Raw genomic sequence first — 475,000 nt, 5'->3', positions numbered from 1 at the left:
ACGCTAACAGACAGCAGACAAACGGCTAGTAGTGACATCAGCAGCAATCCACCTGTCACTCAAGTGGCCACGCCCTTAATTATGCAGAACTCTAAGGCTTAATATAATTTAAACGGATGAGTTATAAAAAAAAAATCACCCCCCTCAGAGTTGCCATGAAGGGAAAAATTAGCTATATAGACCAAAAGCATTTTTTGTTTCAGGCTGTAAAAACATTTTTTTCTGCTGTTAAGTTGGGCATTTTAACATGGGCGATATATGGAATAGACTCTCTTTTGGAGCCTGTCTCTAGTGGCCAGGCGATGAATTGCAGTTTAAGTCACTTCTGTGTTGGCTTCACAAGAGAGACTGGAAGGTTGCCGCTCGCTCACACCCAAAAAGTGGCTAATTTGACAAGCTATAATAAATTATCTGGGGTATTTTGAGCTGAAATTTTACAGACACATTATGGGGACAACATTGATTTATATTAAATCTTGTGAAAAGGGACGTAATATGTCACCTTTAATAGGACAAAGGTTAAAAAGCCTGTATAAAGTGGCATTTTGTTCAGTCTGACCCTCAACCTAAAATGACTTTTCTATAAATACTATTAAGATAAGATGTATTTCTAATCTTATGCTGAGCATCCTGTCCCTCTCACCTCTGAAAAGACACAGTGCATGCACAGGCACTATTTATAAAAAGAGGGAAAAAAAGACATTAAAATTCCTTTCTCTAACTTGTTTCTCTAATGAGTCATTTAATCAGCTTAGAAATAATGCAAACACCACATTACAGTGGGTCAACTGAACTTGTTCATCTCGAAAACCAATATGTCTACAGACCATGATTGTGTCTTTTTTTTGCAAACTAGTCCGTGTCACATTAAGCGAAGTTGTGCACTCTGCCTCTATTCTAAAGTGTTGTTTCCCTTGCTTTTGTCATTTCCATGCTTCATTAGCATAATGTGGAAAGGATGTTTGATGACTCCCTAATGACAGGAAGATACCCTTATAGCACAAATTTACATATTAACAAGCTTTTACCTATAATGGCAACTGAAATGGAAAAGCGCGGTGCTAACCGTACTTATGAAGTGGATATACCTTGATCTCTGCATCTTTCTACCATATTAAAACCAGTCTGTGGATAGTTAATCAGAGAAGAGACTGCTCTCTTAAAACTTTAGTGAGGGTTATAAAGTGATTGAGCAAAATGGAATAATGATGCACACTCTGGTAAATGGCTTCTGAAAGTCTAAACGTATAGTGTAGGTCATAAAAACAACTGATAGAAATCCATGATGCAACAGAAAAGTGCTATAACCCCTTTAACTTCTAAACCTTGTAAATTCACTTCACTGCCTTACAGCATTTCTGTTGGCTGAGTGCTGTGATTTTGCAGGTTATAACTGACTTTTTTGCATTTAATGGCATTAACCTTCAGCAGTATGACATATAATGAAAGATCTCACACCAGCAACCTGTTTTCAAATGGAAACTCTTGCTTCTGCACTTTCTAGTGAACACTTGCAGATGTTTCTAGAGTGTGCTGTTTCATTTTATTGTTGGTATTCTTATGCTATAGAATACACGCCGTCGGTGTATGAATGAGTGAATGAATGTGAGGCAATATGTAAAGCGCTTTGATGGCCATGGGTCTGTTGAAAGCGCTATATAAATGCAGTCCATTATAGAAATTTACATTTAATTTGGAGTGAAGAAAGTGTTTCGCTGCTGCTAAACATTGTGCTCTTAAAAGGTTGATCGGTACCAATTCTCACTATTAACTGCTTATTAGCATGCATATTACTAGGATATTGGCTGTACTTAGAAAGGTCATATTAATGGCTTTATCTAAACTTACAATTGAAAGTAATCTTTTCTCTGATTCCAAGTCAACATTTGTTACAATTTGCAAAATAACAGGCCCGTCGGACCTAGTGAGTTCAGTTTCCTGAAATATTTTGTAGTATGTCATGTGGCGATGGGTGCGATGTGCTAAATTTATAAGCATTTGGGTTATTGTTGAAGGACGAACACCTCTGAAGGACAAGAATAACTCAAAGACAAGTAGGAGAGCTGCAGCATAGCATGTCAAATACATAAAGTTCACTGTAAAAAATGATTTTGTGGTGAAGTAAATACTACTGAAAAAAAAACAATGTAATTTACATGAAAAAGTTAGTTCAGGCAAGAATGAAAAAAACTAAGTAAATTCCATATCAGTACTTAATTCAAGCGAGTAGAAATGAAAGCGTAAATATCAACTTAATAAAATTAAGTAAAAATTACTCAACTTTTCTGATACTGGGGTTCCCATCATGCACTGGACCTTGAATAATTAATGAGGTTGATTTTTCACTGGTTTCCAGCTGTATTTACACTGTTTTATCATTGCTTTTGTTGTTAGGATTATAGTAACTTGCCATTTTGTGACATTTCAAGTAAATTTTCTGCTCAAAATGACACATTCAAACACAAAAACGATCCATCAAATGTTACCGTCATTGTGTATTTTCTACCAAGTATTGAGGTCTTTGCATTCACATGTTTAACATCTGTTTAACATCTGACATGATGTAGTATAAATTACTTAGAAGTTCTAAGTAAAGCACATACTGGTATAATTCAATATTATTGTTTGAGTGAAATGTAATGCAAAGGAAATTTCAACTAAATTGATATTACTCAACCTTTTACTAGCCAAGTTAAAAATTTCTTATTTTCTTTGTTACTTTCACTTGACTAGGTTAAGTAAAGTTTACTTAATTCCATATTCCAAGTAAATTTAACTTAAATATTTCTAATTAAAGCTACTGATAAATATGTTTAGGTTTTTAATTGGCAAATCGTTGTAAATTTACTAGCATTTTCTGAGTGAAAAAAGTTGCCTAGCTTTTTTCAAGTAAATCCTAGTCCAATTTTTTTTCAGTGTTCCTTGGTAGTCTCACCTAAATTTTGAATCTTGATTCATACAAGAAACAAAATCTTTGACCTCACGTCTGACATTTACATCCATCTCGGGTGATCTGATCACAAGTTGCCACCTGAGATATAATACATTATATATCTTAAATATATCTTAAAGTAACATGTCTTAAATGTGTCTACAGTGAGCGCTTGTGATTGCACGTCACTTATGTGAGGGTCTTTCATCACAACATATTACTATGTTACAGTGTTGATGCATGTTTATGGCAAAGGTGTTTTTGGGAAGTTTTAGGTATGGATTTATTTGTTATGGTAGTGTTCTTTAGTTAATTCTAGGTTTAAATGGGTTCTTATGATGCCTTTACACACTCCTAAAGCAAACACTGCCTGCTAACTGCACAGTAAAATATTCCTGGATTTTACGATATTTAACAACAATTTCTTTCAATAAATATTGCATTTAGAATTCAATTAATTCCCTGAAATTGATGCAGGCTAGATATTTCTCACAACAAATTACTGTAAAAATAAATAAATAATGCAACCATATCAGGCTGTAAATAAATAATAGGGTTCTCTTACGAGAGGTTCTCTCGTACTGCGTAATATCTTACGCTAGGGGAAAACCTCTTTTCCTCGAGATATTGAAGCCAAAAAATTATCCTTAATTTTGTATTAATGCAAAACGCATTGCAACAGCAAGCAGACATAGGCAAGGCGGCTTAGCGTGCCTATTGGCTGGCCTGTGGCAATTGCGGCAGCCTATCGAGAGAGGACATTCAGTGACAGTCCAATGAGGGCGCTTCGCGCCCATTGCGTCACGCTCCCGCCGAAACGGGCGTGGCCTAGCCTTATAAATACGGCTAGATGGGCTGATATAATCTGATTTTCATCTCTTCAGCGGAGCGTTCGCACTGACTGGATCCAGAGTGAGAAGCCGCGCTATTGATACAGCTTTCTGCGGGACGAGCCCTTGCTACTGAAGTCGCTGGCCTTCATCTCGCCGCCTTCAGCCACCGTTCCTGCTACGCTATCCGGCGTTTCAATATCCTTTCACTGCTCTGTGTTGTGTGTGTGTGTGTGTGTGTGTGTTCGCCCCGCGACACACACTTTACCTAAAAGAGCCACGTCTTTTTCAAGATGCCTTCCTCTTGTGGCTTGTGCCGAGCCCCACTCAGCGACGGGGAGCGCCATGTTATCTGCGTTTCCTGCCTGGGAGAGGATCACGCAGCTCTCGCGCTCGCCGACGGCGGATGCCCTCACTGCGAGCTACTGCCATGGTGACTCTGCGGACTCGCCTGGCATTCTTCTCAGAGACTGCACTTCCGCCCGCTACAGTGCCGCGCCGTAAAAAGTGCCGTGCTCAACGGGTCCCTTAGCCTCCTCGTTCCCGCGAATGCTCGCCGGTGCGCCCGCCAGCTTCGCTCTGCTCGCTCACTGACGGTCAGCGGCCGCGGTCTGCCGCCGCTTCCGTCATCGATGACGATGAGCCAGCGATCTCTGCAGGGGAGGCCAGCTGCTCTCTACTGGCATCGGACAGCGAGGATTGGGTGAGCTCCGTGGACCTCCCCTCCTCTGCCCGTGCACCGTCATCAAAGAGAGCCAGCATCGAGTCGGAGCTGTTGCGCCTTCTCTCGCAGGCCGTGGCGCAACCGGCTAGATGGGTGCTTCCTGCAAGGCAACCGCACCCCAGCGCCGTCCAGAGCAGCGCCTTTTCTTCCTGAGCTTCACGAAGGAGTGGCGAAGTCCTGGACCGCCCCCTTTTTGGCCCGAGTGCGTCGCTCTGTCTCTGCTGCATTCTCCACTGTGGACGGTGCGAAAGACAGAGGCTACCACTCCCTGCCGTAGCGGCCCATCTTTGGCCGCCCTCTGCTGGACGGCGAGCTAAGACGGCCCTACCATCAAAGGCTTCGCACCACGTCAGCCCTGCACTCCCGCGCTTACACTGCCGCTGGGCAGGCTGCGTCGGCTCTCCACTCTATGGCCATGCTGCAGATACTTCAGGCCGACCTTCTCCGGAAAATGGACGAGGAAGGCCAGGAGGCTATCAGCGTGCTGGATTTACGCAGCACTAAAGACCTGGCTCTTCGCGCCGCGAAATCCGCAGCACAGGCCGTGGGGCGGATCATGGCGTCTCTCACTGTCGCCGAGAGACATTTGTGGCTTACGATGTCTGAGATGCCGGACTCGGAGCTCTCGCGCTCGCCGACGGCGGATGCCCTCACTGCGAGCTACTGCCAATGGTGACTCTGCGGACTCGCCTGGCATTCTTCTCAGAGACTGCACTTCCGCCCGCTACAGTGCCGCGCCGTAAAAAGCGCCGTGCTCAACGGGTCCCTTAGCCTCCTCGTTCCCGCGAATGCTCGCCGGTGCGCCCGCCAGCTTCGCTCTGCTCGCTCACTGACGGTCAGCGGCCGCGGTCTGCCGCCGCTTCCGTCATCGATGACGATGAGCCAGCAATCTCTGCAGGGGAGGCCAGCTGCTCTCTACTGGCATCGGACAGCGAGGATTGGGTGAGCTCCGTGGACCTCCCCTCCTCTGCCTCTGCTGCATTCTCCACTGTGGACGGTGCGAAAGACAGAGGCTACCACTCCCTGCCGTAGCGGCCCATCTTTGGCCGCCCTCTGCTGGACGGCGAGCTAAGACGGCCCTACCATCAAAGGCTTGCCGCACCACGTCAGCCCTGCACTCCCGCGCTTACACTGCCGCTGGGCAGGCTGCGTCGGCTCTCCACTCTATGGCCATGCTGCAGATACTTCAGGCCGACCTTCTCCGGAAAATGGACGAGGAAGGCCAGGAGGCTATCAGCGTGCTGGATTTACGCAGTACTAAAGACCTGGCTCTTCGCGCCGCGAAATCCGCAGCACAGGCCGTGGGGCGGATCATGGCGTCTCTCACTGTCGCCGAGAGACATTTGTGGCTTACGATGTCTGAGATGCCGGACTCGGAGCGCTCTGTGTTCCTCGACGCGCCCATCTCACCGACTGGACTCTTCGGATATTCCGTCAAAGATTTTGCGGAAAGGTTCGTTGAAGTTCAAAAGACATCACAGGCTCTGAAACACTTCCTTCCGAAGCGCTCTAGCTCCGCAGCAGGTCGCCCTAAACAGCCGTCTGCTCGCAACTCTCAGCCACCGACAGCCGCCGCTCCACAGTGCCGCCAGGCCCGGGACCAAAGACCACGCTCTCGCTCTGCAGGCCCCGGCCAAAGATTGAGATCAAGCCCGAGGCCTCGAAGTCGTCCTAGCACGCCTAGGAAAACGACGGTGTTCAAGTCCCGCTGCGGACGGATTTTCACCGAAGTTTCTCGCTCGTTCAGTTCCAAGAATTGTGACTGTCCCAGTGTATTATGCAGTAAACAAGTCGGCACCACAGCCCGCTTGCCTGCACCCAAACGCCGTTTTTACGGCGACCCAGATAAATCAAATAAAGATGGCAAATTCTGGTGTTCCGGCCTCGGCCGATGGTGTTATGAGTGTAATAAAAATGCCCACAAACCTGTGCTCATTTCTACACACAAACACAGCCCGCCACAGTGCTGGGCTCGCACAAATAAAATCGCCTCGTGTCGATTGTGCATCAGATGTAGTGAATGTGCCCACGTCCCAGTGCCCACAAACACTACACACCACATGTCCCACGGTTTCTGTAAAAAACGAAACCAACACACGTTCAGTCGGCTCAGGCCGACGGTGTTCTCAGTGCAGTGAATGTGCCGCTGTTACGTGCCCACATTCTCTCACGGACATGTTAAGCCCCACGGGGCTCGCCCCGCTCACTCTCTCTCAGCACACTGCTATAAGGGATTTGAGCGCGGCCAGGCAGCACGCCCCGTTCGGCACGCCCCCTGCCTCACACACTGTAAACACAGTATCTGTATCAAAGCACACCGGAGCCCCCATGCCGTCGTTAGATTACGGCCAGAGTCCGAATCGCATTCTACCCCTAGCTTTTCATGCGAAAGCATGGGCGCAGCTTCCCGGGGTATCAGAATGGGTGCTGAACACTATAAAAAGAGGCTATTCGCTACAGTTCGCTCGACGCCCCCGCCGTTTCACGGCGCGCGTCGAATCCACGGTCAAAACAGAAGTAGCACACCTACTTCAAGCCGAAATAGCGACACTTTTGAGAAAAGGGGCAATAGAGCCCGTATCTCAAGCTCAAAGCGAAGGGGGTTTGTACAGCAGATATGTCCTGGTCCCAAAGAAAGACGGGGGTCTCAGACCCATTTTGGATCTAAGGCATCTATACAGAGCGCTTATGAAACGCCGGTTCAGAATGCTCACAACCAGCAAAATCCTCGCGCAGATTTGCCAGGGGGACTGGTTTGTGTCAATAGATCTGAAGGACGCTTATTTCCAGATTCAAATAGCGTCACGTCACAGGCGATTTTTAAGATTCGCCTTCGCGGGCCAGGCATATCAGTACACAGTCCTACTGTTCGGCCTGTCCCTTGTACATTTACGAGGTGCATGGACGCGGCGCTCGCGCCTCTGAGACTTCAGGGCATGCAAGTCTTGAACTATTTGGACGATTGGCTGATTCTAGCTCGGTCTCGACCAGAGCTCATAGAACACAGGACCATGCTACTCGAACATCTCGAGAATCTTGGTCTTACAGTCAACTGGGTGAAGAGCTCGCTTTCTCCCAGCCAGGAAATTTCCTTTCTGGACTAAACTCGCTGTCTATGACAACTATCGCCAGAGCGCAGACTAAACATCCAGCACTTCGCGAAATCCTTCCGCTGCGGCACCATAGTCCCGCTCAGGAGATTTCAGAAGATGCTGGGCCTCATGGCCTCAGCGTCATCAACACTCCAGCTGGGTCTGCTCCGCATGCGCCCACTGCAGTGGTGGCTGAAAGCACGAGTACCGCCTCGAGCTTGGGCCTCCGGTCTTTTTCGCCTCAGGGTCAATCAGGAATGCGTCTCAGCCCTGAAGCCTTGGGAAGCGAACGACTGGTACCAGTCAGGTATAAACCTGGGGACTTCCTCGAGTGTGCAGGTAGTGTCCACGGACGCATCCACCTCGGGATGGGGAGCGCTGCTCGAGGGCAGACCGTTCTTCGGCCAGTGGTCAGAACGAGAGAAGCTCCTAAACATAAACTGTCTGGAAATGATGGCAGTCGATCTCGCGCTGAGGCGCTTCTGTCCCCGAATAAAAGGCCATCACGTCTTAGTCCGCTCGGACAACATGTCAGTGGTGGCCTACATAAATCGCCAGGGCGGCGTCAGCTCCCGAAACCTTTACAGGCTAACGGAACGCCTCCTGGTGTGGGCCCAGCACAATTTGCGCTCAGTGAGAGCAGCAGACGTGCCCGGCCACCTGAACCTGGGTCCGGTCAGATTGTCCAGGAACAATGTTCCAGCAGGAGAATGGTCTCTGCACCCGCAGACGGTCAGTCTGCTATGGGAGACATTCGGCAGAGCGCAGGTAGACCTGTTTGCATCTCAAGAGAACGCTCATTGCCCGAAGTTTTTCTCCAAGAGCAGGGATGCGCTGGCCCACGTCTGGCCCCGCTGCCCCCTCTATGCTTTCCCCCATATCTCGCTCCTGCCTCAAGTGCTGGAACGGATAAGGGAAAATGGATGCTCAGTGCTCCTCGTGGCGCCGCTCTGGACGAACCAAGCATGGTTTCCAGTCCTGATGCAGCTGACGAGCACTGCCCCATGGCGTATACCGATGAGGAAAGACCTCCTCTCTCAAGCCAGGGGTTCAATCTGGCATCCCTACCCGGAGCACTGGCCCCTGCAGACAGACTGAGCAGCTTTTCGTTTCGTTCCGCGGGCGTTCTAAGGGGCTAGCCGCTTCGAAACAAAGCCTATCCAGGTGGATAGTCGATGCCATAGAGCTGGCATACGCGTCAATGGGCCTCGAGTGCCCTATAGGCGTTAAAGCGCATTCCACAAGAGGTATGGCCTCGTTGTGGGCTTGGTCTAGCGGAGTTACCCTTCAAGATATCTGTATGGCGGCAGGCTGGGCCTCCCCGTCTACATTTATCAGGTTTTATAACCTGGAAGTTCCCGCCTTACAGGCCAAGCTGTTGTCGGTATAAATAAGCATTATCTGCCCCGAACTTCGGCTCAGAATACTGCGTCCGCTTATGCATGGCTCGCGGCCGACTAAAGCTAACATGGGCAATTAGACCTGTGATTTTTTGCACAGTTTAGGCTGAGCGCTTCACCCTGGCTGTGTGGAACACTTAAGTGACTGGCTCCTTCGGATGCTAGATGATATTGAGAATGATGCTTCCAGCCTCTCTTCTCAGACTCTGTGTGAGTCTCTGGTCATTGTGCACTTTATGAGCCCCGGGCACATGCCCTTGGGACTTTGGTGTCGGATCCCAGCACGCACAGCGTTTTGCATTGTGTTCCCCTAGCGTAAGATATTACGCAGTACGAGAGAACCTCTCGTAAGAGAACATACTCGGTTACTAACGTAACCTCGGTTCTCTCTAGAGAGGGAACGAGTACTGCGTATCTTGCCATGCATGCTGTACGCTCTGGTTCGCTTCAGCCATGAAAACCAGATTGTATCAGCCCATCGAGCCGTATTTATAAGGCGGGAGCGTGACGCAATGGGTGCGAAGCGCCCTCATTGGACTGTCACTGAATGGCCTCTCTCGATAGGCTGCTGCAATTGCCACAGGCCAGCCAATAGGCACGCTAAGCCGCCTTGCCTATGTCTGCTTGCTGTTGCAATGGTTTTTGCATTAATACAAAATTAAGGATAAGGTCACCATTGTGGTCACCATTTTGGTGATTAGTGTCCATTTGGCTGGAAAAGTGTATTTTGCTTTTTTTTTTTGCTCTAGGCGGTGAAATAATGTTACTCCCAAGTCTGATTATAATTCGCAGTCTACACAGTATGGACTAATACACTGGCAAGAATACATTTGTAAACTATTTGAAAATATCTAGAAATTCTGCATTGATTACTTATAAAATATGGTCTGATCCAAATTTAACAAGCACATTCTGGCTAAACTAACACAACAGAAACCTATACATTTGTGCTCAATGCCAAGGAAATCTTAAAATTAGTAATTAAGATCAGACAATATTTTATGAGTATACAATACAGAAATCCAGATGTTTTTGAAGGGTCCGCAGACTCATTCTTGCCACTGTATAGCAAACCTACTTATGGTTACAAAATAACAATTTAATAAAGAGTTACTTGAAGTTTCAAAAACAAAAGTACTAGCTATAAAGGTAACAGCATAATGTATTCGTGCTGCAATAATAAGTTATACAGTTCTCATTTAGAAAACAAATTGTACATCTACTACGGTCCAAATGATACTGCTAAAAGTGTAATGCTGTGAAGTCTACCCAATGGATTACAACTTGAGGCACTCAGAAACTGGACATCTCACAGGACAATAGTGATTGTCTCTTGAACCAAATACAATACAGCAAACTGCAACCAGTTCTTTCCATAAAGAAAAGCTGAAAGAAAAGGAACGGCAATTGAAAGAGGCGAGATTTGGCAAGAGACCACAGCACTGAGAGCTTGCTTGTGTTAACTGAACGCTCCGTGTAGGAAGATGAGAGCGTCCGCAGGCGTAAGAGGATCATGCTCTGTATCTGTGCATATAACCCTGGCCCTGCAGGGGAAGTGTACCGTCTGTCATGCTACCATCCATACGACTTAAATAACACAGGGGAAACTTTCCCAAAGCTCCTTTACATGCAATTAAACGGATGCAATATTGTGTTTTCATTTATATTCAATGTTTTGACAGAAATTAATTTTTTACTGGCATTGTGCCACAGAGAGTTTACATGCGACAGACATTATTTCATGGCTAACCAAACAGCCTCTAGTGCTTCTCTCATTTAATAATTTAACATTGTAAATATTTCACATATAATTTCAAATAGTGAATTTGTCAGCAGACTGGAAAGCTTGTGGCATCATTTCCTATTTGGTTAAATTGAAATGCTTCTCTTATAATATTGTGTCTTTAACTATGTACTTATATTTAAATTAATCATTTTATACAATGCCCTTATTGTGGACATGTTTTTTACATTGTACTAAAAAAAAAACCCTGCATAATCTAATTACAGCTGTTATTTATTTCTGTAATTACATCTATAATTACACTGCTGACCTTTCCTTAAACCTGCCCATACCACCAAACCTGTCCCTGTCCTTACCCGTATCCACCTCAATAACAGTCACGGGTAGAGTGTAGTAGTAATCCAATATAGCATTGCATTGACAATGTTGTCGTCTGTACAGGAAAAATGCAAAGGAAAAACTTTTCCATTTTTAGCACATTGTTGTTGTGTAAACGTACCATCAATACACAGAGAAATGTAATCAATGAAACAAGGAACAGGTGTGTCAGAAACCATGGTAACAAATGAATGAATGAGAACTCCGGCAGCAGTGACAGGGAAAACCATAACAAGGAAACTAATCAGAGCACGATAATGAAACTAAACTAAACATGATTGCGACAATAGAAACCCAAGTGTATTGTACGGAGCCCGTAAAGGGAAATGGTGGTGGAAAAAATATTTATTAAAGCTTTTGCGTTCTCGCGCAAAGATATCTCGCAAAACCTATTGTGAGTTCGGACAAACACTTCCTGTCTGCCGGCAGTGTTTCAGACAGCTCCATACGTTAACATTTGCATAATTTTTATGATGAAAAATATTCAATAACTTCACTGTAACACACAAAATTTGGTTCACACATCACTGCTCTCCTGCTGGTTATACTACAACATTTAGTTTGGCAAGTAAAACAATAAGGCCTATTCTTTACACACATGATGCTGGTACGCAGCTAACATACTTACAATATAGCTTTTGCATGATAATTGCTTACTAAATTTGATGGCATTACAATGTATACCAGTGTATTTTATTTTTTTCTAATAACAGTAAAGTTATTGATTTTATTTCATAATAAATAATCATAAGACTTATGCAAAAAGCCATTTGATCAAACTAAGTGTTGTCGTATGACCAGCAGGAGAGCAGTGATGTGTGAACTGAATTTGATGACACTACAGCATGTTACAGTGAAGTTAAATGTTCGTAGTAACTCTTTTCGGGTTTTGCACTTTGCAGACGGTCTCTCAGCCACCTGCTCATAAAGATCAATTTATATAATAAGGCTCTTTTTGAGGAAAATTTAGGTTGTAGCTCGTTGTCTACTGGAATGACTGGAAAGAGGTTTCATTTGTCTTATAACAACATTTAGCTTAGAGTTATTGATCCAGGAAGTTTGAATCTGTGAATATATTGCCAACTTTACTGAACTCCTTCAACAAAGCACTGACCGCATTTCTTTATTTTTGAGTCTCAAGTTCAAACTCTATGAACTGCTCCATTGTTAATGTAGGAGCGTCTGGAACACTGCCAGCGGGACATTAAACAGAAAGTGTTTGTCCGAGCTCACAACAGGTTTTGTGAGAGGACGCAAAAGCATTGAAAAATATTTTTCCTCCCATCCCATATTTTTTTCCACCACCATGTCCCTTTAGGGGCTCCGTAGTTTTTCAATACAACATCAACACAATAATAACATTTATTTTTATGGAAGTGCATTGTAGTTAAATACAACTAATGTAAAGTGTGACCCAAAATTTTAACTATAGAAAGTAAAACAAATACATTTTTAAAAGTCGCTTTCATATGTTGATGTATTTATAGAAGTTATACATCAGTTAGTTCCAGTCCCCTAATTTGATTTGGCTGAGCGCCATTCCATGAATGCTGATATTTCCTCTTGTGAGTGGAGGCTGAGCGGGGAGAGGAGTTGTGCGATTTTGTCTACAGTGAGGAGTGGGCAAATGACAAATGGAAAAACCCAGAGTAGATCTGGAGCCAAGTGCAAGGAAATCTCCATCACTCTGCTCATATACGGCAGATATGGCTAGCTTAGTCAGACTGGCTTACATTGCTTGCTTACTTCTTTCAGAACAATTCTTATTGTTAGAGTAGAAATAACTGGCCATCTTTTTTTTAATCTGAAACAAATTACTCGGTATGCATTCTTTTTTCATGAACTGTTGAATAAAAGCACAATCATAATGCAACTCCCCATCTTATTCATAGTTTTCAAATGACATCAAACACTTATAGGAACTTACAGGAGAGCAAAACAAGGCTTTCCTCATTTGCTCACCAGTTAGTTTTTACTAAGTCCTAATATGGACAGTGATATTAAATTACACCTTATTTGTCACAGGATGAGGATGAAGAATACTGATGAAAACTTAATACAAATATAAACGTGATTTAATAAAACAAAAAAGGCAGACAGGCATAACAGTGTGCATAACATAGCATACACAAACAACAACCAAAGACTGAAAACGGAGGAACTAAGGGTACGTTTACGCGACAACGATGTGCTCAATATGGAAAAGTTTTTCCTTTGAGTTTTCCGCGTACAGACGAAACCATTGTCCAAACGATTCCCATTCCCGCGGATCCGTGAAAACAACTATTCTGCTGCCAGGCCGATATATGGCGATGAAACACTGAACATGTTATATGCACGTGCATGACATCATCGTCTTCAAAGATTCACGTTTTTGTTGTTTACATGGAGACCGTTTTCAAAAGTTTGCGTTTTCAGGCACCCAACACGCTGTTGACGTGTAAACGAACGACCAAAGCGCATAAAAAGTTTAATGTTTTTGGTTGAAAGTGGTATCGTGTAAACAGCCCCTAAATACACAGAGTGATGAAATGAATACGAACAGGTGTGATGATTAGATGAGTGTGTGCAGGTGTGAGTCAGGAAGGATTATGGGAAATGTAGTGACTGGTCTGATGATGCAGGCAAGCAGATGAACCCAGAATATAAACGCATCCCTCTTTTTATTAAGTGTTTTTCCATTGAAAACCATTATGAAGAAGCACGTTGCGCTCATATTCATAATACATAGAGACATGTTTGTGCTGAAAAGAATGACTTTTTTAAAAAAAATATATTCATGGTTCACTGTTAGTGCAGTGCATTTATCACCTGGTTAATTTGTATTGGTGGTTATAATAAGCAAACTCCTTTAGTGAATTAGCCCCCTATCCCCTGGTTTCACAGACAAGGCACCCCTGTGGTAAAAATCCAGCTTTTAATGTTGTTTATATGTCTATGTGGTGTTTTTAATATGCTGTAAGACAAACCATGCAGTAAAATATCCAAAAACGACTAGGCCAATGTTATATATTTTGTTTAGTTGATTACTTACAATATCCCCAATGTTTCCAACTATTTGTAAAGGAGTCGCCAGTCAATGGCGTCATATCCGCGTTACCCCCGGTTTCCGCTCGTACTGCCATAGTAACCATGGCGACAGACGAGGACAACTGGGTTATGCTTAGCAGGACGCTCCCGCTGTTGTTGTTTTGTTCAAACATTTTGGACCATGGCAAGCAGACTTTGAGACAAAAAGAGGACTAAAACGAAGATCAACATCTTTCGAGATGCCGAGAGCTCCACGTCCGCAACTAACTTCGACTTGACAGAGACGCGAGTGTTGCATGTACTTTATTAGACAGGTGAGCAAATATACATAAAACTAATCAATGTTATTTAGTTCAATCTGATGAAATGTTAGAATATGATCTGTATGTTATTCTAATGTTGATCTAGCTTACTGATAGTCTCATACAGCCAACAAACAACCTAACTAACAACATTCAACACACTCAAATGCCGTTTAGTGTGATAGTGTAACTGTTAGAGCAAGTGAAACAGCGCTGCGTTACCTCAAGTTTCATTCGTCTAATAAACTGACCTGTTAGTAACTTATTAATTCATCACTTGCTGTCACAGTGTCTGGTTTATGTTCCTTGGGTCACCACTAGATGTCCTCCTTCCCCACGGTGTCCATCACACTCTTGAACTACATTCCCCATGATCCTTGTCTTTTCATTGCACTCAGCTGTCTCTTATCATTGATCATTGCACTCAGCCTGTTCCCCATTAGCATTGTCATTTCCCTGTGTATATATACCCTGTCTGTTTTAGTATGTGTTACGGAGTCCTTGTATGCATCACGCTACTTCTGTTATCCAGTTTCCTTGTTTCTTGTTTTGTTCCTGTTCATGTTGGATTGCCTTTTGGATTTTGACCCTTGCTTTGGACTGGTTTACGATTTTGGATTATCCTTAATAAAACTACTGCTTTTGGAACTTACCCTTGTTTTCCCGTGTGTGGATCGTGACACTTGCGTGTAGTTCGGTAGAATGAAATGTCCTTATTCCTTTATATCCGCGGGACTCGCGTTGCGTGTGGCGCCAGTATAAGTTACGTCTCTCACTAGCAATCGCGCCCTGCTTCACACCACAGTCATGTTAAAAACATCACTGTATTCACTCATCCATAAAAGATCCATCAGCTTGACGACAAGATCCATAATTCCGCTTGATGCTTTGTGCCATCGATATACGCCTTTGTTATTGTAAGAGATTAGCGCCCCCTGGTGGCCAAAATTACATACGGTACGTTTAAATATCTTTATATGTCAGTGCCATTGTTTTGTCTCAAGATGCACATCCGTAATGTTGTTGTTGGTAACGCTTTAGATTACAGCCCGGAAAGTACTGCGTAATTAAAGCGATTTTACAGTGTAACCTTCGGTAATTATAGTGTACCTATAACGTACTTACAACATAAGTATAAGGGAACAATATTTTAAGTTTGGGGAATAAAGGGGTAACATAAAAATATTTATACTGTAAGTATTATAGAACTAAGGGGTAGGCTACTTATTCTACTATTATGATATAACAATCTTACATTTGGGAGCGATTTAGCAAGAACATACCTTTTTGAAATAATGGTGAACCAGTAGGGTACATACTGTATAGGCTTTTTAAAAATGACAGGGTACATATCTATGCATTTATAAAGTAATCGTTTTAACAAAAGTGCACTGAAAACGAAAACTATTGCAACTTTGGCTTAAATATTGGGGGAAAATACTCTTCTTTCATGTAGTTGTGACATTGCGGGCTGTAAATTAAAGTGGTGCTTGTTACCCTCTTGTTTCATGTAGTTACAGGGTAAGTACAATAAAAATGCATACACACAATCTTATATCACTGACTTGGAAACCTTTATTTATTATACAAGCACCACTTACCCTGTAACCACATGAAACCAGATATATTTCCCAGTATATTTTTAAAAAACCGCAATAGTCTTAGCTTTTCTTGCATTGAAACATGTTAGCCCAAACTTAAACATCTGCACTTTTATTATTATTATAAATGCATAGATATGTACCCTGTCATTAAAAAAAAGCCTATACAGTATGTATTGGTACACAATTATTACAAAAAGGTACGCAGTGTATGTTCTCGCTAAATTGCTCCCAAATGTAAGATTGTTATATCATAATAGTATAATAAGAACCCCTTAGTTCTATAATACTTACAGTATAAATATTTGTTTATTTCTCCTGGTTGTTACCCCTTTATTCTCCAAACTTTACATATTGTTCCCTTATACTTACATGTAAGTACTTTATAGGTACACTATAATTACAGAAAGTTACACTTTAAATTCCTCTTAATTACACAGTACTTTCCGGGCTGTAATCTAAAGCGTTACCTTGTTTGTTTTTTTCTAAGGCACGTTTATAAAAGCTACTTAAATGTTCTAATTGAACTAAGACCTAATCCTGGCTTAATCTAAGCCCTGTCTGTGAAACCAGGCCTTTATTTTTTAACATGTGCTGAAGGGAAGTTGTCGAGAATGTCACTGATGTTTCTTGTGAAAATGAACCAGTCTTTATAAAACACCAGATATTGAGTGTCTTTAATTTGTGTACGTCTGTATTGAACGGATTGTGCTCTTGCGATTAATATATTCATCAGGTTTTAACATGTTTCCCAGTAAATGGATATTTCCTGATTCACTTTCCACGCTTCCTGGTAATTCCAACAATGGCTTCACATTCTCTGCTTCAGATTTTGGTACTTATTTTAGAATTGTGGTTTAAGGCTGTTGAAAATAAATGAAAAGGTTTGCGTAATGAACGAATTAAGGGAAACGACCTAGTTTAGCTTGAGACACTGTTTGGCAGTAAGATGATTTAGGGGATTTCTTGTCTAAGAGCAATTGAATTGAAAGGATTCCAGCATGTTTACAGATTAGGAGGATTATTTAAAAAAGGATCTCTCTTCTTACACAGTAATAATCCAAGATGTTCTTTTGACGCCTCTTAGTGAAATGATGAGCAAGATTGTGCTGGAAAAATGCAGCTCACAAGAATACTCTAAAACTTGGTTTCTTTGTCTGCAAATAAAATGCAGTGTTGGCGAAGTTAAGCTTGTGAATGTGGATGCGTCCTTTTCATGTTTGAGGATAAATGCTGTAATGCAAAAAATAATAAAAAAATCCACTATTTCAACACTACACCATTGCTTTCTGAAGCCTGACAGCCTACATTTAATCGGTTTACAGGTACATTTTTGTGCATATTACTAGTTCTGTGCAAACTACTAAAATATTTGAAAAAATGTGACTGGGGCTAGTTGTCACATTGGGAAATTGTCAGTTGCTGTCTGTTGAGTTGCTCATTACGTATATCAACTATAAAGTTTGGAATCAAAAGTCTAATTGCTTTTATTCTCTACTGTCTTGAAAAGAAAGTTTCTAAAAGAGTGTTTTCACAACAATGCCATAGAAGGAAAAATAACCCTTCCCAAACAACCCTTTAGTAAACACTACTGTTACTAAAAGAGAGAAAAAAAAATCTCTTTATTGTGAAGAACACATGGTAACACTTTAGAATTATGGTCCATAATAAATAGGTAACTATGCAGGAAGTAATGCAGGACAAATTAGTAGTTCTACATTAACACTTCAGCTACTACTATATCATCCATGATACAGATACAGGTCATTTAATACATTCCAACCCCTGTCACACTTTAGATATAGGGTTGTTATAATGGAATCTGCATTTACACAGCCTATTATAGGCTTTTCAGCAAAATACAAACAGTAAAATATTATATGCAAATTCATGAAACAGCAAAAATGTGAAAGGTGGCAAAAAATTACATTTCGCTTATCAAAAGTTATAAATATAATAAATTGTAATACAATTTGGTAACACTTTATAATAACTACACGCTAATAATCATTAGTTAAGCATGAGTAAACAGTTAATTCATCATTCATAAAGCATTAATAGACATTAATAAGCAGTTTATAAATACAGCTATAAATGCTTTCTTCTTGATTTACAAGCATATCTATAATTTATTTAATACTTGTATTTTCATCCTTTATTAATGATCAATTTATTATTTCTAAATGAATAATTGCATTTTTTATAAACCAGTTATTTAGGAGTTGTCAGTGGTTCATAAGATTACTTAGAACGTGTAAGTAAATGATTAATAAACTATTTAAATGTACATTCATACATCTTATTATTCAGACATATAGTGATGGTTACTTAGTGTGTTAATAAATGCTTTATTAACATGTATTTATGCTGTAATTCAGGGTTAATTCGGGTAGTTATAAAGCATTTAGTAGTGGTCAGTTAACTATGTTTGTGAGCTCATCTAAAGTGAGGACTATTCATGCCTTGTAAAGCATTTATAAAGGAGATTTAAAGGCTGTTAAATATTTCTATGTTCTGTATCACTGTGTTGTGTTTGTTACATTTTACTGTTTAGAAGATTGATGCGCCTTTAAATCTCCTTTATAAATGCTTTACAAGGCATGAATAGTCCTCACTTTAGATTAGCTCACAAAATAGTTAACTGACCACTACTAAATGCTTTATAACTACCTGTATTTACTACATTTACTTACACTTTCTAAGTGATCTTATGAATGACTGACAACTCTTGTTTGTAAATAATGCTATACTTCATTTAGAAATTATTAATTGATCATTAACAAAGTATGAAAATACAATTATTAAACGCATAGATATGCTTATAAATCAAGAAAAAAAAGCATTTATAACTGTATTTATAAACTGCTTATTAATGTCTATTAATGCTTTATAAATGATGAATTAACTGTTTACTCATGCTTAACAAATGATTAATAGCATGCAGTTATTATAAAAGTGTTACCTACAATTTTAATAAATTGTATAAAATGGTAAAATCTAAAACACATGTGACAACTTGTCCAGACAAACAGTCCAGTTTACAAATCATATATATAGATTGACTTCAGTGTAGTTTTACTGAAGTGCACTTGTTAAAATAAACATACCCTGAGAAAAATCCACTGGAGTAAAAGTGTGACATACAGGAATGAAACATCTTTTACAGTTAAAAATCTTATCTGATCACTTTTTCTTTCACAATGTTTTAAATTCTTTGTGAAAGAGGAGAGACTATTTGTATAGTGTTCAAGAAGTTGGTACTCAGACATCTCATTTAGCATACAGCCCTTCCCTGTGGTCTAATCTCTCTATCGACCAAATTGAGAGTTTGTGTGTGTTTAACTGCTTCTACACAATTGATTGGTCAATCTGTCTACTATCTCCTCCATGCAGATGCACATTTGTGCTGAATAACAACATCTCTCACACCTTCATTTGTTGGGATTTCACAGTTAAATACAGACTTGATAATTGTATTGAGGTGGGAAGTTTGAGGGGTATACAACAGGTCTGTGAGAATTTGATGGTAGTTTTTTCAAAGTCTCTGAGACGAGGCCAGTGGTAATTGATTTAAGACTGTACGGGAACAACAGTTAATCTATAAGCTTATCTATAATTCATAAAATATATCTATTAGGGCTGGGGGAATTAACGCGTTAATCTTTGCGATTAATTTGAGATGTTTAACGCATTAAAAAAATAACGCAATTGATGCAGCACTTTTTTTTTTTTTGCCTCATTTTGGCATTTTCGGTTTTTGGAGGGTGTGCAAAAGACGTGTCATGTCATGAATATGAAGGAGGTTTTATGCATGTTTATGACAACTGTCATTAAGTGTCATTCGTTCAATCATGACATTTTTAATGCAAATATGACATTGTTTGAGATGTCTTTGTTATGACAACTTGACATAAACCAATACATCATAACCTGTCAGTGTCTTTGTCATGACAACTTGACATTACTAAGACAACACAACGTGTCATAAATGTCATAAACAGGACATAGCAGATTAATTATCAAACATAAGAAACCACTTTGCTTTAAAAATGTCATAATTGAGCGAATGACACTTAATGACAGTTGTCATAAACATGCATAAAACCTCCTTCATATTCATGACATATGTCAAAATACTATATAACACTATTTTTTTTCTGTCATTGCTTTCTGTTAATATTCTTTCTAACCATTCTTGGAAACAGCAGCAAAGGCCAAACATCACTGGCAGTGAAATGGAGGGAAACAGTTCCAGCAACAGATAATGTTAGTACACACTATTCTGATGCGCTTAGTTTTCATGTGGTTCAGCACAAGTTTACTTTGTAAAACAATTATTGGTAACACTTTACAATACGGGTGCAGTAATATGCATTAATTCATACTTAACTAATGAACAGATAATCATGAGTTAATGACTCATGAAGAGCTAAACCATTAATTAATGATTACTGCATCAGCAACTAATAAAGAGTCTATATGATTAATAGATTAAGTAATAAATGAATTGCTATTAATTAAACGTGTCATCATGTATTAATTCCTTAAAAACATATTTTATTAACTAATAGTGTAAATTAATGTGTTAATTACCACAATTAGTCAACGCTATGCACTTCAACTTCCAGTTGTCTGCTTTAATAAATCATTAATGATTTGCAAAGGTATCATTATGTTATGACTTTACTTGTTGAGGCACATGACTATTAACTAATTGTTAAGTAATATGTCATTATGGTTATGGGTTTTGTCATCCCCACTAAAGGTCTTTGGGGCAGTTGCACATGCAGTGAGTGTAATGTCAGAGAGTGTTTGAAGGATGGGTAAGTTGGGCCGCACACAAATATCAGCACACCAGATTCTGAAACACTGACGCTGTTACACCGTGTTTAAACTGGACGAGACCATTACAGCTGTCTACACTGGACATGACAGACCATTGCAGCTGTCTACACTGGACATGACAGACCATTACAGCTGTCTACACTGGACGAGACCATTACAGCTGTCTACACTGGACATGACAGACCATTGCAGCTGTCTACACTGGACATGACAGACCATTGCAGCTGTCTACACTGGACATGACAGACCATTACAGCTGTCTACACTGGACGAGACCATTACAGCTGTCTACACTGGACATGACAGACCATTGCAGCTGTCTACACTGGACATGACAGACCATTGCAGCTGTCTACACTGGACATGACAGACCATTGCAGCTGTCTACACTGGACATGACAAACCATTGCAGCTGTCTACACTGGACATGACAGACCATTGCAAGTCCATTTGTCCTTCATAACAGAAGTAGCGCAAGAGCTCGGAGTACGTCAGAAATAGAGTGAGGCATCAGTTTACTGTCGGGGTTTTGTTGTGTCGTGTAGAATTGTGTCGCATCCAGTGTTGTATCACTTATTATAATGGGTTCTTGTGTCTTTGTCCGGTCTAGACACAGTGTTATGAAATAGCAGAGCCCGGCCCCATATTCTCAGTGTTCTTCCTTTAAATCCTAGAGCTCACGCTTAACCTGACACACTCCTGTGCCATGAACTGTTGAATGCGGCGGTTCATCTGGCACAGTGAATCCCGGTTGTAGAAGGCGGGAAATTGAAATCCATAGTGTGGATGTCAAAACCAAAATTAGGCTACATATTACTTAACAATTAGTTAATAGTCATGTGCCTCAACAAGTAAAGTCATAACATAATGATACCTTTGCAAATCATTTGCTAATGATTAATTAAAGCAGACAACTGGTAGTTGGTGTGCGTAGCTTTGACTAATTGTGGTAATTAACACATTAATTTACACTATTAGTTAATAAAATATGTTATTAAGGAATTAATACACAATGACACATTGAATTAATAGCAATTCATGTATTACTTAATCTATTAATCATATAGACTCTTTATTAGTTGCTGATGCAGTAATCATTAATTAATGGTTTAGTTCTTCATGAGTCATACATTAACTCATGACTATCTGTGCATTAGTTAAACATGAATTAATGCGTATTAGTGCACCCGTATTGTAAAGTATTACCCAATTATTCATTGGATACCGAAGTCATGTTGTAAATTAAATCTTTGCAAACAAAGCTTTTGAAGCTCTTCACTGACATGATGTCTGCCATTTTGTCATATCTTGTGTCCTCTGCCCAGTAACCCATCACTGCAGGCTTTTTCCCTTCACCCATTATAATTATTTTCATGGCAATAAATGCTTTAATTGCTTTGGTCTTTGTGTTGATGCTGCTTCCATTAAGTTGACAGTAGTATACATTTGTCTGAATCTGTTGAGCCTTTGGGTGGTCAAACAACTGCCTGACACTGTTCTTTCATTCTGCCATAGAAAGTATTGTCAGAAATTGCCTGAAAAAATGTATTGTGTATTGTTGATCTAAAACTGAATTCAATGTAGCTATGTAGCTAACTACATGATTAAATGACTAAATGAATAAATATAAACTTCCATTTAAGATTAAAGCTACAATATGTAATTTTTTTTCACTGCTAGGGGTCGCTAGCCTCTTACAATAACAAAGGCGTAGGTTGATGACGCAGTGAATAAGTGGAATCATGGAACTTGTCGTCATGCCGATGGATCTAATAATATTTATGGATGAGTGAATACATTGATGTTTTTAACATGACTGTGGTATGAAGCAGGGTGCGATTGCTAATGAGAGACAGATATCAGCGCCACACGAGTCCCGCGGATATAAAGAAATGAGGAAATTTCATTCACCCGACTACCCGCAAGTGCTGAATTACTACTCACACAGGTCAGTTTATTTGACGAATTAAACTTGTGAGGTAACGCATCGCTGTTTCACTTGGTCTAAGGTACACTAGTTTTACTTGATCTTAGTGTTGCGTTCGATACTATAGATCACACAATACTCTTAGATCGACTACAAAATGACATTGGTGTTCAAGGACAAGCATTAAGCTGGTTCAGGTCATACTTATCTGACCGCTACCATTTCGTCTACTTAAATGGAGAAAAATCGATCATAACTTCGGCAAACTATGGAGTGCCGCAGGGATCTGTGTTAGGCCCTTTATTATTCTCAATATATATGCTGCCACTTGGTAATATTCCAAGGAAACATGGAATTAGTTTCCATTGTTATGCCGATGACACTCAAATATATATTTCATCACGGCCAGATGAATACGCTAAATTATCCAAATTGACAGATTGTGTTAAAGATATAAAAGATTGGATGACGTGTAATTTTCTTTTATTAAATCCAGACAAGACAGAGGTAATACTTATCGGTTCTAAAAACCGTCCACAAAACCTTTCACTGCACGACTTTAACATATTAGGATGCCCTGTTACTTTATCCGCTACAGTAAAAGACATGGGTGTTACATTAGACTGCAACCTGTCTTTTGAAAAGCATATTTCATGTGTTACAAAAACAGCCTTTTTCCACCTTAGAAACATTGCTAAGCTACGTAATATGCTATCAGTCCCTGATGCAGAAAAGTTAGTTCATGCATTCATGACCTCGAGACTAGATTACTGTAATGCTTTATTAGCCGGTTGTCCTGCATCTTCAATAAACAAGCTACAGTTAGTCCAAAATGCAGCCGCTAGAGTTCTTACTAGATCAAGAAAATATGATCATATAACACCGATTCTATCATCACTTCATTGGTTACCTATAAAGTTCCGTATTAATTACAAGGTCTTGCTTTTGACTTATAAAGCTCTGAATGGTTTAGCTCCTGTCTATTTAACGGATCTTCTATCGCCCTATAATCCATCGCGCTCTTTAAGATCACTAAATTCGAGGCTTCTGGTCATTCCTAGGATATCCAGATCCACCAAAGGAGGGAGAGCATTTTCACATTTAGCTCTGAAGCTCTGGAATAGCCTTCCTGATATTGTTCGTTGCTCAGACTCGCTCTCTCAGTTTAAAACTAGACTAAAGACGCATCTATTTAGCCAGGCATTCATATAACATTTTTAATCTTACAGTTACTGTAAATTCGGCCTCTACTTCATAAATGCCAGAGGAGAACTGGCCCCGACTGAGCCTGGGTTCTCCCAAGGTTTTTTTTTTCTCCATTGGGTCATCTGATGGAGTTTTAGGACACCATCGGGTCACTTGATGGAGTTTTTCGGTTCCTTGCCACTGTTGCTTTGGCTTGCTCAGTTGGGGATATTCAAATTAAATGACCCATCATACCACTGATCAGCTCTACCAAACTTGGATGTCTTTTCCAGTAATAAACAAACACTGTTAAGTTGTTTTGATTGATACTGTGAAGCAGCTTTTATACAATCTGTATTGTGAAAAGGGCTATATAAATATATTTGACTTGACTTGACTAAACTGCATTTGAGTGTGTTGAAAGTTATAATGTTATTCTATGTGTTAGTTTGTTGGCTGAATGAGGCTATCAGTCAGCTAGATCAACATTAGAATATACTGATCATATTCTAACATTTCATCATGTTGAGCTATTTAAAACGGTGATTCGTTTTATGTACATTTGCTCACCTGTCTAATAAAGTACATGCAAGAGCGTGTGTACCCTGTCAAGTCGTGACTCGTAAAGCTCTGTCAATTCGAAGTTAGTCGCGGACGTGGAGCTCTCGGCATCTCGAAAACGCCACGCTGATATTGATCCTCTTTTTATTTCTCCTTTTGTCCCAAAGTCTGCTTGCCATGGTCCATAATGTTTGAACGAAACAACAACAGCGTGAGCGTGCCACTAGACATAACGCAGTTGTCCACGTCTGTCGCCATAGGTTACTATGGCAGTACAAGTGGAAACCAGGGATAACGCGGATATTACGTCATTGACAGGCGACAAGTTACAAGGGACGGGCACTATTCAAAATTGTGAATTTCTCTGAATTTACAATTTCTTGGAAACATTTAGGATCATGTAAGCAAACAATTGAAAGAAATATTTCTTTCAATATTTCTGTGCAATATTTCTGTGCACTGTGCAAGTGGTTTTTGGATACTTTGATACAAAATTATTACAGATTTTATCTTCAAGTCTTGAACTGATTTTCTGAAACACAGGCTACAGAGTCTCACAGAGAAAACAGAGTATAAACAAAGTCACCTAATCTAAGTATCGACAACAAATACCCTTTAAAAATGAAACCAAGAAATACGACCCACACTTTCACAGCATCTCAAATGTTTGCACACCCCAGGATATGTAAGTAAGTAAGTAAGTAAAGTTAATTTCTAAAGCGCTTTTCACAGATAAAATCACAAAGTGCTGTACACGAGAAAGCTAAAAACAAAACCATTATATAAACAATATAAAATGTATATACAGTACATATGTAAAATCAAAGTGACACTAGTTAAAACCCATCAACCAAAAGCTTTCATAAATAAACAAGTCTTCAGATCTTTTTTTAAAAGAGTCAACAGTCAACCAGACGCAGAGATGGTTTATATGGTTCCGTTAGTGTTAATAACTTCACAAGGATTTTATGGAATTCTTATTAAATTATGGAATTCTTATTAAATTAGTAACTGCAGAAAGCAGTTCAGTAACCGTAGCAGGGAGCAGAGTGTACCATATATGAATTGGACGGCATGTCACTTGGTGTTATGCATGTGGTGTATTTTTATGCATGAATGATCTGTACGACTTTGCTCAGGCGTTTCAGTATTTGCCGAGGCGCTTATCTCCTATCACTGAACTGCAATCTAGCCAATAGTTTGAATTTGTTTGCTTGTGTATACGACAGTTTATTTTTTGCTTAAAGTCAGTGCATTTTCAGCGCTTCTCTTGATAATATTTCCATAAAATCACAGCTACATTATCATGCTAAACATACTTTGCACTCGTTGCAAGGCTGTCATGTTTCGGCAGCTGTTATAAATGAATGCAAAATTGTGTAAGCATTTGGCATCCATCTGAAAGAAATTTAAATATAGTGCACCAGGGTTTGTTGTTCCCTTAAAAATGAGTTTAAAAAAAAAAGACAAGAAAAAATAATTTGTTGCAACGGTGGTGCTTAATGAACATGCAGAGCAAACAGATGTATTATACGTTTCACAAATAGTTTTTTCTAATCAGATGGAATGTCTTGACAGCCTGTTTTCTATCATTACATTTTTATTTTTTATTTTTAATGTTTGGCAAAAGAATGAGGACTGAGGGCAAAACTATATATTGAAACTAAATACTTACATACAAAAACATGCTTGACCGTGCTCACTGCCACAATTCTAGGGTTTTGTATGTGATATCCAGGGAGTTGGTATGCAATTGTTTGGGTGTTTTGTGGTAGTTTACTGGTTGAAGCCATGGAGTATCCAAAATCACTGCCTATATCCTCATTTACTATTCCATTCATTATTTCACGATTACAGTCCAAAAGAGTGTGCCAGAAGGGATGTGGATGCCATCTTCTCCCGAGACACTGTGCTATGATATATTCACAGTGCATGGGTAGCAGTGAGCTGTTTAGTGTACATTGGTGGTACACTCGTTATTGTGGTTCATTATGAGATTGAATGATTGCACTTTGTAATGTCCACTATGATTTTGGACATTACTACAAATGGCTGCCCCCTCAGATAGTGCACAAAACAACAGTATAGAGGGCCATTTTGGTCACAACCCTGGTCTTTATATATATATAATGGGTCCCTCCTTCCAAATCAGTGGTGTCCAATCCTGTTCCTGGAATGCCACCTTCCTGCAGAATTTAGCTCAAGCCCTTATTAAACACATCTGAACTGGTGCACTGAACCAACCCGCAACACCCTGTTGCTAATCAAGCTCTTCCAGATTACTAGAAACAGCTAATCTTTTATGTTGGCACTCCAGGGGTGTATTTGAGAAAGCAATGTTATCTTACCCTGAACGCTCAGTTGATTAACCCAAACCTTGCTTACTTGAGGTATGCTGGTTCCAAAAACGCATCCAGGTGTAAGTTCAGCCAACTCAACAGAGCGACGAATCGACGAGTCACAATGGGAACAGACGCTAAGAAAAAGCAAGCCATACTACTTCCTTTGTCTTCTTTTGTTTAATAGTGATTTACATGCTTAGTGCATATAGCCACCTATTTGGTTGTTGTGCAATTCTTTTTTCAATCTTTTTGTTTAATATTATTTTTTTTTTAAACTAAGAAAAAGAACTATACTGTTTGATTGATGATAATTATATAATACGTATCTGTCAGGGCTCACAGAAAGAACAGACTGGATGGTAAGTTATTAACGTTTATTTGTGCAAATGGATACTCAGTCGGAGATAACAGGTAAGGATCAAATGACTTTGAAACATTAAACAGGCTTAGCTAAATGATAATGTCCTTTTCTCTCTTGCACATGGGTAGGAAGCAGTCACACGGGAGATGGATGGATTCAGAAGGATCGGGAAGCTGGTGAGTAGCAGGTTGGTTGAAGGAGAGTCTGTGAGTCATGTATCGACGAGACCAGACAAGTGTCCGACTGGGTGATTGGGAATGAGTGGGCGGCGATGGCGATCGTGACGTTGATGGAATCCTGACAGTATCACATATGTTTTTTATTATAGAAATACATTATAGCATAGTCCCATTGCAAAAATAAAATAAAAAACATTGTTATTATAATAGTGTTATATAACACCTTTGAAGTAAACTAACCCTGGAACAGAATCTGCTCCAGAGAAAAGTTACCTCCGTATTTGGAACTGAAAATTGAGGTTATCTGCTTACTTAAACATATCCAGGTATGTCACATAACCTGCTTTTTGGAATACCCCCCAGGAGCAGGATTGGACACCCCTGTTCTAAGTATGTGCTATTATTTATTTATTTGCCATTATATTGTCTTCAGCATGACAGTCATTAATCTAAACACTTGATTTAGGTTAATGTTTGTAGCAATAATGGAATGGGATCAGTTATGTGTCAAAATATAATACTTGAGGTTATGCTGCGTTCACGGGATGTCGTAATTACTGTAAATAAAGCTCTGTATGCTTTGGAATCGCTCTCGCAGTACTTTGATGTAATACACTGATCGGTCTGCACAGCGCCGCTTCAAGCCGTACACACTTTAAATCTGTAGTAGTCAGGTGGTACTGCAGCCACGTAGTACAAGGTCGTAGTTCTCAGACAATTACGAGTTTACACATTGTAATTACAAGTTCTACGAGCACGTAAAGGCTTTTTACAGTTCCGAATCCTTACGGTAATTACGACATGGCGTGAACGCAGCATTAGGACAGGGGTTTCTTAACACTGGACCTCAAGGTCCTCTGTGTCACAGTTATGGGCCCTGTCCCAAATGGCACACTCCGGACTTGTGGACTTCCTCAGAGTCCACACTTCGGTGACGTCATGTAGTGCAGACCTATAGGGCCCTTAGGGCGAGTCCGCGAGGGCGCATTGAGAGGTATTTTTGGGACAGACTCGATCGTCACGCCGGAAACAGGAAGACGGTCTGATTGTTGTTATGGACAGGAGCTACAGGTTCGGGGAAATATGCTGCCTATTGTTGTTGTGTTTACATATGACTCAGTAAAGCCCTGACATTCTGTTCTATTTATTTAATGAATCATAATGCCATCGTATTATTCAGCTCGCTATTATTAGCCTATGTTTGAGACATCAACCACTGGTCGATGATCATAATGTCATAAAAACCGTAAAGATAATTACACTTAAATATTTTCTTCTCAGCCATGTTAACAATTGTCCGTGAGCGAAATCTCCTCCCATCCGTTGTCTGATTGGCCTTTCGCAAGGATTCCTGGGTAGTTTAAGTGCGTGGAGCCTGCATCTATGCGGGCTTCGCGGAAGACCGCTTCAAGGGTACAAAGGGGGCGCTGCTGAGCACACTTCAGAGCGTTAAAATGCTAAATGGGACGGCCTACGGACTCGTAGACTCAGCGAGCACGCGCAATTTAAGTCCACGAGACCGAAAGTCCGCATGAAGTGCGCCATTTGGGACAGGGCCATGCTCTGTTTTGGTTTCATTTTCATTGTATTCAGTTCCTGTTTTGCCTGCCTTAGTTATCTAGTTCGTTTTCCTTTGTTCTCAGTTTCACTAGCTTGTCTAATTGGTTACTCATTAATTAGATCCCCCCTGATTGTATTTAGTTCATAAGCAAATACATTTACGGGCCTGACCTTACCATTACATCAACAGGGACAGTAATGATGATATTGCATTCTAAATATATAGACATTAATATGGACTTGGTCCCTCATTTGCTGCTATAAACACTTTCTTTCTTCTGGGAAGGCTTTCCACAATATTTTGGAGTGTTTCTGTGGGCATATTTGCCCATTCATCGAGTAGAGCATTTGTGTAGTCACTGATGTTGAATGAGAAGACCTGGCTCACAATTTCTGTTCCAGTTCATCCCCAAGGTGTTCGATGGGGTTGAGGTTAGGGCGTTGAGCGGGCCAGTTAAGTTCTTCCACACCAAACTTATCCAACCATGTCTTTATGAACCATGATTTGTACACTGGGGCACAGTCATGCTGAAATAGAAAAGTGTCTTCCCCAAACTGTTCTCACAAAAGACAGCCCCGTACCATCCCTCCTCCACTTCACAGTTGGCACAATGCAGTCAGGCAGTTAACATTCTCCTGTCATCCACCAAACCCAGACTCACCCATCAGACGGCCAAACAGAGAAGCGTGATTCATCACTCCACAGAACACATATTCACTGCTCTAGAGTCCAGTGGTGGCGTGTTTTACACCACTCCATCCGACGCTTGGATGTGAGGCTTACATGCAGATTTTTGGCCATGAAATCCCATTCCATGAAGCTCCTGCCGCACATATTAATGCTGATATTAATGCCAGTCGAAGTTTGGAACTCTTTAGCTATGGAATCAGCAAAGTGTTGATGACTTTTACGCACCTCAGCACTTGTTGACCCCACTCTGAGACTTTATGTGGTCTTTCACTTCATGACTGAGTAGCTGCTGTTCCTAAATGCTTCCACTTTCCAATAATACCACTTACAGTTGACCGTGGAATATCTAGTAGGTAAGACATTTTTCAAACTGACTTATTGTAAAGATGCCATGCTATCACAGTACCATGCTTGAATTCACTGAGCTCTTCAGAATGACCCAAAGTGCAGACTCAATGGGTGCTTGATGTTTTGGTAACACTTTATAATAACTACACGCTAATAATCATTAGTTAAGCATGAGTAAACAGTTAATTCATCATTCATAAAGCATTAATAGACATTAATAAGCAGTTTATAAATACAGCTATAAATGCTTTCTTCTTGATTTACAAGCATATCTATAATTTATTTAATAATTGTATTTTCATCCTTTATTAATGATCAATTTATTATTTCTAAATGAATAATTGCATTTTTTATAAACCAGTTATTTAAGAGTTTTCAGTGGTTCATAAGATTACTTAGAACGTGTAAGTAAATGATTAATAAACTATTTAAATGTACATTCATACATCTTATTATTCAGACATATAGTGATGGTTACTTAGTGTGTTAATAAATGCTTTATTAACATGTATTTCTGCTGTAATTCAGGGTTAATTTGGGTAGTTATAAAGCATTTAGTAGTGGTCAGTTAACTATGTTTGTGAGCTCATCTAAAGTGAGGACTATTCATGCCTTGTAAAGCATTTATAAAGGAGATTTAAAGGCTGTTAAATATTTCTATGTTCTGTATCACTGTGTTGTGTTTGTTACATTTTACTGTTTACAAGATTGATGCGCCTTCAAATCTCCTTTATAAATGCTTTACAAGGCATGAGTAGTCCTCACTTTAGATTAGCTCACAAAATAGTTAACTGACCACTACTAAATGCTTTATAACTACCTGTATTTACTACATTTACTTACACTTTCTAAGTGATCTTATGAATGACTGACAACTCTTGTTTGTAAATAATGCTATACTTCATTTAGAAATTATTAATTGATCATTAACAAAGTATGAAAATACAATTATTAAACGCATTATAGATATTCTTATAAATCAAGAAAAAACAAGCGTTTATAGCTGTATTTATAAACTGCTTATTAATGTCTATTAATGCTTTATAAATGATGAATTAACTGTTTACTCATGCTTAACAAATGATTAATAGCATGCAGTTATTATAAAGTGTTACCGATGTTTTTTACCTGTGGAAATGGGTTTGATTGAAACATTTGAATTTAGGCTACGTCCACATTAATCCGGATACATTTGAAAACGGCGTTTTCGTTTAAAAACGCTCTCCGTCCACACTAGCGTTTTCAGGCGTTTTCCGATGTTTCAGTGTGGATGAGAAACTTCTAAATTAACCTTACTGCGCATGCGTGAAACCTCACAAAAGCTCACCGAGATGATACAGGTGGAAAAATAAACAATAAAGTTATCGCGCCATTCTTCTAACAGGATAATTTTATTTAGCAAAATATCTCACAATCACTGATGCGTCCAGGTCGCACTCAGTCACCATATGTTTGGTCTAAAACGCAACTGCTCTCCTGTATTGCCGCAGGACAGATGTGAGTACATTTTCTGTCATCTTTGCAGGACTGTGATAATAAGAGTGTGCAAAGTAACATATTTTAGAAACAGTGTAAAATTGAATAGCACATAACAGGCACTAAACCGATAAACATGAATATCTATTGGTACAACATGGATCACATGACTAAACTTACGTCATCGTTTTCAAATACCTCCGGCTTCACAGTCCACACTACAACGCGAAAACAGCGTTTTCAAATTTATCCGCTTTGGAGAGCGTATTCCAAAAGCTACGTTTTCATTTACTTAAAACACCGTCTCAGTGTGGACGGAAGGCCAAACCGGAGAGAAAAATATACGTTTTCAAACGTATTAGTGTGAACATGGCCTAAATTAGTAAGAAGTGTGTCCTGATACTTTTGTCCATATAGTGTAAGTTGCACTGGAGCATATTTAGAATTAGACTTAGAATTAGCTCTAAAATTAGAGCATATTTGTAATATAACATCTAGGCCTGGTTTCACAGACAAGGCTTAGACTAAGCCAGGAATAGGGCATTTAAGTAGCTTTTATAAATGTGCCTTAGAAAAAAAAAAAAAAGAAAAAAAAAACGTTACTGATGTGCATCTTGAAACAAAACAATGGCACTGACATGTTTTAAGATATGTCAGTGCAAGTTGCTTTCAATTAAAAACAGCTCAAACAGGCATTTTAGTCTGGGACAAGCTTAAGCCTTTTCCGTGAAACCAGGGGTTAATCATCTTTCATGTTACATGGGCCAGAAACTGTGACATTTGTCTAGATGATTAAACATCAACCACTCTTTTTATGCATACAACTGTCTAGAACATAACAATGTCCTTTACATGTCTTGTTGAAACCGAACAGAATAGATTACCTTCTTGTAAAGAATTCAAAGATAATAAGATCATTCTAAATCTATAAACTCTGCAGAAATTCCACAAACTCACATAGAATATCTCACCATGATGATGCAATTTTCTCTATAGTGCTATGGCTCGCCCCAGCTAAAGAAATCAATTTTAGAGTATATTCTTCTAGAAGAAATGTTGCAGAGAATAGGTTATGCTGACCTAAAATAATATTGCAGATGTCAGTATGCGGTTTAAAGGCAATTTTAATTAGCTTTAGCATCCTGAATCGCTTGGAGGCCTAGCAGAGGAAGTATTGATCTTTGTCTTAGCAACCTATGGCAAGTTTTAAATATACTAAACTTCTGTACTTTTCTTCTACAGAGAACACTTAAGAAAAATGGTGTTTGATATTTTGGGACATTGATACATGACCTGAATGATGACCGTTTAGGTGACTTTTCCTCATAAGTGATCAAACTGAGATACAAAATAAGACCTATTATTATTGTTAGGAAGGGAACTGTACTGACAATTGAGACCAATAAAAAGCCATTTAAAACAATTGGGAATGGGATCCCACCATGCGAGGTAAGCATCCTAATTTGGTAGATAACCAATCTTGTTCCCAAAACATTGACATTTAAACATTTTGTCTTTTAAAATGAAACCAACTGTCAATTATCCATCAGTAATTACCGAAAGTCACATTAGAAAGCAGAGCAGTTTCTGATTAACAGGCATGTTGTCCAAGGTCATCTGATGCCTACAACTACATGTTTCATTTCTGAACCCAAAAGGAATATTAAATGACTAAACAAAATACATACAATATATCTCACTATCATCTCAATCTCGAATGGAGGTAACAGCTGTTGACTGACCTTGTCAAACAAAATACTGAATATTTTAATATGAAGGAGAATTCAATATCTGAATCTGAGGTTGAAATATATGGTAAGATGCTTTTGAGTAAAAGTATTAAGTGAATTGTATATATTAATGATGCATTACATATATAGGCTAGGCAAATATGCACAAGTCTACTGACTAATATATATATATATATATATATATATATATATATATATACACACTCACCGGCCACTTTATTAGGTACCCCATGCTAGTAACGGGTTGGACCCCCTTTTGCCTTCAGAACTGCCTCAATTCTTCGTGGCATAGATTCAACAAGGTGCTGGAAGCATTCCTCAGGGAGTTTGGTCCATATTGACATGATGGCATCACACAGTTGCCGCAGATTTGTCGGCTGCACATCCATGATGCGAATCTCCCGTTCCACCACATCCCAAAGATGCTCTATTGGGTTGAGATCTGGTGACTGTGGAGGCCATTTTAGTACAGTGAACTCATTGTCATGTTCAAGAAACCAATTTGAAATGATTAGAGCTTTGTGACATGGTGGAAGTAGCCATCAGAGGATGGGTACATGGTGGCCATAAAGGGATGGACATGGTCAGAAACAATGCTCAGGTAGGCCGTGGCATTTAAACGATGCCCAATTGGCACTAAGGGGCCTAAAGTGTGCCAGGAAAACATCCCCCACACCATTACACCACCACCACCAGCCTGCACAGTGGTAACAAGGCATGATGGTTCCATGTTCTCATTCTGTTTACGCCAAATTCTGACTCTAACATCTGAATGTCTCAACAGAAATCGAGACTCATCAGACCAGGCAACATTTTTCCAGTCTTCAACTGTTCAATTTTGGTGAGCTCTTGCAAATTGTAGCCTCTTTTTCCTATTTGTAGTGGAGATGAGTGGTACCCGGTGGAGTCTTCTGCTGTTGTAGCCCATCCGCCTCAAGGTTGTGCGTGTTGTGGCTTCACAAATGCTTTGCTGCATACCTCGGTTGTAACGAGTGGTTATTTCAGTCACTGTTGCCCTTCTATCAGCTCGAACCAGTCTGGCCATTCTCCTCTGACCTCTGGCATCAACAAGGCATTTCCGCCCACAGAACTGCCGCTCACTGGATGTTTTTTCTTTTTTGGACCATTCTCTGTAAACCCTAGAGATGGTTGTGCGTGAAAATCCCAGTAGATTAGCAGTTTCTGAAATACTCAGACCAGCCCTTCTGGCACCAACAATCATGCCACGTTCAAAGTCACTCAAATCAACTTTCTTCCCCATACTGATGCTCGGTTTGAACAGCAGGAGATTGTCTTGACCATGTCTACATGCCTAAATGCACTGAGTTGCCGCCATGTGATTGGCTGCTTAGAAATTAAGTGTTAACGAGCAGTTGGACAGGTGTACCTAATAAAGTGGCCGGTGAGTGTATATATATATATGTGTGTGTGTGTGTGTGTGTGTGTGTGTAAAACATTGACTTATGGGAACTATGGTGGTGACCTGACAGAAATGTTTTATTACTAAAGATAAGAAATGAGAGACCAAGGTCCTAAGAAGTGGTGGAAGTTAAAAGTAGTGCAAAAAAGTAGGTCATGGATTTCAAAAGTGGAGATTACCATTTCCATGCCTCTTCCCATTAATCAACACTTCACTTTTGAGTCCCACCAGAGACAACAATGTATAAGGATGTTACCTAGAAATTATTCTATTAATCAAATGACGCATGAAAACGTACCTGCGCTCACAGTGTCTAATGATAAACTTCATCACGCGTGGAGGCTCTGGAGGTTTCACAGTGACTACACTCATGGAGCACAAGGAATCTTGGGATATGTTCTTCCTGCTGCTGTGCAGATCATATCCACTTTAGTGTGCATTGGTGTTAACTGCATTTAGTTTTGATCACATAATGGATAATGGTCACCTTTAGAGTGTGTTAGCTTTTGAGCCCTTATCACAACATCATAACGTTAATGTTTGTCATACAAAACAGTATCACTTTATTTCGATTTGCAAGTTTATTTCAATTTATTCTAGCAACCCTAACCTAACAGTCTACTAATACTCTAATGAGAGTTAGTTGACATAGTAGAATGTAGAAGTGTAACCTACAAAGAAATATTAATTCCAGAATTCCTGCATTTCACTGTTACCCCATTCACGCTACATTTGAGTAGCTCAATGAAACTGCGATGATTGACAGAGATTTGGTTTCTCGTAGTAAACAAGAAACATGGATGCCAGTAGTTTCATTCAATCCATTTGGTGGAGTTGACCGAAGTAATATTAGCGATTGGAGACTGAGACTGTTCCTGCTTCCCTGAGACTGCAGATCTTGTGAGAGAAACAGCAGTGGAGAGAGACAGAATCAAAATGTGTCAATGAGTCAAGACACGTTCCTGTGTTTCTCTGATTTTCTAGCAGCTCTGACAAGCTGTCAGTGCCCAAAAGAGAATGATCATCGCATTACCAGCTAGTTGTTCAGTTCGGTTCTGTACACTTATGCAGATTTACTTATGCAAATCACCTGAAGAATGACCAATCTCTCTGTGTACAGAACAAGATTAAACTTGCAGTAGAGGAGTGACAACCCTATATTATATATATCATTAGCAGCTGTTTCTATGAGCTACTATAGCTAAGCCGTCCGTCATACTGGAACAGTCAAATCTGGTCCATGAACATTCGAGAGCAAGTTGATTGAGTGTCTGTAACCGTAGTTAGACGCATGGACAGTATGCATATCTTTATCTGCAATAGACTTCAGCAGATGATTTTTCGGTAACACTTTACTTGAAGGGGTGTACATAAGACTGACATGACACCTTCATAACCATGACATGACATATGTCATGAATATGAAGTAGGGTTTATGCATGTTTATGACAACTGTCATTAAGTGTCTTTCGCTCAATGATGACATTTTGAATGCAAATGACATTGTTTAAGATGTCTTTGTTATGACACCTTGACATAAACCATAACATCATAACCTGTCAGTGTCTTTTGTCATGACAACTTGACATTAAATTAAGTTAAACTGTCATGTGGTTGGTTTTGACATTGGCTGTCATAAGGCCATTATAACTGTGTCATGAATATTTTTCGTGACCTCAACTACAGTGGTACAAATTGAATTTGTCATTAAACAGTTATAATGGCTTCATGACAGCAAATGTTAACACCAACCACCTGACAGTTTAATGTAATGTTAACCAATAAAGCTAAGTGGTTTCTTAAGTTTGATAATTAATCTGCTATGTCATGTTTATGACAGGTTGTGTTGTCTTAGTAATGTCAAGTTGTCATGACAAAGACACTGACAGGTTATGATGTATTGGTTTATGTCAAGGTGTCATAACAAAGACATCTCAAACAATGTCATATTTGCATTAAAAATGTCATAATTGAGCGAATGACACTTAATGACAGTTGTCATAAACATGCATAAAACTTCCTTCATATTCATAACATGTGTCATGTCATGATTATGAAGGTGTCATGTTAGTCTTATGCACACCCCTTCAAGTAAAGTGTTACCGATTTTTCTAAACTTTCTCTTTTTTTCTCTGCTTTGGCTTTCCGTCCACACTGACCTGTAATGCTGCCTGAATCATAATCATAGACTGTTCGTTGTTTGGCCAGAGGAGAACTGGCCCTGACTGAGTCTGGGTTCTCCCAAGGTTTTTTTCTCCATTCTGCCACTGATGGAGTTTTGGTTCCTTGCCACTGTCGCCTTTGTCGCTTTTGGCTTGCTTAGGTGGGGACATTTAATTTAATATTCAACAATATTATTGATCTGACTGCATTGACACCATTATATGAGAATTGAAATGAGCTGGACGATGACATCACGGTTTTCTCCAGAGCGGCTATATATATAAATTAACTAAATTAATGGATGTTGAAATATAAATTACAACAAGAATGAACCATCACTGAACTTTACTTAAAGTTCTAATGTGTAAAATTTTTGAGTATCTATCAACAGAAATGCAATATGACATCCATAACTATGTGTTCAGTGGTGTATAAAGAACTTACTTAATAAACCGTAATGTTTGTAGTACCTTAGAATGAGACATTTATATCTACATAACCGCGGGCACCCCCTTCTATGAAGGTCGCCATATTGTGACGTCCTGTTTCTACCGTAGCCGACAGCGAACACACAGCGCTACAGAGCGCGTTTCGTCACTACCTTGAAAGAGAAGCAGCAGAAAGCTAGAAGCTAGCCATAGACACCGTGAGTAGTGACTTTTCCCTTGTCAGTGGTGTAAAATATGTAGTTGGATTGTTTCATGTAACTTCTTCTCCCTCGCTGTGTTATGGCTTTGCTATGTGGGGATAAATGTGCTGGTTACGTTCGTGAGACAGCTGATTAGTACTCTTGTCATTGACCGTAAAACAGTAACGTTACAGGAATCACCAACCCGTCGATCGCGGTCGACAACTCCATTTTGGAAGCATTTTAAGTCGATCGCGAAGAGTTATCAAAATCAGAGGAAAAAAGCCTATTGTGTGTAGTAAATGGTCTCTAGGGGATGCGGAGGCGCGCGCGCTGTTACAATCATGTCATTTTTGCCGCGCGCACCTTTGGGCTCATGCGGACGCATCGAGTTTAAACAAGGTTTTACGCTTTAACCAGCTCAGCCACAGTAACAGCTCATATTTAGCCGTTTCATGTGGTTCTTCTCCCTCGCTGTATTATGGGTTTGCCATGTGGGGAGAAATGTGCTGGTTACATTTGTGAGACAATCAGCTGATTACTATTATTATTAGGGGTGTAACGATACATGTATTCGTATTGAACCTTTCGGTTCGGTTTTCGGTACGCATTTTTAAACCGAACGATACGTTGGACCATTTTTTCTGCCGACCAAAATTTCGTTATTTCAAATGTAGGCGCGTCGCGCATGGCAAGTGCGCTCATAATGTAAGAGACGCTGGCGTCGTGACCACAACATTGCCCATCTTAACATTGCCCATCACAACCAGTAAAGAAAACATTTGAATTCGCCACTGAAGTAATAACATCGCTGCGAGATCTGTTTGATCTCCGTTATTAGCGGATCAAACAGCGCTGACGTGGACACCAGGAAGAAACATTGTGCCATGAATGAACTATCCAGTGTCCACAGATCAGCAACATTCACCATGGGTTTACTGGAGTAACACTACTAACTGTAACCATGGAAGTTTGGCAGGAATAGTAGGCTATACTGCTTTCAAGTAACATCACGTCGGTTTTATTTTGACATTATGAATACAATTGCTGCCCTCAAATGTTAATCTGAACTAAAATAAACCTTTGTTTATAACTACTACAATATTACATTTAATTTTGCCCAAGGATCTGTTTTGATTTATATGCTCCTAAGAAAAGTCAAGTATAGCTCCATCATTGCTCAACGTAAAAAAAATATCATACTTTATGATGTTAGTTTTAATAAAAATATAATTAAAAAAATTAAATCAAGGAAATTTCTCTGGCATTTCTTTCTTTTTGCTGTATCGAAAACGTATCGAACCGTGACACAAGTTATCGTATCGAACCGAACCGTGAATTTTGTGAACCGTTACACCCCTAATTATTATATTATATATTAAGACCCTTGGTCCTCACCTGACTATGAATTTGTAAACTTTATCCATGATGTGGTTTATAATGGACTGTGGTACAGAAACAGTGACAATGTTACACAGTCTTGGCTTACTCTTGCTATTCTCTGCTGTCTCAGACGACGATATGTTTGTCCCGTTTTAGCCACCGTAGCTTCTTCGAAAGGGAGGGGTGAGCAGTGGGCGGAGCCATTAGTGCAACTCGCAACCGAACCGCTAGATGTCGCTAAAAAATACACACTGCACCTTTAAGCTGGACTATGACGCTATTTTCTTCTAGAGACAAACTTTGTTGAATTATTTTCCTGTTATCTCTGTAAAGCTGCTTTGAAACAATCTGTATTGTAAAAAGCGCTATATAAATAAAGGTGACTTGACTTGACTTGACACTGAGACAGCGTTTTTATTACTGAAAACTAAGCTTTTTGAAAACGCTCTCCAAAGTGGATACATTTGAAAACAGCATTTTCACGTTGTGATGATGTAACAGAATTTACTCACATTTGTTGTCCTGCGGTAAGACATGAGAGCAGTCGCGTTTATAGATAGCATTAATAGATATAGCAGATATCTATTAATATATATATATATAGGGGAGACCAGGGACAGTTGTGACACTTTTTGCAATTTTTAGCAATACATCAAAAACCATTTATACTGGAATAACCAATTTGTTATATTATAAACTTCAATCGGTCAACTGCTGAAACAATGTATTTAAGTGGTTTTATGAAATATGTACAGGTTGCAAAATTAATTTTAATACAGTCTCTCCACTGTTACAACCGTCCCAGTGTACAGGGACGGTTGTAACACATGTCAGGGACGGTTGAAACATGTCTAAAATATAAGCTACATAATGAATGAATCATATAGCCCAGCGGTCCCCAACCTTTTTTGCGCCACGGACCGGTTTAATGTCAGACAATATTTTCACGGACCGGCCTTTAAGGTGCTCCTAAAAACGCGTAGAAAACGCTAGGCGCGAGGTTGCACACTAAGCAACTATCAGCTGCGCTCTCCGTTACAGCAAGGAAATTTCAGCAATGGATTTCCACCACCGAAAAACCCTTGCTGTAACTCTGTTACAAGATTTATTTACTAAGAAGAGTAAAAAAAAAAACGCTGCAGTGTTTGGGTGCAAGACCGTGCAACCGATACTAAAAAAACGCAAAAACCATGGGGAATTTCACCAGCTGATTCAGGAGCTCCGCCTGGACAATGGGAGGTTCAAAGCCTATTTCAAAGTGGACAAGGACCAGTTTGATTATATTTTAAGAAAAGTTGGCCCAAGCATCAGTAAACGGAGCTTCTGCCGTGAAACTAACTTATCTCTCCTGCGCAACGGCTCTGTATTTGTCTGAGGTTAGACTATAACTGAAGTGGTCATAAAAAACCAGAAATAGCAAACACATACACATTTATATATAAAATATAGAACAATTCTGTATAAACAATGATGGATTTAACAAGGAATCAGTTGTGAGCATTAATATTTTTGGTAAAAATATGTTTTACTAGTAACTAGTGCAGCAGTTTACAGTGTGGAAGATGATTGGTTGGTTCTTGTCACGTGACCTACAGTGCGCTTGCTTGCGGCATTCTGAAAAGTTGAGATGTTTTTATCTCGATTACCCCTTTTCCACCAACGCATTTTGAGAGCCGGTTCGGAGCCGGTGCCTGCGCGCGAACCGGTTCTTTGTGTTTCGACAGCCAAAGAACCGGTTCTCGGCCAGGAAAATTGGTTCCAAAGCGGCACCAACTCTTTGCTGGACTAGAACCGTCATGCTTACGTCGGGGGCTGGGGGCGGGTTTAGATAACATATTTTCTGACATAATATTGGATCGCAAAGCCAGGAGAAACATTTGCAGAAACACGATGTAGTCCGCCATTGTAATTGTTATGCTTGAAGTTGGCGCAAGCGTTTCTAGGTTTTTTTTTTTATCAATTTTTTTTTATTGAAAACGTTATGTAAACAAAGGAGAAAACAGTCACAATATAGAACAAATAAATGGAAAGAAAAAAAATACACAAGACAGGAGTACATAACTAATCAGAAAAGATTACATATCAAAGGAAAAGATTAAAAGACTTACATATTTCAATTGTTTTTAAAGCCTTCTTGGTTCACGAGTTAGATAATCCCAAAGTAATGTTGTACTTGCAAGCGTTTCTAGCTAAAATGTATGGCGACGTACACAGTGACGTAACGACGTCGTTCGCTGGGCGCTCTAGTCAGTGGAAAAACAAACAGGTTCTGAGAAGGTTCGCAAGTTGAACCAACTCCGAACCAACTTTGAACCAGCACCAGTTCCGAACCAGTTCTTTTTTGGTGGAAAAGGGGTAGATGCGGCGCGGGCGCGCTTAGAAAAAACGGGCGCGTCGCTTCCATTATGAGCGCGCATATCACGTGCCTACATTTGAAATAACAAACTTGAGCGCGCAAAAGACACGATATGTGAACAGGTAAATGTGTGAATAAATAAAACGGAAATAATGTAAGTTATTTATTCTTTCTGTGCGGCCCGGTACCAAATGACCCACGGACCGGTACCGGTCCGCGGCCCGGGGGTTGGGGACCCCTGATATAGCCTACTCAAAATGGACAATATTATTTATCAGTCATCCCAGCGGGCACCTTGACGTCAATTTAACATCAATATGACATCAAACATTGATGTAAAAATAACATCACGAAATAGGTCAAAAATTAAAGTCATATTGACGTCAAGTGTCGGTCAATTTAATGTATATATATATATATATATATAATATATATATATATAGTAATAATATTAATATATATATATATATATATATATATATATATATATATATATATATATATATATATATATATATATGTGCACTTAGCAATAATATATATTCATGTTTATACCGATAATATGCCTGTTATGTAGACTATTCACTTTCACACTGTTGCTAAAATATGTTACTTTGCACAACTCTTCATATCACAGTCCTGCAAAGATGACAGAATTTACACACATTTGCTGTCCTGCTGCAATAAATGAGAGCAGTCACGTTTTACACCAATAATGGCGAGTGAGAGCGACCTGGACGGTGAGATATTTTGCTAAATAAAATTATCCTGTCAGAAGAATTGAGCGATAACTTTATTATTTATTTTTCCATCTGTATCATCTCAGTGAGCTTTTGTGAGGTTTTACGCATACGCAGTAAGGTTAATTTAGCGTTTTCCAAAAGTTTCTCATCCACACTGAAACGTCGGAAAACGTTTTTAAACGAAAACGCAATTTAAATGTATCTGGATTAATGTAGACGTAGCCTAACACAATAAAACAAGACAAAGCCGTCAGCTATCAAGACATTAAAAAGTTACCTTAGTAAAAGTAAAAATGCTAAAAAAGTGCCATAGTAATAAAAAAAAATGTAATATTGAGTTAAAACACAAAACAACACATTCTCACCTCATTTCTTCTGGAATTTAAATCTTGGCAGTTTCACAATTAGAAGCTGTGTGATGTTGTGGCATCATTGATTCTTACAGGGAGTGACGACAAGCTGACCGTTCATTTGCATACGTATATGGTGACAGCTGTATTTAGCTGCTTGTGCATGTGGCCAATGAGAACACAATAAGCTCACGGGAGCCAAAAGACACTGCTTTCTTCTGAAACCTTATCAACTAATGTTGGAATTAGACAGTTTCTCTTCAAAAAACAAGTGATTAATATTTGTTTGTTTGGTTGTCTATTATGTACTGTCAATTATTTTTTCATCTGATTTTTTTGAGGAAACAAAGGGTTCCTCAGAGAACACCCTTCTACTTTGCACATTATAAAATGTTCTGCTTGTTGTTTTGTTAAGACTGTTTTTATTTGTTTAATTGTTATTATGACATTTAATGAGCCATTTAATGAGCATACTGAGCCAATGGTTTTCCTTCTAAAGAGTTTTCAATATACTAATGACTACTAATTTCAATGACTAACATAATTTAGCTAAAGCTATAGTGCACTTTTACAACAAGTTCAGTTCTACTGGGGTATCCTGAGGTCAAGGTTTTTTTGTTTTTTTATCAACCACACAATGGTGAAAGTTCCTTTTTTTTTTTTTGCTGGGTTTGAACCTGCAACCTCTCTGTTAACCAGCACCATTTTCAAAGCTCTAAAACACATAGCCTGAGAATTATCAATTCACTAAGAAATGTTTACTGTTCTGATTCTCAAACTAGGCATGGCTACTTCTCTCTTAATCATGGATAGGAGTTAACAAGTCAGATAAAAAAAAAAAAAACATTATCCTGTAATGTATTTATAAGGCAATGCATTATTAGGCAGTTCAGTTAAGATAATGTAAAATATATTGGAGTGTGTCATCTCAAGACTGTGATGTGGCTTTTACTTAATCAATCTATTACATTTGTTGTGCTTTATTTTACCAACAATTTGTTTTTGCTGTTTGTTAATTGTAGATGTTTAGATTTGCAATTAAATAATTTATAAATGTACATAGTAAATATTCATGTTAATGTTAATGGGAACCCAAGTGCTCATAAATGGTCATCATGGTTCAGCTTTCTGTTAGTTGTAAAAATACAATGAATTCTGTGTTGTTTCCTAACCCATAAAAAAACATCACAGGAATCATAATGTCATGTTATTCTTCTGGGAAATAAGACATTTTCTACCATATATAATGACAAAAACACATAAAAAGCTATTCTCACTTATTGGCAAGTGTCTCTTTCCATAGTAAAATTATTGTGCTGTAATATAATCTGAATTTTTAGCCATTATTTTATACACTAGTGTTAATTTCATTACTGGAAACTATGTCAAAATTCTTTTTCATCAAAAAATCATTAACTAGCTTTATTCCTATGACTAAGACGATACAATGACGAGACGACAGCAATATCATGAGGCATTTAACCATTTTGTCAAAAAAAAAAAAGAGCAGAAAAATGTCATTCACAGACATTCCTCCCATTTCTAAATTGATGGTAAGCAAATAAGTGATAACTCTTTTACACCTACAGTGTTTCTCAGAGAAGTGAGGTATAGTGATACGCCAAGACTTGATACAAACAAGAAGTCAATACTTGTTAATGAACTGTACTTATCTTAACTGTACTCTCCGATTTCAGATCAAATGGACCTATTCCTTCCATTGGGCCATCAGAACATCTTGAAGGTTATTGTTTAGATTTGACCAACAATAAAGCCATTCCAATAGATGGCAAACTTTACCATATCTCCTTAAAAAACGTCTCAGGTTACGACTGTAACCTTTGTTCCCTGAGAACAGGAAACTGAACAATACGTCATTGACGCTATGGGGAACGCCTCAGGCGTGACAGGTGTCTGAAATCACTATCAAATCACGTCAATCCCATTGACCGGCGACAGCCCGTGAATCATTAACGTGAATGATTAACGTGCGACCTGGAAGTATATAAGGGCGCCTTGCAAACATGACAAATCACCTTATCGTCTGAAGGGACTGTACGGTAGGCAAGCCCCGAGGCATGGCAGGGAGACGTATTGTCTCGTTCCCTGTTCTCAGGGAACAAAGGTTACAGTCGTAACCTGAGACGTTCCCTTTCGAAGGGAACTCAACAATACGTCATCGACGCTATGGGGAACGAAATACCCACTCCGCCATGCTGAGGGGAGCGCATGCCCTCAGGCAGTGACAACTGTCCGAACCAGCAAATTCAAATGAAATGCTAGAACCACTCACCCTCAGGTCACACTGGGCTGTCAGTGACAGCATTCCCTATGGTCATAGCCCAAGTTATAAGCCTCACAGGAAAACCTCCATAAACATAGTTCAATGAAAGGGCTACCTGGGCCTGCTCAAAGGCCTAGGACCACAACTTCAATTAGAAGGGGTCCCTTCTAGGGAATGTGGCTAGGGAACCCGAAGGAACCCCAGCCAATCACTATTCAGGGGAACGTACTCACCCCGAAATGCCACCAGGACGGCCTGACCTGGCGTCAGAGCATAGACACTTAGTCTGGCCACTTCCTGTCTGTCCGAAGACAGAGCCTCTAGACACTTGCCTTAGGTAAGGCATCCAACCCGAGGGACTGCGAAGCTGGCAGTGAACCGCTCGGCCCAGATCTCAGAGACGGGATATCCCGGAGAGTATGACTCAGCATAGTGCTTTCCAACCCTTGCTAGCGAGGGGAGTTTCTCTACTTGATTCACGGATCAACCCAGTGTCTGTGTTTCAAAACACTGAGGAGGCCTGTGAAGGCCTAAGGACTGATCTAACTGGGAGGCCTCGCGAGAGGCCTACGACCGTCTGACCAGACTCAGGAGTCTGCGTGCTCACAGTGACCCTCAATGAGGGGAGCATATGGTCCCCCTGGTAGGCAAACCAGGCTGTTAGGCAGGAAGAAGTTCCGGGAGCGAACCAGTAGCACCTACTACCTTATAACGATAGTACGTGGGGAACTCACCCTCAGGGAGGCCTGGTGAGGCCTACTACCTGATAATCACAGCATGTGGGAACTCGTCTTCAGGGAGGCCTACTACCTGACAGCCATAATATCTGGGAGCTTTTTCTGCTACCCGATAGAAAGTCAGGCTAGCTGTCCAGTTGTCTGTCCTTGGGCTTGTCTCCAGGGAGGCCTGGTGAGGCCTACTACCTGATAGCCAATGTAGGTGGGGATTCACCTTCAGGGAGGCCGGGTGAGGCCTACTACCTGATAACCATCTTAAGTGGGAATTCACCTTCATGGAGGCCTGAGTGGCCTACTACCTGATAGCAACTGGTAGCTGAGTCCGGGTGACAGTTCCAAGGCGGCCTGCTAAGGCCAGCCAGCTGGGGACTCGCCTATCAGGGAGGCCTGGTTGGGCCTACTAGCTGATAGCAAGTCAATTCTGCTACAAAGGAACACTGTTGGGAACCATACTACACCAACTTAACTATTGGGCCCACCCACAAGAGGCCTAGTACGGCTAGCTACCTGTAGCGGCTATAAAGTATGTCCCTCAATGTTGGGACTCACCTCCGAGGAGGCCTGTTTAAGGCCTACTACCCACCGGTGAGCCAACTGCCCGAACCACCAAGGCCAACCATTTCTCTCGAGAAGTGGCCTACAGCGCCCTATTCGGGGCTGCCCATACAAGGAGGCCTGCTGAGGCTTACTACCTGATGGCGCAGCCTTCGTTGGCAGATAAGCTGTTTACACAGCGCCTACAGCATCCTGGTGCCTAATCACATTGCCCACGGCAGTGTACTCAGCAAGAGAGCTTAGCACCCTTAAAAAGAAGAGGAGTACAACATACGCCACTCTGCCTCAACGGAGGCCCCAGTTAGTCAGGGGCCTACCATCTATGCATGGGTGTCAGCTCAGGGCAATGCTCTGGCTACAGGGGAGCGTACTTCGACCAAAGAAGAAGTGAAGGCTTACTTCATACTCGACCCGAGCCATAGTGGTGGGAGGTAGGATAAACAGAACTGGGAGTGAAGTACTCAGACCTACCCTGAGGTTACCAGGGGGGCAGGCCTACCAGCGGCTCTAGGGGTGACAGAAATGTATCTGTGCCCAACCTAGGGGAGTGGGGCTTGAATGAAAGCCAACCACCTACAACCCGGCGCTCGAGCAGTAGCTCAGCGAGGTAAGTGAAGCCCATACTGGCGGCCTAAATCTGTAGGCCAGTTCTGCACAGCAGGGTTGGGCAGGAAACTCAGTCTTCTTTGTGAAGCGAAAGACGCCCTAACCCTGCTCAAAAGGACTTAAATACCACGGAGGCCTAACTGAGGCCTACCATGTCCTTAAAAACCATTCTCTGCACCACGCTGCATTACTCTAGTCACCCCAGAATGCAGAGAAGGGGGCGGGCCTTGGCCTAACGACTCCCATGGGAGGAGGCTGATTATACAGGGATGCCAAAAACCTACATTCACAAAGTGAAGGTTCAGAGGAAGAAATGCTAATTTTAGCAGAACGCCTCTAATATCCCTGGCACAGCCTAGGCCAGCTACAGAGGTGGCCCTGGTGAGGACCAGCCTGTAAGCATAGATCTATCTGAGGGCTCAGAGGAGCCACAGCCTACTAAATAATATAGTCTGTATTATTCCACACAAAGGGCTGCAGAACGCTCAACCTAATGAAAACTCAACAGAGCTCAAGGGGCGAAAAACTCAGAAAAGTCAAAACGGTCCCATGGGCTGGACATAAGATCTATCTGAAGCTCTAGCGTCAGTCAACACTCTAAGTAAAACATTCTATCAGAGAGAGACCAACTACTCTACCCTGAGGTGGCTAATAGCCCGAAGGCTAACATAGTTATCGCTCTGGCCACCTAACGGGGAACTTCAGGGCCCTGATAATCCAAAAAAGTTCTCTTACCTTATTACCTTGACATGCCCCCATAACTCTATACAGGGAACGAGGTCTGTAAAGAGAAACATATATTTTTTAATCACAAAAAATACTCTTTGAAAATACCAACAGCTCACCTGCGGCATGCGAAGTGAAGACTCACCAGACAGTTCTTCATGAACATGGGGTCTACCACCTTTACATACCTGAAAGAGGCACTCTCACTAACCAAGCCGAGGCGGGCCATCAGAACATTGTTCTAACCATGAGCCCAGCTTTAGGGAAGATGACCCATGACCGACGCAACGTGCGTTTGTGCCGGATCACCTCCCTCAGATCCCTCTTCTTGCGGGAGTCGCGCCTCCTCTGCGACCTACTACTCCACGGAGGAGGCGCACGAGAGGTGACACTGGCTCTCTGGCCTCATCTAAGGTCCTCGGACCATAATAGGCCAGGCCCTCCCATCTGTCTGGGCGTGGACACGGATCTCACCGGTATGTATGTCCTGGAGACAGCTGAGCGCACCTTCGCCTCTCTGAACTTTCCAACCACCGCCAACACGGAGGTGCCGAAAAAGCTCAGAGGGCGAAACCAGCGAATCAAGGAGAAAGCCTTTCTCTTTCTTCCCGATGTCGGCCAGGTTCAACCTCAAATGTCTATTCGTGGCCAGTATCGTCGCCATCCCGGAGAGCTATATATATATATATATTTTTTTTTTTCATTTGCGGCGCAGCTCAGTAACCGCCTCAGGGGCCCCACCCCCTGGTCGAGATCCCCCAGCAGATCGGCCTGGTGTACCTGCAACACCGCCATGATGTGCAGGCTAGCACCGGCCTGACCCGCTGACGTGTATGCTCTGTCATTCAACTGGCAGGGTTTGAGCTCTCAGTGTCGATTGTTTTCCCATCGACGCATACCCACGCTCTCCTATCCCCTCAACATCAGCGAGACTAGCCTGCTGATGTTGGTGGATACAGGCAGAGTTTGGGTTCTTCCATGTCCTCTCGATCTCAGAATGAGATCGGGAAGAAATGAAAGGCTCACCTGAGCTGGTGGTTCTATGACCGGGGAAAAAAACGCTCTCATCGCGAGCGATTTCTCCCCCAACGAGCAGCCACGGCAGCTGCAGCCTGCCCGCAGTGCGTTCTATAACACCAACCAGTTCAGCATACACGGGGCAGGGTGGCTGAGAAGATACAGGAAAATATCTTATTATCACCACCCTCATCAGCCATCTCCTGTTTGTCCGGGAGAGCGCTTGCTGGCGGACTAAGTTTTCCCTTTTTTTTTTTTTGAAAAACTTCATCCAATTGCAGCTTCTCGTCAGCCGCCGCATCGTCTGAGAGGATTACACCCCTCTCAAGGCGATCGGCGAGCTTCATCTGTGACATCCAGACGCTGAACCCTCTTCTCTCGAGAAGAGGGAAAGGCGCGATCACAATTTGTACAGGCAGTTCCCTCGAGAACAGCCTGTGCGCGTCTTCCTTCCCAGACAGAAAAATGCACAGTTCGTGTGTCACCCGGCTTCAGATACCTTGAGCACGGGTCTGCACACTTCTGAAAGCATTTCATAATTACCTGATTTTCAAGGCAGTTACAGACAAAACAGTCCCTGAAGACGAAAAGATGATTTGTCATGTTTGCAAGGCGCCCTTATATACTTCCAGGTCGCACGTTAATCATTCACGTTAATGATTCACGGGCTGTCGCCGGTCAATGTGATTGACGTGATTTGATAGTGATTTCAGACACCTGTCATGCCTGAGGCGTTCCCCATAGCGTCGATGACGTATTGTTGAGTTCCCTTCGAAAGGGGACAATATAGAGTTGAGAAGAAAAGTTGTTGATGGACAAAAAGAGGCCAACCAAATATTTTCAGAATTCCATGCCAGCCCCTACGGAGGCCATTTCAGCTAGTGGCCTGGAATGGGGGTGGACATCTCTAAATGGGTAAATACTAAATTATTCCCTTTCAACATTGCTGTGAGCCATACAAATTGATTATGTTCTGGAATGCATTCATCACATGTTTATGGCTATCCCAGTCTTCTCCGTCCAGTGGATCTTGTCCGTGGTAGTGCGAAACTTCGTGTAAGTGAGTAATGCCGAGTTCAGACTGCACGATTTTAGCCCCGATTTTGGCTCGCCGACAGGTTTTGAGAAATCGCCGACAAATGCCCGAAATCACAGGCCAATCGGTGCTCGTTCACGCGAGTGACAATCACGCAGTGTGAATGAGCAAAGACGCGATCTGAGAGAATCGCCGACGAGTCGCCGACGCCCGTGAGATATTTGGCATGCTAAATATCTGGACCTGTGAATGTGTTCTGACTGAAAACTACATCGGCGATGACCGACAGCCAATGAGAGAGCAAGATACAGGGAGGAGGAGAAGGAGTTATAAACCAGAATATCAGTATTTTAATAGATAGGCCTATATTTACAATTATATCAAACAGAAACAAAGCACAAACATTTGCATGACCAGCAGCAACAGCAGGACATTTGCAAAATTATTTATTTACCCCCAACTCTCTTTGCAAAACACAGTCCTTGCTCCCCTCGTCTCCCCAACCATTTCCTGCATAAACTTTTTTTTTTTTTTTTTTTACAAATCAGTGCACAGACAATTTGTAGGCTATCATTTTTAATAACAAATTCAGTGTTGCGCAAGAACTCCGGTCTCACGCACGCGTGATCTTCCGTTATTTCCTATCACTTCTCGCGTTTGTTTGGTTGTGAAACGTAGTTTGCGGACCAGGCAGAAGTTGTCGGCGATTCTTTCTTTTGTAAAGTCATGCAGTGTGAAACCTCCTGTCGCCGATCCATCGTGCAGTGTGAAAACAGCAGCAACTGAATGTTACCCCAGATAGACATGCAGTGTGAAAACAACAGTGACCCGATTATTTTGAAAATCGTGCAGTCTGAACTCGGCATAAGGGAATGTGCTCAGTTTTGTCCCTTAGTATTTTGTTAAGCTGGTCCAATATTTCCCTGTGGCGTGGCGGTAGCGTGTGGGAGTAGTTAAGTGGGAATAGGATTATTGCTGTGGCGAATTGGGCTCTAGCTACTCCCTTCAGTCTTTCCACCATTTTCAGTAGTTTGGTGTGGTTTCCCTCTTCTCTGTTGTTAAGTCCAAAGTTAACCCTCTGGGGTCTAAGGTGTTTTTGGGGTCCTTGAGCTGTTTTGACATACTCTGACATTTGTGCTTTTTTCAGTTGCTTATAAACAAATTACTGGCAAAGGTGTAATTACACTCTATTTAGCACAAACAGGGCTACCATAATATGTTATCAACATGTATGTACATGTTTGTATTTTTGAGAGAATATTGTTTATGCGTGGTTATTGAAAAAACTAAAATTTAAAGTTTCTGAAATAAGGCCACAAAACACATACTAAATATGTGTCCACAAGACTTTTGACTAATGGATGTTGTCGCCTAGAGTATTTTCTTCAAAATGATCTGAAAATCATCCTGCCTTATCATTCACATAAAACAATAGATTGGTTTAAATTTAAAAATGACACTTTTTGTTTGGAAAGGCAATATGCGCAGGGGTGTGACCTGCTGTGATTCACACCTGTGAAGACAATGGGCCCGCATAATGAGCGCATAATGGGGCTGCATACTAATGACCCTTTCATTCAGGTGTGTCACTGAGCCACAAGAATGCAATAGGCTTTATGCCAAGCGTCACGTGACCAAGCCGGAAAACAGATCACATCGCTTCCGATTCAGGTCTTTTGTATGTGCTTCATGAATTTTTTGCGGTTTTACTCAAGATAACTTAAAAGGAGCAAGCAAAAATGAGCATAACCAATGTCCCTCGCATGTGCAGATTGATATTTAAAAGTTTATTTTTATTTTTCTTCTTCACACTAACGTTTAGATATTTAAATAGCATAAAACACCAATAACAACGTGAACTTAGTAGGTTAGCTGATTACCTTAAAAATCCATAGATATCGTAGTTAGTTCTTGCGGCCGTTAACACTTTCTCTGACAAGCGGATGCAATGAGACCTGTTTTCCGGTTTGGTCACGTGACGCTCGGCATAAAGCCTATGACAATATATATATATATATATATATATATAATACAAAATTGGTTCACAGTTCCAATTATTTATTTATTTTTCAAATTGTGCTTGCAAATTGTATAATATCAAATGTAAACATTTCTAGTAATTGTGCAGTTAATTCTCATACTGTTTTTACAGAAAGTTTGGGAATATATCCCAAATGTGTCACTAATAAAACACAATACAAATCATTTAAAGAGGGGGCTTATATTGAGCTTTTAAGATTTACCTAAGATTTATTTATATGTAGCCTACATATATTTTTGCTATTTTAATAAAAAGGTTACAATTACAACAACAATTAACATTTTAACTATATTTCAAATGTAATCTTTCTTTGTATATACTAAAGTATACATTTTATCATTCAAATTTCACAGTTGCGGATTAATTAGTTTGAATATAGCCTACAATCGAACAAACACTATAATAACATCTTAGCAAACAAGCTAATTTGATGTGGCAGTATTTTACAGTAAAAACGACATCTTTTCTTTCATATGTAACATATCGTTTTTATGATTAGGACATATAAATGTTAATTTGCAGTTTAATACGTTGCTTATACAAAAATATTTTATTTCAACATATTTCAGTCGATTTTTACTCATCTCAGTATTGGAATATAGTTAGGTAAAAGCTATTCATTCATTCACACACAAAAATGTGATTCATATTCAAACAGTCTTTTTGTTTACAGACACTATTTCATATCGCGATTAGAACAAAGCACTTGAAAATAAAGAATGTACCTATTCCTCTGCTGGATCCGTTGCTCCTCCAAATGAAACTACCTGCACTTCTGAGGTATTTTTTTCCAGGATTATTATTAAGATAGTATTATTCCTCACAGCGTCGTAAATATGAGTCTCTTTCGGTGGGTTATCCAGCTGATGTGGGCGTGGATCGCCTCTGTGTAGCATTTGTGTTTGAATAGAGCGCGCGCTCCGTGGGCGTGGTCAAATTAACTTTAATGAGCTGAGACGAGAACGACCATCATCTCTCTCTTTTCGTACAGATTACATAAAATGAGAAAATGTGTTTTTTTTATATAAATTACTTCATTAAAAAGAAGATAATTCAGGCTTCATGCCTGTGTGCCTGTATACCTGTTTGACTGAGTATTTGCAGAGTTACAGTTCATTTTTCGGACGCGTTTCAGAATGGACTTCACTGACAGAGAGAACGCAGAACGCGCATCATGTTTATTTTTCTTTATTAGGCGAAAAGCACAACACTTTGTTTTTATTGTGAGGTTCCACAAAAAAAATACAAACTTAACAGGATCGAATGATGTACAACACTTATATGTAAGATCAAAATCAACAGAGTAATTTGAGTCTCTTTTGCACTGATAAGGAAAAAAGTGAGCTGGTATCGCCGGCGAGACCGCCGACCCCAGAGGGTTAAGGATTACGACGTGAACTTCCGGTGCGAAGTCGGTTTTGTTCTTAAAGGTGCCCTAGAATGTTTTTTTTATTATTATTTTATAATGTTTCCTGGGTTACCCTTATAATGTTAGTATGTTTTTTAGATAAAAATTAATCATAATTTAGAAATAAATGGCATTTTTCCTAGCCTGCTTTTAGCCTCTGATTTGAACACTCTGTTTGAAGGGGCGTGTCTGCTGTGGGATTCAGTGTAACCGCGGCCACTGCTGTGATTGGCTGACATGCTTGCATATGAAATAGCTACGTATTACATGTGAAACTCTCTCCCGAATACTTTTACTACTGCTATTATACGTTTTTACTATAACAGCTATCGAGATTAACGAATCGTGAGATGTTTTTAAAGTATTTAGATCTATTCCCATCACATAAAATGTTGCCGTGATGAGCATTGAGCAGATGACAGTGTGTTGATCGCGAGAATGAAGATCTTATCATTGCAAAGCAGTTTCTGCACTCTCTCTGCTTTCACCAATGCAAACACGTAAATACAGTAAGAGCTTCGTTGTGCAGTAACGTGCGTCATTGATTTCATAACGAGTTTGGCAAGTGTCCAGATAAACTCGCGCTGTGTGGAAAGATTGTTCTTTGATCGCTTTCTGTATATAATTTGTTCACAATTTAAATACGATTATTTTCATCCTACTAAAAGAAACGATGTGAAGCTGATATTTTAGTCACTGGCTTGACTTACTGATGCATAAACAGTATTGAACGATTTTGAGAGAAAGATTACCTGTCTGAACTTGAACAATTACACATCAGAAAGTGTTGCTTGGTAGCTCGATCCGAGGCCAGCTCTGTATTGGCCCAAGTTGAGGAAACAGTCGGTGAAATGTTTGGAAATTTCCAGAGAAAATAAAATTAACCCATTGTTTCTTCAGAGGCTCAGATGAAGGAACTAAAAAATACTTTTGTGTTCATGTGTACATCCACACTGAGCAACTGCCATGCTTCGGCTGCGCAGTTCCGCCTGGCATTATGCAAATATTTGGAGGCGTACATATTAATGATCCCGACTATTGCGTCACAGTCGGTATTGTGTGGAGAACCGACCGTTTTTCATAAACGTGAATTAAATGAGAACGCGAAAACAGTCCAGTTTGAGATTCACTCTATGTCATGTCCATGCACTGAACTCTTGTTATTTGACTATACCAAGGTAAATTCAATTTTGAATTATAGGTCACCTTTAAGAATGTGGAAAATATGCTCTAACTTGGCTCCCGGGTAGCATACTGTTTGCATGTTTTCATTCTGGATTGGGGGGAGACGGGAGAGGTTGGAGTCACCCAGAAGTAAAATAGTTTTTTCTGCCGTTAGGGACCAGTTTTCGAATTTGTTGTTGTGGTGCTCCTGTCGCTCAAAGATGCCGAATTTGAGAATTGGTTCTATTTTCTGGGGGTTACTGGGAGGTTTGTCGGTGTTTGGGGTGCTCGTATCGGGTGTGGGTGGTTTTTCGGTATCTAATTTATCTTCTCTGGCGGGAAAGAAGATCTCGTCATCAGGATCCTTCGTGCCTCCCATTGAGAAGCCCTAGTTGTCAGTTTTGGTCTTTTTTAGAATTACTTCCTCTTCTGCGTCTCGTGGGTGTTCCCGTTTGGGACTCTTTTTTCGGGTGGCTGGGTCCATCGTTGTTGGGCTCTGCTTTCAGGATTTTATCGATATTGATAGTTCTTCCGAAACCGAATTCATCTCTCAGAAACGACCCTCTAATCGAGAAGATAACCCTGAAGAAAAACTCGCAATGGGGCGGGCGTCGACACTGGCGGATGAGGAGCATCGAGCTCCTAGCATCAAGCTTCTACCAATTCTTCCCCCTCATAGCCAAGGCAAACCAAACAGACGTCATCCTAATACAGGACAACTGCTGGATGCGTTGACCCCTAAATTGGAGTTCGGAGATGACATGACCCGTGTTCGTACAACCCTCAAAGACGAAAGACAGGTCAGTATGCAAGTATGTTGTTTGCAGGGTGTACTGTTGCATAAGAGGTGCTCATCACCCATAGAAGATTGGGCTCCATTTAAGGTACGTCAGCCCCAGACCACCTTCCCTGCGTGCTGTCCTAGTGGACCCAGGGGGGCTGGATACTTACCACCCTCCCAAGCAACCCTTCGTTAACACCGCAAGGTATCCGGGTTACTCAGGAAAGGCCTGCGAGGAATGGTCTGCTTCCTCTGGGCCCTTTGTCAGCCCTGCTGACTTAACCCAGGCAGCCTTGTCCAGAAAGTCCCCAAATAGCAACCCGTTGTTGCCAGGTCCTTCTAATTCCACAGACAAGACCCCCCGCATCTACTCTTAGTCAGAAGGTCGAGATTATGGTAGGTGCACATTTGTACACAACTGTACACCAGCCTCTTCCCTCGAGAGAAGAAAGGACTGAACAGATCTAATCCTTACCCACGAACAAATCATCAACCACAGATGCCACCAGATGGCGCAGCTCTAATGTATACCTTTTTAATGTGGTTACCTCCATCGCGGTGAGAAAAAACTTTTTTTTCTGAAAGTTATGTTCCCGACTCCTGCTCAAAACAATTTTATCGACGTTCTATCGAAACCAGGACAAGGAACTGTCCTTCCCCTCTACTCTACAGGCTACCTATAAAGAGAAAACGAAACTGAGTTTTTTTGGACAAAACGATTTTTTCAATCCTACTGTTTTTTTGTTCTGAAAGGAGCTCAGATAAAGACGTCTATCGGAAAGCGAGAACCAACAACTGCTCGTCCCATCTCCAAAAAAGACTATTTTTAAGGAAAACCTTAGTTCCCCCATTCCTGAGATTCTTTGAAAACAAACCCATTTTCGAAAAGGTCGAATTTCTGTTCTGAAAGGGGCTCAGAAAAGTAGTAAATTCCGGGACAATCTTCCCAATTTTCTCCCATCATCATAACATGCTCATTTTGTGTTGTTTTAAAGTTCCATTGCTTATGTAGTGGTTTACCCTGAAATTGGGAAACCTATCAAAATTAACCATACTCACCTCTTATTCTATTCTATTATTATTTTTATTTAGACAGCCTGGGACCCTAGTGTTTAACAAAAAACAGCCATGACCCTTCAACCATGATATGGTAACAATGAGAAAGAATACACAACACCACTTTAACCCTGTAGCTGTCACCCCCCTTTTTGAGCGTTGACGTGAAAATGCACTACCCAAACTTAAACGGTTGTAATTCATGAAGCCTTTGTACTAAAGACTTACGGTTGGTCTCTTTTAAAAGAAGACTCTTGGCAGATTATTGCTGAAGTGGAATACATTTATAGAATTAAATTATTTAAAAGTTATTGAAGTTTAAGTTTATTGTTATGAAAATATAATAAAATATTTATTTTTCTTTTATTAAAAATAAATATAAATTAATATAGGTTTCAGCCTAAAAATGACAGAAAGTCAAAGCCATATATCTGACCAAGTTGTGTTCCAAATTTGAAGTTGATATCACAAACATTGAAGTTCCCATGAGATTTTGTTTAGGCGTAGTACCAAAAATACCCACCGGGTGCCATTGCATTCCATTAAATTTAATTGTATGCATTCTGCCATAACAAATTTATACATTTCTATCCAAATATCACTTCTGTCACTAAATATGGAACCTTGAGACTCAGACCTTTCTGACAATATGTGTTTTGTCAAGATTAGAACATTTTTGATAATAAATTATGAAATATGATGCCCAAAAGGGGAGGGGCCTAATAAAAAAATACCGTTTCTATGGTAATGCAACGTCCAATTTCAAAACGGTTTTCACAGGATGAATTCTGAGTTCGTTAGCTTTCAAATGATACCTAATTTATGATAACTACTAAAATATGTGATATAATAATAATAGAAAATTATATATATATATATATATATATATATATTATACTTTTTAGAGGACTTTTTACTTTATCTTTTTTTATTGACAAATACTAGATTATGTTTTATTATGAACTTTTAGCATTAAAAACCAAAGTTTCAATTATTAAAAGTGTGTGCGTCAACTTTTTGTGACAAAGGTCAGAAACTCCTGTAATGACGTCGATTTTTTGAGGCGCACTCTTGTCATAAATTCATATATTACTGTTCATACATAATTTGTAAGAAAAAAACAGTGCTAAAATATCTATTAAGGAGTCTTAGACCTTTCCAACAATATATAGTTTGTCATGACTAGATTAGAATTTAATAGTAATATTGTGAAGTAAATTTAGGTTGCCCGTATACGACGAGTTAAACAACAAGCAACTCGATACTGGCCTAAAAAGAAGACGACGAAACCGAGACAAGTTCACAACAAAACTCTTTATTCAATACCCGATGTGCAATCCCTCCCCCTCCTAAATCACTAGATGCTCCAGCCAGTGTTCGAACAGCTCTTTAGCCGTCCCAGGGGCCCAGTGAATGCCGTCCTCCACCACCTTAAACCGATCCCTAGGCAAAGGAGGAATACTGAACTCAGTCCTCTGGATGGTGTCATTAAGGGCTTTGAGGTTCCTGATACAAATACCTGGCAATCTCTCACTCCAATTGAGCATAACCATGCGCACCACCGCATAGGGGAAGGTGTAGGCCGCCGCCTCTCGGACCCGTTTTACTTGCCGTTTGAGCACTTCTTGGTCCCCCTGCGCCCTGTCATTAAAACAAAACGATAAAATCACATGCTGTGCCTTGGCAAACACGGGCGTCTTATTTTTAAGGATATGGTAAGCCTGATTCAGATTTGCCCCCAGGAAGCTATGGACCTCTATATCCTCGTCCCCATATCGAGGGGGACGACTAAGATTGGAGTCACCTAGGACGAGAATTGACTTTTCCAGGGCAAGACTCCAGATCTTATATTTGTCCCCCGTACTCTCATGCCTCTTGAAAAAGCTCCAGGTCACCTCCTCGGCCTTCTCGCCCTCCGGATCCTCCGCCTCGGGGACCTCTGGAGCATTTCCCCCCGGGACACAAACTGGCATCAGCACCACCACCCTATCCCTCTTTTGGCTCGTTTCCACTGAGGCGTACGGTACAGTACAGTACGGGTCTGGTCGGTACAGCATGATTCGGCTTAAGTTTCTACTGCCAACAGTAGGCTACCCTTACTTGATAGGCGTGGTGTTTGCCGGAAAGAAGCGATCGACGCCATTTTCGCTCGAAGAAAGTGACATAGTAAACAACAATGGATGACAGACAGCAGATCTTGTTCGTGCTTCTCGGCATGTTTGTCACAAGAAACAAGCGCTGGCATTAGGCGTTTCTCAATACCAAGTAGCCACGCAAAGTCCGGCTCAGGAGAATGATCCCGAGGACGCGAGTCCAGTAATTCTGCTGATGGAACAGTGCGTTCTTGAATGCGCCACTCAGCTCGCTCTGCTACTCCGAGTCCGGTTATGTACATTTTAGGCAACAATAAAACAAAATATGTTATAAAACACCACTCTGCTTCTTTTTGATTTCATTTAAATACATTTTAAACATTATAAGCACACAAATGTGGTTCAGGCAACGCATAGCCTATTGATTATATTCACTGCATGTATGTAACGTTATATTTATAACAAAACTAAATATAAAACACAACCCTGCCTCTTTTCGTTTAAATTTAAAAATATTAAACTTATTCCAGGCAATGTATTGCATATTGCATTGGTACAAATGTTGCAATAAACAACATTACAGATGATCTTGTAATAAAATAAAACAATGACAAAACTATCTCTTTTGGTTGAATTTCAGTTTTATCAATGATAGCCATTATAAAAGTATGAGTAAAAGGTACAAAAAGATATACAGTAAAGCTTTAATAACATAAAGCAAACAATTCCGTCAAATATACAAATTCAGCGCTCAAATATATGAAACTTCGTCTTAGCCTTCTGCCAAAACTATTGGCCAGGGAACGAATTATAGATTCACGAGACCAAAGATCGCCTGTTAGGTCTGTACAAGACGAATTATATCTCATGTTTAACCACTACAGAGACGTCAGAGTCAGCGGCAAACATCAGAATGACTAGCCGGGGAAAGGCTGCTCCAGGCGGGGTCCAGAGCACCGAGGGTCCGGTCATTGCTTGGAATGGATCTTCAAATTATCATGAATCTATAAATAAACCACAGATTTGAGCTTTAAAAAACTACTTTCTCACCTGAAAAACTCTTAAAACTACATTTCGTGACACAATAACAGTAGTATTATATTTCAACTGTATGCTTCTAATGCCCTTGTAGCACGCGAGTATTGACGATACTCTGTCAACCAATTACCGTTCTGCAGTGAGTCTAGCTCCACCTTTTAGTACCGTACCACTGTGCTAGGTACCCCAACGGAAGGGTACCCAAAAAGTGGTCAGTGGTCACAACTTTTGACAGTGGAAACGCAAATAATTGCGTACCGAACCGAACTGTACCGTACCGTACCACTCGGTGGAAACGAGCCATTTGGGCCTAAACCCTGACTGCTCTCTCCTTTTTCTTGAGGGCCTACCTCAATCCTGGGCTCTTCCTCCAGGGTCTCCATCTCTTCCAAAGTCCAATCCAGGCTAAGGCCGAGATCAAGCACATCTTCCGCATCTCCCTGGGCACCTCCCTGCTCCGCTGCCGGAGGCACTGTGCCAGGTTGGTTCTGCTGTCCCGGGACCTTCCTGCGCCCTTCTAGGACCGGTGGGGACTCCTCTATCACCACCTCCCTCTCTGCCCCTCTCTCCCGAATACGGGCCTTCCCACCAGAGGATGAGGAGGAAGAGGGAAGCGGTCTCGTGGCCTGGGGCAAATCTTGCTCCGCTGGGTCCCCACTCGGCCCTGCCCTATCTCCCTGGGTCATAACCCGGGTAACTGCCTCAGACGCCTCCCTGATCGTCTCCTCCCGGAGGCGTTTAACGTTCCTCCGGGCCCACTTTGTGGCAATCTCTAACGCCTCCCTCCACCGATCTTTGGAGGCATGGTTCATTGCCAATCTGGCCACCCCTAGGGCCTCCTGATAGTGCTCCGTCAGGATGTCGGTTCCTGTATCGAGCCAGTTTTTGGCATTCCCAAAAATGAGCCAATCTGTCCTGAGATTGGGAAAAGCCGGCTGAATCCCCCCAGATATCTGGGTGGCCAACTTCTGGAGTCTGGCCGGGGGGCATTTGCTTTCAGCCGCCATCCTCATCTCCCACACATGGTGAAATGCTCGCAGGAACTTATAGAAGACTCTAATCAGTGCTCTGAACTCTTGATCTTTCTCCATCCTATTTTTTTCTCTCCTCTGCTCACTTTCTATCTTGCTTGCTTTCTGCCTGAAAAACAAGACAATCAGTCAGTGACCATCCTTACACCTACCCAATCCTATTCTAATCTATACTAAATTTCTATTTATTTTATTATTTTATTTATTATTAATTATTTTTATTTATTTTTTATTTTTTGTTTTATTGTATTTTAGAACCTGAAAGTGTTAGACCTGTCACTTTCTCGCCTGTATGGGCATTCGGTTCATTCCCTACTCTTGTCCGTTATATTTTTGATGGATCAATATTTTTAGTTCTAACTAGATGAACTTGAAAGTGTTAAACCTGTCTGGGCCACCCACTTTCTCGCCTGTCTGGGTGTTTAGTTCATTCCCTGCTCTTATTTGCCGGTTTTAAAAGATTTTTATATTATTGCGTGGATTAATTTTTTTTTTTTTAGCTTTGTTATGATGAACCTGAAAGTGTTAGACCTGTCTGGGGCACTCACTTTTTCGCCTGTCTGGGCGTTTGGTTCATTCCCTACTCTCATCTGCCTATTGGGATGTGTGTGAATCCACCTTATATTTAGTTCTAGTAAGATTCACCTGAAAATGTTAGACCTGTCTGGGTCATCCACTTCCTCGCCTGTCTGGGCGTTCGGTTCATTCCCTACTCTCGTCCGTCATAGATTTGTTTTGGTGTGTTCTGATTTAGATGAACTTGAAAGTGTTAGACCTGTCTGGGCCACCCACTTTATCGCCTGTTTGGGCGTTCAGTTCATACCCTACTCTTATACGCCGGTTTTTAAAGACTTGTTTAATGTTTAGTTCTAGTAAGATGAACCTGAAAGTGTTAGACCTGTCTGGGCCACCCACCTTCATGCCTGTATGGGCGTTTGGTTCATTCCCTACTCTCATCTGTTATATCTTTTTATGCGTGGATCAGTATTTGGTTCTAGTTTAGATGAACTTGTAAGTGTTAGACCTGTCTGGGCCACTCACTTTCTCGCCTGTCTGGGCGTTCAGTTCATTCCCTACTCTTAATTGTCGGTTTCGAAGACTTATATTATTGTGTGGATCAATTATTATCTTAAGCTTTAGTCTGATGAACCTAAAAGTGTTAGACCTGTCTGGGCCACCCACTTTCTCGCCTGTCTGGGCGTTCGGTTCATTCCCTATTCTCCTACGTTGGTTGAAAAACTTTTTTAGTGCATCAATTTTGAGTAGTAGTTAAGATGGACCTGCAATGGTGAGACCTGTCTAAGTTACTCATAATCCTGCCTGTCTGATCGTTTGGTACCTTACTGAATCTTAATGTTAGGTCCTAGTCCCTCAAAACAGGTGGCGTGAGGGAAATATTTGAGACATTTCTTCAGTGATGTACCTCAGGATCATTAAGTGTTTCGGCACCTTAGACAACCAGACACTCTCCTCTGAGGCGGCCCGCTCGGAGAGATCAAATTCCAAGCAATGTCTCATAGCCAATTTCTATTTTCAAGCACTAATCAGAATCTTAATGGGTTATTGTTGGATTCTGAGTGGTCTTTAAAGGGTTGTACAAAATTAGTATAGTACCGAGTTCGAGCGAATTTATTGGTCAGTGTGTCAGCGGTGTTGAGGAATTAGTGTGCTGTTGTATGGGTGGCCTAAATTGCCATAAGAAACTGGGCACCAATTAAGACCTAAGAGACAGTATAGAGAAAGAATTCTCTGATAACCGAGGCACTCCTTAACCCTCTGGGGACCAGAGTGTTTTTGGGGCCCTTGGGATGTTTTGACATGCACTGACATTTGTGCTTTTTTCAGTTATTTATAAACATGTTAATGGCAAAGGTGTAAATTCACTCTATATAGCACAAACTTGGCTACCATGATGAGTGAGCAACATGTATGTACATGTTTGTATTTTTAATAGAATAATGTTTATGCGTGGTTATTGAAAAAAATAAAAATGAAAGTTGCTGAAATAAGACCACAAAACACATATTGATTATTTCTTCACAAGACTTTTGAAAATTGTATCACATAGCCTAGAATATTTGCTCCAAAACTATGTGAGAATCATCCTGACTACTCATTCAGATAAGTCAATAAAGTCTTTTACATTTTTAATGACGTGTTTTGTTTGAGAAAGCTTTATGCGAGGAGGCGTGGTCTCTCATTAATATGTGTGGAATTTCACACCTGAGAAAGACAAAGACCCTCCCCATAATGGCCCTATTAGGTGCTATCAGGCCATATCATTACAGGAGCTTTGCACAAAGAATGAGGAGATTTAAAAAAGAATGGCTTTTAGATTGTTTGGATTTATATAAGGAAAATACAGGGTGCATAAGTCTGGACACTTCTATCACACACCCTTCACCGTATAGACATGGTTTTATTTCAGTTCAAAGTTAGAGTTGGAAACATCTTGAAAAGAAAATTGTCTTTCTCCATAAATGTCTTAGTTTGATCATACATATTTCAAAGTTGAGGATTCATTATTTTGATAGCTTGAACAAACACTAAAACATCTTAGTTGATTAGTTTATTGACAAAACATACTATATATTTAACATATGAGCAGAAACTCCTAAAAAAAGCTTATTTGATGTCTATTTTAGAGTAAAAACTTTATCCAAAACGAGTCAACGAAATGTTATTTAGTCTGTAACAGTGCGTATCTGTGCGTTCATTCATTCATTCATTCACACACACACACACACACACACACACACACACACACACACACACACACACACACACACACACACACACATGATTCACATTTAACAGTACGCTATTTTTCCGTTTACAGACACTACGTTATTCTATATCGCGATTAGAACAAAGCACTTGCAAAAAACACTTACTTCTCAGCTGAATCTGTTCATCCTCGCAGTGAAAATAAACCCAGTGGTAAATGTCCCAGGATTGTTCCTCATATAGCCGCGCAAGACGACAGTAGATTAATCTGACTAAAAAATAATGTGTGTTTTCAGAGTTTATGGGCGTTCACGCGTCTCAATGTGTTGCTTCACATATTTGCGTTTGAATAGCGCGTGCTCTCCGTGGGCGTGTCACATTACCAGGGATAATCAGCTGAGAGAACGATAATGAGACGGGCTGACACGTCTCTCTTTTTATATAGATAACATAAACGGAGAATATTAATTTTAGTTTTGAATCGGATCATTTAAAAGTACAAACTCAAACGATTTAAAAGATATATTGCTTATGGCTGGGTGAATAGTATAAGCTGAGTTGTGTTGAAGATTAGAGACGTGCTCCAGAAAAAAAGTTCACGGTGACTGCAGGCAGAACGCACACCCTGTTTATTTTCTTTATTTTACAAAAGCACAATATTTTATTTCGATTGTATGTGCGCACATAAAAAAGTAGACATTTAACAGATTATTTTCTCATATTTCTTAACTCTATATGAACAGAAATGATGGTAGTACTTTAAGTCTATTTTTCTGCTATGTGAAAAAAAACGAGCAAAACGCGCCCGCGCGTTTCTGGTCCCCAGAGGGTTAATTAAAATGTCTTTATTAGAAAAATGACGTGTCCTAAACAGACCAAATTATTTTTGTAATAAAGACATTTTAATTAAGGAGTGCCTCGGTTATCAGAGAATTCTTTCTCTGTACTGTCTCTTAGATGTTCTACCTTGGACCGAAGAGCACCCAAATCAAACTCAAAAGGAATTGAGCACGCCATACATCTTGAATCTAAACACCAATTAAGACCTGTTTGCCCTAGGTCACCTTCCCTGTGTAAAAGCCCGAAGGTACAGGGGGGCTGGATACTTACCTACCCTATCAAGTGACCCTTTGTAAACAACGCTAGGTTGCCCAGGCCACCCGAAAAGGGTCTGTAGTCAACACCCCTAAGGGTCCATCGGCCCCCACCATGAGCTCCCTGGGAAGGGAAGAGTCAAAGCTCCTCCAACAACCCCGGGAGACCAAAGAAGGGACCAGACGGGGCCCCATGGGTATCCCTAGGTAGTGAGCGGCTATTGTAAGAGCCTAGGTCGGAGTTCCAGTTGGCGGATGCACAGGAGTCCTGTGCATCAAGCTTCTACCAACCTTTCCCCCTAGAGTTAAAGCAAGTACCAAACCGACGTTATCCTTACCTAAGGACGACCGCTGGGAGCAATAACCCTGAGAAATGCCATGGCCCTACTGGTGGTATATATAGTTTGGTCCATGATATTGGAGGACGGTAAGTTTATTTTTAAAAATTAATTTTTAATATTAAAGAATAATTTGGAGTTTTAATTCTGAGAATAAGATGTGGAATTACGGGTATGGGTATTTCCCTACTCTAAGATGTTTGAGAGTTTTGTAAAAGAGGTTTTTGTTGGTACTTTTGACTAGAACTAGTCCGGATTTTGTTCTCCTATTCTTTTGTTGATGCTGATTGGTCCGTCATTGGCGTTTTTTTGGTCCTGGTTGGTGGATGACCTTTCAGTGGTTTCTAGTGGGTTTTGGATGGTTTTCTGGTTGTACACCGTGGTTTTTTATGTGTTTCTCAGAAGTTTTCCATGATCTGGAGTGATTGTTTGTGGTTTTTTAGTATTATGGATCGTTTTTTCGTTTTTTTTAAAAACAATTTTCGGTGGTTTTTGATAGGTTTTGACTGTTTTTTAGTGATTTTTGGTGGTATATGATGGTTTTAAGTGGTTTTACAGTGGTTTTAGATGGTTTTATGTGGTTTTAAGGTGGTCTGAGAATGGTTTTTGGTGTTTTTTAGTGGTTTTGGATGATTTAAGATGTTTTTGGTGTTTTTTAGTGGTTTTGGATGATTTATGATGGTTTTTGACGCTTTTTGTGTGATTTTTATGAGTGTTTTATATGGTTTTTCAGTGGTTTCTGGTGGTTTTTATGGACGTTTTATGTAGTTTTTGGTGATTTTATGGTGATTTTATGTGATTTTCAGTGGTTTATAGTGGTTTTTGAGAAATTCTTAGTAACTCTGGATGGTTTGGGCGTGTTTTATGGTGGTTTTTGGTGTTCTTTTTGTGGTTTATGACGGTATTTATGTAGTTTTGACGATTTTTATGTGGTTTTTATGGGTTTATAGGTGTTTTTTGCATCTTTTGGGTGGTTTTTGAAGGTTTTAACATGGTTTTTGGTGGTTGTGTGTTCTTTTTAGTGGTTTTTGACCGTTTTTTGACGTTTTGAGTGGTTTTTAGTAGTTTTGGGTGTTTTTTGTGTTTTTTAAGGTTTTTAGTGGTTTTGTGTGGTTTTTAGTGGTTTCTGAGTGGTTTTGGAAAGTTTTTTAGTGGTTTTCAGTAGTTTTTGGTGGTTTTCGAGTGGTTTTTGGTGGTTCTTTACCGCTGGTGGTTCTTTATGCTAGTTTTTTGTAGTTTTTGAGTAATTTTAGAGTGCTTATGGTAATTTAATGTGGTTTCGGGGAGTTTTGAGCGGTTTTTGAGTGTTTTTCGGATGTTTAGGTGGTTTCTAATAATTTTATGTGTTTTTTGAGTGGTTGTTGGTGCTTTTGGCACACTAACTAAAGTTAGGAAAGTGAAATCATACTTTACCACCCCTTTAACCCTTTATCGGGCGAGGAACCATATTTGGTAACTTAATCGCGCATTCAAACTGACTCTCCCCTGCCTGTTTGCGTTGTCGTATGAGCGCATATATTTATCCTAGCCAATCAGCAAAGATCAGGCTATGTTACTGATAGTCACACCATGGCATCTGAACAATCAGAAGTTGCACGGAGCATTTCAAACTTCAGTGTCGTTCCGGATTTTGGAAAGTGAGGTTATGCGCTACTACCTACTCCCACATCAGCGCTAATAACTTCAAAACAAAAAATGGTAAGTTGATGAAACTCCCACATTCTATGGTTGAATAGTTGTGCAACATGTTGAGATAGGTGTTGTTTGCGTAGATTTCTTGAAAGTAGTGACATTTGTGGCATGAAAAATGGTGACACCATATTTGATCATACGCCCTGTTCACGTAAGATTAGCGCAAATGATAGGAAGACCATATTTAGACATACGCCCTATGCGTAAAGAAAAGCCGTGCTAGGGTATTTTTTCTACAAATAATGCATTATAACCACAGTCTATGATTATAATGTAGGACAATAGTATTTACTAGTGCATTGGATGTTATCACAGGTTTGAATAACATTATAAAGTGATCCAGTAGGAAACGTAACACATATATAGACATTTTCAAGCCATATTAGATATTGAAATATGTGTGGTTATGGTCATTTTTATGACCTTTATAACAGTTTTTAATACTTATAATGATATTTTGCATTACTTATTATATATTTACATATATTATGACAGACCAGTCCAATGTTACTCACTTATTTTTCTTATTATTTATATTTCAGTAGATCTGCACTTCACTGTTACTCAACAAATAACTCAAACTGGGCTTGATATTGACTCAAAAATGTACTCTCTGTTCTTTGCAGCTATCTACGCAAATCTTTTACGGCAAGAGGGAGACATTTGTGCCAGCCCACCCCAGCATCAGTGATGATGAGGGCTCTGAGGAGGAAGATGATGATGTGGCAGACCCTGACTTCTTCCCACCCACCCACAACCTAGACACTCCAGGCCAGAGTGATATAGGCCCCTCTGCCAAGAGGTGAAATTTAATTTAAAATGTTCCTAATAATAATTTAAAATGTTCCTAAATAAATATTTTTATGTTTGTAACAAGTTTATGTGTTTTTATTATATTTTTATATATACGCTTTTTAAGGGGAAAAAAATACCCTAGACTGGCGAGGAACCATATATGGTAACTTCATTGCCCTTGATTTCCAACCTAAAAAAATATATTTTTTTGAATTTCCAAGTATTTCAGTGCCCTATAAAGGGTTAAAGGGGGGGGACAAAAACTGATCTGAAGGTAAGTCACAAGAGAAAATAAAAAATAATCCCAAAAAATCCTAGGAAAATGTAATACACTGGAAGAAACTACTGTAAAAAAATCTAACCAAGGCTGGAAAACCAGCAGAGCAAAAGAAAATAACAAATGGAAATAACTAGGAGTCTAATGAAATCAAAACTAATGAAAAAGGCTCAACTAGATCCTAGATTAACAGGCAAGATGAAAAGCAAGATATGAATGAGGAGACGCATAAACACGATCAGGCACGGAACAAAAAACACAAAGGGAATATAAAGGGAAGCTAATGAAGGGTAACACGTGAGAGTGATAAATGACTAACAAGGTAACAAGAGGACGGGGTGACAACTTACAGTTGAACGCATGGCAAACACAACAGAATCACACGTGCCGAAGCACATGACGGACAAACACAAACACCACACGCCGAAGCACGTGGGCGGACAAACAAGACAGCCATGCACTCCAGACGAACAACGGCACAGACACGAACAACTAGGCTGATCCAACCGGCATCCTGACTTTAGAAGGAGGGAGGCCAGTGACAAAATCAAGGGAAATGTGAGACCAGGGGCGGAAGGGGACGGGCAAATATTGCAGCAGACCAGCGGGAGGCTTGTTAGAAGACTTATTTTGGGCACAATCCAAGCAAGCTGCCACATTCTGTCTGGCATCTTGGTCCATGGTGGGCCACAAAAATGTTGACGGGCAGAAGCCAATGTTCTCCACACCCCTGGATGGCAGACCAGCCTCGATGAGTGACTCCACTTCAACACAGCTGCACGCAACGGCTCAGGAACAAACAACAGACCATCAGGGCACCCCACCGGAACACTGATCCCTCGACCCCCCAGGACACGGCAGCCAACACAACGTCCCCAGGGACAATCGTGTCAGGCAACGACTTAGCCCGAGGGAATTCAAAGAGACGAGACAGGGCGAGACGGTATTAGAGGGTGAAACGGAACCGGCCAAAGAAGACTGCCCATCTGGTCTGCCGAGAGTTCAACCTCCTGGCCGAACGGATATATTCGAGGTTTTATTGACGTCCAGACCAAGAAGGGCTCAGCCGTGCCCTCCAGCCAGTGGCGCCACTAACACAGGGCCAGCCTCACCGCGAGCAGCTCCCGGTTTCCGACATCATAGTTCCGTTCCGAGAAGAACGCACAGGGGTGTACTTTTCCATCAAGAGGAGATTGCTGGGAGAGGACTGCTCCTACCCCAACTTCAGAAGCATCCACCTCCACAATAAATTGCAGATCAGGGTCTGGAACTGACAGGACAGGTGCAGAGGTGAAACGTTTCTTATCCCTCTGGGGACCAAGGTGTTTTTGGGGCCCTTGTGATGGTTTAACATGCACTGACATTTGTGCTTTTTTCAGTTATTTATAAACATGTTAATGGCAAATGTGTAAATTCACTCTATATAGCACAAACGGGACTACCATAATATGTGAGCAACATGTATGTACATGTTTGTATTTTTAAGAGAATAATGTTTATGCGTGGTTGTTAAAAAAAATAAAAATGAAAGTTGCTGAAAAAGACCACAAAACACATACTAAATATGTGTCCACAAGACTTTTGACTAATGGATGTTGTCGCTTTGAGTTCTGGCTTCAAAATGATGTGAAAATCATCCTGCCTGATCGTTCACATAAAACAATTAATTTATTAATTAAAACATTAATTTATACTTGGTATGACATTTTTTTTGTCAGAAGAGGTTTATGCGTGGGAGTGGTAATGGCCTATCAATATTAATGAGATTCAGACCAGGGGTGTGACGGACACTCCCCCAATGGCTAATGGCCCATCAAGTGAGGCAGCCTGAACAAAGAATGAGAGGCGATTCAAAGGTTTTCAATCTGTTTTATTGTAATTCCTCTATGTGGAGAAACTAAATGTTTTTAATTTGCTCTAAGCAAATCAAATGTGAGTAAAATAAATAAATAATCAGTCGGCTATAAACAAAGCAATTGTGAGCGATAAATAAACAAAACTAAAGGCAGGTATCTCACAGTTAATGCTTATACCCCGTTGATGCGGACTGACACATGGTACCCAGAGCCTAAAACTTTACAGTCTAAAAGAGATGTTAAAGCATCATATGACAGTCCATGGCCTGTGGGAAAGTTGTTCTTTCCTGTGTACACAGAAAAGTCCAAAGTGTATCCATTTGAGGAGTCTGCAAGAACAAACAACTTGAAACCCCATCTGGTTGGACAATCAGCATGTTGATAAAATAACAAAAAATAAGCTTTTATTTTAACATTACCAATCACTAATTGTAATATTGTGCATGCATAACAACAACAACACATTTTTTGCAAAGCCACACAGGCACATATGCATATTGTATCATCACTAAGTATATAAACAAAATGTAACTAACATCTGTAAAATAGTGGGTATATGTACTTACTCTTTCTGATTTCCGTCTGTGTTGCTGCGTGCCCTCCTAGTGCGAGTTCCAGTTGATGGTGAGAGTGAGCAAGCTACATTCCTTTCAAAAAAAGTTGAAAACTATTATTATCATAATTTACAGAGTAGGCCTACTATTCCAGCACATGCATAACTAATAGGCATTAGCATGCTGATAAATAAAACATATGTAACATTATCAACCAACCTCTAAATATAAATAAATATATTATCACTAAGTATATAAACAAAATTTAACTAACATCTGTAAAATAGTGGGTAAATATCTACTTACTCTTTCTGATTTTCGACTGTGTTGCGCGCCCTCCGAGTGGCAGGTGAAGGTAGTGATGCTGCAACTACATTCCTTTAAAAAAAGTTGAAAACTATTATTACATAAATATTTCAAAGTATAGTAACATTGACCTATAGTATGAATAACTGATGTGAAAAATGGTAGACGCGTGCTGTATATGCGTGTCATGCGTGTTGACAATGTGCCATTACCGGAGATAGCACTAACATTAACACATTTGCGCACTTCATCAACCGGGCATATTTACACATTTCAGCACATTTACAACAGATATTTGCGAGGCAATGCGAGCACACACTTAGTTGATGATAATGAGGCAGCATAAACACTATAGCCTAGTCAAAATATAATCTAAACAGATAATATTTTTTAAATATCATTTTACATATCATACAGCATATAGCCTGGCTAGACAATTTAAATGTAAGTAAAACCTGCCTATTAAGATATATTTTAAATTTCAATACTCTGAATAGGCTACTGGATGGCAAGTCTGGAAATAGTCCAACCAGTAAAATATGTACATGTTTATATAAAATAGCTTGTCAACTACTGTAAGTTAAACTAAAAGACTTACTCATCCGAAATTGTATCCATGGCTGGATCAAGTCGCTCTTCAAAATACAAACGTTCATCTTCGAAGTCCCGCTCTTCTTCTGAGGAAAATTTGAACTCTTCGTCACTGTCCAGGACGAGCTTCCGCGCCAGTGTAGCATGCCATCTTCCAAACGCGCAGGAAAGTGAGTGAATCTTATGATGAAACTTGTTGCTTTTATGGCATTTGCCTGGGGGCGTTTATCTATTTTGCATATGGCCTCAACACATTATCTTATGAATAGCGCGCTCTGCGAGTGGGTGTGAACAAATTAACGATAATGAGCTGAGACAGGAGAAACTGTACTTCTCTTCACTTTCATACAGATTACATTGCAGGAGAATATTTGTTTTAAATGTGAATTGTTTTATTTAAAAGTAGAAATTTAAAGCGTTCTTTAGACGTATGTTTCATGTTTGTGTGATAAGTATTAACTGAGTTTCAGTTCACTTTCCAGACATGTTTCAGAAAGATTTTTGCGGAGACGGAGTGAGCTGAAAGCGCACCCTGTTTATTTTATTTTAAAAAAACACAAGGTTTTGATGTTAATGTGAGTTTACACAAAAAAGAAGACCCTCTATAGTTTATAATCATGTATTGATTTTATTTATATGACCATAAATGACGGAGTATTTTAAGTCTATGTTGCTGCTATGTGAAAAAAAAAAACCAGCAAAACGCGCCGGCGCGTTTTTTTTTTTAGTTTCACACTGGGTGTGTCGCCCACTTTAGAGGGAGGCTACATCATGTGTTGTGTTCGCTTTAACTATGGTACGGTGTTGCCTCCAGGCAACATAGTCTATTTTAGCTTTTTTTAAATAAAAATTAATACAATTTTATTGGTCAAATAAAATTGTATTTTATCCCCTCCCTAAGGGGAGGGGAACTCAAATACTAACCAATGAAAGTGCAAAAGAGTGGACACATGACCCACAGGGGTCCATTGTGTTCCCTCTTTCAGCACACGTGCACATGTCACATGGCTCCATATTTTCTCCACTGAAAAGGGCATTTTTCACTAATTTCTGTCCAGATAATCAACTACAAAAAATCTTAGTCACCTTCATTGGTAAGTAAAGAAGTATTTTCAAAAACATTACATTATATATCATCAAATGTATCAAATGTATCACGCCCCCGTGTGGCTTGTGAGTGGTCAGCGGGGGTCGACGGGACATTTGGCCACTATGGCTAATCGGACAAATAGTGGATTTGTGGGATGGGGGCGTGACTAGTGAGTAGTCAGCGGGGGTCAACGGGACATTTGGCCACTATGGGTAATCGGACAAATAGTGGGTTTGTGGGATGGAGGCGTGGCTTGGGACCGGTCAGGGGGGTCGACGGGACATTTGGCTACTATAGTGGGTAATCAGACAAATAGTGGGTTTGTGGGACGGGGCGTGGCTTGTGAGTGGTCGGGGGGAACAACAGGACATTTGGCCAGTATTGTGGGCAATTGGACAAATAGTGGGTGAGTGGGACAGGGGCGTGTGGCGCCACACAGGATGAAGGCGGCGCTGCTTCTGAGGTTCTCGGATTTTGGGGTGCTCCGGTCGGGCCCCTGAGGGGGGGTCAGTCCCCCCTGACCTCCGGCTCGCGTACCCCGAAGTGATAAAATAAAACAAATTCTGTATCAAAATGTATAGGCAAGAAAAGTAGTTTGTTTAGGCTGGGTAGTATGAATTACAAACCTGCGCACATATTTTAAAAAGCACATAACTATAGAATTCTGAATGAGCATGTGAACGCCGTCAGCGTTAATCACAGGTTCGCGTTTAAAGTCTGATCATTTCGACGGAGGTGAATCAATCAAAGTTAACTTTAGCTGGAAGTAACATTATTCAAGAACCGCTATAACGCCAAAACAATCTGTTACCTTAAATTATATGTTTATCTCTGTAAAGCTGCTTTGAAACAATCCATTGTTAAAAGCGCTATATAAATGAAGATGACTTGACTTGACTTGACCTCACACGGGTCATTAGGTCGGCCGGGGAGGTCTTCCACATGTTTGAGCTTGCTGTTGTTGGGGCCTGGCCTTCATATTAGGATAAGGTTATGGTGATTGTTAATGTTTTACCTTGAAACAACACCGATTGTAATGTTTTGATATGATAACTTGATATGATGGTTTGTAGTACTTGCGTTCCACGATGGTACAATGTTGCCTGAGGGCAACAGCTGGATAATAAATGTTACTTTTTATAAAATATGAAATGTGTAATTCATTAAAAACTTGATAAATCTGTTTGTTCAAGTGTTTAGTTAAAGAAATTGATGTTTTCAATAAATCTATAATTTTTTTTCATGAAAATGTCAAATGTTTCAATTTGTCCATTGTGGTACAATGTTGCCTTGAGGCAACAAACTTTTAATTAATAAATAAATTTAAAAATAATGCTAATGTTTATTGATATTGTTATAGTGTCCAATTTTAAGCAGGAAAAACATAACAAATATTTTTTTTCCTCACTGATATCATATTGTGTACCATAGAGGGATAAAGGTGTGGGATATAGCATATATGAAATGTTTATTAAAATGGGATAACACTTATACTTGCAGTTATTTTTTCTTGTTACTTCTTCAGTTTGCAGAACATATTCTACAAAATACCACTGTTGACCCCAGACAGCAACAGTTTCGATCTGGCCACATCTGGTACATCAACTAGCGTACACACGTACCAGAAGTGAGCCGGATCTGGGCCGAAACTATGTTGCTGTCTGGGACTTCTCCAATGCGCCACAAGACCCAACGCGATTCAGAATGGAAATTGCTTCAGCTCTACTTCTGCAATCTGGTATGGCTTTTTAATCTAATGAATGTTATTAACATGTGCTTTTTGATGTGCAACACTTTCATTATTGTTGTACTGTACATCATGGATGGCCTTAAGTGACCTGTGCCACTTCTGTAATTTTTTGGGTAGTGTAGAATTCACAAATTAATAATGAATGGACCATTGCTTTAAAACACTAAATTATGAAGCCTTTGATCCAAACATGGATCTTGACTATATTGTTTACAATTGTGGTTGCTGAATAAATGAACTTACGCAACCTCTGTGTGACAATACAAAGTATTTTTTGATTACATGATTACATGTTATTCTCACAATGGCAGTAAATTATTAATAATTCACTGATTCTCTCTGCTGCTTCTTTTTTATCTTTTAAATTTTCCTTTAAAAAAAAAAAGCCTACTGCTTATTTATTTTCCAGAATGTCTTCTAGGTTTGTGGAATTGCACACACAGACCAGCCACTGAAAGCTGAGCAAAACACAGCATTTGATCACTGGATTTACAGAAATCATTCAACTTTTTACCAGTGTTTTTTCAACACTGCACATCTACAGACATCCCAAGTCTCCCGAAAGTTCCGGGAGTCTCCCGCATATTGATAGCGTCTCCCTGATGCCCGTAAATTAGTTCAAATCTCCCAGAATCTAGAGCGAGATAGAACATACTGCGCGCATATAATACATAGGCAGAGAGGGAGAGAGCGAGAGACCTTGCGAGTGTGCCTCACGAAAGCTAGTCAACCCGACCCCCAACGTCAACAATCCAGTCAACATCCAATGTTTTATGTTTCATGTTTCATGTTTAGTTCATGTTATTTCAAGTCAAGCCAAGTCACGCTTTGTCAAGTCTTTTGTTTATTTTGTATCTGTTCACGTTTTCAATAAACCGTCATGGGTTCTTCAAGCTCGCCTGCAGTGGACTATGTTATAGAATACTAGATTGTCAAACAAAGAACCCAGCAGTTCGTCTCCTGCGCCTTCGTCAAGGTAATCGTTCCATTGAGGACTACGTTGAGGAGTTCTGTGGACTTTGAGACCAGGTTGGCTTCAATGACGTTGCCCTCAAAGACACTTTTCATGCTGGTCAAAATGAACTGGTCTCCTCTTCTGAGCCTGAGCCTGAGCTTCGCCACTTAATGGCCGCCATGCCAGAGCCTCACCACGTAATGGCCGCCATGCCAGAGACTCGCAACATAATGGCCGCCACATCAGAGCATCGCCACGTAATGGACGGCACGCTAGAGCCTCGCCTCATAATGGTCGCCTCGCCAGAGACTCGCCTCATAATGGTCGCCTCGCCAGAGACTCACCACGTAATGGCCGCCACGCCAGAGACTCGCAACATAATGGCCGCCACGTCAGAGCATCGTCATGTAATGGCCGCCCCGCCAGAGCCTCGCCACATAATGGACGCGACGCCAGAGCCTCGCCTCATAATGGTCGCCTCGCCAGAAACTCGCCACGTAATGGCCGCCACGCCAGAGACTCGCAACATAATGGCCGCCACGTCAGAGCATCGTCATGTAATGGCCGCCCCGCCAGAGCCTCGCCACGTAATGGGCGCAACGCCAGAGCCTCGCCACGTAATGACCGCCACGCCAGAGTTTCTCAAATATTTTTTTTGGGGGGTATAATACTCCAGGCCACAGGGGCTGGTCCTATGCCGACCGTGGCTCACACACCAGCGTGGTCACTGCCGTCTGCGCTGCCTGTAATTGGAGTCGCCATCTGGTGTGTGTGGTCGGCATGCACTCCTCCCGAGGCAGCGGCAACCGCTGGTGAAAACTGCCTGCCCTGGCCCACCATTGCTCCATGTTATAACATGTTATTGTTATATAAACTTTACATTGTAGTGTAGTGTTACAAATTTATTAAACACAAATGATGAGATCAGGAAATCTCTGCAAACAGTAGGGGTTCCCAGCGGGATATTCCTGACTGTCCTGATCTCTCTGTCACCTGTTGTTTGTAAGTTCCCGTCTCAGTACGAGAAGGCCTGCCCTTCCTGTTCTCGTGTCTCAACGTTTGAAGAGTCATGCTGAGCAGGTTTGAAAACCTGTATACCTCATTACTGAGACCATTTGTCTTGGGGTTCCTGTCTCAGTGCGGGAAGCCCTGTTGAGCAGGTTTGAAAACCTGTAGGAATGCACCGAATCCAGGATTTTTTTCCACCGTACCGAACCCTAGGCTTGCACTACGCGCGCTACGTCGAAGTCACCGATCAGTGAATGACATCAAAGTACCGCGTGAACGAATAGAGAGCAGACGGCTCCTTATGCTTTTGAATTGCTCTCGCGGTACTTTGATGTCATAAACTGATCTGTCTGTGCAGCGCTCAGGTTCAAGTCGAACAAGCCTGTAGTAGTGTAACGCGTTGTGTCAGGAAGAAAAATAGGGATAGCTCACAGCTAAAGTTATTGCAGAGGCCAGACAGACTCACTGAGGCGATTGGCATCTCACAACTCGCACTTTATTCCACAATCAAACTTGTGTAACTGTCTGTCACACGTTCTACCGTCCACAGCGTTACTTAACCTGTTAACCTGCAACCCCATTTTTGAAAAATCCCCAGATATGGCATTCCCAAACCGAAACAGATACAGTTCATGAACCCTTTGTACTAAAAGCACAAGTAAGATCTCATTTGAAAGCTGACACCTGGAAGTTTATTGTAAATGTAGAATTAATTATTGTCATAATGAAAAAAAATAGTTATAAATAGCTTCAAAGTTTTGTAAAATTATTATACATTTATTTTTATGAAACATCTTCATGAAAATAAAATTGAAGTTGGCATTGTAGCAATCTAGAAATGCACTGCAGCTAAAGCCACATGTCTGGCCATGTTATATTTAAAATCTGAAGATGATAAGTCTAAAACTCTGTATTTAGTTCAATGTTTTTCAAGATCATGTCATATGACTTTATTTTGATTAGACTGGTGTTTATTGTCATCTTATAAGCATCTATTCAGTCTATTGCCTCTATTGTTTTGTGATGCAAAAACGAGCCCCATTCAGTGTCAGTCTCCCCTGCACATATTCACACCTCTCCAGCCTGTTTATTGCTCTAAATATGCTTTTCTTTTGTCTGCATTATAATCACTAACGACTAGCAATTCACACTGTTTCAATCCCTCATTTCTTTTATAAAAGTTCTCACTTCACAGTGAAACTGTATCAAATGCCCTTTTTGAAAAACGAAACATTTTAGTAAGCATTCTTATTTAGAAAAAAAAATCATAAAAATTACACCGAAGTTAGGTAGCAGGTGCTCAGTACTAGCTAGCATGTTAGCTTAGCACACCATCAATACACGACAATTTATGAGAATAAAACTATGTTTGTGCTCCAAACTTACTTTACAGCGCAAGTCGAGTGTTTTTAATAACTTTCTGTAATCTGATTTGGCTTCAGATAAAAAAATCAGATAGAAAATATATTATTTTATTGTATTCTGCACAATTTGAAAGTCTATCTCGATTAGCATTACATTATACATATAATCTATTATTATGAAAATACCTGACATGACTCGAAGAACACAGGTAAATCAAATATCATTGCAATCATGTTTATTGTCTTCAAAACATCTTTATCTGCACTTTACAGCGATCTCGGATAGCTTTGTTGTGTCAGGACTTCCTGAATGTCACATGATTATGGCTCTTCTTCATGTGATCCATATATGGACTTTACTGTGCAACAGCGCCCCAGACTTCAGTATGAATGGATAATACAGTAGATCAGAGTATCCAGCGCTCAAAATGATTACATCGACGCATTTGGGTATAAATTCAATAAATATTATTCCTGTCTATAGAAATCTGATGTAAACTTATGAGAATCTATCAATATTTCTCCAAATCTGCACATGTTTGAGCTAAAAGCCCTGAGGGACGTTGTTTTGTCAAGCGCTGTCATGACGATCGCACGGGAGTTTTTTTCTGAATGAGAGCAGCTGACGCTCATAATTCATATTAAAGGTAACGACTCGTTTTTTAATTTCATAACTCCTGACACAAATTAAGACATAACTGTCACTATAAGTTTCTCAGAATACAATAGTGGTCAAATACTGAAACTTGAGTCTTATATCGTTTTAATGATGTATAGTTTGTCAAGTTAATAACATTAAATATGATAGTAACTTTGAACTATTTAAAAAAAAAACGCTTCAGAGCGCCCACGCACTGGTGACGGTTAACAGGTTAACAAAATAAGGTAAAAATGAGCATCAAACAGAAATAAACTGCATACATGGGTATGTGTTCGAGGCGCACGGCACATACAATACGGACTGCAGTGCAGACAGTTTAACAGGGAGCGCGCAGTTCTTAAAGGGGCCACACCTTATTTCCACTCGTCGTTACAGTAGGTGGACCGTTCGAATGCAGTAGGCTGTGAGAAAGTGAAAATGGAACTCGTGAGCAGAAAAAGTGTTGTTTGGCAGTACTTTCAGTGAAAAGAAGGCAATTCAAGTCGAGCTACATGTTCAATTTGCAATGCCGATTTGTCTCATGGTGGCAAGGACTCTAAACAATAGGCTACACAACATCGCCACTGTTAAAATGCATAATGTTGCTTATTCTTTTTTTTTTTTTTTACAGTTATAAAAGTAAAAGTAGTGTTTATTATTTACAGTAATAAAATAAAATGAAAAATCCACTTTGTTTACTTCATTAATGTGTTTACTGTGTTAATGGACTGAGAATGAGAGTAGGATTCGGTATTCGGTTTCGGATTCGGCAGAATCTTAACCAGTGGATTCGGTATTCGGCCGAACCCCACAAATCTGGATTCGGTGCATCCCTAAAAACCTGTAAACCTCATTACTGAGACCATTTGTCTTGGGTTCATGTCTCAGTGCGGGAAGCCCTGCCCATCCGGTTCTCGTGTCTCAGCTCATTTACATTCTTTGTTTCAGAGTTCCCCCGCCCCCCCCCCCCCTCGATGTAAATCCCTCCTTCTAAAATGTGTATAAAATTACAATGTAAAGTTCCCTTAGTCTGGAATTGACGATGACTGCAGCTACCCAAAGCTTGTGTTCTCAATAAAGAATCCTGCTGAAGATACAACCAAGTCTCCTGGTCTTCGCTTCTGAGTTTTCAAACACTTTAGAAAAAAAAGTTCACAAAAGATGGTGCCATGTGACCCGGATGGAGCTGCTCACCTGAATCCAAATTGAAACAAGCTCAACAAAGATCTCAACAAAGAATGAACTTTTCTGACTGAGTTCCAGACGGAATCTTTCCGTACAACTAACGATTTGGTGAGTTTCACCAGTACAAATTTGTTATTCCTCTGCGCCGCCAGAGAAAGGTTAACCGACAGCTGTAGAGTTTGGTTTGAGAACTGGTGTTATCCTCTAAAATTTTATTTTAGAGATGAAAGTTTATCCTCTGTTGTCAGGCAGGGAAGATTAGCATTACGGGTTAATATTTGGTGATCCTCTGTTCACAGAGAAGTTCACATCTCACAACTAATACTACGGAAGCTAAAGGTAATGCTCTTGCTGATATAGCGGCTAAACAGGCTTGTTTCTATGCAACTGTACAAGTGTGTTCAGGTAGTGCAGCACAGAAGACAATTCTGCCTCCTGAATCAATAATTGATCTGTACAAAGACATTCCTTTGTATGAAACATGGACATAGTTAGACAAAGGAGCCACAGTGGATTCATCCGGTTGCTGGACCAAAGGGGGAAAGTATGTCGCTCCCGAATCACTGCTGCCATATTTGGCTCAACAAAAACACAATTTGGGTCACAGTGGTCCAGCAACGATGAATCACAGGTTCTCAAATCAATGGTGGAATCCAAAATTCAGAAATGTAGCCACTGAAACAGTAATGATGATGTACCAGCAGCCACTACACCAGCAGCACATACCCCAGCTCCACCAGGACCATTTCGTCACCTGCAAGTTGATTACATATCATTGCTTTGTTGTAAGGGAAAAACGTCTCGGGTTACGACTGTAACCTCAGGGAACGAAACGCTGCGTCGGAAATCGACACATTGGGGAACGCCTTCGGCATGAAGCGTCTGAAGTCAACTATTCAATCTCGATTGGCGTAGCTTAATCACGTCACTCGTGACGTCGCATGTGACGGAGAGCGGAAGCTATAAAGGGACACCGGAACAAAGCAGCGTCAGCTTCTGATTGGTCGAAGCAAGTCGTTTTCAGGGCGCGAGCAGTGTGGCCGAGGGACGCAGCGTTTCGTTCCCTTGTCAGGGAACGAGGGTTACAGTCGTAACCCGAGACGTTCCCTTTCGAGGGAACTCTCGCTGCGTCGTAAATCGACACATTGGGGAACGAAATGTCCACTGCGCCACACTGAGAGAATACGCCCTGGTGTGAAGCATCTGGCACACTCACGGACGATAGGAATGAGAAGGCAGATCCAACCTAGATTGTCATAAGATTTGGTGTAAGAAGGGGAGGTCTGGAGCCGGTGGCTCAATGGACCCCATGGATGGGAACCCCAGACAGTAAAGAAATATTAGATGAGAGGTGAAGGCAAGAGCGCACCTCGTATATCAGTTATGAGAGGTTTCCGTAGATAACCAACTGTCTAATTGAAAAAGGGGGATAGCTCCTATCCCTTGATACATATCTAGATAGATCTAACTCCTACCAGCCCGAGGCCTAACATAGGGGCCTCCCAGGCTACGACCTTGACCATCCGACACATGCGATGGAGGATGGATTACCTGAAGAATCATGATACTGCCTACAGGCACCTCAGTGTCAAGGCAGAAATAAAGTAGAGTGGCTGAAACGTCATCACGTAAGAGGGGGCAGCACCACCACTCTTCCAGGGAGCAGGACGAGCAGGAAGCAGACTCAAATAGATTCTTATATGATGAATACCTGGAGAATCATGATATTGCCTACAGGCACCTCAGTGTCGAGGCAGAAATGAGAGAGTGGCTCCCACGCCCTCGAGTAAGAGGGGGCAACGCCACCGCTTTTCCAGGGAGTAGGACGAACAGGAAGCAGACTCAAGATTCTTATATGTATTCTCATTTAACTCATCCCCAGGACATGACGGGTGCCAGGGATAACCCGTCAGCCTGATGCCAATAGGCTAGATCAGTGGTTTTCAAACTTTTTCAAGAGGGACCCTTTTTTTTTTTTTTTTTTTTTTTTTTTGCGACCCATAGGCTTGTGCGCAGAATTTTTTTTCTTTAACCTTTCTTTAAGCACTTTTTTTAACCACTTTACTTTTGATGATGCACGTGCACTTGCTGATCCTTGACGCGATTGCAATGCAAAGTCAATTCGGAAATAATTTGATCAAGCTATAGGCCTACATACAGGACAAACTCTTTAAATGTAATATTCATTATATACAGAACAGAACAAGAATAAAAATAATAATAACTAAACGAGCCAAAGCGAAATAATTTAAAGGGAAAGTAAAAGGGGCATTATGCTCACGACACGTAGCCTAACTCTCTCATTAGAATCAAAATATTTTAACATTCGCAATGTATTTGATGGTAAACTATTCTTTATTATAGGCGTTGTAGCAACTTCACTCACGTTGCAATATCGACAGGAAAAAAATCCTCCTTTTCACATGCGCAAAAATGTGCTTGGAAACATCACAGTTGAGCGGTGCTTAGCTGAATGGTACGAATCGTACTGACTGTTTAAACAGAGCAGTGTGATTTTTATATTAGGTTGAATATTTTATTATCATGTTTTTATTTCGGTTATAATGAACAGGCTGCGATGTCAAGCCTGGAATGGTGTATTTGTGTGTGTGTGTGTGTGTGTGTGTGTGTGTGTGTGTGTGTGTGTGAGGCGCGGCACTGGAAACAAAAAATATACTCCGTCGTTCAGGACATCATTCAAACTGCAAAGTGTTTATTTATACTTGTGTACACTCGAAGAGGGCGTGACTTCAGGCCTCCTTGGCGGTTGATATAAGAGACCACCGACATATTGTCAGTCCTAAAGAGAACATGATGGCCTCTGAGGTCTACAAGGAAGTGCCACAGGGCAAATGATGCAGCCAACATCTCCAAGCGATTAATATGCCATGAGAGATGATGGTCCTTCCAAGTACCTCGGGTGTAACGGTCCTCCATAACCGCACCCCAACCCGTGCGGGACGCATCTGTAGTCAAAGTTTTTCTCTGACATGGTGCTCCCGAAGCCGGGCCTTGAGACAGGAACCATGGTTTCTTCCACATGACAAGAGCACGGAGGCATCTGCCCGTAACTCTGATCATGCGAAAGGGGTTCGCCAGCGGAGAAACCCTGTGGTCCTGAGCCACCACTTTAAGGCCCTCATGCGGAGCAGACCAAAAGGAATTACGATGGAAGCTGCAGCCATGAGGCCCAAAAACTCTTTGAAAGTGTTTGACAGCGATGGCCTGGCCTAACCTAATACTCTTTATTGTGGTTAAATTAGTATTTATACGAACAGGAGACAATTATGCCTGCATCGTGACTGAGTCCCACTCTACTCCCAGGAACGTGGTCCTCTGAAGAGGAGTTAAGGAACTTTTCTTCACACTGAGTGTCAACCCCAAGCACCTCAAATGACGCAAAACAACATCTCAATGTTGAATCACCAGTTCTTCTGACTGAGCCAAAACGAGCCAGTCATCTATATGATTTAGAATATGGATCCCCTGAAGTCTCAATGGAGCAAGGGCAGCATCCATACATTAGTAAAGGTGCGAGGAGATAAGGCTAGGCCGAAAGGAAGAACCGTATATTGATAAGCTTTTCCCCCCAAAAGCGAATCTCGGAAACTTCCTGTGATGGGGTTAGAAGGGAACGAGGAGTTAAGGAGCTTGTGGATCTATCACGACAGACCAGTCCTCGGAGCTGGTTTGACTGACATTCGGTATCTTGAATCTAAACCCCCTCGGAGGTTGATCCAGTACCCTGAGATCCAAACCCAGGCCTAACTCCCCCTCCCTTCACAGGAACTATGAAGTGCCGGCTGTAGAACCCAGGCTCCCGTAAACAAAGAAGAGCCCACGTTGAGGTCTCCTGTGTTAAGAGGGACTAGACTTCTTGTTCCAAGAACCGAACCTGCTCGGGGCTGGCCAACATGTGAACCACCCCTAGTAGATAATATTTTTTATATTAGTTCCACTATAAGCAGGACCCCCTAGGCTGTATTTTGAAGACCCTTCAGGGTGTCTAGATATGCCATTATGGGGACCAGTCCCTCGAGACTGGCCTCGGCTATAAATTTTCAAACGGCTTCGGTGACCTGAAGCAGCTAGCTGGCAGGAACTAACCGAAATATGCTCTCTACAGACGGCGAACTCGACAGGGCCGCAACGTCTCCGGGCGGACACTGCCATTTGTGTTCGCTGGAAGCCGATGTGTCCCGAGGCGCCATCGGCGGCGGGAAGCAAACATCGATTTCCTAAGGGCTGCATAAGGGGGTGAGACTCTTGTACTCGCCCTCCTGGGGGAACGCCCATAAGGGTCCGCGTGTTACGACAAGACTCAGACCTGTCTTCGGTATGGAGGACTTTGTGCGATAATGTCTCCTCTGGCCCCAAGCCTTATATGGGGGGGCACGAGAGGCAACCTTCTCAAAAAATATGAGGAGCTGGCGGCTGTCCCATGAGGTTGCCCCCTGGCAGCAACCCCATGAGACCTGGACTGACAACTGGGGATATCTGCTTGTCGCTCTGCCTTCTGAAGCCTCTCGACAACGGTTCTTGTCGCGTCGCCAAAGAGGACAGAAGGCGAAAGGGGGGCATCGAGAAGGAAGGCCCTGTCCTTCTCCCCGATCCCCAAGCGATTTAGCCATAAATGTCTCTCTGAGACGACTAGTGCTGCCATAGAACGGCCAATGGCACGGGCCGTCTCTTTAATAATACAGAGAGATAAGTCAACCACTCTACGAAATTCAGTAGTACTGTTGAGTGAGACCTCCCAGTTATCATTCACCTCTTTGAGGAGATCAGCCTGCTATGCCTGTATTAACCCCATCGTGTGTAGGCATGCACCGGCTTGACCCACCGCCATATATGCTTTCCCTAACAAATTCGAAGTACGAGATTTGGAGGGAAGTGTCTGAGCTATCAGGGGTGACGCAATGTCGGGGAGAAAATATTTCGCAAAATATTCCTCTACCCGAGGCATATCACCTCCTAACCATTCTTATTAGATTCCATAATAGATGTAAATATATACGTGGGGGAAAATAATTAAGATGAACATGGATTTTTCCACGATCTCGACACCTCAGTATGGAGATCAGTGAAAAAGGGAAGGCTCTGACACGAAGATTGTGACTGGGTCTGCAGGAAGCGCTCATTCATTTTATTTTTCTTAGTCGCTTCCTGCTTATTAAATGGCCATTCAACATTTAATTTAGCCACTGCCCTGGTTACAACCTCCAGCAACTTTTTTTTTTTTAACAGGAAAATGGCGAACCTGTGTTGAGAATATGTAACTCCTCGGAGCCAGATAAATCAAACACCGGGTCTTTAACACGGTCGGAAGAAGCCGCAGCGCGGGCTTCCGAACCGTGCGCAAGACCAGTGGAGCTGGTAAATAAACACTGAGAAAGTGTCGCAACCGTCTCAGTATTATATGCCAGCCCCACGTGCGAATCCCATGCATACAAGCGGCACGCTGCCTCGACAGCCGCGAGACCTGATGCACTGGAATCGCGAGCCTGATCTATTTGATTGAACAGGCTCAAACGCGAGCGGAGCTCTTTCATATAAAAAACAGTTTGCCTATCGAGCGCTTTCGAGCGCTGCCTGTGCATGCTCCACTCCCAGACAAACTACACAGAGTGAGTGTGCGTCACCCTCGCTTAAATAACGCGGGCAAGGGGACGCACACTGACTGAATAGTTTCTCCTTATTGTTCGCCGTGATATATATATATATTTCAGAGTGACAGACAACACCAAATAAGACAAACAGGTTGACACAGAAAGCTTGCTGAAGACCAGAAGCTGACGCTGCTTTGTTCCGGTGTCCCTTAATAGCTTCCGCTCTCCGTCACATGCGACGTCACGAGTGACGTGATTAGGCTACGCCAATCGATATTGAATAGTTGACTTCAGACGCTTCATGCCGAAGGCGTTCCCCAATGTGTCGATTTCCGACGCAGCGAGAGTTCCCTCGAAAGGGAACTGATGTTTTGGTAGTAATAGACAAGTTCTCAAGATGGGTAGAAGCTTATCCAACAGGGTGTGCTACAGCTGCACATACTGCTAAATGTCTTGTCACTGATTTCATTCCCAGATGGGGATTACCAGATTGCATTGACTCAGATCAAGGTACACACTTCACAGGATAGGTAGTCAAGGAAGTGTCTAGAATGTTGCAGTTTAAGTGGAACCTTCACTGTCCATATAGACCACAAGCATCAAGACAAGTTGAAAGGTCGAACAGAACAATCAAAACCAGGCTGAGCAAAATGCATCAGGAAGGAATACCATGGGTCGAAGCGCTGCCAGCAGTACTGTGTAGTATGAGAGTGTCACCTAACAGATCAGTAGGACTGAGCCCTCATGATATTATTACTGGACGCCCAATGCAGATGCCAGGTGTGATTGATCTTAGAAATGCTGATGTACACATTGCCTCAGATGCCCTGATCACTTACTGTGAAAACCTCACAAAGGCAGTACAGAGTGCCAAAGAAAGAGTTGAATCGTGTTGGCAGACTCCACCAGAAGGTGGACACGCAATCATCCTAGGTCAATGGGTCATGATTAAGTCATTCAAAAACAAGCCATTAGAGCCTAAGTGGCATGGACTACATCAAGTGATGTTGATTACAGCAGCTGCAGTATTCTGTCAGGGAAGGAAAACCTGGACTCATGTATCACACTGTAAAGTTGTTCCCCCACCCACAGGGATAGGACAGGACACGGAACAGTGAGGAGCCCAGGGAAGAACCGATTGCAACAGGCGTCGGGGGCCAACCCCTGCGGTGAAGACTCACTCATAGGCCTTCCCCCTCCACAGTCCATCCTTACCTCACTGTTTCTTTAGGTGTCACAGGAAGAGAAATAGGGAAAGAAGAAACAACAATAGCAGACTCAGAAAAGGATACAACCCTAGTGTTTTAAACAAATACTGCTACAACCCTAGTGTTTGAATAAATACTGCTCTTTGTTTTTTGTTTTCTTCCTCTGTGCAGATACCACTTGATGGCTGTCCCGAGACCCATATGCACCGACCTCCTCACCTGCGTGTGAAGCCACAACATTCCAGAAAACACCTAGACCCACTGCCGTGCCAACTATCACAAAAGATAGTTGGACTCAGGACAAATTTCCGTCCCTCAGGGAGATTAGACTCCTGGGCATTTGAATGTAGGAGCAGACTTTCTGTCAAGCTGTGACACATGGGGAATGGAAACGCCACCCCGAAGTAGTCAGAATGATTTGGGAAAGATTTAATGAAGCAGTGGTGGACCTCTTCTCTTCTACTTCTAATGTTCCCTCTACTTATCTCTGTGTCTGGTTGCCATGCCCCATACAAGGCCAAGACTGCGTCTTTATGCGTTTACACCGATAGCTCTGATCTCGGGAGTCCTGGCCAAGGTCTGTCAACAAGGGTCTTGCCTCTTATTGATGGTGTCTGAGAACAGAATGGACCTTCTGTCTCAGCCACAGGGGACAATATTTCATCCCTGGCCCAAGCCATGGAACCTTCCGAGGGATGCTGGGCTTCCAGCCGATGTCATACATCAGGGCTATTCAATTGGCGGCCCGACAATCATCTCCATCCAGCCCGAGGCCACCCCAACCTCCCTCCTCCTCCTGGCGATGCGGCTACATTTGGTTAGATATGCCCGTGGCCGCAGTGGCGCCTGCAGCTGTATGGCTATACGCACTGTGAGTACCATGAGTGCTCCGACTGACCTGAGAAACGTTTTCAGTTCGAACATTTCAAAAATTATTTTGTGTGTCTCGTATTTCTGAAGACTGAACCAGCGATACCAATAATTTGTGAATTAATCATTCTTTTGGTTCGGTCCCGGACACTATTATTAAAAAGTATTGCGACATCCAGTGAGAAGCGTTTCAATTCGACACACCTCTCTGTTACGAACCACAAATCACTCAATGATTTAACTAGTTTTAAATCGGATGAAACAGCCTCAACATTCCCAACACTGTCACATTTTCTGTGATCTTGTTTTCCCCCTGTCTTTGATTTTGGTTCAGTCCTGTTAGTTTTTCCCGCTCCTCGTTTGTGTTCAGTTTCTTCACCTGTGTTCAGTTAATTATCCCATTAGTCCCTGTTCATTTAAGCCCTGTGTTTTCCCTCAGTGTTTGTTGGTCGTCGTCCGTGTATGGTTGTGTGTGTTTGTACTACTGAAGTTCTGGAGTTTGTTATTTTGTTCCTGTATGTTCCTGGAGTTAAGTTTTGTAAATAAATCAACTATACTGCAGAACCTTCTGTCCTCGTCTTCAGCTACCTGCACTCAACCTGACAAACACGACTGATGAGGTAAACAGCAGAAACACTGTGACATGAACAAAGTTAGAAGAATTTAAAATCCCCTTACAAACATTTACCATGAATTTACTGTAGTAATTTACCATGGTTTTGGCAGAAATGTGGAATATTTATATTGAATTCTATGTTATAGTCATTTATATTGCATTAGATTTATTAGGTGGGTAGAGGAATATATAATTCATTGTGTGTATAGTTTTTACCTGTGTTTTTTGAATACTCTATTTATTGAGATACAACTTATGCCAGTATAATACAACAATATCATACATTTAAAGTTAGATCTCTTTTACATAATAATAAATAAATAAAATACATAAAAAAAGAAAATAGAAAACTAAAAAAAGGGAAAATTAAAAAAAAGGTCAATTAGGATAGCTACACCTTAAGAAGAGTTGGAAATAATCATGCATACAAGAGATACATATGACATCTTGGGGGTAATTTAGTAAAAATAGTAAATGATTAAAACCACTGGAATCATTATACAAACAATCACTTAAAATTCTAGATAAAAAGCCATTTCGTTACCATCATTGCCATATCCTAAAGAAGTATAAACTGCTTAGTTGGGAAAACCTCATAAAATACAGAAATGTCTGTTTAGTTTATAATATCATGCACAGTTTAGCTCCTCCTCCTTTGTTTGGCCTTATTCATTTTAAATCGAATGCAAACAGAGTTACAAGAGGTGCAACTAGGAGGGACTGCACAATTCCACTAAAAAAAAAACGCATTCAGTCAGGCCGTCTTTTCATTCTATATATGGTATATATATATATATATATATATATGGCTATAATGGTATATTACCAATAGCTATGAGCTTTTATAATTCCTATATTTGTACACAGCTGTGAATACCGGTAAGTTACTTATTATGGTCTTATAAATCTGCATACGTTTGGGTACCACATTTCCATGTAAATACAATACTTTTTTTTAGGTTTACTTTAGCTTATTTATTGATACTGTTATGTTTCAATAAGTAATAAATAATGTTTCAAAAATAAGCTAAACCCACTGGCCCTCCTCAGCTTTTCGATTTAATAATCCGGCCCTTGAATGAAGCTAATTGAACAACGCTGTCATACATACTATTCTGATTACTAGGGCTACCTCCACAAGAAGAATATATGCCCTTAAATGGGATGTCTTTGAAAGGTTTACTGCCAGGTGGTTTCAGTGCTGGAGTTTCTGCAAGAAAAATGATCAGCATGCCCCGCAACTCTCAGGGTATTTGTGGCCATCATATTGGCTTTCCACGCCCTGATTGGTGGGGCTCCAGTCGGGAAGCACCCTCTGATCGCCCGCTCATTCGTGGAACGAGGCGACTGAGGCTCCCGTTAGAGTAAAGTTCTCTTTTTGGGACTTGGCCATAGTCCTGGAGGGGGTAGTCGAGACCCCTTTTTGAACCACTAGAGTCAGCCCCTGACAAGCTTCTGACTCAAACATGTTTTTTCTAATGGCCAATACTTCACTAACGAGAATTGGGGATTTGCAGGCTCTGTCAATTTCGAAATCCTACTTAAACTCTGCCCCTTGACTCGTCAAAGCTATTTTGCACCCTCACCCTGACTATCTTCCTATTTCATTATCGACCATGTCGTCGTTCTTGAAGCCTTCTGTCCTCCACCATTCACTACACCAGAGCAGGAGAAACTTCACCTACTGTGTCGTGCTCTCTAGACTTACGTCCACCTCAATAGACAGTGGTGTAAGTCGGAGCAACTTTTTAAATTCATCATCAGAAGATATTTAAGCCAAATTCTTGGCGAGTTTGCCACGTGTTCACAACTGGTCAAACAAATATGTTTGAGCAGATCCGTTTGCGCTCTGGAGACGCGTTCAGACTTTCCGCTTGCAAATTCCGCCATGTAAATAGCTAATCTGCTATGGCGCGAGCGCAACTGGTTTTTAAAGGTAATGGGAGATGAGACTCTGATTGTTTTTTTTTTTTGCATGTTATGCCCAAAACACACCCATTACTCAATTACCGTGTTGAGGTATTACCTTTTAAAAAATACATTTGAGGAATGACATACTGTATCTTATCCTTTTTAAATAGCTAATATCCTCTGGTTCACCTCAGAGTCTGCCAAAACCATGACAATGTTTTGAATAGTCTACTGTAGTGTATATACTGTGCACAACATACTGTAGTGTATATACTGTGCACAACATGCAAATGTTCTTCATGTGTGGAAGACTAGGATGATTTAGTATATTTGCCAAAGGAGAGTACACTGCACAGAATGCTATATAATGCATAAGATGGATATACTATTAGACACGATTTTATTATTATTATTAGAATTTTAAATCCCCCCAAAAAAAAGATAAATAACCAAGCATTTCATTCTGAACTTGACTTGGTATGACCTGCTTGTATTGTATGTGGCAGGTGGTTGTAGGAGGAATATTTTCACTGTGAATTTTTTTTTTTTTTTTTTTTTTAAGGAAAACAAGGTAAGTCATCAATATTTGTATTCCATTTTCCTGGAGAATGAAATGTGAATTAAATCTTAAATGCATATCTGAACAGATGCAATAGACCTCAGATCACAAATCTAAAAGCAAGTTTTATGTAAAATGGGGAAAAAATGAAACTTCAAAACATCACCAATAGAGTGCACAAAATACTCAATGTGAATATCCTGCTGAAATGAAGCCAGTCTTGAGCCTGGTATAGAAATCTGCCATCTGCTTTCATCAACATGATGTTTTTTTTGTGCAGCACCTAATGGATCTCACTGCTTGACTGTTATAATGTTAATGCTGTGCCATTACAGTTTAAGACACTGGAGCATATTTATGGAGATGAGAGGGGTGGAAGTAAATTAAAACATTGTGAATACTCTGCAGCTTCTCTAACATCAGATTATGGAACTCTGTTATAAATCTGAACGCATCAAATTCAGGGTCTTAATTTATTCAGAAGGTACATTGTAGACATGCAATGCATGACATTATTTTTATTTATTATTATTTAATTTTTTTTAAGAAATACTACAATTATGGTTGGTACCCTTTATTTATCATCTTTCAAATGTTGTTTTAAGAATTTTGTGTGAATTGCCCCTTAGTCAAGTCAATTCACCTTTATTTCTATAGCACTTTATACAATGCAGATTGTTTCAAGTGATAACAGGAAAATTATGCATTTTGTTCAGCTGAAGTCAGTTCAGTTTTAAAGATCATCAATTATTAAATTTGCTCATTTTATCTAAAAAGCAGTTCTGCCAAAAAAATTGTGTCATTGTCCAGCTCAGTTCAGTTCTCATGCAACAGCATCAGTACAGTCAGTCAGATCAATAATATTGTTGAATAGTAAGTGACATTACTAACTAGAGAGGAAGGGGGAAATGTAAATCCTTCAGGTTCTCCTTCCATGACACATGTCGCCTAAGTGCCAAACCACACCTGATCATTAGATATGCTGTGCATTGTTTCTTTTAACTTAACTGTAGAATTAACACACATTGATGCTATTGCGACTTTATATTCCATTCATAATGAGAGTTTTACTGCTATGCCGCAGGTTTGCCACATAACTGTTTTGCAGTAGTGGCAGATATTTGCCAAAGGTTCGGTAAAAATGTGTGCCAGTTGTGGCAGAAGGTTGCCAAAACCGCATAGGCAAACTGTCTATTTTTGCCAAAGGTTTGCTGCTAGTTACTACTAGGCTACCAGTGAAGAGCTGCAAAATCCAATCTGACATATCTATTTGCCACAAAAATAAATTTGCATCAAATGAGCGGTTTCCTGTTTAAGTTTAAACATTCTTGAAAAATGCATTAAAAACTGTATTCGTATTGTGCTGGGTATTTCTTTATCTCTCTGTGTGTGTACATTTGATGTGCAAGTTATTATAAACAAGTCAGCACAAGGTCATAATTCACCCAGACAATCACATTTCTACTGGTCTTTTTTTTCTTCTTCAAATGACTGGAATTTAATAGAACGCTCCTCATTTTCCACAGTAAAGTGAAAGTAGACCTTCATATAGGGACTCCATTTCTAGTTCTCCTGTTAAAGGAATACCAGCCTCAGACATAACCATTAATTCAGACATTTTGCACTAGTCTGGTAATGTATGAGCTCTGTTCCCCCACCACAGTAACAAGACACTCTGGCCGTCTTTTATCTCTATCAGCTGCGGTGATAAATAGGCAGTGTGTAGGAAGCTTTTGGAAAGCGAGAATGAGGCATTCGTTTTTCATGATCTCACTCAGCATACTAGAAATTACCCTGAATCTGGTGGTTTCTGCAGTCTGGGGAAAGGAAACAAAATGCTGCCTTACAGCTGAGACCAGCTTCAACCACCTTCAAGATGAATTGCAACATTGATTCGAAACATAAAAGTATATGAAAACAAAAAAGGCAAAGGTGCAAGCCTGTGTATTTAACATATTTTATGAGGCAATACCAAGGGGGTAATCCATCAGCCGGAAACTGAAGCTTCCCTTGGGAGCCGCCATTGTAGCAGACCATCACCTGCTGTTAGCATTCCATTGACTCCCATTCATTTTGGCGTCACTTTGACAGCGAATAACTTTACATCTGAGGCGTCCAAAGACTCCATTTGTCCATTATTTATTTCTAAAGAAACACGGCAATGTATAAAAGGCTCCATTACTTTGTATCTTACGTTATGGCCCCGTAGAAGCAGTTTTTGTTAAAATAGGCTAATGATTGCGTCATAACACACTGTCGCACAGTAGAGAAATTACCGTATAGACAGGAGGAGAAGCTCGCGGGCAATCGGGGGGACGTGGAGGCATAAAGTTAAGGGAGAAGCCCATAGAGAGTCATAAAGTTGCTCCTGTTGCTCACTTATGGACAGCTAATACTCACGCTCTCTGGCTCTGTGAGATTCGGAAGGGAATGATTCAGATTCCTCTTGGCAGAGCTACTAGAAGACTTACAACTGTCAGACAGGCTCACGTCACATCTCCGTCGTCAAGCTCAGTTTGAGCCGGCGCAGTCGCTCAGCCATCAGGAAGTGAGTGTCACAGTGTTGGTTTATGTTCCCTGGTGTCCACTAGAGATCCTCTTCCACCACGGTGTCCTTCACTCAGACTACAATTCCCATCATCCTGTTTGTCACTCATTGATTATTGCACACAGCTGTTTCCCGTCACCTTGTTAGTATCTGTGTGTATATATTCCCTGTTTGTTTCTGTGATTGTCGTCGAGTCCTTGTTTAATGTCACTGGCACTTCGGAGATCTGTTTGTTTTTGTTTCTTGTTTTGGACTGCTTTGTATGGATTTTGAACTTTGCCTGGATGACTTACGATTTTGGATTGCGCCAATAATAAACTGCGCTTGGATCCTAACCTTTTGTGTGTGCGTCGTGACAGAAGGACTCGACCATGAATGGATCCAGCAGTACAGGGCCTCCGAAAACTTTATTTTATTATTTCGCCATGGCTGCTCGCAGGACTGAGGAGATCATGGCAGCCAACCGTCAGGTTGGAGAGGTGGAAGGCCCGATCTCACCACCTCATCACCAAAGAAGGAGGAGGAGGTCGGCGTCCACCTTCCCTAAAGACCCAGAAGCCGTCCCCAAGCAGCCCGCTGTCTTCCCGGAGGCCGTGCCCGAGCAACCCGCTGTCTTCCTGGAGGCCGTGCCCGAGCAGCCCGCTGTCCTCCCGGAGGCCGTGCCCGAGCAACCCGCTGTCTTCCCGGAGGCCGTGCCCGAGCAGCCCGCTGTCATCCCGGAGGCCGTGCCCGAGCAGCCCGCTGCCATCCTGGAGGCCGTGCCCGAGCAGCCCATCATCAGTCCTGCCACGGCCAAGAGAGCGGTCTTCCTTTTTTATGTATAGGCGGTTCTGCATGCAAGGAGGAAGCACACGTCTGCCGATCCAGAGACTGGTCACGTCTGCCGATCCAGAGACTGTTCACGTCACGTCTGCCGATCCAGAGACTGTTCACGTCACGTCTGCCGATCCAGAGACTGTTCACGTCACGTCTACCGATCCAGAGACTGTTCATGTCACGTCTGCCGATACGCCAGCCGATCCAGAGACTGTTCACGTCACTTCCGCCAAGCCAGGGTCTATGGACAAGATGGCCGCCGCTGAGCCAGTGTCTCCGGACATGATGGCCTCCGCCACGCTGTCTGTTCCTGTGCCTGAGCCGGTGTCTGTTCCTGTGCCTGAGCCAGTGTCTGTTCCTGTGCCGTGGCAGAGTGGTCGCCTTCGCCCTGGTCGTCTCCGCCATGGCCGTCCGAAGGACCTGCCCCGTCCCGGCCGCCTGCACAGCCGGATCCGCCCTGGTCACCTGAGGGAAGGTCTCCGCCGTGGCCGCCCGATGGGTTGTCTGCTTCGCCTTGGTCGCTCGATGGACTGTCTGCTTCGCCCTGGCCGCTGGCTAAGCCGTCACCCCCTGTTCCTGTTCCCCTTCATGGACCTGGCCCCCCATCCCGCCCCCTGAGCCTCCACCATTCCACCTCCCGCCTGGACTCTTGTTTTGTTTATTTCCACGTTTTGGATCGTCTGGTAGCCGCTCCGTAGAGCGGGGGTTATGTCACAGTGTTGGTTTATGTTCCCTGGTGTCCACTAGAGGTCCTCTTCCACCACGGTGTCCTTCACTCAGACTACAATTCCCATCATCCTGTTTTCACTCATTGATTATTGCACACAGCTGTTTCCCGTCACCTTGTTAGTATCTGTGTGTATATATACCCTGTTTGTTTCTGTAATTGTCGTCGAGTCCTTGTTTAATGTCACTGGCACTTCGGAGATCTGTTCATGTTTTTGTTTCTTGTTTTGGACTGCTTTGTATGGATTTTAAACCTTGCCTGGATGACTTACGATTTTGGATTGCCCCAATAATAAACTGCGCTTGGATCCTAACCTTTTGTGTGTGCGTAGTGAGAGCGTAGACTAAGTTACATCATTTCCAGGGGTTTATAGGAGTGAGTGGTCTCTCTCTGCTGAACTCTTTTACTTGGTAACAGCGACTTCTCTGATTGGTAATGCTCTCATTAGGATTTTGGTTAGTTTAGTTTTTTTTTTTTACTGAGTATTCAACTACTGTTTTTGAAGATGAAGTTATACAAATTAAATTGAAAAATGAAATCACTTAACTACATAATCTTACATTGTACTTATTGCTAAAAAAATATTTTCATGCTCTCAGCAACTAATACTTCAAAGCATAAAAAAGGAATTATTTTCTTTTACCTTTTGTTAAAAAATATAAAAAATGCAAAAATATAGTAGAGTTTGATTGGATGCATGGCCCTTTTTACCTGTTTATCACTGTAAAGCTGCTTTGAAACAATCTGTATTGTATAAAGTGCTATATAAAAAGAGATGAATTAACTTGACTTGGACAATCGCAACAAGGTACTGTAAGTGTTTTCGATCTCACTTTATATTAGGTGTCTCTAACTATGTACTTCAATTTAAATTAATAATTTAATACAATGCACTTATTATGTGCATATATGTTTTTGCATACTTACATTTAAAAAATATCAGAATATAATTACATCTGTAAATAATTTCTCTTATTACATCTATAATTACTCTGTTGACCTTCCTTTACCCACCCTTAAACCTCCCCATACCACCAAACCAATACATCATCAACACAATAAGTTCTTAGGGGTTCAAGCACAGTCCTGAAACCCTATTGTAATTGTAAGGATTTGTAAAACTGATCGTGCAGACCAAACCGTAAGTGCTAGAGACTTGAAACCTGGACAGATGAGTAGGCCTCAATTTGGGGAGAACCTATCTGAGTATGACCCCGATTGGCCCATAGGTGGCGCTACAGCAACCAAAAGTACTAAATTGCTCATAACTCCTAGACCATTTGACTTAGAATCAAAGTTTTTACACCACTGTGATCCTTGCCTCAAAACGAACATAATTTTCTGCATGTATGGCAAGAAAAACTCAAAAGCCTATAAATCCTAAACGAAAACTCACTAAATTTCCTTATATGCTTAAACCCCACTAAATGCTGCTTGCAGCTTTAACCCTCTGGGATCTGAGGTGTTTTTGGGGCCCTTGAGATGTTTTGACATGCCCTGACATTTGTGCTTATTTCAGCTACTTAAAACATTAGGGATGCACGATGATATCGGGACAACATCGGTATCGGCCGATAAAAGCTTAAAATGACCATCATCGGCATCGGCCGATATTAATATTTCTGCCGATGAGTCTTGCCGATAGGGTGGCGTGTTTCCTATGCGCACGTGACGACCGTGAACGAAGCATGAGCGCCAGCAACTTAAACTTCCAACTAGGGGTGTGCCGTGCGTCTCACGGTTTTTGATCGTGGACGATTAAAATGTCTCCACGATCTGCTTTTGAAGAAAAATCATAGTATCGTGCATTCTATCAGTTCAATTCTGGCGCCTTCAGTTCATCTCAACATACTGTACAACGCGACGTACATTCACATCACATGTAAACGCAGAGGTAGAGTTACACTCACGGGACACTGCAATTCACAAAAGTTCATTGTTTGCATGTGCGTCAAAGTCTTGCTAGGTAAACATGTCATTCACGTGCTGATGCGCTGTTCTAACATCCGCTTTTCTGAGCGCGTTACACCCGACGCTCACAGGAACTAAAGCTGTCACAGCGCCTGCATACTGGACTAATCTTTCGAGTCTTATTGCGCTGATACTGTCAAATACACACAAGGTTTACATAAACAAAGTTGGTTATGTCTAAAGTGAAAGCAAACAGAGAAAATCTGCTTGTCAAATGCGTGTATATTAGACGCGTCGCGTTACTCGCGTGCAGTTCTTAAAGAGACAGTAATAATATTCTGCCGCTTGTCTTTAAAGAGATACTGCACCCAGAAATAAAAATTCTGTCTATCTAATGTTGTTTCAAACCTGGATTCATTTCTTTCTTGTGCTTAAATATACTATGGAAGTCACTGGAGTACAGCAACTGTTTGGTTAGCCACATTCTTCCAAATAACTTTTATAATTTCAACAGAAGAAAGAAACTTGAGAGAGTAAATGATGACAATTTAAATTTTTGGGAGAACTATCCCGTTAATGTTAATAAAACAACAAAACACAGAGGAAATCACTCACTGCTCTTGACTGAGAACATTAATAGAAGCTTTAATAAGCTTTTTTTGCACTTAAAAAAAAATACAAATATATCGATATCGGTATCGGCATCGGGCAAAATTAGTTTGAAAATATCGGCATATCGAATATCGGCCAAAATCCTATATCGTGCATCCCTATAAAACATACCATTTGCCAACATATAAATTTGCTGTATTGAGCACAAACTCTGCTACAATAATATGTGAGCAAAATGGATGTACATGTTTGCATTTTATAGAAAAAAAAAAATTATGCGTGGTTAGTATGTTTTGGGAAAAAAAATGTCACCGCAATAAGGCCATTTAACACATACTGAATAGTTGTCCACAAGACTTTTGAGTTACTATTCTTGTAGGCTAGAATTTTTACTTCAAAATGAAGTGAAAATCATTATGACCACTCTTATACAAATAACAATATAACGATTTAAATTTCTTACGTCAGTTTTTGGGTCAGCACTGCTGTATGCGTGGGAGTGTGAATGGCCATGAATATTTATGTGATTTACACCTGGGAAGACTAAAGACACTCCCCCAATGGCCCATCAAGGTGCTGTGAGGCAGCCTGAACTGAGAATGATTCACTGATGAATAAAAAGTTAAAAAGAACAGCATTTATTCAAAATAGAAATCTTTCCTAAAAACGTAAAGACTTAAAGTCATTCCTATCACTTAACACATCCTTTAAAAAAAAAAAGACATAAAAAGACCAAACTTGTTTTGTTTTTATAAAAGAAAAATGTATTTAAAAAATCCTAAAAAAAAAAACTATTACAGGTAAAAAAAAATTAAGCAGCACAACTGTTTCCAACATTGATTTAAAAAAAATCATATCAGAATGATTTCTGAAGGCTGATGGTTAGTTAGGTAGCGGTACATCTCACTGATGCTGACATCTGTCCATTTATATTTGCAGCCTTTTGCAGTTGCCTTGGCAGCATGGGTAATAGACTAACCAAAACAGCATTTATATATAAAATATATATTGTATTTAGACAGTATCACATATTTGCATAGGCGTCGATTTCGGTGGGGGCGGTGGGCAGAGGTGGAAAGAGTAATAAAATATTCTACTCAAGTAAAAGTACTACTACTTCAATTAAATTTTACTTAAAGGCACACTGTGGAACTTTTCAACCTTTATAATATATTACAAAAACCCATTGAGATGGTACATCGACTTACAATAGGTTGAATGACACGTCTGCCCTAGCCTGAAGGTGTCTGTATCGCTTTTCCTAGCACTATGTAACTTCGGGTTTCGGGTAGGAACCCGAGCACAAAAAGAACTACAAAATTCAACAGCTTTACGGCATACGTCGCTTCCCCCACCACCCACAACTTCCTCAGATTCTGACGTGAGTGCTCAACTCGCGTTTGATTGCCGTCTGTATGTTTTCGTCATGGCCGAACCAACAGCTACAAGGAAGAAGGCAAAGGTTTTGTCAGAGGACACTAAAAAAAAGAAAAAGGCATAGTGACAAATGAAAAGCCAGGACGAGGATCACCATTGGTCCAGCGTTCGCTCGCTGGCGTGAGCTACAGGAGGAGGAGGGGTGTCCGACCGATGCTGACGCTTGCCTGCACACAAATGCCGTTTCCAAGGTGACCCAGATAAATCATATAAGTAGTGTAGTATTTTCTGGTATTCCGGCCACAGCCGATGGTGTTATGAGTGTAATAAAATGCCCACAGCCCATTGTTCATTTCTACACACAAACACAGCCCGCCACAGTGCAGGGCTCGCACAAATAAAGTCGACTCATGTCAAATGTACATTAAATGTAGTGAACGTGCCCACAAACACTACACACATGTCCCACGGTTTCTGTAAAACGAAACCAACACACATAAGTTATAGTCAGCTCAGGCCGACGGTGTTTTTAGTGCAGTAAATGTGCCCGCCGTCCCGCGCCCACATTCACTCACAGACATGTTAGCACTAAGCCCCACGGGGCTCGCCCATAGACAGTATAAGGCTCGCCCCGCTCGCTCTCTCTCAGCAGACTGCTATAAGGGAATCGAGCGCGGCAAGGCTGCCCGCCTCAAACACTACAAGCACACACAATCTAAAGACACGGGAGGCTGACCGGTTGACTGTTTGTTGACTTTTGCCACAGTGCTGCGGCGCTTGTGGCCTCTAGGGACGCTAGACGTGAAACTTACAGGTCGAGCGCCACTAGTGGCCAAAAGTTCCGCGGTGTGCCTTTAAGTACAAGTAAAAGTACCGGTCTAAAAATCTACTCAAGTAAAAGTAAAAAGTAGCTCATTTAAAATTTACTCAGAGTAAAAATTACTGAGTAACTTTTTTAACAGCGGGGGTGGGGGACTCTCCCGTGTAGGCTTGTAATGGTATGAGATTTTCACAGAATGATAACATCTCAGAAAATATCACGGTTTACAGTATTAATCAATTATTAAATAAATAAACTGTATTATTAAATTCTGGGTATTATTTTTATTATTATCATCAGTTAAAATGACAGTTAAATTAAAGGGTCACTTCAGGATTTAGCATTAAGCTTTGTATCAGTAGAAAACCTGTAGTATTTTCAAATTACCGTACCCCCCCCCCCTTTTAATATCCCCCTGATATGAGAGATTTATGTATTTTTAGTCTGGAAAAAATCCTCCGATGACGCAAAAATCGTCATTTTGCGTCATCGGAGGATTTTTTGGCCAGAGGCTAAAGACTACAGTCAGTAGAAGGAGCTGTTCCGCATGTTCTCATCCGCATGTTCCCCTCACTCGCCACAGTTAACATGATGAATGGCGACTGTAGAATGCAAAAGCCGAATCCTGGACATTATGGGCGATCTCGAAAAACCCGGGCAGACTCATCACACTCAAACAAATGCTTTTATTATAACAAACTTGAAACCATTTGTTTGTTTTGTTTATTAAAATTTCAATAAAACATGTCTAATCAATTAAATTTGATAATTGATAATGAATTAGATTAACAACTTATTTTTAACATTAATAATTTATTAAAATGTTTAAGAAAAATATTGTCCTATGAAATGTATTTTATTCAGAAAATGTATGTTTCTTTTTATGATTTAATTCAAATATATTATCAAAAACGGTTGTAATCAAATGTAAATTTAAAATTGTGTCCTTTTATTTTTTGGGGAAGCGCTGCAAAAACAGATTTACTAAATTAAACCATGGACAAAAAATATATTCCTTTAAATAATGTTTAAATAAAATGTATTATTATTGTTGTTATTATTATTATTATTTAGAGAAGTAGGCTACGTTCTATTGTATGCCTAGTATAGTAATATATTTCTGTCCTAATTTCTCCTAGTAAAACCAAACTTTTATTTTGACGGGTTGTAGTGAAGACCAAAAGTGTACAAAAAAGTGTTTCAAAGTGTATTTAACAATGGTTTATCTCAAATAAAATTATGAAAATGCTCATTAGGCGTTCTCTCAGAGCAGCTCTGGAAATGTTCATGTATTCATATCCTCAAATTGTTTGTGAGACTCTGAATATCACGCGTACTTGAGTATGTAGTAGACAAAGCCGCGCAGCTCAGCAGAACAAATAGAGTTATATTTACATGCAGTATTTGTGCTTAGCTTAAATATTCACAGACCATGTCGCGATTGGATTTATTGCACAGTTCTACTTTCCATGTATTCATCCATCCATTATTTTACGTGACATCTGTGTTATGTAAATTTCATTTTCATGACTGGATTCCGGGGTTCCCTCTGCATCACGTAAATCGGGACATACCTTGGCTTTATCTGCAGGAGGGATGGTGTCCTATATCCTCCTTTTGCAGCCACTTTGCGTCCACATTTTTTGCAAATTGGATATCTATCCTCGAGGACAACCACGCTTTTTTTTCTACAAAGTATTTTTATACTGGGCTGGCCATAATTCGCTTGGCGCTTCGGTTTCAGCTTCAGCTGGGTCTGCGTCACCTTTTTTGCGCGTTTGTTCTCCCGCCCTTCAATCAATGCAGTAGTTTCCGGAGTGTGTGTTTTTTTCTTTTCTTCTTGTATTATTATTTTTTACTCAGTAACGGATATGATTTCAAATGTAGCGAAGTACAATACTTCAAAGAAAACGTACTTAAGTAAAAGTACAGATTTTAAAAACTACTTAAAAAAGTAGAAGTACACAAAAAAAACTACTCAATTACGTAACGCGAGTAAATGTAATTCGTTACTTTCCACCTCTGGCGGTGGGTACGCGTCCCCACCAGATTTCGTCATGAGTCATTTTGTACCCACCACTTTTGGAAACATTGAGGCACGGATGTACCTAATACAAATAAAACATCTCCAGTTAACTAGCAGAGCATTCATTTAGTCCGCTCTTAAATAAGAGATCTAGCGCTAAAATATTTTGTTTTTGAGCTGAGCGCTCGTGTCCGCTGCTATCAGTGTCATGGATACAGTGTTCTCTTGTGGCGGCGCGCGCGCAGTCTTCACTCGGACGCGCTCTTCAATCTATCGCCGTTGCGGCGGACACTATTCATTCCGGTGAAATCACAAAATAAAATGCACACAAACATGTGTCCCTGCTTGATATAGACTGTAACCACTGATGAACATATTCGGTTTTGATGAGAGAAAAAAAACTATACCGAGGGCGGATTAGAACCCGTAACCTCTGACACGCTTGGCAAAAGATCTGCCACTAGACCACTGAAGTACTCAGGCAAAACTTGTGGATCGATTTATTTCACTAATCATTATAACCTAAGCAGTTATTCAAAAAGTTTACACGAGCGTATAAGCCTACACGAATGTTAGGGATATTGTGAGGTAATATTTCCTATGTCAAAAGCTAGCCAAAACTAGGCAAAATATAGTCTGAAAATTCATTTGAGCTCTATATAAAAGGAATTATATAACACTAAACAACTTACTCCGAGCTTGTATCCTCGGCGGGGTCAATTCGTTCTTCAAAATGCAGCCGTTCGTCGTCCGAGTTTCAAATTCCTCTGAGGAAAAGGTGAATTTTTCCCCGCTGTCCATAATCCTCTGAAGGAGTAGCGTGCTGCCATCCTCAAAACGCGATGAACTATCAGTGATTCTGAATCTGATGAAGAAACTTCGTGTGAAGGGAGAACGAAAAAACTGTACCTCTCCTTGGTTTCAAACGGATTACATAAACTGGAAATATATTTTTTTTTTTCATTTAAAAGAAGAGAATTTCAGCTTCATAAAGATACATCTCTCGTATCTCTGTGACAAGTATTGACAGAGTTACAGTTCATTTTTCGGACGCGTTTCAGAATGGACTTCACTGACAGAGAGAAGGCAAAACGCGCATCATGTTTATTTTTCTTTATTTGACGAAAAGCACAACACTTTGTTTTTATTGTGAGTACCCACAAAAAAATAGACACTTAACAGGATCTAATGATGTACAACACTTGTATGTAAGATCAAAATCAACAGAGTAATTTGATTCTCTTTTGCACTGATAAGGAAAAAATCGAGCTCGTCGCGCCGGCGCGACGGCCGACCCCAGAGGGTTAATTATTGCTGTAAGTATGTAGGCTACATAGTCGTTAAGGACACCTTATATAAAGTGTGACTGTTTTCTTCTCTCTTTATAAAGCCAACCTGTTTACTGTCTGTCTAAGTATATCTTTATAACACACTGAAAAGAAAGTGTAGGAATTACTTTAAAACTATTTCCCTCAAAAATTCCTAGTAAATTTCTCAAATAATTAAAGAAACAGCAAGTAACACATTGAATTAAAGGTGGGGTTTTGAAAAATGCTGTTTGAAAGTCAGTCAGACATTACAAAAGAGAATAAGCTCATAAGAATATCACTGGAAAATGAAGGGATATGATCAGGAAAGAGCTTTAGGACCCGTGTTAATATTAGAAAAGCTTTCCAACTAACAACAAACTCTTGTTTGTATTTACTCTTATGTATGTTCATTTTTTGTGCATCATCTTCGCTTTATTTTCATGAAGCATTATTTTGTTGCGCTTCTGCTACGGTAAACAGACATCAACTCTTGCATTGCGTGTGTAACGGAGGCCAGCTTGTTGTGCAGGGTGATGATTGATAGAGAAACCGGTGTTTACTGTTTAGCGACCTTGTTAGTGCAACCGCCTCGCATGCCAGCGATCAGGGTTCGAGACCGACTCGGAGCAGGGCTGTTAGGATTGAATGGTGAGCTTTGTAGGTGGAGCAATGAAGAGAGGGGTGTGTTTGTTTGGGTTGATTTCAAATATCCACAATGATCAGCAACGAATTTGAGGAATAACATACTGCAACTTTAAAAAATATTTTTTTCTTAGAAAGACAAAGTTTCTTTTTTGTAAAACATACACTATAATCTTAAAAAAGTAGCAGATTATTATTTGCATTTAGTATCGTTAGAACAGATCTGCGACCCATTATTGGCGGTGAACCATCTGTTAAAAAAAAACACTACGTTATAATATCTGCCACTCCTGCAGCCTGTCTCTTTCTCTCAGATCTGCTTATTATAAGGAGCTCAACCTACCGCTGATGTGTTTATTTGTCTTTGAGTTCCTAAATGCATAACAAACACATTCGCATAAAAATTTTGCTTTTTTCCTGTAGTTTTCTTCTTCTTCGTATCACTATTGCCGACAGAGCAATAGATTAACAAGATTGAAATCCCAGGAGTAAATCCATGTCAACTCATTCGGGCTGAAGCTCTGTAAGAACAGCACACTAACAAGGTGGATTCAGCTAGAAGGAGGAGAGGTGGGAGGGAAGAAAAACTCTTGGCTCCGTCGTCTTCTAATATTTATGAATTGCGTCTTTGTTGTTGTGAAGCTGATAGGCGAGCCACATCCATCCCTGGAGCTTGAAGGTATTTGAATGCTGAAAAATGCATGAATCTCTTTATCGATGGAAGTACTGATCCGCATGTGATAGATCATCAGTGAGAGAGCAGGAATGACACTATATGATGGAAATTTAAGCTGCTGATAGAGTATTTGGTGTCATTTGCAGTGATCAGTGACTGGATTCGAATTCTTCCCACCATGGAGACTGCACTGCTGCAGGGATTTGAGAATGATGTACAAAATTAGAATTGATAAAATAGCACATGAAAATCACTCTAATAGATCCATTCACATGCATTACCCTGCTTAAAAAAACGTAACTGGTCAATGGCATGGCTAAATGCATTAAATTCAATACGGTACACAAACGCACTAGTTGCATAATTACACTTCATTTTGATGGTCCACTTTAGACAGTCGACTAACTATAAGTAACTTTGCAACTACATGTCTACTAACTCTCATTAGAGTATTAGTCAACCGTTCGGGTTAGTAGAATAAGTTGAAATGTACTTGCAATATTACTAAGGCTATGTTCAGACTGCATGCAAATCTAATTTTTTTCAGGCAGACTGTCTGCACAATTCATTTCAAGTGATCAAACAAGATTTGATCAGGAAAAATGAAAGTGCATCATCTTGCTCCCCAAATAAGCGCAGAACTGGTACACTGTAAACCAGAATAAATTGGCAAAACTCAAAGAATTTGGGGTCCAAGGTGTTTTTTGGGTCCTTGAGATGTTTTGACATACTCTGACATTTGTGCTTTTTTCAGTTGCTTATAAACATATTACTGGCAAAGGTGTAATTACACTCTATTTAGCACACACAGGGCTACCATAATGTGTTATCAACATGTATGTACATTTTTGTATTTTTGAGAGAATATTGTTTATGCGTGGTTATTGAAAAAACTAAAACTTAAAGTTTCTGAAATAAGGCCACAAAACACATACTAAATATCTGTCCACAAGACTTTTGACTAATGGATGTTGTCGCCTAGAGTTTTTTCTTCAAAATGATCTGAAAATCATCCTGCCTTATCATTCCGTAAAACAATAGATTGGTTTAAATTTAAAAATGACACTTTTTGTTTGGAAAGGCAATATGCGCAGGGGTGTGACCTGCTGTGATTCACACCTGGGAAGACAATGGGCCCGCATAATGAGCGCATAATGGGGCTGCATACTAATGACCCTTTCATTCAGGTGTGACTGAGCCACAAGAATGCAATGACTAATATATATATATATATATATGCCTATATAATTCAAAATTGGTTCACAGTTCCAATTATTTATTTATTTTTCAAATTTTGCTTTCAAATTGTATAATATCAAATGTAAAAATTTCTAGTAATTGTGCAGTTAATTATCATACTGTTTTTACAGAAAGTTTGGGAATATATCCCAAATGTGTCACTAATAAAACACAATACAAATAATTTAAAGAGGAGGCTTATATTGAGCTTTTAAGATTTACCTAAGATTTATTTATATGTAGCCTACATATATTTTTGCTATTTTAATAAAAAGGTTACAATTACAACAACATTTAAAATTTTAACTATATTTCAAATGTAATCTTTCTTTGTATTATATACTAAAGTATACATTTTATCATACATATTTCACAGTTGCGGATTAATTAGTTTGAATATAGCTTACAATCGAACAAACACTATAATAAAATCTTAGCTAACAAGCTTATTTGATGTGGCAGTATTTTACAGTAAAAACGACATCTTGTCTTTCATATGTAACACATCGTTTTTATGATTAGGACATATAAATGTTAATTTGCAGTTTAATACGTTGCTTATACAAAAATATTTTATTTCAACATATTTCAGTCGATTTTTACTCATCTCAGTATTGGAATATAGTTAGGTAAAAGCTGTTCATTCATTCACACACAAAAACGCGATTCAAACAGTCTTTTTGTTTACAGACACTATTCCATATCGCGATTAGCACAAAGCACTTGAAAATAAAGAATGTACCTATTCCTCGGCTGGATCCGTTGCTCCTCCAAATGAAACTACCTGTAGCCTACTTCTGAGGTAATTTTTTCCAGGATTATTATTAAGATAGAACTATTATTCCTCACAGCGTCGTAAATCTGAGTCTCTTTCGTGGGTTATCCAGCTGATGTGGGCGTGGATCGCCTCAGAGCATTTGTGTTTGAATAGAGCGCGCGCTCCGTGGGCGTGGTCAAATTAACTTTAATGAGCTGAGACGAGAACGACTATCATCTCTCTCTTTTCGTACAGATTACATAAAATGAGAAAAAATTTTTTTATATAAATTACTTCATTTAAAAGAAGATAATTCAGGCTTCATGCCTGTGTGCCTGTATACCTGTTTGACTGAGTATTTGCAGAGTTACAGATGATTTTTCGGACGCGTTTCAGAATGGACTTCACTGACAGAGAGAACGCGCATCATGTTTATTTTTCTTTATTAGGCGAAAAGCACAACACTTTGTTTTTATTATGAGGTTCCACAAAAAAAATACAAACTTAACAGGATCGAATGATGTACAACACTTATATGTAAGATCAAAATTAACAGAGTAATTTGAGTCTCTTTTGCACTGATAAGGAAAAAAGTGAGCTGGTATCGCCGGCGAGACCACCGACCCCAAAGAGTTAAGAAATTAAAAGTTTAAGCAAGCAGAACTTGCATTTGTATTTTGCACACATACATTTTAATTGCCCTTAACTTGAAATATTTGAGTAAGACAATTCATATTTTGTTTTTGCTTAAAATGATAATGTAATCTCAACTTAAATATTTTTAGAAGAGGAAACGTGGCTAGCTCTAACTAGCTAATTCAGTAAATGATAACTTGCTAATTGGTAACATAATGCTTTAATAGCATTAGCATAGCATAACAATTGCTGAATGAGTACGACAATTTAGATCATTTCCCGTATCTGTTCTCAAACCAAGCTTGTGCTCCAATCGTCACCATGATGGTAGCCCCCCCCCCCCCCCCCCCCCCCAAAAAAAACATAACAAAAACTCCACTAAATTAGCAGAGAAAAGCATTAAACACTACTAAATCCCCCACGTAACAAACACACACACACACACACACACACACACACACACACACACACACACAATAATTAAATAACACTTAATTTTAGCATTGCTGGGATCAAAGCATGCTGGGAAATAGAAATCCCAGCCCAGTTTCAGTTTCAGTTCAATTTTAGTTTTTCTACATTAAAATAAACAAGTTCATGAAACTCAAAACAATTAAGACTACATAAAATGTGCCAGTTCAGTGAACTCAAAAGAAAAAGAAAGTTCTAAAAACTCATAAAAGCTCATTTCAAATCTAATTGTAATCGCATTTCAAACCACCTCCAAATGTCAGATCAGATTTCATGCGTTTCATGCTCTAACATCAGCAGCAGTTCTGTTGAAGTCTATCAAAATAAAGTGCCAGATATTAAGCAGATACTCTAACGGCTGGTAGTTGACAGTTAGTTGCAAAGTTTCTTACAGTCAGTATGTCTAATGAGGACTAAAGGAATAATGTTACTCATAATTGTTTAGGATTAAAAATTTCAAATGTCTAGCTTGAGTGGGCAGAGTGTTGTCTCTGTAACGGCATCCACTGATGGCCAGCCGAAGTTGAGAACCCAAGTGTAGTTTATTGAACAAACAGGAAAACTGGAAACAAAAAAAAACAGAACTAAAACTTAACATAAACATGAATATTAGAACTAGACATATACTTGACTAGAATTTGAAAACTGTACTATAACAGACTCAAAGCTAGACAAGAGACAAAGGAAACAGGGCTTTGAAACACATGAAACAAAAGGAACCACATGACCAGGTGACAAATGACAAAATAGGAAACCTGACAGAAAAAAATCCAAAATAAGAAACAAGAACCACAGAAACCGAAATTTCTCGGAACAGCAGCATGTGTCCAGATTTTAATCTTAACCGTTCTATTTCATCAGAAACGATCTTGAAACAGGGCTTTAAGTGTAAAATACCGAACTTGTCCTTTAAAAGCATCAGTCCTCGTTCACTGTAAATGGAAAAGAACAGTCTTCACAATTTGTCCTTTTGTGTTTCCTATTAGTCTTATTGTGATACTGATCTGAGCCTATCATAAATCCAACAAAATCAGGTTAAATCAGTCATAATAAATAATATTTTTGTCTTATAGTCATGTTAGCACAAGAAGCATTGATTCACCCTTTCTCAGTATGACTTTTAGCATTTGCCATTACAGCTTACTCTTAGAAATGATCTATGGCCAGATTTCATTCTGAGACACACAACCGCTCTGTTATAGTACCATCATAATATGCAGGAAGAGCTAGACTTGTCAGTCCAGTCATGGTTGACTGACTGCTGCTTAGCAACAGTATTGATGGACATCATGTTCTCTGTCTGTTTTTCCCTTCCTTTTTTTTTCAGGTCTTGCATAATTTGATATTGTCATCTTGGATTTTTCAAGAAAGCCTCAAGCCATGCAGTACCTCTGCAAGATTACCTACTCTATCTCACACACAGATCCCACAGAAAACAAAACCCTGCACACTAGAAATACCCTGTGTTCTTTGTATTTGACTTATAGTAGTTGCTGTTTGCAACAGTTTGTGCTGTTGCGGTTTTTACATATAACAACTTAAAAAATAAAAAATAAAGGGGTCATAAAATGGAGAATCACAATGTTCTTGATATTCACACATATAAAATCTTACTCTACAATAAACACATAGAAAACATAGAAACTCAAAACTAACTCCCCAGTTTAAAATGTGAATGATTCTTTTCTTAAACACGAAAATCGTGACGTCACAGTTCTCCTCGACAAAACCCTTAATGTGCGTCATCGTCGTTTGTAATCGAGGAGGTGTTCCGAACAACTCATGTCTGTCCATCAATCACAAGATCTGAAGGGAGTTTTGGATAAAGATGTCCAGTAAGTAAGTAAAGAAACTGCTCCTCCAAAAACTTTGCATAGCCTTCCTTAAGATCTGAGCATTACAAATGCATGTTTTTGATGTGGCTGGGTGTCTTTTTTTGCGAATTATTCTCAACATGCTGTCGGTTTTTCAAAATATCTTTCATTGAATGATACAGCAGTCGTTGGTTTTCGACCATTGAAAATGGGTCAAGTTCAACAACTTGTTCATGGAGCCACATTGAAATCCCCATTGTCTACACCAGACGCAAGTGTTGCTATGCGACAAAAGCAGATATAACACATTATAATCAGTGATCCTGTCTACACGTGACGTAACATATTCCCCCAACAGTAAACTGATGATCCATTCTGTTTCTGAGGCACTTTAAGCGCTCACGCTACTTCTGACACAAAGAACAAATGGATTTGCAATGGTCGATTTGCAATGGTCCAGCGTAGACAGCATCAAGTTGTTGCTGTCGTATCCAGTATAGACACTGCATAAAGCTGCTGAAGGTTTTGGGTTTGAGGCCTACTTTTGGGCATATGTGCTTTGATGGCTTTTTCCTACCCTTTCTTGGCCTCATTCCTTGTTTGTTGTATTAATCTCCAAATAATATAAAGCTAATACAGTTCACTCTGGAACATAGGTTATTGGTCTTCACAATTCAACCTGTCCTCCTAAACAGGTTGAATTGAATATACAATGTTGATCAGATTTGTTTGACTGCGGTCTATTATTGACAGAGAACCTACAACCAAGACAGTTTCAAGTCAGACATTGTTCCTCTAGATTTATTTCTTCTTCTCAGAGAAACCATGCGCTTACCACTTTGTAATGAAGCTGCTTGTGACCATTGTTAAATTCAGAAAAAAACTCATATGACTGAAACTAATTCAAAATGAGGACATAGCACAGACATTAATTGTTTTTATATGAAACTATTTAAAATTACTAGACTAACCTAAGACAACCACCATTGGTCTTCCCAAATGGTTTTTGTAGGTTTGGTTAGCTTCTGGGTATAGTCACACAAAGATAAAGAAAGCTTATTTGCATCCCTGACACATCCCTGATGCACAGGAATGAAAGTATATGCAATATTTTTGGGCCGGCAGCCATTTTGCCTGTTCATTGATAGCAACTTAAATCGTCCTTTAATGACAAAAAACATGTTCTTACCAGTGATGATAGTTCTTCCCCGGGGATAAGCATAGATCTACTTAAAAAGCAGCAGACATTAATGCTGACGCATCCTTTATTCACTTCATAACAATCTATTCAAATCAGATGCCAGAGGCCCTAAGGCAATCAACAAACTAAGGCCTGTGTCAGGGTCTTGATCTTGATGGCAAGATGTAATAAGAATAACAGCTTTGACAGTTAAAAACAGTGAGAGAGAAGGGAGATTTCTACTGTGGATCTTGAGCCCTATTCGGCCGGGACTAGTTTTCTAAACAACGTTTGAGTTACAATTCTTATCACTTGACGTCTGTGATTTTATGTACCGATTCGGAAGGAGGACTAACATCTCTGTGTTTATTACAGGAGTGGGAGTGTGTGTTTTCTAGACGTGGCGGTCACAGAAGGTCATGCACTGTGCATGCGTCACAAATGTCTTTTAATCTATTATTTGTTGATATGATTGTAATTTATTATAAACTTTGTGTATTATTTTTCCCCACTGAGCTTGTCAATGAATTTTGGGATTTCCTCATCCGTGAAGGATTCATGCAACGCTGTCTTTGAATTTGGCCCATTCAAGATATCTTTGAAGGTAGCGTAATGTTGCTGCCACCTTTAGCAACTGCCTTCACATTGGAAGCACAATTAGAATCACTTAAAATTCTGTCTAGGCACTTCATTTGGTTGAGGAAGAGAACTATAGTGTCAAAATGCCAAACCTTGGCTGAAGCTCAGTATGAAAATGGGGAATACCCTCGCATTTGTCTTGAAGCAGCTTTGGACAAAAGATAAAAATAAATTAATAAATACAATAAAATAATAAAATTTACCATTTCAATTTGATAATGAGGATAGAAAATATTTCTGTAATTGGAATAGATGTGGAGTTGTAAATTATTGAGAAATTTATTTAGCACGATTAAAATCCTCTTACATGGCTACTCCAATAACTTGCTTCTCTCAACTCATTAATAAAATGAATTAGTCAAGATAATATGTGGAAGGGATGTATGTTAAGGGATTTTAAATAAAGCAAGAAGAAATAACCTACATTCTTTATGTTCTTCATGAGCTGAACGATGAAGAATAATTTGCCCATTTTAATATGCACAATTATTTCCAAAACTCACCCATTTAAGAACTTCTCACTCTTCTTTTGCTATTTATTTCTAGTGAAGTAGGATAAAGTTTAAATTAATCAATTAAAATTCCTGAATGACAAATTTGATTTCCCATACTTATAATGAAATATCCCCTAGTCAATAAAAGCTCAGCTCATATTGAAAGTGTCCTCCTGTGTGGTACAGAGTCATTATTGAACTTAAATTAATCTTCATTGGGTCTGGGGGTATGGGCTTTGTACTGTATAATGCACTAGATTTCTCAAATGCTTTAATCCTGTTTAATATATCATTCTGTATATGTAATGTGAATAAGGCACTGCTGAGCAAGACTGATTTCCAGAAACTTAAACTCTCGCTGCCGTCCAATGATGTTTTGTTAATTTGGATATATACAAACTGTTTTGATATGCACTATTTGTCCACTATTGTCTACTTTATGTCATAGTGACAATACAGTTAAGTTTATGCAAAATTTGTTAGCATGGGTTTGGTGTAAGGTCATTTAAGCTTGGATATAGTTCTTAATAACAGGGTGTGTGTTGTGTTTAGACAGACATACTGAACACCAATTCAGTGATGAATCATCATTAGGGTGTTCGAAATTCTGACTGCTTCTTTAACTAATGGTACATTTTCACACCTACAATGTACTTAAAAGTTTGCGTTTTCAGGCCCCCAAAACACCAGAGTCGTTTAAAGTAACACTATGTAGTTTTTCAACCTTCATAATATATTTCCAAGACCCTTGTGATGGCACATCGACTTACAATAGGTTAAATGACACGTCTGCCATAGCCTGACGTGGTCTGTATCGCTTTTACTTGCACTATGTAACTTCAGGTTTCTTTAAGTAACCGGAGCACAAAAAGAACTACACAATTCGACTGCTTTACGGCATACGTCACTTCCCCCACCATTTCCTCAAATTGTCTGTGGCCATTGCAGACATCCCAAGTCTCCCGGGAGAATTACCTGCAAGAAGAATTACTTCCTGCAGGTTGGGATGTCTGCCATTGTTGATTCCAAAGCCGGTGCTGGATAAACAGCGAGCGTGCGTGCGACGGTAGGCTGCGGTAGGCTAAATTATTTACGACAGCGGTAATGGACAATTCCGCTTCCAACCTGTAGGGCGACCGCAGAGGAAAAGTTCCTTGGTGTTGCTTTAAATGAACAGCCAAAAGTAATGCATACAAAGTTTTACGTAAACACCCCCTAAAATAACAAAATTTCTAGGGCAATTACTAAGGCTTTCTTTTTCAAAAATTACATTGTTGCATATATATTTTTTTAATTGTTTAAATCAAATTGTTCAGATGCAAGACAGTCTAACATGAGGTGAAGGTAGAAGAGCTTTTCTGAGGGCCTTAACACTGACAGGTGTCAAAAACATCTTACTGTATTTACACTAACCCCTTAAAACTGAGCAACCTTTCATTGGTTAAAGTATCCAGTATTAACATTCTGCTAGACTGGCTGAAACCAGCCATCAAGGTCACAAAGCACTGAAGCATTTCTTCCATTTCAAAACAGGATTCATTGAGAATGTGCTGTGTGGCTCTTGCTGTCAGAGTGTCACGGGTTGGTTTCAGTAAAGGAAAGTGGAGGATCTGTTTGCAGTAATCTAACTTTATTAAACAAACTAACAAAAAAAAAAGCTCTGGCACCAGAATACTACTCAAAAGTAACATAATCCAGAATTCAACATTAAAGAAACTAGACCAAAAACTTAGACCCCTGAGAGTAGGGTACGATTATTGCGTAGCTATATCCTGTGGGAAACTCCTTTCCTCAGATTTATTGAAGCTTATATGTAAAACGCATTGCAGCTGCACAGCGACTGGCTCACTAATTGGTTGTGCTGCAGCAACTGCACATCCAACGGCGAAGCCGCCGAATTGGGCGTGGCTGCACCTATAAAAGGAGCCATTATAGCTGGTTTAAATCGACTGAAGCGACAAACTTGCCATGTTACTATTGTGCGGCAGGCTACGCAATACTCGTTCCCTACTCTCAGGGAACCGAGGTTACGTTAGTAACCGAGGACGTTCCCTTTCGAGAACAGTCACTTCGTATTGCGTAGCTATAGCACTTGATCCGGTAATACTAACACTTTCTCTTCTATTCTTTATATATATATATACACTCACCGGCCACTTTATTAGGTACCCCATGCTAGTAACGGGTTGGATCCCCTTTTGCCTTCAGAACTGCCTCAATTCTTCGTGGCATAGATTCAACAAGGTGCTGGAAGCATTCCTCAGGGAGTTTGGTCCATATTGACATGATGGCATCACACAGTTGCCGCAGATTTGTCGGCTGCACATCCATGATGCGAATCTCCCGTTCCACCACATCCCAAAGATGCTCTATTGGGTTGAGATCTGGTGACTGTGGAGGCCATTTTAGTACAGTGAACTCATTGTCATGTTCAAGAAACCAATTTGAAATGATTAGAGCTTTGTGACATGGTGGAAGTAGCCATCAGAGGATGGGTACATGGTGGCCATAAAGGGATGGACATGGTCAGAAACAATGCTCAGGTAGGCCGTGGCATTTAAACGATGCCCAATTGGCACTAAGGGGCCTAAAGTGTGCCAGGAAAACACCCCCCACACCATTACACCACCACCACCAGCCTGCACAGTGGTAACAAGGCATGATGGTTCCATGTTCTCATTCTGTTTACGCCAAATTCTGACTCTAACATCTGAATGTCTCAACAGAAATCGAGACTCATCAGACCAGGCAACATTTTTCCAGTCTTCAACTGTTCAATTTTGGTGAGCTCTTGCAAATTGTAGCCTCTTTTTCCTATTTGTAGTGGAGATGAGTGGTACCCGGTGGAGTCTTCTGCTGTTGTAGCCCATCCGCCTCAAGGTTGTGCGTGTTGTGGCTTCACAAATGCTTTGCTGCATACCTCGGTTGTAACGAGTGGTTATTTCAGTCACTGTTGCCCTTCTATCAGCTCGAACCAGTCTGGCCATTCTCCTCTGACCTCTGGCATCAACAAGGCATTTCCGCCCACAGAACTGCCGCTCACTGGATGTTTTTTTCTTTTTCGGACCATTCTCTGTAAACCCTAGAGATGGTTGTGCGTGAAAATCCCAGTAGATTAGCAGTTTCTGAAATACTCAGACCAGCCCTTCTGGCACCAACAATCATGCCACGTTCAAAGTCACTCAAATCACCTTTCTTCCCCATACTGATGCTCGGTTTGAACTGCAGGAGATTGTCTTGACCATGTCTACATGCCTAAATGCACTGAGTTGCCGCCATGTGATTGGCTGCTTAGAAATTAAGTGTTAACGAGCAGTTGGACAGGTGTACCTAATAAAGTGGCCGGTGAGTGTATATATATATATATATATAAATAAATATTTACATGGACTGTGTTAGATTAAACTGAGAGGGGTCATAGCACTTGCATATTGTTGTCCTACTGTTAGTTTAACTGCTTCTGTTTTTCTCATTTGTAAGTCGCTTTGGATAAAATCGTCTGCTAAATGAATAAATGTAAATGTGTTTCCCTTACAGTTCGGACGGCTGGAAATGTTCCCAAATCAGTCACCAGACCCGTTACAAAGCACGCGCCACTGATAACAAAAGCTGTCTCAATAGCAAACACAAACACACTCGAGAAGAATACCTCTCTAGCTCACAAAATTCGGGCGGTTGGGTCCCCATCACACAGCGGCCCGCCCCCACATTTCATTCAACCCCTAGTTTCACAGGCCGAGGCCTGGCAGGCCATCGAAGATCCAAAACTTGGTTCCCAGACCTGGCGAAGCTGCTGAGCACAGCTCCCTCGCCCATACCGCTGAGGAAGGACCTCCTCACGCAGGCGAACGGGATAATCTGGCACCCCCGCCCAGATCTGTGGGCCCTACATGTATGGCCCCTCAATGGGTACCCAGGGACCTCCCAGAAGGAGTCCAAAATACCATGATTTAAGCTAGAGCACCATCTACCAGATGCTTCTATGCTTTCAAGTGGTCAGCATTCGCAAGCTCACCAGCTTGACCCACACGTATGTGACGCAGACCCACACGTATGTGAAGTACCTCTAGTACTTTCCTTTCTTCAGGAGCTGCTGGACGTGGGCAGGTCCCCTTCCAGATCAAAGTATATGTGGCGGCCATAGCGGTTTTCCATGCCCCTGTGGCCAGACATTCATTGCGGAAAAACAATCTGGTCATTCATTTCCTTAAGGGGGCCAGAAGGCTCAAACCTCCTCGGCCCCCCTCTGTGCCTGTCTGGGACCTATCCACGGTCCTCAGGGCCCTTAAAGGTCCCCCGTTTGAACCACTCCAGACGGCTGTCGTCGGTCTAAAGAGTAAGCGACCTACAAGCGCTTTACAGAAGCACCTGGCGTTTGCGCCTGGCGACTCCAGAGTCGTGCTCAGACCAAGACACGGCTATGTTCCAAAGGTGCTATCAACCCCGTTCAGAGCCCAGTTGATATCATTATAAGCTCTTCCCCCATCGGAAGATGATAATAAATTGAATCTGGTCTGCCCTCAGAATCTATCTGGAGCGCTCCGCCACATTCAGACAGTTGGAAGAGCTCTTTGTGTGTTTTGGTGGCCGCACTAATCGAAGACACATGTGCGGCGGCAGGTTGGTACTCACCGTCCACATTTGTGAGATTTTACAAACTAGAAGTCCCTGCTCTGCAGGCACGGGTGCTTTCTATCTAGAGGCCTCGGCCCTGAGGGCTCCGAGCCTCTGTCCGACTTTGTCCGGCCCTGGGGGGGAATTTTGACTTTCAAACTTTACTGTTGACCTCGGGCCGCTTAGCCCCAGGTAATGGTTCAGGGCGAAGTCGCCAGCCAATAGCACAGCGTTTTAAACTGGGTTCCCACTGCATATAGCTACGCAATACGAAGTAGACGTTCTCGAAAGGGAACGTTCTCGGTTACTAACATAACCTTGGTTCCCTGAGAGTAGGGAACGAGTATTGCATAGCCTGCTGTGCAATTACTCTTGGCTCGGGTGCTGTCGCTTCCGTCGATTTAACCTGATTCTATGGCAAAAATGGTCTGCTTATATAGCATATGTATGATTTATTCAGTTTAACTTGTTATTCTCTTTGATTTATTAATATTTTTGCGATTTGTCTCCTTTTGCTTATTTTGTTTAGTGTTATTCGTTTTTCTGGTTTGGCTTACATTTAGATTTGGAGCCTTACATTAATTTGTTATTTGTTTTGTGCTTTTGCCTTTTCCGTTGGTAAGGGATTTTTAATTTATTTCAGTGTGCTTATTTTTGTGTTAATTGATTATTTCTGTGATAATTAACAATTAAGGTTGCGGTCTCTTGTGCATTTATATTTTGATTTTGTTGCCAATTGCTTGGTTTTCTTCTCTCTTTTTTTTAGGAGCAGGGGTGACCCAGAGCATGCATCCTTGGAAGGCGCATGGAAACTCTCCTTTTCCAAGAGTAGGTTTTCTTGCAGTGGATTTCACTGGTGTGTGTGCTTTTGAGATTTGGTGCACGGGTTACTCATTGCGGGCTGATTTGAAGCCCACTGTTTAGCATGCCCTACTACTGGTGCACCCCAGCTGAGTGGTGAGATCTTGTTTTCTGCTTCCTTGTTTGATCAACCTGCTCATATATAAATCAGTGGCCTAGTTGGCCACTTCTAGTATTTTATTGCTACCAGTGGACCTCTTTTTAACTATTTATGACCACTTAATAAAGACCTATTTTGTACATATCCATGCCTCAGTGTCTGGTGATTGTGGGAAGGATATCGAACTTGTGTGCCCTTAATTGGTGTTTCCCCAGCTATTTCAATGCTGGGATGGCATAGTCGCTACTTGCTATAGCTCTGTATATGAGAGCGTCCCCGATCTGCCACACATGTATACATTCACACATCGTTTAAGATGTTCAATAGGCCTACACATAATCATTAAGTTGCTCAATACAATGTAGTTTACCTTAGTTTTGCATGTGATTTTTATGTCAAGATATGGGATCAGCAGATCTTAAATAGATTCTTAAATTTGAATTCTCACAGATCCAACATTGTCAACTAAAAAACGATACAAGCATGTTTTTGATAGTTTATTCAAATCAAATTTGATTTGTTAAATGTGCATTTATGAAAGTAGTCATTTAGAACAGTGATTCACAAGTTTTTACACAGGGGACCTTTTTTTAATAGTCATTTGCTTTGCCTTAGTTTATTCTGGCGTTGTCATCCTGTTATGTCAGCAGTGATTTTATTGATTGACACATTTTATGCTGTTGTGTGCCTCTATTATCCAAATGGGTTACTGAATTCATTGAACTGATATTTTTTACAGAGAAAACAGCATTTTCGTTTTCACATGAGCTGCATTCTGTCTGGAATTTAGCCATGGCTTTTAATGTATCATAGCCATTAACAAATATACAAAGCAAAAAGCTAAAAGAGAGTGCAACTGAATAGTGCGTTGCAACAAAATGACCAAAGATGAGCTTCTGACATATGAATAAATTGATCAACAATTAAATAGTAGCACAGACTCAATGCAAGAACATGCCTGGCAATCTGGTTTAGCTTCAGTGGAAATCCAATGTTGAGTTGTGTTCTAATAGCTCATGGTTTGATTCTTAAAGAAACCCACAACTGTGGACAATGTCTTGACCATTGTCCTTGCATTATTGAAAGGTGTGTGTTAAAAGAACAATGGAAGACGGGCAGAGTGTTTGGGAATTGTCCTTTTGGAAAAGTTATGTTTGCAATTCAGTTTGATATAGAAAGTCTAACAGCATATCAGGCACAAATACTGTTCAGACTATAGATAGTTATACTATTGAGGTGTAAAGAGACTTGAACTGTTGGAGTGTGTGCTGCCATTTGATCATAGTTTTTAGGGTGTTTAAAATCAAATGTTTCCCTGATATAGGGCTCATCCTGTAGACAAATAGCTGTTTTCTATTTAACTTTAATTTTGGTTGGTATGGAAGCCACAAGATACCTGTTGCTATGGCAACTTGCCTGAAAATATGAGATCTGAAAACAAACTGAACGCTGTGAAAGCAAACAGAGCCTTCTATACTAAGTCTTGACATTTTCAGTCATAACAATAACAATCCTGGCTTGCCTCTGGTTAGAAACTGGATAATTTTATAATGGCATGTTTAGACATTATTTTCCAGTTAATCACTGATTGGGGTAATGGTCACTAATGTGGAAGTCCTTCGAAAAATTGAGATTGGTTGCTAAAAGGATGTCGAAGAAGGTGTGAGAAACACCCGGAGATCAATGCACATTGTAATGCAGTGAAGAGCCTTCACCTTAAGATGACTGGAGGGAATAATTACTTCAGAGGTAGACTCTTGTGAAAGACACTCCAACCAAACGGTGAAAGTTAGATCAAAGCTTCAGGCCTGCCTATTGATATGTGCAGCATGCAAACATCAAAAAGCCTGTAAATATGGAAAGGGGTGATGTGAAGACAATGAAATATTTGAAACAACAGCTCTTCATAGATGAATTCAATTATCAATGACATTAGACTGCAAGAATTGAGATAGATATTTAGCATTTTTTTAAAGGATTTCTTAAATACATTACTCAAAATGTACATTTTATACATCAAACTTTCTTGTCCCTCAAGACGTTTGCTTGAACTCTGCAAACCCAAATCAATGCAGTTGCACAGAATGAAAGACAGTGGTAACGAAAGCCAATCACCACATCAGAGCCTTACATCATCTCAAAGAGAAGAGAAAGTTCCCAGTAAACTCTTCATTCACTCCTTGGCACTTAGTTGAAACTCAACTTAGTTGAAATACTAAGTATTGTGGTAGAACTCCCAGAAAAGATGGTTGGATGTCAATGAGGCAAACCTGATCATTCTCAAGTTGCTCACTCTCAAAATGACTACTCCAAGGTTCACTAGGCCAAGAGTTTGATTTGAATTGAATCACTCATGCAGCCATTTTATTCTGCCATAATAGAAGTGAGAGAACTGTTTTATAAAGCACAGGAGCATGAAAGAATGAATCTCATTTTGTGCCCGAGACATTTGTCATTCAGTTTTGAACTGAGAGCAATTACCTCAGCCTTATTGTATTACCACTTTCACAGCATCCCTTCATTCTTCATTTTCAGTGTGGTCCAAAGGCTCCAAAAACTTCCATTAGCACCCTCCACCACTGAGGTGACTACTGTAATTCTCTGTCTCCCCGTCTCTTGCGCGCTTTCTCTCTTTGTGTCATTGACCGGGGAAAAATTGCAGTTGGAGCACAATGATGTGATAGGATTGCTGATGATATCCACACTCATTCCACTCTGAACTGCACTCCAGCGCTAGTGTGCTGCTGTGAGCCCATCAGCATTGTGTCCTGAATAAGCAGCCGGCTTGAAGATGAAATCCTGACCTAGTATTACAAGTCAAAAGCAACTGGGCATATAACAATGGATTCCTGACAACATGCTGGTCGAAAGTATTGTCAAATCAGATTTGTTGTTGATGATCAGGTTTTTTTAAGGCATGTTTATTGAGGCGTTTACAGGACCTCCCTAAATGAGTGCTCTTTGGCTGTGAACTATAGTTTTCAAGAAATGTACTTTGATGAAGAATAATTTGGGTCAGTGTCATTGCCGTCAAACCAAGAACAAGAACGGACCTCAGCAGCCCCAATGCCTGCGATTTCTGCAATCCTATAAGATCATTACAAATCACACTGTACGACATGGATCTAATAAACTTGGGTACAACATGTATGTAGACTGTACGATGATGACACCTATTGAATAGTAGGCTACGACACAACTTGGTATTGAATAATAAAATGTCATCAGCATGTGCTAGTGGTAAACAAATAGAGCAAAATTAATTGCACTTTAGCAGTTGTGGTTTTATGTGCACTGAAAAATAAAGATGGCGAAAGAGGAGAATATGGACACGGTCATGGCAAGGGAAAAGAGGCCAGCTTGGCATGCCAATTTTGCAAATGGAGCTTGAGGTATAGGCTGTTTTAATTTTTAGCATCATGTTGCGTTGATCAATGTGCCATGTCATGTTGTATTTGTATTGGCTAGTCAGCAGACGCACGTAGTAGCAGCAGACACTGACAACAGAGATGATCATGCTAAATTTCTGACACTGTACGATGTAGGACCTTCTTTTAGGAGCCACGACTATAGAAATCGCCACGATTGGTCATCTTTCATCTAGGACAGGCCAAAATCGTACAATGTGTAACATTAATCCATTCAAGGACAAAACCAGACCAAGAACACTAGAAACACAAACTTGCATACCCTTGTGAAAAAGAAGCACACTTTAGACTTAATGTGCTTAAGTGTGAACTGTGTTAGTCAACACATCAAGTGCACTTCCTTAAAGCATGACAAAAGATTATTAAAACATGATTATTTAAAATGTCCCCTCAAATAATTCACTATAAGGGTATAGGGGCTCTATTTGGACCCAGCCCAAGACTAATGGGGAGAACAAGGCACAGGTTAGAACAATCAGAAAAGGAAAACAGTACAAAAAGAACCCAAAATTGTCTGAAAGTTTACATTTGTGTAAAAGTGACCTTAAAGAGTGCATTACAGATGATATGTTAAATGGAGTTAGTTTGCCCAGTAGTTGATTTTTTATTCATTTATTTTTTTAGTCATAAAACGGATAGTTCCGTTAGTTCCGTATGTAAAGTATAACTGACCACTGCTGCCGTTATTCACCTTTAAATTTGAGACCACGCCCTTTTTCTGATTAAGGAAACTCCTCTTATGCGAGAGAATTGATATGTGTGTGTGTGTGTGTGTGTGTGTGTGTGTGTGTGTGGAAGGTATGGTACTGTAAATTCGAGTGACACTGTTTAATGATACTTCTTATGGACGAACGCGCCCTATGAACTGGCCTAGTTTAAACTATAAGAGTACTCTGCTGAGAGGTAAGCAGATAAGCAGGAAATATGGACCCTTTTCATATTTCCGGGATTCTCAGAAGCGGAAGTCATCATAGTTGGGCAAACTTCTATAGCGGTGAATGAGAGACTACATTAAATATATTTTTGTGTTCCCATTTTCTCAAATAGCAAAAGAAAAACTCCACAGAAGTGTTTTCACGACTTTCAAAAATATGGAAAAAATTCGGAGAGATTGATAACGGCAGTCAGAAAGATTCAATTTTAACATCACTACCACAGCCGCTGTATCAGAAACACCCACACATTTTTAATATAATACAAAGTATAGTGATATTAATGTACTTACATTTTTTTTTTAAATATGAAAATATAAAAAATAAAACACAAAACTTTGCAGGATTTACAATGTTGAAATCTCTAGTTTTATTAGGGCATTACACCTAATACAATTCTGTTGCCGTTTACTGTCACTGTCAGGGACTATTTTTTCTACTGGCAGGATGGCATTTAATGATTTAACTTTAAAAAAGTAACATATTAATACATATATTTTGCTTTTCATATATGTATTGTGTGTTAACATGTTTATAAAGGCAACGCCCTGTGAAGCCGTGGTTTACAGTGAATTTAGAACAACTAAGGTCCATTGTTTAGGCACGATGCAGAGCCGTGGCTTATGGGGCTGATTGCTTTTGAAATTTACATTCACTTTTCTTTTTTTTCCTTTTTTTGGGATTTTGCTCTCATTTGAATCATCATCATTTACTCTGTTTTGGAGAAAATTGCATGAGTTAAAATGCATGTACTCTGGCAATTGACAACAATGTATCTTAGTCAGGGCAAACACCATATTTTACTCGCAAGAATGGAACAGATATAACAAATAATTTCACTGTTTTGATCATAACTAATGCTATGCAATTTAATTTACTAAATGTAAATTGAATTGCTTCATCAAGTATCTTCAAAAGCAGCACTGGTGCAACTAAAATCCTTCTCCGAAAATCATCATAGAGTTATTTGCATGGGGCACATTACTCTGATTAATGTTCCAGTCAGAAAATGATATTGTGCATGGATATCAGCTGAAGGAAACCGCTGACCTAAGATAGAGAAGAGGAGGGGGGGGGGGGGGGGGGGTAACCAAGGTAACTGACAAAGTACCTGATCAAGGCTGCGCCAACATCCACACAAAAGGAGAATAATAATAAACAACCTCTACTAAAGAAGCATTCAAACGGTGAGACCTTGCTTTCCACTTAGAATTGTGGTTATCATATTGATTTTTCAAAATCGAATAACATCATCCAAATTGAATGTAGTCTCTCGCAGACCTTTTGCATTGGAAATTATGCTCCACTAAACATTCAAAAAAGTTATTCAAGAGATTAATTTATGCACGAAGCAATTTTGCAAAGCATAATAAACATGATCTTAGGTCAGAGTCACGGAAGGATGTTTATGAGTCAATGCCACATTATAGCTTTTCTTTAACAGAACAAATATGATTTTTTTCAATCTATGTCATTTTAATGTAATTATTGTATATTCATTGAATTATATTTCATTTTTATCTTGCATAAGACTGCATGTTTCAGGAAGGATGCTGTCTGAGTGTGATGATGCAGATGAACACTATGGAGACACATGAGGGGACTTGTCATCAGAGAAGAAATGATTATTTGGACATTTGATTAGTTTACCCATTACAATTGACAAAATATGTATAAAGTATGCTTTCCATAATACGTGGAAAGATGTTTACACAGTTAACACATTTCTTCTGTCTAGTCACACCAAACAGGAAAAATTCACACTTATTTTTTTTTTAATCAACATTTACAGTACTCTTCGACCGTCATGTCATGTCATTCTAAATCCATAATCTTGCCCTCAACCAGCTCTCCAAATCGTTAACTTCAAACATCAAAAGGTGTGGCTAGAGCATAATGCTCATTCTGTGAAATATCTCATAAGATTTACATGCCACTTTCACATTGTGTTTATTTGGGGTCCCGTCGCAACCCAACATGTATTGCAAGAAATTTTATTCAGAAGTTTCTTAACTCAGTATGAGCAACCCGATCTCATGAAATGTTTACTCCGATTATACTGTCCCACTACACAAAGACGCATTTCATGAGATCAGGCTAGTATGAGGCAGCCTTGGTGTTATGTGTTTAATATTTTATTTTTTGGGCTTTTAGTGCTTTTGCCTCCAGTGAGGAGCTTATTGTGGACTTAAGTGGCCTTTAAGATCAGCTATTCATGTCACAGGGAACAACATTAATGATAATATTCGAGTGGAATAATAATATATACATTCCAAACATCCATCATCACGGAACTGTGATTGAAAAGCAGAGTCTGACAGCATATTCCTTTAGCTTTTCTTACCCTCATATTTTGCATGAGCTTATTGCCTGGATGCTGCATGCAACTCCCTTATTGTTGTCAGGGTGTTTTCTTCAAGATACCTTCTGTATCCCAGAGGCGATGTGCTTTTGAGATGAAAGGCAGTGGGTATTATATCTGACAGCTGTTTTTGTCTATCAGAATCAATGGGTTGATGTTCCAGAACTTTCTCTCCATGAAATGCCTGGCATATCTGGCTTCCCTCAGAATGCGATATGTTCAACAACAGACTGATTTTAGAGACCTTATGGCGGTTTGTTTTGTGTGCTGACATTCACATATTGATCAAAATGATGTGCTTAAAAAGGCACTGTCATTTTATGTCTTTTAAATAAATGTTGCGTATATGTTGTTACAGGATTCAGCTTTCTAAAACACCTCATTCGTTTTTTAGAAAACATGCGGATGCTCATTAAAGTTTCTCTGAAATGCTTACTTTTCAGGTAGGAAAGAAATCTGGATTAAATTAATCTGGACTGTTGGTTGGTACCCCTTTAGAGCACTCTATAAAACAACTTAATTTAAGAACAATGTGCATCATTTGCATATGTGGATATGATGGCATTGCGAGTGTATTTATAATGGGGTGAGCAAGCAGACTGCAACTGTTTTAGGTCAGTGATTGTAACTCAACCCATGCAGCAAACAACAAATCTGATGCAGTATACTGTACCACACAAATAAGATTTTATTTTAAGAGGTTTAAAGGGTAGTTCATGCACAAAAGAAAATGAGGTTGTTAATTACATGTCATTCCAAATCACAAATGAAGATCTTTTTGATTAAATCCGAGAGCTCTCCATTGACAGCTACACAACTACTAATGTGATGCTACAAAAGGTTCAAAAAAAGATCGCAAAACGAATCCATATGAATTGAGCAGTTTTGTCAACATTTTTGGAAGAGACTCAATCACTTTATATAATGAATGGATTCTGTTTAGGCATTTATTTACATATAAACATTAATCAACATTCATCAGTTATTGTAAACAGAAGCTAAAGCATGTTTTCTTGATGTGCAATAACCAATGAGGTCCATCCTCATGTTACGCAGCACGTTTGAGCTTCTACAAGAACCAATGAGGTTAATTCTCGTGTTACGCAGCATGTTTGAGCTTCTACAAGAACCAATGAGGTTCATTCTCGTGTTACGCAGCGCGTTTGAGCTTCAGCAAGAACCAATGAGGTTCATTCTGATGTGACGCAGCACGTTTGAGCTTCTACAAGAACCAATGAGGTTCATTCTCGTGTTACGCAGCACGTTTGAGCTTCTACAAGAACCAATGAGGTTCATTCTCGTGTTACGCAGCGCGTTTGAGCTTCAGCAAGAACCAATGAGGTTCATTCTGATGTGACGCAGCACGTTTGAGCTTCTACAAGAACCAATGAGGTTCATTCTCGTGTTACGCAGCACGTTTGAGCTTCTGCAAGAACCAATGAGGTTCATTCTGATGTGACGCAGCACGTTTGAGCTTCTACAAGAACCAATGAGGTTCATTCTCGTGTTACGCAGCACGTTTGAGCTTCTGCAAGAACCAATGAGGTTCATTCTCATGTTATGCAGCACGTTTGAGCTTCTACAAGAACCAATGAGGTTCATTCTCATGTTACGCAGCACGTTTGAGCTTCTGCAAGAACCAATGAGGTTCATTCTCGTGTTACGCAGCACGTTTGAGCTTCTACAAGAACCAATGAGGTTCATTCTCATGTTACGCAGCACGTTTGAGCTTCTGCAAGAACCAATGAGGTTCATTCTCGTGTTACGCAGCACGTTTGAGCTTCTGCAAGAACCAATGAGGTTCATTCTCGTGTTACGCAGCACGTTTGAGCTTCTGCAAGAACCAATGAGGTTCATTCTCGTGTTACGCAGCACGTTTGAGCTTCTGCAAGAACCAATAAGGTTCATTCTCGTGTTTCGCAGCACGTTTGAGCTTCTGCAAGAACCAATGAGGTTCATTCTCATGTTACGCAGCACGTTTGAGCTTCTGCAAGAACCAATGAGGTTCATTCTCGTGTTTCGCAGCACGTTTGAGCTTCTGCAAGAACCAATGAGGTTCATTCTCATGTTACGCAGCACGTTTGAGCTTCTGCAAGAAACAATGAGGTTCATTCTCATGTTACGAAGCATGTTTGAGCTTCTACAAGAACCAATGAGGTTCATTCTCATGTTACGCAGCACGTTTGAGCTTCTACAAGAACCAATGAGGTTCATTCTCATGTTACGCAGCACGTTTGAGCTTCTACAAGAACCAATGAGGTTCATTCTCATGTTACGCAGCACGTTTGAGCTTCTGCAAGAACCAATGAGGTTCATTCTCATGTTACGAAGCATGTTTGAGCTTCTACAAGAACCAATGAGGTTCATTCTCATGTTACGCAGCACGTTTGAGCTTCTACAAGAACCAATGAGGTTCATTCTCATGTTACGCAACACGTTTGAGCTTCTGCAAGAACCAATGAGGTTCATTCTCATGTTACGCAGCACGTTTGAGCTTCTGCAAGAACCAATGAGGTTCATTCTCATGTTACGCAGCACGTTTGAGCTTCTGCAAGAACCAATGAGGTTCATTCTCGTGTTACGCAGCACGTTTGAGCTTCTGCAAGAACCAATGAGGTTCATTCTCATGTTACGCAGCACGTTTGAGCTTCTGCAAGAACCAATGAGGTTCATTCTCGTGTTACGCAGCACGTTTGAGCTTCTGCAAGAACCAATGAGGTTCATTCTCATGTTACGCAGCACGTTTGAGCTTCTACAAGAACCAATGAGGTTCATTCTCGTGTTACGCAGCACGTTTGAGCTTCTACAAGAACCAATGAGGTTCATTCTCATGTTACGAAGCATGTTTGAGCTTCTACAAGAACCAATGAGGTTCATTCTCATGTTACGCAGCACGTTTGAGCTTCTACAAGAACCAATGAGGTTCATTCTCATGTTACGCAACACGTTTGAGCTTCTGCAAGAACCAATGAGGTTCATTCTCATGTTACGCAGCACGTTTGAGCTTCTGCAAGAACCAATGAGGTTCATTCTCATGTTACGCAGCACGTTTGAGCTTCTGCAAGAACCAATGAGGTTCATTCTCGTGTTACGCAGCACGTTTGAGCTTCTGCAAGAACCAATGAGGTTCATTCTCATGTTACGCAGCACGTTTGAGCTTCTGCAAGAACCAATGAGGTTCATTCTCGTGTTACGCAGCACGTTTGAGCTTCTGCAAGAACCAATGAGGTTCATTCTCATGTTACGCAGCACGTTTGAGCTTCTACAAGAACCAATGAGGTTCATTCTCGTGTTACGCAGCACGTTTGAGCTTCAGCAAGAACCAATGAGGTTCATTCTCATGTTACACAGCACGTTTGAGCTTCAGCAAGAACCAATGAGGTTCATTCTTGTGTTACGCAGCACGTTTGAGCTTTTACAAGAACCAATGAGGTTCAATCTCATGTTACGCAGCACGTTTGAGCTTCTACAAGAACCAATGAGGTTCATTCTCATGTTACACAGCACGTTTGAGCTTCAGCAAGAACCAATGAGGTTCATTCTTGTGTTACGCAGCACGTTTGAACTTCAGCAAGAACCAATGAGGTTCATTCTCATGTTACGCAGCACGTTTGAGCTTCTGCAAGAACCAATGAGGTTCATTCTCATGTTACGCAGCACGTTTGAGCTTCTACAAGAACCAATGAGGTTCATTCTCATGTTACGCAGCACGTTTGAGCTTCTACTAGAACCAATGAGGTTCATTCTCATGTTACGCAGCACGTTTGAGCTTCTACAAGAACCAATGAGGTTCATTCTCATGTTAAACAGCATGTTTGAGCTTCAGCAAGAACCAATAAGGTTCATTCTCATGTTACACAGCACGTTTGAGCTTCTACAAGAACCAATGAGGTTCATTCTCGTGTTACGCAGCATGTTTGAGCTTCAGCAAGAACCAATGAGGTTCATTCTCGTGTTACGCAGCACGTTTGAGCTTCAGCAAGAACCAATGAGGTTCATTCTCGTGTTACGCAGCACGTTTGAGCTTCAGCAAGAACCAATGAGGTTCATTCTCGTGTTACGCAGCATGTTTGAGCTTCTACAAGAACCAATGAGGTTCATTCTCATGTTACGCAGCATGTTTGAGCTTCTACAAGAACCAATGAGGTTCATTCTCATGTTACGCAGCACGTTTGAGCTTCTACAAGAACCAATGAGGTTCATTCTCATGTTACGCAGCACGTTTGAGCTTCTACAAGAACCAATGAGGTTCATTCTCATGTTACGCAGCACGTTTGAGCTTCTACAAGAACCAATGAGGTTCATTCTCATGTTACGCAGCACGTTTGAGCTTCAGCAAGAACCAATGAGTTCCATTCTCATGTTACGCAGCACGTTTGAGCTTCTACAAGAACCAATGAGGTTCATTCTCATGTTACGCAGCATGTTTGAGCTTCTACAAGAACCAATGAAGTTCATTCTCATGTTACGCAGCACGTTTGAGCTTCAGCAAGAACCAATGAGGTTCATTCTCATGTTACACAGCACGTTTGAGCTTCAGCAAGAACCAACGAGTTCCATTCTCATGTTACGCAGCATGTTTGAGCTTCTACAAAAACCAATGAGGTTCATTCTCATGTTACGCAGCACGTTTGAGCTTCAGCAAGAACCAATGAGGTTCATTCTCATGTTACGCAGCACGCTTGAGCTTCAGCAAGAACCAATGAGGTTCATTCTCATGTTACGCAGCATGTTTGAGCTTCTACAAGAACCAATGAGTTCCATTCTCATGTTATGCAGCATGTTTGAGCTTCTACAAGAACCAATGAGGTTCATTCTCATGTTACGCAGCATGTTTGAGCTTCTACAAGAACCAATGAGGTTCATTCTCATGTTACGCAGCACGTTTGTGCTTCTACAAGAACCAATGAGGTTCATTCTCATGTTACGCAGCACGTTTGAGCTTCTACAAGAACCAATGAGGTTCATTCTCATGTTACGCAGCACGTTTGAGCTTCTACAAGAACCAATGAGGTTCATTCTCATGTTACGCAGCATGTTTGAGCTTCAGCAAGAACCAATGAGGTTCATTCTCATGTTACGCAGCATGTTTGAGCTTCTACAAGAACCAATGAGGTTCATTCTCATGTTACGCAGCACGTTTGAGCTTCTACAAGAACCAATGAGGTTCATTCTCATGTTACGCAGCACGTTTGAGCTTCTACAAGAACCAATGAGGTTCATTCTCATGTTACGCAGCACGTTTGAGCTTCAGCAAGAACCAATGAGGTTCATTCTCGTGTTACGCAGCACGTTTGAGCTTCAGCAAGAACCAATGAGGTTCATTCTCGTGTTACGCAGCACGTTTGAGCTTCAGCAAGAACCAATACGGTTCATTCTCATGTTACACAGCACGTTTGAGCTTCTACAAGAACCAATGAGGTTCATTCTCATGTTCCGCAGCATGTTTGAGCTTCAGCAAGAACCAATGAGGTTCATTCTCATGTTACGCAGCATGTTTGAGCTTCTACAAGAACCAATGAGGTTCATTCTCGTGTTACGCAGCATGTTTGAGCTTCAGCAAGAACCAATGAGGTTCATTCTCATGTTACGCAGCACGTTTGAGCTTCTACAAGAACCAATGAGGTTCATTCTCATGTTACGCAGCACGTTTGAGCTTCTACAAGAACCAATGAGGTTCATTCTCATGTTACGCAGCACGTTTGAGCTTCTACAAGAACCAATGAGGTTCATTCTCATGTTACGCAGCATGTTTGAGCTTCAGCAAGAACCAATGAGGTTCATTCTCGTGTTACGCAGCACGTTTGAGCTTCTACAAGAACCAATGAGGTTCATTCTCATGTTACGCAGCACGTTTGAGCTTCTACAAGAACCAATGAGGTTCATTCTCATGTTACGCAACATGTTTGAGCTTCAGCAAGAACCAATGAGGTTCATTCTCATGTTACACAGCACGTTTGAGCTTCTACAAGAACCAATGAGGTTGATTCTTGTGTTACGCAGCATGTTTGAGCTTCTGCAAGAACCAATGAGGTTGATTCTCATGTTACGCAGCACGTTTGAGCTTCTACAAGAACCAATGAGGTTCATTCTCATGTTACGCAACATGTTTGAGCTTCAGCAAGAACCAATGAGGTTCATTCTCATGTTATGCAGCACGTTTGAGCTTCTACAAGAACCAATGAGGTTCATTCTCATGTTACGCAGCACGTTTGAGCTTCTGCAAGAACCAATGAGGTTCATTCTCGTGTTACGCAGCACGTTTGAGCTTCTACAAGAACCAATGAGGTTCATTCTCATGTTACGCAGCACGTTTGAGCTTCTGCAAGAACCAATGAGGTTCATTCTCGTGTTACGCAGCACGTTTGAGCTTCTACAAGAACCAATGAGGTTCATTCTCATGTTACGCAGCACGTTTGAGCTTCTACAAGAATCAATAAGGTTCATTCTCATGTTACACAGCACGTTTGAGCTTCAGCAAGAACCAATGAGGTTCATTCTTGTGTTACGCAGCACGTTTGAACTTCAGCAAGAACCAATGAGGTTCATTCTCATGTTACGCAACACGTTTGAGCTTCTACAAGAACCAATGAGGTTCATTCTCATGTTACGCAGCACGTTTGAGCTTCTGCAAGAACCAATGAGGTTCATTCTCATGTTACGCAGCACGTTTGAGCTTCTACAAGAACCAATGAGGTTCATTCTCATGTTACGCAGCACGTTTGAGCTTCTACAAGAACCAATGAGGTTCATTCTCATGTTACGCAGCACGTTTGAGCTTCAGCAAGAACCAATGAGGTTCATTCTCATGTTACACAGCACGTTTGAGCTTCTACAAGAACCAATGAGGTTCATTCTCATGTTACGCAGCACGTTTGAGCTTCTACAAGAACCAATGAGGTTCATTCTCATGTTACGCAGCACGTTTGAGCTTCTACAAGAACCAATGAGGTTCATTCTCATGTTACGCAGCATGTTTGAGCTTCAGCAAGAACCAATGAGGTTCATTCTCATGTTACGCAGCATGTTTGAGCTTCTACAAGAACCAATGAGGTTCATTCTCATGTTACGCAGCACGTTTGAGCTTCTACAAGAACCAATGAGGTTCATTCTCATGTTACGCAGCACGTTTGAGCTTCTACAAGAACCAATGAGGTTCATTCTCATGTTACGCAGCACGTTTGAGCTTCTACAAGAACCAATGAGGTTCATTCTCATGTTACGCAGCACGTTTGAGCTTCAGCAAGAACCAATGAGGTTCATTCTCGTGTTACGCAGCACGTTTGAGCTTCAGCAAGAACCAATACGGTTCATTCTCATGTTACACAGCACGTTTGAGCTTCTACAAGAACCAATGAGGTTCATTCTCATGTTCCGCAGCATGTTTGAGCTTCAGCAAGAACCAATGAGGTTCATTCTCATGTTACGCAGCATGTTTGAGCTTCAGCAAGAACCAATGAGGTTCATTCTCATGTTACGCAGCATGTTTGAGCTTCTACAAGAACCAATGAGGTTCATTCTCGTGTTACGCAGCATGTTTGAGCTTCAGCAAGAACCAATGAGGTTCATTCTCATGTTACGCAGCACGTTTGAGCTTCTACAAGAACCAATGAGGTTCATTCTCATGTTACGCAGCACGTTTGAGCTTCTACAAGAACCAATGAGGTTCATTCTCATGTTACGCAGCACGTTTGAGCTTCTACAAGAACCAATGAGGTTCATTCTCATGTTACGCAGCATGTTTGAGCTTCAGCAAGAACCAATGAGGTTCATTCTCGTGTTACGCAGCACGTTTGAGCTTCTACAAGAACCAATGAGGTTCATTCTCATGTTACGCAGCACGTTTGAGCTTCTACAAGAACCAATGAGGTTCATTCTCATGTTACGCAACATGTTTGAGCTTCAGCAAGAACCAATGAGGTTCATTCTCATGTTACACAGCACGTTTGAGCTTCTACAAGAACCAATGAGGTTGATTCTCGTGTTACGCAGCATGTTTGAGCTTCTGCAAGAACCAATGAGGTTGATTCTCATGTTACGCAGCACGTTTGAGCTTCTACAAGAACCAATGAGGTTCATTCTCATGTTACGCAACACGTTTGAGCTTCTGCAAGAACCAATGAGGTTCATTCTCATGTTACGCAGCACGTTTGAGCTTCTACAAGAACCAATGAGGTTCATTCTCATGTTACGCAGCACGTTTGAGCTTCTACAAGAACCAATGAGGTTCATTCTCATGTTACGCAGCACGTTTGAGCTTCTACAAGAACCAATGTGGTTCATTCTCATGTTACACAGCACGTTTGAGCTTCAGCAAGAACCAATGAGTTCCATTCTCATGTTACGCAGCACGTTTGAGCTTCTACAAGAACCAATGAGGTTCATTCTCATGTTACGCAGCATGTTTGAGCTTCTACAAGAACCAATGAAGTTCATTCTCATGTTACGCAGCACGTTTGAGCTTCAGCAAGAACCAATGAGGTTCATTCTCATGTTACGCAGCACGTTTGAGCTTCAGCAAGAACCAACGAGTTCCATTCTCATGTTACGCAGCATGTTTGAGCTTCTACAAAAACCAATGAGGTTCATTCTCATGTTACGCAGCACGTTTGAGCTTCTACAAGAACCAATGAGGTTCATTCTCGTGTTACGCAGCATGTTTGAGCTTCAGCAAGAACCAATGAGGTTCATTCTCATGTTACGCAGCACGTTTGAGCTTCCGCAAGAACCAATGAGGTTCATTCTCGTGTTACGCAGCACGTTTGAGCTTCAGCAAGAACCAATGAGGTTCATTCTCGTGTTACGCAGCATGTTTGAGCTTCTACAAGAACCAATGAGGTTCATTCTCATGTTACGCAGCACGTTTGAGCTTCTACAAGAACCAATGAGGTTCATTCTCATGTTACGCAGCACGTTTGAGCTTCTACAAGAACCAATGAGGTTCATTCTCATGTTACGCAGCACGTTTGAGCTTCTACAAGAACCAATGTGGTTCATTCTCATGTTACGCAGCATGTTTGAGCTTCTACAAGAACCAATGAAGTTCATTCTCATGTTACGCAGCACGTTTGAGCTTCAGCAAGAACCAATGAGGTTCATTCTCATGTTACGCAGCACGTTTGAGCTTCAGCAAGAACCAACGAGTTCCATTCTCATGTTACGCAGCATGTTTGAGCTTCTACAAAAACCAATGAGGTTCATTCTCATGTTACGCAGCACGTTTGAGCTTCAGCAAGAACCAATGAGGTTCATTCTCATGTTACGCAGCACGCTTGAGCTTCAGCAAGAACCAATGAGGTTCATTCTCATGTTACGCAGCATGTTTGAGCTTCTACAAGAACCAATGAGTTCCATTCTCATGTTATGCAGCATGTTTGAGCTTCTACAAGAACCAATGAGGTTCATTCTCATGTTACGCAGCATGTTTGAGCTTCTACAAGAACCAATGAGGTTCATTCTCATGTTACGCAGCACGTTTGTGCTTCTACAAGAACCAATGAGGTTCATTCTCATGTTACGCAGCACGTTTGAGCTTCTACAAGAACCAATGAGGTTCATTCTCATGTTACGCAGCACGTTTGAGCTTCTACAAGAACCAATGAGGTTCATTCTCATGTTACGCAGCACGTTTGAGCTTCAGCAAGAACCAATAAGGTTCATTCTCATGTTACACAGCACGTTTGAGCTTCTACAAGAACCAATGAGGTTCATTCTCATGTTGCGCAGCACGTTTGAGCTTCTACAAGAACCAATGAGGTTCATTCTCGTGTTACGCAGCACGTTTGAGCTTCAGCAAGAACCAACGAGTTCCATTCTCATGTTAAACAGCATGTTTGAGCTTCTACAAAAACCAATGAGGTTCATTCTCATGTTACGCAGCACGTTTGAGCTTCAGCAAGAACCAATGAGGTTCATTCTCATGTTACGCAGCACGTTTGAGCTTCTACAAGAACCAATGAGGTTCATTCTCATGTTACGCAGCACGTTTGAGCTTCTACAAGAACCAATGTGGTTCATTCTCATGTTACGCAGCATGTTTGAGCTTCTACAAGAACCAATGAAGTTCATTCTCATGTTACGCAGCACGTTTGAGCTTCAGCAAGAACCAATGAGGTTCATTCTCATGTTACGCAGCACGTTTGAGCTTCAGCAAGAACCAACGAGTTCCATTCTCATGTTACGCAGCATGTTTGAGCTTCTACAAAAACCAATGAGGTTCATTCTCATGTTACGCAGCACGTTTGAGCTTCAGCAAGAACCAATGAGGTTCATTCTCATGTTACGCAGCACGCTTGAGCTTCAGCAAGAACCAATGAGGTTCATTCTCATGTTACGCAGCATGTTTGAGCTTCTACAAGAACCAATGAGTTCCATTCTCATGTTATGCAGCATGTTTGAGCTTCTACAAGAACCAATGAGGTTCATTCTCATGTTACGCAGCATGTTTGAGCTTCTACAAGAACCAATGAGGTTCATTCTCATGTTACGCAGCACGTTTGTGCTTCTACAAGAACCAATGAGGTTCATTCTCATGTTACGCAGCACGTTTGAGCTTCTACAAGAACCAATGAGGTTCATTCTCATGTTACGCAGCACGTTTGAGCTTCTACAAGAACCAATGAGGTTCATTCTCATGTTACGCAGCACGTTTGAGCTTCAGCAAGAACCAATAAGGTTCATTCTCATGTTACACAGCACGTTTGAGCTTCTACAAGAACCAATGAGGTTCATTCTCATGTTGCGCAGCACGTTTGAGCTTCTACAAGAACCAATGAGGTTCATTCTCGTGTTACGCAGCACGTTTGAGCTTCAGCAAGAACCAACGAGTTCCATTCTCATGTTAAACAGCATGTTTGAGCTTCTACAAAAACCAATGAGGTTCATTCTCATGTTACGCAGCACGTTTGAGCTTCAGCAAGAACCAATGAGGTTCATTCTCATGTTACGCAGCACGTTTGAGCTTCTACAAGAACCAATGAGGTTCATTCTCGTGTTACGCAGCGCGTTTGAGCTTCAGCAAGAACCAATGAGGTTCATTCTGATGTGACGCAGCACGTTTGAGCTTCTACAAGAACCAATGAGGTTCATTCTCGTGTTACGCAGCACGTTTGAGCTTCTGCAAGAACCAATGAGGTTCATTCTGATGTGACGCAGCACGTTTGAGCTTCTACAAGAACCAATGAGGTTCATTCTCGTGTTACGCAGCACGTTTGAGCTTCTGCAAGAACCAATGAGGTTCATTCTCATGTTATGCAGCACGTTTGAGCTTCTACAAGAACCAATGAGGTTCATTCTCATGTTACGCAGCACGTTTGAGCTTCTGCAAGAACCAATGAGGTTCATTCTCGTGTTACGCAGCACGTTTGAGCTTCTACAAGAACCAATGAGGTTCATTCTCATGTTACGCAGCACGTTTGAGCTTCTGCAAGAACCAATGAGGTTCATTCTCGTGTTACGCAGCACGTTTGAGCTTCTGCAAGAACCAATGAGGTTCATTCTCGTGTTACGCAGCACGTTTGAGCTTCTGCAAGAACCAATGAGGTTCATTCTCGTGTTACGCAGCACGTTTGAGCTTCTGCAAGAACCAATGAGGTTCATTCTCGTGTTTCGCAGCACGTTTGAGCTTCTGCAAGAACCAATGAGGTTCATTCTCATGTTACGCAGCACGTTTGAGCTTCTGCAAGAACCAATGAGGTTCATTCTCGTGTTTCGCAGCACGTTTGAGCTTCTGCAAGAACCAATGAGGTTCATTCTCATGTTACGCAGCACGTTTGAGCTTCTGCAAGAAACAATGAGGTTCATTCTCATGTTACGAAGCATGTTTGAGCTTCTACAAGAACCAATGAGGTTCATTCTCATGTTACGCAGCACGTTTGAGCTTCTACAAGAACCAATGAGGTTCATTCTCATGTTACGCAGCACGTTTGAGCTTCTACAAGAACCAATGAGGTTCATTCTCATGTTACGCAGCACGTTTGAGCTTCTGCAAGAACCAATGAGGTTCATTCTCATGTTACGAAGCATGTTTGAGCTTCTACAAGAACCAATGAGGTTCATTCTCATGTTACGCAGCACGTTTGAGCTTCTACAAGAACCAATGAGGTTCATTCTCATGTTACGCAACACGTTTGAGCTTCTGCAAGAACCAATGAGGTTCATTCTCATGTTACGCAGCACGTTTGAGCTTCTGCAAGAACCAATGAGGTTCATTCTCATGTTACGCAGCACGTTTGAGCTTCTGCAAGAACCAATGAGGTTCATTCTCGTGTTACGCAGCACGTTTGAGCTTCTGCAAGAACCAATGAGGTTCATTCTCATGTTACGCAGCACGTTTGAGCTTCTGCAAGAACCAATGAGGTTCATTCTCGTGTTACGCAGCACGTTTGAGCTTCTGCAAGAACCAATGAGGTTCATTCTCATGTTACGCAGCACGTTTGAGCTTCTACAAGAACCAATGAGGTTCATTCTCGTGTTACGCAGCACGTTTGAGCTTCTACAAGAACCAATGAGGTTCATTCTCATGTTACGAAGCATGTTTGAGCTTCTACAAGAACCAATGAGGTTCATTCTCATGTTACGCAGCACGTTTGAGCTTCTACAAGAACCAATGAGGTTCATTCTCATGTTACGCAACACGTTTGAGCTTCTGCAAGAACCAATGAGGTTCATTCTCATGTTACGCAGCACGTTTGAGCTTCTGCAAGAACCAATGAGGTTCATTCTCATGTTACGCAGCACGTTTGAGCTTCTGCAAGAACCAATGAGGTTCATTCTCGTGTTACGCAGCACGTTTGAGCTTCTGCAAGAACCAATGAGGTTCATTCTCATGTTACGCAGCACGTTTGAGCTTCTGCAAGAACCAATGAGGTTCATTCTCGTGTTACGCAGCACGTTTGAGCTTCTGCAAGAACCAATGAGGTTCATTCTCATGTTACGCAGCACGTTTGAGCTTCTACAAGAACCAATGAGGTTCATTCTCGTGTTACGCAGCACGTTTGAGCTTCAGCAAGAACCAATGAGGTTCATTCTCATGTTACACAGCACGTTTGAGCTTCAGCAAGAACCAATGAGGTTCATTCTTGTGTTACGCAGCACGTTTGAGCTTTTACAAGAACCAATGAGGTTCAATCTCATGTTACGCAGCACGTTTGAGCTTCTACAAGAACCAATGAGGTTCATTCTCATGTTACACAGCACGTTTGAGCTTCAGCAAGAACCAATGAGGTTCATTCTTGTGTTACGCAGCACGTTTGAACTTCAGCAAGAACCAATGAGGTTCATTCTCATGTTACGCAGCACGTTTGAGCTTCTGCAAGAACCAATGAGGTTCATTCTCATGTTACGCAGCACGTTTGAGCTTCTACAAGAACCAATGAGGTTCATTCTCATGTTACGCAGCACGTTTGAGCTTCTACTAGAACCAATGAGGTTCATTCTCATGTTACGCAGCACGTTTGAGCTTCAGCAAGAACCAATGAGGTTCATTCTCATGTTACACAGCACGTTTGAGCTTCTACAAGAACCAATGAGGTTCATTCTCATGTTACGCAGCACGTTTGAGCTTCTACAAGAACCAATGAGGTTCATTCTCATGTTAAACAGCATGTTTGAGCTTCAGCAAGAACCAATAAGGTTCATTCTCATGTTACACAGCACGTTTGAGCTTCTACAAGAACCAATGAGGTTCATTCTCGTGTTACGCAGCATGTTTGAGCTTCAGCAAGAACCAATGAGGTTCATTCTCGTGTTACGCAGCACGTTTGAGCTTCAGCAAGAACCAATGAGGTTCATTCTCGTGTTACGCAGCACGTTTGAGCTTCAGCAAGAACCAATGAGGTTCATTCTCGTGTTACGCAGCATGTTTGAGCTTCTACAAGAACCAATGAGGTTCATTCTCATGTTACGCAGCATGTTTGAGCTTCTACAAGAACCAATGAGGTTCATTCTCATGTTACGCAGCACGTTTGAGCTTCTACAAGAACCAATGAGGTTCATTCTCATGTTACGCAGCACGTTTGAGCTTCTACAAGAACCAATGAGGTTCATTCTCATGTTACGCAGCACGTTTGAGCTTCTACAAGAACCAATGAGGTTCATTCTCATGTTACGCAGCACGTTTGAGCTTCAGCAAGAACCAATGAGTTCCATTCTCATGTTACGCAGCACGTTTGAGCTTCTACAAGAACCAATGAGGTTCATTCTCATGTTACGCAGCATGTTTGAGCTTCTACAAGAACCAATGAAGTTCATTCTCATGTTACGCAGCACGTTTGAGCTTCAGCAAGAACCAATGAGGTTCATTCTCATGTTACACAGCACGTTTGAGCTTCAGCAAGAACCAACGAGTTCCATTCTCATGTTACGCAGCATGTTTGAGCTTCTACAAAAACCAATGAGGTTCATTCTCATGTTACGCAGCACGTTTGAGCTTCAGCAAGAACCAATGAGGTTCATTCTCATGTTACGCAGCACGCTTGAGCTTCAGCAAGAACCAATGAGGTTCATTCTCATGTTACGCAGCATGTTTGAGCTTCTACAAGAACCAATGAGTTCCATTCTCATGTTATGCAGCATGTTTGAGCTTCTACAAGAACCAATGAGGTTCATTCTCATGTTACGCAGCATGTTTGAGCTTCTACAAGAACCAATGAGGTTCATTCTCATGTTACGCAGCACGTTTGTGCTTCTACAAGAACCAATGAGGTTCATTCTCATGTTACGCAGCACGTTTGAGCTTCTACAAGAACCAATGAGGTTCATTCTCATGTTACGCAGCACGTTTGAGCTTCTACAAGAACCAATGAGGTTCATTCTCATGTTACGCAGCATGTTTGAGCTTCAGCAAGAACCAATGAGGTTCATTCTCATGTTACGCAGCATGTTTGAGCTTCTACAAGAACCAATGAGGTTCATTCTCATGTTACGCAGCACGTTTGAGCTTCTACAAGAACCAATGAGGTTCATTCTCATGTTACGCAGCACGTTTGAGCTTCTACAAGAACCAATGAGGTTCATTCTCATGTTACGCAGCACGTTTGAGCTTCAGCAAGAACCAATGAGGTTCATTCTCGTGTTACGCAGCACGTTTGAGCTTCAGCAAGAACCAATGAGGTTCATTCTCGTGTTACGCAGCACGTTTGAGCTTCAGCAAGAACCAATACGGTTCATTCTCATGTTACACAGCACGTTTGAGCTTCTACAAGAACCAATGAGGTTCATTCTCATGTTCCGCAGCATGTTTGAGCTTCAGCAAGAACCAATGAGGTTCATTCTCATGTTACGCAGCATGTTTGAGCTTCTACAAGAACCAATGAGGTTCATTCTCGTGTTACGCAGCATGTTTGAGCTTCAGCAAGAACCAATGAGGTTCATTCTCATGTTACGCAGCACGTTTGAGCTTCTACAAGAACCAATGAGGTTCATTCTCATGTTACGCAGCACGTTTGAGCTTCTACAAGAACCAATGAGGTTCATTCTCATGTTACGCAGCACGTTTGAGCTTCTACAAGAACCAATGAGGTTCATTCTCATGTTACGCAGCATGTTTGAGCTTCAGCAAGAACCAATGAGGTTCATTCTCGTGTTACGCAGCACGTTTGAGCTTCTACAAGAACCAATGAGGTTCATTCTCATGTTACGCAGCACGTTTGAGCTTCTACAAGAACCAATGAGGTTCATTCTCATGTTACGCAACATGTTTGAGCTTCAGCAAGAACCAATGAGGTTCATTCTCATGTTACACAGCACGTTTGAGCTTCTACAAGAACCAATGAGGTTGATTCTTGTGTTACGCAGCATGTTTGAGCTTCTGCAAGAACCAATGAGGTTGATTCTCATGTTACGCAGCACGTTTGAGCTTCTACAAGAACCAATGAGGTTCATTCTCATGTTACGCAACATGTTTGAGCTTCAGCAAGAACCAATGAGGTTCATTCTCATGTTACGCAGCACGTTTGAGCTTCTACAAGAACCAATGAGGTTCATTCTCATGTTACGCAGCACGTTTGAGCTTCAGCAAGAACCAATGAGGTTCATTCTCGTGTTACGCAGCACGTTTGAGCTTCAGCAAGAACCAATGAGGTTCATTCTCGTGTTACGCAGCACGTTTGAGCTTCAGCAAGAACCAATACGGTTCATTCTCATGTTACACAGCACGTTTGAGCTTCTACAAGAACCAATGAGGTTCATTCTCATGTTCCGCAGCATGTTTGAGCTTCAGCAAGAACCAATGAGGTTCATTCTCATGTTACGCAGCATGTTTGAGCTTCTACAAGAACCAATGAGGTTCATTCTCGTGTTACGCAGCATGTTTGAGCTTCAGCAAGAACCAATGAGGTTCATTCTCATGTTACGCAGCACGTTTGAGCTTCTACAAGAACCAATGAGGTTCATTCTCATGTTACGCAGCACGTTTGAGCTTCTACAAGAACCAATGAGGTTCATTCTCATGTTACGCAGCACGTTTGAGCTTCTACAAGAACCAATGAGGTTCATTCTCATGTTACGCAGCATGTTTGAGCTTCAGCAAGAACCAATGAGGTTCATTCTCGTGTTACGCAGCACGTTTGAGCTTCTACAAGAACCAATGAGGTTCATTCTCATGTTACGCAGCACGTTTGAGCTTCTACAAGAACCAATGAGGTTCATTCTCATGTTACGCAACATGTTTGAGCTTCAGCAAGAACCAATGAGGTTCATTCTCATGTTACACAGCACGTTTGAGCTTCTACAAGAACCAATGAGGTTGATTCTTGTGTTACGCAGCATGTTTGAGCTTCTGCAAGAACCAATGAGGTTGATTCTCATGTTACGCAGCACGTTTGAGCTTCTACAAGAACCAATGAGGTTCATTCTCATGTTACGCAACATGTTTGAGCTTCAGCAAGAACCAATGAGGTTCATTCTCATGTTATGCAGCACGTTTGAGCTTCTACAAGAACCAATGAGGTTCATTCTCATGTTACGCAGCACGTTTGAGCTTCTGCAAGAACCAATGAGGTTCATTCTCGTGTTACGCAGCACGTTTGAGCTTCTACAAGAACCAATGAGGTTCATTCTCATGTTACGCAGCACGTTTGAGCTTCTGCAAGAACCAATGAGGTTCATTCTCGTGTTACGCAGCACGTTTGAGCTTCTACAAGAACCAATGAGGTTCATTCTCATGTTACGCAGCACGTTTGAGCTTCTACAAGAATCAATAAGGTTCATTCTCATGTTACACAGCACGTTTGAGCTTCAGCAAGAACCAATGAGGTTCATTCTTGTGTTACGCAGCACGTTTGAACTTCAGCAAGAACCAATGAGGTTCATTCTCATGTTACGCAACACGTTTGAGCTTCTACAAGAACCAATGAGGTTCATTCTCATGTTACGCAGCACGTTTGAGCTTCTGCAAGAACCAATGAGGTTCATTCTCATGTTACGCAGCACGTTTGAGCTTCTACAAGAACCAATGAGGTTCATTCTCATGTTACGCAGCACGTTTGAGCTTCTACAAGAACCAATGAGGTTCATTCTCATGTTACGCAGCACGTTTGAGCTTCAGCAAGAACCAATGAGGTTCATTCTCATGTTACACAGCACGTTTGAGCTTCTACAAGAACCAATGAGGTTCATTCTCATGTTACGCAGCACGTTTGAGCTTCTACAAGAACCAATGAGGTTCATTCTCATGTTACGCAGCACGTTTGAGCTTCTACAAGAACCAATGAGGTTCATTCTCATGTTACGCAGCATGTTTGAGCTTCAGCAAGAACCAATGAGGTTCATTCTCATGTTACGCAGCATGTTTGAGCTTCTACAAGAACCAATGAGGTTCATTCTCATGTTACGCAGCACGTTTGAGCTTCTACAAGAACCAATGAGGTTCATTCTCATGTTACGCAGCACGTTTGAGCTTCTACAAGAACCAATGAGGTTCATTCTCATGTTACGCAGCACGTTTGAGCTTCTACAAGAACCAATGAGGTTCATTCTCATGTTACGCAGCACGTTTGAGCTTCAGCAAGAACCAATGAGGTTCATTCTCGTGTTACGCAGCACGTTTGAGCTTCAGCAAGAACCAATACGGTTCATTCTCATGTTACACAGCACGTTTGAGCTTCTACAAGAACCAATGAGGTTCATTCTCATGTTCCGCAGCATGTTTGAGCTTCAGCAAGAACCAATGAGGTTCATTCTCATGTTACGCAGCATGTTTGAGCTTCAGCAAGAACCAATGAGGTTCATTCTCATGTTACGCAGCATGTTTGAGCTTCTACAAGAACCAATGAGGTTCATTCTCGTGTTACGCAGCATGTTTGAGCTTCAGCAAGAACCAATGAGGTTCATTCTCATGTTACGCAGCACGTTTGAGCTTCTACAAGAACCAATGAGGTTCATTCTCATGTTACGCAGCACGTTTGAGCTTCTACAAGAACCAATGAGGTTCATTCTCATGTTACGCAGCACGTTTGAGCTTCTACAAGAACCAATGAGGTTCATTCTCATGTTACGCAGCATGTTTGAGCTTCAGCAAGAACCAATGAGGTTCATTCTCGTGTTACGCAGCACGTTTGAGCTTCTACAAGAACCAATGAGGTTCATTCTCATGTTACGCAGCACGTTTGAGCTTCTACAAGAACCAATGAGGTTCATTCTCATGTTACGCAACATGTTTGAGCTTCAGCAAGAACCAATGAGGTTCATTCTCATGTTACACAGCACGTTTGAGCTTCTACAAGAACCAATGAGGTTGATTCTCGTGTTACGCAGCATGTTTGAGCTTCTGCAAGAACCAATGAGGTTGATTCTCATGTTACGCAGCACGTTTGAGCTTCTACAAGAACCAATGAGGTTCATTCTCATGTTACGCAACACGTTTGAGCTTCTGCAAGAACCAATGAGGTTCATTCTCATGTTACGCAGCACGTTTGAGCTTCTACAAGAACCAATGAGGTTCATTCTCATGTTACGCAGCACGTTTGAGCTTCTACAAGAACCAATGAGGTTCATTCTCATGTTACGCAGCACGTTTGAGCTTCTACAAGAACCAATGTGGTTCATTCTCATGTTACGCAGCATGTTTGAGCTTCAGCAAGAACCAATGAGGTTCATTCTCATGTTACACAGCACGTTTGAGCTTCAGCAAGAACCAATGAGTTCCATTCTCATGTTACGCAGCACGTTTGAGCTTCTACAAGAACCAATGAGGTTCATTCTCATGTTACGCAGCATGTTTGAGCTTCTACAAGAACCAATGAAGTTCATTCTCATGTTACGCAGCACGTTTGAGCTTCAGCAAGAACCAATGAGGTTCATTCTCATGTTACGCAGCACGTTTGAGCTTCAGCAAGAACCAACGAGTTCCATTCTCATGTTACGCAGCATGTTTGAGCTTCTACAAAAACCAATGAGGTTCATTCTCATGTTACGCAGCACGTTTGAGCTTCTACAAGAACCAATGAGGTTCATTCTCGTGTTACGCAGCATGTTTGAGCTTCAGCAAGAACCAATGAGGTTCATTCTCATGTTACGCAGCACGTTTGAGCTTCCGCAAGAACCAATGAGGTTCATTCTCGTGTTACGCAGCACGTTTGAGCTTCAGCAAGAACCAATGAGGTTCATTCTCGTGTTACGCAGCATGTTTGAGCTTCTACAAGAACCAATGAGGTTCATTCTCATGTTACGCAGCACGTTTGAGCTTCTACAAGAACCAATGAGGTTCATTCTCATGTTACGCAGCACGTTTGAGCTTCTACAAGAACCAATGAGGTTCATTCTCATGTTACGCAGCACGTTTGAGCTTCTACAAGAACCAATGTGGTTCATTCTCATGTTACGCAGCATGTTTGAGCTTCTACAAGAACCAATGAAGTTCATTCTCATGTTACGCAGCACGTTTGAGCTTCAGCAAGAACCAATGAGGTTCATTCTCATGTTACGCAGCACGTTTGAGCTTCAGCAAGAACCAACGAGTTCCATTCTCATGTTACGCAGCATGTTTGAGCTTCTACAAAAACCAATGAGGTTCATTCTCATGTTACGCAGCACGTTTGAGCTTCAGCAAGAACCAATGAGGTTCATTCTCATGTTACGCAGCACGCTTGAGCTTCAGCAAGAACCAATGAGGTTCATTCTCATGTTACGCAGCATGTTTGAGCTTCTACAAGAACCAATGAGTTCCATTCTCATGTTATGCAGCATGTTTGAGCTTCTACAAGAACCAATGAGGTTCATTCTCATGTTACGCAGCATGTTTGAGCTTCTACAAGAACCAATGAGGTTCATTCTCATGTTACGCAGCACGTTTGTGCTTCTACAAGAACCAATGAGGTTCATTCTCATGTTACGCAGCACGTTTGAGCTTCTACAAGAACCAATGAGGTTCATTCTCATGTTACGCAGCACGTTTGAGCTTCTACAAGAACCAATGAGGTTCATTCTCATGTTACGCAGCACGTTTGAGCTTCAGCAAGAACCAATAAGGTTCATTCTCATGTTACACAGCACGTTTGAGCTTCTACAAGAACCAATGAGGTTCATTCTCATGTTGCGCAGCACGTTTGAGCTTCTACAAGAACCAATGAGGTTCATTCTCGTGTTACGCAGCACGTTTGAGCTTCAGCAAGAACCAACGAGTTCCATTCTCATGTTAAACAGCATGTTTGAGCTTCTACAAAAACCAATGAGGTTCATTCTCATGTTACGCAGCACGTTTGAGCTTCAGCAAGAACCAATGAGGTTCATTCTCATGTTACGCAGCACGCTTGAGCTTCAGCAAGAACCAATGAGGTTCATTCTCATGTTACGCAGCATGTTTGAGCTTCTACAAGAACCAATGAGTTCCATTCTCATGTTATGCAGCATGTTTGAGCTTCTCAAGAACCAATGAGGTTCATTCTCATGTTACGCAGCATGTTTGAGCTTCTACAAGAACCAATGAGGTTCATTCTCATGTTACGCAGCACGTTTGTGCTTCTACAAGAACCAATGAGGTCATTCTCATGTTATGCAGCACGTTTGAGCTTCAGCAAGAACCAATTAGGTTCATTCTCGTGTTACGCAGCACGTTTGAGCTTCAGCAAGAACCAATGAGGTTCATTCTCATGTTACGCAGCACGTTTGAGCTTCTGCAAGAACCAATGGGGTTCATTCTCGTGTTACGCAGCACGTTTGAGCTTCTGCAAGAACAAATGAGGTTCATTCTCATGTTACGCAGCACGTTTGAGCTTCAGCAAGAACCAATGAGGTTCATTCTCATGTTACGCAGCACGTTTGAGCTTCTGCAAGAACCAATGGGGTTCATTCTCGTGTTACGCAGCACGTTTGAGCTTCAGCAAGAACCAATGAGGTTCATTCTCATGTTACGCAGCACGTTTGAGCTTCAGCAAGAACCAATGAGGTTCATTCTCATGTTACGCAGCACGTTTGAGCTTCAGCAAGAACCAATGAGGTTCATTCTCATGTTACGCAGCACGTTTGAGCTTCTACAAGAACCAATGAGGTTCATTCTCGTGTTACGCAGCACGTTTGAGCTTCAGCAAGAACCAATGAGGTTCATTCTCATGTTACGCAGCACGTTTGAGCTTCTGCAAGAACCAATGGGGTTCATTCTCGTGTTACGCAGCACGTTTGAGCTTCAGCAAGAACCAATGAGGTTCATTCTCATGTTACGCAGCACGTTTGAGCTTCAGCAAGAACCAATGAGGTTCATTCTCGTGTTACGCAGCACGTTTGAGCTTCAGCAAGAACCAATAAGGTTCATTCTCATGTTACGCAGCACGTTTGAGCTTCTACAAGAACCAATAAGGTTCATTCTCATGTTATGCAGCACGTTTGAGCTTCTACAAGAACCAATGAGGTTCATCCTCATGTTACGCAGCACGTTTGAGCTTCAGCAAGAACCAATGAGGTTCATTCTCATGTTACGCAGCACGTTTGAGCTTCTGCAAGAACCAATGAGGTTCATTCTCGTGTTACGCAGCACGTTTGAGCTTCAGCAAGAACCAATGAGGTTCATTCTCGTGTTACGCAGCACGTTTGAGCTTCTACAAGAACCAATGAGGTTCATTCTCGTGTTACGCAGCACGTTTGAGCTTCAGCAAGAACCAATGAGGTTCATTCTCATGTTACGCAGCACGTTTGAGCTTCAGCAAGAACCAATGAGGTTCATTCTCGTGTTACGCAGCACGTTTGAGCTTCAGCAAGAACCAATGAGGTTCATTCTCGTGTTACGCAGCACGTTTGAGCTTCAGCAAGAACCAATAAGGTTCATTCTCGTGTTACGCAGCACGTTTGAGCTTCTACAAGAACCAATACGGTTAATTCTCGTGTTACGCAGCACGTTTGAGCTTCTACAAGAACCAATGAGGTTCATTCTCATGTTATGCAGCACGTTTGAGCTTCTACAAGAACCAATACGGTTCATTCTCGTGTTACGCAGCACGTTTGAGCTTCAGCAAGAACCAATGAGGTTCATCCTCATGTTACGCAGCACGTTTGAGCATCAGCAAGAACCAATGAGGTTCATTCTCATGTTACGCAGCACGTTTGAGCTTCTGCAAGAACCAATGAGGTTCATCCTCATGTTACGCAGCACGTTTGAGCTTCAGCAAGAGCCAATGAGGTTCATTCTCGTGTTACGCAGCACGTTTGAGCTTCTGCAAGAGCCAATGAGGTTCATTCTCGTGTTACGCAGCACGTTTGAGCTTCTGCAAGAACCAATGAGGTTCATTCTCATGTGTTACGCAGCACGTTTGAGCTTCAGCAAGAACCAATGAGGTTCATTCTCATGTTGCGCAGCACGTTTGAGCTTCTGCAAGAAACAATGAGGTTCATCCTCATGTTACGCAGCACGTTTGAGCTTCAGCAAGAACCAATGAGGTTCATTCTCGTGTTACGCAGCACGTTTGAGCTTCTGCAAGAACCAATGAGGTTCATTCTCATGTTACGCAGCACGTTTGAGCTTCTGCAAGAACCAATGAGGTTCATTCTCGTGTTACGCAGCACGTTTGAGCTTCTGCAAGAACCAATGAGGTTCATTCTCATGTTACGCAGCATGTTTGAATTTCAGCAAGAACCAATGAGGTTCATTCTCGTGCTACGCAGCACGTTTGAGCTTCAGCAAGAACCAATGAGGTTCATTCTCGTGTTACGCAGCACGTTTGAGCTTCAGCAAGAACCAATGAGGTTCATTCTCGTGTTACGCAGCACGTTTGAGCTTCAGCAAGAACCAATGAGGTTCATTCTCATGTCACGCAGCACGTTTGAATTTCAGCAAGAACCAATGAGGTTCATTCTCGTGTTACGCAGCACGTTTGAGCTTCAGCAAGAACCAATGAGGTTCATTCTCATGTTACGCAGCACGTTTGAGCTTCTGCAAGAACCAATGAGGTTCATTCTCATGTCACGCAGCACGTTTGAATTTCAGCAAGAACCAATGAGGTTCATTCTCGTGTTACGCAGCACGTTTGAGCTTCAGCAAGAACCAATGAGGTTCATCCTCATGTTACGCAGCACGTTTGAGCTTCTGCAAGAACCAGTGAGGTTCTTTCTCATGTTACGCAGCACGTTTGAGCTTCAGCAAGAACCAATGAGGTTCATTCTCATGTCACGCAGCACGTTTGAATTTCAGCAAGAACCAATGAGGTTCATTCTCGTGTTACGCAGCACGTTTGAGCTTCAGCAAGAACCAATGAGGTTCATCCTCATGTTACGCAGCACGTTTGAGCTTCAGCAAGAACCAATGAGGTTCATTCTCATGTTACGCAGCACGTTTGAGCTTCAGCAAGAACCAATGAGGTTCATTCTCATGTCACGCAGCACGTTTGAATTTCAGCAAGAACCAATGAGGTTCATTCTCATGTTACGCAGCACGTTTGAGCTTCAGCAAGAACCAATGAGGTTCATTCTCATGTTACGCAGCACGTTTGAGCTTCAGCAAGAACCAATGAGGTTCATTCTCATGTCACGCAGCACGTTTGAATTTCAGCAAGAACCAATGAGGTTCATTCTCATGTTACGCAGCACGTTTGAGCTTCAGCAAGAACCAATGAGGTTCATTCTCATGTTACGCAGCACGTTTGAGCTTCAGCAAGAACCAATGAGGTTCATTCTCATGTCACGCAGCACGTTTGAATTTCAGCAAGAACCAATGAGGTTCATTCTCATGTTACGCAGCACGTTTGAGCTTCAGCAAGAACCAATGAGGTTCATTCTCGTGTTACGCAGCACGTTTGAGCTTCAGCAAGAACCAATGAGGTTCATTCTCGTGTTACGCAGCACGTTTGAGCTTCAGCAAGAACCAATAAGGTTCATTCTCGTGTTACGCAGCACGTTTGAGCTTCTACAAGAACCAATACGGTTAATTCTCGTGTTACGCAGCATGTTTGAGCTTCTACAAGAACCAATGAGGTTCATTCTCGTGTTACGCAGCATGTTTGAGCTTCAGCAAGAACCAATGAGGTTCATTCTCATGTTACGCAGCACGTTTGAGCTTCTACAAGAACCAATGAGGTTCATTCTCATGTTACGCAGCACGTTTGAGCTTCTACAAGAACCAATGAGGTTCATTCTCATGTTACGCAGCACGTTTGAGCTTCTACAAGAACCAATGAGGTTCATTCTCATGTTACGCAGCATGTTTGAGCTTCAGCAAGAACCAATGAGGTTCATTCTCGTGTTACGCAGCACGTTTGAGCTTCTACAAGAACCAATGAGGTTCATTCTCATGTTACGCAGCACGTTTGAGCTTCTACAAGAACCAATGAGGTTCATTCTCATGTTACGCAACATGTTTGAGCTTCAGCAAGAACCAATGAGGTTCATTCTCATGTTACACAGCACGTTTGAGCTTCTACAAGAACCAATGAGGTTGATTCTTGTGTTACGCAGCATGTTTGAGCTTCTGCAAGAACCAATGAGGTTGATTCTCATGTTACGCAGCACGTTTGAGCTTCTACAAGAACCAATGAGGTTCATTCTCATGTTACGCAACATGTTTGAGCTTCAGCAAGAACCAATGAGGTTCATTCTCATGTTACGCAGCACGTTTGAGCTTCTACAAGAACCAATGAGGTTCATTCTCATGTTACGCAGCACGTTTGAGCTTCAGCAAGAACCAATGAGGTTCATTCTCGTGTTACGCAGCACGTTTGAGCTTCAGCAAGAACCAATGAGGTTCATTCTCGTGTTACGCAGCACGTTTGAGCTTCAGCAAGAACCAATACGGTTCATTCTCATGTTACACAGCACGTTTGAGCTTCTACAAGAACCAATGAGGTTCATTCTCATGTTCCGCAGCATGTTTGAGCTTCAGCAAGAACCAATGAGGTTCATTCTCATGTTACGCAGCATGTTTGAGCTTCTACAAGAACCAATGAGGTTCATTCTCGTGTTACGCAGCATGTTTGAGCTTCAGCAAGAACCAATGAGGTTCATTCTCATGTTACGCAGCACGTTTGAGCTTCTACAAGAACCAATGAGGTTCATTCTCATGTTACGCAGCACGTTTGAGCTTCTACAAGAACCAATGAGGTTCATTCTCATGTTACGCAGCACGTTTGAGCTTCTACAAGAACCAATGAGGTTCATTCTCATGTTACGCAGCATGTTTGAGCTTCAGCAAGAACCAATGAGGTTCATTCTCGTGTTACGCAGCACGTTTGAGCTTCTACAAGAACCAATGAGGTTCATTCTCATGTTACGCAGCACGTTTGAGCTTCTACAAGAACCAATGAGGTTCATTCTCATGTTACGCAACATGTTTGAGCTTCAGCAAGAACCAATGAGGTTCATTCTCATGTTACACAGCACGTTTGAGCTTCTACAAGAACCAATGAGGTTGATTCTTGTGTTACGCAGCATGTTTGAGCTTCTGCAAGAACCAATGAGGTTGATTCTCATGTTACGCAGCACGTTTGAGCTTCTACAAGAACCAATGAGGTTCATTCTCATGTTACGCAACATGTTTGAGCTTCAGCAAGAACCAATGAGGTTCATTCTCATGTTATGCAGCACGTTTGAGCTTCTACAAGAACCAATGAGGTTCATTCTCATGTTACGCAGCACGTTTGAGCTTCTGCAAGAACCAATGAGGTTCATTCTCGTGTTACGCAGCACGTTTGAGCTTCTACAAGAACCAATGAGGTTCATTCTCATGTTACGCAGCACGTTTGAGCTTCTGCAAGAACCAATGAGGTTCATTCTCGTGTTACGCAGCACGTTTGAGCTTCTACAAGAACCAATGAGGTTCATTCTCATGTTACGCAGCACGTTTGAGCTTCTACAAGAATCAATAAGGTTCATTCTCATGTTACACAGCACGTTTGAGCTTCAGCAAGAACCAATGAGGTTCATTCTTGTGTTACGCAGCACGTTTGAACTTCAGCAAGAACCAATGAGGTTCATTCTCATGTTACGCAACACGTTTGAGCTTCTACAAGAACCAATGAGGTTCATTCTCATGTTACGCAGCACGTTTGAGCTTCTGCAAGAACCAATGAGGTTCATTCTCATGTTACGCAGCACGTTTGAGCTTCTACAAGAACCAATGAGGTTCATTCTCATGTTACGCAGCACGTTTGAGCTTCTACAAGAACCAATGAGGTTCATTCTCATGTTACGCAGCACGTTTGAGCTTCAGCAAGAACCAATGAGGTTCATTCTCATGTTACACAGCACGTTTGAGCTTCTACAAGAACCAATGAGGTTCATTCTCATGTTACGCAGCACGTTTGAGCTTCTACAAGAACCAATGAGGTTCATTCTCATGTTACGCAGCACGTTTGAGCTTCTACAAGAACCAATGAGGTTCATTCTCATGTTACGCAGCATGTTTGAGCTTCAGCAAGAACCAATGAGGTTCATTCTCATGTTACGCAGCATGTTTGAGCTTCTACAAGAACCAATGAGGTTCATTCTCATGTTACGCAGCACGTTTGAGCTTCTACAAGAACCAATGAGGTTCATTCTCATGTTACGCAGCACGTTTGAGCTTCTACAAGAACCAATGAGGTTCATTCTCATGTTACGCAGCACGTTTGAGCTTCTACAAGAACCAATGAGGTTCATTCTCATGTTACGCAGCACGTTTGAGCTTCAGCAAGAACCAATGAGGTTCATTCTCGTGTTACGCAGCACGTTTGAGCTTCAGCAAGAACCAATACGGTTCATTCTCATGTTACACAGCACGTTTGAGCTTCTACAAGAACCAATGAGGTTCATTCTCATGTTCCGCAGCATGTTTGAGCTTCAGCAAGAACCAATGAGGTTCATTCTCATGTTACGCAGCATGTTTGAGCTTCAGCAAGAACCAATGAGGTTCATTCTCATGTTACGCAGCATGTTTGAGCTTCTACAAGAACCAATGAGGTTCATTCTCGTGTTACGCAGCATGTTTGAGCTTCAGCAAGAACCAATGAGGTTCATTCTCATGTTACGCAGCACGTTTGAGCTTCTACAAGAACCAATGAGGTTCATTCTCATGTTACGCAGCACGTTTGAGCTTCTACAAGAACCAATGAGGTTCATTCTCATGTTACGCAGCACGTTTGAGCTTCTACAAGAACCAATGAGGTTCATTCTCATGTTACGCAGCATGTTTGAGCTTCAGCAAGAACCAATGAGGTTCATTCTCGTGTTACGCAGCACGTTTGAGCTTCTACAAGAACCAATGAGGTTCATTCTCATGTTACGCAGCACGTTTGAGCTTCTACAAGAACCAATGAGGTTCATTCTCATGTTACGCAACATGTTTGAGCTTCAGCAAGAACCAATGAGGTTCATTCTCATGTTACACAGCACGTTTGAGCTTCTACAAGAACCAATGAGGTTGATTCTCGTGTTACGCAGCATGTTTGAGCTTCTGCAAGAACCAATGAGGTTGATTCTCATGTTACGCAGCACGTTTGAGCTTCTACAAGAACCAATGAGGTTCATTCTCATGTTACGCAACACGTTTGAGCTTCTGCAAGAACCAATGAGGTTCATTCTCATGTTACGCAGCACGTTTGAGCTTCTACAAGAACCAATGAGGTTCATTCTCATGTTACGCAGCACGTTTGAGCTTCTACAAGAACCAATGAGGTTCATTCTCATGTTACGCAGCACGTTTGAGCTTCTACAAGAACCAATGTGGTTCATTCTCATGTTACGCAGCATGTTTGAGCTTCAGCAAGAACCAATGAGGTTCATTCTCATGTTACACAGCACGTTTGAGCTTCAGCAAGAACCAATGAGTTCCATTCTCATGTTACGCAGCACGTTTGAGCTTCTACAAGAACCAATGAGGTTCATTCTCATGTTACGCAGCATGTTTGAGCTTCTACAAGAACCAATGAAGTTCATTCTCATGTTACGCAGCACGTTTGAGCTTCAGCAAGAACCAATGAGGTTCATTCTCATGTTACGCAGCACGTTTGAGCTTCAGCAAGAACCAACGAGTTCCATTCTCATGTTACGCAGCATGTTTGAGCTTCTACAAAAACCAATGAGGTTCATTCTCATGTTACGCAGCACGTTTGAGCTTCTACAAGAACCAATGAGGTTCATTCTCGTGTTACGCAGCATGTTTGAGCTTCAGCAAGAACCAATGAGGTTCATTCTCATGTTACGCAGCACGTTTGAGCTTCCGCAAGAACCAATGAGGTTCATTCTCGTGTTACGCAGCACGTTTGAGCTTCAGCAAGAACCAATGAGGTTCATTCTCGTGTTACGCAGCATGTTTGAGCTTCTACAAGAACCAATGAGGTTCATTCTCATGTTACGCAGCACGTTTGAGCTTCTACAAGAACCAATGAGGTTCATTCTCATGTTACGCAGCACGTTTGAGCTTCTACAAGAACCAATGAGGTTCATTCTCATGTTACGCAGCACGTTTGAGCTTCTACAAGAACCAATGTGGTTCATTCTCATGTTACGCAGCATGTTTGAGCTTCTACAAGAACCAATGAAGTTCATTCTCATGTTACGCAGCACGTTTGAGCTTCAGCAAGAACCAATGAGGTTCATTCTCATGTTACGCAGCACGTTTGAGCTTCAGCAAGAACCAACGAGTTCCATTCTCATGTTACGCAGCATGTTTGAGCTTCTACAAAAACCAATGAGGTTCATTCTCATGTTACGCAGCACGTTTGAGCTTCAGCAAGAACCAATGAGGTTCATTCTCATGTTACGCAGCACGCTTGAGCTTCAGCAAGAACCAATGAGGTTCATTCTCATGTTACGCAGCATGTTTGAGCTTCTACAAGAACCAATGAGTTCCATTCTCATGTTATGCAGCATGTTTGAGCTTCTACAAGAACCAATGAGGTTCATTCTCATGTTACGCAGCATGTTTGAGCTTCTACAAGAACCAATGAGGTTCATTCTCATGTTACGCAGCACGTTTGTGCTTCTACAAGAACCAATGAGGTTCATTCTCATGTTACGCAGCACGTTTGAGCTTCTACAAGAACCAATGAGGTTCATTCTCATGTTACGCAGCACGTTTGAGCTTCTACAAGAACCAATGAGGTTCATTCTCATGTTACGCAGCACGTTTGAGCTTCAGCAAGAACCAATAAGGTTCATTCTCATGTTACACAGCACGTTTGAGCTTCTACAAGAACCAATGAGGTTCATTCTCATGTTGCGCAGCACGTTTGAGCTTCTACAAGAACCAATGAGGTTCATTCTCGTGTTACGCAGCACGTTTGAGCTTCAGCAAGAACCAACGAGTTCCATTCTCATGTTAAACAGCATGTTTGAGCTTCTACAAAAACCAATGAGGTTCATTCTCATGTTACGCAGCACGTTTGAGCTTCAGCAAGAACCAATGAGGTTCATTCTCATGTTACGCAGCACGCTTGAGCTTCAGCAAGAACCAATGAGGTTCATTCTCATGTTACGCAGCATGTTTGAGCTTCTACAAGAACCAATGAGTTCCATTCTCATGTTATGCAGCATGTTTGAGCTTCTCAAGAACCAATGAGGTTCATTCTCATGTTACGCAGCATGTTTGAGCTTCTACAAGAACCAATGAGGTTCATTCTCATGTTACGCAGCACGTTTGTGCTTCTACAAGAACCAATGAGGTCATTCTCATGTTATGCAGCACGTTTGAGCTTCAGCAAGAACCAATTAGGTTCATTCTCGTGTTACGCAGCACGTTTGAGCTTCAGCAAGAACCAATGAGGTTCATTCTCATGTTACGCAGCACGTTTGAGCTTCTGCAAGAACCAATGGGGTTCATTCTCGTGTTACGCAGCACGTTTGAGCTTCTGCAAGAACAAATGAGGTTCATTCTCATGTTACGCAGCACGTTTGAGCTTCAGCAAGAACCAATGAGGTTCATTCTCATGTTACGCAGCACGTTTGAGCTTCTGCAAGAACCAATGGGGTTCATTCTCGTGTTACGCAGCACGTTTGAGCTTCAGCAAGAACCAATGAGGTTCATTCTCATGTTACGCAGCACGTTTGAGCTTCAGCAAGAACCAATGAGGTTCATTCTCATGTTACGCAGCACGTTTGAGCTTCAGCAAGAACCAATGAGGTTCATTCTCATGTTACGCAGCACGTTTGAGCTTCTACAAGAACCAATGAGGTTCATTCTCGTGTTACGCAGCACGTTTGAGCTTCAGCAAGAACCAATGAGGTTCATTCTCATGTTACGCAGCACGTTTGAGCTTCTGCAAGAACCAATGGGGTTCATTCTCGTGTTACGCAGCACGTTTGAGCTTCAGCAAGAACCAATGAGGTTCATTCTCATGTTACGCAGCACGTTTGAGCTTCAGCAAGAACCAATGAGGTTCATTCTCGTGTTACGCAGCACGTTTGAGCTTCAGCAAGAACCAATAAGGTTCATTCTCATGTTACGCAGCACGTTTGAGCTTCTACAAGAACCAATAAGGTTCATTCTCATGTTATGCAGCACGTTTGAGCTTCTACAAGAACCAATGAGGTTCATCCTCATGTTACGCAGCACGTTTGAGCTTCAGCAAGAACCAATGAGGTTCATTCTCATGTTACGCAGCACGTTTGAGCTTCTGCAAGAACCAATGAGGTTCATTCTCGTGTTACGCAGCACGTTTGAGCTTCAGCAAGAACCAATGAGGTTCATTCTCGTGTTACGCAGCACGTTTGAGCTTCTACAAGAACCAATGAGGTTCATTCTCGTGTTACGCAGCACGTTTGAGCTTCAGCAAGAACCAATGAGGTTCATTCTCATGTTACGCAGCACGTTTGAGCTTCAGCAAGAACCAATGAGGTTCATTCTCGTGTTACGCAGCACGTTTGAGCTTCAGCAAGAACCAATGAGGTTCATTCTCGTGTTACGCAGCACGTTTGAGCTTCAGCAAGAACCAATAAGGTTCATTCTCGTGTTACGCAGCACGTTTGAGCTTCTACAAGAACCAATACGGTTAATTCTCGTGTTACGCAGCACGTTTGAGCTTCTACAAGAACCAATGAGGTTCATTCTCATGTTATGCAGCACGTTTGAGCTTCTACAAGAACCAATACGGTTCATTCTCGTGTTACGCAGCACGTTTGAGCTTCAGCAAGAACCAATGAGGTTCATCCTCATGTTACGCAGCACGTTTGAGCATCAGCAAGAACCAATGAGGTTCATTCTCATGTTACGCAGCACGTTTGAGCTTCTGCAAGAACCAATGAGGTTCATCCTCATGTTACGCAGCACGTTTGAGCTTCAGCAAGAGCCAATGAGGTTCATTCTCGTGTTACGCAGCACGTTTGAGCTTCTGCAAGAGCCAATGAGGTTCATTCTCGTGTTACGCAGCACGTTTGAGCTTCTGCAAGAACCAATGAGGTTCATTCTCATGTGTTACGCAGCACGTTTGAGCTTCAGCAAGAACCAATGAGGTTCATTCTCATGTTGCGCAGCACGTTTGAGCTTCTGCAAGAAACAATGAGGTTCATCCTCATGTTACGCAGCACGTTTGAGCTTCAGCAAGAACCAATGAGGTTCATTCTCGTGTTACGCAGCACGTTTGAGCTTCTGCAAGAACCAATGAGGTTCATTCTCATGTTACGCAGCACGTTTGAGCTTCTGCAAGAACCAATGAGGTTCATTCTCGTGTTACGCAGCACGTTTGAGCTTCTGCAAGAACCAATGAGGTTCATTCTCATGTTACGCAGCATGTTTGAATTTCAGCAAGAACCAATGAGGTTCATTCTCGTGCTACGCAGCACGTTTGAGCTTCAGCAAGAACCAATGAGGTTCATTCTCGTGTTACGCAGCACGTTTGAGCTTCAGCAAGAACCAATGAGGTTCATTCTCGTGTTACGCAGCACGTTTGAGCTTCAGCAAGAACCAATGAGGTTCATTCTCATGTCACGCAGCACGTTTGAATTTCAGCAAGAACCAATGAGGTTCATTCTCGTGTTACGCAGCACGTTTGAGCTTCAGCAAGAACCAATGAGGTTCATTCTCATGTTACGCAGCACGTTTGAGCTTCTGCAAGAACCAATGAGGTTCATTCTCATGTCACGCAGCACGTTTGAATTTCAGCAAGAACCAATGAGGTTCATTCTCGTGTTACGCAGCACGTTTGAGCTTCAGCAAGAACCAATGAGGTTCATCCTCATGTTACGCAGCACGTTTGAGCTTCTGCAAGAACCAGTGAGGTTCTTTCTCATGTTACGCAGCACGTTTGAGCTTCAGCAAGAACCAATGAGGTTCATTCTCATGTCACGCAGCACGTTTGAATTTCAGCAAGAACCAATGAGGTTCATTCTCGTGTTACGCAGCACGTTTGAGCTTCAGCAAGAACCAATGAGGTTCATCCTCATGTTACGCAGCACGTTTGAGCTTCAGCAAGAACCAATGAGGTTCATTCTCATGTTACGCAGCACGTTTGAGCTTCAGCAAGAACCAATGAGGTTCATTCTCATGTCACGCAGCACGTTTGAATTTCAGCAAGAACCAATGAGGTTCATTCTCATGTTACGCAGCACGTTTGAGCTTCAGCAAGAACCAATGAGGTTCATTCTCATGTTACGCAGCACGTTTGAGCTTCAGCAAGAACCAATGAGGTTCATTCTCATGTCACGCAGCACGTTTGAATTTCAGCAAGAACCAATGAGGTTCATTCTCATGTTACGCAGCACGTTTGAGCTTCAGCAAGAACCAATGAGGTTCATTCTCATGTTACGCAGCACGTTTGAGCTTCAGCAAGAACCAATGAGGTTCATTCTCATGTCACGCAGCACGTTTGAATTTCAGCAAGAACCAATGAGGTTCATTCTCATGTTACGCAGCACGTTTGAGCTTCAGCAAGAACCAATGAGGTTCATTCTCATGTTACGCAGCACGTTTGAGCTTCAGCAAGAACCAATGAGGTTCATCCTCATGTTACGCAGCACGTTTGAGCTTCAGCAAGAACCAATGAGGTTCATTCTCATGTTACGCAGCACGTTTGAGCTTCTGCAAGAACCAATGAGGTTCATCCTCATGTTACGCAGCACGTTTGAGCTTCAGCAAGAACCAATGAGGTTCATTCTCATGTTACGCAGCACGTTTGAGCTTCTGCAAGAACCAATGAGGTTCATTCTCATGTTACGCAGCACGTTTGAGCTTCAGCAAGAACCAATGAGGTTCATTCTCATGTTACGCAGCACGTTTGAGCTTCAGCAAGAACCAATGAGGTTCATCCTCATGTTACGCAGCACGTTTGAGCTTCTGCAAGAACCAATGAGGTTCATCCTCATGTTACGCAGCACGTTTGAGCTTCAGCAAGAACCAATGAGGTTCATTCTCATGTTACGCAGCACGTTTGAGCTTCTGCAAGAACCAATGAGGTTCATTCTCATGTTACACAGCACGTTTGAGCTTCAGCAAGAACCAATGAGGTTCATTCTCATGTTACGCAGCACGTTTGAGCTTCTGCAAGAACCAATGAGGTTCATTCTCATGTTACGCAGCACGTTTGAGCTTCTACAAGAACCAATACGGTTCATTCTCGTGTTACGCAGCACGTTTGAGCTTCTACAAGAACCAATACGGTTCATTCTCGTGTTACGCAGCACGTTTGAGCTTCAGCAAGAACCAATGAGGTTCATTCTCGTCTTACGCAGCACGTTTGAGCTTCAGCAAGAACCAATGAGGTTCATTCTCGTGTTACGCAGCACGTTTGAGCTTCTGCAAGAACCAATGAGGTTAATTCTCATGTTATGCATCACGTTTGAGCTTCAGCAAGAACCAATGAGTTTTATTCTCATGTCACGCAGCACATTTGTCTTACTTTAGTTAGTTTTGCAAATTGTGACTCCTTCTACTAATACTCTAATGAGAGTTAATTAACATGTAGGTGCAACATTACTAAAAGCTAATTTCCTTTTAAGGAAAGTCTGCTCACTCGGCAGGCATATTTGCAATGCCTCCAGGCAGCTATTTCAGGCATCCAAGACCAAGTCTTATCTTTTTAAATGTAGGAATCCTGAAATCTCATAAACTGCTTACTGAACTCACAATTGAATAACATATTTCAAATCAGCAACAGAATCTGACATAAACTGTCCCATAAATATATATATTTATACTCAAAGAGTTTTATTTTTTCAGGCTAGAGCAGCCAATGTGCATGTGCAGTCATAAGTGCCCGTCTCAGAACACTGACTGTTTTTATAACAGCAGCTGCAGGGATGTCGTGACTTTACCAATCAGCAAACTCTTTTATTTATAAGGCTGGACTTATTCCACCATATTTCTCCCATTCATAAGTAATATAAGTGCACCGTCTTTCTATATATAAAGTATTAGCTTTTAGTCAACAGAATGTTGACAAATGTTACCCAACAAATGTTACCCAAAATTAAAATGCTGTCTTTCCATAGAACTCAAAATGTGTTGCTGTTTTTCTTCCCTGAAAGCGAACACTTTTTTTTACTGTCAAGTAAAAAAAGAAAAAATAACATATAACTGCATACCAGTTTCATAAAATTCAACTGTCAGTTCAATTCAAGTCAATTCAACTTTATTAAATTTATATGCATTAAATTCCTAATCTTCTGAAGTGATTCAAACTTTATGCAAGGAACAGACGATAAGGGTTTTAATGAAAACCTACAGATTAAAGTGAGAATTCCAGTTATGGTGGTGTAAGACAGAAGTCGGGTTTTTGCCTGATGAGACTACTCTGAATCTATGCAAATGCGAAAAAACTGTGTTTTGTTTTTTTTGTTTTTCTTGCTGTCAAAATGGAGGGGCTTGATAAAGTAACACAGTCTCATCCCAAGACATCATATGACTGACGCTTTTGACCATACGTCAACATCCGACGTTTTAGGGTACCCTTTAACGTCAGTTAGATGACGCGGGTAGGTTTATTACATAGCCTCATCTAACTGACGTTAAAGGGTACCCTAAAACGTCAGATGTTGACGTATGGTCAAAAGCGTCAGTCATATGACGTCTTGGGATGAGATTGGGCTGGATAAAGAAATCTATGTTTACCTTGATATTTAATTATGAAAATAAAGATGGGGTTGAGGTGAAGGATTGTGGAAGAAATGTTAAAGAAACGAGGCAGTTGCATATATAGTTTGCTTTGGGATTGGCTAGATTAAATTAATATGCGCCTGCTGATTTTTCTCTTATAATGACATTACACAAGTTCACGTTCATATAATCTATGAGAGCAAAGGTAAACTGATTAGATTTGCAGTTCACGTTGCCAGAGCTCAAGCAAGAGACTTGATTCAAGTGCACTGTGTTCTACCATGTGTGCTCTCTGGATGTGTGGTGAGCAACTTTAATTGGGCGATAGGCTTCCCCATAGGGCATGGAAAAACTGTGCATGAACAGTTTATGAAAGTTGAAAAGAATTAAATAAAGGTACTTAATTAGGAGCATTCAGGGCAAAAGGCATCAATTTTGCATCAATGATTTCAAAATTTCCTCCAAAAGGTGAAGGGAGGACTAGAGAGACCATGATGCTCTTTAATAGGAGACACAACACCAAAGAAGAAAGCTCACTTTCAAATGGCCAAACAAAGTCCTACTCCATTCGAATGGGCAAAATGACCAGTTGCTCTAAGTGATATAAGGCAGTTCAGAAATGAAACGTCCGTTGAGTGGTGCTAAAAGGTTAATGCTCCCCCATACACTTAAGCCTACCTTAAAAGCAAACGTGAGAGAAAAACACATTGATGAAGCAGGCATGCTGTTTTAACCCACTTCTATGAGGCTTTGAGCTCTTGTGAAGTGTACCTGAACAAGTGTGCAAACGTCAAACTGTGTTCTTTTAGAAACTATGGTACAAGTGTTTTCAGTTCATAACTGTGCGAAAATAAGTCTTTATTAATTGATACTCTGTGGAACAAAAGTTGTTGGTCTTTTACTGCTACAGTAGTGGTCATTTTAGCAGGAAACTGAAGAGTAATGTACAGTATGTATTTGCAGAAATGTAACCGGAGTAACGTACTTCTATTTAGGTTTGAAAAGTAAGGGCCCATGTTGTGTTGAATAGCAACACGTTCTCACTTTGAAAGTGTCAAAAACTGAAACATGGTCAAGCAGCTTTAGCAACACCGTTAAAGCGCCCCTATTATCCTGTTTACAGGTTCCTAATTTTGATTTTGAGGTGTCCTACAATAGGTTTACATGCATCCAAGGTCAAAAAACACTTTAAATGTTCTCATAATAGATATATATAAAAAAAAAAAAATCATTTTACAATTATTTTTGGGATAGGCTAGGCTGCGAAGGATCCACTCGTTCTGTCTTTCGTGGCCCGAAACGAAGTACGCATTTGTAGGCTGCATTCAAAGGTCCCTTCGAATTGGGACAGCCACCATCTCACGCAGTACATTCACTTATTAACAGCATTCAAATAAACTTTGTTTAATAAATTGATAACTCGAACTAATGCTAATATATAACATCACATGGGACACTTTTTTTTTACATCTGATAATTTAAACATGTAGTGAACACATATTAAACAATTGAACATCAGATGAACAGAGCTAGTTAAATCATACCTCTCCTCTCCAGTGGCAATTTTTACTGCCATTTCAATTTCACAGATATAAATGTTCAACCTCACACACACCTCAGCCGACGTGCATACTGTGATCATACCCTTAATAATGCTGCATTCTAGACAGCTCGGAATTTGGTGGAATTATGTATGTAGAAATGGGTATATGAATACATGTGGACACACAGACATGGTTACAGAAAATATTGAGTAATTTATAGGTATAGCAATATAAGTATTGACAGAGATGCTTCTCTTATGTATGGTATTGCAACGCATTCTCATCCCAAAGCGTAATATATTGACTCTTTTGACAAAGCGTCTATATCCAACGCACATGGCACCCTTTAGCGTCAATATAACACGCTTCGGTTTTGGGTAGGTTTAGGTCTGGGGTAGTGTTAGGGTTAGACCACTAGGAGGCGCCATATATCTGCGTCTCATATGACGCTAAAGGGTGCCATGTGCGTTGGATATAGACGCTTTGTCAAAAGAGTCAATATATTACGCTTTGGGATGAGAACGGGCTCGGTATTGTATTGTGCTGGAAGTGAAATCAGAGGAGCTGAACACACAATGCTGGTTAAGCTTTTGGTTCTGATATGATCAGGGAAAGAGGAGGGACTCTAATGTTTCTGATCCAAGTTATCAGTAGATGGTAGTAATGCACTGTTAAGTACGATTTGCTAATAAAAAGAAAGAAGAAGTAAAGAAGAAGAAGCTCGGAATTTAGATTTTTCCCAATTCGTTCTTGGAAATAACGTCTGGAACGCCACTCAAAGTCGAACCTGTGAACTCGGAGTACATTGATCAACCCCAACCTCGGACGTCATTTGACGTGACGTCCAAAAAGTCCTGTGTCTGATGAGCATAAACGTACAAAAATAAACGTGAACATTAGACATTAAGTTTATGTAATAATACCTTTGTTTTTGCTTTTCGTCAGTTGTTTTTATTCTGATTTTGCCATAATTTACACAAAAACATGATATGCTCTCGTTGTGTCGTGGCCAACATGTGAACTTGAGAGTCAGATTGCCTGGAAGTCACCGAGGTCTGAAGTGGGACATTTAATTTGGGATATTCCCGCGTCAAATCTCATCTGGAACGCAGCATAAGAGCAAACAACCTTCTTTCAAAATAAAACGCCTCATAATGAATAATAACAAAAATGGTTTATAATCTGGTGTAACAACATATCCCTGCAACATTACGGTATAAGTTCCAGTGTAAATTCCCTATCCTTAGGAAGTGTAGCAAAGTGGATTTGCATTCGGAAATGCGATGGAAAACAGCATCTTCTTGACATGTTGACAACAGGAACCAAACTCTCCCTGGCCTCAGCTACAACTACACTGTTTGAAGGCGGGTCAAAGTAGGCGTTATGTGTGGGCAGCCAATGAAAACCATAGACTGGCATTATGCAAATCTATGTAGGTTTGAGCAGGAAGCAAGACTGGAATTACTAACTACTTGTTTCAGGTAGATAACTATAATTATCATTTTTATCTTTGATTTTTGAAACTTTGTAGACCTTTTACATTCAAAAACAGCTCTATTACACACTATAATATATTTTATAGACTCATTACATGTAAAGTGAGATATTTCAAGCCTTTATTATAATTTGGATGATTATGGCTTACAGTTTATGAAAACCCCAAATTCAAAATTAGAATATTGTGAAAAGGTTGTCATAACTGTAAGCCATAATCATCCAAACTATAACAAATAAAGGCTTGAAATATCTCACTTTGCATGTAATGAGTCTATATAATATATTAGTTTCACCTTTTAAGTTGAATTACTGAAATAAATGAACTTTTGCACGATATTCAAATTTTTCGAGTTTCACCTGTAGTATATGTATATATTACTTATTGCACTGAAATATACTACTGGTTCGAATGCAATACAAACGAATATAAATGAGCTTATTTTGAGTTGAAAACCCAGGTAAGTTTGTCCTTTTATTAGTTGATTGGCCAAACCTGTCTGAGAACACATTGTGTTTGAATCTGACCTGTCTGCTTACTGAACAATACATTTTACTAAGAAAATTGGAATGTAAATCTCAACAACAATGATTTCCATATAACACTGGAAAGTCATCATTTGTGTACCCAAACACCATGCAATATCTCATAAAATTGCAAAGTCTTATGCAACGTAAGGATGTAGTGGCATGCAGGGACTAGCTGTCAGTATATTACATGATTCATGCATAAATTAATATAGTGAACATAGCATGTTAACTCTCTTCAGTGATGAGCTGCTAACGATATATATCTTTTTCACAGAATTTCTCAGGAATTCCTAACAGTCTAAGGTGAATGAGCAGGATATATTTGCAGACCTTGCAGATGTGTTATAACTTTGCATATGCCTTGCATGCATCCTTCAGATGTGTTAGCTAATTGTCATTCTGTGAAAACATGGAAGCTCATTATCAAACCCTGAGGCCGTGAACGGAGTTGAGAGAAATGGGCCACTTCGTTTGCATAATATTTACCCTAATGGTTTTTCCATTAGGATAAAACTATCATCTGCATAGTAAAATGGATTTAGGAGGAAAGGATTTTTTTTTTTTAATCTAGCAAGAGACACTGTCTCCTGAAGCTGGATGGAAAAAAAAAAATATATATATATGCTCATATTTATTTTTATTCCAAATATATTTGCAGGCTGTGTTTTTATCTGAGGGATTTAATACAATTGAGCACATTCTCTTGCAAATACTTTTAATTGTAACCTGTTCTTCTGCATGAATTCATCCTTTTCTTAGACAGATTTGCAAAAGCTCAAATAGTTAAACAACAATTTAATGTAGAAAATTTAATGTTGAAATACATGATTAAATCTACTGGAATATATTAATCATAATGAGACTGAACTGAAAATGTTGGTGTTTGGGGGATCTTGCCCAACTCGCTTGTTAGCGCTGGTAGATTAGCAAGTTAGCGCTGGTAGATTAGCAAGTTAGCGCTGGTTGGAAGAGTATTTCAAAACAGTCATTTTTGTAAGATGATGGAAGTGATGAAGAAATGACGCACCCAACCTTTTAGTTGTATTTGTCTGGACAAATACAAGAATACTGCAAGGAACACAGTATAAATGGTACTGTACACACACCACAGGGTAAAAGAGCACATTTTACTACAGTACAGTACTATTGTGTGTCCTGGGGCCTCATTTATAAAATGTTGCATAGAAAGCATCCTACATTTATGAAAGCTTGTTTCCGCCATGGAATAAAACAATTTAAAAGATAATTGCTACTTTTTTAATCACACAATTCAGACTTTTTTTTTTCAGAATAGCGTGATATAAACTCACAATTGCGTGTTATTAACTCAGAACTCGCAATTCTGAGAAAATTCTGACTTTATAACACGTATTTGCGACTTTATATCAAGCAATTCTGACTTTATAACTCAAAGAATTGTGAAATAAAAAGTCACAATTAGCCTAACTTTTTTATTTTTTATTCTGTGGCGGAAACAAGCTTCCATACACATTGATCTAACGATCATGTATTAAATGCGTACGTCTCTCTTAAAGATGTGAAATCTATAAATCTCAAATGATCTCAAATGATGCTTTCAGATCTCCGCTTTGTAAACGGCCCTGTCGTTGACATAGAGCACCAGTTAATGTCCAGATCCTGTACTTGAGGGCGGAGAGCTGCAAGAATTGCTTAGATTTCCAAATACCTGCAGTTCTCCGACTCTCCGCCACAAGAAAAGTGTGTCCGTCTGCTTAGACTTTTCCACGTCAAAGATCATTTTTATAAATATGAACGAAGGCGTGGACGTTTTATGACTGAGGCCCCTGGATGTATCAAAATGATATCATAACAGAAAGGTTATATACAGGGAATATAACATACAGCACAGACTTCTTTTTTCCTTTCGGTATTTAATACCTGTATTTACTGTACATATAGTATGCCTATGTGTTTAATACCCTACACAAACAAACATCTACCTAATGATCAATTCTGTAAAAAAAAAAAAATGCAAATGACTTTCGATCTTTTTAATACTTTTATCTTTTGGCTATTAAAGGATAATTACATTTTATTGAAGTCTTGTTCGGTAAGTTTCTTTTTACCCTGCAGAGACTCAAAATCATCAGTATGCATTGTCAGATATTTGATCCACTTTCCAGGCATGGAAGAGTACAGACCAATTCATCATCTCACTAGCAGATATTACAACTACCACATTTGTCTTCAGCTGCCACAGACGAGTGCTTAAGTGAGAGAGCCATTGACGGTGTGTGTGTGTGTGTGTGTGTGTGTGTGTGTGTGTGTGTGTGTGTGTGTGTGTGTGTGTGTGTGTGTGTGTGTGTGTGTGTGTGTGTGTGTGTGTGTGTGTGTGTGTGTGTGTGTGTGTGTGTGTGTGTGTGTGTGTGTGTGTGTGTGTGTGTGTGTGTGTGTGTGTGTGTGTGTGTGTGTGTGTGTGTGTGTGTGTGTGTGTGTGTGTGTGTGTGTGTGTGTGTGTGTGTGTGTGTGTGTGTGTGTGTGTGTGTGTGTGTGTGTGTGTGTGTGTTTCAGGTAAACCCTACGTTATGGGGTTAAAATGTCCCTTCAAAGATGGCAATATCTGAAATCCTTGTCCTTGTGGTGACATTTGGTCCCAATGAAGAAAAACAGCCTATAAATCATTAAATTGTGTTTTTTGAAAATGCAAAAATGCAGAACATTTTTTTGTGATGGGTAGGTCTAAACCTAGGGGATATAATATACAGTTTGTACAGTATAAAATCATTATGTCTATGGAAAGTCCCCATAAAACATGGAAATCCAACATCGTTAAAGTCTCTCACAGCAAGTGCACTGTAATTTTTGTTTTGGTAAGCCTACATACTGTAAGAATTTGGTTGAATTGCATGCATCAAAAATACTCTGAACCTTCCTCTCCAAGATAGTTACAAGGATTTAACCTTGAAGGTAATCTGCATTTATGTGCGGTATTTAAGAGATTCAAATACAATACAGATCATCTAAATAACAATAAAACATCATTCACCTGCTCAAGTGCTCCGAAACTGTTGTTCATAGGTCAACATCCAACATTTCATACTGGCTAATTCAATAAGGCATGCGTTCATGCAGATCAATATAAAGGTCATGGCAGTAATAAACCAATGCCGAATCAGCCACATCTTGAACTAATGACTTTTAAATGAAGTTCAAAACGTAGGTTTGGGAGGAGCCTAAACATTCAGTTCTGTCAATCATCATTACGGGCGTACTATATAAGCAGAGACACCACGTCATCTCATTGACAAATTCTTCTGGCAGCCCTCCTCCTCTCCTTCTCCCAGTAAATTATCTCCATCCTCTTAAGTGCAATTCCATCATAGGAGGGTTTAACTCAGAGCTCAAGCCGAGCCTCGGGTTTCGAGCCTCCTCCAAGGACAGCAAGCCAAGTTAGTTTACTATTAACCTTTAAGGTTGAATGGGCAGGCGAACTAGTGAACTCTTATTGGTCCCATTCAATGCACACAAGTGGATCACTTTGAGACTTGCTGTATGCAGGCCGGAGCCAACAGGGGGCAAAACTGGGCATTGCCCCCTCAGATCTGATTTGTGCCCCTCAGTTTAAACGGAAACTTAAAGGGGGGGTGAAACACTCAGTTTCAGTCAATCTCATGTTAATCTTGAGTACCTATAGAGTAATATTGCATCCATCACATCTCCAAAAAGTCTTTAGTTTTATTATATTTATAAAAGAAAGATAGGCTGTACCGAGTCTTTCCGGAAAAAGCCGAGCGGGTGGAGGCGTGCCGTGTGGGCGGAGCTAAATAATCACGAGCGCGCGATACTATACGGGATCATGTTGTTTAGCCTACTTGCTGTGCTTAAGTTACACGCCGATACACACACAGATATTTGAAGCAGTTCTACTCACCGCCTGCGGTTCCAACGCAAGACCGTTAACCTTTAGTGTTGGGACTGCTCCATCCTTGATAACTAAACGATTAGCAAATCCGGTTTCGAACTGGGCCTTGTTTATAGAAAAATCATCCTCGAAATGCATGGAGCAAACAAGAACACTTGCACAACTGTGTTGATGTTCTGGAAAAACAAACTCCATCCACTGGTCCCTTAACGCTTGATTCTTTGGGAATCTGTGCAGTGTTGTTTTGCCTTGGCAACCGAAAACACACTTCTTTGGTGACATATTGAGCGCAGCCGATGCACAGTGCTTTGATGGGCACAGGTTACGGCTATCGCTCTACAGCTGCGCCCGCGCCCTTCCGAGAGAAGTGCCCTTAGGACCGTATAAGGACATTCCGGCGCATCTGACGTCATATGCGCCCATACTCGAAAAAAACTTTCCGAAACTTGTGACAACCAGGAAGGAGTATTTTGAGAACAGTACAAAAGTATCAAACGTACAACTTAATTTTTGAAACTTTGTCCATGTTTAGCATGGGAATCCAACTCTTTAACAGTGTAAAAAACTCACTATGCATGAAATAGCATTTCAACCCCCCTTTAAGGAAAATGGAAATTTGGAAGCCAGTGTTGGTGCAAACCAATAAGAATTTTCTGTGCTTGTTTTGCATAAAACGAATGAGTAAAAGAATGAAAGGATACAAAGAAACAAAAAGAAGAAAGTGTGATGGGGAAACAAACCCCAGCAAATTTCATTTCTGTCAAATTTGACAGGAGACATATGTGTGGCTCGCTGCTTCTCAGTCAGCCTGTGGGCAACTGAAATGGATGTACTGGCTCGGGCTGGTGGCAAGAGCAGGCACATGATTGATTTAACATTCAGTTAAATAGAGGGTAAATAAACATATTAGGGCATCGGTGCTTGTTTATGCTGATCAGGGTAAGAGCAGCGTTGTCGAAGCAGGTCCCAATGCCAGAGCTGTCCCCCAAGGACAAAGCAAATATGATGTTGATAAGGAAAATGAAGGGGGGCATGGATGCTTTGTCCTGGAATAATGAAAGACAGAAGTGTCTCTCATGTTCCAAAATGGACTTGTCAGCTGAAGGGCTGTTACCCGTGCGGTCACTTCATTAATCTGATAGAAAAGGTTGGCGGCAACAGGGACTGAGTCTTTGTAGGTCCTTGAGTAAACAACAGATCGATATGGCCGTTCCTGTATACTGCTGGTACACCTCTGTTAATCAACACATCTCCATGTTGTTTCACACCCACTGAGTAGTGCAGCTCATTAAGACAGGCGAGAGAAGAAAAATAAGACACAGTGTTTATTTGGGGCTGAAATTTATGTAAACTAAAGACTAGATGTGCAACAATATATTGTCTCACAAAGTACATCACAATACAAAAATACAACAATATGTATCATGGATAGTGACAAACTGTTTTGTGTCAGTGCTACAATAAACTATCATGTTGAATATAATGCAATGGGGGAATATTTGTGGGTCCTGATAATGCCGAATGTCTTATGTTACCAGTAAAAATTGGCCTTTATTATTTTAGTTTATATATCTATATCTTGTCAGTGACAGAGTGCAAGCATATTCATCTAAAATAATTCTGTATTTTCAGCTTCAGAATTATGAATATTTTTATTCTGGTGTCACCATTGTCCTGTGCTTTGGGTTGCCAGGTTTGTTAACCTTTTATCATATGTCTTGGAGTATCACAATAATATCACAATATGATATGTATCGAATCGTTACACCCCTGCTAAACGCACATTCATGCACAAAGCATGTATTTAGGTTTACATTTTTTCATTTAAAAGACATTTCTAGAATAAAATAAATAAATAAATTCAACACACACAAGTTCTTGCCCCTGGTATTGATTTCCAAGGGCTTTTTGTTTAACCTTTTACTGGCAGTTTTTATAATAACCTTTTTAGTATGGGATTATTTTTGTGCCTTTAAAATTGAACTTACTTTCCAAGAAATGAAATGAAAATATCAATTGAAACTTAATAAAATGTCTTTGAAACCGGAAAAAAATAAATCGCCGGCAAAATTTTTGACTTTGTTTTTAATACACTGCATGTTTTACTGTTTTTCTCTTTTTTCTTTCGCTGATCTGTACTTACAAATGCGCTTCCAGAGTTTTCGTTTACGCTTCTGAAGTTTCCGTTCACGCTCCCTGAGTTTTCGTTCGCCATTCTGGCACATAACTCTCATGGGGGCGGGGCTAACAGCGGTGTGTTCTCATTGGCTACTGAGTTTTTGATTGACAGGTTCTTGGCCTGGAAGTGAAGAGTGTTGTGTTTACATGTGAGCGTCTGTAAGCGGCTTCCTATTTCATTTTAGTGATATAAAATTAGGAGTTTTGTTTTTTAATTTGATCTGTGTTTATCTATTGCTACCCTACATGGTTGAGATGAGTTCCTAGAAATAGCACAGACGAATAATATCATCATTATCATCAATCGTCGTTATCAGGATAATGGAGATGCTGGAGACTCGCGTTAAGTCAGTATTATTATTATTATTTATTTATTTTTGTTAAAAAGGTGGAGAGATATTTTAGAGCTCATTGAGAGGCCACAATATTATACAGCAGTGTTGACTTTATTTATCCCAATCGTTACACAACCTTATCTGCATACAATTACACAGTCTTTTCTTCGATTACATAACGTTTGCTTTTTCATAGGTCCTAAGAACATAAGGAGGTTCAGTAATTAATAATAGAATTATTATTAATTCCTTATCATGTGTGACATTTTTAATAACTTTATTCAGTAGCCTGAAAATCCTTTTCAAACAGGCTAATCGATTAATTAATTAATTTGTTTAAAATGAATAGTTCAAGTGTTCAATTTGTTATGTGCAGTTTGTATTGTTAGACTAGTATAAGCTTCTTCTTTCTCATTTTGCAGGGAGTTGAGCAACTTTTCCATAAACAAAATGATGATGCTGACCCAGAGGATGGAGTGGTACCAGAGATCAGACAGAAATATTACTTTCTTCAGACACATGACACATCACTTTTGAATGACTGGGATCTTGATCTTCAGACACCGGATATAATGCAAATATTTTAATTTCTTTGGAGCTCTAGATTAAAACAAACACAGTTCACAAGTACACAAGAGGTTGCACTTTATTCGTATAAGTCTACGCTGATCTTGGATTAACACACCGACAGCATATGAATGTTAAGGGGATAGTCCACCCAAAAATAACAATTCTCTCATCTTTTACCCACCCTCATGCCATCCCAGATGCATACGACTTTCTTTCTTCAGATAGACACGAATGAAGAGAATCCATCCGGTGAGTTTATATAATGCAAATGAATGGGTATTTAAAAGTTGACACTTTTAAAACCCCACACAGTGACTGTAATGGGCTATTAATACAACCCCAGTGGACGAATCAATGTCTTCTGAAGTAAAACAATAGATAATAAAAATACTAATAATTTAAACTGTTTTAACCATCGCTGACCAACTGTCATACTCACATGGGCTGCAATCTTCCTGCAAATGGATTCACGGAGATTGAGTATTTTCTGAAAAATCTTTGTTTGTGTTAATGTGAAGAAAGAAAGTGATATAGTACATTTGGGATGGCATGAAGGTGAGTAAAGGGGTGGCGTATGTGTTTAGACTTGTGTATACTTCATTACAATGTACTCAGCCACTGCTTTGTTACATTTACTGTAACAAGAACTGTTCAAATGATCATTGCATAATTTAAAATATATATGAATTTTACACAATTTTGTACTTGTGCATTTTTAGTACTATATGTGTATTATGAGATTACTGAGGTCGGACTGTCACAACATCCAAGACTTTCACTTTCATACTTATGTATAGTGACAATAAAGAATATAATGAAATTGAAGGTCTGCACCGTCTGACAGCAAGCCACCATCTGGTTGCAATTTTCATATTGTTTGAATTCTTCAGAGTTAAGTGATCATTAATTGTGATGGTGTAAGTGCATATGCTAACAATGGGTAGCGTGATGGCCAGGGTTGCTCACTTTGATTATCAGGTTAGAGTGAGACTTTCTTGATGGCTGAAAATGTCCCACACATGTATATGACACTAGTATTCTCTTTAAATTGTTGCATCACAATCTAATCAAAGCCTAAAATGCATAAAAAAATAACATTAAACATTATCAGGAACAAACAAATATTCTCCGAAAGAATTGCCCATTTTTAATTATTATACTATTTTAATGTAGCCTCCTACAATACCTCTAGACATTCATTCTCTCTCACGCAGACAAATACTGCCCCTTAAAGATTATGCTGACAAAGTAGTAGCAGTAGATAAATACAGGTACAATTAAAAAACAAAACGCCTAACTTTATATCACTAAAATGAAATAGGAAGCCGCTCACATCTAAACACAACACTGACGTCCTCACTTCCAGGTCAAGAATCCGTCAATCAAAAACTCAGTAGCCAATGAGAACACACCGCTGTTAGCCCCGCCCCCATGAGAGTTATGTGCCAGAATGGCGAACGGAAACTTCAGGAGTGTGAAACTCTGGAAGCGCATGTATATGTACAGATCAGCGAAAGAATAAAAGAGAAAACAGTTAGTAAAACATGCAGTGTATTAAAAACAAAATACAAAATATTGCATGCGATACATTTTTTACGCTTTCAAATACTTTTTTTATTCAGTGTCCATTTATATTTTCATTCGTTTCTTGAAAAGTTACGTTTACGTTTAGTATCTGTGTTGTATTTCATGTGAAATTATGTGAAATACTTACATTGAATCAATTACTTCACTCAGAATACTATAGGCATGTTAATATAATTGTATCAATATCAAAAAAGCATATTTACATTGCAATGGTGGAACAGAAGACACCCTGGGTCTAGTTTTAGCCAAGCAAGTGCCATTGAAATGTCAAATATTTGACATCTTTATTCGGATGTCATCAAGATACTCTGCTAAATTGATTTCTTGACACTTGCCAGTATAAACAACTGACAATGGAGTCATTATGTTGGCAAGGAATGTTTAGACATAATTAAATGCATAATTCTTCAAATTTTGTATAAAATGGGATTATAAAAGAGTGGCATGTTAGAGATGGATTTTCTTTATCCACAAAATCAGCTATCCTGTTCAGCCAGGCCATTCATAGGAAATAGTATGATATCTGTGTGTCAATAAGACTTACAAGTGCTGATATAATACTGCATTTTTTCACATTATTTGTTTGATCCTTGCAAAATAACTTTAATAAAAATAAATTATAAAAAAGAATTGTATTCGCTTCCTGTTCAACCCAGATAAAGTGTGACATTTCCCATCTTTATATAATAATAGTTTATATCATATCTAACAATGTGATATCATACATTTTGACTTCAACTATAGCATATGTCGATAAAATAACAATTGGAACAAGAATGTTGATTGCAAATGAATTGATGGTCAAAGAAATGTCCTGGTTAAGACTGCACTGACCTTTAACTTCATATTCAAAGCCTGTAACAGTTTAAATGTAGGCTACCAGTAATATTGTTATATTGTTTAAAAGAATACAATGACATATCTATGATGGCTGGGAAACAGTTTGAGAATCAGCCATTGAAAAAAATATTTTGATGACCACTAATCTGAATATTGAAGGGATGTGTGTTCCTGTCAATGACAGTTATGGCCCTTATAATTTGGGCATTAGGTGCAAAAATACGTTTTTTATATGTATTTATTTTGAAACTAAGCAGTAATCTTTTCAAATGAAAAGTTTTTAAAAATCAATAAATATTCCTTCCATTTTCAGGCACAAATGGCACGGTTTCCCGAGAGTCACTTATGTTTCTGATCCAACAGTCCTATTCTGTTACAGCTCATTTACAAGTGCTAACTGGTTTATTTTGAACAGCTCTCGGAAGTCCTCGTGAAGGGCTGATGTTCTGGCGTTTGCAGTGTTATAGTGTTTATAGGGCTGAACTGAGCGCATGTGATCAGCCCATCCTTTAATGAAGTTCATCACAATCTGCCTGCCCTGCACACATAACATGCCAGCTCAGGCACACACTTCTCCGTGAGCTTTTCCAACATCGTCCAGAGCAAGTAAGCTGATAGGATTGCCATGAACCATCTCGTTGAATGCAAAGATATGAGTGTCAAAAAGCTGCAGCAAAACAGAGCATTTGTGAGTCACTGGGGAGAATAGGAGCAGAAAATGACATTTAGAATTTCCTGCATGAGACGGACACTTTTTATTCACAAACTGACAGACATTGTACATAGCACAATAACAGCAGCTCTGACAAATGAAGAAGGGTAACACTGTATTTCAATGGTCCACTTTAGACATTCTACTAACTATATGTAACTTTGCAACTACATGTCAACTAACTCTCATTAGTAGACTGTTTTTGTTTAATATCTGCTTACACTTTATTGTGATGCTCCCCAACCTGTGACGCACTGATCTACGGAAGACGAAGGAGATGATAAAGATAACTCACGATTTATTACGAACACAGAATAACAGGCAAACATGCATGACAGTGTGCTAATGCACAGACAACAATCGACAAAGACCACAACAAAGGGAGAACTTAAATACATAGAGATGAATGATTAACTAGGGCCGGCCCGAGGCATAAGCGAACTAAGCGGCTGCTTGGGGCCCCTTGGCCACCAGGGGGCCCCCCAATCGAGTCGAAAAACCGAAAAATATTTTTTTAGATGACTTAAACAAGTGACAAAAATGAATGAATGAATATGAATGAATGAATGAATATTTCCAAGACAAGATAATTCTGATTACATGATCAATATTACCTGCCTACAACTGCTGCTGTGTCTGCCAGCGTTTAAGTCATGCGCATAATCTAGACACCTCGCGCGTGCATAGACAATTCGTGCGCAACTGCGTATATTCACGGTAATGTTAAGCCATGTAACAAAAAAGGACGCATCTGGTGCCGAAAATAGAAAGAAGAAAAGGCCAGAGGAGGAGAAAAAAAAGAGCAAGATGAAACTATATTTGCATGATTATTTACGGTATGTTTTGTGTAGACCATTCCTATCTACGGCAAGCCCCGAGGGGAAAAATACATTGCATACGCACATACAACGAGCGCCAGTACATCATTACCGGTATTATAGTAACAGACTTTGTTGGATTCTGTCATGTACAATCCAACCAAGTCTGTTACAATAATAATTTACAATGTATAAAAATAACTTACAATGTATTGAGACAGTTGAGAAATAATAATATTTTTACAGTTTTCAACAATAATTGTCATTGTTGAACCCTCTTATTATGTTGATTTCTCAGTTTTGTCATTATTTTTGCAAATAAATTATTTGATATGTTTTGAGAGTTTGTTTTTAAAAGTTTCAAAGAGTTAGAAAAAGAGTAAAGTAAAAGTTAAAACTTTTTTATTTAAGTATAGGCTATCTATTTTTTATTAAGTATTTATTTTGTATTAATAGGCTACATAACCTCACTGTATTAATTTATAATGTATCATTATTGCGTGATATTTGTGTCAATAATCGTCAAGCACATGTGACTCCGCGTAGTGGGAGGGGCCCCCAAATCAAATTCTGCTTAGGGCCCCCAAAAGGCTCGGGCCGGCTCTGATTAACTAAAAGACGAACAGCTGCGGTGATTAGTGTCCACGGTGAATGATATAGTGGCGGAAAACAAAGACAATAAAACACGCGACGCGTGATGAATGAAAACAATATAGAGTCAATGAACAGAACTATAAAGGAACATAATGTGACACTACCTGATGAGAGTTAGTTGACATGTAGGTGCAAAGTTACAGTACATATAGTTAGTAGAATGTCTAAAGTGGACCTTTTTAAAAAAGAAGCATGCAAATTATATGGATTTTACTGTATATAATTTAAAATTTATATTATAAGGTGCATTTGTTGTTGTATACCATAAGAATATTTCTATTATCACTGAAGTTGGTGATTTGAGAAAGCACACGGGTTCTCTGTGACAGGACTAGACAATAGACGTACATCATTCCCTGAGATGAGTGAATTCTCTGTTATGAGGAAAAGTATAGTGAGGTTTTGTGTTAATGAGGTTTCTGTGGCTCCATTACACATGGTGACAAAAATCCAGCCTTCTACATGCTAATGACCAGTTAATAAAAGCTGTAGCATTCAGAGGAAATATAGCTGGGAGATTATGGGCAGCACTTTCATTGCTTTTTGCATATGTATTAGACCGTAGGGACTATACACAAAAACCTCTTAAGACTGTATCCAAAAGCTAAAGCAAGTACCATGAGCAGTGTAAGTAAGTATGAGCAGTGTCACTTTCTAAAAATGTCAAATAAAAACTAAATGTATTAGGCCATTGGAACGATACACAAAACACTTCTGCATCTAAAATACTTAATTCTGCAGATTTACCCCTATTGTCCCCTGCTGAAATAGAAGTGCACTTAATTGTATTGAATGTGCACTTGTAGTGTACTTCAAATCTTAAAAGTATATATATATATATCTGTACTTGCGGACAATAATAGGCCTGTTAATTAAATAAAAGTGTACTTTCATGACTATTCTAGCCACTATTATCACATTTAAGTGCACTTTCTAAAAATATCAAAGTACATTTTAAATCAATATGTTTTCATAATCTTTTGTTGTGCTTTAGATAATTACCCTTAATTGCATGTGTTGACTAACTAACCCTCATGCAAAGTGCTTGGTTTTAATTTTAACTTTAGTGTGTTATTCAAAATTACAAGTAAATATATTGTACAATTGGACTGAAATGCCTGTCAATACAATCAGGAGTACACTATAATCATGTGTCATTGACAATAAAAGTAATAATGAAATTATATATAAAGATGAACTTAGAATAATTCACTTAAGTATGTCAAAAGCACTCTTTAATTGCATTTAATAGACATTTGAACTATACATTTATATATATTTAATTGCAAATAACATGCAATAAACTGTCTGAAAACATTTACACTCAGTTTTCATTTAAGAATAATCTTTTAATGAACAGTATTTCTGTAATAAGTACTCTTTTTAAGTAAAGTGTATTTCTTTTTTTCTTTTTTTTACCATGGGTGAGATTGGAATGGGTGAGTTTTGCTGAGTGTTTTCAGGCACCTAACCACGCCAAATAAACACCTGATATGGCTCCCAAAAACTGCATAGCAACACCCTGACAACCGCCCACAATAACCCAGCTCTCAGATGAGTTTTGCACAGGTGCACAACGGTTTTTTTCCAGGGAAAATTTTAAAAAGTTGTCTAATCTAAAGGTGCAATGGTGTGTTTCTGTCTGTTTAGTGTATATGTGCGTGTGCGTGTTTGGATCCTGTGACATGGTTTCTGGGGTGAATATAGAGCTGTAATTTTCTTCTATACTGCGATAAGGGTTCAACCTGCCTGTGCCTCCGTGAAGAATCAGATAGGCTTAAATTGCCTGAATATTAAAAGCGTCTTTTTGTGCAAGATAAAAAGGTGGGAATGGGAAACTGGAATATTTTTTTTTTCCCTCTAGAATCATGTGCTGGCCCACAGTGAACTTCTTGGCCTATATATCTAAAGCCATTAATTCAGGAGAAATATGACACTGAAAGCATGAATGCAAGTCAGGTCCACGTGGATTTTTGTAGTTAATGTTGTTTTGCTTTTCTGTAGATTTATAGATATTAAAAGATTATATTTGATGGGGTTTTAACCCAAAAATGGGTTACAGGCCTGTTCCGCTGGTTCTGATGCATAATCGCACATGGTTAGTCATAGTGAAATAAATAGGTCTATCAATGTTTATCAAAATGTTTCCGTATCATTCGTTGTTGATGTTAAAAGCTGTGTGTCCAATCAAACTCTAAGAAATTCATCTGTTTATCATAATATGCATGAGGATGCAAACTCATCTGTCACATTTGCAATTTTTTGAATAATTTTGTATAAACATTAGCTGCATCATATACTGATCGTCACAGATGTTTCTACAGATGCAACCTGTGGTCAGTTATTGACTACAAACTCAAGGAATTGGGAATTTCTTAATTAACACCATGACAATTTATTCAATTCATGCAATGTGTTCTTTCAGACTGTGTTAGGTTATATATTTCCACTGGCTTTCCCTTTTTCTTATGTCAAACTATTCCTCATAAGTCCTTCATAATTTTTCTGTCGCCCAGTGAACATCTATTATGCAGAAAGAAACCGTGTCAGAGGAGGATTATGTTTTATCCCCAGGCATGAGTACTCTTTCTCAAGCAAAAATGTGTATTGGAATAAAAATCTGTATAAAAATCAATGACAGCCTCATGGTATTAGAAGATGGATAGTAGGCGAGCATGATTCAATATAATAAAGAACAAGAGCTGTTATACCCCTAAATTATGGTTATTATTAAAAGTGAAATGAGGCAGTCCATCACAAATCGTCACTAACACAGCGACTAATGAGTGATCGGTTGGGCTGGTGAGGAATCTGACGTTTTGCACAGGCAACACATTTACCTGGATCTTGCTCTGCTCAGAGGCGGATTAACCATATGGGCAATTGGGCAAGAGCCCTGGGGCACCTCGTCCAGGCGGGCACCACGCAAATATGTTTTTCTCTTTTAAAACAAGCGATTCATTCTTAAACATATTTCTAGCCTATAGGCTATAAATAGCCTTTCATCAGAACCTTCTAAATTCCCTGAATGTTTTGTTGAAAGTTTATTATTTCATTATTTTATAAGTGTTTTTTTTTTTTTTTTTTTTGTGGAAGCGCGATCTACCGCCAGATTCGAACTACTGCGTGAGCACGCGCGTTTCATTTCAACGGACATATTACACTAGCGTCCACCGGCACGAGTGTTTTCAATGAATTCCAATGGAAGTTGAGCTTTAAAGCAACACTAAGTAGGAATTCCGTTTTTGTCAAACAGCGCCCCCTAGAGTCGCTGTGGAGTACTTGTACTGTCGTGAATAGCACTCACGCAGAGATGGCTCGCACTCACGGCCGGATCCCCTCCCCCTGTACACCGGTACCTGTTCAGTAGGATGGACGCTGTAACGAGTGGAAATAAGGTGTGGCCCCTTTAAGAGCTGCGTGCGCCCAACACCACATGTATACGGCGCCGGGTTATTTCTGTTTGATGCTCATTTTATCAGAATTTTATCAGATCTGTTTTTTTGCCGTAAAGCAATTCGTTACCTCGCGAGACCTGATATCACACGATACTTCCTAACACTCAGGCCGGCGACTCGCCGGCCCAAAGTTGCAGGCGTGGTTTTGCGGCTCACAGGCACCAGGGGGTGCGAGACCACCACCATTCAACACGAAATCACTAATATAAACATTACAATGACTCCAAAGCTGTTCGGTTAAGGTAAAAAAGTTACTTAGTTCACCTTTAAGCTCGCGCGTATGACGCTAACCTTCTAGGCTATATGAACTGAAAACTGCAACAACAAAAAAGTTGCAGAAAGAGTAAATGAGTAAGTTTTTAAATTTGATTTTATTTAAAATTTTATTTTCAGTTCAAAACCTCACAAAGCCATATAGCCTAGCTATGCAGATGTTATTGCCGGAACAGTCTAAAACCTTGGCATGTTTGCATTTCATTGTTCAGTTGTCTAGATGTTGTTCAATTTATTATTATTTTATATTTTGCAGCATGCTTTGTTCAAAGAAATTGATACGTAATACGCATGTGCATGACGTCATCGTCTTCCCCAACACAGTCTCATCCCAAGGCGTCATCTAACTGACGCTTCTGACCATGCGTCAACATGCCGACGCACACACCACCCCCCAAACGTCAACATGAGACGCTCATCCTCGGGCGTCATCAAATGCCGCGCACCCTTTAGCGTCAGTTAGATGACGCTTCTGTTATGGGTAGGTTTAGGTCTGGGGTAGGGTTAGGATTAGACCACTAGGAGGCGCGTCTCATATTGACGCTCAAGGGGTACCCTGTGCGTCGGCATATTGACGCATGGCCAAACATGGTCTAAAGCGTCAGTTAGTTGACGCCTTGGGTGTGAGACTGGGCTGTCTCCCCAGATTAGTGTTTTTGTTGTCTACGCAGAGACCGTTTTTAAAAGTTGGCGTTTTCAGAAACGCCGTTGTCGTGTAAATGAACGGCCAAAACGCATAAAAAGTGGTACGTTTTTAGTTGAAAATGGTGTCGTGTAAACAGCCCCTAGGTGCATCTCTTTAATGCACAACAACAATTTATTAAACAATAATTAAAAGTGTACTTAAGTGTGTTAAGAAACATGACATTTTATTTGAAATATTTGCAGATTTAATGTAATTAAGCACACTTTTTTCTTTGTTTTACAAGGGTTCTTCTTTATGGTAATGGTTCAGATGAGAAAAGACCATATCTTCTTTAGAGTGAAAACGGCATTGCAAACCTATAATAATAAAGGCAAAATACTGAGCATGCGATAGATGAATTTACTTGCACGGGAAATCTCATTTTTATTTATTTCTTATTGTGTAGACATGCTCACAGAGCTGATTTCTGAAACACAGTATGGGTTTACCCAGAAGAAGAAAAAAGGATGCAAGCCTCAGTTTATTCTGACAGAAAAATAGCAGTATTTTTCATGGCTTCATTTTCATTCATATCCGAAGCATACAAAGCAATGAAAATGCAAGTAGTGATAGCAGACACAAACCCATTATGAGCCATGGAAGGATGATCATTTTTGGGGCACACAGAAATGTAATATCCTGCACCTGCTCCTGACAGAGAGCAACAACTCTGGGAATATTTACTTTTCCTAAGAGTTGAATTTCAAAGCATCCTCACCCACTCGCCTTGCAAGTCACGCATCCGATCCTCAGGTGTTTTAAGACCAATGCACAAGGGGACTTTGACAGAAATCCTACTTGGATGTGTTGAGATTTGGAAGGATGTTCTGTGGCTTGTGCTGTCTCTCTGTAGCTCTGGAGTGGCACTCAGCTGGAGGTAATCTGGTCTCGCCCCATTAGGCTTGTGTGGGACAGGTTTAGTGTAATCTGTCACGCCCCGTGGGGTTTGGGAGGTCCTAGCTCAAGTGTAATTTGGGATTATGTCTGTAGCACTGATGTCTTGGGATTCAGGAAAGAATCAACATTTGTGTCACTTTCTGTCTCCGTGACCTTAACCTATGGTGCTTCTGTGCTGTTGGGATTTATATGTTTTACAAGGAATAGAGGGAGAAAGGGGAGGATGTCACAGTCTCTCAGGTTGGAGTTTGGAGTCAGAGGTGGTTTGTTATGAACACAACAGTTGGCGGTAAATCTTCCTTTTCCTTTCTCAATAGAGAAATAGATTTTTAAGGATAACACCTAACATGATTTCATATAGCTTGTTATTGTGTTTTATTGATGAATGTCCAGTGAAGAACTACACTACCCATAACCTCAAAGAGCGACCGGCCAATCAGAGATGTCGCTGTTACCCTGGAAATATAAGTGGTGCCACAAGAGCTCAGAAGTGGCCGCCCATCATATAAAGTATTGGATATGATGGAGTCACGTGTGGATCAATCACATGATTTGATTATGTCATTCAAAATGCTTCATGGGAAGAGTGATTCATTTTCTAATGTAAAAATGTAAGTGCACAGTCTTGCATCTGTCTTTCTTTCTTTCTTTCTTTCTTTCTTTCTTTCCTTCTTTCTTTCTACCTTTATTTATTTATTTTCTTTCTTTCTTTCTTTTTTTTCTCTTTCTTTCTTTCTTTCTTTCTTTCTTTCTTTCTTTCTTTCTCTTCCAATCAAATGTCTTGCATCTATGCCTTTCTTTCTTTCTTTCTTTCTTTCTTTCTTTCTTTCTTTCTTTCTTTCCTTCCTTCCTTCGTTCCTTCGCTCCTTCCTTCCTCCTTTCTTTCCTCCCTCCTTTCTTTCTTTCTTTCTTTCTTTCTTTCTTTCTTTCTTTCTCTTCAAATCAAATGTCTTGCATCTATGCCTTTCTTTCCTTCCTTCCTTCCTTGCCTCCCTCCTTTCTTTCTTTCTTTCTTTCTTTCTTTCTTTCTTTCTTTCTTTCTTTCTTTCTTTCTTTCTTTCTTTCTTTCTTTCTCTTCAAATCAAATGTCTTGCATCTATGCCTTTCTTTCCTTCCTTCCTTCCTTGCCTCCCTCCTTTGTTTCTTTCTTTCTTTCTTTCTTTCTTTCTTTCTTTCTTTTTTCTTTCTATCTTTCTATCTTTCTTTCTTTCTTTCTTTCTTTCTTTCTTTCTTTCTCTTCAAATCAAATGTCTTGCATCTATGCCTTTCTTTCTTTCCTTCCTTCCTTCGTTCCTTCCTTCCTGCCTGGCTTCTTTCTTTCCTCCCTCCCTCCCCCTTTCTTTCTTTTTTTCTTTCTTTCTTTCTTTCTTTCTTTCTTTCTTTCTTTCTTTCTTTCTTTCTTTCTTTCTTTCTTTTTTTCTTTTTTTCTTTCTCTTCAAATCAAATGTCTTGCATCTATACCTTTCTTTCTTTCCTTCCTTCCTTCTTTCTTTCCTCCCTCCTTCCTTTCTTTCCTCCCTCCCTTCTTTCTTTCTTTCTTTTTTTCTTTCTTTCTTTCTTTCTCTTCAAATCAAATGTCTTGCATCTATGCCTTTCTTTCCTTCCTTCCTTCCTTCCTTCTTTCCTTCATTCCTTCCCTCCCTTCTTTCTTTCTTTCTTTCTTTCTTTCTTTCTTTCTTTCTTTCTTTCTTTCTTTCTTTCTTTCTTTCTTTCTTTCTTTCTTTCTCTCTTCAAATCAAAATGTTGTAATCTACAGAGCCCTTAAAGGGACATTGTGGTGGAAAAAATATGGGATGGGAGGAAACAAATATTTTTCAATGCTTTTGCGTCCTCTCGCAAAAATCCATATTTTCTCTAAAAGTGGTGTTATGCTGTCGTGGTTTTACTAAAAAATATTTTTTCATATGCTTTAGAAAATGTTTTTGAATAATAAAATGTAAGTGTAAAACATTATTATTACATTTAACTTTTAAACATTAAATGCAGTTTTAATTGTGTTATATGTTTATACGAAAAACATTTTTGTAAGTAAAAATGAATTACCGTTTTAAGTGCCATGTAAAATTATATATTCATTATATATTATCATTGTATATACCTTATTAAAAGGTTTTTCACATTTGGTGCAAAGCATTTATATCGCATTTATGAAACAATTCTTCAAATCTCTAATCAGTTTTTATTTGTGTTAACACATAATGTGGGCTATTTCCCCTATGCTGAAAACTAGCTCATTAAAGCACTTTACATTTTTGCAGGAAAAAATTGATGGATCCAAGAGACTAGTGTAGCTTTCAGCAGACCATCATTTTATCACTTTGTCTTTCTCTTTTCTGTGTGTGTGTGTGTGTGTGGCCCTGTTGCCCTATCTCAGCAATTCCATTATCAGATTGATGTGTTCACACAAGGTGGCTTTAGCTGGCCGCTAATCTTCACACTTCCGGCGGGCCGAGTGAAAGCTCAGCAACTGATAACAAACATTAATGCCACATAGAATTAATTGGCTAATTATCATAGTGGATGCGAGAGCAGAAGAATCTAGACATCACAAGTAAGCTTTGTCCCTTGGCATCCTTCTCATCAAGTCAAATCCTATTTATCAATTAGCCGTTTTAATGAGCATAGATGGACATGACTGTCATGTTTCAAAATCAGTGTTTCAAAACTGAATGTTACACTACCATTTACTTACTAAAAGTTTGGAATTGTTCACATTTCTTGATGTTTTGGAATGACGTCTCTTCTGCTCACAAAGGCTGCATTTATTTGATGAAAAATCCAGTAAAAGAGTGATGCTTTGAAATAGTATTACAATTGAAATGAGCTGTTTTCTATGTGAATATAGTCAAATGTAATTAATTCCTGTCATCAAAGCTGAATTCTCAGCATCATCAAATCAAAATCAAGACCCTCGCCCCATTTGTTCTTGTTCACTGGGATCGACATCACAATAGTGAAGGAAAGACTTCCGTTTAATGAGCGTTTGCTCAGTGTTGTGAAGCTAAATCGTGTCCTTCAGGTGATTACGTGGGAATGAGTGATGTTTGTCCTGAATAAACAGAGGGAAAACAAAGGACGCCACAACCCAAGTGTGCTAACTTTTTTATTACTTCCTTGAAACTTGTGCATCAACTTAAGACAGGAAACTGTGTGCACTTCATTTTGTTTTCACAATATGGTCAAAATTAGTTTGTATCTGAAAAAATCTTTAAATACATCGTATCCATTTGAAACCATTTACACACAACGTCTCGGCACTGAGTACTAGCAGTCTATTAGAAACCGGGGGCATTGAATATGAAGCACATTAGCAGTCCTCTTCTCTTTATATATGTATATATCACACTTCTGAATCAGTTTTGTCGCTTCTATTAATCTCAAGTAAAAATATCTTTCTTTAAATATGTTTCCTTTACATGATAAAAATAGGATCTGTCCAAAATGTGTGTGTCACATCAACACTACCAGGCATGCTGGACACTTCCCCATCCCGTGTGTGTGTGTGTGTGTGTGTGTGTGTCACGAGCGCTGGCACAAACGTGTCCTCATGGAGGCCAGGTGAAATGATCCGTCACATGGGGCTCATCCGTGGGGAAGCGCATCGCCCCGCCACGACCCGAAACTCTGCCGCCGCCCGTATCAAGAGAGAGATGCCAATGATTGATTTGTGTTGATAAAAATTATTACAAAATGTTGATATTCTTTAATTGTACAAAACACATTATTATTATTATTATTATTATTTTTTATATAGAAATCTTACACTTGCACAAGTTTACATGAGGATTCTGTTTCTGAAATCACAAAGTACAAACATATGACATTAAACTGAAGCGTGATTATCGGAGAGAAAAAAAATACAGACAAAATATTAATATCAGCTAGGTGTGTTTATAGTTCCTGTGACCATCATAGAGAGAGAGAGAGAGAGAGAGAGAGAGAGAGAGAGAGAGAGAGAGAGAGAGAGAGAGAGAGAGAGAGAGAGAGAGAGAGAGAGAGAGAGAGAGAGAGAGAGAGAGAGAGAGTGAGAGAGAGAGAGAGAAGAAACATTCGTAAACCAAACGATAAATGTTTGAATAAATATTTCACAATTTGTTTAAGGAATTTATCCAAATTTTGGAGAGTTTTGCAAGTGAAGCTCATGAAATGTAATATTTTATTTGCAGGTGATATTCAATACCAATATGTATCATAGCATAAATGAAATTAATCCTATTTTAGGACCATCACTTTTATTTACTCTTTGTGATATTATTGTCATGACAGTTAAAACATTTATCCCTTTTTTACTACAATGCAAAAAAAAAAAAAATCACTACTATAATATATATGTAAAATATATATATTTGTTATTTGTTATCACTCATTTTACTGCCTTTTTATTTATTCTGTAATGAGAATCACTAATCAGCATAATGTAAATTACAAAAAAGGGGGTTTGTGTAAAACAACAAAAGAAACATCAATAGGGTTTCACTATATTATTTTCTTATGCACTTTTGCTTCTCCAATAAAAGTATCTTATTTTAAGAATGTTTACTGATTGTTATTTGAAGTAGCTTTTTACTGACTTTTTTATGCAAATCTGAACAGAAATTGCTTAATTGTGCAATACGCTTAATATGTTTACGCAATGGTCCTGAAAAAAAGGCGTTTTTAAAATAGATTCTGTATTTTGTTGTCTTTAGACTTTAGGTTGAGACGTGTTTTGGGCCTGGCGTGTTTCCGTGAGGTTCATCATTAGTCGTGGTGACGTTCAGCAGGGGGCCTGAAAATGCCAACAAATGAAAGTGGTGTATTGCCTGTCGCTCTGTCCTGCTTCCATTGCTTGTGTGTGTGTGTGTGTGTGTGTGTGAGAAACCTGTTGAATGATTTCAGTGATATTGCTGTGGCGCTCAGCGAACCGTTTCCGAGCGGCTCCTTAAAGTAGCACAGGTACCGTACCGTATTTATCAGGACGCGTCTCCTCGTTCTCTCTAAAGGACTCGGCTGATCTCTGTGGACAGACGACAGCCAAGAGCATCATCAAACCAAAAATAATAGGAACATAATGAGCAGACAAACCTCCCTCCATCACACTCCTCTATAGCTGTGTGTATTTCCTGCTAAAAGTTACCGCTCAAGTCTTTGCTCTGGTGGTGATCTGGAGCCATGAGGGAACTCAAATTTTGCCCAGATTCAAGTTATTTCCACAGGAAATATGTTTCAGTTTCTGCTGTTGTTTTCAATAACTAATTGTTTGAAATGACATTTAAGATCCCGTCCCCGTATAGAAAAGCGCCTTCCTCCCTCCCCGCCCCAGATTTCTCCCCGTCTCCAGGCTCAGGAAAGAGCGAGCTGGTGTCCGTTTTAAGCCATGGTCTCTTTGCCCGGCAGTCTCCGGTCGTTGAAGGTGTGCATGTTGATGACTTCGTCAGTCTTGACCATGACGGGCGGCTGAGGCTTGTGTTTGAGCCGGCGCTGGCACTTGAGGGAAACCCGCAGCTCGTCCACCATGGCACTGCAGAAGGATCTCTGCGCACACAGAAGAACACAGATGACTGGATGCTCCTTCACGTCTAACACACAAACACTCATCCCGGAGAGCTGGGGGTCAGTGGGGGTCAGTGGGGTGATGGATAGCAGGGGTGAAAGGTGGAAATGGAGACGGGATGGGATGATTGTGCTGGTGTCCGTGCGGATGCACAACAAAATTACAAAAGCTATTTCTCCGTGGCAGATTTCTTCCTCCTGTCAGGATGCTGCATGATTTATTGATGCATATTATTTTCCTTCAGATTCAAATCTGGTCGTATGGCCAATTAAACACACACACACACACACACACACACACACACACACACACACACACACACACACACACACACACACACACACACACACACACACACACACACACACACACACACACACACACACACACACACTAACCCGACCCCTAAACCTACCCATCACACACACACACACATACACACACACACTAACCCGACCCATAAACCTATACATCACGCACACACACACACACACACACACACACACACTAACCCGACCCATAAACCTACCCATCACACACACACACACACACACACACACACACTAACCCGACCCATAAACCTACCCATCACACACACACACACACACACACACACACTAACCCGACCCATAAACCTACCCATCACACACACACACACACACACACACACACTAACCCGACCCATAAACCTACCCATCACACACACACACACTAACCCGACCCCTAAACCTACCCATCACACACACACACACATACACACACACACTAACCCGACCCATAAACCTATACATTACGCACAACTTTCTGCATTTTTACATTTTCAAAAAACAAGGATCCGTTGGCTGGTCCCCACAATGTAGGTGATTTCAGGTTTTACTATCCTGGGGGTGAAATTTGGTCCCCACAATGTAATATAAACCTGTATACACACACACACACACACACACGCACCTCCAAACAAGAAACAAATGGTGGTGTTTTCATCTGTATAACGGTGAAGCAAGCAAACGTGTGATTGTCATCCTGCAATTCAGCTTGGTAAATTATTAACATTCACATTATTCACCAGCCTCATCCTTTATAGAGCCTTATGACTTATTCAGATTTGTTTGGAAATGAATAAGAGCAACAATAAGTATAAAATTAACACTAATACACGAAAAAGTAAATGTGCAGTTTGTGCTGTGAATAATTTCATCTTGCCGCTCACTGGAAGTACTTTGTGCTTTTGTGAACGATCTGACTTCATTTACAGCGTTTGTGAATGACGTGAAGATATGAAATAATAAAGTGCTTTCGATCAGTGTTTCTTACCCAATAATCTGCTTTCTTCACATCGACATCCTCCACAATAGCCAATAACAGAACATTAGCAGCTAGCTTATTATTGCCGACACAAACTTTGATGTTTAAAATTGAGCCACACATACGAGACTCGGGGTTAGACATGAGTTATACTCTGTGTACAGCTTCATGATGTTGATTTTACCACAAGAAATAATATTGACTCTTCCCTTATTTGCACTAATGGAAGTCTATTGGGCAAGTGTATACCACTGGAACAAAACAATTAAAATAGTTTCATTCATTCTCAGGAGTTTTAAGATAAATTAGATATATATTTGATACTTCAATTAAAAATGTGTTCATGAAAGAACAACCTTTAAACAGTAGAAATGTTCTTTGGATCAATGACAATGATCCAAAGTCAATGACAAATTGGATATAGAACATCAAGATATTTGACAAAAAAGAGGAAACATACAAGTATACGCTTCAAGTGCGGACGGGGGGAATTTCAGTTACACTTTATTTCAAAGTCCGAAATAGACAGTCTACTAACTACAAGCAACTCTGCAATACATGTCAACTAACTCTCATTCGAGGATTAGTAGACTGGTGGGTTAAGGTTAAGTTTGCCAGAATAAGTGACATGTACTTGGAGAGTTACTTATTGTCAGTAGAATGTCTGTTGGGGAGCATTAAAATAAAGTGTTAACAGATATTAAACAGTTCAAACTACAGTAAACTGAAATTCAGCAGCAGAAAGCAGAGGTGGAGGAATATTAATGTAAAATGTGCAACAAAAAAAAGGAAAACGAGAAGCAGAAACGTTATAGTAATCCTTTTATTTAAACATTAATTTATGTGTGTCTTTGTGTATGTGATCTATATTTGAGCATAAACTATCAAAATAAAGATGCATTGAACAAGTATTCATAAACTCCATAAATAAACCATGGGCAATTCTACAAAACATTTTGTCGTTTCCATGCAATACTTGTCACATTTACTAAAACAATATACCATTCTGATGTTGAACCTGTGAACTTTTATCAGCAATGGTAATTATTTTATATTTTAATAAATCTGTTTTTGAGTTCCAGTGGTGGAAGGAAAAACCGCAGGAAATCTACATCACATTATGTTAGAACCAGTTATACATTTGTATGTAAAGCTATACGATTGTTGGTCAGACTGTTGGCTCTTTCCTAATCTTACAAAATAGAGGCAATTATAAAATGCAAATTTCTGGGGGAATGTGTTGCTGAGGAGGAAGAGGCAATTCCATGTGATGTTTATTTTCTTGTGCAGAATAGTTAGAAGGGGAACAAAAGACAGCAGCTCAAGTCTTCTACAAAAATACTTTAATTGCCTCTATCATTTTCACTTGCAAGATATGAAAGCTGATTTACATGCTCTCAAGCGTGTGTTTGCATTCGATAGCATTATTATATTGAATTAAAACACTGACTAAATCAATCATCAATCTTGGGTTTTCATACACTCTGTTTGACACCATATGCTTCATAAATTCTAAATGTTAAAACACGTTACAATAAGGTTGTTTTAGTTAATGCTGGTTAGCAATATTTGTTATAGTGTTTATGTTAACATTAAATTATTCATTGTTCATGTTAGCTCAGGTCCATTAAATAAATTTTTTTTGGTAACGCTTCCTTTTACAGTACAGTACTTAACGTGTACTTACAGTGTACTTACCTAGAAAGTACTGGCTAATATAAGGTAAGTAGGGTTAGGGGTAGGTTCAGGGTTAGTACCTAGTTATTACCCAGTAATTATAATTACTATAATAAGTACATAGTAAGTACATGGTGTAAAATAAAGTGCTAACAATTAAGTTCCTAAAAATTTGGGTCTTGGCTTAATGACCATGGGGAAATGTGGGTCCCATGGCCAAACCGGTTGAGAACCACTGATTTACACAACATATAACATATTCAAATTGTTAAACATTTCATGAACCATATGTCTTTTTCTTTCTGTATGTCTCCACAGACATCATTGGCCATTTGTCTAATCAAGTCAATTTAATCATTAAACAGGCAGCAAAGTAACGCATTGCCAGAATATTTGTGAATGTCAATACGATGGCTTACAGCAAACAAACAAAAGCACTCATGAGATCGATACAGTGAATCCGAGATGAGTATAAAAGACACTTCTTCCACTGAGAGTGAATAAACGGAGCTGTGCTTTTTGGGACTCAATACTGAAGCTGGCAGGTTGATGCTGTTATTGTAGTTGAATAAAAACAGCTTAAGACAGTACTAGGTTATCCATATTTAGGGTGCAAATTTTGAATGCTTCAAACAAACAAAGACCTCTTTAAAAATTAACCAAACTTACTCCATCTCGGTGTCCACTGTGCAGTTTGCTCGGCATGTGCAATGAGAACACAGTGTGGCAGGTTCATTTTATTTTGGTATTCGCAAATTATGAATATTTACTGGCTTCCATACTAAAGTAATTATGATATGCAAATAGGATGAGATGCTGGGTTGTTTCAACCCATGTTTGGGTCAAATATGGAGAAACCCAACCATTGGTTTACAATTTTAAATTACATTTTGAACCCAACAGCTGGGTTTGTACAAATTTTACTCAAACATGGGTTGAAACAACCCAGCATTTTTTAGAATGTACCAGTTCCAAACCAACCTCATTGGAACCTCATTGTGCCTGTGGTCACATTTCTGCAAAACGATATTACGCTGCGTCTTGCATGTTTCGTAACACTTTCAAAGTGATGGTAATAGCGTGTTCAGCTTAATCAGAAGCATATAAACGTGAAGTTTTATTGCGTTGGTTGTTGTATGTATCACGGCAGTTCTGATTTGAACTGTCTGGTGAGTGGCACTAAAGGGTCAATGCTCTATTATGCTTGTTAATAATGAACCACCTACACTAAACCCTAAACATACCTGATTGTGTTTTTATCTCACGCTTGCTTTTGTTAACACTTTTGCTGAAGCAACAGTGCCATTTTAGCTGCTTCTACAAGTCTTTCAGCTCTTTTATCATGACTCGTGCTTCACATCACAAGTGCACTGCTGTATCAGGTGAGCTACTGAGCAAGTTTACTGCATCAGAAATATGGAGCTGATTATGGGATGGAAACTTCAAAATGTATTGGTTTACAAATCATGCACTATGGCACCTTTATCTGAGGTCAGAGACTAAAGCGTTTTCAGGTCATAACAGAGTACTGTGCAAGGAACCGCACAAAAATAAGTCTTTATTAATTGATATTCTGCCCTGTAATCATTATTTGTGTGAAAAGGAGTTTTGAGTTTAGCAAAAATGTAGATAGAGGCACGCTTTTCCAATGAGCCTGTGTTTCCTATTTCGCTGGTGATTACAGAATTTATTGACTGCAAAACACTATTGTAAAAATAAACATGGACAATTAAATGCTTTCTTTCAGTTACATGAAAAAAAAAATAAGGCTTGGTGGAGAAAGTGAAGAAATGATGAAAAATATATTATAATTGATTAATAAAATGTGTCCTCACTTTATATTAGGTGTCTTTAACTACTGTGTATTAACATTTAAATTAATCATTTGATACAATGCACTTACTCCCTACATACAAGATTTTACATTGTTATATTTAAAAAATATATATATTCTGACATAATTTATATAATTATAAAGCCTTCCCTTACACCTCAATTTAGTACATAGTAGTTAAAGACACCGAATATAAAATTCTAATAGGACAGTGCTAATGCAAAGGGAACTAGATACTTGTTTTCCGTCCACTCAAGTGGCATTTGGTTATTTTACAGAAGACTCAATATAGAAAAAGATCAGACCGCATGGATTACACAATAACTACACCATCAACTGGAATTTCCCGTGAAGTTAATAATAATAGAAAATTAAAATGACATAAAATCATTACCCACCAATAACTAAATAAACAAATATGTACTATCGAGCAAACCTGCACTACAGTCTAGTACAGGAATAGGCAACGTTGGTCCTGGAGAGTTTAGAAAACAACCCCTCGCCTGCCTGTAGCTTTAGTAATCCTGAAGACATTGATCAGCTGGCTCAGGCGTGTTTGATTATGGTTGGGACTAAACTCTGCAGGACAGCGGCTCTCTAGGACCGACGTTGCCTTTCCCTGGTCTGGTGAGTGAAATCAGAGCTCATGTGTAGAATTGAATTTGCCAATAAATTCTGTAAAGGTGATGATACACAGGGCAACTTTTTGAGCAATGTTGCTGGGCAATCTTGCCGTGCAATTGTTGCTTGGGCACTTTCCCATTGAAAATGGGCAATACATTTCTATCTGGATAATTTAGATCGGTCGTGGGCCCTGTGTCTCATCTGGTTGCCCGTTGACGGCAACATTGCTCACAAAGTAAAAAAAAAAGCCCTGTCTTTCATCACCTTTAGAGTCAAAATGTACTTAAACATCATATTTGTGATGGGAGAAGGAACAATAGTGAGAGAACTGGAGTTCATTCATTTCCAAGCAGATTTTTTTTTCTGGTTTCATTCACTGGTTCAGTATATCAAGTATTCGGGTGAAGTGGATAAGGGAAAGAACAACACATCTGTTGAGGTGAGATGACACAAGTAAAGCCCAAGCCCTTCTGTCTTCAGAGACTTACATCAAGAAGGACTGTTTGCTCTCCAGAAACAGGCTCTGTCTGTAAAATATTACCAGTGAAATATACCTCACGCTTTGCTCTCAATACCACAACATTAAAGCTCATTTTAGACAGAATTAATATCGTTTGCATTGATCTGAAACAGACCCTTTCATACTCAGAGGCATCAGTTGGACTCATCTGATATTACCCACAATACCCTCGCTGATGAAACACAAAATTGCACAAATTCTCATGATTATATGTGATTTGTTATCTCTAAAGGGACGTGCATAATAACCCTAGACTCTTTTAAGTATATCCAAACAGATTACAACTGTTCATTGCAGTCCAGAATTGTGAAAGTGTTGCTTTACCTTTTCCAGCTGAGCGTTTTGTTTGGACTTATAAAGAAACTCCCCAACTGCCACAAACACAGAGAGGACGAGTCCCGCAGCCAACACTATGAAAATGCCCCCGATGTTCTGGACGCCCAGCGCACTGGCCTCTTTGTTCTCCTCCTCGGGACAGCCGTTTCCTCGCCACCACTTCTCCTTCATCATGTGCAGCTTCCCTTCTTCCTGAAGCTGCAGGATTGCGATGGTGATCTTATCTCGGTACGGGGACCCTGAAAGGTCAGAAAGGGGAAACTGATTTAACAAACATGCTGAGAATTAGTTCTGCGTAGTATGGAAGCTTGTTTCTGCCACAGAATAAAAAATAAAAAAAGGGAACTGTGACTTTTTATCTCACAATTCAGACTTTTTTTCTCACAATTGCGAGTTTACATCTCGCAATTCTGAGTTTTTATCTCAGAATTGTGATGTAAAGTCAGAATTGCTTGTTATTAAGTCAGAATTGCGTGATATAAAGTCTCAATTGTGTTATAAAGTCACAATTGCATGTCATAAAGTCACAATTGCACGTCATAAAGTCACAATTGTGAGATAGAAACTTGCAATTCTGAGGATTCTGAGCCTTTTTTCCTTAGAATTGGACTTTATAATCTCACAATTTATATCTCACAAATCTGAGAAAAGATTTCAGAATTGCGAGATTTAAAGTCAGAATTGCGTGATATAATGTCGCAATTGTGTGTTATAAAGTCAGAATTGCTAGAAAAAAAGTCAGAATTGTGAGTTTATGTCTTGCAATTCTGACTTTATAACACGCAATTGCGACATTATATCATGCAATTCTGACTTTAGATCTCGCCATTCTGAGAAATAAAGTCAGAATTGGGAGATTTATACTCGCAATTGTGAGATAAAAAGTCGCAATTATCTTTTAAAATGTTTTATTCTGTGGCAGAAACAAGCTTCCATAGCTTAGGATCTGCTTATATCTGGTGGACAAATGGGTGAAATCTCAAAAAATTGTCAAGAACGTGTAATTTTCAATTTTCTTGACATGTTGGGGCATATTTTATTTCATAATCGAAAGAAAGAAGGGTCACACTTTGTATTAGTTGGCCTGAACTACTGCATACTAACAATAAATACCTACAAGACTATGGATTCACTATGTAACTACATGTAGTTCTGGAAAATTCCCACATTTACTGCTAATGTTTGGTTTAGGGGTTAGGGTTTTGGGGTAAGGCTTGGGTTACGGTTAGGGGTAACTACAAATGTTAATTAAATGCACATACTGTACTTTAAATGTTATTACAGTGCATGTAATAAGTATATTGTATCAAATAGTTAAGTAGTTAACACTTTCCCCGCCAGCATCTTATTTTCAAGTTGCCAGCCAGCGCCAACATTTTTTATCATATTCACAATACTCTCATGACCCCAGAATATTTTTTGTATGAATGTTAATGTCAATATATCAAAAGAAAGAACAAAACTACTGCTTTAAAACAAGCATACTTTTTTTTTTATTTACACTTGAATGTGGGTAAGGTTCAAACATTTTGAAATGTTTGAACCTTACCCACATTCAAGTGTAGATAAAAAAAAAGTATGCTTGTTTTAAAGCAGCAGTTTTGTTCTTTTTTTTTTTGTTCTGATTTGTGTTTTTATCAAAGACTTTAACCGGATCGGATTCAAACGATGATCAAAATATAGATGGAGTAGATCAACACCCCCAAAGCTTCACAGTCATTACCTCTTTGTGGGTTCGACGTTTTATTGGTTAACATTAGGCAGTTTTGACTTACTGTATATGATGTTATATGTTTGATGATCACGTTAACTTACTTGTGCGTAAACAACTTCTATCTGCTCCTACTTGTTTATGCAGATCTTCTTCATTGTTTTTGGATCTGTACTCTTACAGAAGATGCGTAACAGCACCATATAACAGTGGAAACATGGATTGCTGGAAAAACTCGTCAATGGTAGGGAAACTTTGTGTCATAAATGACGGAAAATCTCGTCAACGGAGGGGAAAGAGTTAAGGCTATCTTATATAAAGTGTGACCAAAAGAAGAATTATTTTGCTTAAAGTCCCTTGTATCCCTTAAAACTCATCTTTGATCACCAAAATGACACATTTTAATGTTTTTTCTTTGATTCATGCCTCAAAATAGCTTGAATGTAACTCTACACCCTTGCCTCATTTAGTATATGCAGTTGAATATGCAAATGAGCCCCGCCTCCACTCACTCACTCAGCTCAGAGATCCACTGGTTGACGATCACACGTTGATCTGATTGGTTGCAAGGTCGTTTGTGACGTCAGAAACACCAGCGATTTCACACCGTGTTTTTGAGACTTGTCTTTGGTTCACTTCAGTTTTAAGCAGAAAATATCGACTTATGAACGTACACACGGTTTGTCTTAAAGAATATTAAAAACAGCACATAGACATACAAACAACATTAAAAGCTTGATTTTCACCACAGGGGGACTTTAAAGAAAACAAAGACTATTTTGCTGAGAACCAGATCACTGAACTTTTTTTTTATTCATTTCCAAAGAATCAGCTGTTCTTGTTCACAAAACGAACTGCACAATTTGTTCAAGAAAATCACTGCCTCAATGAACCGGTAACAGCGGTTCTCTAGTTAAGCTCACTGGAGGGGAAGATTATAAGTGAATCACAAATGAAATTTCAGTCTGTTGGTGAAATGCATGGCTTCAGACGACCTTGAATACAGCATGCCAGTGTGGCCTACCTCATTTTGGAGCTTAACATTCGTGGTGAATGTAAAAAAACTTGCATAAACACTCAGTTTCAACAATGTTGTGCAAAAAATAAATAAACATTGTATAAAGTGTACAGTACCTCATGCTGGAGTTAGAAATACATACCAAGACTAAAAGCTGGTGTAAACATGTCTCATTAATTGCGCTACTACAAGGCTCTGAGAAAAGCTGAGGCCTTGAAAAAGAAACATGACGTTTGTCACTTCAGTGGTGCAAGATTATGTTTCTCGCAGTACAAAGGTGAGAAATACAGACACTAATGCAGTACGAGCCATAAAAGCCTAATGCTGTTTGTTGAAACACTGCTCCCAGGGTGCCATTGATAACACACCAATAAAACCCAATTACATTCCAGGGACTGGCATTTCCCACTTTTATCTATTTATTTTCTGTCTAATTAAAACAGGTTGCTATTCTTAATTTGATGTAATGTTTCCTTCTGGGCCTCCTTGCGGGCTTCATAACTCTCCCCGATTCCTATCAGCCATTTCACCTCCCTCGCAAAACGGTAAACAGGTCGCGTTCCCTTCGTTCAGCACAGATCAAAAACGGCTGGAGAAGTGATTTCTCATTTCATTTGAAATATGAGGTAGAACAAGAGCACTCACGAATCTCGCTGATCCTTTCATGTTGCAATGGTGGTACTGCTTTAGTTAACTCTCTATAATAAGGACTGTACTATTGCCTGAATAATTGAGAACGCAACTGTTCTTTTGTTCAAATGCACAACAGAAGTGCATGAAGCACAAAGTGCTCTTTATTTGCTGAAATCAAACTCGCATTTCTTCCATGCTTACTGTTAGCACTTAAGGTTTTGCATAATAGCAGTGCTGAAATTTGGATGGTTTTGGAGACTATCATTTTCACCTACTGTATATAACAACAGATGCATTGTATATTATTGGACTAAATCCAATTTTCTCCATCAACATTTTTTTCCAGCACATATCTTTTACATTTGTATCTTTTTCCCTGTTGCATCAAATACCCTAAAAAACTGTCCAAACATTAGAATAATTTTGATTAATTAATCGACTTTTTGTAGTTAATATATTAAAGTATACCGTTCCTTTTTAAGAAAAAATAAAAAAATAAAAAATAAGCATATATTCAGAAAGAGGTAGATTTTTGCAAAAGCTTATTACTCATCTCTCTTGCTCAAATAAATACATAAATTGTTATTTTTTAATATTAATCCAAATAGATGGGGAAATAAATAAATAAAATATATGTAAACCTGAATTAATTTAATAATGATAATACAACACTTTATGGGTTTACTTTCACTTTAATTACTAAAGTTTTATTTAAATTCCACAAATCAAAACCACAAATGATTTTATTGTAGTCAGCTGATAAAAAATTAAATTACGCTTTAATTTATTTTATTCTATTTCATTAGCCTAGAAATCTAGACGCACCCTAGCGGCAGCAAAAATTATTTTGCAGCCGGTGTGGTCTAGCAACTCTCCGTTAGCTTTTTGAGCTGGAAAAACCAAACTCTGGTCAGGCCAATCACGTCGTGTATAGAGTTGGTGGGCGGGCTTAACACAATGACGGCAGAGATGTGACGGTTCCGCGTGATTTCCATAGGAGATTTCCCTGCTAACGTTACTTGAAAACAAAGAAGATGCTGCTGGCGAACAGCGTCTTTCGAATCGGATTTGGCCGCGACTCTGGAGGACTTGGAGTTAAGAGAACATCACTTAAGTCATTCCTAAAAAAGGAAGATGTGTTCGGAGTTTTGACGATCGGATACGGCAAAAGTTTAATATATCAGCTAGCTCCGCTGGTGGGAAAACACATGGGACTCACACAGCCACAGCCGTTCCTTGCTCTGGTTGGTTGTAGCGCTGTCCTATTGCGTGCCGAGGGATATTGAAAGACAACCGTTTATCCCGCCCCTCGGATTGAGGCATGCCAATTATGAGTTCCCAGACCTAACATCTTGATGTAGGTCTGGCTTGCCAGGCTACTATTTCATATGATTTGGGGATGAAATACAGTATGAGTAGAATATGTTATTGACCGCTTTCGTGAGATTCAACTAATTGATGTGCAGAACTCTTTCACTGAAACAAAAGGGTGGGATGATATAATACAAAGCCTAAAACAGACATATCAAAATCCCTATTCTGCAACATCAAAGACAAGTAACACAATGAATCCTTGATACACTGAACTGCAAGGTTCATCAAATGCATGCATGCATGTAGCAAATGGATGAGGTACCTTCAGTAAGTAAGAACAGAAGATAGCTTAAATAAATGAATCTGATTCTGGTAGCTCCTCATGCACAAGTAAATTCCTGACAGATGTTTGATGACATGGCATTGTGCATGACTCTTCTTAATGATGCCTCCAGGGACGGGGCCCGACCACAGGCTGAAAGCTGACTGGGGGCCGTTCTATTTCCACAATCCTCAAGGGGCAAGCGGCGCAGCCCTGAAACATTGATATAAACTGCAAGTGCTACACACATTTAGCAAGACAATGAAGTCACAAGTGGACAAAAAAAGGAGCTCACGGCAAAGTGTGCAAGGGTTCCGATGATAAAACACTTCTAGTCACTACTATCTCAGATTTAAGGAGCCCCGCACATGACAAGAAAAAAAAAAAATGTGTGCACGATTTACTATTTCGTTCCCTCGATTTATAAAGCGTGTGGACGATATAGCAAATCAAGGGAACAAAATAGTAAATTGTGCACACGATATAGCAAACCAAGGGACCAAGCTGGGTTTGACTTCAACATTTCACTTGCTGTCTGCTTTCACCTGCCTCAGAACAGAATCAGATATTCAGTTGTGCCAAGCATTAACATATTCTCATTTAAACATCTAATTAACCAACACACCAAAACGCAGATGGTCTGAACACTGACCCTGTCGGTTCCGGCACAGGAACGCTTGCCAGAAGGACTCGGGCATCTCTCACCATCACAGTTTCTACATTAATGCATCCTGCCGACTGTGTGCTGCTGAAGTTAGTGAGATATATGCTAAACGCACGCCTGTATGCAGCCTGCCTATGTTAACTGATTCCAAAAGGGTAGGATTAGCAATGGAAATGGCCTGTGCTGAGCTGTCTGGGAACGGCACACAGGGGAGTGATGATGCTAAACATCCTTTTCCATGTGCCCTGCATTTGCTCTACACAATGCAATCCCATGACACACAACTGACAAGCAAAAAACACCCTCACTGGGTCATCTGTTAGACGGCATACCTGACAGATTTTAACCTGCTGAGTGACAAAGCATTAACGTCTGTGAGACGAGGCACTTGATAGCTGGCTTTCTCTGTCCATGTGGAAAAGCCTAGATAGCATCTTAAACCAGCACACAGACCCCCAGACCGTGAATGGATTAAGATATTCTGGACTGTTTAGTGCCTGACACACAAACAATTTATGTTTACATGGTTTATAACCCAATAGTGTCAGAACACCTGCATGAATATTCAGAATTCACCTGTTTGCAGGGAAAGCATGCAGCCTTGGATCTGCCAGTTTTATTACTGGCACAAATTATTTGCTCTTACCATCCGATCGTGGTTGTATCTCTCTATTAGTGTTACTCGATCTAAGTGCTGCATTTGATACTATTGACCACAACATTCTTTTAAATAGACTCGAAAATGATGTTGGCATTAGTGGAATGGCATTAGTGGAATTGCATTAGCATGGTTTAAATAATACTTATCTGACCGTTATCAGTTTGTAGCAGTAAATGAAGAGATGTCTTATCGTTCACAAGTTCAGTATGGCGTACCACAAGGCTCAGTACTAGGACCATTGCTCTTCACTTTGTACATGCTATCCTTGGGAGATACCATTAGGAAGCATGGCATTAGTTTTCACTGTTATGCTGATGATACTCAGCTCTATATTTCTTCACGCCCTGACGAAACTTACCAATTCACAAAATTAGTGGAATGCATAGCTGATATAAAAAACTGGATGACTAGTAATTTCCTACTACTTCATTCTGAAAAAAAAAATGGAGATTCTAATTATTGGACAAAAAAATTCCTCACATAATAACCTAGAATACTGTCTAACACTTGATGGCTGCTCTGTCAAGTCTCCGTCGTCGGTTAGGAACCTGGGTGTGCTTTTTATTAGCAATCTTTCATTTGAAAGTAACGTGAATAGTATCTGTAAAACCGCATTCTTCCATTTTAAAAATATATCTAAATTACGCCATATGCTCTCAACGACAAATGCGTAACAATTAGTTCATGCGTTCATGACATAAAGGCTAGATTATTGTAATGCTCTTATGGGTGGTTGCCCTGCACGCTTAATAAACAAACTACAGCTAGTCCTAAACGCAGCAGCTCGAGTTCTTACCAGAACCAGGAAGTATGACCATATTAGCCCGGTTCTATCAACACTGCATTGGCTCACTATTAAACATCGTATACATTTAAAAATATTGCTGATTACTTACAAAGCACTAAATGGTTTAGCTCCCCAGTACTTGAGCGAGCTCTTAACGCATTATAGTCCTTCACGTCTATTGCGTTCTCGAAATTCCAGCCAGTTGATAATACCTAGAATATCAAAGTCGACTGCTGGCGGTAGATCCTTTTCCTATTTAGCACCAAAACTCTGGAACAGTCTTCCTAACATTGTCCGGGAAGTAGACACATTCTGTCAGTTCAAAGCTAGACTAAAAACACATCTCTTTGACATAGCATACACATAACACATTATAGACTTCTATAATTCAATGTTAGGCTGCATAGATTAGGTCAGCCGGATCAGGGAACACTCCACATAAATCCTGATGTACTCGTTACATCATAAGAAGAATGGGGTCTACGCTAATATTAGTCTCTGTTTATCCCGAGGTTTATACCTGCGTCTGGACACGACGACAACGCAGTCCTGAAGTGTCAACTAGTCTCTCCCCTGTGAAGGCCCCCTTCTCCTTCCCTTTACCTCTGTACAGATAAAACGTCAAAATAGTTCCGGTTCACGTGGCTACTCGGAAGCGATAAATAATTCTGTATTATACATTTTTAAGACCAGACAAGTAATTTGTTGAGATCAGTTTGTAAAGAAAGACTACACGCCAGTGCTCATATATACTCAAACGCGCATACCTATAGACTAAACACGTAATAGGCAAGTGCACGCCGTCAGTGTTTTCACAGGTTTGCGTTTTTAAAGCTTGCGCAGAGATAAAAATATATATATATATATATATATATATATATATATATATATATACGTATATATATATTTAAACAGTATATATATATATATATATATACTGTATATATATATATTATTTTCTTTCTTCGAAGCTTGCACCTTGGAACCTATTTCAAGGTTTGCGTTCTCGAGCCCCAGGCACTGTTGTTGTGCCAGTGAGCAGCCGGAGCACGTTAAGGGTTTTCTGTTAGAACGGTGTCGTGTAAGCGGGCCCTAAGTTAATAACTAATGATCTTTGCAACAGAAGTGAATCAATCAAAACTAACTTTAGCTGGACAATAATTTTATTCTAGAGCTGCTGTAAAGCCAAAACAATCTCTGTTACTTTAATGTCCTATTATCAATGTAAAGCAGCTTTGAAACAGTCCATATTGTTAAAAGCGCTATATAAATGAAGGTGACTTGACTTGACTGAAAGGCGTAATAGAGAGTAAGAACAGGGAACAATAAGATAAAGAGGTGGAACAGGACTAGGAAATGAGGCTAGCCAAATTCAAACTCATAAGCACCATGCCTCACAGTGACAGAGCTTTGGTTTCAACATCTGCCCCCTTTTACAATAGCTTCAGGGTAAATTATTTGTTAGACTCAGTCTCTGATGGCATGGCCACAGTCTGTTCAAGTCAAGCGAGTCATATTAATTTGCATAGCACTTCTCATCTTATAAACAATGCATCAGGCTGACCGTCTCATGCATACTGCACACAGAAAGATTGGCTGGCTTCGTTATAACCTCCGGGAGTCAGGGTGAACCAGTCTACCCAGAAACGAAGTTCTGTTGAAGGTTGTGTGGTGTTAAAGTTGGCATGAAATTAATATTTACCCTATTCTTTTTCTAAAGAATTGCCTTCTTATACCAAGTGCAAAGAGCCGTCTTGTTGGCAGAGGATATTCACACTAACTCCGCCCACCAATTTCTGATTGGGCCAGACAAAAATGTACAAAAGAAACCTTATTTGTTATCAGATTTTTTTGGCAGATTTGAAATCAACCAAACTGAGTTCTCCCTTTTCGCATCGGCTTGGAGTCTATTTTAAATAAAAATGAAAGGGTTAGTTCACCCAAAAATGAAAATTATCCCATAATTTCAATTAAGGTGTAAGGTGTAAAATACACCTCAATAGGTGTATTTTACTTTCTTCTTTCAGCCAAACACAATCGGAGTTATATTAAAAACTACACTACTTCCAAAATTGATAATGGGAGTAAATGACACATGAGCCCCAAAAAAGTGCATCCATCCGTCATAAAGGTAATCCATACGGCTCCAGGAGTGTAATAAATGCCTTCTGACGCAAAGTGATGCATTTATGTAAGAAAAATAGATCCATATTTATAACTTTATAAACTATAATCACTGGCTTCCGGTAACGGCCGTACGCGAGTCTAGTTCGGGCCGAAGAGTGACCTCTGACCCGACACATGACGAGTGACCTCTGACCCGACGCATGAAGAGTGACCTCTGACCCGACACATGACGAGTGACCTCTGACCCGACACATGACGAGTGACCTCTGACCCGACACATGACGAGTGACCTCTGACCCGACGCATGAAGAGTGACCTCTGACCTGACGCATGAAGAGTGACCTCTGACCCGACACATGACGAGTGACCTCTGACCCGACGCATGAAGAGTGACCTCTGACCCGACGCATGAAGAGTGACCTCTGACCCGACACATGACGAGTGACCTCTGACCCGACACATGACGAGTGACCTCTGACCCGACACATGACGAGTGACCTCTGACCCGACGCATGACGAGTGACGCCTGACCTGACATATGACGAGTAACCTCTGACCCGACACATGACGAGTGACCTCTGACCCGACACATGACGAATGACCTCTGACCGACACATGACGAGTGACCCGACGCATGACGAGTGACCTCTGACCTGACACATGACGAGTGACCTCTGACCCGACACATGACGAGTGACCTCTGACCCGACACATGACGAATGACCTCTGACCCGACACATGACGAGTGACCTCTGACCCGACACATGACGAGTGACCTCTGACTCGACACATGACGAGTGACCTCTGACCGACACATGACGAGTGACCTCTGACCCGACGCATGACGAGTGACCTCTGACCCGACGCATGACGAATGACCTCTGACCCGACACATGACGAGTGACCTCTGACCCGACACATGATGTATTGATGAACGCAGAAGCGCAGAGGATAGAGCGAAACAAAACACAGGTCACAAATTAGAAGAAAAATATGGGAGAAGCTTGAGTTTGTTGCCCCCTATTTGTTTGAACCACGAGAGGCGTCTCACCAACACTTATGATACTCCTACCTGTACATCCTTCTTCGTTTTTGGATGAACTGTTCCTTATAGCCGCACATAAAAACAAAACTAACTTTAGTTGATCAGTTCACTTGCCACTCACAGTTTATTTCTAAACGGATTGTTCTTGATAAGAAGATGCTGCAAACTGAACCAGACTTTATACCAATATTTAAAAAGTCCAATTATTCGGTAGAATGTGACCCTAGATCACTGATCCGGACTGAGGATCAATAGTCAGCTCCCTGTTAAGAAATGTTGCTGTCCTTCTTTTAATCAGAATATTTCTCACTATCTCAGTATTGACATTCCCTGCAATACTGGCTCAGTAATATTCTCCTTGGACATTTACTTCCTCCCGGTCTAATGACTTGATAATGGTTCATGTAGCTTTTATCAATCGTAATGCAGAGAACTTCTCAGTCGTCCCTGGCTGGAACTTTACTGATCAGTGTTTAAAAATGCATTTCAAGACGGTTGCTACTGTTACCAGACATATTTAAAAAAGACAACCGCACATGAAATGTGAAAGTTATAAAAAAGGGGATTATATCAGTGAACATTTTAAATGCTGGTATTTTTCTTAGACAAATGGTATCATCTATGTCACGGACTACTTTTAAGGTGCGTACATACTGTATTGATATTTTTTCCATTTTTTTTAAGCTTGGCAGTAAAAACCTCTATCCAGATTTGTTGTATGGAGCATTTCCAAGAAGCTTGAATATTCTGTCTAAGATCACTGTTTGTATTTCAAGCAAGAGCTAAAATAACAGAGTCAAGGTGACAAAATGTTCATTTTTGGGTCAACACATCCACTTCTATTTTGTTATTTCTATTGTATTGTGCCTTTTTATGTCTGGTTCTCAAAGCCTTGTGAGGGTAATATGTGTTTCTCACCTATTTGTTCAGTGTCACAACAATAGTTAATTAATTGTGAAACTCATAGAAACATCGATTTTCCTGATTCAAAAGATGAGTTTTCAGTTGAGTAAACTTCAAGTCTTAAATTTCATGGAAAAAAGTTAATATTGTAGTGTTTGAAAAGCACAAATTTCTGTTATTTACCTGACTCTGCTGTTTTTAAAAGTGTTGGTTGTGGGCAAATTGAATGGAAACCAATTGGGCTCAACTTGACCCCAATATAATCAAAGCAACCAAAAATTATACAGCCTTTCCAAAACACATCTATGTGTTGTAACTTTGCATGCACATTCATGACCCTAAATGAGAAATATTCACAAAATTTCAAGAATAAAAAAATCAGTTTACCAGTGTTTCAAGCAGTTTGAAAATCAAATACGGGTCAAATTGACCCCAACGCAATAAGAGTTAAAAGTTTATTTTATAATATGTTCATAAATAGTGCTACATTCCAAACGTAAAACTTGTTATGCGTTTTGTTCGTTCATTTACTCTACAACAGCGGTTTCATATTTAAAACTATCATTTTATTTCTTCATCGTGTTTCTATATTCAAGATTTAGCTATATTTCATTTGATTTGCAATAGCTCTATAAAGTGTCTTATTATTCTAATTGTATTTATTGATTAAATATAAAACATTTCTTTGGCAGGAAATGTGGATCTTTCAAATGAATTTGAATCTGGTCTTGGTCTTGACTCGGTTTCGCCCAGCCTTGGTCTCGGTTAAGGAGGTCTACTACCAATGACCACATCATGTAGGAGTGACTACATCACTAATTAACATATTTGACACACGAAACCACAGCAAACTGAACACAATACATCAGTTCATACACAGCACACTGAATGAGTGAAATAAAGCTTGTGGTTTTCTTTCATTTGGCTGATTGACAGGAGCCTGAGGTAGAGGAGTCCTGCTTCAGAGCTGGCCAAAGGCCTTTCATCCTCACATTAAGGTGCCTTTTCCATTCTTGGTTATTTTAGTCCTTTCAAAGCAATTCTGCATGTAATGGATCGTGCTGTTTTATATCCGATACGATCACATGCTGAGGCCATTTGTTGCGTGTGTAGCTTTGAGGTCCGAGTTATTCTACAACCATGAGCTTCAGCTTTCTCTCTCAAAAACGAATAAACACAAAAGAAAAAAATATATATTTTTTTATATTCCTCTAAATGGATGTGCACTACTTGCTCTAAAGGAATGTGACAAAAATCATAGAAACCTTAATTCCCTTTTCTACAAACGCGTGATAAGGAAAGTGTTTTAGGGTCATTGTGTTGAGATGTCTTACAGCAGTATCATGTACAATTCTGGATGTTTTTGGACTCAAGTCTTACTGTGAGGACTGACACAGCCCGCAGCCGCATGTATAACCGGATTAAGACAATCTACTACTGAGACCGATAATCTTATGTGCAGGAGGGGAAACGCCTCACAGTTTCTCTTTTCATTTATTTATCTCATCCATTCGTCTATTTCATGCACGTTTGCCTCGGGGTCCGCATTTCTGCACATTCACTGAGCCGCTGAGAGACGCTAACCTCAACCGCTTCACCTTCACCGACAGAGCCAGACAGTCATTAATCAAAATGAAATGAAGATTTGAGTCGACGCTGCAGTCTGAGAGAAACACACTTTGAGGAGAATACACTTCTGCATGGCAGAGATGTGATGATAAACGACTGTGTCTCTCATTTCAATCAGGCTGTTCAGTGATTCATGTTTTTGTTGAGGTGTATGACTATTTTTTTTTTTTTTTTTGGAAGGTAATGCCGCTGAGAATAACTATTTTAGCAAAATAGAAATGTTTTTGATTTGATTATGCACATGTGTTCAGATCAGGGCAAATAGCTGTAACGGATTATTGATTAGGGCAGTGATGTCTGCAGCATCAATTCAATCATTGTTTGAGATACTGATTGACAACAGTAGAGCCACTGTTGCATTAGAGCTGTGGTTCCCAAACTGGGGGACACGTACCACTGGGCCAAGATAGGGGGTACGCTGACAAAATGCTGAATTTGGCCGTTCATTTAATCCTTAAACACACACCTCGGGTCTTTAGTGACCCGGGACGTCCTTCACTACCCTCCTCCTCATTCATTTTTTTATAGGTAGAAAATCCCATTCCACTTATTACAAGGCTACATACCAAATAATAAAAGAAGTGCTTACACTCTAAAAAATGCTGGGTAGTTTCAACTCAACTTTGGGTCAAATATGGACTAACTCAGCAGTTGGGTTAAAATTTTAAATTACATTTTTAACCCAACGTTTGGGTTTGTCCAAATTTGACCCCAAATTGGGTTAAACCAACCCAGCATTTTTTATAGTGTATTAATATTCACATCAATTAAAATTATGTTATGCACACAGAGTGATACAAGCACCATGAAACAGCTTTAGACATGGAACAAGAATGCAGTGTTAGTTAAGTAAATGATACATTATTCAAATAAAACTAATATTGCAAAGTGCCTTACCCATTGGAGTGCCAACCCCGTAGGCCTTGGAGTCTATGAGCCCTCCGATCTGGGTGAGGTTGCAGTTGCGCTGGGTGACGAACTCGATGGTGGTGGACTCCATAAGAAAGGCATAATCTGAGGTGAGCACGCGCTCGATTCCTTCCTCGATACTCTTCACCATGACCGTATGTCTTCGACTGCTCATGAACTCCCACATCTTATCATACGTGGAGATCTTTGTTTTCTGGGAGAGAAGTCGAAATCATAATCAGACTTTTAATTCATAAATGCTTTTTTGACAAATAAAATATGCTTTTTCTCCATTTTAACATTATATTTGCATATTTCAATAATAAACAGCAAACAATATTTGAGCTTGAAACAACAACAACAACAACAATGCAAACTCCAGTACTATATTATCTAACCCTAAATCTGAAATAAGAAAGATGTGGTTTGGATACACATTGACACAACACAATATCAAAACATTGACAACTTCTAAAATGTATTTTTTTTTTTTACGTATGTACTTTAGACATATAAAAGCTGGAACTGCAATTGTCATAAAATTTGCAAAAGTGGCGTCACGGGTGACAATCCCATTAAAAAGACTCTGATTAATCACTAAATGACACAGTATTTTCAGAGAAATACCCACGCATGCTCTTCAGTCATTTTAACAGAAAAAGAAAACTGTAATAAAACTTCTTTTTTTTTTTTTTTACTTTGTCGAAATGGTGTGAAACTTGCTATGTGAATACAGAAAAAGAAAATCATGGACATGATTCCAAAAGGTTAAATCGTCCTGAAAGAAAGAAGAAAAAATTAGCCACACTTGTACTCCTCGCGGTCAAAAATGGCTGTATTGGAAAGTAATGGAAAATTAACTTCATCTAGTGGAAATGTTTGGTACTGCACACAAACAAAATCTTACTGAAAGCTCATTTTTTGAGATATCAACCTCAAATGTGGAACACAACTTGATTTTTGATTTTCTCAGTTTCGAGTTACAAATAAAAAAAATACATACATCATATACAAATTTAAAATAGAATTTTTGTCTATTTTTCATAATTTAAGTGTCTTCTTTAAAAAGAGACCAAACTTCAGTCTGTGCTCCAAAGCATTCAAAATGTATGACAGTTTAAGTTGGAAATTTCATTTTCAGGTCTATGCTCAAAAAGTGGTAATAAATAGTTTAGAACTACTGCATAAATATACCATAAAGAAACCTACAAATACAAAATATAAAATAAAAACATAAAAAATCAACCAATAAAGCTCAAATGATTTGTAAATATTTGTCCTTAAAGTTGTACCTACAAATACAAATGAGATCACATTTTATTACCAATAAACCACCCACAGTCAAGCTTTTCTCGCTCACACTTCTCTCTTGCTGGGAACACAAAGCATATGCAGTTGTTTTTCAAAATAATCTTTCTAAGAATAATCAAACACCTATTGCTTAAAATGTCATATTTTGCCCCCTTTACATGATTACTACGGCACAAATTGTGGCAGAAGCACACAAATCTGTTTATGACTAATCCTGACTAATCTCCAAAACTGAAATGTATGCACACAAAATAACACCGTCTTATTCCAGTAGAACTACAAATAAACCCATAATCAACTTAGATATTAAGGTTAGTAGCATGAGAAACTGTTACCAATTGCATATAATCTTCAACCATTTTAAACTCAGGTCTTTTTGTGCTTCTGAGAACACATCTGGTGGCATTTGAAACCTAATTAAGTCACATACTCAAGGTCCTGCCTGCCATTATTGTGTGTAATGACTTTTTGTGGCCGGTCGATATTTTAGATCAACTGGGTGATTTGCCAAGTGCCTATCAGAATCTTCTGGAGTTACCCTTGACAAATCAGCCAATTGCACATGTAGACTACGACTGCTGATGAGGCAAAACTATAAGGGCTGAGATAGACAGAAAGAAGGGAAATATCAATTTATCTAAAAAAGAACAACTAAAAAAACCCAAGTAATAAACAATGCTGTAAGTGTGACGTGACAAAAGTCCCTCTGTGTCAGTTCTCCAGTGATCATCTCTCATTTTTCCTTCCTTCTTTCTTTAGTGCGGTGATGCTATCTGTGCATTTGGGCTGATTTGAGATTGTTTGGATTGATTAGCAGTGATTTGTCGAATACTTTGATCATGTTGAAGTGTTCGCAGATTGCACTACTTTAATCTGCTCTTGGTTCTCGATCTGTTCTAAAGCTTTGATTAATTTACCGCACACTACAATCAGACCTGAAGCATTCTCTGCTGCGGCGGTTATTCTTCGATGACAAGACAATGAAAATGAAACAAATTTATTATCTGTTCTGACACTGAGACGAATAATAGAACAATTGGTTGATCCGGAAAAATAGACGTTACTGTGGGAGTGATGTCAATGTAAAATAAGGATATGTTCCAGATTGAAAATATTTAACCAGCTTTTTGGACTGAAAAGGGACATCCATCAACTTTCACTCAGAAACATCCACAAAACACACAACATTATTGATGTCTTGGATGTGTGAAAGTAAACAGATGTCAGCCTGTTGTTGTTGACTGATACGTTTCCTCGTCCACTGTCTGCAGAGTGCTGCAGGGATGATGTATGTTTTTCTGAAGGCCCAAACCCAGAGATGAGTGAAGACCCTGATAAACTGGTGGAAACTGGTGTGACAAAATGTTGAACACTTGAGTTTGAAGCAGCTTCCAGGAAAACTTCCCTCTGACTGGTAAACAACTTGGTCCGTGGTGATGATGTAATTGGTGGGTGTGGCTCTGAGGCTCCGTCTTCTTTAACATTGACATTCTTTAACAACTTTTAATTGAAAGCGACACTGACACGTTTTTCATGTTTAATACTGTAAAACTGCTTGTTTTAAAGCAATCTCTTATATGCTATATAAATAAATGTGATGTGATGTGTCTGGATTGCTGAATTGCAGAGCTGGTACAAACATCCCTATGATCAGGTGCTTTCTTATCTGCAGTCCAAATGTCGCTTCACCAGTGTGGGGAACAGTTGGGAAGAGTCTATCGCTGCAAAGGTATCTCAAACTTCTTTTTACCCCTAAGCGAAGAACAGAAAGAACTTTACAGTGAGTACATCAGGGCCTTCAGCATTTTAGCAATTCCGGTTCCTTCATCCTGAAGTCAATGTTGTTGTTGTTGTTTAAAATTTTTTTTAAAAAAATATTATAAATGCCTAAAATTAAGGGTCTGTGGTGAACACAAGCTCAAGTTATTTTCATGTTATATTCAATGAAATTCATCAATAATACCCCCATGTAATATTTTTCAAAGCTTTACTTGTCTTATAAAAGGCAGTTGCTAACGAGAGTCGAGACTCTCGGAAGGGCCAGTATTAGGAAGGGCCAGTTAGTCTTTTCTGATGTCACTCACCCATTATGTAGTGAACTTCAACTACTTCCTTCAGGACGGAGATTTAAACTCCCCTTGTGTAAATCAAATAGATACAGAAATTCCTTTATACCTGCTGTAATTAGGTTTTTAAATGATTGATTGTAATCTGTGTGTTGTGTTGTGATATGTGTTGTTATATGTGCATGTGTATACTGCTGTCTACACAAAGAATTGCCTTTAAGGACAATAAAGTTTAAAGTTAAAAAGACTACAGGGGTTTCCTCGTTACACGTCATAACACCGAAGAGGAAAACTCTTCTGCTCACTAAGCGCTTTTACAGCCTTGATGAGTTGATATACTATATATAACTCAAACTTCAAGGGAAAATGTTTTTCAATAAAGACTGAAAGAGTTGTTGACGCTTACTGATGGAGAAGTTTTGTGATTGTGGTGTAATTCGCAGTGGTGGACAGTAACAAAGTAAATGTAATTCGTTACTGTACTTAAGTAGCTTTTTTGCGTATCTGAACTTTACTCAAGTATTTAAATTTGGGGAGACTTTTACTTTAACTCCACTACATTTCAAAGTCAAATATCTTACTTTTTACTCCACTACATTTTCAAAATCAGTCGTTCCTTTTTAGTTATGAGTGGATAAAAACGTAACTGGTCAAACGAGCCACCAATCACAGTACAGCGCGCCCGCTTTGTTTTGAACTTGCCTTGGCGGTATCTACTAAGCGCGAACCAGAGCCGTAAAATATGAGAGTTGCGAACATAGATGGTTGTGACAGTGATCTCGCCGCCGCGCGGTCACGTTATTCGTGTAGCTCTCAATAGTTCCAAACAAATCGCGTTGACAATGATTTTAAGCGCGACAGAGAGCAGCAGCTATTATTGCAGCAATTATCGGTAAATATTGACGCATAATGTACATTGCTTATTACGTTGACACTAAAATGACTTGCATATAATAGCATTTTTTTCTGGGGTGTAGCCTAGCAGAAACACTGCATTAATACGTTTTTGTGTTTAATTTTGAAAGGAAATTGGCTGCTCCCATAACATAGAATATATATATATATATATATATATATATATATTGTATGTGTGTGTGTGTGTGTGTATATATACAGTATATATATATATATATATATATATATATATATATATAGCCTATATATATTTAATGGTTTATGTGAATGTATCATAACATTAGGATGTTAATAATTATGACCATAGACGCTCGAGAAAAATATATACAGTAAATACTGTAAATGTATAATACCTTATGGGAACAAACCTTATCCCCTTCCCTCCAAAATTAAAGACACAAAAAAAATGTATTCAATTCATATATATATATATAAATATATATATATATATATATATGTATTTTTTTTTTTTTTTGAATTGAATTGAATACATTTTTTGTGTGTTTAATTTTGCAAGTGACTAATTAATGTCATTTTATTAATAGATTGGTGTGCCAAGAGTGACATTAGTCTTCACTTAGACTGAGTTAAGCAAGAGTCTTGTGACAAATGATAATAGGACATTATAGCCATAAAAAAAATCATAGTACTTGGATACTTAAGTACATTTGAAGGCAAATACTTTTGTACTTTTACTCAAGTGAATGTTTAAAGGCAGCACTTCTACTTTTACTTGAGTAATATTTTACCTTGAGTATCTTTACTTTAACTCAAGTACATGGTATGTGTACTTCGTCCACCACTGGTAATTCCTTTAAAGCCTGCGTTTAGCTTTTAACTTCTGCCTATTGTATTAAGCTGCGTTATTTTGTGAAGATTATCACAATGAACAAAATGTGTAAGAATCATACATTTTGTTTGGCACAGAGCTTATTTCCTGCATTGATCCAAAAGCAAATGGAAAAATCCAATTGGTTGTTATTGTGGAGGGAATGTCTGATACTGACTTCTGGTTGGCTTAGACAAACACACCATGTCGCTCTATTGGCTGAGACATTGGTGGAGCTTAAAGAATGATGGGTGCTTCAAATTCCCTGACAATTAAAAAAGTATGCTACACCCATGTTAGCTAACCAATACTTCATCCACGACTTCAAATCACCACATACATATTTTAAATGACCCAATCTAAAAGAACAGATAATAATCTTAATTGATGTCTAAATGTGTCTATATCTCTGCCCTAGAAAGCAGGCTTCAAGTATCCAGAGCTGAATGTTAAGCAGTATGAGCCTACATTACAGTCAAATGGTCCATTATTCCATAATAAACTTTAATGTTGTGTAGAACACATTAAACTGCATTTAAACTCTATTCATCACATAGTGATTGTGAAGTACTACTACATAACGGTGTCATATTACAAAAGACTAGAACGCTTCAGGGGCTTGCGTTTCAAACTGAAATTCAATTTAGTTCTCACCGGTTTTAAAAACTTGGAGTAGTGGCATAAAAATAGATAATACATATATTTCATATTCAATTTATATTAGGTTATTACATATTTATTAACGTGTTATTATCTGTTAATAATATAATCATGATTAATGGAATCTGTCCTCAAGGGTGAACAAAAAATCAACTGATCTCAGGCATTTCTAAAGTTCTAATATCAATGGAAATAATTAAATAATTAAACGTTAGAATTGATTTTCAGTTCTGACCAGTATTTAAAAATCCACAACAGAAACAGTTATTTATCTGATATGATGTGATAATAATGTTACCTGCATTAAATAAAAACAATGTTGCTCAATATTAACCCCAATTGTTATATATGAAATATTTCTGTGGTGTAAACAGAACAGATAATAAGACTTTATGTTAAATATCCTCAGTAAACATTTGCGAGAGTTCTGTGTGGATTGCTGGTAGGGGTGTAACGGTTCGGTACATTTTCGATACAGCAAAAAGAAAGAAATGCCAGAGAAATTTCCTATTTGTTAAAAGAAAAAATATTTTTAAATAAGTTTGAGTTTTCCTACATCTTGAAACATTCAGGTTTATAAATGGCGGTCATCTTTGAAGGATGAACAAATAATGTTTTGGTCATCACATTAAAAATAACATTTAAATATAGGCCTATATTTATAAATATATAATATAATATTTGAGTTTTGAAGTGCTGGGAAAAGATGTGTGAAGTACTTGAAAGCATTTCCCTATTCCAGCCAAACTTCCATGGTTACAGTTAGTGTTACTATATTAAATCCATGGTGAATGTTGCTGATCTGTGGACTTAAAGCCTATAACTAGATCATTCACGGCACAATGTTTCTCCTGGTTTCCTGGTCAGCGCTGTTTGATCTAATAGAGATCTACGGTAATAACGGAGAAATGTGAATGCTTCTCACTAGATCCCGCAGCGATGTTATTACTTCAGTGGCGAACTCAAATGTGTTCTTCACTGGATCTCTTAGCGCTGTGTAGTAACAGTGTCGCTTGATCGAGATCGGCTCGCGCTGCACAGATGTTGCTGGTCCGAACTGATAAACGGTCCGTGAAGCACAATATAATGAGGAGCGCAGTTTTGTTCCGCTTTCATTACGTTTGCCATTTGATGTGGCGCAACGTTGTGGTGGTCGCGCCGTCGCGCCAGCGCAGATTTTGTCAGCAGGAAAAATGGTCAAAGGAATCGTTCAGTTTGTATGCGTACCGAACCGGAAGCCTTGTACCGAAACGGTTCGATACTAAGACATGTACCGTTACACCCCTAATTGCTGGTATTTTCTCTGAGATATTCCACCGAGGGCCGTGTGCAATGAAGCGGATCGGTCTAAAACCAGTATCTCCTGGCCGTACCCCGAGCTCTGCGACCAGCATCTCCTGGCCGTACCCCGAGCTCAGCGACCAGCATCTCCTGGCCGTACCCCGAGCTCTGCGACCAGCATCTCCTGGCCGTACCCCGAGCTCAGCGACCAGCATCTCCTGGCCGTACCCCGAGCTCAGTGATCAGCATCTCCTGTCCGAACCCCGAGCTCAGTGATCAGCATCTCCTGGCCGTACCCCGAGCTCAGTGATCAGCATCTCCTGGCCGTACCCCGAGCTCAGTGATCAGCATCTCCTGGCCGTACCCCGAGCTCAGCGACCAGCATCTCCCGGCCGTACCCTGGGCTCAGCGACCAGCATCTCCTGGCCGTACCCCGAGCTCAGCGACCAGCATCTCCTGGCCGTACCCCGAGCTCTGCGACCAGCATCTCCTGGCCGTACCCCGAGCTCTGCGACCAGCATCTCCTGGCCGTACCCCGAGCTCAGCGACCAGCATCTCCTGGCCGTACCCCGAGCTCAGCGACCAGCATCTCCTGGCCGTACCCCGAGCTCAGCGACCAGCATCTCCTGGCTGTACCCCGAGCTCAGCGACCAGCATCTCCTGGCCGTACCCCGAGCTCAGCGATCAGCATCTCCCGGCCGTACCCCGAGCTCAGCGACCAGCATCTCCTGGCCGTACCCCGAGCTCAGCGACCAGCATCTCCTGGCCGTACCCCGAGCTCAGCGACCACCATCTCCTGGCCGTACCCCGAGCTCAGCATCTCCTGGCCGTACCCCGAGCTCAGCGACCAGCATCTCCTGGCCGTACCCCGAGCTCAGCGACCAGCATCTCCTGGCCGTACCCCGAGCTCAGCGATCAGCATCTCCTGGCCGTACCCCGAGCTCAGCATCTCCTGGCCGTACCCCGAGCTCAGCGATCAGCATCTCCCGGCCGTACCCCGAGCTCAGCGATCAGCATCTCCCGGCCGTACCCCGAGCTCAGCGATCAGCATCTCCTGGCCGTACCCCGAGCTCAGCGATCAGCATCTCCCGGCCGTACCCCGAGCTCAGCGACCAGCATCTCCTGGCCGTACCCCGAGCTCAGCGACCAGCATCTCCTGGCCGTACCCCGAGCTCAGCGATCAGCATCTCCCGGCCGTACCCCGAGCTCAGCGATCAGCATCTCCCGGCCGTACCCCGAGCTCAGCTATCAGCATCTCCCGGCCGTACCCCGAGCTCAGCGATCAGCATCTCCCGGCCGTACCCCGAGCTCAGCGATCAGCATCTCCCGGCCGTACCCCGAGCTCAGCGACCAGCATCTCCTGGCCGTACCCCGAGCTCAGCGACCACCATCTCCTGGCCGTACCCCGAGCTCAGCGACCAGCATCTCCTGGCCGTACCCCGAGCTCAGCGACCAGCATCTCCTGGCCGTACCCCGAGCTCAGCGACCAGCATCTCCTGGCCGTACCCCGAGCTCAGCGACCACCATCTCCTGGCCGTACCCCGAGCTCAGCGACCAGCATCTCCTGGCCGTACCCCGAGCTCAGCGACCAGCATCTCCTGGCCGTACCCCGAGCTCAGCGACCAGCATCTCCTGGCCGTACCCCGAGCTCAGCGACCACCATCTCCTGGCCGTACCCCGAGCTCAGCGACCACCATCTCCTGGCCGTACCCCGAGCTCAGCGACCAGCATCTCCTGGCTGTACCCCGAGCTGATAATGATGCTGGAAGTGGCAGCCGGCAGGTGGCTGTCCATTTTAACTCACATTCTCATTATATTGACACACGCATGCAGGATGGCATCTTTGTGAAGCTTCTAACAGGATAAATCTCTCGCACACACCAAAATGTAAAGACATTTAAAAGATGCTGCTAACTATTGTGGTTTTACGAAAAGCAGACACATAGCCTATCATGAGAGAGAAACAGAGTGTGTATGTGCACAATGAAAGGCTTCTTAGAGCATCCACAGGGAAGGGCACGTGATTATGCATGCATGTTTGTTTGTGTGCGTGTGTGTGTGTGTGTGTGTGTAATGGCTGGAAGTCTCTTGGGACTCTATTGTTAGACTTGTCAAATTGCCTTTGATTAGGCCTTACACACATTCCTGCACCTCTTTGAAGTATTAAAGATGTGCCTTGTCTTTATACCTCATTCACGACATTTAAATAAATATAAAGGTTTACGGAGTGTTAGCACAACTTCTATCATCATATTTCAATGCATGTTTGAGCTGTATTAACTGAAAGCAACTTGCACTGACATATCTTAAAATATACCAGTGCAAGTCACGTTAGAGCGACTTAAATGTCCTCATTGAACTAAAGTCTAATCCTGGCTTAATCTAAACCCTGTCTGTGAAACCAGGCCATAGAGGATTTACATCATAATTAAATCATTTCTATTTTATTATAACAGATTATAATAGTAATTAGTAGTGGTATAACAGTAATTATTAATCGCATATATCAGGGTTATTATAGTTAACTAAGCCATATTAAAAAAATAAAATAAAATAAAATAAAATAAAATAAAATAAATACTAACTGTAATTAAATAAAACACTTAAAAAACAAACTAAAATTATTTTATTTCAGCTATAGCTGCCAAAGTAACATTTCTCACTTTCATTTAGTTCAACTTGATGTATTAAAATAACTAAAAAAACATAAAAAAAATTAATATGTATTTGTATTCATTTTTATTTCTGTCTATATATATATATATATATATATATATATATATGCCTATATAAACATGGCCTAAATTGATTAAAATACAGTGAACTGAAAATGATTCATGCCTGCATTTCTTAAGTATATTTACTAAAATTATATTTAAAAAGTTCAGCATGTGCACATGATATATGGAGTCCTCCATTCTATAAATGAATTAATAGATCATTCATTTAAAAGACAATCTGTTCGAAAATTCCTGAAATTGACATCCCTAATTTATATTCAAGACTTATTTATATACATTCATTATTATTATTAATAGTAATTTGAATATTAAACTTAGTTTCATATTTTTAAGTTTAATATAATGGTAACACTTTATAATAACTGCATGCTATTAATCATTAGTTAAGCATTAGTAAACAGTTAATTCATCATTTATAAAGCATTAATAGACATTAACAGTTTGTAAATACAGCTATACATGCCTGATTCTTGATGTATAAGCATATCTATAGTGTGTTTAATAATTGTATATTCATACTTTATTAATGATCAATTTATAATTTCTAAATGAAGTATTGCATTATTTATAAATGAGTTATTTAGGAGTTGTCAGTGGTTCATAAGATCACTTAGAAAGTGTGAGTAAATGATTAATAAACTATTTAAATGTACAATCATACATATTATTATTCAGACATATAGTAATAGTTACTTGGTGTGTTAATAAATGCTTTATTAACATGTATTTCTACTATAATTCGGGGTTAATTCAGGTAGTTATAAAGCATTTAGTAGTGGTCAGTTAACTATTTTTGTGAGCTTATCTTAAGTGAGGACTAGTTATGCCTTATAAATATTTAACTGAGCCTTTAAATCTCCTTCGTAAAGCTTTACATGTTCTGTATCACTGTTGTGTTTGTTTCCTTTTTATGTTTAGAAGATAAATGAGCCTTTAAATCTCCTTTATGCTTTACGAGGCATAACTAGTCCTCACTTTAGATGAGCTCGCAAAATAGTTAACTGACCACTTACTATATGTCTGAATAATAAGATGAATTATAGATGAATAATGAATAATGAAGAAAGATGAATAATAAGATGAATAATAAGATGAATAAGATGAATAATATATATATATATATATATATATATATATATATATTATTAGTTTTCGGCCATTCTATTCCAAAAATAATCTTTCAAATGTAATTCCCGCCACAGAATGAATGTTGATTGTGAATCACAAGGGTGTCGAGCATCATTGTCCCTCTCTACAGGAGGAGCTGCTCTCTTCAAGCACTGTGATTCGCTTCCTGAGACTATCTCATCTCGACGGTCCAGGGGTCCGAGAACAGAAAAACTCACCGAGGATTGATAAGACCAAGATTGCTCAGGAAATATGAGGGTTTGAACCTGAGAAGTAGCCGCAGGTTCCACGAAAACTTTCTCAACAAATTAAAAAGACGATGATAGCAGCTGAGGTGGTCAGATGAGACCTGGACGAGCAAACCGTTCCTCTCACAGAGACACAGATGTGACTGATGAACGAGTCGAGGAAGAGAGTGAAGGTGTGCTCCTCAGTGTGAAAGGTTGCCACAGATTGTTTTGATACTGAAGGATAAGAGAGAGAATGAGAGAGAGGTCAGGCTGCTTTCCCAGTGAGCCTGCTCCTCTTTTTGATCATAATATCTTTTGAAGCATAGAATGTGGCATACTAGATGTGACAGATAATAAGATGCCTCAGAGCAGAGAAGGACAAAGAAAGCAAACCTCCAGAGAAGAGGAGGACTATATCTGTCTTCTGTGTTCTCCACCTGCTTTCATGGGTTAAAATATTCTATAATTGAATGTGTCAGCCTTAGGGCAGTATGTTCAGCACAGGGAACACTTGACTTCCAGATGGTGGCTGCTTAAAATGGCCATATTCTTCTGCTAATATGATACTGTAGCAGACCACAGAATCTGTCATCTGTCTTTTTTTTTTTTTTGGAGCTAAAAGGGTTAAACTTATACAACATGGAAGGAGTTTTTTTTAGAAACAGAACTGTTCATTTATGTCTCGTTTGTTACACACACACATATTGTGACGGAATGAGGAGCCGTCCCCTTCACCGGGACCAACCCATCTGAGCACCACCTTCCCTATTGATGTTGGACGCTTTATTCCCCTTTTCGGGCAGTTTCATTATTTTTATGTTCTCACTTCTTCTCTTGCTCTCAACGGAGGCAGTCACGTTTTCTCTCCCTCCCCTTACCTCCCCTGCTTTGCTCCTCTCATCACGTCTAGTCTACTGTCTTGTACTTTGAGAGACTCTCTCAGCACTGCTCTCCAAACTAAGAAATTATGGATTTGATCAACTGGTCTCTCAACGCAATTGACACCATCTTCTCGACGAGAAGCTTGGGTTCGGGGGAACCTGACTGCCCTGCCGGGACGTGCGCGACTGGCTACACGATGGACGCGTGGGAGAGGTGGCGGGTCGTGTGTCTGGGGGCTCTTTCCGTGGAGGACGTTGAAGATATCTACCTATTCGGAACCATGATAACAGGTCTTCTGCTGATTGGATTAGGCATTGCCCTGGTTTATCGAGGAATTAAGAAGACAGTGACAGCTGTCCAAAGCCTCAATAGGCTGCCCGTCATGATTGAAGCGGTGGGCAGAGCTGTCAGCACTGAGACTGTGTCTATGAACCAGAATATGGATAACATCATGGAGAAGCTCACAGCTTTGCAAAGGCAAATGGATTGTTTAGAAGACCAAAATGGACCATGAGAATAGCCGTGTAAATTGGAATGTGGCTACTCGCCCCAAGACCAAACAATCCCAATCGTATCTGTTTCGGCCGCCCTACACCAGCACTGGTCTTGGCCAAGGCCGCTGTTGGATCAACAACTCCCCCGGAAGAGCACTGCAGTGAGCCGCTCTTGCTTCCTTCCCCGACTCCCCAGACACCTGTTGATTGTTGACTCTGTCTGGGACCTGATCAAGGTTGTCTCCATGGCAACTTGCTGTGTATCGCTATGACAATCCTGCGGACTGAGGCACCTAGATAATGATGCCAGGCATAGCGACTCTCCAGGCCTACACATACATGAACTCTTACACTTATATACAGATATGCAATCACTCGTCCCATACCCCATCCCTTGCCTTCGTCGCTTTGTACCCCCAGTCTGACAGGCGGGTCTGTGACCAGCGCCTGAAATGGCTGCAGGACCGGATGGCTGCTTGCCTGTGCTGGGCTACCTCTATCCCCTACCTCCCACCCCTCACCCCTTACCCCTTACCCCTCACCCCTCACCCCTCACCTGTCACCCCTCACCCCTTACTCCTCACCCCTTACCCCTCACCCCTCACCCCTTACCCCTCACCCCTCACCCCTTACCCCTCACCCCTCACCCCTTACCCCTTACCCCTCACCCCTTACCCCTCACTCCTTACCCCTCACCCCTTACTCCTCACCCCTTACTCCTCACCCCTTACCCCTCACCCCTTACTCCTCACCCCTTACTCCTCACCCCTCACTCCTCACCCCTTACCCCTCACCCCTTACCCCTTACCCCTCACCCCTTACTCCTCACCCCTTACCCCTAACCCCTTACCCCTTACCCCTCACCCCTTACTCCTCACCCCTTACTCCTCACCCCTTACTCCTCACCCCTTACTCCTCACCCCTTACTCCTCACCCCTTACTCCTCACCCCTTACTCCTCACCCCTTACTCCTCACCCCTTACTCCTCACCCCTTACTCCTCACCCCTCACTCCTCACCCCTTACCCCTCACCCCTTACCCCTTACCCCTCACCCCTTACTCCTCACCCCTTACCCCTAACCCCTTACCCCTTACCCCTTACCCCTTACCCCTCACCCCTTACCCCTCACCCCTTACTCCTCACCCCTTACTCCTTACCCCTCACCCCTTACCCCTCACCCCTTACCCCTTACCCCTTACTCCTCACCCCTTACCCCTTACCCCTTACCCCTTACCCCTCACCCCTCACCCCTTACCCCTTACCCCTTACCCCTCACCCCTCACCCCTGTTGCAAGTCTTGTTCATGTAAAGTGTACTGATTGTGTGCTAATGTTGCTGAAGTGTTTTTTTCCTGTCCCCACACTGTACTCCTAGAGGAGCATAGTCTGGGGGTTGCCTTTTTTTCTCCTCACCTCTCCTCATGTTATGCTGTATTTTTCCTTGAAATGTCTCACTTGTGAGACGAATAAAGGCAATATCCTCATCATGTTAAAAAACGCCTCTCCAAGGTTTGACGCCACACCTATTTTAAGGATCTAAGCACATAGTCTAAAGCGCAGGACGTGCACTTAGTGCATCCGAATCCTTTTGCTAGTTTAACGACGGTAAAAATGGTCGGCGCACCCAGCGCATGGTCTAAAAGAGTGGTCCCTACTCTCTTAATGAGTAATGAGTGTGTTTTGGGCGTAACGTGCAATAAACCAATCAGAATCTCATCTCCCTTTCACCTTAAAAGCCAGTTGCGCTCGCGCCATGGCGGATTCACTATTTACATGGAGGATTTTGCAAGTGGAAAGACTGAATGCTTCTTTAGCGAGGAAACGGATCTGCTCGTGCGCGAGGTTAAAGCAAGACCAGGTTTCAGTTGGTCAATGGCTCAGTCTATTTCAGTCTTTTTCAGTTCCTCAAAATAGCAACGCTCCAACAATGCTCCTAAACACACCTCGTTCTCAGACCAGCAGCCCATGTGGGAACAGATGGGCGCAAATACATTTGCTAATTAAACAACGTGGCGCAGGACGTGAAAATGAAAACTGCGTCGGGCTGAAACTAGCAAAACACACTTGCGTCACGCCGGGTGTATGATAGAGCCCACTGTGTCTGTTGTTTGCTCCTCCCCCCACATACATTATATATATATTGTTCATATATGAACTATAGAAAACTCAACACTGCATACCGTGACATAATAACAGAGGGATTTTGGGGTTTGCTCCTCTTCCATCGACGCTCGCTGTGAGAAATTATGCCAGTATAGATCTGGCAGAAACAATCAGAGTGATACAAATTGTGAAACAGTTCCATGTGATATTAGTAGAAATATTGCATGGCTAGAAAAAGCTCTCAGCCAATCAGATTCAAGACACAGAACTAACTGCTAACTAACACACACATACACACACCTGCCTCTTTATTAGGTACAATGCATTTAGTCAAGTAGACATTTGATTGGTGATTTACAGTACGTGACTTTGAACGTGTCATGGTTGTTGGTGTCAGATGGGCTGGTCTGAGTATTACACTGGGATTTTCACGCACAACCATCTCCAGGGTTTACAGAGAATGGTCAGGAACAAAAGAAAATATCCAGTGAGTGGTAGTTCTTTTGGGCGAAAAACTGGTTTCTTAAACATGTCGATGAGTTCACTTTACTCAAATGTCCTCCACAGTCTCCAGATCTCAGGCCAGTAGAGCAGCTTTGGGATGTAGTGGAACGGGAGATTCACATCATGGATGAGCAGCCGACAAATCTGCAGTAACTGCGTTATGCTATCATGACAATATGGACAAAAATCTCTGAGGAAAGTTTCAGGTACCTTGTTGAATCTATCCCACAAAGAATTAAGGCAGTTATGAAGGTCCTATACCTGGTACTAGTAAGGTAAGTTGCCAGTAAAAGATGAATGCAAACACCAAGGTTCTAGCACAAGCTTGATTTCACTGTTATTGCGTGCAGTGTTGTCAGAATAGGCAAACTCTTCCTCAGGATGGAAGAGACTCTTGATGTGTACTGTAATTTAGTTAAAGTTAGTTACAGTAACTGGTGTGTGTGATTATAGCTAACCTCCTGTATAATCTGGTTTAATGACATACAGTTAAAGTGAACTCTGTCGTTTGTCACCAGGGTCTAAAATTAATGGGGGCTTCGGGCAAAAATTCTACCAAAAATTACTACAATTTCAAGATAAGGGGATAAAAAAAACCTGCACAATTAAACTAATTCTAAGACGACTGTCGTGATTAAAGTAAAATGTGAAATTGAATAATACGTGGTGATTGTGGCATTACATTTAAGTCTGCTCACATTGCATCAGATTTATTTTCACGCGATTTTTGCAGCGTTGAGCATTATAACCAATCACACACATTTCTGTTGAGCTTATGAATGCAATGGCCAATCAGATTAGTCACCATTGAAAACACTGGCGTTTTGTTCAGTACACACGCTCATTGACTGAATTCTGCACTCGTATGGATTCTCTCATCATAAACAACAACGTGCAGATATGAAGAGATTCATTCCGCAGTTTACACAGCTCCATTTTGATTTTTCCGTACACACACAGTCTGGTTCACAAGCGCAGAACAGTTCCTGTTTCGATGAAGCCCCTCCTTCCGAAATATGAAATGTGCTGTGATTGGTCAGCTGACCCCATGTGTTGTGATTGGCAGCACTTCAGGAAATGCCACACCCCTACATAACATTTGAGTTTGATCTGCTCAGATGTAATAATTAAGGATGGCGTCGATTTAAAACCAATTCATGCCTGATTCAAACTTCAGAATGTTAACAAACAAGAGGATCTTAGCTTATCAGCTTTGCCTTTTGTTTTCATCATAGCAACAACATAAAACTTATAATTGGAACTGTTAAAACGCAACTACAAATAATAAGACATACTATAGTTGTGATCCACAAACAACAGATTGTCCCGACAAAGTGGGAACGGCTCCCTTTCAGGAGAAGCTTTTCTGCATATAGCCTGCATTGTGGTTCTGGAAGCTGTTCTCTGTAAAATGTGCAGCGCGCACATAAATATTAGGGTTGTAATGATCAGGAAAAGTGTTTAAAATACATTTTAACCACTCTTTTAAGTTTTTCAGCCTTAGGAATGTCAAACAAATGAGTTTTGGAAACGGGGTGGAAAAAAAAAACATCGTCTCTTTGACATAGCGCCAACACAGTGTCTTCTCTAGCGCAGCTCAAGCAGGCATCGCCCCTTTTTTTGCATATTTCGTGGGTGGGGATTATTTAAATGAGTAACATTTTTGGACTACAACGCATTTTTTTTCCAGGCTTTATGAAGTCACAGAGTCGTTCATTGTAGTTCGGAAAGTGGAATCCGGTAAATAAAATCTCTCCCATTGGAGGGACTTTGAGCTTTGTAACCTTGCAAATCTTTTTTTATGCTCAAACAGTAACACCACACTAACAAAAGTTGAAAATGTGAAAATGCATTATAGAGCCATTTAATGTATTCCGTTACGATTCTAAATAATTGGTTCAATTTAAGTCTTTGACATAAAAAAACAACACAAATACATTTAATAACCTAGGTATTAAAATTGCCTTTACAAAGGAAAAATGCCCATTGAAATCAATTCAACCTTTACGCATTCTCTCATTGACCCACAAAGGATGGCTTTTACAGGACGGGTGCAGTATATTGAGGAACACAGTGCATAAAAGAGTGATCAAAGGATTCAAATTGTGAGCTCCCATTAGCGCAGTCATCCAGCTCAAACTCCCCAGTGCCTCATCAGACACTCGCTAGCGGCCATTTCAATAAACCTCAACATATATTATTAAAGTCAGTTTTTCAGCAATAAAACCCAAAGATGCTAAAAACCACCAACAGCTTCGAGGTCTAGGGAATGCAGCATTTGAAATGATCGTTCTGACCAGAATCACACAGGTGGCCTGCTATAAAAGCATAACCAGGCAATCTCATTCCACCCGGTTGTTAAGTCTGATGTCACCGTTACCAGATCCAAACGCTCTAATAGATCCCAAAAGCAAACAATAAAGTGTGCTAATATACACTCATAGTGTGCTGTAGTATTACAGACACAATAATGATCCTAGCCTTTATCTCCATACCAAATCTCAGTTGGCCAGACAGTGATTCATCTTTTCTAAATCCTTCAAATATTGGTGTTCAGGACATTGTGAGCCTACAGTGTACAGATTTTAAAATGTTAGCCTAAATGTGTGCTATAAACGAAAAATTCTCTAAAACAGCCATTGAGATAGTTTTCTCTATCAACTGGACTGAAATTTAATAGATAATAAAAGACAATAAGGACACATTAAACAAACAAACAAAAAAGTACAGTACAATAGAAAGAATGATAATATTAATCTTGGATGTGGCATAAATATATTCTGCTGAAACTTTTTAACAAATAACTGCGTAACATTTTTCGCATATTACATTAAAACAAGAAAAAAAATATTCTCATTCGCTAATTATTATGTGGATTACACGCACAGAAGAGCTATCACAACAAAAAAAAACACACACACAAAACATGCGTATGCATTAGAATTTGTTCTTAACCTTGTTCTAATGCTAATGAATTCGGACTATTATAAATGAGTGACCACATACTTGAGGTTAGTAATTTGCATAAAATACATCCAATCAGCATATAAGGGCTTTCCGCAAAACCTTTCCTTTTGTCACTTTCAGAAATCGTATGATACTCTCACATGTGCAGCAAGATCCTTGAGCACGTACACAATTTTATCATAATTAGAAACCAACCCCAAGCATGTGCTTATTGTGAATGTGTGGTTTCAGTTGTTCCTACATTTTCCTTACGTTTAGAACAAACTTTAGTGTGATGAAGCAACTCCAAACACACAATATACAAATCACTGCCGTTTCCAACTGAAATGAACACTAGAGACAGTAAAATTGCAACAACTTTTGTTCATTTCGACACAAAATTATGATTACAGGGGTAGATTATCGATTAATAAATAACTTATTTTTGTGTGGTTCCTTGCTCAATGTTTTGACCTCAAAACACTTTTACCATGAAGCGCTCGAGTACGAGTCCCGTGAAACACGATTCACAATAAAAGAGCTCAAAGACTTGTAGAAGCAGCTAAAATGGCACTGTTGCTTCAGCAAAAGTGTTCTTAACACACGTTTGCTTTTGTTAACACTATCAGGGACGTTTATGGTTTAGATGGTATGTTATTTTCAGATACAATAGAGCATTAACCTTTTAGAGCCACTCACTGGACATTTTACTTACTAATGCTGTGATATTCGTGAAAATGTTGGTACATAGATTTCACACACAGATGTGTGTGCAAACGATTGGTGGATGAGAACCAATATTCTAGATTATATAGCAGTAGATTAGGGTTCTTTGGTTTGTAATAACAGCAAGTCAATAGCCGCTATCGAAGCCAGCGGTGAAAGTACAGATGTAAGAACCTAAAACTATTTCAGCCACGAGGGGTTTCGATGTTTGATATGGTTCTAAATTCCTTTAATTATAAAACATAAAAGGAACCTATTTAATTTAAAGTGTTCTCGATACTATTGAGTTCTGTGACTGTCTCTCTGTAGCGCATTATACAGAATCAATAAAGGCAGTTTATCAAACCGTCAATCACTCGCACTGCCACTCAATCACTCAATACATCAGCACCTGCTAAAAGAGCATATGTGTTCAGCGCTCAGAACATCTGCTGTTCCGGTAGGAAATCTGACTGGAATGGATTATAGGCGTTGTCAGGAACAGGATGCTTTAAAGGAGCTACAATTTTTTCTCTCTCCAGTAATCTGCTCTAATCTTGCTATCTGCAATAGGATGTATTTTTCTTTTAAATTAATAGTTAAACTGCTTTAATTAGGTGCATTAACAACCTAAATTATTCCCATTTTTGTGTTTTATTTGTGTCAGAGTGAACGCAACACTTTTTACTTCCATAATATGTGACATATTTCTATGAAACTAAAACTGTATATTCAACTAAAGGAAAATGTTGCCAGATTATATTTATGAATTGATTGTATCATAAATATAATCTGATTGTACAAACTTTAGAATAAACTGTACTGGTGAATTATTCAGAACAAGACCAGAAATTATGGATAATTTGGGTACATTCATGAATGTTGATTAATGTACACTGTCCCTTTTTGAAATAAAATGAATTACAAATTAAAAATGAATTACATATCACAGAAATACGTATTAATGAAGCAAAATGGTTTTTTTTTTAAAAGAAAAATACAGAAAATTACCAGATGGTCAATATATCTCTGTATATTTACAAGAACATATTACAGAGGCGGATAGGAACGACACAACCTGCTTTGTAACAGCTGGCTGAGTATTTCACTGGTCACAAATGGGGACAATCTGTGATCTCAAAGCAAAAATATTGACCTAATAAGAGTATTTTGCTCTTACAGTGAACATGTTCACTCTCCTCTAGACTGAATAAAGAAATGCAGAGTAGATCTCCCACATAGAGGCACTGAACATTGCAGTCATACAATTATGATTTCAACCTTTGCACTTCCAGCAGTCCAAAGCAGTAAAAGCTCTGAAACACAACCTCAATTATTAGCTCAAGTTTAAAACCTTCATTCTCAAACATTTTGCTTTTTATTACTATAGGATAAAAAGGAAATATTATCAGGTACATCGCAAAACAGATTCAAACTCACATAATCCATGACACCACTATTCAATGTGCCAGACCATCCGACTGGCAAAGGTCTCTTCACCAGATACTCAAAATAATATTAAAAATACTAGCCTGTCATTGACCTTCCTGGTGACTCAGTTGGTAAAGCTTTAATCAATCAAAAATGTAATTAAATCAAATCAAATTACTGAAGGATAATGTGGAGTTAGCTGGTCATTATCACAAAAATAAACCCGGTGGACATCACAGGGCGATCCGGTTATGCGTCATCCTTAAATGGTACATTCTAGTGTACCAGAAGCTCTCATCTAAACTACCGGTACTCTCCTCTGTCCTTATGCAGAGATATTGAAACTGAGACCGCAGATTCACTAGCAATCTTGCACGCCAGGTCTCTCTCTCGTGCACAGGTTTATTCATTCAGACATACAGAGCAAAGAACTGCAACATTGTTACCTTTCTCAAGGAGACCAGCATAAGCATTTCTCTGTTCCCACTCTCTGGATTTGAATGGCCTGGAACCCCCTTTCATGTGGTGGAAATGCTCAGGACAGTTTGAGAATTGGGACTCATTATCTAATCCCTGAACCTGCATCCAAACCATTTTGGTGGAAAAACGCTATTGTTTGATGTTAATTATGTTACAAGTGATATGACGGCCTCAACTTACCTTAAAGAAGGTCATTGTAGAGCCATCCTCAACCACTCCATACTCAATCTTGGTCTGCTTGGCCAGGTCATCAGCCGAGTCAATTGGTGATTCCATTCTCTCCACAGTGAGGAAGGCGGCTAGGTTGGCCGTATAGGAGGAGATGATGATTAGGGTAAAAAACCACCAGATTCCTCCTACTATCCTGGTGGAAAGGGCTTTGGGCATGAGCTCAGATCCTAGTAGAGAGGAGCAGAGATAGTAGTCAGGGTAAAGCAGTGATTTCAATGTGAGGACCAGAACCAGATGCACAGGTCTAACCTAGTCCAGATAACTAGTTGCAGGGAAAGGCTTTGCCTTTTTACAATCGGGATGATATATCTATGCTAACTAAATACGCCAAAGTCAACCAAAGTGAAGGTGGGAATTCATTCATGTGTTAGGAGAATTTATGTGGCCAAATTTAATTAGATTACAGACTCTCATTTTTGTATTAAAGCATAAAGGGCTCATCATTTATCTTTGAATTGCCCTACACTCTTCAATCCATTTTGGTTGTGGGTAAAAGCCAAAATGAAGAGCCATTTTCTGTCATTCCTTAATCAAGTTGTCACCATGGTCATGCTTAGGAAATTAATTGACGGGGAAAAGTAGGGGCAATAACTAGTTGTAGTAGGAAGAGATGTCAGAGGACAATAACGCAAAGAAATAACTGGCACCTTTTCTCAAGTTCTGCGATTCATTGTACGCTTTGATCTGCCATACTGAGTCCATGGCAAAACACAAAGGACTGTCAGAAAGATTAGCCATTACATGAATTACAATTGAACTCCAAACTCAGGCCTCAGCAGACTGGTAATGCTATAGTGACCTGTCAATCAAGTCCAGAGTTTGGATATTTTAACTCTAGCTATACCAGACAGCTGAACAACCATTGACATAGGAAGAAAGCTAGAATCACCTTTCCCTTACATACACTCGCAGTTCATTTGCTAAAGGTGATGTGTTTATTTTCTTCAATGCTGAAAGTTCTCTTATCCTATCCACAGAGACAACTATATCTGAACCATTCATCGACCATAGGCTGACTTTATAAGTGCAAACACTGTGGTGCTTGAGCATTCCAACATGTGGCTCAAACAACTGCATAAGTTTTGGACAGGAATACCCGTTTATCCAAACAAGTAGTTAGGAGCAGGTCGAAAGGAGAGTCTGAGAAACTACAGGCACATATTTTACACACTTCACCTTTACCGGAAAAGATGCCTTAACCACTTTTAAAGAAACAAACATACAGTCGTGTCAAAACAGCATAAAAACCATCCCAAGAAGAAATTAATGTTGTCATTTCAAAGTATCACCATACTGGACCATTTGGTCAGGGTGACCTTATATAACCTGGTTGGGGCTGACTGTCATGTACCCAAGGTAACGTCATGTCCAAGCACGCCATCCCACAGTTTTCTCGGGGCTGACAAGCCATGGGCAGGGGAGCCTCTCTACAATGTAGTGTTACTCACTCATCAAGAGACATGCATACAGTCATCATACACAAACCCTGCTCATTTTGCCCTCAGCCTAATGCCACATCTTCTCTTCCAAAACTCACAGAGGAACCTGAACAAAGGACAGTCCCAATGACATCCTAACATTATGTTGTTATTGGGTGAAGCTGTTGGCCAATAATTGTTTTTACAGAAAATAATTCACAATGGTCCAAACACATTAGTTCACTTTTAATGACCTCTGCTTACTGATGATTCCTTGTTAATAGTGCCAATCGCATGTGAGGTTCAGTAGGTTACCTGCTCTTGGGGCTGGGAAGACGTACACTGAGGAACCCACACTTTTACTCATTCTCATATGGCTGAGCATCACTTGTCCCTCTAGTTCAGAGGTCATCAACCCTGTTCCTCAAGACTCACTGCCCTACAGAGATGAGCTCCAACCCCAATCAAACACACCTACAGCAAATTAAGCTCTTCGGGATCGCTTAAAAATCACAGGCAGTTGTTGAAGCAGGTTGGAAATCAACTTTGCTGGACAGTGGGCCTCCAGGAGCAGGGGTCAAGACTTCTGCTCTAGTTGGAGGCTGACTGTGCATGACCCTGTAACTCTTTGGTCTTCTTTATTATACAAATTAACCAGACAAATTGCTCCACCAACTAGAGCAGCTATGCAACTATTCATAATATCTGCAATGTTTTTTAACTTCTAACATTCCGTGTCAAAACAGATATCCATGCTGTCTACATTGCAAACAGCTCTTTGTAATCTCTTTAACAATGTAGATTTCACAAAGACTCACAAGGTTAATGTTACATAGCAATCCAATCCCAGCGGTAAATCATTCCATTTGATGGATGCAGTGCAGATTCAAACATTACCCATGCTACTTTGCAAACAAGGGCCTGGTGTCTCTCATTACTCAACCAAATCTTATTATGCTAGTCTGATGCAACACAAAGGCATGCAGGTTGCATGTGTCATTGTCCTTCATTCATCATAGGCCTTTCTCAATCTCAAACATATGCGTCCCACAGTTGAGAAGATGTGGCATGAGGATTTGGTAGGATTAGGGTTAGAAGTCAACAACACACATGTCAGTCTAAGACAGAGGACATGACCAAGAGTTAGTCTGTGTCATTCCGCCATTTTCTGCATGAAATTGCATGAAATTGGACTTACCTTCTCAGAACCCTGATGAGCGAGAGAACAGTGGTTATGGAAAAGTTCTGCATGCAACTAATGAACCCCTGTTCCTCATTCCCAGTGGTTCCCAAACTAGGGTACGCCTATCCCTGGCGATACTTGAGATGACAGAGGGTGTATGTAAACCAAATGCTGAGTTCATTTAATTTTACCCCAACTTAAAATAACACTAAAACAGAGGATGCATTTCTAACAGGCAAAATGCCGCATCTAGTGTGAAAACAGGAAAAAGGTAGTGCCGTAAACAGTCAAATACATGTCAAAACTGACTGCATACACACAAGCAGTGTGCATATGATAGTTTGCCTGCAGAGTATGTTGCCTTAGCAAATCGCGCTACATTACTGCCATTCAATATACCGTTAAAAGTGAGGGTTCAGCACTTACTAAGGTGAATAACAAATATAGACAGACACTGTCCAAAGAGATCAATTTAAGACTCAAACTCTCTTCAATGCAAAATTCTAGTTTTTAATACAAGCAGGAATGCAATTTTTCCAGAATATCCACATGATTGCAAATTGACTTATTAAACAATTCAACCAACAAAAAGGTTCATTTTAGTGATGTAGCCTACATTTTAATCAAAAAATGGTCAAAATAGTTTGCTTTATTTGCAACGACACACTAGTTCCAACAAAATCCACAGCAGAACTGCTGTGCATCTCCAAGCAACACACAGCTGTCTTTCATTAGTGAACGAATCTGCGGCTTTGAACGAATCGTAAAAGTCGATTCAATGACCCATTCATAAATACAGCCACCTGATTCGTTACTGAATGAATGACTTGATAAATTACTCATTAAGACAGTGACTTGCTGCCCCCTACAGGCGGTGTTAGTTTAATAGTAACACTTTGTTTTTATCATAATTTATTGCTTTATTAATTTAATAATAAAATGAATGGAATTTGAAGTACATGACAATACATAACACACATTTAATAGGGTTAGAAAATGTTGTCTTTATAAAGGTGCCTTTAAAAAATGCACAATTTAAGAAGGAAAAATTGTCCCTTAATGGAATAGGTGTGACTGCAGTCCAAGTGGAAGAGAAGGGGTACGCAGAAAGGGTTAATTCACCAAAAAATGAAAATTATGTCAGTAATTACTCACCCTCATGTTGTTCCAACCCCGTAAGACTTTGGTTCATCTTCGGAACACATATTAAGATATTTTTGATGAAATCTGAGAGCTGTCTCACTCCTTCATAGGCTTCTAAGGGATTGAAACTTGCCGGCCCAGTAAAGTTAGTAAAGACATTGAAATAGTCCAAGTGAAGACAGTGGCTCAACCTTAAGTTTATCAAGCGACGAAAATACTTTTTTGTGCGCAAACGATTCGGGCGTCCAGGAAATGCACACTTTAGAACCATTTTAAACACTACATCGAGAGCCATCTGCGTCATCTTCTCAGTTCTCGCGCATGCGTCGTGGCGCTCTCGTGAACTCACGTCAGAGGCACACACGGAAGAAAATTAATAGTTGAATAAAGTCGTTATTTTTGTTTGTTTTTCGCACAAAAAGTATTCTCATTGCTTGGTAAACTTAAGGTTGAGCCACCGTCGTCACTTGGACTATTTTAACGATGTCTTTACTAACTTTTCTGGGCGGGCAGATGGAATTACCTAGAAGTCTATGAAGGAGAGAGACAGCTCTCAGATTTCATCAAAAATATCTGTTCCGAAGATGAACGAAAGTCTTACGGCGTTGGAACAACATGAGGGTGAGTAATTACTGACAGAATTTTCATTTTTTGGTGAACTAACCCTTTAAATGTCTCAGGGGATACGACACTCTACAAAGTTTGAGAACCACTGCGCTACCCAACACCCACCAATAAACACTTTCAAGTCCCACACAGCCCCATTCATACCATTGGCCAGCAACCAATTTGCTTCTAGAACTACATGCACAGAGGCACCCATGCATCATAGTGGGCCTGACAACAGCAAGTTGGGACCCCCAGCAAAAGAGTGGGATGTGTGCTAAGAGGGGCAGGCAGAGGCGTCTACCTTGCTGCATGAGAGCTCCAACTCCGAACCAGAAACTATTTAGCAGGGTGAAATTGTTTTCCACCACGTCCGAGTCGGGGTTGCACGGGTGGGGGTTATACCATTCGTAGGGGCTAAACCTGTGATGAGCGACACAGAACACAGATACATTTTACTCCAAATGATGTGGTACATTGAAGAAAAATGAAGGAAAGGCAGGTACAACCTATAGAGACACAAGGAGAAAGAGACAGGTTAGCATAATCATCAGTCAATTAGATATCAAGATTCAGGAAAAATACAAATTCTCCTGAGGAATCTATTACCATCTGTCTTAACACATGGAACAAATAAATAAGTTAAGCTTGTGATACAGTAGTTACATGTTGGTTAGAGCTGTTTCTGTTTCCAATCACCCTTTTTTCAATTCCAGGAACTCTCAAATGACATATTCATATCAAAGGGAAGCATAATTATCAATGCATATGAGCAACCCAAGTTAAAATTAAATGAATATTCCAGATTACATACAAATTAAGTTCTAAAAATAAACAAAAACTACACGTGAAAACTATGTGTTGGATTTTACTGTCAACGTGAGAGTTTAAGAATGTTTTTTAGATTCAATACAATACACAATGTGTTTGTATTTTTCTCTTTAATGCATTTTTTATATGTTCTGCATTACAATCCTGCACATTAGTAAAGATCATAGTACTGACAGCAGTTTACTTGTCTCTCATATACAAAAACAAATATTTCTCAAACTGCAAAAAAGCAGTGACATTAAGTGCAAACGCCGAACTAAACAGTATAACATTTTCCTTACACTTTATGGTCTTCAATAAATTCCAAAGCGGCTGAGACTGAGCCTATGGATTCAGTGTAATGTTTTATTTATTTATACATGACATTATCTTATTGTTTTTTTCCTCAGTGTACATTGTTGTATGAATATGTCTATGAATGTATGTTATTCACTTTACCTCATATCCGTGCATAGAAAATATTATCTGGGTTCATATATTAGACATACATTTAACCATAAAGATCCAAGATAGCAGACCAGATGAAAGTCAGTTTGTCAGTCAGAGGAATCTAAGATTGGGAGTGTATTTGGCCTTCATTTAGCTTGACAAACAGTTGGTACTGTTGTAAACAAACATTTAGGATGTGTTCCACATCACAGTGTAACCTGACAATAATCATGTACTTTGTGAGTGCATTTCTGTTTAGAGGGGGTTTTTTTTGTTGGTAATTGACAGCCAAATATGCTGTCAATATAGCTTTAATGTGAAGTTAACCCTGAATATTCATTTAAAAAGGATTAATTAATTGAGATGCCCAATGCAGGCGATCTAGTCTATTCCATCAACTCCACACCTCGATGCCTCGTTCTGAGCTTTCTCTCTCCCACATTGAGACTTTCCATTTACTCCATCTAAATAAAAGTGACATTACATTAGTAAAGGTTGATTGGGTGACAATTAAGCATTGTGACCCAATTCAGTTTGTGCTGAAGTGATGGGATAAAAAAGCATCTACAGGCTTTTCAAGAGTTGGGCAATCAGATACTAAGGAGATTATTTGTCTCAGCTATTGTTATTTTTTCATCAAAACTCTGAAATTGAAACAGAAATGACTAACTTGCAGGGACTAAAAGTGAAGCACACAACATCTAGAGTCTATGAGCAAGATTCGTCAAGTGCTGGAGCAATCTGAAAATGATTACTGTGCTCTTTAAATAGCTCAACTTCTGTATCAAACTAATAAAAAGACAGTCAACACAACATTCTCATTTAAGTTCAAAACACAATTGTAAATGTTACATACCAACACGCATACATTCAAATTCTTATGAGATGAGGTTAAGATGCTACCTTAGAAGGTAACTGCCTATGTATGCTCTAGACTCAGTAGGAAAGAGCCAGAACAAACATCTTTGAGCTGGAACCAGTTGATCTAGTCGTTCATTCGCTATTTGTGATGCGAGTCCGAGTACATACGCACTTTAATCTTGCAAAGACTTCTGCTACTACAGACCTCTCATGCAAAGGGTCTTTGTTCAAGTTCACACAATCATGTTGTGTAAAGCCAATTACTAACGGCAAATCTAACATGGATGTCTGTCATGGACTGGAGCGTGCCAGCGGAGGAGAGAGAGGCGATGATCAGCCTCTGTCTGCGTGAGACGTGGCTTAACCTGCTGCTACGGGAAGCGTCAGTCGCCCGTTAGCTGTCAGTTTGATCCAATTATACTGACCTTCTGTTATCTCCGGTCATCTGCGCCGCAGAGGGGGAATTTTGAGCAAGGTCAACATGAAGAGATAAACGAAGGCTGAGGAAACGTTGATGCCCCAGGAAAGAACAATGGTGGGGGGTTTTCAGAAAGCCATTGTGCGCAGGACCGATCCCGCACCTGATAACAGTCGTGTCGGATCTGGAAGACTGACATATTTAAATAGCCTTGCTGTGCTGCAGCGTTTAGCATCGAGGTCACGTTGATTAGCTAACATGCAATTCAATAAGAATGCGACACAAGGATGCATTGCTAATCAATGCGCTACCATAGATTTCACAGACTGGCTGCTTGTTCAGCGTAGTCTTACTGGGGTTTCAGTCTTAGGAGATGTCCATAGCAGCGCCAAGCATGACCTCTTTTGAATTTTCACAACTAACACAATGCAGAAGTTTGTGTTTTGAAACGTTTTTAAAGTTTGCGTAGAGTGAACGTAAGAGTTTTCTGTTAGAACACTCTAAAAAATGCTGGGTTGTTTTAGCCCAATTTTGGGTCAAATATGGACAAATCCAAACGTTGGGTTAAAAATTTAATTTAAAAATGTAATCCAGCGGCTGGGTTTGTCCATATTTGACCCAAAGTTGGGCTGAAACAACCCAGCAGTTTTTAGAGTGAATGGTGTCATGTTAGCGGCCCCTACGTTAATAACTAATGATCGTTGCGACAGAAGTGAATCAATCAAAACTAACTTTAGCTGAACAATAACTTTATTCTGGAGCTGCTGTAAAGCCAAATCTCTGTTACTTTAATCTCCTATTATCACTGTAAAGCAGCTTTGGAACAATCTACATTGTTAAAAGCGTTATATAAATGAAGATGACTTGACTAGACAGAAGATACTTGTGGATTTTTGAAATTTCAATATCTTGAAATATTACTAACAATACAAAAGTTATTCTTACGCTGACTTGCACTCTAAAAAATGCTGGGTTGTATTAACCCACATTTGGGTCAAATATGGACAAACCCAGCCCTTGGGTAACATTTTTAACCCAATGTTTGTGTTTGTCCATATTTGACCCAACATTGGGTTAAAACAACCCATCATTATAGATGTTCAACTATAGTTGAAAATCAGTAAAGATTTCACAGTAAAAAGACACGTGAACCACGAGCCGAAGGTGGATGTTTTTACAATTATACTAAAAGGGCTTTTACTTGCTAAAAAAGTATAAACTATCATTCAGAATAGTAGTAGATTGTGTAACAGATTTTTCAGCATTGTAATCAAATGTGCGTTTGTTGTTAACAAATCATTTTTAAGAGCTATGCTTAGAAAAAAAATATATGTATTCTTATATTAAAATATATTTGTCTTATCTTATACAATTTTGCCTCACTCTAGACAATGCAGGGTTGTTTCAACCCAAATTTGGGTCAAATATGGACGAACCCAAACATTGGGTTAAAAAATGTAATTAAAAAATGTGTCCATATTTGACCCAAATTTGGGTTGAAACAACCCAGCATTTTCTAGAGTGTATTTGTACTGTAAAACGAGAAAAAAACATTTCCAGTGCCGTCTTTCCATCCTCTTCCCTCATAGACTCAGAGTAATTATCTAGTCAGCTCCACACAGCAGTCTGTTAAATCATCCTAAGTGCAGCCCATTTAGAAGCATATTCCACCTGGAAATGAGCGGGATCTGATAAGCACTTGCCCAGACTGGAGAAAGCATTACTCATCCTGTGAGGAGCACGTATCCCTTCCTTTCTTTCGCATGCTTGGGGTTTCTCACTGCAGTAAGGACAATGATTCATTAGTGATGTTTACTAAGACAAGCATTACTACAAATATTGCTCATACTTTCAGTTAGGGATTTAAACAAACTCCTAATCCTCTGTTGAGTAACTTATCCTGCACCATTTGCTACAAACATGAAATCATTCCGCTTGTTAAGGAGAGCTTCTGAACGATTGCATTCCTTGATTTCCAAGATCCTAGACTGACATTGAAGAAAGGATTTCAGTCATCATTTAATCATCATTTCTTTTTCAGAAATAATATGCATGTATATCTCTCCAACTGTATGCCTCATCAATTCTGGTATATAATCCAATCAATTTCCAATGAATAAAATATTTTTTTTTAAAAGGTTTCACTTTGCAGATTACAGAAGCAATTTGTTGCAAACTTTAATCTATAAATAAAATATAATAAACTCCCGCTTCAACGGTATAGATGGAATAGTAAGATAAACTTGCCTTTCATAAGAATATGACACTAAAAAGCATTAGAATCAGACGCAGAATTTAAATTGCATTGGCGGCGTTTTAAGGCGAAAGAATCAGCCTGATAAGTACAGTAAGTGTAACTCTTTTATAATTGAGACTTCCTCGGTTGCTTCATCACCTGCTTTCGCAGAAGAAAGAAGAAACTTTGCAAGGGAATGAAAACAACAGGAACAAAAACAACTGCTGATATGCATTACAGATTCTGAGAAGAGGATAAATATTTGACTTTCATACTGTGCCCAGAAGGAAGGTTTCTTAAATACTGCATGGTGAGAATAAGCCTTAGGAAACCCTCCACCAGTCCCCATTATGTCACCCTGTGATCTCTTCCTCTCTCTTGCTCTGTCTTTCTCTCTCACACACGCATGTTTGCTGCATATGCCAGCTTTAAAGTGCACACACAAAAGCAGTCGCACATGCACACATAAAGAAATGTGTACAAAGAGACAAACACATAAAGACAGTAATACGATCTTGTGTTAGGTCTCCTCTGCTGTTAAAGCATGTCGTTGATGTGTGTGCTTGTTATTTATGCTCTAGTTGAGGAATGGAGAGGTGAACACTTACCCAGCATTAACATTAGTGCAGTTATAAGGTGAAAGGTGCATATTCTGAACCAACTTAGATGGCAGTTGTAGCTTGTTATAAACTTGTGTGATCATATTGCCAGTAACATTAATAAAGCACAAGTGCATTAACCATAACACTCTTGGGTTAGACCAGCTGAACGCAGCAACCCAAGAGTTTTAGGGTTAAAATAAGGCATTTTCTGTGGATTTCTCCCCACCATGCTTCAAAAGAGGACCAATGGAAAGACCCAATGCAAGTGAAAATGGTTTTGTATGATTAATGATTCAAAAAATGATCTCAGCAAATTATTCTAAGAATTCACTACAGTATATGACATTTAAAGGACAATTCCGGGTCTAATATGAATAAATAATAAGCTGTCGATTACACTAGATAATTTCGACTCATGCATCAGTTTCAAAAAGTACAGACAAAAAGTCATTTCAAATGGAAGCACTAAAAGTATAATGGAAGAAGAGACCAGTGGAGTTTTGTAATTATGGGATGGATGGGTTGGATGGTTGCCTGGCAACTTGTAGTTACATTTTTGATATTCAAATGTCAGCCATAACCTTGTTTGAGACACATTTACATGTGAGTCCACTCCTGACAAGGAACAGATTTCACTCAGGAAACCATAATTTCCTCCATTTTTTTAAAAATGTATTTATTTATTTATTTTTGCAGTATTTGACATTTATGTAAAGCCTTATGTAAAATCTTCTAATGAAAGGGTCATGCAATTAATCAGTTTTTTTTTTTAAATACATGTCACAGTTGCATATAGTTTTTATAAGTTTGCAAAATTTGTATAGATGTTGAACTTTCATGGATTTGAAAATTTAAATGTAAGAATATTAAAGTTGTTTTCACATCTGTTTTCTAAATGTATGTTATAGATCCTATTGTGAACAATTAAATCTGTGCACGTTTCATTTGTACATTTTTTTTTAAGACCTCATAACGTGCAATAAAAATGTCAAAACTGGACGGCGCCCTACATTTGTACAGCCTCCATACAGCGAGAGATGTTTGCCGTTTCTGACTCATGGATGCAGTGAAGTTGACATGCCATACCTGCCAATTTGGGAGCAATGAGGACAAATATGAACTGACAGTTGTCAATTCTGAACTGTGAAATATAAGCCCTGCTATCAGGCATAAAATAACTCATTATAAAGTTATGAACAGATACACCTTTCCAGCAGCTTCCTATAGCCGGAGGATCCTGCTAACTGGGGTTTTAGGCTATATTTGTGTTTGTTTTTACAAACTGAGTACGAATCGAAATTATTTTTTTAACTTGCACTAAATCCAGAATATCCATTTAAGCGACCATTATCCAGTAATCTCTACTTATTATAAACAATTAAGTGTAATTTTTTTTATAATACACTTATCATAACATACTTCATAGCAAATTTAAGCAATAAAGGTTTAGGAATAAGTATATGTAGAGCAATATCTGCTGCTAACTATACAAACACATTTTTTGTAGCATTAGATATCCTAAAATCTCAGTTGCCAAAGGAAATGTGAAGCAGGATGTGGAAAAACCCAGTCAGAAAAGAAAAAGATACAAACTAGACAGTAGGGACAGCGAGGGATGGGGAGGGAGGGTTGCGTTTCACACCAGAAAATGCCTCAATCTCACTCACACACACGCTTGAACACTCCCGCATACCTGCTTTCTGTCGTTCACACACACACTGTCTTTAAACTGTGATTTAGCATCTTTGCTTTTGTGGTTTGTGCTATCGTGCATTATCAGAGTAGAGGCACATACTGTATCTCCTCAGCGGCAAGACATGAAGACCAAAGCAACCCTTAAAGTTCCTCTCTATGTGTCAGTGCTTCTTTCTCTCTCTCAAATGAAAGCCTTAACTCTTTGTTATCTCCTATTCACACCTGCAAGAATTTCATAATTCTGCAATTTTCCAGGAAACGACTGAGCTGAATCTCATGACGTTTCATCTTGTAAATATTGTGAGTGGCATTCAGAATTCTCAAAGAAATAGTTAACCTGTTGCTTAAGTCATCGTTTACTCATGCTCATGCCGTTCCAACTCTGTCAAACTTCCATGGAAGATGCAAAGTGAATTTCTGAAGAATAACCAGAGCAGGATTTTGAAAAGGAATGGAGGATGGGGCTATCAAACCCTTGGAATGACAAAAAGTACATTGCAAAAAACTACTTTTATCATATTTTGTTTTGACATTTTGGCGTAGGTGTCTTTTTTCGCTGTTCGAACGCATTCGACCACATGAGCGTCTACACTACGAGAGCAATCCGAATGTGTTTTCGACTACCTCTGGAAGTGGTCCAGCTCAAAACGTTTTAGACCCTGTTTACACCTGCATTTAGCGCCATCCAATTGTGATCCGATTGACCAAAACGCATCTTAACACCTGGTGTAAACAGGGCCTTTGAATCATCACAGGCCTATTTGCCTTGAACTTTGATAACATGGAAAAGAGGTGAAAATTCACCTTTAGCATTCCACGTCATACATACAGATTTGGAAAGTCATACAGATTTGGAATGATATGAGGGTGAGTAAATGTCAGAATCTGTATTTTGGGGTGAACTATTCCTTTAAGGCCACTTATGTTAAATCTAAAAGTGCACTGCTTTAGTCAATGTCAATGAGATGAGGTTATGATGTGGGGTTATGTCTATATATATATATGTGGCTGGTATGTTACCTGGCTATGACAAACAGCACACAACTGACACCCAAGTAAGCGAGCAGAATATACATCCAGATGTCGGGGGAGAGGGGGTTGAGAAAGGAGAACACCCCGGGGTTGGTGCCGTTGGGCTTGCGGTACAGTATACTTATCCCCAGCGTCAGGAAGGGTTTGGAAAAGTCGATGACCTTCTCCCGCACGTACGTGATGGCCAGCGGCGCCACTGCAAGATCAGCTTTCTGCCAACAAATAACGCACAGGGAAAAGAGCGATAGGCTGTAAATCAGGGCAAGCAGAAGCATTTAGAGGAAATCAAATTAAGAAAACAGGGCTTTTACACATCACACACTCTGCCCCACAGCGTTTAAGAGGAAATTTAAAGCCCTCTCGTGGACTCGCGCTCTCTCTCTTGATTTACCTGCTACTGTTTCAGCACTTACTAAAGCCTTTCATGATTTACTGGGTCTAAGGGACCGGAGGTGCGCTGAACCGAATCCACTCGCTCAGCCACCCAACTAGACTAAAAAATGAAAATAGCACTTATGAAAGAGGGAAAATCACGGGGTTAAAGGTTTTACGCAGGTCTGCCGACGTCGGCTCACTGTCAGAAGCGTAGATATCCTGTGTCTCTCAGACTGTAACTTTTAGTCCACATATAAACATTTTATAACAAATAAACTGTCCAAGGTGTTCAACATGCTGCAGTCGTTGGTCATTTGTGTTACTGTGAATGCATACCAGTTCACTTAAATGTACCAGTTTTTAAAAATTCGTGAAGCCGCCAGAATGGGAATCATTTGTCCATTCTGCTCGTTTCATTAACGAGGCCCAGTGTTTGGAAAATGTCATCACCATCCAATTCAATCTCATGAGAAAACATAACTTTTTAACATTTTAACAATTGGTGGTGAATTAGTTCAATGAAAAGTCAGATTTTTTGGGGAAAAAAGTAAGCTTGAAGGTCTAAGCCTAAACCTAACTATCAGTATGTTGTAAGCAGATAAAAAAAATATATATACAAATACAATTGTACAAATTCATTCAAATTCGCCACCAATTCATCAAAATGTAAACTTGTTATACTTACACATTATATTGATAGTCCAATTCAGACATTCTACTGACATAAGTAACTTTGCAACTACATGTCAACTAACTCTCATTAGAGTATTAGTAGACTGTTAAGGGTTCGGGTTAGTAGAATAAGTTAGTTGCAAAGTTACTTATAGTCAGTAGAATTTCCATTAAGGAGCATCAAAATCAAGTGTTTGCAGATATTAAGCAAACAGTCTACTAATACTCTAATGAGAGTTAGTTGACATGTAGTTGCAAAGTTACTTATAGTTAGTAGAATGTCTAAAGTTGACTATCAAAATAAAGTGTATCTATAGTAATTTAGATTATGTTGGACAATCAATCTATTTTCTTATCACACCTCAGTCTAGACTAGAGGGTTTTGGTTAAAAGTGACACGGATCACTTCTTGGAAGAAATAACTTAAGTAAGAAGTTCGGTAACACTTTACTTGAAGGGGTGTGCATAAGACTGACATAACACCTTCATAATCATGACAGGACACATGTCATGAATATGAAGGAGGTTTTATGCATGTTTATGACAACTGTCATTAAGTGTCAATCACTCAATTATGACATTTTTAATGCAAATATGACATTGTTTGAGATGTCTTTGTTATGACAACTTGACATTATCAAGACAACACAACCTGTCATAAATATGTCATAAACATGACATAGCAGATTAATTATCAAACTTAAGAAACCACTTAGGTTTATGGGTTAACATTACATTAAACTGTCAGGTGTTTGGTTTTGACATTGGCCGTCATGAGGCCGTTATATTCTGTGTCAGGAATATTTTTCTTGACCTCGACTACAGTGGTACACATTGAATTTGTCATTAAAATGTTATAATGGCCTCATGACAGCCAATGTCAAAACCAACCACCTGACAGTTTAATGTAATGTTAACCCATAAACCTAAGTGGTTTCTTAAGTTTGATAATTAATCTGCTATGTCATGTTTATGACATATTTATGACAGGTTGTGTTGTCTTGATAATGTCAAGTTGTCATAACAAAGACATCTCAAACAATGTCATATTTGCATTAAAAATGTCATAATTGAGCGAATGACACTTAATGACAGTTGTCATAAACATGCATAAAACCTCCTTCATATTCATGACACGTGTCATGTCATGATTATGAAGGTGTCATGTCAGTCTTATGCACACCCCTTCAAGTAAAGTGTTACCAGAAGATCCATACAAAAGTTTTTTTTCTTTTTTGTTGTTACATTTGATTGCTAATAATACAATTGAAAACCCATAATTAATCGTTGAGGACTAAACTGTGTATACACATCAATGAAGCAACATGTCACACCCCAAACTAGATCACTCTCATCGTAGGCAACAGAACTGTCTATTCTTAAAGAGATGTGGCGTCTATGTAGTCATTACATGCAAATTATACTGCGGGACAAATCGAGACACTGTAAATTGAAAATCTGCAAGACAAGCATTTTAAGGCATAATAGGCACACTCCCAATGCAAATAATGTTGCAAGCGGTACTAGGAACTATAATTATGCTGATCATTTTAGCCTAAAAGTGTGGCATATGGAAAACGTTCCAGATCCGTTACTTATGAGGTTTTATTTCCATTAGATGCTTCCTCTGAAGGCAGATGAGGACGCTCTAGGCAACCGCCTATAGTTTACTTATGCCTGGCATCGGTCCCGCCTACACGAGCGCTACTCAACAGGCCCTCGGATTGTTTCGTGTGGCCTGTGTGATGTTGTCATCACTGTGACAACCACAGCTGCGGTAATCAAAACCATGTCTTCTTAGCATATCAATAAGGAGTAAGACTGCATATACACTGTGAGGGTTGAGATGTGTCAACTGGTAGAGATGCAGCCGTACTGTTGATATTCGCAGCACAATTTTAAAAAAATCCAGCACAATATAGTCTGTTCTGCTTCCATTGCAAGAAACGTAATTGTTCATAATGGGAGAGATTCAGATGTGATGCTTCACTCATGTCCAGTGTAAACATGCCATAACATCTTGATTATGGTTGTCAAAGCAACAATGTAGCTTTTCAGAGGTGTATTCATATGCACTGGCATTCAAAAGTAAGGGGTTTATGAGATATTTTTGTAAAAGTTTTTTAACTAAAGGGGTTTGTGAGATATGTTTTTTAACTAAATCTCTTATGCTCGCCAAAGCTGCATTATTTGAATACAACAACATTAATATTGCGAAATAATTTGTTTTCTATTGTAATTATTTCAAAATGTAATTTATTTCTGAATTTTCAGCATCATTACTCCAGTCTTCAGTGTCACATGATCCTTCAGAAATCACTCTAATATGATGATTTGCTGCTCAAGAAACATTTATGATTATTATCAGTGTTGGAAACAGTTGTGCCGATTTAGCCTGGGAAAACCCAGACAACTTCCGGCAAATTTAGATTTGCTCTGAAAGTTAGTCTGGCAAAGAGCTCATTCAAGCCCATTTCCAATCCGTCGAAATCGCGGCACCAATCAGAAGCGTTGGGGCGGCTTTACACGATGACGACAGCGCTGGGATTTTGAAGCAGATTTTGTAGCCTACATTACAAAGATGGATGCCGCCGTCGAACATCACTCGTTCCAATCAGCTATCGCGTCTGTTTTAAGCCATTTGAACATTTCCTTTTAGTTAAAAACCGAGCAAAGAACAACACTCGGAGATTTTTCTCCCGCCGCTCTGCATACGTCATCTCCTTCATCGCTCTGATTGGGTTTAGGTCTATCCGCGACGTCCGTTGGTGACGCCCTCTCTGGAAATGATTTGTCTATGACGCTTTGCCAGACCATAACTCAGTTACAACTGAGAATGGTCTGGTTTTAACCAGGCTAGTGCCGATTCAGATTTTTGTGGAAATGGTGATACATCAGGATTCGTTGATGAAAAGAACGTTCAAAAGAACAGCATTTATTTGAAACAGAAGTCTTTTGTAACATTACAAATGTCTTTACTGTCACTTTTGATCTATTTAAAGGGTTAGTTCACCCAAAAATGAAGAATTCTGTCAGTAATTACTCACCCTCACGTCGTTCCAAACCCGTAAGACTTCCGTTCATCTTTAGAACACAAATGAAGATATTTTTTATTAAATCTGGGAGCTTTCTGTCCCTCCATTGACAGTCTATGCAACTTCCACTTTCAAGTCCCAGAAAGGTAAAGACATCATTTCAGTAATCCATGTGACTCCAGTGGTTTAACCTAATTCTATGAAGTGATACGAGTGCTTTATTTAGTGCTTTTATGCGTAGTGATGCCCTCCTGAACATACGTTGGCGATCAACATTTTGAAAATTGAAAGTGGTAGTTGTGTAGACTGTCAATGCGGAGGGACCGAAAACCCACAAATTTCATCAAAAACATCTTTATTTGTGTTCCGAAGATGAGCGAAGACTCATGGGTTTGGAGCGACATGAGGTTAATTAATGACAGAATGTTCATTTTCGGGTGAACAATCCTTTAAATGTGTCCTTGCTGATTAAAAATATGAATTTCTTAAAAAAAAATAAAAAAAATTGACAGTATTTTATACAGTATATAAAGTTTAAAATGCGGTTTACAGAATGCAACTTATAACTTATTGAATATTTGCTTTAACTGTGAAGTTATTTTTAGACTGATCCCAGACTTATTCATTTTATGTAAAATTGTATCTTTCAGGTTAGCATCTATTAAGCTCCAAATAAAAAAGAAAGTTATCAAGTCTCTTCAAAGTATCCTGTTCTGCACTATATACTTTCTTTCAAATCCTGCATAATAGTTTCAAGCCTTCAAACTTATTTTAGAGGCTCAACGTTTAAATGACACACGTCGCAGCCCAGTGCTGAGGCTTTCTAGTTTGACTACAGTGTGATTGTGAATGTGAGATTATACCCAGTACCGATAATTCTTCAAAGAAACATGGGTTTTGACACGGTAAAGGCGTTACTCCTCCTCCAGAACTGATGGAGGGCTGCTGTCTGAACGCTGACACGCTAAAACTGACATTTAGTTCAATTTCACTGCTTTTACTGGTAGAATTGGTATAATTTCACTCAAAATAAAGGCTTCTGTCTAGAATTATTGGATTGTCTATAATTATTCCCAGAGGGGGCAAATTAATGCCAGAAGTGAGCAGATGTTGTCTCGCTACCTTCTTTTTTTCTTCTGCTTCTAAAGTCCTTTGACAAGATATTTTTATCTCTAGCACATCAATGTACTGGCAAACTGCAAACTCCAGACTGCTCTGAAAGCTTGTCAAGGCCAATTACAGTCTGTCCTGCTCTCGTCTTGTGGGGGGTTTGCCGGGGAATGTTACAACACACACACACACACACACACACACACACACACACACACACACACACACTTTCACACCAGACGATCTGACCGTGGCCAATTGAGGAGCAGTGACTAAGAGAGATGTCTGATATATCGGTTGGAGGAACGGATACTGCTATTGAACACAGAAAATGCTCCTTTCACAGAAATGTGTTTATTCCTATCGCAGTCTTAGAGGAGTCTAATGAGGATATCGAAGGGCAGTGTGTTTATGTGTGTGTTTGTAAAAGTGTGTGTGCTTAATAAGCTCTATAGGGGGAAAACGAATGCCAGATTTTTCACTTTGTGTCCTCTCGGCAGTATGTGCTTGAGTTTTATTTTATCGCATCTTCATGCCATCTGCTGCGCACACACACACACACACACACACACTGTTAATCTTTTTTTCATATCTGTTTTCTCTCTACACTGAAAGCATCTCATTTTTTGTATAATCTTGACACGTCCCTTCTGCAGCAGGGTGGGAGTGTGTCAGGATTGTGTAGCATCCTGAATTTAATTAAGAATTAAGTCCAATTTCTTAATAATGTAATTCAAATTGAATTGAGGCAACGAACAGGAAGCAGAATTTTAATTCAAATATTAGTTTAAGTAGGAATGTAATTCAAAGAAATGTATAGAACTTCTGTACAGTTTCGAAGAAAAAAAAAAATCTGTAAGAATTAACATGCAAAAAAAAAAGTGTTATCATACACAAAACATATGGGGTCTGTCCAGAAACATTAATTAAGTTTGAAGAGCACCCTATAGAAATGTTTGGGATAAGAGAGTGTTTTTTTCCTTACAGAAATTTAAAATAAATTCATTCAGTGAGGGCACATTATATGCATCAAAAGTGGCAGTAAATATTCTTAATTATTAATATTAAATTCATTTATAGTGTTACTAAAGATTTCTATTGCAAATGCCGTTTATTGAACTTTCTATTCATCAAAGAATCCTGAAAAAAATGTATCATGTTTCCCACAAAAATGTTTTCAACATTGATAATAATGATCAGAAAGGTTTCTTGAGCATCAAATCATCATGTTAGAGTGATTTCTGAAGGATCATGTGACACTGAAGACACTGAAATTCAGCTTTGATCACTGGAAAAATATTAAAATAGTTATTTTTAATTAATGTTTTACATTTTTGTTTGAATAAATGCAGCCATGGTGAGCAGAAGAGACGTGTGTGGATTCTACATGTCATAGTCATGATTAATCAAAATGAATGATTATTATTGTTATAAAGCTGTTGAGTTATTTAGATTTTCTTTGAATTGTTATTTAATAATTTCAAGTTATTAATGACTTAAATTCCAATTCAACATCTTTGGGGGTGGCCAAGTCTATATACTGTTTCCACATTTATGATTTGAAAGGGGGCCAATTTTGCTCAACCTTGCAGGGTTGCACGGAAAGATGTGTGGGAAAAGAGCCAACCTCGGTGCAATCAAACCAGTATTGGATGGCGGAGACTCACGTGGTCCATCAGTTCTCGGACCATGCCGTTCCACTGGCCCGTGCTTTCCTCCTGCGCTCCGTACTTGCCGTCCTCCACCAGCCGCAGCTCGTAGGAGAAGCCCAGGATAGCAGCCAGCTCTCGCAGCAGGTCGATGCAGAAGCCCTCGAAACGATCGTTCCCGTACAGCGGCTTGTCCGACTTCTTGAACATCACGTACGGCTCTTCCTGTGGAGGGAAAATACATTGTGCTCTGAAACATGTCTGATATACGTCTGATAGGGCTTGCGCAGCCACAGTGAGTGAAAAATCACCTCAAGCAATATGTCATGCACCTCAATATAATATAATATAATAGACTCACCTAAAGGATTATTAGGAACACCTGTTCAATTTCTCATTAATGCAATTATCTAATCAACCAATCACATGGCAGTTGCTTCAGTGCATTAAGGGGTGTGGTCCTGGTCAAGACAATCTCATGAACTCCAAACTGAATGTCAGAATGGGAAAGAAAGGTGATTTAAGCAATTTTGAGCGTGGCATGGTTGTTGGTGCCAGACAGGCCGGTCTGAGTATTTCACAATCTGCTCAGTTACTGGGATTTTCACGCACAACCATTTCTAGGGTTTACAGAGAATGGTGTGAAAAGGGAAAAACATCCAGTATGCGGCAGTCCTGTGGGCGAAAATGCCTTGTTGATGCTAGAGGTCAGAGGAGAATGGGCCGACTGATTCAAGCTGATAGAAGAGCAACTTTGACTGAAATAACCACTCGTTACAATCGAGGTATGCAGCAAAGCATTTGTGAAGCCACAACACGCACAACCTTGAGGCGGATGGGCTACAACAGCAGAGGACCCCACCGGGTACCACTCATCTCCACTACAAATAGGAAAAAGAGGCTACAATTTGCAAGAGCTCACCAAAATTGGACAGTTGAAGACTGGAAAAATGTTGCCTGGTCTGATGAGTCTCGATTTCTGTTGAGACATTCAGATGTTAGAGTCAGAATTTGGCGTAAACAGAATGAGAACATGGATCCATCATGCCTTGTTACCACTGTGCAGGCTGGTGGTGGTGGTGTAATGGTGTGGGGAATGTTTTCTTGGCACACTTTAGGCCCCTTAGTGCCAATTGGGCATCGTTTAAATGCCACGGCCTACCTGAGCATTGTTTCTGACCATGTCCATCCCTTTATGGCCACCATGTACCCATCCTCTGATGGCTACTTCCAGCAGGATAATGCACCATGTCACAAAGCTCCAATCATTTCAAATTGGTTTCTTGAACATGACAATGAGTTCACTGTACTAAAATGGCCCCCACAGTCACCAGATCTCAACCCAATAGAGCATCTTTGGGATGTGGTGGAACGGGAGCTTCGTGCCCTGGATGTGCATCCCACAAATCTCCATCAACTGCAAGATGCTATCCTATCAATATGGGCCAACATTTCTAAAGAATGCTTTCAGCACCTTGTTGAATCAATGCCACGTAGAATTAAGGCAGTTCTGAAGGCGAAAGGGGGTCAAACACAGTATTAGTATGGTGTTCCTAATAATCCTTTAGGTGAGTGTATAATATAATATAATAATTTAATAATGTTAAATAATTGCAAAAAATAAATCATTTTCATAATTATATTTGATTCATATTTTAAGAAAACGTTTTAGTGTTTTTATCTACACAATGAAAGTCATGTTTGGACAACAACGTTCTTCAAAACATCTTTTGTGTTTCACAGAACAAAGAAATGTGATAACACTTTACTTAAAGCCTTTTTTGTATACAATGCATTATACAAGTATTTGAATGCATTAATTGTGCCTTGTAATGCATTGTATGGTCTCATTAAAAAGTGCACAGTTATAATGCATTATAATACTTAACTATTCATTGTTACACCTTTAGAGAGTACATTGCATTATAAAAACATGACATTTTAACTGTGGTTACAATTATTTATGAAAATATATAATGCATTATAATTTGGAACAACACGAGGGTGAGTAGCCTAAATGATGATCATTTGAATTTTTAGTTGATCAATCCCTTTAACATTGTGTTAACTATTGTGATGCATGAGCAACAAATCCTCAGTTTCTGAGACAGCTGATCTTGGCAATAAGAATGCAGATATCTGGTTTAGCTGGTGTGAACAGATCCTTCTATACCAGTGAGATTCAGGGAGATTTGTCATGCCAGGGGAGCTTCAGCAGAGAGAGAGATAAGCGCTTGCCCGCCCCCACGCTGCTCACCGCCTGCATATTCACAGTCTTAATGAACCAATGAGAGCCAGCCTGTTCACAGCAGGAGCCCGGCATAGAAACAACACTTCGTCTCATGCATCAAAGCATCATGTGTACACAAACTATTTTTGCTTTTTCAACGTTTTAGTTTTTTAATTTTTGCTTAAATTCTCTGAGCTTTGAAAACCTTGTCAGTTCAGCCCCCTTAATGCTTGTCCAGACCAGTGCATCAAATCACAGAAAGATCGAACCGCACCGAGAGTGAAACGAAAAAGCATGTCAGTCACTCTCATGCTTTAATGCAAAACAGCTAATTTAACAATAAAGATATCATTTACTTTCATGACATATAAAAGCCATCTGATAATGCAGATATTACCCGCTTTCAAAGCAGTGAAAGATTTAGATTGTGTTTAGCATTTTAGATATAGATTTACTATAGATAATGTTTATTTCAAAATGTTTAGATTCATTATTTTGAACTCGAGACCGAGACCACAAAACAGAAACTTTAAAGACTGTAATTTAAATGATTTCAAGCTAGCTGAAACACAATGTGTGTGAGATTATAATGTGCTTTTGGGTAATTGATAAAACATGATATTTCTGAGAAAAAGAAATAATCCATGTTTTTTTTTCCTGCTTTTTCACAGTGTGCATGGACTGAAATGATCTTGTCTGCAAACATTCAAAGAGCAATGGTAAATATGACTGCACCTTAAGGCATTTGGTTTGATTAGACATATCAAATACTTAAACATTCTTTAAAATCATGTATATTATTCAGTTAAAAGTTTTACTTGAATTAAGCTAACAATACAATTTGTAATGAACCATTTGTGTTTTGTAAGCACTTAATTTCACATCTTCCATGTAGCAACAATATTACCTGCTGTTATTCACATCTACACTATATAGACATAAGTATTGGGACACACTTCTTAATAATTTAATTCAGGTGTTTCAATCAGACCTATTGCCACAGGTGTATAAAATCAAGCACCCATTAAGTCTGTATTTACAAAGATTTGGGTCGTTCTGAAGAGCTCAGTGAATTCAAGCGTGATATTGTGAAAGGATGCCATCTTTTCAGTTTGCAAGATTTCATCCCTGCTAGATATTTCACGGTCAACAAGTGGTATTGATGCCAAATTGCCAACACACTGCTGATGAAACTTCCCTTCATATCAGCACACAAACTGTGCGGCGGGAGCCTCATGGAGTGGGTTTTCATGGCCATGATGCTGCATACAAGCCTCACATCAGTGGGATGCTGTGGTGTAAAGTACGCCGCCACTGGACTCTGGAGCAGTGAAAAAGGTGTTCTGTGGAGTGATGAATCACGCTTCTCTGTCTGGCTATTCAATGGTCGAGTCTAGGTTTGGTGGTTGCCAGGAGAACGGTACTTGCCTGACTGCATTGTGCCAAGTGTAAAGTTTGGTGGAGGGGGGGTTATGGTGTGGGGTTGTTTTTCAGGATTTGGGCTTGGCCTCATAGTTCCAGTTAAAGGAACTTAAAACTTCAGCATATCAAGCCATTTTGGACAAGAAGACCCTTGTGGAAGACCCTTCTCTTTTGCAGCATGACTGTGACGTACTGGGACTGAAATCCAGCCCGGGACTTTAAGATGGAGAGGCCTCTTACGCGAGTGCCCTTGGTGCACGAGCAGAAGGATTTTTTGCAGTTATTTTAATTCTAATAGTGTTTTTATGGTATAAAGAGAATCAGATTACACTGAAGACCTTCAAGAAATTTTAGGATGACACTTGCCTCTTCAGGTTGTATAAGCAAGTCACCACTGCACTGAACACAACCAGGTCAGCAAAACCTAATCTTGAACACATAAGTCCCAGTATACTGCTAACTACCAGCATGTCGTGTACAGTCAGTCGGAGTGATAAAATAGTTACAAATACTAACAAATATACATATACAGACATACAGATTCCTTGCTTATAGAAGGATGTTGTCTGTGTGTGACGACAAACTGCAAACTGCTGTTTACAATATATAATATATCTATACATATATAATATATGTAAGGGATAATGTATAGCGAGGCGGTTGTTATAGCGTTTGTATCAGCTGCCTCACTATACATTATCCCGCTTATTACATAGCTACCTACCAAATAAATCAATAATTTCACACAAAATATTGATTTGAAAAAGCAGTTTATTTATTTAAAAACGATGGTATTGCTTCCACTTGTTACATGTGTGTCCTGAGTTTCCCCCTGTCACTGTGTATTTGGTTTAGTCCTGTGTCTCAGTTTTCCCGCTCCTCGTTAGTTCTCAGTTCCTTCACCTCTATTGCCCCAGCTGTGTCTTGTTCCCCTATCTGTTCTCTGTGTATGTAAACCCTGTGTTCTCCTTCACTCCTTGTCGGTTCTCGTTTGTATTTGGTGTGGTAATGTTTCCTGGATTCCTGTTTTAAGTTATATTTAGTAAAGATTATTTAATTTGATCTGCTGACTGCTGCCTCTTCATCTGCCTGCACCACACCCGTAACAGAAGAACCGACCTTAACATCGATGGATGCAGCAGTCCAAATCCTTCTCCTTTGCCAGGAGGATCAGTCCCTCGAGGCCCACACACAGAGGTATTTGGACTTGGTACCTCTAGTTCATTATGATGACACCAGCCTCTGTGTGTTCTTCCGGGCAGGCCTAAACACTGAGACCAAAGCATGCCTGCCCGGAGATGGGCCTCAAGGGAACTTCGCTGCCTACATAGAGTGGGTGCTGGTGGCCTGTGGATCGCCGCTCACAGTGGGCCCCACCGAGCCAGAGACCGTCCAGCCAGAGACCGTCCAGCCAGAGACCGTCCATTCTAAGCCCTCTTCGCCGCTGGTTCCATCCAGCCCAGCCGAGCCCTCACCGCTGGTTCCGTCCAGCCCAGCCGAGCCCGCACCGCTGGTTCCGTCCAGCCAGAGCTTCACGTCAGCCACGTCCAGCCAGAGCTTCACGTCACGCCTGCCGAGCCAGAGCTTCACGTCACGCCTGCCGAGCCAGAGCTTCAAGTCAGCCCTACAGAGCATTCTCCGCTGGTCCCGTCCAGCCCTTCCAAGCCTGTCCTTATGCACGTCCCTGAGCCTGGCAATCCCCCCAAGAAAATTTGGGGGGGGGGGGATATAGGCCACCTGAAGCTGCGTCTCCGCCATGGCCGCCCGAAGGGGATTCTCCGTATAGAGCCATGGCCACCCGAAGGGTCCTCTCCGCCATGGCCGCCCGAAGGGTCCTCTCCGCCATGGCCGCCCGAAGGGTCTTCACCGCCATGGCCGCCCGAAGGGTCCTCTCCGCCATGGTCACCCGAAGGGTCCTCTCCGCCATGGTAACCCGAAGGGTCCTCTCCGCCCTGGGCCCCTGCACGTCCTGCTCCGCCCTGGAGGCTTCCTGCCCCTGTGAGACCACGCCCTGGTCAGCCTTCAGGGCGCCCACCCCCCACCCCATTGATGTTATATGGCGCAGGGACGCGCCTTTTTGGAGGGGGCAAAAGATATTCATGGACTTGACACTTCTTTTTTGAAACAATATAAGGACATTTTCTCTGAGCCATTAACAACAATGATCAATCAATCGATTAGTGAGGGCATCTTTCCAGCAGCCCTAAAACCGGCGATTGTCACCCCTATATTTAAATCCGGAAACAAACAAGACATGAACAATTACCGTCCAATAAGCATCCTTCCAGCTGCTTCAAAAGTGCTCGAGAAGACTGTGGCGGAGCAACTTACTACCCACTTTGACTCACAAGCTTTTTTAAACCCAATGCAGTTTGGCTTCAGACGGAAATACTCAACAGATTCTGCTTGTTGCTACCTCCTAGAAACTATCAGGGCATATGTGGATCAGGGAAGGGTGGTGGGAGCAGTCTTCCTTGATCTGCGTAAAGCTTTTGATACTGTCAATCACCAGATACTTTATAGTAGGTTGCGTCAATACAATCTCTCTGAGCACACCCAAAAGTGGATAAGATCTTATTTGAGCGACCGACATCAGTGTGTACGAGTGAATAATATCCAATCTGCGTTTAGAGCTACTACGATGGGAGTGCCGCAAGGGTCTATTTTGGGACCCTTGCTTTTTAGCATCTATATAAATGACCTCCCCAGAGTGTGTTCTGACGTTGATGTAATTATGTACGCTGATGATACGGTGATCTTCACTTTTGGGGAAAACGAGCTGGAGGTTGCTGAAAAATTATCAAAAGAAATGCAGAAAGTTGCAGAATGGTTGCAGACGTCCTGCCTGACATTAAACGTTGATAAAACAGTCTCAATGTTTTTTTTCAAATAAACGTAAAATACAACAAACTCAAGAAATTCAAGTAAATGGACAAAAAATGAAAAATGTAAATGAAACAAAATATTTAGGTTTAGTACTTGACTCAAAGCTTGGTTTTAAAAGTCACATAAAAAAACTCAGTAATAAATTAAAATTTAATTTGATGAACTATAAACATATTAGAAATTCATTAACTACGGAAGCCTCAAACACATTCCTTAATACTATGATTGTTTCACATCTTTTGTATTGCATGTCTAGTTGGTCTCAGGCGTGTAAAACATCGCTAAAGTTTCTTGAATCATTATACAAAAGGGCTATAAAAATTCATGATAAAAAGTCTCGCTACTACCATCATTGTAAAGTATTAAGTAAATATAACATTTTAAATTTTGAAAACCTTATTAAATATAATCAAATTTCTTCTCTATTTAAAATTATTCATAACATCGCTGCTCCTCCCTTAAGAAAATTTGTGACACTAAATTCGGAGAGAAATTTTAGAACCACACGGTCGAGAGTTAGAGGAGAGTGTAGCGTTCCAAGATGCAGAACCACATATGGTCAACAATCGTTCTCTTATAAAGCAGTGAGCCTTTGGAATACTCTTACAAATGAAATTATCTCTTGCACTAACTATAGCATATTTACACGCCTGACCAAACAGTGGTTATTAACAAAGCAAACCTGTATGCACTGAATGACTGCAATACGAATGATGTAATCTGTGAATGAATAAGTTATAGATTCCTGTAGTAGTGTTATGATGTGAGTGAAGTGATGCTTCTGTGTATTACAATTCTGTACATATTTTTTACATTTTGTAAGTATATCATCAACCTGTCCAGGGACTTACAGGCGGAAATTAGCATTTTTGCTATAACCTGGCACATGACATCTCTTCTTTCTTAGATTAATGTTTTTTGTGCATTGTCCCTGATCAAATAAATAAATAAAAAAATTAAAAATGTTACATGTGTGTCCTGAGTTTCCCCCTGTCACTGTGTAGCTGTGTCCCAATGTGAAGGCTGCGTCCTCCGAAGGCCGCATTTGAAGGCCGATTGGCCGCATTTGAAGGCCGATTGCGTCACAGCGGCGTGACGAAGGCTGTCCCAATAGGGGATTATCACGCTTCCGGGTTTCATGGGCGGGATTTGTCAACTTTGTGCATGTCCACTTCCGACGCACTTCAACAATGGCTGAAACGAAGGCTAGATGTCACTGCTCTGTTCCACTTTGTAAATCTAACCAACAACGCTAACCCTACTTAAGTTGTCATGGATTCCCGACTGAATTGAGTATAAGGAAGAAGTGGATTAAAGCGGTTCGCCGGGATTAAGGTCCAAACTTTAAAATAAAACAAGGTAGCACGTTTGTTTGTAGCCGGCACTTTAGTGAATCAGACTAATTTACCAGGGATGCCGTATAAATAAACTTAGTGTAGTCCGTCATCAGTTCGCCAGAGTGATCGGTGATTCAACGGAAGTGGCAGTGCACAAAGATCACTGAATGCGGAAGTACTACGTATCAGCGTGATAATCCCCTATTCAAAGGCTGCATCTTCGAAGGACGCATTTGAAGGCCGATTGCGTCACCGCGGCGCGATGAAGGCTGTCCCAATTCAATTCCGCATCCTTCGAAGGCTGTATTCGAAGGCCGGTTGCGTCATCACGGCGTGACGAAGGCTACCCTGATTCAAAAGCGACGCCAAATGCACCCTTCGTTTCCCCGTGAAAGGAAGGATACATAAATGGACACTTAGCGGCCTATCCTACCCTGATCCTACCGCATAATTCATTGCGCGCCGGTGACAACAGCATTTTTGGTGCAGCATTTGGTGTGTAGCCTACAGTTCAAATTCAAATGTTGGTGTTCAACTATGCCTTTTAAAACCGTTCATTTTTCGTTTTTCAATTACGGGTTAAAAAAATTAAAAACGAATGGATGCAAATTTACACAGACTATTAAACTAAAGATAGTTTAGTGATAGTCTTTTAGATTAAAGTCTTTGATTTTACTAGTATTTTGATTGACTATCAAACCTTTCTACAAATACATTATTTTAAATATTTAATAATATAAGGTCGCCTACTTTTGCGTCCATTTGTTTTTCTTTTTTTTAACCCGTAATTGAAAAACTAAAAATGAAAGGTTGTTGTATTTTTAAAAGCCAAAGTTGAACACCAAAATTTGAACTGTAGTAGGCTACACAAATGCTGAAAAAAAAAAAAAAGACTTTTTGCCCCTTTTTTAAACATTTAAAATATTCACAAATTATGGGACAAATGTCGATTTTACTGGTTTTCTAAGGCCAGATTAGAACCTGGAAATTATATTTTTCCCGCAATGCTGAATGAGAAGAGCCATGTCTCTGGAACCATGATTTATAGGCTAATGATAATAAATGTGTCTGAATAAATAACGAGGCATTTTAATTGTTCGTTTAAAAGTGAACATTTCAAGCTTTAGGCTAGGTATATTTTGTTTCAGTTCATTTATGAGACGCGCTCCAGTTCACGGAGATCATGAAAGCGCGACTGATTGTTTTATTTTATTTTACAAAAGCACAACGTTTTCTTGTTATGTGAGTTTGGACAAATAAAAATAGTTGCGAATGATGTATTATTCTTTTCTGTATGACCAGAAATTATAGAGTATTTTTTAAGTTGTTTCCACTGTTGATGGGGGATTGTTTTCAAAGCAGATTCACAATAGCACACATTTGCGCTACAGACATGAAACTATGCAGCATTCATTTATCAGCTGGTAAAACTGCTGAAACAAATCCTTTAGATTTACAATGAAGGAAGGACTTAATCCATATCTAAAGGCCAGAATATCACAGAGATTACGGCTGGGCTCTTTTAGAAATGGAGCCTCCCAGAACACCTCAGCAATGTACTTAAGAACTCAGAACATCCTGCACAGCAATGCCCTAGCAACCACTCAGAACACCTTAGTAACTGCATATCAATGCCTTATCAAACACCCTTAGCAACACGGTGAAAACCCTTAGCCACCGCATAGCATCATGATGGAGAGTTGAGAGGAATGCAGCAGTCACAATGTCTTTTGTGTAATGTAAAATCATAATTTCATGAGTCAGGTCATGAATTCTGCTTCACTAAATTCAGTCGTCCACCGTTCATGGAGCATGAGCTCTAAATCAACACAGAGCCAATAAGAGCTTTTACATTAGAGCTCTGAGATGTTAGTGGACTGGGAACCTGTGTTGCTTCCAGCTCAGTCAGAGCTAGCTTTAGTTTATGAGCACTGACCGCACGCTCCTTCAGGCCTGTAGCTTTCAGGTCAGATTCTCATTGGCCGAAAGCGGTGTCAAATAACCCCATTGAGCTCTTTGTGCTTGAGCATTGTTTGTACATGTGTGTATTTCCATGGAAACAGTGCCGAAGTTGGAGAGGGTTGCTCACAGTGAGAGATAATATTTCATAACTGTCTGAGCTTTTTTAAACACACGTAGCGCTTTGACTTATCGCTGAAGCTGAATACTCACTGAGCACTGCGGCTTTCTTTTCCATTTGGCTTTTGTTTGTGATTGGTTTTACATTCAGCTGGGTTTCATTTCGAGTGCCGAACTCAAACATCTGCGAGGTCTACCCGTCTGCACAGCCAACATATCGCTCAGAAGAGTGACATTTTGCTTGCAAATGGATTTTTAATTATCTTCAGTGATTTTACAATTATTTTTGATCAATCTTAAAATGCATCCTTTAGCATTGTCATTGTTGTCTTTTTCTGTTACTTGTTCTCTATTCTTTCCTTCCAAAGGAAATGTCAATTTGTGATGAAAGACAGGAAGCGGGAGAGCGTATACCTGAAAGCTCGTCTCTGTGTGTGTACGCATGTTTACGCCAAACAGAAAGCAGATCCTTCAAGGTCAGAAAGCTGCAGTGGCTGATGGGTAGGACAGCTTCCCACAAATCTGAGAAAGATGCATCTTAATATCTGAAAATGCTCCGGAAGGCTTTGAAGTACTTGTGAAACATTTCATGGAAAAATAGCAGGAGATGCATTACGTTTTCAGAAGTGCCAGAGGTCTTTGATTAACGTTGCCGAAAACCTGCTATTTCTGCATTACAAACCACCCTTGATCAACAATATGGATTTGGAGACTTCTGCACTCCTAAAACACTTGAGTGACTTCAGAAGTTTGTTAAAAGCAATTTAGTTTCTTCTTGAATACAATTTGGGTAACTCTCGCAAAACCTCTCAGGAGTATACATCATTTTGCAAAAAAAAAAAAAAAAAGATATTATATTTTGCCCATTTGGAAATGAAGGCCATTTGAAGACCATTAAGATGTTTTGCACTGCAACATTTTTATGTGATAATAATAGAATAATTCAAACATTACGGCCCACAAAGGGCAACAGCACATTTTTAAGGGTTGGACTCCACTACCCCAGGCCTAATGAGTACACTATGCCATCAAAAGACCCAGGACAACAACCGCTACACTGACGACACTGATATGTTATGAATATAAAATAAAAAATAAAAAATTACACCATATTTGGTAACGCTTTACTTGAAGGGGTGTGCATAAGACTGACATGACACCTTCATAATCATGACAGGACACATGTCATGAATATGAAGGAGGGTTTATGCATGTTTATGATAACTGTCATTAAGTGTCATTAAGTGTCATTCGCTCAATTATGACATTTTTAATGCAAATATGACATTGTTTGAGATGTCTTTGTAACGACACCTTGACATAAACTAATACATCATAACCTGTCAGTGTCTTTGTCATGACAACTTGACATTACCAAGACAACATAAATTGTCATAAATATGTCATAAAAATGACATAGCAGATTAATTATCAAATTTAAGAAACCACTTAGCTTCATGGGTTAACATTACATTAAACTGTTAGTTTTGACACTGGCTGTCATGAGGCCGTTATATTCTGTGTCAGGAATATTTTTCTTGACCTCGACTACAGTGGTACACATTGAATTTGTCATTAAAAGGTTATAATGGCCTCATGACAGCCAATGTCAAAACCAACCACATGACAGTTTAATGTAATATTAAACCATAAAGCTAAGTGGTTTCTTAAGTTTGATAATTAATCTCCTATGTCATGTTTATGACATATTTATGACAGGTTGTGTCGTCTTAGTAATGTCAAGTTGTCATGACAAAGACACTGACAGGTTATGATGTATTGGTTTATGTCAAGGTGTCATAACAAAGACATCTCAAACAATGTCATATTTGCGTAAAAAATGTCATAATTGAGCGATTGACACTTAATGACAGTTGTCATAAACATGAATGAAACCTCCTTCATATTCATGACATGTGTCATGTCATGATTATGAAGGTGTCATGTCAGTCTTATGCACACCCCTTCAAGTAAAGTGTTACCGAATATTTTCTTTATTTTGATTTTGAAGTGCAAAGTAACCCAGAAATGTTCTTAAGTTTTGTGAGATTTACCCATTGAATGTTTGAAAAAGGATTGCACACTCAATTTACTCTTCTTAGTATAATCTATGTATTAATCTATATGTTTTGGGAAACAATATATTTTGTACAAACAATAATGTAAATCAGCTGAAACCTAACAGCTGTGTGATTCGTACAGTCTGTTGAAGTCCAACTGCCTTTACTACCAAGTTTTCCCTAAACATTTTGGCCAGCCAGGAACAAATGCACAGCTGCATTTGCGCTCAGTTCTGTTTGTTATCATTAAATTCTAGAATTTATATAACATTCCTCCTACAAATAGATTAATAGTTTTTGGGTAACACTGTATTTCAATATAGTCCACTTTAGACATTCTACTAACTATAAGTAACCGCAAACACTTTCTTTTAATGCTCCCCGAGTAGAAAATCTGAGACAAGGACAACTTTTAATCCGAATCTAGCTTTCTAATAAACCTGGAATTGTATACTATGAATATTGTCGGCTCTTTGATGAACTGATTATATTCCTCTATTGCATAAGTCACTTTGGATAATAGTGTTTGCCAAAAGCATAAATGTAAATGCAATGTTACATGTCTGTCTAAGAAGCATCTAAACTGCCTAAGACAATTTCAGCCCGCTTTGGACATTTCATCGAAATCTTACGCACATGGCATCGTTTAGCATCAATATGAGACGCAGATCCCAAGGCGTCATAACCGTACCCTACCCCAGACCTAAACCTACCCATAACAGTGCGTGTTATATTGACGCTAAAGGATGCCATGTGCGTAAGATTTCGACGAAATGTCATATGGCGTCACCTATATGACACCAAAGGATGAGAATCCGTTGGACAATTTATACTACAACCTCCCTCGGAAGAGCAAATATTGCATCTAAACTCATAAAACAGCAATTGAGAGAATGAAAAGTCTAATTAAACCAGCAATCCATTCAGCAGATGGGAGAGAAACTACCCCTAAAGGGTAAGGTACCTTCCATTACTTGCCATCTAATTAAAAACTTGAATATTTTGACTCCTGGAAACAATGATACTGACTTGATTCAAACGTTTTTTTTTTTTAAATAAACCCGAGTTGAATTAATTGTCCAATTCGCTGTGTAGCAGTGCACATCCAGATAGAGCAATATATGGAGGTGAAGGGGCAATTGAATCCAGTTGCAAAGCTACAGAAGACACTGCACTGCGGCGTCCTGAACTCAACAACCCTAGACTGCTGGTTAACATTGTAACACTGAAATCATTCAGCTATTCATCACAGATTTGGAGAACAAAACATCCTGGAAGATGAGAAAATAAGACAAAACCGAACTGTATTGTGATATGTGAGTAAACTATTCATCAACTGATGTGTTGTACAAAACTAGCAACCAATATCTGCCTGGAAACAAGATTACAAAGCCAACGTTTGTCAGGTTACTCAGGCAAGGTGTGTGTAAGCACTAGGAAATGTAGCTTACAAAAATGTCCATAGGAGGAAATGCATACACAAAAAAACAAAAAAAACACAACAAAAAAAACCACTGATTTTAACTAATATAAAAACAAGGCACCATTATGAATGGTCTTATGCGAGGTCGGTGAATAGATATAGCAGGGTCAAAAATTAGTTGCAAAAATACCACCAAAATAATACACAGTGGTGTTTCGGTACTAAACGAATCTCTGTTTTTGAACAAATTGGTTGAGTGAATGATTCAATGACCCATTCATAAAGACAGTCACTTTCCTGACTCATTCCTGAACAAATCAGCCTTTTTGAATGAATTGCTTGAATGAATGCGCCGATGACTTGCTCATTTAAGGTGGCTTTTCAATGACTTGCTGCCACCTAATGTCAGCTTTAGTTGATATATTCTTGTTATAGTTTTAGTTTCTATAGTCAAAATGTTATATTATCTAATAACATGAATTAAGCAATTGTAAATGCATGCATTACACAGCTTGTGCAGATACTGTATCTAATGCCACTTCAGATGCAGCTGCTGTGCCACCTTTGCATTGCAAAGATAGAGTATGTTGCAACTGATTTCATTTGATCTGATTTCAGCCATATGGTGTCTCATTTTATTTGGATTTATTAAAAGTAAAGAATTATGAAGACAAAATATGACACATTCATTTAATACGGTTAGAAAAATTGTCCTTAAACAATAAAAAGAAATGCCCCTTAAATTATTTGAAGAGGGCAAATATACATTTCTGTCACTCCTGTACAGTCAATGGAAGTTTCTGCTTCCTATAACAGTGATAAGGTCTCTCAACTCATCTTTCATTACTTTTTTTTTTTTTTAGAAATGTAAGCGCAAACCTGCAGCATGTTTGCTCACAGCCTATTAATAACAGGTTCCTTTCTGCAGAAGCACAATGACGGCTTCAGAGGCAAACCTGAGGGCATTAAACTTTCATGTAAGGACTGACATTCAGCGCTCAGCATTCACCCCTCCCTCTCACACTTTCTCTCCTTTCATTCACGACAGCTTTGATCCTTGCCCGCCTGACTCACACAACTAGCATTTGTAGTATTTAATGCATTCTGATCGATAACTGAGAGAATAAAAACTATACTCAGTTTAATGAATTTGACCTTTGAATTTGAAATGTATTTCGTTTATTGACAAAAGTAAACTTACTGTGGGAGGGAGGATCTTGGAGTCCTAATGCACATGCAAGTTAAACCACTTCATCTGACATTATGATTAGAGATGCACCAGAATAACTATTCAGAATAACTGCCGATACCGATAGTTTGGTTTTCTTAAGGAGAAAAAAAATCTCTCCCAAGCTAATGCTGTAAACTAGAGTGAACCATCTAATTTGGTACATTACTTGTCTTGGTGACAAATTTATTCTAACAGTAAATAAAGCTCCTCTCTTTATAGCTAACTGACAAACTTTTTTTTTTTTTAATATATTTTTCAAGATGGGGGATTTCGTGCATACGTTCTAATTTGAAATCTGTAAATATGTTCCAATATTTGAAACAGTTCGACAGCAAGTCCATCATCAGAAACACTGAGTGATGCAAGAGTGAGGGAAATAGAGGCATAGAGCAGCGAAGACATTTTCCTTTTTCATTTTCTGACTCAGAATACTGTCGTTCTGCATGATCAAAGGGACAAAAAATTTAAGATGTGGAAATTCGGAAATGCCACAATTGTCAATTGACTGACTGTTTCCCGTGACATTAAACCCGTTAACCTCTATGTTGTCATTTTGTTTTCATCTATTCAATCAAAAGGCAATTTTAATGCAAGTTTGTGACATTGTTTGACACACCACATCAGCTTCTGGTATAAACCCGGGGTCGGGATCCTATGGTACGTGTGCAAACATCACGGGCACGAGAGCAGTAGCGAGAGACGTGCATGCATTTCATTTAGATAAATTCCTTCACACCAGCATCTACATTGTTAGGTGATCGTTCCTCATAGTCACACAGTGATACTAAGTTAGGAGCTATAAACAGGGGTGCACAAATCTTTTTTTGGTCTGGTTTCAAGAGTGCACCTGGAGATGCTGCTTGGTACTTACACTTTACACGGCACATTTATCCTAAAAGCTGTCCAAAACTAAAATAACACTATTTGTTCACTGTAGAAATTAAACATAGGTTCATCCAACGCTATCTCACGACCAATCCGTACGAATTTGTACGAGTGATTAAAAGGTGGCTAATTCGTACTAATTTCGTACGATAAATTCGTACGATTTGTCTAAACCCACGTGATGGGTAGGTTTAGGGGCGGGGTCAGGGGTAGGTCATTCGTACGAATTCAGACGAATTTGGTAACTCGTAAAATATGTACGAATTAGCAAAAATCGTACGAATTTGTACGAGTGAGGTCGTATGAATTAGTACGAATTAGCCACCTCGTAAAATTCGTACGAATTGCCGTGAGATCGGGCTGGGTTCATCTGATGTATTTGTTGCTCTAAGATAAAAAAAGAAAAATAAAAAAAAAGAAATTACCGCTAATAGTGTTAGAGATTTTTAACTAAGTATACAAAGTCCTGAACAGTCCACACACACACACACAACTCACAAAGACAGTGATGAGCAACATATACCATTCACGTACACATGCAGGTTCAGAATAGGGTCACAATGGAAATCTGTTATTTATGAAAATAAACTAAATTAGGCTTTAAAAAAATGCTTCAGAAATGTTTTAAATGCTGCACTATTTCTATGTCAGTCCTCAAATAAGCCAGTTATTATGTATAAGTGATTGATGTGAAATGATTATGCTTAAATACAACGTGTTATACAATTATAAATGCAATAAATTAGTCACTTGGTGACAAAAAGTTTACCAATTTCTTCTATAAACCCGTAGAAATTCATTTAGGAAAGCCTTTCAATAGCTCAACTCCTAGCAGCAATAAGATTTAATGGACAGTAACAAAGATAGCTAACAGCTGCTTTTCAGATGTTTCTCCTCAGAAAAAGGTCCCACTATAGAGATTGAAAAGGATCGGTCATGTGCTCAGATTTGCCAAATTCTGCAATCAAAAGGCAGAGATCTCAAAATGAATTGAAACATTTCACAACAAATTATCCCAAAAACAAATGACCTGTGCCGTAATATCCATATATACTTTTATAGCTCATTTGCCACTAAGGAATGAATTTGTCACCCAGAGGAAACCCATGCCAAATCTATCCATAGTGCAGAGCCACAATGCCACCCAATTTGTAGTATGTGTTCAATAAAAATACCCGAAAAGTCAATAATTTTGACAGGCATATTATTATTAATATTAGCATTATTATTTTTAATTTTCATATTAGAAATTTATTAACATATTTTTTTTTTTAATCACATTTCTATTTCCCTCTGCTGAAGCAAAAGGACTGAGTTAAATGAGTTAACACTGGCATCACACATATGAAAATTTAAACACTTCGGAAAAATTACACTTCGGATGGGGGAGTGGGGGTAAAAATTGGTATTGAACAACACCATTTTTTTCAGTGGATACTTAAAGTGTGAAAATAATATATAAAATAGTAAAGGTCAAAGTAGTAAATGTTAAGTTCGCTTAAAGAAACTTACAAGTATACTTGCAGTATAAAATAAATATTAAAATAGTAGTATTACAAAGAGTATTCTTTAAAGTGTACTTTCATAAACTAAAAATGGGTTAGAAGTATATGACTAGTGAACAAACAATATACCTATAAGTTCACTAGTATAGTTGCAGTTCTAGAAAAAAAGATTTAAACTAGTGTCAAATTCAAAATGGTCTACTACTATAATTAAAGTACATTTAATAGTACACTTTTATAAACTAAAAAGTTGGCCAGTTTACTCTCAAAAAGTATTGGAATAGTACACATACAAGTATACTATTAGTGCACTGATATTAGTACACTTACTTGGAAATATATACTTCAACTTTGTTTTAAGCATATTTCGTTTTTTAAAGTATTTAATAGGCTACTCTATCAAAAGAGTACAAGCCTTAGAATAATTATACTTTTCTTAAGTCTGATCAAAAATTTAAGTAAAAGAAAACCAAATATACTTAAGAATTGTACTACATGTAGAACAGTCTAAGTATATCTCAATCAAAAGATTAAGTACAAGTATAAGCTAAGAATACTAAAGTATAATTTTGTTTATTAGTTTATATTATCATATGGATATTTAGATTTGTTAAAGGTAAAATAAGACAAAAACACTGATTAAGAAAATTAAGTCTATATTTATTTTATACACACTTATGGGCAATCACTGAAATATTATGCATGCAAACTAGAAATAAAGTGCATAGAACCAATAAAATATTTTATTTACCAGTATGGTGGACACCACCAGCGATCTGTTGGCGAGAGAGTCAGTCACATTGGCTGCCTTTCCCTTCTGGTTCTCCGTCATGTTCAAACCACTTGCATGATCCCATGTCCCAATCTGCAAAAAAACAACAACAATATTTTCATAAATATATGACATGATACAAAAAAAGAGAATGAATTCCTCAATAAAAATAATAAAGAGCACGTTCCAACATCCAACGAGTTCTCTTGTAGGGCCATAGAATCTATAAAACAGTTCCCTTTCGAGGGAGTCCAGTGCTAAGACAGAATATTGACACTATGGGAATGCTTTTGTGTGGCTGCATCTGAAGCACTTGCTTGATGCCATGCATCATCTAAACTGTACCCTCTGGACTGACGGGTTCAAGATGGTAACGCTGAAACTCATTCTGTTCCAAATCAAGTCTGGCAACTGGTTTGTTAAAACAGAAGATGCTTACTTTCTCAATCCATCCTTCCTCAATTTCTTCAGGTTTGCTTTGGGGGGGGGAAATTTACCAATATCAGGTTCTTCCGTTCGGCCTAGCCTTGTCACCTCGCACCTTCACAGAGTGCATGAATGCAGCTACTGCTCTTTTGCGATTCCAGGGAAATGCTCAATTAGATTTACGACTGCTTTGTTCTAGCTCAGTCTGGGCACTTGAGGTGCTTGGGGGTTTAGACTCAAACAAGAATGTTCTTTGTCCATTACAGAGAACCACTTTTCTAGAAGTGATATAGAAGGCTAGGCTAAGCCGTCACTGTTTCAGAGACTGTTGGGACTCATGGTAGTCATGTCCAATGTGATTATTTTGGACCTTCTAAACATGAGACCATTGCAGTAATGACTCATGACCAAGGGGTTCCACATCATCAGGGTTATGCGCAGAAGTCGTCGTACCCTGGTGATGTGGAAGAAGCCTTGGTTTTTGGTCAAGGTTCCTGTGCTGGGGGCCTCTTGTCGTCACAAGATGCTAACGACTGATGCTTCCCTCATCGGCTAGGGTGCGGTCCTAGACAGCCGCTCAACTCAAGGTCTATGGAGAGGTCACAATCCTTTATGGCACACAAATTGCCTGGTAATAAGGATTGCATTCCTATCACTGAGATACTTCCTCCTGTCCTACAACACATCGGTGGTCTCATTCATAAATCACTTGGGGGGGGTCTGTGGTTGTGATCTCTATGCACCAGATACTCCTCAGGGCCCAGGGAAAGATGCTCTCGGTGAGGGCTGTTTACATCCCTGAGCACCTGAATCAGGAGGCAAACATCCGGCTCGGAGAATGGAGACTCCATGCAGAAACAGTTGATTAGAGGTAGTTCGACCAGGTGGAAGTGGACCGTTTGCAAACAACGCACTGCCCGCTCTTTTTTCTCCCTCATACATCCAGTTCCATTGGGGCTGGATACCATGCTTCAGACGTGGACAAGGCTATGCCTGTACACTTTCCCCCTGATCACTCTGCTCCCAGTAGTTCTAGAGAGGGTTTAGCTCCTGAGGGGGATCAACACTTGAACTCTGGTCTCTCAACTAAAGTTGCTGAGACCATTTTTAACTCTAGAGCTCCCTCCACAAGGAAACTATATGCCTTAAAGAGGGAAACTCTCTTTCTTTTTGACCCAGTTAACTGCCCGGTTTGTTCAGTGCTGGGGTTCCTTCAGGATCACTTTTCTCTTAGGGAAACGAATAGGCAAATAGATTGTTGAGGCAATTTCTGTGGCTCAAGAGGCTTCCTTTGTCCTAAGTCATCATTCTACTAGGAGTATGGTTTCCTCTAAGGCATTGTTATCAAGGGTTTCCTTTCAAGATGCTTGTGATTTGGCCGGCTGGTCCTCTCCATACCCCTTCATCAGGTTCTATAGCCTGGATATGGAATCGACCACACACTCTCAAGTGCTTGAGACTCGAGTTTTGTGCTCGTCACAATTCACAACTTTTGTTCAGGCATTTGTTCAGTATGGCGTAGTGTGTGAGGATGTTCCCAACATTCTGAAGCAGCGTTGAGTTCCCTTGAAAGGGAACGTCTCAGTTACGACTGTAAAACTGGTTCCCTGAGAAGGGAACAAGATGTTGCGTTGCTTTGCCATACTTCCTGCATGCCTCTGAGTGACTAACTTTAGCCTATAGACCTTATGTAGCCCCGCCCCTTTTCAGCGCTGCGCTCGTTGTCTTTTGTCTTCCGGTCTGTATTTTCACAGCGATCTTGCGTATTTGTGATTGAACGGCTCGTTTTAAAATCTTCCCGGTCAACTGACATTTGTTAAGACATCTGCTTTAAACATTACAATCCTCATGATAACATTTGTTAACTTTACATGAAGTAAATCCACTTCAAAAGCTAATTACTCCTGGGCAGATACAGAGCGACCGCAAAAATGGAAGTTCAAAGACAATATTCTAAAGATGGCTGCGCCCTCGTTTCTCTGGAGCATAAGGTCTATAAGAAGTTTGGTCCGGTAGTCCTTTACAGCAATCATCTGTCAAGGGATTATGTTTTACAAGTGAGTTTAGAGTGATTTCACACGTTCATCATATGCAGTCTCGCAAAAGCGTTCACAAAACGTCAACATTCAGATGCAGCGTCTCATTCCCTTCTCAGGGAGCCAGGGTTACAGTCCTTAACGAGACGTTTTAGTGAATATTGTCTGGGTTCTTTAATCGTTGGGACATTATCTGTACAGAGGCTTAGGTAATGTGAAGACCATGTTATCATGCACAAGAGAGCAAAATGGAGGGATGGAAAAAAGAGAGTGAGTAAATGAGAATTGCTTCAGCGGACCAAAGGACTGCAATCCCATTCCTCCCTTCTCAAACCCGTCTCATTTACTTCAGAGGACCCTCTTGAGAACTGACAACTCAAAACAAGATGACAAAGTGCAGTCGTTCACACACGTTCAACCATCAAAAAACAAAGTACTTCAGAAAACACACAGCCTGTAGCTTGTAATTGCAAATCACCTGTTTAATTCAGACTTCATAAGGCTAAAGGGCTACTGAGGGCCTTATTATTAATGGGATAAATTATTCATGAAGGTGCAGACACATGTGGAAGAGAACTGGGAGGATAGAGGCTCTCTGTATATGTGTGTGTGTGTGTCTGTGGGGGGAAGAGGATTTGTATTGCCTGTCATTAAGTGGCTGGGTAAGTGTGTGTAGTTTCAGGTGTACACACATTTGTCCTTATGAAGGACAGCAAGTTCATAACTAAGGAGATATGAAACCAGAGGAATTCAGCACCTTCTCTAGTCCCTCTTCCCTTAGGCTGATCACATCCAGATCGAAATCTGTCCTCAGGCCGTTGGTCCTGTTGAAGTTTATCCGTCCAGTCAAGCCGTCCCAGTGGGCCTGGAGGTTAAAAAAAAATATTCATTGTAGCCAACCTGCGACATCCAATGAATTCTTCCTTTCTGGCTAAACAGTGATTATACCTTTATCAGAATGTACGGTTCACACTTTGATATGTTTTTTTTTTTCAAATCTGATCTGCAGGACAGACTGTTCACATTGTCATTGTACAGCTCATGTGATCAGATCCGTTTGGTTCAGACCACTGTTACTATAGTTAACTAGAACACAAACCATAAAAAAAACTTCTGTTACTTGAAATCAAATAAACTTTAACTTAAATAAAATAAAATAAAATAAAATGTGTTAAAAAAAAGTTTTATTTCAGCTAGTTGCCAAGGGAGCATTTCTCATTTTCTTTTAGTTCAACTTGATGCACTAAAATAACTAAAACTAAAAGTGAAATAAAAATTATTAAAAGCTATATAGACTTTATGTCTGGGCATTGACACACATTTCATGATTCGACTTCGACTCACAAGCTTACGATTCGATTTAATTGCGTTCTCGATTTAGACATACACTCACCGGCCACTTTATTAGGTACACCTGTCCAACTGCTCGTTAACACTTAATTTCTAAGCAGCCAATCACATGGCGGCAACTCAGTGCATTTAGGCATGTAGACATGGTCAAGACAATCTCCTGCAGTTCAAACCGAGCATCAGTATGGGGAAGAAAGTTGATTTGAGTGACTTTGAACGTGGCATGATTGTTGGTGCCAGAAGGGCTGGTCTGAGTATTTCAGAAACTGCTAATCTACTGGGATTTTCACGCACAACCATCTCTAGGGTTTACAGAGAATGGTCCGAAAAAGAAAAAACATCCAGTGAGCGGCAGTTCTGTGGGCGGAAATGCCTTGTTGATGCCAGAGGTCAGAGGAGAATGGCCAGACTGGTTCGAGCTGATAGAAGGGCAACAGTGACTGAAATAACCACTCGTTACAACCGAGGTATGCAGCAAAGCATTTGTGAAGCCACAACACGCACAACCTTGAGGCGGATGGGCTACAACAGCAGAAGACTCCACCGGGTACCACTCATCTCCACTACAAATAGGAAAAAGAGGCTACAATTTGCAAGAGCTCACCAAAATTGAACAGTTGAAGACTGGAAAAATGTTGCCTGGTCTGATGAGTCTCGATTTCTGTTGAGACATTCAGATGTTAGAGTCAGAATTTGGCGTAAACAGAATGAGAACATGGAACCATCATGCCTTGTTACCACTGTGCAGGCTGGTGGTGGTGGTGTAATGGTGTGGGGGATGTTTTCCTGGCACACTTTAGGCCCCTTAGTGCCAATTGGGCATCGTTTAAATGCCACGGCCTACCTGAGCATTGTTTCTGAACATGTCCATCCCTTTATGGCCACCATGTACCCATCCTCTGATGGCTACTTCCACCATGTCACAAAGCTCTAATCATTTCAAATTGGTTTCTTGAACATGACAATGAGTTCACTGTACTAAAATGGCCTCCACAGTCACCAGATCTCAACCCAATAGAGCATCTTTGGGATGTGGTGGAACGGGAGATTCGCATCATGGATGTGCAGCCGACAAATCTGCGGCAACTGTGTGATGCCATCATGTCAATATGGACCAAACTCCCTGAGGAATGCTTCCAGCACCTTGTTGAATCTATGCCACGAAGAATTGAGGCAGTTCTAAAGGCAAAAGGGGGTCCAACCCGTTACTAGCATGGGGTACCTAATAAAGTGGCCGGTGAGTGTATATCAGGTACACATTTTTCTCAAGGGAAAAAAAATCAATAATAATAATGGCAGAAACGCACAAAAAAAATTACTAAAACTTTAACTAAAATTAATTGAATGAAAATGAATTGAATTAATACAGAAAATGTATAAACAAAAATGAATTCATACTAAAATAAAACAAATCAATGCAATAACGTGTTATTTTTTCATTATTTTTGTCAAATTATGCAAGAAAATTATTTTAAAATATGTGACTGAAATGTGAAATAAGCGTAAAATATATTATTTTCAAAAACAAAAAAAAAGATTTTTTGGTAACTGTACTTGAAGGGCTGTGCATAAGACTGACATGACACATGTCATGAATATGAAGGAGGTTTTATGCATGTTTATGACAACTGTCATTAAGTGTCATTCGCTCAATTATGACATTTTTAATGCAAATATGACATTGTTTGAGATGTCTTTGTTATGACAACTTGACATTACTAAGACAACATAACATGTCATAAATATGTCATAAACATGACATAGCAGATTAATAATCAAACTTAAGATACCACTTAGCTTCATGGGTTAACACTACATTAAACTGTTGGTTTTGACATTGGCTGTCATGAGGCATTATAACTGTGTCATGAATATTTTTCTTGACCTCGACTACAGTGGAACACATTGAATTTGTCATTAAAATGTTATAACGGCCTCATGACAGCCAATGTCAAAACCAACCACATGACAGTTTAATGTAGTGTTAACCCATAAAGCTAAGTGGTTTCTTAAGTTTGATCATTCATGACATGTGTCATGTCATGATTATGAAGGTGTCATGCCAGTCTTATGCACACCCCTTCAAGTAAAGTGTTAATGGTTTTTTTTCTGTGATGCATTTACTGTATATCCACTGTATTCTATTGTTAGTAGACAAACAAAATAAACTGAGTAAAAGTGTGCTTTAAAAAAGTTTATTTCCTGGAGGATCAAAAAGAAACACCTGTAAGTGTTAGATGCAATAATATAGATTGCAAATTACAGGTCAGATTAGTGTGATTTCTGCTATTCACTGTCATCAAAAAAACAAAGAGATACCATACAATGGTACAATGAGAAGAATCCACGGTCTGCTAGTGCAGTTGCAGTGTGGATTTGTGTTTTTGTATGTGCGTGATTCACTGCTGCAATGCATCAGAAAGTTTTTAGTCCCAACAGTGCATATACTGTAAACGCTGTATCTGTTTTTAGGGCAGCACCAGGTATCCATCTTGATTAGTGCTTTGGCATTTTCAAAGTCGGTGAAATGTCGTCAGACTAAGCAGCCCTCTAATTATCATTTCCAACAAAAACCTCGGCACAGCTTCACCAGCCGTTCCGCAGCCGCAGGCTTTACTTGTAGTCAAGACAAAGCAGATCCAGAGGAGGGCAGGGGGTCTGGAGCGGGGTCATCACCAGCACAGATCTGAGTCACTGGCTTACGCAGAGCAGACCACCTTGCTTTTATGTATTTATATCCTCCTCGGTTTGCCTTTGGTCTTAGCTGGCTGGTTAAGATATCATGCACAGCAAATAAAAGAAGGGTTTTTAGTCTGTCTAAATATAGGCAGCAGAATGACAGGAGAGTTCAGATTAGCCGTCCTAGTTTTCCTGAAAATAGCACGGAGAAGAATCATTTCCAGAGATTAAGATGAATTTGCTGTCTTCTGCGCGGCAGTGCTCTCACGGAGTGGTGTTCCAGGTCAGAAACAAGCAAACGCACACACACACACACACACACACACACGGTATTTCAATACAAAAGGCAAACACGTCTCCTTGCAAATTAGTTTTATTGTAGATAAACCACTTTATTCAAAAAAGCAATGTGTCTGGTGCAATTAACATCATTACCACTCGCTGAAAGTTTAATTCAAAGCACATTTTCTGTTGATCATGGCAGCAATAATGTATTAAACAATGGCGAAAAGAACATTATGACCAGGAATATATTCAGAAACGCTGTGGAGATGAAAGCATTTTCAGCATTTTATAGAGTGGATTGTGGTGGCTGGATCACATGGTGGAGAACTGCTGTAAGTCTCTAAAGTATGTCAGATTATGGTCATCTGCCGCACCTCTGAAACACAGTTGACACTTTCAACGCTATCTCACGACAAATTATTACAAATTCGTACGAGTGAGTAAAACGTGGCTGACTGGGGTTTAGACAAATCGTACGAATTCATACGAGTGAGGTCCTACGCATTCGTACGATTTGTCTAAAGCCCAGTGGCGGTTAGGTTTAGGGGCGGGGTCAGGGGTAGGTCATTCGTACGAATTTATTCAAATTGACCGTTCGCAGGCCCCTCCCACAAAACGACCATTGTCCAATCACACATCATAGCAACCGTTACTATGTGAGCAGGTCCGTCAAACATTGACTCCAAGCAAGATGGTGAAGCGGTGCGCCCACGGCGTTTGTAAATCGGACACTAGGTAGAGATTGTCTGGAGGAGTTGTGTTCTTTCAGTTTCCAAAGCCGAAAACACAACGTGAGCGGTGCCTACAATGGATAAAACAGTGTGGACGGCCCCACTCCCAGTTACATGTGTCGAACATGGTTAACTCGCGTGCAGCGTGCGTGAGACTGAGACACTGAGATTAGTCAAAGACACATGGAGAAAGCAGATCAAGAGGATCCACAAAGGAATTACGTTTTCTAAAGGGTTGTTGTTAACATGATATTTTCGGGGGGAAATGAGCAGCAGTCAACTAACAACTAGTTAGCAGTGCAGCGCCCGTAGGCTACAGTTTAAAAAATCGCATTCAGCATGACACGCAAGCGGTTGCCGTGGTAATAAACAACCTGCTTGTTAAAGCGAATATCTGAGGCAAAATTACTAAATATGCAGCGCGAGTTATATATTTCTAACTCCAAACATTAGCCACTGAACCAGCTTATAAAATCTTCTTCAAGGCTGTGCTGGTTGCATCTGAGGTACAGGTCATGGGGTTTCTCAGATTTTGCTTGAGACCGGTATACGCATTCGCCTCGATAGTAGTCGTGTCTCCTTCATTGCGTATTTTTTTATTTTGAATATATCCCTCCACTGCATACTGTAACCCCTTGTGCCTCGATCTGGAGGATATCGCTGAGTATTGCTCCGAAAAAGGTCACTGACACGCACGGGTATCCCTCTTCCCGTCATGGCAATCTGTCGCGCTGGTCGTGTTTCACCATTTGTTTGACGGGCGCAGTAACAATAACTACGGGGCGTGGCTTATGCGAACGGTCAATTGGGCAACTCGTAAAATATGTACGATTTAGCAAAAATCATTCATTCAGGAGCGAAGCAAGTGCCTGTGTTTATGAATGAGTCACTGAATAAATGACTTACTCGATTCATTGAAAAATGCTGATTCATTCAGTAATGAAACACCACTGTTGTGGCTTTGTTTGGAACTAATTTCATTGGAAAAGTGGAAAAAGTAGACAAGAGTGTCTCAAAAATGTAAATTGTTTAAATTGAAGAGTTGTATAAAATCAATATCACATTTAATATCGTTCTGACAGTCTTGCTCATGTGATATTGATCAATTATTTTATAAATATTAAAAACAAAAACTCAATATGGGGCATTTTTTTCCCCCATATCTCGAATTTTGGTGGCATTTTTATTATTTTGGTGGCATTTTTGCCCCAAGCCCCCATTAATATCCAGCTTCCGATAATCCAAATGTAATATTTTCAGTTAATTTATCGGTAAAGAAACAACAGCACCTCATGTAAACCTATTTCACTTATCTCTGTTGAATCTCTGAAGTGCAGTCCATTGCACAACTTTGTCACCCGATCTCAGTGCTGAACAACTGTTGCGCAGTTTAGACACAGTTTGGGAGTTTTGGTTGTTATCACGGTTGTATTAGACTGCCATCCATGAGCATGGATCAGGTCACTCGCATCGGTTTTCACAGTGCATTCAGCCATTTTCAGTCCTAAATGCAACTAAAATGGGTCGCTATGTAGAGCCCTGATACTGCTCGGGTGCCCAGGAAGAAGTTCCTATTATTATCAATGTTGAAAACGTTGATGAATAGAAAGTTCATTAACTAAAAATAGAATTATTTGGTAACACTTTTTTTGACAGTATCCTTGTTACATACTGAATGTTACATGTACTTACCGTATAATTTATGCATAATTACATGCATTTAACCCTCAACCAAACCCCAATCCTATAGTAAGTACATGTAGTTAATTATTATTACTCAGTACTTAAATATAGATTTACACTGTAACACTGACACCTTCAAATAAAGTGTAGCCAATCATTTTTTAACAATCTAAAAGTCTTTACTGTCTCTTTTGGTCAATTTAATGTGCCCTTATATTAAGTACATGCCATTCATTAATATTACTATTAATATTGATGGGTCTTATGTGTGTAAATACACTGTAAACTGTTTAGATTGAAGTGTAAATGAACAGTGTGATGAGCAGTACCTCTTTGATGAGCGCCATGAAGCGGTTGCCGAAGCGCCAGGGCTTGTGGCGGTTACACTGAAGTGAGCTGACGGTGATTTGAGGAGACTGCTGGACGGCCACGGCCACCACATGTACCGCGTCATACATCAGGGCAGCATCTGTCTGGAAACACACACACACACACGGGTCAATCGGCCATCAGCAGAACACCTGAGGCTCACCAGTGATAATGAATCGAGCCTTTAAAAGGAGGTTAAAACATCAGTGTCAAGATTCGTGGTGCATATTCAACTCAACGACCAATCACAGACAATGAGAAAGTGTCCGAGTAGCCTTCAGCTTTCTGCCACACCAACACACAGCCCTCCATACCGGAGACCTCTCATTCCACAGACCAAAATAAAATCTAATTAGTGTTTGCCTTGGATGATTGAGAAGCAATCACAACACCTCCCAGACTGGGCCGGTATGGAAATCACGCCTGAGGGGGCTTCAGAAATTGCTATCCTGTCAAATAAATCATAGCCAAACCTGTAATTTCCCAGCTTTTGTCTCTGATTGTCTGCCGCAAGGTTGTGGCTAAAGATGGCTCTGCCCTAATAATACTGCAACTTCACACAGTTCACAGGCCGCCTATTTGTATGTTTGCAGGGAAATAAATCAGCATGGCTGAAGATCACACACTGACCACAATAAGACCAAGAATTGAGGACAAACACCCATAACTACGAAGGTAAAAAAAGAAAGTAGCAAAACCCAAGAGATTATAGATTTGAATTTTAGAACTTCCTCAATAAATATTATAGTGCTACAAATTTCATTGGTCAGGCATCGACCTATAAAACGTCTGCATTCCCACTCTCAGCCCCGGTTCGGCTCTCTCGCACATGCATTCTGACAGTCGGTAACTTATCGCAATCATAAAAACTAACTCCGGGGTTCTTATTGCTGTTGTTAGAACAGCCGTGTATTACACAACACACCATCACGCTGTTTAAAAAAATAAATACAGTGATAATACCATGGGTAATACCGACGCTGCCTCGCTTGTCAATTGACAGACTGACAGTTGCCGTGGTTTCTATGTCAACAATATGGCCGCCGCAAACATTGATGACGCAGATCGAATAACATCTATAAAACTTCTGCATTCCCACTCTTAGCCCCGGTTCTGCTCTCTTGCACATGCATTACAAGTGCACGTGTCAATATTGCAACAGGAATAAAGTAGTATCAAAAGTCAAGGTGCTAAGATTGCTAAATTGTACTGCAAGATTTAAGAGGTTGCAAGTTCAGACTCGTGGTTGTACAGCAAAATTGTAGTAAAGTGTAAAAATATGTCATACACATGTATGTATTGCTTATAGTCAGTATATTATATGTTGAGGATCATCACAATAAAGTGTGTGCAGATATTAAGCAGACAGTACTAATACTCTAATGACTGCTAGTTGACATGTAGGTGAAAAGTTACTAATAGTTAGTAGACTGTCTAAAGTGGACCATTGAAATAAAGTGTTAACCATTATAGTATCGATTGTGTAACATTGGCAGTCTGTTTTGATTTCTGTTCTTGTCGGTGTCTGGTTATCTGGTTATTAGTTCAGTTTAGTCTTCCTCCGCCCCCGCCCTGTTTGTTTCTATGGTTACATATTGATTAGTTAGTTCTGTTCGGGTGTGTATCGTCTTATCTTGTTAGCTCTCCGGTTTGTTTGTGTATTTAAGCCCTGTGTCTGGTTCAGCCTTTGTCAGTGCTTAACTTTGTACTATGTTGCTTGTCCCGTTCCCGAGTCTTGTTCTTGAGTCTGAATTTGTGAAGGTTTGACTTTATTTAATGAAAGACTGCTGCACATGGATCGGCTTCATCCTCTGCTTCAACCAACGTGACAGATTGTATATTAATCTTGATCACGATTTATCTTTCAATAAATTATGCATAATCGTCTGCGATATTGGCCAGCTTATTTATCTTCTTTTTTTTATATATTTCCATGATCTTGCATTCATTTGATATTTTCATTATACCTATAAGCTTGGGCTTGCCAGATCAAGAGTTTGTTAAGGAGAGCTTCTGAACGATTGGATTCCTTAATTTCCAAGATCCTAGACTTTGATTGAAGAAAGGATTTCAGTCATCATTTAATCATCATTTCTTTTTTATATGCATAATATGCATGTACACTACCGTTAAAAAGTTTGGGGTCGGTACGATTTTATTTTTGATTATTCCAGTGTAAATCAGCTGTTTTCTGTGTGAATATATAGTAAAGTGTAATTTATTCCTGTGATCAAAGCTGAATTTTCAGCATCACCAGTGTCAGTGTCTTCAGTGTCAAATGATCCTTCACAAATCAGTATAATATGAGGATTTGATGCTCAAGAAACATTTATTATTATTATCAATGTTGAAACAGTTGTTGGTCTGTCAGTTGTACAGTTTTTTTTTTTTTTTTTTAGGATTCTTTGATGAATAGGAAGTTCAAAAGAACAGCATTTGTTTGAAATATAATCTTTTGTAACATTATAAATGTCTTTACTGTCCTTGATAAATAAAAGTATTGATTTCTTTCCTCCAAAAAATAAAAATAAAATTCTCACTGACCCCAAACTTTTGAACGGTAGTGTATATCTCATGCCTCATCAATTCTGGTATATAATGTATATAATCCAATAGCAAAGCAATTTGTTGCAAACTTGAATCTATAAATAAAATATAATAAACTCCCGCTTCAACGGTATAGATGGAATAGTAAGATAAACTTGCCTTTCATAAGAATATGACACTAAAAAGCATTAGAATCAGACGCAGAATTTAAATTGCATTGGCGGCGTTTTAAGGCGAAAGAATCAGCGTGATAAGTACAGTAAGTGTAACTCTTTTATAATTGAGACTTCCTCGGTTGCTTCATCACCTGCTTTCGCAGAAGAAAGAAGAAACTTTGCAAGGGAATGAAAACAACAGGAACAAAAACAACTGCTGATATGCATTACAGATTCTGAGAAGAGGATAAATATTTGACTTTCATACTGTGCCCAGAAGGAAGGTTTCTTAAATACTGCATGGTGAGAATAAGCCTTAGGAAACCCTCCTATCAATCATATACATTTTCAAAATAGCGTTTTTACTTAATTTAAACAAACCTTGCAACTTAAGCAACTAACTTTTCAACTTACTTAACAAACCTGGCAATCATGCGCACATACTCTTTCTACACTACAAACACACACTAATGATCTGAAAAATATGATATCAGCTTCTCAGTGACGAACCATAATAAATCCAAATATGAATCTCAACTATGTTGTTAGCGAATGCAGTTACATGTGCTACAATACAAAATGTTTTTTGTTGTTTTAATAGAAATGTATAATTTTCATAATGTATGTGTGTTAATGTATAAATATAAAAACAAAATCAAGAAACCAGGTATGAGCAGAAACTCTCTTGATTTTGCATGGAATTGCATTAATTCTGATGAAATGTAAAAAGAAATTTCTCAAATGAGAGCAACTGTGATTTTAGGTGAGTGTTATCTGCTTCAGTGGTCATTACAGTCATTCAGATTATAGTGCCAAAGGTCTACAGAGTGGCAACAAATCGTAAATTATTCATAAACTACTGCATCAATGTAAAGGCTTCTCCAAAAGGTAAGTAGCTCTTATGATACATCTTCTTGGGCCAAATTGTCAGGCAAAATTACATGTATCTTTCAAAATGACGGGGGGGAAATATTGTGTTGCTCGCCAAACGCTAACATCAAGTTCATTTGGAATCAATAGAGTCTCCTGCGCGATTTGCGTGAGGAGTGTTCCCTTTCGAACGGTCACTTCGTATTGCGTAGCTATACGCAGTGGGGGAAACTCCTTTTCCTCGATTTACTGAAACCTATATGTAAAACGCATTTGCAGCTGCACAGCCAGCACACTGAGCGTCTGGCACGCTCATAGGCTGTGCTGCCGCAACTGCACAACCAATGGCGCGGGCGACTCTGACCTGCAGCCAATGAGCTAGCTCAACGTCAGAGCCCGTCAAGGGGGTGTGGCTTAGCCTATAAAAGACCCCCGAATTCGCCATTATAGCAGATTTTACTCCTTCAGCGACAGTATACATGTCCCTGAGCCTTTTACTGTGAATTCGCCGTCGAACAAGCCTTTCAGCCTGAGCGAGCTTCTCTTCAGCAGACTTCGCCTGCAAGCCGTCGTCTCCTGATGCCGTCTCACCTGTGGCTATCCGGCGACATCCTATATCCTTTCTATTGTTTCAGAATGCCTCGTTCATCCTGCGCCACGTGCGAAGGCCGTCTGCACGAGGCAGACCAACACGAGAGCTGCGTTTCCTGCTTGGGTGTCGACCACGCGGAGAATGCACTCTCTGTCGGCGGATGTGCGGCCTGCGACTGCATGCCTATCTCCGTGCTGCGCAATCGGCTAGCTCTCTCTCGAGACGGCGATGCCGCTTCAACCACGCTTCCCATTCCGAGGAAGAAGAAGCGTCGCAGCCAACGGCAACCAGAGGGTATGGAGATTGGTGAACGCACGCCGGCCGCGTCCCCGCGTGCTTCACTTTCTCCGACTCAAACGCCATCACCGGTCCTGTTCACAGGAGACCAGCGCCCCCCCCCCCACACGTGGCGGGCCTCGTCTCCTTCGGCGGATCTCTCGAGCGCGACGACAGCATATCCATCGCCGCTTCTGAGGACGAATGGCCGGGCTCTCTCGACCCCGTCTCCGCTTCTCAATCTGTGGCCAGTGGATTAGCGACCAGGACAAACTCCGACGCCGAAATGCTTCGGATCCTGACGAAAGCCGTCGCGGACCTCGAGCTAGAGTGGGCCTCGCCCGAGGAGCCGCCTCGTAGTCGGCTGGATGGATGGTTTCTGGAGGGGCGCCAGCAGGCCCCGCGTCACAAACCGGCGGCATTTTTCCCCGAGGTCTACGAGGAGCTAACCAAGGCCTGGCGCGCTCCATACTCAGCACGTGTGGGATCTGCAGTTTCCGCGACGCTCTCCTCCGTGGATGGCGCAGCGGAAAAGGGTTATGAGTCTTTGCCGCCCCTCGAAGAGGCCGTGGCAGCTCATCTTTGCCCGAGCACTGCAGCTAGCTGGCGAGCTAGAGCCGCTCATCCCAACAAACCCTGCCGAAACACCTCAGCCCTCGCTGGACGCGCGTACTCCGCCTCCGGTCAGGCTGCATCGGCCCTGCACACGATGGCCGTGTTGCAGGTCTACCAGGCCAAACTCCTCCGGTCCATGGACGAGACTGGCCCGGACCCGGAGACCTTTCGAGACCTGAGGAGTGCTACAGACTTAGCGCTGCGTGCTACTAAGGCTACAGCACAGGCCATCGGAAGAAACATGGCGAGCTTGGTCGTGCTCGAGCGCCATCTTTGGCTTAACCTCACCGAGATTAAGGACGCTGACAGAACGAGGTTTCTCGACGCCCCGGTGTCCAGCTCCGGGCTCTTCGGCCCGGCGGTGAAAGGATTCTCGGAGAGGTACACAGAGGCACGGAAAGCGTCCCAGGCCATGCGACACTTCTTGCCGAAACGTTCGAGCTCCGCGACCAGCAAGCCCAAGCCGCCGCCTTCGCCTCATCCAGCCAAGCCGGTGAAACAGGCCTCTCAGCCCCGCCCTGCGGCTGATAGCCAACGCCAGCCAAGGCCCGCGAAGCGCTACCCGCTCCCCAGGCGTCAAGGCCCTCGACCCAGCGCCGCGGCCGACCAGGTGCCTCCGAAGTCGTCCTAGCACGGAGAGGAAAGAGAGAGGGCTCGTGTCTCGCGCTAGCCGGACCACCCTCGAAAAAACCGGCAAAACTTCCCACAGCTCCCTGTTCAGTTCAGGCGGCTGGGGATTTTATTATTGTAAACAGGCCCGCAGCAGTGAGCGCGTCTTTGCAAACAAACGCCGTTTTCACGGCGACCCAAATAAAGCACAAAAAGAGTATGTTTCACAATCACATCACACGGGTTCACGGTCCCCCTTCACTAGGCGGCCCCCGCCCTGTTGTAAGACTGAAATCCCCCCGGGCAAAAGCCGGTATAATCAGTCAAACACTCAGTATGTGCACAAATCACAGTGTAAGGGTATCAGGTCCCCCTATGTTAGGCGGTCCCCCCCATTCAGTGTGTCAAGCCCTAGCCACACGGGCGTTGGCCTGGCAAGCCATCCCTGGTGTGTCGAGTTGGGTCATAAACACTATAAAGCGAGGCTACTCGCTCCAATTCGCTCGCAGACCCCCGAAATTCCAGGCGGTTATCGAGACATCGGTGAGAAGCGGCGTGGGTCACGTGCTTCGCACCGAAGTTCAGAATTTATTAGCAAAAGGAGCGATAGAGTCAGTCCCTCCCGCGCTAATGTATTCGGGGTTTTACAGCCGCTATTTTCTAATTCCAAAGAAAGACGGCGGGCTCAGACCCATACTAGATCTGAGACGTTTGAACAGGGCTCTCATGAGACGGCCTTTCAGAATGTTAACACTCAAACAAATTCTCGCGCAAGTTCGCCCGGGGGATTGGTTTGTTTCAATGGATCTGAAAGATGCATACTTTCATATTCAGATCGACCCTCGTCACAGGCCATTCTTGAGATTCGCCTTCGAGGGGAGGGCATATCAATACACCGTTCTGCCGTTCGGTCTGTGTCTGGCACCCCGTACATTCACGAAATGTATGGATGCAGCGCTCTCCCCGCTAAAAAGCCAGGGAGTGCGTGTGCTGAATTATCTCGACGACTGGCTGGTGCTAGCGCAGTCGAGAGACGAACTAATAATTCACAGGGATTTGATTCTCGGCCATTTAAAATGCCTGGGTCTCACAATCAATGTTGCCAAAAGCGAACTGAACCCCAGCCAGACTGTGGTCTTTCTGGGCACGGTTTTGGACTCGGTGACAATGAAAGCGCGGCTCACTCAAGAGCGCGCGCTATCTGTGCAGACACTGGCAGCCGCATTCAGGGCGCGCGAGCGCGCGCCTCTGAAGAGGTTTCAGAAACTGCTTGGTCTAATGGCAGCCGCATCATCAGTACTCCACATGGGATTACTGCGCATGCGCCCGCTGCAGCACTGGCTGAAACGCCGTGTGCCAACCCATGCATGGCAGTCAGGCAGCCTGCGCATTATGGTGAATCACGGGTGTTTAAGAACACTGATTCCCTGGCGGGCTCAGGACTGGTACCGCGAGGGGGTGACCATGGGGGTAGTTTCCAGGAGGAAGGTGGTTTTTACAGACGCATCCAACCTGGGTTGGGGAGCGCTGCACGAGGGCAGGCCTGCCTCCGGCCTCTGGTCGAGCACGGAGCAGAGCTTACATATCAACTGTCTGGAAATGAAAGCAGTTGGTTTGGCCCTGAAAGCATTTCTGTTAAACCTCAGGGGTCACCATGTCCTGGTCTGTACGGACAACATGTCAGTGGTGGCCTACATAAATCGCCAGGGTGGCATCAGGTCGGGCAACCTGCATGCTATGACGAGGGACCTCCTCCTATGGGCACAGGCCAACCTGAGCTCCCTGAGAGCAGCGCACATCCCGGGCGTCCAAAATCTGGGCGCGGATATGCTCTCACGGGGCAACACTCCCCTAAGCGAGTGGTCTCTGAACCCTCAGACGGTCAGTCTGATATGGGAGAGATTCCGCGAGGCCGAAATCGACCTTTTCGCCTCGAGAGCCAACACCCACTGCAGGGTGTTTTTCTCGAAGAACAGGGACGCGCTGGCCCATCCCTGGCCCAACCGCCCCCTTTATGCTTTCCCCCCCATCTCGATGGTCCCACAAGTCATCGAACGGGTCAGGGAGAGCGGATGCCCAGTCCTTCTGGTGGCTCCTCTCTGGAAACCCAGACCATGGTTTCCGGAGCTGGTTCAGCTGTCAGACACGGTCCCCTGGCCCGTTCCAATGAGGAGGGACCTCCTCACACAGGCCAAAGGGACGATATGGCACCCCCGACCCGATTTATGGGCCCTCCATGTGTGGCCCCTAAACGGGTACCCGGGGGCCTTCCTGACAAGGTCTTAAGCACTATCTCTGAAGCAAGGGCCCCGTCTACTAGGCGTCTTTATGCTTTGAAGTGGTCGGGTTTTTCCAGCTGGTGCTCGAAAAATCGAGTTGACCCAGAGTCATGTGAGGTATCGGTGGTACTCTCCTTCCTGCAGGAGCTACTGGACGCGGGCCGCACCCCGTCCACGCTCAAAGTTTATGTGGCAGCCATCGCAGCGCATCATGCGTTGGGGGCTGGTCAATCACTGGGAAGAAATGACCTGGTGGTAAGATTTCTGAAGGGCGCTAGGAGAATTGACCCCTCCAGGCCCCCATCAGTACCTCCCTGGGACCTCTCCACGGTCCTCAGGGCCCTGAAGGGGCCGCCTTTTGAACCGCTCCGGTCGGTGGATCTAAAACCACTCTCGCTTAAGACTGCTCTCCTGTTGGCATTGGCATCTATCAAGCGAGTGGGAGATCTGCAGGCCCTTTCTGTGAGTCCGGCATGTTTGGAGTTTGGAGCGGATGACTCCAGAGTCATTCTCAAACCCAGGCATGGTTACATACCCAAGGTGCTCTCAACGCCGTTTAGAGCGCAAGTTATCACGCTATTAGCCCTTCCCCCTTCTGCTGAGGATGGGGAGGTTAATCTTCTCTGCCCTGTTAGGGCGCTGAGAGTCTATCTGGAGCGTTCTGCGTCTTTTAGACAGTCAGAACAGCTGTTTGTCTGCTTTGGTGGCCGATCTAAGGGTGGTCCAGTTACCAAGCAAAGACTGTCTAGATGGATAGTGGATGCCATTTCTATGGCTTATACTTCAGTGGGTCAGGTTTGCCCTATAGGTGTCAGGGCCCATTCGACTAGAGGCATGGCCTCGTCATGGGCGTGGTCATCTGGGTTTCCCATTCAAGATATTTGTGATGCGGCCGGCTGGTCCTCGCCTTCCACATTTATGAAGTTCTATAATATGGAGGTGCCTTCCCTGCAGGCGAAGGTTCTTTCAGTATGATTAAGACTCGATGCTGTCTGGTCTTGTCTACAAAAAAATTACTGTGCATAATCACATACATACATATATAAAACCCGCTTAGGCCGGTTATGAATTGTACTAATAATCCCGACAGTGTCGGGGTTTGTTAGCATATTCTGTTGGTTGTTACTGACTCTTATATATTATTCAGGCCTGACAGTGTCTGGTCTGTTATATATATATTTATATATTGGGTTCTGGCTTGTTCTGTTAGCTCAGGGGGCCTGAGTTGCAGTGCAACCAGTTACTAAGGGTGCGGCGTTTTACAGGGCGTCCCCACTGCGTATAGCTACGCAATACGAAGTGACCGTTCGAAAGGGAACTACTCGGTTACTATCGTAACCTCAGTTCCCTGAGAGAGGGAACGAGTATTGCGTAGCCGGCCGCATTTAGTAACTGGTGAAGTTGTCGCTTCAGTCGTTTAAACCTGCTATAATGGCGCATTCGGGGGTCTTTTATAGGCTAAGCCACACCCCCTTGACGGGCTCTGACGTTGAGCTAGCTCATTGGCTGCAGGTCAGAGTCGCCCGCGCCATTGGTTGTGCAGTTGCGGCAGCACAGCCTATGAGCGTGCCAGACGCTCAGTGTGCTGGCTGTGCAGCTGCAAATGCGTTTTACATATAGGTTTCAGTAAATCGAGGAAAAGGAGTTTCCCCCACTGCGTATAGCTACGCAATACTCGTTCCCTCTCTCAGGGAACTGAGGTTACGATAGTAACCGAGTAGTTATTTAACACACTGATGTTCTGCCTGAAGCACTGCGAGTCAGTCATGAGTCAGTTATGGTCTCAGAGTAAATCGCTGCTATAGGCAGGAGACCGTGAGCAGCTCAATAGATTTTGGAATAGAGCAAGTCTGTCATGTTAACTTTTAAAGTGGGCGACCAGAATGTATTTCTGACTAGATTTATGGATACCTGACTTTTTTTATTTTTTTGGTCCCCATGAGGAAAACATTAAAAAAACATCACTTAGTATGATTTATAAGCTATGTAAAAATTCTGAACGTTTTCTGTTGGGTAGGTTTAGAGCTAGGGGATAGAATATACAATATAAAACCATTATGTCTATGGAAAGTCCCCATAAAACATGGAAACCAGTGTGTGGTGGAGGTAAACCCTATGTTATGGGGATAAATGGGTAACACTTTATTTTAAGGTGCTTGTAATAAGCAGTAATTAACAGTTAATAAGACACTTATAAGACCATATAAGACACTTATAAGACCTTATAAGATGCATATAAGATGCATATAAGCATTAACTACTTCATATAAGGGTTAATTAAAGGTCCAGGCCCTGAAGAGATCAGGGAAACTACTCCCTCTTGGGAAGGTCAATTTTTAAGGGCCTGGGAGTTTGTGTTACCATTTATGTTTGTTCGGCTGTTCTAAAAGTGCAATGTATTGATACTTGAGAAATGTATTATTTAATTTAATTTATTTATTATCATTAGTTAATGCTTATATGCATCTTATATGCATCTTATAAGGTCTTATAAGTGTCTTATTAACTGTTAATTACTGCTTATTACAAGCACCTTAAAATAAAGTGTTACCGAAAACAGCTTATCATACTAAAGCCCTATTTGGACGGGAGTTTTACAAGGGTAGATGGAGTAAAGTAATGAATGCTTTTTGCATTCATTACTTTTTGCATTCATTACATTACAACTGAATGCTTTTCAAGCACCTCCATACTTAAAAACTACTTTTAAACAGGAAATTACATAATATTTACGTGTCCATTCGCACGGGATTAGCATTTACCTGAGTTCATTTTTCCGGACCTTTTTACAGAAGGTAAAAGTCGCCGTAGTCTTTATTGACATTGTCCGTAATGATTCCTGAGATAGCGCTTTCGGACGGGACTAAAATCACTGAGAAGCTCGTAATAATGACTTTACCCCAAGGGCGTAGGTTTAGGGGGGGACGCTAGGTACTAGTCCCAATCAATATTTTGAGATGACAAATTTGTCCCCACCAATATTTAGCAAGCTCCTTTGAACTGCTATTTTGATATTTGCGCTGCTATTTGGATCGATTCCAACGGCCAGGACGACGACAGTACAAGATACGCCGTAATTTGATTGGCGGCGGGGTATCTGACAGGCAGGCTACACGCGCGGGCCGGGACTACTTTTTGTGCTTGCACTCACTGGCAGCGAGCGGGTGGTGTGTGCGTGTGTGTGTTTGTGTGTGTGTGCGCGCGTGACGACGCCCGACGGTAAGTTACCAGGGCTGTCTGTCTCTCTGCATGCCATATACAAAGGCCAGGGTAAAACATTTTAATATTCCGTTTTTTGCCCCTTTTTGTACTTTGTAGATCAGCTATGTCACCCAAGAAGAAGAAAGGGGACATACGAAGCTTTTCATAAAGCAGAGTGTAAGTAGGCAAAAATAACTAGCCACACAAATAACTAGCAGTAGTAGTGACTGACCAGGCTTTCAAATGCAGATTCTACTGTGGAAAATAGTATTAACTGGTGATCCTGGTTACCCAGGATATTGTTACAGTTAAACCTAGCTTCTGCAATCTTTCAAGGTTAGGAGCATTAATTAGGGGTGTGCAGCACGGATAGACTCATAGAAGTCGCGCTATCATGATAGACGTTAGCAAGTCACTGAATGTTAATTAGCCTACCTTAACTTAGAATCTTGCAGTCATAAACAGTGGATCATCTCAGACATTTTTCGTTTCTACATTCTGTTTATGTAATGTATTTGTGAGTGTAGCCTACTTGCTAGACACATGTCTGGAAAAATATGTTGGCAATATTAAAAAGGCAATAGTAAACACTGTTGGTTATTCAAATATAATGAATCATTATTTGTTTGATAATATCCAAATAACAATATCTGGTAGGAGGGTTAAACTTGTTTTTTTTTAAGGATAGAATATATCAATAGAATTTGATATAGAATAGAAGATACATAATAATTTATGTTAAATAAAATGTTTGGTTGTCTCAGGTTTTTATTTTTTGAGAGTGCATTTTTGAGATTATACAGTTATACTAGCTCTTTATTGACAGTATACAGGATGGTGTATCGGGGGTCAGGATACAATATAATGAGATGAGATGAGATGAGATGAGATGGGGGGGGGGGGAGGTGGGGGGGGGGGGGTCAGGGGGGGGAGGGTGTCAGATGGGATGTCCCCACCAAAGCTGAGACCAAACCTACGCCCATGCTTTACCCCACCTCTCCATGTTAAACTAGTCCTGTCCGAATAAGGCTTAAGTGATGTTTTTTGAAAATCTACAAATGCAGAAAGTTTTCTATAAGGGTTGAGGATCTAAAACAGCTTGAATTACAGCTGACAAGTTCACCGGGAAAGAAAACATCCGTTTCTCCTGTATAATCCAGATGGTGTTTAAAGCTTGGCCATTAGCAGATATGTTACTCTGGTGAAATGAAACCAATAGTCATTTTATTGAGGAAACATATTGGACTCTTTTGTTGATGTGAAATGCACCGTCAATTATAGAGTGAGCCATTTATACCGCGACTCACTGCTAGTGGTATAACCTCCGACAAGGTTCCCTGATGACCGAGGGGAGGAAACAACCACTATGATATTAAAAATCTGTCCATGAGCGAGTGTTGATGAAAGTGAATGGGTGTAAAGACGCCTCGGGAGAAGAACAGTCCGCTTTAGGCCCAGGGGTTTCAGTCACCAGCTGCTGGTCAAAATGACTCGAGGCTGCTGTGTGTGTGTGTGTGTGTATGTGGAAAGTTTGGCTTGTGGCTGTTTCACACCACCACAAAGCTGTCAATCACCCTCCTACCTCTTTCTACACTAACACACAGATCGGCTTCATAATCACTTGTCCGCCATTCCACGCCTGTCAATCAATCAGGATGCGAAGGGAGCGCAAAGTGGCAGCCACTGGTCTTGGAGGGAGATGAGACACGGGACGAGGTGTTGTCAGGAAGGAACGTGCCATGAATTCACATGACCGATCGCCATCCCCCTCTTTATGGCATCCGGCTGGGCCATTAAAAGGGGACAGCCGAGACTGGGTCCCTGCCGCCTATCTGTGGAGAATACACATTATCCTAAGTCACCCGGCCCACCAGTGAGGCAACGTACGTCAATGAGCCCGGCTTATGCATTGTGAATAATAAATAAGTAATAACATCAGACAAACAGAAGACAGGGCCTCCACCTGAATACGAAATGAACGCTCCTATTAAGTGTGTGTGTGTATTAGCGCAGCTTTGTGTGATGGAGCGGGGGGGAATCAAAGCCCAGGGTGTGTGTGGGCTCTCCTGGGAGCCTTGCTTTGTTTTCTTCAGATTTTCATCAAAGCATTATGGATCTGTCGGCATGCCTTACTCTATACCAAAGCACAGCAGCCAGCCCATAAATATACACTGAAGATGAGAAACTGGTAAAGACTTGTAAAACATGGTGGCTAGGGATGTCACTTTACATGAATTCCCATTATCAATCGTTGTTTAAATTAACGATCAATTAATCGATTAATCGTTAACCGTGACCTCTTACATCCGGAGCCCGGGGGGCCGGCTACTAAGTTATCATGTTACTTAACAATCACTTGCTTAACCAACACAAAATACACTTGGGTTTACAGTGAATATAGGGAATATGACCATCACTAAGTGCGTTTAAATTTACTTGCATATTCTAAGTGCTTGATTTACATAGCGTGAAAAATCACTGCTTTACATGAAAATGTGATCTGTAAAATCATAGTTCATAACAGATAGACTTGTGTAATGTATCGTTGAAAAAGACTCAAGCAGAATACAAGCAGCATATTTGTTTCAGTTAACTATACCAAGTATTTGTATGAAAAAGTGCACATGTAAAGAGTATACACATGATGATTTTGCGCCACTTTTTTTTTGTTAACTTGGCAAAACATCCAGTAGATCACATATCTTTATTTAGAGCACACGGGGCCTGGAACGAGCCCAAACACAACATAAGACAATGCGTCGATCAAGGAGTGACAATGACATGCTGCTTGGCTAAAGCTATACGACTTCTGGGATCCGATCGTGGCATTGTTCATGACGCATTGTTTTCCAACGCCATTTGAAAGTTCAACCAACGTAAACCGGATCTCGGGTACAGTGGTTAGGGACGATGTATTGTCTTTTATTGTGGCATTTACACAAATATGTAGTTATGTTCAGTATAATCACTTGTTTCGAGGTTATTTTGGACCCTTGGTTTATTATGTTTTGAAATAAACAGCTAGCCTATCTAATCCATTGCATGGCTTGAATACATTAAGAATACGTAACTACGGCACGCTCGTTTCGGCTGCACATGTTTTGCGCATGAGCCGCATTCACCTCAAAACTACACACTCTAATGATGACCCTGCTAAAGTTTTAGCGATTCAATTATTATCGACAATTAATCGATCATCGATTAATCGTTAGCATCCCTAATCTTAACGACTGCAGGGTATAAGATATCTGCATTAGTTCTGCAACAGCTAAACCATAAATCGATAATAGAAAGAGTCCACAAAGTGACTTTGTAGGTGTCAAAAATATATATAGTATATATATTTTAAAAAATATGGTGGAGGCCACTTATGCTTTTTAATGTGGTTGAGAGTTTTTGGGCATCACTAGCATTTTACTGTTTTATTGCAAGCATGTAAATAAAATGTTATATAAAGATATGTCAAATAAATGGAGCGGTCAAACAAAATAATCAAAGCAATATTTCCTTATGGACTCTATAAACTCCACTTAATATTGAATCTGTTTTGTGCACAATTCACGGCATATATAGACTGCAGTTTGCACTCTCTTTGAAAATGAGCACTGGACTGAGCAAGGAGTGCTTTTCTCAAAAGCATTTTTAGTCAACTATGGTTTCAAGTTCTGTCATTATCAGCATCCAGTAGTTCAACGAGTTAGTTTTTCCCCAAAAAAGTTTGTGGGTGGAACGACCTGCGGTTACAAGCTCAGTTTGCATGACGTGGACTTGGACAAAATAAGCAAGCTGACATTCAGTACAATATATATCTATTATTTTGAATACAAATGTAATTTACGTCTTTTAGTTTCTCAAGGGATTTGAAGCACTATTTTTGAAGAGTGCGCATGTGTGTACTATGATCCTGTGATTGAATCTGGGGGGAAAAAAGCAAATGAGAATTCTCCTCAGATGCCATATCTCTACTTTACAGCAAAAATCTTGAAAAGAAATGATCTCATAACGGATTACTTAAGGGTAGTTATTACTCCACCACCTGCCAAATGACAAATGTGCAACAGTACGGTTTCAGGAAACAGTCGTGACTATCTAGTTGATTTCTTCAAAGATGCATCGTATGGTAGTTAAGCAGTGAGTTGCGTCGTTGTATGGGAAACGCACCCCGATGCCATTTTACTCACATTGAGCAACACCGAGAGATAAAAAAGACAAGAAAGAGAGACACTGAGGCAGAGAATTGTGGATGTTGGAGAATGCCGTACATTTCTATAGCAGAGCCCAACAGGCACACTGGCAAATGATTGAGCAATACAACCACTTCACTCTATAAACATCTCATTAAAATCAATTATGTCACTCCTGAATGAAATCAAAGCTAAACACTTTAACAGCTGCTTTCCCCCTGTGTAAGCCGATGTGAGCGTTACCTCGGATGCATTTTCTTTTCGCACCTCATTCGCACGTCCTCCCCTGCCTTGTGCTGGAAGATTTAATCTTCTCGGCTCAGATTGCTTTCAACACTTTTATGAATTGTTAAAATGTGGAGGTCTGGCAGGGAGGTTTCCCTACATCCCTGGAAGGGGCTCTGGATAAAAACGTGACTCTGGGATCGTTTATTGCAGTAACTGTTATTTAATGGTCGTCAATGGAGAAAGATGCTTTTTCCCAAATAATGGTAAGTTACAAAATCTACCAGCAGGTTTGACTGGCAGAGCTAACCAGCCAAAACTTGATCCGCATTTGAGGACTGTGTTTATTTGAATGGAATTTTGCTCCAGGACCAACAAATAAAGGGGGAGGACCAAAAAACAAAGTATTTTCTGGTGAATAATTTGGATTTGTTGGAATATGACATTGAAACATTGAATAAACAACAGGTGAGGCATGCCGATCTCTCAAAGCTGTTCATGAAGAGTGAGGATAACATATTTATGTCAAGCTGAAACCTTTGTGAGATCAAAATCACTTAATATTGACACACGAAGCACTTCTCATGTGACCCCACTAAGCTTTAACTCTCAGATAATCATGAAGGAAATATGACATGCAGCACATGGGATTAACCTGGTGCATTTCATCAAGACACGAATGATAAACATCTGCGGTGATAGAGCCATGAACATCCCTACAGATCAAAAATGATCCGTTGAAAAATATCCATTATGGCATATGGAGCACCTCACTGTGCGTATATACAGTATTAATTTATAGAATTCATTTACTAAACTAAAATTGAAAAGCAGTCAACCAGAAAAGAATAAATTTGAGTATGGAAAATATGTAACTTTTGAATTAATTTTCAACACCTGGGAGTTTCCAGAATTTCCCTGACTGTGAAAACACTCATACGCAAACTTGGTGAGTCAAGAGACATTAAACACGTTTGTATCTTGTATTTCTTATAGAAAGAATAGAATAGAATAGAATAGAATAGAATAGAATAGAATGCAATAGAATAGAAATAAGAAGAGCTTGTAACTAATCATGTGAGCCGATCATTTGTGCTTTACATTAGGATTTGTGAATAAAGGTGGTGATGGTAAAAAAAAAATCAGACTTCTGAAAATTACAATACAGTACAGTAAAATTACACATTTTACAGTGGCCTTTTATTGTGGACAGCCTAAGGCACACCTGTGCAATAATCATACTCTCTAATCAGAATCTTAATATGCCACACCTGTGGATGGATTATCTCAGCAAAGGAGAAGTGCTCACTAACACAGATTTGTGAACAATATTTGAGAGAAATAGGCCTTTTGTATACATAGAAAAAGTCTTAGATCTTTGAGTTAAGCTCATGAAAAATGGGGGCAAAAACAAAAGTGTTGCATTTATAATCTTGTTCAGTGTATAAATGTATGAATTAAACTCACTGAGACTGTCGACGGTTTCTTTTCCATGCATCATTTTACATTAGTCAAATCATTTAAAACAGTGAAATCGCCCTCGAACTCTTCTGTCTTGCCTGCACTCGACACGGTGACGTGAGCTCCACTGAAAGTCTTCTTTCCTATTGGTTGTCGCTCGCGAAAATCGCTTCTCATTTGCATAAAGTGGAAATGTCGGAACTTTTGTTGCGTGTCTCACGTCGCTTGACACGCCCACATTCTGTCGCCAACGCAGTCGTGTAAGACAGTTCTGGGAGGTAATTATACCGAACCACTTAGATGACAGACTTTGGCTAAGGCATTTCAGAATGACCAAAACAACATTTCAGATACTGTGCAACATAATCGGTCCGCTGGTTGGTCCAGTTATATCATCCCATCATAAAGAGACATGACTTTTTTGATGTACATCGATGAATTTATTTGGTAAATGTGATTCCATCATCTTTCATTTAATTTAAAACATTTATCCGACTCAATTGACCACATACGTTTTTTGTGCACATTTTTAAAATGTATGCACATGTTACCGTTTCTATCCAACGTTTTGTAATTCGATATCCCAAAATGCACTTACAGTAAAAAAAAAGGTGGATGGAAACATAGCCAATGGTGTTGTCAGTAAATGCATGCTCAGGCCACACAGCCTTGACTGCACATGTGATGCTCATGATAGACTTTTGTTTTTTATGCATTTGGGTGAGTATACATGACTCCCAAGGCTAACGTGAGAAATGCTTCATAGCCACAAATATGTGTGTGTGTGTGTGTGTGTGTGTGTGCGTGTGTGTGTGTGTGTGTGTGTGTGTGCATTTAAGTGTGTGAGTATTGTCAAAGAGCTATGCCAACCAGAGGCCAAATACATCATGAGCATAGTGAGCAATGCTAGAAATATTTAAAGTGCATGAGATGACTTTTGGGGCTCTATACCATGAATATTCAATTTAGAAAGTTAGATTTTTTTTTTTAATTATAAAAGATAATACAGATAAGAGTTCAATGATAAAAATATGCAAAAAAATGAATAAATGCAGAGCAAGCTTAAGCTTCCAGGGTGAAGCTTGTACAGTATATATTCAGAGAGATCGAGTATGCAGCATCATGGGTACGGTGGGCAACTGTGTGCGGATTGCTGTGTAATTAACTGACTTGTTTGTTAATGAAATGTCAAGATAATAGCTCAGTGATGTATTAATATTTTAATGTTTAACTGTTAACGGTTCACAAATGGGTTAGAGTTTAAAGCACTTTTTGTGTGCGCGATTGTTACTTTTTTATATTGTTATTGTGTTCCAGGCAAGGGACGAGGAGTTATTGTTTATTTACATTACATTTATGCATTTGGCAGATGCTTTTATCCAAAGCGACTTACATTGTATTTCAAGGTATACATTTACATTCTTATCAGTTCTTGCTTTCCCTGGGAATCGAACCATGTCCTTGGCGTTGCAAGCGCCAACGCTCTACTGTTTGAACTACAGGAAAGCCTATTTACAAGAAGAAGAAGAAACAAGAGTAAGAAGGCAATCTAGAAAGCACGAAACAACATAACAGCTTCACTAACGTAAATACAATCATAGTGAGAAGAAAAAAACTGAGGGTTAAATTTGCAGGTGAACAAAAAACAGGTGCACAAAGCAATCAGTAACCATGACAACAAACAAGGGCATAATCAGTAATGGGGGGGTTGAGGCCGTCTACATCAACTAGACTTGACAGTAATTCAGTTCTGTGTTGTTTTAACAGTGTTTTGAGACAACAGCTGAAGCACTATTTAAAGTGAACACTGTGCTGCAGGTTGCTCTGTTGTTCTGGCATCATCATAGATTAGCAGTGTCTTGAATATCACATACACAAACTACGTTTGGTTGTCTATAAATGTTACAGTTTACCCTTGATGCTTTGAGTTGTTTTCTGAAAGAATATGCTGACAGCTTTGGAGATTAATTAAATCAGACCTTCCAGCACTGAAAACTAAACTTTTTATGATAATAACCTTGGTGTGTTTGCTATTCTCAGAGTTAATCAGGGTCCAAATCAACCAGGGCTTGGATCAAAAGTGCCACTGAAAATGACAACCATGCCCCAGATATTTTAAATGTGGGAATAGTGTGGCCAATCGTATTTTTTATCTGTTATTTAACATTTGATATATTTCATGGTGATGTGGGCCGACAGGATGTTCGATATCAGATGTTAGACATGAAGTGTTTTTGATTAGCAAAATAAAATAATTTCCAACAAATCCAAATTAAAATATACAGTAGAGAGCTTTAATTATTTAAATAATTTAAAATGTACTCAAGCAGAGCCTAAATTGGATTATATGTTGTGCATACAGCTATGTTTGAATTTCATTAATTAGATTTTCTGGATAACAGCCATAATTCTTTGGATTATGAGTTTATGTCAAGTAACTGATTACATAATTGAGCTCCATATAGGCTAACCATTTATATATGGTTATAAAAAATGCCTGAATATAGAAAAAAAATCAGATGAAGGCAATTTCCACAGAAGAAATAATTCACTTTACTTGTATATCCAGCCAGTTGTTATCGCAGAACTAGCCCAAAATTAACGCAAAGTTTCCGCAAAGAAAATTTTAAGGATAAAGTACAGTCATACCACTTATTACAAATAAGTAATCTCACCTGTTTATTATCTTAAAATTCATGACAGTGTACAGAACAATCATCCAGGCGAGATGATGAATATTATTAACAACAACAACATTACACTATAATAACACTGAAGTCTTTCGATTTTATTTCCAATACAATTGACCCAGAGGAGCGGTATGATATTCACCGTTGCTATCAGGGAATTACGCATTCTCATCCTTTGGCGTCATATAGGTGACGCCATATGACATTTCGTCGAAATCTTACGCACATGGCATCCTTTAGCGTCAATATAACACACACTGTTATGGGTAGGTTTAGGTCTGGGGTAGGGTACGGTTATGACGCCTTGGGTTCTGCGTCTCATATTGATGCTAAACGATGCCATGTGCGTAAGATTTCGACGAAATGTGCAAAGCGTCACATGTACGCCTTGGGATGAGAACGGGCTGGAATAACACACTTCATAATAAGTTGGTTGCAGTTTTTAAAATACTTTTCAAATTATCAAACTAAAACACAGTACAAGGCAGAGAGAGCCAATAAAACAGAGTAAGAGACTTTAGGCTCAGTGGGATGTGTCATTTATGCCTTAAATTAATTTCATAACTGAGCTGAGGTGAGTCACATTAAGATGGCCCACGATGACATGTGTCAGCAGGGTTATCATGCGTTTCAGGCTGTGTGTGTGTGTGTGTTAGATAAATATGATGGGATGTTGGCCTCGAGCCGAAGGCCCTGCTTCTTGTGGCTGACTATTGTTGGGGCCAAATTTCAAACTCTTTATGTACTTGTCTTAATAGCGAGTAAACAATCCTGACATATCCCCCAACCACCCCACGCAAACATGCTTGCTTATATTCTCTCTCTCTCTCTCTCTCTCTCTCTCTCTCTCTCTCTCTCTCTCTCTCTCTCTCTCTCTCTCTCTCTCTCTCTCTCTCTCTCTCTCTCTCTCTCAACTAACTCTTCCATTTTCTGATGTAATACCTGGAAAGTTATGCTTACCTATTCCTGAGTGTCGCTTTAACAGTGCATGAGCAAAACTAGTCAGAGCAAGTTATTCTTCATCGCAGTCCATCAGTCACTCTTAAAGTGTCCCTATTATGCTTTTTTCAAATATTACCTTTCATGTGTAACACAGCTGTTGTGAATGTTAAAGGTCTGCAGAGTATTAAAGATCAAAGTGCATGACAAATAAAGTTATTGTCTCCTAAAAGAATGACTCGATTATGAACTGCCAAAACGATTCGTCACTAATTCCCGTCTCATTTCCTATTACATACCTACGTAACAATGTAACAAATCTGCATAATGTCAGCCTTCATTCGCTGCCTGCAAAAATCTTTTACTTTGACGCGCCCTCAAACATGGTAGTTGTAGCTGATACCTGGAAGATTTGAAATCCACTTGGATTCGCGATAGACTAATCACAACAGACTGGGCACGGGCATTCACACATTCAAGCAATTTTACACCATTCAAGCTCAAGAAGAAGTGAAAGAGAAATCAATTCAGTACTGACACGCTGTTTACCTTTGCGTCTCAGATAGCGTGCAAACACCAAATTGATTCCTCTTTCGTGTCTCCTTGCACTTGAACGGACACACACACAATTATGTCAAAATACCCGTCTCGGAAAGTATTCACTCGGTTATGTATTAAGTGAATGTAAACAGTTGAGAAAAATAACAGATGTGTATCATTATAGTGGGTCCGTGCATTAGGTCTTAAAGCCTATAAATGCCTGCTGATGTCTGTCATTAATGTTAATTAATCAAACAACAAAGTGGGCTTTAAGCAATAAGTGAAAAGCAAAGTTACATCCCCCAAACAACACCCCACCCCCCAATTTTTTATTTTTTTATTTATTTTTGCTGATCCGATCCGGGACTCAAAAACCATAATATGATCAGAACCGTGAGTTTTGTGATAAGTTGTACCACTAATGTAAACCCATTGTAAGAAACCTGATACTTTAATATGCATTAGTCTTAAAAAATTTAAAGTGGTTGGTTTTGACCAGAGCATATTTAAAAAATTCTGTCTGAAATACTTCAGAAACGCTTAGTACATAAATGCAGTATTTACTTTCTTAATACACGTTCCTGGTCCTATGGTGAACAATTAATTGGTGCACAAAATGACATTTGTTTGTCTTATACATTTTTCATTGAAATATAATAACTTACTCTGCTTCTGAAATGCTTTTTCTTTTTCATTGGTATCAATATTTGTTAATGTTAACCAGTAACTGTAACAGCTTTTTCAGACTTGCTTTTGCACATTTAGGTCTATCTTTATATTTCTGCAATGGTGATCCAATCACATTTTAGCCCCTCCCTGCTTTTTCTCATTGAATACACTTTTTTATTCGGAAATACAGAAATGCAATTGCAAGCAGCAAATCATGTTGCCTTTAATGCGTTTTCTATCAAATGCCTGTTGCATTACACCAGATGTGCTTTTATTCAGGTAGCTAGCATGTGTGCTATATTTACTAAACAGGTGAAAGAACAAAAATATTCTGAAAATGCTGCTCTGCCTATGACAGTATTAAGAGAAAACTTGACCATGGAAGGAGCCATTTGCTCTCTGTAGCGTTCCTCACGACAATGCTGACAATGCAACACACACTTGAGTATTACCAACTGCATTCAGAGCACAATGACGTGTGAAATTCATTTGCGTACCTGAGCAGAGTTCTGGGCCTCGAAGTCTCTTAAATCCATTCTGCTCTCAGCCTCAAGACCGAATTATAGAGACTCCATTATTGATAAATAAACAGCCTTCATTGAGCTAAACGAATCATAAAATTGCTTGAGGAGGGCTGGGCTGCTATCGACTGTGATATTCTGGTGTATCTGTGTGGTGGGAGTGAAGGTTGACACCTCCTGCCCCAACTAAACAAGTCTCACCCACCTGTCAATCATCCAGATGGGTATGGAGAGACCCGTTGGATTATGGGATTTCTGGGAAGCCTGGGGCTGGAAACTTGCATGAAATGTATTTGCTTGGGGCATTCTGAGTAATGACATTATAGTCAGTATTGGGAAACCTACTTTATAAATAGCTTTTAGTTAGACACGATACAGTTTCAAAGTAGTGAAACAACAGCAGTAAACTACATTATAGGCTGATATATAGTTTTCTACCACAAAAACAAAGGGTATCTTAAATAAAGTGACAGTACTTTAACCAATGCCACCAATCTAACTAGTAGAAAACGAATGTGTTAGTGGGTTAGATCATTGTCTAGTTTGTTTGGTTATCATAACAATCCATCTGTGCATTTATTATTATTCTGTAATCAAAATGTCATAACTTGCTCACTTGACATCTATGATGCATGTGAGGACGCATCGTAAAGTTAAGCCAATCACCTTCAGTTCTGCTTCCGTTACGGTATACAATACTCACTTTTCACAACCCATATCAACAATAACGGATACAATCAAGTCCCTACATTTTATCTGCTCATTAAATAGCCAACACACTAGTAAAGTTGGCTTTAATTGTTCCATTTCATGGCTTTAATTGTATGTTTCATGCTATGGAGAACCTGAGTGCACGCGCTTAAAGATGAAGAAAACAATATGGACGTGCGAGTGCTTGTGCACATGGAATCAGAAAGGCCTGCCTCCAGGCTGTTGTTTGTTTTTGTGATCCTGCCTGGGGCAATATTCCAGATGGGGCTTTATGTTTGTTTCTTTCACTGCTTCCAATGTGCTCGGCGTAATTTATCCCTCGGCTCTCCTGCCTCACGACTCCACCCAGCTCTGCAAACATCACAGTCTGTCTTAGATTCAGAGTTATTTGGAGTTTTTCAAATGTAGAACCGCACCGAGGGCATTAAGAGCATGAATATATGGGAGAGATGGGACGCACCTCGCCATTAAGATCTTAAAATGTTGTCATGAGAACAGGCTCGATGGGGAGGGAAATTGACTGTGTAAAATGTATCATTATTACGGTCGGCTTTTCGGTTGTAATGACAATATGCTTTCTGCGTACCCCGTCTCTTGTCTGGGAAATGATGTAGGGAAATGACCCCTGAAGATGACTGCTGCACATGAGTGATGGAGAGTGATGGAGTTGGAATAATGGGAACAGAGCATGAGTGTATCGCAGATAAACGAGACGCTCCTGTACAGATATAGAGTGGGTTGTGAGTGAGAGCTGAGAATTGACTAAGAGAGATAAACAAAGGACTGGGAATATAAAAAGAAAAATGGCTGAAATCTGACTAGATGAGCCACATTTAAAGCAGTTGTAAACTAGTTATAAACACATATCGGTAAAAGTTCCATATTAATTGAATTCTTGTTGAACTAATTAACCTAATTAAAGTATACAATCTTTAGTTAAACGTGGATGTCACTCCTTTTCTTAATATTTCAGACAGACGGACGGACGGACGGACAGTTAGATGGACAGATGGATGGATAGATAGATGGATGGATGGATGGATAGGTGGATGGATGGATGGATAGATGGATAGATGATAGATAGATGAATAGATGGATGGATGGATGGATGGATAGATGATAGATAGATGAATAGATGGATGGATGGATGGATGGATAGGTGGATGGATGGATGGATAGATGGATAGATGATAGATAGATGAATAGATGGATGGATGGATAGATGGATAGATGATAGATAGATGAATAGATGGATGGATAGATGGATGGATGGATGGATAGGTGGATGGATGGATGGATAGATGGATAGATGATAGATAGATGAATAGATGGATGGATGGATGGATGGATGGATGGATGGATGGATGGATAGATAGATGAGAGGTGCTTTGACAGACAAACACACACATGCTCTATCGCACAGATCTCGACCCCGCTGAGCCTCGAGGGAAATGAGAGCAGAGATCCACTCAAGCTCAGTCTGCACTGATCCACCCGTCGCTCTCTCAAACACGCACGCTTATCCTGACGGGCCCAGACACATGTTCAACACACACACACGGCAGCACAGGGTCACACATCGCCTGCCTTCAGCAGCATATTAAACACCTCATTCACAGACGGGAACAAGTCAACTTAACACCCAGCTGATTACTCGTGTTAATATAAGAATAATCATACAGTCCAAACCAATCATCTTTAGGAAATTAGGACACAATTACAAACTGCACTTTGTAAACGAAGCATCTTAAGGAGAATCATGTTCCAACATAGATTTACAGATACAGGCTTGTGTCACAAGGGCTCTAGCACTGCTATGGAACTGCTTATCCGTGAACCACTAAAATGTTGCTCTGGGAACGTTTTAACCTTTTATTTGGAGGATTGCATAAAGCCTGGGTTATGTTAAGATCGTATCATGTTTGAGTGATGAGATATGGAAGGAATATGTTGAGATATTCTTCACAACAGTGCTATGTGAGGATGGCACACAAACAGAAATAATGCAATGCAGCATAATAGAATGATTTCTGAGGGATCATGTGAAACATAACACTAAATCAATTCAGCTTTACATCACATGAATAAATGTCATTTTAAATATATCAAAATAATTTAATAGGCTGATTGGAAAACAGCATTTTGCAGCATTTTCGCGGTTTCAATCTCCATACACAAATTATGGAAATTCATATAAATCCAGAAAAAGCATGTCCCAGCTCTCTACAGAAGACACCTTTGCCAAACTACAGTTGCCTGTAATCACAGTCTGCAAATCAACAACTAATTACACCTGCAGTTTCAAGTTCTTCCCTTACCTTTAATTCATTCATAGTTTGATTTCAATTTGTCTACTTCAGTCAAAGTGTCACAAAATACTTCAAATTAGTTATGGTTATGGAGGTATATTTTGCCAACAAATCAAAGCTGGCAGCTTTTTTGGCAGCAGAGTTGCCTGTTTATTAACTGTGAACTGTTTGCCAGTTGTTCTGTTGAGACCAGAGTATTCATTGGCTTAACAAAGCTCTGTTGGATAAACCTGGCTAACTCCATTATGACTCTAACTCCATCCATGACACAAGTTGCTATAACTACTAATATAGAGGCAAAAAGCATCTTTCTCAGTTGACAGACATTCAAAAGCAGCCATTTACTGTTTTTCTGCAGCCATTTACTGTTTTGCGAGAGGTCGTCTGTGAGGGGCTACCTACTTTTACTTTTCGTTTTGTTGTGTTTGTGATTTTATGATTAAAGTTACTTTTGAACATTTGTTGGTTCCTGCCCTTCCCTTCCCTTCCCTTCCCTGCCCTTCCCTTCCCTTCCCTTCCCTTCCCTTCCCTGCCCTTCCCTGCCCTTCCCTTCCCTGCCCTGCCCTTCCCTGCCCTTCCCTTTCCTGCCCTTCTCTTTCCTGCCCTTCCCTTACCTGCCCTGCCCTTCCCTTCCCTGCCCTGCCCTTCCCTTTCCTGCCCTTCCCTGCCCTGCCCTTCCCTGCCCTTCCCTTTCCTGCCCTTCCCTTTCCTGCCCTTCCCTGCACTTCCCTGCCCTTCCCTTACCTGCCCTGCCCTTCCCTGCCCTTCCCTTTCCTGCCCTTCCCTTACCTGCCCTTCCCATTCCTGCCCTTCCCTTCCCTGCCCTTCCCTTCCCTTCCCTGCCCTGCCCTGCCCTTCCCTGCCCTGCCCTGCCCTTTCCTGCCCTTCCCTTCCCTGCCCTTCCCTTCCCTGCCCTTCCCTGCCCTTCCCTGCCCTGCCCTTCCCTTCCCTGCCCTTCCCTTACCTGCCCTGCCCTTCCCTGCCCTGCCCTTCCCTTCCCTGCCCTGCCCTTCCCTTCCCTTCCCTTCCCTGCCCTTCCCTGCCCTGCCCTTCCCTGCCCTTCCCTGCCCTGCCCTTCCCTTCCCTGCCCTTCCCTGCCCTTCCCTGCCCTTCCCTTCGCGAAGGAGTTCTCCCAGCTAGTGGAGGACCGGATGGCAGTGCGTTTTGGGAACTGTTTCCCCCTCTCCCCTCTCTAGCCCCGTCTGTCTTTACCCCCAGGTGTGCGGCCGCCTTGATGGAGCGCAGTCTCACTGAAGGGCGATGGGGGGGTGTGGACTGAAATAGGGCGGGCCCGAGAGCCGTGGGAGAGGAATGAGGCCAGTGGTGCGAGCGTTAATGGGACATGCCACACAGGTTTCGAGTTCCACGGAGGAGCTCCGGCAGGATAAAAGGAGGAGTGACGACAATGGAAGACGAGAAAGGACCAGACGTGGGACTTTATGCTGTTTTTTTGTTTCGTTTTTGCTGCAGTCGTCCATGTGGGGCTGCCACTGTACTTTCATTTTGTTAGTGTTTGTTTATTTTATGATTAAAGTTACTTTGTACGTTTTCCAGTTTCCTCCTCCTTCTTCCCTGAACTATAAACTTTGTTACAATGGCCATGGACACACTGTTAAGTTTCAGGAGTGACAGCCACATTTAAATGCAGGAGTGAGTCGCCTATATTACAGTCGCCTACACTGTGTGTGTACGGAAAACGACTCCCTTCCAAAACTGCGATGATTGACAACCTTAGTAACCATAGCAACGTTCTGGCGTTTCACGTGTTTTGGTATCCTATTCCGACCAAGTAATATTACAGTGACAAAGGACTTTTAACTAAAGCACAGTCGACGGAGACTTGTGTTTTGTTAATGCGTTTAACGGCTGCTTCACAGAGCGGCTCTTGCAGTGTTGCCATGTCCACTTATAAGTGTTTCGGGGCTTGTGTTTTAAGCTTGGCTCAAAAAGCTATCGAGCTGATGGAGTTATTAAAGTGAGAAGGTGCGGGTCGTGATTTGCTTGCAAGATCTGGCAACACAAATGAGTCAAGGCTTGTGTATATACATATTTTAACATTCAAAGATGTTTCTCTCGTCTGTCATCTCGTTGTATGTCATTAACAACTAGTTGTTCAGTTCAGTTCCGTACAACGAAGTTTTTTAGTTAATTCGATTGTAGAATGCGTTTCTCACTCCCTTAACTGACGGATTCTGTGGGTACAGAACGGTGATTAAGCATTTAAAGGTGACCTGACAACCGGTATTAAAAGTACATGAGGCCCACATAACCTTCAAACTCTCAGACAAGCCATTCAAATGTCCTCCTTTTCTAGTTAATAATTTTCTTTTTCTACAGATGTCAGAGCTGTTCACGCTAAAAGATTTCCTCTCAAATGCCCCATCATGGGTTGAATTAATAGATAACATGAAACGTAATATTCAAACAGACTCGATTGAAACAATTTTTGACATTTCAACACCAGCACGACAGTTCCACTGGATCGCAAAATCACACACAATGAATAAACTAAATAAAGAAATAAACAGAATGACATTGTCACACTAATATCAGTTTAGAGACACAGAAAATCAATTTTTCTCTCGCTATGGAAAGGACCCCAGGGCTTAAGCCATAAAGCAGCTTCTTGATGTCACATTAAACATAATGAAGGAGAAGAGAGAAAAACAATTAGCTAAATGTTCCTGGGGATCAGAGGTAATAATTAGAGTGAAATGAAGTGACAGGTTTAACAGGCAGGGATAATTTCACATCGCCCTTCATCCGGAGGGAAATCTGCCCTTTAATTGAGTTTGCCGGCTCTTTGTTTGGCAAACAGGCCGGAGCTCGACTCAGACGGCTACTGTCTCCTGTTAAACCAGCTTTCCTGGGCTTTTATCATCTCTGTCTTCTCTCTCTCTACCCCTCTTTTCATCTCTCTCTGTCTCCTTCCGCTCGCCCGCTTGCTCTCAGCCTCCCAAACACACTTTACTTTACACACACATTGGTATTGTCCTATTGAGACCCAACAAAATAACCTCCTGCTCTTTATTGTGAGCAAATGGATTCGGCGTCCCATGAGGGGGGAACGGGATGAAAAAACTGCTGAAAAGTACTTCCAGCATCTCGGCTCCAGTCAGGACTTGGAATAACCTGGAGCTCAATGGAGTGTTAAATGGGAAATCATCTGTATTTCTGCCACAGCCGTAATGTCATTGCCCCCCCTCACGGCCCGAGTGTTGTTGTGAGAGAGCCCTGGGTTATCTAATCTAGCGTGAGCATTTCGGCACCATGTGTTTACAATAGACCATTGCGTTTGTAATGTATGTCTGTGCTTCCTGACACAACAATGGAGACAAGCACCTACTCCCAGCAGGAGCAACTCCATTACAGATTTTCGTGGAAAGCTGGTTTCCCCGCCCCAAAATATTCACTCGTAGGTTTATCTAGATGAAAAGCAATTCCGGTAAACCATTCGGTAACATCACCACTGAAACCAATATGGCCCAGATCTCAGCATCCTCATTATTTGAACTGTATACTTTGATTGTTGTCAAGATTATGGATGGTCTCGAATCTACCCGGAGTTTATCGATTAAACATGGTTTAAAATGTTAAAGAGGGCCTATTACGCTTTATCTTACATGTTCATCTTTCTTTAGTGTGTAATGTTGCTGTTTGAGCATGAAAAACCTCTGCAAAGTTAAGCTCAAAGTTCTTCTCTATGTCAGTGTCAGTGTTTCTGAACTCCTGAAACGCCTCCATTGTAGACTTGAGTTTCTTCCGGGAACGAACACGTCACAATATTCCTCATTATAATAATTCATTCGCAGAATAAAGGGGCGGGGCCTGGTTGAGTTAGTTAGTAGTGTGTTAAACTGGCGGTTATGGAAAGGGGCGGGACATTTCCCAAACACACTCGAAGCGCTCGACCAATCACAACACACTGATCCAGCCGACCAATCAGAGCACAGTGTGCTTTCAGAAGGAGGGGCTTCATAGAGACAGGAAGTAAACAGAGCGTTACTGACAGACCGGGAAGAGAGGACCCGCAACAATGGAGAATATGAGGAAAAGAATGGGATTTTGAAATCTTTCTGTTGCACTTCACATAGCTCTGTTGATTAAGCAATAATCACAGATATTAAACTATAATAAGATGCAAAGCAACTCTCTTTAAACACACAGCCAAATGTTGTTCGGGGTCGATCAGTTCACAGCAGTTCATCTTCTCTTCAATGAGCCAACAGTTGTAGTAATGTCTCCAACTCGCCCACAGGCATTCAGAAGAAACATCCAAGGTTTCATTTATTTAAGAAATAACCAGAATTCAAAATGCATATATAAAAGACCTTCACATTGTGACATTCTATTAATGTAAAATATAAACGTCAATGGACATAATTTCTCAAATTTTAAATAAATGTATTCAAATGATCTATTAAGTGTTAAAAAAAAAACAGATAATAGCATGTAGAAGGCTGTAAGTATAAAAAGAAAGTGTGAATTGAGTCAGGCTGCATTAATTGCAGTTAACACAGCCTGAAAAAGAAATACAAATACAACTTGCAGACACTGTAGACCGTTGCATTTATAATGTGTTGTCATATCTAAATCATATTCTAAATATGAATATTAAATCCAAAAATGAAGTCAATATCTAAATGTAATTTATTTAAAGTGAAATATTGCATATCATTTAATTTAATTTCAACATTATACAATTTTATATTTATATATACTTGCTCATTAAACATACATGCTTAATAAGTTACTTTTAGCATGTGCTTTGAGAGCTGTGGATTTTAACTGAAATATATAAGATTAATTGGTTCCAGGGATATCAAGAGCGACTTAATAATTTGTAACATAAACACACATTTTTAAGTTGATTACTCAAAACATTAAGTTCATTTAACTCAATAAAATTTGTTGGATGAACATAATTTCATTTCAATTTGTCATAACTAAAAATAAATTGATGCAAACTGTTGCAGTTTTATTATTTTTTGAGCCAACACATTATTTTTTAATAACATGATCCTTATTTTAATAAAAGTATTTTTATACTGCACACAAGTCAAATGTTTTTCATATCCCATCTTTAGCATTGACTGTCCAGACTGATACCAGTTGCTATAATTACATGAGCGCCAGCACAAAGCCAAGAGTCATACATGAATCATTATGGAAAGAGAGTATAGAAAACTGAAATGTGTGTATCATCATTATGACATCAAACAACACATCGGAGATATTAATGTAATTACACATTTATATAACAATGTATATAGACACTACTGAGCTTTGTACATGATCTTACAGTCACATAGCATTCTGAATGAGGGAAAAAACGGTTTCAAATCTGATCTGACCTTTTCAAAATGTGTTTGGTCATATAATAATTGAATTGCATGTGGTTTTTCAGCTACAAACATATTTGAGTTGAGATTGCAATCAATTAATTAATAATCAATACAATGTGTCTTTGGTTGACAGCACCAAATTAATATAAATGAAGCCATTTAACATGACTCAAAATAAATACATACTCACTGTTCAATATATAGATTCAATACATATACGTTTTTATATATTTTAATATATATATATTATTTTATGATTTTAACATTTGTTATTGTTTAAATGTTAATCTAAACAACTATTTTGTCCAGACATTCAAATAAACAAAGAAACTAATTAATACAAGAAAAAAACTAAATACTAAACTGAATCCTGCAGATCTTGTCAGGTTAGCAAACCCCTCCAGCAAACACTCATTTAAAATCGTTTCACAGAAGTTTAAATCAGTTTTTGTATTGCACTTCACTACACTTCGTATAAGAGTCTTTGTTTGCATGCATTTTTTGCAGCATTTGTGCATTTGAGTATGAGAGATTCAATTGCATAATTCCCTTTTGTTCCTGTATCAATTCATGGCTCTTACGTACGTTACTCCTGCAAGTTTGGGTAAACCAGTGTCTCTGTGTTTCTCTTATGATGAGGGGGAACACACAACAGTGACCACTGGATGGTTGCCTCATTACCTCCATTTATATCGTCCAAATGTTCACTTTTGTCTATGCAAAAGTGGCCACCACAATATTAGTGTGTTGTGAGTGGCTTATAGGAAGATGCTATGTTCTGGGTGGTTCCTCAGTAAGCACATGTTACAATACCATTACTGCTAATTAACATTTCAAAGTGATTTGTTTGGGATGTTCCATCATCTAAGTTTATCTGACCACTGCTGACAAAACACAACTCATAAGCTCTTGTTTCATGTCTAGTCTTTGACCACTGTCGGACAGCTTTATGGTATAGTGAGAAACATCTCATATGGCAAGTCTTAGCCATCTCAAAGCACAGAATAGGGGAACATGCCTGTATATTCTGCTCATTTGTGCAGAAATGTTTCATTTGAGAGAGATGGAAAATAACGTGACGTTATAAATATAACATCATTTGAGTAAGAAGTAATGTGTTTATAGCTCATCCTATTATCACATTTCAACACTTTTCTCTGGTTTGTATTTTGAAAATGATTGTGTGTACTACAGCAGTGCTAGTAATATGTGTCACTATGTGTAAGATTGCATTAAGTTCTTTATCTTTGAGCTGAAAGAATAGAAGAAAACATGAAACCCAGGGGGCGAGAGTGACATCAAACTAGTGTTTGAGTGCCTGCGTTTAATATTGAATCTGTTCTGCTCTGAGCAATAGAGGGGTCGGAGAAAGGGCAATCACAACACATGCAGTCGCACAGCGTTCGGAACATACACGTTTAAATGCATCATTTGATATTTGAAAGTGGCTTATAGAATTCCCAACCCGATCACACTTAATGCGTCTGTATAGCACGCAGTGTGTTTATCGTGTAATTTATACGCGAAAATGAGTTTTTACGTGCATAGCCTACGCATGGGTTGGTTAGGGTAGGTTTAGTAGTGGTGTGGGGTGCGTGTGTATTATACATTTGGGTAGAATTAGGGGTGTGGGGTGCGTGTGTATTATACATTTGGGTAGAATTAGGGGTGTGGGGTGCGTGTGTATTATACATTTGGGTAGAATTAGGGGTGTGGGGTGCGTGTGTATTACACGCAAATGAACTGCGTATCAAATGCACGTAAAAACTCATTTTCGCGTATTAATTGCATGATAATACACAATGCGTGCTATAGAGACGCATTTACGTGAGAACAGGCTGGAATTCCAGACTTGGATTTGTGCATTAGGTCTTAAAGTGACAGCAGCCTAATGAATCTGCTGCTGTCCGTTTTAAATGAACGAAATGGCTATAGAAAAAGAGAAAATCACTCACTGCTCTTGACTGAATAACTTTTGTAGCTTTAATAAGAATCAGCATATTTCATTTATACAGTAAAGTCTATCAAGTTTTTTATTTTTACATTTTAATACTTTATTCTATTAGAGAGACCTACCTTAAAAGCGTAATAAAGCACTTCTTATTTCTTCCACATCTCTGTTATTCACTGACAGTATTTAAATATTGTGTTAACCTTATTTTCAGACAAAAAAAACTATATTGTGACATATATTGTTACTTTTAAATAAAATTACATATTGTGAAATAAAATATTTTAAAATCTGTCTCCCTTCTTTGTAAAGATATGACAGGTCAGTGCTATATCTAAGTGACCTTGAACCAATATATGCATGCTCAAACTCCTCTTCTGGGAGACATAAATTAGTTATGAGGACAAAGACTGGCCTCGCCAATTAAACAGGCCTCTTTTGTGACTCGCATACATTGATATGCTCTTAAATGGTCTACCATGGAGTCTTATGAATGGAGTCTGAGTGAAACCACTACACGCAGTTAATTAATCACTTGCTATACGGTCGCTAGGACAGGGTTAGGTGGTTGCTAAGGTGTTGTTGCTAGAGTGTTCCAGGTGGTTGTTGTATTGCGTTGCAGTTTGTGTCATCGAGTATAAAATTAATAGAAATAAAAAAAAAAGAACATTATTCAAAATGTATACTACAGTGTTTGTAATGGAATACAGTTGCATGTTCACACAGAGTTCACAGTTTGAACGTTCTTCATTTCCTTTCAGCAATTTTCAAGATCTGAGGTAAATTATCCATTGTCGCTTTCATTACGGCTGTTAGTCATGCAAACTCAAATTAAACCATTTCAAAATCATAGAAAACACAATGTTGCAGAATAGAAACCATTGACAAAAACTGTGATTAACATATAAAAGATATATCTGTAATGTCACAGCATCGCATCATGTCCTATTAGGACGTCATGTAAGGTGTTATTAGAGCTATTTTTTATTATCACACAACTTTACAACTAGACTATAATCAAACATGCTTAAAAAAATCATCTCACTTTTGCATGTTGTGTTGGAAAGGTATTATTTTCATTCACAATTCACCACCTGAATCTGAAGCCTAAGATGTTGTGGCCATTTGTCGAGGTTTTGCTTTGCATTTGCTAAGGTGTTCTGAGTGGTTGCTAGGGTGTGGATATAGGGGTTACTAGGGCATTCTGGGTGGTTGCTAGTTTCTTTTGCTAATATTGTGTTGCGATGGGGTTGATAAAGTGTTCTAGGTTGTTGTGATGTTTACTAACCCAAGGTAAAAGATATTCAGGTTTATGTGGCTCCTGCCCCTGCTTTACATCCATGGCATGGTTATGCTTGTTTTATTGTCCAACAGAAAGTCTAATAGGTTTTTTTTTTTTTTCAAAAGTAATAGCACAACTCTCCTCAACGAGCCACATGATTTAAGGTATAATATTCATAATACAAATGGTGCAGGACAAGGCATGTGCCAAAGTTTAGTACTTTGGGTAATGGGCAAGTTCAAATTCTCTTATTCACAGTATGAGCAATATTCTTTAACACAAGCTCATTGGAAATTTTTTTTGTATCTACCTACATTTTTGCAAAACTTGAAAAATACACCTACTCATATACTGAATTTTCCAGCTGAAATGAACACAGTGGCAGCAAAACACCAGCCTTGTATTCCTTTTCACACAAATTATGATTACAGGGGTAGATTATAGAATAATAAAGACTTATTTGAATGCAGTTTGTTGCACAATAATATGTTATGACCTCAAATCACTTTTTACCAAATTACCAAAGTGGATGATTCGTAAACTAGAATAGAATAGAATTTGTCACTGCACAACTGTACAACGACATTTAGTGCTTTGTTTGCAATTTGTTACATTCACATAAAATATGCATGCAGACAAATATGGACAAACGAGCAAAAATAGTAAAACATAAATGTTGATGTTTGCATCACATGACCAGCTTCTCTGCTGTAGTAAACTCACTCGATCGCTCACCTGATACAGCAGTGCACTCGTGAAATGCGTAGATAGTCGTGTGAAACACGAGTCTTGATAAAAGAGACTCGTAGGAGCAGCTAAATGCCACGGTTGCTTCAGCAAATGTGTTTTTATTTCACATTTGCTTTAACACTATCAGGTATGTTTAGGGTTTAGTGTGGGTGGTGTGTAATTTATGTGACAGAGCATTAACCTTTTAACGCCACTCACCAGACAATTCAATTCAGAACTGGCACCAAATGTACAAAAACCGATGTAATATACTGTAGCCAGATCTGTTTCCGATAAAACTGAACATGCTTTCAGCGTCACTCACTGGACATTTCATTTTGACAGTATCGCAAAACTTGCAATATGCAACACAATATAATTGTGCAGAAATGTCGCCACAGGCCCGTTTCTCCAAATGAGCCTGAGTTTATATTATTAGTGGTTCTTGCATAATTTGGAATGCAAATGTGATTTTTAAATCCAAACGCTCTTTGTAATTGCCAGATGGCAATACAAAAAAAAGTTTCTGTTGTGGTATCCGTATATGAAGACGTTAGTCCCAGAGGGGTGATGTAGAGGAGCGTTCCTCTCTGCTGATCTGTTCATGAACTCGGCCTGTGGCGTCGGCTGCTGAGCTGGCACAGATCATGACAAGCACAGCTAAACATGCAGAGAGTCGACCATCACACACACAGATCTAATGATGGCTTCAGGTGCTGACTGAAGCAAAGCCAGAGCAACAGCAGCACAGAAGCTGGAGCTCCATCACTCTTACTTACACTCACGCTTTTTTTTATGAAGAATAATGTTTTTGAAAGAAGTCTATTCTGCTCACCGAGGCGGAATTTATTTCATACAAATACAGTAAAAACTGTTTTATTGAGAAATATTATTACAATTTAAAATAACTATTTTCTGTATTGTACTTTAAAATGTCAAATTCATACTGAATTTTCAGCATCATTACTCCAGTGGATGCCAGCCCGACCCCGCCCACAACATTTTTTGGTCGGGAAGTTCGGTCTGGACTCGATCCATTGAGGAGTAATTATGATCGGTTCAGAATTAGTCGGGCCAATCAAATTGCCAGGGCGGGCTTTATACGATGATGGACAGATGATCTGCAGTTACGTAATCATCACGTTATCAAAGAGCGCTTGGGTTGAACTGGTTTCCCTCACAGATGACTGCCGCTGGAGAACTGAGATGTAGAGATCCCGCTATCGCGTCTGTTGTAGAAGAAATCGACAGCACATTCATTTTAAAAGACGAACAGAGAACTGCAATCAAGGCATTTGTCGATCGGAAAGATGTGTTTGCCGTCCTTCCTACGGGATTCGGCAAAAGTTTATTTTATCAGCTGGCTCCGATGGTCGCTAAGAAGATGGGACGCAATGAAAACCCTGTGGTCGTTGTGGTTTCTCCTTTGGTCGCACTCATGGAGGACCAAGTAAAAGAAGCAACACTCATTATTTTATTTTACTACTTCTTCCAGCGTGCGTGTAGTTGAGTTCTTTGACAACTTGCGTAGCTCATAAAAAAACACTTACTGCGTTGCTCTCATTGGTTGTAGGTCTATCCAATTGAGTGCAGAGTTTTTTTTTTCCTGGTTCGGTTAAGACACGCCTCATAATCAAAGCCCTATGAAGCAGTATCAGACTCACATCTGACTAGAATATGAGTATGACGAAGTCAGGATACCAGTGATCCTTCAGAAATCATTCTAATATGCTGATTTGCTGCTCAAAAATCAAATGGAATAATTGGAATTATGGAACAATGGAATTATTATCAAACACTGATGTATTTCTTTCGCATCTTATTTAACAAAAGAACGAAATGAATGCTCTGCTAGTTAACTGGAGATGATTTATTTATTTGTATTGGTACATCCGTGCCGCAAGATGTTTTAAAAAAGTGGTGGGGACATGTCCCACCCGCAAATTACGCTTATGCCTGCATGGTGTACAAATGAACAAGGAGTGTAGCGTGTCCGACGTCCTCCTCGGGAAACCCTGCGCTAACCAACGTTAGTAACGTTACCTCGTCACTATCAGGTAAGTGATTGTGGTGTAACAAAGCGCTTGACCAAATTGCTAATTGTGGTGAACAACAACAACGTTTCTGAAATGATTTTTTCCCCTCGTAGATGAATGTAGCGTTATGAAAATTGCCCTTGCTAGTAGCAGTCCTAATATTAGCTACTGTTTATACATGAGTCCAGACCTGGGTGCAAGTTCTGCAAATCTGTTTTTGGGTCTGGTGCAGAGGCATTCCTATTGTTCTCCCACATGGGCTGCAGTTCCCAAAACTAAAACTCATTACTGAATCAAAATAAAATGTTCCTCTGTGAAATGAGCCCGTGACATGCTTTGACTCCACCCCTCAAAGAATCGGAATCGAGAATCGAAAAGAATCGGAAGAATCAGAATCGTTCAAATCAAAACGATGCCCAACCCGACAAGCTAGTGCTCTTTTTAGTTATTGTTTAATGGAAAGCGATAACAGAAAAGAAACAAAGAAAACGGGAATGAGAAACCAAGAGCCAATGCTCTCCTCTTAGTTCAGAGGTCGGATCAGGGAAAGACAACGGGATGTTTTGTTGAAGAGATATGATTCGGGGAAGTGGGAAGCAACACATTGTGTCTCCCAGGAGGTAGAGGATGCAACCGCAAGAAATCCTCAGGGAAAGAAGAGAGTAAAGAGGGGAGGAATGTAATGGCACTGTTTCAGCTTCCCAAAATCAACATGATGGCTCCTGTCTGTGGCGTTCCCTGCCTCCAGAGACACGTGTCTTACTGGATACCTGATGGTTACACCGCAGGGCTGGGAGTCATTAATCTAGCCTCATGTGTCGGATCAGCCTCCATGTGACAGCACTTTTCTACTCCACAGCACAAAACCCCAATCAAAAAAAACTAAAACATAATTGCAATCAGGTGGAACCAAACCGAGACACATTTTCCATGTCATGTTTCTGTTCTCGCAGTGTTCTGCAATTCAAAAATGAGCAGTTTCCATGCAATTGTGAGTGGGGTAAATGTAAAACCGCCAGCACAAACACAAAGCTCTGTTCAAAAACAAGTGAGCTGAGCTATTTAGACACCATCATAGGCAATGACGTGACAAGCAACAGCAACCATGGAAAATAGCAAAAGTGGAGTGTGCGGGAGAGACACTGATAATAATATGAGCAAACACTGCTTGCCCAAAAACATTACAGGTAACACATCACAGTAACGGACTGGCCCTCACAATAACACACACAAACTACATGCAAACTGGAGACGCTTCGTCATTATTACATACATCCCTGCTGTGCACATTTCATAAAGTGGTGGGCACTATTCCCTCTAATCTGCACTTCTGATGTCGCACTCATGCTGAAAAAAAGAAAAAGAAATACCACGAAGGAAGATGCAAAATCATGCATTTGATTAAATTGTAGTAAACTTGAAATAATTGCAATGTCCTGGTCAACTGCTATAGATCCATGTAGATTTCAGTTTAAATGCTTCAATTTGTATTTATATTATATTATATTATATTATGAAACTGAAGTTTTCTGCATGACATTTTTTTAATATAGCCTAATTTCTTGTTAAATAATGCCACAGTTAACAGCTCTATTGCAAATCTAGTTAAATCATACGTTAGATTAACAAAACTAGTTTTAAGGGTCAAATCAAATAGAAATAGCACTTAAGTTAGAACTTAAGTACACAGTGTAACCTGCACGGGTCTGGTATAACTGTATAACTGCTATATGTTTTTGCTCAGGTGTCCAAAATGTCTGGAAATAGAGAAAGGTTTTGCTCAAAAAGAACAAAAATTTAAGAAAACATTCATATTGTATCACCTGTTGGGGACAAGCCAGTGAGTCTGCCATTAGACCTCTACAATCACTATACAAGCAAGCTATAAAAATACTTGATAAAAAGCCATTTCGCTATCACCATTGCAAGATCCTAGAGAAACATAATTCATTGACTTTTGAAAAGTTTAGACTCTTTTCGAACTTGACTCTAGTGTATAAGATTCTACACGGCCTGGCCCCTCCTTGTTTATTGGTTTTTATTTGCAATCGTCCCGTAACTTCAGTAAAATCTACCAGAATAGCATCCATTTTTTATTGTAATATACCTTTCTGTCGTTCAACCTTTAGACAATCTGCTTTTTCTTACAAAGCCACTACACAGTGGAATGCAATAGCGAATGATTTAAAGAGCTGCAATTCCATTAGAAGTTTTAAGTCAGAACTAAAATCCTTTCTGAAGACTACTCAAATCTGTACTCACTGAAGCTGATTTGGTGTTGATAAAATGTGTTTTTTTTTTATATATATATTTTTTTGGGGGAGGTGAGATTGTTTTTATTTGTACCATTGACTGCAGATGTAAAATATATGGCTAACTCTGGAACAAAGCATCAAATGGCAACATTTATGTTATAGATTGTACATGGTCCCTAATAAATAAACAAATAAAAAAATTAAAAAATTGGTGGTGGAGACAAAACTGACCATCGCAGAAATGATGTCACCATCATAAATTTGCACTCATTTATTTCACTTTTTAAAAGTAATGAAAAATATCAATTTCACAATTGTCTGATTAAATGTAAATGGACTAATTGTGCTCACCTGCGTTCCTCCATATGTATTGTGCTTGCTGGAGTGTTGTGTTGTGTGTGTCTTAGACCTCTCTCTAGTGTTGTGTTCATACCCAGGTGTGATTGTCCAGAGTTCTCGCTGTAGCTCTTTGCAGGTTTTCTCAGTCTAACTTCTCTTTATTATTTTGTCTTCTTTAGTTGTCTTGGTCTACTTGAGCTATTCTAGTTTTCGATTTTATATTGTTCTATTATCTGTTCTGTTATTGTTTGGTTCTGTCTCTCAGATTTACAGATTTAGTTTCTGTTACTTTGGTTTTCTCTTTGATTTATTTAGTCTGGTTTACACGTATCTAATACCTAGCTTTCTCCTATTGTGGACTTGTTTTACTTTATTTACTGTAGTATTTTATTTATTGTTTTCCCTTAGAAGTATAGGTTTAATTTCAGTCACATAACCCCAGTGTTTGCCCTGCCTTGCACTTATTTAATGTTTTAGTGGTTTTGTTCTGTGTCTTGTTGTGTTGTGTAGTTTAATATTTAACAATATTATTGATCTGCATTGACAGCATTATATGGAGAACTGAACTGAGCTGGACGATGACATCACGGTTTTCTCCAGAGCGACTATACTGTATATATAAATGAACTAAATTAATCATTTTTTCAACAAAAATGAACCATCACTGAACTTACTTAAGCTGGACTGTGACGCTATTTTCTTCTAGAAACAAACTTTGTTGCATTATTTTCCTGTTATCTCTGTAAAGCTGCTTTGAAACACTCTGTATTGTAAAAAGCGCTATAAATAAAGGTGACTTGACTTGTTGTGGGACCGCCTCTGGACTGTTCAACTGTTACACACTTTATTGTTAATAAATCACCAGCATTCACCTCTCATCTCTGCGTTTGGGTCCTGTTATTTCCAGTGAATCCTGACACAACATTATAATGTAATAATAACAATGGTCTACAGCCAAAAAAATTCTGAAATAAATGCAGTCAAACTTTACTAATTCTGGGTCACTGGGAAGGAAAATGATGCTTAAAACTGTTGATTGGCTCAAGTTTTCAAGATATGCTATTGGGTCAGTATATACCACCCTTGACTTGGGAATGGCGGGGGATAAGTGAGTCATAAAGGGAAGGGGTCTATTTAAAACAGAAATGACTAAAATCACTGGATCTATCATATATGAATAAATGTTTGGGTTTGGACAGTACTTGCTTTTTAGGCAAAGCAAGGAAGGATGCAATCTGAAGCTGGTATTGCATCATACATGATATGATTTCCATCATCTTGCTCCTAGAAATCATAGATAATGCAATAATCCCACAGCTTACATCACTCTGCTGAATATACTGCCCTATATCGGCTCTGGAAATACAGCAGGGGTGCAAAACTCAATTCCTGGAGGGCCACAGTCCGGCAGAGTTTAGGTCTAATCCTGTTCACATACCTGTAGTTCTCATATAAGCCTGAAGGACTTGGTGAGCTGGATCAGGTGTGTTTGCATAGGGTTGAAGCTGAACTCGCCAGGGGTGTGGTCCTCCAGCAACTGAGGTCCCATCCACACTACTGCGTTTTAGTTTAGAAACGGAGAATTGAAACGAATACGATCTCCATCCACACCAGCGTTTTAGCTGCGTATTAGAATTGATATCCGTCCACATTAAAACGACTGAAAACGCGGATCACGTGACCATTCACCTACACTGGGCATGGGCGTGCCGGTGTATGCAGGACACAGATGGACTATTCCTCAGATTTGACGAAGAAGAAAGTAGCTAAGTTACCTCTGCAAAGAGCGACGCTCCATGTACGTTCGATACCGCCACTGCACACGGGAATTGTCACAGATCGCTCGAATAATAGCTTGCCTCCGGCGCATGTACGCAGTTATAGCATTAAAAAAAGGCAGAATTTACTTTCACAACGGCTGCTAGCAAAGACATCAAAGTCAGAAACGCTCGCCATGACTGATGACACCCAACCAGAGAGCCGAGCGTGAGCCTCCGCGTCATCGTTTCTAAAGTCCTCCGTCTTCACTAAAACGCCCTCCGGAGATTCAAAACGCAAAACGGGGTCGGCAGCGTTTCTAAACTTCTCCGTTTTAGGTCTTCGTTTTTGCCGTTTTAGTCTGGATGGGAGGTGCAAACGTAGCAAAAGGTCTCCGTTTCTAATCTAAAACGTAGTAGTGTGGATGGGGCCTGAGTTGTGCACCAGTCATACAGTGTCATGCTCTCTTATTTGTCAGTGTTTGATTTTCCAAAGGGGTAGAACATTTTGTTTTCATTTTAGAAAAATGTATTTTGTTGAGCCAAAGTGAGCGGAGATGCCTTGTACTTGTGTGACTGAGCAGTGTAGATCACTTCAAATTGTATGAATACAAGAGACAAGCCAAGAAGTGCTGAGTAGACATTGAACAGGACTATGTACATAATTGTTGTTTTTTTTGCCTTTTGTTTCATAATAAATTTGATTTATATAACCCTTTTGCTGATCTTTAAAGTGTTACATAAACAGGACAAGTGGCAGGAAGCTACTATCTACACAATATACACAGACTTAAAAAAAAAATTGCAAAAATGTATATATCTTGGAAAGAGTAGCCAATCAGTTCAATTCAGCACATCAAAAATTGCTCATTTTATCTCTGAAGCAGACGACTAAAGAATTGTAGACTGGTGTAAATACTTGCAATAATGTGCATGTGTTATGCTTACTAAAGTACCATGCCATGAGCTTAGCAACATCAAACTCTATGGGAATCAATTGTAAGTCAAGTCTCCTGAGCAGAACGATGCCGCCTAATTCAAATCAGTCACTTATGAGGTTATGAAGGGTTATGAAGGGTTATGAAGGCAGCTGCCTGTGCAAACAGTAGAAAGAAAAGCAGCTCTGAACTGAGCTAAACTGCTGCCATTTCACAATACATCCATTCGCTAGAGTGGGGAAATGTATTGGGGGTAAAAAACAAGTCACTTGCTTACCACGGAAACTCTTCACGGACAGAAAGACTGGAGATTCCTGCAAAGTACAGGTGCACTAAAGCTGGCTCAGTATTTTGGGCTGAGCTGAAATGCTCATGTCAGATCCTCCTCATGTCAACCAAACCCCAGTGCAATACCTCCAACAGCATGTGGCCCAGGTCTGAGCCAAATCTCCAAACCAAAACCAACCAACCACACTTATCCGAAGAGAAGGCAGCCGGCCATGGCTTAAAGGGGCTTCATTTTGGAGGAGGAGGAGGGTTTTTCTCAAATACCAGAGATTTAGAGACATTCTCATCTCGCAGCAATGAAGACGCAGCCAAGGCGCAGTGAAGACATTTCCCAGCCAAATGCAACATCACATGCTCGTCACATGCACCCACACATTATAGAGTCATTTCAATCATTTCTGGCCAGTGAGCTCAATCGTTTCTCTCCGGGGCTCGTGGATTATTCTAGAAAACCTAAATGTGTTAAAGCCCTGTGGGTATAGGGATGGCCATTAAACAGGGATTCTTTCTAGGCAATACTGTGATGACCTTGGAATGGAGAAGGCTAATGGGATCAGAGAAAGCTGGCAGCTCCTCAAGGAGCCCATTTGTTAAGCAAAAAGGACTTGAGGAATGTTTAATGGGTGTAATGAAAGATAAGGAGGTTGATACTCTTGCTTTATGGGCTATTTGGGGAAGGGTGAGTTTTGAATAGAGTTGTGCCGGTGGGTCTGAGTATCACCTGTCCCCTTCGAGCTCATGCTTACTCCCCGCTGAGAGCTGTCAATCAGAGAGATCTCCCGCAAGACACTGACAACAGACAGATCCATCAGATACACACGGATGCACCACTATACTCTTTATTTTATTTTAATGGCAACTCTTGTAGATTCTTGAAGAGTCTTAAAGTCAGCATGAAATGGAAGTTGTGATAGTCTTTTAGTGTGCCGTATATCCGAGTGAAACGGCTTCTGGAACAAGAACAAATGTGGGCGGGGCTTGATTGTGTCTGTGGGGAATTGATTGGATGGTTGTGGTTTGCTATTGGCTGATCTCATGTGAGTGACAGGTTATAGCCCCGCCCTCGTCATCAGAGAAGAGAAGAGATGCTGCAAGAGGGAGGGGAAGCTATTCTGTTTTGAGATTACGAGGCACATGAATAAAAACAAAATTACAAAAAAATGTGCAGGGATAAATCATTTATAATAAATACTGCAATATTCCATAAAAAAAAATAGGATAAATAATTGTCAGTTTGATTAGATTGCTCTTAGTTCTAGTGTTCTCACAATACCAAAAATGCAGTAGTCTGTACTAATGCCAGTAAAAAATGCTGCAAAGCACATCGTAAATAGAAACTTTTGATACTTCTCGAAGAGCAAACAAACACAAACACGTGACCTCTTGAACGCAGCCGCCTATCATAGTCTGTACTCTATACAACCGGCACTGTCTGGTATCGTCACACTTTCACAATTTCATTATCGCCTTGCTACCGAAGTTCCCGTATTTGCATTCAGTTCCATTCACTCTCTTTGAAAATTAACTGCGATCTTGTGGGTAACTTTTTCCAAGAAGTTTTCCAAAGCTTCCGGAGATTTTCACGTCTGATCTCGCCTTAAAACAACAAGTGACAATCATACGCTCGCACAACACCCTTCTGGTCATGGGTAAAATATGATCAAATTATTGATACAGTTGCCAACATAACTCATTGCAATGACTACTAGTTCTACAAAAAATGAATAAGTAAAAAGAAAATATATATTGCATTGAAACTTCACTTTGAGTTTCTCATTTTAAGATACTGTAAAATATACTGCCATTTTACTAGTAACATTTTAAAGTGACTGTGTTGGTCAACTTGTACCAGCGGTGGTGTGCCAAAGCACATTTCTTATATGTGAATGCTGTTTAACATTAACATTACAACACAAGTGAAGCATAAAGCTTTGGTTGCAATGTAATATTGAATTGCTAACTGTTTGTAAACACAGAGAAATTTGGATTTGTGCGAAATGAGAGCAATAGCCTACATGAGAACGTTTTGTTGGCTTTGTACATGGCATCTCTTGCTTCTGTTCCCAAATCTTCACTCACGCCATTTTCAGGATTATAAATGTTTCTAAAAAATAAATAAATAAATGTTTCTTCCTTTCATTTACTTTTAATTACTATATTTGCATCCTTTACCGTGGTAAAGTAGAAAAACAGATGCATTTTTACTTGCACGTAAAATTTTGTGCTTGTTAGATTCGGGAAAAGAATCGCTTTCTCTGCCAGCTCAACATCACATAAAGCCTAAATGTCTTACACCTGGGGAAGATAAAATTTGCTCTTCAGTCTTCATACCTTTTTACAACAAGGGTCAATTGCCTTGGAACATCAGGAGAAGACATGAAGATATTAGACAGTGCATCTGCAATTGCAGACTCACTGAGTAGGTGCTACATTTATGGCCTATATATATGTTCTATAAAATACATCCGCCATGTTGTTACTGTCACATGATCTACCACTCCAGTTGCGTTGCTTCCTTGCCATTCATAAATCCATAAATCCTCTCTCGTGGCTTCATGGGATAGTAAAGTGTCCATGGGATAGTAAAGTGTCCATCGAATGCGCACTTCAGAATCTCAGCGGAAGTAATAGGTAATCCGGGGACTTTTCGCCTACTGCTTTTATGTATTCATACATTTTCGCATACTATATAGTAGGGAATTATTTGATTTCGTACGCAGCACCTCTGTCTCTGTCCTGCTCGTGTCCCACATCCCTCTTAAAGGGCAGAGCGGTATATATGATGATGCATTTATCTCTAATTTAATATTTAACTTTCTATTTAGCTTACCATTATTTACTGCTATTTATTTTGAATGTTAAACAGACTGTAGTGTCGTTTCGCTGACGGAAATTCTAAAATAAACGCCCGTTTGTCAGGAAATGGATGTTTAAGCCTCATTTTTTTTATATATTTCAAAATGTATTTCATTTAGGGTCAATATATGTAGCCTATATACACACACGTCTGCACCACTGCGGCGATAAAAAAATGCAAAGTGACCTTCCCATCTCTGTTGGTGTCCCACTAAAGACCCTTTTATCTTTACTGGTTTTCAGCTCTGTCTCCTTAGATAAACGCACAAGGACACTGGCACTGCAGCACTGAATAGGCGTTTTCTGCTCGGTGATGAGTTGTCCTGTAGATGAGCTCCCTCCAAGTAAATCAGGCACAAGCTAAAGCAATTAGCATGGAAGGAAATTATGCTAATAAGTCTGAGGACCTTGTTAGGTCATTTTCATTATCCATGTTAAACCATGACTCAGGGCAGCCTTTCACCGGATGAAGATTAATTATTGTCCAAAGAGAAAATATGTAGAATTTGATATCCCACTGCCCATGAATGAACCTCACAAACAGTGGGGTAATAATAACAGTGTTGTAACTCTTTCCAAATATGTAAATAAATACAATTTGAGGATTTGTTGTAGATCAAGAGATCATTAAATGAAAAATCTTTCCAAGAAAGCATTGCTTTGTTAAACAATTAACATGATTCAGGATATTGTTGCTCAAATAATGGTGCAGTTCTCTCCAAAAGCATTTGTACAGAAAGCACAGAATACATCAGTGGAAAATGTGTGTAGCCTTTGTCATTTCTTTCCAATAATTAACAGTTCTGCTTGTGAATAAAGTTGAATTGCTACTCATAAATGAGTTATGAATGAGTCTAACTACTAGTTCTTCCTCGCAAACACTATAATATCATCCTGACATCTTGAGTCTTGAACTCAAGTTAATGCAACATTACGCTCCATCAATATAACAGTCAGTGAATAGACAGTGGATGCACTATATAAATCTAAAATAATATATATTTTGTCTCAAGAACAAACACATTTTTTAAATGTAAAAAGAACCAATTGGAATTCCCACGATTCTTTGTTTCTCTCACCAAGTATCTGTCACAATCTGAGCTCGAGACGTTACAGTGGCTCAATATAAAGCTTTAACAGGACCATAAATAGCGAACCAGTGAAACTGCTAATCAAACATTTACAGAAACTTTTTACAGTGTCAATATGCATTAGCCTCTGACTGATTGCCATTTGGCGGATTGATTAACTCCTGCCTTCAAATGCAGCTCTCAGGGAAACCTGAACCATTATGGCATCTAAATTATCATGGCTGTCAATGTTACAACCAGAAGGGATTGACATGTGGATAGACAGCCTTGAATAGTGAGAGTTTGTCCTTTTTCTGAGCGGATGAGTGAAGATAGAGCGATGAGTTAGTGTGTGAGCTGTACTGTAAGACAGGCTGAGTCAGCTAATTAAAGGCTCTGAGTCTTTTAATCGACTGGGTTAGAAAGGGGGAATTTACCATCCAGCTGGCCTCTCCTCAGCTGTCTATATCCAGTGTGTGTGTGTGTGTGTGTGTGTGTGTGTGGATATAGTTCAGTACCTTCTGGATAGATTCTTCAAACTATTCTAGTTCTGCAGTGGATGTTTTGAACAAAGATGTGTTTTCGAAATGTCATAATAGTGATCCATACAACTTGTGAGCTATATTCCAAATTGTTCTTCTACAGCTTTACAATGAATTTGTGTGAGGAACAAATTTTAGTAAATTCTGTCACAACTCTCAAATCTCATTCGCCTTTGAGCACATTCAAACTCGACAACTGAAGACAGGTCATGTCAGGTTTGAAGTCAATGACTGCTTCAGAAGATGTGGAATATAACACATGAGTCACGCAGACTGCTTTTATGGAGTGTGTGTGTGTGTGTGTGTTTTGTACTTTAAAGCTCAGAAGTGTGATTCCCCATCTGTGATGGAAAAGAAAAGTATCATGTACTGTACCTAGACTTTTAACTATTGGCATAAAGTCTGGTCTACTTGGTAGTTTATTCTGGCCAAAAGTCACATATAGTTTGTTTTGGTTTCGTATTACATTTACGAATGGCTTATCTGAGATTGCTTATATCCAAATAATAGTTTAGTGTGGGGAAAAACAAGTTAAAAAAATGTGTCCATGGCTAATATTTAAACAAAAATGCTGAAAATGTGTGTAGACTTTGTAATCTGAATTTCTGTGGATTCAAACATACTAATTATTTCACGGACATGCGCGTGGAAATCTGTTTTCTTGGTACAATTACATCCTGTGATTGATTTTTTGTTGTATTGAACCAGATTAAACAGAACCTCACTGTTTACTTCTACGATATCTTTCTGTACTTTTTTTTTTTGATGCATGGAAGTTTTTGTCGCATGGGCTTTCAACGGATGGACAAAAGTTATGAGAGAATATTTTTTAAAAACTTAATTTGTGTTCCAAAAGATGAATGAAAGTCCTATGGCTTTGAAAAGACCATAGGGTGAGCAAATAATGACCGAATTATCATTTTCGGATTAGCTAACCTTTTAAAGCCTATTAAACACCTGAACAAATAAAATGATTATTGTATGGCCATACCTGAACAAACGCACACAATATCGAAAACATCAAGAGGACGGGGGAGTCATGCGATTTGAAATGTTGCCTGGATCAAGGACCAAGTGTTTTGAAAAAATGTTGAAAAACAAGGTGATAAATAATTATATAACTCAAAATGATTAATTTGTGTACGTTATATGTTAACTATTGAAGTAATCTCTGAGATGTGTACCTTTGTAATCATGTATGAACATCTTGGAAATGTTCTTATGTAAATGTACGTTTATTTTGAATGGATTAAATCCAGAGAGAAAAGTGACGCTCATTGAGTAATTATGTATAAGGCTTCAGCCTACACCTTTTTCGGTTGTTATGCATGTATACATTGTTTTGTTTTTTTCTTTGTTTTTAAAAATGATGTGTGAGGACCGAAATAAATTTTGTTGATTGGTTTGATTGAAAGTCCTCTCGTTTCAAGATCAGCCTAACAAATGTTAATAAGAATGCTTTTTATATTATGAATTAATAAGATATTTGAGACCTTTTAGGGTGTGTTGACACTTGTCAGGTTTGATTAGATTAAAACAAACTTTGGTGCGATTGTGAACACACGCTTGATGACCTCAAATTTTGAAAAGTGATTATAAGGCTTCTTTTTAAGCACCCGCTGCATTCTGCTAAATATCTCCTATTGTATTTCACAGAACAAAGAAAGTCAGACAGATTTGAAATGACATGAGTGTGAGTGAATCATGACAGAATCTAAGTCTTCATTTATCATAGCTGTGTAAATATCTCTCTAAACAGGACGTAGAACAACGAGTCCAGTGAAATGTCATTGTGTTGTGTCCCATGAGAGTTATTTTGGCAGGTTGGTTCGTTTTGGCATGCGAGTTCTCCTCTTTCCTCTGTTTCCGTCTCACCCAGCCTCTAGTGAGTTCATATCTTGGCCCTTTTCCCGGCTAGGAGAGCCAGTGTTGAGGAAGAACTGGGAAAGAGCCAGTATGCTGATATCAGACAGTTTTAGATCACTACAGCAGAGTCCCTGTTTATCACACACACACTTCAGATCGCAGCGTACCCTGCAGGTTGTGGGTTCAAACTCTCGTGGGAATAGTGTTATCCACCGACAGAGCAAACAGCTTCCTACAGCTCACACCAGAATTAATTACAAACAAACTCTATTATTGTCACATTGACTGCATGTCCATATTATTATTTGCTGATGACTTAAGTCATAACTAAAGTCTGTAACAGGTAAGTGACATAAAACAAATACAAAAATCCGTCTAAAATTCAAATAATAAAACACCACTATCCATGTAATCATACATATAGGAGTGGCTTTCGATGTTGAAGTCAAAGGCTGTGGTCCAATCAAACTCTACTGTATTTTGGCACAAATTCATCTGTCACTTAGTAAAGCCAAAATAAGCAGATGCCAGCATGGCCGGGTCGTGTGGCATGACCTCATCCAAACCATGATCTAAACTACTTGAAGTAAACAACACAGACTGCATTCGATATGAGACACATGCTGACCGCATGTTCTGTGTGGCATATTATTGTAAATTAAAATGTATAATACTAGTTTATTTTTGTTTACTTACAGTATGTATGAGAAACAATTTAGAAACAGCGCCACATGATGCCATGTCAAATCTGAGTCTTGAAGCAGAGCCAGCTGGAAACCACTGTCCTGTACGATAACAAAACATGCTGTAATAGCTTCTTACTGTCATGAAACCGTCCAGGAGCCCAGAGTCTGGTTTAGGAGGAGCCTGTAGACGCTCCATGGACCACTTCTCAATGATGGAGGACACCTGGCTGTTCTCGGTGTTTAGGATACGAAAGCCTGTCATGTTGACCCCGCTGTAGCGATAGGGTTCCACATCCAACGCGAAGAGATCCTGAAGAATATGAAACACACACACACACATAAAAAAAATAAACACAATAGGTATGTCTGTTACATTTGTACCACATTACATTTTAACACTGACATACAAGCTCTATTCCAAAAACAAGTGAGCTGCATTGATGTCAAAAATAGCAAAAATAACATTTACAAGCCATTAAACTGTATTTGCATTTTTGAAATATATATTTTGTCCTTTAGTTTTTCTTAGTGACACAAATATTAGCTAAAAATGTGTCAAAATTAGTGACCAACAAGTACTGTAAAAAATAGTCAATTTACATTAGATTTAACTACTGTATCAATGCTTTATGTATTGAATTAAATACAATAACAATAGCTTAAATCTTAATAAACATTTTTAATGAAAGTTAGGCCTGCAAATTGGACTGCGAGACAAAAAAAAGCCATTTATAATAATAATAATCTAATGTTGTCTTGGTCTCAGTCAGAAACAATAAGAACTTACACCGGGAAAAACAAATCAATATTTCCATTTAAGGAACATATTGGCCTGAAATGCAAATTATTTTATGGATATCGCTGTGGTTTTAAATGCGTTTTATAATATAAAGATCCATACGTAACTTACCAGGGTAGTAAAAATGTAGTGGTAATACTCTGTCATCATCCCCATAGCGAGAGCCTGAGAAAATAAGAATTGAAATCATGTTGAGACAAGGGAACAGTAACAATGCTTCTGAAAATGTGTAATTTATCACTGAATCGAAGGATAGGCAGGCGAAAATAATGGCATTTCTTGTTTATATGATGTTTTGTGGCTCGTAATAATTTTATATGCTGAGGGATTGTGAGCTGAAATCATGTGAGGCGTTCAGTCTCTCTTTCCCTTAAACCACTGAAACACCTTGAGCTCTCTTTATTGCCCGTAAATACTGCACACAAGTGACTTCCCGGCAAAGTCTGTGTGCAACCTCTAAATAAACCAAATTGATTTCTGAAAATCTGATATATTTTATATTGTAAAATAATTAGACAACATACAAAATAATCCAATGAACTGCATATGTATGCTGAGAAAAAAACCCAGATGAAGAAAATGGAAGCCATTACATTAATCAGACGATTGAAGCATTGACATTTTAAAAGTGTCTTTAGAAGTCAATATATTGTTTATTTTATTTATTTGTATTCCGACAGTCCACATCATTCCAATCCATTTGCCAATCAAGTTTGTCACTATGGCAGGGTCGTTCACACAAAACAGGATATATTTAATCTCCATTTTTTCTAAATTGTGGCCAAGTAGTATAAATATACAGTGTTTCTATTATGTGTAAAAAATGTTCGTGGCCCCTTTAAGAAATCTCTCTCTTCTCGAGGTACTATTCACTGGTTTTGGATGCGTGCGCGCGACCAGAGACTTGAGAGGCCATTTTCAGTGTACAGAGAAGCTCCATGTTGTTGCGCGTGCATCTGATTTACTGGTTTAAACTTTCGTCTTCCTGGGTAATTACTCTAATATCTTCAATATGTACAAATATGTTGTGAAGCGGAGTTTAAAAGAACATTTGATGTGATTTCTCGTAGATGTATTTGGATGTGCCGAATGTGTGACGAGTGAACCTCGTGGTGATTGGTGAATGTGTGTAAGTTTCATGATTAATGGGGTAAAATGCTGATGCCATGTTTATTTGATAAATCTGCTAATGATTTAAAGCTATGTTCTGTGATTATACAGTATAACTGAATGATCATATCAATGTATATGTCTGCTACTGCATGGTTAATATGTGAAACATGGTTTGTGGCTTTGTTAATGTGCTTTTATTTCTTTTGTACCTCAGCCACTGCCGTATTCCAGTCTGTTTTGACGTATTCAAAATAGTTGTACCATATTTTGTTTTGGTATTGAGTAATAGATTTAAATCTGACCTATTGCAGTGAATTTCACTGTATTTCAGTGTGAATTTAGTTACGCATTTTATGGATCTGCCATTGATCCACTGGCTAAACTTGAGTTCTCTTACGAGAGGTTCTCACGTATTGCGTAAGTTTAGCTTACGCTACGGGAAAGATTCATCTTCTCAAGATATTGAAGCCAAAAATTATCCTTAATTTTGTATATGTTGTCAACGCAGTGCAGCAGCTAGCAGACCTAGAGCGGGCATTCTAGCGCGCTCATAGGCTGCTCTGCGGGAACTGCACAGCCTACCAGTGAGCGTGACGTCACGTCCAATCTAGCCCGCCAGAATGGGCGTGGCTTAGCGTACATAAGCGGGGCTCGGAGGCTGATTCTCTGATTTTCATCTCTTCAGCGAAGCTGCACGCATCGCTGGACCTTGAGAGGCCGCCGTTGAAACAGCGACAAGCCAGCTAGGACAGTGACTGAGGAAGCCGGCCGTCTTCGCCACCTTCAGCCTTCCGAAGCAAGCTACGCTATCCGGCGTCGTATCCTTTTTCTTATTGCAACCGAGCATCTAAAAGAGCATGAGCGTCTTTTTAAAGATGCCTCAGTCCACTTGCGGCTCGTGCAGAGCCCCGCTCAGCATCGGAGACCGCCACGTTATATGCGCTCTCTGCATGGGCCAGGAACATGCTGCTCTTGCCCTCTCTTCGAGAGGATGTGAGCACTGTGAGGAGCTTCCGATGTCGACCCTGCGGGCTCGACTCGAAGCCTTCCAGGACGAAGCTATCTCTCCGCCCTTTGCTGGACCGCGCAGGAAAAAGAAGCGCCGTTCACAAAGGCCGCCGGAGCCTGCCGCCGCCACGACGCGCTCGCCGGAGCCCCTCCCTCGAGCCTCGCCGACGCCCTCCCCGCCTCTTCTCACAGACGCGCAGCCGCCGGCTACGGCCCGCCCTGCCGTTGAGTCTGAGGACGACGCGGATGGACCCGCCGCAGGAGATAGCTGTTCCATCCTAGCTTCGGATAGCGAGGAGTGGTCGAACTCTCAACGCTCCGCCTCTTCTATTCAGGAGTCTGGGAGAACACGTGCTGGAGCGGAAGCCGAACTGATGCACCTCCTTTCGCAGGCTGTCGACCACCTCGGGCTCGAGTGGTCACCGCTTCAGGAGCCCGCCCCCAACAGGCTTGATGGCTGCTTTCTTCAGAGTCGCCGTCGTTAAGCGCCCGCTTCCAGACCCACGCCCTTCCTCCCTGAGCTGCACTCGGAACTGGCTAAATCGTGGAATGCCCCTTTCTCCGCGAGGCTACATTCCTCTGTCTCCGCGTCGCTCTCCCAAGTGGACGGCGCTGCCGAGAAGGGATACAGCTCTATTCCTAAGGTCGAGGAAGCTGGCGCAGCGCACCTTTGCCCGCCCTCCACGAGATGGCGCTCAAAGTCTGCCCTGCCATCTAAAGCCTGCAGGACCACATCTGCCCTTGTCGGTCGCGCATACGCCGCCGCCGCCGGACAAGCAGCTTCCGTCCTGCACTCAATGGCTGTTCTGCAAATTCTCCAAGCCGATCTCCTCCGTGAGTGGGACGAGAAAGGCCGGGACCCAGCTGCCGTTACGGACCTGAGGAGCGCGACGGATCTCTCCCTTCGCGCTACTAAGTCTGCGGCCCAGGCCCTGGGGAGATGCATGGCCTCGTTAACTGTAACTGAAAGGCACCTTTGGCTGACGCTGGCTGACATGAGAGAGTCTGAGCGATCCGTTTTCCTCGACGCCCCTCTCTCACACTCCGGTCTCTTCGGCCCAGCAGTGAACGGAATCGTTGACCATTTTTCTGAGGTGCAGAAAACGTCGCAAGCTATGAACCTGTTCCTGCCGTGTCGCGCTAGCTCCGCTGCAGGTCGCTCACGTGACCAGCCGCCTGCACGAGCCGCCACGCAGCGCCCAGCTCAGCCCAGACAGAACAGGCACTCTTCGCAGCGACAGGGCGGCCGCCCTAGATCGCGCTCAGCTAACCGCAGCAGGCCCCACCCCCCACGAGGGCCCCGGCCGAAGATCACGTTGAAACCTGAGCACGCGAAGCCCTCCTAGCACCATCAGGAGGAAAAAGACGGTTGTGTCTCGCCGCGGCTGGACCACCGTCGAAACTTCTAGCCCTGTCAGTCCCCTCATCTCAGGCTACTACAGTGGATAATTTAGGAGTCAACGAGTCGGTTACACAACCCGCTCGCCTGCACACAAACGCCGTTTTTATGGCGACCCAGAGAAATCTCATAAAGAGCAGGTTATCTGGTTATCCGGCTCATGCCGAAGGTGTTTTATGTGTAGTAAAAGTGCCCACAACCCAGTGTTCACCCCTACATGTAAACACAACACTTCCCGTGTCCCACATAGAGCCCACTCTCATGAAGCAGGCAAATGCTGCTCGAGTGTTGCCCATAGCATATGTGCCCACGTGCCCGTGCTCACATCTACTATCTGCCCGCTCTGTCACACGGCCAAGTCGCGCGCTTCAAACAGTGCAGCCTCTGTCCAAACAGGCTTTAAAAGTAAGTCACGTGCCCGCTCGCAAGCGCTCACTGCTATGCACTTCTCACACAAAGCCGCCCGCGCACCATAGTGCGCAGTGCCACATGAGCTACAATATAAACGTAAGTCTCGTGCCCGCTCACAAGCGCTCACGCTTACTGACACGTGCTTCGCCAGTGCTGTTAAACACACGCCACAAAGCGCAAGCTCATGCCGGTCAATCTATGGTTGTAAGTCAAGTGTCCGCCTGAGAGCGCCCGCGCTTACAAGTCTGCACGCTTCTCAAGGCACCGCTCGCGCATCACAATGTGATCACAAAGCTCCCCCATTCACAGTAATCGGGAAGCTGCATATAAAACAGCCTGTCACTGTTTTCAGCGAGCTCGCCCCATATAAGCACACAGAGCGTGCCCGCTGCGCCCGCTCCTCCGGTTCAGTCTCTCGAGCCCGCACAGCGCGGCGACCAGAGCCCGGAGTCCATTCTACCCTTAGCTGCACATATAAAAGCATGGGAAAACATCCAAGGGGTATCGAAGTGGGTGCTAAGCACTATAAAGTAGTGCTGCCGCGATTAGTCGACTTAGTCGACGTAATCGACCATGCAAATTAGTCGACGCCCATTTTTTTAGTCGACGTGTCGTTTTACTATTGACCGCATATTTATTTTTGGTCTCCCGTCTCAAACGGCTCACTGTAATTCACCTCCACACACCAGTCTGTGCTCTGTGCGCGCCCTGCTGGTTTAATCTGCTATACTCTTCCTTCCCCCTCCCCCGCCTTCACTGCTTTGATACGAAAAATTGCGAGGCAGGTTACGGTGCTTTCACACTGCTCGTTTGCTGCGGTCCGAGCCCGAGCGCGATTGTTCCCGGCGCCCCCGCAGCGTTGGTCTGGTTTTACACTCAAATTAATTCTACCGAACCCTGGTGTGTTTGCGTGCATCTTACGCCATTGCAAACGTGCACGGCGCATGATAGAAAACAGAACGCGGGTCAATATACAGTATATATATTTTAAATAATTCTGTGCTATGCGCAGCTGAGTGAACAACACAGGTGCGTGTGTCGCATAAGGTGGCCTTCTGCTGTTTGCAAACGGACTCTTTTCCAAATTTGTTGCCCTGATTCCACGCGCTAAGCGCGAATACACTGCAGACTCACTCTCGCTCGTATCCAAGGTAAATCATCAACACTATCATCCCTTACATGTGTTTTATTTAACTAAATACATAATCAGCTAAAACGCGCACCCGAGTCCGTGTTGCTTTCACATTCACGCGAACCGCGGCACGGGCCAGGCATGCACGCAAGTGTAAACGCGAGCGGCATAGCTGCGTGCCTGCCTGCTTTCAGCGCGATTCATTATAAGGCAGAGCTAAGCGTAGCAGGCTAGTCCAGACTCTTTCAATTCAATTCCAATTTATTTCTATAGCGCTTTTCACAATACATATTGTTTCAAAGCAGCTTTACTTAAAATGCATGCATTGCATCTACTTAAGCCTACAATTCAGAGTGATGTTATCAGTTGCATTTCAGAAATGTAGCTACATATAAAAATGTACAGTAAGCTAATGTATTAATTTAAGGCAGAACAAATGGCTAATTTAAGTAATGAATACATGCATATTTTTTAATAGAGGATTAGATTAGGACTCTGACTAATATGGTATAGCCTAATGGAAATGCAGATACTTATGCTTAGATTGTTAATACATAATGTTTTTCAACAGGTGACATTTTATATTTTGGCCCTTCAGTTCAAAATAAAATGGACACAACGAAATGACAAACAATGTTTTTTTATTTTTTATTAGTCGTTTAGATTAGTCGACTAATCGAAAAATTAGTCGAAAGATTAGTCGTTAGAAAATTAGTCGTTAGTGGCAGCACTACTATAAAGCAGGGTTATGCGTTACAGTTCGCTCGCCGTCCCCCTCGCTTTTGAGCGTGGACCGCGACGACAGTGAAAGCAGAAGTAGCACACCTACTTCGCTCGGAAATAACAAAACTGCTGTGCAAAGGGGCCATAGAACCGGTACCGCCTTCTCTGAGCGAGTCAGGCTTTTACAGCCGTTTTACAGCCGTTTTCTCGTGCCCAAGAAGGACAGGGGGACTCAGACCCATACTGGATTTGAGGCATGTGAACAAAGCTCTTATGAAAAGACCGTTCAGAATGCTTACAACCAGACAACTCCTCGCGCACATTCGCCAGGGGGACTGGTTTATATCTCTCGATCTGAAAGATGCCTATTTCCAGATTCAGATAATACCCCGTCACAGGCCATTCTTGAGATTCGCCTTCGATCGGGTTTATCAATACACCGTCCTGCCGTTCGGCCTGTCCTTAGCACCCCGTACATTCACGAAGTGCATGGACGCGACTCTTGCCCCCTTGAGAACTCAGGGCGTGCGAATTTTGAACTATCTGGACGATTGGTTGATTCTAGCACAGTCAGAGACAGAGCTATTATCTCACAGAACTGCGCTTCTCAGCCATCTGAAATGCCTAGGTCTCACGGTCAACTGGACCAAGAGCTCATTACTGCTCAGTCAGTAGATTTCCTTTTTAGGAATAGAACTGGACTCAGTGACCATGACGGCTCGCCTGTCTACACAACTGGCCGGCAACTGGCCATGTCATTCACGGCGGGCAGCGTTTTCCCTTTGAAAAAATTCCAGAGGATGCTAGGCTTGATGGCTTCAGCCTCGGCGGTACTCCAGTTAGGTTTACTGCGCATGCGCCTGCTACAACACTGGCTGGCCGCGCGTGTGCCACACCGAGCTTGGAAGTCAGGTCGTGAGCGGATCAGAGTGACTCAGAGCTGTGTCACAGCTCTGCAGCCCTGGTCAGCGGCCGACTGGTACCAGAGGGGAGTGACTATGGGGGCGGTCTCATACAGGAAGGTCATCTCAACTCAGGTTGGGGCGCCATCCTCGAGGGCAGAACAGGTCTTCGGCCTGTGGTCAGACAGGGAAAAACTCCTCCATATAAACTGTCTGGAAATGATAGCGGTCGAGAACGCGAATGATAGTGAAAGTGATGTTAATCTCCTCGGCCCAGTCAGAGCTCTGAGATTTTACGTTATGTGCTCCACCCCATTCAGGTGCTCTGAGCAGCTGTTTGTTTCGTTTGGTGGGCGCACTAAAGGTCTCGCCGCCTCGAAACACAGCCTGTCTAGGTGGATAATAGACGCAATCGCAGCCGCTTACACGGCAAAAGGTCTGCAGTGCCCCTTGGGCATCAGGACTCATTCCACTAGAGGCGTGGCATCGTCGTGGGCATGGTCAAGTGGAATTTCCATTCAAGACATATGTGTGGCGGCGGGCTGGTCCTCTCCTTCCACCTTTGTCAGGTTTTATAACCTAGAAGTTCCCGCCCTGCAGGCAAAACTGCTGTCTGTTTAAGTGAGAGGTTAGCCCTGTCCAGATATTATCATGCGCAGACTACCCTCACATGAATTCAGCTCTTCTGGTTGAGCTGCACTGTTCCAGGTTATGTGCTATATATGCCTATACACCAGCCACACGCGGCCGCTCTGTATTGCCTGTCAGTGCTTATTTACACGCGCTTATACGCTTCATGGTACTCGCGCTTATGTACATGCGTGTTATTCCCACTTTCTGGGTTCACAGAAGTGTTGTGACTCATGAGGTGTATGCGGGCGCGCACGGCGTGGACAATGGGTTCCCGTAGCGTAAGCTAAACTTACGCAATACGAGAGAACCTCTCGTATGAGAACGTACTGGTTACTAACGTAACCTCGGTTCTCTCTAGAAGAGGGAACGAGTATTGCGTAACCTGCCGTGCTAAACGCCACAAGCGCTATTTCGCTTCAGTCGATGAAAACCAGAGAATCAGCCTCCGAGCCCTGCTTATATACGCTAAGCCACGCCCATTCTGGCGGGCTAGGACGCGGCGAGGGCGCTTAGACGTGACGTCACGTCGGGCTCACTGGTAGGCTGTGCAGTTCCCGCAGAGCAGCCTATGAGCGCGCTAGAATGCCCGCTCTAGGTCTGCTAGCTGCTGCACTGCGTTGACAACATATACAAAATTAAGGATAATTTTTGGCTTCAATATCTCAAGAAGATAAATCTTTCTCGTAGCGTAAGCTAAATTTACGCAATACTCGTTCCCTCCTCTAGAGAGAACCGAGGTTACGTTAGTAACCAGTACGTTTTTGTGACATTTGATTTTCATCTTCAAATTTGCTGTCAACTGTTTCCCACAATTTGTTTTTGTTTAACTAGTGAAATCCAATTCTTTTTGTTGTGAAATTTGTTCAAAGAATTTTAACTTTTTTTCTCAATTAGACTTTTATCTGTCTAATTGTGCTCCCATCGACCGCTGTCACTTATTTACAACAGCAGTCAGAATAAAACCCCAATTTAAAAAAAAGCATAGTTTGCTTCCGTTGTGTATTTCTTCCATTTCACCCGGTCACAAAATGTTGATTTATCTCCACTTTACGTCCATCAGCTGGATATCTTTGCACGGGATGTCTTGTTGGTGTCCCTTAGTGCCGCATCTTCAACACATCTCGAAACCCCATATTCAGCTGCGCTCAGTCCAGCTTTCTCTGACCGCAAGAATGTGTCCTTTGTAACTGGCTCATAACTCATTCTGTGCTGTCTGATCTTGGTAAGTGTGGCTTGGCGAAGTGTGTTTCCTAGAGTAGCGGAGCAGTGCCGAATTCAAAGAAACCTTGAATTCCTCAGATGGAAGGAAAATCCTTAATATGGGATTAATAAATGGTTCAGGGGGCCGTACTGAAGAGTGGATTTGGGGCGGACATTGTGGGGGCTTGAACAAAGAAACATTAATCAACTGTCGTTTGTTTATTTATTTAAAGTGAAAATCATGGTTTCTGGTTTGAACCGGTTTCGCTCAGTTTGGCTAAAACTCCACATCTGGTACGCATTGAATCAATATACCAGATGTGGCCCGGATGTGGGCCGACACTGTGTTGCTGTCTGGGACATTAGAAAACCATTCTTTTAAATTGTAATACTATTTCCAAATAATAAAAAAAATTGCACTGATTTTTTTATCAAATAAAAGCAGCATTGGTGTGCAGAAGATAATTATTTCAGCAACATTAAAAAAAAAAAAACTTTAATGAGTATTTTTTTTGTACTGTAGCAATAATTTAATAAAATACAATGATGAAAAAAGACATGATCAGTATGTAATGGCAACTTATGTTTTTAAATTAACCTACTTTAACTGAAGTTATACAGGATTCGACTTTTCTTTCTAAATAAATGTCGCATAATTTAAGTTGAACTGACTTGTAAAGCCAATTTGCTTATACTTAAAAATTTAAGGCAGCAGCTGAACTTGAGATGAGTTGAAATAGGAGGATTTTTTTTTTATCACAGTGTTAATATTAATAATAAGTTAATTAAATCGCATATATGCATCAGGAGTATTTTAAAGCACTGAGCTCAGCATTGACGTCCTGGAGAAAGCAAAGTATTTAAAAAAAGAAGAGCAGATGGGGTTTTATTTTGCTCAATGCTTGTTTGTCTCCATAGCTGTAATGAGCTCTCGGGTTCCCACGCCAACCCAACCACGCATTCACACGGCATTTCTCGCAGACTGACAGACAACTCAATCCATAACAATAATTAATTTATGGGCCAAGCTGTTGTGTTGCTAAACGCTGGAACAACAATCGTCTAAACCCAAGTGTCACCCTGTTGCATTCGCTCTATTTAGTGCGCACTTCAGGGCGATGTAAAACACCCATGATTCGGCTCTGTGGAAGTGCGCCTGGTAACAGCTGCTACATCACAGATCCTGTATTAGCACGTGAGCTAATTGTGCCTGCGCTGTGCGATGGATGGAAATAGATGTCTTTAACATTGCTCACCCTGTGATATCTTCAGCTGTATTACCCGGAGCTGCTGGGCGACACGTGTGTGAGTGTGTGTGTGTGTGTGTGTGAGACTGCGAGAACGATTATAAATCACACATTATTACTGTTGTCAGCCTGGCGAGGGTGATTAGAATGGGTAGAGGTCAGGTCAGTAATTGCATTTGTTGTTGTGTGGTTCAGCGCTGTTAATAACAGGTGGTGTTGTGTCCAGATGGACTGGAAAACCTTCAGGAGAAACTCATACTTGCTCGGATAAGCCAGCAGCACTCGCACCATTACTAAGTAAAACTGTAGATAAGATAGCCAGCGGGAGAGCATGGGTTAAAACTGACACAATTTAGATCATTATAGCTCTAAACCTATTCTATAAAAGGGTTCATATTACGAAAATACCAGTCACAGAAGTAATATGGAGGTATTAGGTTAGATAATACTACTCCTAAATACCAGAATGCCAGAGTATTTTGGCAGTGTCAACCTAACAAAGCACTGAAACTGCTTATCATACAAGTAGACGTAAATGTAATTAAATTCAAGCTTTCCATTGTGGATAAAGAAATACCCTTTTGCATACTTTTAAAAAGAGTACGTATAATGCAAATAATCCAGTGCTACTTAAAGACCCTATGAAATCAACATTTTTTTTACTTTTAGTATGAATGTTCAGTGATGTAGCCTAGTGGTGCCTGGAGAAGTGGGTATACTCTTAATTTATGCCCCCAATATTTTTTTAAGCGTCCCAGCAAAGGATGAACGCTTGTTATAAACAGTGACATGTAAGACTAGTCTTGCATTAGTATTGAATATGCAAGACTATAGAATATAATGAATACAATAGGACATATAGAATCACTAGTATTCTTGCATATCAGGGCCGTACGCAGGGCTTTCTAAATACCCAGGTCCCATAAATTATATTGCTTGGGGGGTTAGGGTTAGGCTTTTGAATAGACAACGCCTCCCCTCCCCCCGGAGAAAATTTAGATTTTCCTGATCTCAACTTGAGCATTTTAAGGTGTTTTGATGGCCAAAAAAAATGGACAACAGTAGCTTTAAAAGCATGAAGTATTTGATCAGATTCTTAAACATGAGAATCAGTTCCAGTTTCAGCTACTTTTTCTTTTCTAAATTAATCAATGTTTTTGGACTAATCTGTTAATTTAATTAATGGTTCAATTGCTCACTCATAAAGACAGTCACTTGTCGCCGCCTTCTGGCTTAATGATGCAAGTTGCGCAAACACAAGTGGAGTGATACAAACAGTGAAAAGTCGAACACATTCAAGGTAACGTTATACAAATATATTATACAATAATAATGGCAATATATTTAATAGGGTGCTTGTGTTGTTAAATTGAGCTTATAATTTCCACTGTCTTTGATCAAACTGATTATTTCTGTCGGTCATTTAAAACTTCTATCGAAAAACGGCCGTATATTTTAGCTACTTGCATCTTATCTCGCACTGTATGATCGTTAACTGAGGTGAAGCGTCGCGTTGGGATTCGCGCTCGGCTCGCGCTCCTGTGAACAAAATTCCTGCATGCTTTGATTGGTCTCAAACATTTTGACATTGACGAGCGGGTGTTTGAGTGCTGAAGCAGATCAGATGAGGTCAGTTATCGTCGCGATGGGAGAATCATTGCAGCAACAAATTAGAGTTAATATTAGGGGTACGACCATGACTGGGTGTTTTTTATTCACGAGATTGGATTAGCAACTAAATGATGCGCATCAGAGGGGATTAAGAAGTGGGCATACGCAATGCCGACTGAAAAAGAAGTGGGTATATGCCGTATACCTGTGTATACCCTGCACTACACCATATGTTATATGTTAGCCTTACTGTTATCTAGGGCTGGAACAATAAATCGATGCATAGTGAATCGAGAAATGATTCTGGATCATTTCGAATGCATCGCGATTCTCTCTTGAATCGATTCTGAGCTTATTTTTTTAACAGCAGATGGCACTGCGTGCTTTAGAAACAGCCGTACTCTGCTTGCTTCCAATGCCTTACACACACCACTTGAACCTCCTATAAAATAATCATTCATAAAGTTCGAAAAGGTTGAAGCGAATTACAAAGGGTGTTTGCAGTGGGCTGTTGACATTAATCTCGCATCATAAAAGCATTCTGAGGTGCGAGCACATTCTCAGACTCAGCCGAGCGCTCTTCTTCGTGAGCATTTGAGCGTGCGGTTAAAAACTAGCCTAGAGCGCCATCTGCTGTTAAAAACTAAGCTCAGAATCGATTCGAGAGATAATGGCGATGCATTCGGAAAATATTGGAATCGATCCACTAGGGGTGTAACGGTACACAAAAATCACGGTTCGGTATGTACCTCGGTTTTAAAGTCACGGTTCGGTACGTTTTCGATACAGCAAAAAGAAAGAAATGCCAGAGAAATGTCCTATTTGTTAAAAGAAAAAATATTTTTAAATAACTGAGTTTTCCTACATCTTGAAACTCTCAGGTTTATAAATGGGGGTCATCTTTGAAGGATGAACAAATAATGTTTTGGTCATCATATTAAAAATAACATTTAAATATATATTTATTTATATATTATTTGAGTTTTGAAGTGCTGGAAAAAGATGTGTGAAGTTCTTGAAAGCATTTCACTATTCCAGCCAAACTGGTTACAGTTAGTGTTACTATATTAAATCCATGGTGAATGTTGCTGGTCTGTGGACGTAAAGTATTACTAGTTCATTCACGGCACAATGTTTCTCCTGGTTTCCTGGTCAGCGCTGTTTGATCTAATAGAGATCTACGGTTAATAACGGAGACATTTGAATGCTTCTCACTAGATCTCGCAGTGATGTTATTACTTCAGTGGCGAACTCAAATGTGTTCTTCACTGGATCTCTTAGCGCTGTGTCGCTTGATCAAGATCGGCTCTTGCTGCACAGATGTTGCTGGTCCGAACTAATAAACGGTCCGTGAAGCACAATATAATGAGTAGCGCAGTTTCGTTTTGCTTTCATTACGTTTGCCATTTGATGTTGCGCAACGTTGTGGTGGTCGCGCCAGCGCGGATTTTGTCGGCAGGAAAAATGGTCCAAGGAATCGTTCGGTTTGTATGCGTACCGAACCGGAAGCCTCGAACCGAAACAGTTCAATACAAATACATGTACCGTTACACCCCTACGATCCACAAATCGCAATGAATCGATTTATTGTCCTAGCCCTACTGTTATAAGCTAGTGTGCTTTAAAATATGACAAAATTCGCATTTAGAAGATATAAGCATTCAAAACTTACAGTCTCTCATTTACACCAATATGGATCAATGATTTTGATCACTCTACACTCTACATCATATTGTCTGTCCAATCAAATGCTCTCTAGAACCTGAAGCTCGTCAAGAGGATGGGGGACCTACAAGCCTTCTCCATTAGTGACTCGTGCCTGGAGTTTGGGTTAGCCTATACTCACATTGTCCTGAGAACCCGGCCTGGATATGTGCCCAAGGTTCCCACAACTCCCTTCAGGAACCAAGTGGTGAACTTGCAAGCAATCTCTCCTGATGAGGGAGACCCGGCCCTGTCTCTGCTGTGTCCATTGTGCGCTTAGAGCTTTAGACCAGTGGTTCTCAAACTTTTTTGGTCGCTCCCCCCTTTAAACCTTTGTAAAAATCTGGCATATATATAACAGCTTTGGAGAGTGCCTCACAAGCTTAGCTTCTTGTTGGTCTTCTCACCGGAGCGCACACAGCAGCGGAGTGGCGCGTTCACAATAATAGCAGCTTGTGATTCGGTCCGCTGAAGAGGTGCTTTTCTATGGCGAGCAACTTCTATGTTGGGCTTGTTCCAACGGTCTGAAGAAGAACGATTCAGTGTAAATGCCATTCGTTGCCCCTTTATAAAGGCAGAGCGCTAACCACTATTCACACACTTGAATGCCATAGTAACGCAACGGCTGTTTTTGTTTTCTGCTGATCTCCTGCGCTGGAGTGCGTTTCCCGAAAGCATCGTTAGCCAACTATGATCGCAATTTCCATTGAACTCTATTGGTAACGACGAAACTTGCGACCATAGTTGGCTAACGATGCTTTCGGGAAACGCACCGCGGTCTGATCTGGTGTGTGTTTCCCAAAAGCATCGTTAGCCAACTATGGTCGCAAGTTCCGTCGGTATCAGCATAGTAAACGAGTCAGTGTTTCCCGAAACCATCGTTCTAGCGAACATTCGCAAACAGCATCGCAAACTTGTGTGGTTGGAACAACAGGTTTTGACCTGTGGTTAGAAGCAGAGTTTCTTGTTTGCATGACATGTGGACTCATTGGGTCTCATTCATGAAACACGAGCAGAACGAATTTGTGTGAATCGTGTGTAAAGTGGTTCTGGCGTAAATTTTCAGATTCATTACAATGTTCGTATTTTCCAAATGTTAGTTGGTACGAAAGAAATCTACACCTGCTCCCAGCCACGCGTAAATAGTGCGCTTAACACCCGAACGTTTTGCTCATTAATAACTAAGGCTGCATTTTAATTCGCCTTAATCGGGGTACATATTTGCACAGCATTTTGAAAAAATATTATATATAGTAATTACATACGCTTTTTCTTATTATGAGAGCCAGTAATAGCATCTGCGATGGTGGTCCTTCTCCAGTTTGAATACTATTTTTCCGAAGTGAACTAATTCGTTTTTTGCTCTCAAGCTTAATGTCGAACCATTTTCTTCTCACTTCTGGGAATGTTCGATTAACAGATGAAACTCCAGTAACTGCATCTGTAATATGCTGCCAAGCTTCCTTTTTTGTAGGACCCGATACGCCACTATGTACGCTTGAAAATAAATGTGGCGTTTTGAATGAACTTCTGATAATAAAACTTCAATTTCTGCATCTGAGAAATTTTTTTTTTCATTCGCATTCATTTCATAATATGATGCCCATATATAGTTGTCAGTCGGATTTAATGGGCGGGATTTATGGTAATTGAGAATAAACGTGCACGCGCGTCCCATTTACGTCTGATTGGAATTCATTAACACACACACACATTTCACTATCACATCTGACGTTTACGAAGTATTTGTGAATCAGGAGAAGAGTTTTCGGGAAGGTCTCTTTACGCGCAAATCACTCGCATATTTACTCGTATATTTACCAATGTTTCATGAATGAGACCCAATAAATGCTTATCTTGAGCAAAATAAGCAAGCTGACATTCAGTACAATCAACATATTTTATTTAGAACACATACAAATGTCATTTACGTCTTTTAGTTTGTCAAGAGATATAAAGCGTCTTTTTTTGAAGAGTGCACGTGCGTACGTGCTCTACTACGCAAGAACGAGCCTAGATTTAATCTGGAAATAAAGCAAAATAACTGAGAAAAATTAGAAATAGTCCTCAGATGCCATGTCCGTAATTTAGAGCAATTATTATTAGGGCTGGGTATCGTTAAAAAAAAATTGATACCGATACCTTGATTTCAATACCGGTTCCTGAACGATACTTTTTTCGATACCAATTTTATGAAATACGCTTTAACAACATTACATCACCTAAAAAAAAAAACGTTGGTTTTATTTTTTCAGTTTGTTGACTTTTTTACACATATTTTTAAGCACCAATGCTTAAGTTTTCTATGTATCCTAATCATTTAACAACATGTATTCTTTACTTCAATGAGCTCGTTGTTTCTGCCTTAACTTAATGCATTGTTTAACACTGAAACTGAATGAAAATTTTATCGAAATGCATTACTTACACGCAGTCACCTCTGATAACAGATTCCTCTAAATAGCATTTTCTGTAAACGTGCTTTGAAACGATATGTATTGTGAACAATGCTATATAAATAAATGTGAATTTAATTAAATATAGGCTACTTGGGGGCGGGATATATGCCTCGCAAAATAGCAAGGAGACATTTTAATTGTTATTAATAAACTAGTGTTTCCTGAGTCTGTTTTGGCTGCAAAGATGAAGATGCTGACTCTGTAGTGAACGTGCGCACGCCTATAGAGAGAAATACACCTTTTATTTGGATAACAAACTATTTGTTTTGAATTGGTTCGTCTAAAAGTAGATATATTTTAAGCTTTATAGGCCTATATTTCTCATGTATGTGAGGCAAGTATCCTATACGCTGAGTTTTGGTTCATTTGTGACGCGCTTCTTCTTGCAGTCGAAGACGGATCAACTTTTTGCTCTCAAGTTTATTCTGTGCGCTGTTAAGTGCTTCATCAGATTTGTCATGTTGCCGGTCTTGCCGGAATCATCTTGTCGCAAATTTTGCATTGCGCGCTGCTGGCATTGACGTCTGGAGTGACGTAGCTACAGTTTTGATCTTTCCCACATATTTTCCATCTATGTGGCTTGGGACTGTTACACACTACAGCCTCACGTGCGAGCCAAGTCTCTTTGGGCAACCACGTAAACTAGTGTTTTTCCGCCACAGCCAATCATGCTGCATGGAAAATTGCCATTTAAAACGACAGGGCAAATGGTACAGAAGAAACAGGTTGCAGTGAACCCACATGTTGCCACTCTTCCCAGCAAAGTGATGGGTTATCAGTGGAATTTCTGAAATGTAAGTAACACACACACACACACACACACACAAAGATCTATTTTTTCTTTAATTGTAACCTTTTAATATTCTTTATCTGTCTCTAACTGTATCTGTCATCCCTCTGTCTGTCTCTGACTATATCATTATGTTTTGTAATATATCGTCCTTTTCAATATTTCTAGCCACTCTTTGCATCCTATGATGGAACAGCATCTGGAGCTGAATTATTCTCCATTTTTGATCAGAAGTTTGTTGGACTCACTTGGGGCCTTGTTGTTTGGATATGTTTGTCTGTTAATGAAGTGGTGAAAATTCATCCGTGTCTGTTTTCAGAACCATTTTATTATGATCATGTTGGTCAACTTGTTTTAAATGTATGTCGTTTGCGTATTTCTTCTTTGTGTGAAGGGCCATGACGGCTAATTTGTTTCAAGTAATTAAAAAATATTTAATTTCATGTCCATTTAAAAAAAAAAAAATACAAGTTTGTAAATAAAAATTAAATCAAAATATACAAAATACACTGTTTTATTACTTTTTTTTCATGCATATTTTAAAGTTATAAATTAAACAAATGTTGACCTGTTTTTCAAGATTAGGATGTTGAATAATTTGTTTGTTTTGTGAAGTAATAGGGGAATTAAGTTGTGCATTATACAACACTTAATGTATTTAAAAACAATTTGCATTTGATGAATAATTAACATTTCAAATTCAGCTGCCAGTCATTAATATTCAGACATCAGGAAAATATATTGTATATACTGCATTTTACATATTTCCTCTAGATATAGCAAATACAGAGAATCATGTAACTTACTGTAAAAAATACAACAATTTAAAAAATACTGTAATCAGAGAATACAGTAAAATTCTGTAAATTAAATTACAGACGCTACTGTAAAAAATACAGTAACTGGCTGGCAACCCTGCTGCCAGTATTTTACTGTAAAATTTACAGGTAATTTTTAACAGTGAAGATGAACCCCTTAGGTATCGAAATTTGGTACCGAACGACAAGACATGTTTAGATACTCGATAGTATCGAGGCGATTCGGTCGTTACCTAAAAAGTATCGAACTCGATACCCAGCCCCAATTATTATAGCATTAATTCGATCTCAAACAGATTCATTAAAAGTAGTTATTACTCCACCAACGTGGTTGAACGACCAATTTGCGACAGTACGGTTTCAGGAAACAGTCGTGTCTATCTAGTTGATTTCTTCAACGATGCATTGTACTACGGTAGTGAAGCAGCGAGTTACGTCGTTATATGTGAAACGCACCCCTGAACAGCACTTTGTCTGCTTCCGAGGTCAGCAGAAGGGGGAAGGTTATCTCTAAACAGAGAATGACACTGGATTGTGGATGCCATTCTCTGGGTTTATCAGACCCAGGATTAACCATGCCCACTGAGAGTGAGGGGTATCGCAGCCACATCAGCTCTGGCGAACTGTGCTTCATTAGCAGACATATGTAGAACTGGAGGCTCGGCTACACCAACTCGTTTGCAAGTTTTTATGATCTACGCATGAAAAACAGTTTCGTCTCGAGTCTTAGTTAATAACAGGTAATACTCTGATAAACTGGTTGGATGTAGTGTAGCTATTTATTTTGCCATCTCAGCTATTAAATAGTTAGCTGCATTTTATTTGTGTTTACTGTGTACATGTGTCTGTAGTATATTTTTAACAGTAACATTTTTGTAATCACATTTCATTGATTGTTTTGTAAAAGTGTAATGCTGACATTGCAAAGAGGCTTATACTGTAAGGACAGAGCAGTTTAAAAAAAATATTGGAAGTGACAGCATACCCACAGCCCACGAAATAATGATGTGTCTCATTAAATGTGAAAAGGGCATTTATAGAAGTCTTAAACGGACAGAAGCAAAATGTACTTGTAATCTAAAAAAAATGTGTAATGTTAGTATAATTCAGTAATTCACTTTGATATACAATAAACCTAGACTAACATTTTATACCTGTAAAAAAAATACAAAAATATGATCTTACTGAAACATTCTTTTATTGCACTAAATGAAAAAAAAAATCTATTCTGATAGGTTCAAATATTTGAAATATTACATCATTGCTAGACCCAGTTATCATTGCCATTATCAGCCCCAAAGTGAAATGAATAATTAAATTCAGTCTTGTGTGAAACATATGGTCGGGAAATAATGGCTCTGTAGCCTGAGCAGATTTTGCGAAGTTCAAAAGTGTAGACGACTTCACAAAGCCAAAAGTTTCAAATGTGGATATTACACAAATCCTCTGAGAGCTCCCCATTATAGAAGCATATATCCACTGCCACTAATAATGGGTATCTTCATTATCACTTCAGTGGTCGGAGACTGATTAAGAAGGTCTGTGAGTCAATCTCTGGCTGAATAATACCCACTTTAATATTTGATTATTCCTGTAATTGGGGGAAATTCTTGCAGTTAAGGCACACATTGAAATATCTCTTTGGGTTTCTTTAATGTGAGACTGTTCACAGAACTCTAGCAGGAATGCATATCCTTATCCATTTGGCAAACATTTAATCAAGCTTTGTAAAAAATTTAAATTGCACTGCATCCCATGATGTAAAATATAGCATATACTGTAGTAGATATAACAAAAAGCACTTAATCTGATTGAATCCCCTTTTCTTGTAGGACACTTAACATCACGAGCATTATACTGACTAATTCTATGCAAACATACTGACTAGCAGAGCATGTAAGCCTGATTGGTAATCAATGAAACCTGAACACTTCACTGATTGTGTACAAATCAATCTCACACACAAGATCAAAAGAGACAATGAATTAACGGTTCAAAAACAATGCATGCACTTTTCACCTTCAAGGCATGAAAAGAGGATCAAATCACCATATATAAACAGAGCTTGTAATCCGTACAACCTTTAGGATCAGAAAGACCAGGGCCCTGTTCGTCACATGTTGCTCAGCAAAGGCAAAATGTATCATTTCTGCTTATTTTTGTTCTTCACATTGTCACAATTATGTTCTATTAGTTTTGTCTTTTTGTTTGCTTCTCGTCAGTTTCCTTTGTTCTAGTTTCCAAACATTCGTTAGTTTCCATGGACGCTCATTAATTATCACAGCTGTTTGTTATTAATCACCACCAATGTGTATTTAAGCTCCTCACTTCCTCTCCATCTGTAATGATTCCACTGAAGGCGAGCTTGACGAACCCAAGTGCAGTATTTATTTAACATAAATGTGTACAAAATAAACAAAGACTTGACTAAGCATTACTTGACATACACTAACACTCACCAAACAGACGAACAATACTAGACAATGAAACATGAGGGCTATTTATACAGAGAGACTAATGACCAGTGGTGGAATGTAAAGTACAAATACTTTGTTACTTTACTTAAGTAAATTTTTCACGTATCTGTACTTTACTTAAGTAGAATAAATAGTGCATACTTTTTACTTTTACTTCGTTACATTTCGCAGCAATTATTATACTTTCTACTCCACTACATTTCTACAAAGTCCTGTTACATTTTCGTAAAATTTTCTGATCAGTTTTTCCTTGCCAAAGCGTAATCCTGACCGTCCGTTCATCGCACGTTTCTGTCTCACCAGTGAAGTTTGGTTGCCATAGATATAATAACCCGGTCACACTAAATGCGTCTCTATTGCAAGCAGTGTGTTTATCGTGCAATTTATACGCGAAAATTAGTTTTTCCATGCAAAGGAAACGCATTGGTAGGTTTAGCAGTGATGTGGGGTGCGTGTGTATTATACGTCTGGTTAGGATTAGTATGGCAAGCCAAGAGGTTCAGAATTACGCCATAAATGAATCGCGTTTACAGCAAACGCCGTCATATACGGCGTTTTAACATAATATGTGTTTATATATATATATATATATATATATATATATATATATATATATATACCGTATATAGTAAGGGTATAGTAAGCTTGATGTGTAGGCTATATTGCCTAATTGCATGCTTGTTCAGAAATGGTGACAAAAGTATTAGGTTGAATGAGTTAGAATTAACTGTTTTATTAATCATTAGAATATAGACATTAAGAGAATAAATTGTTATGCAAGTACTTTTACTTTTAATACTTAAAGTACATTTAAAATCAGGTACTTTTTACTTAAGTAGGGTTGTCATTGTGGTACTTTTACTTAAGTAAATATGTCTCTGGTTATTTGTACTTTTACTTAAGTACTGAGATTCAGTACTTCCTCCACCACTGCTAATGACTAACAAGGAACACCTGCATAATCAAACAATGAACCAGTGAAAGCATGACACATAGACCAGGGAACCAATCAGAAAAAGACACATGAACAGGGGAAGCACATTAGAGGAACATGAAACATGGCCAAGGGTAACTTGACCTGAAACCCAACCAAACGTGACACCCTCACTGCCCGGTATTGTTTGTGCGTAACACACTGTTTCGTGTTGTTTGCTTGTTCTATGGATTACCTACATTTGAGTTCTTGAAGAAATGCCAAAAGTATCAAATGAAACAAGGTTTATTAATCTTCATTGGACAAGTCGTTACACACATATACTTCTAGATTGAGTTAATTGCATGACAAAACCACGAGTAGCAATGCACAATTGATTGGTGACAATTTATCACATTATATACTCCTATAAGTATGCATATAATCCAAAATAATATCTTTGGACCATACTCTTATAAAGTTTTCAAGCAATTCTGGATTTGATTCATGCGGAGCTAAAGAAATTCTTAGAACACCAAAAGATGTTTTACTGTTGTTGTTTTGTGTTGAATGGTTACATTTTTAAGAACAGATGAAAAAGATGTACTGAACGTTCCTGTAGAGACTAAGCTATTGCACCAGGAAAATGTCTTGAGATAAACCGGTTTTGTTGATCTGCTTAGCTTTGGGTGGAACTCTGACAATTGTTGAGAATTGTTTCTAGCTTCTGACTTGAACTAAAAGTTGATTCTCAATAAGCTATTGTGCTTGCAGCTCTACTTGAAGAGGCTTAAATCCTCTACAATACAATACAATACCGAGTCTTAATATAGCATCTAGTGAGCTCTTCAATTCCTCTGGGAAAAATACACAAAGTTCAACAAAACCACTGCCCTGATTGAGACTGAGAATAAATGAAGAGTTCAGATGCAAAAGCCTCTAAATGCCATCTGAAATTTTCTTCTAAAATGATCATTTTTATCAAGCTCGTATATTTAAATTCAGTAATTTCACTTAAATGACAATTAATGGGTAATTTTTCTTGCCATTTAAGTGAAATTATTGTTCAAATTGTTCTCTCGTTTTGTTTCCTCAAGTTTATGATCACTTGTTCAACTACGTTAAATGAATAATGTTATTATAACTCTGGTTCCACACTTCAGTAGCGCACCTTTGTACTCTCTCATGTTTTCAATAAACGATGCAAGTACTTTTGTCACAGATTTGTCAGGCTGAAAAGCTGAAGGTACAGGTGTAAAATATGGACAAATCTATCGGTCTGTTTGTCTGCCCGCTAAACTTCAAACTTTGAAGGTATTTTACAATTTCAAACTAGGTTTTGTCAAACCAACTTTTAAAGTTTGTCTTCATGGACCTTCAATTTGTAGTTAAAAATAACCAGTTTTCACATTACTAATGCTGACTATCACTATCAGTGGACATACATGGAGATTGCTGTCTTCTGTAAAATACTGAACTTTTCTGCCGCATCTTAAATTATGTATCATGTTTTTTTTATTGTTTTTTTTATTGGCATTCTGTTGTGGAAATGACTGTTGGAATTTTTCTTTTGTTTACTTCATGCAACTCATTTTTCATATTTCATATCACACAGGCTCTTTACTGACATTCATCTTCTTGGTAAATAAATACACCAAACTTTTGACAACTTTAATATTTTATGAAGCATTTTCATACTTTAAAAGTTAATAAAACTGAAAGTATGGGTCTAGGATAGTGCTAAAACAATCCAATCTACACATAAACGGCTTGGGAATTAGCCGAGTTTTGGTGGTACACAGATAAACATTGCTAGAGAGCTCAGCAGTGCCGTGTTTGGACAGTTATAAAACTATCTTTCCCTAAGCAGAATAGTGTAACATTAAATGCTACATTAAAAGACAATTAAAAAAACAACTCTATTACACTCCCGTATCCATGATTTTGTATATTTGAATTTCTGTGCAATCATTTTCTGTAGGCCTTTAAATGTGTGTCACGCTTATACATTATTGAGAAGGCCTTATCATCAAGTCAATAATTTATATTATATTTGATACATATTTGCTATTATTGTTCTCATTATATGTGTCTTTGAGTGTGAAATGAGATAGTGAAGTGACTCACCTGTTTAAGGATGCCAGCTGCCATCTCATGACCACAGTCAAAGATCACATGAAACTCTTTTCCTCGTTTCATTTCTTTAAGAAGGGGCTTGGCATCTTTTGTGTCTGCTGGTAGCTGCCGGATTTTTAATCGGATGTTGTAACGAGAAGGAGCCTTGATGAGCTCCTGTAATCGAATCAGACCTAAGCAGGAGAGAGAGGCAGAACGAGAGAGAAAGAATATAAAGTAGGTTATTACAATATTACAGGAATAGTTTCACCCAAAAATGTAAATTCTGTCATAATTTTCCTCATCCTGATGTTACAATTTGTTTTTTTTCTTTCATGGAACACAAAAGGACAATAATCATTTATATGGTCACCAAATATTGTAGCAAAATAACTATCCTATCACGGTTTAATGTGGACTATTCGGAATTAAGGTATTATTCCCTTTATTTTATGGAGAAGAGCAGCTTGGACAATCTATTTGTTTGAAAAAAACAACAACAACAACATTAAGCTAGTAAATGATGGCAGAATTGTCATTTGTGGATGAAATTTCCCTTTCAATATACTACAGAGCATCTGAAATATAATTTGGAGCCATCTATATGAAGGACCCTGCTGATTCGGATTGCGTCAAAGACAGAGACGTGACTTCCAAAAGTACAAAGTTTATTTCACACAGGAAACATTCAGTTTAAAACATCCTAAAAATAGATCTCATACAGTTTACTAATTAAATACCCACAGTTGATAAGAGGCCGTAATTAATCCAATTAGCAGAAGGGACAAACCACACAAAACAGTGAATAAAAAGTTCTTAAAGCAAGTGATAAACAAAAATAAAAAAAAACAATAATAATAATACACTCTCCTCTTCTGCTAAGCCTCAGTATCACAAGTCAGATAATTCGCATGTGGACATACACTGGCAAATACATTTTAAATACTGATTAGGGCAGAAGTCGTTAAAGAGCTGTGGTTCGAAGCCGCAAACGTCCACTGCGCCGTACAAACAGGACAGCGAGACAACAACACAAACGGTACACAAAACAGCAGCTAGCGCTCTGAGACCGCACCTGCAATAAAAATACAATAAAAGCACAAATAGTGCATTACTTTCAAAGGATTTCCCCCCACAGAATAAAAGAAAACTTACAATAAAGTTCCTTGTAGGTGAAACTTAAACTACAGTGAGCTTTATGCTACCCGCGCTCGCCACTTCACGCACACACATCCCTACTGACTAACAAATATTTAGACCGTGATCTCAATGCCAGTGGGTGTCTTCCCATTTAAGCCATCATATTAAAGAAACCTACTTCTAGTGAGGCAGGACAAATATTAAAAACACTCAACCTGTTCTCACGTAAATGCGTCTCTATAGCACGCATTGTGTTTTATCGTGCAATTTATACGCGAAAATGAGTTTTTACGTGCATATACGCAGTTTTCGCGTGCATTTGATACGCAGTTCATTTGCGTATAATACACACGCACCCCACACCACTAATTCTACCCAAACGTATAATACACACGCACCCCACACCACTACTAAACCTACCCTAACCAACCCATGCGTAGGCTATCCTATGCACGTAAAAACTCATTTTCGCGTATAAATTGCACGATAAACACACAATGAAAGCTCATTTCATTTAATTCTTATCTTTCTAATTAGAAGAAGAAGAAAGCTACAGATAAACATATGGATGGATGTTTAAAGTAAAAAAAAATGTGGGGAAATGTAATTGTTAAGCTGTATTTCCTCTCGCTATCTACTTGCTCTCTTCTCTATTAACTTCTTCCCAGTGAAATGTTGGACACTCCTGTCAATGAAATGCCACCTCATATTGTAATGAAACTCCACATTCCCACTTCAAAAGGTCATCAGCTGAAAAGATTATTTCTAGATTGCCCCCAAAAACCATCGGCCCTCATTTTCTTCACACAATGAAGGACTAACATCCTCAGAGTTGATCAACTATCCCGACCAAACAAGAAACCACAGATTTAGGGCCAGATTTACTAACAGCTCCAGCGCAAACCCCTGTTTTGGCGTTAAAACTAATACTCTCGGGATTTACTAAACACACGCAGTGAAAAATTAGCGCTGAAAATGCGTGGACAGGGTTATTTTTTTTGCTGCTGACATTAATGCAAATGCATTTGTAGGAGTTTTAAAATGTATGGGATGAGAGTATTTAAATGAATGGTGAAGTAAATCAAGGTGATTTACTAAGGTTTGTGCTCGTCAATACACTGGCTCTGGTGGATTGTGTTGGTCATTGTGGAAATGATCCGGCTGCGTCTGTGTTCTTTTATTTGCGCGTCGTCACTCCCATCTGCGCTATTTTGGGATTGTGCTCTCACGCTTATTTGCTCTGTTTAGTAAAGCTGGCCCTTAGTTTCTTCCTGAATCTATTTCCACTTTGGTCCTGTCCCAAATGCCACAGCACTGTAAGGCACACACATCTGCTGTGGACTTAGAAAAACCGCTAAGGCTATTTGGAACAAGACAATTATTTTGTATTCAAAACCTTTGTTTCCTACCTAAACTCCTGCAAAACTTGTTTCCTACCTGCAAAACTCCCAAAACATTACTGCAGTTTCCAGCTGAAATGAACACTAGTGGCAGTAAAACCAACAACCTTCATTTCTTTTCACACACAAAAAAATATATTAAGTGACAGATTATCGATTATTATAAAACTTATTATTAGTTCCAGTCCTTGATTCTAATTGGTCAATAGCTGTGTTTCTATGTGTTCTATGTATACTCAACACCCCTAGCAACCACTCTTAGCAATGTAAACATATGTTTGATCTCATTGATATTCATAGATGCCATCTACGTCACTCCAAATAGAACGCCGCCATATTTACGACCGATCTCGGCCAGTATGGCCGCCCAAACTGCCCATTTGAATGAGAGAGAGAGACAGAGATCCTTATTTGTTACCCCCAGTTCTCTTACGAGAGGTTCTCTCGTATTGCGTAAGTTTAGCTTACGCTACGGGAAAGATTCATCTTCTCGAGATATTGAAGCCAAAAATTATCCTTAATTTTGTATATGTTGTCAACGCAGTGCAGCAGCTAGCAGACCTAGAGCGGGCATTCTAGCGCGCTCATAGGCTACTCTGCGGGAACTGCACAGCCTACCAGTGAGCCCGACGTCACGTCCCGCCCTCGCTGCGTCCTAGCCCGCCAGAATGGGCCTAGCTTAGCCTATATAAGCGGGGCTCGGAGGCTGATTCTCTGATTTTCATCTCTTCAGCGAAGCTGCACGCATCGCTGGACCTTGAGAAGCCGCCGCCATTGAAACAGCGACAAGCCAGCTAGGACAGTGACTGAGGAAGCCGGCCGTCTTCGCCACCTTCAGCCTTCCGAAGCAAGCTACGCTATCCGGCGTCGTATCCTTTTTCTTATTGCAACCGAGCATCTAAAAGAGCACGAGCGTCTTTTTAAAAGATGCCTCGGTCCACTTGCGGCTCGTGCAGAGCCCCGCTCAGCGTCGGAGACCGCCACGTTATATGCGCTCTCTGCCTGGGCCAGGAACATGCTGCTCTTGCCCTCTCTTCGGGAGGATGTGAGCACTGTGAGGAGCTTCCGATGTCGACCCTGCGGGCTCGACTCGAAGCCTTCCAGGACGAAGCTATCTCTCCGCCCTTTGCTGGACCGCGCAGGAAAAAGAAGCGCCGTTCACAAAGGCCGCCGGAGCCTGCCGCCAACCACGACGCGCTCGCCGGAGCCCCTCCCTCGAGCCTCGCCGTCGCTCTCCCAAGTGGACGGCGCCGCCGAGAAGGGATACAGCTCTATTCCTAAGGTCGAGGAAGCTGTCGCAGCGCACCTTTGCCCGCCCTCCGCGAGATGGCGCTCAAAGTGTGCCCTGCCATCTAAAGCCTGCAGGACCTAATCTGCCCTTGTCGGTCGCGCATACGCCGCCGCCGGACAAGCAGCTTCCGCCCTGCACTCAATGGCTGTTCTGCAAATTCTCCAAGCCGATCTCCTCCGTGAGTGGGACGAGAAAGGCCGGGACCCAGCTGCCGTTACGGACCTGAGGAGCGCGACGGATCTCTCCCTTCGCGCTACTAAGGCCCTGTCCACACGGACACGGGTATTTTTATAACCGTGACTTTTTTTACGCGGTTCGGCCGTTCGTCCACACGGAAACGCACTGAAACCGAACATTTTTGAAAACCCCTGCCAGGGTGAGGATTTTCAGAAACGCCGGTTACAGTGTTGTCGTGTAGACAGTGAAACCGGGGTTTTTGCCTTGCGACGTCAGAGTGTGCGCCGTTATCAGCTATGTTTGAAATCAGATTTGCACTTCTGATTGGCCAACGTGGCTTTAGGGTTAAGGTTTATATCGCCGCCTGGTGGCGTGACATGCTCTTGACCGCGCTTGATTGCGTGTTTTTACGTTTTCATGTAGACAGAGACCGAGCATGTGTGGACGGGATTTTTTTTTTAAACGCTGTAGGAAAAACTCCGGTTATAAAAATACCCGTGTCCGTGTGGACAAGGCCTAAGTCTGCGGCCCAGGCCCTGGGGAGATGCATGGCCTCGTTAACTAACTGAGAGGCACCTTTGGCGTGGGGGGTTCATCCCTCTGGCTCCTCTGAGGAAGAGGATGATAAGCTCGTTTCTGCCTATCGACTGGCCGTGCATTGATTCAGAGAATGCTGCGACAGCCGTCACATAGACTTTGAGCGTGGAGGGGGATCTGCCCCTATCCAGCAGCTCTTGAAGGAAACTGAGCAGCCGCGGGACCCCACACGTTCGCGGATCTAGGTTTTTGTTAGTGCACCACTTAGAGAACACAGACCATTTGGACGCGTAGAGCCTTCTGGTAGAAGGTGCTCTAGACTGCGAGATTGTGTTCATTACTGCGTCTGGCAGGGCGATGGATACCCGTTGATCACCCACACATGTAGCGACCAGCGCTCCGGGTGGGGATGCCAGATCGAGCCGCGCTCGAGAGAGGAGGTCTGCTCTCAGCGGGACAGGCCATGGGGCAGTCTGTGACAGCCGCATTAGCTCTGGAAACCAAGTCTGGTTCTCCCATCGCGGGGCTATGAGGAGCACTGAATGGCGCGTTTTCTTTTATCCATTATTATCTGCCCCAGACTTGCCCCAATTTGCTTTCCATGATATATATATATATCTTGTGCATAACCCCTCCCCATACAGTGGGGATCACTTGAAGGCTTTTAAGAGTACCGATGCATATCAATATGCTGTGGCTGGATGGGTAAAAGACGTAAAAGTGCGGCACCTGGCCACCAAGGATTTATATTTAATCATGGGAAATGTAATAGGTATTATTAAAAAAAAAATCGAATGTATGATTTTGGTGGTTGTTTGCTCTGACTAAGTAGCGTTGTTAGCTAGTTAAGTGGCTAACAGCTGGTAGCTTGCCAGCTGTTAGTCACGGCTCACGGCTAGCTGTCATTAATCTGGATTAGGCCTGTCGCGATAGTCAATAAATCATTTAATCCCACGATAAAAAAAAATGAGCTCGATAATTTTTCAGGCCGCGATAATTTCCATTTGTTTGTTTTCCTCTTCTCTCTCTCTATCTAGCAAAGAGACTGGATGACAACTCTGTTAAAGACAAAACCGACTTATTTTATGTGAATACTCTCCAGAACAGACATTTAAACATAATGTTGTGTGTATTTGTCCATTCAGACACGAAACAGAGCTCAATTCATTACTCGTGCGCTGTATAGGGGTCTATGGCTGCACGCTTCGGGTCGGGTGTGTGCGCACAGAAAGATGAGACATGATACAATATGAGCTCTGTGAATGACAGCTAACCACTTCTTTCTTCTATCCTTTTCTTTTGGTATATAATAAAATACCAGTTCGGGGTTCCTCTTTCGGCTGTTTGTGCAGCCAACTGCACAACATATTGCAGGCATTACTGAGACCGTTGGTCGTAAAGATGGCGGCGCAAAGCTACAGTGACGTCATGTGACCCGAACGAATTGTTCATTGAAGCTTATAGAGTAGAGTAATGTGAGAGATAGTGTGAGCGAGTGTACCTGCATTTACAGTAGATACAGCATTTTCCTTCAGGTCAGTCCTATATTCGTAATAAAATATCGGTTTGAATGTCCGCTGTGATATCTTGTCCTTTTAACAGTTAAGGGTTTTCCGTGCCCTGACACGCTAGTCATTTGTTAGTTGCGTCGTACTTATTCGTGTTCACAAGTTTCAGTCCTTTCAATATAAAAGTCTTCTCTACTGACTCACTCACTCATAAAGACAGTCTTTGCCGCCATCTAAAGGCGAAATAATGTAACTTCTGCTGCTGTTCACAGTCAGGGACTATTTTTTCCATGAAAGTTGCATTGATGCATATTTTTTGGCTTTAATATTTGTATTGTGTGGTAACCACTTTATAAAAGCAATAAGGTACTCGAGGCTAGTGCTGTATCGTGAATAAGTCACGGCTGACTAACAACACCCTTCAGCCGTGACTTATTCACGATACAGCACAGCCTTGAGTACCTTATTGCTTACATAAATAACGTTACTTCTTTTGTTTGCACAGTTCCTTAACAATACTCCATTATGTCCTCAAATTGCTTCTATCATAGTGCATTATTTGTAAACTAATCAATTTTAATGTTTGCATCACATAACCAGCTCCATATGTACGGCTTTTCCGATAGCTCGCCGTCCAGGTGAGTGTGATTAAACTCTGGGGAGAGAGGGAATGGTGATTGTGTGCAAGCTGAGCGTGAGCTTGGTGTTACTGTGACATTAGATTTGTGGCTTAGAGTTATGTGTCAACTTCAACTAACCTGCTGAAAACTACAACATTAACCCAACCTTTCAGCTTAAACCAGATTAAACCAGGTCTTTCCCTGTAGGTCAAGGTAACAAAACAGCTTCTGCTGAGAGATACACTGCCTTAATTTAAATGAGAGAAAAAAAAACTGTCCACGCTGGCGGTTTCGCTGATTTGTCTGGTCGGCCATCTGATCTCCCAGCCTGACCAGCAGACGAGCATACAAACCTGACCAGCCTAAGCAGTTTAGCCAAGCTGGGAGCCAGCAAACCATCTGCCTGGTTTAAGTGTTTTGTTTGTTTGTTTGTTTGTGTGTTTGTTTGTTTGTTCCAGGGCTGCTGATTCTGTACAGACACCTGAAGTACAGGTAAAACGTTTGCTAATAACAACATAAAATAAGACAAAAATGATGAACTTTTAAAATGCACACACTGTCGAAGCACAGATCATTTAATTTGCCTGCAGTGATGAAATGTTTTTGATAACTCATGAATTCCTGTTGGTCACAGGTTTGCTCTTCTATCTCTTTGCGTAAATGGAAAACTGCATGTGGTGATCTACGGATTGTCTAATACCTACACTGTAAAAAATGATATGATCAATAAGTTATGATAAACTATGTTTTTACATTGCTTTAACTCATCAAAATAAGTTAAGCAATTTTCAACTTTTTTATGTTATACAAGTTTCAACTCAATTTTTAAGTCAGTTTAATGTAATTTAAGTTGAAATGACTTAAACATCCAAGTTGATTGTACTTAAAAAAAAAAAAAAAGTAAGGCAGCAACTTTTTTTTACAGTGTACCAACTGTTTGTTGATTCATATTTAACAAAGCATATTTCATCAGCTCAAACGTTTATTTAAACCGCTGTCCGGAAGCCCCGAGATAAATATCCTGGATATACTCTTGGTTGACTGGTTCTCCTCTAGAAAAGTGCCGCTATTAGCCAGTGATGTGAGATGAATGCAACTTCCCGTTGGCATTAATTGAAGAGGAAAGTGAAAGCTGGCTTCTGAGTTCTCCAGACAGGAAGGTCAAGGTTAATGTAGCCTTGACTGTATGAGCTTAATCATCTGTGACTAAATGTGTAGAGCAAATTGAACCAGATTAAAATCAGGTCACATGTATGACAAAATGCAAAGGTTTTACACTTAGAAGAAACATCTACACCCTTGTCTTGTTAATATCAAATGAATCCTGAGATCTGGAAAGACGTTTGAGAACTTGATCCTGTGAAGATAAGAGGCTGTGATGATTTCCAATGTATTATTGTGCAGTTTTATCAACTCTTTTCAAATCAATGCTGGCTGACAGTTTTTTAGCCTGCAATTATATTATCTTTAAGTTAAATTAAACTGTAATTTTACCCCAGGCATAATCATCCGCTCATTTAAAAATGCATTATTAGTTTAAACTTTGCACATAAGCAGTGAAGAGGCTCAGATTACAATGGTTGGCATTAAAATGACATTAAGACTATGAATTATTTCGTGGCAATAAAAACGGACGTTTCAAAGCACCAGTTTTCAAAGCAATTATCAGGACATTACAGCAAAGCCCTCAGAAACGCGGCGTGTTTGGAAGCATGGCAGCGCAGCTGTCTAAACTGTGTTGTGGGCACGCTTACACACACGATGGGCTGTGGAAAGCACCGCTGGACTCCTGCATTCGAGCACAAACAATTGAAATGGATGAAATGTTTCTATGGACACAATTGTCTTTCTCGTGCTGACGTACTGAAACAGAGCATATCAAACTGCCCGTGCCCGTCTTTAAACAGCAAAATTAATTTTAATAATGCCACAAATGCTGTCGATTGAGCTTAACTTGTACCGTAAATATTAGGGGTGTAACAATATATTGTGTGTCAATATATCACAATACAAAAATGCAACAATAAGTATCGTGTATAGTGACAATATTTACTGTGTATAATTCACCCAAAATTACAATTACTGTGTGAGAAAAAGTTCAAGTTTACAGCGTTTTATTGTCAGTACTACATTAAACTACTATATATAATGTTGAATATAATGTATAATAATGCAATGGGGGAATATTAGTGGGTCCTGATAATGCCAAATGTTTTATGTTACCAGTATAAAGTTCCTACATTATTTATCTAGTCAGTGAGAGAGATCAAGCATATTAGTCTAAAATAATTCAATATTTTCAGCTTCAGAATCATGAATATGTTATTCTGGTGTCTCTATTGTCCTGTGCTTTGGCTTATCAGCAGTCCAAGCCAGTCCAAATGTAGCATTTTAATCAACAGTACATTTTTTGTTAACCTTTTATCATATGTCTTGGAGTATCGCAATATTAGCGTATCGTGAGTTCAGTTAGATATGTATCGAATCGTGGCATGAGGGGATTGTTACACCCCTACTAAATATTCCTTCAGACTACACAGTGGTCATTTATGAAGATATTAATTTGGGGCATTTAGTAACACTTTTTCGATCTTTCTACCTCTCAATGAATGTGTATTTGCAAGCACTGTTCCTCTGTGCTGATGCAGTTTGTCCATGGATGGCATATGCATAACCTACTAATGTCTTTCCCTTGACACATTAAATCATTTATCTGCATTTGTTTTCTGCAATACACACTATGTTAGACGGCTCACACATCAAAGTATAAATCATCAGAGCTCTTTATAGCTGACACATCCTTCTAATAGAGCTAATTTTACTCAGCACTTGTAAATATGAGCTACTTTAAGCTCCTGGTTCATTGCTTTGTGTCTGTGCTGTGTCTATATCAGTGTGCATTCCTCAAGAAATAAAGCTTCTTTATTGGCATCTATGGTTCCACCTTTATCCTTCCATGGAATCTTCTCATTAAAAAGGTATTTATTGTGGAAAAAGTTTCTTTAGATTATTTAAATGTTCTTTACACTTAGGCCGTGTGTCCGCCAAAGCGTTTTTTCACGCGGCTGGCGTATTTTTTCAATTGTTTTCAATGGGAGCGCCGCGTTTTTAGAACGCCATGAGCGTAACGAGGCGCTGAAATGTTTTTTCACGCTAAAGCGCTGACAGCTCGCCGTTTTTGCTGGTCGCCGAGAGTTAAAGAATGTTCAACTTTGGGTAAAACCAAGCGGCAACATTCTAATCTGAAAAATGAAGCCTACCCGGAAGTGCGAAAAAATGCAATACATCGAAAATCCGCTAGAGGGAGATCCCAAAAGGGAGCAAATGTCCATAGACCCCATGTTAAAATGTCCGTTTTCACAGCATAAATTCATGTTTTTACAGGTTGGTCCCATGGACTTTTATTGTATTTTTCGATAGGTTCCGAGTGCCTGACAACTGTGAGGGGGGTGATTTTTTTTCTAACTCGTTAGTTTAGATCGTATTTAAATATAAAATGTATGGCAAATATGGGCGTGGTTAACTTTGATTGACAGCTGATAACGGGCTGCGTCGAGTGGAATTCCTGAAATTTGACCTCTCGGCTATGATCTGACACAACACATCACACCACCTCTGTATCCTTTCTGAACATTTGTATTGAAATATCGTACATAAAAGGGGTTGCTCTGCTATAAACTGCACTAACCGACACTGTAGGACTTACGTCGCCCTTTTTTTTCCGGTAAGTGACATTCCACTACTATTTCACGTAGTTAGCACTATTTAGCATCAATGTTTGTGGGCAGTGGCACTGCAACAGTTAGCATTAAATCGCCTCAGATAAGTTAGCGTCCGGGGTACTTTACCTATGGTTATAACTGACGTTTTGAACACTGTAAATGCGTCTGCCAAATGAATAAATGTAACATAAGAATAGACTGATCTGCAAGCTAGTTGGTCGCACGGAGGCGCCCGCGCCATTTGATGTGCAGTTGCCGCAGCACAGCCTATGAGCGAGCTATGCAGCTGCAAATGCGTTTTACATATAGGCTTCAGTAAATCGAGGAAAAGGAGTTTCAACATAAGAATGATACTGGCTGTAAAGAGTAGCCTCTACCAGTCGATCTTGTAACGGTACAGATAGCTGAGGCTCGGCTGAAGAGGTGCGTCCACCGGCCGGCTCAGTCTCACACAAAGCCCGCCCTTTTACCCATATATGGATTGGCCAGAAGGTGGGCGGGGTTAGGATTTCCCAAGATTTTCAAAAGATGGCGCAGCCCATACCCCAAAACCGTTATTCAGAAAGTCTATGGGTGACGTCACAGACGCTTTGTCCATATTTTTTACAGTCTATGGGTCAAACGCAGCGCTCATCACTGTCACTTTTTACCCAGCCGTCCAATCACAGTGGAGAAGGGGCGGGGCTAATACCACACCGACCAACCGCCACAACATTTCTTTCTGTACAACGACATCCACCAGCAGAGATAACCGAACAACATGGATGAAAAATACATTTTTAGTATGAAACAAATTATCTGCGAAATCAGTTACAAGTAAACTGTGCTGCGATATTCTGTATCAAAGCAACGAAGCGTCTCAACTGAAAAAACGCCATCAAGCGCCCACAGCTCGGCGTCTGCAGCCGAGCGTCTAGCGTTTTCAGCTGGCTAAAAATGCTTTAGTGGACACACGGCCTTAGGGGGGGAAAAAACTTTTTATTTTAAGAGCTGTTCACTGAAAGGTTCTTTGGTTAAACCAAAAAAGTTCTTCCAACCTATCATCGCAAAAACCCAGTTTTAGAACCTTTATTTATTGAAAAAATGCTGTGCGATCCCACTCATTTCTAACCCAACACTGAAGTGAACAGATGAGCAGTGTTGACAGAGCTTTGTGTTGCGGCTGCCAGTCCACGTCTGCCACTTCAGAGCGCAGCCATTAGGGAATGCCATTATGGCTATCGATTTGCTTGTTTGCATTCGTTCATGAAGTCGTTGTACAGAGAGGACAGAAAGACTCCAGGTGTGATTCTCAGGCAGACTTAGGGACAACCACCTTTTGTCCAATCAGTGTGTGTGAACATTTAACCATTCTTCTGTCGATCTCATTTTTAGCTGTAGCTCATCCAAGCCCATTTAAAGTCAAAATAATATAATCTGGTAGTTACTTTTACATTTCTTCATTTAGCCGAAGCTTTTATCCAAAGGGACTTGCACATAGTTACAAACAAGTGGGAAAAGTTGCTTCCGCCACAGATTGAGGATCTGCTGTTGCTACTGTAGTTAAAATGTGTCCAGTCTCCATTACTAACTCAAAAATGTCACATCACAACTAATACTGGGTCGTCTGAGACGTTATTGGAGTAACAAGCAGCAAGATTGTGTGAGATTCATTTTATACGACAGTTCAATAAATAAGAAGTTGACAAAAATAATTCCAAACAAAGAAACAGCAAAACACCAAACTACTGTAGTGATGTTTAGTTCCTGGATGATTCAGGGTTTTGTCGTTGTTTTTGTTTTATTTTATTTTTTTATGGAAGCCTATTTCCACCACTAGAAAAAGGAAGAAAAAATCATAACTTATTAAATCAGCATTATGACACAAAAAGTCTAAATTATGAGAGAGTAAATTGATATTGTGAGATACTAAGCCAATATTATGACACAAAAAAATAAGAATTATGACAAATAAAATATAAATTATGATATAAAGTCATAGTTATGGCACAAAAGGGTCAACATTTCAAATTGTTATACAACTATCTCCTAATTTCAACTTTTTATCTCATAATTGTGACGTAGTGTATCATAATTTTGACTTTTTATCGAAGAATTATCCCTTAGCATCTCATAATTTCAACTTTTTATGTCATAATTATGATTCACAACAAATTGTTGCTTCCATAGTTTTTGAACAGTTGAGTGAATGATTCAATTACTTACTCATAAAGAGAGTCACTTGCCTTGTTATGAATGATTCAAACTTTTTGAACAAATCGGACGAGTGAATGATTCATTGACTCTCATTTGTGACCAATACTTTTAAATAATTGCGCATGGTAGATATCAATTAAAATGACCCAACAGAACAATGTGATCGACACAATGTGCAGATTTACTGTAAGTGCGAAGCAAATAAAAATCTCCTTGTGTATCTATCTAGATACTGTTTTAGCAATGACATGTTTTTACAACTTAAAACCTTTTCGATAGAAATGTAATGTGGGAGAAATGGATTATAAGACACCACATTTGAACTTTTTAATCAACGTTAATCAATAATACTTTATATCAGTGAATAGGAACATTGCTGTTTAAATAATAGTTTTTTTCCCTTTTCATATAAATAATTACATTTTCATTTAACTTATCAATGTTATTGTTAAACAAACGGTTAATCAATTAACCTGTTTAACTAAACGGTGTAAGTACTAATACTGCTAAAGATCGGTAACACTACAATAAGGTTCATTAGTTTGCATTAGTTAATATATTAACTAACATGAACTAACCATGAGCAACATATTTGTTACAGTATTTATTAATCTTTGTTAATGTTAGTTAATACAAATAAAGCTGTTCATTGTTTGTTCATGTTAGTTGCCAGTGCATTAACTAATGTTAGCAATATTTTAATAAAGTATTAGTAAATGTTGAAATGTTTCTATGAATGCAATTGTCTTTCTCGTGCTGACGTACTGAAACAGAGCATATCAAAGTGCCTGTGCTTGTCTTTAAACAGCCAACAGCCTTTCAGGCACTATGCAAAATTAATTTTGTGGTAATCAACCTTATGCCACAAATGCTGTCGATTGAGCTTAACTTGTACCGTAAATATTAGGGGTGTAACAATATATTGTGTCACAATACAAAAATGCAACAATATGTATCGTTGATAGTGACAATATGTGTTGTGTATAATTCACCCAAAATTACAATACAAAAAAAGTTTACAGAGTTCAAGTGTCAGTACTACATTATATAATGTTGAATATAATGTACAATGGGGGAATATTTGTGGGTCCTGATAATGCCAAAGGTCTTCTGTTACCAGTATAAAGTGTCCTGTTATTTTACATATATCTAGTCAGGGACCGAATACAAGTCTAATATAATTCTGTCTTTTCAGCTTCAGAATCATTATTAGGTCATGCTAGTTAACCAGTGTTAACTAATGAACCTTATTGTAACGTGTTACCTAAAGATCTTTGGAAAATCTTTTGCTGTATTGGGCCACATTTATATGAACACAGTGTCACAGAATAACATTGTGTTGTTGCTGTGCAGAATTGTGAATAAGGCTGAGTGAATGCCTTGGGAAGTCTGGCAGCAGAGCCTGGAGTTGGCGAGTTTGCTCCCGAGGCGACCTCTGGCATATGGCACATGTACCGCTCACTGCGCGAGCACTTGCTGCCTACTGTTCAAGCAGAGCCTGTCAACCAGGGGGGTTTGGCCATACTGGAGTCCAGACGGAGACCAGGGAATGGTGCAAAGCCCAGGCCAAAGGGTCAGTCTGCCTAAGGACTGTTGGAGAATAGAACCGCTGAGCTCTCACCTGTGCTGTCGTCGTAAACCACAGTGACCGTTTTCCACTTGAAGAAGTGGACCAGGTCTAAGATGGCTCTGCTGAGGGAGGAGAAGTCTGGGTAAAGGCTGACGTAGAAGGAGTCACGGTTGTCTGACACTTGGTGCTTCCACTTGGTCTGGATGTGCGGCACCCCGAGAGCGTTACAGATGGACTGCACCGCGTTGGCCGAAGAGCTGTGGGACGGGCCGAAGATGGCCGCCACTCCCAGAGAGAGCTGGTCACAAGCTGGAATAACACAACAAGAAAGAGAGAAAAATACACGTTTATTATCTTTCTGTTGCTGTACTTTCCAGAGTCTGCACACTGAATGGTGTTCTAAAATAGGTTACACTTCATTTTAAGGTGTCATTGTTACAGTGTAATTATACATTTAAGTACATATTAATTAACAATATGTACTTACTATAGGGTTAGGGTAGGATTAGGATTTGGTAGTTGCATGTAATTATGCATAACTTGATGTTGTTCTAACACTGATGGGAATTTAGATGAATCTGTATATTTGCATTATTTATTAGTGATAGATTCATGTAATTTTGTACATTTTTTAGACTTGTTTTGTAATGTATAGATGTAGGTGAAACTCTATTTTCATTATTTATGAGATATTTTTTAAATGGTTGATGTTTTAATGTTGATTTGTACATTTAAAGCCTTGGATACTTTAAATTACAGTAGCATTCTTTCAGTAATAGAACTAGTAATTTATTTATATTAACAAAAAGAATTACTATGCACTTTGTGTGTGCTTTTTTTTCAGTATTCATGGGTGACTTTTTTTTATGCGAATTACATTTTTTACATTTTAGGGTCTTGATGTTTGTCAATAATATGAAATATTTAATCCGGAAAGGACAAAACAAATGATAATAAATGAACCCCTGAAAGGTTCCATATAGAACCTTTTTCCTGGTTACAAAGAACTCTAAATGGTTCTTTTGATTGAACCCTTAAAAAGGGTTCTATATAGAACCGTTTAGGGGTTCCAAATACGTAGCGCCTGATGGAACCTTTTAAGGTTCTATTATATAGAACCTTTTCTTCTAAGAGTGTACAGTACATGTAACAAGGTAACTGTAAAATAAAGTGTTACCTAAAAATATAATATAATGGATTGGCTGGAGTCAATTAGGAAAATGAATTACGTTCATTTCTTTTTTGTATTTGATATTTTACAAGCTAAAATAAAGCAAAGGGAGAAAAATAGTTTTATTAACTTGTTACTTTCTGGGCTCTAGGTATCCAGAGAAGTCTGAGTCTACACACTGAGTATTGTTATGAAAATATAATATAATGGAATGGCTGGAGAGAGGGCACAAAAGTAAACGGTGTAATGTTTCGCCGCTAGAGGTCGCTTATTCTGAAGAAAGGCGTATCTTGAGATCGATATTAGACGTGGTAAATCAAGAAAACGAGATTTAAACAGACTGTGTTGAGCTGTATAACAATGATTAGTTTCTGTCGATGAATGTATCCAAACAGTTGCTCATCTGTCTAATAAAACACATAATATATTAAAGCGTCTTTGATGTTTCCATGGTTTCCACTACGGATATCGAGGGTAACGCGGGTATGATGTCACTGATAGGGTCCGTGTTAAACTGCTTATTTCTCTTGATTTAAACATTCTTAGAAACATTTGGGATAATGTAAGTATACAAATCAACTAAATATATAACATTTTCTAGTGGTTTTTTGGATAATTTAATCCCAAAATCTTACATAGTGTGCCTTTAACTCTTTTTGTATTTGATATTTTGTTATAATAATAGAGTGTCCAATCGGCGTCGTGTTACTTTCATTGTCCAAAATAATATTTATTCCAAACTCTGAACTCATTTGCTTTTATTACCCATAATTATTTTGGCAACGCCACTGTGTTTTAATTGCATCTTTGTAATCTTTAAATAAACTGGCATGGAAAAAAGTTACAGTGGCAGCGGCTAATGGAGTGTGTGATCATTATAAGAGAATTCAGATGTTTCCCCAGCGTGTAAATGACATATGATTGCAGCCTGCAAACCTGTCTCAGGGGTATCAGTAGTTCACTGGATCACCCCTTCTGACTCATTACCTAAAACCAATCAGTTCTCTCTGCATATGCACCAGACGGCTATGATGTCCCCGTGGGGTTAAATGAGCTCGGTCTAAAGCCCACGTCCCTCCTCGTATATCTCACAGCAGATCTGTGATGGCGTGAGGTCTCGCTGGAGGAGTCGGCTTTACCTTTCCTGGAGGCCTCGAAGCTGTCGTGGATGTTTATCCTCTGGATGTCGTATGTAAGTGTGGTGTTTGGCAGTAAAGTTCTGTTCCTGTTGATTGTATTTAAAGCAAACTTAAAGGCAAGTTCTTCAGCACCTGATGGGCCACTTTCAATGGATTCAAATATCCCCCCTAAAAAAGAGAATAAAGAGAAAAACGGTATTATTAACCTGTTACCGTATGGCCTCTAGTTCTCTTGTTGAATTATAATATAATACACTCATTGAATAATTTAATATAACATAATATAATATAATACACTCATTGAATAATATAATATATACAATGAATACAATATAATATAGAAGATACAATATAGAAGATAAGTGTGCAGATTTCTATACTTAATAAATTAGTCAAAGCCAAAGTTGGTTTATTGTCAATTTCTGTCATATAACAAGAAAAAAATAACTTGTCTACACCAGTAGATCATCTAGTGAAAAAGAAGTACACTACAGCATACTTTTACAAAAAGTGCCTATTACAAGAAATAATATACTTAAAGGAATATGCTTAAGTGTGAACTGAATGTAATGTTTTAAGATACTTAACTGCATATTAAATGCATTTAAATGAAAATGTTTTAGTTTATATTTATATTAAATGCATGAATCTGAACTTTAAAGAGCTTTTTGTGAGGCTTCATAATTAATTTCATAATTACATGATAAGGTAAAAGTGCACTGCCAAATACACTGACAAGCATTTATACTTTAATGTAATTTCTTTTAAAACTTGTATGTCATGTATTTATAAATATATTTGTAATGATGAAGTTGCATTTTAAACATATTAACTTTAAATGCAATAACGCACTCCAGTTAAAATTATAATCAACTTCTCTACATATATTTTTCTATAGTAAACACATCAACATATGTGTACTTCCTTAAAGCACAACAAAAACTTTAAAACAATGATTTTACATGTACTTTTTAGTGTTACTATTTAAGTATGTTAAAAACATAGTTATAAAAATTGATTTTCTTTAAGTTCATTTAAGTGGCCTTTTATTTCATTAATAATATATCATCTACAAGTAGAGTTCACAAAGAGAGGTGGGAAATAAATACAAATTTTAACAAATATTGTAGTAGAAATACCAGCATAAATACAAGAACAGCAAAATATGGAATCAAAGTTCGTAGGTTTAGTGCGGCGAATGTCAAAGAACAGTGTAATGTCAGAAGTTGGAAGGGGAAAAGAAAATGACCGCTTGCTTTGACTCAACCCATTCGAGTGTATAATAGATATATCCAAGCTCCTTACAGAAGGTATGTTTTCAGAGCGCTTGACAGGCTGTATATAAATGGATGCCTTTAGTGTTGGGGACTGATGTGTTCTGATTGGCTGGCGAATCAATCAATCAAGCCCTGGGGAGCAGTGAAGCACAGCACGGAGAGATTGAAGTGTTTTGCTTGGGTCAGTCAGCAGTTTGCCCCTGTTGACTCACCATATGTCAGACTAGAGCTCGATTCAGTGTTTTACTTACACTCACTGGAGGCTCCATCATTTAAATGATCCCTCAAGACAGTGCAAATAAAACCATTTCACCGCCACACACAACTCTCTGCTGGTGGATATTAAAAGGTGTAGGACAAGAGCAAGTATTACTGATAGTTGTTGTTTCAACACCTACAGCAAATTGTGACAATACTTGTTTTCTTAGATTGAAAGAAAAAAATAAGCTTTAAGAAGTTAATGTCCTTTTAATAAAATAGGTTATAAAGTTTACTGTAGCTATGGACGCTTTTTTTTCTGTCATTTGGCCAAAATCTCATAGTATTAAAGACCAAGTGCTAAAGTACTGGCTATGACTTTACAACAAATGCGACACTCTTCTCCGCTCCTCATATACGTAAAACGTTAGCCTTTATATGTAGTGTTTCTTACGTAAAGAAATGTGCTTTACCCATTAAGAAAATCAGTTCTTCATTCACCTTTGCATTGCAAACAAGCAGAGATGCTGCAAACTGTGTGCGAAACTTCATTCATGATAGAAGTGGGTGGAGTTATGAGGTTTGACTGACAGTTTGAGGAGCCAATAGAGTTACGTAAGGTCACTAGAGGTCATCAACTGACTTTCTCTATAACAGACAGACAATGGACAGGTAACAGCAAACTCTCCCCCAGGAAAAAAACATTCACACATTAAATATCCATCATCCATCTCGTAACTCATAGGGCAAACGCTGACAGTGATAAACTGGGGTTTGTATGATATGATGAATCATTTTCAAATGGGAAATGTCAGTTTCTCATCAAGATCTCTCAAGCACCTGACAAACCTGGATTTTTCCATAGCCATTCAGTCTCTGTCTATATGTGGTTTCCAATGACATGTACAAATTACAGACTGACCGTTCGCATTCACCATCTCTTTCTTAATAAATTGGGCGAGTTGTCAGACATTTTACTCAAGATTCTGATACAACTAATAACTTATTTTATTTGAATATTTTAACTGTTTAGTCATATGGAAAAATCAATGAGTGCTTTAACTCGTTTGTGTTCTGGGCCGCATCCGGATCAGATGGTGGACCTGCGCCTCTACACGGCCACATCCCATCCCTGAAGTGTCAGCAGAGATTGTGTCAACTAGACTCTCATGGACACGACAGACATCAGCACTGATCCTCAACAAACTTCAACCAGATGAACTGTTTAATATTCTGATCCAATCTGACTTCTGACCTGTAATGCTCCTGAATCATAATCATACACTGTTGGTTGGTCGGCCAGAGCGGCTGAGTCTGGTTTCTCCCAAGGTTTATTTCTCCATTCTGCCACTGATGGAGTTTGTGTTCTTGCCTCTGTCGCCTTTTTTCACCTTTGTCGCCATTGGCTTTTGGCTTGCTTAGTTGGGGACATTTAGTTTAATATTCAACAATATTATTGATCTGCCTGCATTGACTCCATTATATGAGACCTGAACTGAGCTGGATGATGACATCACGGTTTTCTCCGAAGTGGCTATATATATAAATGAACTAAATTAATAACTTTTCTTTATTTTTTACAACAAAATTAATCATCACTGAACTTACTTAAGCTGGACTGTGACGCTATTTTCTTCTGGAAACAAACTTTGTTGAATTATTTTCCTGTTGTCTCTGTAAAGCTGCTTTGAAACACTCTGTATTGTAAAATGCCCTATATAAATAAAGGTGGCAAGTGACCATATGGTACAATGTATTTTGTTCAATGATGCACACCTAGCCGTGGATTATTTGTTTATGTATGTAATGTATATACATACAGTTTCTCAGAGGAACGCAAAACATCTGCGAGAGAACGCAAAAGCATTGACATATCATTTTTCCTCCCATCTCATATTGATTGTCCTCCTATCGCAGTGCATTGCATTTAATCTGACATATGCAAAACTTTTTAACAGTTTAAAATTAGTCAAGACTGCAGAATATTTTATCATCGCCATATAACTAATGTGTAGTCTTAAGAACCTAAAATGCCTACAGTAAATAGTTAATATTTAAGATACATTTTTAAAAATAAAACTGGTTAAAAAGTCACCATGAAATCCAAATCGACAATTCCTATTTTTTTATGGAATATTGCAGTAATTATTATAAATGATTTAATGGTGCACTAATATTTTTCCATCATAATGTTGAATCAGAATAGCTTCCCCTCCCTCTTGCAGCTTCTCTTCTCTGATGACGAGGGTGGGGCTATAACCTGTCACTCACATGAGATCAGCCAATAGCAAACCACAACCAGCCACTCAATTCCCCACAGACACAATCAAGCCCCGCCCACATTTGTTCTTGTTCCAGAAGCTGTTTCACTCGGATATACGGCACACTGGGGATTGGGGAAGAAATGACTAGCACAACTTCCATTTCCAACACAGGCTCATTGGAAAAACGTACCTGTGGCAACATTTTTGCAAAACGCAAAATACATACAAATACGTACATATCACTACAGTTTCTAAAAGAAATAAACACTAGAGGCAGTAAAACAGCAAGCACTTTTAACCGTTTTCACTCACAATTATGATTACAGGGCAGATTATGGATTAATAAAGACTTGTTTTCACACGGCTCCTTGCACAATTACGTTATGACCTCAAAACACTTTTTACCATAGTGCATGATTTGTAAACGAATATATTTTGAACTTTTCATCATTTAATCAGTTCGATATGTACAGTTTTACTGACATATTAAGCTTGCTCGATAGCTCAGCTGATTCAGAATGGTATACGAACCCTGTGAAAGACAAGTCACGATAAAAGAGCTCAAAGACAAGAGTTGAAAAACAAGCTAAAATGGCGTGGTTTGGGGTTTTTATGTCACGTTTGCTTTTGTTAACACTATCGGGTAGGTTTAGTGTAGGTGTACATTGTTTTAAAATGGAGCATTGAGCTTTTAGCGACACTCACCGGACATTTCAATTCAGAAATGCGGTGATACATACAAAGTCCAACGTAATAAAACATTGCCATATTCACGTGTATCTGTTACGGAAAAAAACGAAACATGCTTTTACTGGACATTTCACTTTGAAACTGTCGCAAAACGTGCACAACGCAACGTATTTTGCGGTTTGCAAAAATTTTGCCACATGTAGGTTTTTTCTAATGAGACTGGGCTGTCCATCTCATGCTGACTTTCAGCATTCTCCTGATTTGAGTCCCGGCCTGGCCTGAAGAGCTGCATGACTGGCACTGGCTCAGTTCTCAGCTGGCCTGTCCCGTGAACAATACCCTGTGACCCGATCGCTCGCATCAGCCTCACGCATGCCACGGCATTCGAAAGTATCCGCTCTCAGAAGCTGTGATATATTATCACACAGCCGTTACATAATCAATGCTAGCACAATACATCCATTTCTGCCTCCACAGGGAACGCTTGCTTACAGCCGAGCACCAGAACAGCACAGAGGAAATTAGTAAAGTAGTGGACATCGTCCTGTCATTTATCATCTAACATCATCAATCGCTCTGACCACAGTGGGATTTCCTACAAAACTGATCAATATCATACAAGAAGAATTTAAATGACAAGCTTTAACATATGAAACACTTTTCAACATGAAAATGGCACATTACTTTCTCACATTATTTTCTTTTCTTTTTGCTATTCCTTTAACACATTTTAGGGAGTCTTCTAGAATCTAAGGCAACCACTTGTTAGCCATTATCAGAAGATAAATATTATTGATGGTTTTATCTGTTTTCTATAGTTGGTGTCCAGTGTTGTGGTGAGAAGGAAACGTGCCGAACTGCGGAGATTTATCTTGGAAGACTCAAGAGGATATTTAAGGGGAACAGATGAGGGGTGTGAAATCTCATCAACATAAATGTTGATTCATGCTGGTTTTATCATAAGTTCAACCCCACTTTTATAGCTTAGTGAAATGTGCTGCGAATTGATAGCAGGATGTCCGCTGGTCTCCATAGCTGTAAGAAGGCAATGCTGCTTGCAAAAGCCCCTAAAAACACTGTTGAAAGAGTCATGTGCTGTTTTACAGATGTTGATGTGTTTGTTTCCACACAAGGTTTCTTAACTTTTCAGCTGCTCCTGAAAGACCAACCTGGGGTGTGTTTCCCGAAAGCATCGTTAGCCAACTACGGTCGCAAGTTCCGTCATTATCAACATAGTTAAACGAGTCGGTGTTTCCCGAAACCATCGTTCCAACGAACATTCGCAAACAGCATCGCAGAGGTGTGTGTGTGTGAGCGACAGCTCTCGAGTTTCTAGATTGCATGATATGTGGACTCAATAAATCCTTATCTTGAGCAAAATAAGCAATCTGACATTCAGTGCAACCTGTGTCTTTTATTTAGAATACATACAAATGTCATTTACGTCTTTGAGTTTGTCAAGAGATTTAAAGCACCGTTTTTGAAGACTGCGCATGTGTGAACGAGCTCTACTATGTAAGAACGAGTCTATGATTGAATCTGGAAAAAAAGTGAAATAACTGAAAAAAATGAGAAATACTCCTCAGATGCCATGTCTGTAATTTATAGCAAAACATCTAGCATTAATTCGATCTCAAACAGTTTCATTAAAATAAGTTATTACTCCACCACGTGTGTGACGTCATAAACCAACGTGGTTGAACGACCACTTTGCTGCAATATGGTTTAGGGAAACAGTCGTGACGAGCTAGTTGATTTCTTCAGCGATGCATCGAACTGCGGTAGTGAAGCAGCGAGTTACGGCGTTGTACGGGAAACACAGCCCTGATTGACAGAGATTTTTTGCATAGCTATGCACTGGATCAGTATCAAACCAGCAATAATCACCTAAACCAGTATGGAAATTCATTCATTTAGAGCAGGGTCAGAAAATTCATACATATTCAGGAACTCCATAGATAATTACTGGATATGGAAGGTATTAATTCTTCCAACTCACTCCAGAGGAAATTTATATTGCTCAGAGGCTCTCAGAAATAATCAAGTATCAATATTGTCACAGACGTTTCTCCTAAAACTCATTGTGTGAAATAAAAATAGAAACAAGTGAGACAATTGTTACAGTAAGAGAATAGAGCAATCAAATGATTGTGGATAGCTCTGATAGTTTAAAGATGTTGTGTTTCTTGAGTGCAATTTTGATTGCAGACTTAAGTATCTTGGCAGATCAGAGCTGTGAGATTATCTCCTGAATTACATATTTATATAATTAGATCCTGAAACTCTATAAAAGGCCCGTGTGAGATTACCAGGGTCTGTTTTCTCAGGTACAACATCTGAGAAGCAGGAGAATTAAAGTTCTGGTGCCAGATTCATTAACATTATTAAGAATAAAATACTTCCTAACTGCTATTTTCTTAAGAACATAATTTTTTTACTCCTAAAAAATAAAGAATAAATTCTTATCTTTTCTAAAGATAGTTCTTAAGACAAAATTTGTTTTGAGGAATGCAAATTATTGAAAAGAATCTTAAAAATGATCATAAATAGCTTAAAATAGCCTAAAATTAAAAGGATGATAAATCCCCAAAGGCAATATGTTTAATACATTTATGAAGCTTTTCAAATTAATTCTTGCAATTAAGCTTTACAACAGAACTCTAGAAACACATACCGTAACTACTAGAGAGATGCGCTCATTTTATTTTCAAGTTGTTATGGCACAATTTTCAGCAGCATGTAGTTGTGCACGTGTGATCACACACTAAACACTAAAACACACACAGATACAGGACACTTTCACACTAGATGGAGCGCAAAGAAATGCAACAGACCAGCTCTAACAGCTACATTAAAATTACTCTTTTGAACCCGACACGACACATTCAAAATGAGACAATGAGTGCTAAACTTTGGTCAAACCAGTTGCAACAAAAATATCATGCACGCTTATTATGATAATTACTGCAGACAGAGCAAAAAAAACGGGCTATGAGGGATGACGAAAATGATGCTGCAACAATTGCAATATTAACAACAAGGTCCCGATTTGACACGTTCAGTCATGGCCAAACATTGTTTTCATGATCGATCACTGTTATGTGTGTGTGTTAGTTGGTTTTCAGCAAGACCTCCCTATAATCAGATAACAATAAACCCATCATTTTAAGATGTTCTTAAGAAAATATTTGAGATACATCAGAATTCCCCGTTTTAAGAGAACTATTCCTTTAAGCAAAACCTCAATTTAATCTCTTTGAGAGTTTTCTTTAAAAGAAGTCAGGTCTCCATCATGCATTGATCGTCTACGACTCGTCTTTGATATGTGTTATGTCTTTGCATGAAGTGATGGCGGAGTGTAAAATCTATCATTTTCAGTTCTTTGAGAGCAGAAATGCACAGCAAGTCCCTGCGTGCGGCAACTACTCAGAGATCTGAAGGTGAAACATCCATCTCAACTTTCAAGAGTAGACATACACAGAGAAATTAATTACAAAGCCAGTTTTGGTTTGATGCAGCTGTGGAGGGAAGGTTATTTATGTGGAAAATAAGGTGCTCATGCTAGTGTTTTCTCTCCCCAGTGGTGACAGTTTGATGGCTATCAGTGTCCGATTATCAGCCTAGCATGTCGAGATGCGTAGCGCGGCGTAACAGGCTTGTAGGACACCTTCCATCTTTATCAAGCCTGGAGCTGTGATGCAGAAGACGGGGATCCTGGACGCTGGGTTGAGAGAGGACAGCATGTTTCTCTGCATACAGTGGGTTCAAAGAGCTGCACTCGAGGAAAGCAAAAGCATCCAGGAACCCATTTCAGATAGAAATTCAAATGTCCTTTTTGGAAATAGCCTGCTCTTCTGAACAGTTTTAAAGCCGCTGTGTTTAATGTGTGGTGTTAAAATACCCCAGTTTAATGAGCACAGTCAGCCGTCCATAGGGTAACTTCCTGAAGAGTGTAAACACCGTGACTGTAGCACTTTTAAAGCATTGTCAACTTCTCAACCAAGGCCACAAAACCAGAAGAAAACATCAGGACAAGGCCTTATAAAATCACCAATCCAACCAGGCTCACTGGGAAAGTGTACATTTCTGTAAAATGATATTTGAAGCACTTTCAAAGTGAAATGTCCAGTGAGTGGCACTTAAAGGTTAATGCTCATCACATTTCAAAATGACACCACCACCTCCACTAAACTTAAGTGACAGAGGTAACAAAAGTAACAGGGAGATCAAATGCAATCGTGATATTTTAGCTGCTTCTACACATTATTAAGATCTTTTATTGTGGCTTTTGTTTCACGGGACTCATGCACTTTGCATTACAAAAAAATGCAGATATAGAGGCACATTTTTCCAATGTGTCAATCCTACACTGAATAAAACACAAGAATCAAGAGACTAAAACGTGGAAATAATTTGTATGTCCCGCGTCCCAATATGACAGTAGTTTTGATCTTAAAAAAAGTATTCGGTTGCCATTGTATAAATTAATCATGTTTGTTTGACATCAATGTAATGGTTACACTTTATTTTGATGGTCCCCTTTAAACATTCTATAAGTAACGTTGCACCTTCATGTCTACTAACTCTCATTAGAGTATTAGTAGACTGTTAAGGGTTCGGGTTAGTAGAATAAGTTGACATGTAGTTGCAAAGTCATCTGTTGAGGAGCATCTCAATAAAGAGTTAGCAGATATTAAGCAGACAGTCTACTAATACTCTAATGAGAGTCATTTGACATGTAGGTGAAAAGTTACTTATAGTCAAAAGAATGAGTAAAGGGGTCAAATAAAGTGTTTCCAATTCAATTAGTGCAACTTTAAAAGTATTCCCAGTTACATTCGACTACTTTCCTTCACTTGCACATTTAAAAAACAACGCTAGCGCTGTTGAAACAAATCTTCGTGTTCAAGAAGTTTAATAGAACAATATATAAAATGTATTGCATGTATTAATAATGTCTCTGCCCCTAGGAAACTCCAGTGTGTTGTGTAATAAAGAACCAAATTAGCTGTATTTGAGAAATGGCCTGTTACTTACTCCAGCTGTCACAAAATCACTCGCCCTCACCATCTGCCTTTCCCTGTTTTCCTCATTATGGTAATCGCTGATACATCTTTACTGAAGACCTACTTTGAGTAATGTTACCGTAAAGGGATAGTTCACCCAAGAAATCCAATTATCATCATCATTTACTCACACTCATGTCACTCCAAATCAAAAACTTTCTTCTGAATCAGAATTTTCCATACATATAAGCATGTTTTTGAGCTAAACTTCTACACTCTCTAAAAAATCTTGGGTTATTTTGTCTACCCAAATCCTGGGTTGAGCCTTTTGGGTCAATTTTTTGGGGGTTATTTTTTCAGTGTTTGGGTAGTTTTTGTGTAACCCAGCTCCTTGGTCAAACATGACAACCCAATGGTAGGGTAGTTTTTTCTTTACCCATATCCTGGGTCAGATATAGCAACCCAGGGGTTGAGTTATTTATCGCAGGCTTTTTGCGATCTCTTCGGGAGAGAGCTGTGCAGCTCCGTAAAATTGGTGCGTGTCTTCGGTAAAATACAGGTTTGTGTACATTTTATTTTATCTATAAGTCTGAAGTTAGAAGTTCCCCCACTGAACATGATACAAGCTCCGGCACGAGATCCAGCGCCGTTACGGTGGACACGGGACAACAGAGACTGGTTGATTACACTTGAATTTTTTCTAAATGTTTCATTTTTACTTCTAATATTTGTTAAAAAAGGTTAAATGTATGCAATATGTATTCAAAACTATATACAATATGCTATACTGTAAAATATGATAAAAAAATAAAGGAATTATCATGCAAACCCGTGGTTGTGTGGAGTATATTTCTTTTGAAAGTTTAGAGGATTTAAGTTAATCCATAAACATTAATTAATGTATGAAGTAAAAAAAAAGAAGCTAGTACTATAGTAAAAATGAATCAACCCGGTATGCTGTGTTAAATCAAACCATTATGCTGGGTTAAATAAATAACCCAATTTGCTGGGTAAAATTAACCCAACATGTGCTCTGTCCTATATTTACCCAGACCTTGGTTTGAAAACAACCCAAATTGGGTTGTTTTAACCCAGTGTTTTTTAGAGTGTACAAAGCAAACAAAGCACATGCACCTGAAGTCAGGTAGACCTAGTGAGGGATCAAAGGAAAAATACTCAACACCGTCCCAACACACTCTCTGCACACATTTCTACTTTTCACTTTGCTTTCAAGAACAAAACAATAATTCACACAGTTATGAATGCACCAGGGAATAGAAGACAGACTCCGAAAGCTGAAAAATGACTTTGAGCACACTGCAACATACTGGCATTAACACAGCTCATTTTGTAACTGCTGAGGTGAGCTTTTGGCTGCCGTGAGCACTCGCATTTTGTGCAGCAGCACTTTGTTAATATGCCTCAGAATAAATCTTATTACGCTTTCTCTTTACTTTCCATTTCTTTCGTCTTTAGCAGATCGATTTGCTTAACAATGATAAGAATCCCTCCAGCTTAACTCTTCCACCTAGGGCCGACTCACAGAGAGCTGGGATTGTGCAGGCTTCTCCATTTTTAATGAAGATTCTTTTTGAACTCGGCCACGGCGTATTGATTTTCCACTCGCAGTCAAGTGTTTGATATGATCTTGAATGGATATGCGGATTGGAAGATGTGCCTGGATGCCATTTTCTTTCATTTCTCATACGTTTTGGCCCGTGACCCGTCAGTATTTTACGATAATCCTTGCCCATTTAAGAGATCAGCCTTGGATCTAATGAGTTATGAATATTACCCTCACGAGGCCTGTGATCAGCTGTGCTTGAGGTTTGTGTGGTGAACGCTCACTCTCGATATAAATCAGGCCGTAGTGGTGGTCTGTGGGGGACGCTTGCTGGTTGGAGATCAATTGTGAATGTTTAATTCTGGGTGAAAAGTCTTTCTGCTTGGATCCCCACAGTATAATCTGCCTCGTAAAATCCTAAACCCTCAAACTCTGTTAAAAGAAGACTCTGTGTGCTGCTTCCAGTTCAGCTTAAAAAAAGAAAATGTTGTATTTTGTCATAATATCTCATCCCACACTGTCCCAAAACCACCTTGACAGGCACGTAGTTTCAATCTATTGTAGGCCAAGAGTAATTTCTGTTCAGCTTGGAAGAAGAAAAAAAGCGTAAAGATGCGAAAGAAGACAGTGTGCAGGGGGATCTGCTTCAATCTTTACGTCCAGAACTATTACCAGAACATTTGTCGTCTTGTTCAGAATTCATTTCCCTGTGAATTGGGGCCAATGTCCTACTTATTCATTTGAGTATGTTCCAGGACAGCCAAGAAAATTGAACCTGCGCACTTTTGTTGAGCAGACAGCTATAACTATGGTTGCAAATGAGTATTTGGTGACTTATGAACTCTTGCAGAACACGCTCCAGATAATGGAAAAACAAAAGGATAGCAAATCAAATGGACAGAAATTGTATTTTCTTGTGGTGAAAACAAACGTCAACCGTGTGCTGAATTACAATGCTAAAAGCTAAGATGGCTCAAGTACTGAGTGATAAACTGCGAGGTTCAGCTACCGCAAACATTTCCGAAGAGAAGGATCATTTCTCTCCAGCTGCTTACAGAGCCGGAAAACATCAGGTGTGTGTGCGCGGCCTATATATCTGTGTCTTCCTTTTTAATGAAGTCTGATGAACTTGACAAAAACACTCTGTCGCTATGCAGACTCTTGGTAACAAGAAGATGGCCTTACACTTGCACGGAGAGCTCCTATTGGTCGGCCAGCCTGACAAAGTGAATAGACCGTGGCGACGCTTTGTGACTAATGGACTCCGGCTCAGCCTCAAGGTCACGGCCAGGTGGGCTCCATGGCAACAGAGGAATCTTTATCATAGAGTGGACCGGTTGAAGTGAGACACTGCTTCTAGAAGGTTCTTTTTGGAATCTTTGAGATGGAACAAAGTCTGATGGATGTGGTGAAATGAGCGAGCTGTCTCAGTAATTAACTTGTTCCCGACGGAGATAGATGAGAGAAAGTGTAAATTTTTTTTTCCGACTGCGCACATGCCCGGCCAGCCTGCCGTGTGTGTGGACATTGATTAAAGACGGGAAACCCATGGCAACTACATTCATGTCAATCCCACTCAGTTCGTGACAACAAGCGTTCACAGAGCTCGAATCCCATAATCCACCTGTTCGAATGTACATTTAATGATATGAGGGTTGTGGAAGCACGTTATCTGGAAAGGGTGTTGTTCCTGAGGCGCAACCCAAGATCAAAGTTTCCACCCTGGAATAACCCTGAGAAAAGTGTGGGTGAGAGTGAAGAATGGACACCAGTGAACTTTTTCCATATTGTTGTAATTGGCAGGGTTTATGCAGCAGGTATTGAATTCTGCTTCAAACCTCATTGAGAGTCCAATCTGGGTTAAGCATAAATAATCTGGCATTATCGTTTAATGTAACTGGCACTGGAAGTAATGCTCATGTTTGCTAACCGGCCAACAGACATGTGTTTTCCTGGTCTTTAAAAAAGAAAGACTTTACTGATAATAATTTTTACTATAATAATCTTTATCAGAAAGACCAATATAAGTTGTCTGAAATTTGATTTTTTTAGAACAACAACAGCGATTTAAAAAAAAAAACTTGCAAAACCTTGAATTATTGCCACAACCAAGGAATTTGTTTCCACAACTTTCATCTGATATCTCTGTAGAATGGTCCCTTAAAATTGGAGTAACTAGAAGTTAAGTTTTATAATCAAGGAGACAACTGGGATGTCTCAAGACTCACATCTTGCAAGGGGTGAACTTTAACTCCTACACCACCCAAGTCAATTTCTGAAAATAGCTGGAGAAAAAAAATTCTTGAGCAGCAAATCAGCATATTAGAATGATTTCTGAAGGATCATGTGACACTGATGTTACAATTTCCTGATTGGTCTAGGAGAGGAGCGCAACAGCCAAATGGATGGTGGTGAATGAGTGTGTAACAGCATGAAATCACCCCATCTACACACACAGAATTGTCTCACAACAATAACCACATTATATTTTACAAAAAAAAGGTCTTTATTTACAGAATCAAGCTAAAGAAAAAGAAGTGGGTATCAGATTCAGAAGGGGATATTGCCAAAGCAACAAACATAACCAAACTTAATGAAAACTAAAAGAAAACAAAACAAAAGTATACATACAACATAAACCAACTCCCTAGCTAACATTTTTTAAATAAAAATGGCACCCACCTCCCTACTAACCCCACATTAAAGAAATAAATGGTTAAACTAGTAGACTTCAAGTAAACCAAAAACAGAACATATTACTCAAAACATACAATAATCATAGAAGTAAACACTCACTTCTCCCTTTTAAGTCTTGGAGTGTAATTAGAGAGACAAAGGACAGAAACTCTACTTCGAAATGTTCAACACAGATGAGGTAAAGACACACTGACTGAGCCACAAACTACTTGCTTTAAAACAACATCAAGTCCAGGGTTGAAGACGAGACCGCAAAGCTGTTGCACACAGTCATGCCAACACGAACACAGCTCTGATGATGGTCCCAGTAAATACTCTCTTCCCCCTCCCATTATCCAATCACAACAGGACACTGATTATTCTACAGAGAGAGACCGAGGGAGCGTCTCAATCAGCTCCAAGCTCCCGAGCTCGTGAATCAGTATGTGTGTTCATGAATTCAGGCACTGGTAAGGACAGTAAGGACGCTGGCTCACTACACATTGGGACACTGATGACTCGTGACAACGTCCTCATTGTACAAAATCACTACTGGTATTTATGAACATAATAATATCTTTCTGACAGTACTTGTAAAGTGATATTTAAAGTACATTATGATACATACTTTGTTTGTTATATGTGCAACATTTCAGACATAAATAAATTATAATGTTAGCTAGATTATGTTAATTACCTATCTACCTAATTACCATCTATGTATGTTTATGCTGAAATATAATAAGGCAAGGCAAGTTTATTTATATAGCACATTTCATACACTATGGTAATTCAAAGTGCTTTACACAGAAAGGAATTAAAATGGAAAATTAAAACAGTTATAAAAGGAATTAAACGAGTATAAAGATGATACATAGATAAACTTCTCATCTGGCAATACACCGGTGCATCATATTTTTCACAGCTGCTTGTTTTACTCTGAGATTTTCCCATGTGGATTGTACTGTGTCTGTGGTGTTCTTTCGGCGCGCCTAAGTAATCTATTGGACGTCTCCAATAGATCCGATTTTTCCCTAAAATCGGACAAAGGGATCTAGGAAAGGAATCGATCCAATCCGCTCCCCAAAAAAATTAAATAATGGTTTGTATTTTTAAAGACATCTATTGTGTGTCATTATGTGTAGTGATTTAAGTTTCATGCTTCAGAACTTCTGTTAAGGGAACATAGTGAGCATTGATGCTCCCTGGTTTTCACGGTGCATTGTGGGACTTTTTAGAGAGAGTGAAATGTTGCAGTGAACTGGTAGGACTCTGCGATTGACACAACCCTTAAAATGGCCGACTCCCTGATCAGTTCCCTGACTACTGAACTAGAGAGCTGATTGAGACGCACCCAGAGAGAGAGAAAGAAAAGACAGAGCACAGCTTGGGCACAACAAACCCTTACAGCTCTGCTCATTACACTGCAGACTGGAATCATGATGCTGAAAGTTCAGCTTTGATCACAGGGATAAATTACATTTTAAACATAACAACAACAACAAAAAAATTTAACACTTGAATGTTGGTAAGTTTCAATTAAAAAAAATCAACAACATTTCGAACAAAATGCTAAGAAAATTGCATTTTTGTCAAAGAGTTCGGCCTGATCAGATTCAGAAAGATGGTAAAAACATTGATGGAGTGGATTGAGTCCATCAACAACCCCAAAGCTTCACAGTGGTTACCTCTTCGGTTGTTTGATGTTTGATGATAACGTTGTGTGTAAACAACTTCTATCCGCTCCTTCTGGTTTATGCAGATCTTTTTCTTTGATTTTTTTCGATCCGGAGAAGCTGTATTTTTTTCATATGCATAACAGCGCTCCCTACCGTATAACAGTGAAAACACGGATTGACGGGAAAACCCAATGGTTGGGAAAGAGTTAAACATAGAAAAGAGTTGTAATAAAAATATTACTGTATTTTTGATCAAACAGATGCTGTTTTGGTGAGCAGAAGAGACATCTTTCAGAAACCTTTTAAAATCTTATCAACCCCAAACTTTTGAATGGTAGTCTATTGTAAACATTATTATTTTCGTGAAGCGTCAACTGCACTAAATTGGCTCCAAGCAACTGCATACTGTGATCCTCAAGAAAAGCTGCCTAAATTCCAGAAGCAGTGAGTACTGTTAAATACCGGTGAGCACGGTTAAATACTGGTGAGTACTATTGAGTACTGGCGAGTACTGTTGTGTGCTGTTGAGTACTGGAGAGTACAGGAGAGTATTGGAGAGTACTGTTGTGTGCTGTTGAGTACTGGAGAGTACTGGTGAGTACTGGATAGTACTGTTGAGTACTGTTTTTGCTTTTGAGTACTGGTGAGTAATGGTAAATACTGTTGAGTACTGTTGAGTACTTTTAAGTACCAGTGAGTACTGATGGGCACTCTTGAGTACTGGTGAGTATTGGAGAGTACTGTTGTGTACTGATGAGTACTTTTAAGTACCAGTGAGTACTGTTGAGTACTGGTTGAGTACTGTTGAGCACTCTTAAGTACAGGTGAGTACTGGTAAGTACTGGAGAGAACTGTTGAGTACTGGAACTGGTGAATAATGTTGAGTACTGGTGAGTATTATAGAGTACTTTTGTGCACTGATGAGTACTGTTGTGTACTGGTGAGTACTGTTGTGTACTGGTGAATACTGTTGAGTACTCGTGAGTACTGGTGAATACTGTTGAGTACTCGTGAGTACTGGTGAATACTGTTGAGTACTCGTGAGTACTGGTGAATACTGTTGAGTACTGGTGAATACTGTTGAGTACTCGTGAGTACTGGTGAATACTGTTGAGTACTCATGAGTACTGGTGAATACTGTTGAGTACTCGTGAGTACTGGTGAATACTGTTGAGTACTCGTGAGTACTGTTGAGTACTGGTGCGCACTGTTGAGTAATGTTGAATACTGTTGAGTACTCGTGAGTACTGGTGAATACTGTTGAGTACTCGTGAGTACTGGTGCGCACTGTTGAGTAATGTTGAATACTGTTGAGTACTCGTGTGTACTGGTGAATACTGTTGAGTACTCGTGAGTACTGGTGAATACTGTTGAGTACTCGTGAGTACTGGTGAATACTGTTGAGTACTCGTGAGTACTGGTGCGCACTGTTGAGTAATGTTGAATACTGTTGAGTACTCGTGTGTACTGGTGAATACTGTTGAGTACTCGTGAGTACTGGTGAATACTGTTGAGTACTCGTGAGTACTGGTGAATACTGTTGAGTACTCGTGAGTACTGGTGCGCACTGTTGAGTAATGTTGAATACTGTTGAGTACTCGTGTGTACTGGTGAATACTGTTGAGTACTTGTTAGTACTGTTGAGTACTGGTGCGCACTGTTGAGTAATGTTGAATACTGTTGAGTACTCGTGAGTACTGGTGAGTGAGTACTAGTGAATACTGTTGAGTACTCGTGAGTACTGGTGAGTAATCACCCACTCCAAAATGTTATCAGCCTCAGGCGTGAGAGACTCCTTTGTCCAGATAAAACAGTGCCTGGTACTGTTAGTCACAGAGAAATACTCAACACAATCTAAGACATGACATAAAAGATTACTGGCTCTCTTTATCAGTTCATTATATGATCAGATTGGCAGAAGTTAAGACATTTCCATAAAATGGGAATAAAAATACAAACATTTCTATTTAAAAAAAACTAGTCTAGAGACAAAAAGACTATTTGAATACAATTCACAAGAAAATACTATACAATATCACTAAAGTTCTACTTGCCATTTCTTTGTAATTATTTGTGACATTTACTAGCAGTTTTCTGAGAGAAAATAGTTTCAAAGTAAATCCTAAAGGTACATTTTCTATTCCAAACATGCCCCCCCCCCCCCCCCCCCTCCTCTTTTAATCAGAGTTTTGTTTATTTTTCTGCACTCCTCCACCCACTCTCCATTTCTATCTGCCACCAGGTCTTTCTGATCTCATTCGGTGAGCACAAAAGCCAGGCATCAGTGTGTGTTAGTGTACCCTAACGTGAGCTGAGCAGACAGACAGCCTGATACACCACATTAAAGATTTGCTCAAAAAATCTAAAGCGCTTCCCAAGAGAATAACAAAATAGCCTCCGAAGTAAGCGGTGACAGTAACTGATTATAAATATTCATAAAGGCTTTTAAAAGTGGGTAATCACTTTTGCTGTTCTGCATAATGCTGCTTATTTATTCAAATGCAGGGATGCGTGGGGGGAAACGGTGCTGTTTGAGTGAGCGAGCAGTGTGTTCTTGTGGGTGTGGTGAGCTGAGGAGACAAAAGCATGCGTGTGTGCTCTGAAAACGATGTTTGGAGATTCGGTGATGAGAGGCCGTGAGTGTGTGTGTGTGTGTGTGTGTGTGTGTGTGATGGGAGGTATTTCACAGTCACATTATGGGTGATAATTTATGAGGAAACAGCAGCAACTAATTAGGCCTCACACTCTGTAGGAGTGACATCAACATCTGAGCATGTCTGTTGAGCGATGTTGAAACACACACACACACACACACCACACACGTTGGGTTTTTATGGTTTATGGGGACTTTCCATTGACAAACTGTATATTCTATCCACCAACCATCAACCTACCCATCACAGAAAACAAAAAGAAGAAAAAGAAAAATTGTATAAGCCGTTTTTCTCATGGGGAACAAAACTGTCCCCACAAGGTCAAGGATTTCAGATATTGCCGATTGTATTATATATATAATACAAGGATGATTGATTGATTGATTGATTGATTGATTGATTGATTGATTGATTGATTGATTGATTGATTGATTGATTGATTGATTGATTGATTGGATTGAACAGTTTTTGCAGTTGTTTGCAGTTTGTTACAACATGTGAAGCCAGTATGAACATACAGTACATACATACATAAAACGAAATCCTAAAGATAATCTCCCAATATCATCCAATACATCAAGCATGAGCACATATTTGCGAAATGAATATTGTTTTTGTTTTGTTTTTTGGTTGTTTTTTTGTTATCTCTTATTAAGTTCAAACACTCATCTCTCATTTCACACCAGCTCTGTTCTGTTATATCCTTGTTCAACAGTACAGCTGGAGAGAGGCAGTCCTGCTGGATGCCTGTCTGGAAATAACACTTGTTTTATTCTAGGGTGAATGAAATAAATGAAAGTCCTTGTAACACCATCACTCCCAGAATCAATGCCACACGGCAGAGTTTGCTTCACCTGTTTGCATTTAAAGCAGACATCACCCACACATATGCTCAGAAAAAAACGATGACACATTCTGCATGATGGAGGACAACACTACAGACAGAAATATATATTAATGGAGACAGCTAACTCACAACATAGCATATGTCAGTATGTTGTTTTCCCTCTATACGTCTCAGAATAAAACTGCACACTTGCCGTCTGTAGCCTTCAATGATACGCTGCCCTTCCTTCACTTTCTCACAATTCAGACTACTACATATTACAATGCTACAACTAACAGGACAGTCTTAAACTAACCAATCCTAGATGCTGATGTGTGCTGTATACCTGATCAGTTAAATAGCTGTTGTTTAAAGTAAATACTTTTGTTCGTAGAGAAAATGTTTCCAACATAGTTTTACCAAAAATATGAACATTGTTATTATGTAAGATTGCAATAATGCATTTTTACTAATGCACATCCTTGCTGTGAAATTGTATAGATCGTGTTTTATAACTCTATAGGCTATGTAAGACACATTAATCTGGGTTAAAAGGAGCTAATATTTAACTAAGTCTATTTAAAATAAACCACTTGTTACAAGATGTGCAAGTGGTTTTAGATGTGTTCTGTTACTGTATGGTTTTATATGAATAATGAATCAGCCTATCATTTCTACGATTTGATTTAAATCCTATATTATGTTGCAGTTACTTTTATTTACTCAACAAACTGTTTATATGTGCATTTGGTGCTTTATGAGAGCTAATTTTAGACTCCGGTTGTGATACAGAGTGAACATGGCAACATTATTTAAAAAAGAAATAAAAATAAATCCACTCAGAATTAGAAATCTTTTTATTTGCACTATATATTGGCTTATTTTGGCTCAACTCAAATTAAGTCAAACAATTTATTTTATTCTTTAAACTAATTAGTACCATAGAGTACCATATTTATAGGTCAGCTTCATTCACAGAAAACATGATACTATAGCAACATTAAACAACACAGACATCTCATTAGATATCTGACATACAAGATGACACATTATGTCAATATGGCTCACATTAATGATTATTTACAGCAGTCGTGTGTACATGTGTATATTTGCTTAATTCAACACACTGACTATTCAAGAGCCCTGGGCTCTTCAGTGTGTGCTAATCTAAAATCAGGACGGTGGGAAAACACCAGCAGAACAAACTCACAAAGGCTCAGACCCAGTAATAGCGTGATCCAATGGCTCGCCGTGATCTTTGACTGGTAAGTTCACATCAGTTACACTGCGCATTCAGCCATGCTCACCTTATTCATCCACAGCTTCACCTATCCATCAATCATTGCCTCCATCAATACAGAGAGTCAATCAATCAATCACCTCAGAAGCCTAAAATACACCACTCAATCTAACGTTCAGTGCTCTTCTGCCTGGGCATATAGATCTTCTAGAGGGGCCAAGACAGAAAAAGACATCTAACTGAGACCAGAGCCTCTTTGCATCGCTACAAAGACCTTTTAGGAGAAAGCTGTATGGGCAACATATGTGGGACAAGGTTATCATTAGTTATAGAATGGCTAAAAGTGTTTGCTGAGAAAAGCCCCTAAATGAACATAATTTAGACATTGTAGCAGAGTCAATCATTGACAAACATTGGCTTTAGATAATTAAAAAATCATTACAAAATTAGCTTTAGAATTCAAGCGTCAGGTGGACATCTTTGGTCAATGGGTAGAGTCACACTGTATTTTTAACATCTTGTGCCATGAGTGCTGCTTTAAAAATGCATTGTCACTTATATTCTAATACAATCTAAAAAAACACTGGGTTAAAAACAACCCAATTTGGGTTGTTTTTAACCCAAGGGCTGGGTAAATATAGGACAGGACATATGTTTGGTTAATTTTACCCAGTAAATTGGGTTGTTTCTTTAACCCAGCATGGGTTAATTAATTTTGTATATAATACTAGCTTATTTTTTTCTTTTAAAAGAACCCAAAAAAATTACCCAAAAGACTCAACCCAGGATTTGGGTAGAAAGAAAAATAACTGTAAGTGTATTGACTGATTAATAAACTCAGAAATAAAGGTACAACATCTGTCAGTGGGGCAGTACCCTTTCAAAAGGTACTAATGTACACTTTAGGTAATAATACTGTAATGTGCCATTAAGGTACTTATATGCACCCTTTACAGTTAAATAAGGTACAGTGACAGCTTTTTTCTCAGAGTGTAATAAGACAAAAATGAATCAGCAGAAGTAAAATAATAGTCTATTCAGGTAATATAGGTTGTAAAAACAGCAGTGTGACCGAGACCCCATCACAACTAAAGTAAACCAAAAAGGATCTTTTACTCGGATTACTTTTTGGTCCACTTAAAGTGGTCAGACTTTTAAAAAGGACTTAAGTACACCCTTAAAGCTGTACTGTCAAGACAACTGTTTGGTTGTAAGAGGGCCGGTCCTTTAAAGGTTTCTCAAGAAGAAAACATCACTAGGTTACACACTCCTAGAACGGCATTCTCTTTCAAAGAGTGCATTTCCTCAAATGCTAAGCTCACCAGAAGTCCTCCTGTAAAAAGCGTGTTAATCCACTGACCGAACCCCTGAGCTCCATAAGCCGCTCTGTCTGGCTTCTCTTGCCATACCGGCGGCATGTGTACCCTGCCACGTCTCCACTCCGTTCAAATAAAGCATGTTCCAGCATACATTTTTAATGAGGCACAGATTAGAAAACTGGATTTAGAATCTGTAAAAGAGGATTAATATTTAAGCAAGGAACCAATTTCCCTTCAAACCCGAGAAAGACGGAGAACAGTCCAAATCGCACAAGTTTGGGTAGGCCCCAAAAAATCAGCTGGTGGTGGAGAAATGACTAGATGCATAATCGTCTTCTATATTTCATTAGGAAAAGAACATTTAGGCTACTCACAGAGCGGAGACCAGATGCAGGTCTTCTGTGGCTGTGTGTCTAACAAAGCAATGTTTTGCATTAATCTGACCACCGTTCATACTGTGTTTAGGATTGATGACTACCCAGTTCAAGTGTGTGCTTGTCTAATGTAGAGCACCAGATTTGGGTCATGGCCAGAAAACTGATCTCGATGATGAGCATTTATGTGAGTCAGTTTGGTTATAATGTAGATGTACTCATTTATAACTGATGAATGTACACAGTGACGCCATAAAGGAACCATTTTTGGCTTCCCAAAGAACCTTCAGCGAACAGTTATTTAAAGAACCATTTTTGTCTTAGTGTAAATGGATGTTAAAGGTTCTTCAAGGAACCATTGATTTCAATACCTTTCTTTTTAAGCATGTAACCACAGACTCTACAACTGTATTCATGTGTGAACATGTAGCACCTTTCTTTTTAAAACCTTCTCTGAGGTACTTCGTAAGGTAAGATTTGTGAACAATCTGCTCTCTATTAAATCAGATCACAATCTATTTACAGTTTGGACTAAGGGCACAGCAGCTAGAGCAAAACCAGCAGGAGAATTTACATTTCTTCGTACAACCTGTCTAGCAGGAAAAATTCAATAGGCCAAATGAATAATTGAACACGTCCCGTCAAATGCTGTGTACGAATCTGTCAATTTTACATTTAGTCAATAGTCTGAGTGGTTGCTGTGTCAACTGTATTTAAACTCTGTGGAAACAAAGCATTTGTCCAGCCTAAATGTCTGTAAGTATATGTCCTGAGGCGGTGTTCACGGAGCAGGGCGACGCCACTGAAGACAGAATGAGGTCACGGTCATAATTCAGCATTTAATGATGAAGCAGACGCTTTTACTGTCAACCTAAGTGTCTTTTATACAAATTATTAGCACACGATGGCTCAGTTTGGTAACTGCCAAGAAAAACAACAGTGAAAACATAGAGGGAAACAAGTGTATAGAAGGACAAGAATAAAATTAAAGCCCCCAATATACTCACGGCAAAGTTATTTTACATTCTTCGCTTAGGGATAAAAAGAAGTCGACCACCTCGATGCCACCCACGCTCCTGAGAGCCGTTTAGATGAATATGTTAATATGTGCTGCATGTTTTCCTCTCAGTAACACAAATGACAGCGGTGAGAAAACAGCGGTTCAGAAAGCATCTGATCATAGTGATGTGGATATGTTTTCAGCACTCCAGTCAAGACACGTCACGTTTATTTGTATAGCACTTCATACGGGAGATTGCTTCAAAACAAGGAGCTTTACAGTATTGAACATTAAAAAGCATGCCAGTGTCACTTTCAATTAGTACAACTTCGATATAAAGCAGGTCTTCAGTGTGTTCATGTTTTTACTCACGTCTGACCTCGACAGACTGAACAGAAGAAATGAACCGGAGAATAAGGCGGACACCATTACGTAATCGCCATGGACCAATAGTACTTTAAAAGAGTTTACCAGCTGCTGTTTCAAACTCCAGAAATGGACTCCAAACCATCTTCGTTTTGGCCAGATTTGTTTGAAATTACGTCACACCAGTTCGTTTTTCGATTTTGCTCAAACTATATCAGAGCCTTAAAGGAGTAGTTCACTTTTTAAAAAACTTTTGCTGATAATTTACTCGCCCCCATGTCATCCAAGATGTCCATGTCTTTCTTTCTTCAGTCGAAAAGAAATGAATGTTTTTGATGAAAACATTCCAGGATTTTTCTCCATATAATGGACTTCAATGGTAGCCAAACGGTTCAAGGTCTAAATGACCGTTTCGAGTCATTGACTAGAGAAACGATCGGTCATTTCAAAAATAAATAAAAAAGTTAAAGTTTTATAGGCACAAATGCTCGCCTTGCAAACTCTCCTGTTCGAACTCGTTCATCAAAATGAACGAATCTTTTTTCGAGTCATTGACTCGTTCATCAAAATGAACGAATCTTTTTTCGAGTCATTGACTAGAGAAACGATCGGTCATTTCAAAAATAAATAAAAAAGTTAAAGTTTTATAGGCACAAATGCTCGCCTTGCGAACTCTCCTGTTCGAACTCGTTCATCAAAATGAACGAATCTTTTTTCGAGTCAATGACTAGAGAAACGATCGGTCATTTAAAAAATAAATTAAAAAGTTAAAGTTTTATAGGCACAAATGCTCGCCTTGCAAACTCTCCTGTTCGAATTCGTTCATTTTGATGAATGAGTCAATGACTCGAAAAAAGATTTGTTCATTTTGATGAACGAGTTCGAACAGGAGAGTTTGCAAGGCAAGCATTTGTGCCTATAAAACTTTAACTTTTTTATTTATTTTTGAAATGAGCGATCGTTTCTCTAGATAAGACCCTTATTCATCGTCTGGTATCGTTTAAAGCCCTTTGAAGCTGAACTGAAACGGTCATTTAGACCTTGAACCGTTTGGCTACCATTGAAGTCCATTATATGGAGAAAAATCCTGGAATGTTTTCATCAAAAACGTTAATTTCTTTTCGACTGAAGAAAGAAAGACATGGACATCTTGGATGACATGGGGGTGAGTAAATTATCAGCAAAAGTTTTTTAAAAAGTGAACTACTCCTTTAAGGGACTTTGGTTTGATTTGCTTTTCCAATTTCAGAAAGGCTTTCACAACAACCAAACAATCTGAACTTGGACATCAAATAGTCTGGCGTATGGTTCATGTGGAATGATTTACACTTGTTATGAACACAGTCCTGCTTTACTTGTATAATCTGCCTATATTGTACAGCCAGGTCTTTGTAGAACTTGCCTTTAGCAAACAGTTTGTATACTTTGCGTCATTTGCAGCACTGTACATTCACGGCAGACAAACCCACGTGCCGCTTTGGCACAGAAGCAAATGTTAAAGTTTAGTAGTTAAACCAAAGGGACAAAACTTGAGTCAAACAGCTGGTGTCTTGCCCTCCTGAGTCCTTACCAAGTGACAGTGGTGAACAGCTGCTGCTAGTACTCGTGGTGGAACCAAGCAATCGAACCGTGTGTGACAAAAGCCTAACAGAGCAGTTAATTATTTGATCACTTTGGAAGGTTTTCAAATGGGGAAAAAAAAACATTCTAGGACTTAAAGCTGCAGTCGGCAAATCTGGCAGATTGAGTGGATTTAGGCAAAATTTTGAATGTTTACAACTCTCATGCCCCTCCCCCACTATCAACGGATACCCTCCCACCGAGTTCGTGCTCGTCAGTGCGTGTGCACCAGGTTATCTGTGAACGCGCCCGTCTCATCAGCATCCATCAACACCATGGAGTATTTGGAGGTCTGCTATCCTGGCTAATCTACCGATAGATTGCAATTGCTAACGTCATTTATACTCTAAATGAGCTTACTTGATTTGTTAGTGTTTTGAAAGCGAGATACATCCGCCATCACTCTTCGTTACTGTGCGAAATGTGATTGTAACGTGCGCGAGGGGTGGCGTGTGCCCGATCTGTGATTGACAGTCAGATCTCACACCCCCCTGCGCTGATTGGACCCGATGATCCGGGAGCTGTGGATTTTTGCAAAACAAATAACACACTCCAGGTGGAGTTAGAAGCTCGGGTTTTTTTCTAAAACCACTTTATTTATGTTGTTCTGTCGGATTATAGTGTCGATTTCACTGAATATGATCAAAAAAAAATTTGCCGACGGCAGCTTTAACTTTTTCATCATGTTAATTGGCAGTTGGTGCATCAATTTAATCGCATAAATCAATGTTGTCACATCGAGTTGCAGATGAAAGTCTATGGCGTATTTGTCATGTCTCACACCATAAGTGTCACTTTTTAAAGCACAATGAAACCAAGTCAAGAGGCTCCGTCATCCTTCCAATATTTTGAGCTCTATTCAACAGTCCAATTCTATATCTCTTCTTGTCCCCTTTACCATTGTGTTCCAGTAACAAAACCTAATATAATGTCTTTACAAGCAGTCTCAACTCCTTTTGGCACTATGGTTCCAAATTTGCGCATGACTTGGTCATCTTGGTCATCAACTTTCAGCTGGTTTCCTTCCTGAAATAACAGCACTTGCTCTAATCACATCATTTTTTTTTTTTTTTTTTGTCTTTTGAAAGAATACAAAGTATACAAAGGTGTTTCCCAACATATAATGACAACTAAACTAACATTGATGTTCCGTTTTAAGTCTGCCTGTCTCTTTCAGTGCAAATCTGTTTTATACAGACCACCAATTATGTTGAGTCTGCACAGTAAAATCAGCGCTGTGGAACACTTGGTCTGGAATTATACAATTAAGCTTGAAGGCTGGCTTAGCACTTACCACTGAAGTCTTCCACCTGTTGCGCTCCCTTACCCTTACACAAACGAAGCAGAGGCTGGGATTGATGGTCAAACATCAGATATATGTGGGGAGTTGGGATACCCTCATGGCAAACTCCTCATTAGGATTTTTGTCATTTTTTTGTGACGGCCTGCCATGGTTGCATCAGCTTTGACAACTGCGGGTAACAGGTAATTATATCCAGTTCTTGAGCTTCAGGTGACCTGGCATTGCCTTGTCTTGCTGTAATCCTCAACTCCCACTGTTCTATTTCAACCATCTTTACTCCTCAGTCAAAAATAGCCCACAAATGACCTTCCAGATCACGTTTAGCCATTTAAAAAGAAGCCCATAACCAAAAAAGTGCTTATTGTTATAAATTAGTTCTTAAGGAAGAGGTGTACCATTTCTTGAAGGTTATGATGGGACCACTGGTGCTCTTCACTCACTGACCATGAGGACACGGAGGAACATAAATCTGTAGAAGACTTATGTAGAAAAACTAAGTGTGACATGGGTCATCGTGGGTTGGTTGAATATCAGACACGCCACGTGTTCCGGTTCATCTGTCGAGGATTAATCGCACTCGCTGGAAGGCGGGGAAAACACACACCCAATGCATTAGCCACACATCGGCTGTTATCCATTTCTATCTCAACACTTCTCCTGCTGTGTCAAGAAATGAACCACAAATGTGTTTCCACAAAACATTTAGACTTTTATGCAAAAGTCCATAGAATCAACAGCTTAATACATCTGATAAATTCTCTCTTCATCACAGTATTGATCAAACTATCAAGCTATTAAACCTATGGTGCTAATCTTCACTTTTATGGTCAAATTGACCTATCATTATGTCCAGCTTTATGCTAAACAGACCTAAAGAACTAGATGTTCATTTAAGAACCTTTCTTTCAATCTTACTGAATCGTTTATGTTGCAAACCCCACAACTTACACATTTTTGCATACATTCTTATAATATCCTGGGGGAAAGGAGCAATAGATATCCACAACATTTCCCTTCACAACTGTAGTTTACTTCTCAGCATGCATTCATTGAATTGCTGTCCTACAAACTCCCAAAATCGACATTGTGAGCACACATTTTCTTGGGGGAACTTAAACTGACCTACTAACACCGCCTGCGATATCAGAATGGTCTGATCCGATCAGATGAGAACGAATCTTATTTGAAGCTTTTGAATTGGGAAGTTCGTGCCCAAGGAGGGCTGAGAAACCCGTCGTAATTGACTGGCTGAGCCAGCGCCTAATTTATTACGACCCTTCTAGCTAATCTAAGCGTCATCATTCATGCAGTCTTTCAGTCCTCTCAGGACTCGATCAGAGAGAGGGGCGGATAAACCCTGTGTCTGGGCCGCCAACCTCTGTTCCCCATTTCATCCCAAAGAAAAGGATCACAAGGACGGATGGGAGCCAAGACAAATGAGAGAGTCAGGCTTGTTAGGGTATAAAAGTCTTTGTTCAACATATTAGCAATTGTAGAATCTGAAAACTAGCTCATAAGGGAAACAGCAGCTAAATGTCAGCTGCAATGCTGGAAACCTCCAGAGGAAAATGTTATGTGCCACCTAACCACAAAATCTCTCTTTCTCTCTCTCTCTCTCTCTGTGAAACCTGAACTAGCTTGCTGAAATATCCACTCAGCCAGCAGCAGAATACGGCCATCGGTCTTCTTTTAATAGCGTTCACAGTTGTTATAAGCGAGAGGGATTTTCTAGTTGTCTATGATGTGATGTGATGGAGATACACTGCCGATCAAAAGTTTGGGGTCAGATTCGAAAAGAATTTAATACTTTTATTCAACGAGGATGTATAAAATTTATCACAAGGTAAAGTTATTTTTCAAATAAATTTATTTATTTTTTATTTATTTATTTAAAAGGGACAATGCATATGAATGAACAGTTTTTCAGCAATGTACATATGCCAAAATTAGCCCCCAGGCTATTTTACATTTGTAGTCCCATGTGAGGTCATCAAACATTACCCGATAACACAGCTAAACATTTAATTTAAACATGATTCGACTTTTTTTTTTTTTTTTTTTTTTTTTAAAGGACACACGATTAACAACAACCTATACGAAATGACACAAATTAGTAAACAGGGCATCTAATATGGCATACTCATACATGACGGACACACGCAAAAAACACATACATAGTAAAGTGCTACTTAAAGTGCATTAAGTGCTATATCAAATTCTTCAAGTGCTATTAGATGCTGCAAAATGCTAGATCTAGTTTGGTATACATACATACACTTATAAAGTAATACAATGAACCGTATCTATTTATCTAAATTAAAACAATTATCAGTAGTGGGCACATATTTGATTTGTTTTAAGCCATTCTTTAAGTTGGTTCTTAAAACAGGGGAAGGTCGGGCTTTCTCTCACAGCAACCGGTAATTTGTTCCAGATCTCTGTCCCCTTAATTGAATGCTTTTCTTTCGATCAAAGAATCCTGAAAACAAGTATTATAGTTTCCACAAAAACATTATAAAGCACAAACATTGATAATAATAATCTGAAATGTTTCTGGAGCATCAGATCACCATATTAGAGTGATTTCTGAAGGACACTGAAGACTGGAGTAATGATGCTGAAAATTCAGCTTTGATCATTGATTTTAAAATATATTCAAATAGAAAACGGTTATTTTTATTGTGTAATAATATTTCACAATATTACTGATTTTACTGTATCTCTATCAAATAAAAGCAGCCTTGGACAGCAGAAGAGATTTCTTTCAAAAACACTCAAATCAGATCCAAAGCACGCACATCCACAGCAAAGCAATATGTTGCTCAAATTGGCTGCTCAACAAGGAAATTAATAAAAAAAAGGAGCCACAATTCAAATTTTTGGAGCCATGTTGTGCCGCCTTTCTTTCCTTTTTTCAAAAACATAAAGAAAATCTTCCAGACACACAGTATATACAGCGACTGTCATCCAACATTTTTCCAATAATGATGTGTTCTAAAAATAATAATTCAATACTGTCAGTTAATGAAAATTTGACTGACCCATACCTCGTGTGGACTCATTTTAAATGCCATTGCGTCACATGTGATGAGACTTTACAGTGTTCTGGATGCATCTTTGGTATTTACTTTATTCTGTCACTATGGTTACAGGCTTTATTCACGGCTATTGGAATAAATGGGAATTGAAAAGAGGACCGACTTCAGTAATCCGTCACACACAGTATTTAAATGCTACTGTGAACTGTTTTATGAACAGAACAATTTGAGACCCTGTTAGTAAAACATTGACTGTGTGAATGTAGCCCCAGTGAACTGCCGTGATAAATACCTGTGAGTCTCTATTCGTTCTGTCTTTTCTCTCTTATGCAGAAAAGCCTGTATTCTGGAGAAGTGCCACTTAATACTGGAGTGCTTATGTAAAACGGCAATAGCAGAGCGATTCCAGCCCACGGGTCTGCCATCACATCCAGTCACAGAAATCAAAACAGCAAGCACCTAACAAACTTCAAAACTGCAGATTTACACAGTTCCCTTCCAACAACAGTGATTGCAGTCGTAGGTCAGTATAACCGTAACCTCGTTCAATGCTGAACCTGGATCTGCAACTGCAGGGTTCCGGTAAATCAGCTTTATTTAAGGCACCTCATTACCAAGATACAAATCATTATACCAAACTCCCAGCATGCTCGGCTGTACATTTGAATTACAGAGATATTCAATGCCCACGTCTGCTCCGGGCACCTTATGATTTAACTACGTCTCGTGGTCTACGTTACCCGTTGACTTTAATGATGGTTCTATACGGTATTCATAATGTGCACTCAGCTGGAGACTATACTTGCCATAAAGTCTGGCTGATATAGGCCAAATAGAGGGTGCATGAACGGTATTGTATTTTAATTGTATGTTAATGCTAATCAAATAATACATTTATTTATTAAGCGTTTAATAGTGTTAGCATTCATGAGCTCGCTCGCTAACAGAAGAACACACAGTATTCTCCCACAAACACACAGTCATTCATCACCCGTGTTGCTGACAGCGATTGAACTGCTGCATGAAGGATGTTCGGCTGCAGTTTTGCGTTTTGCTGTTTAGTCTGCAGAAAAAAAACAGCAATTGAGAAAGATGACAGGCTTTTCTTCACACTGCATGTCTAAACTGAAGAATATAAATCAGTCTGTTCTGCTGTTTGTCTGTAGAGATTTAATCAAGGTGTTAAATATCATTTTGCTTCTTCTGTAATATGGTAGACCATAGTGCTAGCAACGGCGAGGTCGTGGATTCGGTTCTTAGGGAAGATACATATGTGAGTCACTTTGGATAAAACTGCCTCCCAAATGTAGAAATGCATAAAGAATGTAGTCTATGGATCCAAAACAAATACATAAAGGAGGTCTAAATGAATATAGTGCATGCAATGGTTTTACTTTAAATAAAAAGCAGTTTCAATGTAATGAAATCATTTAATAGTTATTTGAAATATCAAATATGATGTTTAAATATTTCAGTAGTGTTCATCTATTCATTTCCCATTTACATTACACCTGACATGAGATAATAAAGCAATTCTGGAAGCAGCCGTCTTTAAGCTCTTTTATCATGATTCGTAACATAGCATTGTGCAAAAAAAACACACAAAATTTAGTCTTTATTAATTGATAATTTGCTCCTTGTGTGAAAAGGAATAAAAGGTTGGTGTTTTACTGCATATGGAGTTTATTTCAGCTGGAAACGCTAGTGAATTGTATGTATAAGTACATTTTTGAAGCACGTTTTTCCAATGAGTCTATGTTGAGTTTTCTGAACCTACTGTATGAATACAAGATTTATGCGGAATATATGAAATAAAGCAATTTCTTTCTTTCTTTCTTTCTTCAAAAAAGCCCCTCTATTGAGTCCGTTTGACCCCCTTTAAGGCACAAACTAACGCGGGCTTTCGCCAAAATTCAGAAATCTTTGAAAGATATCAATGAACATTTATTTAACCATATAAGTACATTTCTTACTTGTGTACTTGTGTTTAGTACGTTTTTCATCTCTGTTTTTGTGTTTATTTAAAATAAGACAAATCTGATATTATTTGAATCATATATCTGTTATTTAACAGTTGAGAAGGTTATTTAATGCTGATCTAACTAGCAGAAGACACTAGCCGGGTTTATACCCCAGGTGGGGAACACTACGATACAATGAGCCCCTATTAGAACTATGATATTCTATTCTTTTATGAACTCTATTGAGAAACCATGAGAAAAAGGTGAATAAAGACTGAGAGTCTTTGTTCAGGAATTATTCATTATTAATGTTGTATAGCCGTGTTTGCTGTGTTTTTGTCGTCAAACTCAAAAATGGGTTTATTTTGATGCCATTATTTTATATGAAAAAGTTAATAATTGTATTTTATTGAGAATAAATGTAAATTTGTCTCGTCATTTTTTTTTTTTATTAGATCAGATCACATTTTAAGCTGTCATATATGGTCATGTGACAATGTGCCCCACCTACGGGGCATGTTGTCACATTTCACTTTCAAAGTATACTCATTTGGCCGTGAGTGTGGAAAGATTCGTTCGGCGCATGCGCACTGTGTAGTAGACTTTGTTTTCAAGCGCACAAGTCATTTGAACATGCGCTGTTGTACACAAAAATTGAAAAATGACATCACACAGACCGAAGTATACATTTGGCTTCATGCAGTCTAGGTTTAAAAACATTTTTTTTTTAAGCTTCAGTCATCCAGTGTGTGTGTTTGACTCAAAGCTGCTGAATTCAGAACTGGTTTGTGCAGGTGACAGATGGCGACCTAATATGCTACTTTCTATAAAACTATTTTATTAGCCTTATCCTGCTAATTTGCAGGAGCAGAGAGAATGCAAATGAGGAGGTGCAGATGTTTACAGAAAACCTGTCTGGTCTCTATGGTGCATCGTTCCCTTTGCCAAAACTCCCCGCGAGCCCCTTTCACAGAGCTCAGCACAAGTGACCAGCTCACACACACGCTATTACACTCCCCCACTGGAAATACATATTTGTCTTATTCTTAAGGTCAGTGAATTCGGTCCTCTTTTGCTCCCCATCTTTCAAAGGAGATCTGATTCCCAGCAGGCCTCTCTCAACCTCACATCTCTCTGGCTCTCTTTCACCATCCCTGCGTGTCATCTGTAAATGAAGAAAAGTCATTCCACATGCTCTACTTTCCATGCAAGGAGACATGAGGTGTGTTTGCAGAAATCCACAGCCTCGTGGGCCGATGAAAGCCTCCTTTTTGTGCCGCGCGCCCCCCTCCCCCTAATTTCCTCTTACTTCACACACGGCTGTGAATAGGCCTTTATCTCTCCGTTCGCCGAGCTCTTATCGGCTGAAAAGAGGAAATCATGATTCCGATCCCTCCAGTTCTATTCTCTCCTCCTTTTTGTTAAATCTATCTGTCTTATAGCTGGCTCCTCTGTAATATATCCCCCAACTCTTGCGCTTCATGACTTTATTTCAGCGCGCGCCGCCTGAGGGATCTGTTTTGATGTTAATGCTTTCATCAGAGGGATTCTGAGGCAATTTTTTCAGCGCTTTGGTCACCCATGTATATCTCATAATATTAGTGTTCGGTATTAACTCGACGACAACTTTAAAAAAAATCTCCGGATGTGCCGGAAATGTAAACCGGAACCTCTGGGGGGGAATTTCAATCAAACAAAGGAACAAGAAAGCTGAAAGACGGTTCCGTTGTCTCATCTCTCTCTCTCTCTCTCTCTCTCTCTCTCTCTCTCTCTCTCTCTCTCTCTCTCTCTCTCTCTCTCTCTCTCTCTCTCTCTCTCTCTCTCTCTCTCTCTCTCTCTCTCTCTCTCTCTCTCTCTCTCTCTCTCTCTCTCTCTCTCTCTCTCTCTCTCTCTCGCCTTCAGTTCTGTCTCTCATCAAAGGTGAGAATTGTAATGTCTTCCTTCTTAACCTCAGGGGAGGAAATGGCCAGCCTTTCTCCTCAGTGCCTGAGCAGACATTATCTTCTTTTCAAAGCAAAGGTCAAGTGCTAATTTCTGTGCTAAAGTACTTAATGTTTTCTGGCATCCATTATTAAGAGGCTCAGGCTCAGAAAGGGAGTGGGAATGAGACAAGTTGGTCACAATTAAAGCAGATTTGGGCAGCCAAAGATAATGATAGAAGGGCAGAGGAAGAGAAGGAGCGCGGTGGAAATAATATGATTATAGACCGACTGTGCCGTTGGAACTGACATCAACATCTGCTTCGGAATTAATAGGCCTTAATGCAGGGAACAGGATGGTGGAGCACACAAAATTCACATCATCTCTCAAAAGCACAAAAAAAAAAAAAAATCTTTTGAAAATTACAGCAAAAATATAGTGCTTTGGAAACTGCTTGGAAGTTGAATGTATCAAGTCCCGCCCAACGTTGTACATGACATGTAGGGAAAAAATAGTCAATAAAATCATTTGTTCCTTCAGTTTACTAAATCACAGTTGTACTGATTTTACTTAAATGTGGTCACGATTTATTAAAACGAAGGAACAAATTATTATATCATGCGCACAATGTAGTGAAAAGACGGAACGAAATATGTTGTGTGTACGATTTACTGAGAACGAGGGAGCGAATTAGTAAATCATGTGCAAGATTTAGTAAATCGAGGTAACTTATTATCATATTGTGCGCACAATTTACTATTTTTGTCCTGCATGTCATGTGGAGAACTCCACAGTTTTTAGATGGTAAAGAAACTTGTTTCACACATTAAATAAAGTCATACTAGACTGGAATGACATAAAAAAAAACATATTTTCCAGTTTATGGGATATTTTTAATCCCAAATACTAAGGAATGTGAATTACTTGAAACTACATAAAAACCCATTTTAAACAACATTGCTGAAATGTTAACAGTTTCCCAGCATGCATTGCAGCGAGAATAAATGATGCTGTGACTGTTAAAGGATCATAGTAAAATGAGGGAACTAATCATTATATCGCTCGTATGATTTAGTAAATTGAGGGAACAGATTATTATTGTTACGAAACTGCTCTAAAACACACGGGTTGAAGATACAAATGCAGCTTTATTAAGGGAAATCCACAATCATAATACATAAATCAGGCAAATGGCCAAAACACGGGACAGACAATCCAAACAATAACAGGGCAGAAAACAGCAGAAAGTCAGAATAAAAGGGAAAATAAGAAAAACGCTCAGAAATGCAGTGGCAACACAAACAAGACTTTGCAAAGAAAGAGTGAAAACACGGGCTTATAAAGGCAAACACAAATGAGTTAATCACACACAGGTGGAATTAATCAGACCATAATGAGTCCAGGCTATGGGTTATTATGGGAAATGTAGTTCCTGATGGAGCATCGTTAGCCAACTATGGTCGCAAGTTCCGTCGTTATCAGCAGTTCAAAGAGTCGGTGTTTCCCGAAACCATCGTTCCAACGAACATTCGCAAACAGCGTGGCAGAGGTGTGTGTTTGGAACGACAGCTCTCGACCTGCGGTTAGAAGCAGAGTTTCTAGATTGCATGACATGTGGACTCAATAAATCCTTATCTTGAGCAACAGAAGCAATCTGACATTCAGTGCAACCTGTGTCTTTTATTTAGAATACATACAAATGTCATTTACGTCTTTGAGTTTGTCAAGAGATTTAAAGCACTGTTTTTGAAGACTGCGCATGTGTGAACGAGCTCTAGTGCGTAAGAACGAGTCTATGATTGAATCTGGAAATAAAGTGAAATAACTGAGAAAAATGAAAAATATTCCTCAGATGCCATGTCTGTAATTTATATCAAAACATCTCGCATTAATTCGATCTCAAACAGTTTCATTAAAATAAGTTATTACTCCACTACGTGTGTGACGTCATAAACCAACGTGGTTGAACGACCACTTTGCGGCAATATGGTTTCGGGAAACAGTCGTGACTAGCTAGTTGATTTCACCAACGATGCATCGAACTGCGGTAGTGAAGCAGCGAGTTACGGCATTGTGGGAAACGCAGCCCTGGTGGATGTTACTATTATATTGTGTTGTAAGGGATCCACTGGAGGCAAGTTGTAGAGAGAACCCAAGTGCAGTTTATTACAAACAAAAGCAAACATAATACAAAAGCACAGCGTGGCGCGGTATGAACTCAAAACAAAAGCATTGCGTAGCGTGGCGTGGTATGAACTTAAAGGGGTCATATAATGGTACATGCATTTTTACAAGTTGATTGTATGTACTGAAATGTGTGTTGGCAGTGCCTGTACACAACCATCATGTAATGATAAAAATCCATCCAGTGTTTTTGTTTTAATCTCCTTATATGTTTTCCCCTGCCTCAAATCGAGCCGTTCGAGCCTGTGACGTCACAGGCTCGCACGCCCCTCCCGCGATTGTTGATTGACAGCAGCGTTTCAACACAGACCCGCCCTCGCTCGTGAGCGAGCTGTCAATCATAGTCTGCGCGGACCGGCGCGGTCATTGTTGATATGCTGGAGCACTGTCTATGAGCAGAATGGCGTCTAAGCGATTGTGGTGTTCTGTTCTTGGGTGTAATAACGAACACAGTCATTTTAATGTTCCTAAATCCGAACCGCCGAAGACGCAGTGGCTGAGTTTGTTTTCGAAGGGAATATTCCCCACGAGCAACGTCAATGCTCTCATGTTTGCGCGAATCATTTCTCACCAGACTGCTTTATAAACGAGGGTCAGTATAAAGCTGGATTTGCTAAGAAGCTGCTCATGAATAAAGAATCGGTACCAGATATTCGTGTTCCTGCTGAATCTCCAGAAGAACGGAAGTGAGTGTAACGTTTTATTAAACTTTATATTAATATATTAATCTTTGCAAATCGCTAGCTGCACGCTTCACAATGAATGCGTCTAAGGTTTACACTTAGGGTACATTACGGCATGTTTTCTATGTATGACATTCTCAATATAATTCATAATCCCACGTTTATACTGAACAACACGTTATGGTTATTGTGTTATTGAGTTACGGTGTAGCACAGAACAGAGAGGCGGGGTGAGCAAAGCTCATTATCATTTAAAGTCATATGCACTGAAACGGCGTGCTGAAAACAGAGCTGTTTTTGACCAGGTAAAATAACTGTTTTCTTACAATACTAATGAGAATTTTTAATTAAAGTATATTACAAACTTTTAATTTAGACCCTAAAGAATCATATTAGCTTGTACAAAAATGGCATTATATGACCCCTTTAAAGCAAAACATAAATGTGGACATGGCCATAATGCTTACCAAACAGTGGTACAGTGAAACAAAACTTTACAAAGACACATGGCAAACATGAGGGCTTAAATACAGGGCTTAAATAGGGTGGAGCGTGGGTCGTGGAGCGTGGGTCGTGGAGCGTGGTGCGTGGGTCGTGGAGCGTGGGGCGTGGAGGGTGGGTCGTGGGTCGTGGAGCGTGGGTCGTGGGTCGTGGAGCGTGGGTCGTGGGGCGTGGAGCGTGGGTCGCGGAGGGTGGGTCGTGGGTCGTGGGTCGTGGAGGGTGGGGCGTGGAGCGTGGGTCGTGGGTCGTGGAGGGTGGGTCGTGGAGGGTGGGTCGTGGAGCGTGGGTCGTGGAGCGTGGGTCGTGGAGCGTGGGTCGTGGAGCGTGGAGTGTGGGTGGTGGAGCGTGGAGCGCGGGTCGTGGGTCATAGAGCGTGGGTCGTGGAGCGTGGAGTGTGGGTCGTGGGGCGTGGAGCGTGGAGCGTGGGTCGTGGGTCGTGGAGCGTGGAGCGTGGAGCGTGGGTCGTGGAGCGTGGAGCGTGGGTCGTGGAGCGTGGAGCGTGGAGCGTGGGTCGTGGAGCGTGGAGCGTGGGTCGTGGGTCGTGGAGCGTGGAGCGTGGGTCGTGGAGCGTGAAGCGTGGAGCGTGGGTCGTGGAGCGTGGAGCGTGGAGCGTGGGTCGTGGAGCGTGGAGCGTGGGTCGTGGAGCGTGGGGCGTGGGGCGTGGAGCGTGGGTCGTGGGTCGTGGAGCGTGGAGCGTGGGGCGTGGGTCGTGGAGGGTGGGGCGTGGGTCGTGGAGGGTGGGGCGTGGGTCGTGGAGGGTGGGGCGTGGGTCGTGGAGGGTGGGTCGTGGGTCGTGGAGGGTGGGGCGTGGAGCGTGGGTCGTGGGTCGTGGGTCGTGGAGTGTGGGTCGTGGAGCGTGGAGCGTGGGTCGTGGAGGCTGGGGCGTGGAGCGTGGGTCGTGGGTCGTGGGTCGTGGAGCGTGGGTCGTGGGTCGTGGAGCGTGGGTCGTGGAGCGTGGGTCGTGGAGCGTGGAGCGTGGGTCGTGGAGCGTGGAGCGTGGAGCGTGGGTCGTGGAGCGTGGAGCGTGGGTCGTGGGTCGTGGGTCGTGGAGCGTGGGTCGTGGAGCGTGGAGCGTGGAGCGTGGGTCGTGGAGCGTGGAGCGTGGGTCGTGGGTCGTGGGTCGTGGGTCGTGGAGCGTGGAGCGTGGGTCGTGGAGCGTGGAGCGTGGAGCGTGGGTCGTGGAGCGTGGAGCGTGGGTCGTGGAGCGTGGGTCGTGGAGCGTGGAGCGTGGAGCGTGGGTCGTGGAGCGTGGGTCGTGGGTCGTGGAGCGTGGGGCGTGGGGCGTGGGTCGTGGGTCGTGGAGCGTGGAGCGTGGGGCGTGGGGCGTGGGTCGTGGAGGGTGGGGCGTGGGTCGTGGAGGGTGGGGCGTGGGTCGTGGAGGGTGGGGCGTGGGTCGTGGAGGGTGGGTCGTGGGTCGTGGGTCGTGGAGGGTGGGGCGTGGAGCGTGGGTCGTGGGTCGTGGGTCGTGGAGTGTGGGTCGTGGAGCGTGGGTCGTGGAGCGTGGAGCGTGGGTCGTGGGTCGTGGAGCGTGGGTCGTGGAGCGTGGGTCGTGGAGCGTGGAGCGTGGGTCGTGGAGCGTGGAGCGTGGAGGGTGGGTCGTGGGTCGTGGAGCGTGGGTCGTGGGTCGTGGAGCGTGGGTCGTGGAGCGTGGGTCGTGGAGCGTGGAGCGTGGAGCGTGGAGCGTGGAGCGTGGAGCGTGGGTCGTGGGTCGTGGGTCGTGGGTCGTGGAGCGTGGAGCGTGGGTCGTGGAGCGTGGAGCGTGGGTCGTGGAGCGTGGAGCGTGGAGCGTGGGTCGTGGAGCGTGGCGCGTGGGTCGTGGAGCGTGGAGCGTGGAGCGTGGCGCGTGGGTCGTGGGGCGTGGGTCGTGGGTCGTGGAGCGTGGGTCGTGGAGCGTGGAGCGTGGGTCGTGGAGTGTGGGTCGTGGAGCGTGGCGCGTGGGTCGTGGAGCGTGGGTCGTGGAGAGTGGGTCGTGGAGCGTGGCGCGTGGGTCGTGGGGCGTGGGTCGTGGGTCGTGGAGCGTGGGTCGTGGAGCGTGGCGCGTGGGTCGTGGAGTGTGGGTCGTGGAGCGTGGCGCGTGGGTCGTGGAGCGTGGGTCGTGGAGAGTGGGTCGTGGAGCGTGGAGCGTGGAGCGTTGAGCGTGGGTCGTGGGTCGTGGGTCGTGGAGCGTGGGTCGTGGAGCGTGGAGCGTGGAGCGTGGCGCGTGGGTCGTGGGGCGTGGGTCGTGGGGCGTGGAGCGTGGGTCGTGGAGCGTGGAGCGGAGCGTGGGTCGTAGAGGGTGGGTCGTGGGTCGTGGAGCGTGGGTCGTGGGTCGTGGGTCGTGGAGCGGAGCGTGGGTCGTAGAGGGTGGGTCGTGGGTCGTGGAGCGTGGGTCGTGGAGCGTGGGTCGTGGAGCGTGGAGCGTGGAGCGTTGAGCGTGGGTCGTGGGTCGTGGGTCGTGGAGCGTGGGTCGTGGGTCGTGGAGCGTGGAGCGTGGCGCGTGGGTCGTGGGGCGTGGGTCGTGGGGCGTGGAGCGTGGGTCGTGGAGCGTGGGTCGTGGAGCGTGGGTCGTGGGTCGTGGGTCGTGGGTCGTGGAGCGGAGCGTGGGTCGTAGAGGGTGGGTCGTGGGTCGTGGAGCGTGGAGCGTGGAGCGTGGAGCGTGGCGCGTGGGTCGTGGAGCGTGGAGCGTGGAGCGTGGCGCGTGGGTCGTGGAGCGGAGCGTGGGTCGTAGAGGGTGGGTCGTGGGTCGTGGGTCGTGGAGCGTGGCGCGTGGGTCGTGGAGCGTGGGTCGTGGAGCGTGGAGCGTGGAGCGTGGAGCGTGGAGCGTGGAGCGTGGCGCGTGGGTCGTGGGTCGTGGGTCGTGGAGCGGAGCGTGGGTCGTAGAGGGTGGGTCGTGGGTCGTGGAGCGTGGAGCGTGGAGCGTGGAGCGTGGGTCGTGGAGCGTGGCGCGTGGGTCGTGGAGCGTGGAGCGTGGAGCGTGGCGCGTGGGTCGTGGGGCGTGGGTCGTGGGTCGTGGAGCGTGGGTCGTGGAGCGTGGAGCGTGGGTCGTGGAGTGTGGGTCGTGGAGCGTGGCGCGTGGGTCGTGGAGCGTGGGTCGTGGAGAGTGGGTCGTGGAGCGTGGCGCGTGGGTCGTGGGGCGTGGGTCGTGGGTCGTGGAGCGTGGGTCGTGGAGCGTGGCGCGTGGGTCGTGGAGTGTGGGTCGTGGAGCGTGGCGCGTGGGTCGTGGAGCGTGGGTCGTGGAGAGTGGGTCGTGGAGCGTGGAGCGTGGAGCGTTGAGCGTGGGTCGTGGGTCGTGGGTCGTGGAGCGTGGGTCGTGGAGCGTGGAGCGTGGAGCGTGGCGCGTGGGTCGTGGGGCGTGGGTCGTGGGGCGTGGAGCGTGGGTCGTGGAGCGTGGAGCGGAGCGTGGGTCGTAGAGGGTGGGTCGTGGGTCGTGGAGCGTGGGTCGTGGGTCGTGGAGCGGAGCGTGGGTCGTAGAGGGTGGGTCGTGGGTCGTGGAGCGTGGGTCGTGGAGCGTGGGTCGTGGAGCGTGGAGCGTGGAGCGTTGAGCGTGGGTCGTGGGTCGTGGGTCGTGGAGCGTGGGTCGTGGGTCGTGGAGCGTGGAGCGTGGCGCGTGGGTCGTGGGGCGTGGGTCGTGGGGCGTGGAGCGTGGGTCGTGGAGCGTGGGTCGTGGAGCGTGGGTCGTGGGTCGTGGGTCGTGGGTCGTGGAGCGGAGCGTGGGTCGTAGAGGGTGGGTCGTGGGTCGTGGAGCGTGGAGCGTGGAGCGTGGAGCGTGGCGCGTGGGTCGTGGAGCGTGGAGCGTGGAGCGTGGCGCGTGGGTCGTGGAGCGGAGCGTGGGTCGTAGAGGGTGGGTCGTGGGTCGTGGGTCGTGGAGCGTGGCGCGTGGGTCGTGGAGCGTGGGTCGTGGAGCGTGGAGCGTGGAGCGTGGAGCGTGGAGCGTGGCGCGTGGGTCGTGGAGCGTGGGTCGTGGAGCGTGGAGCGTGGAGCGTGGAGCGTGGAGCGTGGAGCGTGGAGCGTGGAGCGTGGAGCGTGGCGCGTGGGTCGTGGAGCGTGGGTCGTGGAGCGTGGAGCGTGGAGCGTGGCGCGTGGAGCGTGGCCTACATGGTCCTATCAAGGGACCTACTATTTATTCTGTTATTAATTGAATATTTGCTGAACAAGAAATCTGTAGCTGCTGAATTTATTGGCTGAATGAGGCAGTTGGCATTTATTGAATGTACAAATTCAAATTGACAATTTATAAGACAATAGTTGACAAAACCATTTTTTTCATTTTGGATGAACTGTGCCAATAATCCAACGCCTCAAGAAGTTGAAGACAAAAAAAGAAATCATACTGCAGACAAAAGAAATGTTCAGACTGTGATTTGCAGTCCCGCTCCACAGCGTGTTTTATTTGCACTGTTCTTGAGGACAGAAAGTCAAACTCATGCCCAGATAAAAGAGAAAATGAAATGAACGTGGAAAGGGGGTCTGGGTAAAAGATAATAAGAAGAAAAGGATGAGATGAGAAAGGAAGACAAAATCCTTTGCTTGTTCATAAATGCACGCATATGTACAATCCTTGAGATTATTTGTGTGTGAGTTTCTTGGACCTGAAAGAAAGCAACTTTGCCTTATTTCCTCCTGACGCAACTGGGGAAGAGTAATTTCATTTAGCTATGCTCGGGTGTTCAGCATCGATCCGTTAGCCGAGGGAATCCGACGGGTCAAGCGTGTGGCGGAAGAGGAAGTTCTCACGATGAGCAGGAAGAAGAACAAATCTGTGCTTTAGCTCCACTTCACATTCACTTATTGGCTTTTGCCACAAACATCCCTTATGAGTTCACATAAAGCCTGCTATATATTTTCTACATATTATTTATTCTAAAATAGTTCATCCATTGTTATTTTTATTTATCATCAAGCCATCCATCTCTAGAGATGTCGTTGACAGATCTACATGAGTAGAAATGTAGAAGGGAATGTGAAGAGCTTCTGGAAGTCACACTTCAGTGTGTGTGTGTGTGTGTGTGTGTGTATATATGAGCGGGTTAGTCCACGCTGTGAGTGACATTTCACTGATCAGATAATACAAGAGTGACAGTGAACTGAGCCTTCCTCAATAAAGTGACACTTTAAAGGAGCGCTTCCTTTCTCACCATATCGCCCAGTAAATTCTTCTCCATCTCTCTTTCTTTTGCTGTTTGCTGCCTCTGTGTGAGTTTTGTGCATTACTGAGAGTAAGAGGCTAAGAATGGCTGCCTCGTGTTCGTTCGTTTGTTCGTTCATTCATTTCACAAAGTATCGACAAAATTAGCCAAGGGGTGTCCTTTACATTCTCAAGAAGTGTTAAGGTGTGCACTAACACTGACAACAAAAAAATATGTTTCTTGAACCAACCAACAAGTGGACAAAAACATCCTTAAAATATATATTACATATATTTACAACATAGAAACCGATAAATTAAAGTAAACTGATGTAAATAAAGAGGTCGGTAAAAACAAAATGTATAATATTTATGGTTAATTTACATATATTTACATTTTAAATGTGTATTTTACTGTTGTTTTCAGGTCATCTGAGATTGATTTATCAGTTCTTTTCAGAGGGCTTCCTCAGTAATAAGTGCCTAGATTAATTGTCAGCAAAACAATAGCATTACCAGTAAATTTTACCACATTTCATGCTATATAAAAAGAAATATGAAGTCAAAATCAATGAGTTTCATCAGGTAAACCCCCGTGAGTCATCATTGTGACGAGGGACAGAAGAAAATGTGAACTGATAAAAAAAAGGTGAAATGATGAAGAAGTTGTTTGTTTTCATGACTAAATTCAAATCTTTGCAACCAAAGAAAAGGCATAACAGAGATTGCTACCTCAGGGCATTTTTATTCATTATTTTTTGGTATTATTTGAAAGCACAAGAATTTTAACTGTTGCATACAAATTAGAATTATGTGGGGTGACTTTACTAAATAATTATACCACTTTTGTGTGCTGTGTCAGGGTAAAAATCTGTGTCTTATTCACTATTCACCCACAATCCAATCAGCTAAACATGCTGAAATTATGTAAGTTATTCTCATACTAGTCATTAAGTGCATCTATTAACATTGCACTATTTCTGCCTGCTGAAAACAGTCAGAGCAGAATTTCATTTCAAATGTAACTTGTGTACATTGACTTATGATCCTGGCAGCAGAAATTCATCAAATGATGGTCAAGAAAGGCACAATAACAGGCATACTGTATATCAGACATGTGTATGGACGAATACAGCTTTGAAGAGCCTGAACCTGATTCGCATAATTCCTTCAGTAAATCAGGTGTTAAAGCAACACAGACAGTGCATGCTAATAAGCGCAGTTCGTTTTTAGTGAAATCTCCTCATAACGTTGCAATGTGTGTTTCTAATGTATACACCACTGCACTTCTTACAGATTCTTCCACTCATGGCGCTGAAGCCTGTGTTAGCTGAATTATGTAGCAGGCATTGTCATGTAATAATGAGCTGTGAAAGATCCCAAGAGCTGTGACCTGCACGTAACATCGTGTAACGCTCATTTACCAACAGGGAGAGTTCAAAGATCAGCCGTCGGGAGGGCGAAACTCAATGTACTCGCATATCTTTCAGTTCTAATGAATGAATTACATTTCGGTTGAGTACAAGATACAGGAGAATGGCTAAAAACGGTCCTTGTCAAACAACACAGATCACATCAGAGATGTCGCATAGTGCCGTCTAAAGGTAAAGATGATGTTAAAGTCATCGGGTTTTCATCCCTATCATGGCATTTACTGTACGCTTCATTATGAAATATGCAGTGGATCGGTCTAAATGGTTAAATTGATTTGATAATCGCACTAAGCTTTATTGTGATTACCGCGCCGTTTATTTATTTGAATTTTACATTTGATATAATCACAAACCCACTTCAGTTCCTTCATAAACCCCCAGGTGTTTGCAAACTACCATTTGGGAAACCCAACATTAGTTCTGTCATGACAACTCTCTGGAGATTGGTATGGTAATAGAGATTGGCATGCTAATGGATATGGCAATGTTAATGCATTTGGTCTTGGCGGCATACACTCACCTAAAGGATTATTAGGAACACCATACTAATACTGTGTTTGACCCCCTTTCACCTTCTGAACTGCCTTAATTCTACGTGGCATTGATTCAACAAGGTGCTGAAAGCATTCTTTAGAAATGTTGGCCCATATTGATAGGATAGCATCTTGCAGTTGATGGAGATTTGTGGGATGCACATCCAGGGCACGAAGCTCCCGTTCCACCACATCCCAAAGATGCTCTATTGGGTTGAGATCTGGTGACTGTGGGGGCCATTTTAGTACAGTGAACTCATTGTCATGTTCAAGAAACCAATTTGAAATGATTGGAGCTTTGTGACATGGTGCATTATCCTGCTGGAAGTAGCCATCAGAGGATGGGTACATGGTGGCCATAAAGGGATGGACATGGTCAGAAACAATGCTCAGGTAGGCCGTGGCATTTAAACGATGCCCAATTGGCACTAAGGGGCCTAAAGTGTGCCAAGAAAACATCCCCCACACCATTACACCACCACCACCAGCCTGCACAGTGGTAACAAGGCATGATGGATCCATGTTCTCATTCTGTTTACGCCAAATTCTGACTCTATCATCTGAATGTCTCAACAGAAATCAAGACTCATCAGACCAGGCAACATTTTTCCAGTCTTCAACTGTCCAATTCTGGTGAGCTCTTGCTAATTGTAGCCTCTTTTTCCTATTTGTAGTGGAGATGAGTGGTACCCGGTGGGGTCTTCTGCTGTTGTAGCCCATCCGCCTCAAGGTTGTGCGTGTTGTGGCTTCACAAATGCTTTGCTGCATACCTCGGTTGTAACGAGTGGTTATTTCAGTCAAAGTTGCTCTTCTATCAGCTTGAATCAGTCGGCCCATTCTCCTCTGACCTCTAGCATCAACAAGGCATTTTCGCCCACAGGACTGCCGCATACTGGATGTTTTTCCCTTTTCACACCATTCTTTGTAAACCCTAGAAATGGTTGTGCGTGAAAATCCCAGTAACTGAGCAGATTGTGAAATACTCAGACCGGCCCGTCTGGCACCAACAACCATGCCACGCTCAAAATTGCTTAAATCACCTTTCTTTCCCATTCTGACATTCAGTTTGGAGTTCAGGAGATTGTCTTGACCAGGACCACACCCCTAAATGCATTGAAGCAACTGCCATGTGATTGGGTGATTAGATAATTGCATTAATGAGAAATTGAACAGGTGTTCCTAATAATCCATTAGGTGAGTGTAGATCTGATACACTGTTACTGGTGCAGATCAAGTACCGAGACTTTCTCCTGCTAATACATTCACAGACATTGCTGTGAGCATGTAAGACATTCTGCTGCTGCTCTGCACATGTAACATACATGATTTAAGCCCGTGGCAGATCTATACAGGTGGAGCTGGGGAAGGTGGAGGGTTTCTGAAAGCCAGCCACACCCCTGTATCTGTTTGAATGTTGAGCCGCAACTCATTTGACGCTGATGCAACAGCAACCAATCAGCTGTGACATGTAGACAATGATGTGATCGCTAACAAATGAGTCAAAGATGTATCAGCCTGTGCCATCTAGAGTTTCGTGCCAGAACTAGGTATCAAAATTTCTGAGAAATTTTGCAGACAAAAAGGTCCATTGTCCATTGTCAAGTGAAGTGCTGCATAAGTACGACTCTAACAGAAGTGTGAATTCATGTGGATAGCTTGAGCCCTGAAATCTGCAGGAGGACATCTTTAGATTCCCATTGAAATGACTGAATTTCGCTCATGCCACCATAAGAGGGCCTCGGTATAAAGCCAGTGATACGCCAGTATGTGTTAGCATGACACATGATTTATCTATTGGCTACTTTTATTGTTGCCCTGTGTTATAACACCACAGTCCTGACAACATTCATTCATCATTGGATAACCTGCAGCCTATCCATATTTATCATTATTGCTCTTTATTGATTTTTTTTGCCATGCATTCCTTTGAAGTTAAGAAAACAACCAATTATAACATTTAGTTTAGCTCTAATATGAAGTGATTTTATTTTGCGATCTCATTGTAGGCCAGTTTGTTCTTTCAAAAGCACCCCAAAAACACATAAAAGAATCCAAATCACATTAAAGGGGATCAGAATCCAGTCGCGTCGCAGTGAAGATGAATCGTTACAAGCGTAGCGGTAAAATCTGACTCTATATCCTATTACTGTGCTGCAGATCTGTTGAGATTTTCAAACATTCACTCCGCTGTATTCCCTGAAGTATACAGCACTTATTTACATTCCCCAACACTTTTCAATCGCACACATAATCTGAGACACTCGAGACGCTCTTCTAAACAGCACACTCTCTAGAAGAGAAAGTACTGAGCTAGGGGAGTCCCCAAAGTCTCTACAAGCATTTTAGAATTATGTTTAATTTAAGGGGAAACATCCTTTATTTATTTCTCTCTCTCTCTCTCTCTCTCTCTCTCTCTCTCTCTCTGTTCCCTAGCTCTAACTGTCTCTCTCTCACATCTCACTCTTCCTCTAAAGTCTTTCTCCGACAAAGGACTGATGAAGCCTGACTGTGACATCTGGGGAAATCAAACCACGGCATCCTATGGTAAAGGAACACACTTACACACACACACAAATGTGCACACACATGAAAGCATACTGCTTTCAATGCGTGATTCCTCTCTCAACCCAACCCTGAATGCTCGAGGAGCCATATTGAGTTTCTCCCAGGCTGATAGCATTCTCTGCGGGTTTCCGGAGAAACTAGATTACAGCATTAATGACAAAACTGTAAAATTGGTTTGACAAGAATCTGGTGGAGACATGCATTGCACACACAAAAGCATGTGTTCCGATATATACATATATAATTAAACTCCCAAGGATAGACTGATATTAAAAAGAGCAAAGAAAAATATATTGTTTTCAAAGCGTAGGTTTCAAACAACACAGGCTCATTGGAAAAATGTGCCTCTACCGGCATACTCAAAAAACATACCAATACTGTACATAATTCACTGCAGTTTCAAGCTGAAATGAACAGTAAAACAACTTTTCACACAAATTATGATTACAGGTGCAAATTATTGATTAATAGAGACTTATTTTTACACAGTTCTTTGCACAATATTATGTTATGACCTCAAAACACTTTTTTCACAGTGCATGATTTGTAAACTAATACATTTTGATGTTTGCATCACATGACCAGCTCCATATGTGTGGCTTTTCTGAGTCAGTAAACTTGCTCGATAGCACACCTGGTAAAGCACTGCAATAACCAACTTAATAAAAATGGACATGAAAGAGTGCAAGAAGCAACGGAATATTATTTTGCAGAAATGTATGCAGGGCAGGGCCGGATTAACCATTAGGGCAACTGGGCACTTGCCCAGGGGCCCACGACATCTAAGGGGCCCTGCGCCCCAGGGGCGGAGTGGCAATCGGGAGAGTCGGGAGTTTCCCCGGTGGGCCGGTATTGTTTCTAAGCCGCGAGGGCCGGTCTGATAAAATGTATTCATTGCAAGTTCGCCATGCGCACTTGTGGCCCAAGCGAGGGGAAGGAAAAAAATATTTTAGATAACAGAGCGTATATTTGCACTAAGTGCCTGTCTTTTTAGTAAAAAGACGCCCGTCATGGAATAGCTACAGTGGCGTAGGTCGTAGCGCGTCAAGTGCTTGAAAGCAGTTTTTGATGCCCTCGACCAGAGTTCGAATCCGCCTTTTGCCGAACTCTCTCTCTCCCTTTTCCCAACACATATGAGATGTAAAATGTATAACCTAACATAAAGGTATGTAGCGTTATATTTTGCCAACGAAATAAAATCGAAACCATGATATGGCTTTGTGCCTTTATAAAACAGCACAATACTTTAAGAATAGGCATCCTGTGTGTGCTGGGTGATTTAAAGAAAAGTGTGCACTTTGCTCACGCGATCAGCATGGTTATCTGGTGTTTTCTCCTAAATAAAAGCTCAAGGGTTTATTTCTTGCAAGTTAAGAAATTAGGACAAAAGTATTTTAATTGTCCTGTATTATAGTGTAATGTAGACTAAAATATACTTTTGAAATATTCATTTTAATTTATAGTACATTTATAGGCTATATGGATTTTACGTCATAGGAATAATTATATAAATCATTATTACATTATTATAATAATTGTTTGGCATCCTAAAACACCATTGATAATGTAATGTAGACTGAGACTCTCATAACTAAAAAGATGTTTGAGCCCTCTTTATTGTCCTGATACAAATCAATGCTTTTTCTTTGTTCAACGAGCAGTTCATGGGTTGAAGCTCTTAATTTTGATCTCTCAAAGAGCACCAGATTGATGCATTTAACCTTAAAATGTACAAAATTTTCTTGCGGGGGAGCATGCCCCCGAACCCCCCTAGAGGCACAGAGGTCCACCCAACATTGTTTCAAAAAAATTCCTATGGGAAAGAACGACCATTTATTAACTTTACTCCAGCATAGTACAACAAAGTTCCTTTTAAGTCAGTAAAACTGTTAATGTCATATTAAAATGTCCTTGGACAAAATATACATTTGGCCTGCCTAAGGTGGGGCCTACAAGACATTGTGCCCAGGGGCCTCTGAACTCTTAATCCGGCCCTGATGCAGGGGCACATTTTCCCACTGAACCTGGATTCATTTAAAACCTAGATAACTTGAGCTATTACTCAAATTAAGTACAGACTACACCGACGTAACAACAAAAGCTTTTGTCTTTTGCATATCTAGTTCGGTGCCTCTGAATATCTTTCATAGATTTGATCCCACCAACCTGGAAAATCCATCTGGAGAAGCACTTGTTATATACCTCTACTAAACCTCGACCTCTACTTTGAAAACCCAACTCTGTTTTTGTTTCCAGGTTGTCAAAATCAGATTGGAGAGAAAGCCATCTCCAGTTGTTGTGAAATAGATAGTCTGTGAGAGGCTGAGATTAAAGACTAATCACGTATATCTAGAAAAATACTTCTGAACACATGGAAAAGAGCACACAGGATGTGTATGGTGCTTCTTATTCCCATATTTTAAAAAAAATTAAAATAAAAACAACATTAGAACAACATTAGAATGAGTAAGTAGCCTAATTCATGTTAGGGTTAGGGTTAGAGTTTGAACTGTTTCACTTACTGCGACTTATCTAAAGAAAATGTCGCATATCCACACAAACTCCTACCAGGTACAACAGCAAACCTCACAAGAACACACACTCATGACCTTTGTAAACGAAAGCCTGTTTGATGGAAATGGTCCGGATTCTCTCATGGAATTGCTTACACTACACTTGACCTACCGACATTCGGCAAGTGAAATTTCCTCTCAGCGGAGCGTGACCCGAGAGTCGGAGCGCAAAGGCCGATGGCTTACATCAGATCTACGTTTCCCACAAGGCCAGTGAGAGGAAAACATCTAAAATATCATCTGAGCTGTTCAACTGAAGTGTCTCTTTTAGCCTCTCCATCTGTGGCTTCATCCCTCCCTTTGTTGTGGTTTCCCGATGGGAAATGTCAGCTGGGATGGGCCTTGTCCAGCAGAGTTGGTGTTTAATAAGCACCCTGATTCGCTCGCATCTGCTGGTGAATGTGATGATTCTGTTTGGGCTGTACTGGACCTGCTATTGATTTTGCAGTATCAATTGATAACTGGTGAGGAAGTGTGAGGGAGGGAATGATGAAAACAAAGAAAGGATTAACGATTTTCTCTCCACTGAAATGATACTGGTGTTCAGCTGGGGGATCTGTGGACCGCTTTCAGATCCAGACCTCATTTGCACTGACCTAAAAACTGGAGGAGGAGGAGGAGGAGGAGGAGGAGGTATCGGACTGTGTTACTACATCGTTACGGTAACACTTTATTTTAAGGTGCTTGTAATAAGCAGGAATTAACAGTTAATAAGACACTTATAAGACCTTATAAGATGCATATAAGATGCATATAAGCATTAACTAATTATAATAAATAAATAAAATTAAATAATACATTTCTCAAGTATCAATACATTGCACTTTTAGAACAGCCGAACAAACATAAATGGTAACACAAACTCCCAGGCCCTTAAAAATTGACCTTCCCAAGAGGGAGTAGTTTCCCTGATCTCTTCAGGGCCTGGACCTTTAATTAACCCTTATATGAAGTAGTTAATGCTTATATGCATCTTATATGCATCTTATAAGGTCTTATAAGTGTCTTATTAACTGTTAATTACTGCTTATTACAAGCACCGTAAAATAAAGTGTTACCCATAGTTACTACATAGTAATATACCACAAGGAATCACAAATTGTACTGCTAGTTTCAAGAACATATTGATCTAAAGTATGTACACTACTTAACGCTAAAGTAAAGTGTCTGTATGCCATCATGAGATGCTTTAGATGCAACAGCCAGAAGATACTTCAGCAGTCAATTAAGTAAGGAATCAATTATTCTGCTTATACTACGGTTACCAAATCATAAAACATTGTTCAGATGATGTATCTCAAGACTTGTCTGGTTTTTGTCCTCAAAACACTCTTGTGTGTTGGACTAATTTCTTACACATCTCATCCCACGCCTCCATTGCTAATTCTAAAAGGCCATTTTAGAGCTAGTAACAAGGACTTAAGCCACTGATGGCAGTCTAATGCAGTTATTAATGCAGTTATATGAGAGAGAGAGAGAGAGAGAGAGAGAGAGAGAGAGAGAGAGAGAGAGAGAGAGAGAGAGAGAGAGAGAGAGAGAGAGAGAGAGAGAGAGAGAGAGAGAGAGAGAGAGAGAGAGAGAGAGAGAGAGAGAGAGAGAGAGATTAAGCATGTGTGAATTACCTCAAGTGTTCGGCACTAACTAATAGCGAAACTACGTTCATCTGCACCTCGCTAGTGAGAAACGTCATGTAGCTTTTAAGTTACTAAACTATTTTACTGATAAAATCATCAGAGCAGTGCTGACAACACACAAGTGTGTGTCCCACTCCGTACTGTGTGTGTGTGTGTGTGTGTGTGTGTGTGTGTGTGTGTGTGTGTGTGTGTGTGTGTGTGTGTGTGTGTGTGTGTGTGTGTGTGTGTGTGTGTGTGTGTGTGTGTGTGTGTGTGTGTGTGTGTGTGTGTGTGTGTGTGTGTGTGTTGTGTGTGTGTGTGTGTGTTTGAGTGGGAGAGAGCGGGAGGGAGAGATATGTGCTTTTTAATAATAACTAATACATGCAAAATACAAAATAAAATGTAATTTTGGACTTGGAAAATAACTCGGAAATAATTTGTCGGTTTTATCCTTTTCTTTACTATATTTATTTGCTTGGTCAGTGTCGTTGTGGGTTTTATTTCTGTGGGCTGTAAAGACCTTTGAAATAACTGAAATCACAATTCTTGAATTCTTACATTCTTGTAAGATTATATATATGGAGAAATATATATATTAATAATAATAATTATCGCATAATAATTTCATGTTTAATGGGTTATTTTATTTTATTTCTAGTGATAAAGTATATTTATGAGCTGTTTAATCCATAAATTAAAAAATTAAAACTAAATTATTTAAAACTTAATCCATAAAAGGATTCCATGATGGAAACTTATATATATGAAGTGTCTGACAGATCCCTTAAAGGTTATATAAACTTTCTTCTAAGACAAGGTGTACACAAGCTTGGTGTCAATAACCAAATATTCATTAATCCAAACATAATGATTCTCATTTTTGAAACTTCTTCAAGAAGCGTCCTAAAAGCTGCTTCAAAAACACACTGACATGCACCTCGTGCCTCCAGAGAACTGCTAACATTCTCAACGCCGATCCCACATTTAATATGACATTTCAGATTGGATTTATAGCATATCAGCAGAAATTCCCAAGACTACCTAGTCAGAGCGAAAGAACGGCTTTCCGATATCCAGCCCTTTGGCTTTGCATCCATATTGATTTCTGGAGCAGATTTAAATCACGCTTCTGTAGTGAACACGGGCTTGAGTGTACATACCCTACAGTGAGATTATTCAAATTTATCAAGATGAATTATTGACGCAAGATTGAATTCTGGAACACTGGGGTCTGCCTGTGATTCTGACCCTCCTTATACAAAGAACATTCATTAAGACGCACATCAAGTTTTGTATTTATTACGGAAACACTGCAAAAAATGGGATTCCAATAACGTAATCTCACCGATCCCAGCACTAAGAGTATGATATGCATCGTCCTGCAGATTCACACCTGGGGCTCTATCTTGCACCCAGCGTAATTGACTTTGTACACCGACGCATGTATCATTCGTATTTTGCACCCGCGCAAAGCGGGCTTTTCCCTCCACAGACGCACGCCGGCAAACTAGGGAATGAACGTGCGCTCCATGGGCGGTTCAGCGCAAAACAGGAGGCGTGTTCCGGCGCAAACAATCCCTGGTGCTATTTTGCAGTTCCAGAAAACGATTGCGCCACTGACCAGAAAAAGCCTAGTCTAAAGTCAGTGGCGTTGCGCGTACATTCAGATGCTATTTTAAGCGCGCATGCTTGGCCATAATACAGAGTGTGAACAACGCGCATACACTGTAGACGATTCTCTCATCTACACAGATGCATTTTACTTTTTGCAAATGATACATTATTATAAGGAAAAATATTAAAACACGAGGGAAATCATTGTTGTGTCCATGACGATGGGAAAAATAGGCATAAAGCGTACACATTTACCCAAATGATTATATGCATGTTTAACCGAAGCTAATTTGGGTGGGTTTGTCCCGTCCCCAATGTCACTTCTCTTTCTTTTACGGCCCTGACGAGAACATCGATCTCCTCGGCTGTGAACCGATCCGTAAATGCGCCGTTATACTGTAATAGTTTTGCGCCATGGAACAAGCGCACCTCGTTCATCACGCTCTTAAAGGGAATGTGAGATGACGCTCTGATTGGTTTGCTCCCGTTACGCCCAAACCACACCTATGAATAATGAAGCTACTTCAGACCAACCCCTTTTAGATTTGCGTCGAGCGCAAGAGGCATTTATCCCGCCGGTTAAAGAGCAACAGCGCCGAGATCCGCCCACAAAGTTACTTGCGCTTTGCGCTTTGACACTTGCGATTTAGATCGTTAAAATAGGGCCCTCTGGGGTTTGTGATGCTATTTCCTGTCGTTGTGTTCCTGGTCTTAACAGATCAGTGTGCTTCAACAAATGTACATTTCCGCTGATATCATATCATATCAAAGTCCACTCTGCAGTCATGTACTTCAGAGATCAATTTCTCCAACACTAATCTTCAGCATTGTTATCTTTGGTTGAAATCGTATATGCACAAAACTGTTATTGTTCAGTGTGGTTAATATGCGTACTATACCTTGAGCTTAGAAAATGCTCTAAATATAAAAATGTACAGGATCACCCCCACATTCACACTCATACATATGCGCCGTGAGAATCTTCATAACCCAGGAGCAGAACATTTTTACCCACCGATAGAGATCTTCAGCTCAGCCGAGCTGAGAACGAATCTTGTGAACTGAAATGGAATTACCATTTGCTCCATCGCCTGCAACTCTGCTTCTAAAAGCAGTTCCAGTGCGACTCCCGCTGAGGAGCAGCCGGTCGAGCACTCGCTGCGGTCCCTGCCAGAGTTCGCCGTTCCCATCTTTACTAATTCTTTCTGCTTCTCATTTAAGATTGAATTTGTGATTCTTTGTATTTACCACAGATTTATTTATTAATTATCCAATTGTACTAAATGTGCACTTGTCTTTTTCGGATCCATTAATACAAGTGTTAGTATTAATGGATCAAGTGTTGCCGAAAAAGACAAGTGCACATTCAGTACAATTCTTTTCTCTTCTCTTCTACTCTATATCTATATTTTTTTTAATTACATATACTGCGTTAGACTCAACTGGGAAGGGTCACAGCACTTACAGTATTGTTGTCCTGTTGTTTAACTGCTTATATTGCTCTCCTCGTTTGTAAGTGGTTTTGGATAAAAGTGTCTGCTAAATGCTTACATGTAAAATGTAAATGTAATGAACTTCAAATCTTTAAAGTACATTTTAAATCATTATGCTTTAAAAACTTTTGTCGTGCTTTCAAGAAGTACACTTATTTTGATGTGTTGACTAACATACTAAAGCGAGTGTAGAGTACTTGATTATAATTTGAACTGTAGTATGTTATTCAATATCACATTTAGTATACAAGTTAGAATCATTTAAATGGACATCATGATGAATGTGTAATTACATATTATAATATACAATATATTTATATTTAAAATACACTTTAAAACACACTGAAAAAAAATGTTGAATATATATATATATAAATAAAACAAAGATTATTGAAGTAAAATACTATTTCAGTCTTTCTACTTCAAATTTCATGTTTAATTCAATAATGCTACTTGTCGATTCTTTATAATTACCGGTGAAATTAACTAGCAGTTTCTGATCGAAAATCATTTCCACACAAAGTTGCAATAGAAATAATTTTAGAGTATATTTTAGTTTACCATAAATTCTTGTCGGGATATTTGCAGTATTTTACCCATAAGACAATAGAAGTAATTATGAAATTACCACATAGATATACTTAAGTCTTACTTTAAGCCCAACTAATTGCATTTAATACATATTTAAACTATAATACGATTAAATGCTAATAACATGGAATTAAGTGTCTCAAAATTATCTCCATAATAAGTACTCTTTTTAAAAGTATGTTTGTATTCACCATTGACAAACCAACATGTTTTACAAGAACCAAACACTTCTTCAATTCTGTGCATCAGTAAATCTGCATGAACTCATTTGACACTCTCGATCATGACATTCTTTTAAATCGTTTACAGCAAATAGGGATTCAAGGTTGTGCTTTGAATTGGTTTGCTTCATATTTAAAGGACCGAACCTTCTCAGTAGAGATAGGCAGTTTTTTATCACCTCGTGAACCAGTTAAATATGGGGTTCCGCAGGGCTCGATCCTGGGTCCTGTTTTATTTTCTTTATACATGCTTCCGCTGTATACTATTTTTACTAAATATAATATATCTTAACATTGTTATGCAGACGATACTCAGTGTTACGTTCCTTTACACTCAAATGACGATTCTGGCTTAAAGTGTTTATTTGACTGTTTGAGGGACGTCAAACAGTGGATGTCCGCCAACTTCCTTCAGTTAAATGAATCCAAGACGGAAGTTTTAATTTTTGGCTCATCTAAGTTTACAGAGTTGGTCGCCAGTAATTTGGGACCTTTAACTACAAATATCCATACACACGTTCGCAATCTGGGTGTTATTTTTGACTCAACTCTGACTTTTGATAAACAGATAAATGGTGTGGTCAGAAGTTGTTTTTATCAGTTAAAGAATATTGCAAAAATTAAGGCAATTTTAACACCCAGAGACATGGAATCTGTGATACATGCTTTTATTTCATCAAGGTTAGACTACTGTAATGTACTATACTTGGGTGTTTCACAGTCTTTACTGTCACGTCTTCAACTTGTCCAAAATGCTGCTGCAAGACTGTTAACAGGAACAAGGAAACGAGAGCATATTTCACCAGTATTGTTCTCTCTTCATTGGCTCCCAGTTAAACAACGTATTGAGTTTAAGGCGCTGTTGTTTGTTTATAAGGGATTGCATGGACTTGGTCCTTTATACATCTCGGATCTCCTTTCAACTCATGATAATGCTGTTAGAAATCTCAGGTCATCCAGTAGTCTACTGTTGACTGTTCCGAGGACTCGTTTAAAATTAAAAGGAGATCGGGCCTTTTCAGTGGCCGCCCCACAGCTTTGGAACAATCTGCCATTACACATAAAGTCTGCACCTACATACACTGATTTTAAATCATTGCTTAAAACTCATTTATTTATTGCTGCTTACGGTCATAAGCGGCTGTAGTGGTATTGCATTGTTTTGTGCTTTGTGTATTGTTTATTTGTTGTTCTATGTCTTATGGATACCTGTTTATACATTGTACAGCACTTTGGCCAACAGCTGTTGTTTTTAAATGTGCTTTATAAATAAACATGACTGACTGACTGACTCTTTCAGTCCTCAATCCTCCAACAGAGCTGCAGAACCGTCCATTAAAAGAGCTTTAATATTCATCATATTCACACATGTTCTGCACTTCCAGGCTTTTATTTGTGTTCCCATCAAATGGCGCAGCTCTATTTATACGACTGGTTCTCCTGCAGTTTCATTGGCCGGCTCCACACCTGCAGTGATTCTCTGCCACGAGACTGTCCCTGCGAATTGCAACCGCTCCAGTTTCATATCCCTGTGGCACATCTCAATCCTCAGGTCCTTCCATGCACAGATTGTTCAAAATAAAACTAATCTGATCTAATCTAATGTGTGTGATTTACTCAAACTGAACAAATTCTAGAAACTGACCCATTATGGTCTTAAAGAAAATCTGGGAAAACGAAGCTTTCTCATAATGCTCCTAATATAAAGTATTAAGATGTTTTATACATGCATATAAGGAATAGCTAGGCAGTTAGCAATGTTGTTTTGCAAACAATATTTCAACCACACTCATTTATGATTATGTGGGAAAAGGTTATACATGGTATCCATAAAGGCAGCACTGCCTCATTTAAACATTGGGCGATGTGTTAAAACCAGTCTCGTAGAACTCAAGACCAGACTTAAAGGGTTAATTCACCCAAAAATGAAAAGTATCCCATAATTTACTCACCCTCAAACCATCCTAGAGACTTTTCTTTTTAAGAAAGTTGAATGGGTTTAACGTTGATAGAACCCTTCTGAAAGCTTTTTATTAGGGCTGTCAAACGATTAATCGCGATTAATCGCATCCAAAATAAAAGTTTGTGTTTACATAATATATGTGTGTGTACTGTGTATATTATTATTTTTAATACATAAATACCCACACATGCATGTGTATTTAAGAAATATTTGCATGTATATACTGTATATAGACTGAATGTAGCCGATATATAATGTATATTTTATATAAATATAAACATTTTATATATAAATAACATATTGTTCTTAAATATATACGTGTCCATTTATATACAAAATAATTATAAACAGTACACACACATATATTATGTAAACACAAACTTTTATTTTGGATGCGATTAATCGCGATTAATCGCTTGACAGCCCTACTTTTTATTCATCTTTTGTTGAGTCAATTTTAACCTTTGCTATGATCTGCTGGTTTGGCAATTTGAGTGTAATTAACAAAAACAGATTGGGAAAAATTGTAAGGATATGTCGAAAGATAATTGGTACTGATCTGAACAGCATTGAGCATATGTACAAGGCCAGAGCTACACAGAGGGCAATGGCCATTTTAGCTAACATCACTCACCCACTACACTTTGAGTTCTGCCTCCTACCATCAGGAAGGAGGTATACCTACCGAAAACGCGCCAGATCCAACAGATATTTAAAATCATTTGTACCATTAGCTGTTGGGTTTCTCAACAACCTATAGGTATATGTTCTTATGTTTTTATCTATTTATTATGTAATGTTTTTATCTGTTTGTGTGTGAATGTGTATATGTTGGCTATCAGCTGTGAACTAAATTGCCCCTAGGGGACATTAAAGATATTTCAATTCAATTCAATTCAATTCAATTCCTAGGTGTATATGACTTTCTTCTTTCAGCCAAACACAATCACAGTTATTTTTAAAAATATCCTGGCTCTTCCAAGCTTTATAATGGGAGTGAATGGTACCTGAGATTTTGAAGCCCAAAAAAGTGCATCCATCCATCATAAAAATAATCCATACGGCTCCAGCAGTTTAATAACCGGCTTCTGATGCGAAGGGATGCTTTTTGTAAGAAAAATATCCATATTTATAACTTTATAAACTATAATCACTGGCTTCCAGGAACAGCTATACACGAGTCGAGTTCCAGTATGATATACATGGATTATTTTTATGATGGATGGATGCGCTTTTTGGGGGCTTCAAAATCTCAGTTACTCTTCACTCTTTCCATTATAAAGCGTGGAAGAGCCAGCACATTTTTTTAATATAAGTCCGATTGTGTTTGGCTGAAATAGAAAGTCTGCTTGAGGGTGAGTAAATTGTGGGATAAAACTAGAGCTCGTTCACACATGCACAGTCTTCAAAAACAATGCTTTAAATCTCTTGACAAACTCAAAGGCGTAAATGACATTTGTATGTATTCTAAATTAAAGACACAGGTTGCACTGAATGTCAGCTTGCTTATTTTGCTCAAGATCAGGATTTATTGATTCCACATGTCATGCAAACAAGAAATATGCTTCTAACCACAGGTCGAGATCTGTCGCTCACACACACACCTCTGTGATGCTGTTTGCGAATGTTCGTTGGAACGATGGTTTCGGGAAACACCGACTCGTTGAACTGCTGATAACGACGGAACTTGCGACCGTAGTTGGCTAACGATGCTTTCGGGAAACACACCCCTGGTTAGCATTTTGTTTGGTGGGATTGTGTAAACAACTCATGTTGTGGCAGCTGTTCCTGTGCAGAATGAATGGTTGCAGGAGCTGTTGGGAGTTTTAATGATGGTAGTTTGGTATACACTGGAATTCTAATACAAAATAGACATATATGTGCAAGAACAGCGTATACATCTTAAAATGCAGCTGCATTCCAGGGAAGTTAATGTTCATCGGTGGTTACAGAATAAGTATAATCAACAATCTGCAAAGAGCTTTGCTTTGTTCGTCCTCAGAAATAAAAACGAAATGTGTGGAAATCCCTCCAACATGGTTTACTGCGGGAGAATAATAACTGACAACTATGAAATCAGTGCTTGTTGAGCATATTTTAAACAGGAGAAGGTTTTGCCTTGAAGCATGGGGACTCTGAGTGCGGCTATGATCACTGATGCAGAGAAAGATCAGAGCAGAGGTTTGCTTGAATAACTTGACTTAAATAGATTTGCATGGGTTGATAGTAGCAATTAAAATCAGTCAATGTTGTACGGGAAGTTTTTGTGCAATAGATCTAGGAGAGTAACAACTTGTGGAAACAAGAGGCAACACCATGGTCAAGATCTCATGGTACAAGGTTTGAAGTACAGTACGAACACAAGGACTGCAGAGACACCAGAAGTAAATAGAGTTGCAGAGGCAGAGTTACATAAGCTCTGCCCAGGGACGGGAAAAGTCCCAGACAGCAACATAGTGTCTGGTACATTTGCATTCAACATGTGCCAGATGTAGAAATGTTGACTATAGAAGCTGATTTTGCCGGTTGATAACAGACCCACTACAGAGCGTCCGGTGAGAGACTTTTATCAGAGATGATCAGGTATTCGGGAATAACCCATTTATTGTCACCACAACTCAGTACACTGAATAAATTCGACTTTGCATGTGTGTGTGGTTTTCTATAAATAAAGATATAAGAAAAATAGATAAGTACAAATAACTATAACAATAATACTAGTCACCAGTGGTGGAATGTAACGAAGTACAAATACTTTGTTACTTTACTTAAGTAAATTTTTAACGTATCTGTACTTTACTTAAGTAGAATAAATAGTGCATACTTTTTACTTTTACTTCGTTACATTTCGCAGCAATTATTATACTTTCTACTCCACTACATTTCGACAAAGTTCTGTTACATTTTCGTAAAATTTTCTGATCAGTTTTTCCCTGCCAAAGCGTAATCCTGACCGTCCGTTCATCGCACGTTTCTGTCTCACCAGTGAAGTTTGGTTGCCATAGATATATCAACCTGGTCACACTAAATGCGTCTCTATAGCACGCAGTGTGTTTATCGTGCAATTTATACGCGAAAATTAGTTTTTACATGCATAGGAAATGCATTGGTAGGTTTAGTAGTGATGTGGGGTTAGGGTGTATTATACGTTTGGTTAGGATTAGTATGGCAAGCCAAGAGGTTCAGAATTACGCCATAAATGAATCGCGTTTACAGCAAACGCCGTCATATACGGCGTTTTAACATAATATGTGTTTATATATATATATATATATATATATATATATATATATATATATATATATATATACACCGTATAAGGGTATAGTAAGCTTGATGTGTAGGCTATATTGCCTAATTGCATGCTTGTTCAGAAATGGTGACAAAAGTATTAGGTTGAATGAGTTAGAATTAACTGTTTTATTAATCATTAGAATATAGACATTAAGAGAATAAATTGTTATGCAAGTACTTTTACTTTTAATACTTAAAGTACATTTAAAATCAGGTACTTTTTATTTGAGTAGGGTTGTCATTGTGGTACTTCTTCTTTCACTAAAGTAAATATGTCTCTGGTTATTTGTACTTTTACTTAAGTACTGAGATTCAGTACTTCCTCCACCACTGCTAGTCACAATAAACATAGTAACAGTAATCTCCACAATGAATATTAAATTACAATGGTTAATACAGTACAACAGGAACAAATGTGCCATTATATGGAAAAATGCACTGCTAGAAATTATTAATACTGAGCGGTTGAAATTCGACACCTTTGCGCGCTGAGGACAGAAATGGAGCCGCTCTGTCTAGCACATTAGTGCGCATGCGCCCAAAGAGTGTTTTATCTCTAGAAGTGAGCGATATATATATTAAATAAACCATACAATGACTAAAAATCACATAGATTATGTCTTCTAAATATAACAATGAAATACCTGAGGAAACTAGTATGCAAATATACACACAAACATATTTACGAGCTAGTTCGCATCGTCACTCGCATACATTAACTTTTCCACATGCCGGGCTATTCAAACGTTTATAAACTATATAGAAAACAATATATAATCAGGCTGCTACTTACTTTACAGGCACGCACACAACTTTAGCAAAGATAAACGCTACAGTATAGCTTGCATCCGTCCGTTCTCTTACGAGAGGTTCTCTCGTATTGCGTAAGCTAGCTTACGCTGCGGGAAAGATTCATCTTTGCTGAGATATTGAAGCCAAAAATTATTTCATAATTTGTATCCATACACAACGCAGTTCCTCTGCGGCAGACCCAGAGCAGGCTAGCTAGCAGCTCATTGGTTCGCTCAGAGAGAACTGCTTAAGCCTATGGGAGAGCGGGGCTGAACCCGCTTCCAATGAGAGGCGCCCGAGCGCTCATTGCGTCATGGCCCGCCAGAATGGGCGTGGCTATGGTGTATATAACAGTCTCTCCCAGGCTTATATGTTGATTCATTTCATCTTCAGCAAGCTGCACGCTTCTGCTGTCCTGAGAAAAGCCGTCGCCGTCGAAAAGGCATCACTCTAGCGAGCTCCCGGACCCTGAAGAAGCCGGCCGTCTTCGCCACCTTCAGCCGCCCTGCAAGCTAGCGCCATCCGACGACTGTATCCTTCTCTATTATATCTAAAAGAGCCGAGCGTCTTTTTAAAGATGTCTCGTTTTTCCTGCGGCTCTTGCCGCGCTCGTCTCGAGGACGGAGACCGCCATGTCATCTGCGCTCTCTGCCTGGGACTCGAGCACGCAGAACTCGCCCTCGCGGATGGAGGATGCGACTTCTGTGAGAGCCTGCCGTTGTCGTCCCTGCGGGCACGACTTCTGGCAGCAAAATCCGCTCCCGCGCCGCCTTCCTCTTCGCCGCGTAAGAAAAAACGCCGCTCCCAGAGGCCGCCGGAGCCCCCAGCGGAACAATGCGGGCCGCCGCCGCCGCCTCCCGCTTCCCGCTCTCCCTCCCCGCCCCAGCCGGACATACAGTTGCCGCCGAGTGGCCGCTCTGTCGCTTCCGATGACGCCGCGGAGGAAAAGGACTCCTGTTCACTGCTCGCTTCTGACAGTGAAGAATGGTCATCTCTCGGATCCACGAGAGAATCGGCGGGGATCCGCGCCGGGATAGAAGAGGAACTAATGCGCCTCCTCTCACAGGCCGTCGAACGCCTCGGTCTCGAGTGGTCTCCTCCACCCGAGCAGGCCCCGAACCGGATGGACGGCAGCTTTTTTCATCGGCGCTCGACCCCCGCGTGCAACCGGGCCGCTCCATTCCTGCCTGAACTTCACGCAGAGCTGACGAAGTCCTGGAATGCCCCGCTCTCGGCTAGAAACCGCTCTGATATATCCGCCTCGCTGCGCTCGGTGGACGGAGCCGCCGAGAAAGGCTACTCAGCCATGCCGCCCGTCGAGGACTTGGTCGCCGCACACCTCTGCCCGCCCTCTGCTAGATGGCGCTCTTCCCCCACGCTTCCTTCGAAAGCTTGCAGAGCGACCTCGAGCTTTCATGCTCGCGCCTACGCCGCCGCCGGTCAGGCCGCCGCAGCGCTACATTCAATGTCTGTCCTCCAAGTTTTACAGAGCGATATTCTCCGTGAGTGGGCCGAGAGCGGTAGAAACCCCTCCCCCGCTGTCACGGATCTGAGAAGTGCTACGGACCTCGCCCTTCGCGCCACTAAAGCCGCCGCACAAGCTCTGGGGAGATGCATGGCCAGCCTTTGTGTTGCCGAGAGACACTTATGGCTCACGCTCGCCGACATGGGAGATTCTGAGCGCGCCGCGTTTCTTAACGCGCCCCTCTCCCCGACGGGCCTTTTTGGATCTGCTGTCACGGGAATCGTCGATCGCTTTTCTGAGGTATAGAAAGCTACTCAGGCGATGAATTTGTTTCTGCCCCGCCGCGCTAGCTCTTCCGCGGGCCGCTCTCGCGAGCCTCCTGCCAGAGCTCCACCACAGCGCCCCCCTCCGCAGACTCAAACAGCCCAGCGCAGACAGGGCGGCCGCCCTCGCTCTCGCTCTGACAGCCGCCGCAGACCGCCGCCCCCACGAGGCCCGCGACCTAAGATCACGCTGAAGCCTGATCATCAGAAGTCTGCCTAGCAAAGTCAAGAAAACGACGGTGCTCTCCCGCTGCGGCCGGACCGCCGTCAAAGCTTCGCCCTCTGCCAGTCCCCGTTATTTCACCGACTGCTGTAGTGTTGACCGCCACAAACAAGCCGGTGTCCCAGCCCGCTTGCGAGCGACAAAAAGCCGTTTTTACGGCTACCCAGAGAAATCTCAAAAAGAGAAAATTTGCCAGTTGTGTAGAAAACGTGCCCACAATCATGTGCTCACCCATACACACAAGCATAACATACCCCGTGTCTCTATCAGAGCCCCATCACATGAAACGGGCACAGCCCGCTCTAATATCAGAGAACATAAACACGCCCACGAGCTCATGCGCGTGTCCCCTCTCTGCTCGCTCTGTTTCACGGCCCATAGACTCCTCTCTGAGTGCAAATCCCGCTGCCACACACATTCAAAGCGCGCCCACACACTGTGTCCAGCCCGCTATGTGCAGCAATCAGGGCGATATAGCCATTCGGCCACTAGCCGCATGCTCCAAAGCGTGGGAAGCCATTCCAGGCATTTCCCCGTGGGTGCTAAGCATTATAAAGAACGGCTATCTGCTACAGTTTCGCCACTAGAGGCATGGCTTCATCGTGGGCATGGTCCTGTGGAATTTCCATTCATGACATCTGTGTGGCCGCGGGATGGGCCTCCCCGTCCATTTTTGTCAGGTTTTACAACTTGGAAGTTCCCGCCTTGCAGGCAAAATTACTAGCTGTCTAAACGACCAGCTCCCTAAGAAGCTGCATTACTGGGAGTCCCTCACACAACCGGTTCGCCCCTTGTGCTCTCCTTAAATGCTTATACACTTCATGTGCCCGCTCTGCCGGCCTCTTACATGCTTATGTATACACTTCATGTGCCCGCTCTGCCGGCCTCATAATACATTCACTCCACGTTAAAAATCCCCCGGTATCACCCTGGGATTCATGAGTGGATTCATAGCGCGCACGGCGTTGACCAGGTGTTCCCGCAACGTAAGCTAGCTTACGCAATACGAGAGAACCTCTCGTAAGAGAACGAATCGGTTACCTAACGTAACCTCGGTTCTCTCTAGAAGAGGGAACGAGTATTGCGTTCCCGGCCGTGCTTGCGCTACTAGCGTTTCGCTTCACGCTGAAATAAATCAACATATAAGCCTGGGAGAGACTGTTATATACACCATAGCCACGCCCATTCTGGCGGGCCATGACGCAATGAGCGCGCGGGCGCCTCTCATTGGAAGCGGGTTCAGCCCCGCTCTCCCATAGGCTTAAGCAGTTCTCTCTGAGCGAACCAATGAGCTGCTAGCTAGCCTGCTCTAGGTCTGCCGCAGAGGAACTGCGTTGTGTATGGATACAAATTATGAAATAATTTTTGGCTTCAATATCTCAGCAAAGATGAATCTTTCCCGCAGCGTAAGCTAGCTTACGCAATACTCGTTCCCTCTTCTAGAGAGAACCGAGGTTACGTTAGGTAACCGATTCGTTTTCCCGATCGTCAGACTCAATTCAGTGGGGGCGGGGATACAAATTTTTCTTGCCCGCTGGACGGATACTGCAACGAATGCGTCAATTTTGTCATATAATAAAGGAACTAAGACACTTGAATATAACTCTAATAGTGGCCTTTTTTACAGCAGATGTGGGCCGGATCTGGACCGACACTATGTTGCTGTCTGTGGGTGAATAGAAAGAGTATGAAGACACAATGGGAAGGGGTTAACTGGGACTCTAGACTTTAGTGGTTGTGAGTGGTGAGCTTCATATCAGGGGAAGAAATGCCAATCCAGGATCATTGGGAAAACATGTCTGTGGTGACATTTCTGCACAGTAGTATTATGTTGCTTCTTGAACGTTTCAAAGTGAAACGTCAGGAGAGTGGTGCTAAAAACAGGGGAACGTGAATCACTGTCATGATCCTGGCCCGTGTTCCCCAGGTCTTGTGAGAAGTTTTATGTAATTTCCAGTTCTGATACATGTCCTTTGTAGGTGTTCTTGTTGATTAGTTCTTTGATTGTTCCCATGTGTGTCTTGTTTCCTCATTTCCCCTTGTGTATTTAAGCCCCAGTGTTTCTTGTCGAGTCTTGTCTTACATGGATGTTATGTTTGCTGAGCTCATTGTGTTCCCAGTTTCTCTATGTTGGATTTGTTGTTGTGTTTATTCTATTATTAAACTCACTGCATTTGGATCCAGCTCTCCTTTGTTTTTGAGTTCACCCTAGTATTGCGGTGAATGGCACTAAAAATTAATAATCCTTGATAGCGTTTGAAAATAACGTACCACCTAAACGAAACCCTAAACCCAACCAATATCGGTAACAAAAGCAAATGTGAGATTTAAAAAAACACACATTTGCTGAATAAACCATGCCGTTTTAGCTTGCTTCTACAAGTCTTCTGCCACTAGTGTCATTTTAGCTGCAAACTGCAGTGAATTGTATGTAATTTGCTACATTTTTAGAGTTTTGCAACAAATGTAGATAGAGGCACATTTCTCGAATAAGCCTAGATTGGGAAATACTGTTATCACCATGACAGATGAATTCATAGGATTTCCAAACGTTCCACAAGACAGAAGTGAGGCAGTGGAAAGCTTTAAAGGTCCAATGGTAGCATCCAAAACACGGATTGACAAGTGTATGCTGCCAACTAGGTTGCGTGGGAGGTTAAACATGGTTAAATGTCTAAAACATCACACGGATATCTTTAACTGAAGTGAACTGGACTGGCACCAGTCTGTTGTGTCGATGTTTGCAGGAATAATAATGTGGGCTGTGATACGGCGACCCGCTGGACAGAAACCATAACACTCATTATTTGTTATTACTGGAGCAACTCCAAACTCCTGGTAGTCAAGTCACCTTTATTTGTATAGCGCTTTATATAATACCAGCCCGTTCTCATCCCAAGGCGTCATAAACTGACGCTTTTCTTCTAAATCCAACGCACACGGCACCCTTTAGCGTCAATATGAGACGCAGATAGATATGGGCCAGAAGGCGCCTCCTAGTGGTCTAACCCTAACCCTACCCCAGACCTAAACCTACCCATAACTATATTGACGCTAAAGGGTGCCATGTGCGTTGGATTTAGACGAAATGTCAAAAGCGTCAGTTTATGACGCCTTGGGATGAGAATGCGTTGATAATACAGATTGTTTCTTTACAGTGATCAACAGGAAAATAATGATTCATTGATGCAACCATTGTTCAATTAGGCTGTAAAGACGAAAAACCCTCAGTGTTCATCTGAAGTCCGTTCAGTGTTGACTACAGTGTTGTAGTGCAAGCAACAAGTACTCTGGCAGACAAGACAGTGGCAAAGAAGGGTAGCAAAAAATACTGATAACCAAACAAGCTGATGAAGGTGGGAATGACCTGTTCTTACTCCTCAATTATGGTCCATTCACAATCCTTTCCCTTTAACGGCTGATACAGAGTCTGTAGAACTAAGCAGCGGAAGAAACCATTTGTCAGCGGACATAATGGAAACAGACACTTTCAAAGGTCTGCACTGGTTCAACGTGTTCCAGTGGACAGTGATATAACAACACACCGCATGTCTTTAGGAAAGACCTTGAAACATGAGATATGAACTTTAAGCTCTGTGCTCAGCATATAAACAAATATAGATAGCTGTGATATGCTCTGCTTTGTCCCTCAAGGTCACGCGTGTCCAGCACAGGGAGGTCATCTCGACTGGAGGACGGCATACCGACTCACTGACGGCAAACACTTCCCAACTGTAATATCTGTAAGATTTAGGCTACTTCTAACACATTTAAACACACATCTTTCCCTCCACGTTCTGTCCTTTTTTGTCCTGCGAAAATGTAGCTAGTAAATATTTTTAGTGGAACTACCTGTAAGAACGTCAGCAATGACATAACTTATTTGAAATAATTGTTCAAATAAAAACAAAAAAAAACCTATAGCATAGTTCTTGATAAGGATGCAAGTTTTTGTTTTGATCATGAGGTTCAACTGAAGATGAAGGTGATAATGAGGTAATAATGGAACAACAAAAAAACAAAAAAATATGCATTCTCATTACGTTTAAATGCGTCATTTTTGTCATAAGAGACAATAAAAACAGCTTTGTGTATCATAACTCCTTTCCTGGTGAAACAAAAATGAACTTGATTTTCAAAAATGAAAACAAATTTGCTGAATGTAACATTTTTCAAGTCTCTGAAGCCACGAAATAATCTTCGTTCCTTAACATAAGTATGATGAAAGCATTTAGAACATCTCCAGTGCGCTTTAATTTTTTTTTTATATATATATAATAACCCAAAAATCAAACACATTTTCTCACATCTGTGAAAACGTAGGCTGGCTGTCGGTTGGGATAGTAAAACTAAAAACATCAACATAACTCACTCATGGCCATCACTCCCTTCACTGTGTACTTGCCGGCTAAGAAATAAATAATTATTAGATTACAATCCATGTGTTTTCACAATACACAGAAGTATTTGGGAGAAGCAGAGGTCCAGGTTCATCGCTTTCCGAGAAGAGGGAGAAAATGGCAGCCTTCGACATGCTGTGTGTCAGAGACGATAACATACATAATACATCACGCATGTGGAGATGAATCTGTCCTTCACTCACTCGAATCAAAAAGATCAGGGAACTTCACTTCACACTGCAGCGGAAGAGAATAAACGCCAGTCCAGCTGAAAAACTTGTTAGTGAACATCTTTAATGTGTTGGTTTCTTCTGACATTTTTTATGCATGGACTACACATTCTGATTCTGGCATTCCTGATTTGAATATTTGCGATCATTTTCTATTCTTGACTGATCTTCATTTTGGTAGAAGATGTTAAATAAGTGATCTTTACACGAGTAGGTGTCCGATTTGACTCTCAGATGTATATATATTATATATTATATACTTGACAGATGTTTTTTGTAAAATATAGTTGATCTTCTCAGTTGTTTAAAGGCAATTATCAAAGTTTAATAAAATGTTGTTTAATTTTCCAATAAAAGATGATACATTTTTACACGATTTGTTACATTTAATTATCCCTTAGCAGATTTTGACTCATTTTATCAAATATTTTGCATGCAGTAAATGCATGAAGACATTTATAGATTAAACACCTTTTTTTTTAAATCCTGTTGGCCTTGCACTCCTCACACAGTAGGGAGAAAGACGTGTGTGTTGTGATAGCCTGGCTGAGCTCATTAACAGTGTGTATTGTATTGTCTTTGACCAGACAGCTTTTAATTTTGATTTAGTTTATGTTGTGTTATAACCCGATCAGCACAGCGCTGTGAATATGTGTGTGTGAGTGAGTTCCTTGTCAAAGGCAGTGCAGCTCTCTGTCTCTTTCTTCTCAAAGAAGCCATTTATTTCAGTGTATATAGTCCTCTAAATCCAACAGGACACAAATTCTGAAGTCAAAAAGGGTAACACTTTATTTGACATGTTACATGTAGTTACTATAGTAATTACTATAAAATGTGCATAATTACATGGGTAACACTTCACAATAAGGTTCATTAGTTAACATTAGTTAATGCATTTACTAACATGAACTAACAATGAGCAATACATTTGTTACAGTATTTATTAATCTTTGTTAATGTTAGTTAATAAAAATACAGCTGTTCACTGTTTGCTCATGTTAGTTCACAGTGCAGTAACTAATGTGAACAAATACAACCTTTGATTTTAATAACGTATTAGTAAATGTTGAAATTCATATTAACTAAGATTAATAAGTATTGTTCATTCTTAGTTCATGTTAACTAAGGTAGTTAACTAATGAACCTTACATGAATTACATGCAACTAAACCAATTCTAATTCTAACCATAAGTACATGTAGTTCATTATTATTTTCCAATACTTAAATGTACAATTACACAGACACTTTAAAATAAAGTGCTACCAAATAAAATAGAAATGATGTGATTACTAAACAATTATTTGGCTACTCTTTAGCATTATCCAATTGCCTGCAAGAAAAGCTGTCAAGTTTAATTTTATTTTCCAGATGCAGAAAGCTAATACAATTTATTTATATTGTGCACAAAAACACCAGGATCAAAAATAAATGAGAATGTATGTTCTTATTTTTTAAAATTGATCCAAAAAAAATGTATTTAAAAAAATTATTACTCACTTCTAACTTACTCTAAACGTAACATTATTTTGTAACTTTGCATTTGTTCACTGATGGCAGGAGTTGTTTCTGCTATTGCAAAGGCAAATATGCAATGTTTCCAAATTAAAGAAAAACTAATATCAGTCAGGACATTAAGAGCTAATTAGCCTTCCTACATTCAAATGAAATAAATAATCTTTTTGATTGAATTTCAGAAAATGCTTTAAAATGCATACAGCAGTATTCTCCTTAGAAATGATATAGTTCAACTAAAATGCAACACATTTAAATGCCTACATGTATCCACATGGTGAAGAGTGAGTGTGTGTGTGTGTGTGTGTGTGTGTGTGTGTGTGTGTGTGTGTGTGTGTGTGTGTGTGTGTGTGTGTGTGTGTGTGTGTGTGTGTGTGTGTGTGTGTGTGTGTGTGTGTGTGTGTGTGTGTGTGTGTGTGTGTGTGTGTGTGTGTGAGAAGGGCAGCTGAAGGCACAGAGGACAGTGGGACGGTGGCTGAGAGCCAGATGTTGTCACAGACAGATGCTTTCTAATGCAGGACAATGTGATGACACATGCAAAAGACTGTAGCACTCCTTTAGTTTTCCCTTCATCTGATTCAACAAGAAGCTGCGGGTTCAGACCTAAATAAATATGATATTATAACGCAGTTACACAAGCCTATGCCACTTACACACACAAGAATATATCCTACTGGAACTGCGGGAAATGCAATCTGCCGCACGATTATTTCCCTCCTTCAACAGCCAAGTGCTCAGCAGTGAATATCAGAGTATAGAGAGAAACAAAGCCAGCATGAAGAATAATAAGCGTAACATATCTGTGCATCTCTGCCACTTGACATCGCGGTTGCTGTTTTTAAGAAAACCATGATGATTAAATGTCTGGTTAATGGGAAAAAAAGTGGAAGATTTACAATATTTATAAATCCGTTTGCAACAACTCTAAAGCACCACAGACAGAGTATAGGCTAAACACACACTGCTTTCTTACACACGTGCATGAGGAAAAACAACGCATTCTCAACAATTAAAGCGCAAAAAGCTGTGAACGTTTGTTTGCAGGCTTCAGATAATTCCCTTGTGGCCAACTCACCCATTCTGCTAATTGCAAACCATGCACAGTAATGATAAACTAAATTTGGAAAATCTCTCCATTATGTTACATTAGTTCCAGTTTAAGACAGCATCTGCGGAAATCAGTTATGAAAACAGGACTTGAAGGCTAAATTTGGCTGCTGATGTCCTGGAGTGAGAGGAAAACAGCTTATTACATCGCATAATTAAAGGAAGCCCTGGGCTGTGCCACGGAGATCCCTGAGGGGCATTTGACATTATTTGATATAGTATTGATTGAGACTGGAATAGGAGCACATCAGACAGGCCTCATCCCAGACAGCAACAGCCATTTTTACACATTCCCTCTTTCATTGTGGACTGAAGCGAACATTAATCCTTCAACTCTATTAGGAAAGCGCTTGTGACTCGGTTCTGGGAGGTGATGCTGAGCTTGGATGGCCTTCCTCAAAGCATTCGTTAAGCGGTTGCTAATAGCAACATGCAGGAGAACATCTATGCAGTGAAAGCCTACACTAAATCCTCTCTTACTTTTACCATTAAAAACCTTAGAGATCATGATGGTGACGATCCAAAACTCGAATAGACACAGTATCAAATGATCAACGTGTGACTTCTAGAACTGAACTCAAGTATAGCATAGAACAAAATAGAGTAGAGTAGAATAGAATAGAATAGAATAGAATAGAATAGAATAGAATAGAATAGAATAGAATAGAATGGAATAGAATAGAGCAGTGCTTATAACCTTAGGCAAGAACAGAACAAAATGCGTCATTGCAATGCCTCACAGCCAAGGTTTTTCTCCTCATAAAACATTCAGAAACGACAATATGAAACAAGACAATGTGCAACTTATGCATAAGATATGATATGAAACAGGGGGTTCCCGTTCGTCACAGCCTCTAGGCAACTTTTGCATGTGTGATGGAGGCTCAAAAAGTTCTGTTTGGAAAAGTAGCGTTCCCTGCAAAAAAAAACATGCACGACTTTGAACTCTTTTAGGGAGACGAGCATCTTGCATTTGACATTCAAGCTTTAGAGGATTTGAACAACACCGAGAGCTTCAATGAAAAGGGCATCCGTGATAACTGTGATGATGTGTTTTAAAAGGCTCTTACCGAATCTTAACACATGTGGCATCCCGTGAGAATATCCCACACACAGTAAGAGCAGCAACAGCCCAAGCCATCTGTGATGAGTTACCAGAGGAGAGCACATCTTCATGAACTGCATGTCATTCCCCTGGACGGAGCGTAAGAATCCCACTGGTTTGTGTTGTGTTGTCAGCGGTGTGATCACGGCATGGTCACTGAGACTGAAGAACACACTCCATCAGCGATGCTCCGCATGTCCGTCTCACTGCGCAAACGAGCAACCTTCCGACCGGGCGTCCATGTTAGAGAGGGGGAATCCGGGACAAATCCATGTACGGGTGCCCTGGAAGAGCGGAGCAACACGGGAGTGAGTGATGAGAGCTGGGTTAGCGGATCGCTTGACGCGCGCGAGGCAGAAGCGGGAGCGCCGAGCGCGATCAGCGCGTGTAATGCCTTCTACTGCACTGCTGCACTCACACACACACTGACGTCGAGCCGAGAGCAACGCGCGCGCAACGCTGACCACGACCACTCACAACACCAGATCCCACTCCAGCGTGCTGCACGCGCGTGGCTCGCTCCGACAGCTCTGTTCGGGGGTCTAGCGTGTTCAGATGACGCGATAAAACACAGTTTGTGCTTAAGCTTTCTACTCTCTCGTGCTTCTCACACAACCATAGTGTGTTTTCACATAGTTTCAGAATTAAAGAAATAATTGAAATAAATGAACCTTACATCGCACGTGCTTTCGTATATGTGAATATCTCTTCTTGTTTTTTCAAAATCATTATTTTTTATTTCTGCGATTAAACTGTGATTACTTTGCATGCAAAAAAATAAAATAAAATAAATAACAGGTTAATAGTTTTCGGGAAAAAAACCCATTATGACACGTATTGCTGGTGTTATGCCTATACTGAAAAGGAGATAGCCTACCTAAATTAACCATCGTGATTATAATTTTATTTTGATATTAATTTATATAACCAAAACTACTCTACTTTAAACTGTAGTCTATTATTGTATTACATTGTAAATGCATACGCGCGCGCGCGTGTGTGTGTGAGAGAGAGAGAGAGAGAGAGAGAGAGAGAGAGAGAGAGAGAGAGAGAGAGAGAGAGAGAGAGAGAGAGAGAGAGAGAGAGAGAGAGAGAGAGAGAGAGAGAGTGTGTGTGTGTGTGTGCGCGCGAAAGTTCTTATATCGTTCACACACAGACACACACACACACATATATATATATATATATGTGTGTGTGTGTGTGTGTGTGTGTGTGTGTGTGTGTGTGTGCGCGAAAGTTCTTATATCGTTCACACACAGACACACACACACACATATATATATATATATATGTGTGTGTGTGTGTGTGTGTGTGTGTGTGTGTGTGTGTGTGTGTGTGTGTGTGTGTGTGTGTGTGTGTGTGTGTGTGTGTGTGTGTGTGTGTGTGTTTTGAGACTAATATTATAAATAAGTTCTCTCTCGAAGACAGCTGCGGGCTATATGGTGTTCTTTGAACTCTTGCGGCCTTTAAAACAAAGAAAGGGCCTGTAATGAGGACGAACCCTTCAGCTTAAATTAAAAAGACCTCAATAGTGCTCCTACTTACAGGATAGGCGTATAGATGTGCACTGGAAGAGCCTGAGCTCGAGAGCTGGTGTGTTTCAGCACCACGGACAGCGACACACTCTCCTCAACACACTACTGTATTTCATTCACCTCGCTTCACGGAATCAGCTGCATGAACACACACTCTTCTATGGTTTCAGATGGACTATTGCGATTTTGTTTCCTCCAAGAAATGCCCAAGTATTGCACACAGGCTGAATTAGTTTGACTGATAATAAAAATATAAATACACCGTATGCCATCGTGATATTTAAGAGGTGTATCTTGTGATTTTATTTTTCTGCAGGAATTCTAACATCATGTTCATATGACAAAATGTGGATTATCTTGATAAATGCGTGTCATTTCACACCAGATATTGATGATTCGCAAACGAATCACTCTGACGCCTCATACAAGCATCATGTTTGCAATGCATCGACTTTAGGTTTGGTTTGGGATTTTTTTTCACTTATGTGTGTATCTGCTCAAATATTCAGAAGATCATAAGTGTATCTTTTGAGTCTGAAATGAAATGTCTGCGTAAGTGATAACTCCAACAAAAGTAATTCATGTGATGCTTAAACTCATCAACAGCAGAGACACACTATTTCCTGTCATATTTAATGACTTGGTGCTTCCTTCAACCTCACAACAGTGTGTGTGTGTGTGTGTGTGTGTGTGTGTGTGTGTGTGTGTGTGTGTGTGTGTGTGTGTGTGTGTGTGTGTGTGTGTGTGTGTGTGTGTGTGTGTGTGTGTGTGTGTGTGTGAGGGGCGGTGCATTGATTTTAAACTAGGATCGCGCAGTCGTACCCGGGGTCTCAACATGCTTTATAACTTACAAGTCATCAAAACCCTCTTCGCAATTAAGGTGAGTGCGAGAAGAAATAACAAGGTAGCCTATAATAACTCCACAAACACATACTTTTTTCTCTTGTCAAGGACATAAAGAGTTCAATTGTTACCTTAGTCATCATGTGAGGCTAAAAAGACGCACATGCAGCCGTAGATCAGATCAACTGTTCCGTGAATCAGCCAAACCTCAGTCTTTTACATCAGATATGAGTTTAAAGGCATCGCTGATATGTGGTGCTGGTGAAGTGTGTCTTACCTCGGGTGTTGAGAGCAGCTGAGGCTGATGAAGTGTGTGTGTGAGTGTGTGTTCAGATGCTCGGGCTCTGTGGAGGAGACACGCCTCCTGTCGGACGAACACAGTCCCGCTTAAAGACACACTGCGCTACAGCTGCAAATACATGTTTTTAATCGATATATGATGGGAATATATCCTTTAAAACATTGATAAAGCAAGGCAGCACTGGATGCAGACGATATGCTTCCAGCTGTCATTTCACAATAATCGCGTGCCGTATGTGACAGGAGAGAGACAGCAAAATACATTATTTTGTAGGCTATTCTTATTTTTTTTGTAAAAGCAATTTTAGGGATATTACCATCGTTACGGGATGGCATTTTGGTTACTGTATGTTTTACAAATTCTAACTGATTCAAAATAATAATTATTCAATTTGACACGGTGATAATAAAGATCGCGTTAAACCACATAAAAAAACATTTATAAAAAACAATACTATACAGTATGTTTAAATATACATATTTTCTTATTACATTTTCATACTCTCATTCTAATTACTAAACATTTAAATTTTTACAGACATCAACAATTAATGTACGAATGCGTTAATATTTTGTTATATTGATGTCATATTAATATTTTACCTTAAAAGCTCACTTTAACCAGTAAATGCTTTTTTGACAGTTTTTTCCATTAATCTACGAAAATGTTACAAAAAGTCTATTGAAAAATATTGAACACACACACGTTGTGTTTTCATGTTTTATAGGGACTAATGATTTTGAACTGTATATTCTCTCCCCTTACACTAAACCACAGAAAACTTTCTGGATTTTTACATTTTCAATAAACATCTATTATTTTCCTCACGGGGACCTAAAAATCTCCCCACAAGGAGAAGTATTTCAGATATTGCCATCCTTGTGGGGACATTTTGTCCCCATAATGTAGGGTGTATCAGGACCACACACACACACACGGCTAATGTTATGCTTTTAAAGTAAAACCATTATGAGATGCAAATAATGAAACAAAAAATATAAAAGATAACATAAAAATATATATTGTATTAAATAACAACATATAAAACACATGTGACAACTTGCCCCAACCTACCATTATATAATAATTGCCTCATCTTAATGTATCTCAGTGTGGTTGCATTGCATCAGCTTGTTCGCTTGTTTATTCATCCATCAGTTTGTTTTCTGGCTTGCGTATTGTTTATTTGAACCACATATGCGATGCTGGTCTGTGTCCAAGAAAGAAAAGGAAAAACACTTTCTTTGTCACATTCCAGCACAAGACAAGCACAAAGCATGTTGTCACCGACTCACGTCTGGAGAGAGAGCTTGACCAGGGCTAGTGTCCCAGAGAACGTGATCAGAGGAACAGTCCAAGTAATGAGATGGAGAGAGAAGCGCATGTGGAGGAGCCGTGACAGATCCAGGGGTCTTCTAAAGGACACACCAGTCTCAGCTTTCTGTGTGTGTGTGTGTGTGTGTGTGTGTGTGTGTGTGTGTGTGTGTGTGTGTGTGTGTGTGTGTGTGTGTGTGTGTGTGTGTGTGTGTGTGTGTGTGTGTGTGTGTGTGTGTGTGTGTGTGTGAGGAAGTGATAGAAGCAAGGCGTCTCATTGCTTTTCTCCTCTCTCTTTAATTACAACCAGTCTACCATATCGGAGAGGAAATTAATTATTCACCTAATCTGCCACAGGAAGAAATACACGTCTAATGAAACACACCGCCGGTGCAACAAACAATAAGACACATAGAACACAAATCCATAAATAATCCACCAAAAGGCTGTAATAATTGTATACACATATGTATAGAAAGTGCATCTAATAGTATAGAATATATATATATATATCATCAGGCTGCATTTATTTTTAAAAAAAATATATATATATATTATTACATTTTAAAAGAACTGTTTTCTATTTGAATATAGTAAAATGTAATTTATTTCTGTGATCAAAGCTGAATTGATTATTATCAATCTTGAAAACAGTTGTGCTGCTTAAATATGTTTGGCATTATACATTATATAACAATGTGCAATGTTTTTTTAACATTATAAATGTATTTATTGTCACTTTTGATCAATTTAATGAGAGTATTCATTTAATTTAATTAATTTAAAAAATGTGTTTGTTTGTTTGTTTGTTTGTTTGTTGTAAATCTTACTTAACCCGAAACATTTGAATCATGATTAACATCAAAATATAGATTTATTAAACTCTGTCATCATAACATACATTTCAAATATTATATTATATTATATTATATTACAATAAGAAACATATTTTAAATTGTAATAATATTTCACCATATTACTGTTTGTTTGTTTTTTTACATTTTTAAAAAATATATATTTTATTTGCATTATTATTAAAGAAATGTAGCCTGGTGAGCATAAGTGACTTCTTTCAAAAACATTAACACCACATGATTTTTGGTCGTATAATCATAAAACCCTTCTATAAAGGATATCTACTTTTATTTTATAACATTTTAAGTGCAGGTGAACCTGCTTACTCTAGTAAACTAAACTAGACACATTACACAAACACATTTACTGGTTGTAACTGCCGGAATATGGGTGTCTTGAAACTTGCAGAAATATATTTCACTTATTTACCATTGTAAATTATGCATCATTGTTTTTAAAAAAATTATAATTTAAAAGTGTAGTGTAGTGTAGTAGGCCTACAAGCTAACTTGTGTGACTCTTTCTTTTTTTCCACATTTCTACCATCTCACATCTATTGAGAAAACAGAGAAAATATCAACAAGCAGCTTATCTCTGATCCTGTGTGGTGCGAGACTCATTTCTAGTTTTGAACGTCTCGTGTTCGCACCAATTATTTATGGTGACATCCCTATTAAGATCCCTCAGCTGCTTTTTGAATTAGAGAAGCGCTAATAAGGTCTTTCAGCCGTTTATACACTGCAGTCTGTAGACTTTAATGAGCCCCTGGTCGCCCCTATTATCCCAAACAAAGATGGAGGTGGATTACCGCAAAAGCTGGATCGGCCCATGCTCTCAGACCTCCTGTCACTCTTACTGGAATGTGCCTCCTAAATGTTACCGAGGAACCATTGCACGAGACAAACAAGCTCTGTTATATTTGTGAATTTTGTGGCATTCCCACAAGATTATAAATGTGCTGTGTCTATGAGAATGGAGTTAGGCTTGCTGCTTTTTAGACAGGGGAAAATTGTGTGAGTTCAGTCTTTTGTAAGCTTTTCATTATTGTGTCCAGCATACTCTCTCTCTCTCTCTCTCTTTCTCTCTCTCTCTCTCTCTCTCCCTCTCTCTCTCTCTCTCTCCCTCTCTCTCTCTATCTGCTCGCATTTGGTAATAGTTGTACTGTTACCGTGCTGGTTTTGTTGGTAAACGTATACAAAATCAGACACTCAAATGAATCATTCAGTTGAATAGGTAGAGTAGATACACTATGGTTCCTGTGTTCTCAGTTCAACTGAGAGGTGTTTTGACTATTCAGAGCCACCGTACAAGCAAACGCCAAAATCCAGAACTGTTCAGGATCAATTGGTTCACAGAAATTGGTGGTCTTCTTTTTAATATGTGGCTCTCGGGATAATCCCGCCGCGAACTATTCTCTCCAATATTTCCTCTTTCTTTCTCTTTTTAGGAAGAGGGAGGACAACAAAATCATCCTCACTGCTTGAAGACCCCATTTTGTATTGTTTTGCGTTTGTGCTTTTGTTTTTGCAACGGAGTAATCAACGCATTCCCATCACAAGGCGTCATAAACTGACGCTTTTGACATTTCGTCTAAATCCAACGCACATGGCACCCTTTAGCGTCAATATAGTTATGGGTAGGTTTAGGTCTGGGGTAGGGTTAGGGTTAGACCACTAGGAGGCGCCTTCTGGCCCATATCTATCTGCGTCTCATACTGACGCTAAAGGGTGCCGTGTGCGTTGGATTTAGACGAAATGTCAAAAGCAAGGCAAGGCAAGTTTATTTATACAGCACATTTCATACACAATGGCAATTCAAAGTGCTTTACATAGAAGAAATTAAAATAATCAAAACAAATAAGAATAATTAAAACAGTTTAGAATAAAAAATCAAATGAAGTAGTAATGGTCCACCCCTATCTGAGATGGAAGAGATTGAGCCGGTTTACGGTGCAACTGGACCTCTAGCCCAGGGACGTACTCTGCTGGGGTGGTGCTACACCAGTAATGCCCAGCGGGGCCCCCACAGAGCACGCTTCGTGTGCGCTGTCTGCTGCCGTTACCCTTAACGACGCTCTCAGCGACTTCTTATACAGCAGTATAACTTACTCCTTCACTCGCCTCATCGGAGTGAAGACTCTCCCGCTCTCCTTCAAAATCTCTTCCAGAGATTATAAAAATAAATAAATTAGAAATTAGAAAACAAACAAAGACAAAACCAGTACAGTAAAAACAGTCGGACGGACAGTGGCACAGTGCTCATTCAGTAAATGCATAGCTAAACAGAAGTGTTTTGAGTCTGGATTTGAAAGTGACTACTGTAGGAGCACATCTGATCTCTTCTGGAAGCTGGTTCCAGCTGCGGCTGGCATAATAGCTAAAAGCAGACTCTCCATGCTTAGAGCGAACCCTTGGTATTTCTAGCTGATGTGATCCTAATGATCTGAGTGATCTGTTAGGTTTATATTCAGTGAGCATATCTGCAATATATTTAGGTCTTAGGCCATTGAATGATTTATATACCAGTAATAATACTTTAAAATCAATCCTAAATGTAACTGGGAGCCAGTGTAAAGACCTGAGGACTGGTGTGATGTGTTCATATTTTCTGGTTCTGCTCAGAATCCTGGCAGCAGCGTTCTGTATGAGCTGCAACTGTCTTATGGTCTTTTTAGGAAGGCCAGTGAGGAGTCCATTACAATAATCCACCCTGCTGGTGATAAAAGCATGCACAAGTTTCTCTAAGTCTTGATTGGAAACAAAGCATCTAATTCTTGCAATATTTTTCAGATGATAGTGTGCTGATTTAGTTATTGCTTTGACATGACTACTGAAACTAAGGTCTGACTCTAGAGACACACCCAGATTCCTGACTTGATTTTTAGTTGTTAGACCCCTAGCGTCAAGGTATGCATTCACCTTGAGAACTTCATCTTTATTTCCAAACGCAATGACTTCAGTTTTGTCTTTGTTTAACTGAAGAAAGTTTTGGCACATCCAACCGTTGACTTCATCAATGCATTGGCACAGGGAGTCAATGGGGCTGTAGTCGTTAGGCGATAGGGATAAGTAGAGCTGTGTGTCGTCTGCATAGCTGTGGTAAGAGATTCGGTTCTTTCTCATTATTTGGCTCATTGGGAGCATATACAGGTTGAATAGGAGTGGTGCAAGAATTGAGCCTTGAGGGCAAAAGCGTCAGTTTATGACGCCTTGGGATGAGAACGGGCTCGATTAATTGATACGCTTCGGACTCAGTGTGCAAGGTGTCTGTGCGTGACGAATTTTTAGGATGACGAATACGAAAAAACGCATATGTAAATTTCGGGCTCGGTGTGCAGAATTAAGCCCCGCCCACACTCCCACGACTGAGAGTGAGTTTCTGACTGCCACCATGAACAATGATTTTGATTTTGCAGAGGAGGATACCCTACCCCCTTTAACTCCACCTGATCCTGGCTACTAAGTTTTGGACTCGCTTATCCTCCTTCTCTCCACACATCTGTACAGGATTCCTCATGTTTCTTCTCAGCCTCCTAGTTAAAAATACTACTCACTGACCCAAAATATAACCCTACTCATATACAGCAAAAAGAAACCTTGTATTTTTCTGATGAAGTAACTCATAAGTTACACAATATTAACTGGGCATCGTACTGGTATTGCTCGTGTGATGTTGCACAGATACACTGATGTTGAGAGTGAGTTTCTGAACAATTATTTTGATTTTGGATACTGTAACGGGGTTCAGATGTAATGGGAAGAAGGAGCCGGGAACTGGTGAACATTCAACACTTTAATAATAAAATAAACAAATCCAAAATAAAAGTAAAGCCAGCAGCCAGCAGGTTACTTATTTGATTTACTATCACGTTCAGGTGTGTCGTTGTTAATCACCTCATTTGCCTGTGTATTTAAGTTCCTGTGTTCTCAGTTCAACTGGTTCGCACTCGTCTAGTGATGGGTCATTCATAAACGATCCGTTCATTGCGTCTGTCACGTGACACATGTCCGTGAAAGACTCGGAAGGTTAAGTAATCATTTATGTTACCTGTAAATTATCTTTGGCTGCATAATTATGATTTCTTAATTCAGAATATGATCAAGATTGCGTAGGTGGATGTGTTTGGGGAATTTGGCTGTTAAAAGTACTATATTTAAAGCCACTTAAATGAACGAAATGACTCGAATAAAGATTAATTCATTTTGATGTAAAATGATCCGAACTTCCCATCACTACTACGCTGTGTTTGAACTGCCTGTGTGTTGAATTAAACACTTGTGGAATCGTCATCTTCATATTCGTGTGTTTATATACAGTACAGCTGATTGTGACAAAAGTAAACAGAAAAAAGTGGTTACACAGTTGTCAGCCATTCTGTCAAATTATTCAAATAGTGTAAAAAATATTATTTAATTGTGTGTATACATTAAATGGTTGGGTAACACTTTACTTGAAGGGGTGTGCATAAGACTAACATGACACCTTCATAATCATGACATGACACATGTTATGAATATGAAGGAGGTTTTATGCATGTTTATGACAACTGTCATTAAGTGTCAATCGCTCAATTATGAAATTTTTAATGCAAATATGACATTGTTTGAGATGTCTTTGTCATGACAACTTGACATTACTAAGACAACACAACCTGTCATAAACGACCTAGCAGATTAATTATCAAACTTTAGAAAGCACTTAGCTTTATTGGTTAACATTACATTAAACTGCCAGGTGGTTGGTGTTGACATTGGCTGTCATGAGGCCATTATAACTGTTTAATGACAAATTCAATCTGTACCACTGTAGTCGAGGTCACGAAAAATATTCATGACACAGTTATAATGGCCTCATGACAGCCAATGTCAAAACCAACCACATGACAGTTTAATTTAATTTAATGTCAAGTTGTCATGACAAAGACACTGACAGGTTATGATGTATTGGTTTATGTCAAGATGTCATAACAAAGACATCTTAAACAATGTCATATTTGCATTCAAAATGTCATTACTGAGCGAAAGACACTTAATGACAGTGGTCATAAACATGCTTAAACCCTACTTCATATTCATGACATATGTCATGTCATGGTTATGAAGGTGTCATGTCAGTCTTATGCACACACCTTCAAGTAAAGTGTTACCAATGGGGGCTATAGCAAAGCAAAACAGGCAGCCATTCTGTGCCATAAATGCAAACTGTTATTTCCTTCACAGCTACAGTAATATCACCACAGAATGAATGAAAATTTGATATGTGGTGAAATTGTGCATAACAATTCAGTAGGAAATTCAGTAAATGGCAGAATTTTCCTGTTGGACTGTTTTTGTTTTAAAAGTTTATTTTCTAAAAATCCACAGGGCTAAAAGTATACATCATGTCTATCTATAATGGCAGAAGGCAGAGGCAGAAAAGTAAAAGCAGGGCTTTGATGTGAAAGCATGCTGACAGGTGAATAGCTGTTTTCCGTGAATGCTTGCTGGACAGCTGAGGAGTGGACAGCACCACTTTTCATTCACACCTTGAGAGCACAAAAGAAACAAGCATCAGATTTGAAGTGGAAAACAAGCTTACTTGCAGCTTCTGTCTCTGACTCGTTCGTTGCCGAGAGTCAGAATGACGCTGATAGGTGTGACGATGAGTTTCCGCCAGTGCTGTTCATGTCGATGGGATAACTGACAACCCCTGCAAACAGTGTCCTAAACATCAACAACTCATACGGTGAACAGTTCTTGTTTCCTTGAGTTGACCAGAAACATACTATAAACAGTATATGTGACTGCCATTGTCAACATATTGCAAAATCATTGTCCAGACAACGAGGCCGGATAAACCATATGGACAATTGGGCACTTTCCCAGGAGCACACATCCAACAGGGCAGCACCATGTCCAGACGGGGCACCATGTAGGGCAGCATAACTGCTCTCAAATAGAGCGAGATGTCGTGCAAGGGCCAAAGAGTCGAGAGTCAAAAGAGTCAAGATCCGTAGTTTACTTCTGGAGGAATCTAAAGGCAAGAACAGCAGCTTTATACCTCTCTTAATGTCATTCTTGCTTTTAACCCGGGTAAAGGAAGGTTTTACACTTGTAATTTACAAGGGTTAGCACTGCTTTTTACCCAGGGTTATTAACACACAATCTTATGTTAATCTTGAATACCTATATAGTATAGCATCCTTCATATCGCCAAAGTGTCTTTAGTTTTATCAGATTTATAAAAGACAGACACACTGTACCGATTCTTTCAGCCGAGCTCCTGGAGGCGTGGCATGGGCGGAGCTAAAGAGTCACACACAATACATCATCGCATCGTTTGATTCACTATACATTAATGTTGTTTGCATTATCTGCACTTACGCGCCGATTGCCAACAAAACACAGATATTTGATGTTACTTAGCGCCTGCAATTCCGACTCATGATCGAGATATTTTATCGCTGGAACCGCTCCATCTTTCAGTTTTAAACGATCTGCAAATCCAGCGTCGAACTGGGCCTGGTTTATAAAACATTCGCCACCGAAATGCCGGGAACAAACAAACACAATTGCACAACTCGGTTGATGCCCCGGATAAACTAACTGCATCCACTGTTCCCTTAATCTTTGGGAAGCATGACATCATGCTCTCAAAGAACGAGACAACATGTTGGATAATGCTCAAAAGGAATAACATGTATTAAAGTAAGAATAATTAAATAGGAAAAAGACAAAACAAAAAGGAAAAAAACAACTGAATCAGGTACGCAAACGGCACGAGGATGGGAGAGCGCGTCCCGTCACAGCTGAAGCGAACTGCTTTAATTTAATCAGTTCCAACACAGGTGAAGCTCCTCAGTCATCAATGACGGCACTCACCCTAACTCCATCCTGCAAGCCAAACAAAGGAAAAACAACCCACAGATATAACCCATAATGGGTTCATAACAAGGGCCATACTCGGAAAAAAAACTTTCCACAACTTACACGAATCCTGAAGGAGTGCATTTGGCACAGAAATACTCTGTCATACGTCCAACTCATTTTTGGCCATGTTTAGTGTGAGAATCCAACTCTTTTACAGTGTAAATAACTCAGAATGCATGAAATAGCATTAGACATCCCCTTTAACTGTTGAGTGTGAAACGCCCCCAATAGTTGGTCAGATCCCCTTTTCTTATTTTATAATCAGGAATGGTCTCCTGTAGTTTGTGGCATAGGAGAGATAAGACGAGTAGTGCTTGGCCTTCCCCCAAGCGAAGACAGAGGCGGTGATGGGATGCTTTTATCTGGGTGCCAAGAACCCCACAGAGAGAATTTCAGACATCTGAGGTGTGTCTACGGACCTCCTACAAGAGCCCCCTACGGACCCCCCCCCCCCCCCCCCCCGGCTCTTGCCCCGGCTGTCACTGTTAATCATAAAGTGCCCTTCAGACATAGGGATGGTCATCAGATAACTCTTTCAGCCTACGGTGGACCTCTTATTCCAATTCGATTGCGCAAACCACTTCAGAAGGTGCTTTCAGCAATCCAGACACAACTGGACACCGGTAAATGCATTTGGTTGTTGAAGTCATGTATGTAAATTTGACTCTTCCCAAAATGGTAGAGTATTGTTTCACATATACATGCCCATTTATCATCCACAGACAGACATAGTCTATTGAATAGCTCAAATACTCCTTCAAAATAAGGGTGCACAGATTCACACCAACAAGAGCATAGTTCACACCAAGTAAGATAATAATGACAACTACACTGGGGTCCACACTAAGGGACAATAACATACTTATTAACATTATTATTATTACTGTGCAATGCAATTATGGGCCCATTTAGACTTGGCCAATTCGTGCATTTTCTCTGATCAGATAGCTATCCCATTTGTTGAAGTGCTCATATTATGCTCATTTACAAGTCTGCTAGATAGCAAGAATACATGATTTAAAGTTCAAAAATAAAATTGTATCATCGTGTACTTTGCTCTTTTATACTTTTTAACCCTGAAACGCTCTGTTTTAGTTCATGTTTCTTTAAACCCCGCCTTTCCAAAAAGCCCAGTCTCCTCTGATTGGTCAGCTGGTCCACTGGATTGCCTTTATAACATGTTATTGCGCCTTTATTTTCTACCATTTTGGGAGGAGTAAAATTTACATACGTGACTTCAACAACCAAATGCATTTACCGTTGTCCAGTTGTGTCTGGATTGCATCTGAAAGCACCTTCTGAAGTGGTTTGCGCAATCGAATTGCAGTCGGTCTTGAATGCGTTTCGGAGGGCATTTACACCTGGACCTTTCACGAAGTTGATTGCTAATGATGCGAAACTTTTAAAGATTAAATATTGTGTATACTTCTGTCTGTGCCATCATGATCCCGCAGAGAAATATCTACCAATCAGAAGAGATCACTGTAAGATAGCTCTGCAGTGACTCCCGTTTTTGCTGTCCGGGGCCTTGTCCACACGGACACGGTTATTTTTATAACCAGAGTTTTTCCTACAGCGTTTTTAAAAAAAAATCCCGTCCACACATGCTCGATCTCCGTCTACATGAAAACGCAAAAACACGCTATCAAGCGCGGTCAAGAGCATGCCACACCAGCAGGCGGCGATGTAAACCTTAACCGTAAAGCCACGTTGGCCAATCAGAAGCGCAAATCTGACGTCAAACACAGCGGATAACGGCGCACACTCTGACGTCGCAAGGCAAAAACCCCGCTTTCACTGTCTACACGACAACACTACTCCTCACCCTGGCAGTGGTTTTCAAAAATGTTCGGTTTCAGTGCGTTTTCGTGTGGGCGAACGGCCGAACCGCGTAACAAAAGTCACGGTTATAAAAATACCCGTGTCCGTGTGGACAAGGCCTGGGTTCATCTAATTGAGAACATTTCAGAACCAAGATGGTTTAAAAGGTTACGCTCTATTAAGACCAACGTTTTAACACGAGCGATTGCTGTATGCGTACAGCCAGATGCACAACCTTTACTCAAATACTAGTATACTAACATAGTTTTCTCTCCTAATCCATGTTCACATATTGTATTTTAACAACATATCAGACATAGTTCTGGTGTGAACTCTGCTATTCTTTTTTATATTTCGAATGATTTTTAGATATATATCTTTATCGTTATCATTATAGTTATCATCCTTGTTGTGAACGGGCCTTAAAAAGGGTCTGAAAAGTTGCTAATCTCTAGCGACAAAGTCACTAAGTTGGCATAGCAGTTTGTTGTCGGTTTCTTTTTCAACTATGAAACAACGGGCCTTGGCAGTGTTGCCACCTTATGGACAAACTAATTACTGGGAAAAAAAACTCAACACAGAGCAGGATCTTTGTCAGAATAAGCTGCAAACTGGAACTTTATCATATAGATAGTTTTGTATAAGTTTCCATTTTTTTATAGCATGGTGGTGTATACAGAGAACTACTGCAATGTGATATGCAGTACTATGCTTTATTAGTATTTCACTAATATTAAATCAGTCTATCATGCTGTAGCTGATGCAATATTGCAGTGACTATAGTGTAATTGTATATCTTTTACAGTGTCATGAGTGCATTCACTAATTAGTAGAAATGCAATTAATGTACGGCGAGAAGGAAAAGGGCCAGATCACAGGTCATAGGCTCGTCCGCGTGTATCGTGGACGAGGTTCACAGCGTACCCTTTAACTTCTCACTCTAGACTGTCTTAATAAGGCTGGTTAGATGCTGGGTGTCAGAGGGGAATAGGATTACGAAGAGCCAAAGGAGAGAGAAGATTGCTCCGGAGGAGAAGATTGCAGTGCCCTCATCATTCCCAGCTCGAATAATTGTATGAAATCGCCAGCTAGGGAAAAATATATGTTAACCATTGATTGTGGATGTGAAGCGGCTGCCTCCAGGGGTTTGTTTTATGTAATTTTACTTCTACAGCACACTCTAATTCAGATTTAATCACCAGAGAAGAAAGTGAAGTCTAGGTGATTGTACACTCGCCATTCAAGTCAATGCCGCTGGTGAAAACACCTTTGGAGAGGAAAATAAAGCATCTAAATACACTGACTTTTTTGTTACAAATAGGGCCGTTCTTGTCTTCAGGCTGTGAAAAGTTTTTTTAACTGATTTTCCTGGCTTGGAAACATTCCTTCTCCAAACTCACACACCGTTGTTGAGTCGGGATGCTCAAACAAACAAAGCAATGTTTTAATAGCTACACTGTTTACACTTCTGAGGAAATCTACATACTAATGGCTTACTTATACTGCATTTGAGAAAGCTTGGATGTGAGAAAAATTTAGATCAAAAAGTTACACACTTCACTACTATAGCTTTTTGGTTAAAAACAAAAGCATCAAATCAAAGTAAATGGCAAAGTTCACCCAAAAATGCAAATTCAGTCACTTAGTCCAAACTCATAACTGGTAATCTTCAAAACACAAAGCAAGATATTTTTTATGAAAACTCACTCCATTGAAAGTCCAGGTAACCAAAACTTAGAAGATACAAAAGAAACGTAAGGCGCTGTCAAATGAATTTGTATGAATCGATTGGTTTAATCCAAGTCTTGTGAAGATACGCAATCACTTTATATGCTGGACAGATTTGATTTAGGCTTTTATTCACATTTAAACACACATACAGTGTCTCACAAATAGTAAACACAGAAGATGACAGAACAAACATCACTGGTTCTTGTGCATCTCCGTGTTGACCAATAATCTAACTGGTAAATAATAATAAATCTATAAAGTAAATCTTATAAATAATTGCACAGCTGATTAGTGAATGTACTACTATAGTGGATATATGGTAAATGATTCAACAAAATAACAAAGCAAACAATATGAATGAAGACACATCTCGAGCCTTGATTTCACTTGGATCTGTACAGTATATGCATCCAACCATAACACTTTAGTGACTGAATAGCAATGCATTAAAAACTACTGAGAACTACAGTACTTATAGCTGATCAGCATACTAAACAAATAGGAACAAAACATAATATAGGAACCCCTCAAAAACTATTTTATGTGATTCTGTCAATAATGTGATTGCATTACTTCTGTTTCACTACGGTTGATACGCTGAACAGCCATTTTGGATTCTGAAGATTAGGTTGTTGCACTTTCCCTAAATTTCCCAGTCACAACTTGAGGGGCGTTCCAGTTAAAAGTTCCTACTGGGGACTAGGACTTTCCCACTTCCAATGACAAATGGAACCTACTATTTTACCAAACTTATAGAAATATTACATGTATGAGCTGTTTCCACATCACATTAGAGCATTTGCGTTATTCCTTTTCATACATAATTCTCATATTACACACATTCATAAAATTAATAAAATAGATATTGTTGGATTAAAGCTGAAGTCGGCAAATCTGGCAGATTGAGTGGATTTAGGCACAATTTTGAATGTTTACAACTCTCATGCCCCTCCCCCACTATCAACGGATACCCTCCCACCGAGTTCGTGCTCGTCAGTGCGTGTGCACCAGGTTATCTGTGAGCGCGCCCGTCTCATCAGCATCCATCAACACCATGGAGTATTTGGAGGTATGCTGTCCTGGCTAATCTACCAATAGATTGCAATTGCTAACGTCATTTATACTCTAAATGAGCTTACTTGATTTTCCGCCATCACTCTTCGTTACTGCGCGAACTTCCGGCGTGTGCATGTGATTGTAATGTGCGCGAGGGGTGGCGTGTGCCCGATCTGTGATTGACAGTCAGATCTCACACCCCCCTGCGCTGATTGGACCCGATGATCCGGGAGCTGTGGATTTTTGCTAAAATTATAGTGTCGGATTATAGTGTCGTTTTCACTGAATATGATCAAAAAAATGTTGCCGACGGCAGCTTTAAAGGTTTGTTCATTGTTGTTACATGGAGGTGCTGCTTTCCATCAGCCTATACTGTGGCTCTCGGATTACTTTAGCGAGCATTTGGATTTTGACCAACCAGGAATGTCTCTAGTTCAAATCCTGGTTGTGAAGTTTAACATTTTAATTGCATTGTATGCAAGTGGATGTATCAGATGCCTTTTATTTTGTTCTTTGATAACACAAATCGCCTTATCTGGTGGCATTATCATCCCTGGCACATTTCTCATTTGTCTAGGTAGAGTTATTTCTCATTGATGTTCTGTTTCTCTGTTGCGGACAGGCAGCAGCCGCAGTGAGAGGAAGCAGAAAAGTACAATTCATTTTCAATGAGAAGGCTGAACGAAAAGAAAAGTGGGTGCAATCCCATGAAAGTGCCCAGAATATCGTATCCGAAATCATAGATGCAACACACATATTGTGCAAGACAGGATCCACCACCACGCACAGCAAATAGGTTTGCAATTAATTTACATAGGCCTATGTATTTATTTTACAGTGGATTCACATATTGTGGCTGTTAAAGTAAAACAAATATTTTTAGTACTGCTAATAAGTGGGCCTTACACTTATACTGTATAATATATGGTTTGATTGTTAACACCTCCAGCAACCTTGTGAAATGTCCCATCTTTGATTCTCTCTGCAACATGTTTTATGGTCAGACTCAGAGCCACACATTTTGCTTGATTTGAGCTGTGTGTTCAATTCCGGGTGTGAAAGGGCCTAAATATTTCAACTGAGAAGCAAGGGAGTAATAGCTAGTAGAGCTGCAGCAGGGTAACAAAGGTCTGCAGAAATACATACACTCACCTAAAGGATTATTAGGAACACCTGTTCAATTTCTCATTAATGCAATTATCTAATCAACCAATCACATGGCAGTTGCTTCAATGCATTTAGGGGTGTGGTCCTGGTCAAGACAATCTCCTGAACTCCAAACTGAATGTCAGAATGGGAAAGAAAGGTGATTTAAGCAATTTTGAGCGTGGCATGGTTGTTGGTGCCAGACGGGCCGGTCTGAGTATTTCACAATCTGCTCAGTTACTGGGATTTTCACGCACAACCATTTCTAGGGTTTACAAAGAATGGTGTGAAAAGGGAAAAACATCCAGTATTCGGCAGTCCTGTGGGCGAAAATGCCTTGTTGATGCTAGACGTCAGAGGAGAATGGGCCGACTGATTCAAGCTGATAGAAGAGCAACTTTGACTGAAATAACCACTCGTTACAACCGAGGTATGCAGCAAAGCATTTGTGAAGCCACAACACGCACAACCTTGAGGCGGATAGGCTACAACAGCAGAAGACCCCACCGGGTACCACTCATCTCCACTACAAATAGGAAAAAGAGGCTACAATTTGCAAGAGCTCACCAGAATTGGACAGTTGAAGACTGGAAAAATGTTGCCTGGTCTGATGAGTCTCGATTTCTGTTGAGACATTCAGATGTTAGAGTCAGAATTTGGCGTAAACAGAATGAGAACATGGATCCATCATGCCTTGTTACCACTGTGCAGGCTGGTGGTGGTGGTGTAATGGTGTGGGGGATGTTTTCTTGGCACACTTTAGGCCCCTTAGTGCCAATTGGGCATCGTTTAAATGCCACGGCCTACCTGAGCATTGTTTCTGACCATGTCCATCCCTTTATGGCCACCATGTACCCATCCTCTGATGGCTACTTCCAGCAGGATAATGCACCATGTCACAAAGCTCCAATCATTTCAAATTGGTTCATTGAACATGACAATGAGTTCACTGTACTAAAATGGCCCCCACAGTCACCAGATCTCAATCCAATAGAGCATCTTTGGGATGTGGTGGAACGGGAGCTTCGTGCCCTGGATGTGCATCCCACAAATCTCCATCAACTGCAAGATGCTATCCTATCAATATGGGCCAACATTTCTAAAGAATGCTTTCAGCACCTTGTTGAATCAATCCCACGTAGAATTAAGGCAGTTCTGAAGGCGAAAGGGGGTCAAACACAATATTAGTATGGTGTTCCTAATAATCCTTTAGGTGAGTGTACAGTACATACATTAAAATCACACTCTATAGGGTTTTGTTAACATTTTTAGCACATTTAGGCCTGGTTTCACACACAGGGCTTAGATTAAACCAGGATTAGGATGTAAGTAGCTTTTATAAACGTGCCTTAGAAAAAAAACTGGTGTGCATCTTGAGACAAAACAATGACACTGACATATTTTAAGATCTGTCAGAACATGTTGCTTTCAGTTAAAACAGCTCAAACGTGCATTTTAGTCTGGGACAAGCTGAAGCCTTTCTGTGAAACTGGGGATGTTGTATTTACTACGCAGATTAACAAGAGACATTAAAGGTGCTGTATGTAATTTTTTGTGACTGCACTAAAGCATAAAAATACCATATGTTAGCAGAGATTTAGGGAAAAATAGCTAAGTTCAAATACTTGTTTCTCCTAAAAACAATGCTACAAACAGTTATTCTTCTTTGAAATGTGCGTTTCGTGTCTAAATGTCTTTTTTGTTTTGGTCTGTGTGATCCCGCCCACTGCCAATTTACCCAATAGTACTTCAACACACACAATCTAAAACATGCTGGGTTGTTTCAACCCATGTTTGGGTCAAATATGGACAGACCCAACCGTTGATTTACATTTTACAATTAAAATATTAAACCAATGGTTGGGTTTGTCCATATTTGACCCAAACATGGGTTGTAACAACAGTGTGAGTGCAGGGGTATTGCAGCCATGGAAGCCGGCAAACGAACTGGGTCAGAGATCAGATTCTACTAGAGGTCTGCACGGGCTTTAAACTTAAGCCCGATCCCCGCCCGTACCCGAAATCATTTAACCCGACCCCACCCGAATATTACGGTTATATTTTAGGCCCGAGCCCGACCTGAACCCGAGGTCCGTTTATCACAGTAAATAGTTTTTGTTTTTTGGAGGTTTTTTTGCAATATGCTGTATTTTATGACAGCTTGCAACGACAATTTAAATAATAGGCTACATGTACAAACACCGTTTCACCAAGGCACAGCGGCCCCCTCATCAGTCAGCACACAAGAAAAAAATGAGAAAAAGGACGGACTTACTAATTACGAAACTTTGATGTGGTTGAACAGGTGAAACAGTCACAAATTCCCCTGGAACTCAAACATTAAACTTCAAAACGCACAACTATTTACATAAATATAGTCTATCTGTCACAGTTTGACTCTTTGTTTTCCCCGTTTTCTTCAGTGTTTTGGTTTAGTCCTATTCAGTTTTCCCGCTCCTCGTTTGTCCTCAGTTTAGTCACCTGTGTTTAGTTAATTAGTCAATCTTCTTCATCACCGTCACCTGTCGTACCCCATTATCATCTGTGTATTTAGTTCCTGTTCTTTATTCAGTGTTTGTCGGTCAATGTTTGAGCATACTGTGTGGAGCTCTTTGTTGTATTTTGCCTTCTGGAAATTAAACCTTTGATTTCGATGTAGTGATTCGTCTGCCTCCTTCATCTCCAAGCCTATACCGTGACACTATCCTTCTCAGTACGAGTTATGAAGGAAGAGAACAGCATCGACAGTTGATGGTTTCAGCGCGTCCTCTGATTGCGGTGCTGTGACTGAAATAGCGCATAAAAAGTTTTGTAAAATGATATATGATTAAATAAAAATGGTTCATATATCATTTTACAAAACTGTTCTCCCGCACGCACTATTTCGGTCACAACACCGCAATCAGAGGACGATTGAAACTGCGCACATCTACTTTCTCTCTCGCGTGCTCAAATAATTACGATCACAACTGAGCAAGCAGCCAAGCACATGGCACACAAACTATATGTATAGCCTATATAGCTTTTCTAAGTGACAAACCCGAACCCGACCCGAACCCGAGGCTATTCATTAAACATTAACCCGAACCCGACCCGAAACCCGTGCGTTTTTCGGGACCCATCGGGCTCAGGTCGTGTAGGTAGCAGACCTCTAGATTCTACCCGATTTAAAAATCCTTGGCAATAAAAAAATATTGCAAACATATTAGTCGATCCATTCACACCAAGGACACTATAAAGATAACGATATAGTTCTAAAAACAATTCTCAGTATAAAAGAATTCACACCACAGCTATAATGATAACGGCACAGAGAAACAATCTTGTTGGAATCACTTTCAGAATGATTTATCAAGCTTATGAATGATAAAAAAACATTGATAGCCAATCAGGAGTGCGTTTCCCGAAAGCATCGTTATCTAACTATGATCGCAATTTCCATTGAACTCTATTGGTAACGACGGAACTTGCGACCATAGTTGGCTTTGGGAAACGCACCCCAGAATCCATCCTGCTGTAACGAGCTCGAGCATTTAAAGTGACAGACAAGCACCCGCTGGTGTGGACGCTAATATAGTTATCTGTATAGTTTGTGTAAACGGGCCTAAAGGCACATCGCTTTCCTTTATCAGTTTTGAATTTGGATTGCAGTACCCGTTTCAACCACTAGCTGTTAACATTACATACTGCACCTTTAAAACAAGATATGGCCGCCATAAAATATAGACATAAAAGAATGTGCAAACAGTAACTATTAAACTATTATGGCGTAGCATTTGGAGAAGGTGAACAGCTGTTCTCCACAGGTTTTATAGCAGCCCTTAAACTGAATTTTAATCATAAATCATATTTATGATTAAAAAACAGATCACACTTCACACTTTATTTCAGATGACTTAATAGAAATATCTAACAATAATAGAAATAATAAAATAATAGAAAGAATAATATAAAGAATTATCTATTATTAGAAGATAATAAAAACATCAGAACTTAATTGCCAATTACAAAAAGTACAGTATTTGAAATATTGCTATAACTATTAACATCTATTTATAGATCTGTGCCTGTTCAATTCCTAGCTAAATATCTTTTGTCTTGTTTTGTCTGGGAAAATCTTGATACATTAGTTTTTCTTGATTGGGCTGTTGTTCTCAATGGCCCGAAGCAGGAGATCAGAAAGTTCTTGACCGCACAAATCCCTGAGTTTGTTTCATACTCTTCGACTAAAATTAATCAAACAAAACATTAAAATAATAATAAAACAAATCAAAAAATTGGATGTCCAGTTTTTTTAAGTTGAATCTTAATGAGTATTTTGGCCTTCTTTTCCTGTCAAAATATCAGAACATTTTTAAAACTAAGTACATTTTCTTGAAAAACAAGATCTTTAAATACATTTTAAATTCCTTTTTACTTACCCACTTGGCAAATTGTTTATTAATCATACGCCTTATTGATTTATTGGTAACACTTTACAATAAGGTTCATTAGTTAACATTACATAATGTATTAACTAACATGAACTAACAATGAGCAATACACTTGTTACTGTATTAGTTCATCTTTGTTAATATTAGTTAATAAAAATACTGTTCATTTTTTGTTCATGTTAGTTCACAGTGCGTTGACTAATGTTAAAAAATACAACCTTTTTAATAATTAGTAAATGATAAAATTCATCAACTAAGATTAATAAATGCTGTAAAGTATTGTTCATTCTTAGTTCATGTTAACTAAGGAGAAAATGATTGGTAAATGGACTGCATTTATATAGCGCTTTCACAGACCCAATGGCCACCAAAGCGCTTTACAATTTGCCTCACATTCACCCATTCACTCACTCATTCATACACCGACGGGTGACAGCAGCCATGCAAGGCACCATCCAGCTCGTCGGGAGCAGCTGGGGTTAGGTGTCTTGCTCATGGACACCTCGACACTTGGTCAGGTGGAACCGAGGATTGAACCACCAACCTTCCGGTTTGTAGACAACCCACATGAACCACTGAGCCACTGCCGCCCCTGCCGTGTGATTCACAGAAGTAGTATTCAGTATAATTAATTACATTGCCTTATTAAAGGTAGGGTAGGTAATTTCAGAGAGCTAGGCTAGCAATAGCTAGCTAGCTTTGAAAGCATAAGATCCCGCCCTCCCTTCAGAGCGTCTCCAAAGCCACGCCACGTTATTTAGATAAAGTTTAGTACATCTTTATGTTTGTTTTGTTGTTGTTGTTTGACAACCGTTGCGGTGGCAGTTTGGGTTTGATAATGCAATTAAATACTATAGATACAAAGTGACTTATTATATATTTGTGTGATCACCCCAGTTTATAAACCAATTATATTAAAATAACTATTCGGGATAATTTGAACCCAAAAATATCTAAATCTTGGCCTTCCTCTGACACAACGCATTGAGAAACGCACAGGAACCGTCATTGTGTGATGAGCGTGGCTCAGCTGCCGTACGGGAGATCAGAACTGAAGGAGCGAGAGAAAATAAACCTGTCCTGCTTGTTTGCCATCCTCCTCCTCAACCTTCCTAAGTAATGTGAAATTAAAGGCTTCTTCACAGTCTATAATTAGTCGACCCTGACACAAATTAGAAATGCTCTGTGTGGTGCCACTTCATATTTAACTGAATGGGATATTCTCTTTCAGTTTCTGCTTCTGAACATTAGACCATATCGTGGGCAGAAGAGAAACACCACACAAGCCTCCACAACACGAGAAACTACAGAGCTTATATTCCTGAACCTGAGCAAACAGCACGAGGACCGAGACATCCATGACACAGCTGAAGATTTGGAGTTGCAACCTCCAGGTGAATTTATATCTTTCTTCTTTGGAATATATAAAGGTGCAGTATTGGGTCATGCAACACACAGAAACACTTTTCTTTTTTGCCTGCATCAACTGAAAAGAAACATAGCTGCGTTAAAATAAGTTCGACTTTTTAATATTTTTGAAATAAGTTTCTTATGCTCAACAAGACTGCATTTATTTGATCAAACAAAAATACTGTAAAATCAGTAATATTGTGAAATATTATTCCATTTTAAAATAACTGTTTTCTATATACAGTATACACTCACCTAAAGGATTATTAGGAACACCTGTTCAATTTCTCATTAATGCAATTATCTAATCAACCAATCACATGGCAGTTGCTTCAATGCATTTAGGGGTGTGGTCCTGGTCAAGACAATCTCCTGAACTCCAAACTGAATGTCAGAATGGGAAAGAAAGGTGATTTAAGCAATTTTGAGCGTGGCATGGTTGTTGGTGCCAGACGGGCCGGTCTGAGTATTTCACAATCTGCTCAGTTACTGGGATTTTCACGCACAACCATTTCTAGGGTTTACAAAGAATGGCGTGAAAAGGGAAAAACATCCAGTATTCGGCAGTCCTGTGGGCGAAAATGCCTTGTTGATGCTAGAGGTCAGAGGAGAATGGACCGACTGATTCAAGCTGATAGAAGAGCAACTTTGACTGAAATAACCACTCGTTACAACCGAGGTATGCAGCAAAGCATTTGTGAAGCCACAACACGCACAACCTTGAGGCGGATGGGCTACAACAGCAGAAGACTCCACCGGGTACCACTCATCTCCACTACAAATAGGAAAAAGAGGCTACAATTTGCAAGAGCTCACCAGAATTGGACAGTTGAAGACTGGAAAAACGTTGCCTGGTCTGATGAGTCTCGATTTCTGTTGAGACATTCAGATGGTAGAGTCAGAATTAGGCGTAAACAGAATGAGAACATGGATCCATCATGCCTTGTTACCACTGTGCAGGCTGGTGGTGGTGGTGTAATGGTGTGGGGGATGTTTTCTTGGCACACTTTAGGCCCCTTAGTGCCAATTGGGCATCGTTTAAATGCCACGGCCTACCTGAGCATTGTTTCTGACCATGTCCATCCCTTTATGGCCACCATGTACCCATCCTCTGATGGCTACTTCCAGCAGGATAATGCACCATGTCACAAAGCTCGAATCATTTCAAATTGGTTTCTTGAACATGACAATGAGTTCACTGTTCTAAAATGGCCCCACAGTCACCAGATCTCAACCCAATAGAGCTTCATGCCCTGGATGTGCATCCCACAAATCTCCATCAACTGCAAGATGCTATCCTATCAATATGGGCCAACATTTCTAAAGAATGCTTTCAGCACCTTGTTGAATCAATGCCACGTAGAATTAAGGCAGTTCTGAAGGCGAAAGGGGGTCAAACACAGTATTAGTATGGCGTTCCTAATAATCCTTTTGGTGAGTGTATGTTAAAGGGGCACTTGGCAACTATTTCAACTTTTATAAAACAGAAATCATTTGAATGGTTCAATAACCTGTTCTGGAGAGAATGGTGGCTTTCCCCGCTCCCCCCAGCGTTCCCAGGTGGAAAACCAACCTTTGCAACATGGCGACTAACGTCCCGGTAAGTTGGAAATGGGAAGCCTTGTTAGAAGTGAGAACGAGCGAGAAACACAAACTGCTTTATGGCAATTCCACATAATTCTATGATACTGTGTATGATGTATTACCCACCTCGGTAGACACAGCTCCACACGATAAAGTTGGCCGGCTCCGATAATAACAAAAGCACATGAGCAGCGTAGAAAGCGGGAGGAAGGTGCCGCAAGTGAGTTTTTATGACAGTGTTGTGAAAATATACGCCGCACAGCTGTAGGGGGAGCTCGATGAGAAAACATGCGACAACAAAAGTGAAAATCAGCGACGAAATGACTTGAGTTGCCAAGTTCCCCTTTAAAATGTTTTTTTTTTTCTGTGATCAAAGCTGTATTTTCAGCATCATTACTCCAGTCTTCAGGGTCACATGATCCTTCAGGAATCACTCTAATATGATGATTTGATGCTCAAGAAACATTTATGATTATTATCAAAGTTCAAGACAGTTTTGCTGGTTCATATTTTTGTGGAAACTGTGATACTTTTTTTTTATTATTATTCTTTGATGAATAGAAAATTCAATAACCGCATTTATTTAAAATACACGTTTTGTAACAATGTAAATGTTGCCTGCTATGTTAGTGTTTGTCATTCCCGTTCCTGTATTCTCCTGGGTGTCAGTTCATTTAAATCTATACATTGAATTCTACATCGTTGTGTTTGACAAGCATATCTTACAATTACATTTCTTCAAAAACAAATCTTACTGACCCCACATTTTTGGACAATTCTGCATTTTCCAAACAATATCTGTCAAGGAAGACGTTCGCTCATCACAGGGGCGGACTGGCCATCTGTGTGATCTGGAGAATCACAGAACGGCCGGTACTCCAGGACGGCCGGCGGGCCGGCCCACCACCCGCCACACACGCAGTCACAGACATACCAAGTCTCCCGGAAGTTCCGGGAGTCTCCCGCATATTAATAGCGGCTCCCTGATGCCCGCAAATTAGTTAAAATCTCCCGGAATCTAGAGCGAGCAAGAGCGCGCATGCATAGCGCGCGCACGGCAGAGAGAGGGAGCGAGCTAGAGACCTTGCGTGTGTGTGCTAGTGTGTGTGTGTGCCTCACGAAGCGCATACAAGGACCCAACCAGTGCGGGCTGGCTTTTATCTTTACTACTCCCGAACCGAATTAATCAGAAATTAATTTGCAAGTTACTTGCTAGGGATGATGTTAGGAAGTGATATTCAGCTTGCTACATTTTTAATGATTACAGTAGTTAAAACAGCTAAACTTCAACATTTTAGCTGTAAAATGCAACATGCAGTAGCTAATATTAAGAAATATGTTGTGCTTTTACTTTTAAAAATGTTGGTAACGTTACAGTTAATGCTTACAAACTTTGAAGATTTTTAATACAGAAGTTACATTTGTAATGGTGTAGGGCCTAGCCTATTTTCATTTAGATGTGGTATTATTATTTGTGCAGTAGCTAAGATTAATTACTGCATAAATTAATTAAGATTATTAAGTAATAAATTCATTTTAAGACAGCATGGAATAGATTGTGTAATATGCTGTTAGCTATAATTTGGATGGTAGTACCATGAGCCACAATTGAAGTCATGTGACACTCATGCCAGGCGGCAGGCGTTATTGTTGTCGAGTGTCCGCGCGCCGATTTCTTTGGGCCGGGCCTAGTCAAAGTCCAGGGCCGTTTTTTAGTCCCAGTCCGTCCCTGGCTCATCATCAACACAAATATAGATATTTTTGATAAAATCTGAGAGCTTTCTGTCCCTCCATTGACAGTCTATGCAACTACCACTTCATAAAGTTATCGTAAAACTATTCTAAGTGAATGAAAGTCTTACGGGTTTGGAATGACCAGGATCAGGTAAATGATGACAGAAGTTTTATTTTTGGGTGAACTAACCCTTTCACAATGAAAAAAACAAACAAAAATTCTGATCTAAGCATTTATCTATAGGTAAGTTAGGTTATGTGTGTTTACAATAATTATAAAAATGTAAACTAGCATCCTAAACCAGCACAGTATGTCCTGAAAACTTGTCAACATAATTATGTGCACAGGACCTGCATTTACAATGACTACTTTGCTATACTCATGAATATTACAGTAATTTGTTTACGTTTACGTGACTAATTAATATTCATGCCATGACGTCATAACCAGCCCCCACCCCATGCCATGACGTCCCCCCCCCCCCCCCCCCAACTTGAAGACGAGCCAGAAGGCGAGCTGGTTAGATGCTTTTTGATGTTATGTTTTATTTAGAATATGTTGCCATGAAAGCATTGCAGAGTAATGCACTGCTACCTTCAGAGAAATATCACAAATAACACACTAAAAAGCTTTATTAACTTAAGGTTGACAGGTAGATCTGAGAGTAATGTTTTCAGCTGAGAGTAATGGTTACAGAAAAGGCGAAGGTGGGGAAAATGTTTCTTCTCCTTCACAAATCCTTCAGGGAACATGATCTTTACTGAGGGTTTGATGTATTCAAGAGCATTCAGCATCCTACAGCTCCTAATTAATAAAATAGCTCTGAATTTTGACAGCAAGGCTCTTTACAGTACATCACGTTGTTGATAAGCTGTCTTGCTCTCAGGGTTTCAAGTTTTTACTGTGCTTTTTTATTAAATATACGGCTGTGAAGTCAAGGGCGTAGGTTTAGGGGGGGACGCTAGGTACTAGTCCCAATCAATATTTTGAGATGACAAATTTGTCCCCACCAATATTTAGCAAGCTCCTTTGAACTGCTATTTTGATATTTGCGCTGCATTTGGATCTTTGCGCTGCCATTTGGATCGATTCCAACGGCCAGGACGACGACAGTACAAGATACGCCGTAATTTGATTGGCGGCGGGGTATCTGACAGGCAGGCTACACGCGCGGGCCGGGACTACTTTTTGTGCTTGCACTCACTGGCAGCGAGCGGGTGGTGACGTGTGTGTGTGCGCGCGTGACGACGCCGACGGTAAGTTACCAGGGCTGTCTCTCTGCCTGCCATATACAAAGGCCAGAGTAAAACATTTTAATATTCCGGTTTTTTGCCCCTTTTTGTACTTTGTAGATCAGCTATGTCACCCAAGAAGAAGAAAGGGGACATACGAAGCTTTTTCATAAAGCAGAGTGTAAGTAGGCAAAAATAACTAGCAGTAGTAGTGACTGACCAGGCTTTCAAATGCAGATTCTAGTGGAAAATAGTATTAACTGGTGATCCTGGTTACCCAGGATATTGTTACAGTTAAACCTAGCTTGAAGCTTCTGCAATCTTTCAAGGTTAGGAGCATTAATTAGGGGTGTACAGCACAGATAGACTCATAGAAGTCGCACTATCATGATAGAATGCTATGTTAGCAAGTCACTGAATGTTAATTAGCCTACCTTAACTTAGAATCTTGCCGTCATAAACAGTGGATCATCTGAGACATTTTTCGTTTCTATATTCTGTTTATGTAATGTATTTGTGAGTGTAGCCTACTTGCTTAGACACATGTGCTGGAAAAACATGTTGGCAATGTTAAAAAGGCAAAAGTTAACACTGTTGGTTATTCAAATATAATAAATCATTATTTGATTGATAATATCCAAAATAACAATATCTGGTAGGAGGGTTAAACTTGCTAGCCATAGGATAGACTACAAAATTAATTAACCATTTTGTATGCAGGAAAGACAGCATCAAACCACAACAGATTTACATTTATTCATTTAGCAGACACTTTTTATCCAACGACTTACAATTGAGAACAATAGAAATGACAAAGGAAATCACCATTAAAGCACTGTTACTTATCTTACAACAAAATAATTCCCGGCTGGGGGGGGGGGGGGGGGGGGGGGGGGGGGGGGGGGATTGGGATTGGGGGCGGGGGATGTCCCCACCAAAGCTGAGACCAAACCTACGCCCATGTGTGAAGTTAAAGTCTATATAAAATAGCATCTCACAACCCATTTTACTCACATGGCTTGGTTTTATCAATTATGGGATTCTGAAAGGTAATCATGCAACACCAGAATGAATGTAGATGATGGATGAAGAAAGTTGGCATTATTTACACAAGTAACCAGGGTTCTAAATTAACACCCGCCAACCCGCCAAATGCGGGTTAAAAATCATTTTGGCGGGTGTTAATAAAAACTTACTAGCCAGTTTGGCCGGTGAAGCATAAGGTTCTGTTCTCGGTCATTTATCCCCCTGGCAGTACTTCCTACATTTCCCATAAACACTGTGCCGTAATGCTACGTGATGACGTTTCATACGCCCATTGGCTGCGCGCAGTTTGCAGTGAAACCAGCGCGAGAAATGATCATGGAAACAAACGGAGCGTACGTCCACCAGAAAACACAAGGAAGATGAAGAACGAGCCAGAGCAGGGAGCAGACTGAAAGAGGAGGAAGCTAGTAAAGTAGCTAAAGTAAAAAGTTAAGATTAAACTAAATGCGGCGGTGGTTGGGACAGACTTCTGGGTTTAAATTTAAATGTCGTTTAACAAGAGATAGCCTACGTTATTTTTTTTAAGTTTAAGGTTTTTATCATTATTTCTTACAAGCTTATACATTAGGCAATAGCCTATATACAACACGCTTACTATATATCTTAAGGTTTTCTTTTAGTTGAAAACATTAAACAATATGTGTAAACAAAATATATAAACAACAAAAGCATTTAAGCTCAGGCAGCGCAAACGGGGAAAAAAAGAAAAAAAAAAGAAGCAGACTGCGCAGTTATCCTACAGAACGTAGTCAGCATACTCGAGTCAGCATATCGTGTATATTGTTTCACGTTCATGTTGAGAAAAACAATAATATCCACATGCTCGAGTGAGAAAACGCGCTGCGCTGACACACAGGCGTTGCAGAGACGCGCGCGTGTGTGTGTGTGTGTGTGTGTGTGTGCAAAGTGAAGTAACAGCACTTTGCGTTTTCTGTTCTTAAACCTGTCTCCCTCAACGAAACTTAAAGGAAGCATATGACAAAATCATTTTGCTACCAGAAGATATCGGGGTACAGCTGCTGACCTGCAGTCGTTAATGCAGTGATGGACAGCTGCTTCCTCAGTCGACTGCTGTTTCTTTGGATTTCATGTGATTTCTCATTGTGGTGGTGATATTATGATAATAATAATAATTAATAATTGATTAAACGTAATTCCATTTTGTAATAGGCTATCATTTTCATCTAAGTAATTCCAAACTTCGCGAGGCAGACAACGACATTATGTGATCAAAAACACAATCCACTTGTTAAATGCTCCACCCAGTGCATTTAATTATAACTGCGAAAAAAAATTGAAGAAAAAAAGTATTAGTATTAGTATTTTATTTTTTTAATAATAATTACAGAGCGAAAATTCGAATATTCGTGCACATCCCTAATAGAGATAGATCCCAAACTTGAAATGAAATGTTTGCACTTTCTGTCTTGTATTGTACTTTATATGTGTTTTTCATGCCAACAATGTTAATAAAATTATCAAATGCATTCAGTGGCACTCATAATTTCTCTTATTTTCACCGGAAAAAATTTGGCTAGTGGAAATTCTAAATGGCTGGTAACTTTAGAAAGTTACCAGCCACATTGGCTGGTGATCAAAAAAGTTAATTTAGAACCCTGCAAGTAACCTTAAGTTAATAAATCTTTTTACATTGTTATTTGTGACATTGTCCCAGTTTTATTTTAGTATACAAGTCATTACATTGGAATATTACAAACAAATCACACACGATACAAAATACAGAAATCAACGAAAATGAAAGAACCTAGTTTGATTCCATGTTGGCTTCTAGGTCCACATTAACTCAGAGACATTTGTAAACATATTTTTCTCTACGGTTTCGCCCTTCTGTCTTAACAGCAAAAACTTTATTTGAAAGTAAATTTGTAGTGTGGACTACGAAAAAAATATATAACGGCATTCAGTGTGGACAAGCAAACGTTTGAAATTTTTAAAAAAAGCTAGTGTGGATAAAAATGCCACTTTCAGATATGTCCAGATTAATGCTGTCAACCTGTTAACCCTCACAATCATGGATATTTGGAGGGAAAAAATACAGTAACATCAAAGCTGCTATTAACATTCGTCTCTTGGTTTGTTCAATGTATTGGTTGAATGAATGATTCACTGACTCTCATAAAGACAATCACTTGTCGTCATCTACTGTAATGAGCCTGATACAGGGGCTGCTGTGTTCACACTGAACGATGGATCGGCGACAGGAGGTTTCACACTGCATGACTTTATAAAAGAAAGAATCACCGACAACTTCTGCTGGTCCGTAAACTGCGTTTCACAACCAAACACACGCGAGAAGTGATGAGGAAATAACGCAAGATATTAAAGGTGCTCTAAGCGATGTTGGGTGTCGTCACTTCTTGTTGACGTTCGAAGTATTGTGAAACAAAACGGAGGCTAGCTCGACCCTCCCTCCTCCTCCTGTCCCCTCCCCCTGTGGTTTTACTGATACTTCATTCAAGGTGTAATGTGGCCAAGTTAGATAAACGCTTTCATATAATGCAGAAAAAGAGAAACATTACCAGAAAAACACGATAAAACGTTTCGCCACCTGAGGTTATATCTGTAGCTCCCATACAAGGACGCAATAATAGCAAGATGACGTTAGCTTCGAGTTTTCCAGTGAGCATAAAAAACGGCTCCGTCGTAAACAATTTTAGTCAGAGTTGTCAATAGGCTATAAATGAACATTCAAATTCATAACAAACAGTGAAAACAATCATTCACACAAACTGTCGGCCTACTGTGAGTTTGCTTGATCATTTACAATAGAGATCGATCGCTAGCTGCTAGACACCTATATGTTGTATTCACCAAAGTTAGCGCTGACTGCATATATACTCTTATTAATAACTCTCATAGCTTATTATATCCTTGTGTTTGTTAGGCGAACATGAAAGTCCATTTAGAAAAACCAAACTGGATTTACCCTGTCCAGCAGAAACACAGAGCTCCTGATGTCGGACTGGATCTCTTCTGCCGGCGGAGATCTCGACACCTTTCGAAGGCTTTTCCAATGTAAATTCGGGACTTCTCGTTCCTTCTCCTTTTCCCTCTTCTTTGCATTTTTGCAATCTGTTCATCGGAGCGCCGTGTCTTTGGTCGCGTGTCGGCCATATCAAACTTAAAGAGTTATAATTCTAACTTCCCTCTTCATGCTTCTCTCTCCTCCACACCCCCTTCATGTGTACGCTCACTAACAACCCAAACCCCCCGAATCATTCTTGACGGTGATTGGCTGGAACAGTTTGTTATGTTTCGGGGAGCGGGTTGGCCCAGTTTGTTTTTGTTGCCGTTTGTGGAGCCTGGGCTGTCTACAGAGACCGCGTTTCTTCACAGTGTGTTCAGGGGACAGGCGGCCAGCGGATAGTGAGGAGATGTTTGCTGTGTGACATCGCTTAGAGCACCTTTAAAAATGATAGCCTGCAAGACGATTGCGATCCAAATTGTCTCTGCGCTGATTTGCAGCGAAAAGGAGAAAAAGAAAAGCAGCTTATGCAGGAGGGAATGGTTGGGGAGACGAGAGCAAGGACTGTGTGTGTTCTGCACAGAGAGTTGGAGGGAAATAAATCATTGTGCAATGTGCGGCTGCTGTTGCTGCTGGTCAAGCACATGTGTGTGCTTTGATTCTGTTTGATATAATTGTAAATATATCTATTAAAATACTGATAGTCTGGTCTATAACTCCTCCCCGAACTCCCTGCTGCCCTGTATTGCTCTCTCATTGGCTGTCGGTCTTCGCCGATGTAGTTTTCAGTCAGAACACATTCACACAGCAGGATTGTGAATTGCCGACAGCTCCAGATATTCAGGCGTCGGCGACTCATCGGCGATTCTCTCAGATTGCGTCTTTGGTAATTCACACTGCGTGATTGTCACTCGCGTGAACGAGACCCGATTTGCCTATGATTTCCAAGGGGGTAATCCACCAGCCGGAAACTGAAGCCTCCGGGGGCCGCCATCGGCTAGCAAGCCTTCTCCTGCTGTTAGCACTCCATTGACTCCCATTCGTTTTGGCGTCACTTTGACAGCGAATAACTTTACATCTGAGGCGTTTAAAGACTCCATTTGTCCATTGTTTATTTCTAAAGAAACACGACAACGTATAAAAGGCTCCATTGTATCTTACGTTATGGCCCCGTAGAAGCAGTTTTTGTAAAAATAGGCTAACGATTGTGTCATAACACGCGACTCTCTGTCGCACAGTAGAGAAATTACCGTATAGACAGGAGGAGAAGCTCATGAAATCGGGGGGACGTGGAGGCATAAAGTCCAGGGAGAAGCCCATAGAGAGTCATAAAGTGTCTCCTGTTGCTCATGGACAGCTCTACTCACGCTCGCCGGCTCTGTGAGATTCAGAAGGGAATGATTCAGAGTCCTCTCGGCACAGCGACTAGAAGACGTACAGCTGTCAGACAGGCTCATCATCTCCGTCGTCAAGCTCAGTGTGAGCCGGCGCAGTCGCTCCGCCATCAGGAAGAGATGCTTCTAATGGGCTTCACTTTTCTCCGTTGAAGTCTATGGGGTCGCTGTGTCCATTTCTTTTACTGTCTATGATGATTTCGGGCATTTGTCGGCGATCTCCCAAAACCTGTCGTCGAGCGAATATCAGGCCTAAAACGGCTCAGTGTGAACTCGGTCATAAGTGTTGAAAACACAGACACGCAGAATGATACAAACAATTTGTTATATTTTGGCAGTTATATCAGAACTCTGAGTGATCATTCAGATTCGAGGACCGTTATATAATGCTACACAGAATTAAACTGTCACTTCCCAGCAAGCAATTCTGTGTTTAAAAGACGTCTAATAGCGTCCAAACACAGCCCAGACGTCTAGGCTAAAACAAGGCACAATTTGGGCTGTCAGAGAAAATTCAATAGACGTCTAAACCATATCCCAAGAAAAGACTATAGTCATCAATTAGATCACAAAGAAATTAAATGAGTGAAGAAATGAAACCAAACACCTTGTAATCACTGTTTACTTTGCTTACATGATGGAATATCACACATCCAGGGCCGGATTAACCATTAGGGCAACTGGTCACTTGCCCAGGGGCACATGACATCTAAGGGGCCCTGCGCACCGTCAAATATTATGTTAGATCACGTTATAAACGCAGTCCTCACTTTCCTAATTATATGCATATTTTTGCAACCCATTCGATCAAAATATAATGTTAAATCGCGTCAAAAACAGCGTCTGTATTCCTGCGCAGTGAGCGAGAGCGAGCTTTCATGTCGACTCTCGTCGCGTGACTTGACGCTCTGAAATTTGAAGTGATGGAGAAGCAGTTGCCGGTTGCCTAACAAGGTCTCGACTGTTTAGCGTTATATTTTGCCAACGAAGTCAAATTGAAACTGTGATATTGCTTCGTGCCGTTATAAAACAGCAAAATACTTTAAGTAGCCTAGGCATGTTTGTGCTGCGTGATTTAAATAGAAGTGCGCACTTTGCTCACGCGATCAGCATGGTGATCTGGTGTTTTCTCCAAAATGAAAGCTCAAGGGTTTATTTCTGGCAATTAAAGAAATTAGGACAAAAGTATTGTACTTTTCCTATACTGTGTAATGTAATGCAAAATACTTTTAGGCTACATTTATAGGAGGTATATGATTTTACGTCATAGGAATAATTATATAAATCATTATTATAATAATTGTTTGGCATCCTAAAACACCAGTGATAATGTAATGCAGACTGAGACTCTATATCATAACTAAAAAGATGTTTGAGCCCTCTTTAATGTCCGGGTACAAGTCAATGCTTTTTCTTTGTTCAATGTGCACAGTTCATGGGTTAAAGCCGGTTGAAGCTCTTAATTGTGAGCTCTCAAAGTGCACCAGATTGATGCATTTAACCTTAAAATGTACTAAATGTTCTTGCGGGGGAGCATGCCCCCGAACCCCCCTAGAGGAATAGAGTTCCACCCAACATAGTTTTATAAAATCCTATGGGAAACACAGATTATTTATGATGTAATATGTACAACAAAGTTCCTTTTAAGTCAGTAATACAGTTAATGCCAAATTAAAATGTCCTTGGACAAACTACATTTGGCCTGCCTAAGGGGGGGCCTACAAGATATTGTGCCCAGGGCCCTCTGAATTCTTAATCCGGCCCTGCACACATCTCGCAAGTTATTCTGGCAAAAACGACATGGAACCAAATGGTTATTTTGGCAAGAGGTGTGTGACTCTATCACAGCAGTGATGCAAACCCAATAAAAGGAAAAAGTTACATGGATCAGATGAGGAAGGCAGATTCGAGTGAAAGAGGAGAGGCTGAGATGAGGAAAAGGTGAGGTAAGTTGGTTTGGATGGAAGACATCGTAATAAGAGCCACAAGGTATTCGCCAGCAGACAGAAGTGTCTGAGTGGAGAAGCGGCTGCAGAGATGCGATTAACAGGCTATTGATCTGGCCCTGCGATTGCTTTCTCCCACATTATATGAAGCCATGTTTGATTCAGCTCTGCAGTGTGAAGGGCTCAGAGTGACATACGGCTACCTTTGCTTCCTTTGCATGTTTGAGAGCACTGCATTTATTCCCTTGAATCTGCCGTTAGCCTCAGGACAATAGCACTCAATGCAGTGCAATGAGCACTAAAACATTTATGGTGAATATGGGTCAAATTATGGGTAAAATGGGAAAAAAATCTAAAACTATAATAGTCATGGAAGTGTACTCTCTTTTTAAGTACACTTAGGTGGACTTTCATTTCATTAATAATATATTATCTGTAAGTACATTTTTTTTTTATGTTTTTAACATTTAAAGTACACTGCAGGTGAAAATGCAACGAATTTCCATAAATGATTAAATGTATCTTCGGGACATTAATTAAGCCTTCGAAGGTCCAAAGTTGATAATGTCATATGACGGATCATAGCAGAGTTCAGTTCACAGACACCGGCGGGAGAGCAAGTCTTGTTTAAGAGGGGAAAGTAATGTGTCCCACTTTACAAGTATTGCATAAAAAAAAAAAAAAAAGATTTTCTTTTTTCCGAGTATTTTGTAATTCTTCATTTTTGCTTTGACTAAATTAAGAGGCATCCTTAGCTTTCTATAATGGTATGTCAGGTTGTATGAAATTTGAAACCTAAATAAAACACAAGAAAAGGTAACATTTCTAAAATTGTCCCATTTTACCCATATTCACTAGCCTGGCTAACGTCAGACCCAAGACCCAAACATATTTTTCTTTCCAGGAAAAGAACCTCCTCGAACTTTTCAGAAATTATAAAGCTATTGTTAAAAATACTCTAGTATAGTGTTATGGATGCAGTACTGACCTTTGGGGCAACACAGGTTAACAGGGAAAACTGAAGAACTGAGCGAGTCTCCTCACCCTGAACATCACTAGAGTTCAGACTGACCCTGAAACACACGGATGCAGGAGATATCGGGATTGAAATTCACTTCACATCTTCTTCTCACAGATATTGTACAGGCAGGGCGAGCACAAATTGCTTCACTTTGCTCCCCCTAAAACATTTATGACAGTGGAATCAGTCATTTAGAGGCCAAAATTGTTTTGAACTGATTTGTATTTTCAGTGGCACAATGAATAGACGCCTTGGCAGGGACAGCATTTTGCATCATAATGTGTGATCATTCGAGCCGAAGACAAAAAGATAACTCTTCTCCTCCTCAGAGGAGCAGATTATGAGATATGGATTTCAATAAAGTTCTCTTTAATCTTTTTGTTATCGGCGGGCATTATCTGGAGATCTGAGTGTGTGTGATTTAATGAATCTATGAATCTAAACAGTGGAGCAGTGTGACATCAGAACATTTTCTCACAATATATTCAGAAGTGTACTGAATTATGTAAATGTTCCCACTTAGCCTACATAAACAACGGTTCATAGTGTCCACGTCTGTTAAGGGCTTTTTCAAAATTAATCAAAAGTTTCTCTCTCAACATTTATCAACCATAATATTGTGTTCATTAAAACCATGCAGCACCAGAAGACGCATTAATGGTTAGTAGCCTAGTATTCAGTTTACTATTGATTTACCGTTTGATGAAACTTTCATAGTTTGTATTTTGAGAAGACAGCCATAAAGTGGAGCAGGTATGATGTATGAACCCGGATGTCTAAGGGTAGCCTACATTTACACAACAGCGATATGCTTAAAACGGAGAATTTTTCCCTTTGAGTTTTCCGTGTACAGACAACACCATTATCAAATCGATCCCCATTCACACACGAAAACGACTGAAAACCCTGTATTCTGCTGCCAGGCCAGTAGATGGCGATGAAACACTATAGACTGAACACGTAATACGCATGTGCATGACCTCATCGTCTTCACAGATTCGCTTATTTGTTGTTTACATGGAGACCGTTTTCAAAAACTTGCACTTTGAAACCGGTTTTCAAAAGTTTGCGGTTTTTTTCCAGGCACACAAAACGCTGTTGTCGTGTAAACGAACTACCAAAACGCATTAAGCAACAGTTTAGCAACGTAAACTGCTTTATCTCGTAACTTATTAAAAACATACGCTTTCAAAAATGAAGATAGCTGCTTCAAAATTTGTGTTTTCACAATGGGTGTGTAATTTACGTAGTAAAGTATATTCAAGCTATGTTTACCACAGGCTTTATTTTACGCAAATCTGACATCATACCTGCACCACTTTATTTGTAGCAGTGTCTGAAACCATAGTGGATGTTATCGAGTGATCATTCAATCCCACAATGCACAGCAAATAACGAGTTTACAACCGATATTTGCTCAACGGCTAGAGATTGCCCATAATGCACTGTGAGGGTTATGACAAATGAATTCCTGCTTCTGATCAGAAGATGGGGCTGAATCATCCATTCATCTGTTTTCCAAACCGCTGGTCCAATGTGGACCATCATCCAGTATCATACAGGTAGCTATTACTTCCTTTTCAATTGATTGTTAAATTGTTTAATTAAGAATATACATGCTAATTTCCATGACAGAATTCAATATAAATCTTTTCATTACTACTCGAGCTGCCAGTTTGCTAAGTTTCAAATAAATATTAAACAGCACAAACTATGAAAATGCAGAAGCACTCAGTGTCCAAATTCACTCACTCATTTTCATTAACTCCTTCAAGTGAACTATATTAGTGGAGTAATGTAGGGAATAGGTGAACTATATTAGAGGAGTAATGTAGGGAATAGGTGAACTATATTAGTGGAGTAATGTAGGGAATAGATGAACTATATTAGTGGAGTAATGTAGGGAATAGGGTATAAGGGCGATTTCAGACACAGACAGTGTGTTTTTACAGGATTGCTGCGCCCTAGCTGGACCTCACACACACTTGCTGCATGCAGGAGAAAACCTGGATTTATGGCATAATAAGCATCAGGTGCATCTCAGCAGGGTTCAGGTTTAGTGCTCCTGCTGTGAGTCTGGACATTTACAGTAGCTATAGGACATTTACAGTAGCTATAGGACATTTACAGTAGCTATAGGACATTTACAGTAGCTATAGGACATTTACAGGACATTTACAGTAGCTATAGGACATTTACAGTAGCTATAGGACAGTAGCTATAGGACATTTACAGTAGCTATAAGACATTTACAGTAGCTATAGGACATTTACAGTAGCTATAGGACATTTACAGTAGCTATAGGACAGTAGCTATAGGACATTTACAGTAGCTATAGGACAGTAGCTATAGGACATTTACAGTAGCTATAGGACATGTACAGTAGCTATAGGACATTTACAGTAGCAATAGGACAATAGCTATAGGACATTTACAGTAGCTATAGGACATTTACAGTAGCTATAGGACATGTACAGTAGCTATAGGACATTTACAGTAGCTGTAGGACATGTACAGTAGCTATAGGACATTTACAGTAGCTATAGGACATTTACAGTAGCTATAGGACAGTAGCTATAGGACATGTACAGTAGCAATAAGACATTTACAGTAGCTATAGGACATTTACAGTAGCTATAAGACATTTACAGTAGCTATAGGACATTTACAGTAGCTATAGGACATTTGCAGTAGCTATAGGACAGTAGCTATAGGACATTTACAGTAGCTATAGGACAGTAGCTATAGGACATTTACAGTAGCTATAGGACAGTAGCTATAGGACATTTACAGTAGCAATAGGACAATAGCTATAGGACATTTACAGTAGCTATAGGACATTTACAGTAGCTATAGGACATGTACAGTAGCTATAGGACATTTACAGTAGCTATAGGACATGTACAGTAGCTATAGGACATTTACAGTAGCTATAGGACATGTACAGTAGCTATAAGACATTTACAGTAGCTATAGGACATTTACAGTAGCTATAGGACATGTACAGTAGCTATAAGACATTTACAGTAGCTATAGGACATTTACAGTAGCTATAGGACATGTACAGTAGCTATAGGACGGACATTTACAGTAGCTATAGGACATTTACAGTAGCTATAGGACTGACATTTACAGTAGCTATAGGACGTGTACAGTGGCTATAGGACGGACATTTACAGTAGCTATAGGACATTTACAGTAGCTATAGGACATTTACAGTAGCTATAGGACATTTACATTTACAGTAGCTATAGGACATGTACAGTAGCTATAGGACATGTACAGTAGCTATAGGACATTTAAAGTAGCTATAGGACATGTACAGTGGCTCTAGGACATGTACAGTAGCTATAGGACATGTACAGTGGCTATAGGACATGTACAGTAGCTATAGGACATGTACAGTAGCTATAGGACATGTACAGTAGCTATAGGACATTTACAGTAGCTATAGGACATGTACAGTGGCTATAGGACATGTACAGTAGCTATAGGACATGTACAGTGGCTCTAGGACATTTACAGTAGCTATAGGACATGTACAGTGGCTATAGGACATGTACAGTAGCTATAGGACATGTACAGTAGCTATAGGACATGTACAGTGGCTCTAGGACATTTACAGTAGCTATAGGACATTTACAGTAGCTATAGGACATGTACAGTAGCTATAGGACATGTACAGTAGCTATAAGACATTTACAGTAGCTATAGGACATTTACAGTAGCTATAGACCTTATTCGCAAATACCGGAAGTAGCTAACCGCGGCCATATTGTTGACATGACATCTGTCCTGCTGCCCCTAACCGCACGCAGATTTGAGTTGAGGGGAGCAGTAGCCTGGCTTCATCTCGTCGGTATCAAGAGAAGATAATGCTATTATTTGATGTGGGTCCACACCAATGAAGCTTAAGTAAAGATCCGTCCTTATTGCCACTTTGCCAGCCGTAACTTATCCGGATATTTATAACGATCTCGTTCATACAGTATCCGATCCGTATACAAACTACAATGCACCTCAACAAGGCAACATAATGAACGACACTCGTCTCATTCGTGGAGGTGGAAAAACAAGTTTTTTGTGACATGCAAGATTTGTTCTATTAAAATGTAAATGCAAAAGAAAAGGCATGAGAGTCGGTTGTTTTTGTCAATTTTAAGTTTTCATTTAAAATGTTTGCGATTTTAATATAAGTAAGTTACATGGTTACATATTTGACCACTTGCTTGAGCAACTTAATATATAGAAGTAATGCATGGAATAATTGGCTTACGTTGTTGAAATAGTGAGTATGTTTTAAAATAAAAATAGTGAGTACCAGGGTGTTTGTGGTACAGCCGCGGATCGCACTGCAAACGCAGCATATAAAGCACTATAGCGCGTCCTGCTTCTGTACCGTATACAGTGCACATGCATTGCACACGGATTATGTGTGAAACCTGTGGTAAAATGATGGGAACAGACTTTTCTATGGGGAGTTGGCTGAAAGTTTAGCCTATTTATCCTAGCTAGCCTCTCTTGCGCTGGCTCAACTCTGTCTCCTTCCCTTCACGTTTTCTGACAGTCGGTAACTTATCGCATAAAAACTAACTCCGGGGTTCTTGCTGTTGTTAGAACAGCCGTGTATTACACAACACACCATCGCGCTGTTTAAAAAAAAAAAACTGATAATACCATGGATAATACCGACGCTGCCTCGCTTGTCAATTGACAGACTGACAGTTGCCGTGGTTTCTATGTCAACAATATGGCCGCCGCAAACATTGATGACGCAGATCGAATAACATCTATAGGACATGTACAGTAGCTATAGGACGGACATTTACAGTAGCTATAGGACATTTACAGTAGCTATAGGACGGACATTTACAGTAGCTATAGGACATTTACAGTAGCTATAGGACATTTACAGTAGCTATAGGACATTTACATTTACAGTAGCTATAGGACATTTACAGTAGCTATAGGACATTTACAGTAGCTATAGGACATTTACATTTACAGTAGCTATAGGACATTTACAGTAGCTATAGGACATGTACAGTAGCTATAGGACATTTACAGTAGCTATAGGACATTTACAGTAGCTATAGGACGGACATTTACAGTAGCTATAGGACATTTACAGTAGCTATAGGACATGTACAGTAGCTATAGGACATTTACATTTACAGTAGCTATAGGACATTTACAGTAGCTATAGGACATGTACAGTAGCTATAGGACATTTAAAGTAGCTATAGGACATTTAAAGTAGCTATAGGACATTTACAGTGGCTCTAGGACATGTACAGTAGCTATAGGACATTTACAGTGGCTCTAGGACATGTACAGTAGCTATAGGACATTTACAGTAGCTATAGGACATTTACATTTACAGTAGCTATAGGACATTTACAGTAGCTATAGGACATGTACAGTAGCTATAGGACATTTAAAGTAGCCATAGGACATTTAAAGTAGCTAAAGGGAATTTACAGTGGCTCTAGGACATGTACAGTAGCTATAGGACATGTACAGTAGCTATAGGACATTTAAAGTAGCCATAGGACATTTAAAGTAGCTAAAGGGAATTTACAGTGGCTCTAGGACATGTACAGTAGCTATAGGACATGTACAGTAGCTATAGGACGTGTACAGTGGCTCTAGGACATGTACAGTGGCTATAGGACGGACATTTACAGTAGCTATAGGGCATTTACAGTAGCTATAGGGCATTTACAGTAGCTATAGGACGGACATTTACAGTAGCTATAGGACATTTACAGTAGCTATAGGACATTTACAGTAGCTATAGGACATTTACATTTACAGTAGCTATAGGACATTTACAGTAGCTATAGGACATTTACAGTAGCTATAGGACATTTACATTTACAGTAGCTATAGGACATTTACAGTAGCTATAGGACATGTACAGTAGCTATAGGACATTTACAGTAGCTATAGGACATTTACAGTAGCTATAGGACGGACATTTACAGTAGCTATAGGACATTTACAGTAGCTATAGGACATGTACAGTAGCTATAGGACATTTACATTTACAGTAGCTATAGGACATTTACAGTAGCTATAGGACATGTACAGTAGCTATAGGACATTTAAAGTAGCTATAGGACATTTAAAGTAGCTATAGGACATTTACAGTGGCTCTAGGACATGTACAGTAGCTATAGGACATTTACAGTAGCTATAGGACATTTACAGTAGCTATAGGACATGTACAGTAGCTATAGGACATTTAAAGTAGCCATAGGACATTTAAAGTAGCTAAAGGGAATTTACAGTGGCTCTAGGACATGTACAGTGGCTCTAGGACATGTACAGTAGCTATAGGACATGTACAGTGGCTCTAGGACAGTAGCTATAGGACATGTACAGTAGCTATAGGACATTTAAAGTAGCTATAGGACATTTAAAGTAGCTATAGGACATGTACAGTGGCTCTAGGACATGTACAGTAGCTATAGGACATGTACAGTGGCTCTAGGACATGTACAGTAGCTATAGGACATGTACAGTGGCTATAGGACATGTACAGTGGCTCTAGGACAGTAGCTATAGGACATGTACAGTAGCTATAGGACATGTACAGTAGCTATAGGACATTTACAGTAGCTATAGGACATGTACAGTGGCTCTAGGACATTTACAGTAGCTATAGGACATGTACAGTAGCTATAGGACATTTACAGTAGCTATAGGACATGTACAGTAGCTATAGGACATTTATAGTAGCTATAGGACATGTACAGTAGCTATAGGACATGTACAGTGGCTCTAGGACATGTACAGTAGCTATAGGACATGTACAGTAGCTATAGGACATGTACAGTGGCTCTAGGACAGTAGCTATAGGACATGTACAGTAGCTATAGGACATTTACAGTAGCTATAGGACATTTATAGTAGCTATAGGACATGTACAGTAGCTATAGGACATGTACAGTAGCTATAGGACATTTACAGTGGCTCTAGGACATGTACAGTAGCTATAGGACATGTACAGTGGCTATAGGACATGTACAGTAGCTATAGGACATGTACAGTGGCTATAGGACATGTACAGTGGCTATAGGACATTTAAAGTAGCTATAGGACATGTACAGTAGCTATAGGACATGTACAGTGGCTATAGGACATTTAAAGTAGCTATAGGACATGTACAGTAGCTATAGGACATGTACAGTGGCTATAGGACATTTACAGTAGCTATAGGACATGTACAGTAGCTATAGGACATGTACAGTGGCTATAGGACATGTACAGTGGCTATAGGACATTTAAAGTAGCTATAGGACATGTACAGTAGCTATAGGACATGTACAGTGGCTATAGGACATTTAAAGTAGCTATAGGACATGTACAGTAGCTATAGGACATGTACAGTGGCTATAGGACATTTACAGTAGCTATAGGACATGTACAGTAGCTATAGGACATGTACAGTAGCTATAGGACATGTACAGTAGCTATAGGACATGTACAGTAGCTATAGGACATGTACAGTAGCTATAGGACATTTACAGTAGCTATAGGACATGTACAGTAAAGGCCAGTGTGAGGTTGAAGGGCCGTGATGATGATTTAAGGGCAGTTGAATTGCAGTAATGTGACACTCGTCAGACACTGAGAAAGGCTGATACGGGTGGACTGAAATGAGCTCTAATGGGAGAACCGTTTGAACACTTCATTTGTAATATAGCGCTGTTATTACTTTGACTATAGTGACATAAATCTTCTACAACTTGATGTGGAAATATATGAATATGCTTTCCTTTGATTGTGTTTAGCTTTACAACACACTAGGCCTGTCTGACTGATGTGCTCAATATAAGTGATGGCGGGAGATGTTTATCTCATTGTTTATGACTAAATGAAATGTAAAGTCAGTCAGTGTTTTTTAATGTGGGTCCTCCTGATGTATGTGTCCTGGTCAGCCAATAGCAGTGCTGAAGGAAAAGATGCACACAGAGAAACGGTAATTGTTTCTAAATCCACAACTGACACTGCTAGAAAGGTGCTAGCGA

General features: G+C 40.4%; 1 protein-coding gene across 1 annotated transcript; it reads right to left on the bottom strand.

Annotated features, from left to right (window-relative positions):
* Positions 1–182,686: 182,686 nt before the first annotated feature.
* Positions 182,687–433,411, bottom strand: grik2 (glutamate receptor, ionotropic, kainate 2). The gene is made up of 17 exons (XM_056251625.1): positions 433,322–433,411; positions 430,632–430,950; positions 360,169–360,336; positions 357,910–358,167; positions 343,710–343,891; positions 321,154–321,207; positions 320,380–320,553; positions 270,871–271,014; positions 264,571–264,678; positions 261,331–261,444; positions 243,540–243,746; positions 236,669–236,892; positions 228,881–228,999; positions 224,176–224,393; positions 203,278–203,503; positions 189,555–189,805; positions 182,687–183,251 (listed from the first exon to the last, which is right to left on the bottom strand). Exons 2-17 carry the CDS (start codon positions 430,744–430,746, stop codon positions 183,087–183,089), a joined length of 2,727 nt encoding a protein of 908 aa, XP_056107600.1. The 5' UTR covers positions 430,747–430,950; positions 433,322–433,411; the 3' UTR covers positions 182,687–183,086.
* Between the last annotated feature and the right edge of the window lie 41,589 nt (positions 433,412–475,000).

Source organism: Rhinichthys klamathensis, unplaced genomic scaffold, assembly GCF_029890125.1.
Source record: "Rhinichthys klamathensis goyatoka isolate OS25496 unplaced genomic scaffold, OSU_Roscu_1.1 h1tg000087l_1, whole genome shotgun sequence".
In the NCBI taxonomy this organism is placed as follows: Eukaryota; Metazoa; Chordata; class Actinopteri; order Cypriniformes; family Leuciscidae; genus Rhinichthys; species Rhinichthys klamathensis.
Note: the sequence above shows the minus strand (reverse complement) of the source record. Positions and strands in the feature narration are given on the sequence as shown.

Bases quoted from the DNA above. Each gene is read 5' to 3' on its own strand.
- grik2 (XM_056251625.1), bottom strand. From the start codon at position 430,746: ATGCAGTTCATGAAGATGTGCTCTCCTCTGGTAACTCATCACAGATGG. The intron at 360,337-430,631 runs GTAAGAGCCTTT...TCTCTTTTTTAG, and splicing joins GCCACATGTGTTAAGATTCG to GGGGGATATTTGAATCCATT. The intron at 189,806-203,277 runs GTAAGGCACTTT...CTGACCTTTCAG, and splicing joins CGGGGTTGGCACTCCAATGG to GGTCCCCGTACCGAGATAAG.